The 576,716-nt window shown below is 42.0% G+C and overlaps 4 protein-coding genes, 1 long non-coding RNA gene and 4 other non-coding genes across 9 annotated transcripts; 6 read left to right on the forward strand and 3 right to left on the reverse strand.

Annotated features, from left to right (window-relative positions):
* Positions 1 to 33,766: 33,766 nt before the first annotated feature.
* LOC137501266 (uncharacterized) lies at positions 33,767 to 457,558 on the reverse strand. Its single transcript, XR_011018446.1, has 3 exons — positions 457,422 to 457,558; positions 88,995 to 89,078; positions 33,767 to 33,852 (listed from the first exon to the last, which is right to left on the reverse strand). It is a non-coding gene; the product is annotated as an uncharacterized lncRNA (long non-coding RNA).
* On the reverse strand, positions 254,758 to 255,459 carry LOC137501179 (histone-lysine N-methyltransferase SETMAR-like). Its single transcript, XM_068228039.1, has one exon. It carries the CDS (start codon positions 255,457 to 255,459, stop codon positions 254,758 to 254,760), a length of 702 nt encoding a protein of 233 aa, XP_068084140.1.
* Positions 366,296 to 369,985, forward strand: LOC136875375 (transcription factor Zelda). Its single transcript, XM_067148929.2, has one exon. The coding sequence runs from the start codon at positions 366,296 to 366,298 to the stop codon at positions 369,983 to 369,985; it is 3,690 nt and encodes a 1,229-aa protein (XP_067005030.2).
* Positions 457,559 to 509,461: 51,903 nt separating the features above from the next.
* LOC137501176 (uncharacterized) lies at positions 509,462 to 511,210 on the forward strand. The gene is made up of 2 exons (XM_068228037.1): positions 509,462 to 510,023; positions 510,379 to 511,210. The coding sequence occupies exons 1-2, from the start codon at positions 509,809 to 509,811 to the stop codon at positions 510,623 to 510,625; spliced, it is 462 nt and encodes a 153-aa protein (XP_068084138.1). The 5' UTR covers positions 509,462 to 509,808; the 3' UTR covers positions 510,626 to 511,210.
* Positions 511,211 to 519,571: 8,361 nt separating this feature from the next.
* Positions 519,572 to 521,268, forward strand: LOC137501177 (uncharacterized). The gene is made up of 2 exons (XM_068228038.1): positions 519,572 to 520,081; positions 520,437 to 521,268. The coding sequence occupies exons 1-2, from the start codon at positions 519,867 to 519,869 to the stop codon at positions 520,681 to 520,683; spliced, it is 462 nt and encodes a 153-aa protein (XP_068084139.1). The 5' UTR covers positions 519,572 to 519,866; the 3' UTR covers positions 520,684 to 521,268.
* Positions 521,269 to 550,409: 29,141 nt separating this feature from the next.
* On the forward strand, positions 550,410 to 550,482 carry TRNAR-UCG (transfer RNA arginine (anticodon UCG)). The gene has a single exon. It is a non-coding gene; the product is annotated as a tRNA-Arg (tRNA).
* A 574-nt stretch (positions 550,483 to 551,056) lies between these two features.
* Positions 551,057 to 551,129, forward strand: TRNAR-UCG (transfer RNA arginine (anticodon UCG)). Its single transcript has one exon. It is a non-coding gene; the product is annotated as a tRNA-Arg (tRNA).
* A 1,510-nt stretch (positions 551,130 to 552,639) lies between these two features.
* On the forward strand, positions 552,640 to 552,712 carry TRNAR-UCG (transfer RNA arginine (anticodon UCG)). The gene has a single exon. It is a non-coding gene; the product is annotated as a tRNA-Arg (tRNA).
* A 6,299-nt stretch (positions 552,713 to 559,011) lies between these two features.
* TRNAR-UCG (transfer RNA arginine (anticodon UCG)) lies at positions 559,012 to 559,084 on the reverse strand. The gene has a single exon. It is a non-coding gene; the product is annotated as a tRNA-Arg (tRNA).
* Positions 559,085 to 576,716: the final 17,632 nt, after the last annotated feature.

Below are 576,716 nucleotides of genomic sequence, written 5' to 3' on the forward strand. Positions count from 1 at the left end.
ATTCACACAATATGCACACAATGACTCATACAACTCAGTTATATTCCCTGGAAAAACTTTTGGGCAGGCAGATTTGAATTTGTGAGAGGAAGTAACGTGGCGAATGTCCATTGGGAGTGTATTCCATAGTCTCGATGCACACGGGCGCCCGCAAGGGGGGACACTTGCCCCCCCCCCCTGGAATTCTAAAAATGTTGATGTTCAATTGTTTAATATCATACCAGATTATTTCATAAACTGAACTTACTGACAGTCATCTAGCATCTGTTATAACTGGAAATTTCTGTAAACAATTTAATGTTGCAGACGTTATATTGGTTTTATATTCAAGAAAATTGTTAATGTGCCCCCCCCCCCGGAAAAGATCCTGCGGGCGCCCATGTCGATGCACTAACTAAAAAGGAATTATTGTAGGAATTCGTTCGATTTAGTGGAATTTCAAGTAGGTAACTAGAACGGGTACTAATTTCATGGAATGAGGAAAGGAAACGAAAATTAGAAGACACGTACCGGTAAGTAGGAGTGTTCGTCGAGAGCACTTGGTTAACAAGCGTCATTAGGAGATAATTCCTTCGTTTATTTATGCGTAGTCATCCCAGTGTTTCAAAATATGGTGTAATATGAGCGTCATGTCGCAGTTGGAAGGCATTTTAAAATTGTTTTAATTACTGCATGTAATCTTTATTAGGGGCTGCCTGGCCGAGGCGTTAAAGGCGTGTTCGGTTCACCTGGAATGACGTGGATTCGATTCCCCGTCAGGAAACGAGATTTTCACTTCCGGAGGTGCATATGGTCCTGAGATTCACTCAGCCTACACCAAAAATGAGTAGCGGGTTAATTCCTGGGGGCAAAGGCGGTCAGGCATAGAGATAACCACTCTACCCCATCAAGTGCCGAGGTTACGGATAGTGGAAGCCTTTACCTTCCACCCCTCAATGGGCCTTCATGGCCTGTACGGAGATGACTTTGCTTTTTTTTAATGTACTCTTTATTATCATACTGATAAAATTTTACAAGTGACACAAACAAAATTATAAATTTTCTTACATATATTTAAATTTGCTATATATCTCTCATGACCAAAAAAACAGGCCAGCAACTGGTGACTAAGAAAGAGTAAGAAAAGGATTTATACCTGTGAGTCTTGTGTTTCCAAGATAAGTCTAGGAATATAATACAGAAAACTCTGATAATTTTAGGAGGGAGTATTTCCTAATGTATCTCAAACACAAGGAATGCATCAACCTTCGCACCTGCCAGTCATTCAACCCCGAGCACCTTAAAGTCAAGAATGAATTGAAACAAGAAAATATTGGAGACAACAGTTACATAAATTTCGGTTTCAGTACAGAATTATGCTCCCAAGTAGTACTGCCACCACAAAGTGTACTTTTAATTCAGCTAGTGAACGAATTTGGAAAATACATGTTTACAATAGATGGGCGTGTTTGATTTTGTAAATTGTGTAGCGTTAAAGTGCGCGTGAAAAGGAAGTTTGTTGTACAACAGCACATTAAACAAGAAAAACATCTGAAAGCTGTAACGAGAGTAATGAACAAGTGTTCCTAGGTTCTTTGGGCGCAACAAATCCAACAAATCATTACGTCCATATTTATATACACTTACAAGTAATTTAGGAGGTAATTATTTCCACGCAGTGAATATAACTGGGATATATTACTTACAGAACCATTGTTTAATAATGGATACAAAAACATTTGGGGGGAGATAGTGGGTTCGAAACCCACTGTCGGCAGTTCTGAAAATGGTCTTCCGTGGTTTCCCATTTTCACACGTGGCAAATGCTGAGGTTGTACCTTAATTAAGTGTACTGCCGCTTCCTTCCTGCTCCTAGCCCTTTCCTATCCCATGATCGCCATAAGACTATTTGTGTCGGTGCGACGCAAAGTAGATTGTAAAAAACTATGCGAAGTAAATCACGAGTGTTTTTATACATTAGCCTGTTATACTTTTCATAAAATTATTGTTTGTGGCAATCAGCACTACCACAAAAGGTAGTTGCTGAGTCATATGGGAGATTAGGATTTGTGATGAGGAATATCAAACCCATTAAATTCCTAAAAATCAGAATACGCCTCAACATTTCTCTCGTCAGGCCCAAAGTAGAATACGGAAGCTTTATATGGAATTCAGCAAACAATATATATATTGCACAGATCGAAAAAATCCAAAAGAGACTTTCTCTATATTTTATTTAAAAAATCCGGTATTCATCCACATATAGCAAACAACGAACTTCTCCTAAATATTGAAATGGAAAGCTTGGATTTGAGGAGACAAAAGGATGACATGAAGTTTCTGTACAAAACTGTAAATTCCATAATTGACAACCCTGAATTTTTATGCCTCTTTAGCTTTCACATGCCCCGCTTTAATGCGAGGACAAATGTAACATTCCAGAATTAAAAGGTCAGAACAATCACTCTATAGGCAATGTCTACAACAGCGCAGTTCAGAAGAATATTATTTAGACTTGTGTGTGCCTCTAGATCTGTTTCTACAATAATTCACCATCTCGTGAAAAACTCTCCATATAACTTTTACTGCTGATATGAACCACAAAATGTATTTCAAACCTTGTACATTAAGAGCTATTCCATAAACATAATTATCAGTGTGAGAACTAACACAAAATAATAGTTTAGATACGAAATTACGTATTTAATTTTTATTTTACTGCTTCTTGTAAAGTTTGGATTAGATTACATATGAAATATTGGAAAAATTGTTTCTTTCTTATTTAAAATATAATATTAGAATAATTCAGATATTAGGTTATTAGGTTACTTTGGATACGAAATTATGTTTTTATTCACTGTTTCTTGTAAGGACTGAATTGGATTAGACATGAAATATTATTTCTTTCTATTAGTAAATGTAATATTGGAAAAGTTCAGATAGTTTCTTTTGTTAGTGGCTTTACGTCGCACCGACACAGATAGGTCTTATGGCGACGATGGGACAGGAAAGGCCCAGGAGTTGGAAGGGAGCGGCCGTGGCCTTCATTAAGGTACAGCCCCAGAATTTCCCTAGTGTGAAAATGGGAAACCACGGAAAACCATCCTCAGGGCTGCCGACAGTGGAATTCGAACCCACTATCGCTATTTTTTTTTGCTATTTTGCTTTACGTCGCACCGACACAGATAGGTCTTATGGCGACGATGGGACGGGAAAGGCCGAGGAATGGGAAGGAAGCGGCCGTGGCCTTAATTAAGGTACAGCCCCAGCTGGGAAACCACGGAAAACTATCTTCAGGGCTGCCGACAGTGGGATTCGAACCCACTATCTCCCGGATGCGAGCTCACAGCTGCGCGCTCCCAGAACCCACTATCTCCCGGATGCACACTCACAGCCGCGCCCCCCTAACCGCACGGCCAACTCGCCCGGTAGTTCAGATATTAAGTTATTGCACAAAGCAGAAACATTGACAAATAAACACATGTCAATTATTACCACTGTAATTGAATCTGTTGTTTGAAAAACCACACATTTCCATTTTCGAACAAAATAGGTTTAATGCATATATGCTAAAGTTATATGATGTATTCCCATCTTTCAGAGAGGAAGCATGCTTGTCCATTTCATTATAAGTATTTTACTGGGACCTTGAACATTTTCTCCTGGCCTACTCTTAATAGGAAGGACATATCTGAGGAACTTGAACAACGGGCATGATTCTCTTGGTGTTCTTGTTAACAGGGAAGATGTCTCTGAGTAACTGTAATAAGTGATGTTGTTAGAAAGGACAATGTTGGAAAATGATCTGATTTTTTGACTTTTACGTTGTTGTATGAAGGGAAATTTAAAGAACTTAATTACATAATTAAAGTGTAATTAAGCATTAAATAACCTCATTTTGTCATATGAGTTTGCTAGTAAGAGTTTATTTATTCGAGAAATCACACATATCTAGTAACTTTCAGTTCCCATGGGAATAACAATCCAAGAAGATAAAATCAAAACTCTGAGATTTGCCGATGATACTGTTATTTAATCTGACACTGCAGAAGATCGAGGGAAATTGCTGAATGGCATGCGTGGAGTCTTGGGTAAGGAGTACAACATGAAAATTAATAAGTCCAAAACAAGAGTAATGGAGTGCAGTCGAACGAAGTAAGGTGATGCATGAAATATTTAGATGAGAAAATGAAGTCATAAAGGAAGTAGATGAATACTGTTACTTGGGTATTAAAATAACTAACGATGGTAGAAGTAAGGAGGATATAAAATTCAAACTAGCACAAGCAAGGAAGAGCTTTCTTAAGGAAAGATATTTACTCACTTCAAACATTGATATAGGAATTAGAAAGATGTTTCTAAAGACTTTAATCTGGAGCGTGGCATTGTATGGAAGTGAAACATGGACGATAACTAGCTCAGAAAGAAAGAGAACAGAAGATTTTGAAATGTGGTGTTACAGAAGAATGCTGAAGGTGAGACGGGTAGATAGAATCACGATTTTTTTTTTTTTTGCTACTGGCTTTACGTCGCACCGACGACCATGGCGACCATGGGAGAGGAAAGGCCTAGGAGTTGGAAGGAAGCGGCCGTGGCCTTAATTAATGTACAGCCCCAGCATTTGCCTGGTGTGAAAATGGGAAACCACGGAAAACTATATTCAGGGCTGCCGACAGTGGGAGTCGAACCCACTATCTCCCGGATGCCAGCTCACAGCCGCGCGCCTCTACGCGCACGGCCAACTCGCCCGGTCAAGAGAATCACGAATGAGGAGATACTGAATTGAATTGGCAAAAGGAGATTGTTGTGGCTAAATTTGACGAGAAGAAGAGACAGAATCATAAGACATATCTTAAGACACCCAGGACATATTCAGTTGGTTTTTAGGGGAGTGTAGGGGGTGGACCAAGGTATGAATATGACAAGCAGATTAGAGCAGATGTAGTATGTAGCAATTACGTAGTAATGAAAAGGTTGGAACAGGATAGGGTAGCATGGAGAGCTGCATCAAACCAGTCTATGGACTGATGACTCAAGCTACAACATCACTCTTTTTTTGTAAACGTATTTGAATGATCACACTCATTACAAACGACCTGATAAATAACTGATATAAAAACCAGACACAAATTCCAAACATTACAAGCTGTAGGCAGTTTTTTCCACGTATTATTAGTATTAGCGGACATGTGTGCTTTCTCAAGTAACCGTTTCAATTGGGATTAGAAATCCTGTACAGCCCAGTAAATAAATAAATAAATAAATAAATAAATAAATAAATAAATAAATAAGCAGTAACGAAACTGCACGATATTACTAGAAGGCAGTGTCACTCAAGCCTTGCCATCCTTCCACTCACCCCTGCCTGCTTGACAGAGTATTTGCCACGGGGCGAGCAGGCCGGTCGGACCATCATTTTGGCAAGCACAAGAGAGAAAGAATGAAGAATGAAAGAAGACGATGAACAAGGGGATCTGAAAACATGTTGCTTGGGGACTGCAGCACCGGCTTTATTTACGAGGTAAACTTCACAACGTTGCCGAATTGTGCGCACCTTAAATCTCACCTGGCCTGGCCCTCCCCTTGCGTTCTCTTGCCCGCTTTCAATTTTAAGTTGAATCTCGTTTGACACACCGCTTACTTCCAAACTTTGTAGGTAAATTTAGAGGGTTAGAACTGCAGTGAAAACACTGCTTGCAATAATTCAGCTGTCTCTGTCCAGTGCTAGAAGAACCTGAATCCGTGCCAGGGAGCAAGAGTGTAGGCGTAAGTCATGTATGGAGTCTTCATAGTACAAGTCACTGATTGAATTTTCAACAGGTAGCAGACGAAAAAGATTACTATAAGATGGAAATACAATTTTTGAAATCCTTTCTGTTTAAAAAACTTCAATCTTATGTCTGAAATGCAACTGCTTTTGACATATACTCTTTAGTCCTGGCACGAACGAATTTCTATTACTGATTTACTCATAGCAAGGGACGTCTTTGAATATAATGTTTTTCTTTAACATTCAAATACTTCCAATAAGTAAGGAATTCGCAATGTGAGGATAGAAAGGATCTAGTGTAACCTACACAGCGTTGGAAAGGAACTGAGTAAAAGTAATTAAATTAATTGTAACGATTACGTTCTTAGTAATTTTTATTTGTGATACTTCGTAATCTGCTTACCTTCCAGGGTCGGTTTTTCCCTCGGACTCAGCGAGGGATCCCACCTCTACCGCCTCAATGGCAGTGTCCTGGAGCTTCAGACTCTGGGTCGGAGGATGAAACTGGGGAGGATGACCAGTACCTCGCCCAGGCGGCCTCACCTGCTATGCTGAACAGGGGCCTTGTAGGGGGATGGGAAGTTTGGAAGGGATAGACAAGGAAGGGGGAAGGAAGCGGCCGTGGCCTTAAGTTAGGCACCATCCCGGCATTTACCTGGAGAAGCGGGAAACCACGGAAAACCACTTCCAGGATGGCTGAGGAGGGAATCGAACCCCCCTCTACTCAGTTAACCTCCCGAGGCTGAGTGGACCCCGTTCCAGCCCTCGTAACCACTTTTCAAATTTCGTGGCAGAGCCGGGAATCGAACCCGGGCCTCTACGGGTGGCAGCTAATCACACTAACCACTACACCACAGAGGCGAACTGTGATAGTTACTTTTCACAAAATTACATTTTTACTTGTAATTTACTTGAAATTATTCAGCCTGTTTCCATTCACTCCACCGCGTCAGAAATGGAATGAATGAAGCGGCGAGGGTAGGAATTGTGCCGGCTGCCGAAGCCTGCTCCACTCCTCTCGGGCAATGACTAATGACTGATATATGAAATGATACTGGAGAGTGTTGCTGGAATGAAAGATGACAGGGAAATCTGGAGTAACCGTAGAAAAACCTGTCCCGCCTCCGCTTTGTCCAGCACAAATCTCACATGGAGTGACCGGGATTTGAACCACGAACCCAGCGGTGAGAGGCGGCGCGCTGCCACCTGCAGCCACGGAAGCTCTCTTTACTCGTAATTTACTTCTTGAAATAAAGTTGTAACCGTTACTTTCTAGTAACTGATCTATCGTACATCGCTCGTAGACAGAAACATGAAAAAATAAATTATGAAGATAAATTCTTCACTTTCATTACAGCAGAACCAGTAACTTCCCCAGTTCTGGATGAGGTACTTCCAAAGACATTCCAACGATGTTCTTGAAATTAAACACAGGTATATCCTCAAGTGGTCCGCCTCTGTGGTGTAGTGCTTAGCGTGATTAGCTGCCACCCCCGGAGGCCCGGGTTCGATTCCCGGCTCTGCCACGAAATTTGAAAAGTGGTATGAGGGCTGGAACGGGGTCCACTCAGCCTCGGGAGGTCAACTGAGTAGAGGTGGGTTCGATTCCCACCTCAGCCATCCTGGAAGTGGTTTTCCGTGGTTTCCCACTTCTCCTCCAGGCGAATGCCTGGTACCTAACGTAAGGCCACGGCCGCTTCCTTCCCTCTTCCTTGCCTATCCCTTCCAATCTTCCCATCCCTCCACAAGGCCCCTGTTCAGCATAGCAGGTGAGGCCGCCTGGGTGAGGTACTGGTCTTTCTCCCCAGTTGTATCCCCGACCAAGAGTCTGAAGCTCCAGGACACTGCCCTTGAGGCGGTAGAGGTGGGATCCCTCGCGGTGTCCGATGATGATGATGATATCCACTAGTGGCCCTGCACAGCATCTTTTCAGTAAATCCAAAAATGTACTTCTCCCTTTAAGACGTCAAGGATTAGCGATGAGAATTTTAGGAACCAATATTAATTTATTTGCAAAGTAAATGGAATCTCATTTCAAACACTAACATTCATTAGCTAAAATAAAAATGATGGAAAAAAGTAATTTCGAAAATTCCAAGGTATCATATTTCGTCTCACCTAGTGATGGTAGCGAGCCAGCCCCGTGGTGTAGGGGTAGCGTGTCTGCCTCTCGCCCGGAGTCCCCGGGATCAATTCCTGCCCAGGTCAGGAATTTTTCTCTCGACCTGAGGACTGGTTCGAGGTCCACTCAGCCTACGTGATTAAAATTGAAGAGCTATCTGACGGTGAGATGTCGGCCCTGGTCTCGAAAGCCCAGAATAACGGCCGAGAGGATGCGTCGTGCTGACCACACGACACCTCGTAATCTGCAGGCGTTCGGGCTGAGCAGAGGTTGCTGGGCACGCCAAGACCCTTTCAAGGGTGTTAAGGGCCGTGGGGTTTTAGTGATGGTAGCCACTTAATGCCTCTGTGCTAAAATCCCACACAATGAATATATTCTTTTCCTTGCAAGCTTTTGTATTATTCCAGTCCCAAGCGAAAAAAAAATCACTTTTCCTTAAGACTAACATTCTATAAAGTAATTGTAATTTGATTTCTTCTTCTTCTTCTTCTTCTTCTTCTTCAAGTGCCATCTGCTACCATCATAGATATTCTTGCTTTAGTTTATGAAACAGCTCAACAGTGGAACAGTTGAACCAAGTTTTAAGATTATCAATCCAAGAAATGTGTCTTCTTCCTGGTCTTTTTTTTTTTTTTTTGCCTTGTATCTTCCCCTAATAGCCGGTTTGATCAACGTGGGTTAAACCTTAACCCCGAGTTACACAGTTTTAACTCTGAGTTTGACTGTTCATTCCGTTTCATCAAGGAGGGTTATTTTTAACTCTAGGTTAAGACCGGAGTTAAGTTAACCCCTCCTTTCACCTGGGTTAAACTGTTTATTCGAGGTTAAAAGCAAAATGGCCACCGTAAATCATGCATTTGATGCAGCGTTGCTTTATTTAGATTTGTTAAACGGTGTTCCTAACAGAAATAGACCTAGAATAAGAAGGAAAGACTTTGAAAATCTATCTGGGGAACAATTTCTGAAGAGATAGACTTCAAAACCCGTCGTCAGTAAATTCGTCGATGATGTTCGCGAGAGGTTAGAATACACAGCTACCGAGCTTGATAGCTGCAGTCGCTTAAGTGCGGCCAGTATCCAGTATTCGGGAGATAATAGGTTCGAACCCCACTGTCGGCAGCCCTGAAAATGGTTTTCCGTGGTTTCCCATTTTCACACCAGGCAAATGCTGGGGCTGTACCTTAATTAAGGCCACGGCCGCTTCCTTCCCGCTCCTAGCCCTTTCTTGTCCCATCGTCGCCGTAAGACCTATCTGTGTCGGTGCGACGTAAAACAACTAAAACAACTAACCGAATACACAGCTGATCGAAACAAACTTGGGCTTGCGAACTAAACTAGAAACTACATTGATCGTAATAGTAGCAACAGCGGTATTACACAATATTGCTGTGGAGAACCGAGATGAACTTCCCCCACAGGACTTGACTCTGCATCAATATCTCACAGGAAGGAGAAGGAACAGGAATGTTGGAATTGAGAATGACATCATTCTTCACATTGATAACGACAGCATTACAGTGGCATAGGCTATAGGAATGCAAGTGCACAACACCACTTCAATAGTACAACACCTATGAACATTATACTGTGTATTACGTAGTGGTTATACAGAAAGGCACTTTGAAATTAAACTGTATATATTTTACTTTCGTTTTTGTCATTGCTATGAAGGTGTGCCAACTTTCAAAACACAACTCTTAGCACAGAGAAGCTAAACTTTTTAAGGAACTGTTTTAGTTTAAATCATTGGAATTAGTATTTATTTATGAACAAACAGGCTTTCCGCCCCATTACATGTTCACAAAGCAATAAGACACAATATTAATAATTATAATAAAAAAAATAGTAAAAAATAATAATAAAATAATGATAATAATAATATAATAATAATAATAATAATAATAATAATAATAAAAAATAATAATAAAATAATGATAATAATAATATAATAATAATAATAATAATAATAATAATAATAATAACTAAATACATAATAATATAATAATGATAATAGAAATAATAGGAATAAATAATAACAAAAATGATAACAATTCTGTAGCAGTCCTCGGCTCGAGGATCCAGCAGACTCATCACTTGTCCTTATGCCTACAGCAACTTTCGTCACATTCATTTTCCCTGACATACTCCCGATCAATACCAAAACATCGACAGTCAGCACTTACATTCTAACCAGCCATAACACAAACAAAAGTCCTCCACGTTCACAACAATAAATAACACAATCCTAACCCAGCAGAAAATCATAATAACTTACAATCGAATTTCAACACTGGTCTCCCTCCACACTTACCTTAAATACCACTTTTATTTCAATGCATTACTACCTCTCATGTTGCAACTAGTCCATTATTTAGCCATGCTTGATCTCATTTTAAAACCCAAGCCATGCTCAGCATTACATTTGCTATCGCAACCACCACTCATTACGTGTCCTTGTGGATTCAGCACATACGTCATCTTCATTGTCCTCTAACTTACTCTCTGTCCATACCATAACAACCAACATTCCGCAATTGCCCTTCAATCCATCATACACTACATTTACCAACCCGCACTTAATACAATCATCTCTCCAACTCCAAAAGTTTCAGCAATAAATTAAACCATCTCTACCAAACCATCTTCGCCTATACCAACACTTCTCCCACACCACATTTTGTTTCAATCGATAAATCTAAAATAATTCAGCAATAAATAAACCATCTACATACAAACTCCCGGATTCAGATACCACCTCTTACCCACAATTTCCATTCCAGATCCACCTCATATACCTTCCACAATACACCACTGAATCTAAATTTACAACATCTCAGATTTACCAAATAACACCGCTTAACACCGCTTCTCACCATATTTCCACCATAGTCCTCAATAACTGCGACCATTTTATACCACCACTTCTCCAACACCTCATTTCAGCAATATGACACATCTTAACTTAATCGTATCTAGATACCAGGCCATCTTCACCTTAAAATACCAAACACTCATATACCATCTCTTCACCAACACCACATTCCAATCTCTACCATCCAAAACTCTTGTCCCTCTTAACACTCACTTAGTTAGCATTAAATAACCTCCTACCAAACCAAAAGCTAATACATCTACCCTTCAATACCAACACATCGCTTCATATACCACCTCTCAATCTCATACCACCCTATCATGCTATCCTCTCTCTTATATACATCAACAATAAATATACCACTTCCCCATTGCCACATTTCAGTCTTCACAAATAATTCACCTAATAAATTTACAGTGGATAACAATTACTGACATATCATAAAACTTACCAATCAGCGTCAACTCCAAATATCACAATAAATATATCACTTCACCCTTACCACGTCTCAGCCTTCACAAATTATTTACCCTATTTCAGTCTTCACAAATAGTTACCATCATAACCTAATAAAATTACAATGAATAACAATTACTGACATATCATAAAACAAACAGACCATGCCATCCTGTCCTCTTACCCAACTCCCCTAACTAAATACTCAGTCCCTATATACACTAAACCATTAAAATTTTAACCTACTATCTCCTTCCCTTATACAGATAACTATTCTACCCCCCTATTCCCCTGCCCACCCTCTAACTCACTCTCCTTCATTTTACTCTCGCAGGCCTTTTTTGTCGCACAAAAATACCTGTTCAATTCACCCCCTTTTTCCCATTGTTTAAGAATCCATCTCAGTATTGCGTTCTCATCCCCTCTCCCCAGTATTTCCCGATGCTCGGCACTCAATAATCCATGTCTTAACCCCCTCGTTCCCTCACAGTCTCTTAGCAAGTGAAACTCATCATTCACATCTCCACAAAGTACACACCTTGTCTTATCCCTGCCCTGTAACCAGCCCTTATTCCTTGGCAGACCTAAAAGCCACCACATCATCCCATATCGATTTGACCTATCGACGTATCTAATATTCAACCCTGCTATCTCCTCTATTTTCGTCAAAACAATCAGCGAATTTCTTAGTCTGCTTTCCCCCAATAATTTCTGCCTATGGATATCCCTAATTCTCCTTTCCAGTATTTTCATCCCTCTCACTTCTGTCTTTGACCAAACCTCCCCCCACAGGTGCCCTAATCCTATCCTCTCTAAATATCCTTTTATTTTTTCTAACCATCCGCCCTTATACATGCTCTTAAATTGCTGTACATATGCAGCCTGTAAAACTCTCCCACCTTCCTGTCTTTTTAAATTCATCCAATATCTAACTATTCTTTTCACACCCTCTGATTCCAAATCCTCCCCACACATTAATTCCGCCCCTACATTTGCTGTACACCTCGGTAAGCCCATCACTAACTTAGCAAAACTACTAACAATCTTTCTTAGTTCCTCTCTTTTTTCATCCAGCCCCCAAACTTCTGCCCCGTATAATACCCTCCCCACTATTACCGACCTGAACACGAGTCTCAGTGTTTTGTAACTGATCCCCGGGAACTTGAGTATCAAATTTCTGACTGAGGCTAAGGCTGCCAAGCCTCTATATTTCATTCTTTTGATCTGGTCACTCCAAGTTCCTTTATCATTAAAAATAACTCCTAGATATTCCAGCTTCCTTACCTGTTCCAATCTTTCTCCCTGTATTACCCAATTCCCTTCCATCTTTCTTCTTTTGTTCACCTGTACTATCAATATTTTAGACTTATTTCCATTAATTTTCAATCCCCATTTCCTCGCAAATAGCATCACTGACTCTAAGGCCCTATTCATCGCCCCTGAAGTTAACGTCATCAATAACACATCATCCGCAAATATCAGTCCTGGCACTTCCACACCATTAATTACCGGTACAGCCCAATTTCCTGCCCCAAACCCCTCTAAAATATCGTTTATGAATAAAATAAACAGTATGGGCGATAACTTGCAACCTTGTTTTAAACCCACCTTGGACTCTAATGGTCCACTCATTCTCCCTTCTCCCAATTTTACACAAAACCTGACGTCCCTGCATATTCCTTCCACTGCCCTCAACATCTTCTCCGAAATCCCTAGCCTACCTAATTTCTCTCGTAGGGCCTCTCTATTTACCTTATCAAAAGCTTTCTCAAAATCTATTGCTGCTACATAAACCGTACTTCTATTCATATTCTTATACTTTTCTAAAATAGTCTTTACTATCATTATATTATCCACTGTTCTTTTCTTTTTCCTAAATCCCCCTTGGTAATCTGTCAAAATTCCATTTTCTTCCGCCCACCCACTTATTCTGTTCGCTAGCACCCCAGTATATATTTTACTCAGAGAATCCAACAGAGATATACCCCTATAACTGTTCACATCGTTCCTACTACCCTTTCCCTTGTATATAGGGCATATGATTCCTGTTTCCCATTCCCTAGGGTAATTTCCTCCCTCGAATATCCTATTGAATAGTTTCACCATGCCCTCTATCATTATCTCATTTTTACTAATTTCCTTCCAAAACTTATTATTTATACCATTACACCCCCCGGCCGACTTCGCTCTGGCTCTGTTTATCACTCCCCGGATTTCCTCTCTTGTGATTTCTTTATCCAAGTCATAAATTGCCACTCCCCTATTACTCCAAATTACTTCTTCTCCCGAACCTCTCCATCTATCACCCCCCTTTTTTCCTAGTAATTCCTCGAAGTGCCTGACCCATTGCACTTCCTCAATACTCGTTCTCTTCATATTCCTTCCACCCTTAATAATTCTATTAATCTTATCCCAGACTCTCTCAAAATTGTTAGTCTTGCAGTCATTATTTATGGCTTCCATTTGTTCCTCTAACCACGTCTTTTTTGTCTCAGAAATTTTCTTTTTATACTCCTTCCTCAATCTACAGAAAAACTCCCTTTCTTGGCTTCCACCTTTCCTTCTATATTCTCCTAAAGCGTCCATCACCCTCCTCCGCAATCCTTCACACTCCCTATTAAACCATTCTTCTCCCTCTTTCTTATTTCCTTTTCTAGCTTTCACCTTCTGCGCTATCATCTTTATTGGATGTAGCAACAATTCCAAGGCTTTATCCGTATCATTCTCTTCTAACGCCCCTTCCCACCCATATTTCAGAAGATGTAACTCCTCCTTTACTACCCTATTCCAATCCCGGCCCACCTTCTCTGTCCATTTGTACTTATTATAACCCCTCCCTCGTTTATCCTTTGTCTCATTTTCCTTCATTGTACGCTTCTCTACCTCTCTTTTCAGCATAACCCTCACCGGGAAATGGTGTGACTCAATCCAATCTCCTATTTCCATACTTACAACTTCCTCAATCATCCCTTCCGAGCTCAGAACCATATCTATCACACTACCCCCTTTCTCCGTAACATATGTCAATTTCCCCGTCCTGTCACCCTCTATCCACCCATTCAGAATATACAAGTTTCCCACAGCACACATCTCTAGGAGCTTCTCTCCATAACTATTTGTAATTTTGTCCTCACTCCTTCTGCTTTCTAACAAACACATTCCATCCTCCCTACTATAAATTGGGCTCTGTTCTCCTATTCTCGCGTTCCAATCCCCAAATAACAACATATCCTCCTCCCCTGGATACATTCCCCTTATCCTACCAATATCCACCAATAACTCTTCAAAAAAATATTTATTTGCATATTCTGAATTACTAGGATGGCAGTAAACAAAAGCTAGATTTATTTTCTTCCTCCGTCCCTCTCTCTCTCCCAAATTCAATCTCAGCCATATGGTTTCCATCATATCGGTCTCTATATCCTCTACTCTTTCACTAATTTCTTCCCTAATTAGAACTATCATCCCTCCTGGTGCTCGTCCCTTATTCCTCTCTTTTCTTCTATATTTATATTTTATCTCAAACCCCTTCCATGCAATCTCCCTCCCTGTTTCCAACCACGTCTCTAAGAGTGCCACAACATCGAAACTTTCAATTATTTCCCTAACTTTCTTGTTTCCTAATTTGCTCCTTACTCCTTCAATATTCACACATCCTATCTTCCAAAATTGTTATAACTTTCCCTCCCTCCCTTCTAGGCCTCCCACTCTATTCTTACTTCTAGTATTTATCGACCTCTCTCCCTCTGTATCCTCCATCCCTTTACGTACTTTTCCCCATATGTCTTTTAAGCTCTTACTCCTGACTTTACTCATAAGTTTTTTACCTTCTTGTCGATCTGTCTCCTCTTGACCTTTCTTTTTCGCTACACCACTGCACCCTGCACTCACCTCTTCTTGCTGCTCACCCCCACTCTCCCCCTCACTATTTTGGACTTCTGAATCCATCTCCCTTTGTCCTTTCTTACTCACTGCACCACTACACTCTCCTCTCCCAGTTTCTTGCGGTCCACTCTCACCGTCAACTTCACTATCTTGGTCTTCTGTCTCCCGGCTGCACTGCCCATTCTCTTCCGAGATGCCCTGCTCTCCTGCCACGTCCCTCCTCCTCTTCTTTTCTTCTTTCTTCTTCCCATCTTGCCTTGACCTCTCATCACTCTCAACCCTCTCGTTTTCGTCCATTTCCTTTAGCTTAGAAACTGAATGAACTCTGACCCATCGCCCGTTCGTCACCTCCAACCTCAGACCTCTTATTCGGGCCTTTAGCCCCTGGTTCCTCGCTCTCCAAAGGTGCCTATTCAAGATCTTCGCGTTTTCACTTCCTTCTCTTCCCATGTCTCCTTTCACTCCTATTTTCCGCCCTTGTAAATTCTTGCTGTTTCTTAACACAGAATCTGCCATTAGGGTTGAGAACAATGTAACCCTAATTGGCCTCCGACCTTTGATTCTACCAACTCTCTCTACATCATCAATGTCTACCTCACTAAAGTTTACCTTCATAACATCACGTATAGCTTCCACCACCTTAAATATCAGCTCAATCTTGCTCTCTCTCGCCCCTTCCTCAATTCCATATAAAAATATGGCTTTTTTCAATCTCTCCTGCCTGTACCCCTCCGCTTCTTTCTTCATCTTCATCACCTCGTCTTTCAGATGCTTCACTTCCCCTCTCAATAACTCGATTTCTTTCTCGTTATTGACCACTCTCCTGCTCGATTCCTCTGTCTTCGTTTCAAGCCATTTCTTCATGTTCCCTATCTCCCTTCTCTGCTCCTCCATCATGTCCTTTATTTCCTGCACCTTATCCCATTGACACTTTTCCTGCATCACTTCACTTACAACCACCCTGAGTGCGGCCAAATCCTCCGTGCTATATTTTCCACTGGTATTTGGGCCTGGGTTTACTTCCACCCCCCCAATAACCAGTAACACTGCTATCACTGTCACCACCAGCACCGCTTCACTCATTTTCAATCCGTCCGTCACCAATCCATTCCTGACCTCCTTCTTCTGCCTTGCCTGCCATTTCCCAATAGCGGCCCGGTACTGTTCAATGCCAACCATGTTTACAGCACGCACTTCGCTACGCAACCTCTCTCCTCGACTGCTCGAGCTAGACTGAACTGTTTTAGTTGTTTCGTAGATCGCAATGTAACGTGAGCAATATTATTAAATTCCCCTGTTATTCTTTCCCATGTATCCTCCTTTTCTTTTAATTTTATACCGTCAATCTCCTTGCATTCTGTAAATCTTCGGTACTCGGTGGCTAATTCAATAAGTCATGATTTTTCTAAAGCAGAAAAATTTGTGCCACTATTTCTCTTCTGCACTTCTTCCATTTTTCGTTCAAGATCACGAAAGAATAATATCTACCACGGACCTGAGGAAGAAAACGAAATACCGCGCAAGAAATGAACAAAAGTACCACGCAAGAAGTGTGTTCATGATTTCTGATTTTTAGTCACTGCCTCCTTGATTATTAGGGCAGCTGTTTCCTGCGAGGTTTAACGCGGTGTTAGTTAATCCTCTGCCGAAATAGCTTGGTGAAACGCGTGACTTGTAAGAATGAGTTAAAATATTAACCCTAAGTTAACAAACCCAGGGTTAGAGTATATTTAACCCACGTTGATGAAACCGGGCCTAAATGACGAGCTGCAGTAGATGATATTTCTCTCATCGCATCACATGACCGAGATACTGGAGCTTCGACAGTATTTAATATTTCCTTTCTCTTTCCCATTCCCCTCATTATTCAAATGCCTCTAATCTGTCCATTTCTCTTTTCTTTATGGTCCAGGTCTCAACTTCATGGAACAAGGGGGAGAAGACGTAACATCTCAGAAGTTTAAGTTTTAAATATAAACTACGGTCTGTGATACAGAACACTCTCCTCATTTTATTGAATGCATTTTTTGGTTTGGCCAATCCTGGAATTTATTTCCCCAGTACAGTCTATATTGTAGTTTACATTTGTTCCTAAATACTTGACTAATTACTTGTAATACCAATATATATGGTCCGTTATTGGACATTATAAATCTTCCAGCTAACTCATTCCTGGTTGCCAGCGTTTCGCCCCCGTGTGCTAGGCTGGGCTCGTCAGTTGGTATCTAGCACACCTACCAATACGCTGACCAGTGCATACCGTGGAGGCCACTGCGTAGACTAATTGTTGCCACCGGCAGTGCCAATGCACTATGAAAGACTTTGTCTCATTACCAAAATTAATGCCTGCTTGGCCATCAGATGATATAGATGTTGATTCCCATAGGGATTACTTGTTGAAAAAATAATTTCTAATCGTAATTGAATAAAATATTCAAGTAACTGTAATCGAGCCCAGTACCTTTGCCATCACTGACAGTACAACAACAGCATATGACAGAATGCAGTGTATCATTTTTTAATCATCTGCAAGATGCAAAATTTATGTGGTTTTGATAAATAAAATAATGAAAAGTTGGTAACAATAATTAAGCGCAAACACGTAGTTTTTACTTTAAATTTGGCTCCTGTACTGAATAGCAGCGTGGTGCCTTCGGTTGAGAGGGCTTTGGGTTCGACTTCCGGTTACGTCAGGGTATTTAATTACTTCTTACGGGTCGGAGACTGGATGTTCGTATTTGTCTCCACACCACCAACGATAAAAACACACTGTAGTGAATACATTCATGGATTCTGTTTTAAGGCCGGATGCCCTTCATGATGCCAACCCTATCTGCACTACCACTATTGTGTGATTCTGCGGTTATGTGATATTCTGTCTGTATATGACAAATAATGTGTTGGGATAAACATAATAAATAATGTTCTTTGCTTTACGTCCCACTAACTATTTTTACGGTTTTCGGAGACGTCGAAGTGCCGGAATTTTCTCCCGCAGAAGTCCTTTTGCGTGCCAGTAATGAAATGAAATGGCGTATGGCTTTTAGTGCCGAGAGTATCCGAGGACAGGTTCGGCTCGCCAGATGCAGGTCTTTTGATTTGACACCCGTAGGCGACCTGCGCGTCGTGATGAAGATGAAATGATGATGAAGACGACACATACACCCAGCCCTTGTGCCAGTGGAATTAACCAATGATGGTTAAAATTCCAGACTCTACCGGGAATCGAACCCGGGACCCCTGTGGCCAAAGGCCAGCACGCTAACCATTTAGCCATGGAGCCGGACGTGCCAGTAATTCCACCGAACGATGCTGACGTATATGGGCACCTTCAAATATCACCGGATGGAGCCAGGATCGAACCTACCAAGTTGGGGTCAGAAGGCCAGCGCCTCAACCGTCTGACCCACTCATCCCAGCTTGGGATAAACAAAAGTACCCAGCCTTTGAATCAAAGGAATTAACTGAATGCGATTAAAAGCCTCGTTCCGGCCGGAAATAGAACGCAGGACTCTTAAGCCATGGAGCCAGACCATTCACACACTGGATTACAAAGCTAGTAACTCAGCCTGCGCGGCCATACCACTATAACAATTTAAAATGAAGAAAAATTCGTGGGAACCAAGACCGTCTCTGTCACTTAGTGTTAGAAATGTAGATGATTGTAAAGAAACGTGTGGGAAATGAATTAATTTTAACAACCACTTGGTAAACATCAACTACTTGTTTCTAGAACGAGTTTTTTAAACAAAAGATATACGAGTTTAATCAGCAAATTGTAACTGTTTGTAGGATCAACACGTAAAAAGGTCAGCATTTTCAATTTTTAGAGACCCAACTCCTTCTAAAACAACTAAAAGTTTATTGCGGAGTGCAGCACACGTGGTGTAGCTGTAAGAATGGGGGTACATCCAACGCACGGTGGGTTCGAGCACCGCCATCGACAGCGCTCATCATAGATTCCCATTTACACACCAGGTACAAGCTGGGACTGTACCTAAATTAAGGCCATGGAAAATACATAAAAAGAATATTAATGAAAACAAGAATTAATTAGTAAAAGGTAATAATGAACTCTATAATTGTAATACATAATAATAAAAAATGAAAAATGAAAAGAAAGTAAAATTTCGCTATTATCTCTGGGGAAAAAACGAAGACCTGGCATTTTCAGACAATTTTGCTATATTTTCAGTGAACCTGGCGGATTCAATAACACAAATCAATCTGTTGGAAGGAAAAGCCAATAAAAACAGATTTGAGTATCTCTGTTGAAGAAGCAAACTAATTACAAACATAAAAACCGCACGAGTCCGCCTCTGCGGCGTAGTGGTTAGTGTGATTACCTGCCAACCCCGGAGGCCCGCGTTCGATTTCCGGCTCTGCCACGAAATTCGAAAAGTGATACGAGGGCTGGAACGGGGTCTACTCAGCCTAGAGAGGTCAACTGAGTAGAGGTGGGTTCGATTCCCACCTCAGCCATCCTGGAAGTGGTTTTCCGTGGTTTTCCACGTCTCCTCCAGGCAAATGCCGAGATGGTACATAACTTAAGGCCGCGGCCACTTCCTTCCGTCTTCCTTGTCCATCCCTTCAAATCTTCCCATCCCCCTGCAAGGCCCCTGTTCAGCATAGTAGGTGAGGCCGCCTGGGCGAGGTACTGGTCACCTCCCCAGTTGTATCGCCGACACAGGGTCTTAAGCTCCAGCACACTGCCCTTGAGGCGCTAGAGGTGGAATCCCTCGCTGAGTCCGAGGGAAAACTGACCCTGGAGGGTAAGCAGATTAAGAAGAAGAAGAAAACCACGCGAGATATTGGTCGAATAGAGAAAGTAAAGAAATTGAAATACTTGCGTGAAATAATTCAAGAAAATGTTTTGGATAAATCTGCTGTAAATGAAAGGTTACACAACATGGAAGGAACGTGTGGTACCACTAAGAATTCTCTCAACAAGAAATGCTTACCTAAAAATCTTAAAATAAGGCGCTACAATACAGTGGTGAAACTGGATTGTTTACGCAAGTAATGTCTAGTTTTGAACTATAATTTAGGTAAACTTGAAGTACTCGAAAGAGGAATCATGAGAAAAATCTTAGCTCCAATGAAAACAACAAAACAATGAAAACTGGGAAGTAATAAGGAAATATAGCAGAATATAGAAAATATAACAGAAATAATAAGATAAAGGAGATCGCTATTTTTTGGGACATATCTATAGAATGGATGATAACAGATTGACAAAAGAGATATTCAAGTAGCTTCAGGAGGAAGTCAACAAGAATCTGGATACAAGAGGTAAAGAGAGATTTAGAGAGAAATAGAAAAAGAGAGGGGAAATTATAAAAAAGAGAGATGTTTTAAAATGTGGCTTTAAGAGTGGAAGGATTCTAAGAAAGAAAGAAAGAAAGAAAGAAAGAAAGAAAGAAAGAAAGAATGAAAAGTAAACCCGGTCCAAAGTGATCTGAGAAGAGAAGAATAAAGCATAGTGCAATGAGGAAGGAATACTGGAAAGAACGGAACAGGAAACAACAAGGAAGAATGACACGAGGTCGCTAGTAGGAAGAAGAAGAAGAAGAAGAAGAAGAAGAAGAAGAAGTGAATTTCTAAATACGGTTTTCTCCAACTGCAAGCTGTCATTTTCAAAGCATACATAAAAAAATAAAGAATAATACAGAATTGAAATATATTGAAATATTTTTACAAGGCCAAAATGGATTTTTAAACATGAATTATCCATGGGACGCAATAAATTACGATCCTCTTACCAAGAGCCACACAAATGATTTTTCATAATTTGACGTGATCCTCTGAGAGTATACAGGGCCGCACGCTTGATGAACGAATTGTCTCATTTGTACTCAATACAGATTTGTGCAAAGAACGTAGGAATAGTTCCTGGAGCTCCGATTTTAAGTCCAATAAACCTTCATGTTTGATCAATTATTTTTCTCTCGGTAATAGCAAACAATCTGTTCGCAAATGCTGCGCTGTTCGTTGTGGACGTATATCGTCTGCTTCTCACTATATTCCTATCTGATAGTTGGATCTACAGGGCGTATCCGTGATGATGTTACACACTTCAGGGATGCTGTACAAATGGCACTAGGAAAGTGTTGCAATACGCAAAAATGGTTGGCTGGACACCCCTGTTATGGTGAGGGATGAAAAGAGGGATGAAAAAAGGTCTAGAAGACAGCAAGGCGCGACCTTCACACCAGTTGTTACCAAGCAGTGGGATTGAAAGTAAAGATGTCAGTGTGGTCTAAAGGTGAATATCGCGCAATTATCCACTACAATTTTGCTCGTGGATTAACTGTTGACCAGTGCCTGGAGGAAATGACTCCTGTGTTGGGGAAAGACTGTCCACATCGGACAACAATTTTCCGCTGGTACAAAGAGTTCCAGAGTGGAGATTTTGGGGCTGAAGACGATCCTCGTTCTGAATCAGTGACTGGGGAAAACATTGAAGCTGTGAGGAAAATGTTGCAGCAAGAGAGGCGGTTGACATATCGGCAGGTAGAAGAGAACCTCCGCATCCCTGTACCAGCTATTCATTCAATTCTACACGACCATCTCCGTGTTAAAAGGATTTGTTCCCTTTGGGTGCCCCATTCACTTTCAGAGGAACAAAGGGCACATCGAGTGAAATGGTGACGAAAAATGCTAAAACAGTTTGAAAATGGGACTTCGCATAACGTCAATACCATCGTTACAGGTGACGAAACTTGGCTTTATTATTACGATATCCCAACAAAATCCCAGAACAAGGTGTGGCTGTTTGAAGATGAGGGTACTCCTGTGACTGTGCGAAAGTCAAGGTCAGTGAAGAAAAGGATGATTGCAGTATTCTTCACTAAACGGGGCATCCTGACTCGGGTTGTGCTAGAAACACAAAGGACAGTTACTGCAAAGTGGTACAGTGAGACTTGTCTGCCTCAGGTCATCCAGGCTCTCAAGCAGCTCCGTCCAAGGTCACGGCTCAACACTTGGCTCTTGCATCACAACAATGCTCCAGCACATCGTGCTAATGTAACAATGGATTTTCTTGCCAGATCAGGGTTGACTGTGCTTGATCACCCTCCATACAGTCCTGATCTTGCCCCATGTGGCTTCGCACTCTTCCCAGAAGTGAAGATGAAGCTGAAAAGGCGGCGTTTTGCATCCGATGAGGAGCTTCTGGCAGCATGGGATCAAGAGTGTGAAAATGTAACCGAAGAAAAGTGGCAGAGTTGCTTCAGTGACTGGTTTCGACGTATGGAGAAGTGTATTGAAAAAGTATCACATTGCAAAACTTTCTTAGTACCTTTTGTAGGACGGTAAATGGATGAATTTGGGATAAGAAACCGTAGTCCGGAAAAGTTCGAGACAAAAGTTAGTAATAATCCTTGTTCCGTGGTTACCCATTTTCACACCAGGCAAATGCTGGGGCTGTACCTTAATTAAGGCCACGGCCGCTTCCTTCCCACTCCTAGCCCTTTCCTGTCCCATCGTCGCCATAAGACCTATCTGTGTCGGTGGGACGTAAAGCAACTAGCAAAAAAAAAAAAAAAAAAGCAATAATCCACGTCGCTTAACGTCCGTCCGGGGTGTCGGAGTTTCTCACCCCACTTGGTTTATTCTTGTGGGGCCATGTGAAATGCCTTGTCTATGAGACAACTGTGGAGACGGAAGAGGATCTCTTGGCAAGAATTCTCGCTGCCTGCGACGCTGTTCAGATGACACCGGGGATATTCGAACGGGTACAGAAGAACTCAGTGTATTTTGCAGGGGGACGCCGTTTCAAACATTCCCTGTAAATGGAGCAGCTTGTGAAACTTGTCCAGGTAAACAGACTTAAACGAGTAGAATTTTGCTTAGCTTTTGACTCGATCGTTTCTGGACTCCAGCTCCTTATTCTCCATCATCCCTGAATCTTTGTAACATCATCACGGATACATCCTGTACAATGGTTGCAGACGCTGAGCCAGTTTCTATGGTATCGATTCTTCTGTGCCAACCATTATCAGAAAGACCGTGTTCCTTGTCGTAAACCTGATACCGTTTTCCCTAAGAGCTTTAGCTATCATGATGCCTACTGTTTCTCAGTGTATCGCCAAGCGGGGAGGCAACACGGATATGAGCAAGTGTCTCCAAGGACCAAGGGGGATGTTTTCATTCCCCTCCCCGAAGGGGAGGGGCGGGCCACCTAGAAGGTAACGCCTTCTCTCTGGCCAGGAGATTTGGCGGGGTTCGGGGATTTGGAGTGGTTTGAAGTTAGAGAGGGGCGGTGTTAGGTTTTTGTGAGGTGGGGGTGTTTGGCCTCCTGGCTAAGGGTGCAGTACCTGCTCTTGTGCTTTTTATTGAGTTTTTACTAAAGATACATTTTGTTACAATACATGTTAGGTTTACAATACAAATGAGATTACAAATACATATATAGAGATTACATTGAGGGTTTACATAAAGTGGTGGTATGGTTGCGGGTTGGACGTGGTGTTAAGGTAGGTTTGGGATGTTAGGAAGTGGAGGGTTGTTGTGATGTTTGTGATGGAGGTGGCTAATAGTCGGAGAAGGTCTAGTATTGGGAGGGGTGGTATAAAGTAGTCCCAGTGTTTCTTCCTATTTGCAGCTACTACCCTCCTTGAACTCAGCCTTTAGCAGGGGTTGAACGCTTTGTGCAGTTTATAATGTTATTATTTATTTATCCTGGCAAGGTAGGGATATATTTCTTTTCTTACACCTAACTAGTCTGCTACTTTGCTATTTGATTTACGAGTACGTCCCGCGGACGCAGACAGGTCTAATGACGAAGATGGGATAGGAAAGGACTAGGACTGCAAACGAAGCGACCATAGTCTTAATTAAGGTACAGCGCCAGCATTTGCGTGGTGTGAAAATGTGATACCAAGGAAAAGCCATTCTTCAGGGCTGCCGGCAGTGGGGTTCGAAGCCACCATCTCCTGGATGCAAGGTCATAGCTACGTGACGTAAACCGCGTGGCCAACGTGCTCCGTCTTAACCATTCCTAACTTAATACACAATTACTATTAACAAGTACACTTAAATGATGTAGATGATGATAACAACATGCATAAATACATTACCATTATGCCTTTCAGCGTTCAGTCTGCAAGCCTCTGTGAATTTACTAAACGTCGCCACAATCCTCTATTAGCAACAAGTGCTGTGGCCTCATTTAGTTCTATACCTCTTATCTTTAAATCGTTGGAAACTGAGTCTAACCATCGTCGTCTTGGTCTCCCTCTACTTCTCTTACCATCCATAACAGACTCCATTAATTTCCTAGGTAACCTATCCTCCTCCATTCGCCTCACATGACCCCACCACTGAAGCCGGTTTATGCGTACAGCTTCATCCATCGAGTTCATTCCTAACTTACCCTTGATAAAAAGAAGAAAGGAAAGAAATATGATTACAGTAATAATAATAATAATAATAATAATAATAATAATAATAATAATAATAATAATAATAATAATAATAATAATAATAATAATAATCGTATGGCCTCAGGTATCGTGTGCAGGCATTGTAATTTGACGCCATCTGGCTGTCTGCTCACCAATTTAACTACTCTTTGAAGGTTTTCGGAGACGCCGAGATGCCGGAAGATTGTCCCGCAGGAGTTCTTTTACGTTCCAGTAAATCTAACGAGTGGAGACTGACGTATTTGAACACCTTCGAGTACCACCGGACTGAGTCAGGATCGTACCTACCAAGTTGGGGTCAGAAGACCAGCGTCTCAACCGTCTGAGCAATTCAGCCCGGCTAATGTCGACGTTCTGTTTTACTCTAGGCCTACTAGATAGCAGAATAATCCTAAATATCTCCTGGGCGTCTATGGCTGAGTTTTAATGAATTTTTTCGGGTAAACACCAAAGGTCTTTTATATGCCGGCATCATACGATATGGACTGTTGAATGCACTTTCTTCCGCCCTTCAAAAATCCGACTATCTCCACCGGGTTTGAACCCAGTATCTTGGGATCCGGAGGTTGTCACTCTACCACTGATCCACCTAGGCAGCTTATAAAAATAATAGTATTAATAAAATAATCTAATCTAGTATTGCTTGTTGTACTTGTTGTAGGGTAGTTATGTTTTAACTGCATTTTATTTTTACTTGTCCGCCTCTGTGGTGTAGTGGTTAGCGTGATTAGCTGCCACCCTCGGAGGTCCGGGTTCGATTCCCGGCTCTGGCACGAAATTTGAAAAGTGGTACGAGGGCTGGAACGGGGTCCACTCAGCCTCGGGAGGTCAAATGAGTAGAGGTGGGTTCGATTCCCACCTCAGCCATCCTCGAAGTGGTTTTCCGTGGTTTCCCACTTCACCTCCAGGCGAATGCCGGGATGGTACCTAACTTAAGGCCACGGCCGCTTCCTTCCCTCTTCCTTGTCTATCCCTTCCAATCTTCCCATCCCCCTACAAGGCCCCTGTTCACCATAGCAGGTGAGGCCACCTGGGCGAGGTACTGGTCATACTCCCCAGTTGTATCCCCCGACCAAGAGTCTGAAGCTCCAGGACACTGCCCTTGAGGCGGTAGAGGTGGGATCCCTCGCTGAGTCGGAGGGAAAAGCCGAACCTGGAGGGTAAACAGATGATGATGATGATTATTATTTTTACTTACAGTGTTAAACTAGTAGTAAGCTCAACCTGTATTATTGTAAGCCGTATTGTTAAGCACTGGAAATACTGAAGTTGTGTGTGAATTTTTATATGATGATAATGAATTTAAAATGTTAAACTAGTTGTATTTCTTGTAATATTTTCTTTCCATGGAGTTGCTTGTACTCTTCTTATTTGTTTGTTTGTTTGTTTGTTTGTTTGTTTGTGTGTGTGTTTGTTTGTTGTTGTTGTTAGGTAATTATGTTAACTTTATTATTACACCACTGTAAGTGACCATTGCCAACGGAATATTTTCCCATTTGCGATGTAATTGTTAATAATAATAATGAAAATCCACAGCCTGTTTCCGGTCATTCGACTGGGTCAGAAATGGAATGAATAAAGCCCCGATCTAGTGGTGAGGATAGGAATTGTGCCGACTGCCGAAGCCTGTCGCACTCCTCTGGGGCAATGATTAATGAATGACAGATGAAATGAAATCATACTGGAGAGGCTCTTAATAATAATAATAATAATAATAATAATAATAATAATAATAATAAAGTATTATTATACATCAAATCATAGCATACATACAATTATTAAATTAGGGTGGGGGTAGGAAACCGAGCGTTTCCCAGCGTGGTTTGGGTCACGTAGTTACGAGCTTTCATTCAGGAAATAATGGGTTCGAATCCCACTGTCGCAATCCTGAAGATTGTTTTACATGATTTCCTATCCTGTTCTCTCCTATCCCATCCCATCGCCGTCAATGTGTCGTAGTGACATATTAAAAATAAGTGTCTCGGGGACTCGAACGTGTGCGACTGGAACAGTGAATACCTGCTCCGTCTGGCAGGCAACCGGCAATACAAGCTCATACCGCAGACGGGATTCGCTTGATAAAAGAATTACAGAATATTCAATCCAATGCATAACCGGACGTCTGAACTACTGAGCTTCCTGAACATCTCTCGTTCAAATTATAACTGAAGGAACTGTAACACATTCCTTAAAGAAGAAGAGGGATACCCGAGTGTTATCATCAGCGGTTTCTGACCAAGCTAGTCGGAGGGTTTTGAATCTGACCCAACGCATGCGGTATTTTTAAAAGAAAATCCAAATCTGTTCACTTTTTGACTGATATCGTGTGGCCTCCCAAGAGGCCTGGTGCAGGTTTTTAAATCTGACACCCATAGGCGACCTGCGCGTATGGGTGTACGAAGATTCTGATAATGAGGTAGTGCAAGGGTGAAAACCGGTGCCGGCACATGGCCTAGTCCTGTCGAATAACACTAAGGCGTTTGCTCAAGGTTTGACGTGTCCATCGGACGGACGAATCTCTGCCAACAGCGTCACATGTCCTCATTCCATATGAGCCCTGCGAAGAGGTTTGAAATTAAACCCAGGCTTTTTGGAACGCAATCTAGTGATTAGAAATTGTATACCACCACATCTTCTGCCCTGTGACCAACAATCTGATGGTGATTTTTTCCACCAACGGGAATCGGACCAGCTAGCCACGGTGTCAGACACTGAAGACTTGACGTCTCTGGGCGGGCACCTCTTCAGTACAACTGGAAGAGGCAGTGAATCCAGTCGTGGAAGTCAAGCAAAATGACTAAGAACGGTCTCATCCATAAAAGGGTTGTAACGATTTAAATTTTCCGCCTTTGTAGTGTAGCGGTTAGTGTGATTAGCTGCCAACCCCAGAGGCCCGTGTTCGATTGCCGGCTCTTCCACGAAACATAAAAAGTGGTACGAGGGCTGGAACGGGGTTCACTCAGCCTCGTGAAGTCAACTGAGCGGAGGTGGGTACGATTTCCACCTCAGCTATCCTTCAAGTGGTTTTCCGTGGTTTCCTAGTTCTCCTCCAGGCAAATGCCGGGATGATACCTAACATAAGACTGCGGCCGCTTCCTTCCCTCTTCCTCGTCTATCCCTTCCGAACATCACATCCCACTTCCCACAAGGTCCCCGTTCAACATAGCAGATGATGCTGGCCGGGCGAGGCACTGGTCCTCCCCCCAGTTGTATCCTCCGTCTCAAAGTCTCACGCTCCAGGACATTGCCCTTGAGGCGGTGGAGGTGGGATCCTTCGCTGAGTTCGAGCGAGAAACCAATCCTGGAGGGTAAAGATATTAAAAGGAAAGAAAGAAAGAAAGAAAGAAAGAAAGAAAGAAAGATTTAAAGTTTGGAATTAATTTACCCGAAGTACCTTTAATTAAGTATACGCTATTTATGATAGTTGAAAGTCGAGCTGTTGAGTATCCAGTGAACCATCGAGCTGAGGATACAACATGCATTGTTAACTGTCTAAGGACTGTCTATGGGATGCGATAAGGACGTGGGTTTAGTTATCTATCATCAAGTCGAAAAATTTAGAAACAAGTTTTTAATTTTTTGTAACAATTTGTTTTATGTCACACCGACACAGATAGATCTTATGGTGACGATGGGATAGGAAAGGGCTAGGAGTGGGAAGGAAGCAGCCGTGGCTTTGATTAAGGTACAGCTGGTGTGCATACAGCTACGTGACCCAAACCGCGTAGCCACTCGCTCGGTAAAGTTACAATTTTTTTTAAATAAAGGTTGTCCCTTCCATTCCTCTTAAAACAATAATCATTGCCACCACCACCTCACTCTACCTTAGTACAGTGTATCCCGGGCGAGTTGGCCGTGAGGTAAGGGTCGCGCACTGTGAGTTTGCATTCGGGAGATATAGGGTTCAAGCCCAACTTTCGGCAGTCCTGAAGATGGTTTTCCGTAGTTTCCCATTTTCACACCAGGAAAGTGCTGGGGATGTACCTTAATTAAGGCCACAGCCACTTCCTTTCGACTAGTAGCCCTTTCCTGTCCCATCGTCGCCATAAGACCTATCTGTGTCGGTCCGACTTAAAGCCAAATGTAAAAAAAAAAAAAAAAAAAAAAACAGTAGAGTGTATGTCCACCTCTGGCATTGTTCAGGTCTCTGACACGCTGTAGCATGCTTGTGATCAATATGATGACGTCATCAATCAGTCATCAATAATATTAATTTCGTGTGGCTATTTCTAGCTGTTGTAAGGCAGACCCTCCGATGAGAGTGGGTGGCATCTGCCATGTGTAGGTAACTGCGTGTTATTGCGGTGGAGGATAGTGTTATGTGTGGTGTGTGAGTTGCAGGGATGTTGGGGACAGGACAATAACCGAGCCCCCGAGCCATTGGAATTAACCAATGAGGATTAAAATCACCGATCCGGCCGTGAATCAAACCCAGGACCCTCTGCACCAAAGGCCAGTACTATTTAGCCACGGAGCCGGTAAAGTCGTGTCCTCATCCCGAGGTGGTGCAGCTCTTTCCAGGCACACCCCCAATGGAGCTGAGCTGCAACTACATACCAGCCCTCCTGCCATTCTTACATTTCTGGCAGTACCGGGAATCGAATCCGGGTCCCCGAGGAATGCAGCTAATAACACTAACCGTTACTCGACGGAGGCGAACAGTTAGGCACTTGGCCAGGTAGCCTTTTCGTAATTTTCAAAGAAATTTATCGAACATTTACCACGATACATTATTTCAATCTCTTGCTCCTCGTCCTATAAAAGAATATTTGCCCCAATTCGTGGTCTTGAATTCCAACTTTATCTTCATATTATAATATTTCCTACTTTAAAAAGCTCTACTCGAATATATTTGTCTACTTATGTCATTCCACGCCATCTCTCCATTGACCGATCGGAACATACCGCTTATTCGAGCAGCTCGTCTCCTTACTCATAAGTCTTCCCAGCCCAAAGTTTGCAACATTTTCGTAACACTACTCTTTTGTTGGAAATCATCCAGAACAAATCGTGCTGCTTTCCTTCAAGAAGATTCTTCAAGTGCTAGTGTTTTAAGTGTTTCACCTGGTCTTTTGTGAAGTGCGTTCTTCAAATTTGAAGAAAACTTTGAGAACTTACGCAAAACGTGTGATCATGAATTGTTTAATATTCAACTCTTTACTTGCAACAAATATCAACACCACACGCTTGGTTTATAACTTTTATATATCTATAATTCATGCCCTGCCTTAACTTTAATGATTTTGACCGAAAATAGTCTTTAGGTTACAATAAACAGTATTGAATAGGTGGACAAAGAAGCATTCAGCAACGAATGAAATTTTCTGACCAATATACATCTAGATATTGAGATTAGGAAAATTTTTGTGATGTCATTTGTGTGGAGCGTACTATTATATGGATGTGAATCTTGGACAATCCAAGAACAGGATAGGAAACGGCTTGAAGCATTTGAGATGTGGGTCTGGAGGCGAATGATTAAAAGTCAGTTGGACTGAAAAAAGAACCAACGAAAGTATCCTGCGAGAAATACAGGAGAAGAAACAGCTGATGATAACAATACATAGAAGAGCAGCTAAATTCATTGGACACAAAGTGCGTCATAATACCTTCCTGACCAATCTACTAGAATGCAAGATCTTAGGAAAGAAAGGAAGAGGTCGACCTAGGAAGTAATTCCTTCAAGTATTGATGCAAAACGTTGGGTGTAGTTCCTATTGTGAGATGAAATGACAAACTGAAGACAGAAGACAATGGTTGAATCGACAAGGCATTGCCTTTAGACATTGATTGATAGGTGGAACCCTTTTGGCTTTTGTTTTATATTATATTGCTCTTCAATACGGAAAAATATTTATTTATTTATTTATTTATTTATTTATTTATTTATTTATTTATTTATTTATTTATTTATTTATTCCTGACTTACATTTGTGGCGAAGTTAGGGCTCACGGCCCTCTCTTACACTTAACCACTATAATATGAAAGTTATTACCTTTGATGATGTATTGAAGGTGCCCGAAATACGTCAGCCTCGTGTCGTAGATTTACGGGCATGTTAAAGATCTCCTGCGGGACAAAACTCCGGCACCTCGACGTCTCCCAAAGTCGCAAAATTAGTTAGTGAGACGTAATATCAATAACATTCATTAACTCTAATAGAACACGTAGAAACGGTTGAAATGACCTATACGCAGGCGATTGCGTACAGTTGTGCAGATACACCGACCCCGACTGCTCGTAATTACTTTTTTTTTTGCTTTACGTCGCACCGACATAGATAGGTCTTATGGCGACGATGGGACAGGAAAGGCCTAGGAATGGGAAGGAAGCGGCCGTGGCTTTAATTAAGGTACAGTCCCAGCATTTGCCTGGTGTGAAAATGGGAAACCACGGAAAACCATATTCAGGGCTGCCGATAGTGGGATTCGAACCCACTATCTCCCGGATGTGAGTTCACAGCTGCGCGCCCCTAACCGCACGGCCAACTCGCCCGGTACTCGTAATTGTTGAGCTGTTGAAGTTGGTCTCATCCACGCTGTTACGCGGTTATCGCGATGTTGATGTGCCGTTGTCACCCTAGGTCGACCTCACTTGGGCTGTCAGTCACGTAATTGGTCTCACGGTATACCTTTTCCATATTTGGGTAACCCTTTCTATGCGTGAGACTGCTGCTTGTGTATATGCACCCTGAATCAATGCCACAATTCTGGATCGGTCAAACTGGGAAATATGCATTTCACATGAAACGTAAACTTTAGCTGAAGCTCGCACTGCACTTCAACTGAAATGGCTCAACGCAGACCGTGAGCAGTAGTGATGGGTAGTTCGCGAACGAACTAGTTCTCGGGAACTACTTCACTCCCACGAACTAAGAAGTGTTTACTCGTCTCTCGAGAACTACTTCGCGAACTGTAGAACTTCACGAGTGTGAAGGGAATGGGAAGGAACTTGGCGGACGAACTACTTCAGCGGTTGCAGAGTGCTCTGGCGGGAAAATTACACATTTTAAAGTAGTTCGCGAAGTAGTTCTTTCTTGGGAGCGAGAGTGTTGGAGTCTGACGTTTAGCGCCACCGGCGAGAAAAAGTTGACCAACGCTCAGATGTTCTAAATTTGTTTGTCAGGGGATGAAATCACCACCAAGAAAAGGGTTCTCTTGCGATAACAGATCAGCGTTTAAAACATCTCATTTTCAAGTCGACAAAATTTCACAGACATTTTTATTATCTTTGAAAAGAAATAGATTTTTTCTATACATTCCTGAGGGTTTGGGGGCGGGGGAAGAGAGTGTGAACTGACATTACCGGTAATAGGAACGTTCATTTCTGTAGCATCTACGAATGTTATAGAGAAGTGCACCTGCGTGCTACCTGTTGTCCACTTTGTGTACTTCCTCGTTCTGGAAAGCTCGCGAAGCGATGAAGCCTTGTATGAAGGGAATGAGAAGGAACTTGTTCGCGGACGAACTACTTCAGCGGTTGCAGAGTGCTCTAGCGGGAAAGTTAAACATTTTGAAGTAGTTCGCGAAGTAGTTCGTGAAGTAGTTCTTTCTTGGGAGCGAGAGTGAATGAACTAGTTCCCACAGGTGAACTGCTTCTTCCCATTACTAGTGAGCAGTGATCTGCTGTGTTGTAAACAAACAATTGACTTTCTTCTGAGTATACAGTGCTCTCTATCAGTGACAAGAGAACTACACACGCCCTACCACATAACCTGCGTAACCCCACAATATCCCAAACTTTTTTGAGGTGTATATCCCAACCCCCACTCGGGGTGGGGAATGGGAGGGGATGGCATATACAAAGAAAGGAAAATAACCGATATTAATATCGAATCTATTGTTTATATGTCGCTGAGAGGAAATGTGACGCTTTGGATACTGTTCAAGTCCACGTTCAGCCTCCATTGAGACGAGGGCCTGAGAGGGGCTTAAACGTAAATAGTCTAAAATGACCGAGATTAGTGTTGAATCCACTGCGCAAGGCTGATTGGTGACAGTCTCAATGACAGTTTAAATCATATCTACAGCGCGACGGATAAATGCATGTAGTTATCACTTTTTTAAGGATCAAATACTTCCCAGTCAATTCGACCTTCCACAAGGACAAAGTTTTACTTGAAAATTGAATAAACTAAAACTTGAAAACAAACACGTCTAAATAACTCTAAAAGTATATAATAGATAGTGAAATCAACTTCTCAAAAAGGAATTCTATAAAAATTCACTTCGCATATAACGAACTGCTAATAGAAATCTTCAAGGTAAACATTCAAAATACTTTTAAAACTTAACAGAACTGAAATCTTGGCGTAACAGACCCGAAGGGCCTTGGCCTACCAAGCGACCGCCGCTCATCCCGAAGGCCTGCAGATTACGAGGTGTCGTGTGGTCAGCATGATGAGTCCTCTCGGCCGTTATTCTTGGCTTTCTTGACAGGGGGCACTATCTTACCTCAATTACAATCACGGAAGCTGAGTGGACCTCGAACCAGCCCTCAGATTGAGGTAAAACTCCCTGACCTGCCCGGGAATCGAACTCGGGTCCTCCGAGTAAGAGGCAGGCACGCTACCCCTCGATCGCGGGGCCGGGCTTGGCCGGATACAATGAATTACCACTATTTAGAATTTTTTTTTTTTTTTTTTTTTTGCTTTACGTCGCACCGACACAGATATGTCTTACGGCGACGATGGGATAGGAAAGACCTAGGAATTGGAAGGAAGCGGCCGTGGCCTTAATTAAGGTACAGCCCCGGCATTTGCCGGGTATGAAAATGGGAAACCACGGAAAACCATCTTCAGGGCTGCCGACAGTGGGGCTCGAACCCACTATCTCCCGATTACTGGATACTGGCCGCACTTAAGCGACTGCAGCTATCGAGCTCGGTATTTAGAAATTTGTAAAATCAACACTCTTTTCAACTATACCTATAACTAGGGTTCGGAAGTTTATGACCAAAAGAAAATATGCAAGCAAATATACCCTAAAAACTAGCTAAATATGACCCAAAATAGGTAAAATATGACTTAAAAATTTTAGGGATAGGTAGCAAATATTGCAGTACTACCAACATTAAATGTGTCAAAAAATAATTAGCGATAATACGGAGACCCATTTAATCATGCAAACTGACAAATCTGCAGTAGCTAAACTAAAAAACTCTGTACATTCATTCAGTATCATAGCCCTGAGGCACAGTTCTGATTATGTTTTTCTGAAAAGGTATTAAGTTACATAAATGAAATATATTGGCATGTTTTTGTTATCTGTCGGCGTACATTCGTACAGCATCTCTTTCTTGGAATCATGTCTTCTAAACCTGCTACCTCCAGTTTATTTGTTTCTGGAAAAGAAAGAAAATTACAACTACTAGAGCATCGATGTAGATAACATGTACCTTGTTAAAAAACGGCGCCTCATTTATACAAAAATGCTGAAAATACATCCAAAAATGTCCTTTTATCACTACAATGAGCACAATATGACCAAAGAAATAAAAATAGTCAAAATATGTATTTATATGCAACATAAAATATGCACTTATATGCAACATAAAATTGCTTTAAACGAGGTCAGGAACTCATCATTCACAGTTATTTTTAAGGTTTCGGATAAAATGACCTCAGGAAAGAAATATGACTTTTCCATAAGATCCGAACCTTACTCATAACTACATCATTTCACAGCTGTCCCTTCTTTATTCATACATATCGGAGCCTTGAATGTCTGCACAGCCCCACCTAGTTAATAAATAAGGACTAACTAACCTGGTAGAGGAGAAATCATTCTCCATTAACAAAAAGATGTCCCTATGGGCGAAAAGCTGCGCATACGCATACCACATAATTCTGGTTCTACTGCTGTGATTTTTGATCCATATACATGAAATCCTTAATTGGCAGAAAGCACATTAACACCAGATAATGGCACAGCCTACATACAGTGTGTTCATTCAGGTCCCATTTTGCAGATCAGTAATACCTCAATGGTCACCTGGCATTGCTAAGCATTCAACCACAGAGGAAAGAAGTTACGGGATGGGGGAAAGAGATCAAGCGAATTTTAAAAAGTCTTAAAGCTTCCCGCTTCAGTTGATACATTCTCAGTGAAACTCTTGAGAGGTTAAAAAAAACATATAATTTAAAAGTCCAACAAGAAACCCAAATTGAGAAGTTAGGAATATTGTTTCATTACGAGGAACAAGAAGAATAACTGAATTATTAACAGAGAGAAGAGAATTGTGAACAAGACGAGTAGACATGGCTGAGATGTAGTGTCACTCATTGGTAGTGACGGTGATTATTGTCTTAAAGTGAAACACTGATGATATACTGTAATTCTTCCCTCATAACTCTACTCCTGGACGAAAGGGGATGAATAAAGAATGAAGGTATAAGAAAAGCATGAAATTTGAAGTCTTGCTGGCTTTGTAAACCTAATAATGTCGGGGTCAGAATGTGAATAATGCCATTCGTTTAATTATTTATTTATTTATCTATATATTTACGCGCTACGGCTAAGGAAAACGCGTGGGTTCGAACCCCACCGTTGGCTGTCCTGTGAATGGTTTTCTGTCACTTGTCACTTCCAGTCAAATGCTGGGACAGTTCCACTTCATAGGCCCAGCCGATTTCTTCCAACTCCTTACTCATTTCCATTCACCATAATTTATTTCATCTTCATTAATTCTCAGCTGAGGTTGCTGTCAGGAAGGGCATCCGTCCGTAAAAATATGCCATATAAATTCATCTTACCTCATCCTCGATCCCGTATCAAGAAACCGGACTAAGGGGATATTATTATTATTATTATTATTATTATTATTATTATTATTATTATTATTATTATTATTATTATTATTATTATTATTATTATTATTATTATGTGCGTATGGACCCAATGGATCACGCAAAGCTCTAACGATTCTGTTTTCTGAGTTGCCAAACAGCTCTCATCCTTTCTCCGTGGATCCTTTTTCGTTCTTCTGTCCACTTTGCTCCAGTCTTCTTTTTCACTTCGTTCTCTGGTTGCACTTTCCATCCATTAATTTTTTTCCTATAAGGGTTTCTGTCCGCGGTGTCATTTGGGTTTATCTGGGCTTTTTCCAGATCCTTCTTCACTTCTAGTACCCATGGAATATTTTTTAGATGTTCTATGTAGGTGAGAATCTTGTGTGTCAGTCTACTTGCCGGCAATCTGTGGACGTGCCCATAGAATTTCAGACGTCTTTTGCGGATATCTGCTGCAATGTTGGAATGCTCTTCTGTCTCTTTGCGTGACCTCAGTCTATATCCATCTTCTGTTTTTCGGGGGCCGAGAATTTTCCTCAGGATTCTTCTTTCTTCTTTTAAAATGTTTTCTAGGTCACCTTTCCCGTTTAGTGTAAGGGTCTCGCTGGCATATAAGACTTCGGGCTTTATTACTGTATTATAGTATCTGATCTTTGCATGGCGGGACAAGCACTTTTTATTGTATATGTTGTGAACCCTACCGTAGGCTTTCCGAAATATTTGTAGGCGAATTTTCTGGGCAGCCTTCTCGCCTCCCGTTGGTTCAAGTATTTCTCCCAAGTACTTGAATTGTGGTACTCGGTTGATTTGCCCATGTGTCGTGTTCAAATTTTGGATGTCAAATTTTGAGCAGAAGAACTTGGTCTTTTCAAAGGAAATTTGTAGGCCAACCTTTCCAGCACATTCGCTAAGGGTTTCCATTTGTTTAACGGCTGTGAATACATCATCTGTAAGTATGCCCAGGTCATCTGCAAAAGCGAGGCATGATATCTCAATACCGTCTTTGGGTCGTCCTAGTCGTATGGGGCGCCAGTATCCCATGTCTTTCAATACCTTTTCCCACTCGCGGATGACTTTGTCTAGGACGAGGTTGAAAAGAAGCGAAGATAAGCCGTCACCTTGTCGGACGCCAGTTTTAATCGGGAATGGTTCAGAGATCTCCCCCATGAATTTAACTTTGGAGATAGTGTCAGTGAGTGTTGCCTTGATGAGGTTGAGGGTCTTGGAATCAAGCCCCAGTTCCTCAAGAACAACGAAGAGAGACTGTCGATCAACCGAGTCGTACGTTTTCCTGAAGTCAACAAAAATGCAGATGACCGGTTTGTTCCTCAATGCTTTGTATTTAAGTGTTGTCTTCAAGTTGAATATTTGTTCTGCACACGAGCGACCAGGGCGGAAGCCTGCTTGATATTCGCCAATACTTTGTTCAAGTTGTTCTTGCGTTCTCTTCAAAAGGCAAGCTGAAAGAATTTTGTAAGTCATTTGGAGAAGAGAAATGCCCCTGTAATTGTTTACGTCAGTCTTATCTCCCTTTTTGTCTAATGGGTGGATGCGGGCGCACTTCCAGTCCTGAGGTAATTCCTCCGATTGCCAGATATCTGTAATGATTTGAGTGAGCTCCTTGAGGGAGTTAGGTCCAAGATCTTTCAGAAGTTCCGCAATGATGCCATCTTCTCCGGAGGTCCTATTGTTTTTAAGTTTGAGGATGTGGCCGCGGATTTCTTCCTCTGTCGGTGGTGGAGATTCTGGGAAAGTGTGCCTTGGGGGTTCTTGAGGGAATCTTGTGAGGGGCTCTGGACAGTTGAGGAGATCAGCGAAGTAAAGTGCTAATTCTTGACAATTATCCTGATTACTGAGTGCAAGTTTTCCATCTGATCTTTTGAAAGCCAGGTTTTGAGGAGCGTACCCACGGACTTGTCCTCCGAATTCCCTGTAGAAATCTCGTACATTGTAGTTACGAAAGTTGTCTTCAATCGAGTCCAGTTGTTGCTTCAGGTGTTTTCTCTTGACCTGCCTGATGATTTTGGCTACTCGTTTTCAAGTTTCATTGAAATGTGTTTGGTTTTCTGGTGATTTCTTGCTGTTGTATTTCTGGAATGCTTCTTTTCGTTCCTTCAAGGCACGTTCACACTCAGAATTTCACCAAGGGTGTTTAGTATTCTTTTTCAGGGGAATTTGCTCTCGAGCTTTCTGGATGATTTTGTTGCGGAATTTCTCCCAGGTGCCTGCATGTTCCCTTTCCCACACTTCTTGCAGATTAGTATTTCCAATCTGTGTCGTATCAAACTTCGGTATTTGTGACCTCTTATGATGAATTTTCTTCGGGGTGAATTTTACCTTTATTCTCACTAGGTAGTGATCGGAATCGACGTTTGCTCCTCGGCGTACCTGAACATCGTGTACCTCTCTCTGCATGGGATGAGAGATGGCAATGTGATCGATTTGAAATTCACCGATCCCTGGAACGGGAGACCTCCAGGTCTTCTGTTTCCGTGGAGATTTTCTCAGAGAAGTTGACATGATTTTAAGATTGTTTTGTTGACACAGTTCAACGAGTCTCAACCCGTTTTTGTTAGTGAATTTGTGAGCAGGGAATTTGCCAACAGTTTTCTGGTGTTCTTTTTCTTTACCAATTTGTGCGTTAAAGTCGCCCAGCAAAATTTCTGTATCCTCTTTTGGAATCTTCGCCATGATTTTCTGAAGTTTAGCCCAGAATGCATCAGTTTTTTGCGGTTCTTTTTTATTGTCCGCGTTAGTGGGTGCATGTACATTCACTATTGTATATTTCTTGTTAGCACACTGGATTCGCATTGTCATGAGCCGGTTACTTATGGGAGTAACTTCTTTCATTGAGTCTACAATACTTTTATGTACCATGAAGAGCATTCCTAGTAAGGGAGTTCCCTTACCAACTCTCCGCTCCGTTTTACTCTTGAAGATACGGTAGTTTCCATAATCAGCTGTTTCCTCATCAGTGAATCTCGTTTCCTGCAGGGCAAGTATCTGAATTTTCTGTTGATCTAGTTCCGTTGCAACATTGTGCAATTTACCAGGTTGGATTAAGGTATTTACATTGAACATGCCAATGTATGTGACGGTTTTGAATGTTAGTTTGCCAGAGAACTCCGACTTTCTCTGTGTTCGTGATTGCCTGGGTTTCCCAGAATCCGAATACCCAGTAGCCGTCTCATGACGGGTGGATTGGTTACCACCTGGGGTAATGCTGATTTTACTCTCACGAATCATCATAGCTTGTAATCAAAGATTGATCCAGTGTTTCCACTGGGAAATTAGGACCAGGGATTGCTAGTTCCTGGAACATAACTATACAGCCGTACCTACTAGGTAAACAGACGCTGACCACTTCACCGCTCGATCCGAGTCAGACGCGAGGTGGATTTTATTTTTGGTTCTTCCGCCCTCTCAGCCATTGAGACACATGTCCTCTTCTGCCATCGAAGCCGTTGACCACAGTTCTAGTTTCCTCAGTTGATCCGCGAGTGCTTATTTGACTACGTCTTATTCACACTTGTCCTGTATATCTACAGGAGACTTCCCCTATTAGCCATTGGGACGCGCCGTGTCGGGGTTGAGGGCCCCATCCCAGTGTCTCACGCAGGGTTATGCTTAGTTCGTACTCAGTTCGGAACTAAACCCCCACGTGAGCTGACCAGGTAATAATGCATTATGCTGTCCATTACATATGCGTCACATTGCCAGGCTTAAAAATGGCTGACAATATAGTGGCCGGCAGTGTGGCCTTGGCAACGCTGATAGTCAAAGGAATATTGCATATCTTATTCGTGGTTTCTATGGAATTGATGACAAAGGAAACAAAATGAGTGCAGTTATATAAAAAATGTTCACTAGATATATGAAGTGACCTCTAGATCGTGTTATCTATGGAATAATTGTCGTATTTACCAAGATGGCGGACATTTACGGCATGAAATTCATATTAAATATTAACCAAAAACCCTGTTATATAACAAGAAAATCACAAGATAACACTTACTCACTTGTAACACCACAAGTAGAACCACTATTATTCCTCGGAAGCCATAAAAGAAGTACAGTTCTTCTGTATAAGCCGACAAATGACGCAGCACCATTAGGCTACACATGATCTTACCCACTGGGCACGGATTTATTTATTTATTTATTTATTTATTTATTTATTTATTTATTTATTTATTTATTTATTTATTTATTTATTTATTTAATTTATTTATTTATGCATGCATGCATGCATGCCTTTACAAGTGGTGAAGTTTGGGCTTTCGGCCCGCTCTGACACTTAGCCACATTCTTGAATACAGGTTAGATTAGCTAAATACGGACGAGCAACTTGTCCATGCGGTAGCCAGTGGGTTCGAATCCTACCGTTGGCAGCCTTGTAGATAGTTTGCTATAGTTTTCCATTTTCTAACGAGATAAACCCACCTTGTTTCGTCGAAAACTTCCAATGTGATAGTGCGGCGATAAACTACTAGGAATCTTTCTTCTTCTGAATGTATTTACCCCCCAGGATTGGTTTTCCCATCGGACTCAGCGAGGGATCCCACCTCTACCGCCTCAAGGGCAGTGTCCTGGAGCGTGAGACTTCGGATCGGGGGATACAACAGGGAAGGAGAACCAGTACCTCGCCCAAGCGCCTTCACCTCCTATGCTGAACAGGGGGGTTGTGTGGGGATGGGGACATTGGAAGGGATAGACAAAGAAGAGGAAAGGAAACTTTTTTTTGCTATTGGCTTTACGTCACACCAACACAGATAGGTCTTATGGCGACGATGGGACAGGAAAGGGCTAGGAGTGGGAAGGAAGCGGCCGTAGCCTTAATTAAGGTACAGCCCCAGCATTTGCCTGGTGTGAAAATGGGAAACCATGGAAAACCATCTTCAGCGCTGCCGACAGTGGAGTTCGAACCCACTATCTCCCGAATACTGGATACTGGCCGCACTTAAGCGACTGCAGCTATCGAGCTCGATGTGGGGGAAGGAAGCGGCCGTGTCCTTAAGTACTATCCCAGCATTTACCTGGAGAAGAAATGGGAAACTACGGAAAACCACTTCGAGGATGGCTGAGATGGGAATCGAACCCCCCTCTACTCAGCTGACCTCCCGAGGCTGAGTGAACCCCGTCCCAGCCCTTGTACCACTTTTTATATTTCGTGGAAGAGTCAGGAATCAAACCCGGGCCTCTGGGGTTGGCAGCTAATCATACTAACCACTACAACACAGAGGTGGACCTCTACTAGGAATAAATAAATAAATAAATAAATAAATAAATAAATAAATAAATAAATAAATAAATAAATAAGGCAATTGTGATAGTGGAGAAGAGGCTTTCATATTCAGTCTGTAGTTTAAAAGCGGGAAATATGGTAACTTATCGGCTAAACATGACTCGGTTCGTAACTGGTGATACTGACGATAGTAGAAACAAGTAATTTATCACATAACATGCACCATTCGTAGCAGACTGATGGTCTACAGTGACGCAGTGCATCGGGTAACAGTTATATAATTAGTGGAAAAAAAGGAGTACAATGTAATTCGTTCCCACATTCACACATGCATTCAAACAAGCTACGTACTGTACCGGTAAAAGAGCCCGACTCACAGATTATATTTTAAAGTAAGCAAGTATATAGTTCTCAGGGCAAAAACTGGGTGACTAGTAGCTAGGGCTCGGTACAGGAGGTAGGGTCCTATCTACAAAAAAACTTTGACTTTGACTGAACACGAGTTTATTCATATAAGACATGAAATTGCACATCACCTCCAGGTAGATATAAGTTGTCTTCCACATAGTCCTATAATATGGCTCGGATTCTCCAGTTCACCAAGCCGGGCAGGTTGGATCACGTTCCAGAAGATTCCAGGGACTCCGTACAGAAGCGGCTGGACTGTCTGGGTTGGTAGAAGGTAGAGGTGCCTCGAACTTTCGAGGCCCAGGTTGAACCCCGATGATCCTGGTGATGTTGCAGATAATCATTTACTACCTCAGTCCAATGTGACTGAGAGGGTTGATGTCTCCAAGGTCACTCGCAGTACTGATAAATCTGAGTTCATAAAAACCTTGGGTGATTAACCTATTAGCGAAGTCACTGGTTGTTATTCAACAAGACTTTCAAAATTTAACACTCGTAAAAATGATATGTCTCTGTATACGAGGAAAATAATTTCAGAGTTCACCACTAGCAAAAGTCTTCGTCGCTGAATAAATACTGGCAAAAAAAAAAAAAAACACAAATCCCTTCTCATGAAACTATGACCAAATTTCAAGTTCACCACTGGCGAAGGTACAAGTCTTTGAATGAACACGGACGAAAAACATAAGTCCATCCACATGAAAATCTGAATAGATTTAAAGTTCATCACTGACGAAATTTATAAAATTTTGAATTAACACTGGCGAATGTACAAGTCTTTGAGTGAACATGTACGAAAAACACAAGTCCCTCCACATGAATAAATTTATAGTCTATCACTGGCAAGGTATCCAAGTCTCTGAATAAACAAAGGTGGGATCCTAAATTTATGTTTTAAAGACGTTGAATGAAGTTAGAGTTCATCACCGGCAAAGTTTATAAGTCTTTGAACCAGTACCGGCAAAATCACAAATTTATGTTTACGAGAACTTTAAGCACATTCAGTGATCATCACTATCAAAGTTTGTAAATCACTGTTTATTAGAGGAATGAGTCTCTTAACACTCGCAAGTATTGCAGGTTCAATTTATGAAGAATTCGTTCTTTAACATACGTAAATAATACAAGTCCAATTATGAGTTTAACACACGTAAATAATACAAGTCTATTTCATGAATAATTGGAAAAGTTCCAGTCTCGAACACCAGTAAATATTGTAAGTTCAATTATGAAGACTTAGAAAATGTTCTTTAACACTCGAAATATTGCAAGTCCACTTGAGAATACTTGGAAAATTCGTTCTCCCACACTCGGAAAAAATACAAGTTCACTTTATGAATACTCAGAAAATTACAGAGTTCCTCGTCGGGACTGTCACTACACGACGATAGTAGCAGCGAGAGTGTCCACGCTGAGTACTCAGCTGTAACTGAGTGAACAGGCTACAGTGGGCCCTCCTTTTATTCGATCCGGGACGTCTACGTCACAATACGGCTTGACTGAATATCTCCTTAATCCCTCGATGGATTTACTTGAAACTCGAGCATTGCGACGTTCAGGTGATCCCAAACAAGATGACATATCGCTCAAGCCGCTAGCAAAATTATTACGGGAGGTACAAAATTTTCCCCGTCGAACAATCCAGAAGATGTGACGTGGAGTCCAGAATATACGAGTCCAGGCTGCGAACACGTGGTGTGACGGGCGGGTGGTCTAACTAGCCCCTGTAGCTACGTCACAGCTCACAGCTGTCCTTCACTCGCTTGCTTGCCCCGCTGACGGTAAACAAACCAGGCGTGCTCAGAACATTACGCGTGGTAATTAAATGTAATTTATACTCAAAAAATACTCACGTACGGGTCATAACCGGTACATATCCCTCCCTCTCAGGGAAAAGAAAATACGATGAGGATTTTCTTTAGTTAACCTTATTCAAAGTATTTTTTGAGATTGGAAGCATTGTAGATGCCTTCAAGGTTGCCATCTAACCTTGTGATCTCATAAGCACCGTTGTCCAAAGATCTAGAAATCCTGAAAGGTCCAATGTACAAGGGGCAAAATTTCGCATAGATCCTCAATTCCGGACGAGACATCGCAGGTTTGCGAATTAACACCTTGTCTCCCACTTGCAAGGGTGGTCTGAATTTTCGATTCCTATTTCTCCGCTGTCTGATATCTGCTGCGTTTCTCAATTTTCCCAGGGCCTTAGCGATTCTTGCTTCTTGACCGATGGCTGCATCAGGCGGAGCAGGAAGAATAGCATCCCAAGGGCGATGAGGAATATGCCCATGATGCACCAACATCGGAATATCTCCGGTAGATTCGTGGACAGTGGAATTGACTATTTTCTGCATCACTGGAAGTACTTCAATCCATCTCCAGTGTTCCTGCTGGGAGTAGACCCGACAGAATCTGGCAATTTCTCTCATCAATCGCTCAGCAGGGTTGGCTTCGGGATGACGAATGGAATTCATTATATGATGAATCTCCAATTCTTCTATCGCCGCCTGGAATTCTGCAGACATGAACTGGCTTCCATGATCTGTTAGTAGAAACGTAGGTTTCCCCATCTCAGGGAAGTCATTCCTGCGGAGTCTCCTTAAAATATTTCCAGTGTTTGCCTTCTGGATAGGTAACAACATGGTGAATTTTGAAAAGATATAAACAATAACTAAGACGTGCTTGTTACCCCTGGTCGCCTTTGGAAGTGGGCCGTACAGATCAAGCGCCATCACCTCCCGTGGATTCTCCGGAATGATAGGCCTCGGATATTCCCTCATAAGGTAACTGTTTGGTTTAATCCGTTGGCAAAAGTCACAGGTTTTTATGGTCTTTCTTATATCATTACGGAGGTATTCCCAGATGAACCTTTCCTTAATTACACTAGCCACTTTGTCTACTCCAGCATGTCCTGTGATGAAGTGGCAATGCCAGATGATGGCTTCCCGAAGTTTAGCCGGGGCATAAATCCTTTTAGCAGTCTTGGTTGTATTAATGTACTTGTAGAGTAGGTTGTTGTCCCAAGAAAAAGATTGGGCTGCCTGCTCGATCCGTGCATAGTCTGGATCATGTTGTGGAATCGATCCTTCATAGAAGCGAATTATTTCTCTGAGCCTGTGATCTCTCCGTTGGGCTTGGGCTAGATATCGAAGTTTTCTCAGAAATTCTTCGTCATCACTATTAGTGACTGAAATTGGACAAGCTACGGCCGCATCGGAAGGATTCCTACTGAGAGCGTCGGCTAATACGTTGTTCTTTCCAGATCGATGCACAATAGAGACACTGAATTGTTGGATGAATAATGCCCATCTGGTGACTCGTTCATTCGTAAGGTCGGAAGACAGAATGAAGGTAAGTGCCTTGTGGTCCGTGTAAATGGTGACTGGAAACCCAAAGACAACCTTTTTCCAATACAAAAGCGAATATACAATCGCTAGGGCTTCTAGCTCCGTAATGGTGTATGACTTTTCATGTATCCTAAGCTTCCGACTCACAAATGAAATGAACAACTTGACATCGGGCCTATTAGGGTCGACTTGGTAAAGAACGGCTCCAATTCCTATCTTACTGGCGTCACATTCAATATGGAAAAACCACCCGTAATTAGGATAGCAGAGCTGCACATTATTTTTGAGCATTCTTTTAGTAGCAATAAAGGATTGCTCACATTCAGTAGTCCACTTCCAGCGATTGTTTTTCTTCAGTAATTCCTGGAGAGGCGCTACAGTTTCTGTGTACTGAGGGCAATGTTGCGAAAAGAATTGGCAAAGTCCCAGGAATTGCCGAACTTGCTTAATCCTGCAAGGCCTAGGAAAATCCGCAATGCATTGAATTTTGGCAGGATTTGGGCGGATGCCCTCCCCGCTAATGACATGCCCAAGAAAAAGAACTTCCGTCTTGAAAAATTGACTTTTCTTCAAATTAATTTTAAAGTTCTTTTCTCTCAATTCCTTAAGTACAGTGAGTACGTCTTCCAAATGCTGTTCCCATGTATCAGATGCTATCAAGATATCGTCGACATAAATAGTGGCGATGGCCTTTACTTTATCAGATAACTGGCTTTCCAACACTCTTATTAAAACGGCTCCCGAGTTCTTAATGCCAAAGGGCAGCCGGTTGAAGACATAGGTAATATTGTCGAAGATAAATCCAGTGAAGAGCCGGCTATGTTCATCCAGTACGATATGGAAGTACGATGATGTCATGCCCATACCTGAAAAATATTTCTTTCCATAAAATCGCTTAATGACATCTTTAAGCGGAGGAGGGTGGTCATATTCAAGGACCAGTCGGTCATTCAAGGCACGAGCGTCCAAACACAAACGTAGATTACCACCAGGTTTCCTTACTATGGTAAGTGGATTAATATAGGGCGTAACGCATTTTGAGATAATTCCCTCAGCCTCCATCTGACGAATCAGTGTCCTGGTTTCATCCACGTACTTCTCGGGCACTGGATATGGTTTGCGTTTATAAGGCGAAGCATCCTTGACGTTGAAGTGGTGCTTAAAATTTTTAATTTCTCCGGGCTTCTCATCAAAGACGTCCGGATAAGCTTGATAGATTTCTTCCTCCGCCGCTGCTATGTCAGGGTGGTAATCTGGGGCTTCAGTTACAATGGAGATGTAGGTGAGAAAATCGGGCCCTTTGTCATTTAAAATTTCATCAATGGGTCCTTCTTCATCGGGATCTCCTTCTTCTTCTGACACGGGTCCCTCTTCTTCCTCGGGATCACCCTCTTCTTTCAGTACCTGGTCGACTGGGGCGGCATCGCCAATCACACCATCGGCTTGTGTACAGGGTAAATCAATCCCTTGAAGCCTAAAATCTTCACCATCCACCAGCTGCAACTCTACAGATCCAATCCTACATAGATGAATGGTGTTGGCAGAGTAGTCAATTGTAGCCTTATATTTAGACAAAAAGTCTGAACCCAAAATAAGGTTGAATTTCATAGGCGAAACTATCAGAAAGACATGTTCACACACTTCCTCATTAATGGTGAACTCAAGGAATACTTGCTGTTTGCATTTGATGTTCCGGTCAGGAATAATACCCTTGATCTTCACTTGTGCAACTGGCAAAATCAGAAGATCACATTTATCCTTAATCAATGTTATCAGTTTGTCAGAAATTAGGGACACTTGCGCTCCCGAGTCCACTAATGATGATACTTGGAATCCCCAATGGTAATACTAATTATGGGTAAACTTCGTTGAACATGTTGACGAATAGGTAACTCGTCCTCAAACACTAAGTCATCATCGATGTGCCAATAATTTATTATGTCTACGTGAAATGACCCGACCTCCTCATTTTCAGGCAATCTTATTTTTGAAAAAATTAAGTTTTTTCTGGTAACAGCACCTGTGGATTCTGGATTTTGACCAAAGGTGTTGTTTCTCCTATGATATTCTTGATATTCCAGAGAAGTCGCTCCGGGTTGTTGACCCTCTTGTTTCATCTGATGGAGGTAGTCCTGTGTGTCCTTCCATCGTTTGTGCAAGTCCGAATTATTTGAGTCTCTACTCTCTTGTTTCTTTTCTTGTTTTAACCAAGTAGGTTTGGTATGGTATGGCATCTGGCCACGGTATGGGCGTTTCCTAAACCCTCTATACCGCATAGGTAACGATTGAGTATCCCTTTCTTCCTTTCTATCCGTTCGTTCTGGACTTTGTTGTGGTTGTTCAGAAGCACTAACCTGAACTGGATGAGCCGCTATGTCCTTACTCTTGCTCGGTTTAAAAGTATCCTGTGCATGAGCAGTATCAAGACGTCGTAATACAGCATCGAATTGATCCAAGTTCTGAATGTTCGCAGCTACTAAGTTCTCTTGAACGTGAGAAGGGTATTGTAATGTAATAACCTGAATAAGTTCCTTCTCAGGCAGAGGAGGATCTAAATACTGCATCTTCTTCAACTGAGATAATAAAAAATCTGCATATCGAGAAGTATTGATGGAGGTGTTATACCTTCTCGAATACAGTTGAAGTTTGATAAGGTGTTGAGTTTCTGCGTTCCAAAAACGGTCAATTAAAGCCTTCTCAAAATCAGAATATGCCTTGAAATTAAATTTGAATACGGAATACCAAGAAAGAGTTTTGCCTTCAAGTAATCGGGCAACTGTTCTTAGCTTTCTATCCTCGCTAATCTTATGTTCTTGAAAATATTCCGCTACATTAATCAGAAATTCTTTAGCAGTATAATCTTCTTAACTGGAGAATTTAGGAGGTTTTTCCTCTTGGATTTTAACGATAGTCGTCTGGTATGACGTTCCTCCGACTCCTTCTATCGAACTAGAAATAGGTCCGGAAGTATCTCGAGATTCAAGATTAACGACCTTAGTGGCTAGTTGTTCGAGATTATTTTTAACATCTCCCAACTCTAGTTGGACTATTCCTTCGACTTGTTTGACATCGTTCTTCAATTCAGTTTTAAGTTCACCAACATCTGCAAATACGACTAATTTGAGTGGTCGTATTATCGGCTTGCTGAGTGAACTTTTTGTCAAACTCGCCCTGCTTAGCTTTTAATAAAGTGACTTCATTTCCAACTCTGGACATGTCATTCTTAACCGTGTCCCGAAGAGTATCTTGGACAGAAACAATTTTAGCCTGCATTTGCGAAAGCTGACCATGTGACTCTTGAAATTCGGCCTTGAATTCCTCAATATCCTATGAAAGCTGTTGAACGGAAGGAAAAACCTTCTTCAAATCTTCCTTAACAACTTCTAAGACTTGATCTTTAATAGTTTTTCTCATCTCCTCGATGTTACGAGTAAGCTGAGAAATAATTTCCGTAAATCGGTCATCAATTTTCTTATTGGACTCAGAGAATCTTTCTTCTATCCCAACACTTGCTTGGTCGATACGTGATTCTAATTTCGTGTTCATTTCAGTAAATTGGGATTGAACCACGTCATGTAAACGCTTATCTAACCTAGCATCAGCTTCCGCTAACCGCCTACCTAGGTTGGTATTTGATTCTGCTAAATTATTTAACTTAGCATTTGATTCAATCATTCGCTTATTCAAGTTAGCAAGGGTAGCTTTAGCTTCGGCATTAGATTCAACATTTGCTCGAGCTAAGTTATTCAAACGTTGATCTACATTGGCAAGATTAGCATTACTTTGAACATTAGCCTCAGCCAAGCTAGAAAGATTAGTATTATTTTCGGCGAGACGTCGCTCTAAGTTAGCACAAGTTGTAGTAAGCCTAGTCTCTAAATTGGCATGAGCCTCACTCATATTAAGCCTAAGGGCTTCAATCGCTGATAGTATATTTTCCATATTTAGAGCAATGTGAATATTTCAAAATGTTTTTTGCTAGTTTTACGTCGCACCGACACAGATAGGTCTTACGGCGACGATGGGACAGGAAAGGTCTAGGAGTGGGAAGGAAGCGGCCGTGGCCTTAAATAAGGTACAGCCCCAGCATTTGCCTGGTGTGAAAATGGGAAACCACGGAAAACCATTTTCAGGGCTGCCGACAGTGCGGTTCGAACCTACTATCTCCCGAATACTGGATACTGGCCGCACTTAAGCGACTGCAGCTCTCGAGCTCCGTATTTCAAAATGTGACACTTACAAAATTTCAAATAGAAATTGCAATATCAGTGGCTTTAAAAGTTCAAAAGCACTCAGTTCATCATATATCAACACATAGAAATCAACCATATGACAAAGAACACATAAAACACAAATTATTTGACACGTCCAGGGCATAAGTTTCATTTTGTAAAAAAAGAAGAAGAACACCACGTCCAGGGTGTTGTGATTGTCTATAAATTGATAGCACTGTTAACCTAGCTATCGTGCCCCACGTTGGGCGCCACGTATATTACCCTCCTCTCTGTACCGGTAAAAGAGCCCGACTCTCAGATTATATTTTAAAGTAAGCAAGTATATAGTTCTCAGGGCAAAAACTGGGTAACTAGTAGCTAGGGCTCGGTACAGGAGGTGGGGTCCTATCTACAAGAAAACTTTGACACGTATATTACCCTCCTCTCTGTACCGGTAAAAGAGCCCGACTCTCAGATTATATTTTAAAGTAAGCAAGTATATAGTTCTCAGGGCAAAAACTGGGTGACTAGTAGCTAGGGCTCGGTACAGGAGGTAGGGTCCTATCTACAAGAAAACTTTGACTTTGACTGAACATGAGTTTATTCATATAAGACATGAAATTGCACATCACCTCCAGGTAGATATAAGTTGTCTTCCACATAGTCCTATAATATGGCTCGGATTCTCCAGTTCACCAAGCCGGGCAGGTTGGATCACGTTCCAGAAGATTCCAGGGACTCCGTACAGAAGCGGCTGGACTGTCTGGGTTGGTAGAAGGTAGAGATGCCTCGAACTTTCGAGGCCCAGGTTGAACCCCGATGATCCTGGTGATGTTGCAGATAATCATTTACTACCTCAGTCCAATGTGACTGAGAGAGTTGATGTCTCCAAGGTCACTCGCAGTACTGATAAATCTGAGTTCATAAAAACCTTGGGTGATTAACCTATTAGCGAAGTCACTGGTTATTATTCAACAAGACATTCAAAATTTAACACTCGTAAAAATGATATGTCTCTGTATACGAGGAAAATAATTTCAGAGTTCACCACTAGCAAAAGTCTTCGTCGCTGAATAAATACTGGCAAAAAAATCACAAATCCCTTCTCATGAAACTATGACCAAATTTCAAGTTCACCACTGGCGAAGGTACAAGTCTTTGAATGAACACGGACGAAAAACATAAGTCCATCCACATGAAAATCTGAATAGATTTAACCCTTTCCGGCCCTTAGCGCCCGAAAGCGCCCGACTGTTCATTTAGCCTTCCGGTCCTCAGCGCCCGAAAGCTCCCGACTGCATTATCTGCATTCGTCTGCGATCTGCGCGATAGTTTTTTATATGTCTCATCAGTGAAGTGTTTATAAGGCATTTATGAACACGCAGTGCAATTTACAAGTCTTAGGGAATAAGGGAAGAGAGATAATCTGTCTTGACGTTGCCTAGGCAACGGTCTTGAACTTCCGCGAGCGCGGGTCAGCTGTTTCGTTCGTAAACATGGCGGGATTGAATATCTTGTATATTGAAACTGAGCTGAATATGGGCGAAAAAAGTGACACAGAATCCTTGAGTAGGGGTGCAGGTGAATTTTTAATGAGTGAATAATGTATCAACGAAGATAATTTTAGTGATAACAGTGATATGAATAAAAACGAATATCGATAAATCGGACCTGATGGCGATGCCACGGCAATTCAGGAAACACAAATATTACGTTTCGTTACTCCGAATGATGATTAAATGGATGATGTTGAACCTGCACATAATTCGGAAAGAGTATTAGGGGAAAGAGATTGTTTTACGTATGTTAGGAGGAGAAAAACTATTCAGTGACATAGCCTATTGCGCATATAACAATGCAGCCTTCAAACAGTCGCATTTCGGTAAGATAAAAACAGAATGGGAAGACACTTGCCCAGATGAAATAAAATCGTATATACATGGGCATCATTCCACTTCCAAAATCACGTGATTATTGGTTTTGAGGGATTCAGACAACATGGGAATGTGACAAATGCAGACTGTCTCTGTGTCGAGTATCACGAGGAGGGGGGGTGAAAAACACATTATGACTCAATAAACAAAGAAACGGATGTGATGGTATATTTTCTGATGTAATTGAAAATTTGAATTCATTGTGATCAATAGTTTTTACTGTATTTAACTTTTTCTGAAACAATACGGTCTGTTTCAGCTTTTGCTAAGTAATAGGTTGAAACCTGGGGATAAGCGGAGTGAAAATGCGGGCGGGAAAGGGTTAAAGTTCATCACTGACGAAATTTATAAAATTTTGAATTAGCACTGGCGAATGTACAAGTCTTTGAGTGAACATGTACGAAAAACACAAGTCCCTCCACATGAATAAATTTATAGTCTTGTAACGGTTCAAATCCCGTTACAAGATGATATCTGTATTTTATTATTGTATGATTTTATCTGTATTATTATTATTATCATTATTATTATTATGTCAGTATTATTATTATTTTATCTGTGATATTGTTACTATTATTGTAATTATCCGTTTTATTCAATTCGATTTTGCAATTGCCTGTTGCTTGCAAGATTGTACTTAGATGTATACATATATACGTATGTGTAGGATAACACTCAATACCTGTACAGTGAGAATTGTTGTATATATCAGAGATTGGATGTGACGTTGGGACATTGTGCAAGATTAGGGGCGATTCTGCCAAGTCATCGCCGCGCCATGGCTATGTCATCGTATTTATTTAGATATGCGCTCAGCGAGTCGGCCGCCGCAGGGCTATTTCACCACTGTATGTAATATTTGCCGCGTTGTGGGAGTATGTCATTGTTATTTCTGGAGATTACGTAGCGGTGTCAACCAACGTCTATATAAGTTGGGTGCATATTGTAGCGTCAGTCATTAGTTATACGGATGCAGTACAGTGAAGTAGTCTACTAGATCAAGAGGCCTTAGTTGGTCAGTCAACCAGTGTGAACGAGAGATGGTGAAGACTCAGGGAGCCATTATTGGTCATTGAGAGAGTGAGACCAAATGGTTGGTCCGTCACTTAGTGGAAGACACGGACGCAAGGGCTTACCATGAAGTCAGAGAGGGCAACCCAGGACCTACCAAGAGGTAATACCATATTGACTTACAAAGAAGTCAGATGAGATGGAGAAGAAGCAGTCACAAGGATGTATCACCAAGTTAGGCGTGACACATCTACAGTAAACACCAGATCAAAGGAATACGTCGTAATTACACTCAAAGTGTTGAAGGTACAGTCAAGTGAATAAGTGAGGGAAATATTTCGTATAAATTGTTAAATGTCCGGTCAAGAAGAATTCAAATTCATGCCTAGTTTATTTCTGTTGCAATGTCATAATTTCACATTCTCATCTGTTTTATGGCAACAAGACTCACTATTTTTTATATATTATTTGAAGAATATATTTTGTTCTATCAAACGAATTCATAGTTTTATTTCAATTACAGTAAAATATCTTAACCTCAAAATTAATGGGGAAACCGAACGCCAATCTCCTTTTCCCAGAACTTATATGGTATGTTGTCGAAAGTAAGCTTATTACCCCACACCCTAGAGATAGTCAAGAGTCTCATTCTATTATTGCTGCACTGAGTGGCAGCTGGCGCCCTTCAAATAACGTATGTGTAAGTAACCAGGTAACAAGTAAGTGTGAGTACAAGGTTCGACGAGTGTGTATTTTATTTAATGAATGTTAATTTTCATAATTTCCATTTTAAATGCAGATATTCAGATTTACAAGTTAAATGCAGTTTTATATAATATGTTTGTAAAATTTAGTAAGAGAGTTAGGAAAACCTCACAATTGGCTCCGCAACGTGGTGCACGAATAAATTCAGAATTTGGTCTGAATAACAGCATATCATAGGTTCATTTGGGAAGAGTATGCACATTTAAGCCAACGGAATTATTACCGGTAAATTTCAGGACTATAATTCTGTGATATATATTTGTATTTTGGGGATATGTCAAGGGATGTGAAGAGGGAAATTAATTTGAGATCGCGTACTATCACTAGTGAACCAAAGATGGACAAGGAAGACAATAACAAGTCATGTGAGGACGAGGTCATTGCTTCTGCGGACATCCAAGGTGAAATTCAGAGTAGGGAGCAGGTGAATACGATGGAACCTTCTGAGGAAATTCAGGAAAGTGCAGAAATTGAGAAGCACACTGAAACTCAAAAGGAAGTCCCAGGGGGGATGAACCAAGATAAATTTTCCTTGCTGATGGCCACAATAATTAGTAGTAATGAAAGTCAGAAACGAATGGAGGAAAATAATAAGAAAGAGATGAAAGAATTATTTAGTAGTAGTAGTGAAAATAATAAGAAAGAGATGAAAGAGATGAAAGAATTATTTAGTAGTAGTAGTGAAAATAATAAGAAAGAGATGAAAGAATTAATTAGTACTAATAATGAAAATTGTAATAAACAGATTAACTCTCTAAGTAGTAAAATGGAAGAAATGATTGGTAGTTGTAACGAAAATTTTAATGTGATCAATGATAAATTAGATGGGTTAAGTGAATCACTAAATTCTAAAATAGATACTAAGATAATAGAGTTAACTAGTCAAATATGCAAGTTAGAAAATAAGTTAAACAAAGAGTGTGTTGACCTTAGAGAAGAAATGGAGTCGAGTCGGAGCGAGCTTCATGCTCAAATTGATGAACTGGTATTTAGTATAAGTAGTCATGTAGTGAAAATAGATTTAAGAGTATAGTGTGATTGTGATCTAAGTAATGTTAACTGAGGTATTTAAGTAGTGACGTAGTCGTAGATAATGAAGTAATTACTGGTAGTAGTAAGATAGACGTAAGAAGTGTTCTGTTAAGTGATGTAAGTACTTGTAATGCCGAGAATTTGATGAAAGTAGTGAAGTAGTAACTCCGGTGATAGAACATGTGATATGAAGAAGGTAAGTGAAGGTACTATCAGATATTATAACAGCCGTTGGGTAAGTCATAGTGAGTAAATAAGATGATAGCGGTAGTAATCACGATAGAAGATGAATGTAACTTTCAACCATGCCTTGTTGTACCAGAACTTGTGTATTCGGTTATTATGGGAGCTGACTTGGTTGCAAATCATGGAAGTAGAGTAGACTTTAATTTAGGTAGTGTGTGTTTGTTCTGGGACTAATCTAGCAAAGAAGTACGTATTAATTATGATGGTCTGAGGTGTGTTGGTGACGTGTGTTCTTTGAAATATATGAGAGGTAAGTGAAGTTGTTCCTAGTGAGAGGAAATGTTTTGTTGGGTGTGTTACGTGTCTATAACGACCAGTATCCGAGGGATAGTCGGTATGAGGCAGTGACGTGAGGTAATTTGAGTGAATTACAGGAGGAGTAATTGTGTTCGATGTTAGGTAAGCATCGAGATGTATTTAGTGGTAAGTGAGGAAGAACACGTATATGAACATAAATTTGTAGTAAATGACCATAGATCGTTTGTGGGAGGTAAGTACCCCATTCAACTTAAAAATGCTAGTGACGTCTAGGAACAAATAAACATTATGCCGGATTACGGAATAATTGAATCATCTTGTAGCTATGGAATTGGACCTTTAATTATTGTTGCCAAGAAGGATGTGATTTATTGATATATGTAAGTCAATGAGGGCAAAATTGATTCAGTTTAAGTGACAGAGTGCTATTCATCATCTGCAGAGGCGGGAAATATGTTGTAGTTGTTCTTTTGTATCAGGGGTATTTCACTATTGTGAACCGTATCGCGAAGTGTGCATATTCCTTAAAAGATCAGGAAGGGGATATTGTCGCTATTTATAATATTATATATGTAAGGAAGTATTTCACGTGAGATTTGTTGAAATAAGAGTAAGATGATTAAATGTTGTGAGAAACTGGCAAAATAAAACTAACATCTGCGATATGCGTGTGAACCAAGTGTCGTATTGGTGTATTGGAAGAATAAGTGCTACATTGTAATGTACTGTGTGACAAAAAAACGGAGAACAGGACATTGGACAGTTATCTGCGATAACAATATGCGAGAAAAGTTCTCATATAAGTGAATTTTCACAAAATATTTTGATATGTTAAAAAAAGGAGAAGAATGTTGTATATTGATTGAAAATTATTTGTGTGTGTTAAATTAAGGGCTATGCTCTTGTGTATTGTATGAGAATGGGACACTGGACAGTTTTCTGCGATGACAATGTGCGAGAAAAATTCTCATACCTTTGATATTTTGATAAAATGTATGGATGTTGAAAAAGAAAATTATTGTTGTATACTCATTTAAAGTGTTTATGTGTCAGTGTTTTATATATATATATATATATAATTTTGTTCATAAATCAATCGATTCTTTGTCCTTCGATTTATTTATGAGGGAGGCGAATTGTAACGGTTCAAATCCCGTTACAAGATGATATCTGTATTTTATTATTGTATGATTTTATCTGTATTATTATTATTATCATTATTATTATTATGTCAGTATTATTATTATTTTATCTGTGATATTGTTACTATTATTGTAATTATCCGTTTTATTCAATTCGATTTTGCAATTGCCTGTTGCTTGCAAGATTGTACTTAGATGTATACATATATACGTATGTGTAGGATAACACTCAATACCTGTACAGTGAGAATTGTTGTATATATCAGAGATTGGATGTGACGTTGGGACATTGTGCAAGATTAGGGGCGATTCTGCCAAGTCATCGCCGCGCCATGGCTATGTCATCGTATTTATTTAGATATGCGCTCAGCGAGTCGGCCGCCGCAGGGCTATTTCACCACTGTATGTAACATTTACCGCGTTGTGGGAGTATGTCATTGTTATTTCTGGAGATTACGTAGCGGTGTCAACCAACGTCTATATAAGGTGGGTGCATATTGTAGCGTCAGTCATTAGTTATACGGATGCAGTACAGTGAAGTAGTCTACTAGATCAAGAGGCCTTAGTTGGTCAGTCAACCAGTGTGAACGAGAGATGGTGACGTTCAGGTGATCCCAAACAAGATGACATATCGCTCAAGCAGCTAGCAAAAATATTACGGGAGGTACAAAATTTTCCCCGTCGAACAATCCAGAAGATGTGACGTGGAGTCTAGAATATACGAGTCCAGGCTGGGAACACGTGGTGTGACGGGCGGGTGGTCTAACTAGCCCCTGTAGCTACGTCACAGCTCACAGCTGTCCTTCACTCGCTTGCTTGCCCCGCTGACGGTAAACAAACCAGGCGTGCTCAGAACATTACGCGTGGTAATTAAATGTAATTTATACTCAAAAAATACTCATGTACGGGTCATAACCGGTATAGTACTTAGGCAATCCTATTTTAGGATGAAGTACAGTGCAGTGGGAGAGAATCTTATAACCTGGCACCAAACACGATTAACGGACGGTTGTACACTCATGTACGATTTATACGTATAGTATGCGAGGAACCGGGCTCAGTGGCCCAGGCGCTTGAGGCAGGTTCGATCCTGGCTAGCTTAGTGTTGGTAGATCTACCGGCACGTTAAAGAACTGCTGCGGGACTAAATTCCGGCACCTCGGCGTCTCCGAAAACCGTAAAAGTAGTTAGTGTGAGGTAAAGCCAATAACATTAGTTATTATTAGCAAGCGAGTAGCTGGATTGCCTGTAATGCTAATCAGTGGAGGAAAAAACAGCGAAGATCTGAGGAAAAGTTCTGCGGGGTCGCTTCATTCAAAAGCTGGATAATGAATGTAAGTGTGTAAATATCCCATGTGCTTAATATTTAACCAGCCGAGTATTTTCGTAATAGGGAGTGACACGAATTGTAAATTTAAAAAAAAACGGATGCAAGTGTTCATTGCCTTCTGCAATTTCTTTATTTGGTTCTCAGCCACTTCTTTTACTGTTTCTGGTCACGCCGAAGTACTGAAGAATGGTCGTGTAGGAGTTATTTTGCATAGGTACTAGTAAATCTCCACCTATAGTCTGAAGGCTACCGCCCCTCCGTCTGAACTAATCAGCCCAGCATTGTGCGTGTGTTCTTTTGTTGTAAACTGGTGCAGCATTCGCATGCAGTTACAGTGCAGGAGGTGGATAACCACTGGAAACTATTCAAAGGGAGATTTTTAACTCACATATTTACTATTTGCCTCGTGCTGAGTGCAGTGTTGTACTTCCTCAAAGCAGTATTGTGTTCATAACAGAGACGGAATCGAACTACGGCGAGCCAGATGTGAAGTTCGTAATGTTAAGTACCAATCCTCTGTATTTAGGTCCCTTCGGTACCTTCTGGGAGAAATGAGTGAGTCAGCTGACGGCATAGTGACAGCCTCTTCTCTCTATTGTTCTCTTCGTCTGGTTTACCCGTGCATTTTCTGGAACATGAAACGAGAATTTTTCGTCTCTAGCCCGAGCTCCGAATATTCTAGTACTCCATCATCACCATATAAATAGGAGGCTCTATCCGCGAACAGTCAGTCAGTCAGTAATGGGAGTAGTTAAATTGGGGTGGCAGTGTCCCTTCGGAGTCTGGGCGGAATACTGTGTGTGTACTGCCTTGGAGTACTTGGAGTACTCTATGTGTACCCGACGTGGAGTGATCGGAGATGGACGGCAGTAGTACCGCTTGGAGTCAGTGTCTCAGCAGAGTCAGAGTATCGTCGTGTGCTGAACGGAGCACTGTATGTACTGCCTTGGAGTACTGACCGGGGTAGTGTGTACTGACGTGGAGAAAAGCACGAGGTTGCGGAAATTCCAGTGAGGAATACGTTCATCGTAGGATGAGGGAAGTCAGGTTACCATATGATGATGTGTCAGAAATTAGTGCGAATAAAGTGTGTTCTAGTAACGAAGGGTCTAATGAAGGTCCTAATATGAGGAAGAATATTGATGTCTGCCATGTGTCTATACAAAGAGATTCTAGAGATGAATTGTATGAGACAGTGGAGAAATGTAATTTAGTGGAAAGTCAGAAGGACGAATTGTGTGAATTGTTGATATCACATCGTGATGCTTTTTGTGTCCGGCCTGGTAGAACACATCTTTACGAACACAAATTTTATGTTCATGATAACTCAACTTTTGGAAGACTAAGTTGGATGAACTTGAGCTTGGTGACAAGGTTTTACTCAGAGTGCCACTCCCGTCATCAGCAGAAGCTGGTCAATTTTTCTAAGTTTTTCTTGTTATATCAGGGATAATTCACCGTAGTGAAACGGATTGGGAAATGTGCTTACTCATTAGAAGACAAAGAAGGAAAGATCGTAGGCACATACAATATAAGAAATCTTAAGAAATATATCATGTGAGTTTGTTGACTACTTCTCATTACTATGTTAATTCACCATATTTTATGAAGCTGGCATTGTAAACAGGACTTCAGTGAAATTAGCGTGTGTTGTGAGATTAAGTGAAACAGTGCAATAAACTCCAGTATTTGGAGAAAGTGTATGTAATGAAATGTCTACGAGAATTACTATTGGACACTAAATGAACGTTTAGAACGACCAAGGTTAAAGAGGAATGTAATCTCTATATGTAAATAATATTGTATAATCAGAGTGAAAATGATATTTGACCTATGTTTTTATATGTATAATAATGAACATGCATGCAAGTTTTAAAGGGTATTTTTATACATGTATTAATAGTCAGTACCCGATTTCAGGTGAGAATGTAAATATTTCATGAATCAATCGATTCATTTAATCGATTATTTCATGAGGGAGGCATTCTGTAACTATACAACAGAGTTACAGATTTCATTCATCATTCATTATTATTATTACGTCCGACTCGTTGGCTGAACGGTCAGCGTACTGGCCTTCGGTTCAGAGGGTCCCGGGTTCGATTCCCGGCCGGGTCGGGGATTTTAACCTTAATTGGTTAATTCCAATGTCACGGGGGCTGGGTGTATGTGTTGTCTTCATCATCATTTCATCCTCATCACGACGCGCAGGTCACCTACGGGTGTCAAATAGAAAGACCTGCACCTGGCGAGCCGAACCCTTCCTGGGATATCCCGGCACTAAAAGCCATACGACATTTCATTTCATCATTATTATTATTATTATTATCATCATTAATTGACCCGATTCATTAGATTTTATATTCTGTTTTTCATCATTTAGACGGTAATAATTAGGTACCTACGCATAATATATTATTTAATCATTGGATAAGGGAATTTTATTTGTAATTATTCTGTATATTAATAAGTGAGTTTGTTGGTTTGAGATAGTAATACTGTAACTAATAACTGTGGCCAGATGAGCTGGCATATTATTTTGCAATCGAGGCTAAGTTTAACCGAGAGTGTGTTAGGCAAGTGAATTTTCCGCTGACACATGCTATATAGTCATCGCTTGTAAGCGTGGTCAAGCTTTTAGACACATGACTGATGACATCAGTGCGTGGTCACATGGTTTCGACCGAGTGTCTGTATTCGCTAGCTGCCATGTGTTTAGGTGGAAGGGATGACCAGATAGTAGGGAGATGTGTGGTCATTACGAGTTTATAAAAGTAGAGGTAAGAATAGTTGGCCTGTCTAAGAGTCGCGGTGAGATGTCGGAGAGTGGTGGTCAGAGTTAAGAGGTGTTTGAAGAAGTCTTAGCATCATTGAAGAGGTCTACGAGTGGTGGTTTGATCTGAGTAGAGACTGGTACTGTGCTGATAGTGAAACATCATCTACTTATGAGGATGGACTTTACAATGTATTTCAATAATATTTCCCAATTTCTTACAATCTATTGAGTGGCCGTAACTACATTGGAGCTTAATACACTCGTACAGGGAATGTAGGTCAACTCCAGGTTACATAAGAAGATAACAGCAGACGGCTCCCGACTTCAGCTCATTGGTTTTTCCAGGAATCTCAAGTTCAACAGCGGTATGTGCAGACATCAGGTAATTACAACATCAGAGATGTTATGCATTAATAACATGAAGAAGAATGTAACCAGCGGCGATATCATATTTCATTTCAAGTTCATGCCAATAACTTTCTTTGTTTAGATTAAATTTTATTTTTGATTGTAACAACAAGTCTCACTGGGTATATATTTTTTGTTAAATTAAAGTTCGGCAATGCGAGTTCATTGTGACGTAAAGTATAATCTTACATTCAGTTTTCTTTTAATAATAATAAGTTCTTCTATTTCCAAATACAATCCTCAATTGTGGAAATACAACCGTAATCTACTATTGTCCTGATCCGTATTCCTGTATATTGCCAGATGTGTGAGTTTATCACCTCACGCCTTGAGATAATTGAGATAAGATGCATGCTCTCCGAATTTTGTTGTTTTCTTACAGCAAAAAGGCGCTTAACAAATGTAATGTATATAGTGTGAAATAGATTAAGGTGTGAGAGTAGTGGTAGGAGTAGTCACACAGACAACATTAGCACATGGTTGGTTACCAGACTGATTGGAGAGTTCTGCCACTAAACTCAGGATGACTGTCAAGCAAACTAATCGGAACTTTCACAATATTTATTTTTCCATCTCGCAATTTGATTGGTTTGTTCTTGAAGTTCACTGAAACCTTTTGTGATCACTGAATCATTCTCATTTTTAAAGAATGGAATAGGCTTGACTTTTTCCACTAGTGCTGAATCGACATTTCTGTGAATGGTGAATACTGGACTTCTGCATATAAAATTTATGAAGTTGACATATTCGCGTTATGGTCTCATTTCGTTTTATTTCGCGTAATAAATCTGTCCAATTTCCGAATTGTTAACAACGTTATGTATAGGTAACTGTTTCCCAAGCACTTTAGGGAATATATTTTAAAAGGACAAACGCAAAAACGCAGGTCCCTAATATATATATATATATATATATATAAAATAAGAGTTTTGTCCGTACATTGCTCAAAATTTAGAAATGGTGGTATTTCTCTACCAGGGGCTGTCTGGCCGGGGCGGTAAAGGCGTGCTCGGTTCGCCCGAAAGGACATGGGTTCGAATCACCATCAGGAAGTCGTAAAATTTAAGAAATGGCCCTGAGATTCACTCAGCCTACACGAAAAAAGAGTACCAGATTAATTTCTGGGGGCAAAGGCGGCCGGGTGTAGAAGCTAACCACTCTACCCCATCAAGTGCCGAGGTCACGCATAGTGGAAGCCTTTACCTTCCATCCCTCCAAGGGCCTTCACGGCCTGTACGGAGATGACTTTGCTTTTGCTTTGGTATTTCTGTATCGGTCGTATCTACAGTAACAAGGAAATGCACTTTTTAATTTTCCGTAATATCTGTCTGTCCTAACACGCATCACGAGAAAACGGCTGAAGAGAATTCAATGAAAATCGGTATGTAAAGTCCGAGTATAAGTAGCTACAATACTGGTCATAAATAATTTTATTCACGCTGAGTGAAATGGCAGTTTAGGGGAAGGTTTAAATTGAATTATAAAATATTTCTGTTATTAGTGGTCCTATTAACAAATAGTATATAACTAAATTATATATTATTAAATTTCCGATCATTATGTCTTATACATTTTTACTGCACCGGTTATGATAACGGAGATATTCATGAATTCGGATTTTTGTTGCTAAGTCCATATCAGCCCCGCCACGAGAAAATGGGTAAACAGAATTTAATGAAAATCGGCATGTGAAGTCGAGGAATAAGGAATTACAGTCTACGCTATAATTAATTGTATAAGACGCTCTGATATTACAGAGTCGAAAGAAAACTATGTGAATGCCTACAATACAGAAAGCTCATAACATTGATCAACAATTACATTACATTACATTGACCATTGTTGGGTGTGATGTGCTTTGTGTCTCTGTTGCCACTCATCGCCGATAGATGGGATTACTGCTGTATACCGAGTTTTTTAAATTTGCTTTACGTCGCACTGACACAGATAGGACTCATGGTGACGATGGGATAGGAAAGGGTTAGGAGTGGAAAGGAAGCAGCCCTGGCCTCAATTACGTTACAGCTCCAGCATTTGCCTGGTGTGAAAATGGGAGACCACGGAAAACCACATTCAGGGTGTCGACAGTGGGGTTCTAACCCACTACCTCCTGGATGCAAGCTCACAGCTGCGCACCCCTAACCACATGGCCAACTCGCCCGGTCGTACCGAGTATAACAGCCTGAATGAATATTGGCGGGAAGTAGCTGGGGAGTTAGATAACTTTCTTCTTTAGCATGCCATTCCTCTGGTTAATATGAAATGAAATGGCGTATGGTTTTTAGTGCCGGGAGTGTCCGAAGACAAGTTCGGCTCGCCAGATGCAGGTCTTCTCAACGACACATAAACCCAGCCCCCGTGCCAGCGAAATTAACCAATTTGGTTAAAATTCACGACTCCGCCGGGAATCGAATCCGGGACCCCTGTGACCAAAGGTCAGCACGCTAACCATTTAGCCATGGAGCCGGACTCTGGTTCATAAGTTTTCTGATAATACCGATACATAAACTGGTTCATCATAGCATTCGAGCTATTCAATCCCTACCCTGACACACTGACTGGAATGAGCAGTGGGTATATTTAACGGAATAATGGCAGATGAGTGTTCACGGCTGCATGCGGTCTGGCTATTCCAGCACGGGGACTGTTAGATCGGCACCGTAGTACTGTTCGTTAAAAGTAAGAAAATGTGCGGTTTTTCATTTGATCGAGTATTTTATATGATAATATTTCTTTTAATCGCTACATTCCTACTGACGACTACGGATAGGAAAACCACAAAGACAGTCTTTCTGAGAATCCCGTAGCGATGCACGGGTACATCATCTAGTTATAAGATAAAGAAAAGATAAAAGGATGTGTAGTTTAAGACTTACTCTCTTTGTTTCTCTAACTGTTCTTCTCCAAGCATCTTCTTACTAGTTAAAAGACGAGAGGACCCGAGCTGCTTCGCAGCATTCGTTAGATAAGTGTCTTGATATGAACTTCCTCCATGTTTTGCCCCGGTACTTTTCTGTATGTTTACTTTTAAGATTGATATTACCTGGTAATTATGTGTGAAGTAATTTTCTGTAGTTTCTTTATTGCGACGTTGATTGATATTTGACGAACTACTTCATAGTTTTAGGGTTAATGTGTGCTTTTAATTTAAAGTTCCCATTTTACATTATTTTGCTTCCCGTGGAAGTTTGTCCTTGTTCCATCCCACATTATCTGGGAAGTAGATAGTCCTGTCAACAAATAATAAATACGGTATAAAGTGATAATTGTGTGTATTTACGCGCCGAGCTATAGATATGATGATGATGCTTGTTGTTTAAACGGGCTTAACATCTAGGTCATCGGCCCCTAATGGTATGAAATGAGACGAAATGCAATGACAATTTAAAAGTAAAAAATGCATCCACTGACCAGAATTCGAAATGTGAAGATGAAGAATGAATGGATGAATATGAATTTAAAACAATCAGTGCATCCGACCCGCAAAGCCTTACCTTTCCAGAAACTATACTACTGACCAAGGGGCTGCTTCTAAAGCACAATCCTGAATCGAGGATGCCTGTTGTCTAAGGCGGTTCAATATTCAAGTCAACGGTCCCTCACAATGACACTTATCGCTAGTAAAGTGGAATCATGGTATTTCTCAAGTTGTGGAACTAATCAAACAGCGTAAACTCACGGTGTTCCAAACATTATGGTACTACCCACAAGTATTGTACGTCGCACAGGTAACGCAGACGTATGGTGTTTCTCACATAATGGCACCATTCGTAGGCAACGCAAACCCATTGTGTTCCTCACATAGTAGGTACAAATGACAGACAACGCAGACCAACAGTGCCGTTCATATAGTGGCACTAATCACAGGTACTGAAAACCCAGAGTGGACCGCTCTCTGCTGCTAATAATCACAAACCTATTGTGCACCTCACATAGTGGTACTTCTCGCAAGTAAAGTACTTTCATGGTTCTAATTCATTCACCCTTTCGTCGCCCATTTTAGTCGTCTCTTACGACAGGCAGGGGATACCGTGGTTGTATTATTCGTCTGCGTCCCCCACCCATAGGGGTATAGATATGATGTGCATAATTCCAACTGTCTTTTTTTTCCTAGTTGCTTTACGTCGCACCGACACAGATAGGTCTTATGGCGACGATGGGACAGGGGAGGGCTAGGAGTGGGAAGGAAGCGTCCGTGGCCTTAATTAAGGTACAGCCCCAGCATTTGCCTGGTGTGAAAATGGGAAACCACGGAAAACCATCTTCAGGGCTGCCGACAGTGGGGTTCGAACCTACTATCTCCCAAATACTGGATACTGGCCGCACTTAAGCGACTGCAGCTATCGAGCTCGGTCCAACTGTCATTGGGACTCTCTCCAACTAACCTAGCGTTCCCGACAACTGTGGATTCAATAATAATGTCGGTCATTTTTGACATTTGTTTCTCCACCCCTCTGATGCCCATGCCGCTGCAAGCTGAACTTTAAATTAAACGGCGTATCCAGAGTTTCAAAATTCATCTCAGCGACCCCGAAAGGTACGGACTCGACACTAACATTTTTTCATGCCGCTCCCTCCCAACTCCAACTGTAGGGGTGCTGGGGGTATGTTTCAGTACTTTTCTCTAGATCAGGGCCTCTCAAACGCCCAAAATCTCACGCGTGCAGAGCGAGGCGCAAGAGCTCCGTGCACTGTGCATCGGTGCCGCTCGGTATGGCTCGGATCAACGCTTCGTCTCTGGGCTACTCGGCTATGCTCGGCTCTACTCGGCTATACTCGGCTCAACTCAGCCAGGATTTGGAGCGCTACGGCGCAAGTAGGGGAGAGGGAGACAGGCGGAGCGAGCGAGAGAGGCGTGGGGAAAGAGAGACAGCGCTATTGCTCCAAATCGAGGAGTGGGGGTCTGCACTCTGGTCAACCAAGCCAAGTCGTCTTTTGCACCGTGCACAGTGCATGCACCACGCGCATGCACCCTGAGAGGCCCTGCTCTAGATAGTAAGTCATATCTGCACCAAGACTGATTGAGAGCTACGTTGGAAACATACATTTTATTTATTTGTACTGCCTACAATGATAGGCTGCCTAAATTTGACAAAGTATACCGTCACCCTTCAATATTGAATGTACAGTACTATGAAGAGTTTCCTGGAGTTAATCCTTCTCGTATGCAGTACTATAGAGGTGATTTCTATTAATTTGGGTGGAGCCTTTAATGGCCAAGACGGTTAAAACACAGTACAGATTCTTGGGAATGCTCACACTTTTGAAAAACTCAACTAAGAATTTTGATATGGTTCCTCTAATAATAATAATAATAAATAATAATAATAATAATAATAATAATAATAATAATAATAATATTGGCTTTACGTTCTACTAACTATGTTTAAGGTTTTCGGAGACGCCGAGGTGCCGGAATTTAGTCCCTCAGGAGTTGTTCTACTTGCCAGTAAATATACCAACGCGAGGCTAACGTATTTGAGCACCTTCAAATACTACCGAACCTGCCAAGTTGAGGTCAAAAGGCCAGCGCTCCAAGCGTCTGAGAGACTCAGCCCGGCTCTAGGCCAACTAGACGGCAGAGAACTCGAATCTCTCTTGGTTTGGATAGGTTAGGGTAGGATCTGGACAAGAACATTGGTCTGGATCTGTTAGGGTAGTGTCTGGACAAGACCATTGGTTTGGATAGGTTAGGGTAGGGTCTGGACAGCACCACTGGTCTGGATAGGTTATGGTAGGGTCTGGACAACACCATTGATCTGGATAGGTTAGGGTAGGGTCTGGACAGGACCACTGGTCTGGATAGGTTAGGGTAGGGTCTGGACAGGACCACTGGTCTGGATAAGTTAGGGTAGGGTCTGGACAGGACCACTGGTCTGGATAGGTTAGGGTAGGATCTGGATAAGACCATTGGTCTGGATAGGTTAGGGTAGGGTCTGGACAGGACCATTGGTCTGGATAAGTTAGGGTAGGGTCTGGACAGGACCATTTGTCTGGATTGTTTAGGGTAGTGGGCCCTGGACGAAAATAACCTTTTTTCTTGCCGTAATACCGCAGCGCATTCTGCGTGGATTGCTGTTGAGAAGATTAAATACCTTTTTCTTACTAGTTGTGAAAAGCTTAATTGCAGTAATTAAGAATACCGGAGAGTAGCAAAGCCTACTATGGGTAAGTTTTAATTAATTTTTGTCGGGTAAACACTCAATGTGTCTTTTACATGCCGACATCGTACGAAATGGACTATCAATTGAACTTTATTTCCACCCTTCAAAAATCCAACTACATTTGCCGGGTTTGAACCCGCTATCTTGGGGTCCGGAGGCCGACACTCTACCACTGGTCCACAGAGGCAGCTAGTCCAGAGTTAATCATGAAGGCAAATTTGTAAAGTTGCTTTCAGTAGATAAATAAATCCATTGCAATCATTCTTCTTTGTACGTCCTGTGGATATGGTTGATTCTTTCTATCAGCACCTGCGATCTTGAGTCGTACGAGAGGTGTGTGTAGCAGATGGCAAAAAATCCAGATGCAAATGGATGAGCTGATAACGTCGTATGTCGTGTGTGAAAGGGGTAGGCGGAAAAGGAAGCGAGGGAGGGTGATTACGGATGAGAGACTGAGAAAAATAATGAGAAAGTACAATAACAGAAAAAAGCTACGTAGGGAGGAGGGATTTGGTGTGACGGGCGGGCTGGCCGTCAAGAATAAGCGGGGAGAGAGAGTAAATGTGGAAGGGGGCATTCTAATCTGGCAGGGAAGGGGGAGGGAAGGGGCGGCTGGTCCAGGGAGTCTGGACGGCTGGACCTTAGATGTGTGCACAAGTGTATTGATTTCCCATGCAAGCAAGCCAGCGCTGTCCGGCAAGACGTGACGAGCCTTGCCCTGCATGCTGCAAGAACCAAGGGACCATACATTCTTCTTGCATTGCTGTTGTTCTAAACCGATTTCAAACCTCTTAGCATTATAAGAATCGATCCGAGATCGTGTGTTCATATCCAGCAAAACCTGACCTCAGTGGAATCCCATGAGATCATATTTTCCGCTGTATGCAGGATTACCTTTCATAAAGGTAATAAAAAGTAAAATAAAAAACGTAAGTACATACCTGTCCGCTTCTGTGGTGTAGTGTTTAGTGTGATTAGCCGGCACCCTTGGAGGCCCAGGTACGATTTCCGGCTCTACCACGAAATTTGAAAAGTGGTACGAGGGCTGGAACGGGGTCTGCTATTATAACTCCAGTCCTGTTCACGCAACATTAGTACCATGGTTACCACTTGCATCGCCAATATCTACGCGCGGTATGACTGCCCTATGTTTATTTCTCGCAGACGACTCGCCGACGATGTAATCTCGCGCTGCACAAGGCTGCCAACCTCTCTACTTAGGAACTAAACCATTGGTCTGGATTGGTTAGGGTTGGGCCTGGACAAGGCAATTGGTCTGGATAGATTAGGGTAGGGCCTGGACAAGGCCATTGGTCTGGATAGGTTAGGGTAGAATCTGGACAAGACCAGTGGCCTGGAAAGGTTAGGGCAGGGGCTGAACAAGACCATTGGTCTGAATAGGTTAGGGTAGGGCCTGGACAAGGCCACTGGTCTGGTTAGGTTAGGGTAGGGCCTGGACAAGACCACCGGTCTGGATAGGTTAGGGCAGGATCTCGACAAGGCCATAGGTCTGGTTTGGTTAGGGTAGAGCCTGGAAAGACCAGTATATGGGGACAAGCAAAGGTCGTCTGGGAGCATAAGCCCCCAGGTTAGAGCCATGAAGCGGCCTTGCGCCTCTAGTTTCCGGTGGAAACACCATTGGTCTCAACTGGTTAGGATACGGCCTGGAAAGACCATTGGTCTGGATAGGTTAGGGTAGGGTATGGACAAGACCATTGGTTAGGGTAGGGTCTAGACAAGACCATTGGTCTGGATTGGTTACGGTTGTGGGCTCTGGACCAAAACGGCCTTTTTTCTTGCCGTACTACAGCAGCGCATTCTACGTGGATTACTGGTGAGAAGATGAAATACATTTTTCTTGTTAGTTGTGAAAAGCTTCATTAATTAAAAATGCCGGATTGTAGCAAAGCCTACTACATCGTCCTCGGCAGATAGCGCCTCGAGATCGAAACAGCAGTGCATTTCTCCATTGTTGATACAATGCCTATGTAATTCTATTGATATGTTCTCGTGTATTATACATTGCTTCACTTCCAGGCTTTATTAGCTGAGCTTTTTTTACTCCGCGAGTTGGTAACGGTATGTACTTCTGATCATTGATGGGAATGATATCACAACGTATTTTACGTCAGGCAACAGCAATGCTAGTAGCCATTCTAGCAATGGAACATCGCGTGCACTACTCTTCATTACGTTATAAAAGTAAATGTACTTCTGGGGGTCGGCTGGTGGGTGCCTGGACATGGCAATGGACACATCTCTTCTCTAAAAGTAATTCCACGTAAGTTTTGCATGCTTTCTACTTCATCACCTCCTCATAAAACTTACGTGAAAAGGTCTGGAATTTTACCGGTCCGCTCAGGGTCGGCAAATCAACTTAGTAGAGGGTGTTCGATTCCCACCTCAGCCATCCTCGAAGTGGTTTTTCATCGTTTCCCACTTCTCCTCCAGGAAAATGCCGGGATGGTACCTATCTTAAGGCCACGGCCGCTTCCTTCCCTCTTCCTTGTCCATCCCTTCCAATCTCCCCATTCCCCGACAAGGTCCCTGCTCAGCATAGCAGGTGAGGCCGCCTGGGCGAGGTACTGTTCATCCTCCCCAGTTGTATCCCCCGACCCAGAGTTTCACACTGCCCTTGAGGCGGTAGAAGTGGGATCCCTTGCTGAGTCCGAGGGAAAATCCAACTCTGGGGGGTAAACGGATTAAGAAAGAAGGAAAGAAAGAAAGAAAGAAAGGAAGAAAGAAAGAAAGAAAGAAAGAAAGAGAAAGTACCTGTAAATTATAAGTTCATGATTTCGGTCTGGCGAGTATAAGTGGTGTCTCAGTATCAAAAGAGAACCCCTGAGCGCTTTCAGTCTCTAGTCGATGAACTCTTTGGAAATGATGTTGAAGGTCTTCATCAGCTCTATCGTCTTCTGAAACATATAACTTACACGACAACTTCCTGGCGTCAGAGGCATTATCACGGAAAAATAGAGATCTCCTTGAGTAATATACGATTTGGACACGATTATTAAGACAGCGGAATCGAGTCCCACTATTAACAGCCATATAGATGTTTTTCCATAGTTAACTATTTTCACATCTTCCAAATGCTGGGTCTGTGCCATAATTAAAGACTGCAGCGTTATCTTTCAAGTCCCAGCACTTTTCTATACCCACGACACCGTTCAGTTATCTAGCTAAAGACATCTATCTTCCTCTTGAGTATGCATGTCCAATCCTTGTCCCGCACCTCTGCGCGGTCGGGTGTGAAGTGAGCGTAGCGAGCTTTCACGACCGGATGCCCTTCTTGACATCAGCATCATCAGAGGTGTTAATGAGATGAAATGACAGACGTTAAGAAATCTAGTGATTAGAAATGTATAACACAGTCTCTCTTACCCTGCCGGTCAACATTCTGATGGTGAATTGTGTGTTATGTGTTTAGCTTTAGCATTTGAGGTGGAGTGGTCGACGTAGGACGGGCAAGGAGGCCCCTATTGTCAACACATAATCAAGTTCAACTTGCACCATCAGTAGCCTATAACTCCACTTCTTAATCAAGATAGCTATTTTAATGTGGAATTACCACCACACTGTTTTATGTAGAATATGCATATAATTTTATTCGCACAGCCACTCACGCTGTTTTATAATTGAAAAGTCGTTGTTTTGAACAACAATTTAATCTGTGATTTTAATTAGAATTCATGCTTCACATCATGTTCACGCCGCACCATTTTAACATTGAAGATTGACAAGACGCCATCACGCCGCGTCACAGGATACAAAGACTTTTTATTCACTTATTTCAACGTGTCCTCGCCTTATTTTTAATGTTTTGTATTTATGACTGAAGAAGACGAAACATGTTTCACGAGATAATTTAATGTGGTCTTTTCAACAAAGACAATTACAGTATTGTAAAGGTGGAATTAAAAATTCAAATTTTCACAAGTTGACACTTATGACTAACAATCTGTTAAACTCCCAGTTAACATGACCAAAAATATGGCTTCCGGACTGAGAGAGCTAAATAAAATTCAGGAAACTGAATCGTCAAAAATTGTCAGTGTTTCGCCCCTGTGCGACATGGGCTCATCAGTTGGATGCCGGACACTGGCCGGTTTGCACGCCGGTAGGGATACCACTGCATGCTATGCCAGTGTCCTGGGAAGTTGCGGTAACCAACTGATGAGCCCGTGCCGCACTGGGGTGAAACACTGGTAAATTCTGACGATAGAGTTTCCTGAATTATATTTCTCAGTTAACTTAACTGCCCAGGTTCAAGCAGTTAAATTCTCTGTTTGCTCAAAATATGGCAGGTGCATTAGATGCAGAACTCCTGTGTCTTGAATATTTGGAATATGATAGGCGTTTTCCAGAAAGAGAAACAGAATATACGATTTCCATACAGTTGTTTAATCGTACATTGACTAACTTCAGTATGCACATTGAATTCACTACACATTTTCTACCAAGCATCACTTTTGGCTATGAGCACAGATCCATTAGTTTGTTTATTTTTATAATAAGTACATACTTGGAAATAATTTCCAAAAAAAAAAAAAAAAAGAAAAAGAGAGAAATTTGAACCACGCATTCTCGTCTTGGCTTTTTCCATTTAGGTCTATAGATCAACAGAAAATTCACGGTCAAGGCAAAAAAAAAAAAATTGACTTCACGCGCCTTAGTTTACAGCTGTATTCAAACAAAAGCACATTGGAGCGCGCTCAAAAACTGCATGGTTCTGCCACTGCCTTCTAGATTCTCACTGTTCATGACTCTTATGAGAGTTAACACTGTGTTTAGCAAACAGTTCCCAGGAAATGTTTGGACAAACGTAAGAATCTTAACTTGCTGCTATATTTTTAACTCTATGTTAACAAACAGTGCGTTAGTGTTCTTTTAACTGAGATTGAATGAAACGGGTCTGTAAGTCTCTCGCCATTGATTTTTATCCTTTCTATTTCTTCTGTCCATTCATTCATTATTGTTGCCTATTAATTACTGTTATGTTCAGAAGGAAACAAGTGTCCTCATAATTAAGAAGATATTTCAAGGCTAACCATGAAGTGATAGACAAGCTACGGTATTCCTTTTTTTCATGGGGGGGACTTTCCAAGACGATAATTTGCTGTTCATTTTCATACTATATAATCAACGATTATTATATAAGTTTTTGTAGAAATTCCAGTGTCTTCACAGTAGATGTCGGTGTGAACCGTGCTGCACACGTAAGATTATTGGTTGTTTGGAATCTTGTCCTGGAGCCGGTGATTGTAGCCGCAGGGTATGTTGCTGCTCCAAGAATGTTCCTTCCTGTCAGGGGGTGGGCCAAGACAGGTTCCGAGGGGGATGGCTGGGGGTGAGCAGCGGAGGGAGATGCTAGGGGGACGAAAGCATCCTGATGGCTCAGGTGATAATTATGTGGGACACGACAGCAAGTACACACAGACAGTATGAAGAATATGATCGGTTTTGTCGTAGAATATTTCTACAGCTTTGGAACCGTACTTTCGCCAGGGAGCGTTTAAGAACATGGAAGTTTTAAAATACAAGTGCTTTCTAGACCAGGGCCCTGTTTCATAAAACTAACTAATAATATGAGAACTCATAAAAATAATTATTAGTTAACCAAATTCTGTTTCATTAAGATTTGCACATGACTTTTAAAATATCTTCACTCATAATATTAGTTATTAATTAGTCAGCTGATACAAATGCAGGTTAGAATTGGTCTGATGTTCTCAGTTTGTGTTTGTTCCTAGCAGTAGGCTAGTGCTTGACTACAGCCGGCTATTAATCCATATGTTCGATGGGCTACTTGATATTTCCGTTGTTGTAACTTTGATCTGTCTGTCAGGTCATTAGCCCAGAGGCTGGTTGGATCCTCAAATAGCACCACCAAAGGCTATGCAGTTATATGAAAACCGCAAAAACCAATGGCAGTACCAAAATGAGGCGTACTAGGCAAGACGAGGAGTGAGGTAGTTTGCCATTGCTTTCCTCACTGGGCCAGGCAGTGCTATTGCAGCACGACTGACCCTATGAGCAACACCTTTCATAACACTCAGATGCATTGTTTGTACTCTGAATGCCATTACTCAGCACCACCCATACCCCCAGCAGCTTCCATATTGTCACAGCCATTGATGAGACCGGGACTTCAGTGGAAGCTACACTTTGTATAAAAGTAAAAATTACGTGAGAGAAGAAAGTTTGTTTGCGGAAAGTGATTGAGTTAAACGTCAACTATTCGCAGCCTTTTGCACACTACAACCCTCCTTGTTCTTTTTACTATTTTTTATTCTATGTACTCTTAAATATCTCTGTTGAGATGGACTAGCAAAATCTTGGTTTATTACCCCCTGTGGAAGGCGGCGGTAGGTAAACACCCACGGTATCCCTGCCTGTCGTAAGAGGCAACTAAAAGGGCACCAGGGGCTCTCAATTTGGAAGCGTGGGTTGGCGACCTCGGAGCCTTGAGTTGATTCCTGGCATTGCTTCCAATTACTTGTGCCAGGCTCCTCACTTTCATTTATACGACCTCCCTTGTTCAACTCTTGTTCTTTTCTGACCCTGACTGTATTAGGTTGCGAGGCCTAGGGAGTCTTTCATTTTCACGCCCTTCGTGGCCCTTCTCTTTCTTTGGCCGATACCTTCATTTTTCGAAGTGTCAGATCCCTTCAATTTTTCTATCTGGTTAGTGTTATATAGAGGATGGTTACCTAGTTGTACTTCTCCTTAAAACAAAAATCATCACCACCACCATCTTGGTTTACTGGTGGTATAAGTCAAATTTTAAAGGATAGCTGGAGTCTCCGAGCGGAACTGCACTAGGGAAACACAATGATACTGTGTATCACTACCAACCCGTGGAATGCAATGTGAAACTGCTGTTTTGAGGTTATGCTTCATGCCTTGCAGTGGAACATTCTATTACCAAACCTATCATGCAAATATTCAAAAGTTTTGTAGGCCTAATCTAACCTAAATCTCTACTTGTATTACTATGCTTGTTACATACCAGTAACTTACTGGCTGTTCTTGGCCTAACATTTATTGAACGGTGAATACTTACACTAGTTCCTCGTCAGTATTTGAATCAGAGTCGACCGTTTCAATGATCTTCACGATTTTATGCCAAAATATTGTAAATAACACTCACTTTGGTTTCACTAATAATATAGATTATGAGTCAAAATACACTCATGGAAATAATTCCAAATAACATGAGTAACTTTTACTAGTCATGTTGTCTATGAAACAATTTACTAATATTATTAGGAAGATCTAATAATGTTGACTCATAAACTAATTACTAACATTATTAGCTAATAACTCTATGACCGGGCGAGTTGGCCGTGCGCGTAGAGGCGCGCGGCTGTGAGCTTGCATCCGGGAGATAGTAGGTTCGAATCCCACTATCGGCAGCCCTGAAGATGGTTTTCCGTGGTTTCCCATTTTCACACCAGGCAAATGCTGGGGCTGTACCTTAATTAAGGCCACGGCCGCTTCCTTCCAACTCCTAGGCCTTTCCCATCCCATCGTCGCCATAAGACCTATCTGTGTCGGTGCGACGTAAAGCCCCTAGCAAAAAAAAAAAATTAACTCTATGAAACACAATACTAATGTTATTAGTTAATATTATCAGTTTCTTACTGATAATATTAGCGAAAGATTTTTTTATTTTATTTTAAACAGGTCCCAGTGATTCTCAATCGTCGGGCCGTGGCCCCTTGTCGGTCCCTGGCATCGATTATACCGGACCGCGAGATATTCTTCTGGATTTTTGACCTAAATATGTCTGGTGGCTGGGGGCCATTTGAAAATGTGTGTCACGAAATTACCGATACATAATGTGCGACGTGATGTTACCAAGCAACAGTGCAGGCTGTGTTGTGAAGTATTGATGGATGGCCATGAATGAGAGACATATTACCGAAGAGAATCGTTAGAGTACAGATGGGCGATGTGATCTTGCAGGCTGTGATGTGAAGTATTGATGAATGGCCATGACTGAGAGACATTTAGAAGGCTCTTTTATCAAAGAGGCCTCCTCTGAGCATACTCTAGAGAACCGATTATTTCATTCGCGGTAGTTTCATAGGCCTTGAGTCAGTTTCCACCTTTTGAGGCGTCGAATCTTACACTTGTTGACTCCAAATTTCATACAAATATCTCTCGAAAATGGCTCCTTAGATCTAAATAAATGTCATTATCAATTTGAGTTTAACTTACTGAGAGTCATACTTATAATCATTTGATTTTACCAAAGTGTAATAATAATAATAATAATAATAATAATAATTGAAATTAGGTGGCGAAAAATTTGCCCTGATCCTCCACGAAATATTATAAGACATCTGGCATTCTGAGAAAATCCACAACGAATGGAAGTGTGCATTAATTCACCCGCTTCATAAGAAAGGGGACAAATCAGTTATGGACAACTACAATCCATGAAAGTAAATTATGGTTTCCTTCTAGGAACCTTATTTTTATATAAAGGCCAAAGGCAGGCATTTATACAAGTGGAGGCACAAGCTTCCCCTAGTGCACCGTCACTGCATTGTGCTCCATAGGAGGCTTGTAGTGGTGTCGCAACGGTGCACTAGCCGCCAGCATCTTGGGAAGATGGAGCAATCCAACTGATGAGCCCACTGCTACACTGGGGCGAAACGCTGGTGATTTCACGATTGAAAAAGCCTAAAAGAGCTTAAATGTTTTTAACTACATAGGAATTTCTCTACTGTCGATCATCTATAAAATTCTCTCTAAAGCCCTGTTTAATAGGTTCGAAGAACAAACTGAGCACTTAATTGGTGAATATCAGGAAGGATTTCGAAAAGGGAGATCGTATGTAGAGCAAATGTTCAAATTTAAAACCATTCTTCAAATTCGGAAAACCAGACAAACAATAGTCACATTTATTGACTCGAAAAAGGCATACGACTACGCAGACCGACGGTCAGTGTTTAACGTGCTAGAAGAATTCCAAGTTGAGAAGGAAACAAGAGAATTGATCAAGCAGACAATGGCCGACACAACATCGAAAGTAAAATTTTTAGAAAAAATTTCTGAACCATTTGAAATCAAAACAGGAGTCAGACAAGGGGATGAATTTTCTCCATTTGTATTTAGTTCTGGAAAAGTGATTAGGATACGGCAAAATGAAACTCTGAATTGCCGTGTGATAGGCTACTTTCCTATAATACACATACTGCTGAATATTATCTCCTTTTTCTGTAGGCGCTACATGCCTTATTTCATTCTCACAGTTGTTCTTTTATTTCTCTTCTATTTGAATTCACAGTTTTCAAATGACCTATAAATTAAACAGTTTTTTCCCTTTTTAGAATATTATTTTGCAAAATGTGTCATATTTTAAGACTAGGACTGTATAATTTAACTGTATATCTGAATGTGTTACTTTGCGTTAGGCACCACTGTAAAATAATTATTAATGTAGTAACTGTATTATTGTATTACCAACTTAGTATTGTTTGGGTAGTTCATTGTATTCTTTGTATTGGCTTTTTTTCAGTTAATTTTTAAAGTGCAAATATTAATTGTACTGTAATATTGTGAACATTGTAATTGGGCGAAAGCCTGTTATATTCATCATTGAATAAATAAATAAATAAATAAATAAATAAATAAATAAATAAATAAATAAATAAATAAATAAATAAATAAATAAATAATAAAGGTATCAATACTGGTAGATGTATCCAAAACAAAATTCACCTTACTTGCCTAGCATCTGCTGATGACCTTGCTATCCTATGCAACAACAGACAGAAATCAATCTAGTCTGTAGAAAAACTCCATGAAATGGCAGCCAAAACAGGATTCCAAACTTCTTATGACATAACAAAGTATACGAAAGGGACTATATCAGGTTTCAACAATTAACCATTAATCACCAAATATGGAAATATCGCCCAAGTAGACAAACTGAAGTATCTACGTGAAATTATAGAACTAACAGGATTAAATCAGCAAGCTAACAAAGAATGGCAAAACTTCAAAGAGCATACAGAATTACTTGGAACAGATACTGTCAAAGAACTATGTATAAAAAATACGACGTTATAACACAGTAGTTAAAACAGAAGTACTTTATGCATCTGAAACTATTATAATTAGTTGCAGATCTCGAATAAAGATGATCGAAAAACAAGAAAGAAAAATCCTCACGAAAATTTTAGGACCAAGGTGCGGAAATGGAGTTTAAATGAAAAGGAAATCACATGAAATCTATCAAGTTATAGAAAAACAAAACCACTGTTACAATCAAGAAACGACGATTACAATTGTATGGTCACTTGTAAACAACCTGTAACAATAAAGTTCGGTGAATAGTCCTGTACTATCAAGTTAGATGAACAATGCACGACAGTGACCTTACTGTCTTTCGAAATAGTCCCCTCCCATAACTATGCACTGCTGAGATCGGCGATACATGTCCTGGAAACTTTGCAAGAAGGCTTCCTTTGGGATGGTGTTCAGAAGCCTCGTCGCGTTTCGTTGGATGTCAGGAATGTCGTCAAATCTCTATCGAAAAAGATGATGAGCATCGTTTCGATGCGTAACTTTTCGGCACTGACCTTTTTCTGACGAGGGTATACCCGGAGAACGCTATTCCATGCATTGCCGTTTCGTTTCAGGGTCGTATCTGAGACACCAAGTTTCGTCCTCAGTGACAATACAGTTCAAGAAATTTGGTGTCGCATCCAACGTTTCGACAAAATCCTGTGAAGCCTCTAAACATGCCTGCTTCTGATCGTCCGTCAAGTGATGTGGCACAAGACGAGAACAAGTTTTCCTCTTCCCTAATTTCTGGGTAACGATTTGTTGCACGGATTCACTGTTAATCTGCACTTCATCCGCTATCATGCGCACATTCAATCGCCGAATGTGCGTGATTAATGTCCTCACCTTCTCAGTGTTTTCGTCACTGACGGCGGTCGCCGGTCTTCCGCTACGGGGGTTGTCAGAAACACTTTCCCGGCCTCCTCGAAAACGGGCGAACCACTCGTACACACACTTCATAAACACGTAACAGCATCGCATGCGTTTCTTTCGATGTCTTGCCAGGCTTAATACAAAACTGCACATTGATCTTTTGGTCGTTCATGTTCCTGTTCGCAGTTCAGAACCAACGCACTAAAGACACACGATGTTCAAATGAACAACGTTGGAAGCAGGTGGTCAAAACCTGTTGCTACGCAGGTGCAGCGTTGCGTGTCGCCAGTGTTGCCGGATCGAATGTTCTGACTTCATTCACCGAACTTTATTGTCATCGGTTGTAGAATGGATAATAACAGGTTCACAAAGAAAATTTTAAACTTAGCCTTATCAATAAAACATTTGCCACATAAGATCGCGAGGCAAGCTGCCCGAATCAGATCGCCATTTTGTATAGCAGAAGCCACCACAGGGTTTTAACAAGTTAAGCGACTAACATAATTTCTTTTATCACATTCCGAAGAGCAATTCTCGGAAGTTAAACAATCAACACGGCCTTTTAACCACAAGAATATCACTCAAGGAAGTTATTAAATATAAACAATAAATACCTGAAGACTGGTGCATCTGACAAACGTTCATTCAAGCACAAGTGTTTTTGAATAAGTGCTTTACCATAGACACTTTAGAATATTTTAAAGTATGTTTATTTAAAACAAAGTGTTCAACAGCACCACAGACGCGAATTTTAATTAAGTTATTATTTCCTCACAAATGCCTGAAGATTATTACAAACACGAACTTTTTATTCACGCCACCTAATTTTAGCAAAAAGAATTTTACCATAGACGCTTTTAAATATTTTAAATATGTTTTTCATCATTTAAGTTTTTTAAACACAATTGTAAACGATACTGTAATTTAAGTATCATTCACATAAATCTCCTTACCCCCAACCCCCCCCCCCCCATCTTCCAATTCATTTAAAACATCTAGAACAATAGTTTTTGGATTTCCATGGGATATAGTTTTAAAATCCAATGTGCTTGCTTTTAAATGTTATCATCTAAGATTTTTTATATACAGCTGAAGATGACCACTAAGTGGTCGAAACATGTACTGTGTTTGTTAATGTATTTTTAAGTTTGCCAAAGGCAAAAGAAATAAAGTATCGATTAGGTGGCTTTTTAGCTTAATTTGTTGAAAATGAATGTCTCAAACAAAATCGGTGCCCTGGCAGCCATGGCTTCCCCTTGGAATTGATTTAATTATCAGAGATGTCGACATAAAGAAGACCATTGAGCTAGCTGCACAAATACGATTGCGGCGGCGGTTAATTCATTGACAGAGACTTGCAGACTGAACGCTTAAGTTCATAAGAGTCTATAATGAAGATGTACAGGGTCTCTCTTATAAATCCAGACCGAGCGCACGGTGTTTGTACTCTTCGCTACAGCAGCTGCCTCAGCCCAACTTACGTCGCGCGCGGCCGCCCAGCTTTATGCGTGTATTCACTCTTATGTGAAATCTTACCTTATAAAAGATGCTGGAAGTGTCGTCCTTCATAATGAGGGACTTCATAAACACCATTAGGATTTTCTGCACACAAATAGCGGGAGTTATGACTGTTCACACGACCATTAAGATGAAACCAGACCTCATCCGAAAGAACACGATCATTCAGTGATACAAGATACCACTCACAATATCTCACTCTTGTGTCTGGATCAGCTGATTTTAAACAACGGGCCCGTGTAACAGCTTTGTAGCTCTCTGTGTAGAAGGAACCGAAGTCCCTACCTGTTGTGGTAATATTGTAAGTGATTTATTCGGCGACCGTTCAAGATTCGCACTAAACTGATCGTATAGGTGCGTGTTTGCTGTTAAGCACTGAGCCAGTAGTTTCAAATTTATTTACAATTACGTCATTCTGTGCTCATGAAGGTGGCACTTCACCAGGAAATTGCTGAACAAAAGCATCGCGTACCCGTCGAGCCGACTCGTACTTAAAACAAGTTTTACAAACTATAATACGGTGTTGCAATGATAACTGTCTCACCACGTTAACAGCTGAGATTCAGACTGGCTACTGATGCTAGGTCGAACACGTGCGCGCTCCTTAAGCCGGGTATCGACTGCGCGCGGCTGCCGCACGTATCAGTTCGAGCGCGGCAAACTCTTTCGTTTGTGTTACGCGTAACATCATGTTTGTGATGCCAAGCCGGGTCGCGCGGCAAGACGAACACTGTCGCGCTCGAACTTGGCGCGGGTCGAGCCAAATCGGAGCGGTATTTTGTCCCGCGGCAAAGGGATTTCAATGCGCTGTGTTCGTTCAGTTGAGACGGGTGCTGGGGTGGTTCTACCGCGGCGAAATGGAGAATGAAATTTGTATAGCTCTGATATAGCTGTATAAATGTAAAGAGATCTTGTGGAATCCTAAAAGTGCTAGTTATCACAACAATGATGATGATGCTTGTTTAGAGGAGCCTAACATCTAGGTCATCGGCCCCTAATGGTACGAAATGAGACGAAATGCAATGACAATTTAAAAGTACAAAATTCAGCCACTGACCAGAATTTAAAACGTGATGATGAAGAATGAAGGAATGAATATGAATTTGAAACAATCAGTGGATCCGACCCGCAATGCCTCGCCTGACCAGAAACAGTATTACGGACCAAGGGACTGCTTCCAAAGCACAATCCTGTATCGATGATGCTTGTTGTCTAAAGGAGTTCAATATCCATGTCAACGGTGCCTCATAATGGCACTTATCGCTAGTAATGGAGAACCATGGTATTTCTCAGGTTGCGGTACTAATCAAAGGTAGCGTAAACTCACGGTGTTCCAAACATTATGGTACTATTCACAAGTATTGTACGTCGTACAGGTAACGCAGACCTCTGGTGTTTCTCACATAATGGCGAATCGCATAGGCAACCCAGACCCATAGTGTTCCTCACCTCGGTGTACTAAGCACGGGCGCCGGTATTCCTGTGCTATTCCGCATTTAGTGGTACTAATCACAGGTACTGGAAATCCACAGTGAACCCCGCTCTACTGCTACGAATCACAAAACTATTGAGTACCTAACAGAGTGGTACTACTCGCAAGTAAAGGCGACCCATGATGTTCCCCGCATGATGGTACTAATCACAAGGAGTTTCATGGTTCTGATGCAATCATCCCTTGGTCGCCTCTTTTAGTCTCCTCTTACGACAGGCAGGGGATACCGTGGGTGTATTCTTCGTCTGCGTCCTCCACCCACAGCGGGGTAGACAAAGAGAAAAAAGAAGAAAAAAGTAGGGATCCGTCACTTCGAAAAATGAAGTAACGGACGAAGAAAGGCAAGGGCCACGAAGGGCGTGAAAATGAAAGACCTCCTAGGCCTCGAATCCTCTAATACCGTCGGGGTCGGAAAAGAACAAGAGTTCACCAAGTTAGGTCGGACAGGATAGATGAAAGTGAGGAGCCTGGCACAAGTAAGTGGAAGCAATGCCAGGACTCAGCTAAGGGCCCCGTGGTCACCAACCCACACTCCCAAGTTGAGAGCTCCTGGGCCCCTTTTAGTCACTTCTTACAACAGGCAGGCGATACTGTGGGTGTATTCTTCATCTGCGTCCTCCACAGGGGATAGTTATCACAACAAAAGTATGCGCGAGGACGCATGGAAGGACATAGGTGAGGAAATGAAAATGCCAGTTCAAGAGTTAAAGAAGAAAATGACAACTTTACTGGCGTCATACAGAAAAGTCCCGGATTAAAAAGTCTCTCATTATTTACAGATGCAGGTACTGTTTACATGTCCAGGTGGTTTGCTTTCAAAGAATTCGACTTCATGGTCGACAAAAATACACCCAACGATACTGTGGATACTTTGTGTGATGTACGTATCTGTTTCATTACAGTTTGTCTGCACGTGCAGTACTCATAGTGGTGCTATTACAAGTAGGCTCGTGGTTCTAATTCGATGTGTGTTTGGTCCGCGAGAGGTATTTTATTTCGCTTAAGCTCGCCAGCAAGCCGGTTAGGGCCCCCTAACCGCCACCTGGGACGCGCGACGTGGGAGTACCACATACCCCCCCCCCCCCCTGCTTCTTGGCGTATTGTTCTTGTTCCGTATTTCAATGTAAGATTTTGTAGTGTTCTGCAATCTGAATATTAACATAATTCACTTCTATCAGTATCGGCATAATGACAAAACATACATGCGCTGTCCGGCTCCATGGCTAAATGGTTAGCGTGCTGGCCTTTGGTTACAGGGGTCGCGGGTTCGATTCCCGGCAGGGTAGGGAATTTTAACCTGAATTGGTTTATTTCGCTGGCACGGGGGCTGGGTGTATGTGTCGTCTTCATCATCATTTCATCCTCATCACGACGCGCAGGTCGCCTACGGGAGTCAAATCTAAAGACCTGCATCTGGTAAGCCGAACTTGTCCTCGGACACTCCCAGCACTAAAAAGCCATACGCCATTTCATTTCATAATGCGCTCACCACAGACGCACCTTCATTACGCTCTATCGGCATTTTGTAACTAACCCCCCCCCCCATGGGCCGATCCTGGCTGTGCCACTGGTGTGACGAAAAGCAAACTCCTAGTGCATTTCAGATGATCATCAAGCTTCGAGGCTGGCTTGATAACTCTCTCCTATGCGGACTCGCGCCTGCACAAACAAGCCACAAGGCTGCTGCGGGGTGTTTCTTGCCAATTGTACCACCACATAAAAGAAGCTGTTTACAGTATTCCAATTGAAAGGTGAGCTTTCAGAAAAGCAGAAATCCTAGAAAAACACTTCCCACGTTCATCTCCCATGACGAGGGAGACTTATACAGGATGTAGTTTGGGTGGTTTAAAAGGAACAATTTGACAAGTGTGGGAGTATTCGATATGTGTAGCTAAGTTGGAAGACGGTGCTTTGGGAAGGGTTGCTGCTGCTGTTGATGGTAGTTGATCGATTAGACCAGGGTTCTCTACAATACGGATCAGGAGTTTAGTCAGGCTTTCCCGGCTTTGCGGCAAGTTTATCAAACTGATTAACGAGACAACTTAAGTTTTATTAGGAAAATAAGGGATTGAGCTTTCTTCTTCGGTATCATAATATACAGTGGAACCTCGTTATCTGGAATCACCTCGGGAGCTAAATTTTATTTCGAGTTATTGAAATTTCGAGATATCGTCATCATCATCATCTATTTACCCTCCAGGTTCGGTTTTTCCCTCGGACTCAGCGAGGGATCCCACCTCTACCGCCTCAAGGGCAGTGTCCTGGAGCTTCAGACTCTTGGTCGGGGGATACAACTGGGGAGAATGGCCAGTACCTAGCCCAGGCGGCCTCACCTGCTATGCTGAACAGGGGCCTTGTGGAGGGATGGGAAGATTGGAAGGGATAGACAAGGAAGAGGGAAGGAAGCGGCCGTGGCCTTAAGTTAGGTACCATCCCGGCATTCGCCTGGAGGAGAAGTGGGAAACCACGGAAAACCACTTCGAGGATGGCTGAGGTGGGAATCGAACCCACCTCTACTCAGTTGACCTCCCGAGGCTGAGTAGCCCTCGTACCACTTTTCAAATTTTCGTGGCAGAGCCGGGAATCGAACCCGGACCTCCGGGGGTGGCAGCTAATCACGCTAACCACTACACCACAGAGGCGGACATTTCGAGATATACCGTAGAAAATACGTTTTTGAGCATGTATAGCACATAATTGTATCATATGTATCTACGGTCTTGTCCTGAATACAGTATTTAAAAATATACTAACAAACTCGTATTTTACGACATCGCTTTAATTATGAGCCTTATTATAGTAACTTTTTAGAAGATAGAATACAGTACATACAAGCATCTTGGGAAAAAATCCGTTCGTCTGTTCTGATTTTCCAGTTAACCTTCTTTCCTTCCACATACTTCTCAACAACATTTATTGCTGTGAGTAACACTGCCATTTATATTCGACTGACTCTGTATGTAGGTTCGAAACCACGCGGCCAAGTTCGTGAATGGAGCTTGTCATCCAGGACTTCCGAGGTTGCTTTCGTACATAGCCGGTAATGAATTCACACCCGAATAAGGCTTCGCCGATTTTCCGATCACTAGAAGTTTGTTTTCCAGTTCCCGTCATATTAGCTCCCAGCATCACTCTAAACCTTTCTTTACTTGTTTCTCACAAACTACAAATGCTGTATTGCACAGTCAGTGTTGAACAAAATCCGAGTTACAGAGTATTTTTTTGCTTCAAGGGAAGAAACGTTTGCTTCGAGAAATCGAGAAACTCGTGTAACCGAATTTCGAGTAATAGAGAAATAAATACCCGTCAAGAATAGGACAAACGGCCGGGAAATTCAAGTTATTTCGAGATACTGAAAATTCGAGATATCGAGGTTCGACTGTAGATTCTTTGTTGTAAACACAAAGGAAAAAGGATCGCCAGAATGTGCAATAATGCTTACTGTTTTCACTAAAAGATTTTGTTCTTTTGCGGCACGTCGTTAGATGATACTTGGTACACCTTTGATAACATAGAACACATTCACGGTTGTCACTCTGGCTGTCGACTGTTCTGATTGAAATATCTTATGGTGGAATCCATGAGTGGCGAGTCTCGTTATTATATGCCTTTGATCTTGATCCTACCGAATAGGGTAAAATAACAATAATTTCGTGTGACTACTTCTAGCCGGGTACAGCCCTTGTAAGGCAGACCCTCCGATGAGGGTGGGCGGCATCTGCCATATGTAGGTAACTGCGTGTTATTGTGGTGGAGGATAGTCTTATGTGTGGTGTGTGAGAGTTGCAGGGATGTTGGTGACAGCACAAAAATCAATCCCCGAGCCAAGGGAATTACGGTAACCATTTTAAGGTTAAAATCTCCGACCCTCACGGAAATCGAACCCGGGACCCACTGGACCAAAGGCCAGCACGCTAACCATTTAGACATGGAGCAGGACAACGAATTGGGTGAGGAGGTGAGTATCACGCTGTAAGTTCAACCCGAAGAAGAGGCTGTTCGACAGCAGCGATGAGCTGTGAGAATACGGTAACTCACAGGTGCTAGATCACTTACGGGTCTGTTCTCGATGAAGAACTCATGTTAAAACAAGATATTATATGTGGATGTAGGCAGTCATAACTGTTGCTACGCAGTGTCAAAACGTTATTTAATCCAGACACGAAAATGAATGAATCTGTAAAAGAAAGCTGACCTTAGGAGGTCACATAGGAAAGATGAAGGTCAGAAATCTGGCCCAAGCAAATAGAAGCTACGACAGACTTAGTTACAGCATATGGTCCCCAAGTATTTCCGTGTTTATTACACTCGTCTCTCTTACAGGTACGCCGTTGGCTGGGGTCACGTTCCCCGCACTATCCTCTTATTTCGGGCCTAACTGTGTAAATACAGATACAAATAAATTTTACGTCAGCAATTTGATATATATTGAATGAATGATCGACTTCCCGCAACTATGGGTTGCCGCAATGGTTGTGTGTTGATTGCGGACACACAATATTTGGGAAGAGTGCCAGCTCGTTCCAAGGTTTTCCTTTCCACCTCTCTTCCACCCGCCTTAACCAATCCAGTTGTGCTCTAGTCGTCATAGTGATGGGACTCTCGAATGAAAACTACCGAATTATTCGATAGTCGTCAACTACCGTTACAACCGATTGTTTCCGTTTGCATTCGGTTGTTCATTCGGATCGCAAATTCCAATTGTTTCCACTAGTCAGCGACGAAATCGGCCTCCTCTTTCGATATGGTGTGAAGTCAGTTATTTATTATAAATGAATAGATATCTGACTGAAAGTTGTATAATGATAAATGCAATATTATGGTGCACTTTGTCAATAGATAATCATGCTATAGTCTTTATAAATACTTTCCATATACTAACCATGAACCACTAATTCTTCTTTGTCGTTTAGGCCTACTGAGGACCACGGGGCTCGTATCTACTCTTGGGTAAAGTTGTTGCTTTCTTCTTCTTCCAATACTCCTTCATTTGCTGACTATGAGCCAGCTTTCTCTCCTCGGTCCACTTAGTTCCTGTAGTCTTCTTACTTGTAAGGGACTTTGGGAAAACTCTGTGTCGGATGGCCATGAACCACTAATGTTGAACGTTAACTCTTTTTTTCTATTTGATTTACGTCACACTGACACAGACAGGTCTTATGGCGACGACATTAACCTTAAATGAATGGAATAATTTTTAAATTATTATATGCACCATTACTTGGTCCTAGGAAAATATGCTGTCTTTTCATTTAGTTTAGTTTGCTGTATTCACATTACTCTTTCTTTTTTTTTTTTTTTTTTTGCTAGTTGCTTTACGTCGCACCGACACACAGATAGGTCTTATGGCGACGATGGGACAGGAAAAGGCTAGGAGTGGGAAGGAAGCGGCCGTGGCCTTAATTAAGGTACAGCCCCACCATTTGCCTGGTGCGAAAATGGGAAACCACGGAAACCCATCTTCAGGGCTGCCGACAGTGGGGTTCGAACCCACTATCTCCCGAATACACATTACTTTAATATGTGGTGTCATTACAATAAGGTGTAAACCAAACCTTCGCCTGAAATTACCTAACATTTGTTATTTTATGAAAAGACGATCTTACATTCATTAACTTGTGGTTGTCTGTCTGTTAGGTCATCAGTCCAGAGGCTGGTTGGATCCTCAAATAACACCACCAAAGGCTGTGCAGTTACAGGGAAACCGCAAAAAGCAATGGCAGAGCCCAAATGAGGCGTACTAGACAAGATGAGGAGTGAGGTAGCTTGCCATTGCTTTCCTCACTGGACCAGAAAGTGTTATTGCAGCACGACTGATCCTATTAGCAACACCTGGCATAACACCCAGACACTAGTTGTGCTCCAAATGTCATTACTCAGCACCACCCATACCCTAACAGCTTCCATATTGTCACAGCCATGGATGAGACTGGGACTTCGGTGGAAGCTATAGTTTGCTCTGGCCTGTGCCAATACAAAAATACTGCGTCCGTGGTTAGGGACACAAAAATGCAATTTATTTAAAACTAGTTGATGTACCCGTGCTTCGCTACGGGATTCTCAGAAAGACTGACTTTGTGGTTTTCCTAACTGAAATCAACATAGGTCATTACAAAAACGTAAGTATGAATGTAGCGATTAAAAGCAATGCTATCATATAAAATACTCGATCAAATGGAAAGCCGCGCGTTTTATCACTTTTAATGAACAGTGCTGCGGTTAGATTGCGGTGCCAATCTAATAGTCCAAAGTTCCAGAGCTGGGATGACCAGGCCGCAGATTGCCATGAACACTCATCTGCCATTATTCCGCTAAATATGCACACTGTTCATTCCAATCAGTGCCTCAGAGTAGGGATTGAATAGCCCGAATGCTATGATGATCCAGTGTGTTACGTACCAGTAGTATCAGAAAATTTATAAACCAGGGGAATGGCATGCTAAAGAAGAAAGTTATCTAATTCCCCAGCTACTTCCCATCAATATTCAGACAGGCTGTTACACACTGTACGGCTGGGCGAGTTGACCGTGTGGTTAGCGGTGCGCAGCTGTGAGCTTGCAATGGATTCGAACTCCATTGTTGGCAGCGCTGAAGATGGTATTCCGTGGTTTCCCACTTTCACACCAGTCAAATGCTGGGCCTGTACCTTAATTAAGGCCTAAGGCACTCCTAGCCCTTTCCTATCCCATCGTCGCCATAAAAACCTATCTATGTCGGTGCAACGTAAATCAAATGAAAAAAACCGGGCGAGTTGGCCGTGCGCGTAGAGGTGCGCGGCTGTGAGCTTGCATCCGGGAGATCGTGGGTTCGAGCCCCACTGTCGGCAGCCCTGAAGATGGTTTTCCGTGGTTTCCCATTTTCACACCAGGCAAATGCTGGGGCTGTACCTTAAGTAAGGCCACGGCCGCTTCCTTCCAACTCCTAGGCCTTTCCTGTCCCATCGTCGCCATAAGACCTATCTGTGTCGGTGCGACGTAAAGCAACTAACAACAACATCAAATGAAAAATACTCTGTACGCAGCAGTAATCCTATCTACCGGAGATGAGGGGCAACAGAAGACACAAAGCATATCACGACAAACAATGGTCAATGTAATATTATTGTTGATCAATGTTATGAGCTTTCTATATTGTAGGCCTTCACATTTAGTTTTCTTTCGACTCTGTGATTTGTGAAACATTTTGTACCATATATAAACTGTAGTTTCTTATTCACCGACTTTACATACCGATTTTCATTAAATACTGTTTACCCATTTTCTCGTTACTCGGCGCTGATATGTACTTAGTAACAAAAATCCAAATTCATGAATATCTTTGTGATCATAGCCAGTACAGTAACAATGTATAAGACATGAATAATAGGAAATTTAATACTATATAACCTTAGTTATGTAGCATTCATCGGTTACACCTCTAATAAGAAATATTTGAGAATTACATTTTAGGCCTTCCCCTAAACTACCATTTCACTCAGCGTGAATAAAATAATTTACAGCCTAGACTATAGTGACTTATTTCCTGACTTTGCATACCGATTTTCATCAAGATAGGACTACTAATAACAATATTTGAGAATTGAATTTTACCCCTTCCCCTAAACTACCATTTTTCTCAGCGTGAATACAATTATTGATAGCCTAGATTGTAGCAACTTATTCCCCAACTTTACATACCCATTTTCTTTAAAATATGACCACTAATAACATAAATAGTTGAGAATTCAATTTTAGGCCTTCCCCTAAACTACCATTTCACTCAGCGTGAACAAAATGATTTATAGCCTAGATTGTAGAGGCTCATCCCCCGACTTCACATACCGATTTTCATTAAATTCTCTTCAACCGTTTTCTCGTGATGCGTGTACATACATACAGACAGACAGACAGACAGACAGACAGAAATTACGGAAAAGTAAAAAGTGCATTTTCATGTTACTATGGACATGACCGATACAGAAATACCATTTTTTTCTAATTCTGAGCAATGTACAGACAAAACTCTTATCTATGGACATGACCGATACAGAAATACCATTTTTTTCTAATTCTGAGCAATGTACAGACAAAACTCTTATTTTATATATATAGATGAAACACAATGACCACAATTACTTTAATCGGGACATTTTAACTTATTTTATAGACCAACGCAGGTATTTCAGTTTCCAATCACTTCACTCGAAAATTGTGAATTTTCATTCTATAGTCACGCTTCACAATCGGTACTCTACCGATAGCCTAAAACATTCGACATACCCATCACTAATACAGAACGTTACCTCCACCACTGTGTTGAGTTATTAGTTCGTTTGCTTGTTTCTTTTCATTAATCGTTGTTGTGCTATTATGGAAGTTATTGAGACTGAGAAAGTTAAGCCACGTGCTTCATCGCATGGTTAGAGTTACAGACAATTTAGAATTAGTAAAATGATGTTACCACATGGATTTGTTTGAAGGAGAAAACGAAGAAGTGCAAAGTAAAAATTACAGTATTTTCTAAAGTTAATTACTAAAGGTCTGAAACAGAACTTAATTTGAACAGATTTTAATAATGTTTACCTCTCTATTAAGATTCAACTTTGAGCATTTAAACCTTACGTGAAAATATGTTAAAATACATTATATTTACTATTTGTGACCAATTTTTCTTTAAATTGAGCCCCACGGCAGGGCTGCCTAAAAAATAAGCTAGATGCTCTAAAAGAGGGGGAGGCACGCAGTCCCAGTTGGCACTAACAATGAAATTTCACGCACTTGCACTAGTAATAGAAATGGAATATAGATGCTTTATTTCACGAAAGCTTATCTGTAGGAAATAGTGTCTGCAATCGAGGTACATCGAGACTATTAATGGGTTCTCTGCAATCAAGACGCAACTGAAAGAGGGGTGGAAAACCCTGGAACGAGCTGGCACTCTTCCCAAATATTTTGTGTTCGCAATCGCGACGACACCGCCACAATTAACGAAGTATAGCGTATCGGGATACAGAAGTTTTTAAGTCACAGAAAGATAGCGATAGTACGTTTTTTAAATTATGGAGGTCCGAACAAGTGGGATCCAAGAATGTTTACAAATCCACGTCTGGTGTTGGTAGCAATACTTTCAATGATGTTCATAGGCAGCTCGAACTTTTTCCAGAATTCCATGAACAAGACAGGTATTTTGCTACGAGCACCAACAATTAGGGCGATAATCTCTATTTCATTCAGTTGATACTTGTTTTTGTAGAACAGTACGGTGGACACCAGAGTTAGAAGATTTCAGCAGGTTGACCGACATAGTGCTCGAATCGGATGATCGGCTCGATAATGAAGCCTTTCTTGTCATTATCTTTAATGGCAATTATGCCAGTTCGTCTTGTACACACTGTCATAGACAATTTCGTGGACCTCTTCATGTACACGAAAGTTTTTACTGCAGAGTTATTCTACAAACAATGATCTTACCTTGTGTGACTTGAGTTTCTCAGTACTTCGCCGTAGGGGCAAGAATCCAGAACTTGAGCCAGTGTTTCTTTCTCTCCGTCGCATCTGAAATAAGAAGAACAATTGAAATTTAAACAAAAACCTAAATGAGATGTTATTTCTTTAAACTTTTTAACTGTTTAAGCTGTCAGTAGGTCAGTAGGTAAGAAATCCAAACGAGTTGAATGTCAGATTGGGGATAAAAAGCTGGAACAGGTAGATAATTTCAAATAACTAGCATATGTGCTCTCCCGGGATGGTAGTATAATAAGCAGTGAGTTATAACAGGTGCAGCAAAGCCAATGGAGTGAGCTCGCAGTTGCGATCAACAGTATTCTGTACGAAGGAAGTCAGCTCCCGGACAAAACTATCTTTACATCAATCGGTCTGTTTTCAGACCGACTTCGCTTTACGGGAGTGAAAGCTGGATAGGCCAAGGATATATTATTCATAAGTTATAGGTAACAGACATGAAAGAAGCGAGAATGATTGCTGTTACAAGCAGGTGGAAACAATTGCAGGAGGGTACACGGAATGAGGAGACAAAGGCTATGTTAGGAATGAACTCCGTGGATGAAGCTGTACGCATATACCGGATTCGGTGGTGGACTCACGTGAGGCGAATGCAGGAGGGTAGATTACCTAGAAGTATAATGGACTCTGTTATGGAGTAGAAGGAGACAAAGACGACGATGGTTAGACTCAGTTCCTAACGATTTAAAGATAAGAGATATAGAACTAAACGAGGCCATAGAACTAGTTACAAATAGAGAATTGTGGCGACGTTTAGTAAATTCACAGAGGCTTGCAGACTGAACGCTGAAAGGCATAACGGTCTGTAATGAAGATGTATCATGTATAGATAGATAGGTATGGTTTATTTTAACCGGCAGAGTTAAGAACACGTGTCCCTGTCTTACTCTTATGCACTGAAATACATAAATAACACAAAATAAAAACATTAAAATATTGAATAAATGAAAAAAGAGACAAATAAAGTGCAATGCTACCATGCTATCCTGCTGTACATAAAATATATATTATAATACACAATATAAATGAACATTTCGCTTCCTAAGTACAATAACATAATATCTACGAAGAGATTAAAATACAATGAATTACAACAATAATAATAATAATAATAATAATAATAATAATAATAATAATAATAATAATATAAACCTACTGTTATTTACAATTAATTTGTCCAATTCCAAAACTTTCTCACACTGACGAATGTTACAGTCTTCATGTTATAATTGTGGGCGACAAACATCACAAAATGGGGGTCGGGATAAGGATAACTATGCAGGGAACCACAGCTGAGTACTCTCTAACACTATTGATGAATGATATAAGGAGAAGAAGAAGAAGAAGACAGGCCAGGAGACGATGACGACGAAGAAGAAGAATAAAACTGCCACACTACGAGGTCGTCTCATGGAGGTATTTTGAGCACCTGCTTTTATATATCAATTTATACTGATCTGCATTTAGGGCAGTCGCCCAGGTGGCAGATTCCTTATCTGTTGTTTTCCTAGCCTTTTCTTAAATGATTTCAATGACATTGGAAATTTATTGAACATCTCCCTTGGTAATTTATTCCAGTCCCTAACTCCCCTTCCTATAAATGAATATTTGCCCCAATTTGTCCTCTTGTATTCCAACTTTATCTTCATATTGTGATATTTCCTACTTTTAAAGACGCCACTCAAACTTATTCGTCTACTAATGTCATTCCACGCCATTTCTCCGCTGACAGCTCGGAACATACCATTCAGTCGAACAGCTCGTCTCCTTTCTCTCAGTTCTTCCCAGCCCAAACTTTGCAACATTTTTGTAACGCTACTCTTTTGTCGGAAATCACCCAGAACAAATCGAGCTGCTTTTCTTTGGATTTTTTCCAGTTCTTGAATCAAGTAATCCTGGTGAGGGTCCCATACACTGGAACCATACTCTAGTTGGGGTTTTACCAGAGATTTTACATCCTTACTACACCCTCATAACGATGTGCAGAGATCTGTATCCTTTATTTATTTACAATGCCATTTATGTGATTACCTCAATGAAGATCTTTCCTTATATTAACACCCAGATACTTACAATCATCCCTAAAAGGAACTTTCACCCCTTCAAATCTTCCATGGTTTGATATCCTTCTGACCTCCTGCAGAAGGAAGTTCCATTCACGGCTGGCCACAACAGTGAAGAAATTATTGTAGGTTGAGGATTTATGTTAAGGAACAGCGAGCAATGTCGAGTTCAGCACTCTGTATGTAAGTTTTTCAGTGAACTATTTTTTCTGATAATATGTAGATCGACTGTGTGTTAACGGAAATAAGGTATTGTAATGGGTGTATAATGCCTTTAAGAATAAAACATTGTAAACGTAATACACTCTGCAGTTTTGCATTTTTCGTAGTCCCCCCTTCTCCTTCAACAAAAAAAATATATAACTAACAACTCTACTCCTCTAACACTGGTCAGGGGAAAATAGAAGAGGGCCAACTCGTAGGATAATGAGAGTACCGGCAAAAGAAACCGTAGAACCACGAAGGACATTACGGATCATGACAGCTATTTACAATGAAATGAACAGATAAATATTTACAAAATGTACATATAATATACGCATTTATCTCTGAGCAGGTTAAAGTCTGATGTCCAGTAACTTGTTCTATTCCGCTACTCCTGGTGTGGCTTATATAATTTCATTTCGGCTACGTTTCAAAACGTCAGGTTGGCGATTGCAGAGTAGACTTTGGTCTACCTCCTGGGGCATTGCTCAATAATGTAGGTCCCAGCCTGTTGTGAAAATCTACAGTCACATACTGAGGAGTCTAATTTCCAATTTGTGCAGTGTGGCCTTAATTCGTCATGACCAGTCCTCAGACAGATATCCACTTGTGGGTGAGGACAGTAGAATAAAACTCACGGCATTCCTCGACTGTCGTAAGAGGCGACTAAAGGGGACCCCAGGCGCTTAACTTGAAAGCGTGAGTTGGCAACCACGAAGTCCTAGCATTGTTCCTACATAATTATGAGAGGCACTTCAGTTTCATCTATCCTATCCAACCTCCCTTGGTCAACTCTTGTTTTTTTCCGACCCCGAAGGTAGAAGAGTATGCGAGGCCAAGAGAATCTCCCATTCCCACGCCCTTCCTGGCCCTTGTCTCTCTTTGGACGATATCTTTATTTTTCGAAGTGCCGGATGCCTTCCAGTTTTTCCCTCTAATTAGTGTTATATATAAGATGGTTCCCCAGTTGTACTTCCTCTTAAGGCGGGACCAACACCTTTAACAACTAAAAAGCACACTTAAGGACACCTTTCCTTTCTCAGCAGCAGAAAGAGTGACTAAAATTAAATTTGTTGAGAAAAATATACAATTCTTCCACAACATGACTATTTATGTAAAAGTCACATAGTGCATGTCATTACCGAAAATCAGTTATTCAAATTGGCGGCTGTATAATGTAGACACTTTTTTCTTATAACAGTTACGAATATCAATATTTCTCAATGATTCTCTTTTAAACTACTTAACGTTGTTGTACCTACAAGCCCTAGTAAAATAAGAGAATTATTTGAAGTAATCATATTTTTTATTGAGTTGTTTTTTAAGCACAAAAGTTTTCTTCAAATTTCCACCATTAACAAAATTAAACCTCGAAAGACAGAGGATCAGTTCTACTACAGGTTGTTCTTCTCTGCACACTGAGTGAGAGTACTACATTTTAACTGAGTATCTTGGAAACTCCGAGAGTTATCAGGGGGAATAATTTTGAAAAACACGCTTTACAGACGACGAGCGACAAACTTACTCAATTGTTGGAAAGCTTCTTGAATTTAAAAGGCTAAGATGAGTGACGACCCTGCACTCTTTAGCTCATAACATGGAAAATATCGACGAAATACTAAAACTGATTCAAAAACGGCATTTCATATTACATAAAAAAAATGAAAAATGACATTTTTGGACCCCAAAGGTGTTTGTTTCACCTTAAAACATTTATCACCACCACCACAACCACCATTCCTCAAACAGTTCAGTCGGCACCAAGCTGAGTAACTCAAGTCCTGATAGAGTTGTTGGTGGTTGAAATTTGGGATAACGTGAAAATCAAAGGGTCTCTCGAGCCACAAACCTAATACCGTCGGGGTCGGAAGAGAACAAGAGTTGATAAAGGGAGGTCAGACAGGGGAAAATTAAGGCGAGGAGGTGGACACAGGTTTTTTATTTTATTTTTAGAATTTGCTTTACGTCGCACCGACACAGATAGTCTTATGGCTACTATGAGATAGGAAAGGCCTAGGAGTGGGAAAGAAGTGGCCGTGGCCTTAATTAAGGTACATCCCCAACATTTGGCTGCTGTGCAAATGGAAAACCACGGAAAACCATCTTCAGGGCTGCCGGCAGTGGGGTGCAAGCTCACAGCTTCGCGCCCCTAACCGCACAGCTAACTCGCTCGGGAGGCGGACACAAGTAGAGGGCCCGAAGGAGCGGTGGTGTTGCTCACTTAGTCGCTTCACACGACAGGCAGGAGACATCGGGGATGTAGTCTAAGTCGACAAGAGGACAGCAGTAATCCTGGTAGGCAAAGTCCCTTAATGAGTTATATACCTGCTTCTTCTTCCTGGCCCTCTCTCAACTCCTTAGGGTCGGAAATATAAGCCCAGTTTTACGACAAGACGCCCTTCCTGGTGGCAACCGGTATAGGAGGGATGTATTCGCTATAGCGCGATTCTGTGGTGGTTTGTAGTGCAATGTGTTGTATGTTATATTGAGACGAACACAGACACCCAGCTCCCGCGCTGGAGAAATTAACCAGACAGACTTAAAATATCCGCCCCAGCTAAGAATCGAACACGGCCACTTCCCACTCCTAGCACTTTCCTATTCCTAATAATAATATTTAAAAAATGTTATTTGTTTTACGTCCCACTAACTACTCTTGTACGGTTTTCGGAGACGCCGAGGTGCCGGAATTTAGTTCCGCAGGAGTTCTTTTACGTGCCAGTAAATCTACCGACACGCTTTCCTATTCCAACGTCGCATAAGATCTATCTGTGTCGGTGCGATGTAAAGCGAAGTGAAAACAAATATTTCCTTTTCTGTTTTGTTAAATCCATATTTATACGTTTCCTTCTTAACAGGGTCTGCGCTGTACAGGTTTTATTGCATTTCATACTGTACTAGCTGTTGTGTACCCATATTTGTAGGATTTATGATGATATCTGCCGAGAAGATGCTAATCACCGCTCAACTTTATTTATGTATGTATTGAACCCTTTGGTCCATATTGAGGGATACAAACCTTTCTTATCTATCAGCAAAGTTCATGAGATCTGTCTCTTGGGTCGTGTCGGGTTCTTCGTCACTTGCTGAGGTAAAGGTAGGGTTCAGTAATTCTAATCTATCTACTGGAATGAAAGGTCTGTTTAAAAGATTCCTATTTATTCAGAAAATTTTGAAGCCTTCTTTTATGTCAATGGTATCATAGAAGTCAATTGTGTCCACTGGACACCACAATCATTTTTACATAAACGTCAGAACACTGGTGTGAAACTTTAACGTAGCTGCCTGACGGGCATTCTTACTAGAAACCTTTGTCTCAATTATTAATCATTTAAGAAAGGAAAGTCTGGAAATCCTTAAATTCGGCTTCCATGTGAGACCACATGTACCATCATAGTGATTCGTTATGGTCCAGCCCACGTAACACGAACTCTGGACTCTGGGTATAATTAAGGCCGTCCAATCGGTGTGCGCCACACAGTGGTTCTACGGCATGGACCCTTAATTGAATCGATGTGACCTGCGTCTATGTCATGGACCGACATCTAATCTTCTAAGTTACTCTAAAGTCATTGTGGATGATGACCGCAAGGAAAGGATGCTACAATGGCATATGGCCCTAATCTAAGTCACTGAGGTTGATGACCCCCTGACGATCCAAGTTTCTAGGCTGAAGGCTAAACACAATTAAGTTACATCGGTTGATGACCAAAGTTCCACTTTACTATCCCAGCACATTCACTGCTCAATCAATCAAAGTTCAATACTTACAACAATAGCAATGCTCACAAACTTTGTGGCAGTAAAATCCATTTCCTTCGGATATGTCCCTTTAATCGTTACTTTATTTTTTTAATATTCCCCAGAAAACAAACTAAAATTTCCAGAATGCATCTCCAAGTTATTCGCTTGATTAAAGTTATTTCAAAATGCGGTTTCACTGAATTTAATTATTAAATAAATTTAAATGATTTAACGAAATGTTAAAGATCAGTAAATTTTATCTCCGTGGACTCTGGTTTCTTCACAAATTCCTACGCAGCTGTGATGTAAATTCAATATTGCGATGTTTATCTGGCTGGAAAAGAATTTGTTACATAATTCATGTCCAGCTATATATCTTGTCTTGTGATCTCACACTTTTAAAATCTAATCTAGTCCTAACCGTTATTAACACTTGGATATCCTAATAATCTACGTACAAACCAAACAACTCGCCATATAATTACGATGTCACATCTCGTCATACCATTATGAATTTTGCACACCCCTCACAGCCATCGCTCTATATTTTGGACAACCCTGAATTTGTTTACTCTGTTCCTTATACTCAAAGTTCGTGATTTCAAATGTTCATTACGTCCCCAATTACAGTATTTCACAATACTCAGATCATTACCGGCTATGAATTTCAACTAAATCCAGCATTTTAACGTTTTCCCTGGCCAAGAATTACAGTACAATCTCAACTCTACGCCTGTCCCGTTATCATAGCTGAGGTCTCTCATCCCCCGAGTTCGCTTGGCAGTTACACGAAACACCTGGTTTATTCACAGTTGACTGGCTTCTCAAAATGCTCCCTTTAAACTCTGCCGACATAATTAAACAAATACGATATTCTGACCAACAAAATGCACAGGTTATGCTTCAAGATGCCCACACTAATTATACGCGTCGCCAATTGATACCGCTATGGATTTCTATGAATTTCTTTCCATTCCCAACATTATAAAATATTCCTCGGGCTATCATGTCCCGGCTTCAATGACAGGACTCTAACCTGATTCGCACATCTCATCTCAACTCATATAAAACATTCCTCGGGCTTCCGTGTCCCGGCTTCAATGACAGGTCCAACCTGATTCACAAATCTCATATCAACAAAACTAACCTCTGTTTCCCAGCTCCACAATTATCATCGACAAAGAACTGGAATAAAATCCTTACTAGAAATCCCGACGTCTAATATCGCACAATGCGTTAATCATGAATAACTTCGCATAAATGATATCGTATTTAATAACTTGATTTTTACGAGAAATGACTGAAACATTCTACTAGATATTTTTATTGTCAGTCAGACACAGTTTAAAAATGGGCATAAAAAAACGTTTCTCTCCGTGACCAAATTCATCACCCTAGGTTCTCACCCGACAGCGCGCTTCCACTCGATTGAAAATGAGTGACCATGGATTATTATTATTAACGTCAAATTGCAGACAGAAGAATTTTACGTCGAATGAACATCTTAATTTGGCATCACAAAATATAGGCAGTACACTTCACACGGATGACGATCTACATTGGACGTGATATCACTTCGGAACCCTATTCAATAACTTTTTACAACATTATACGGCACTCGCAAGACTTCAAAATTTTATCCAAGTGGAAAATAAAACAAATGACTCTTTTAGTCGTACTCTCACATTTACAAAACTTAGTAGGGGTGACCACTGCGTCGTATATCCCCATTCAAATACACTTTTAGAGATCACGAGACAAGATATAAGAGGTAGTAAGATGGAAAGTCACCTACCTCATGTCGTCACGCCAGTGTTCGACATAGGGCTCACCTACGACCCTGGCACTTTATTTAGCCATTTTTACATTCATGGCTTCACAGTTTATTATTATTTTCTTCAGGTTTCCTGGAATAAAGCATAAAAAAAGAAAATACCCTTCACTTGTTTGTTGAGCGCACACGATGGACTATAATTGTTTCCGCACACGAATTAATTAATCACATTAGAATTTATTCAGTACTTTGACCGTCCTATCTGGTACAATTATTTCACTCAAGAAAACTATCTCCTCATGGACTCAAGACCTAGCCGCAATGGCTAAAATCTGCAGTTGAACTCAGTCTACTTTCGTTGTTTGATTTCGCAGAGCAACTCAACATTTTTTCGTCCGCTTTGTATCACAAATGCCGGAGAAGGAGACTTCGTCATGGCGTCCCTTCATATTTATAGCAGTTACCCCCTCTCTTCGGATCTCTCCCTTCGCCGCCAAGAAAATTTCTGTAAATTTTCTGGCTTACCTAAACTGTAATTTCAAGAGTTTTGAAAGTGACTACATGCTTGCTACATTTCTGGCGGTAGTGTTCATGGACATTTAAAAATTTTACGGGTTCGATTTGTGAGATGATTGACCTCCTTTGATAGGCACTATATTTTTTTGACTTGGCTTGGGTCGCCATGTACACGCGCTTTGAAATAGTTCACAAAAATGACTTGAGATTCTTCCGCCGTTGACACGTGTGGCTGACGTCACGTACCCCAGAGCGTGGGACCGAAGGTAATCACCCCCTCGTCACGTGTCAAATCCATGCTATCAAGAATCCAACTTTTAAGTGATTGTCGATTTATGCATAATGTTCTTAGGGCACAAAGGTCATGGGTTCAGTATGTATGTATGTATGTATGTATATTTATTTATTTATTTATTTATTTATTTATTTATTTATTTATTTATTTATTTATTTATTTATTTATTTATTTATTTATTTATTTATTTATTTATTTATTTATTTATTTATTTATGCCTTTGCTGGCAGGACCTAGTGTTTACAGTGCACTATGTCTTCTGGTATGGGCTAGAGCCATTTTACTTTCATTGATCTGTCTCAGTCTTATCCTTGGCTTTGATAATATAAAAGTGACTGAGGTATGAGTGATGCTAGTAATGCCATTCCTTATGCCGCCAGTCCCTGCTATGAATGGTGCTAAAATGTTGCTCGTAGCATCGATAGGTGCATGCATTTCAGTGGGCTTGGCAGACTGATATGTAATAGCAACTTCTGGCTCGATGCAGGAAAGCAACGGGAAACTTCCTCACTCCTCATTTCCTTAGTACGCCTCTTCAGTGATGCCTAGGTCATCTACGACAGCTGATGGTGGAGCTGTACAGGATCCAACCAGCCTTAGGGCTGAGGACTGAACATAGTACACACGTTTCATACATAATTAGTTTCATCATCATTTTACAGTTTCAGTTTCCCGGGTACTGTTCGCGAGCCTCTTCCATTGTCTTACTGGGATACTGTTAATGACGTCCTGCAGTGTTCTTCCCCGATCTGCAATGTCCATCCAGTCGGTTCTTGGTCTTCCCAGCATCTGTTTTTCTGCCACGTGTCTCTCCAGGTTAACATAAGCTGTCCTTGTTGGCTCCATCCTCATGACATGCCCAAAACACCTCAATCTGTACATGCTGACCCGATCTAAAAATGATGTCTCAATCCCAGCTTTCTTTCGTAACATGCCATTCCTTAACTTGTCCAGTTTGGTTTTTTGAATTGTGGACCAATGGAACTTCAACTCAGATGCCTGCAACCTTGATGAGTCTTTCTTAGTAATTAGTTTATGTGTCAAAATTATTAGTAGATATTTCTAATAATATTAGTAAAGTGTTTCGTAGACAACATGTGACTAATAAAATTTACTCATACTATTGGGATTATTTCCATGAGTGCGTTTTGACTCATAATCCATATTATTAGCGAAACCAAAATGAGTAGTGTTTTAATACTTTGCCATAACATAGTAATGATCAGCGAAATGGTCGACTCTGATTCAAATGATGAGAAGCGAGTGTAAGTATTCACCGTCCAGTAAATGTTAGGCCAAAAACAGCCTGTACTGGCATGTAACAAACTTATAAATACAATGAGAGATTCCAGTGGTTAGTGTGATTAGCTGCCACCCCCGGAGGCCCGGGTTCGATTCCCGGCTCTGCCACAAAATTTGAAACGTGGTGCGAGGGCTGGAACGGGGTCCACTCAGCCTTGGGAGGTCAACTGAGTAGATAGGGGTTCGATTCCCACCTCAGCCATCCTGGAAGTGGTTTTCCATGGTTTCCCACTTCTTCTCCAGGCAAATGCCGGGATGGTTCCTAACTTAAGGCCACGGCCGCTTCCTTCCCTCTTCCTTCTCTATCCCTTCCAATCTTCCCGTCCCCCTCAATGCTCCTGTTCAACATAGGTGGTGAGACCGCCTGAGCGAAGTACTGGTCATCCTCCCCAGTTGTATCCCCCGACCCAGAATCTGAAGCTCCAGGACACTGCCCTAGGCGGTAGAGGCGGGATCCCTCGCTGAATCCGAGGGAAAAACCGATCCTGGAGGGTAAACAGATAAAGATAAAGAAGAAGAGATTTAGGTTATTTTACAGGTCATTTGAATACAAAGCATGCTTGATAGGATCGGTGATATCTTAGAACGTTCCACTGCAAGAAATAAAGCATTAAGCTTAAAACAGCAGCTTCAGATTGAACTCCACTGCTTACGTAATGATACACAGTATCCAGTGGCGGTGCGTTCTATATGTTCAATGGTTCAGTAAACCTCCTAGAAATGGATAAGTCTATGTAAAATGGTTTATTACAGCCTATTCCTTTAATAATCTCTGTATTTCCACGCGCGTAGCGGTATTTTTTGACATCAACACTCTGTTGCTCTTCGGAACCAGCGAAGAGGTTCAATTTCAGGACTGCGGGAGCGGGGCCCTGAGACGGAAGGAGGGTGCACAAGGCGAGGGGCTGTGAGGAGCAGGGAAAACATAGCACAAGAATCGCTGGCGACTGGACCAGCGATAGACACGAGTTACATCGAGCAGTTCCGAACTTAGCCGAAGCACTGTCAGAGCGCGCGGTTTAAGTTTGCCTTATATGTTAGGTTTTGGAGGGGTTTTAATTTGACGGTTTTGCAATTCTGATGTAATTAACCGCAATGAGCTAGAATATTTTGGTAACTACGTTTTATATAGCATTAATAGGCGTACGTAGCCTACGTTTATATAATTAAACGTTTCATTAGTAAGTGGTGATGGTGATTATTGTTTTAAAAGGAAGTACGACTAGGCAACCATCCTCTATATAACACTAATCATAGAGAAAAATGGAAGGGATCCTACATTCGAAAATGGAGGTGTCGGCCAAAGAAAGCCAAAGGCCGTGTAGGGCGTGAAAATGAAACACTCCCTGGGCCTCGAGTGCTCTAATACCGTCGGGGTCGGAAAAGAACAAGAGTTGAGCAAGGGAGGTAAGATACGATAGATGAAAGTAAGGAGTCTGGTGCAGGTAAGTGGAAGCAATGCCAGGACTCAGTTAAGGGCCCCGTGGTTGCCAACCCACGCTCCGAAGTTGAGAGCCCCTGGGGCTTTTCATTAGTAATGCATGTTTTATGAAAAGTAAGTAGCAAAATACGTCAATACATAAACAACAATAGTCTGCCTAACATGTTCTTGAAGATTTGTACGCAAGCAACGTCTCCAAAATCAGAGAAAATTGGATCAGCTTTAAGTAATTGCACCTCTTTCATCTTCATTGTTTTGGTAACTTCTTCGAGCTGTAGCCGTGTCCCTTCAAAGGAAAGTCGCGTTTCTAATCAAGCAATGTCACTATTTTACATCTATGTAAACATCAAGTAACAATAAATCTCAACATGTTATTTTCGACAGCAGTGAACCCCCAGACGCTTTATCCACGCGCCGCCACTGACAGTATCACTGTGTTTGTGTCCGGTTCCATGGCTAAATGGTTAGCGTGCTGGCCTTTGGTCACAGGGGTCCCGTGTTCGATTCCCGGCAGGGTCGGGAATTTTAACCATAAATGGTTAATTTCTCTGGCACGGCGACTGGGTGTATTTGTCGCCTTCATCATCATTTCATCCTCATCACGACACGCAGGTCGCATACGGGAGTCAAATCAAAAGACCTGCATCTGGCGAGCCGAACTTGTCCTCGGACACTCCTGGCACTAAAAGCCATACGCCATTTTACTGTGTTTGTGATATGAATGGTAATTCGAAAGCGACAGTCTGCAGGGTTATGAACACTCACTGAACATGGCGGTATTCCTGCAGTTTGTGGAGTACTTGATGGAACGCTCAAAACTGAGGCACCAAGTGCATATGGACCAGCATTTGTTGATCGATATTGGATACATAATAATAATAATAATAATAATAATAATAATAATAATAATAATAATAATAATGTTATTGGCTTTACGTCCTACTAATTACTTTTACACCGAGCTCGATAGCTGCAGTCGCTTAAGTGCGGCCAGTATCCAGTATTCGGGAGATAGTAGGTTCGAACCCCACTGTCGGCAGCCCTGAAAATGGTTTTCCGTGGTTTCCCATTTTCACACCAGGCAAATGCTGGGGCTGTACCTTAATTAAGGCCACGGCCACTTCCTTTCCACTCCTAGCTCTTCCCTGTCCCATCGTCGCCATAAGACCTATCTGCGTCGGTGCGACGTAAAGCAACTAGCAAAAAAAAAAAAAAAAAAATTACTTTTACGATTTTCGGATCGCCGAGGTGCCGGAACTGAGTCCCGCAAGAGTTCTTTTTACGTGCCAGTAAATCTATCGACACGAGGCTAATGTATTTGAGCACCTTCAAATACCACCGGCCTGAGCCAGGATCGAACCTGCCAAGTTGGGGTCAGACGGCCAGCGCGTCAACCGTCTGAGATATAGGAAAGATGCCTTGAACGTAGTTCTCGTATGTGGACCGAATTTAGAATTATTCTAGTTTGTTTGTGGAATTGGCCAAGTAGTGTCAGCAATGCTAGGGTTCTAAGGTTGTCACTTGAACAATAAGATGGCTAATGGTTGGAGACCTTTCCCTGGTGCAGTTCTGCTCGGAGACTCCACCAATCCTTTAAAATATTGGCCTATACCACCATTAAATTTCTTTGTTGGCAGGATATAGTGTTTACAGTGCACCAAGTCTTCTGGTTTGGGCTAGAGCAATTTTATTACTTTCATTGACCTGTGGGCTCAGTCTCCTCCTTGGCTTTGACAATATGAAAGTAACCGAGGTATGAGCGATTCTAGTAATGCTATTCCTTATGCATCCAGTCCCTGCTATGCATGGTGTGAAAATGTTGCTCATAGGGTCGGGTGGTGCATGCATTTCAGTGGGCTTGGCAGACTGATATGTAATAGCAACTTCTGGCTCAGTGAGGAAAGCAACGGGAAACTACATCACTCCTCTTCCCTAGTATGTCTCTTCAGTGACACCTAGGCTATCTATGACAGCTATTGGTGGAGCTGTAGAGGATCAAACCAGCCTTCGGGCTGAATACCCAACAAACATACATACATGCCACCATTAAATCAAGATTTTTCGAGTACATATCAACAGAAATTTTATAGGGCACAAAAAAAGGAAAAGGGAGGTTATAGAGTGTGTAATAGACTGCGAATAGTTGACGCTTTAACTCAAGCACTTTCCGAAAATAAACTTTCTATTCTCACATTATTTTCACTTCTTTTACACATTCTTCTATGTATCAAAGTCAGAAAAACGAAAATTTCAACAGCCTATTGAACATATATGATTTATAAAAGCCGGTTGTAGGCAAGCACTAGCCTACTGCTAGCAAAAAAACCAAACCAAGAACGTATGCAACAAACCTATTCTAAGCACCATTTGTTATCAGCTGACTAAATATCATTTTATTAGTCATGTATAAATCTTTATGAAACAGAATTTGGTTAACTAATAATTATTTTTATAAGTTCTAATATTATTAGCTAGTTTTATGAAACAGGGCCCTACTAACCCTCTGTACGGTATTAATATCATATAACAATATATTCACAGAGGTGCTCGGTGCGTGCAAGCTGTGTTGTGTTCCCACGAGTTCTACCACAAGCTGATCTTTAACGCTGCAATGCTTCTTATTTATCTTGTGATGGCAGCCACGCAGCGCGCTTGGCTGGCTACAACATAAAACGTGCAGGGAAAGGTCAGGATTGGTGCTGCCGCTTCTTCGTCTTCTTATTGTACTTGTTTTCCTTTTTATCTTTCACCTTCATTATTTATTTTTCTCTCTTTGTAGCTACAAGACGCAAGAAAGAGGAAGCAGCGAGATTGGAATGAGAAAACACGGAGAAGAAGAAGATTCGGAAAACAAAAAAGAAACATATGAACAGCATCATGGCGTGCTCAACCTCGCGTTGTTTGGAAGAGGGATTATAGTGTGGAAAAGTGAAGGGTAGGGGGTAGAATACAAAGAGCTTAGTAGGAAGATATTACATATTAACGGCATCTCAAAGATTACATTATTACCCCTCAAGGAATGTCATGTGATGCAGTCGCCCGACTGAATGTTTATCAGCCGAAGTCAGCCCTCATAAGACAGGCTTACTCTATTATAGCGAGGATTCCTACACGATCTAGCGAAGTAGTAAGTGGATTATTACACCCAGAACTATTAAAAAAAGGAAAGATCGTTCGTACTACATTGTTCACCTTTCTGCACGTCGCAGACTCTGAAAATTATGCACGAAACACGTGAGACCTTCATAGGTTTCATTCATAAGCGAATGTATAACTACTTCCTTCAGTGTATCCCAGCTATTCAGTAGTGGCGATTGGGAATTAAAAGTCGGGGGACCAGGCGAGTAGGCCGTGCGCGTAGAGGCGCACGGCTGTGAGCTTGCATCCGGGAGATAGTAGGTTCGAATCTCACTATCGGCAGCCCTGAAGATGGTTTTCCGTGGTTTCCCATTTTCACACCAGGCAAATGCTGGGGCTGTATCTTAATTAAGGCCACGGCTGCTACCTTCCAACTCCTAGGCCTTTCCTATCCCATCGTCGCCATAAGACCTATCTGTGTCGGTGCGACGTAAAGCCCCTAGCAAAAAAAAGTCGGGGGGGGGGAAGGGGGTAAATCAAAACTGAAAAAAAAAACCACCGGAACAAAATGGTACGTTTTTAATGCTCTCTGGCCGAATTTTGACACAGAGGTAAAGGTTCAGGTGAGTGGTGGTGGTGGTGGTGGTGGTGATTGTTGTTTTAAGAATACAACTTGGCAACCATCCTCTATGTAAAACTAATCAGAGAGAAGAAATGGAAGGGAGCCGACACTTCGAAAATTGAAGGTATCGGCCAAAGAAAGGCAAGGGTCACGAAGGGCGTGAAAATGAATGACTCCCCAGCCCTCGGAAATCTAATAGCGTTGGGGTGGAAAAAGGTTGACCCAGGAAGGTTGGATTGGATAGATGCAAGTGAGGAGCCTGGCACAAGTAAGTGGAAGCAATGCCATGACTCAGCTAAGGGCCCCGTGATCGCCAACCCACACTCCAAAGTTCAGAGCCCCTGTGGCCCCTTTTAGTAGCCTCTTACGACAGACAGGGGATACCGTGGGTGTTATTCTACAGCCCCCACACACAGGGGGAGGTAAAGGTTTACTGTCTCCCAACTTCGGTACGGTAATAATAGTTAGTTTTTTTATTCAATAGTATACAATAAAACTTTCCACTATAGTAACAATAATTACACATTATACAATTAAATAGAAATACGGCGTGATTATACAGTTAAAAATCATTTAGTATTTGACTACACACTAAGAAAGTAATATACACTAGATAAGTACTACACAGACACATTGATGTGAGATTGCCAAACTGCGGAATGCACCCGGCAAGTTGCTCCGCGAGTCTCCTCTACTTGCTGTGGCGCTTTTCGAATCGGTTAGCCGCGGCGAATAACATTTTGTGCGTATTGCCGCTAAGTGTTTTTGTTAATAAGTAATGAAATTAAAGGAAATAATTAGCGGATAAGACAAAAGAGTTGGTACAAATTACTTTTTTAAAAAATAATTTCTAGTTTCAGGCGGCTAAATTGGAATTAAAATGTAATATTTTCTCCACAAAAGAAGGGGGAGGGGCCCTGCGCTCCACCCACCTAATCGCCGCATCTGCAGCTATTTGTGGGTTCGCTGAAGTTAACCAGGCTCCTACCTGATGACGCCACGTGATTCTTGAGATGAAAATCTCAACCCAGGATGGACCGAGATTCGAACCCCAGCCTTCTGGACGGGAAGACAGCAGCTAAGTAACTGAGCTAATCATACACATATATCTTTTTTTTCTGTACACATCCGCAGTTTGTATAAAATAATGTTTGATTAGTACACAGAAGTGTAGCACTATTAAAGGGACCTTTAATATTAATTGTGTCCAAACACTTCACACATAATTAGAAAAACCAAACCCCATAGCACTACAGTCCTTGAAGGGCTTTGGCCTACCAAGCGACCGGGGCTGCTATCTCACCGTCAGATAGCTCTTCAATTCTAATCACGTAGGCTGAGTGGATCTCGAACCAGTCCTCAGGTCCAGGTAAAAATTCCTGACTTGGCCAGGAATCGAATCCGGGGCCTCCGGGAAAGAGGCAGGCACGCTACCCCTACACCACGGGGCCGGCTCACACATAATTAGGCTGACCAGAATTATTTTTGACGAAAGGACACTTACCCATATGCCTGAAATATTTCGGAGTATAGAATGGTTAAGAAAAATAAAAAAAACTCTTATTAATGTAGGGTAATATTTTATTGCATAATTTATTCAGAATATTAACAAAGGACAAAATCATATTACATATGTTATACTTCTTCATGTGATGCTAATAATAAATGAGGGGAACACTTCAAAATATTCAAGAGTTCGTTACAAGTTTGCTGGAAATTATACTTGCTTATCATAATAGCTTTTGGAATTTTTACTTTTAAATGAGATCTATTTGTCCAAGACCAACTACAATACCTCAGACCTTAACCAAACTATCGAAACTGTCCATAACAGCGGCAATTGGAATGCTAGCATGTGCTTGTTTCGATTGGTGTTTTTACAAAATATTTACGGAAATTTGAATAGTATTAATTGTAAATTATATTTATTTATATTCTTAAAATTCTATAGAGTCTCTTTCAGTGCCGTAAGAAGCTGTTTGTTCTTATAATATAATAATCTATAGCTTGTTTCCAGTCATTCGACCCGGTCAGGAATGGAATGAATGAAGCCCCACCTAGCGGCGAGGATAGGAACTGTGCCGGCTGCCGATACCTGTCGCACTCCTCTGGGGCAATGATTAATGAATGATAGATGAAATTAAATGATATTGGAAAATGTTGCTGAAATAAAATATGACAGGGAAAACCGGAGAACCCGGAGAAAAACCTGTCCCGCCTCCACTTTGTCAGCACAAATCTCACAAGGAGTGACCGCGATTTGATCCATGGAACCCAGCGGTGAGAGGCCGGCGCGCTGCTTCCTGAGCCACGGAGGCAATTGTTTGTTCTTAAAAAAAAGCTTAATTATTCGAACAATGTACGTGGTGATATTTGGTTACTGTTTTTTTTTTTTTTCTCGTATTCTTATCTGAAAGTATTTTCTTTATATTTTCAGTTATCTGTGCATTACCTTAATAGTTCAATGTGCTGTGTGGCTGGATATAAGTGCATTATAGGGGTTGTGCACAAGCTTCAGTGTTCAGATTTCCATAAAACCCATTAGTACGGCAGAAATTGTGTAAGTACATTCGTAGGGAAAACATCGAACAAATGATAGGCCTAATAGTGATGTGTATATTAATAATTTTGATACCGGTACCAAATTTATTGTTAGGGAAGATATTATACCCATAGAAGGTCCAGTTCGAGTGCCACGCAAACTTCCGAAGTTACGTAGCCTAATGATGCCTATCCTAGCATTTTCCCCTATCAAGCAGTGTACCTTACTACAAAGAAAAGCAAATCAGTCCCGCAAAAATCCGGAAATTCGTGACCAAGAGTCATGGTTGAGAGACGAAAATAATTTAAAACGGTGGTGCAAGAATGATGTAATCCATAATTTTCTATGTTTTACAATAGAAGTGCGTTAACTAAACCTAAGCCCATTTCTCATGAGTGAAAATGAGGATTACGTTCTTTTAAAAAATGCAATTACAAGAGAATGATGAGCCATCAATTTCGTTGAGTTTAAAGGTGACTAGTGCTTTAGATGGTCAAGTGTATCATACGAATATCACTGTACCAACTCAACGATTCAGGTGGATTTGGGAGAGTTGACATCTTGTTCGAGAAATCCGTTTGCAGGTTTTCATAATGGACTGTGGTTAGTGGTGATATTGCATAGTATTTCAAGTGAGGTTAATGACGTTATTTGCTGACATTTATTTATCTCATTTGCTGTCCGGAGTGCCATACGTGAAATATGTTTATAGTGTGTGTCTCTAGTAAAACCCCAACTAGAGTATATTTCCAGTGTATGGAACCCTCACCAAGATTACTTGATTCGAGAATTGGAAACAATCCAAAGAAAAGCAGCTCGATTTGTTCTGGGTGATTTTCGACAAGAGAGTAGCGTTACAGAAAATGTTGCAAAGTTCGGGCTGGGAAGACTTGGTAGAAAGGAGACGAGCTGCTCGATTAAGTGGTATGTTCCGAGCTGTCAGTGGAGAGATGGCGTGGAATGACATTAGTACAAGAATAAGTTTGAGTGGTGTCTTTAAAACTAGGGAAGTCTCAATATGAAGATAAAGTTGGAATTCAAGAGGACAAACTGGGGCAGATATTCGTTTATAGGAAGGAGAGTTACGGATTGGATTAACTTACACAAGGAGATGTATAATAAATTTCCAATTTCCTTGAAATCATATAAGAAAAGGCTAAGAAAACAACAGATAGGGAATCTGCCACCTGGGCGACTGCCCTAAATGCAGATCAGTAGTGATTGACTGAACCTGCGTTGGTTAAATATTTCTCCCTTCGTTATTTTCCGTGAAATTACAATTAGACATACAATATAATTACTCCATAACGTTACTCTTGGAGTATAGTTATTCAAATTTTGAGTTAGTGAGTTGCATTTCATGATTTCTTTAGGTGACTGGAAATAAACATGCATAGTCTAATCTTTCCCTCAACCTCTCATGTTGCCCACCGATGTCAACCATGTTTATTCTGGGTTACGGCCTGATGTAATTACACTTAAGAAAATGGAAATTGCAACACCATGAAGGCATTGGTCGTTTATGTTGATTTTCAAGATATAGAACGATGCCATGTAGATATGTAAACGATCAAAGTTTCAGACCCATTGGATTGTTGCTACAGGTCTCCCCACGTGATTGGTCGCGGAGGAATCAACTCCAGTATACGGACTCTGGTGTAGCGTAGTTGACTTGCAGTCTGTGCAGTGAAGTGTTCCCCGTCAAACATGCCTCGACGACAGAGAAGAGCACGCTATCAACAACTGTCGCCGTTTGAGAGGGCTCGGATAACTGGGCTGTGTGAGGCTGGATTATCGCTAAGGACTGTCGCTGCACGTGTTGGCCGACAGGCATCTACGGTACAACTTGTATGGCAGCAGTGGTCAAATGAAGGTACCCACACTCGTAGACCTGGCACAGGCCCAGCGCGACAGACAACTGTGAGAGAGGATCGCCGCATCATTCGGGTGACCCGGATGGAACCCCATGCAACAGCAGCGCAAATTCGAGCAGCTGAGGCAGCGCACGTTACACACCAAACAGTTGGTAATCGCCTGCGTGCAGCTGGCTTACGAGCCCGTGTCCCTGCAGAAGGTGTTCCATTGACCCCACAACAGCGACGTGTAAGGATGGTCTGGTGTCGAGAAAGATCGACGTGGGTCGACGAATGGCATAGGGTCGTCTTTAGTGATGAATCGCGCTTCTGTCTTGCCCGCAGTGATCGCCGGAATCGTGTGCGCCGACGTACCGGGGAGAGGGGCCGCCTAGATCTTATTGTCGAGAGGCACGCAGGGCCAACACCAAGCATAGGTCTGGGGAGCTATTGGCTTTAATGTGAAATCACAATTAGTACTTGTTGAAGGCACTATGACTGCTCGACAGTACGTTGATAGGGTACTCAATCCAGTGGTTGTCCCTATGATGGCGAACATTGCTAATGGGATGTTTCAGCAGGACAATGCCCGGGTTCACACTGCACGCATCTCCAGAGAAGCTCTCCACGACATCAAACCTTATAATGGCCCGCCAGATCCCCGGACCTCAGTCCTATTGAGCATGTGTGGGACATGATGGGTCGACAACTGGCCAACCGTCCTCAGCCACCCACAACTCTGGAACAAGTGACCCGTGCAGTGCAGCATGCATGGGCCACAATTCCTCAGGAAGCGATCCAGGGCCTTACTGACCCCATGCCTCGACGAATTCATCAATGTATTGCAGCTCGTGGTGGGCACATTCTGTATTGATTGTTGTCCAAACTTGCGGTCAGAGGGACCTGAAAGTGTAATCATCGAATCACAACCGAACACTCGTCCTGCATGTTCAATTGCAGCAATGTAGCACCACTCCTTCTGGGTGTTGCAATTTCCATTTTCTTCAGTGTATAATTGGTCTTGATCTATCTATCTATCTATCTATCTATCTACCTACCTATCTATCGATAGATCATTTGGCTTTTATTGCCGGGAGTATCCGAGGACATGTTCGGCTAGCTTGGTGCAGGTCTTTCTATTTGACGGCCATAGGCGACCTGCGCGTCTGGATGTGGGATGATGATAATAATGAGATAGGGAAAGGGTGAAACTCGGTGTCGGCACATAGCCTACTTCTGTCGAATGTCGAATAACACCAGGGGGTCTACTCGAAGTTTTACGTCGCCATCCGACGGACAAATCACCATCAACAGCGTCATGTTCCCTCCAGGTAAATTGTATACCACCACCTCCCCTAACCTGCCGTCCAACATCCTGATGGTGAAAACGTATTCGACCAACGGGACTCGAACCGGCTAACCACGGTGTTAGACCGTATAGACTTCAACGCCTTAACGATCATGGCCACCAAGCGGGCTTTTTAAATGAGATCAAAAAACCAAATACTATTGCACTACAGCCTTTGAAGGGCTTTGGCATACCAACCGACCGCTGCTCAGTCCGAAGGCCTGCAGATTACGAGGTGTCGTGTGGTCAGCACGACGAATCCTCTCGGCCGTTATTCTTGGCTTTCTAGACCGGGGTCACCACCTCATCATCAATAGCTCCATAATTGTAATCACCCAAGCTAAATGGACCTCGAACCAGCCCTCAGATCCAGGTAAAAATCCCTGACCTGGCCGGGAATCTAACCCGGGGCCTCCAGGTAAGAAGCAGGTACCCTACCCCAACAACGCACATATCCGGTCCGTATTATATTATTATTATTATTATTATTATTATTATTATTATTATTATTATTATTATTATCGTCGCCATAAGACCTATCTGTGTCGGTGCGACGTAAAGCCCCTAGCAAAAAAAAAATTATTATCAGCCAACGGTCGTAGCCGTGTTGAAACACCAGATCCCGTGAGAACTCAGAAGTTAAGCAACATTGGGCGTGGTCAAGATTTGGATGGGTTGCCACGCGCTGTTGATGGACGTAAACTCCGGCTCAGGCACACATGTGTGGAGGTTCGGACCTGACTTCGAGCAGAATACACCCTTACATTCTTTCTTTCTTTCTTTCTTTCTTTCTGAATCTGTTTACCCTCCAGGGTTGGCTTTTCCTCGGACTCAGCGAGGGATCCCACCACTACCGCCTCAAGGGTAGTGTCCTGGAGCGCGAGACATTGGGTCGGGGGATACAACTGGGGAGGATGACCACTGCCTCGCCCAGGCAGCCTCACCTGCTATTCTGAATAGGGGCCTTGGTGGGGGATGGGAAGATTGGAAGGGACAGACAGGGAAGAGGGAAGGAAGCGGCCGTGACCTTAAGTTAGGTACCATCGCGGCATTTGCCTAAAGGAGAAATGGGAAACAACGGGAAACCACTTCCAGGATGGTTGAGGTGGGAATCATACCCACCTCTACTCAGTTGACCTCCCGAGGCTGAGTGGACCCCGTTCCAGCCCTCGTACCGGGCCTCAGGGTGTGGCAGCTAACCATAGCAACCACTACACCACAGAGGCGGACACACCCTTACCTTATTATTATTATTATTATTATTATTATTATTATTATTATTATTATTATTATTATTATTATTATTATACATACGAGTACAACATTGAACGAAATTTTATTGCAGACATTAACATTACATACATTTTTTTCTTCGGATGTATACATAAAACATGGAATAAAAAATAAATTGATGTGTACACAGTTGTTTCCTCTCTGGACGTTGACATACATGTAATATTGATCAATTAAGTTATTTTGACCCCCGGAGGCCCGGGTTTGATTCCCGGCTCTGCACGAAATTGGTTCGAGGGCTGGAACGGGCTTCACTCAGCCTCGGGAGGTCAACTGAGTAGATGTGGGTTCGATTCCCACCTCAGCCATCTTGAAAGTGGTTCTCCGTGGTTTCTCACATCTCCTCCATGCAAATGCCGGGATGGTACATAACTTAAGGCCACGGCCACTTCCATCCCTGTTCCTTGTCTATCCCACCTAATCTTAACTTCCCGCCGCAAGGCCCCTGTTCAGCATAGCAGGCGAGTTCACCTGGGCGAGGTACTGGTCCTCATCCCCAGTTATATCCCCAAACCCAGAGTGTGAAACTTCAGCACACTGCCCTTGAGTTGTTAGAGGTGGGATCCCTCGCTGAGTCCGAAGGACAAACCGACCCTGGATGGTGAACAGATAAAGATGAAGAAGGAAAGTATTTCATAATGGCGATTTTCCATAAAGATGCGAATTACATTGTAAGGGTGATGTGCGAACATAGATCATAGAACATATCTGGTACCTCTACTACTACCTACATGTGTTTATTATCTGTTATCAGGTGAAGAAGGAAGGCTCACCAATACAATGAGTATGAAGGGTACTGTGCAGTATGTCTGTATCGTCAAGGTGTATAAGTCGGTCCCTCACGGCACGCAAAGAGACTGCTCCGGGGTAGGCCATTTCGTTTATCGTATCCTCCCTTTATGCTAACGCAGATGTTAATAGGGGCAGCTAACGCGCCGTGGTGGTCTGTTCCAGGCTTTTGTTGAGCTTCTACACTAAGCAATCTTAATTTCCCGCTGGCTTTGCTCTTTGCCGGCCAACAAAAGCTGCACCATTCAAAAGAGATTACCTTCGATCGACTGCATGCTTTCCGCTGGATATCTACGTCTATTATATACGAAGCAATTAGTAAACAAATACCAGAAGGCATTATTACGATTACCATCATAACAATATCGCATTCAATAACTGTGAAATAAATTCCGATCACAAAAATTCAGACAGATAATGAACTCTTGTAAGGGAGATCAAATTATTTCCCTCGTCGAAGTGTATCCCATACATGGAAAGGGGGATCCAGTCATCCACTCAACTTCAGAAAGGATTTCTTTGAAAGGAATTGATGCAACGCGATACAACTGAAGGAATAAGGCACACTGCGTACGCATTTAAAAAACTGCTCATTGATCACACCGACAACTCTATATTGGTATTGCTTTTTTCTTTTTATGTGTGTGGTTTTACGTCATATTAACTTAGATTTTCAGCGGCGATAGAATAAAAAAGGGCCTAGGACTGGGAAGGAAGCAGCCGTGGACTTAAAATACAGCCCCTATATTTGCCTGGAGTAAAAGTGTGGAAGGCACGGAAAACCATTTACAGGCCTGTCGGTGTTGAAGTCACTATACCCCGAATGGAAGCAGTTACACGGCCCCATGACTATTCTTCTGGTCTTCTACCACCTCGATGGTGGCAGTAGAATTCCTCCATGGTATCCCGTGCCTGTCACCCCGGTGGGGTCGGTAGAATAAGACCCACTGTATCCTCTGCCTGTTGTAAGAGGCGACTAAAACGGGTCCCAGGGGCTCTTAGCTTGGGGAGCGTGGTTTGGTAACCACGGGGCCCTTAGCTGAGTCCTGGCATTGCTTCCTATTACTTGTGTCAGGCTCCTCACTCAAATCTATCCTATTCGACCTCCCTTGGTCAACTCTTGTACTTTTCCCGCCCCGACGGTAATAAAATGGCGTATAGCTTTTGGTGCCGGGAGTGTCCGAGGACAAGTTCGGCTCGCCAGATGCAGGTTTTTGATTTGACTCCCGTAGGCGACCTGCACATCGTGATGAAGATGAAATAATGATGAAGACGATACGTACAGCCAGCTCCCGTGCCAGCGGAATTAACCAATTATGGTTAAATTTCCCGACCCTACCGAGAAACTAACCCGGGACCCCTGTCACCAAACGCCGGCACGCTTACCATTTAGCCATGGAGCCGGACGACGCCGACGGTACTGAAGCATTCGAGGCTTAGGGAGTCTTTCATTTTCACCCCCTTCGTGACCCTTGTCTTTCTTTGGCCGATACCTTCATTTTTCGAAGTGTCGGATCCCTTCCATTTTTTCTTATGATTAATAGAGGATGGTTGCGTAGTTGTACTTCCTCTTGAAACAATAATCATCACCACCACCATCACTCCCGTGGGTGTCGTAAGGCGACTTAAAGGGGGACTTTCAACTTGGGAGCGTGGGTTGACTGCCACGGTTTCCTTATCTGAGTCTGGCATTGCTTTGGCTTACTTGTGTCAGGCCCATCACTTTTCTATCCGACCTCCCTTGGTCAACTCTTGTACTTTTAACCCCGAGCCTAGGGAGTCTTTCATTTCCACGCTCTTCGTGGCTCATCCTTTTTTATGCCGATACCTTCATTTAGCGGCGGCTCGCATACAAAAGCACAATATTACTCGGTATGCCTTGTTTTATGGTCGGATGCCCTTCTTGACGCAGCTCTATGTGGAGGGATGTAATCATAGTGTGTGCGTGTGTGTGTGTGTGCGTGTGTGTGTGTGTGTGTGTGTGTGTGTGTGTGTGTGTGTGTGTGTGTGTGTGTGTGTGTGTGTGTGTGAAGAGGAAAGTGTTGGGATAAACATAAACCCCAAGTTCTCGAGCAAGAAAAATTAATCAGATGGGATTAAAATCCCCGACCCGACTGGCCATCGAACCCGGAGTCCTCTGAAACGAAGGCTTTAGCGCTGACCATTCAGCCAAGGAGTCGGACTTGGTTCGATTGACCGAAACTTTCTATAAGCTCGAGCGTCTAACTCGTTTATGCAGAGTGCGTGTAGCACAAATGATTCCGATTATCTGGCGATTGAAGGTCGCAAAAAATTGGTGGAGTCCTCAGGGTAGAAATGCGGAACAATTTATTTTTTCTTCAGAAAGGAAACTTTGGTGTCGTGTTATTTTTTTTTAATATTACGAGCATATTTCGCATTTTGTGGCATCCTTAATAACACTATCACACCTCTTACTGCAAATGGAGAACTTAACTATGCAAAATCTGTAGAGTTTTAGCTTGGTAGAATGGAGGCAGTTTGCGCATACTGATCTCCAACAGAACTCCAAGTATTCTATCTTTTCTTTTCAAAATCTTTGAAATATTTGGCCCTGGACTGAGTCGTTGACCTCTCTGCCATAAGGGATGGTAGCATGGGGTGGGGGTTGTGCGCTGCGAAGGGATGGTGGTTGCCGAACAAAGACGAGAAACGAAACTGCAGGCACCAGGCAGCATAGCGAAGCTAATCGTGACCACATGTTATGTTGGTTCCAGATGGAAAACACAATCCATGAGACCGAAGAGTTAAAGGCTTCACTGTAGGTGTTATACCTAATACTCTAACGTTCTCATTAGAACTCGCATGCTTATGGCCTTAGAAGTTGCGAAATACAGTGTAACCTCGATATCTCGATTCATCTCGGGAGCTAAATTTTATTTCGAGATATAGATAACATCACTTTTGAGCACGTACAGAGTTAACCGAAATTCGCGCACTCGCCAGCAAAAAAAATAAAAAAAAAATAAAAAAAAATATGTATCTCACAAAAGTTCGTCCTGCAAATACATCCGGCAGAAAAAGGACGTTGAAGACACAGTAAACACATATAAGGTACTACCTCTGTCAGCACGTATTAGTCGTGCTGTAGGCTACAGTTGGTGCAATGGATAAAGTTTTGGGTTAGCATGCAGGAGGTCGAGGAGTCGATCCTGTGTTGAGGCGTACGTTTTTTATTTCGTAAATGTAGTCCAGCGTCCGCCTCTGTGGTGTAGTGGTTAGTGTGATTAGCTGCCACCCCCGGAGGTCCGAGTTCGATTCCCGGCTCTGCCACGAAATTTGAAAAGTGGTACGACGGCTGGAACGGGGTCCACTCAGCCTCGGGAGGTCAACTGAGTAGAGAGGGGTTCGATTCCCACCTCAGCCATCCTGGAAGTGGATTTCCGCGGTTTCCCACTTCTCCAGGCAAATGCCGGGATGGTACTCAGGCCACGGCCGCTTCCTTCCCTCTTCCTTGTCTATCCCTTCCAAACTTCCCATCCTCCCACCAGGCCCCTGTTCAGCATATCAGGTGAGGCCGCCTGGGCGATGTACTGGTCATCCTCCCAGTTGTATCCCCAGACCCAGACTCTGAAGTTCCAGGACACTGCCCTTGAGGCGGTGGAGGTGGGATCCCTCGCTGCGTCCGAGGGAAAAACCGACCATGGAGGATAAACAGACTACGAACGAAATGTACTCCAGGGGGTATGGTATCTCGCATCTTAATCGTCAACAGCGAATAAAATCACGCCCACAACGTGGAAAGGGAGTCTTTCAAAGCTGACCAATGAAAACGATTTTTCGTCCATTTCTAGGATCGTAGTATGCAAGTGCAAATGGTTTCCAGAAGACCCGCTGCAATCGCTGTTGACGATTAAGATGCCAGATACTATACCACCTGGACTACATTCACGAAATAAAAAACGTACACCTCAACCAAGGATCGACCCCTCGACCTCCTGCACGCTATGCCAACACTCTATCCACAGCACCAACTGTACAGCACGACTAAGGTGTACTGACAGAGGTAGTTACCGTACATGTGTTTACAGTGTTGCCAGATTGCCACTCTCCAGCGTCATTTTTCTGCTGGATATACTCGCAGGATGAACTTTCGTGAGAGACATTTTTTATGGCTGGCATGTGAGGAGTCGCGCTGCGAAGCCCGAGTACGCGAATTTCGGTTCACTCTGTATAGCGCATAATTGAACCATAAGTATCTACGGACTTACACTGAATACAGTATTTTTTTTTACAATGTTTAAAAATATACTAACAACCTTGTGTTTTACGGCATCGCTCTAAATGACCCTTATTAAAGCAACATTTTAGAAGGCAGAATAATGTACATACAGTAGTGAAACATGCCTCCGATAACACTTTTGGAAAAAATCGTTAGTCCCTTCTGTTTTTTACTGTTAACCTTCATTTCTTCCACGAACTTTTCAACAACGTTTATTGCTGTGAGAGAAACACCATCGTTTATATTTGACTGACTCCGTGTGTAGGTTCGAAACCATACAGCCGAGATTCGTAAATGGAGCTTGTCATCCACGACTTCCGGAGTTGCTTTCGTACATCCCTGGTGATGAATTTACACTCGAAAAACAACGAGGCTTCGCCGATTTTCCGATGGCTACACGTTTGTTTTTCGGTCCCAGCATCACTGTAACCACGGTGCGAAATCGGAAAGAAGTGGTGTGGGGGAGAACGAACACAGGGCTTAGCTACTAGTGTTTATTTCCGTCAGTAATCGGCGGGGAGGGGTATAAATTTCCCTGTAATTTAATTACCCCTCCCCAGAAAAATTCATATTGTAGATCTTTTTGTTTGAATATTGTTGTTATGACGAGAATGATAAACATTAGAACATTATTGCAATCAGCTGAGAAGTTTTGAGAGACTGTCGCTATCTTAAGAACGGCCAGACGAGGCGCGATTTGTCCTGATTTATTGCTATCTTAGTGGAACCTTCCTCTACCAGGGCTAAGTTTTGACTGAACAAATTTGTCTGTTTGTACACTGCTTAAGTGAATATTGTCCTATTGATACCTATCGGAAACACACCCTCTCCAAGAAGTACAGGAGTGGTGTAAGCTCGAGCTACTTAGAGAAATGACAAAGGAGGAGAGCTTCAAGTAATTTACAGTTTTCTCCGGGTTTCAGATGGACTTGTCAGTGAAACATGCATAGCAGGTTGCAGGTTCGGATTGCCACTGCTGAGTTGTTTTATTGCTCAAGGTCTGACAGTCATTTGAATTTTTGCGGATGTTTTTATGAAAATATGACAGTAAAATCATTAATTTCAGTAATAAATTATGTGTTCTACATTTTCCTCATTTTTTTATAATGAAAGAATCCCCCCCCACGGGCAATTTTAGTGGGGGGGACTTTTGAGATGAAATCCTCGGTGGGGGGAAATCCCTCCCTCCCCCCCCCCCAGATTTCGCACCCTGACTGTAACCCTTTCTTTACTTGTTAACTGTTCCTCACAAACCACAAATGCTTTTATTGCACAGTAAATGTTATACAAAATTCGAGTTAGAGTATTTTTTGCTTCAAAGGAGGAAACGTTTGCTTCGAGAAATAGAGAAATTAGTGTACGTGAAGTTCGAGTAATAGAGAAATAAATACACAGGAAGAATAGGGAAATTGGAGTTACTTCGAGATACTGAAAATTGGAGTAATGGAGGTTCGAAATGTCGACGTTCGGCTGTATGTCCCGTTTCACCCGGAACAATCTTGATTGTAGGAATTTCATCCCGGTGGCCCAACAAAGTCTAACTGGGACGTAAAATGCCCCGGTTTTCACTAAATTTGGTGATATACGCTATCTAATGACATTAAAAAATTCTTGTCCACTTCAGGCCTCGTCAACTTTTACGCACTAAAGTAAGGAAATTTAAACAATAATGAGGATAACTTAGTCGAGTGGTGTTCTCCTTCTACTTAAGTCTGCTTGGCTCAAATGCTCCCACTAATAGGATTTTCTCACAGATAATCAGTTTGCAGACAGTCAAGTCAATTTTGTTGTTGAAAACATTTTACAAGGATCTTAATTCTTGTCTTTCTTTTTTTTTTTTTTTAGATGACATCTTATAAAGCACCAAATCAAAACATTGTCTGATGTTGAGGACTGTGACTAGTTTATTGATAGTGAATGTTGAGGACAACGATAACACCGTGTTTAGTTCACAAAGATATATCTTCGTTTTTGTAAAATGAAATGTTGAAAGTTTTTAAAAAGAAAATCTGAGCTTATATCCTAAACTATTTCAAGGACAGAATATAATAATAATAATAATAATAATAATAATAATAATAATAATAATAATAATAATAATAATAATAATAATAATAATAATAATAGTAGTAGTAATAATAAATGGAGGTAATGTCTGCCTCTGTGGTGGAATGGTTAGTGTGATTAGCTGCCACCCCCGGAGGCGCGGGATCGATTCCCGGCTCTGCCACGAAATTTGAAAAGTGGTACGACAGCCTTTTTTTACAATTGGCTTTACGTCGCACCGACACAGATAGGTGTTATAGCAGCGATGGGATAGGAAAAGGCTGGGAGTGGTAAGGAAACGGCCGTGGCCTTAATTAAGGAACAGCCCCAGTATTTGCCTGGTGTGAAAATGAGAAACCACGGAAAACCATTTTCAGGGCTGTCGACAGTGGGGTTCGAACCCACTACCTCCAAGCTCCAAAAAAACTTAATATTTATATGTGGTTGGTACTCACAATCTTAAAAAGGTGAACACCTTTACCCTTATTGGCTCTTAGATGGAGTAATTGAATGGGGAGTCTCTATGAATGCCAACCTCTCTGCCAATGAGCCGACAACCCGCTAAATTTCAATATTTTTTTTTTTTCCTACCACGACGGAGCACAGAACATAACTTGGCCCCCTGCACAACAAGCCAAGGCCTCCGAGAACGACAGCAGCTCCCATCGCCCTCTACGCTCGCACTTTATTACGTTAACACGCGCTGAAATTAAAACTCTGCCAAATTGTCTCTCATTACCATTTTATTTAGATGTGTGGAACGCAATAAACATTCCTTTCCCCTCAGCGTGGGGCCAACTTACTGCTGATTAGCATCCAAACAATTTACCACCCTCCCGCCAGTTTTAACATTCAAGATAATAGGAGATAATACAGAACATGACTTCAGTGCTTTCATCTCTCCTTTCCGTGTTTCAAATATTGAAATTTTAAATTAATTCTGTAATTTCTATGGCAATTTAAACATTAGTGTCGTGCTCATTCAACCTTACGCGCATTTGGCAGTGAAAGATGTGAAATATTCCTCAAAATGTTAATGCTGTCCGGAAGTCTTTACATCAACTCTCATATCAAATGACAGATAAATTTGCTTTGTTATAACAGAAGTCCGCCTCTGTGTTGTAGTGGTTAGTGTGATTAGCTGCCACCCCCGGAGGTCCGGGTTCGATTCCCGGCTCTGCCACTAAATTTGAAAAGGGGTACGACGGCTGGAGCGGGGTCCACTCAGCCTCGGGAGGTGAACTGACTAGAGGAGGGTTCGATTCCCCCCTCAGCCATCCTGGAAGTGGTTATTCGTGGTTTCCCACTTCTCCTCCAGGCAAATGCTGGGATGGTATCTAATGTAAGGCCACGGGCGCTTCCTTCCCTCTTCCTTGTCTATCCCTTCCAATTTTTCCGTCCCCCCGGCAAGGCCCCTGTTCAGCATAGCAGGTGAGGCCGCCTGGGCGCGGTATTGGTCATCCTCTCCAACTGTATCCCCCGACCCAGCGTCTGAAGCTCCAGGACACTGCACTTGAGGCGGTACAGGTGGGATCCCTCACAGAGTCCGAGGGAAAAACCGACCCTGGAGGGTAAACAGATAAAGAAGAAGAAGAAGAAGTGATAACAGAAACCGTTTTTCTTCAGCTTCTCAGTCAATTTAAAACCGCGAGGTTCCCCAGTCTACCAAAACTAATTCAGTAAGTCACAACAAATTTAAAAAAATACCTGAATAGAAAACATTTATTATTATTATTATTATTATTATTATTATTATTATTATTATTATTATTATTATTATTGTTACCGTGTTTTTGGTGGTAGTTATGCGTGAAAGAAGGTGCGGGGGTGGTGAACGGGTCTCAAGCTACTGAAGTGAAATTAATTTTAAAATCTAACAAGGTTATATTTTCTTTTCAAAATTAGGTAACAACAAATAGAACAGGTACTTAGTAGCCGAAACACGATTGACAAATACATTTACATAGGTACCCCATTTGGGGCTTCAAAAGTCAGAAACATAATTCTTGAGCAATGAGCCCAACCTTACAATGAACACCATACAACAAAGGAGCCGAAAACCCCCAAACATGCCAGAAACATCTGCTTCCAATTACATCCAAAAGCCTCCTTGAGGCAGAAACACAATTTTCAAAAAGGGCAACTTTCCCCTAAAATCCAAGCCTATCATAGGCCACTCCGAACTCCACCTTTAAGCCGTCCTCAAAGGACATATACACAGGGGCAAAATACCATACCTACTGAGGTCTGTTAAATAACAAGAAGATTAATACATGACCTCTAAAATACAATTTGAGAGGAGGCGAACTTGCACTCCTAATACACTTTGCTTAAGACCTACTTGGCACTAGGCCGTTAATACAAGGGCTAATCCCATACTACAGAGGTGACTTAATAGCAATTTACATTATATTACGGAAGAATTGGTTGAGAAAAATAAGTTCACCTCAAGACGATGTGAGTGGGAGCTCGAGAGGGTTAAGCACTCTCTATCCCGATATGTCGTTTGAAAATAGAATAGATACCAGTTGTTTTTACATTTTAGGAAAAGGTTACATGGTTGAACGCTTAGAACCCGCCCCGAAAGTTAAACTGCTGAGCTAGCAAAGAAAGAAGTTATTAATCGGCCATTACCTTGTTGTTGACCGCTGCCGAAGAAAGAGGCGCTTCCCGCCCCCTGCTATGTACTTAACACACTGAAAGATGGAACAAAAGTGGCCCGGAGACCCAAAAATCAGCAGTTTATAACCTCTCGTGGAAGGTTCTAGGCGTTAGGGGAATGAAAACACCCGCCCACAACGTTTTTATTGGATAGGACCCCGCAACAGATTCAAGTTGGGGGAAGATACCCCTGATTGGTCAGAAATTAATTAAAGAAATTCGGGATTGGTTACATTCATAACAAGGGGAAGAAAGGGGTAAATATTGCCAACTTAAACAATGACAGAAAGAAATTTAACAAAGAACAAACTCTTGAAATTAAATTTTCTCCAAAAAAAATAGTTCGTTGACTCCTCACTAGGTTGCACTATTGTTGATCTTCAGTAGAGTCCTCTAGAAGAGAAGGTTCACACTTCTTACTTCAAGCGAAACAAAAACACATCAAAAGTGACACAGTTCTAAAACTCAAAATTTTCCACGTGGTGACATCTTCTGAGAAGGTAGAGAATTAATAGCGTAGATAAAGTTCAGAGTTCCTCCAGCAGAGGAGTTTCAAAAGGCGCACATTTTAAATTAGCGGCGTGGAGGTGTACCACCCGGTACAGACCTCCCCCCCCAAAAGTTCCACCAGGGGTGACACATGAAATAGTTTGAAAACAAAGTCCAAGTTTTGATGTTGATATTAAAATAAATTGCAGAAGTATTTGAGAAATTCTTAATTCAGTTCCAAAATTTTTGTTGTTATTGGTAACGTAAGGTTTTTATGTTTGTAGAAGGCGAATTTCTGAAGATAATCTTTTAAAAGGTGATGACAAATTTTGCAATGTCCACCAAATTTGTTGTTGAATTCCCAAGTGTGGTCATCTCTTATAGTGACTGTCCATGTAGTTGATGTAGGCTAAGTTGGATGGCCAGACCGGCCGTTGCAGCTTGCGTCCAAAGGAGGCCGCTCGGACCCCTCAAGTACCCTGAGATACCGCTCGCCCGCACTATGAGGGGAGCAGAGGAGTTGAAGTACGCCGCGCCCGCGGTGAACATATACAGGCTGCGGGCAAGTAGCAGGTTGTGCGCCGCACATCAGCCTTGGCCGGGAGGAGAGCTCCGGCCCGCCGTGCACATGTCGTCCTCGCTGGAGAGGAGGGGGCCCATCCCCCTCCCCAGTTGCTGCACGGCGCTGCGCGGCTGCGGGGGCACTGAAACATAAAAACTCGGCGGCAGAATTGTGTTGGACCATCATGTTTCTTTGAGGGCACAGGCTTGGTGAGGAGGTTGAGGGGTCAGCGGCGTGCAGATATCCATGGCATTTACTCAAATTAAGCCACAGTGTGTATTGAAGCAGGAGACGGGAGCGTGGTAATGGCCGAGGCAAGGACAGAATGGCAGTTTAACGGATCGGGGAAGGTTTTACAAGAGGCTTACATATAAGACCAAAATATTATAGAAGGGGCAGAAAGCCTTAAAAGTTGAACTCAAAAAAAAAAATATATATATAACCTTCATATTCCTTTCAAATTATATGAAGCGAGTTAACACGAAATTTACACTGGTTTCACCTGTGACAGGTGAACCCTAAATATCCTCTCGGTGGCCGGATTGCTTACTAACAACGTAACTGGCGTAAGAAAATCGAGAATGATACAAGGCCCATGAAATCTGGGGGCAAGCTTGCCCGCGGGAACAAAATTCTTGACCATCACCTGGTCACCTACCTTCAAAGTGGTGGGTCTCCGTCCACGATCATACTTTTCCCTAACCTTTTCATGAGACACCTTAAGATTAGCTTTAGCCTTCTTCCAAAGATCTTTAATGTTATTCGGATCTATTGTCTCGGGTAGAATGTCATTCAGAGACCAGAGGTTAGAGAGCGGCGAGTTGGGAACAAACTTGAACATCAAAGAAGCTGGAGTAAACTTGTGAGATTCATGAACCGCCGAATTCAAAGCAAAAGCTATCCAATGCAGGGACGTGTCCCACCTGGAATGATCTTCATGATGATAGGCAATCAGTGCGGACCTGAGATTACGGTTAACCCGTTCAGCCAGAGATGGTTGAGGGTAATAAGCCGAAGTAGTTACATGAGAGATGGACAAGTCAAAACAGAATTTTCGAAATAAATTAGATGTAAAAGCCTTAGCATTATCAGATACAATATATTGGCACGGACCAAAAGAAGCAAAAATAGAATTTAAGCAAGTAATGGTAGACTGAGCGGTAGCCAGCTTAGTCGGAAATAACCAGGAAAATCTGGTAAAACCATCTACACATACAAAGATGAATTTGTTGGCATTTCCCTTCGACTGGGGGAAGGGTCCTACATAATCAATATACAGGCGTTCCATGGGGCGCGATGCTTGATGCGAAGACAAGAGGCCTACCTTGGTGGACATGGTGGGTTTACTAATCAAACAGGATTTACAAGCCTTTACTAGTTCACGGATTTCACCGTCCATACCTTTCCAGATGAACATTTCACGAATCTTTTCACGGGTTTTAAAGATTCCAAGATGCCCTCCTAATGGGGTCTCATGATAATACTTGAAGATCATAGGTACAAGAACCGCTGGAACAACAACCTTCATCATCTTGTCCTGCCTCGAAGGGCAACATAAAACACCATTCCTCAGAACATAAGGGACAACATGTTCCCCAGAAGAAAGGGTTTCCATTATCGGAGCCAGCGTCGGATCTTCACGTTGGTATTTCTCAATGTCCCTAAAAAGCATGGGAGCATCTGTTAAGATGGCATTAACACCAGATAGCATGGACTCGGGGGGTGATGAACTGTCGACCTGTTCATGGTTCTCAACGTCGTCTGAAAACATACGGCTGAGTCCATCGGCAACAACATTTTCGGTACCTCTAATATGCCTGACATCAAATTGGAAGGCAGAAATACGGATGGCCCAACGGGCTATACGACCAGTACGACGCGGCCTACCTAAGACCCAGCTTAGGGCTTGATTATCTGTTTCCAGGTCGAATTTGACATGTTCCAGATAGAGACGGAACTTTTCTAAGGCAAATAAGACTGCCAACCCTTCGAGCTCATAGATGGAATACTTGGCTTCTTGAGCCGATAGAGTCCTAGATGCATAGGCGATGGGTCGCCTCCCTAGTTCAGTCTCTTGAAGAAGGACTGCAGCTACAGCTGACGATGACGCGTCCGTTTGGACGATGAATTTCTTTGATAAATCAGGCATAGCAAGGACAGGGGCATTACAGAGAGCTAATTTCAGATCTTCAAAAGCGGCTTGTTGAGAAGGTCCCCACTCAAATTTGATGCCTTTCCTACGAAGAAGGTTTAAGGGCGCCGCTCTATTAGCAAAGTTAGGAATGAACTTTCTGAAGAAATTCACCATACCAATGAACCTGGCGATACCTTTAATGTCCTTGGGAGGTTTAAAATCACGGATGGCCTGTGTTCTAGAATGATCGACTGCTACCCCATCGGGTGACACAATATGCCCTAGGAATGACATAGAGGGCTTAGCAAAGGCAACCTTGGACAACTTAACAGTTAACCCAGCCTTACGAAGGCGATCGAGAACTTCTCGCAGATGATCTAGATGTTCTTCAAAAGTCTCTGAAAATACGACGACATCATCTAAGTAGTGATATAAGTACTCGAATTTGATGTCGGAGAAGACCCTATCTAGTAGCCTAGTGAATACAGCTGCTCCGGTGGGGAGCCCGAAAGGCACGCGGTTGTATTCGTATAAATTCCAGTCCGTAGCAAACGCTGTAAGATGTTTAGACTCTTCGGCAAGGGGAATTTGATTATAGGCCTGATTCAAATCCAAGATGGTGAAGAACTTGGCCTTACGAAACCATGAAAAACAAGAATGAAGGTCAGGAAGGGGCACAGATTGCAACACCACCTTCCGATTGAGAGCCCTGTAATCAATGACAGGCCTGAAGCCTCCTTGGGGTTTCGGGACTAGAAAAATAGGCGATGAATACGCCGACTTAGAGGGCCTAATAATACCATCCTTCAACATCTGGTCGATAATTTCTTTCAGAGCCTTCATTTTAGGTGGAGATAGCCTATAAGGTGGAAAACGGACAGGAATCGAATCCGTGACCTCAATTTTGTATTCAATAAGGTCAGTAACACCAAGAGTATCAGAGAACACCTCGGGAAACGACTGACACAGTTTGCGAATACTATCAGCCTGCTCCTCAGGTAGATGTCTAAGGTCTAACAACATCTCATGCTGGGTAGGCGAAATAGAAGAACCTGACACAGAATTACACTTTAATAGAGGGATTTTACAATTAGAAGCAAATTTGAATGTGCACGACCTAGACTGGAGATCGAGCACAAGACCAGTGTGAGAAATAAAGTCCGCTCCCAATATAATGGGGCTAGACAATTGCTTGGCCACAAACAATTTAACTTTCCATGTAAACTTAAAAACACGAATTTTGACCAGTAAGGAACCTAGAATTTCTAATGGAGATGAATTAGCCGAAACGTATTGAACAGGAGAAGAGACATAGTCAAGAAGTTTACAAACCGTTTTCAATTTAGAATACCATTCAGCCGAAATAATCGAACAAACACTGCCTGAATCTAAGAGAGCTGTTATAGGCTCGTTATTTAACTCAATCTTAAGAAAAGGAACAGGTGCGGGGGTATCCGCCGCAATCCTAAGACATTCTTTAGGGCATTCAAAAGATGAATTTGAAGGCTGATCGTCCTCTGAATTTACAACCTGTTTACCAGGGGCTGAGTCTCGGGAAGATGGATTAGTCGACTCAGCCGAAGCCACTAGTCACTTTTTATTATTGGCATAGATGGAATTTGCACCAGAAGTTGAGCAGGAGGGGGTGCTATTTGAGTTCGGACAATTCTTGGCAATATGTGAGAAAGCCCCACATTTAAAACAGCCTTGTGATGACCCGGCTCCATTCCTTGTCCCACTTGACTTGATCAGCGGACACTTGTTGCGCAGATGGTCAGGCGACCCGCAAGCATAACATTTACGGGGATTGACTGGTCGGCGAGGTGGCGGCCGAGTGTTACTAAAGGAAGGCGGGGGTTCTTTCGCGACACGCAAAGAATCGGCGTATCTAACTCCTTCCGCTGAGACGGCCAATGCTTCAAGTTCAGAGAAGGTTTGCGGGCACGCCGCGAAACACAAGTATGATCTATAAGATGGTGAAATGCCTTCTACAATAGCCTGTACAATCTGATCTTCAGGAAAATGAAGGGCAAACACTCTAGTGTAAAACTTAATGTCCTGTATGAAATCAGCCAAGTTTTCGTCCAAGCGCTGTACACGATAATAGTACTTCTGAATAAGGGAGGACCTGGCCCTAGCCGGGATGAAATTAGCTAGCAAATGGGCATGGAAATCCTCAATAGATGATTGCTCGGCAATGGCTCTTACAATTTTATCTGAGAGAATACCAATAGCATACGGATAGATAATTTGCAAAATTTGACATGGAGACAGAGAAAACACAAGGGCATGATCCTGAAATTCAACTAGAAATCTTAAAAATGAAATTACATCACTGGTGGTATTAACAGAAAACTTAGAAATACCTCTGAGCAACATTGCCAATGGATGAGGCAAGCTGCTAAACCCGGGTGACATAGTAGGTAAAGGTTTCAATGGCAAAGAAGTTAATTCAGAACGAATGTTACTCAGCGATGCACGGCGTTCAGACTCGTTGTCCAATGGGGCAGAGATAGTTTGAGCAGCGATGGTTTTCCTATTAATTTCTCCCTTGGGAGGCGCTTCCTCACTACCTACATTTACTATGGTGGGTTGATCAGATTTGGGAGGAACTTCCCCAGTCAACAATAGAGTGACCTTGCTAGACAAATCAGAAATATTTTCAAGCAGCGTACTAGCTTCCTTCCTCTGAACGTCATTCAGTTTTAGAGACAACAGATCGTTAACCCTATTCGAAAAATGATATAGCCTGCCTTGCACACGCTTAATTTGATTAGGAGACGGATCATTTTCATCAAAAAAACTAACTACAGAAGCTAGCCCAGTAATATTCTCGACGATCGTGGAAAGAGAGTCATCAATTTCTTTCTCTCCCAAATTGGGGATGGAAATAGGCAAATCTAGGGACTCTCTAAGCTTGTTTGTGTCTACTGCAACCGTGCCTCCAGATTGTACATTTCTGATAGTTAATTCATAGATCAACTCCTCTTTGCGCAAATAATTAAGATGGAGAACATCGCGAGGGCCTGGCATGATGACAGAACAATTTTGAAAAAGTCAAAAAATTCCAGCAACTGAGAAAATGGTTAGAGTTCGGATCAAAACAATGTGTAGCCGTCAAAAGGGGCTAAATTGAGACCCATTCAACCACGCTCTGCTACCACTTGTTACCGTGTTTTTGGTGGTAGTTATGCGTGAAAGAAGGTGCGGGGGTGGTGAACGGGTCTCAAGCTACTGAAGTGAAATTAATTTTAAAATCTAACAAGGTTATATTTTCTTTTCAAAATTAGGTAACAACAAATAGAACAGGTACTTAGTAGCCGAAACACGATTGACAAATACATTTACATAGGTACCCCATTTGGGGCTTCAAAAGTCAGAAACATAATTCTTGAGCAATGAGCCCAACCTTACAATGAACACCATACAACAAAGGGGCCGAAAACCCCCAAACATGCCAGAAACATCTGCTTCCAATTACATCCAAAAGCCTCCTTGAGGCAGAAACACAATTTTCAAAAAGGGCAACTTTCCCCTAAAATCCAAGCCTATCATAGGCCACTCCGAACTCCACCTTTAAGCCGTCCTCAAAGGACATATACACAGGGGCAAAATACCCAACCTACTGAGGTCTGTTAAATAACAAGAAGATTAATACATGACCTCTAAAATACAATTTGAGAGGAGGCGAACTTGCACTCCTAATACACTTTGCTTAAGACCTACTTGGCACTAGGCCGTTAATACAAGGGCTAATCCCATACTACAGAGGTGACTTAATAGCAATTTACATTATATTACGGAAGAATTGGTTGAGAAAAATAAGTTCACCTCAAGACGATGTGAGTGGGAGCTCGAGAGGGTTAAGCACTCTCTATCCCGATATGTCGTTTGAAAATAGAATAGATACCAGTTGTTTTTACATTTTAGGAAAAGGTTACATGGTTGAACGCTTAGAACCCGCCCCGAAAGTTAAACTGCTGAGCTAGCAAAGAAAGAAGTTATTAATCGGCCATTACCTTGTTGTTGACCGCTGCCGAAGAAAGAGGCGCTTCCCGCCCCCTGCTATGTACTTAACACACTGAAAGATGGAACAAAAGTGGCCCGGAGACCCAAAAATCAGCAGTTTATAACCTCTCGTGGAAGGTTCTAGGCGTTAGGGGAATGAAAACACCCGCCCACAACGTTTTTATTGGATAGGACCCCGCAACAGATTCAAGTTGGGGGAAGATACCCCTGATTGGTCAGAAATTAATTAAAGAAATTCGGGATTGGTTACATTCATAACAAGGGGAAGAAAGGGGTAAATATTGCCAACTTAAACAATGACAGAAAGAAATTTAACAAAGAACAAACTCTTGAAATTAAATTTTCTCCAAAAAAAATAGTTCGTTGACTCTTCACTAGGTTGCACTATTGTTGATCTTCAGTAGAGTCCTCTAGAAGAGAAGGTTCACACTTCTTACTTCAAGCGAAACAAAAACACATCAAAAGTGACACAGTTCTAAAACTCAAAATTTTCCACGTGGTGACATCTTCTGAGAAGGTAGAGAATTAATAGCGTAGATAAAGTTCAGAGTTCCTCCAGCAGAGGAGTTTCAAAAGGCGCACATTTTAAATTAGCGGCGTGGAGGTGTACCACCCGGTACAATTATTATTATTATTATTTCGTTTCGGCCAGCTATGAACGATGCTATGTCAACCGTTTTCTGTCCTGAGCTTTAACACTCGCCCAGTACTCCCGCATCCTCCTTCGGTGAGCTTCCTTCCGTTCTTAGATCCACGTCTTGCCTGTGTTCATTTTAGGTTTTGTTCGAAAACTCTGTAGAATTTCAGTTTTCGTCTTTAAAGGGTCACGTTGCAAGATGTCATCAGGTAAGATCCCCAATTAATTCTTGTAAATCTCTTTCCACCTCGGTGAACTAGAAACCCTTAGTGTTCTTATTCAGAAAGTAGTCAAAGATTCGACTGGACAATGTTTCTGGTCTCATTCGTGGTAGATAAATAGAAACCCTTCTTTTCCTAATAGCGTCTGTCATTTTCTCCATACGCAGATATAGTTCATGATTGTGTTTTCTTCCATATTCTCCATTCCGTTACTGGGCCCAATATCTTCCTTAGAATCTTCCTTTCTTTGGCTTCTAGTTGTTCTGCCAGACCTTTCTTATTCACTGAGAGGCATTCTGCTGCATGTAGAGCTTCAGGTCGAATTACTGTACAGTAACGTCTTTTGCTATTTGCTTTACGTCGCACCGACACAGATATGTCTTATGGCGACGATGGGATGGGAAAGGCCTAGGAAGTGGAAGGAAGCGGCTGTGGCCTTAATTAAGGTACAGCCCCGGCATTTGCCTGGTGTGAAATTGGGAAACCACGGAAAACCATCTTCAGGGCTGCCGACAGCGGGGTTCGAACCCACTATCTCCCGAATCCAAGCTCACAGCTGTGCGGCACTAACAGCCGGCCAGCTCGCTCAGTTCAGTAGAAGCTAAACACAGCTCAGAATGACCGTCAAGCAATAAAGTTTAGAAGTAAAATATAAAACAAAATCCGCCACTTGAATCCTAGAGTGTTAAATTCAGAAAGTTGTTTTTGTTATCTAGTTAGCCCCTACCACACCCCCTCCCCCCCTCCAGGATACCGTTACTTGATAAACATTAAGAACACGAAGAAATTTTCCCCAAAACGGTACAAAAACACTCGTTATAAAATCTCTCGTAAAAACAAAAACGGAGAATGCGTAACAAGAAGTGTGGACAGGTAGGTAATAATTGGGTCAGTTCGTGACGGGCGAAGTGTCCCCTGTCTTCAGCAGTTTGGTTTCTTGCACGGAATGGAGGTGGTTAGTAAATTAGCAGGCACACCTCGAAAGGAAAGCCTCATCTTCGCATTCTAAACTCTCCTCCTCTTCCTCATTATTATTATTATTATTATTATTATTATTATTATTATTATTATTATTATTATTCCGAGTGAGTTGGCCGTGCGTTTAGGGTAGAGCAGCTATGGAATTGCATTCGGAAGATAGTGGGTTCGAACCCCCTCTGCAGCAGCCTAAATATGGTTTTCCGTGGTTCCACATTTTCACACTAGGGAAATGCTGGGGCTGTACCTTAATTAAGGCTACGGTCGCTTCCTTCCCACTCCTAGCTCTTTCCTATCCCATCGTCGCAATAACATGTACCTGTGCCGGTGCGTCGTTGAGACGCAAGGCAAATTGTATTATTATTATCATCTTTATGTACCATTAATTACTTTCAACAGTTTTCGCGGACACACTGAGGTGCCAGAATTTTGACCCGCAGAAGTTCTTCTACGTGTCAGTAAATCTGCTGACGAGAGGCTGCGGTATTTGAACACCTTAAAGTGCCCTGAGTCGGGATGGAAGCCACCGACATGGACTTACCACTGACTCATTCGGATTGGCGGAGTAGTAGTAGTAGTAGTAGTAGTAGTAGTAGTAGTAGTAGTAGTAGTAGTACATGTGAAGATATAGGGGCGCAACTGTCCGACACTTTTGGCCGAATGGTCAGCGTAGTAGTTTACGATTCATAATGTCCCGGGTTCGATTCCCGGTCCGGGGATTTTATTCTTATTTGGTAAATTCATCTTGCTCAAGGGCTCGGTGTTTTTGTTCCTCTTAATACGCTTCCTTCATTTACCCACAACACACCACACTATCAACCACTATAAAAGCACTGAATAGTGAATACATCCCACCACATAGGGTTGGCGTCAGGAAGGGCGTTCGGTCGTAAAACTGTGTTAGCGCCTCATCTAGTGCCGACCCCGATAAAATGGTAAAAGGCCAATAAGTAGACATGCATAGAAAAATGTGGATGTACTTTTTTACTTAAAAACCTGAAGCAAAAATATAGACTTAACGTATGCATCAACCTGATGTTATTACTACGAAGAAATTACTATGTTATAGTAGGCTTTATCAATGACATCTTCGATTATATCGCTTATACTAAGATATCAGAAGTAGTGGAGCAAAGGGGTTCCCACACCCGAGCCAATCAGAGGCCGCGGAGCGGGTCACGTGACTGCTGACGTTAGCAGCGCGGGAAATTTGAATTCGGCGCGCGAAATTCGAATTCCACGTGCTTTTGTTTGTAAACAAAGCCACGTGCTTTCTTGACAGCTGATAGCTGCCATCTTTAAACAACATACCTTATCAATGACATCTTCGATTAAATCACGTCGGATCTTTACGTTACGATTAGTTTGTTTCAGCCATTCGTGGAAATTAGATTGTCAACTATGATTCGAAACTAGCAAATGTACTCATGCTTCGCTACTTAGTTATTCTACATTGTATACGGAATTATCCGTAAATTACTGTAAAGGCAGTGTGTAAGATTATACTGAATTGCATGTCTGTTAGCGCTATCCGAGAAACAAAACAGGGAGGACACCATACGTTGTTCCGATGTAAGGTAGGCATTGGGGAAGTTTTGTTGATAATGGCAGGCCACATTTCCCACTGCCAATATCAACAGAGTTCCGGAGTTTCTACTATAACGGCAGGCTCACTTCGCAACTGCCACTCACAGTAGAGATGAAGAGTTTCCGTTATAAGGATAGGCCCGTTTTCCTAATGCCAGTCACAATCGAACTGGAGATCTTTGATTATAACGGAGAAATGCAGCGTTATCTAATGTATCGACAATCGAAACACGATAATAAGTCATACGACCAGATGTAGATCGCTAGAAATTGAACGGCGATTGGTCTATCTGTTTTGTGATACGACTTACCGTTTAGCCACCAATTATCCCGAAACGAAGGTCTGCAATGTCATTAAAATTGCATCCATAATTCGACATTTTCCGGGGATAAAAGTTATACATTTGAACAGCTTGGCATTTTCCCTCAAAGAACAGAGTGTCCAGGTTTTGGAATTAGCAACTGCATACATACGGATAAATTAAGGAAGAAAGTAATACAGTTAGGAAAGAAATAGGAAATGGGATTATAACTGAGGACAGACGGATAGGATACATACTTAAATACCAAGTAGATGTATTGGAAAATAAAATACCCCTCAATAAATTGTGATTGTATGAGTTACGGATATAAGAAGGGGGCAACAGAGGAGATATTTAGGAGCATGGATTCTTAGATAAACAGATAAGAGGATGACTTAAGCCTAAGGAGGCAAGGCAGAGGCAAGAAAATAAAGCGGAAAACGGAAGTAGAATAGAAATACAGAAAAAATTATAGCAAATACCAGAAAACGCCTTACGGTGGGAAATAATAGGCTACACTCCGCAGTACTGTTCAAATATTAACAACACCACTTAGTGCTATTCGAGAACTATTGTAACCTCCAACGGTATTCCGCCAATATCCCGCAGATTGGCCGATTGACGTCTCTCTTGCTTTCTATCCAAGGAACAACCACGAGTTTACAAGAATGATGTCGAAAATGGCAATACGTCACTTCCCTGCTGGCAAGCAGTCACAGACGTTGCCATGGTAACCTGTAGGTTCGTTGTCGGTCTGTTGGTCACTCAATGCAGAGCATGAGACCTGCAGAAAATAGTAATTTTCTCCGTCATTTGAAGAGTAAGCGAAATTATGTACATAACAAAAGGTGTTCATAATGAACGAACGTTCCGCATACAGTCCACGGATTTTACAGAAAATCAATAATATAAGAGGAGAGGAAGAAAACAGTTCTGGTTTTCCTATTCAAAGATTTTAAAATTATATGCATGTTAAAACCTTTCCCGAGATGAGTATACTCTAAATATGAAATTTGGTCGAGATACATCCAGCCGTTTCGCCGTGATGGTGGAACAAACAGACACGAAAAATAAAAACAACAGATACGGTGTTGAGTTGACCTAAAACGGATAAATACCTGAAAAATTTGCAAAACAAACGAAACTACAGACAGCGGACCCCCTACAACTTTATATACAGATAGTAGTGTTATTGAAATTTTAAACAGTTCCTTTCAATAATTAGGTTATCGTTTAAACAAGAAAATATAAAATCTGGTAAGAAAAATTAATATTTATACAACTTTTTAGCGTGAACTTAACATAAAATCTGCTATCTTAATCTCCAAAAATGTTTACACTAAGATAATTAAGCCACACCTTTCTATATCAAGTTTCTACTACGAAATAAAGAATTTACTGCAGGATTATATATAAAATTCTTAGAATTTGCTACGAAACATTAGCAAATATGTACCGGTATACTATAGTATTATGCATGGTGCCCGTGTTATAAAGATTAAGAATTTCGTCGCTATTGTATCTCCTTGCTTGTGACCTGAGTATCAAAACATCGCTGAATGGTTTCATCGCGGTATGTTTGGTCGGAAGTTTGGTCTCGGCTGTGTCTTGTACGCTGCCACAAATTCGCGGCCATAATACGCATCTGATTGGAGCAATTAGCATCCAGGAAGTAGCGTCCGGAGGCTTTAGGGGGCTTAGTAACGCCATTGGCTGTGTATGGTAATTGAAAATGGAAACACAAGTTGTAATTGCTCAGCCCAAGAGCTAGCCATACATATATCACACACCGAATATTAGTAGCCAGAAGGCATAGTGTTCCGATTCAAATGCAGTACTAAGAGTTTCAGGGATCGACAGCGGACGTTGCATGAATGATCGACAATAAGAGTAAATTTGGTCTATGACGCCTCTCCTTTCCTTCCTTGTTTTTCTCTCAGATATTGATTCCCACATCAATTCATTCAATGTTTCATCTAGGCCTATTTATTTGTATACTCTGGTCGGGCTGATCGGGTCAAACGTTAAAGCCCAAGTAGGCGGGTTCGACCCCGGCTCAATCCGACTATCAAATTCACTAGCCTCGTGTCAGTAGATTTACCTGCATGTATAATACCTGCTGTCGGATAAAATTCCGGCACCTCGACGTCTCTGAAAATCGTAACAGTAGTTAGTAGGAAGTAAAATTTTCCTTTTTTACGATTTGTTTTACGTCACACCGATACGTCTTATGGTGACAATGGGATAAGTAAGGGCTAGGAGTGAGAAGGAAGCGACCATGGCCATAATTAAAGTACAGCCCCAGCATTTGCCTCGTGTGCAAATGGGAAACCACGGGAAACCAAAATCAGGGCACCATCTGCCAATCTCTCAAAGCAAGCTTACAGCTATATGACTCATACCGCTCGGCTAAATCCCTCGGTATTATTAGTAGTATTTTTTTATTTATGTATTTATTTATTTATTTATTTATTTATTTATTTATTTATTTAGTGATGAGTTACGATAATAATAAACTGTGTGATCAGAACTGGTGGTGATTATTATTTTAAGAGGAAGTATAATTAGGCAACCATCCTCTATTAACACTAATTAGGGCAAAAAAATTGAAGGATTAGGTCAGTTCAAAAATGAAAGTACTGGCCAAAGAAAGATAAGGGGCACGAAGGGCGTGAATATGAAAGACTCCCTAGGCCTCCATACTTAATACAGTTGGGATCGGAAAAAGAATAAAAGTTGACCAAGCAAGGTCGGATAGAAAGGATGAAAGTGAGCAGCCTGGCACAAGTAAGTAGAAGCAATGCCAGGACTCAGTTAAGGGCCCCGTGGTCGCCAACCCACGCTCCCAAGTTGAGAGCCTTTGGATATCCTTTTAGTCGATACCGTGGGTGTTATTCTACCACCCCCACCCCCAGGAGGAGATCATAAGTTCAAGCGACACGGTCGACCACAGGAGGAGATCAAAAGTTCAAGCGACACGGTCCACCGCAGAGAACTCCAAAATGTTCCAACTGCTTCTTACGTGTACTAATAAAAGTGGAACCAGAAAAAGGAAATTAGGAGTCGCATCGATAAAGATGTACCATGAGATTTATGAATTTTAAAAAAAATCCTTCTGTACTAAAGCTGAATAAGATATAGCTCGACATTCACAAACATTCTCAGAGGGCTGCTATCCTTTGGTGGTCTTAAGAACTCCCTACAGTCTTCTCTGGAACTACTCTCGATGATATGTAATGCTCCTTTGCTATTCACACCATTCTATTAAAAAATCTAAAATTATGTATAAATTTGCCACTTTGCATCTTTGTACTATTTATTTATTTATTTATTTATTTATTTATTTATTTATTTATTTATTTATTTATTTATTTATTTATTTATTTATTTATTTATTTATTTATTTATTTATTTATTTATTTATTTGAAACAGACTTTCAACGTATTAGGTCGTGTTACGTACATGCAGCACGTGTTGAAGAGATGCCAAGTACAGAACAAAAATGGCCAGCCGGACACCAGTGGGATCCGAACCCACAACCTCCCGATTTCGCGTCGGTTGCTCCACCAATTGAGCGAAATCGGGAGGTTATGGGTTCGGATCCCACTTGTGTCCGGTTGGCCATTTTTGTTCTGTACTTGGCATCTCCTCAACACGTGCTGCATGTACGTAACACGACCTAATACGTTGAAAGTCTGTTTCGATTACAATGCGGTCGTGAAAATTCATTATTTATTTATTTATTTATTTATTTATTTATTTATTTATTTATTTATTTATTTATTTATTTATTTATTTTATATCGTGTCAGAACCAGAGATACATATAAAAATGTACAAAAATGTCTTCAGAAAATAAATAAAAATAAATTGTGCACCAAAGGTTCATATAGTTCATATATTCCTTGCCGCCTCAGTCAGCTCTTTCTCAGTATATGTTGCAGGACAGAGATGACAATCTGACAGATGGGCCGTAGTCTGAACTTCACCAAAGTCCCAAAAAAACAGAATTCACCGAATATCCCCACTTGTCCAAATTGGTCTTGCACATAGTAACATTCGAGCTTAGACTATCCGTATATCCAGCTGGTCATTCTTCACAAGGTGTTTTCTGTTCTCCAAGATGGTCAACCCTAGCTTGCCACAAAATGAGTCGTGCGTGCTGCTGTGTTCCTTCAAGTTTCTGTGTGGTCCTCAAGAAACTTTTGCGTGAACTTAACCGTCATGGTGCTGGTTGGAGTCCATACAGTGAATGAGCTTGGAGTTTTAATGATGTGGTCTTCTACTTATGGGTTGCTACCTCACGTCGAATATCAGGAGGACAGTACAATTTTTCTCGCGGTGTAGTCTAGGTATTAGGCAGCCTGTGATGATGCGATGTGTTTCATTGATTACCACGTCTACTTCTACTAATCCAAGTATTTAATTATAGTAACCTTAATTAGCCTTTCTCGCTGGAGCCGAATTCGTTTGAAGGTAAGAATCGTTGAGATAGAAGAAGTCCTAGAGCTAGTTGTAAAGAGACACATTTAGAGGCGCTTCAATCAGAGTAGTTTAAAGGCTGCTTCTTGAAATGTATTTATGTATTTATTTATTTACTTACTAGCATGAACCCACAGCTTCGCCCGCGTTTATAAATTCAACCGTTAGATGATTTTAAACCATTTGTTTTAAAGCAAAATAGAAACTAAAACTATTTATTAACACACACAGTTTTTACATATATTGAATGAAACACATTATTTTATTTTTATACAGTTGACAATGGGAGAACACCGTTCTTGTAGATGGACTCCTACAACTTTAAGCGATTTTCCTTGCCCCTATTTGATGCACATGGCAAAACTCAAATACGTCCAAATTTAAATGGTATATCCGAAGGGATGATTTGAAACCGAGGAATGAATACTACTTCGCCTGCGGCGTGTCTAATCTTGACGGTAACTCCAGTAATATTCGGCATCAGTTTCTTGTTAATCGTATTCCTTTGCGGAGGGAAGGAGGATTCATGTCCTGAGAAGGATAATCGGTGCCACAATCGTCCGCTCCAAGATATTCGAGGATACTCCAGTTGACTCAAAGTTATTCAAAAGCTCCGTCGTATAGCTGGGGTTGGAACACTTGCACGGAGACTTTCAGTATCTAACATGAGTCAGAAGTAGGATGGTCATACTAACATAAATTTTGGATACCTAATCTAATTTGATAGGTACTTTGACGAAGATGCACATAAATACTGGCCTCTCCTGGAAATCCAATACCACACGCGTAAATGCTTCAACATGTAAGAAATTGACTCAAAAAGTATAAAATAGTCTTCGGCTCGCCGGGTGCAGGTCTTTTTTTATTTGACACCTGTAGGCGACCTGCGGGTCGTACACCCTGCCCCCATGCCAGCGGAATGAACCCAGAACCCATTATGGTTGAACTTCCCGACTCTGCCGGGAATCGAACCCGGGACCCCTGTGACCAGAGGCCAGCAGGCTAACCATTTAGCCACGGAGCCGGACAATAAATTCCATAAAATGACCGCATAATGACTTACAACTTTATAAAATGACCTAATAATACGATATGACAAAAAATGACAAAAATTACTTAATAAATTAGCATTTTTTTAAATACTTGCTATTTGTTTAACGTCGCACTAAGACATCGAAGGTTTTCGGCGACGGAAGGGTGGGAGATTGGGAAGGTAGCGGCCGTGGCCTTCATTAAGGTACAGACCCAGCATTTGCCCGGTGTGAAAATGGGAAACCACGGAAAACCATCTTCAGGGCTGCCGACAGTGGGGTTCGAACCTACTATCTCCCGAATGCAGGCTCACAGCTGCGCGACCCTAACCGCACGGCCACTTGCTCGGTAATCAGCATTGCTACAATGTGGGAACTATGATAAGGACTTCTACACAAGTTAGCAATGTCTATTTAGAACCAACTGAAAGATGGCATGTCATCAAAAATCCTAGCTCTGGTAATCGCGGTAGTGAATTTAGATGCAATTTATAAGTAACTGTTAATTTTATAAATGCCGGCCCCATGGTGTAGGAGTAGCGTGCCTGCCTCTTACCCGTAAGCCCCGGGTTCGATTCCCGTTCAGATTAGGGATTTTTACCTGAATCTGAGGGCTGGTTCGAGATGATTAGATTATAATTGAGGAGCTCTCTGATGGCGAGATAGCGGCGCTGGTGTAGAGAGCCAAGAATAACTACCGTGAGGATTCGTCGTGCTGACCACACGTCACCTCGTAATCTGCAGCCCTTCGGACTGAGCAACGGTCACTTGGTAGACCAAGGCCCTTTTCTCATCTTCTCAAAGACCATGTTCCAGGACAAAGGAACTTCTCCAGATCCTGTCTGAGACAGATTCATAGAAAATAAGTGTTTGATTTGTCTTCAGATATCCTATATTTGTAATGTCATTGTGAAAACAGATCTTTACCTGCATAAAAATTCATCTAAGAATACGCCTATGTTAAAAATTTCAGATCTCTGCGTGCCGTAGATTTGGCTGGACATCATACACACATACACACAGACAAACACTTCCGGATATTACGGATTGAATGTGGCTTCTCGTGTCGGGGCCCGAAAATGCCTCCCTACGCCATGGACTTAAAATGGCTCCTTGTCATGTGTTCTCTACCTATCTTTGTGCGTGGCCTAGCGACAGTGAATCTATGCATTTAATCTTGGTGACAGCGCGTTGGATTGTCATTTCCTAACACACGTCTTCCTACGGTTTTTCGTTCATAACTCACCAACGAAAGCGAAAATTAAAAATTCGGCTTCGAGATGCATTCGGACCCCTTTCCATCTACCTATGTTCAAAATGTCAGATCTCTGCGTGTCGTAAATTCGGCTGGGCATCGCGCAAACATACACACACAGACAAACACTTCCTTTTATTAATATAAGACTTATCCATCTTAGTACTTGTCTAGCGATGGCTGTTCTTTTTAGTCATTATAAAGGACTGTGGTGCTGTTAAAGACTTGAACAACTTAGCCCGATACAGTAAATTCGACACTGGCTCAGACTGTTGGATTTAATGGTTTTATTTTCTAAAATGTGTAATGACTGTTCAGGGGCGATGCGTGGTATTGTTGTAGTGTTACACAACTCCCAATAATTTTACACTTCATTTGTCGTATTGTTTTCTAATTTTTTAGTTTAATAAACCAAAATGTATTCTAAAATATGTTAAAATCAACCATCGTTGGTCTTCGATGCACTAATGCTTCGTAATGGACCAATAAACGCTACCGGCTTCGAATCAAACTCAGGGAGTTTGTTTTCTTACGCCAACTCCCAAGCGGACAACGCAGTGCAATGCAGTTTCAGCAGGGCGAGCCTAAGCCTGGATAACACAGCGTTGCCAACCTCTGCGATGGCCAGGATCGTACTATTACTCCAAAAAAAAAAAATCGTATTTTTTTTAAAGAGAGGATCGCACGACTTAAAATTGCCATTAAAATATACGTTATGGAAGTAATTAGCCTATTCTTGTTTTTGGCTTCAATGAGATTAATTTTATTTTGCTGAGTATTGTTTTACGATCAGCATTCGAGTGAGGGGGTGACAAAACAGAGAGTGAAAATTCTGGAACTCACATTCACCAAACGTGTTCTTCACCTCCTGTAACTTAGCCCAAAATTCATTTACTTCAAGCAGGCTTTAATATCATCGTTGATACTGAGAAAGGGTAATTTCCTCCAGTCATCGTCAATCTGCTATAGGCGCAAGACCAAGCAGTAACTCAGAAAGGAGTAAATTCCCTTTGGGAATCTCATTATTCGAAAATCCCCTCCCTCTCTTTCCAACTTGTTATCTATGACAGAACACAACTAGCATCAATAAAAGAAGGAACAAAAATCTACGCATTTTAAAGATAAAACAATACAAAATTTACGATACTTCCTAGGATCGTACAATAGGCGTACGATTCGCGGGTTGGATCGTACAATAGCACACAGCATCGAATTATCGTACACGTACGATCTAGATCGTACGGTTGGCAACGCTGGTATAAATCAGGTAGCACGCTCGCCAGTTTCCGTCCTTGGATGTTGCACGAGACCAGCAAACAATTCCATACATCCCCGTCAGATTGTACAAATAAGTAGTATGACTTCATTCCTGCTTTCTATCCTCTCGCAACTGTAATTTCTTGTCCACGCCACTACGTTATCCCATACCGGACCATCCTCACACAATATTACCAACATTTTGCGTCAATGAAAAACAGGAGGCCAAATTTTCAGTTCAAGTGAGGTAAGAATGGCTGTAGTTACACTGTATAATTAGCCTCTTATTTTCTGTGTTTTAATTCACTCATCCCAGAGAATAACAAGCTAAGTTAAAAAATTAAAGTTCTCAGGGAAGCACTGTTTTGTTTTTGAGCAACACGAAGTCACCGATCCACTAAATGTTGTCAAACCATTGTGCGTTACATGAAACAGCTTTTCAAAGGAGGGTTTTGGTTGGATTTTGTTTAATTCGTAAAATGAATGCAGTATATGCTTTGGATCGTGAATGAAACTGACTTTTCCTATAATGACCAGCCATTATTTTCATATGTGGACCAGTAAAAAACCAAAGTGTGTAAGTCACATTTGTGTATTGTTAAGTATGAAGATTTAATAGTTCCCTTTGACGCAAACAGCTGCGTAAATTCACAGCCAATAATTCACTTACACTTACAAGATAATACTGTCGACGTCTACAATAATCACTAGGGCCCGGAGTCTTAAAAAATGCACGTGCATATATTGAATGTTAGTGCATATTTTGAGCGTTAGTGCATATACAGACACATTTTTCTCTTATGTATGATCGATTATCTCAGATTTCCGAACGAAATGAAAAATCTAACGAACTCTGCATGTTGAACATCCCTTGGCATAATAAGAAACCTTCCCTGATCAATGAAAATGCTTTCAGTGTCGCAATACAAGCAGGCAGACGGATAATGACGCTTTTCATAATAGCTATTTTCTTCTTTCTGACATTCCTCTTTCCTTCTCCTTACAGTAACCTCCCGAGGTTTGCTTAAACAAGTGCGTTCATATGTTAACTTGGTCTTCGTCTACTGCAGTGTTTCACCAGATAAAACTGAAAAAACGCCTAAAGATTTTGCCAGAAGAATGTTCGGAACAGTCAGTGCCAGTGTTCAAGTATAATAATTTTCAGCGTATAAATTAATTCTGGCCGACAACAGAAAGTTATTGACTCCTGAAAACATTGAAAAGCTGTTGAAACCTGCTGACATGCTTCATTTTGCAAGGAATGAAACATGTTTAACAATTTAATACCGAGTTAAAATTAATGCGTCGTGCATATTTACAACATTTTTAGTGCATATTGTAAAAGTTCCTGACTAACTGACTTAACTTCAAAATATAAAATCTGAAATAAAAAATGAAAACTATGAAAATTAATACTCATTAAATAAAATACACAATCGTTGGACCTCGTACTCACACTTGGTTCTTACCTGCTTACTTACACATACGTTATTTGAAGGGCACCAGCTACAACTCAGTACAGCAATAACAGAATGAATGAGATTCTTGAATATCTCTAGGGTGTGGAGTAATAAGCTTACTTTTGACAACATACCATATAAGTTCTGGGAAAAGGAGATGGCGTTCGGTTCCCCCATTCAATTTGAGGTTATGTTATTCTATTCTGGAAATGAAACGCTAAATTAATTTGATAGAAAAAGTATATTCTTGAAATAATTTCAATAAAAATAGTGAGAACTGCTGCGATTAAAACAGATGAGAATATGAAATTATGACATTGCAACTGAAAGAAACTAGGCATGAATTTGAATTCTTGACCGGACATTTAACAATTTTATACGAAATATATCCCTCACTGGTTCACTTGACTGCACCTTCAACACTTTGAGTGTAATTACGACATATTCCTTTGATCTGGTATTTACTGTAGATGTGTCACGCCTAATTTGGTGATGTATACATGTGACTGCTTCTTCTCCATATCATATGACTTCTTGTTAAGTCTGTACGGTATGACTTAATTGCAAGTGTATCCTTCTATGACTCCATGGTAAGCCTTCCCGTCCCGACCGACCAACCGTGGCCTCACTCTCTCAATGACCAATGACTAATGGCTCACTGAGTCTTTTCCATCTCGTTCACTTTCATTGACTCTCGTTGACTGACCGACTGAGACCTCTCCATCTCGTTCACACTCCGACCAACTGTGGCCTCTGCTTCCAATTGAATAATGACTGACTCTACAAGATACAGCCACCTTTTATAGACATAGGTTGACACACCTACGTAATCTCCAGAAATAACTATGATCTACTCCCACCTCGCGACAAAGGTTACACCCTATGGCGAAATCCCTCGCGGCACCCAGTAGGTAACTCCCAGACCGTAAGTGCGCTGCTAAATAAGCACGATGACGTAGCGATGACTTGGCAGTAACGCCAGCAGTATTGCACAATGTAACAATGTCATATCCACATCTGATATACAGCAACTCTCACTGTACATGTTTTTAGTATTAATCTACACACACGTATATATGCATACATTTAACTACAATCACGCAAGCGACAAGCATTGCAGAATTGAATTGAATAATAATTATAATACAATAATAGTAATCTCAAGATAAAATAACAATAGTACGGACATAATAATAATAATAATAATAATAATAATAATAATAATAATAATAATAATAATATCACAGATGAAATAATGGTAATAAAATACAGATATCACCTTGTAACGGGTTTTGAACCGTTACAATATGAACATGCATATTTTCGGAGTTTTTAGTGCATATGAATCCGGGCCCTAATAATCACACAAAATATATTAGACACACGACAAACTGACTTATCTGTTTGAAGCCACTTTTATTAACAATATGCGTCGCCGTAAGACCTATCTGTGTCGGTGCGACGCAAAACAACTAGCAAAAAAAAAATTAACAATATTCGGAATATTAACAAGATAGTTCGAAGTATCTGCTTCGTGGTAGGTACCATTTTGTATTCTTGAATGATCTGGAAGTAAAATTTGACTATTTCTTCAGTACTATGAAGAAATTACTTGTTAGTGTCAAAGAATAGAGAGCTTTGACCTTAGTAGGTTACTACCAAAATGTAAAAAACCGAAAAAATGGACTTATCTGGTTTTTGACCGGGATGAATGAATTGCGGGATATATTTCAGTTTTAATAGGAATATAGTTCATTGCTTAACGATAATAGAGTTTCTTGTTATTTCTGTAAGCTATAAAAATGTAACACTGAAAATTTTGGTGCAATACTTGGCAAGTTGCAGTGCGAAAGAGGACTAGAACCGAGGCAGTGGAAACATCAACCGCCGTCGCGTTGGCGAGGAGTTAAGTAGACAATTGTGTATGTTACAGCGAGTGGTCACGAACACAAGGAGACAGGAAAATGTCATTTTTAAAAATAATTTACCTGGCATGTGAACAAAGAGGGGTTTAGGCAAATTTATAACAACTCAGGACACAGAAACAAAGTAAGAGAAAGGAAGAAGAGATTCAAATACAAAGTCATATTTAAAGTGGCTCAGGCGGCAGCGCACCTACCTCTCACCGGTGGGTTCCATGGTTCAAAACCCGGTCACTCCATGTGAGATTTGTGCTGGACAAGGCGGAGACGGGACAGGTTTTTCTCTGGGTGCTCCGGTTTTCCCTGTCATCTTTCATTCCAGCAACACTCTCCATTAACATCTCATTGCATATGCCAGTCATTAATCATTGCCCCAGAAGAGTGCGACAGGATTCGGCAGCCGGCACAGTTCCTATCCTCGCCGCTAGATGGGGGCTTCATTCATTGATTCATTCATTATTCCTACCGGGCTGAGTGGTTCAGACAGTTGAGGCGCTGGCTTCCTAACCCCAACTTGGCAGGTTGGATCCTAGCTCAGTCCGCTGGTATTTGAAAGTGCTCAAATAAGTCAGCCTCGTCTGGGTAGATTTACTGGAACATAAAGGAACTCCTACGGGACAAAATTCCGGCACTTCACCGTCTCCGAAAACCATTAAAAAGTAGTTAGTGGGACGTAAAAACAATAACATAATTATTTATCATCATTCATTCCTGACCCGGTCGAATGACTGGACACAGGTTTTCGATTTTCATTTCATTTGAAGTTATCATGGAAAATATTGTTGTTTGTATTCATTCAATACCTAATAATTTCGTGTGGATTTCTGTATCTTGGTGTAGCCATTGTAAGGTTGACGCTGCAGTCAAGAAGGATGTCGGCTGAGTTGTTTACTACTACTGCTACTACTAACGGGATGAATAGCTCGGATGGTAGAACGCTGGCCTTCTGAGCCCAACTTGGCAGGTTCGATCCTGGCTCAATCCGGTGTTTGAACGTGCTCAAATATGTCAGCCTCGTGTCAGTAGATTTACTGGCACGTAAAAGAACTCCAGCGGGACAACATTACGGCACTTCGACATCTCAAAAAACCGCCCATAGCCTCAGGAGCTTCCATACTGTCACAGCCATGGACGAGACTGGGACTTCGGTGGAAGCTACCCTTTACTCTGGCCTCTGTATCCATCAAGAAATGACAGCAGGCAGTGTATCAGATATTATAAAACGGTAAAGGAGAGAAATGTAAGTGATCTACGGACTTTATTCGGGAATTTCACAACACATTTGAATCGTTTTTTGAACTCCGTAAGTCAAATTTTAACAGAATTGCGTTTATTGCAAATTCCTGTTCTATACAATCTGCACAAAAATCAGTCTGCAGTGATAAGAATCGAGGGATTTGAAAAAGAAGCAGCAATCTAGACAGGTGTGAGGCAAGGCTGCAGTTTGTTCCCCCCTCCATTTTCATGTTTATATAGAACAGCTGGCAAAGGAAATCAAAGAGAAATTTGGAAAGCGTATCACGATCCAAGGAGAGGAAATCAAAACTCTGAAATTTGCCAATGATATTTTTATTTTATCAGAGTCTGCAGGAGATCTGTGGAAATTGCTGAATGGTATGGACAGAGTCTGGGGGAAGGGGTACAAGATGAAAATAAATAAATAAATAAATAAATAAATAAATAAATAAATAAATAAATAAATAAAGTAATGGAGTGCAGTCAACTGAAGTCTGGTAAACAGGAAATATTAGACTGGAAAGTAAGATCTTAAAGAAAATTGATGAATATTGTTACTTGGGTAGTGGAGTAACTAGCGATGGCAGAAGTAAGGAGGTCATAAAATGTAGACTATCACAAGCAAGGAAGGTCTTTCTTAATAAAATATATGTTCTCACATCGAACGTTGATATAGGAATTAGAAAGACGTTTGTGAATACTTTCTTCTGGAGCATTGCGGTGTATGGAAGTGAAACATGGACGATAAGTAGCTCAGAAAAGAAGAGAATAGAAGCTTTTGAAATTTGGTGTTACAGAAGAATGCTGAAGGTGAGATGCGTAGATCGAATCACGAAGGAAGAGAGAGATACTGAATCGAACTGGTGAGAAAAGAACGATTTGGAAAAATTTGAGGAGAAGAAGAGATAGAATGACAGATCACGTCTTAAGATAGCCAGGACTTGTGCAGTTGGTTTTTTTAAGGAAGTGTAGGCGATAAAAACGGTATGGGTAAACCAAATTATGAATATAACACACAGATTAGAGCAGATGTAGGATGTAGTAGTTATGCAGAAATGAAAAGGTTAGCACAGGATAGGGTGGCATGGAAGGCTGCGTCAAACCAGTCTATGGACTGATGACCCAAAGAACACGAAGTCAAATTTTAACAGAATTGCGTTTATTGTAATTTGCTGTCCTATGGGGATAAATACACATTTAGTATTACTGTTGTGCGCTGGAAAATTAGGAGAAGGCCCATATGTCAATGACTAATGGTTTCGCAAGAGAATGCGCTAGCCGCTATCAATATGTAAAGAGGAGATGCGCAAGCATCAGCTGTTTCAAAGATAAGATAAAAACAACTGACCGCTCCTATACTGTCAATGAGTAGGCCCTATCTAGAGCAAATAATAGCCTCAAGCAGTCAGCAAAATTTCAGTGTTATAGTTCCCTGCACATATTATACTGAAGAATACAAGTGATGGTGGCCGAAGCTTTTTAAGACTAACACTTTGTCATTAGAATCATGCGGGAGAAACGTTCCCAAGGGTCAGAAAGTGTAATTTACACTTTCCAAATTCATGCACAGTTTTGAGAAATCTGGGACTGTGGTAGCAAGAGACTTCACAGATGGACTGCTCTCCCATCAGTTTCTTCTCCAAAGTCGTACTCTTCTAACTACCAGAAAGTTGTGCTCCTATGAATAAGCTGAAGAGGTTGGATGTAAAGACACTGAAGCAGTACATACCTCATGAATTGGAAATACAAGACTTACACAAAAAAAAAAAAACTATCCAGATGGTCAACAGTAGCCAGGATTGACACAGAATGAACAAAACTATAGCCTACGCTGCTGTGTTCGGTAAATTAACTGTTTTGGATCTGAATTTTGAATTTTTTAGAATAATGTTGATATCTTCCGTATAGTGTATTATTGTATTACATTATTTCATGCCGAATGTTATTATTTATGTCCTTAGTGACATTCCATAAAATTTAGACCAAACCTGGATTGGAAATATAGGTTTTTTAGAACATAAACTGAAACACAGGGCACTGAGTATCCCATATTTTAAATGACGGTCTGCACCAAGCATCTTGCTGTATTACAACTGAAGCACACTATGACACTTACGTAAGTGCTATTTAACGAACATACACGAAATATTATTTTTTAAAGTCATACCTTCAACAATAATAAAACAAAATCTGCGTAGGTATCTCCACTATATCATTGGCCAGCTTCTTGTTTAATGTGCTGTGAAATTCTTTCCTTTTTTAAAAAATAGTAAAATGAGCTACACTGCCCGACATACCAGCATCGAAAAACAATCCCAAAGAATCAGATGCTGTTTCTACGACTTTAGCGTTGTCTTTATGACCGGGTCTAATACACACAATGTCACGCCTCGGTGTTCATCCAGCTTTCATATGAGGTTTGGATTATCATCTTTGACCGTTGTGATAGTATATGTCACACACCCTCGCACTATATTCAGAAATAAGAGATATTATTGTCATTATTATTATTATTATTATTTTATTTTTATATTTATTCTTAATATTTTAAGCTGGATATTCTCCATATGTGATATGAGTAATTTGTTTTGTACAAGCGGATGGGAAAGCAGTGCTATTTACAACTCGGAAAGTTGCGTTGAGTCATGTGGATAGCCCAGTGTTCGATAAGGTGGCCTTGTTGTTATTGTCTTAGGACCCGAAAGAGGTTCGGAGCGTGGCCTTGGTATGGCAAGATGATCTACAACTCGTGATTGGATGGCTAGGATCAATCTAGACGTACCATGTAAGAGAAGAGGAAGCTGAGCTCCATTTAGGCATGAGAGAAAACGACGGAGAAGACTTGACTGAAAAGGGCGGAGGAGTTGTTTTAAAATCTTTGGTGGAACATGAGAGGAGATGGAACTTTTGTGAAACATACTTGACTTAAGACAGCGGAAGAGAAGAGATGTAACTTTTGAGGAACGAGGACTTAAAACTTTGAGAGGAGATGTAACTTCTGTGGAATGTTGTTGACATGAATTTTGTGGAATGTGATGTGATATATTGACCTACACACTGTGAAGTGCTTAGGCACTTGGTATTTTATCACTTGTGGCGGCTTGGTGTCTTATATATTAGTGAGACTTTCCATAAGTTATGATCTGGAACAACAAGCGTGTGTTGCTCAAGTGAAAGTATCTTTAAATCAAGTGTTAGAATCAGTGAACACAGAATTATAAAAGGACAGTATCGATGTGATATAACAAGTGCAGATAATGAGAATATGCAAGTTGTGTTGATACACAGAGACAGTGAAGGGTATTTATCAACATATATTTGCTTTCTAATTAATGCTCATCGGGCCGACTGCAAATGGTAGCTTGGTCCTCGCTTTTACTGTCTCACTGTTTTTGTTGTTGTTGTTGTTGTTGTTGTTATTTTTGTTGGATAATTCTGTAAATATGGAGTCTCCCAGCAGTAGTTTGTGAGTGTATTTTATGTATATTTTGGTGTGTTGATGAGGTGTCCATGCACGGATATTATTCAGAATATAGTTAGTTATTTTAGAATCAGTGGAGTTATTGACGAACCTAGGTGCAGTTCCTACCTATTTAGTCGTTTCCAGAAGGTTAGGTAAGGCCTGAAGTAGATGTACCAGTACACAGCTTTATGTAGACACCCTGGGAGAGAGAATTATCATGCTTTATTAAACTTTGCTGCTATTTGCTTTACGTCGCACCGACACAGATATGTCTTATGGCGACGATGGGATGGGAAAGGCCTAGGAAGTGGAAGGAAGCGGCCGTGGCCTTAATTAAGGTACAGCCCCGGCATTTGCCTGGCGTGAAAATAGGAAACCACGGAAAACCATCTTCAGGGCTGCCGACAGTGGGGCTCGAACCCACGATCTCCCGATTACTGGATACTGGCCGCACTTAAGCGACTGCAGCTATCGAGCTCGGTTATTAAACTTTGAGGAATCCATTCTGGTGAACTCTGGTGCCCATACTATGGACATTTCGATTAATGATTTTTTTATTAATTTATTTCATTTACTTTCATTTCAATTATTACTCATAATAATTTAGATAACCAGTGATTCTGTATGGGGTGGAAACAGCAACACTAACGAACCTGGAAAAAACTACTAAAGACTGAAAGGAGAATATTAAGGAGGATTACGGCCTAAGGATGGTAGAGAGAAACTACAGATTATGACCAAGTAAGGAGATATACAAAAGAACAGAAGACTTGGAATCAACAATAAGGAAAGGACGGCTGCGATTCTATGGACACATGGTCAGAATGGATCCAGCAAGGTTAAATAAACAAATTTTTAATAAAATATACTACTTGAAGAGCCAGGAGGGATATGCCAAGCAGATGAAGGAAGAACTCAAAAGGTTACGAATTGTAGATGAAAAAGGTCGTGATAGAGACCAATTCAGGAAAAGACTTTCCAAACAAAACAAAGAGCGCAGAGGGGGAAGATGGACTGAAGAGAGAAGAGCGCAACATTCTGAAAGAATGAAGGTACTGTGGAGAAAGAGGAAGTAAGAAGGGATGATAAGAAGGAAGTGAAGTGGTGTTGGCGTGGTCCTAAGTTTGGCCGGTTCGCAAGAAAGAAAGAATTTAGATAACACGTTATTTCCTCTCATTTAACCCTAAAAGGACCAAGGGGGGCCTCCGAGGCCCAAAGTCAGCAATGATTCTAAAAAAAATTATATTGTTATTTGAGTCATAAGTTAACTACCATAATAAATAATTTTGAAGCCTTTTTCTTACCTTAAAATGGTAATCAAAACCGCTCTTGATCCAAGTGAAGACCAGTTTGTGTACTTAGTAATACCATTGATTTTCACATCAATCTTGCCCAAGTAGGTTCCAATAATTCACAAAAATGTCAACAATGGTAATAAAATCAAGAATGATAACAACCAGATTGTTGAAGTAACAAGACTGGATATTGTTAGATTAGTAGTTAGCGTGTGCTTGTAATGTTACAGATAAAATTGTCTATTTCCGTATTGTTCGTTAGGTGATGTGAGTCAACATGAGTTGTAACGTTGAAGACATAAACAGAAAGTTGGAAAAGGAGGACGATGTGGAGCAAAATGTTTTGATTCGTCGGACGAATAAATTCGTGTCTGATTTGCGTTTGTGACTAATATTTGGGTGAATTTAATTTTGAGAGACATTCTTTGACAAATAACTCTGTGGCAGAAGCAATAAAACTGTAATCTGCCTAAAATATGTCGCTGATCGGCAAGAAAGATATTCGTGATGATGATGATGATGATGATGCTTGTTGTTTAAAGGGGCCTAACATCTAGGTTATCGGCCCCTAATGATACGAATTGAGACGAAATGCAATGACAATTTTAAAAGTCCAAAATTCATCCACTGACTAGAATTCAAAACGTAAAGATGAAGAATGAAGGGATGAACATAAAAACAATCAGTGGATTCGACCCGCAATGCCCCACCTTCCCAGAAACTACAGTATATGACTGACCAAGGAGCTGCTTCCAAAGCACAATCCTGAATTGATGATGCTTGTTGTCTAAAGGAGTCCAAAATCCAGGTCAACGGCCCCTCATAAAGTAGAACCATGGTATTTTTCAAGTTGCGGTACTAATCAAAAGTAGCGTAAACTCACGGTGTACCAAACACTATGGTATTACTCACAAGTATTGTACGTCACACAGGTAACGCAGACCTATGGTGTTTCACACATAATGGCGCCGTTCGTAGCCAACGCAAACCCATGGTGTTCCTCACACAGTGGGTAGAAATCACAGGCAACGCAGACCAACAGTATCACCCACATAGTGGTAGTTCATTCCATGTTAAGAAAACAGTATTTCTCCTATGACAACAGCGTTGCCATATCGAACGGCTCTGCTCAACACCATAATGGGAAAACGGCAGCACATAAATTTGTGAAATTCAGTATTTAAGTTCAAGATAATAAGCGGAAGAAACTAAGCTGCAAATTATTTTTATCAACTAAAGGGGACTGGGGGTTAACAGGGGCTATTTTAAGATTTGTACAGAATCAGAGTTAAATTAGGTTACATAAAAAATCTCAGCATTTAATACATTTAATACATTTCCCAGGCAACGTAGGGTACCACTGTGCTGTCGTATCGCACACAAAAACAATACGAAAAGTAAATGAGGTCGTAAAAAGTGGCAAAATTGAAATATGCTTAAGAACAGCTAAATAACAAAACCAAGCACAAATAAAACACACGGTAATATTTTTATCAGTACACAAGTTATACCATGACGTATCGCTGCACACGACAACATCAAAATCTTCAGTAACAACTTCTGTACAGTACGAAAATAATAGAACACATACAAATAATATGGAATACAGAACCAACTCTCACTCAACATAAGAGCAGTACGCAATTATTTAAAGCCTAAAAACGCACACGCAACAAATAAATTCTGTAAATGAGTTCACTACAGAAGTGAGCTGCCGGCGGTTCACAGAGTGTGGGACTACACGAGCCTTGTTCCAGAGCAGCACAGAAGGAAAATGAAGGAAGGAAAATAACTGTGCTTCCTCCCTACGAATATATTTATGAAAAAGAAAATATTATGTAGTTATTTTAATAACTCACGAGCAAAAGTGACTCATCCTTTTTATCTGTCTTTCATAACATTATAAAGTACAGTATAATATCCCTTAATCACAAGGAATTATGGGTGTCACAGACGGGGTGTGTTCACTCCTTGTAGGTCCATGAGAACAATACTGTTTTCTGAACGTGGAATGAGCTATGATCACAGGCAACGCAGACCCACAGTGTCGCTCATACAGTGCTACTGATCACAGGTACTGTAAACCCGCGGTGAGCCACTCTCTGCTGCTATTAATCACAAACCTATAGTGTTAGGTACTACTCGGAAGTAAACGCGGCCCATGGTGCTCCCCGCGTGATGGTACTAATCACAAGTAGTTTCATGGTTCTAATTCAATCATCCCTTGGTCGCCTCTTACGACAGGCATGAGATACCGTGGGTGTACCCCCACTCGCAGGGGTGAAACATATTCATGATTGATTCGTGTTTGTGGCCACTATCTGGGTGAAATTAATTTCAATTTAATCTTTTATTCTGAAGTTTTCGGTACAAATTATTCATTAAATGCTGTTTCATAATTTCTGTCAGTAGAATCTAGGTTTGTTACATATTTTTAGAACCGTGTAAAAATGAAACCTTAGTCCTTGTAGGGATAACATGCCCCTGGAACATATGCAGTCCTCTTTCTCGTAGTCCTCAACAATGTCCTTCTCTTCGTCATCGGAAGTGTGTAATGTTCCATCTAGACTCTCAGCCACTCCTCTTCACTACTTCAAAACCTTAATAAACGAACCTACCCCAAGAAAAGAACTGAAGACTGGGTAAAAAATAAAAAAAGCACTTCTTTCTCAAAATTCCCTCTTCCTAGGGTTTTTAATTTTCACATACTTCTCTCTTTCAAATTCTTTCAAACTTCCCACTTCCTATTTTTTTTCTTTTCACATACTTCTCTCTTTCAAATTCTTTCTAACTTCCCTCTTCCATTTCTTTTCTTTTCACATACTTCACTTTTTCGAATTCTTTCAAACTTCCCTCTTCCTAATTTTTTACTTTTCACATACTTCTTTCAAATCCTTTGAAACTCCCCTCTTCCACATTTTGTACTTGTCACAAACTTCTCTCTTTCAAATGCTTTCTAACTTCCCTCTTCCATTTTTTCTTTTCATATACTTCTCTCTTTCGAATTCTTTCAAACTTCCCTCTTCCTAATTTTTTTTACTTTTCTCATACTTCTCTGTTTCAAACCCGTATTTCACTTTTTTTTAAACTTTACTTCTTAATTTGATTTTCCATTGACTTCTCTCTTTCAAAGAAAGCCTCTTAAACTCACACCTTCTAAATAGATCTCAATACTAAAAGAGACAAAAACCAAGGAAAATACAAGCAAATAAACAAAAGTGCGAATAAAGATTTAAAAATCCTAAAACATTAAAATCAAGCTGATTAAAATCTTCAAAATTTAAAATCTCCCCCCTTAGCCAAGAGGCCAATTTTCTCACTTCAAAAAACAATCTCCTTCAGTCCCCATCTCCAAATAATAAGAATCTCGAACACCACCTCTTCTCCTGGCCAGAGAAAAAGCGACACTTTCTAAGTGGCCCTCCTCACTTAAGTGAGAAATGAAAACGCACCACCACCAACCTCCCTTGGTCAGATTTCATCAGTTCGCCCGAATCCAGTCATCATTTCTTTCCCAGTCAATTATTGACCTATACGTATTCAAGGAGTCATAGAAAACAAATCCATTATGTTCTATGCCGGAGAAACAATAACAGTTCTGCAAACAGTAAAATACTTGGAACTACAACACTAACTCACGTAAGCTGATTTTTTTACAAGTTTCTTTACGTCGCACCGACACAGACGATGGGACAGGAAAGAGCTGGGATTTGGAAGGAAGCAGCCGTGGCCTTAATTAAGGTACAGCCTGGTATGAAAACGGGAAACCATGGAAAACCATCTTCAGGACTGCCGACAGTGGGGTTCGAACCCACTGTCTCCAGAATACTGGATGCTGGCCGCAATTAAGCGACTGCAGCTATCGAGCTCAGTATACGTAAACTGAAACGCGGGATACTGCATACCCCAATGCTACCACAGAGCACGGAAGAAAAGCTCTGCACACTAGCAAATCGTTATACTCCAACGCTGACTCCCTCCGAAGAAAAGTCACGTCATATGGCGTTCGCAGATAGCATCAACACAAAATGATAGAAAAATGAAATTTCTCTGTGGCACTGTATGCCCCTTGCTTCCATTCGATTGTTAAATTTGTTCACATGCAGCAAGGAAATATGAAGTCAGCTTATTATTAACAGCAAATAATGGCCTCGAGCAGTCAGCAAAAGTTCAGTGTTATAGTTCCCCGCAGATTATATTTTTCGTTTCGCTTTCTTTTATAACCTTATCAACCTTTTACAAAAGACATGTATACAAAAAGTTATGATATACACTGTCTACAGTTCATCGAAATGGTTCCTTATGATAAAAAATGACAATCCCTGATTACACTTTAACCATTTTAGATATTGTCAGTTTATTAAGCAGCCCGTGTCACATTAGCACCTTATGCTGATATACTAATTACGACATTCAAACACTGTTACGCCATGAATTAAAACTGGAATAAGAATGAACCAAAACCTGTCGACAACTTCTGATTACACTTACATGTCCATCTTTCCATCCGTATGTATTATTGAAATGTTCTTAAGTTCAACTGTCTTGGTTTCCGTCGATGCTCTAAAATAAAGTGAACAGTTGCTGCAGTTAGCCAAGGAACTGCGTTGTTGATCGTGGCCGGGATGAACGCATATTCTATGTCGATGAGTCGATATACTGTACCAGGAAGGCATAGGCCCTGGCACAGATAAATTATAAATTTTATTTTATTCAGTTCCGATACGTGAACAGCTGTGTGAGAGAATGTTCTCGTACCTACTGCACTCCACGAGGGGGAACGCAAGTCAAGCAAGGTCAACTGACATCACCGCCGCCTGTAGCTTACTTCCCCTACAGAAGTTTTTCGGCTATTTTATGAGCTTTTTAATGCCTGAGCCGATTAACACGAGACCAACGCTGAATTGTAGCTAATGTTCTGGAAGTAAAACCCTGCAAACTTGAAATCAATCCATTCAGTGGTTTCTGAAATATGATAATTTAAAGTTTGGGAGGAATACTCGCCTCTTCATCATCTGATTTCGAGCGCTGCTCGCCAGACCTGTATATATAGGCCACTGGGCCAAGGCCATAACCAGTCCCGTGTACAGAGTGTGTGTGCACAGTGTGTGCAAAAAGTATGTTCCGTCGCGATTCGCGAGGACATAATCGTGGCCGTACTCGAACGCTGCTGAAATAGTAAAAGAACGTCGTACCGTACGTGAAGTTTCCACCGCGCCGCGACGACGGTAAGATTCTAGACGTTTCTCAAGGTGAATTATCGGAATGTAATACTTGTGAGTTTATTAACAGAGTAAAGCTATAATTGGAAGTGAGAATTGAAGTGTCCAATAATTTAGTAACCAATACACGACATCGTGAACTTTACTAATTTCACATATTTCTAAAACTGTGATAATATCCTAAATCGTTGCGTGTGGTAAACTGAAATCATAATTTAAAACCACTTCAATCAGTCTAAGACATATTTCTTTTACGATAATATATCAGTGAACTGTGTGCAACTTTATTTACTCGACATTCGTCCCATAACAGGGCAAAACTTAACTATTTTCCTTGTGCACTTTCTCGATCTTTCAATCATCACTGTAAGAAACCCAGTGAACATTAAGGACTTTTTACGATAATATTAAATATAACAGACTAGTGTGGTGTAAATACAACCATAAAATCACCTTAATCTGCGAATAATATTTGCTCAGAGACTGTGATAGAGACTGTTACAAATCACATTTTCAAGTGCTTATGGACTGTGTTTACTACTTTACAATCGTATTTCAGACTGTAATTAGTGACGATTGTAAACTGTGTTACATCTCAAACCCATGAACTGTGTATATGAGAACTGTGTTTTTCTGCAGCATGGACTGTGAATGTTAATTCAACATCGTAAAATCAGTGTAAGAATAGAACTGTGCATTACGACAGTGTGTCGTATTAATATCCGTGATATTTGTGAATTCAATAGTGCCGATTGAACTTTCCGTGTTTCGATATTACCTCCAAGAACAACGGAAATCTTGGCAAAAGTACTACGAGATCCTGCTACATCAAACGTCGCTTCCAACGAGGGATTTACATGTTTTCTTCAGTTATGGTACCCATCGAGGGACGTCGACGAGGGAGAATGACGTGGTATCTTCACTGAACATCGCCAGTGCTGAGTTCGAGCCTTCACCCGCACTCCGCGGAATGTTCCAAACACTAAGTCACCAACTCCAACACTTGTAAGCAGATCTTCTCGTATTCTGAGTGAGAAATCACAACTGACTGACTTTTTACAAAGCACTTAGTTCAGTACAGTGCTTTTACAAGTGCTTCGTGTGGATATCAATTCATAATTTCATCGTCATTTAAACGAAGTTCAGATTTTGCTATAAATTCATTTTCAAAGTTATTAATTAATTTAATTCACACTACCTAGATGAACTTTAGGATTTTCAAGTGCTTAATTAATTTCATTTTCCATTTAAACGAATTAAAAGACATTCAGCAAGAGATCAAATATTTTATTTAATTTATCAAACTTCTCATGATAAGTGTGTGTTTATTTTGTGATTTAAAATTAGAAAGACTGTAGGTCAGCACCATAAATAATGAACTGATCCCAGGTGCAAAGTGATATTTTGTGTTTACATTTAAATTAGAAAGACTGTAGGTTGTTCGTGATTTATGGAATAGCAATAATTGTTTTTGATATTCTCAAGCAAACAGACATCAAGAAGATCACAACATAAATCTTTTATTTTACATTTTGGCAAACATTAGCTACAAATTTGAGCTTTTCAATTCAGATTGCAGGGTGATATATCTGTGGATATTGTTAATAAATTTCACAAAAAAGAATTACCATCTATTATTCGCCCTGCGATACTATCCGTCTCTGTACCTGCTCCAAAAAAACACCGAACACTACCTGAGATCCTTCCCATGCTCAAACCCCACAATCATTTCCCGGTACAATACTAAGATGGGATCTGGAGTCCTTTGAAGTATTTTGCATACTTTTGCTAACGACCACGCCTATATGTCCGCACTTTCACAAGACTTAACACGATGTATTAATGTACCTCGTTGTTGACAATGTTCCACCGTCCATGTCAGAACAACTTATCCTTTGTTGGTATAGTTTCATTTATTGTTAGTACAAAGTTATTTTCCGCTGAAGAGGAGTCCATTTATTACTAATATTATTCCATATTAGTTTCCAGTGTCACGAAGGATACTTTTCCTCTATTGCAGGTGGTACTACTGAAGATCATAAGCGATGGTGGCCGAAGCTTTCTAAGACTAACACTTTGTCATAGATAGAGGATGCCCAGTAAACAAAGCATTCCGAACATGAATTATAGTATATCGTATAACCAGAAGGCAAATGAGATTTATATACACTGACTGACAGAGCAAATGCAACACCAAGGAGGAGTGGTTCGAAAGGGATGAAAGTTGGGGAAAAAACAGAGACGGCACGGACGAATAATTGATGTTTATTTCAAACCGATATACAGGTTACACAATGCACACGGCATCGACTCAGTAGGATGTAGGACCACCGCGAGCGGCGATGCACGCAGAAACACGTCGAGGTACAGAGTCAATAAGAGTGCGGATGGTGTCCTGAGGGATGGTTCTCCATTCTCTGTCAACCATTTGCCACAGTTGGTCGTCCGTACGAGGCTGGGGCAGAGTTTGCAAACGGCGTCCAATGAGATCCCACACGTGTTCGATTGGTGAGAGATCCGGAGAGTACGCTGGCCACGGAAGCATCTGTACACCTCGTAGAGCCTGTTGGGAGATGCGAGCAGTGTGTGGGCGGGCATTATCCTGCTGAAACAGAGCATTGGGCAGCCCCTGAAGGTACGGGAGTGCCACCGGCCGCAGCACATGGTGCACGTAGCGGTGGGCATTTAACGTGCCTTGAATACGCACTAGAGGTGACGTGGAATCATACGCAATAGCGCCCCAAACCATGATGCCGCGTTGTCTAGCGGTAGGGCGCTCCACAGTTACTGCCGGATTTGACCTTTCTCCACGCCGACGCCACACTCGTCTGCGGTGACTATCACTGACAGAACAGAAGCGTGATTCATCGGAGAACACGACGTTCCGCCATTCCCTCATCCAAGTCGCTCTAGCCCGGCACCATGCCAGGCGTGCACGTCTATGCTGTGGAGTCAATTGTAGTCTTCTGAGCGGACGCCGGGAGTGCAGGCCTCCTTCAACCAATCGACGGGAAATTGTTCTGGTCGATATTGGAACAGCCAGGGTGTCTTGCACATGCTGAAGAATGGCAGTTGACGTGGCGTGCGGGGCTGCCACCGCTTGGCGGCGGATGCGCCGATCCTCGCGTGCTGACGTCACTCGGGCTGCGCCTGGACCCCTCGCACGTGCCACATGTCCCTGCGCCAACCATCTTCGCCACAGGCGCTGCAGCGTGGACACATCCCTATGGGTATCGGCTGCGATTTGACGAAGCGACCAACCTGCCCTTCTCAGCCCGATCACCATACTCCTCGTAAAGTCGTCTGTCTGCTGACGGCGGCCTGGCATTCTTAGCTATACACGTGTCCTGTGGCACACGACAACACGTTCTACAATGACTGTCGGCTGAGAAATCACGGTACGAAGTGGGCCATTCGCCAACGCCGTGTCCCATTTATCGTTCGCTACGTGCGCAGCACAGCGGCGCATTTCACATCATGAGCATAACTCAGTGACGTCAGTCTACCCTGCAATTGGCATAAAGTTCTGACCACTCCTTCTTGGTGTTGCATTTGCTCTGTCAGTCAGTGTATAAAAGTCATAGCAATTATACAATAGATTCCTCTAAATAGTTTATTTTTAAGAATTAGCTTTACGTCGCACCGACACGGATAGGTATTATGGCGACGATGGGATAGGAAAGGCCTAGGATTGGAAAGGAAGCGGCCGTGGCCTTAATTAAGGTACAGCCCCAGCATTTGCCTGGTGTGAAAATGGAAAACCATCTTCAGGGCTGCCGACAGTGGGGTTCGAACCCCTCAAAATAGTAACAGAACCCTCAAGAGCTACCAAGGTCACCGTGTTCGTAAGTTTTGATTGTCCAGCCTGAACAACTTACAGAACTGTGCAAATTTGGATGTTATTGTGCCTCTGTCTCCATCCATAAGATCCATCATTTCTATACTGGTTTTGAGAATCAAATTCGCATTATTATTTTAATCATATTTTCAATTCTGTCATGAAATAAAGAGATTTGTTTCGTGCATTTTTTTTATCAAAATGTTGTGAAATCCCGTAAGTCAAACATTTGCAAACATGAATACTGAGTCATATTCTAATTCAAAAATATTATTTTGCATACTGAAATGTCGTTTATGTTCTTACCAATATTTCTCATTTCAAATATTCCAGTTTTTTAACTCCTGCATTTGTTTCAATAGGTTTTATTTTCTTTGTTTGTTCCCTCAACACTTTGTGTTTCGTGACTTATGGGGTTTCTCAAAAAAAAAAAAAAAAAATTTAATATCTTAAATTATCTACTGCAGTGAAAGAAGACAGTAAAGGAAGTATTTTACCAACCAAACAACCATCTATGGCACTACTCAAGTAAGGTTTAGGTTGAAGGCAAAGTCCCATCTTCCAGTATTATAAGTATTAAGTAAGAATATTATTCAATTTAAGAAATAAGCGTTGGAAGGTGGGATTCTTCCTTCAACTTAAACCTTGATGCCAGTACGGGACAAAAATAAGTTCTATCTATGGCACTATTTTGCAAATGCTGCGAACTCCGCTGACGTGTTACAAATCCACCACGTTACTGGCAGCGCAATAGATGGATACATCTCCGGGTGGGATGTAAGGCGAGCTAAGCGTCGCGAGGCACGAGCGGGTGACAAGGTGGCTAATGTTTGCCGTAGGCAAATACAGTAGTTCGAACTGAGCAGCCAGACGGTTGAATATGGTGGTAACTATCAACAACAGAAGGCCTAACTCCTTTTATGGGAAAGTGGTCAATAGGAGGAGTGAAAATCAAGGCTCCATGAAGCATTTGTTATGCATAGACTATGTATGGTAGGAGCTCGCCCTTTCCTGCTAAGATTCTCAACTTTCTGTCATAACTATCATTATTATTCTTTTCGTTTCAGCCATCTATGGGCTACGATTACGCAATTTCATTGCTTTTTCAAGTTCTTTCTCCTTCCTTTTCCGCCTGTATTCCTTCATCCGTTGGCTTGCTAGTGCTCGTTCTTCTGCCGAGAATACTCTATTCTTCCTCGTTTTCTCATCAGTTAGGCCCTTCACCTCCGCAACTCTCTGCCTGAAGATTTTTCTGTTTGTTATATCTTCTGCCGTGATCCCACATTTTTCTAAATCTCGGTGGACTTCTTTTACCCATGGGACTTGTGTCTCCCTGCTCTCCTGGAAGGTGAGGATCCTGTTGGCGAGTCTCTCCGATCCCATCCTTTTAATATGACCGTAGAACGTCAATCTCCTCTTCTTCTCTTCCATCATTAATAACATAAAATCTTGTCTTCTAAATTAAGGATAGGTAGGAGACTATGTCTACACTCAGTGGCGAAACGTTAGGGCCTGCAATATAGCCGGGCCCGGGCCTAACACGAGACATGCAAGGAATAGACCCTACTTCTGATTTTGATATACTGTACGTATTTTTACCCTTTCGAACTACAGGGGAATTTTACACGAGTGTCTCCCAAATTTGGGTAATTGTTGTCCTACATCAACTAAAATAACATACCGGGCAAGTTGGTCGTGCGGTTAGGAACGCGCAGCTGTGAGCTTGCATCCGTGAGATAGTGGGTTCGAATCCCACTGTAGGCAGCCCTGAAGATAGTTTTCCGTGGTTTCCCATTTTCACACCAGGCAAATGCTGGGGCTGTACCTTAATTAAGGCCACGGCCGCTTCCTTCCCTATCCCATCGTCGCCATAAGACATATCTATGTCAGTGCGACGTAAAGCAAATAAAAAAAAAAACTAAACGGGTAAATTGTTTTACCGTGTGACCTTAAAATTAAATTTTCTACAAGGAACGTGAATGTATGAATGATATTTTGTTCGTGGCGTCGACCTCTGTTGATCTTTTGCCACTACTTGCACCGTATGATAGGAACCTGCGTGTAAGTGGAGTTGTGGAAGTGTAGAGTGTTGAATGTGAGGAAAGGAACGTTAAGGACGACACAAACACCCAGTCCCCAGGCCAGGGATACTAATCATTTAAAATTAAAAACCCCTGACACGGCCGGGAACCGAACCCGGGGCTGCCGGGTGACAGGCGGACGCGTTGCTCCCTACACCGCGGGGCCGGACTACACGGAACGTAATATACATTTTCTCTAACGGTTTTCAAGAAAATTCAGCTTTTATGACTGGTTCACGGCGAAATACCGAACAACACTCTTTCACTCACCCGCTGTATCTGTGAAATTCATTCAGTTGGGGAGATCAAATCGCATATTATTATTATTATTATTATTATTATTATTATTATTATTATTATTATTATTATTATTATTATTATTATTATTATTATTATTATTATTATTATTATTATTATTATTGGATTGTTGGACATGAAAGGACGCATGAACTTCGCAGCTCAAGAAAGCGGGTTTATATTGTGAAGGCACTTACCGAAACGAGCTTGTATGGTTATTTTAAGCCCCATTGCATGGTAGATGTGTTTGTTTACAACTGGAACGACAGAATATTGAGTGAAATATTGAAAAGTTTGCGGTGAAGTAATCCTGTTGTGAGCAGGTACACACGTAGAAGGTACACTGCGGTAGATAGACGATCGCTTTATAGTGTAAGCGCTCCCAGCCGCCTACTCACAACTTCATCTCCTTGACTCAAGACACGGCCAGCTAAACTCTCACATTGGCATGATGGCAGAAGCAGACATTCTGTGTGATACAGTGGAGCTCCCTGGTGTATCAAGGGAAAGTATCCACAATGGCCGAAATGGTAGGAGTATTGACCTAAATCTGATTGATGATATCAGTCGGCAGATAATGGAGAATCAATACAAAGAAGAGGTGCTTCTTGAGACTGCAAGATCACTGTTGAAGAACATAATGGCTATTCCTCTCAAAAATCTCGAAATCTCGAATGGCCTCATGAAGCTGGAAGAAGCTTTAGAGGCTGGAGCAACATGCAGGATGTCGTGGAAGAAATCTGCAGAAGAACTAAAGCAGAGACCAATTACCATGGAGAATAAGGAGTTGTCCAACACATCACCAGTGACAAATGACTCGGAGGAGGAAGATCAAGGAAAATGGGAGACGTTTCTGTCAAAGAAGAAGAGTGAGGATAGGAAGCACGAAGATATCCCAACGAAACAGGCCAGTAATGATCCTGAAACTACAGTGCTTAGCGAAAGTGGGAAACGACCTTTCTAAATCTAGGAGTCGTACAGAAGCCGTAATCATCAAACCGATGAACGGTAAGACTTTCGCTGATGTTTTAAAGGATATCAGGAACAGGGTGAAGCCGGAAGACAGTGGAGCAGGCATTCGATACATTCGTAAAACAAGAACTGGAGCTGTTCTTCTTGAATTCAACAAAACAACTAAGATTGAAAATAGGGAGGTATTCAGTAATTCTCTGAGAGATGCCCTCGGACGTGATGGCGATGTAAAGGCTTTAATCCCCCGAACTACATTGGAGATTCGAGACATGGATGGCGTCACTACCGCCGCAGACGTGGAGGAAGCTGTAAGATGAGATTCCGGCAATCCCCATGGAGAACTGAAAATATCGGTCTCGAAACCAAACAGCTGGGGACAGAAACTTGCCATCTTCGAAACCAAAGACGAGGACGCTCAGAAATTACTGGAAGCAGGAATAATTAAGATAGGATTGCTATACTGCAGAGTAAGAGCTAGATCCATGTTACCTCGCTGCTTCCGATGTCTATCATATGGTCACCTGGCAAGAAACTGCACAGGACCCGACAGAAGTAAGCTCTGTTTTAAGTGTGGAGAATCTGGCCACAAGGTAGTAGACTGTAAAAAGAACAATCCACGATGTATGCTTTGTACAGACAAGGGTGTCAATGAAGCTAAACGAAATCACATTCCTGGATCGGGAGCATGTGCAATATTTCGTGAAGCTCTGGAGAAGGCAAAAAATCACAGTAAATGATGCGAATATTTCAAGCAAACATGCACAGGAGTCAAACAGCTAACGATCTTATGACACAGCTGATTTACGAGATGGAAGTAGACATCGTTATTATTAGCGAACCATATCAAGAGAGGGACCATCCAGGGTGGTTTGTGGATAACCTCGGAACAGCTGCAATTTGGATACCAGATCTAGGAAAAGTCCCAGTAACACAGCATGGATGCGATGACGGTTTTGTTTGGTTCAGACTGGGGGAATCACTAATGTAAGCTGTTATTTTACGCCAAATGAATCTATTTCCAACTTTCAGATGAAACTTGATGGTCTTGAGGATGTAATACGCAGAATGAAAAAACTAGTGGTCGCTGGTGACGTAAATGCTCAAGCGTTGGAATGGGGCATGCCACAAACAGACTCCAGAGGACGTCGTATAATGGAGATGACAGCCAGAACGGGTTTGGTGGTCAACAACATTGGAAATGTGCCAACATTTCGACGGCCAGGATGCCAGCGAACAATACCGGATGTAACCTTTTCATCAGAGGATATTACGCCTAAGATTTCTGAATGGCAAGTGATTGAGAATTAAACGGGGAGCGATCACCAATATATCATCTTTCGACTGCTCCAAGAATCTCCTCAAGAAAGAAACATCTTGCGCAGGCCAGCACGGTGGAACGTACCCGGTATCGACAAGGAAACGTTCATTGAGGTAATACGGAATGGAATGGAGAACATAACTGAAAAATCTTCTGCTCGTAGAGGGAAAGAAGCAGCTGGTGTATGTGTTGAACTCACTATGCAGCTAATCCATCAAGCATGCAACGCCTCAATGCCCCGAAGGAGACTGCGAAATAGCAAGCGCCCAGCGTACTGGTGGACCGAAGAGATTTCTGAACTGAGAAAGAATTGTCTGCGACTTCGACGCAGGGCTCAGATGATGAGAGGCAGTCAAGAGAATACCTCAGTCACAGCGGAGTACAAGTCAGCGAAGAAGGAACTCCGTAATGCAATCAGAAAAAGTAAAGCCGACAAATGGTGGGCACTGGCTAAAGAAGTATAAGATGATCCATGGGGACAAGGTTATAAGAACTGGATGATATACCCCTCTTCACTGTAGAAGAGATGAATAGAGCTATTAGCTCTCTTGGAAACAAGAAAACTCCAGGACCAGATGGTATACCTACAGAAGTGCTAAAGATAATAGCAGAACTATGTCCAGAACTGTTGCTAAATATGTATAATCATAGCCTGCAAACGGGTGTTTTTAGTTCCCGATGGAAAGTGGCTCGTTTGGTTCTGATCAGCAAAGGAAAACTTGGCGGTTATAGACCTTTATGTATGCTGGACACAGCTGGAAAATGCCTGGAGAAACTTCTGCAGCCCAGAATCCTCTCAGCAGTTCAACTAGCAGGGGATCTATATGTTCGCCAACATGGATTTCGGAGAGGGCACTCGACGCTAGATGCAGTGCGGGAGGTGGTGAATACAGCAGAAAGGGCACAAATGGGCAACCATCCTTCCCGTAAATTGACACTTCTTCTGACCCTGGATGTGAAGAATGCCTTCAATTCGGCAAGATGGAGCGACATGTTGGTAGCTCTTGAGGAAACTTTCAAGCTACCACAATATCTTATGCGCATAATGAGAGATTACTTCAAAGATCGCACTCTGTTTTATGATACGGAAGAGGGAGAAAAGACAAAACGCCTGACGGCTGGTGCAGCGCAGGGATCGATCCTTGGTCCAGATCTTTGGAACATAATGTATGATGGCTTGTTACGTTTGGAGATGCCAGAGGACACGAAGCTTGTGGGCTACGCTGATGTGGCCGCCTTGATAGTAGCTCGTAATGTTGAAATGGCTCAAATCAAACTGAACCAGGTGATGCGGCGCATAAAAGAATGGATGACGAGCCACAGTCTAACATTAGCCGAACACAAAACGGAGATAGTTCTTCTGACGAGGAAAAGGATCGAAACTCTTGTACCAATGACTGTTGGAGAGTTAGTGATTGAAACATCTGCGAGCACAAAATATCCAAGAGTGACACTTGACTCCAAGCTCACATTCTGGAATCATATTCAGAGAGCGACAGATAAGGCAGTAAAATACATTACTGCACTTAGCAGACTAATGGGAAATATTAAAGGTCCGAAATCCAGTAAACGACGTCTTCTCATGTTGACGGTTCAGTCAGGGCTCCTATATGGCTCTGAAATCTGGGCTGAATCCTTGAGATTTGCTTGGTATCTGAGAAGAATAGCTGCCGTACAACGGAGAGCGGCTTTACGTATTGCATGTGCATACCGCACGGTTTCCGAACCTGCAATCCTCACGGTGGCAGCAATAGCCCCAATAGACCTACTTGCATTGGAGCAACATGAAATCTGGCGTACCCAAGGAGAACAAGGAAAGAAATGTGCAAAGAAGCGTGCCTTCAGTCAACGGATGAGGCGATGGCAACTCAGATGGGAAAGTGACCCTCGAAGCAAATGGACCAAGCGACTGATACCACGCTTGGATATCTGGGTTGAAAGGGCCCATGGTGAAGTAAATTACTACCTCACGCAGCTTCTAACAGGGCATGGGTATTTCCGGAAATTCTTGCATAAAGTGGGCAGAGCGAGTGACGCAGCATGCATATACTGTGATGACATTGACGACGTATTTCACACCTTTTTTGTATGCGGCCATTGGACGATTCAGAGAAGATGTGTGGAAACTGAACTAGGAGAATTGACAACAGATAATATTATTTCGGTGATGCTGCGAAACCAGAAATCCTGGGATCGCGTGGCAGTGAACGTGGAGAACGTCCTTCGTCAGAAGAAGAAGGATTTGGAAGCATACGAACGTTCGTAAAGGAGAAATGAAGAAAGAAGACGTCTGAAAGACAAAGCACGATATCACCCTGAAGTAATGCGAGAGCGGTTCCGGGGTGATGATACACATCGTGGGAAAAGGGTGTGTGGTTTTTAGTGGGTAAGAATCCCACACACTTGTGGAGTGCGGACCCTTCACAAGTGTCTTGAAGATTTTCCACAATCCCTCGTAAAAAAATTATTATTATTATTATTATTATTATTATTATTATTATTATTATTATTATTAAATTAGTGAAGCCCAATCCGACTACTTGGCTGAATGGTCAGCGTACTGCCCTTTGGTTCATAGGGTCCCGGGTTCGATTCCCCCCGGGTCGGGGATTTGTGTCTGTGCTCCACACTGCCAACCACCACGGAAACACGCAATAGTGATTATATCCCTCCATATAGGGTTGGCGTCAGGATCCCCCTGTGGTTGAGGGCGGTAGAATAACACACACGGTATCCCCTGCCTGTCGTAAGAGGCAACTAAGTGGGACCCCAGGGGCTCAACTTCGGACCGTGGGTTGGCGACCAGGAGCACTTAGCTGAGTCCTGGCATTGCTTTCACCAACTTGTGCCAAGCTCCTCACTTTCTTCTATCCTATCGGATCTCCATTGGTCAACTCTTGTTCTTTTCAGACGCCGACGGTATTAGAGCACTCGAGGCCTAAGGAGCCTTTTTTTTTTTCACGCCCTTCGTACCCCTTGTCTTCCTTTGGCTGATAAATTCATTTTTCGAAGTGTCGGGCCCCGTCCATTTTTTCTCTCCGATCAGTGTTGTATAGAGGATGGTTGCCTAGTTGTTCTTCCTCTTAAAACAATAATTACCAACCAACCAACCAACCAACCAACCAACCAACCAACCCACCCAACCCAACCCAACGCAACCCAACCCAACCCAACCCACCATCACCTTGGGGTCAGGAAGGACATCCGCCCGTAAAACATGGCCAAATCTACGACACAGTTCGCACACGCGATCCCACCAACGTTTGGAAAGAAGAAGAAGAATGAGAAGTTAGCCAGCTTTACGTGACGTGCTCTCGAGTGTCGAGTGGGCACGACGTATATCGGTACCTGATGAGAAGGTCGTAACCGAGCCAGTGACTGCGTCGTTTCGGTCACGTAGCTGTGAACTTGCATTTGAGAGATAGTGAGTTCGAAACCCACTGTCGGCAGCCTTGATGACGGTTTTCCATGGTTTACCATTTTCATATCAGGAAAATGCTGGGGGCTGTACCTCAATAAAGGCCATGGTGGCTTCCTTCCCACTCCTAGTCCTTTCGTATCCCATGGTCGCCGTAAGACCTGTCTGTGTCGGTGGGATGTAAAGCAAATTGAATGTGTGTTGAGTGCTCATCCCGGAGGCTGGTTTGGACCTCAACAGCCCCGCTATCAGCCGTCATAGGTGGTCCAGAAGTCACTGAAGAGGCGTGCTTGGGAAATGAGGAGTGAGGTAGTATTCCGTTGCTTTCCTCACTGAGCCAGAAGTTGCTATTACATCTCAGTCTGCCAAGCCGACTGAAATGCCCGCACCAACCGACCTTATGAGCGATATTTTCACACCATTCGTAACAGGGACTGGCTGCATAAGGAATGCCATTACTAGCATCTCTCGGTGACTTTCATACTGTCAAAGCCAAGGATGAGACTGAGACAGATCAATGAAAGTAACAAATTTGTTCTAGCTCACACCAGAAGACATGATGCACTGTAAAGTCTAGGTCAAAGAAGAAGAAGTCATAAATACAGTCGAAACCGTTTGTCGTGGCATCGCTTTTAACGACATTTTGGATATAACGGCGAAATCTAACGGTCCCGTCTACAAAATGTATTTTTTTAAATTACTTATTACGACGTCGCTTAAAAGGACGTATCGTATACAACGACGTATTTTATTCACATTTTCGGAGAAATGTATCAACTATAACATCCAGTGTTGATTTTTATTTCTTACGTATTTCGGGGTTGCTGACAACAATGTAACGCTTATTATTGTAGATTTCAAATCAGTCCGTTTGTTAAATAGTCAAGGCAAGCATCGCTGTGAAGATGTTGTAGAAGAAAAGGATAGTGTTTTATATTGGAAAAAGTCTCACACTATATGGCGATTAGAAAATGGGGAAACAAATGTCAACATGGCGAAGGAATTCGGTGTATCACACCAAATGGTTTCTAAAATTTGGAAGGGCAGAGAGAAAATACAGTCTCTTTTCGAAGGAAATTCTTTAAGATTCAAGCGAGCCATATCATGTGAGCACAAAGATATTGAAGAATTTTTACTTGGATGGTTTACGCAGCAAACAACCAATGAAATTCCTTCCAGTCCCACTCCATAAATCCTTTACTGTAAATACAGTACTTATTTCATTTATGCATTTTGAAGTTTTTGCATCGGAGGTACACCCGCTCAGTGCATTTAAATTAAGCGGTTTTTAACATTAACTATGAAACTCATTTCTGAAGAAGTTTGAACATTCATCGACAGATGTCTCTACTATCAACTTAGGTGCGCCCTCTAATGAGAGGATGGACAGTTCATTTTCAAGAGAAATTTTGTAAACATTGGTTTCGTAAACTGTGTTCTTTGTAGATTGTTTTTTTGGTGTTCAAAGGTTATCAGCACTTCTATCTCTTCCCACTAGCTTAAAATTGCAGCCAACAGGAAATATTGTACATTTATTTTAGTAACCAATCAGGGTTTTTGATATTTATTTGATTGTCCAATATAAATTGTGAGTGTGTCAGGGCTTCGGCCCGGAGAAATCTGGAACCTTCCTCTCGGTTATAAAACCCGGGACCGTTTGAGCCATGTTGTCTTTCGATCGCTCCAGTCCAGCAGTAGAGTGTGTTACTAGAAGAGACAGGGGAGGGCTTGCCTCGTCCATCTCCAAAAGGTCCACCAGCTCAAGGTAATGGCAGCCGTATTTTAATCATGTAATTGTCTCAGAAAGTTAACTCGAGGGGAAGGTTTCAAACTTATTTTTAAATGTAATCCGGCCATTGTAAATTCTACATCTGGTTTAAGATCTTAATTTAACTTAGGGACTAAAGAGTGGGAACCCTCTTATATTCCCCTTCAACTTGGTCTTGAGATGACTATGTTTTCGTAAACTTTAAATTTATCTTTTCCTTGTAATTTAAACTTTCTCTCCATCTAGTCTAGGCTTAGCCTCTGTAACTTAGGGCCATCAACAAAAATAGGGTTTTAGGTATTTGTCAAGTAGGCCTATATTTCAGAGAAGTGCAAGTGTTCGCCTCCTAACATTTTGATTTTCGGTCGGTAACTTTAACCTTTCTTTTTTGAACTGAGGCCACGTAGAATGGGCAATTGTTACCCCTGTTAAAGTTAACTTCCATTATTCATTTCCTTTTAAATGTAACTGTTGAGCAGATAAGACAGTGTGTTGTGTGTGTCCTCCACATCGCAAGCTCTGCGCCTACAAGCTCCGCAACCCGCCACAGAACCGAAGTTTCTAGCAGCTACGAGGTGTCTTTACTGCGCCTGGCACGCTCACCGATGACGTCAGCCAGCGATATATAAGGAACTTCGTTCCGAGCCTCTCCAGGACTACTCCAATGTTCGACGACCAGACCACACCGCAAGTCAGACACGGAGGCATTCCTATTAAAAACGAGTTTTGAACAGGTGGACAAATTGCTGGCCGTGAGGTTTCACCTCTGAACATTGCCTCATTATCCTGATCCCCGTAGCCACGTCGAGCCCCGAGTATAGCATTCTGCTACTCCCTTTAGTCCTCACCAGTGCTGCGACATCCACCATAGCATTCTGCTATTTGAATAAATTAATGCAAGTTCCTAGTACCAGAATTCTGCCTCTCTCTACAAGTTACGCTTGTAATTTCACAGAAGATAGTTTTCGACTATCAGGACAATTTATTAGTGAAACAGACTATCTCCTCAAGATAGAACTAAGTGTATATAGAACTCTCGTATTGTATAATTGTACATATGCAACAGACATTCAATTTAAGATTTAATTTCAACATTAACTGCGTGCATTCAAACAAGTTTCAAGAAAAATTAAGTTTTATTTCTTATATATATTGTATAAAATCACTGAAACAATAAACTTTATGTTGTGTCACTGTATACCAAGTTCCTTGTATACAACACAGTGGATACTGTTTCGATTTGATAAAATGTAGATTGTGCCTTTAAGAGGCCTGAACTTGTAAAATTTAAAGAATAACATCCTAGAGAGTAATTGTGGGGAACAAAGACGCTCTTCCTAACATTGTAAATTTTGAAGCTCAGTCTCCTTGACGAGTTACTGAAGGGAGTAGTTGTGCTCTTGTTGAAGTGAGCTTCAAGCTCATGTTGTTAAGTTTATGTTATCTGTTCTAGACTTTTCTCGAGCTCATGAGCTAAATTTTTGTACCTGAATATTTGTTGTTGCTTAGCAAAGTGTAAAAACTGAAAAGAGAAAAAAAAAACATAGGAAAGAAATATATTCAGAATTTTAAAATTTTAAATTACTATTTAATCTTTGCTATATCTAGCCATTTATACCCACACCTTCTTTCACCTCTGTCCAGCACGGTATCCCCGGAACAGCTTTAATTGTTAATTAATCATGTATGTGTGCAGCCTGAAACTTAGGCCTACATAAGACATTTTTAGCAACAAGAAAAAACCGGTTTGTGCGATTACCGGTTATAACGATCGTTGGAATTGCAGTCACTTCAGGGTCATTATAGCCGATATCGACTGTATTGTCTACAAGAGAGTGTTGAAAGAGGCCGATGACCTGGATGTTAGGCTTCTTTAAACAACAAGCATCATCATCATCATCATCATCATCATCATCAGAGAGTGTTGTAAGACACACACGTCTACTTGCGGGCCACTTTAACTACTTTAATCATTTCTCATAAATCCGTATGGAGAACTGGTATATTAGCTAGTACTTACATATTTCCGTGCGCCTCCTAGAACGACATTGTAGAACATGTTAAAACACCTTCGGTCTGAACTCTCCGGACAACCTCATAGAGAAGTACTTTCGAGTAGTCGCCAATGACAATTAAACGGGAAAAATAGTGTATTAACTACTTTTGGAATGAATTGGTGGAAGAGTCGAGTGCAGGAGAGGAGAGGGCAGGTGTGAAGACCACTACGTTGTAAATGTGCCCACTCATCACTCACAGCGTTCGTTGTCTTCCGAGTTAAAGAACATCATAACAACTGTCGTCTAATTAGGAGGAGGTACTTTACATAATAAGATAACTTATAACGAAGAAAACACTTTCCCTTTGCTTCTAGGTTATAATACTAATGCTCTTATTATGATACCATGAACACCTTAAGAATTTATTGCTGTTTTACATAACGCGACATGAGTGCATTTTCCGTTATTCAGCTCACTGACGTGTCTTAATTAACTCTTCCCATTCTATAAAAAACCGATGCCCTGACTTAGTTATCAATGCCCAACCCAAACGAATTAACACAAAAAACTCAGAATTAGGCTAAAATACTCCCTCTGTCATGTAGGGCCCCTGAATGAAGTACAATTACTTGATATGAGAAGTGGAACAGATCCACAGAAAAGCAGCAGAATTTATTCTTAGTGATTTCCAACAAAAGGGGAATGTTACGAAAATTTTGCAAATTTTGTGAGTAAGGAGACGAGCTGCTTTACTAAGCGGTATGTTCCAAGCTGTCAGTGGAGAGATGACGTGGAATGGCATTAGTAGACCTAAGTTTGAGTGGATCTTTTAAAGGTAGGAAAAATCATAGATGGTTACCTAGTTATACACAAGAATCTCGTTTATCCGGCCCTCATTAATCCGGATCTCCGGTTTATCCGGATCGAAAATAATAAAAATTTATTTTTACTCGTACAGTATTTCTTTTACAGCGTCGACTCTTCCTGAATGTACTTTCCGCCAAGGATAGTTAAGGACAGGAATTGGAAGTAATTCGGCCACGGTCTACAAAAGGTACCGTTTCGGCGTTCGCCTGGAATTGAGAATCGCAAACCGTGAAAAACCATTCCCAGGACGGCCGAGGTAAGGTTCCAACCCACGCTCTTCTGAATGCAACGCACTATTAATTCACTAATGTTGAATTCGAAAATGAAACTGGCGCTCCATCAGAAGAAACAGTGACTCATGGAGAGGCAACAATGCAGCTGGACAAACTGATGGCCTATTTAGAATCCTTGACTGTAACCACACCGGCAGAACTGATGTTAGTAAAACGTCTTCATGATCGTGCTGCCCGCAAACGCTATACAAATGAAAAAAAAAAAAACTCACACATTATTTTAGTACATAAAACAGAGTCGTAAGTGTACGAGAAGTGTTCTCATAATTTTTTTGTACAATTGAGAAACGGTATTACTGTACAACTTATGTTAATAGATTATAAAACATGTACTGTATTTGATTTTTAGTTTCTTCCGAATTATCCGGATTTTCGATAATCCGGATCGGTTCCGGTCCCACTTAATCCGGATAAACGAGGTTCTTGTGCACTTTGTCTTAAAGCAGCAATCATTATTACCACCACCTGAAGACAAAGTTGGAATTCAAGAGGACAAACTGAGGCAAATATTAATGTATATGACGAGGAATAAGGGATTGGAATAATTTATCAGGGGCAATGTTCGAGAAATTTTCAAATTCTTTGAAACCACTTAAGGAAAGACTAGGTAAACAATGAATAGGGAATCTGTCAGTTGGGCGACAGTCCTAGAGAGAGATCATTGATGACTGACCGTATTTTGGAAACAATTCAATCTCCAGGAGGCCAGAATGCTCCATGAAGAATCACCGTTGCGTCCAACCCGCCGAACACTTTGATGGTGCGGGTAGGATACTCCATCCCCCTTTCCTGCCCAATAAAACATGACTGCTAAACGCAGTGCGGACAGAATCAAGGCCGCACTAGATAGACAGGCCACAAGGCTCGGACCGTGACGTCACGCGAGTGGCTGGCGTTCAGCATGGCAGTGTAGGGCCCGCTCTCACTTTCACCATGATATTGTTCATGTATTCAACCTTAATGATAAAATTGAACATTCCTTCAGTTGTGGCTTTACTTAGGCTTGTATACTACACGAGTTTTATGCGGGGAGAAAACTGGCAGGGCAGTATATGTACATTTCTTTGCGTAAAATCTGTCACTTGTAACTCAACACGGTATCTTGTAAAAGATCAGAACGCATAATACGTATACAAAAAGTGTTAATCTTACTAGGAAAATGCATGATGGCAATTCACAACAATAGTCTGAAACCTTTCTTAGAAATTAAGCTGCAATTTAAAACTTACCTAACAATTCCTAAAGTTTCAGCTTATACATTTTTATTTTCCTGAGGATTTCTTCTTCTCAGCCATGAGTTTGTCTACGGTAACTTTTCTATTGTTATTCAATAATATATTACAAAAGATTTATATACATTTGTCAACGAAATGTTTAAAACTATTTATTTAATCACTGTATGTTTAAACATGTTTTCGTTTTCCAGAACATTGTTGACAAGCGAAATCAGAATTTTTCTCTGAGAATCCTCATGTAAAAACATTAGTGTACAGGTTTACATTTTGTAGCTCTAAAAGTGTCTGGTACAACACCTTTTGGTCCAGGGCAGGAGCAAGCCAAGGCCGCACTAGATAGACTCAGATAGTAATTTTTTTGTCTGACTCAGAGTTGTCAAAAGTCAGGATAAGTTGTCAGCTTGATTAAGCCAGTTATTTATTAAGATTTTAAATAAATGACCAGTATCAATCAACTTTGTGTGTGTGTGTGTGTGTGTGTGTGTGTGTGTGTGTGTGTGTGTGTGTGTGTGTGTGTGTGTGTGTGTGTGTGTGTGTGTGTGTGTGTGTGTGTGTGTTTCGTCAAATGGATTTTGAAAAGTGGTTTGTAAATTGCTTTTGCGCAGCTTTTCAAACATTTTCCTACTAACACTGTTATTATTAGAAATTATGCATGCTACCTTATAAGCTATAGGCCTATCTGTTAATACTTTAAAGACTTGCAAAGTTAGTTCTTCTAAGAAATGTCACGTTAGGTTCTTACATGGAAACAAATCAACAACGTCTTTACTTTTTTTAAACTGGATGACAACATAAAATTTTGTGCAGTTGTAGCTAATGTAGTGTTATTTTCTCCGCTTTTACTACTAAAAGCAACTCCCTCTACCTTTCCTCCTAGTGGGCGATCTGGCCGTGCGGTTAGGGGCGTGCGGCTGTGAACGTGCATCGGGAGATAGTGGGTTCGAATCCCACTGTCGGTAGCCCTGAAGATGGTTTTCCGTAGTTTCCCATTTTCACACCAGGCAAATGCTGGGGCTGTACCTTAATTAAGGCCACGGCAGCTTCCTTCCAGCTGTTAGGCCTCCCCTATCCCATCGTCGCCATAAGACCTACATGTGTCGGTGCGACGTAAAGCCACTAGCAAAAACAAAAATAAAACCTTTCGTCCTTTATAGTTCAGCTCACGTTTTATGTAGACTCCATCCAACAAGTTACAAAATATTTCATGCTCGTTTAACAATTTTAGTTTCTTTTTCAAGTAATTCCAATGTGAATCATCAATACCCGAATTTCCCGTGCCTAGTTTTGTAGTAAAAGACTGTGAATAACCGGGTGAGGCATTGTAAGAAACGTTGACTGTCTTATCTTCATTTACTCCCCAGGAAATGCGAAAAATATTGAAGTGAACCATGTTATTAGAATACAGGAGTAAAATACTTTCTTTGCAAAGGATATATTTAACTGTTCCTTACAGAATTATAATTTATCAGTAATGATACACTCATCAACTTCACTTTCAATTTCATCGATTATTTTGTGTACAGATTCTATTTTGTCGTGGACAGTCACTTTTGAGTTACAAGCAGGTCTAAACAGGAAGTTACAAATACTTCTCTAATTTGACCGTTTTAATATCTTGCACCCGTCACCTAATGCACGTATATCAGGGTTATCACTCATGAAAATATCATGTTTAATGGATTTAAAATCAAGAGCCTCGTTTAATGTTAAGGAAGTACCAATTTTCGGAATATTTTCCTCAGTCATATACATTTTGAAAATACAGACTTTGGCTGTTAAAGTTGACGGAGGGGCCGATGACCTTCGATGTTAGGCCCCTTAAAACAACAAGCATCATCATCATCATCAAAGTTGACGGAAACTTTGTCCAAATCTAATTTGCGTTTAATACTGAAATTACCCTGAACGTCATCGAAGTCCTTGATCCTGTCATATTTTTCCTCAGCTTTCTTTCTTTCCTTCCTCTTCCCGTTTTTCAATTTCTTCTTGTCTTTGAATAGGATTTTTGCTCCGTGTTGGAAGATTTTTAGACAGATAGGCAGGCACATTTTCAAACTTGGGAATAGCATCGTTTGAGAGTTTTAAATGGTTAGGTTTTACAGTTAAAAGAGACTCATCAGGTCTTTTGACAGAATCGTCCCTAATTACGAAACTTCGTCCAAGTGTTTTATGCACACAACTGAGCTTGCTGAAGGGATGAATTCTGTTCGATGGATGGCTATGATCCACTTTTGTTTCCGAAACAAGCCAGTAGGAAATTTAAACACTGAAATATTAGGCTGTTTTGAACTGTAGTTGATTCTACAACCAGGTGTACAATACGACGTGGCCTTAATTCACAATGTTCACACGCGTTTAAATCATTCAACGCCATCAATAGCCTCACTGCTACGAGGTTCAGATCAGCCTACAAGTCACTGGCGAGAAGTGAAGCGGCTGGCGGCTCGTGTGACGTAGCGCCCGAAGTGGAGGGGGAGCCTTATGGCCTGTATATCTAGTTGGCCTTGACAGAATGCGGTTTGGGAATGGACATATGCAAGAGTATGTATAACAAAAGAAGGGGGTGGGTCAACGAGCCGTAGACTAGAACAGAACTGTGGATGAGGATTGGATTAACCACTTAACACTCACATCGTTCATGATCCTTTTTGCATGAGTGATTAGTGGCTATATATCTGGATACTTTGCCCACATCTTTCGCATACTGAACGTAAATAAATAATGGTTAGACACTTAGCCACCCGTTACCAGGATACCTGTGATAACAGAGTGAAACCCCGCTTAACCGAACTTCGCCAAACTGTAACCCGGCTTAACCGAAACGATTGTACCGAGCTCGATATCTGCAGTCGCTTAAGTGCGGCCAGTATCCAGTATTCGGGAGATAGTAGGTTCGAACCCCACTGTCGGCAGCCCTGAAAATGGTTTTCCGTGGTTTCACATTTTCACACCAGGCAAATGCTGGGGCTGTACCTTAATTAAGGCCACGGCCGCTTCCTTCCCACTCCTAGCCTTCCCTGTTCCATCGTCGCCATAAGACCTATCTGTGTCGGTGCGACGTAAAGCAACTAGCAAAAAAAAAAAAAAAAAAACGATCGTACCAAATGTCGTATGGAAAAATCAAATGATCATCTTACATGTTTCTCGGTCATGGCCATCCATCAACAGTTCGTAATTTTACATGACCACAAATCACGGTTGCTAGGTAACATTGTTTGGCCACAGATCCTTACTTTACTGCACATCACGGTTGCTATACCCGTAATACTAAAAGAAGAAGCCTGACAGATAGGGCTGGAGGGAGGAACATTGCACATGCCATTGCACGGTGTTGCCACATTCCTGCAATCCTTTCCCTTTCCGCTCACTTGTTCGTTCGTTCTGACCTCTCAGAAGTGAGAGGTTTAGCACCTCCACGCAACAAGAGCCGGTCAGCAGGCTTACCTCTATGGACCCGCCCGCGTATCCATGGCAACCATACCCCTTATTCCGTTATTCCCACCACCTTCCCCTAAGAAATGCCAGAATACTTCTTCAAGTATTACGACCTTAGGTTATACTTCCGTCATACATTTTGTTATAATACACTATTTCGTTACACGCTTTTCTTTCGGATGAACACCCCTCTCCCCCCCACTAGCTGTAAGACATGTTTATGTCAAAACGAATTAATAATTTGCGGGACATGTGCACAAACTCGAACTGGCAACGTTGCTTACGGCAACTGACATGATTCTCTTAATCCTACACCACATTCCAGTACCTTGTGCACTGTTTATTTTCTCCCCCTCTTTGGCATATTCTACCCGTTATTTGCTGTCACAACAACCATTACAGTACCTGCTTCAAGCATGAGGTCCGTTTACGTATTATTATATTTTACTTTTGACGTTGATCAATTTAAGAGTTTCCCTTCCGCTCTTAAAAAATGTTCCCATGTTTTATTCCCCCCATCCAGAATTCGTCACATGAAACAGCTGTGCCCCCTTTAGTTCGGTAAAGTAGAGTTTTAATGCAAGCATTTACAATATGCTTGTCTGATAAAGAGTACACCCTACTAAGAGAACATTTCGCAGATCAGAGAGAAAAATGAATTTGTGCATGCAGAGAAATAGACGGTGGCTTCTTCTTCTTCTTCTTCTTCTTCTTCTTCTTCTTCTTCTTCCACTTTTCCCCATATCTGTGGGTTCGCGGGAGCGAACTGCGTCGAACTTGCTGATCTGGTCCTGTTTTACGACCGGTGCCCTTCCTGACGCCAACCCTATATGGAGGGATGTAATCACTATTGCGTGTTCCTGTGGTGCATGGTGTGTAGTGTGTGGTGTGTGGTGTATTGTCTAAAAATGAAGAGGTGAGTGTTGGGACAGGCATAAATCCCTGACTCGGCCAGGAATCGCTGAACATTCAGCCAAGGAGAAAGGACAGTTGATGGCTACATATCTATCTATCTGCTATATCTATTAACGTATAACTGGTTAAAATGCAGAAGACAGAATTTTAGGGACACACTATAATTTGAACATAGGTGACCCTGTCGCTATATTGTTACGTTAAATAACAATATGTTTAGTTGTTAATTAACAATGGGAAACTAGTATTTGCTTCGCCCAAACTAGGCGTTTCTACGATGTTGTGTACTAGGTACTAGAAAATTTCATAAATTTTTAAGCAAGCAAAACGTTTTGACTTTTGTGCCAATAAAATACTACATAACTAACTGTGATGCAATTTTTAATTATTGCTGGATTGTTTCTAACGCATTATATTCTAAATTAGCAAGGATGAAATGTGTCCACCTCTGTGGTGTAGTGGTTAGTGTGATTAGCTGCCACCCCCCGGAGGCCCGGGTTCAATTACCGGCTCTGTCACGAAATTTGAAAAGTGGTACGAGGGCTGGAACGTGGTCTACTCAACCTCTGGAGGTCAAATGAGTAGAGGTGGGTTCGATCCCCACGCAGTTGTGAGCTTGCATCCGGAAGATAGTGGGTTCGAATACTACTGTCGGCAGCCATGAAGATGGTTTTCCGTGGTTTCCCATTTTCACACCAGGCTGTACCTAAATTAAGGCCACGGCCACTCCTAGCCCTTTTCTATCCCATCGTCGCCATAAGACCTATCTGTGTCGGTGCGACGTAAACTAAATTATTTTTTAAAAAGTATTTACCGACACGAGGGTGACGTATTTGAGCACCTTCAAATACTACTGAACTGAGCCAGGATCGAACCTGCCAAGTTGGACTCAAGGCCTGCGCTCTACCGTGTGTGTATTAGATGTTTAGTCTAGGACTATATTATTATACATGGATGGAGCGGAACGAGGTTCAGCAGACGGGTGCATTTTCAATAAACTTTTTTTAACAGCGTGCAAGGAATACAAAAATGTTCGCTCGAGAAAGTAGGTTAATATGAAGATTCTGGTTAGATCAATCTTCCGCTATGTGACGTGAAGTATTATCAACAGCACTATCTCCAACATTTTAATCAAATTTTGGAATAAGCTAATGTAGATAATGGCTGCGGAATAGTGTTTTAAGTTTCCTGCTCTGCCATCAGTGGACCAATTACTTTTGTTTTGTTTTTGGTTGTAGGGGAGGGGCGAGCCCATCTTCAGTCCCCTAATACTACCCTTGGTGGCTGCAGGTAGAGGGAGAATATAACGGTGCTAACAAGAGACAAAAGCATCCCGGTGATGCGCTCTGTCTTACGCTGCCGGTACCTCTATGATCCTAACTGCCGTTAAGCAGCACTTTTATCTAGGAACTATATATCGTGAGGTGAGAACTGGACGGTGCTATCGGATTTTTAAAAAAGTAAGTAAATAAACGGACTGCCAAAATAGCGAGAAATGGCTAAATACAGTCGGAAACAAATGTCTATATACACTTTAAAATTCCATGAAAGTGTAATCAAAACATAACATTTTATTTACCTGCACTTACAAAATAAAATAATAGACTTGTAGATACTTTATGGCATTAATAACGAAGTGTAGAACTAAAGGCCTTACCGGCACATCGTTCATTTCTGAAACGAAAAAAATAAAAATGTTCAGGAATTAAAGTGAGCATTTTGTTTCTCACTTTCGCAGCTACCACAGCTTCCAAACGCAAGGGCATCGATTCCACAGGTTTTTCTGTGACTTCTGGTGAAATTTTGTTCCATTCTGTTCTTATGGCAAGTTTCAATTCGTCCTTCTTCTTGATGCAAAATGTTCCTAATGCAACTATGGAGTTCTTCTCAAAGGTGTTCAGTACGGTTAATGTCGGGGTTGGGAGGTGAATGAAATAGCTTGAGAACATTTTAAAGCGGCCAAAGTTTCAATGTTGAACGGTATATTTACGGTCGCTGTCTTGCTGAATGACCCTGTAATTTCTTAGTCCCGGTTTTTCCTCTAAAGTATACAGATACTTCCATTTATCCGGTTTTTTTTTTCAATAAACACTAAATTGCCTGTCTTAGGCTGTATGGTCAGCGTTGAGGCTTTCGGTTCAGAGGGTCCTGGGTTCGATTCCCGGCCGGGTCGGGGATTTTAATCGCGTCTGATTGATTCTTCTGCTTCGGGAGCTGGGTGTTTGTGTCTCGTCACAACACCCTCCTCTTCATATTTAGATAACACATCACACTACCAACCATCACAGATACACGCAATAGTGATTACATCCCGCTACATAAGGTTGGCGTCAGCATCCAGCCGTAAAACAAGGCCAAATCCACACGTCCGACACAGTTCGCACCCGCGACCCCACTGGTGTGTGAATAGCGGTAGGAGAAGAAGACGAGGAACAAATAATTATCTACCGCAGCACCAGATATACAACCCCAAACAAGAATGTTCCCATCTCCATGTTTCACTAATGGAACCGAACAAGATTTTTCTTTTGGAGGTTTTCATTAGGATTTCTGCATATTTTCTGCTTTCTATCACACTGAAATAAAGGACGAAAGTATTCATTGTTTGGAAGAACGTCACAAGCGCAAGTCAAAACAACCAATATGCAGCAAGCCTTGTCGAAAAATGTATGGAGTAAGCGGGCGTACATAGACTTATTTTCGACTGTATATGGAATAGCTTGCAAATAGGTGGTGGTGTTTATTGTTTTAAGTGGAAGTACAACTAGAGAGAAGGAGAAAAAAATTAAACGAACAATTTATTTTAAATGAGTGTGAACTCGCCTAACAAAATATATACTATCTGCGCACTTTTTAGCGATAGATTTACACTTTAGTGCTGAATCAGTCGACTTCGGTTATCTTCGAGATTCGTATTGGCAACCTTTGAAACACAAACTAAGAATCGCTTATCATCGCTATGCGACATCTGGCGTACACTTTAAGTACTCGTACTGTTGTTTTTTTACACAGCAAAGCCAAACTATAGAATTCGTGCTAGGAACACGTTTCGCATCGGGAAATAGTATATAGTATTATATATTGTGTGTGTGACACAGTTGTTGGCGTTAAGATAATAAAGGTTTAGAAAATTCATATCGATCGATTATATTATCGATTCAATTCAGATTTCATTTCCATTCAGTTGGGAGTATTTGTCCGCCTCTGTGGTGTAGTGGTTAGCGTGATTAGCTGCCACCCCCGGAGGCCCGGGTTCGATTCCCGGCTCTGCCACGAAATTTGAAAAGTGGTACGAGGGCTGGAACGGGGTCCACTCAGCCTCGGGAGGTCAACTGAGTAGAGGTGGGTTCGATTCCCACCTCAGCCATCCTGGAAGTGGTTTTCCGTGGTTTCCCACTTCTCCTCCAGGCGAATGCCGGGATGGTACCTAACTTAAGGCCACGGCCGCTTCCTTCCCTCTTCCTTGCCTATCCCTTCCAATCTTCCCATTCCTCCACAAGGCCCCTGTTTAACATAGCAGGTGAGGCGGCCTGGGCGAGGTACTGGTCACACTCCCCAGTTGTATCCCCCGACCAAGAGTCTGAAGCTCCAGGACACTGCCCTTGAGGCGGTAGAGGTGGGATCCCTCGCTAAGTCCGAGGGAAAAACCGAACCGGGAGGGTAAACAGATGATGATGATGATGATGATGGGAGTATTTACCGGAACCGGCAGTGCTCCCTTCTTACTCCTCACCGAGTACAAAAATCTATCATCTATCTATCGTCCTCTTCATCCCTCCTCAACTGCAACCTTTCCAGAAGCACTGTTGATTTTTCTGGAAACGTGTAAGTTGTACTACGTATCCCAATAAATAGAAAAACTTCCAATTAGACCTCATATGAAAAAAAAAAACATTTTCACATGCGGCTTAGTCCAAACCTTCCGCTCTTGTTTGTTTTTAACGATATTAACCTGACAGAACGCGCGCTCGACTTCTGCATTTAAATGAAGCAAAGTTAGAACTGAAAGAGCAGACGAGATTGATTCTATAAGTGTCTACTACAGAATCTTTGTACTGATTAAATGTCCGGCTCCATGGCTAAATGGTTAGCGTGCTGACCTTTGGTCACAGGGATCCTGGGTTCGTTTCCCGGCAGGGTCGAGAATTTTAACCATCATTGGTTAATTTTGCTGGCACGGGGGCTGGGTGTATGTGTTGTCTTCATTATCATTTCATCCTCATCAAGACGCGCAGGTCGCCTAAGGGCATCAAATCAACCTGCACCAGGCGAGCTGAACTTGTCCTCGGACACTCCCGGCACTAAAAGCTATACGCCATTTTATTACTGATTAAATTCTAGCCAGAATTCCGAAAACACATTCCTCCACTGATTTTCAGTTCTGTCATTACTTTTAAGTCCTAAAGTTAACTAGGTGACAGGTTTTTCAAACTATTTTTTACAATCTATTTTACGTCGTACCGACACAGATAGGTCTTATGGCGACGAGGGGATAAGAAAGGGCTAACAGTGGGAAGAAAGCGACCGTGGCCTTAATTAAAGAGCCTGGTGTGGAAATGGGAAACCAAGGAAAGCTATCTTCAGGGCCACCGACAGTGGGGTTCGAAACCACTATCTCCCGAATGCAAGCCGATAACTACGTGACCGAAACCGCACAGTCATTTGCTCGGTTTTTAACTGTTTTTTTAAGACTTAATTCGTACGAAGATCAGTTTTGGGAGGATTTATATTGTCAGACAAGAGATTTTGAATTTCTTTTTGTAAAATTTATCCACTCTTACATTCACCGTACTACCATTTGATAAATTTGAATTTTTCATTTCATTCTCAAGTGAATAAACAAGGTACGCTTTGCAGACATAGAAGATGACCAGGTGAGAGAAGTCGAATCGGAATTTTTGACAGTTATTTATGAAGTAGGGAAGTTCAATTACTTTTTTAAATTAATATAAGAATTATTTTTGGCCGGGCTGAATGGCTCAGACGGTTGAGGCGCTGGCCTTCTGACCCCAACTTGGCAGGTTCGATCCTGGCCCCGTCCGGTAGTATTAGAAGGTGCTCAAATACGTCAGCATCGTGTCGGTAGATTTACTGGAACGTAAAAGAACTCCTGCGGGACCAAACTCCGGCACCTCGGCGTCTCCGAAAACCGTAAGAGTAGTTAGTGGGACGTAAAGTAAATAACATTATTATTTATTTGAAAATTATTGTACGAAATGCCCAAATCTGTAACTACTTTGAAAATCACAATAAAATTATGTCCAAAGTAAATATGGACCCTTAAGTGATGGTGCCATAAGGGTTGCTACCCTTTGGAGAAATAGAGAGATCTCTGGACAGACACCAAAGACGTTTCTCTGCACATCTTTTCTGGTGAGCTCCTTCCCAGTGGACATCACCTACCGCGTACGATGTGGAACACATTGAATCGAGTGAGGAAGATGCAAGGACTGCATTTACAGGTAGAAGTATTTTTGCCCTTCTCTTCCCAGGAAATCTTCATTCTTTTGCTTCTCATCTTTTTCTCATTTTCGCAAATGATCCGTCTGAGTTTTAGTGATTTCTCTTCAAGTGATCTGAAAGTGTCGATTCTAAACTTTCTTCTATTTTGGATAATCTGTAGTGTAATTCCAATTTTTCTGCATCCCTCTTGATCTCTTTTGTATTCACGTGTAGGTGGCCTAAAAACCCCATGATATATCTGAAGATCCTTTTGGTCAGCCGTTTGTCTCCCATCCTTACCAGGTGTCCGCAGAATTTCAACCTTCGTTTCCGCATTGTGACCGTGATCTTTTCAGTGTACTTATAGAGCTCCTCATTTCTCACGATACGATACGATACGATACGATACGATACGATACGATACGATACGATACGATACGATACGATACGATACGATACGATACGATACGATACGATACGATACGATACGATACGATACGATACGATACGATACGATACGATACGATACGATACGATACGATACGATACGATACGATACGATACGATACGATACGATACGATACGATACGATTTTGAGAAAGCATATGTCAGTCCGGCTCCGTGGTGTAGGGGGCAATGCGTCCATCTATCACCCGCCGGCCCCGGGTTCGATTCCCGGCCGGGTCAGGGGTTTTTAATTATAAATGAGTAATATACCTGGCATGATGACTGGGTGTTCAACGCTTTACACTTCCCCAATTACAAATACACGGTGCAAGTAGGGGCAAAAACAAATGACAGGATACCGAGGGAAAAGATGTTCGCCATATTGGGGGACTATGGGATTAAGGGTAGATTATGAAAATCAATCAAAGGCATTTATGCTGACAACAGGACTACAGTGAGAATTGATGGTAGAATGAGTCTTGGTTCAGGGTACTTACGGGGGTTAGACAAGGCTATAATCTTTCACCTTTGCTGTTCGTAGTTTACATGGATCATCTGCTGAAAGGTATAAAATGCACTCTGCACTCTGCTGACCACTTGGTCTTAATGGCACATTGTGCCGAAAGCCTCCAGGTCTGATGCCTTGGAACTTAAAAATAGGTGCAATGAATATGGTATGAAAATGAGCATTTCCAAGACTAAATTGATGTCAGTAGGTAAGAAATTCAACAGAATTTAATGTCAGATTACAACAGCTGGAACAGGTAGATACGTAATTTCAAGTACTTAGGATGTGTGTTCTCCCAGGATGGTAGTATAGTAAGTGAGATTGAATCAAGGTGCAGTAAAGCTAATGCAGTGAGCTCGCAGTTGCAATCAACAGTATTCTGTAAGAAGGAAGTCAGCTTCCGGACGAAACTATCTTTACGTCCGTCTGTTTTCAGACCAACTTTGTTTTACGGGAGTGAATGATGGGTAGACTCAGCATATGTTATTCATAAGTCAAAAGTAACGGACATGAAAGTAGCGAGAATGATTGCCGGTACAAACAGGTGGGATCAATGGCAGGAGGGTATTCGAAATGAGAAGATAAAAAGGCTAAGTTAGGAATGAACTCTATGGATGAAGCTGCACGCATAAACCGGCTTCGGTGGTGGGGTCATGTGAGGCGAATGGAACAGGATAGATTTTTTAAAGGTCATTTGTTTGGGGCGTCGACCCATGTGAATCTTTTGCCACTACTGGCACCATATTGTTTGACCCTGCGTGTTACTGAAATGGCGGTAGTGTGGAATGTTGTGTGTGAGGAAAGGAACATAAAGGACTTCACAAACACCCAGTCCCCAGGCCAGGGATATTAATCATTACAATTAAAAAAACCTGACCCGGCCGGGAATCGAACCCGGCCCCGTTGCCCCCTACACCGCGGGGCGGAACAGGAGGACAGGTTACTTGGGGGAGAATACTGGACTCTGTTATGGAGGGTAAGAGAAGTAGAGGGAGATCAAGACGACGATGGTTGGACTCAGTTTCTAACGATTTAAAGATAAGAGATATAGAAATAAATTAGGCTACAGCACTAGTTGCAAATGGAGGATTGTGGCGACGTTCAGTAAATTCACAGACGCTTACAGACTGGACGCTGGAAGACATAACGGTCTATAATGATGATTTCATTTAATTCGATTCATTATTTATTTATTTATTTCCTGATAGGTGGCAATATGAACATTTTAAGGCAGTAGTCAATCTGTCAACATAGCACTTCACCTGCCTACAGGGGGTGCAGTCTGACACGATGCTGCAACCTTCATAGTTCTGCCCTCAATTAGCAGCTTCCAAGAAATTGTTCTACAAATAACAACTGTTGTAGACCGGCTTTATCTTCAGCAAATAGGAGAGGAGATGTGGGATCCCAGAAATAGATCCGTTATTTCGTAGCACTTCTGCTACATCACCAATTACATCGTCTAGCTGGATAGCAAAGAGACAGGAATGTAGTAGAATCGTCGAGAGCGTCTCCTCTAATCACATAACGTTACTTGTTAGTTGAACAGTTAAAATAGCCAATTAGTGCTTGTACATCCAGGACTCAAACAGATTTGAGTACACTTTCCGTAAGAAAAATGCCATGTACATGGGGGCTCAGACCGGATTGAGTCTCAAGGGCGATACGTAAAAATCTGGGTCGCTTCTCACTCAGTTCGAATTGAGTTCCTTGTAAACTTGGATCGTATTGAAAACGACTGCACGTACACTTCATGTTTGTTTTGTAGAAAATAATTTCCAAAATGGGATCTGCGCTATTAAACTTAATTCATAATCGATACCCGATGAATATTTACAGACAACAGAGAAAATGGCCAATCATCATTCATAGAAGTGGTTTTTTTTTTTTTTTTTTTTTTACAGTGAAACCCCCTATAAGTTGAACACCAACGGTTCTTTAATAATGTGTCCAATGTAGTGGGGTGTCTAATCTACAGAGTGATTGTACAGTATTTCAAAAGTACGCTGACAGTGCAAGAAAGAAAAAACTTTGAACTAGTGTGTAATGTATACACATAATAAAACCAGTGGTTCTCTGAATTTATATACAGTTCACACTGAATTTCATAGCTACTAAAAGTTTTTTTTTTTCAAAAAAATCTCTGCAGTATTGTATTATGTTTGATTTTGAATATTGTACTGTTCTGTACTCACCCTTTACTGCTTAGCGAAAAAAAAAGGTCACAAGACCGTTTTATTTTTCGACTTTTGTACGTGCTCGTTCTGATTCAGTTTTCCTACGTTATCGAAACAGAGTTTCAATCATTTCTGGTTGGTTATACACAAACGCATAACATTCCAACTCATTAATGCATTGCACGCTTTTTGATGAGTAGGTGGTTCCCTGGGGACAGAAAATACTTCTTCTTCTCTTTTCTTCTTCTTCCTCTTCTGAAGAGATCACTTTTTGTAACAATCCAACAAATTGTTCCAGGAATATCATCGTGGACTTCCAACACATTATGGTAATCATTAAAAACACAAACGTCTGGCAATTCACTGCAAAGGATTTCAGGTAGACATCTCAATTCCTCAGTTAACACATTTCACGATTGTTTCTTTATACACGTCCGTCCAAGCACCATGGATCCAGAAAATTGCGTCGAGGACCGTGTAAATTCGATTGCATTGTTACACTTATCAGCCAAATTACAGAAAGACTCTCTGTTTTTTCCAATGACAATGTTAAAATTGCTTGCACTAAACCATTACAAAACAGAAAACAAAATGGTTTTCAGCCCTCCAAACTGTCATTTAATGACTGTCCAATGTACCGAGGATTTTTAACATGTAAATTTATAGAGAATTAAACGGTGCATTCCATATATATCCAATCAAAAGGGGTGTCCAGGCTACAGGGGTGTCCGAAATGAGGGGTTTCACTGTACTTCCATTAATTAGTTTACTAGGCTACATCACTTCGCTAGGCTGTTTAAAGAGTACCTATGATAAGAAACAGGGGCTGCCTGGCCGAGGCGGTAAAGGCGTGCTCGGTTCGCCCAGAAGGACCTGGGTTCGAATCCCCATCAGCAAGTCGTAAAATTTATGAAACGACCCTGGCCCTGAGGTTCACTCAGCCTACTCCAAAAATGAGTACCAGGTTAATTCCTGGGGGCAAAGGTGGCCGGGCGTAGAGCTAACCACTCTACCCCACCAAGTGCCGAGGTTACGCATAGTGAAAGCCTTACCTTCCACCCCTCCAAGGGCCTTCATGGCCTGTACGGAGATGACTTTGCTTTTGTTTTTTATGATAAGACACATTTTCTTCGCATGGGGCTGGAATAATACAATAGTTTGCAAGGGAAAGATAATACGGCCCACTTAATTTCTTGTTTGTTTTTAGCACTGAGACATTAAGTGGCTAACATCACAAGGTGAGACAAAACATGATACTGGTACCTTGGAACTATCGAAATTATCACGTACCGAGCGAGTAACTACGTGGAATCGAACCTCCACTGTCGGCAGCCCTGAAGATGGCTTTCCGTGGTTTCTCATTTTCACACGTCGAAAGTGGTATGTCTGTACCTTAATTAAACCCACGGTTGCCTCCTTCCCACTCTTAGCCCTTTTCTATCCCATCGTCCTCACAAGACCTATCTGTGTCGGCCAATATTTTATACTTCCTCGACCGGGGCCGCTATTTCACCGTCAGATAGCTCCTCAATTGTTCTCACGTAGTCTGAGTCGACACCAACGAGCTTTCAGATCCATGTATAAATCCCTAACGTGGTAAGGGTCATTATTGTTTTAAGAGGAACTACAACTACGCAACCGTCCTTTGTTAATATTAATCGGTCAAGTAAAGACATGGGCCACGAAGGGCGTGAAACTTAAAGACTTCCTAGGTTTCGAATGCTCTAATACAGTCGGGGTCGGAAAACAACAAGTGTTAACCAAGAAAGGTCGGTTAAGATAGACGAAAGCGAGGCACAAGTACTTGTTAGCAATGCCAGGACTCAGCTAAGGGGTCCGTGGTCGCCAACCCACACTCTCAACTTAAGAGCCCCTGCAGCCCCTTTTAGTCGCCTATTACGATAGGGGCTACAGTGGGTGAATTCTACAACCCCCACTAATAATAATGGCATATAGCCTCCGGAGAGGCCAGGTGCAGGTCTTTCTCTCATAGACGGCCTATTAGGCGACCTGCATGTCTCGTAGAATGATTTATAATGCTCAATACGCCACACACACCCAGCCCCCGAGCCACTGGAATTAACTAATTAAGGTTAAAATCCCCGACCCGGCCGGGAATCGAACCCAGGACCCTCTGAACCGAAGGCCAGTACGCCGACCATTCAGGCATCGAGTCAGACAACCCCCACTCATAAGGGGGTTAAAATTCCCTAACCTGTCCGGGAATGGAACCGTAGTTCTCCTTGTAAGAAACAGGCTTCTTAGACCCTTGTGGGCTCGGACAGTAGAATGACATCCACGCTATCCCCTATGTGTCGTAAGAGGCGACTAAAAGGCGTTCTCTACTTGGGAACGTGAGTTGGCGACCACGTTCCCCTAGCTGAGTCTAGCATTGCTTACAATTACTTGCTCCAGGCTCCTCACTGTTGTCTTTCCTACCGACCTCCCTTGGTCAACTCTTCTTCATTTCCGATCCCGACGTTTTTTTAAGCCATATTTTCCAGTGTTGGCTTAGTAAATGTAACTATAGAGATTTATATTCTGTTGAAAACGCTAAATATAATAATGAAATCCACAGCCTGTTTCCAGTCATTCGACCGGGTCGGGAATGGAATGAATGAAGCCCCCATCTAGCGGCGAGGATAGGAATTGTGGTGGCTGCCGAAGTCCGTCGCACTCCGCTGGGGCAATGATTAATGACTGACAGATGAAATTAAATGATATAGGAGAGTGTTGTTGGAATGAAAGTTGACAGGGAAAACCGGAGTACCCGGAGAAAAACCTGGCCCGTCTCCGCTTTGTCCAGCACAAATATTGCATGGAATGACCGGGATTTGAACCACGGAACCCAGCGGTGAGAGGCCGGCGCGCTGCCGCCTAAACCACGGAGCCTATAAATATAACACTATAACATACCTGTACAAAAATACGTATTATTAATCCTGTGCAGAACCAGTTACTGAAGGTAACGGACGACTGATTAGCAGCTTAGATAAGAACAGAAACATTTCTGTAAGTTAATGAGTGACAGTTGAGGAATGCTACAGTCATTATTTGTTATTTCTTGTTCATAATATCACCAAGAGTCTCCCTGCCTCAGGCGGCAGTGCACCTTCCTCTCACTGCTGGGTTTCGTGATTCATATCGTGGTCACTCCATGTGAGATTTGTGCTGGACAAAGTGAAGGATTTGTACTGGACAAAGCGAAGGTTTTCCCTGTCATCTTTCATTCCAGCAACCGTCTCCAATATCATTTCATCTGTCAGTTATTAATCATTGCCCCGGATGAGTGCGACAGGCTTCCGCAGTCGGCACAATTCCTATCCTCGCCGCTAGATGGGGGCTTCATTCATTCCATTCCTGACTCGGTCGAATGACTGGAAACAGACTGTGGATTTCATTTCAGTGTCACCAACTCACAAGCATTAACAAGTTGACGCAACGGAAACAATGTTGTACGTATGCAGCGTGGTCGAAACAACGTGAACTGGGTATTTGAGCGTTAGAGGGTTGGTCATGCCGATAAGTAATTTAAAAAAAAAGATAATTCATCACCTCGCGCCGCTGTGATTTTATCATCTGCTCAAGTTAGTCAATCACATTGCGAATTCAAATGAGCATTGCGTGGCGGCGTTGCTAAACCTGTACGCTAGAGGTGTGACAAACGGTTCTTTTTGTGTAACTGCTACATCTGTCATTGCTACAATAAAGTAACAGTTAAAAATAACGTCCAACGTTACTCACCTTTTATTGGTCACAGCGTGGTCACGGCTTGAAGCTTGTCGCCTTACAGCTGTGTTGCGAAGTCGCTTTCATCCACTCGCACATGCGCGCACGCATCACTACACTGTTGATAGTTGGTGCAGCAAAACACGAATTCCTATTTGCTATAAAGTTAACGAGAGGCAGACAACGGATGAATGAGAAGAAATCTCGAGGAGTGTTTGACAATGCCCCGATCAAGGATAGAAGACAAGAAAACATGATGATCTGTCTGCCAAACCTCGATACAAACCGGTACAAGAGGATCGATTAAGTAAAATGAAGTAATGTTATGTTATCTATAACATCAATATGGAATGTTAAGATACTAATTTATTTATGGTACAAGAAAAATTATACGGATTATACGGATGAAACTTATAATGTAGGTAGCTCCGCGAGATGTCTGAGTTAACGATTACCCCTGAGCAGTTGAATATGATATAACAGTTTACACTTTAGTTACCAGATGACAGCAGCAACTTAATACACTGTCGAGTATATTATACACTATGGTATACTTGACTTAAAGTAATCTCCTACGAAAGCGCTCTCACTTGGAACTATCTGAACTCTGAAGGTCACATTCTGTGTCTGTAAGCTGCTACTAGTGACAGTTCCCGCTTCCCAGTTACTGTTCTCACTAGTACGTTATTCTGTAGTCGTTACTCGGTAACCTGTTATTTTTTCCTCGTTACATTTGTAACAGTGACAGGCATGTAACTGTGACAAAGTAACTGCTACGTTATTTTTCAGCCATCTCTACTTCGCCACTTCAACACGGACCTCCCAGTCGACAGGATCGTTGACGGTGACACCGGCAGAAAATCACGAGTAGATTTAGCAACACCGCTTTGCAAAGCCCATTTGAATTTGTCCGCGAAGCCATCTGATTGGCTAACATAAGAAGCTGATACAATTAAAACGGTGAGAAATATCGAATTATTTGTATTATTTAAAAAAATCCTTTACACCCAAGGGATGGCTTTTTCCTCGGACTCATTGAGGGATCAGACCTCTACCGCCTCAAGGGCAGTGTCCTGGAGCGTGAGATATTAGGTCGGGGATACAACTGGGATGGTGATGAATGTGATGATGATGATGCTTGTTGTTTAAAGAGGCCTAACGTCTAGGTCATCGGCCCCTAATTGTACGAAATGTAATGGCAAATTAAAAGTCCAAAATCCTCCACTGACCACAATTCAAAACGTGAGGTCGAAGAATGGATGGATATGAAGTTAAAACAATCAGTGGATCCAGTAGTATAATATACGGGTTCTGCCGCCACCTCCACCTCAGGCTCCCAGTGGCCACCTCCACCTCCACCTCAGCCAGAGGCCTCCCAGTGGCCACCTCCACCTCAGCCAGAGGCCTCCCAGATGCCTCCTCCACCTCCCGCGGGAAATTTGAATTTGTAAACAAAGCCACGTGCTTTTTGACAGCTGTCATCGACAACAACGCATCGCTAACCTCAGTACTGCCATCTTGACGGGCCTAAACCTCAGTAGTGCCAACTTAACCTAACTAGCGCGAGGTAAACAAAGCCACGTGCTTTTTGACAGCCACGTGCTTTTTGACAGATTTGTAAACAAAGCCACGTGCTTTTTGACAGCTCTCATCAACAACAACGCATCGCAAACCTCAGTACTACCATCTTGACGGGCCTAAACCTTAGTGGTACCAACTTAACCTAACTAGCATGAGGTAAACAAAGCCACGTGTTTTTTTGACAGCCACGTGCTTTTCGACAGATTTGTAAACAAAGCCACGTGCTTTTTGACAGCTGTCATCGACAACAACGCATCGCTAACCCCAGTACTGCCATCTTGACGGGCCTAAACCTCAGTAGTACCAACTTAACCTAACTAGCGCGAGATAAACAAAGCCACGTGCTTTTTGACAGCCACGTGCTTTTTTGACAGCTGTCATCCGCCATCTTTAAACTACAGAGCACCGTGCTGCCCTCTTTCGTCACCTGTCATCGGCAGTGCTGCCATCTTGACGGGCCTAAACCTTAGTGCTACCAACTTAACCTCACTAGCTCGAGATAAACAAATCCACGTGCTTTTTGACAGCTACGTGCTTTTTTGATAGCTGTCATCCGCCATCTTTAATCTATAGAGCACAGTGCTGCCCTCTTTAGCTACTTACCTTTGAAATGTGGTGGCGGATAATTTGAAAAATGCTTTTCGACAAGCAGCCATCTTTAATCCAGAGAGAACAGTGCTGCCCTCTATGTGGTGGCGGCAAATTGAAAAATTCCACGTGCTCTTGTTTGAAAACAAACTCACGTGCTTTTTTGACAGCTGTCATCTGCCATCTTTGAGCACAGTGCTGCCCTCTTTAGTTTGAAATGTGGTGGTGGTAAATTCCACGTGCTCTTGTTTGGAAACAAAGCCACGTGCAGCTGTCATCCGCCATCTTTAATCAACAGAGCACTGTGCTACTATCATGCGGGCAATTTCATCACCTGTCATCCGCCATCTTTAATCCACAGAACACCGTGCTGCCCTCTTTATGGCTACTACCTTAAGCACGTAGTAGCGGACAATTTGAAAAGTTCTGTTAGCTATCATCCGCCATCTTTAATCAAGAGAGCACCGTGCTGCCATCTTTAGCTAGATACCTTTGAAATGTGGTGGCGGAAAATTGAAAAATTCCACGTGCTCTTGTTTGGAAACAAACTCACGTGCTTTTTCGACAGCTACCATCCGCCATCTTTAATCAACAGAGCATAGTGCTACCCTCTTTGTGATGGCGGCAAATTCCACGTGCTCTTGTTTGGTAAACATAGCCACGTGCAGCTGTCATCCGCCATCTTTAATACAGAGAGCACCGTGCTGCCCTCTTTATCGTAGTAGATGTAAATTCGTCACCTGTCATCCGCGGTGCTGCCATCTTTAGCTAGATACCTTTGAAAAGTGGTGGCGGATAATTTAAAAAGAAAAATTCTACAGCAGCCCTCTCTCGACGCTAATTGCATAAGATGGTGGCTATACATGACTCCTTAAGGGTGCTTACGCAAGATGGCTGCTATACACAGGTTCTTATGAGACGCCCTTGGGATGCTTGCGCAAGATGGCAGTTATACATGGCTCCTTATGAGATACCCTAGGGATGCTTGCGCAAGATAGCGGCTGCTCTTATGGGATGGCTTAAGGGTCCTTGCACAAGATAGCTTGAGACGCCCTAAGGATGCTTGCGCAAGATGGCGGACACAAGATGGCGGCTACACATAACTCCTTATGAGACGCTTTAAGGGTGCTTGCGCAAGATAGTTGCTACTCTTAGCTTAGAGGCTAACGTGTCGTGATAGTTCGATTCATTAAATTTAGGGCTTAAATGCAAAATGTTAAATATATCGAAAACGGTGCACCGTAGAGCAAAACGGACAAAATTTTTCTGCCTAATACCTAGGTTCGCAGTATGAGGAACAAGAAAATCATAGTCTAATGATGAGATCAACGGTTCGGTTCCTACTTAGGCCCTTTGGCATTTGCTCTGTTTTAGCTTGTATTGAAGCGAGTCTTCGTAACATGATCAGGTCTAGCTATGGTAGAGAGTATAACGTACCGTGCAGGTTCGATTCATTAAATTTGGAGGCTTAAATGCAAAATGTTAAATATCTCGAAAACGATGCATCGTAGAGCAAAACGGACAAAATTTTTCCGCCTAATACGTAGGTTCGTAGTATCAGGAACAAGAAAAAACATAGTCTAATGATGAGATCAACGGTTCGATTCCTACTTAAGCCCTTTGGCATTCGCAGCTATCTATTTCTACAAGATGGTGGCTGCTCTTATGAGAAACAAGATGCCTTGAGACGTCCTAGGGATGCTTACGCAAGATGGCAGACACAAAATGGTGACTATACATAGCTCCTTATGAGACGGCCTAGGGGTGCTCGCACAAGATGGCGGCTACTCTTATGAAGAAAGCTAGCTTAGAGGCTACTGCGCAAGATAACAGCTGCTGTTATGCATGTGGTGGAGGGCAATTTGAAATTCTATGTGCTTAATCAACAGAGCACCCTGCTGCCCTCTTTAGCTGAAATGTGGTGGTGGATAATTTGAAAAATTCTTTTGACAGCTATCATCTTTAAAAACAATGGCGACTATACATAGGCTGTTAAGGTCTTATCATTCTCCTCCTCCTCCTCCTCCTCCTCCTCCTCCTCCTCCTCCTCCTCCCCCCCCCTCCTCCTTCTCTACCTCCTCCTCCGCCTCTTATGTCAAGGCATAGCTTTATATCGAACAAGTTTAAACCTGCATCGCGAAGGCAAGCGTGTGCAGCGATAACATTATTGTGCATGTTTAGACTTTCGAAACATAAGAAGAGTAGAATCAAACGCTGTACTCGATACGACATGTGATCAGAACATTGATTGATGCGTTCAGAAAAACAAAATAAGTGATCAAGACTAGAATCGAACAATGTACTCAATACATCATGTGTTTAGAATATGTCAGGGGATACGCTTGTTCTAAGAAGATCAGATTGAAACATAACAAGACTAGAATAGAACACTGTAATCGATGTTGTTAACTTCAACATGTGATCAGAACATTGATTGATGTGTTCAGAACACAAAATAAGTGATCATGACTAGAATCGAACACTGTACTCGATACAACATGTGATCAGAACATTGATCGATGTGTTCAGAACACGAAATAAGTGATCAAGACTAGAATCGAACACTGTACTCAATACAACATGTGTTTAGAACATGTTAGGGGGTACCCTTGTTCTAAGAAGATCAGAATGAAACATAACAAGACTAGAATCGAACACTGTAATCGATGTTGTTAACCTCAACATATGATCAGAACATTGTTTGATGTGTTCAGAGCAAAAGTACAATTTTGATGATTTGCTTAGTGTAAAATCAAAAACTATGGAAACACACTGTGCACATATCGCGTAGCTAACTCGCTCAGTAAGCAATATTGCAAAACTACAACTTCAATGATTTGCATAGTGTAAAAATCAAAAACACACTATACCCATACTGCGCAGCTAACTCGCTCGGTAAACGATATAGCCAAAGTATAACTTCAAATTATTTACCTTCCATCATTCGTCTTGTGTGTAAAAATCAGTCGAACAAGTTATCGCATAAACATGGCTGAAAAAAAAATCGTGATAGGGTATGGAACCCAGGGGTTACATCTTATCAGAAGGGCAAAAAGGATGAAAGGACTCTTCCTCCTCCTTACCGCACATTCCTTGGCTAAAGGGCTAATGGGCTAAAGGGCTAAAGGGCTAAAGGGCTAAAGGTGCAACAACCTCATCGATCGCTATCAGCAAGAACGCTTGTACTTTGTTAAGTGTAGAAAATTAATCTTTATTTGTAAATGGTTTCATGTTCAGAACAAGGAATGGAAAATCCCCGAGGTGTGATGAGTTACGTTTTTCGAACTAGTGTTTGGAACACTGAACTTTTCAAGATGATAGCAGAGAGTTTAGCAATGTTCTGTTGTTGGATTTTAAATTCCGCGCTACAACATGCATAAGGTGGTAGCCTTGAGGTTTACCGCCGTAAAGATGGCAAGAGTGAGGTTAACAATGTTCTGTTGTTGGATTTTAAATTCCGCGCTACAACATGCATAAGGTGGCAGCCTTGAGGTTTACCGCCGTAAAGATGGCAAGAGTGAGGTTAACAATGTTCTGCTGTTGGATTTTAAATTCCGCGCTATAACATGCATAAGGTGGCAGCCTTGAGGTTTACCGCCGTAAAGATGGCAGCAGTGAGGTTAGCGACGCTCTATTGTCCTTCAAAGTGAGGTTAGGGTTCGTCAAGAAGACAGCTGTCAAAAAAGCACGTGGCTATGTTTACCAAACAAGAGCACGTGGTCGTGACGTCACGGTCACGTAGTATGTTGCCTCAGCATGTAAAGTTCAATGTCTACACCTACGTATTTAACACTCTGCTATGTTCACAAGATTTTTTACACATAACTATTCTTTATGCTTTAAGTTCATGCACATAGGCTATGCTAAGATAGCAGTACAAACACATGCGAACTTTGTACATCTAATGGAATAAGTTTAGTACTGTGTTCATCATGGATACATGATGTGTGCACGCATTTAATCTTGACTATACGTAATGCTGCTGCTTTGTTTACAAGATTTTTATACATTGCTATTATTTATGCTTTAAGTTCGTGCACGCACAAGCGATACTCGTACGCTCTAGCAGGAGAAGTTTAGTACGATATTCGTTACATACATTATCGATAGGTGATGTGTGCACGCTTTAGAACATAGCTCATCTTTATGCTTTAAGTTCGTGCACAGGGGTTTGGGATACACAAAAGCGATTGCTACATGCTCTAGCGGAAGAAGTCTAGTACGATAGTCGATGCATGTAAAATCGATAGGTTATGCTAAGATAGCAGCACACTTACATGATTTTAGCACAATCTAGTGGAAAAAGTTTAGTATGAGTAGCAGCACACTTACATGATTTTAGCACAATCTAGTGGAAAAAGTTTAGTATGATAGTCGTTTCGTGCAAAATCATTAGGTAATGTGTAAACGCTTTGAAACAAGGCTATTCTTTGTACTTTAAGTTCATGTGTATGAGTTATGCTAAGATAGCAGCACAACCTAGCGGAAGAAGTTTTGTACGAGAGTCGATACATGCAAAGTCGATAGGTAATGTGTACACGCTTTGAAACATGGCTATTCTTTGTACCTTAAAGTCATGCGTATAGGTTATGCTAAGATAGCAGCACAATCTGGCGGAAGAAGTTCAGGGTGATCTGTACACGCTTTGAAACAAGGCTATTCTTTGTACTTTAAGTTCATGCGTCTTAGTTATGCTTGCGATAGTCGATGCATGTAAAATCGATAGGTTATGCTAAGATAGCAGCACACTTACACGATTTTAGCACAATCTAGTGGAAGAAGTTTAGTACGAGAGTCGATGCTTGCAAAATCATTAGGTAATGTGTACACGCTTTGAAACAAGGCTATTCTTTGTACTTTAAGTTCATGCGTCTTAGTTATGCTAAGATAGCAGCACAATCTACCTGAAGAAGTTTTGCACGAGAGTCGATACATGCAAAATCGATAGTTGATGCGTACACGCTTTAAAACATGACTATTCATTGTACTTTAAGTTCATGGGTATAGGTTATGCTAAGATAGCAGCACAATCTAGCGGAAGAAATTTAGTACGAGATTCGATGAATGCAAAATCAATAAGTAATGTGTACACGCTTTGAAACATGGCTATTCTTCGTACTTTAAGTTCATGTGTATAAGTTATGCTAAGATAGCAGCACAACCTAGCGGAAGAAGTTTAGTACGATATTTGTTGCATGCAAAGTCGATAGGTAATGTGTACACGCTTTGAAACATGGCTATTCTTTGTACCTTAAGGTCACGCGCATAGGTTATGCTAAGATAGCAGCACAATCTAGCGGAAGAAGTTTAGTACGAGAGTCGATGTGTGCAAAATCGATAGGTGATGTGTACACGCTTTGAAACATGGCTATTCATTGTACTTTAATTTTATGGGTATAGGTTATGCTAAGATAGCAGCACGATCTAGCGGATGAAGTTTAGTTCGATGGTCGATGCATGTAAAATCGATAGGTCATGTGTACACGCTTTGAAACATAGCAATTCATACTGCTGCTCTGTTCCCAAGACTTTTAAGCATAGCTAACCCTAATACTGCTCTTAACGACGTCGAGCTAAGGATTGATTACGTGACCGTGACGTCACGACCACGTGCTCTTGTTTGGTAAACATAGCCACGTGCTTTTTTGACAGCTGTCTTCTTGACGAACCCTAACCTCACTTTGAAGGACAATAGAGCGTCGCTAACCTCACTGCTGCCATCTTTACGGCGGTAAACCTCAAGGCTGCCACCTTATGCATGTTATAGCGCGGAATTTAAAATCCAACAGCAGAACATTGTTAACCTCACTCTTGCCATCTTTACGGCGGTAAACCTCAAGGCTGCCACCTTATGCATGTTGTAGCGCGGAATTTAAAATCCAACAACAGAACATTGTTAACCTCACTCTTGCCACCTTTACGGCGGTAAACCTCAAGGCTACCACCTTATGCATGTTAGCGCGGAATTTAAAATCCAACAACAGAACATTGCTAAACTCTCTGCTATCATCTTGAAAAGTTCAGTGTTCCAAACACTAGTTCGAAAAACGTAACTCATCACACTTCGGGGATTTTCCATTCCTTGTTCTGAACATGAAACCATTTACAAATAAAGATTAATTTTCTACACTTAACAAAGTACAAGCGTTCTTGCTGATAGCGATCGATGAGGTTGTTGCACCTTTAGCCCTTTAGCCCTTTAGCCCTTTAGCCCATTAGCCCTTTAGCCCATTAGCCCTTTAGCCAAGGAATGTGCGGTAAGGAGGAGGAAGAGTCCTTTCATCCTTTTTGCCCTTCTGATAAGATGTAACCCCTGGGTTCCATACCCTATCACGATTTTTTTTTTCAGCCATGTTTATGCGATAACTTGTTCGACTGATTTTTACACACAAGACGAATGATGGAAGGTAAATAATTTGAAGTTATACTTTGGCTATATCGTTTACCGAGCGAGTTAGCTGCGCAGTATGGGTATAGTGTGTTTTTGATTTTTACACTATGCAAATCATTGAAGTTGTAGTTTTGCAATATTGCTTACTGAGCGAGTTAGCTACGCGATATGTGCACAGTGTGTTTCCATAGTTTTTGATTTTACACTAAGCAAATCATCAAAATTGTACTTTTGCTCTGAACACATCAAACAATGTTCTGATCATATGTTGAGGTTAACAACATCGATTACAGTGTTCGATTCTAGTCTTGTTATGTTTCATTCTGATCTTCTTAGAACAAGGGTACCCCCTAACATGTTCTAAACACATGTTGTATTGAGTACAGTGTTCGATTCTAGTCTTGATCACTTATTTCGTGTTCTGAACACATCGATCAATGTTCTGATCACATGTTGTATCGAGTACAGTGTTCGATTCTAGTCATGATCACTTATTTTGTGTTCTGAACACATCAATCAATGTTCTGATCACATGTTGAAGTTAACAACATCGATTACAGTGTTCTATTCTAGTCTTGTTATGTTTCAATCTGATCTTCTTAGAACAAGCGTATCCCCTGACATATTCTAAACACATGATGTATTGAGTACATTGTTCGATTCTAGTCTTGATCACTTATTTTGTTTTTCTGAACGCATCAATCAATGTTCTGATCACATGTCGTATCGAGTACAGCGTTTGATTCTACTCTTCTTATGTTTCGAAAGTCTAAACATGCACAATAATGTTATCGCTGCACACGCTTGCCTTCGCGATGCAGGTTTAAACTTGTTCGATATAAAGCTATGCCTTGACATAAGAGGCGGAGGAGGAGGTAGAGAAGGAGGAGGGGGGGAGGAGGAGGAGGAGGAGGAGGAGGAGGAGGAGGAGGAGGAGGAGGAGGAGGAGGAGGAGAATGATAAGACCTTAACAGCCTATGTATAGTCGCCATTGTTTTTAAAGATGATAGCTGTCAAAAGAATTTTTCAAATTATCCACCACCACATTTCAGCTAAAGAGGGCAGCAGGGTGCTCTGTTGATTAAGCACATAGAATTTCAAATTGCCCTCCACCACATGCATAACAGCAGCTGTTATCTTGCGCAGTAGCCTCTAAGCTAGCTTTCTTCATAAGAGTAGCCGCCATCTTGTGCGAGCACCCCTAGGCCGTCTCATAAGGAGCTATGTATAGTCACCATTTTGTGTCTGCCATCTTGCGTAAGCATCCCTAGGACGTCTCAAGGCATCTTGTTTCTCATAAGAGCAGCCACCATCTTGTAGAAATAGATAGCTGCGAATGCCAAAGGGCTTAAGTAGGAATCGAACCGTTGATCTCATCATTAGACTATGTTTTTTCTTGTTCCTGATACTACGAACCTACGTATTAGGCGGAAAAATTTTGTCCGTTTTGCTCTACGATGCATCGTTTTCGAGATATTTAACATTTTGCATTTAAGCCTCCAAATTTAATGAATCGAACCTGCACGGTACGTTATACTCTCTACCATAGCTAGACCTGATCATGTTACGAAGACTCGCTTCAATACAAGCTAAAACAGAGCAAATGCCAAAGGGCCTAAGTAGGAACCGAACCGTTGATCTCATCATTAGACTATGATTTTCTTGTTCCTCATACTGCGAACCTGGGTATTAGGCAGAAAAATTTTGTCCGTTTTGCTCTACGGTGCACCGTTTTCGATATATTTAACATTTTGCATTTAAGCCCTAAATTTAATGAATCGAACTATCACGACACGTTAGCCTCTAAGCTAAGAGTAGCAACTATCTTGCGCAAGCACCCTTAAAGCGTCTCATAAGGAGTTATGTGTAGCCGCCATCTTGTGTCCGCCATCTTGCGCAAGCATCCTTAGGGCGTCTCAAGCTATCTTGTGCAAGGACCCTTAAGCCATCCCATAAGAGCAGCCGCTATCTTGCGCAAGCATCCCTAGGGTATCTCATAAGGAGCCATGTATAACTGCCATCTTGCGCAAGCATCCCAAGGGCGTCTCATAAGAACCTGTGTATAGCAGCCATCTTGCGTAAGCACCCTTAAGGAGTCATGTATAGCCACCATCTTATGCAATTAGCGTCGAGAGAGGGCTGCTGTAGAATTTTTCTTTTTAAATTATCCGCCACCACTTTTCAAAGGTATCTAGCTAAAGATGGCAGCACCGCGGATGACAGGTGACGAATTTACATCTACTACGATAAAGAGGGCAGCACGGTGCTCTCTGTATTAAAGATGGCGGATGACAGCTGCACGTGGCTATGTTTACCAAACAAGAGCACGTGGAATTTGCCGCCATCACAAAGAGGGTAGCACTATGCTCTGTTGATTAAAGATGGCGGATGGTAGCTGTCGAAAAAGCACGTGAGTTTGTTTCCAAACAAGAGCACGTGGAATTTTTCAATTTTCCGCCACCACATTTCAAAGGTATCTAGCTAAAGATGGCAGCACGGTGCTCTCTTGATTAAAGATGGCGGATGATAGCTAACAGAACTTTTCAAATTGTCCGCTACTACGTGCTTAAGGTAGTAGCCATAAAGAGGGCAGCACGGTGTTCTGTGGATTAAAGATGGCGGATGACAGGTGATGAAATTGCCTGCATGATAGTAGCACAGTGCTCTGTTGATTAAAGATGGCGGATGACAGCTGCACGTGGCTTTGTTTCCAAACAAGAGCACGTGGAATTTACCACCACCACATTTCAAACTAAAGAGGGCAGCACTGTGCTCAAAGATGGCAGATGACAGCTGTCAAAAAAGCACGTGAGTTTGTTTTCAAACAAGAGCACGTGGAATTTTTCAATTTGCCGCCACCACATAGAGGGCAGCACTGTTCTCTCTGGATTAAAGATGGCTGCTTGTCGAAAAGCATTTTTCAAATTATCCGCCACCACATTTCAAAGGTAAGTAGCTAAAGAGGGCAGCACTGTGCTCTATAGATTAAAGATGGCGGATGACAGCTATCAAAAAAGCACGTAGCTGTCAAAAAGCACGTGGATTTGTTTATCTCGAGCTAGTGAGGTTAAGTTGGTAGCACTAAGGTTTAGGCCCGTCAAGATGGCAGCACTGCCGATGACAGGTGACGAAAGAGGGCAGCACGGTGCTCTGTAGTTTAAAGATGGCGGATGACAGCTGTCAAAAAAGCACGTGGCTGTCAAAAAGCACGTGGCTTTGTTTATCTCGCGCTAGTTAGGTTAAGTTGGTACTACTGAGGTTTAGGCCCGTCAAGATGGCAGTACTGGGGTTAGAGATGCGTTGTTGTCGATGACAGCTGTCAAAAAGCACGTGGCTTTGTTTACAAATCTGTCGAAAAGCACGTGGCTGTCAAAAATCACGTGGCTTTGTTTACCTCATGCTAGTTAGGTTAAGTTGGTACCACTAAGGTTTAGGCCCGTCAAGATGGTAGTACTGAGGTTTGCGATGCGTTGTTGTTGATGAGAGCTGTCAAAAAGCACGTGGCTTTGTTTACAAATCTGTCAAAAAGCACGTGGCTGTCAAAAAGCACGTGGCTTTGTTTACCTCGCACTAGTTAGGTTAAGTTGGCACTACTGAGGTTTAGGCCCGTCAAGATGGCAGTACTGAGGTTAGCGATGCGTTGTTGTCGATGACAGCTGTCAAAAAGCACGTGGCTTTGTTTACAAATTCAAATTTCCCGCGGGAGGTGGAGGAGGCATCTGGGAGGCCTCTGGCTGAGGTGGAGGTGGCCACTGGGAGGCCTCTGGCTGAGGTGGAGGTGGAGGTGGCCACTGGGAGCCTGAGGTGGAGGTGGCGGCAGAACCCGTATATTATACTACTGGATCCGACACGCAGTGCCTCACAATCACAGAAACTGACGTAAAACAATAGCATTACTGACCAAGGGACTGATTCTATAGCATAATACTGAATCGATGATGCTTGTAGCCGAAAGGAGTCCAAAATCCAAGTCGTCAGCCCCTCATAATGGTACTTATCGCTAGGAAAGTAGAACCATGTCATGTTGCGGTACTAATCACGCTAACCACTACACCACAGAGACGGACTCGAATTATTTTTTTCAAATTCATATATTTGGTTCACGTTGTTTCCGACCAGCCGGTATACGCATTATAAAGTGATTTAATAGAACCTGACCCAGCTCCGTGGTGTAGGGGCAGCGCGCCTGCCTCTTACCCGGAGGACCCGGGTTCGATTCCCTGCCAGGTCACGGATTTTTACCTGGATGTGAGGGCTGGTCCGAGGTCCACTCAGCCTACGTGATTAGAATTGAGGAGTTATCTGACGGTGAGATAGCGGCCCTAGACTAGGAAGCCAACTATAACGGCCGAGAGGATTCGTCGTGCTGACCACACGACAATCTGCAATCTGCAGGCCTTTGGGCTGAGCTGTGGTCGCTTGGTAGGCCAAGATCATGCAAGGCTGTAGTGCCATGGGGTTAGGTTAGGGTTGATAAAATCTGAGGATGTTCTTGTAGAACGAAACATGTCATTCTTTGTTTAATAGTATGTTATAGTGTTATATGTGTTTCCGACAGACTGAAAAGTTTTAAAAGTTATCCGACGGTATTGTGTTTGCAAGGTCCAGTGAGTCCTTGGCCAGAGAGAGGGCGTAACTCTCTAGGTGGCCCGCCCCATCCCCTCAGGGTAGGCAATGAAAACATCATCATCATCACCATCATCATCATCATCATCATCATCATCAAGTGAGCCATTTTCACGCCCTTCGTGGCCCTTCCCATTCTTTTGCCCATACCTTCATTTTTCGAAGTGTCGGACCACTTTCATTTTCCAACTGATTAGAGGATAGTTGCCCCGATCTACTTCCTCTTAAAACAATAATCACTACCACCACAGGCTTGCTACCGCTACACCAAGGGTGAAGATAATCACTAGGGCTCGGAAGTTGAGGAAAAATAGTTTTTTCCTCGAGTATCCGAAGACCCAACATAGGCTATGTTCATTCTGGGTCATTGCAGTCCAGAATATGGTGGGTTTTATTTGCGCTTTTTTGCCTTTTAAGGCGTTTTTGGCTTATTGGTCCTTTTGCAGCCTTCATTTTATGTCTTAACGATTTTATTAGTTCTTCAACTTCCGAGCCATAATAATCACTAATTGACATCACTGTAAAATAAAATAGAGAAACTTGCTCTCTGATTTTTCAACATGCCACTTCATTCTTCAAAATTTGACAGCCTGTAGAGAGCAGGAAGTTTACTGTGTCCCCCATCCCCCTCCCGTACTGACCCAACGAAGAGCATGGTAATAAAATGGACTGAGTTAATAAAGAGCATCCTAAATATTTGGCTGGCAGATAACTAGAGACAGGAAACAGCTACAAACAAAGGCTTGTAGTTGCTCATCAAGCATGGAGACTTTTAAGAACATTTCCGCGAACTGGATGACACAACTCATCGCAATATAAACTTCTTACTGATGTGCCGGCCGGCTCCGGGGAACACCAATAATTTGTGGGTTTCTCCATATTACTGCAATGCTTTATTTCTGCGTGTTGTTTCCTATCCTGGGACCAGAACCGGATAAGCTTAAGGTTCCCAGCACTCTGATTTTGATCACAATTACATCTTCTTGTCTGAACACAAGGAAATAGTAGACCTCATCGCCAAACAAAGTACATATAACTGAAGCTCACTTCCGAGCAATCTCACTTCTTACATGACTTTCTTCCCATTATCTGTACGAAAACTCAAGAAAAATGGTCACCGGGCGAGTTGGCCGTGCGGTTAGGGGCGCGCGGCTGTGAGCTTTCATCCAGGAGATAGTGGGTTTGAATCCCACTGTCGGCAGCCCTAAAGATGGTTTTCCGTGGTTTCCCATTTTCACACCAGGCAAATGCTGGGGCTGTACCTTAATTAAGGCTACGGCCGCTTCCTTCCAACTCCCAGGCCTTTCCTATCCCATCGTCGCCATAAGACCTATCTGTGTCGGTGCGACATAAAGCCCCTAGTGCTAAGAAAAATGGTCTGCAGAATGGAATACAAAGGATCTGCACAAAGGAAGATATTATGCTGTACTTCATGCTAATATTCCTAATAAACCATGGTTCGACAGCATCAAACTCTCCAGACGATCACCTTATATCACTAATACGCACGAGACTCGGACACGGATGTTATGCCAACCATCTCCACCGTATTTAAGTGGTGGACTCCCCACGTGTGAATATGACCCGCAGTGTGAACATAGAGTTAGTAAATTATTATTATTTACTAACTCTATGAGATGCCTTTGCTGGCGGAACCTAGTGTTTACAGTGCACTATGTCTTCTGGTATGGGCTAGAGCAATCTTGTTACTTTCATTGATCTGTCTCAGCTTTGTCCTTGGCTTTGACAAAATGAAAGTGACTGAGGTATGAGTGATGCTAGTAATGCCATTCCTTCTGCAGCCAGTCCCTGCTATGAATGGTGTGAAAATATTGCTCATAGGGTCGGTTGGTGCATGCATTTCAGTGGGCTTGGCAGACTGATATGTAATATCAACTTCTGGCTCGGTGAGGAAAGCAACGGGAAACTACCTCACTCCTCATTTCCCTAGTACGCCTCTTCAGTGATGCCTAGGCCATCTATGACAGCTGATGGCGGAGCTGTTGAGGATCCAACCAGCCTTCGGGCTGAGGACTAAACAACCAAACAAACAAACAAACAACAAAGTCTTCTGGTATGGGCTAGAGCAATTTTGTTACTTTCATTGATCTGTCTCTGTCTTATCCTTGGCTTTGACAAAATGAAAGTGACTGAGGTACGAGCGATGCTAGTAATGCCATTCCTTACGCTTTTTTTTTTTTTTTTTTTTTTTTTTTACGGGGGGCCCCCGTAGCCCGCTCCCCCGTCGTGACCATCGACTCAATCTACATGGCCTCCGACATGCTATTAATTTCTAAGTAGAAAAGAGATAGCTGGGTAGAGTGGGAAGTGATACAAGGAGTATCTGCCTGTTTCCATGTCGGACACGTTACCAGGCGAGATTGTGTTAGGTATATGGTATTGGTGTATGGTATTGAAGGGTCAGGGAAAAACCACATAGGCAGAAAGAAGAAAGAGCCTACATGTAAAACCTGACATCTTTTTGATAGCACATGCAAGGATGTGGGCTGGAAAAAGACCAGAGGTTGTGTTAGTTAGGAATATGTGTCATGCAATCATAACCATTTACCTAGCTTTTGTCAATTATTATGGGGATCAGTCCTACTTGTCACTGCCTGGTGCGGCTCGGGTCCGCTGGCGTCTGGGCTTTGGGCCACAGGTTAGTCCCTTGGTCCAGCAGCCAGCAGTCCCTGGTGCCAAGTCTCCTTTTAAGGAGAAGGGGAGTAGTGCCAAGCCTTACTTGTTGTAAGGGGCATCTTCTTTCCCGCCTGATGACGTCCCTTCTTTGCGGTGTTGGTGTCACACACTTGTCTCTGTAAATATATACACATATATACACACATCCTATTATATATACATTATTCCTTTTCTTCTGTAGAGTGCGGGCCGCTTTTCCGCTCTCGTGTCCTGTAGAACAAGTACAATTACAATTAGTAGATTAATAGTTAGTGGTATTAGCAGGCGTGGGTGTTTCGTCCACTCCTTTGTCGCTGGTGGGGGCGAGGTTGGATTGGATCGTCTCTTTCATGGCTGTGTTGCCTTCGTCGTGTTGTATTTCTTCTCTCAATCCTCCCTCGCTTGACTAAATCTGTAACATATTAATAACATAATCTAGGACAAGGATGTAGGTAGTAGACAAGCATGTACATATATACAGGTTTTGTGGTGTGTGTGCATATTGTTAAGTGGTGCGGTTTATTGCGTTGGTGTCAGTTTTAGGAGCGAGGGCGGTTTTGGGCCCCCGGCCTCCTGGCCCTGTGCCTGAACAGAATGTGTTTCGGTGTGGGGTATTTGGTGTATAGGTCGACGTCATAGCGTCCTATTCCACTGACTAGTGGGTTGACCTTACTACCCCATGACTTCTTGTACATTCGGAGTGTTTGCTTACGTATGTGTTGCCTTATGGAGGTGACTTTCGCAATTGCGCGTAGGTGGCGAATTGGTGTGTCATACGGGAGTCTAGCCGCTGCTCGAATGCATTTGTTTTGTATTAGTTCCAGCTTATCCAGGTTCGTCATAGCAGTGTAGCCCCAGGCGGGAGCTGCGTACGTTATTATCGGCCTAATTAGGGCCTTGTACATGTTTATTGCTACTCGCTTGTTAATACTGGATCTTTTATTCAGTATCGGATAGAGCTGTGCCAGTCGTGCGTTTGTTTTCCGCTGGATGTCTTTGACGTGATATAGCATGGTTAGTTTTCTATCTAGGACTACTCCTAGATATTTGACCTTGTCGTGCCATGCTATATCTCGATTGAACAGTTTGAGCGGTTTTATATTGGCTGGCATGCGTGTGCGTCTGTTCTTCCTAGTAAACATCACAGCTTGGCATTTGTCAACGTTGACCTTGATACGCCATTTGGTTAGCCAGGGCTCGAGAGTTCGCAGTGCTTCTTGTAGTCTCTTTCGGGCGCATGCTAGCTGAAAGTGTTGTACTGTGATAGCAGTGTCATCCGCGTAGAGGTGCGTGGTAGTAAGTTCCGCTGTCGGCATGTCATTCGTAAATAGAATGAACAGGATTGGCCCTATTAGTGACCCCTGGGCTACGCCCGCCCTAATTGGTCGCGTGCTTGACAGTGTGTTATGAACATCTACTTGGAACTCTCGGCCTTCCAGGTATGATTTAATTAATCTTATGTACCCTGGGTGGAATTCGAGGTCTATTAATTTCGCTAATAGGCCTTCGTGCCAGACTTTATCGAATGCCTTCTGGATATCAAGGAATACTGCGCCTGTGTCTCTGCGCTTGTTTAGTCCGATGGTCGCTTGTTCTAGGACCCGGGTAAGCAGTTGCGGGGCGGAGTGGCCGTTTCTGAAACCGAATTGTTCGTTCCGAATGATTCCTCTTTCCTTGATGTGTGCTATGAGCCTTTTCAGCAGTATTTTCTCAAATACTTTGCTGAGGGCGTCCAGGAGACTGATGGGCCTGTAATTATTGGGGTTAGATTTGTCCTTGCCTGGTTTGCCGAATACAAGGATTCTCGCCTTTTTCCACTGTTCGGGATAATACTGCAATTGGAACATTGCATTGTATATTTTAGTGAGTAGTGCGAGGGCTTTCGGGGTTAGCTTTTTGAGTACTATGTTCTGAATCTCATCTGGGCCGGGTGCTTTCTTCGGGTTAAGGTGATCTATTATCCACTTAATTTCGTGGATATTAGTCTTCTTAACCTCGGGCTTGGGTGCGTTTGTTAGGAATTCCGCTACCTTGGCCTCTGTTTGCCTAATGAAGGCGGGGTCCGACGGTTCATCATTGGGCTTAAAGGCCTCCTCGAGTGAGTCGGCTATCACCTCTGCTTTGTCTTGATTTTCATATACTGGTCCGTTAGGTCCCTTAATTGTTGGGATCACGTGTGGTTCTCGCGTGAAATATCTTGCTAAGTTCCACACCGGTCTGGTATTTGTGTCAAACGTACTGAGTTTGTCATTCCAGATCCGAGACCTATACTCCATTATTTCGGTTTCGATTTCGACCCTGAGTTCATTTTTGCGTATCCGGTCTTCATCGCGGTGGTGTCGGGCCCAATTGCGCTTGTGTCTGTTGCGCTGGCGTATTAGATCTTTAATGTGGGCCGGTATTTCGATGTTGGTGTTTCGTCTAGGTTTGTGTACCGGGATGCTCGCAGTTGTGGCTGCCTGGATCGCATTTATTAGCGTTTTAAGGGACTCATCCGTTTGGGCTGGGTTTACTATTTGTATGTCCTCAGTCCCCTGTAGGAGTGAATCGAGTTTTCTTTCAAATTTACTCCAATTGGCTGCTTTATAGTTTAGGCGGCGCTTGGGGTTATTCTCGTATTCCTCCGGATTCGCTTCCAGTGTAAATATTACTGGTTGATGCCTCGACCCTAGGTCATTAATGACCTTTATAGTGTGTCTTTGAGGAATATTTCGCAGTAGGGCGATGTCCAATATATCGTCGACCTGTTCGTTTGGTGCCAGGAACGTGGGTTCGCTGGGGGCTGTTACCACATAGTCCTGGGATAGCATGTGGTTGTACAGCCTTTCGCCGTCTGGGTTAGGTTTCAGGCACCCCCAGCTGGCGTGTTTCGAATTTAGGTCGCCTCCTAGGATCGTGTTTCTATTTTGCCTTAATACCGATTCTATATCTTGTGTGTTAAGGTGTTTAGGTCTGGAGTATGCCGATATTACATTGACGAGTGTTCCTCGCACTGGCATGGCAATTCCGCATGCCTCCAGCTCGACCAGTTCTGGTAAGTCAATTTCCATATGTTTAATGTCCTTCCTTACCAGAACTGCCACTCCTCCGACTCTGTTGGCCTTGTCGCTTCGGTGTATTTTATAGCCTCTTATGGTGAACTTCTTCCCCGGTGGGAGGAAGGTTTCTGTTAGGAGAGCTATGTGTATGGTGTTCGCGGCTAGGAAGGCTTCGAGCTCATATTTCCTCGATCTGACGCCTTGGCAGTTCCATATTAGAACTCGAAGCTCCTGCGTGTTATTATTATTATTGTGGTCTTCGCCGTGTTGTTCAGGCATCTTGGGACAGGAGGTCAGCGATCGCATTAACCAGATCCCTTAGCCAGGAAAATGGGAGCATGTTGGCCATCATTACCCCAGTGGTAATGGCTGCCGTGAGGTTCAGGTTCGGAAAGAATGTTTTCAGGATTTCTTCTATCCTTTCCCTGAACGCCTTTACTGCCATGTTTCCCTCTGGCTGTTGAGCCTGTGCTAGTGTTACATGTGCAGGAGGTGAGATGGGTGTGACTGTTGTTGTGTGGGGTTTGTGGGTTGGGGGGGGTGGGTCGGATGCTGTTTTATTAGCGGCAGGTTCCTTGCGGGGGGTGGAGCTGCTCTGGGGCGGGCCCTGAGGCTGCTCCGGGGGAGGGTGCGTGGACTTGACCTGCCTTAGGTTGGGTCTTTGGGGTAGGGCCTTCTTCCTGTTTTTATTTTCGGAGGTCTTACTTTGGACGGAGGTGGCGGGTGCTTGGGCTGAGGGCCCGGTTTTGTGTGTACCCTCCGTCCTTGGGGGTTGCAAGGTTACTTTGCCTCCACCTGAAGGGTCTAATTTGCCTGATGGGCCTTGTTTTCGGCCCTTGGTGCCTGAATGGCCTGTAGGTCCTGATGGGTCCTTTTTGCCTGAGGGGCCTATTTGTTGTTGTTGTCCACGTGAAGCGTCTGTGCCTGATGGGCCTGCTGGGGCTTTAGGGTTGCCACGCTTATTACCCTTAGGCCCTTTGCCTTGAAAGGCGGCTTCGTAGTCCCTGCGGCGGGGGCATTCTCTATAATTAGCCGCGTGTTTCCCCTCGCAGTTGGCGCACTTTGAGTACGATTCCTTACGCAGCCAGTCCCTGCTATGAATGGTGTGAAACTGTTGCTCATAGGGTCGGTTGGTGCATGCATTTCAGTGGGCTTGGCAGACTGATATGTAATAGCAGCTTCTGGCTCGTGAGGAAAGCAACGGGAAACTACCTCACTCTTCATTTCCCTAGTACGCCTCTTTAGTGATGCCTATGCCATCTAACACAGCTCATGGCGGAACTGTTGAGGATCCAACCAGCCTTCGGGCTGATGACTAAACATACATACAACTCTATGAGTGTGGCGCGAATTTGAACGATGTTGTATTTGTTTGTGCAAAGTATATTGCAGCACGAACAGTGATGCTCACAAAACTGAGTAAAATCGGAAGTGCCATTTCCTGCAAGCCTACCAATTTTACTTTCTCTTGTCAACCAGAGTGTATATATAATTTTAGCTGAATAATTTTCAGAAACAGTGACTTCAAAATATAATTTATATTGTTTTTAAAATTTTAATTCTCTTATTAAAACTAGAATTTGTATTGATTTTATGACACGAGAGAATATAAAATCATGAACTTTGAACGTCGGAGCATACACGAAATGTGTGTTTTGAAAGACGGTGTCTCAGTCACAGGTCAAGCTGGCTGTGTGGTTAGGGACGCGCGGCTGTGAGCTTGCATCCGGGAGATACTGGGTTCGAACCCCACTGTCGGCAGCCTTGAAGATGATTTTCCGTGGTTTCCCATTTTTCAAGTCCGGGTCCATGGCTAAATGTTTAGCGTGCTGGCGTTTGATTCAAGGGGCCCCGGGTTCGATTCTCGGCCGAGTCGGGGGTTTTAACCTTAATTGGTTATTTCCATTGGCTCGGGGAGTGTGTGTGTGTCGTCCTTAGAATATAAAAGGGAAGGTAAGAAAACGGAAAAAGATGGAAAAAATTCAAGGCAAAGACAAAAGTAAAGAAATTAGGAAAAAAAAGGTGATGTTGTTATAGAACTGTCATTTCTTTCAGGTGTCTGTCGTATGCATTGTTGTGAGACTTGTGACTGATTACGCCGTCGTTCTTACTCGAAGAGCATCCCTGATCTTTTTTCGGTATAATTTACATTCACCAGTGTATAGAAGCTTTATTGTGCGTTGTGTGTGTTGTCTCATTCCATTACCTGTATAGTTTTTTCATTTACATCGCAGTTGCAGCAAACTATTAAATATTTACAAGTCGCACAACAAACGGTAGAGCGCTGACTTTCTGACCTATTGGCGGGATCAATCCAGACTCAGTCCAGTGGTATTTGAAAGTGTTGGTAGATTTACTAGCAAGTAAAAGAACTTCTGTAGGAAAAAATCCGGCACCTCGTCCGCCAAAACAATAAAATATTTAGTGTGAAATAAAACCAATAACATTATTACACAATACTCTCGCTAATACGGCCCTCAATACTGTTAAATCACTATCAAGTAGAGCAGATTTAACCGATGAAGAAATAATCAAAATTGCCGGGCAACGAAGAATAGGATATAGCAGAAACAGAGGACATGACGGTTTACCACTTTATTGGTGTCAAAGCTGCAGACAGCTTCCTAGAAAATATAAAGCAACAACCAGATATGTTTAGTATCGAGATGATGCTTGTAAAGCAGTTGCGTCACGAACCGTGCCATCGTCGAGCAGGTTCACTGCGGCATCTATAAGGTCGGGGGCATGTTTCATAGTGATGGATACCACGTGTAGGAAACACAAGGACTGTGCTATCTTCGCTTTTTCTTAAATGTTACTTTGTAACGTGAGGTTATAAAGTACAACAGGTACTCTAATTTCTCAGACACACTCTCTAATCCGGCGCTCTGGCTAATTCGTCACTGTACAAGAAACGTCCGGATTAGCGAGAGTTGAGTGTACTAAACCATTAGCAAAAAAAAAAAAGTTCTTCTCAAACTACGCCTAGATTTTGATGGCTTTACTTTCAACCGTTACATTATTGATAATGATGACCTGTATACAGAAACCTGATCATTGTCCCCAGATTGAAGAAATGTGTATTTATTGAGTTCTCTTTCTTCATTCTTTACCACTTTGTATTTATTGGTATGGGAGTGAATGGGGAAATGAAGACTATGATCATCAGCAGGGACGCGGAAGCGATATAACATGACAGTCGATGGCAAACCGCTGGAGGGGCTCGTGCACGAAATGGACCAAAAACATCAAGTTTCAAATTATAATTTACTAGTAGAACTCCTCATTGACTGTAACTTCCCAAAGTTTCACTGATGGAATCGCATCCCAAGTACTATTTTTTTTTAAAATCACTTTTCCTTTGCGAAAATCAAATGATCGTAAATATGTTTCTCGGTCATGGCTATCCATCAACTGCTGCTACTTTCAGATGACCATCGGCCAGAAGACATAGCCTACACCCCCCCCCCCCCTGTGGGGGTGGGGGGCGGTAGAATAACACCCACGGTCCCCCCTGTCTGTCGTAAGAGGCGACTAAAAGAGGCCCTAGGGGCTCTCAACTCGGGAGCGGGGCCCTTAGCTGTGTCCTGGCATTGCTTCGACTTACTCGTGTCAGGCTCCTCTAGCCTCCCTTGGTCATATCTTGTTCTTTTCCGACCCCGACGTGACGGTATTAGAGCACTCGAGGCATAGGGAGTTTTTAATTTTCACTCCCTTCGTGGCCCTTCTCTTTCTCTGGCCGATACCTTCATTTTTCGAAGTGCCTTGCTGTACTTCCTCTTAAAACAACAATCACCACCACCACCACCACCACCACCACCTACACAGTTGCTAGGTAACACTGTCTGGCCATCCATCCATACCTTACATCACAGCGTGCGCGATTGCTAGGGTTACTTCCGTCACACTAACTTCCTTGACGTAAATTTTCAGATGGCACCCAGCGATAATAAATAATTATTTATAGGACTAATAATACTAAAATGTACGGCGCGTATGCTTACTTTGTGAAGTAATTCTTTATTCTAGAATGGTGAACAGAGATTCCTTCGATTTCTTTCATGCAAAGTTACACAGGATACGCCTAGAAGGCTGTGATGTACACTCCTTGGTCATGGAACACACTTGGTTTTGTAGATCATCTGTGACTTGCTTTCCTATCTTAGAAACAATAACAAACCAACTGCTTCTGTTTATAAATTAAGAATTCTGGTTTTGCTTTGTGCTACTGGCGAGTATTTACGAGAGTACTTGATTCTTTCGTATCTAATAATAGCAGGCTTGAACCCACTATCTCCCGAATGCGAGCTGATAGTTATGCGATCCAAACCGCACAGCCACTTGCTCGATATCTTTAAGAACACCATTAAAACTTATTTTTGTACTAATGTCATTGCACGCAAACTCTCCGCCAACTGCTCGGAACATACCGCTTAGTCGAGCAGCTCGTCTCCTTTCTCCCAAGTCTTCCCAGCCCAAACTTGGGAACATTTTTGTAACGCTACTCACCCAGAAAAAAACAAATCGTGATGCTTTTCTTTGGATTTTTTTTCAGTTCTCGCATGAAGCAATCCCAAGGTTGAGACTGAGACAGATCAATGAAAGAAACAAATTTGTCGTAGTTCATACCAGAAGACATAGTGCGCCCTAAATGCCATGATTCGCCATTAAAGACACGCTATACCATAGCAAGAAAAAGGAACAAGTGGGCATAATCCACATCCAGTGCCGGCCCCAAGTAACTGGGAAATGGCAAATAAGAAGATGAAGAAAATGATGAAGAAGAAGAATTCTAAATGTGATTTGATTATATTTAGAATGCCATGTGTGTGTTGGGGGGGGGGGGCACTGGTTATAAGTCCGAAGTGTTACCTTTCTTTTATCGATTTAGGAGCCTGAATACTTTTCACCTCTTTCGGTTTTTGTGGAATTCTAGTGTGTGTGTGTGTGTGTGTGTGTGTGTGTGTGTGTGTGTGTGTGTGTGTGTGTGTGTGTGTGTGTGTGTGTGTGTGTGTGTGTGTGTGTGTCGACGCTCTCACCTTTCCCCACGCAACTAATTTGGTTTTCTTTCTCCGAGTAAGTGAGGACAAATTTATTTTGATGACACATTCCCCCTGTGGGTGGGGGCGGTAGAATAGCAGCCACGGTATTCCGTGTCTGTCATAACAGGCGACTAAACAGGGCCGCGGAGGCTCTTAATTTGTGAGCATTAGTTGGCGACCACCAGACCCTTAGATGAGTTCTGGCATTGCTTCCACTCACTTGTGCCAAGCTCGTCACTTGCATCTATCCTATCCGACCTCTCTTGGTCAACTCTTGTTCTTTTTTTGCTAGTTGCTTTACGTCGCACCGACACAGATAGGTCTTATGGCGACGATGGGACAGGGAAGGGCTAGGAGTGGCAAGGAAGCGGCCGTGGCCATAATTAAGGTACAGCCCCAGCATTTGCCTGGTGTGAAAATGGGAAACCACGGAAAACCATTTTCAGGGCTGCCGACAGTGGGGTTCGAACCTACTATCTCCCGAATACTGGATACTGGCCGCACTTAAGCGACTGCAGCTATCGAGCTCGGTACTCTTGTTCTTTTCCGACCTCGAGGCCTACGGAGTCTTTCATCTTCACGCCATTCTTGGCACTTGTCTATCTTTGGCCGATACCTTTATTTTTCGAAATGTCAGGTCTCTTTCAGTTTTCCCCTCTGATTAGTGTTAATAGCCAGCCTGATGAATGCACGCGGCAAGGTGGTGAATCATACCTTAGTGTCTGTGACCTTAGCAAAAAAATATAGCTCTGGTACCCTTCCTCATAGCACAGGCAAAGTTTCCACAATTTTAGTGTGGCGCTATACAATTCGGCTAGCGAAGATGCAGGACGTTTTGTGAGTATTTCCGCTAACAATTTTGGTAATGATTAAACAAAATAAAGAAAAGCATTAACTTCTAAGACAATAGGGACCCACCCTAATCGCCGCTACTGCCTTTCGGACACCTCTTGTTGTGTAGCTCTTTCTGACACTGGCTGGTTATAAGTCCGAATGTGTTACCTTTCTTTCATTGATTTAGAAATCTGAATACTTTTCACCTGTTTCGGTTTTCCAGTGCGTCAAGATGAGCCTGGTAAGGTCCTCTAACTGAAGGGTCGGCGCCATAGTGTCTGTCTGGATTAGATTATTATTATTATTATTATTATTATTATTATTATTATTATTATTATTATTATTATTAGTATTATTATTAATCGTACGACATTACATAACTTTGTAAATCAATAAATAAACAATTACAAGCTACTCCACGAAATATGTACACGTTTGTAGACTTTATTTACGGCAGTCTACCGTGTATCTAGTACAGCATCCAGAAAGTCTGTGAGGTCACCAGGGTAGGAGCTTGAGGACTCTTCAACAATGTGTTTGACTGTCTGCCTTGGAAGGCCGCACATACACTCTGTTCAAGGGGCTTTTCTCCATTTGAAGAGTAGATCACCAGCACACCTGCCATGATTGGACCGTATCCTATTAAGTTTCGACGACGTCTTGCGAGGAAGATCTAATTCTCGAGGCTTGTTTCTAGCACAGACAAAACTATGGACATGCGAGGTACACTGTTGCACTATTCTTGAATCCAGACCATGCTCCACGAGGCTGCTGGCGACGAGCCTGTTGATTTCTGTGCTGCTGATGTCCTCGTCGATTGGTAGCTGTTGATTCCTTGAAATTTCCTCGTATTCCCACATGATGGTTTTTTCTTCTTAGGCGGGCAGGGGGAATGAGGCTCAGTGGTGGCAGCCAAAATGTTGGAGTCGATTATATATTGAAAATCCACACCCTGATTCCACTCATTCGACCGGGTCAGGAATGGAATGAATGAAGCCCCATCTAGCGGCGAGGATAGGAATTGTACCAGCTGCCGAAGCCTGTTGCACTCCTCTGCGGCAATGATTAATGACTGGCTGATGAAATGAAATTATATTGGAGAGTGTTGCTGGAATGAAAGATGACAGGAAAAACCGGAGTATCCGGAGAAAAATCTGTCCCACCTCCACTTTGTCCAGCACAACTCTCACATGGAGTGACCGGGATTTGAACCACGAGACCCAGCGGAGGAGGCCGAAACGCTGACGCCTGTATGACTTCAAAGTCCCAGTTATAATTCACATAGTCTGATTCAAGTGGACATCGACCAGCCTGAGCCTCGCGGAGCGACTGCTGGCAGCTGTAGTTTTGTTTGAGATTCCCGACCTCATTGGGTCCTTAATCTCAACTTGACGTGCGGCTCTTAGAGCGTAGACTGTTGGTTTGTTTGGTACTTAATTTCCAGTATTTCAGGGGAGGTAGAGTGGTGGCGAACGTGGAGATGTTGAAATGTGGTGGTGGCATTGACTGCCTTTATTGGCGACTTAGTGATGGGAGACTTTTGTGCTTTGGGAGGTGCTAGCCATCGTCGGGTTCATTGAGAGGTTTAGAAAGGATCTATTTATTCGTCCCATGTGCAGACTGTTTATCCAAACAGGACAGCACTATTCTGCAGTAGAATACACTAGATCAGGGGTCTTCAAACGGCAGACTGCGGTCCGGATCCGGGCTCCGAAGTCTCTCTTCTCGGATGTGCACGGTTTATATGATGTCAGGGGTGAGAAAGAAATAGAATACATTACGATTAAAACAGCAAAAATATTTTAGAGAGTATGTTCAACTTGTACGTCCACTGATCTAGAACACTACCGTATTTTGAAGATACGAGAGTGAACAGGTTTCCTATTTGTTCCAAAGATATCAGTGAGTGTTTACTCGATTTTCCTCTAGTCTGCATCCTAGTCTGTTTCAATTAGAAGTTAGCGTAATTTTTGAATTCGTGTGTGCAGCAAGCAACGGCTAACGTATATCCCTTTATTCATGACTTCGTTACTGCTTGTAACTCCTGGTCACTGATCAGTATTTAATACATTTATTTACTCTGCTGCATATACACAAATAACACTTTACCAGCAAAAACACACCTTAACCAATTCTCGATATCGGGTTCCTCCTTTCTTTTTTTATTTTACCTCTTTGTCTCTTGCTCTTTCACTGCCTTCTAAAATCTGCTACATCTCTCTCCTGCCAGTAACTAAGTTACGTTAACAGAGGATGAAAACTTGCCGTTATTTTTATATCATCGGGGTCAGCAATGTTACTGGTTATAACTCCTGGTCACTAATCAGTATTTAATACATTTATTTACTCTGCTGTATATACAAAAATAACACTTTACCAGCAAAAACACATCTTAAACAATTCTCGATATCGGGTTCCTCCTTTTTTAATTCTATCTCTTTGCCTCACTCTTTCACCGCCTTCTAAAACTTGAAAGAGGAAAGAATTAATTTTTCCCCAACTTCCTTCGGTACTTTGTAATGAAGCTTTGTTGTGAAAATGTTTCGATTTTTGTAGCAACTCAAGAGAGAATTTGATTAACTATTCATACAGTTCAGCAAATAGGAAGACGTTTTTTCAAGCTGTGGAAATGCCGTTTTCCGTCGATTCCCGAGGATAATGATGTACCGTATCAACTGAATTGTGGAACATCGACACGGCAGAATTACAAATGGAAATGCTACACATGTACTCAATTTTGCCAGTAGTCTTCCATGATCTACTCTATCGAATGCCTTAAATAGGTCGGTCGCGATACATTGACCTGAACTGCGCAAATGCTGTATTAAAATCCACGTGGGTTCCTTGTTCATCGGCGGATTCAGGAAGATTTATTTCAAAGCATAAAGTGACTGTCAATGACCAGAGATGAACTGAGGAAAGAAGCTTTCTTCTCACGAAAACGTACACAGGACTGTATTAATGCGAATATATATATATATATTTGCTAGTTGCTTTACGTCGCACCGACACAGATAAGTCTTATGGCGACGATGGGACAGGGAAGGGCTGGGAGTGGGAAGGAAGCGACCGTGGCCTTAATTAAGGTACAGCCCCAGCATTTGCCTGGTGTGAAAATGGGAAACCACGGAAAACCATCTTCAGGGCTGCCGATAGTGGGGTTCGAACCTACTATCTCCCGAATACTGGATACTGGCCGCACTTAAGCGACTGCAGCTATCGAGCTCGGTAATGCGAAGAAATAATGGCTCTAGTCATACCTCAATCAGTTCCATGTTATGAAAGCCAATGATTTGACAGACTGGTCGATGAAATTAACAACATTATTCTAGGCTATCCCTGAAGAAAATGTCTGGTTTCATCTTTGTTTTAAGGAGGAGGAAAAACGGATGATCGTAAACTATTTACTAACCGAATCGCACTGTTTCCTCCAACGATTTCTACGAACTCTCAACGAAGTTTTGTAGTCATGGTATATAATTTACCTTCTCTCTTTTTTTAAGAAAAAGGATCTTGACGTGACGGTACGTAAAACTAGTCTCTGTGGCAGGCAATGAAAGTAATTTGGAACCAAACGTGATGAGCATTGAAGGAGGAGTATTATATCGAACGAGAGATGAGTTCGAACAGATGTCGTGGCTCTTGAGAGTGGTTTGCTTGTGATTACATAAAAGACGGTGTGGAGCTGGTAAACAGTCACAGAGAATGATCCCTTCCACTTGTTTAAGAATACGGAGAGAGATGGGGGAATATCTTCTATACAAAAGTGCATCTCTTCCGGGAACAATCATGAGCATCTTCCCGCGGGGAGGCGGAAATCTCTTTGAAAAGGCAGGAGGGTGAGAGGGGATGTTAAACAAGGCTGGATGGCAGAAACCGTTCACACTGGCAGTGTGGGTAACGGGGTTAGCAGTAGCTTGTTTACATACTCGCAGACCTGATTGGTGATACGGGAACAGGATTAGCTCCCCATCTCAACGAGCTGAGATCAACTGTTCGCATTGTACGTTTAGAGAGGATTAGATAATGGACTTGGAATAATATTCAGACCCCATTTAGTGCGTAAGAACTGGGCGGAGAAGGAAATGTTCAGACGTAAGGTGAACATACACACTCTTGTGTACGTCATTTCGATAAGGCTGGTATCAAAGAAATTTGAGGACCAAATATGGAAAAGGGTGAAAGTGCCGAAATATGATTTTTTTATTATTATTATTTTTTTTGTAATAAGGGGACGTATTAGCCATGTCGCATATGGTGGTAACTTGTGCTACATGCTTAAGGTCATTAGTTTAGTTGGTAGGAAGTTCAATAGGCAAAGCAACAGTCCAATGTGCCCAACTGAGTTTGGTGGGGAAAGGTGAATGTGGCAGCGTCTCGCACTGCACTTCTTCTGTGCTGTCCATTGTGTCAGTATGCTATCACTCATATATTTTCTAATTTCTGAGTCATTTAATTAAATAAATGAAATTTACAGAAGCGAAATATTGTAGGCACCATATAAAATGTCTTCTTCTTTTCCTTCTACCTCTCTTCCCACACCTGTGGGGTCGCGGGTGCGAACTGTCACACATGTGGATTTGTCCCTGATTTACGGCCGGATGCCCTTCCTGACGCCAACTTATATGGAAGGATGCAATCACTACTGCGTGTATCTGTGGTGGTTGGTAGTAGAGACTGTTGTCTGAATTTGAAGAGGAAAGTGTTGGAACAAACACAAACAACCAGTCCCCGAGCCAGAAGAACTAATCAAACACGATTGAAATCCCCGAAGCGAACCCGAGACCTTCTGAACCGAAGGCCTCAACGGTGACCATTCAGCCAATGAGTCGGACTAATTATATAAAGTGTATTGGATGTAATATACTTGCACTTCAAAGACCATAGCCCATAGGTAATCATTAATTCCTGGTCTCCTTTGGTAGGGAAGGGTGAATGTGCCATTGTGCTCGGGAACATTGGCGTTTACTTGAAAACATGTTTCTGGGACTTTCACCATTTTCCATATTTGGTCCTCATTTGTCAAACATCTTTTGTAAAATATTTTGTGCAAGTTAGGCCTAACTTTTATAAAAGTTTATAACCATGTCATCTTTCAACTGGTTCACAACAGACATTGTTAACTTGTACAGAAATCCTGATCATAGTTCCCACATTGTAGAAATGCTAATTTATTAGGTTTTTGTCATTTTTTGTCTTTTTATTATTTGGTATTTTTTGGACATTTTCTAAAATTATACGTCATTATTTGGTCAAATTTTTGGAATTTATGAGACTAGTTCATACTTTTTGAGTCATTTTCATACATGTTTGAGGATTTTGTAGCATTTACACGTGTGGTACTAGATATTATCGCAACTTTAAGTCAGGATGAATATGGAGACTTGAGAATCTTCACAAACCTTTGTAAGTCTCGGAACTAAATAAAGAAATTTTGTTCACCACCACCACCACCACCACCACCACCACCACCACTACTCTTGGAAATGTCCACATTCCAGGAGAGTCACCTCCAATTGGAGAAGTCTTCCTCGGGAACAGTCGAGATTTTCTCCTGAAGACGTGAAGCAAAGTTCTCTGCGAAACGTAAAGAATTTCACCCTGTTTTCCTCACGTGGCAAAAGCCCAAAAGAATGTTATAATGTCTATAACATAAATATAAGCTATATCAACTCGATTAGTAAATTGATTGTAAAATTTAATTTAAATTTGATGTCTTTTTTTAAGTTTTCGGATCATTTTACTAGATTGTTGCCGTCATTTTAGATCATTTTTAAACATTTTTAGCTCATATAATGTACAGCCATTTACCATTTCTGCATTCAATATTTTATCATAGTTCAGCAAAAATGGGTGAAGGACAGTTGTGTGCATATTTGACTACTATTAGTTTTTACTTGTATTGTTAATGAAAAAAAATATCATAAAATGTACCGGTATGTTTTAAAATGAAACATCACAGGAGAGTACATCACAAGTTCTACATCTGTCTGCTTATTCATACTACAAGTTAAAAACCACATGGTTTGATGTTATATCACGTGGTTTAGCAGAAAAATAAAATAAGTTGTTTACAATAATCAAAATTAAATGAATTGTAAGAAATGTAAGATTAAATTTCAGGTTTTCAGCCAAATACGTTATCCATTCAATTTCTGTTACACGTCTAAAACTATGCATCCTTCCTGTCTAGTATTTATCACCTCAGCTATGTTTAAATACGCTTGATGTCTTAAATTTATATTTATATATTCCTGGTGTCTTTTGTTGTACATTTCTTAATCGGCAATCAGCAGTTTTGTTGTACTAATATTCCAAATAAACTTACGATCCGCCATTTTGGATTTAACAAGTCAAATCTTTTGCTCAGACCTTTTATCACAGAAATTTTATAACAGAACATTTGATAAAATATTCCTCCATTACACTCCCAATACATTTTATAAAATATACTTTGATATGAATGAACTCAATACCTTCTTCCAGTGCCGGATTAAGGTGTTTGGGGGCCCTGGGCTATTTAAAAATGTGGGGCCCCTTCTTCGTAACATCACGTAAAACTAGCATACTAAAATCGTTATAGAACTACTTCCACTTAAATTGATGAATAGGGAAGTGTTGAAATAGACTACAATTTTTCACGTTAATATTTCATAATGCGAAAAAAAATTACATTTGTCTCATCATCACTATCAAATCGACATACAAAACAGAATTTACGTTTTTTGGCACCACTAGGATATTTTCTATCCATTTTATAAGAACATTATAGTTGTAACTTACGAATGGTTCAATAATTAGAGGGGAACTGAAAGTTCTCTTCCTGATACAAAGATATAGTATAGCATGCGCATTCCACCGTGCTTCCCTTGTACCCTCCCGCTCATTTCCTAGATCTCTCCCACCCCCCCACCCCCCTTCCCCCTCTGCTCGTACTCGCAAGCTGCCAGATTTAAATTTTCGTCAACAATAACCTTTACAATAATTACAGTGCGTAAGTAGCGAGAATTCGTGTCACCGGACGATTGATTCTTGCAGTGATGAAATACTAACGCGGACAGCTGATAAGAAGGAAGGAAGGAAGGAAGGAAGGAAGGAAGAGTGCGTGTTCGATATTTTGCGAGTGTAAATATTCATATACATGCACGGAGGTGGAGCAGCAGGCCTTTTTATATAATTTTAGGTTCGGCCAAGGGCCGGGGCCCCTTGGCACGTGGGGCCCGGGGCTGCAGCCCCTTTAGCCCCCCCTTTAATCCGGCCCTGCCTTCTTCTATTTTTCTACTGAAATAATCAAACGCTTGAGTCATGAGTTGACATTCTAGCAAGCGATCTAACGATTCGCACGAAACTTTGTCACTAGTTACGAAAAATCCTTCGCTGTACAGTAGTCTCGTGTGTACAGCCAAGTCACTATTCAGTTACTAACACTGTTTCGTAGATGTTTTCTTTCATCATCTTTCCACTTTCCTTCATTTTGAATCCCTTACTTAATATTTTGTGTCGTATTTTTATTCAGAAGATTCACGAACTTCACTATCCCTTGCTTGCATCTTGGAAACTACGTAAGCAGTTCGAGTAACTCGTTCTGAGTGGTGGTGGTGGTGGTGGTGGTGATATCTGTTTTAAGAGGAAGTACAACTGCGCAACCATCCTCCATTGAAAATGGAAGAGGTCTAATACTTCGAAGAATGAAGTTATCAAGGAACATCCACAAGGGCGTGAAAATGAAACACTGCCTAGGCCTGAGCACCTGTTACATCGGGACAGGAAGAGAACAAGAGTTGACCAAGGGAGGTCGGATAGGAAAGTTGAATGTGAAGGTCCTGATAGGAATAAGTGGGATGGGAAGGATGAATAGGGGCTCGTAATAAAGAACTGGAATCAGAGATAAGCCCTTTTGTAGATAATGTTATACTGTATAGAGTAACAAATAGGTTAGAAGATTGTAGGAAACTGCAAAAAGACCTCAACAATATTGTGAGATAAGCAGCAGGCAATGGTGTGGTGGTAAACAGGGTTAAAAGTCAGGTTGTGAGTTTCACTAATAGAAACAGTTCCCTCAGTGTTAATTACTGCGTCGATGGGGTGAAAGTTCTTCATGAGGATCATTGTAAGTATCTAGGTGTTAATATAAAGAAATATTTTCATTGGTTAATCGCATAAACGGGACTGTAAATAAAGGGTACAGAGCTGTGCACATGGTTATGAGGGTATTCAGGGGTTGTAGAAATAATGTAAAGGAGAGGGCACATAAGTTTCTGGTAATACTCCAACTGGAGTATGGTTCCAGTGCATAGGATCCTCACTAGGATCACTTGATTCAAGAACAGGAAAAATCCAAAAAAAAAAAAGCAGCTCGATTTGTTTTGGGTGATTTCCAACAAAAGACTAGCGTTATGAAAATGTTGAAATGTTGCAAAGTTTTAGCTGGGAAGACTTGGGAGAAAGGAACCGAGCTGCTTAACTAAGTGGTATGTTCTGAGCTGTATACTCAGTTGACCTCGCGAGGCTGAGTGAACCCCGTTCCAGCCCTCGTACCATTTTTCGATTTCGTGGCAGAGCCAGGAATTGAACCCGCGCCTCCGGGGATGGCAGATAATCACAGTAACCACTACATCACAGAGGCGGATAATAATAATAATAATAATAATAATAGTAATAATAACAATAATAATAAATTATGCGCCTTCATTGGCTATAGATTTTAAGAGACTCCAGGATCCCCGAATTTGCTGGTGGTGCTAGTGATTATTGTTTACATTTTAATGAACTATGTTCGTGGTCTTACCTCCAACTAACTACCGTACTTTTATGATTTTTCAGAGACGCCAACTTGCCGGAATTGTACCCTGCAGGTTTGTTTTTGTGCCAGCACCTTCAAATATCACCGGACTGAGCTGCAATGGAACCCGCTAACTTACGCTCAAGAAGACCAGCGCTCTCCAGTCTGAGCTACTCAGCGACAATGTAGCCATCTTCTTGCATATCGAAGAGGGTTTTGTGACTAACAATAAAATATTGTTTCAAATTCTTATATTAATAATAATGTTACTGATTGTACGTCTCATTAACTACTTTTTCACGGTTTCAGGAGAAGTTGAGGTATGAAATGTTGTCCCACAGGAGTTATTTTAACTGGCGGTAAATTGGTGGCTGACGTATTTCAGGACGGAGCCGAGATCGAACCTGAGTCTCAGCTACTTTGCCCAGCAATTCAACACCCATCCCTTGGTACTGCTAGGGTTAATCTGTACTGGGCTTAAAATACCACTGCAGAGCTAATCTAAACATTGGGCTAACGTTCAAATACAACTTGTGACAATAAAGTTTGGTGAATGAAGTCAGAACGGTCGATCTGCCAACACTGGCGGTACTCAACGTTGCACCTGCGTAGCAGCAGGTTTTGACCACCTGCTCCCAACGTTGTTCAGGTGTGCATCGTGTGTGTACCGTGTAAGACCTGTTTGGCACAGTGCATGTTTAGTGCGTTGGTTCTGAACTGCGAATAGGAACATGAACGACCAAAAGATCAATGTACAGTTTTGTTTTAAGCTTGGCAAGACACCGAAAGAAACGCATGTGATGCTGGTACGTGTTTATGAAGATCCAGCACTGTCCTTGAAGTGTGTGTACAAGTGGTTTGCCCGTTTCCGAGGAGGCCGGGAAAGTGTTCCTGACAACCCCCGTAGCGGAACACCGGCGACCGCCGTCAGTGACGAAAACATTGAGAAGGTGAGGACATTTATCACGAACGATCGGCGATTAACTGTGCGCATGATAGCGGATGAAGTGCAGATTAACCGTGAATCCGTGCGACAAATCGTTACCCAGAAGTTAGGGAAGAGAAAAACGTGTTCTCGCTTTGTGCCACATCATTTGACTGACGATCAGAAGCAGGCACGTTTAGAGGCTTCACAGGATTTCGTCGAAACGGCAGATGCGACACCAAACTTCTTGAACTGTATCGTCACTGAGGATGAAACCTGATATCTCAGGTACGACCCTGAAACGAAACAGCGAAGCATGGAATGGCGTTCTCCGGGATCCTCCAGACTTCTTCCTATTCCCACGACTCAAACTCGCTTTGAAAGGAAAGAGATTTGATGATATTCCTGACATCCAACGAAATGTGACGAGGCTTTTGAACACCATCCCAAAGGAAGCCTTCTTGCAAAGTTTCCAGGACATGCAACGCCGATCTCAGCATTGCATAGTTATGGGAGGGGACTATTTCGAAGGACAGTAAGGTACTGTCGTGCATTGTTCATCTATGTCGATAATACAGGACTATTCACCGAACTTTATTGTCACAGGTTGTATTACTCACTCAGAACTGCCTAAACGAGGCTATAAAGGTGTATTGCCTTGGTCCCGTTCCTTGTATGAATGATTATCACTGAGGGCTTCTGTTCAAAAGGTCGCGGGTTCGATTTCCATTCGGGTCGCGACTGATTAATTCTTCTGGCTCGGGGACTGGGGTTTTGTGTTTGTCCTAACAGTCTCCTTTTCATATTCAGACAATCCATCAATGATCTTCATTTAGGGCTGGCACCCAGGTAGCAGATTTTCTATCAACTGTTTAACTAGGTCTTTCAAAGAACTTCGAAATTTATCGAATATTACCCATTCATATTTTATTTCAGTCTCTTACTCCTCGTCCTATAAATGAATATTTGTCCCATTTTGTCCTCTTGAATTCCAACTTTATCTTCATATTATGATCTTTCCTACTTAAGCTTATTCGTCTACAAATGTCATTCAACGGCAACTCTCCACGGACAGCTCAGAACATACCACTTAGTCAAGCAGCCCGGGTCCTCTCTCCCAAGTCTTCCAAGCTAAAACTTTGCAACATTTTCATAACGCTAGTCTTTTGTTGGAAATCAACCAAAACAAATCAAGCTGCTTTTCTTTGGATTTTTTTCAGTTCCCGTATCAAGTAGTCCCGGTGAAGGTTCCATACAATGCGGTCTTGCCAGAAACTTATACACCCTCTCCTTTAAATCCTTACTACAACTTCAAAGTACTCTCAAACACAAGAGGAGATCTGTAGCCTTTCTTAACAACCTCGTTAATATGATTACCGCAATGAAGATCATTCCTTATATTAACACACCACACAACCAACCACCACACAAACAAGAAACAGAACTGTGAGCTTGCATCCGGGAGATAGTGAGTGAACTCCACTGTCGGCAGCCCTGAATATGGTTTTCCGTGGTTTCCCATTTTCACGCCACGACCGCTTCCTTCCCACTCCTACCCCTTTCCTATCCCATCATCGCCATGAGACATATCTGTGTCGGTGAGACGTAAAGAAACTTGTAAAAAATATAAAAAACAAGAATTAGTGATTACATTCCTCCACGTAGGGTTGGTGCCAGGAAGGGTATCCGGCCGTAAAACATAGTCAAATCCACTTGTGCAGCATAGTTTGCACCCGCGACCTCACACGTGCGGGGAAAAGCGGTAGAAGACGAAGAAAAAACGGAGTTTGCTCTTTTCACCCGGAAGGACGTAGGTTAGATTTCCGTTCAGAAAGTCAAGAAATAGAGTTGTCGGAATGTGTCTTGCCGGACTGTATAGGTCGGACGGAAGAACGCTGGCCTTTTGACCCCAACTTAGCAGGTTAGATTCTGGCTCAGTCCGGTGCTCAAATATGTCAGCCTCGTGTCGGTAGATTTACAGACACATGAAAGAACTCCTGCGGAACAAAATTCTGGCACCTTGGCGTCTCCGAAAGCCGTAAAAGTAGTTAGTGGGAAGTAAAATCAATGCCATTAATTAGAATGTGTCTCCTATTCTCCAGTTGTAACAGCTACTCAAATCTAATTGCAATTTCCTCACATCAAAATGAAAAATAAATCCAACCTGTATTTCTAGTATAAATATTTCTGATGTGTCCTGAAGGATGCTGGTCAGAGAGGGTGTTTCTCTCACTTTCACCCCTTCTAGCATGCGCACAGAGTTTCTTCTTCCCCCTGTGTCGTTACATCACATAGTCCCTGAGCTCACATCAATAACGCCAGCTTAACTCCGGGCCCTCCTTAGCGGACATTCTGATGCATTATCACATTTTCAGAATACTCTACACAAGGCTTTGTAACTTAATGACTTATCCAAGTCCGACAGAATCAATATAACAGGCTGCTTTCCACTCATACATGGAAGCTTCATATTTATTAATTTTTTGTTTCTTTCTTTCTTTTTTAATCTGTTTACCCTCCAGGGTTCGTTTTTCCCTCGGATACCACCTCTACCGCCGGAAGAACAGTGTCCTGGAGAGCGAGACACTGGGTTTGGAGGATACAACTGGGGAGGACGACCAGTACCTCGCCCAGACGGCCTCACCTGCTATGCTGAACAGGGGCCTTGTGGAGGGATGGGAACATTGGAACGGACAGGCAACGAAGAGGGAAGGATGCAGCCATGACCTTAAGTTAGGTACCATCCCGGCATTTCCCTGGAGGAGAAGTGGGAAACCACGGAAAACCACTTCGAGGGTGACTGAGGTGGGAATCGAATCCACCTCTGCTCAGAAACCTAACATCTAGCAACCAAACCTTCAACACGGTCGGGCCGTCTTTTCAGCGATATACTAGTAGCTATGTCCCGGCCTTGTATCTATATCTTGTAGGCAACGTCTATACGTATGTCGACTGTTTTCTTTTAGCAGCATTTAATTTATTAGGAACATTCTGCCATCTGTTGAGTATATTTAGAAGCTGGGGAAGGTCAGAGAATCAGAGAGTATCTAATAAAGAATAGTATTCTTCATGATGAGAGGAAGTGTATACTCTCTAGCTTGACAGGTAGCAATCAAGTATAACAGCTGTATGCAATTACATTACTAAGGATCAAAATCGCATAATTATATCAGAATATTAATGAAAGTGTTAACAGAATGTATTGCGTGCTAAGGTAAGTCTTTGCCTGCAATTATTGGAGTGGCAATTTTGTGATTTGATTCTAGGATTACTCGAAGTTGATTGCACTTAGAGACTTATCAATGTCCGATGATTCACCGGCAGGCGATTACGGAGAGAATAAAGACAATCGGTCCAGTAGAACGGCTGGAGAAATTGGATAAGGCTGTTTTTAGTTAACTCTTTAACATATAGATTTCAATTCTCGACACTGGATTAATTTGATAACAATTTTTGAAAATGCTTAGGCTTAGTGTTAAGCCGACGAGTTAATAAAAAAAGAGAATGTTTTGGGGTTTCCTGACGAGCGATGTTAATATGCTAGAGAAAGAGTTCTTCAATTGGCGTTGTGAATACCCTTGAAGAAGGATAACATAATCTTCTAGGACGTCTATTATAGCCTATATATCACTAACGTGCATTATTCGCCATCGCTCTATATCACAGCAACTCGTAAACGACTAAACCCATTAAATTACGCGGTTGTGTAATGCAAGGATCTACATCAGGGCCTCTCAAACGCCCAAAATCTCACGCGTGCAAATCGAGGCACTGTGCTAACTTCTGTGAACTTCCCTATTACATTTATTGAACTCAGTCTAACAGTAAACCCATAAAAATCTAAATTTATTGCCATCAATGAAGGAGAAATAAACGAAAGATTCATTACAGTCGAAGAGTGTACGGAGATAAAGTATTTCGAGGAACGAATGTGTTAAATACTTAGGGGTAAATTATGCAGATATGATGTTATTCGATTCCAAGAAGACAAGGGCACCTTCAGCAGAAACTCGCCTCATTATCACCTTGTCCATGGCCTCATCCGTATCAGAAACTTTAGTTCTAAATTATTCTGTTTGCCCTACGCTGACTTACCAGTTCGTATGCATTCCAGCAGGAAAAATAACACGGTGGTTCTTGGAAGGTGCTGATAAACTTGTTAAGAGTACATTAAAGGAGATCATAAAACTTCCTAGTGATTCTCCTGGTTCTATGATTTACTCAGATAAACTATAAAAAGGGTTAGGTGTTTCTAGGGCTAGCTTGGTCCGGCTCCATGGCTAAATGGTTAGCGTGTTGGCCTTTGTTTACAGGGGTCCCGGGCTCAATTCCCGGCAGGGTCGCGAATTTTAATCACAATTGATTAATTCCGCTGGTACGGGGACTCGGTGTATGTGTCATCATCATCATCATCATTATTTCATCTTCATCATGACGCGTGGGTCGCCTACGGGCGTCAACATGTCCTCGGACACTCCCAGCACTAAAAGCCATATGCCATTCTTTTTCCAGGCCAAGCTGGAAAGCCTTGCTTCAGCATACAAACAGCTGCAATATTGTGAAACGGGAGGGGAACCATTTTATTGAACCCACTAGAAATCTAGGTGGAGAAATTAACAAGTGCTTAACGGAGCAACACGTAAATGATAAAACTCAGGATATGAAAAACAGAAATGTTGAGTATGAAACCAATAAACTCAGAAATAAATTACGAGAATCTGTATTTGACAAATGGGGCCAATAGAGAAGCAAAAGTCAGGGAGTGTCTGTACAAGGAGTTCCATCCTGAAAACCGTTGGGTTAGTGGAGAAACGCGCTGTAAATGCCATGTAAAGTTGCAGCTGTAAGAGCTGTACCAGGAAGGTCCCTTGTTGGTAACCGCTGCAGAAGATGCAGTGAGGCTGAAACTTTACCTCGCGTCTTGGATTCCTGTGCCTTCGGTGAAGATCTTCAAAACACCAGATATCACAACAACAGGTCGTCCATAGCGCAGTCGCTTCGTGAGAAAGGATTTGAAGCCCATGAGGAAGTCCGTGGCATCGAAGTAAATAGCAGCACGAGAAGGATAGACATGATTGTCATTAAAAGGAATAAATATTAGACCCCGCAGTAAGATCTGAAACACACTCTGATCAACCAGACGAAGTAGACAGAGAAAATAAGTCTATCTACCTGCCTACAGTGCCGTATTATATCATAAGAATAAATGCGAACTGGACAACATAGAAGTAAGGGGTCCAATGATCGGTGCCAGAAGGGACAGTTCCTAAGGAGAAGATAGAGCTGATGAAGATCTTCAACATCAGCACCAAGGAGTTCATCGACTGGGAGCTGGAAGCGCTCAGTGGTTCTCTTTCGATCCTCAGACACCATTGTATTCGCCAGACTGAGATCATGGACTAATGAAGTTGTTTCAGTGTATTTGTTTTAGGTAGCTTCCAAGTGAAGACAGATTTTGAAAATTTAATAATAGCCTATATATCGGGTTGGGAACCAAGGCACTAACCGTCGTAGACTTTTTCCAGGAAATACCGAAGGGGGCTACGACATGGCTGCAGGGAGCTACCTAGCAGAGGAAGTAGAGGCGTGCTTGGTTGACCCGAAAGGACATGGCTTCGATTCCCCGTCAATAAGTCAAAATTTTAAGAGACGAAATTTCCTCTTCCGGAGGTGCACATGACCCTGAGGTTCACTCAGCCTGCACCAGTGATGAGTACCAAGATAATTCCTTGAGGAAAAAGTGGCCGGGCGTAGAGTTAACCAATCTAACTTATCAAATGCCGAGGTTACGAAAAGCGGAAGCCTTTACATTCCAGTTTTCGAAGCTCCTTCATGGCCTGTACGGAGATCTCTCTGTTAGCTTCTCACATTCAGAGTAACACCTGGGACCTTAAGTAATAATAATAATAATAATAATAATAATAATAATAATAATAATAATAATAATAATAATAATAATAATAATAATAATAATAATAATAATAATAATGTCCGCCTCTGTGGTGTAGTGGTTAGTGAGATTACTTGCCACCCCTGGAGGTCCAAGTTCAATTCCTGGCTCTGCCATGAAATTTGAACATTTTGTACGAGGGGTGGAACGGGGTCCACTCAGCCTCGGGAGTTCAACTGAGTAAACGGGGGTTCGATTCCCACCTCAGCCATCTTCGAAGTGGTTTTCCGTGGTTTCCCACTTCTCCATCAGGCAAATGGCGGGATGTTACCTAACTTAAGGCCATGGCCGCTTCCTTTCCTCTTCCTTGTCTATCCGTCCGACCTTCGCCCGCCCCCCACAAGTCCTCTGTTCAGCATGGCAGGTGAGGCCGCCTGGGCGAAGTACTCGTCTCCCTCCCCAGTTGTATCCCCCGATCCAAAGTCTCACCGCTCCAGGACACTGCCCTTTAGGCGGTAGAGGTATGGTATGCCTCGCTGAGTTCGAGGAAAGAACAACTCTGGAGAGAAAACGGATTAAGAAATAATAATAATAATAATAATAATAATAATAATAATAATAATAATAATAATAATAATAATAATAATAATACGGTAGAGTCCCGGAAACTCGACAGTCGGTACTCGATATTTCGTAAAAGTAGACATGTACAGAAGATTCTTATTCTTCATAGGGGATAGCTCAGGAAATTAGTCTTATGATGTTATTTCTGAATTAACAGTGGTCGTGCGGTATGACTAGGCGCAATAAATTGTGAAACACACTGTAATTAAAAATCCACAACCTGTTTCCAGTCATTTGACCGGGTCAGGAATAGAATGAATGAAGCCCCATCTAGCGGCGAGGATAGGAAATGTGCCGGCTGCCGAAGCCTGTCGCACTCTTCTGGGGCAATGATTAATGAAATGAAATTAAATGATATTGGAGAGTGTTACTGGAATGAAAGATGACAGAGAAAACCGGAGTACCCAGAGGAAAACCCGACCCGTCTCCGCTTTGTCCAGTAAAATCTCACATGGATTGACCGGGATTTGAACTGCGGAACCCAGTGGTGAGAGGCCGGCGCGCTGCCACCTGAGTTACGGAGGCTCTCAAAACACTGTAATACATTGTATAAATGTCGGACTCGTTGGCTGAATGGTCAGCGTACTGGCCTTCGGTTCAGAGGGTCCCGGGTTCCATTCCCGGCCGGGTCGGGGATTTTAACCTACATTGGTTAAATCCAATGGCCCGGGGGCTGGGTGTTTGTGCTGTCCCCAACATCCCTGCAACCTACACACCACACTTAGCACTATCCTCCACCACAATAACACGCAGTTACCTACTCATGGTAGATGCCGCCCACCCTCATCGGAGGGTCTGCCTTACTCGGCTAGAAATAGCCATACGAAATTAAAATTAATTGTATAAATTGGGTGCAAACGGTGAATAACTAACCGACTGTGAAGAAGTTGCACTGGTGAGAGAGACTAAGGATGTGAAGGAGAATAGAAAGATGGCACACAATGAAGGATTGAAGGCTGCTGAAGGTATGCTGCGTTATTTCGAGGAGTACGGTGCATCTGCCCCAGACGTTTTATTCCTCCAATAACTTCATGATGATAGAATGAGTGCGGGATACAAACCAGCATTTTCAGTTTTTTCTTCAAAAAGGACTGAGAGGACTAAAGTCATGTTCATGTAAGTTGTTTTATACGTTAATATTATGTTTGATTAAGTTTTATTGAGGTAGTTCGGCCTTACTAAGAGGAGGACGGAAGACTATGAAGGAAGGAAGGAAGGAAGGAAGGAAGGAAGGAAGAAGGAAAGTAGTAGAGTTGGCTGTGACTGGTACCAGAAGAGGAAGACGAAAAAGAAATTGTTGGAGTGTAGGCCTATAAAGGAGGATATGACAGAACTCAACCTACAGGAAAACCCGGTAAAAGAGAGGAATAAATAACGAAGTTCTCACCAGCGACCCCAAATAAATAATATATCTGAAGGAGAAGATGAAGAAGAAAAAATATTATTTTAGATTACGTTTTATTATTTATTTCGCCTCTACATGTTAAAAGATTTCAGTATTTTAATATAATCTGAAATGAGTTTTATATTACCCTTCCAAGTGCTCGAAAAGTTCGACATTTTCGTGAGTCGACACCTCAGTTCCAGTAAGTAGATTATTATATATATATATATATATATATATATTTACATTATGCTTTGCGTCGCACCGGCACAGATAGGTCTTATGGCGACGATGGGAAGAGGAAGGGTTAGGAGTGAGAAGGAGGCAGCCGTGGCCCTAATTAAGGTACAGCCCCAGCATTTTCCTGGTGTAAAATGAGAAAACCACAGAAAAACATCTTCAGGGCTGCCGACAGTAGAGTTCGAACCCACTATCTCCCGAAAGCAAGCTCACAGCTGCGCGCTGTCAATCGCAAGATCAACTCACTGGGTTCATTAGGTAGATTTTGTGAAGCTACTGATAAAATAGCGATCGACAGGAAAACTAGATCGTAATTTATTTATGATCTCACTGTTCGGTTTGAATCTGACGAAGATCAGTCAACAGTGGTCGATCTAGAGAAGAAGGATATCTACTAACCAACAGCAAACTAATGTGTTAGTCCCTTTCGGTACTTCTTGGTAGGGACTGGTGAGTCAGCCGGCCTAAAGGGCATGGCTGGTATTTTCGTGTAATGTTCTTGCCGGCTGGCTTTCCTATGAGTTTCATGGAGATGCAATGAAAATGTTCTACCTCTAGCACATCGCGAGTATTCTGATTCACATTAGCCGAACTAAAAAAAAAAAAAAAAAAAAAAGGGAGGCTAGCCGTGGAGAGTCGGCCAGTATTGGGCATCGTGGTGGAGTCTGAGTTGGTGCTGGACTTGGATTCAGTGTAGAACTCGGGGACAATGTTTGACTCCGTGGTGGAGTCAGTAGGAGATGCATTGTGTTGGGGTTCGGTGGCTGGGCTGAGGGCGACAGAGGTGCTGGCTGTCGTTACTCTGAACGTGAGGTCTGGACGAAGAGCTGTAGTTGGCGTGTCGGATTTTCAAGAGAGTAGCTGGACTGCAGACGACGTACAGGACAGACACAGCGCTACCGGCTACAGAACACACGACGACTGTTCCTTGGTTCGACTCCAGAGACAGTCCAGTAATTCACACAGTCACATGCAGTGAACAACTAAACAGCAAAAGCTCAACAGTATTCAACAGCAGGACGAAACTCACAACAGCGAATATTAACACAGGCCCGATTACCCTACACTCACAATAATTGCTTCAGTCACTGACTCACAGCGATCTTCAACCCACTGAAGTTTTGCCTTAGAGTACTCTGTGTGTGTGTGTGTGTGTGTGTGTGTGTGTGTGTGTGTGTGTGTGTGTGTGTGTGTGTGTGTGTGTGTGTGTGTGTGTGTGTGTGTACTTCTGTGGGTTGAAGACAGTTGTGAGTCAGTGACTGAAGCAATTATTGTGAGTGTGAGGGTAATTGGACCTATGTTAATGTTCGCTGTTGTGAGTATCGTCCAGCTGTTGAATACTGCTGAGCTGTTGCTGTTTACTTGTTCAATGCATGTGAATGTGTGAATTGCTGGACTGTCTCTGGAGTCGAACCAAGGAACAGTCGTCGTGTGTTGTGTAGCCAGTAGCACTGTGTGTAAAGCCAGCGCTCTACACACAGCTGGTGTATGAATTGACTGGATTTGGGGAAGTATAAAAAAGAAGAAATTTCTTGTCCTCATACTGAGGTGGTGCAGCTCTTTTAAGAGCACACCCCCAATGGAGGCGAGTTGCATGTACTATTCTAATCACATACCAGCCCTCCTGCCAATCTTACATTTCTGGCAGTATCGGGAATCGAACCCAGGCCTCCGAGGACGGCATCTAATAGTGCTAACCGTTACGCTACAGTGGCGGACACTTCGGAAAGCCGCCCCCAAGTAATTCCAACAGCCGGGACCCCCTGGTGTGCGTACAGAAGAGAGACTTGTAAATAGACACCAATCAGTAAGTGTGGCCATTCATAACTGAATAGAGTTGTGTTTGTGTATTTTATCTGGCCATCCTGAAATAAATTAGAGTAATAGAACAGATTCGTAATAAGTTACTATTTAAGACCTTCAATGACCTCAACAACGGCATATTTACAGAGCTGTTGGTAGAGTGTCAAGATTCCATTCCAAAAATGTTCTCCGACGTTGGCGAAAATTTTGGTCTGAAGAAATACTTATGCCAGGAGGCAGATTATCGGCTCTGAAAGACTCACTTCAAATTCTAGGAAATCATGTTTACAATCCCTAAATTAGTTGTGGATCAATCTTGATGCGGATGTCAATTTACTGTCTTTCTTTTTATAGTAGCCAAATATCTTCATTTCTTTCTTAATCCGTTTACTCTGCAGGGTTGGTTTTTCCCACGTACGCAGCAGGGGATCCCACCTCTACCACCTCAAGGGCAGTGTCTTGGAGCGTGAGATTTTGGGTCAGGAGATACAACTGGGAAGTAAGACCAGTACCACGCCCAGGCGGCCTCACCTGCTATGCTGAACAGAGGCCTTGTGGGGGGATGGGAAATAGGAGGGGATAGGCAGGGAAGAGGGAAGGAAGCGGTCGTGGCCTTAAGTTAGGAACCATCCTGGCATTTGCGTGGAGAAGTGAGAAACCACGGGAAACCACTTTGAGGATGGCTGAGGTGGGAATCGAACTCCTCTCTAGTCAGTTGACCTCCGAGGCTGAGTGGACCCCTTCTATCCCTCGTACGACTTTTCAAATTTCGTGGCAGAGCCTGGAATCGAACCCGGGCCTCTACGGGTGGCAGATAATCACACTAACTAGCAGCCAAATGTATGTATAAAAGTACAGACACTAAGACTTGTATTCTATGCTCTTGTCGAAATGCCAACCCTTACATAGGGGAAGCAAATAAATGAATAAATAAATAAACAATATACCGAGCGAGTGGCTGGGCGGTTTAGGTCGCGTAGCTCTGAGCTTGTATTCGGGAGATGGTGAGTTCAAATCCCACCGCCGGAAGCCCTCAAGATGATTTAACGTGATTTTCCTTTTCCACTTTATTTCTTTCTTTCTTTCTTTCTTTCTTTCTTTCTTTCTTAATCTGTTTACCCTCCTGTGTTGGTTTTCTTCTCGGACTCAGCGAGGGATCCCACCTCTAACGCCTCAAGGGCAGTGTCCTGGAGCGTGAGACTTCGGGGCGGGGGATACAACTTAGGGAGGAGGACCAGTACCTCGCCCAGGCTGCCTCACCTGTTATGCTGTATAGGGGACATGTGAGGGGGGGGGGAGATAGGAAGGGATAGACAAGGAAGAGGGAAGGAAGCGGCCGTGGCCTTAAGTTAGGTACCATCCCGGCAATTCAAGTTTCGTGGCAGAGCCGGGAATTGAACCTGGACCTCTGGGCGAGGCAGCTAATCACGCTAACCACTACATCACTGAGGTGGAATTTCCATTTCTACACCAGGCAAATTCTGGGGTTGTACCTTAGTTAAGGCCACGGCCACTACTTTCCTAATCCCAGTGGTTTCCCACCCTTGTGTCGCCGTAAACGTTCGATGTGTTAGTGCGACGTTAAACCACTAGCGAACAAAAGTCTCTCTTAGGCGAACTGAGACTGAGATTTAATTAATTCCATCAAGTAAACAGCAAATGGTCCGTCTTTGTGGTGTATTGATTAGTGTGATTAGTTGCCACGCTCTTAGGCCTGGGTTTGATTCCCGTCTCTGCCACGAAATTTGAAAAGTGGTACGAGGATTGGAACTGGATCCACTCAGCCTCGGGAGGTCAACTGAGTAGAGGAAGGTTCGATTCCCACCTCAGCCGTCCTCGAAATGTTTTCCGTGGTTTCCCACTTCTCCAGGCAAATGCCAGGATGGTACTTAACTTGAGACCACGGCCGCTTTCTTCCCTCTTCCTTGTCTATCCTTTCTATTCTTCCCACTCCCCACAAAGCCCTGTTCAGCATAGCAGGTAATGCTATCTGGGCGAGGTACTGATCCTCCTCCCCAGTTGTATCCCCGAAGAAATGTCTCACGCTCCAGGACACTGCCCTTGAGGCGGTAGAAGTGGGATCTCTCGCTGAGTCCGGTGGAGAAACTAACCCAGAACGGTGAACAGATTAAATAATAATAATAATAATAATAATAATAATAATAATAATAATAATAATAATAAATAATGAAAACAGCAAATGTTTCACCAGAGATCTTTAACATGCCGACATCGTACGGCATGGAGTGTCGAATAGGACATTCTTTTTCCGCCCTTTACAAATCCAGCTACCTCAGTCGGATTTGAATTAAACCACTGATCCATGACCGTCTAGTTCAGACTTCACACACAACTGAACCCACTCTACTTCAGCTGCATTAATACCACAACTCTTCCTTACAGGCATTCATTAACTAATTAGATTGAGATCCACACGCCTACAAATGAACAATATTCTAGAACAGCTTTTTAAGATTCCTATCTTCCTTCTCACAGCTTATAATTTCCGCTTCAGCCTCTACCAAGAAATGCTATAAAACTGAGTTCCGTGAAAATAATTGTATATTTTGTTCGCTCTTTCCGCCAGGGGCACAAACAATAAACAAATGTATCATTCCCCAGCCATTACAAGTCTAGCCTGCTTTATATATATGACCCATATACCATTGGCCACTCATAAAAGCTTTTGTGTTAAAGTTGTGTTGGCATCCCTGTTCGCCTAGACCTTGATTCTCTGAAGCAAGGTGGGAGAGGAGGAAAGAGACAGAGAGGGTGATAGTAAGGAAGCTGGGGGATGAGACACGATGTAGAAGGAGGGGGTTTGGTCCAGTGATACGAGGGTCGCCTACAAGCAAGGGGAAAGTCCTTGTACTAGCTTTTTACAACACATTTACTTTTGTCCACTGCTGTCTTGATTAGGAGCATGAAGGAAGATGAAAGTTCGCTATAGCAAATTGGAGGGCGACCGTACTGTAGATAAACACTGAGGGTTTAACATCCCAACACCAAACTGTATGTTAGTTTTAATGTTTATTTAGTTCATTGATTGGTGTTTACAGGATTTTAGTTTTATGCACAAAATTATACATATCCCACCACCTAATCCAACTTTAAAGTCTGCCTGTTAAGAGAGTACAATCCTCCACACAGGGTTGGTAACGAGCGAGCTGACTGCATGGTTCGCTTCACGTAGCTGTGACCTTACATTTGGATAATGGTGAGTTCGAACCCCATTATCAGCATTCCTTAAAATAGTTTTTCATATTTCTTATATTCATTCGAGACAAATAAATAAATAAATAAATAAATAAATAAATAAATAAATAAATAAATAAATAAATAAATAAATAAATAAATAAATAAATAAATAAAAAATAAATAAATAAATAAATAAATAAATAAATAAATAAATAAATAAATAAACAAGGCCTCGGTCGCCTCCTTTCCAGTGTAATCCCAAGTGGTGGTGGTGAGTATTGTTTTACAAGGAAGTTCAAACGGGCAACCATCCTCATGTAACACTAATCTAAGAGAAAAATGGAACGCATTGGCCAACGAAAAAGACAAGGGCCACAAACGGCGTGAAAATGAAAGACTCCCTAGCCCTCGAATGCTAGCCCTCGAGTGCTTTAATAGCCTCGGGGTCGGAAAGGAACAAGAGTTGACCTAGGGAAGTAAGATCGCATAGAAGTAAGGAGTGTGGCACAACTAAGTGGAAGCAGTACCAGGACACAGTACAGAATCCTGTGGTCACCAATCCACGCTCCCAAGCTGAGAGCCCCAGAGGTCCATTTTAGTCACCTCTTACGACAGGCAGGGGATATCATGAGTGTTATTCTACCGCCCGCACCGATAGGGGGAAGTCCAATCCCATCTTTGTTGAAATACCCACTTGAGCTGACGCGAAGTTAAAACACTTGCTGTCGTGATCTAACGACAATGAGCCTGTCTCTTACCATAGGTCCCTTGTCAGATCATGGATTTTTACCTTGATCTGAGGGTTGGTTCGAGGTCCACTCAGCCTGCATCAGAACAATTATTGATGAGCTATCTGACGGCAAGACAGCGGCCCCGTTCTTGAAGGCCAAGAATAACAGCCGAAAGGATTCGTCGCGCTGACCACGCTTCGCCCCGTTATCTGCAGGCCAACGGGCTGAGCAGCGGTCAATTGGTAGGCCATGGTTCATTATAGTCGTGTTTATCTATAGATTCTTATTTTATGGAGTCGTTTAGTAGGCGTTCCCGTAATATAATATAACACTCCCACCCCTTCGTTCCGCTAAATGGTTAGCGTGAAAGAAGAAAATGACCCTGGAGTTTTATATACAAGGGTATCTACCACGGCAGTCGAACTGAATTCTCAGTTAGTTTGCAGAAAGCGCAGGGGGGAAATCTATAGTTACTCGGGATTAACCGTTGCCACAGCTTTGCAATATAGTGTCCAATGTTGTACAATAAAATAATGTAGAATGTGAGAATAAACTACTGGAACTGAAGTCTCGGTGGCCTGATTTTGTGGAAGAGTGAAATCAGTAGCTAACGTTAGGCCCCAGTGCTGCCTCTATATATTTAAGTGTGAAGTGTCACTTAGGTTCGTAAGATTGCGTTTTAATTACGCCTTTAATGTCAAAATGATTCGGGGGTAATACATATACTATAATTCATAGGTACTTTACCGTCTGTTCTGGATTTTGTAATAGAAAATCGGCTGGACACACTTTGATGAATCTTCATACTTTGAATCAATTAATTTGGAATAAGTTTGAGGATATACTGTAAATACAGCAACCTCTCAGTCGGTACTTACATTGTTCATGAACAGTTCTTCAAAATACAGTATTACAAAACACGTCAATATTTTAATAATAATAATAATAATAATAATAATAATAATAATAATAATAATAATAATAATAATAATAATAATAATAATAATAATAATAATAATAATAATAATAATAATAATAATAATAATAATTCAAAAATACCCAGCTCGATAGCTGTAGTCGCTTAAGTGCGGCCAGTATCCAGTATTCGGGAGATAGTAGGTTCGAACCCCACTGTCGGCAGCCCTGAAAATGGTTTTCTGTGGTGTCTCATTTTCACACCACGCAAATGCTGGGGCTGTACCTTAATTAAGGCCGTGGCCGCTTCCTTCCCACTCCTATCCCTTCCCTGTTCCATCGTCGCCATAAGACCAATCTGTGTCGGTGCGACGTAAAGCAACTAGCAAAATAATAATAATAATAATAATAATAATAATAATAATAATAATAATAATAATAATAATAATAATAATTTTGTGTGGCTATTGCTAGCCTGGTGGTGGTGGTGGTGATTATTGTTTTAAGAGGAAGTACAACTAGGCAACCATCCTCTATATAACGCTAATCAGAGAGAAAAATGGAAGGGGACCGACACTTCGAAAAATGGAGCTATCGGCCAAAGGAAGACAAGGGCCACGAAGGGCGTGAGAATGAAGGACTCCCTAGCCCTCGCAAACCTAATAGCGTCGGAGTCGGAAAAGAACAAGAGTTGACCAAGAGAGGTCGGTTAGGATAGATGAAAGTGAGGAGCCTAGCACAAGTAAGTGGAAGCAATGCTAGGACTCAGCTAAGGGCCCCGTGGTCGCCAAGCCACGCCCCAAAGTTCAGAGCCCCTGGGGCGCCTATTAGTCGCCTCTTACGACAGGGGAATGCTAGCCTGGTGGAGCCCTTATAAGGCAGCCCCTCCGACGAGGGTGGGTGGCGTCTCTCGTCTACAGGAAACTTGTGTGTGGTGTATGAGTTACAGCGATTTGGGGGCAGCACAACCTCGCTGTCCCCGAGTCAAGAGAATTAACCGTTTTCTTGGCCAAAGTCTCAGTCATGAAGCCGAATTACTTTTTGTTCCTTTTTAAAATAATAATGTTATTGGTTTTACGTCCCACTAATTACTTTGGCGATTTTCGGAGACGCCGAGTTGCCCGAACTTTGTCCTGCAGGTGTGCTTTTACGTGTCAGTAAATCTACCGACATTAGGCTGACGTATTTGATCACCTTCAATTAGCACCGGACTGAGCCAAGATCGAACGTGCCAAGTTGAGTTCACAAGGCCAACGCTCTGTCATCCGAGCTACTCGGCCAGGTACTTCTTATTTAAAGAAGTTTATTTTGTACAAGTTGCTTTATGTCGCGCCGACACAGATACATCTTATGGCGAGGATGGGAAAGGAAAGGGCTAGGAGTGGGAAGGAAGCGACCGTGACCTTAAGTAAGGCGTGAAAATGAGAAAACACGGAGCCGTCTTCAGGGCTGGCGACAGTGGGGGTTGAACCCTATATCTCCCGAATGCAAGCTCACAGCTGCGCGCCCCTAACCGCTCGGCCTACTCGCTCGGTGTATAAAGAAGTAACTCGGCCTTGAACTACACAACTTCACGCCCAGCCACTCCAGCCCCGCTGTTGGTCCAGCGAGCCGGTTGCTGTTCATCCTACAAGGCAGTGGGGGAATCTCGAGTTAGTCACCCGGAAGTACCAGTGTTATATACTGTATTGCTGGACTACGCCGGGCACTTTCTATTTGGCGGATGTTCTGACATTACGAAGAGCGAGTATCGTAGGAGACGTCAACAATACGTTGAAGCAGCATGGTAACCGATACCTTAAAGCAGATGTAGGCAGCGGTGTAGTGGTAAATTAAGCAGTCTGGAGCGCTCTATCACAGTTGGAATATCTTGCTCACTGGTTATTGAGAGGTAGGAGGGAGCGTCGCAAGTTAAATATAAAGCTCAAAAAGCAAAGCAAAGTCGTCTCCGTACAGGCCATGAAGGCCCCGGGAGGGGTGGAAGGTAAAGGCTTCCACCATCCGTAACCTCGGCACTTAGTGGGGTTGAATGGTTAGCTCTACACCCGGCCGCCTTTGCCCCCAGATATTAACCTGGTACTCATTTTTGGTGTAGGCTGAGTGAACCTCAGGGCCATGTGCACCTCCGGAAGTGGAAATCTCGTTTCTTAAATTTTATAACTTCCTGACGGGGATTCGGACCCACGTCCTTCCGGGTGAACCCAGCACGCCTTTACCATCTCGGCCAGGCAGCCCCAAAATCAAAACGTGGTTTCGATCCACGGACCTCTGGGTTATAGGTCGAACACGCTTCCACTGCGCCACTCTGCTACTATAATATAAAGCTCAGTTATGTGAATTTCAGGAGATTGGAATAAAATATCGTATGAGTGAGAAAATTACGTACACGTGATATTATTAGGCTCCGTACCCATGGAGTAGGGGTTGCGTGCCCGCCTCTTACCCGGAGATCACTGGTTCGATTCCCGGCCAGGTCACAAATTTTTACCTGTACGACATCCACTCAGCCTACGTGATTATAACTGAGGAGCTATCTGAGGTTGAGATGGCGGTCCCGGTGTCTAGAAAGCCTTTCATATGGCGTTCGATCCCAGTCTCATACACATTTCCCACGGCGTTTCAAATATGTAAGTGAGCAAAAGTGTCAAATCGAAAGTCATGTCCTGGTTTTATATACACTTAGATTCATGTGGCTGAATTCACATTCTGCAGAAGAATATGGGATAAATTGTGTGCAATGTAATCAAGTCCTCAGGAACCCAATTGTAATTTGCAAGATGGTCTCGATAAGTGTTCATAATATTTCTAGGGTTTACTTTAAATCTGTCGCCTAACTAGGAAGTGGTTTGGGTCGCATGGCTATCAGTTTGCATTCGGAAGATAATGGGTTCGAACCCCACTATCTGCAGCACTGAAGACTGTTTTCCGCGTTGAAGTTTCATGTGTGTATTCTATAATCCAACTTTTTTAAACTGAGAAAATATTACAATAATAATGTTTTTAATGTTGTGTTTGTTCAAGACACAAGCGGACCATCCATCCATTAGGCCCTAGGGATACACTTCTGTCACGCTCGCTAACTTACGTAACGCAAATTTTCAGATGACTCCGAGCCATAAGAGATAATGTATGTTAACACGATAATTTGAAATTGAAACCGGTGGGAGATACTATCACATTTACTGTCTATATAATTGTAACTGATGGTTTTACTTAAAGTAATAACTTGGGAATTAAACTGTGTTGCCTAGTGCAATATTTTCTAGAACCAAACATCAGTGACAGAAGGGAATCAAACCTGGGCGAATCAGGCAGGTAGCTACTAGACCATGGCGAATAGAAGGGAACTATTTTCCCATTGTGGTTGTAGACCGTGAGTTTACACTTTCGTCGAGGTCAGCAATATCGTAGTACCATTAATTATATTTCGGTACCAGGAAAATGAATCTATAATGAATGCTCTCCCAGTTTCAAGGTCACTCTGATAAAGACCTGAGATGAGCATATGATATAATGCTAATTATTACTATATCCGGCTAGGATTGTTGTGCTGTGAGTCAGCGCCGAGGAATGGACCACGTCGTGACTACCAAACGAAGAGTTAAGCAATTTCCGCTCAACCATACTCAACTATTGTACGCATAGCACAGTGGAATACACAGATTCAGAGTTTGAGAAACTTTCTAATCAAATGATTGGACGCGAATTACTACTATTAACGTTCAGCTTCATTGCTAACTGGTTAGTGTGCTGGCGTTTGGTTCAAGAGGTCCCGGGTTCGATTCCCGGCAGCGTTGGAGATTTTAACTTCCATAGGTTAATTTATCTGGCTCGGGGGCCGGGTGTTTGTGCTCTTTTCGTTATTACAATTCATCACAGGTAGGGCTCCATCCTCACAGACGCGCAGGTCGCTTACGGGTGTCAAATCAAAAGGCCTGCATCTGGCGAGCTGAAGTAGTCCTTGGACACTCTCGCCACAAAAAGCCATACGCCATGTCATTACTTACATGATTAATTAAACTTAAAACTTCCAAAAAAAAAACATAAGTAAGTACCACATTTCCAATACAGTATTTGTGGGGTGGGCTGGGAGGATTTTTTTTCTAAGAGTCTGAAAATACAGAAATGTTTACATTGTTATCAGCAATCCCCAGATGCGTAACAAACAAAAATCAACATTGCACGTTATTGCCGAAAACGTGATCGAATTACGTCGTTTTATACGATATGTCGTAATAAACGGTGTCGTAATAAGCGATGTCGTATTAAGCGATTTTTTAAATACAGTGTTTATATAGGATGTAGATAGGACCGTTCGATTTCGCCGTTATATCCAGTTCGTCGTTAAAAGCGATGTCGCAATAAACTGTTTCGACTGTATGATTTATTTAGTAGGTCTACCCACGGTTACTAGACTAGACGGTAGGGGTCATCAGTTAGGTGCGCAGTAGCAAGCCACGCCTTCTGACGTCACACGGTCCCCATCTTCGCTAAACGAAGCAGAGCGCCATTACTCTAAGTGATGGTGTTTACCTTGTCAACAGTGTAAGAGTTTAATTTTTCTGTGCTGTGCTGTGCCATGATGTGTTGTGCTGTCGCCGATTGCTCTAACCACGATAGACACAAGAAAGATTTAGTCATTAAATTTCATCGTTTTCGAAAGAACAGTGACATTAAATTAAAGTGGCTTAATGCCTGTAAACGGGCGGACTCGTTTACTATTGAGAATGCTCGTGTGTGCTCTGTACACTTCGACAACTCGGACTACATAAGGGACTTTCAGGATGAGTTGTTAAACCTTCCAATTAGACGTGATTTAAGGCCTGATGCAGTACCACTAAATTTACCACTGAGTAGTAATGATTTAGCGAGTCAGTCCTACAAAGATCGTGAAATAAGGACACAAAAGCGAAATCATCGTAAGGAGATACGGCAAAGTTTACAATCGCAGGCGCCAATTGAAGCATAAAGTATTAATAATGCAACCTTGAGGAAGGAATTAGATGACAAAAGTAAAAATCAGTATTTCTGTAATGAGAAAATTGTTGAAGTGACTGCAGAATTGGAGTTAATTAGAATAGAAAATACCGAGCTCGATAGCTGTAGTCGCTCAAGTGGGGCCAGTGTCCAGTATTCGGGAGATAGTAGGTTCGAACCCCACCGTCGGCAGCCCTGAAGATGGTTTTCCGTAGTTTCCCATTTTCACACCAGGCAAATGCTGGGGCTGTACCTTAATTAAGGCCACGGCCGCTTCCTTCCCACTCCCAGCCCTTCCCTGTCCCATCGTCGCCATAAGACCTATCTGTGTCGGTGCGACGTAAAACAACTAGAAAAGAAAAAGTATATAAAATTGTGACTTGAAACAGCAAAATAAGGATCTTCAGGACCGTCTTAGTGCAGCTAATACCGAGATAATAACATTTTAAAAATAATGTTCAAGTTTTTGAGGGTACTTTTTCTAAAAGTCAACAGCAAGCTTTAGTAAAAGGCAGATGCTCAAGCTGGTCATCTGAGGACATTGATAAGGCGGTAACCTTACGGTCTGTATCATATAAAGCATTGTGTTTTGTTAGAGACATGATTAATTACCCCCTTCCTAGCGAAGTTATAATCAAACGACGGCTAAGACAGTTTTCTATTTCTCCTGGGTTCATTGAGTTGAGCATTAATATCTTAAAAACACAATCAAGTCTTTTTACAAATTTTGAAAGAGACGTTCTCAGCTTTGATGAAATGAAGGTTAAATGAAGAAATGATTAATGGACCCCATAACAATGTCGAAGTCATTGTAATAAGAAGTTTAGTTCAAAAGTGGATGCAACCTATCTACTACAACTTTGATACAGCGATGTCAAGAGAACTGTTAGTAGAAGTAATTCATGTCGTAGAAAGCACCGGATTTAAAGTTAGAGCAGTTGTATGTGACATGGGCCCTTCAAATAGGAAATGTATGACTGATCTGAATATTTCGTGGCCAAAACCGTCGCTGGAAAACCCAAGTAAAGAACGTAACATATGTTGTTTTCTTTGTGATGTGCCTCATGCACTTAAATTACTGCAGAATCACCTTCTTGATGAAGGATATTAACTGGAAAGTGGGTAATGTGTTACAAAAGAAGTATTTACAAAATTAACTGAAATGCAAAGTGAGGACGAAGACCTACAATATGCGCACAAGCTTTCAATGAAGCATATGCTTGTGACTGGACCGGAGAGGCAAAATGTACGGAAAGCCGCTGAACTGTTATCACTGACTGTGGGTAAAGCACACTGATCTCTATACATGGATCGCTGATGGCAGCTCTCCGCTGCAGGAGAAAGTACGCTAAGTTGAGCGCGCGGTTCGCCATGTTGGCGTACCCAACCTAGAGCTCTCCTTATGGGGAAGCAATGATAATATAGTCAATTTTAAGTCGCAATCAATGGCGCATTGGAATAATTAAAAATATAGAGACATGTTCACTCAAAGCATAAGGACATTGGGATCACTGACACGTCATTCCGAGGTCAGTAAATCTCCGAGATAGCAATAAACACGAGTGTATAATAACGGCCGACAAATATTAACTTAGGTGCTGAATACATGCAATTAGCGATCGGTAACACAATACGAGTGAAAACCAGTTTCTGGAAACAGTGCTGTAAATTGTATAAATGTATGCCACGAAATTATGCATTCTTAAAATGATGTACCTATAAACGTAGCTCACTATACAGGCCTAGATTCGACATATCGTAATCGGTGCTTGATAATGAATTTCTGTTTCCTGTTTCCATGAAATAACGCGCATATTATCAAATTAAAATATCATTGAAGCAAATGTATACATTTATAAAACCAGCAAATATTCAAAACTTGTCAATATATCACATTACCTGCAGCTTAATTTACTATTACAGACCTCTTTAATTAAATTCAGCTAGCAAAGCGATATTGATAGTCATCATCAGAAATATGTAACGCCAGTTAAAAGAGTCCCAAATACCACGAATAGTATAATGGGATAGCCCCAAACACCCACCACACTTTCCCTTCTCCCACCACTCCAGTGTCTGAAACCCATAATTATTACTGATGTAAATAAGGTCTAGAATTCCTCCAGACTTCATTTTCTAAGATTGTTATAAGGTCACGTCAATTATTTCATCGAAACCGTCAGTTTAATTATGAGAAATTAAAAAAATATAAGTAAATCTTTACTTGCAGTTAATGTTCAGTAAAATTGAAAACAGCTGTACATCACTTCTAAGGTGTACAGTTTGTCCATTTCTATCAAAACAGTCTTCCTCTAAGTGATCCGAGCAGAGAACAGCTGTTTTGGAAGGCTCCCAATTCTCCCGCCTGATACTCCTAATCCATGATCTTAGAAGTTCGGGTCTCGAGAAAGGAAACCTACAAAAATTAATTGCCATTTTACTCCCGGAATATGCGAAAAAAAGATACAATAAACCTAAAACTCAAAACACTACCCTAGGTACGGGAGTCAAATAGAAAGACCTGCACCTGGCGAGCCGAACCCGTCCTGGGATATCCCGGCACTAAAAGCCATACGACATTTATTACTACCCTAGGAAGATTCTTATGTCATCATCATCATCATCATATGTTTACCCTCCAGGTTCGGTTTTTCCCTCGGACTCAGCGAGGGATACCACCTCCACCGCCCCAAGGGCAGAGTCCTGGAGCTTCAGACTCTTGGTCGGGGATACAACTGGGGAGAATGACCAGTACCTCGCCCAGGCGGCCTCACCTGCTATGCTGAACAGGGGCCTTGCGGGGGATGGGGAAGATTGGAAGGGATAGACAAGGAAGAGGGAAGGAAGCGGCCGTGGCCTTAAGTTAGGTACCATCCCGGCATATGCCTGGAGGAGAAGTGGGAAACCACGGAAAACCACTCCCAGGATGGCTGAGGTGGGAATCGAACCCACCTCTACTCAGTTGACCTCCCGAGGCTGAGTGGACCCCGTTCCAGCCCTCGTACCACCTTTCAAATTTCGTGGCAGAGCCGGGAATCGAACCCGGACCTCCGGGGGTGGCAGCTAATCACGCTAACCACTACACCACAGAGGTGGACAAGCTTCTTATGTACAGTATAAAACTCCCCGATGAAATGATTTCTCCTTCTGCTGATCGGTTTTGCTTGTACATCCATAAGCTGAACTCTGCGGTATGTTAATACCCCGTAGAATGTTTCTTCATTCATATTTCAGATAAACACATACATATTTAAATTGAATCTTGTAATCCACAAGTATACTACAAGGCAACGAACCTAAATTCGTAACATACACTACTATTTACTTTGCAATAACACAGCACAGAACACTCGTGGAACTACAATCAAGAGGCCTGGCGTCCCTGAACTAAGCATAAACAAAGCAAGCGCGCTTCTCGTGGTCTATTGCACCATGCGCTCACTGCCATCTTACTACGCCAGTCATCTTCTATTCGGCTTACTGCTACCCAAGCTACCAGCCATCCAGGTATAGAGATTAGTGGTAAAGCAATATGCCGAAACTTCCCAGCGCTCAACTATGTAGTGGAGACTGTAATCACGATTAATAATGGATTTGACGTCCTAAATTCCCGTGTCCACGTGTGTGGTACAAACAGCTTAAAAAGTGCCTATGGGAATTCTATAGAGCAACAAAATCATGCTCTTGACAAATTATTCGAATTAATTTTCACCAAGATAATAATTGGCAAAAAAAAAAAAACTCCTTCCTTTTCAAGAAGGTTTTCTAATGTCTATAAATAGCCTTCGTGGTCTATATAAGGACTTAAAATCAGAAGGCTATACTTACGTAATGGCGGCCAAATGTAATCAGGACATAATTGAGAGCTACTTTTCCCAGATCCGAGGACTTGGTCGCTTCTATGATCTTCCTCTCCCTACCATTGTATCGCAGCGAATTAAATAATTAATTTTAAGCCGGAATGCAGGTGAAGTGATAAACAGCAAAAACTGTCCAGATGAAAAAATGTCCAGTCTCTGAGCGCAGACGTTTCGTCTGCGCAAGATGAGGTGCCTCAAAACTTCATACTTGATAATGACGAATATTGCCAAGCAGTGTCCAATTAAAATCCAGAAGCTTGGGACAAAAATTGTAATTTTGAGGATGAGAATGATGGTGATGATGATTTCACTTCAGCTGTCAATGGACTTATGGATTTTTTTTTCTAGTTGCTTTACGTCGCACCGACACAGATAGGTCTTATGGCGACGATGGGACAGGAAAGGGCTAGGAGTGGGAAGGAAGCGGCCGTGGCCTTAATTAAGGTACAGCTCCAGCATTTGCCCGGTGTGAAAATTGGAAACCACGGAAAACCATCTTCAGGGCTTCCGATAGTGGGGTAACCTACTATCTCCCGAATACTGGATACTGGCCGCACTTAAGCGACTGCAGCTATGGAGCTCGGTTCGAACACTTTCAAGATAAAATAATGCATACGTGTCTGTCAAAGTAGTTAGAGAGAAGACCGAGCTACTAGAAATGATTTGCTGGCTATGTAGCTTATAGGGTGGAGCAAAAGTACCCCTAGAAAGCTAATATGTTCGGAATCCAAACCGTGAACATTTCTCCTTCACCTAAGATTTGGCTAGAAACAATTTCAAGAGGGTACGTAATGAAACCCACGGATGAGTGCATTAATACTATTATTAAAATGGAAAATGAATTTAGTGCCTTCCATGGAAACTACATTAATAAATGTCCAGGAGGTTTTAGGTTGTTAAAGGAAAAAATTAAGAAAAAATATTCTTATCTTAAAGATTTTGTTGGTTTAAGTTTTGTTAGAACCAGAACGTTCATAAGGGTGAAAAACATAAACAGACTTAGGCACATGAATTCTTACAGGAGGTGTAAACGAACTCCTAATGAAAAAAGGAAAAGTGTGAAAAAAATTAAGAAAGTGTTGTTGGATAGACTGATTTTAAAGTAATGTAAAACGACCAAATAATATCTAGATGTATTGTGTGGTACCTATATAATGTAAATATGTATACAGTTTTACCACCATAATAAAAATTAAGTGTATTTATTAAGTGTTTTTAAATATTGAACTTTTGATCGCATTTTCTGACTATGAGGGTTTTCTCCGTACCACAGGTCTATAAGCCTGTGGAAGCCTCTTTCCCCCCAAAAGGACTGACCCCTGATATGGTGGAATAGGTTGACGTTTCTTCAGGGGCTTTTTACCAGCATTCCACCGGCCAATACACATTTATATTTAGTTACTTATACATAAATATAATATTAGGTGTTTACAATACTATTTAACACCAACAATCCGCCAAAACAACGGTAAAAGCATCCCGTGCAATTGGTCCAGTTTCTTTAATTTTAGTAACTAATTTTAGAAATAAATCTATGTATAAAATCGTTCTAAAATCACTGGATGGATAGAAAATAGGAAAACCGAACCGTAAATACTTTATTTGCAAGGCGAAAGATAATTTAATACTAAGAAAGCTACTGGAATAGTTCGTTAAGCACAGTGTTATTATATTACTTGTAATGTTCTGAAAAATACTCAAATAAATTACAACATAATTATCTAAAACATGACAACTTTTTTTATATTTGCTTTACGTCGCACCGATACAGATAAGGTCTTATGGCGACGATGGGATAGGAAAGGCCTAGGAATGGGTAGGAAGCGGCCGTGGCCTTAATTGAGGTACAGCCCCAGCATTTGCCTGGTGTGAAAATGGGAAACCACGGAAAACCATCTTCAGGGCTGCCGACAGGGGGGTTCGAACCCACTATCTCCCGATTACTGGATACTGGCCGCACTTAAGCGACTGCAGCTATCGAGCTCGGTAAACATAACAACTGGCAATTATATCTGACAAATTTGAAAAACATATTAAGCAAGTGGTTAAATAAAAACAAGCAAATCATTAACAGAAACGCACAATTACAATGGGTCGCGTTCACTGCAAGCCCGCCAGTGGAGACCAGATGACGTCATCAACCAAAGCCAGCCTGCGCGTGACCCCTACCGTCTAGTCTAGTAACCGTGGGTCTACCTAATGAATAGGTCTTAGAAGGACATAAAATATAAATAACTCATTTTGCATTTCGAACTGAAGATAAATACAGCCGATACAATCAAGCAAGTAAGCTAGCAAGCAATCAAATCACAACTGATCTGCATTTAGGTATTTTTTCAGGCGTCAGATTCCCCATCAGTTGTTTACTTATTCCGTTCTTTAATGATTTCACTGAAGTTGGATATTTATCGAACGTCTATCTTGGTAAATTATTTCATTTCTCATGGTTCTGTATGAGTTGCGCCGAGTAAAAGTTGTGCCGAGTAAAATTTGCGCCGTGGAGATTCCCCGCCGGGAGTAGAAGTGGTTTGACAGCTGTCTTAAGCATCTGCGCTGCACCGCAGGGGGTTATTTCCAAGTTCAAGGAATGTATGTGAATATCTGTAGTACTGAGACTTTGAAATTAATATATTAAAAATATTATTCACTCTATTTTTTTTTTTTTTTTTGCTAATTGTTTTTCGTCGCATCGACACAGATAGGTCTTTCGGCGACGATGGGGCAGGAAAGGGCTAGGAGTGGGAAGGAAGCGGCCGTGGCCTTAATTAAGGTATAGGCCCCGCCATTTGTCCGGTGTGAAAATGGGAAACCGTGGAAAATCATTTACAGGGCTGCCAACAGTGGGGTTCGAACCTACTATCTCCCGAATACTGGATACTAGCCGCACTTAAGCGAAAGCAGCTATCGAGCTCGGTATTCACTCTATCAATGTTGGTTTCTTGCACATTTAGAAAACCTGCATCGCATTTATATCAGTGTGTGAAATGTGCATAACTACGTAGTTTGACTTAATTTACAAACCAAGTGTGGAAACATGGGATCAGTCTTTCAGTCTTACGAAGAATATCCACAGCCTGTTTGTAGCTAACTGACAAGGTCAGGAATAGAATGAATGAAGAATGAAATACCACTAAAGGAAGAAAATACTGCCGAATGCGAGACTGACGTGCTTTTGCGGACAAAGATTAATGGATGGCAAATAAAATGTAGCGAATTTGTTGAATAAAGAATAAGGAATGACCAGTGAAAACAGAAAAAAAAACTGTCTCACCCTACGTTTCCCCGACATGCGCCCCTTATGAAGTGATAGGGCTCAAGAATGAACCATAGCTACTACAAAGAAAGGAAATTGTGTGCCCTGGCGAGGCATGTCGCATTCCCCTGGGTATAAAAGACTAATAAATGACAAATGAAATTGTTTCAAACAGTGATGCTGATATAAATATGTAGAAATCAGAAATAATCAGAAATCAGAACGTCAATCCTGATAAGCGGTAAGTAGGGACTGGACACTGTCACATTCTGAAACTCGAAACTTCCTTGTGGAATTCCCAAACAAGAACTCTAGTTCCTATAGACTGATTAATGACCACGGCGCAAGTTTTACTCGGCGCAGCTCATACAACACCTTTCTCATTACTCTTCCTATAAACAAGTATTTTCCCCCACGTGTCCTCTTGAGTTCCAACTTTATTGTCATATTGTGATCTTCCTACTTTTAAAACTCCATTCAGCCTTATACGTCTACTAATGTCATTCCACGCCATCTCTCCAATGACAGCTCGGAACATACCACTTAGTCGAGCCGCTCGTTTCCTTTCTCCAATGTCTTCCCAGCCCAAACTTTGCAACATGTTGGTAACTATGCCCGTTTGTCAAAAATTACCCAGAACATGTTGTACTGCTTTCTTTTGGATCTTTCCCACTTCTCGAATCAAGTAATCCTGCTGTAGGTCCCATACATTGGAACCATATTACGTCACGTTCTTCACCTCTCCGACGTATAATTTTCTAGGTCCTCCTCTACTTCTATTTCCCTCCACTTTTCCTTCAAATGTTTGTTAGGAATTAATCGTCTCTCAGAAGGTGGCCTGGAAGTTTTATTTCCCTTCTTTCCATCTCTGTAATGGCTGTCCAGTTTTCATTGCCCTCTTTAAAACTTGAAGGTTTGTTTTCGTATCATTTCACATTCACCTCGTTCTGGTGACTCTCCTCAATATTCACCCCTCCGTTGCTTCTAGCCAAGCTCCCTCGTTTTTTGCCCAACTGTCCAGCTTTCACGCCCAGACAATAATACAGCCCTAATGAAGGACTTTGCAAATGCCTTCCTTCTCTCAGTGCTTATATGGCTGCTAATTAAAATGTCTTCCTTCATTTGAACGGCTTGTTTAGTCAGTGCTATCCATTTATTTATTTATTTATTTATTTATTTATTTATTTATTTCAGAAGCACATCTGTTGTCTTGAGTGCCAATGCTTTCCAAGCAAGTTGTTTTACTTGTTCTATTGCAGATGTACCTAGCTTTATATTTGCAGTAAATCTTGTGATCTTGAGTTTGTTCTGTTTGACTGCAGCTGCTAGCACTTCCAACATCCTACCCATGTCCTTTACTGAATCCGTCAGTTCTTTTATGCCCATTCCCAATTATCTGGGTACCTATATTTGTTCTTATAAATCTTACAGATTCCTACTTTTCTGATACGTTCAAATATCTTCTACTTCTAACGCTTTTTCCACACTTTGTGAGGTCACGGGTGCAAACTGTGTCGCACGGGTGGATTTGGCCTTGCTTTACGGCCGGCCTTCCTGACGTCAAACCTATCTGGAGGGATGTAATTACTATTGCGTGTTTCTATGGTGGTTGGTAGTGTAGTGCGTTGTTTGAGTATGGAGAGGAGAGTGTTGGGACAAACACAAACAACCATTTCCCAAGTCACGAATTAATTCCGGCCTGAAGTCGAACCAAGGACTCTCTGAACCGAAGGCCTCAATGCTGATCATTCAGCAAGTAGTCGGTCAGCAAGTAGTTGGCTCATGCATTCAAACGTCAATTTCAAATTTACCATATCAAAGGTTTTTTTAAAAGTCAACAAATGCAACAACAACTAATAATAATAATAATAATAATAATAATAATAATAATAATAATAATAATAATAATAATAATAATAATAATAATAATGTTATTGGCTTTACGTCCCACTAACTACTTTTCGGTTTTCAGAGATGCAGAGATGCCGGAATCCCGCAGGAGTTCTTTTACGTGCCAGTAAATCTACCGACACGTGACGTATTTGAGCACCTTCAAATACCACCGGACTGAGCCAGGATCGAACCTGCCAAGTTGGGGTCAGGAGGCCAGCGCCTCAACCGTCTGAGCCTCTCACCCCGGCAAGTGCAACAACTGTGTTTCTGTTCATTTCCTACCTTCTTTCTAGGACCCTGGCCCCTCTGCCTGATCTAAAACCAAAGTGTTCTTCTTTTACATACCCATCAATACCGCTTTGAATGAGTTTCCTTAGTATGTTCAGTGATATGTTTGAAGTGTGAGATGAGCAGGATAGTTCTGTAGTTTCTGAAGTACATAGTATTTCCTTTGTTCGGGCAAGGCAATTGTTTTAATTTTACTAAAATCCTCAGGGATTTGTCCCTGTTAGTAGCATGCTCTGACAGCCTCAAACAAACGATTGATTTTCCATATCGTCACCAATATCTTTCAGCAGTTCATCCCATTTGTTATCTATCACTGTTGCTTTTCTATCCCTTAAGATTCTTCAAACGATACCCAAATTCTTCCTTGAAGACTGGAGGGACAAAATTATGCATATTTTCTTCAGGCATCTCTTCTATTAGATCTTTCCTACCCGAGAGTGGAGTTCGATCCCACTGTCTCCTTAACGCAAGCTTACAGAAGAATGTCTGGATTCAATTTCAAACCTTGAGCAGCCTTGAGCAGACCCATTTGTGCTATCCGACAGGGGTAGGCTATCTGCCGCCACCGAGTTTCACTCTCTCCCTTCCTACCATAATGTATCACGTCATTCATTTCATCTCAGATGACAGATGAAATGTAATGATATTGGAGAGTGCTGCTGGAATGAAAGATGACAGGGAAAAACTGGAGTACCCGGAGAAAAACCTGTCCCGCCTCCACTTTGTCCAGCACAAATCCCACATGGAGTGGCCGAGATTTGAACCACGGAACCCAAAGGTGAAAGGCCGGCGCGCTGCCGTCTGAGCCACGGAGGCTCTTCAGCAAGCTCCTTACTGGACCTTTATAACACACTGTAATCAAGCTGAGATGATTATCTGCGAAGTTCATATAATTTTCTTTCCCGATTAACCACCACCATTACCTCTGCCATGCTATTGAACTTGACACTATCATTTGGAGTCACCTACTGAGTTAGCTCAAGGAAACATGAGCAGGTGCTTACCGGAAAGAGTGTCTGCTTTATCTTTATTCACCAGAAATCTGGAGCGCCTGGAAGAGGCGGCTGAATCACACGGAATAAGGCGATATGCATTTCATACGGTATAGTTTCCAGTCAATATTCAATATTTTAAAATATATATTTTTGTTTTTTTGTTTTTTGCTAGTTGCTTTACGTCGCACCGACACAGATAGGTCTAATGGCGACGGTGGGATAGGAAAGGCCTAGGAGTTGGAAGGAAGCGGCCGTGGCCTTAATTAAGGTACAGCCCCAGCATTTGCCTGGTGTGAAAATGGGAAACCACGGAAAACCATTTTCAGGGCTGCCGACAGTGAGGTTCGAACCTACTATCTCCCGAATACTGGATACTGGCCGCACTTAAGCGACTGCAGCTATCGAGCTCGGTAATAAAATACTAATAGGACTACTGTTTGATGTTTTCAATGTCATAAGCCGTACAGGGAAAGGAAATTGCTGAGAGAACTTGAAAGAACTAAGAAACAAAGTCAAAACAGAAAGTGAGAAAAGCGAAGCGAAAACAAGTGAAGAATAACTTAAGGGGTGTTAACTAGATTTTCTTTAATGCATAGCTTCCATGTTGGTAAAGAGGGCTTTGTCTTCATATTATCAATGTCTGTTAGATGCATTTCCTACGATATTCTTTTCTGCTTTTGTTCAGTACATTTTCTGTTTTATTTGCCTACTTCTTTCGCGTGCGACTTTGAGAGGGAACATGCGGATATTTTGAGTATCTGTACGAGGTGCATTCAAGTTCTAAGGCCTCCGATTTTTTTTCTAACTACCTACTCACCCGAAAACGATGAAACTGGCGTTACTTCTCGACGTAATCACCCTGCAGACGTACACATTTTTAACAACGTCGACGCCATGATTCCATGGCAGCGGCGAAGGCTTCTTTAGGAGTATGTTTTGACCACCGGAAAATCGCTGAGACAATAGCAGCACGGCTGGTGAATGTGCGGCCACGGAGAGTGTCTTTCATTGTTGGAAAAAGCCAAAAGTCACTAGGAGCCAGGTCAGGTGAGTAGGGCGCATGAGGGATCACTTCAAAGTTGTTTTCACGAAGAAACGTTTGCGTAACGTTAGCTCGATGTGCGGGTGAAACAGCACCCGCGCAGCCTTTCCCGGACGTTTTTGTTGCAGTGCAGGAAGGAACTTGTTCTTCAAAACATTTTCGTACGATGCACCTGTTACCGTAGTGCCCTTTGGAACGCAATGGGTAAGGATTACGCCCTCGCTATCCCAGAACATGGACACCATCATTTTTTCAGCACTGGCGGTTACCCGAAATTTTTTTTGTGGCGGGGAATCTGTGTGCTTCCATTGAGCTGACTGGCGCTTTGTTTCTGGATTGAAAAATGGCATCCACGTCTCATCCATTGTCACAATCGACGAAAAGAAAGTCCCATTCATGCTGTCGTTGCGCGTCAACATTGCTTGGCAACATGCCACACGAGCAGCCTTGTGGTCGTCCGTCAGCATTCGTGGCACCCACCTGGATGACACTTTTCGCATTTGCAGGTCGTCATGCAGGATTGTGTGCACAGAACCCACGGAAATGCCAACACTGGAGGCGATCTGTTCAACAGTCATTCGGCGATCCCCCAGAACAATTCTCTCCACTTTCTCGATCATGTCGTCAGACCGGCTTGTGCGAGCCCGAGGTAGTTTCGGCTTGTTGTCACACGATGTTCTGCCTTCATTAAACTGTCGCACCCACGAACGCACCTTCGACACATCCATAACTCCATCACCACATGTCTCCTTCAACTGTCGATGAATTTCAATTGGTGTCACACCACGCAAATTCAAAAAACGAATGATTGCACGCTGTTCACGTAAGGAAAATGTCGCCATTTTAAGTATCTAAAACAGTTCTCATTCTCGCGGCTGGCGCTAAAAATCCATCTGTCGTATAGTGCTGCCATCTCTGTGACGTTTTGACAACGAACGCGGGCTCCTTTTAAAACAATGCACATGTTTCTATTTCTTTCCAGTGTGGAGAAAAAAAATCGGAGGCCTTACAACCTGAATGCACATCGTAGAGGCATAGCAAAAAATGAGTTGTCAAAAGTTGTCGACACTGGTGTTACAAGCAGTTTAAACTGTTGAAAACACCGACCATGACACTTGTTGGGTTAAGCACCCTCAAATGTCACCACCTTTGCTAAGACTGAACCCGCCACTTTGAGGAGAGAAGAACTATACCACTGACATCGACTGGTAGAAATCCAGACTACGGTCTGCTTACAGGACAGAGGACGGAAAAGAAAGAAACAATTACATTTTCCGGTCCCTGAAGTGGGAAGTAGGGCAAGCAAGGGAGAGCTCTTAAGATCGTAAGCCGAGACAATCTGGAGACAAAAATACAAGCTGTTCCCAGCTTCCCTACTCCTGTTACCGTGGACTGTGGGGCTCCCCTATGAACGTCCCCCTATTAAATAGCGGATAATCTTGCAGTACAGCGAAATCAATTTGTAGAACTATTGCCTGGACGGCCTGACGTATCGAGACTGTCCCGATTATAATATACAGGGTGCATCAGAACTATATCGACAAAAAATCAGGGAGGCTCTTCGTGTTATGTTAAGGATGATGGTGCAATCGGATTGGAGGGGAAAATTGTTCTTTTTGTTGCTTTGTTACTTCCGAGCGCGCGATTCAAATTGACGAATTTGCCGTACTTGCTATGCCAGAGAGCCAGCCGCTGCCTGTTGCTGTGCGTCAGAGGAGGGATGTGGGAGACAGAGGTAATGCTCGGTGCGAATTCACAAGTTTCTGCTTCGTTTGCATATTCGCTTCCCAATCCCAGTGGGCGGTGTACAGTTTGTTCTGCACAAATTGACTACTATCCGAGCCCGGTAGAAAGAGAAGATCTACTTGTACCAAGAATTCAGGCAGCTTTTTCAGGACGTTCGCGACACACTACACATCCTGAACAGAGTTCAAAGGTCACTGCTACACCGTCGTGAACCGTGCATGGAAGTAGGAGGGAGCACATTGAAACTTTTGTCTAGCGCCTGACACTCAGTAGCTGTCATCGGCTATATTCGCTGTCACTCGGCTCGTAGTGCCGAACGCATCGTGTCGTCACAAGTCCCGCTCATTTTTTGTTCTTTGAGAATCTTCGAGTGAGATAATTTAGCTAGTGTGTTATTTAATTATATCGAGTCATCACAAGTAATTAAGGTAGTGTATTGAATTTACAAAGCCTCCGTGGCTCAGGCGGCAGCGCGCCCGCCACTCACCGCTGGATACCGTGGTTCGAATCCCGGTCACTCCACGTGAGATTTGTGCTGGACAAGCGTATGCGGAACAGGTTCATCTCTGGGTACTCCGGTTTTTCCTGTCATCTTTCATTCCAGCAACACTCTCTTCACTACCATTTTATTTCATCTGGCAATCATTAATCATTGCCCCAGAGGAGTGCGACAGCCTTCGGCAGCCGGAACAATTCCCATTCTCGTCGCAAGATGGGGCTTCATTCATTCCATCCCTGACCCGGTCAGTGACTGGAAAACAGGTTGTAGGTTTTCATTTTTTCTGCAGTTTCAGCACTCATAAGAAGTACAATTAATAGTGCCATCTAAGTGCGAAGCACGTAAATCCATAAATAAATAATGTTTGAATATAATATTTTATCAGCTTGCTCCCCTTAATTTTATATGGGCCTCCATCATAACGATATGATATTATGAAAATTTGTAACTAGGTATGCCTTTCACAATAATATTATCCTCTTTATTTTCTCTTAATATGTTGCAAATAACAGGCAGCATTAAAAACGATCATAAACTGGGCACGCAATAGCATTGTGAGCGTTCAATTATATCACTAAACCTGTGTCCGACTCCATGGCTAAATGGTTAGCGTGCTGGCCTTTGGTCACAGGGGTCCCGGGTTCGATTCCCGGCAGGGTCGGTAATTTTAACCTTAATTGGTTAATTTCGCTGGCACGGGGGCTGGGTGTATGTGTCGTCTTCATCATCATTTCATCCTCATCACGACGCGCAGGTCACCTACGGGTGTCAAATCAAAAGACCTGCATCTGGCGAGCCGAACTTGTCCTCGGACACTCCCGGCACTAAAAGCCATACGCCATTTCATACTGAACCTGTAATTCTGTTCACAATACACTCAACTCGAGGAAAGTATTAATCCTAAGTTCTGAAACGCTCAAGCAGAGGGAGGATTCGATTAAATATCCGGCCGCGACGATCATGCACGAATTTAGCCGATGATGGCTCCTGAGTGTCAGGCGCTAGAACAAAGTCACATTGAACATCTACTGCAATCAAACCATTGGGAATAGTGTTTCCTTCTATCAGTATTTCATTCCATTTACAATATTGTGGGTGAAGGGATACACAATCTTGGGGCGGCAGTGTTGCATCTACGAGCATGTTAAATAATAACAACATTGCCAAAAGTATGGCTTCCAATTGAGATAGCTAAATAAAATCCAGGATACTGAATCGTCAAAAATTACCAGTATTTCACCCCAGTGCGGCATGGGCTCATCGTTCTGAACATAACACGAAGAGCATTCCTGAATTTTTTGTCGGTATAGTTCTGACACACCCTGCATATACACATCATACATCTTATACGGTTATTACTTTCAGCGTTCACTGTGCAACCCTCTATGAACCATCATGTACCCTCAACTATAGTAGCTCCATAGCATCGTTTAGCTCGATAGCTGCAGTCGCATAAGTGCGGCCAGTATCCAGTATTCGGGAGATAGTAGGTTCGAACCCCACTGTCGGCAGCCCTGAAAATGGTTTTCCGTGGTTTCCCATTTTCACACCAGGCAAATGCTACGGCTGTACCTTAATTAAGGCCACGGCCGCTTCCTTCTCACTCCTAGCCCTTTCCTGTCCCGTCGTCGCCGTAAGACCTATCTGAGTCGGTGAGTCAGTTATTCTTTTGGGTAACATATCCTTCTCCTTTCGCCTCGCATGAACCACCAGCGAAGCTGGTTTATGCGCACAGCTTCATCCACGGAGTTCATTCCTAAATTAGCCTTTACCTCCTCATTCCGAGTACCCTCCTGTCTTTGTTCCTACCTGTTTGTACCAGAGACCATCATCGTTACTTTAGTGTCTGTTACTTAGAATAAAATATTCCGAATCCACCCAGCTTTCACTTTCGTTCAACAAAGGTGGTCTGAAAACAGACCTATATTAAAATAGTTTCGCCATAGAGCTCGTTTTTTCTTACAAAACGCCGTATATCTCACTGCATTAGTCTTGTTACATCTTGGTTTGAGTTCCTGTACTATTATATCATCCCAGGATAATCTTCTTTTTCTTCTTTTTCTACCGCTTTTCCCACATCTGTGGGGTTTCGAGTGCGAACGATGTCGTACATGTGTATTTGGCCCTGTTTTACGGCCGGGTGCCCATCTTGACGCCAACCCTATATGGAAGGATGATATCACTATTGCGTGTTTCTGTGCTTGTTGGTAGTGTAGTATGTTGTCTGAATATGAAGAGGAAAGTGTTGAGACCCAGTCCCCGGGTCAGAAGAATTAATCAGACGTGATTAAAATCCCCAACCCGGCCGGGAACCGAACCCGGGACCCTCTGAACCGAAGGCCTCAACGCTGACCATTGAACCAATGAGTCGGACTACTACCATCCCAGGAGAATATTAATTAATATTAATAACATTCAATAGCCTATTCATTGACTTGGTCCACAACGGACGACTTGCGCGCACTCTGTAGTGTGATGACGGTAGTAGCTTAGATCGTTTCTAACAGAAGAAAAATGACTAGGCCATCATAGCTCAATCGGCAGGTTGTGGGTTCGGATCCCACTGGTGTCCAATTGGCCATTTTTTTCTGTACTTAACATCTCTTCAACACGTACTACATGTACGTAACATGACCTAATAGGTTGAGAGTAGATTTCGATTAATCCTGTTGTTGTTCGAGTCATCACTGATGCTATTCACACAGCCCGTCTCATGGTCGAGAAATACAGAGAGAAAAAAACAAACCTCTGCACCTAGCCTTTTTGGACTTAAAGAAGGCTTTTGACAGGATACCACATAAGCTTATTTGGAAAGCCCTCCGATCACATAATGTTCCACAAGCCTATGTCTGATGGACCCAACTTTTCTATCACAACGTCACCAGTGTGGTTCGCTGTCCGGTAGGGATTTCACCCTCATTTTCTATCAGTGTTGGGGTTCATCATAGTTCAGCACTGTTACCTCTCTTATTTTTCCTATGTATGGGCACAGTCACAGCTGACATCCAGACGCCACACCCGTGGACCATCTTATATGCTGATGATGTGTTCCTTAAGGATCAGTCCCGAAGGAATCTGGAAAAACTTTTAATTTGGAAGGACTGTTTACGGGAATATGGCTTGCGCCTTAACATCACTAAAACCGAGTATGCGCAATGTGGCTGGCAGACTGCTGGTACCATTCACATCGACGAGCAAGACCTAGTTTTCCTTTCAGATGGGTAAGAAATCTGTTGTCACAGAGCACAGCAGTGACTCGCGCTCGGGTGTCTAATAATGTCTTTCCCTCTGAGGTGACGAGTGACCCAAGGTATTTAAATTGGTTGGCTTTAACTAGGTCCCACCAGTTGCACTCTACGGGTAGGAATGCTGCCTCTACATGGTACGGAGATCAAAATGTTACGTTGGTCATTGGGTCTTACAAGATTGGTGATTGGACCATGTCAGAAATGAAGAAGTCCGAAGGTGACTGGGAGTGGTAAAAAATGAAATGAAATGGCGTATGGCTTTTAGTGTCGGGAGTGTCCGAGGACAAGTTCCGCTCGCCAGATGCAGCTCTTTTGATTTGACGCCGGTGGGCGACCTGCGCGTCGCGATGAGGATAAAATGATTATGAAGACGACACATACATCCAGCCCCCGTGCCAGCGAAATTAACCAATTATGGTTAAAATTCCGGATCCTGCCGGAAATCGAACCCGGGACCCCTGTGACCAAAGGCCAGTCCGCTAACCATTTAGCCATGGAGCCGGACATTGGAAGTGGTACCTATCCCAGAGAAGATACGAGAAGCGGGACTCAGATAGTGTGGTCATGTCGTCCGAAGCCCTGCAGACTCAATGATTTGATCCTGGAGGTTCTCAGTCCCGAGGTCATCCCAAGAAGCGATAGTTCAACTGCATCAAGGAAGACATGCGTCTTGTAGGCATCACCGAAGCTCTCGCCCTTGACTCCAGGAAGTGAAGGATGACATGTTTAAAAGCGGACTCTGCATCAATGAGGGACTAAAAGCTAGGGAAAGAAGAAAAATAAATAATAAGAAGAAGTAGTTCGGATCATCAGTCCAGAGACTGGTTTGATGCAGCTCTCCAATGTCTATCCTGCACTAAACTTTTCATTTATACGTAACTACTGCATACTACATCTACTCCAATGTTTGCCATGTTCATGCCTTCGTCTATCCCTACAATTCTTAAAGCCTACACTACTCTCAAACACTAACTGAACAAGTGCTGAGACGTTCCCTATCATTCCATTCCTTCTTCTGGTAAAATTTAGCCAAGTCGTTCTTCTGTCACCAATTCGAATCAAAATCCCTTCATCGGTGATTCGATCTACCCACCTTACTTCCAGCATTCAGATGACGTGGAATGACATTAGTAGACGAGTTTGTGTGGTGTTTTTAAACGTAGGAAATATCACAATATGAAGATAAAGTTGGAATTTTAGAGGACAATTTAGGGGAAATATTCGTTTATTGCAAGAAGAGTTAGGGGAATGGAATAATTTACCAAGGCAAATATTCAATAGGATTTCAACTTCTTTGAAAGTATTTTAGAAATTACCAGGTAAACAAATGATAGGGAATCTGTCATCTGTGTGACTGCCCTAAATTAAATGAAAATTCACTGCCTGTTTCCAGTCATTCGATTGGAATGAAATGAATGAAGTTCCCATCTAGCGGTGAGGATAGGAACTGTGCCGGCTACCGAAGCCTGTCGTACTCCACTGGGGCAATGATTAATGAATGACATAAGAAATGAAATGATATTGGAGAGTGTTGATGGAATGAAATGTGACAGGGAAAACCGGAGTATCCGGAGAAAAACTGTCCCGCCTCCGCTTTGTCCAGCACAAATCTCACACGGCGTGACCGGGAGCCCTAAGTACTGATTTATTTTTTTATTTTTTACGATTTGCTAAACGTTGCACCGAAACAGATTAGGTCTTACGGCGAAAATGGGGAAAAACGAAAAACCATCTTCACTTCTGCCGACAGTGGGGTTCGAACCCACTACCCTCCCAATGCAAGCTCACAGTTGTGCGCCCCTAGCAGCACGGCTAACTCGGCTGGTTATTTAGGCCTATATAATTCACCCGTTAACTGAGGAGCACGCAAGGGAGAAACTCCACTCTGGTGGGAACGAACTTTCGTAACTCGAAAAAGAAAAAAAGAAAAAATAGATAAACCCAAGAAACGCTCCAAATTTTGAAATGTTTTATAACTAATCATCATCATCATCATCATCATCTGTTTACCCTCCAGGTTCGGTTTTTCCCTCGGACTTGCGAGGGATCCCACCTCTACCGCCTCAAGGGCAGTGTCCTGGAGCTTCAGACTCTTGGTCGGGGGATACAACTGGGGAGTATGACCAGTACCTCGCCCAGGCGGCCTCACCTGCTATGCTTAACAGGGGCCTTGTGGAGGAATGGGAAGATTGGAAGGGATAGGCAAGGAAGAAGGAAGGAAGCGGCCGTGGCCTTAAGTTAGGTACCATCCCGGCATTCGCCTGGAGGAGAAGTGGGAAACCACGGAAAACCACTTCGAGGATGGCTGAGGTGGGAATCGAACCCACCTCTACTCAGTTGACCTCCCGAGGCTGAGTGGACCCCGTTCCAGCCCTCGTACCACTTTTCAAATTTCGTGGCAGAGCCGGGAATCGAACCCGGGCCTCCGGGGGTGGCAGCTAATCACGCTAACCACTACACCACAGAGGCGGACTTTATAACTAATACTACATAAATGTCCTAATTCTGATATAGAAATTGCTTTTTCACTTATTTGTTAATATTTGCGAGTTTTTTTATTTTAGGAGCAAGAACGGCCTAGTCCGCCTCTGTGGTGTAGTGATTAGAGTGATTAGTTGCAACCCCCGGAGGCCCGGGTTCGATTCCCGGCTCTGCCACGAAATTTGAGAAGTAGTTCGTGGACTGAAACGGTGTCCACTCAACCTCGGGAGGTCAAATGAGTAGAGGTGGGTTCGATTCCCACCTCAGCCATCCTGGAAGTGGTTTTCCGTGGTTTCCCACTTCTTCTCCAGGAAAATGCCGGGATGGTACCTAACTTAAGGCCACGGCCGCTTCCTTCCCTCTTCCTTGTCTATCCTTCCAATCTTAACATCCCCCCTGTTCTGCATAGCAGGGGAGGCAGCCTGGGCGAGGTACTGGTCATCCTCCTCAGTTGTATCACCGACCCAAAGTACAGGACACTGCCCTTGAAGCGGTAGAGGTGGAATCCCTCGCTGAGTCCGAGGGGAAAATCGACCCTGGGGGGTAATCAGATTAAGAAGAAGAAGATATTCAATAGGATTTCAACTTCTATGAAATTATTTTAGAAAATACTAGGTAAACAAGAGGGTTTTTTATTTTTACGATTTGCTAAACGTTGCACCGACACAGATTAGGTCTTACGGCGACGATGGGATAGGAAAGTGCTAGAAGAGGGAATGATCGGCCATGGCCTTAATAAAATAACAGTCCCAGAATTTGCCTGGTGTGAAAATGGAAAACAACGAAAAACCATCTTCACTTCTGCCGACAGTGGGGTTCGAACCCACTATCTTCCCGTTGCAAACTCATAGCTGCGCGTCCCTAGCAGCACGGCTAACTCAGCCGGTTATTTAGGGCCATATAATTTACCCGTTAACTGAGGAGCACGCAAGGGAGAAACTCCACTCTGATGGGAACGAATTTTCGTAACTCGAAAAAAGAAAATCAAATAAACCCAAGAAACGCTCGAAATTTTGAAATACTTGATAAATAATATTACATATATGTCCTAATTCTGATATGGAAATAGGTTATTCACCTATTTGTTAATATTTCCGAGTTTTTTAATTTTTGGAGCAAGAACGGCCTAAGTCTCATACTAGCTTCTGAATATTACAAATATAAATTTCTTCAGCCGCCTCTGTGGTGTAGTGGTTAGCGTGATTAGCTGCCACCCCCGGAGGCCCGGGTTCGATTCCCGGCTCTGCCACGAAATTTGAAAAGTGGTACGAGGGCTGGAACGGGGTTCACTCAGCCTCGGGAGGTCAACTGAGTAGAGGTGGGTTCGATTCCCACCTCAGCCATCCTGGAAGTGGTTTTCCGTGGTTTACCACTTCTCCTCCAGGCGAATGCCGGGATGGTACCTAACATAAGGCCACGGCCGCTTCCTTCCCTCTTCCTTGCCTATCCCTTCCAATCTTCCCATCCCTCCACAAGGCCCCTGTTCAACATAGCAGGTGAGGCCGCCTGGGCGAGGTACTGGTCATACTCCCCAGTTGTATCCCCCGACCAAGAGTCTGAAGCTCCAGGACACTGCCCTTGAGGCGGTAGAGGTGGGATCCCTCGCTAAGTCCGAGGGAAAAACCGAACCTGGAGGGTAAACAGATGATGATGATGATGATGATGATGATGATGATGATAAATTTCTTCTCGGAATATCTTAATTTTCATATTAATTTCTGGAAAATTACCAAACGTGTCCACTGGAAATACACTTGATCATAAACTAATCCACACCTTTCTAAAATAAGTACCTCAGTTGAGATAAAATACATTTCATACAGTGTTTGCAGTCTCAGTAATAATTTGAGCGTAAGTAGCCTACTGTATAGGCTTATGCATTTGTAGCCTGGTTCTAATCGTCTTCTCACGATAATTACTTATTTATCACAATAAATGTACACATACCGCCTCTGTGGTGTAGTGGTTAGCGTGATTAGCTGCCACCCCCGGAGGCCCGGATTCGATTCCCGGCTCTGCCACGAAATTTGAAAAGTGGTACGAGGGCTGGAACGGGGTCCACTCAGCCTCGGGAGGTCAACTGAGTAGAGGTGGATTCGATTCCCACCTCAGGCATCCTGGAAGTGGTTTTCCGTGGTTTCCCACTTCTCCTCCAGGCAAATGCCGGGATGGTACCTAACTTAAGGCCACGGCCGATTCCTTCCCTCTTCCTTGTCTATCCCTTCCAATCCTCCCATCCCCCCGCAGGGCCCCTGTTCAGCATAGCAGGTGAGGCCACCTGGGCGAGGTACTGGTCATCCTCCCCAGTTGTATCTCAAGACCCAGAGTCTGAAGCTCCAGTACACTGCCCTTCAGGCGGTAGAGGTGGGATCCCTCGCTGAGTCCGAGGGAATAACCGACCATGGAGGGTAAACAGATTAAGAAAGGAAGAAATGTACACATCAGGACTGATTTCACTAATTATATTATTTACGTGCATTTGCTGGCAAGATGTAGTGTTTACAGTGCACTATGTCTTCTGGTATGGGCTATATCAAATTTGTTACTTTCATTGACCTGTCTCAGTCTCATCCTTGGCTTTGACAATATGAAAGTGACTGAGGTATGCGTGCTACTAGTAATACCATTCCTTATGCAGACAGTCCCTGTTATGAATGGTGTGAAAATATCGCTCAGTGCACTGCATTTCAGTGGGCTTGGCAGACTGATATGTAATAGCAACTGCTGGCTCGGTGAGGAAAGCAACGGGAAACTACCTCACTCCTCATTTCCCTAGTATGCCTGTTCAGTGATGCCTAGGCTGTTTATGACAGCTGTTGGCGAAGCTGCAGAGGATCAAACCAGCCTTCGGGCTGAATATCCAGCATACATACATATTATTTACACTATTTACACAGTATTGCACCTCTCGCACTGTTTTTTACACTTCTTGTGTGTGGCAAGCACGGAAACACGGAGCTGCACAGAGAGCGACATCGGAGTCGCTGCGCCTGTGCAGTAAATGGTTTCAAGTCTCTCCCTTTTCGCCATACACACCACGCACCTTTTCGCTGTCTTTTTCCGAATGGTGGACTCGCTCAGAAAAATGCCCGCCACTGAATCTTTGTGTGAGAGCAGCAGGAAGAGGTCTAAATGAAAGGACAGGTATAGCTTCAGAGGGGGATTATCCTGAGTAATTCTCAAGAATTTTATCAATGAGGTGAATTCTGAACTGCAGATGATTGAATTTTTCTCCACGTTGTCGGAAAATGATGAGTGAATGGAATTCCACGAGGTCTAGAAGATGCCGGAAATTTTTCTGGTAATATTTCTTCATTCGTTTCTTTGCTGTGAAGTACGTAATGAGTAAAGATGTACTCCCCCCCCCCCCCCCCATAGAATCATCGCAGTCAATGTAAACTACAGGTTTCTTTTTAGTTTCGTCCTTTCCACTGATAAGGACAGGTCGCATTTCTGCATTGTTGATACTGCGGAGCATGCAAACGTTTCTCTTCTCTTTCCATTTTAGAACCATGAGTTCCTTTCGATAAGCAGCTGATTTATTTAGCAGGGGTGCTGTAATATTGTCCATTCCTATTAGGTATCCTTGTTTCAGTAGATTATTACCTGCCAGGCTACGCACAGTTCTTTACGGCTTGGAACACTGTGATACATCAAATGCTATGGTCTTCATTGTTGAGTTCTGTTGATTTTCCAGTGTACCACAACATATTCCACACGTACCCGTACACGAACCGGGGCCTTTTCTTTGGAATGTTGACCTTTCAGCAAAGGCGACCTTTCCATAGAGGAACGCTTTCGTCTATGGATAGCGGGATGTAAGGCTTCTGAACCTTTTTCACAAAGTGATCGAAGACTGGCTTTACCTTATATAGTTATAGAGGCATCTGCACATTGTATGCCTCCTTGTCGGAAAAATGGAGAAATTTCAATATAAGGAAAAACATCTTTTCCGTTACCATCTCGTAAAATATGGGCGTGGCTAATAACTTCTTACGAGGAAAATACTGCCCCATCGTAGGTTTGTGGACAATCCCTTGAAGAAGCAACAGCCCGAATAAAACTTTGATTTCAACCCTATTTGTTGAAATCCAGTATTTTTCCCTACTCTTTCGTTTCATTTTCCTCATCAGTGTTTCCGCCATGAATTTTCTGTTCAGCATAAATATTAGTTTGCTCAGCAACGTAATGACAGATAGTTTCATTCACAAACAGTTCGTAAATATCCTCTGGAGTCTACATCCAAGAACTGTCCTTTTACTCCAGGAATGAATTTTACTGGAAATTTATTTTCTACCCACGTAACAGGCCCTGACATATCACTGTCGTTTGAGTCTGCCTGTCTCTCCCTATCGTCACTGTCGTCACTCGAAGTGCCACATTCGAAACCGCGACCATTCACGGTGATAGCACCAGACTGCTCCCTGTATTACTTATGCCTCCTCCAAGGAACGAATTATTTTCACTGTCTGAATGGAAGTCATTTAAGTTATCGTCCTCGTCACTAAAACTCCAACATGTCATGTATAAGAGGGCGCAAGCTGTCATCACGTAATTCTTCAACCCGATGTCGTTTAGAAGATATTATTGCTCTCATGAAACACATGACAGCAGTGCAACGCATCTATAAATTCAACTTTACTCTTCGCCGTAATTACTCCTTTTCATGTTGATATACTATACAGTTCCCAATCTCACAAAACACTAGTTCCCGCGCGAGATGAACTAATAGCGCGCTTTTGCACGGAAGCGAATTTTGTTGAATGACATATAGGTCTGTCTGCTCTGTTTCTATCAAGCGGAAGTACTTACTTAAAATACCACTTGATGACAGGGGCATACAGATAACGAGGACTAAATTTCATAAACTGTTGCTAGGCTCAGAATCGAGGGGGAAAGAAAGAACAGCAGCACGACTGAAGTCTCTCTCCTCACCTGGCTGGTTATTTTCTCGAGCGAAGTTCAAGAATGGCAACATATAAAGATGGGTATATAAGTGGTGTGGTGTAGTGGTTAGCACGATTAGCTGCCACTCCCCCGGAGGCCCGGGTTCGATTCCCTCCTCTGCCACAAAATTTGAAAAGTGGTATGAGGTCTGGAACGGGGTCCACTCATCCTAGGGAGGTCAACTAGGTAAAGGGGTGTTCGATTCCTACATCAGCCATCCTCGAAGTGGTTTTCCGTGATTTCCCAATTCTCTTCCAGGCAAATGCCGGTATGGTACCTAACTTAAGGCTACGGACAATTCCTTCCCTCTTCCTTGTCTATCCCTTCCAGTCTTCCCATACCCCCACAAGGCCGCTCCTCAGTATAGCAGGTGAGTCAACCTGGGCGACGTACCAGTGCTCCTTCCTAGTTGTATCCCACGACCCAATGTCTCACGCTCCAAGACACTGCCCTTGAGGAGGCAGAAGAGAGGTCCCTCGCCGAGTCCGAAGGAAAATCCAACTCTGGAGGGTAAACAGATTAAGAAAGGAAGAAAGAAAGTAAGTGCATAAGTGAAATGAAAAATAATTAATTAGCCAATTCCAAGCACCCTAAAAGCAGATAGCTACAAGATCCCGTGTGGAAGGACTGGAAATTGCCGTACAGAATGAATAACAGCATAACTACGCGAACATAAGCATATTTCTTGGGGAATTGGCTTTACGTCACACCGACACAGATAGGTCTTATGGCGACGATGGGATAGAAAAGGCCTATTAATGGAAAGGAAGCGGCCGTAGCCTTAACTAAGGTACAGCCCCAGCATTTTCCTGGTGTGAAAATGGGAAACCACGGAAAACAATCTTCAGGGGTACCAACAGTGGGGCTCGAACCCAACATCTCTCGGGTGCAACCTCACAGCTGCGCGCCCCTAACCGCACGGGAAGCTCGCCCGGTAAAGTATATTTCACCCAGTAGGGAATTATTTTAGTTTTGGGGCTTTAAATTTGCTGAAAGTCAAAATTATATATATATTTACATCAAACTCAGAGAACTGCGACGTTCTATAAAGGAGGCAAGGAGAAGACGAAGTTCCTTCACGTATGAAAAGATGAAAATCCACAGTCAGTTTTAACCAAGTCAGGAATGGAACCAAAGAAGCCTCCATCTAGCGGCGAGGATAGGAAACGTGCCGGCTGCCGAAGCCTGGGGGCAATGATTAACGACTGACAGATGAAATGAAATGGTGTTTGAAAGTGTTACTGGAATGAAAGATGACAGTACCCGAAGAAAAACCTGTCCCGCCTCTGCTTTGTCCAGCACAAATCTCACACGGAGTGACCCAGATTTGAACCACGGAACCCAGCGGTGAGACGCCACCGCACTGCCGCCTGAGCCACGGCGGCTTTCGCGATGTTTACAGGTAGATATAAAAATAAAAGACCATAAATTCATGAGTAGTATTTCCAGTTACCCAAGAAACTTAAAACTTTGTACCAGACAACCTAATAACCCCACTATTTCTTGAATAATCTAAAATTCCTAAAATCTCTCCTAGGGTGCTGCTCTGGGGTGTTCGAAATTGTATAAATACACACAATCTTTCTTTCTTTCCATTTACTGTATTCTCCAGGGTTGGCTTTTCCCTCGAACTCAGCAAGGGATCACACCTCTACCGCCTCAAGGGCAGTGTCCCGGAGCGTGAGACGTTGGGTCGGTGGGATACAACTGGAGAGGAGGACCAGTACTTCTCCTAGGTGGCCTCACCTGCTGAGCTGAAAAGCCTTGTTGGTGGGTGGGAAGATTGGAAGGGATAGACCAGGAAGAGGAAAAAGCGGCCGTGGCAGTAAGTTCGGTACTAGCCCGGCATTTGCATGGAGGTGTGAGAAACCACGGAAAACCACTTCGAGGATGGCTGAGGTTGGAATCGAACCCACAACCATTCAGTTGACCTCCCAATGCTAAGCGGACCCTGTTTCAGCACTCGTACCACTTTTCAAATTTCGTGGCAGAGCTGGGAATCGAAGACGGGCCTCCGGTAGGGGGTGCGGGCTTCTTATCATACTAACCATTACACCACAGAGCATGGCATAAATACACACATTACTGAATGTAATTTGGCCCTGGATAGACTGATGATTACTGATACTCGACATATTTACTCTTAATAAGCCACGTAAAACCATTTAAAACAAATTAAACTTTTGAAAATAATTCTTAGAATGTGGGAGTGGAGGTATTGTTATGTGCAGTTCGTGAGTTATGAATTTACCTGGCCTCGGACTCGATTGTGAGGTAGTCCTCGACAAGTAATCAACTACTTACTTACCTTCATTTCCCTTGATGAGTTTTATCTGGTTGTATTCACTCTGGAGACATAAATATTGTATAAGTACCTTTGTCTAGTTGAATACTTATTTCTACATAGGGTTAAGTATTTTCAGATAGCGGCAAGGCAATGGAGAATTCTGGATTGAAGTAGATTAGGAACTGACCCGCGCTTGTTTCGCTGTTTCCCTGGCCTGCTGGAATGTCCGTGAATGAGCAGCAGCGGGCCTGGCGGCAGGTAGGCGGGAGGAGATGACTGACAGCTGGGGGAGGAGGTTCGGCACCGTGTCATGTCAACAGACATCTACGAGATTGGCAGAGAATGCAGCACAATAGGGTTTCACTTTCCGCCAGTCCTGCTGAGTCTCATTTCCACCAGGACCTTCCTTTCACATAATTCCCTCCTTTTTGTGCTTGCATGTTTTGTTCGCCTTTTCAGTTATGAATGCCATTTTAAAGTTTCTTTCGCAAAGTAAATTACAGGTTAATTAGTAATTTAATATAACAGAAAAGAGAATCATTGCATTTTAAAGTAACCTTGGAATGAACTGCCCCAGAGTAAAATGATATATCCTGTATTTTATGTAAATATAATTATATTGTACTAAGAAAAAAAATATATTCGCAGTCAGGATAATTAATCATATTCTTGTCCGGCTCCATGGCTAAATGGTTAGCGTTGTGGCTTTGGTCCAGAGGGTCCCGCGTTCGATTCCCAGCCGGGTCGGGGATTTTAACCTTCATTGGTTAATTCCAGTGGCTCGGGGGCTGGGTATGTGCGCTGTCCCCAACATCGCTGCAACCCAAATACCACAGATAACACTATCCTCCACCACAATAACACGCAGTTACCCACACATGGCAGATGCCGCCCACCCTCATCGGAGGGTCTGCCTTACAAGGGCTGCACCCGGCTAGAAATAGCCACACGAAATGATATTTATCATATTCTTCAGCACTGAACTATGTATGTAGGCCTATGTTGAGTGCTCATCCCGAAGGCTGGTTTGGACCTCAACAGCCGTCATAGGTGGCCCAGACGTCACTGAAGAGGCGTACTAGGGAAATGAGGAGTGAGGTAGTTTCCCGTCGCTTTCCTCACTGAGCCAGAAGTTGCTATCACATCTCAGTCTGCCTAGCCCACTGAAATGCTTGCACGAACCGACCCTATGAGTGACATTTTCACACCATTCATAACAGGGACTGGCTGCATAAGGAATGACATTACTAGCATCAGTCATACATCGGTCACTTTCATATTGTCCGAGCGAAGGATGAGTCTGAGACAGGCGTATGAAAGTAACAAATTTCACGATTGAAAAGCCTCAAGAGCTTAAATGTTTTTAACATGATTTTGCAATCGACGAAGTTAAATTATGGTTTCCTCCTGGGAATTTCACTTTTGATATAAAGGCCAAAGGCAGGCATTTATAAAAGTGGAGGCACATGATTTCCCTAGTACACCGTTACTGCGTTGTCCTACATAAGAGGCTTGTAGTGAGGCGGTTGCAGAGTGAGCTTCAACTGGTCCGACAGCTCTGCACTCCGACTGACCAACCGAGCAGAGGAGGGGTGGCCGCAACTCTGCCGTGGTTCTACGCCTCTGCATTCGGAAGACGGAGAGGTACTGGTCCTCCACAATCGGCTGTCCTGAAAATGGTTTTCCATTCTCCTGCGCTAAGACAAAAGCCGGGACAGTTCGCAGTATAGGCCACGGCCACCAACCCCCTCACCTTCTCCGCACATCTCCTTCACCGTAACTAATATAGTGGCCTGAAAGGCAGCATCACGGTCTAGGAGGCCCGCCTCCCCCTTCAGTGGAGGAATGAAAACAATTTAATAGTAGTAGTGTCGCAACAGCGTACTAGGCCAGCGTCTTGGAAAGGTGTAGCAATCCAACTGATGAGCCCACTGCTACACTGGGGCGAAACGTTGTTTTTTTTTTCTTCTTGCGATTTACTTTACGTCGCACCGACACAGATAGGTGTTATGGCGACGATGGGATCGGAAAGGCCTAAAGATGGGAAGGAAGCGTCAGTGGCCTTCACTAAAGTCCAAGGCGCCTGGTGTGAAAATGGGAAACCACAGAAAACCATCTTTAAGGCTGCCGACAGAGGAGTTCAAACCCACTATCTTCCGGATGTAAGCTCACATCTGCGCGCCCCTAACTGCACAGCCAACTTGCCCGGTACGCTGGTAATTTCACGATTGAAAAAGCCTAAAGACTTAAAGAGATTAAATGTTTTTAAGTAACAAATTTGTTCCAGCCCACGCGAGACGACATAGTGCAGTTTAAACACTAGGTCTCACTGAGCTCGATAGCTGCAGTCGCTTAAGTGCGGTCAGTATCCAGTATTCGGGGGCAACCCTGAAGATGGTTTTCCGTGGTTTCCCATTATCACACCAGGCAAATGCTGGGGCTGTACCTTAATTAAGGCCACGGCCTCTTCCTTCCCACTCCTAGCCCTTTCCTCTCCCATCGCCGCCATAAGACATATCTGTGTCGGTGCGACGTAAAGCAACTTGCAAGAAAAAACAAAACAAAAAAAACTAGGTCTTGCCAGCAAAGGCAAAGCATTGAAGTATCTGAAGTATCGGCATAAAACTGGTCTAAGTGACTACGTAAAAAAATTATCCAGATTTGCCTTTTTAAACCCATTTTACTCTGACTATGCTATCACGTTCCGCCACTGTAGTTAACAGATCCTAGAGAGGCTTGGAGGTGGGACAGGTATCCTCCAGGATCTCAGTTTTTTTGGCACTTGTTTTACGCCTCACTGACACATCGAAAGTTTTCGGCAGTGGAAAGATGGGAAAGGGCTACGATTGGGATGGTAGCGGCCATGGCCTTAATTAAGGTACAGCCCCAGCATTTGCCTGGTGTGAAAATAGGAAACCACGGCAAACCATATTCAGGGCAGTGGACGGTGGGATTTGAACCCACTATCTCCCGAATGCAAGGTCACATCTGCGCGACCCTAACTTCACGGCCAACTCACTCGGTTATCTCTATTTTTACCTGCGAATTTTATTCGAATAAAACTTCTTATCTTTGCTAATCGCGCTCGAAGGGCGATTTAGATCTCGACAGTCAATACTTCGTAATAATAAAAATAAAGAAAATCATCTCCGTACTGGCCATGAAGGCCGTGGGAGGTAAAGGCTTCCACTATCTGTAAGCTCGGGTATTTGGTGGAGTAGAGTGGTTGACTGTACGCCCGACAGCTTTTGTCTCCGGGAATTAACCTGGTACTAATTTTTTATGTAGGCTGTGTGGACATTTCCAAAATCTTTTCTAGAGTGCTAGTCTAGAGGCCATGTGCACCTTCGGACGTGGAAAAGTCGATTCTTAAAATTGTCGACTTCCTGACGGGGAATCAAACCCGCGAGTACGCCCTTACCGCCTCGGCCAGGCAACCCCCATACTTTCTAATACTTTGGTGTTACTTAAGGCTTCGTCACCTACTGTAACCCGATAGTCTACTTTGCTGCTCTATGGTTAAGTTGTAGATATTCCCAGCTGGAATTCACTTTACCCTCCATGAGTTCACTCCCCCTCGACCAACAAGATTAAAATCCTGTATAGGGGCCAGTAATGTACGAGGGTGTGTTGGTGTGTCTCGCAAACAAGCCTCCCTCGCCTCTATTAACTCTATCCACTGCCTATAAGAGACAAGAGAAGGCAGTGTTATTAAGATGACTAGCTTCCTGAAAGCCGAAACTAGGACAATAGGTACTTTTTATTTGATTGAGTGGCTAAATAAAGTAGGCTACTACATATTTTTTAATGAATTTACCGAATCATTACATTTTTCCTATTTTTACGAATGGTTCTTCTTGGGACAACTCTTATTGAACCATCTGCTTTGATCTTTGCTCAGTATTTTGGCTTTTTCTCCCGATGTAGTTCCTTTCTTTCCTCTGACCAGGGGGTACTTTTCTTGTTCACAGGTTTACCTGAAAACGACGGACTTTCTTCAATATCTGTCTCACAGCCTGACTGTTTCGTAAGTCTGTCAGCCACACTTATGTTATGTCTTTCTCAGTTTTTTAATTTTTTGTACTTTTTGCTTTACGTCGCACCGACACCGATAGGTCTTATGGCGACGATAGTATAGGAAAGGAACGAAGTGCCCGTGGCCTTTTTGCCTGGTGTGAAAATAGAAAATCACAGTAAACCATCTTCAGGGCTGCTGAGAGTGGGGTTCGAACTCACTATCTCCCGAATGCACGCTGGTAGGTAAGTGACCCAGCCACTTTTTTTTTCGGTCTGTCTCTGTCTCCGTCAGCCTGGTGGTAGGGACTTTCTTGTTTTAGCAGAAGGTGAACAGGCGGTTGGTCAGTCTGTTGGTAGACGATCTTGCCACATGGCCATAGAAAGTTATCCTCCTTTTCCTGAAATGATCAGAGAGCCTCTCTGTCTGGGAGTAGAGTTCTGAAATGTGACCTCTCCAGTATTCCCCATTCTTCAATACCGGGCCTAGGATCTTTCTGAGAATTCCTCTCTCTCTCTCTCTCTCTCTCTCCGACTTACAGCTTCTTCTTCTTCTTCTTCTTCTTCTTCTTCTTCTTTCTCAATCCGTTTACCCTCCAGTGTTGGTTTCTCCCTCGGACTCAATGGGGGATGCCACCTCTACCACCTCAAGGGCAGTGTTCTGGAGCGTGAGAGTGGGTCGAGGGATACAACTGGGGAGGACCAGTACGTCGCCCAGGCAGCCTCACATGCTATACTGAACAGGAAACTTGTGGGGGAATGGGAAGATCGGAATGGATAGACAAGGAAGAGGGAAGGAAGTGGCCGTGGCCTTAAGTTATGCACCATCCCAGCATTTGCCTGAAGAAGTAGAAAACCACGGAAAACCACTTCGAGGATGGCTGAAGTGGGAATCGAGACCCCCCTCCCCCCACTCTCTACTCAGTTGACCTCCAGAGGCTGAGTGGACCCCGTTCCAGCCCTCGCGCTAATTTTCAAATTTTGTGGCAGAACGAAAATCGAACGCGGGCCTCCGGGGGCGGCAGGTAATCACACTAACCACTACACCACAGAGGCGGACATTATTATTATTATTATTATTATTATTATTATTATTATTATTATTATTATTATTATTATTATTATTACGGGGTTTTGTGGATTTGCAGAGGAGAAAGAAGGTGCTGGCTGGAATAGGTCTCAACTACCGAAGCATGAAAGATGAATTAAAATTTTAACAAGGTTATATTTTCAAAACTTAACAATGGTAGTATAGAATTTTGACAGCAAATAACAACAAGTTACATCAGGTACACAATTCACTGGGCTACGGCCCGAATTCATTAACTCTCGAGCTCTCAGCTTACAATCACAGAGCTACAGGGCAGAAAACCCCTAAGTACAAGGAGCACTTGCTCCTAATTACAATGTTAAAGAAAAGAGCAGAACCGCTCTCAATATTACAAGCCTATCAAAGGCTACAACAACCTTTACTTAAGACTGCCCTCAAGGCACACCAAAAAACAGGGGTATTTAATACCCAACCTACAGGGCCTTTACATGAGGAAAACAAAATGTCGGGTTAATTAAATGGCCCAGAAAACCAAATTGACTGGAGGCGTAGCTTGCACTCCTACATGAAATTGCCTAAAACCTAGGTGGCACTCGGCCAGTTATACAGGGGCTAATCCCATACTAGGGACGTGACACGTATGAGAAAATTTTACCACATAAAAGAAGAGAAGAACAGTTATGAAAACGTAGTCACCTCCTTTTTACAAAAATGAAGGGGAGTTCGAGAGGGAGAAGCACTCTCTATCCCCGCTTTACAGATTTGTACTTTATAGATAGACAGAAAAGAATTTACATTTTAAAAGGTCGGTTACATATTAAAGGTTTCGAACCTTCCCCGAGAGTTAAACTGCTGAGCTAGCTAGAAATGAATATGTTAACAGGCCATTACCTTGTAGAAGAACTGCTGCTTGAAGGAAGAGGAGCTTCCCGCCCCCTGCTACATATCCATACACAAAGAAAGATGTTACTGAAGTGGCCCCGACCCCAGAAATCAGCAGTTTATATACCCTCGTGGAACATTCGAGACCTTTCATGAATGATAACACCCGCCCACAAGCATTTATTGGTCAGCCAAAGATTACATGTCAAAACTGAAGAAGAAAACTAGGATTGGTGGAAAAGTAATTTAGAAAATTCATGATTGGTTACATTCAAAACGGATGGAAAGAACTGATTTATATTGCCAACCCCCCAAACCACAGAACAAAATTTAGTAAAAATAAAACTTAGGAATATAATATTTCTTCAAGAAGGTTCATTCCATAGCACCAGAGTGCACAGGTATAGTTTTTATGTAGTGACATCTAGAAGAGAATGTCCGCACTTCTTGCTACAGAGCAAACAAAAACACCTCGAAACTCACATAGAGCCATCTACGGAGAAACAGTAGAATTAATACAGTTTTTCAATGTTCGGGCTTTCTCCTGTAGAGTAGATTAAATTGGCGCAATATTTGAACTAGCGGCGTGGAGGTGTACCGCCCGGTACAATTATTATTATTATTATTATTATTATTATTATTATTATTATTATTATTATTATTATTATTATTATTATTTCTCCGTTAAGCCTGCCTGTTGGTCACGATCGTTAAGGCGTTGAAGGCTAAATGGTCTGACGCGGTGGTTAACCGGTTCGAGTCCCGTTGGTCGAAAAGCATTTCACCATCAGAATGTTGGCTGGCAGGGTAGGGGAGGTGGTGGTATACAATTTCTAATCACTAGATTGCGTGCCAAAAGTCTGGATTAAATTCCAAACCTCTCCGCAGTGCTCATATGGAGCGAGGGCATATGACGCTACTGATGGTGATTCGTCCGTTGGATGGAGACGTTAAGCCTTGAGCAGACCCCTTGGTGTTCTTCGACAGGAGTAGGCTATGTACCGGCAACGGGTTTCACCCTCTCCCTTCCTACAATCATATATCACGTCATTCATTTCATCTCATGAGGTTGACGTCAGGAAAGGCATCCGGTCATAAAAACCCGCTACGACAGATTCATCTCACCTCATACGCGACCCCGTAGAGAAACGGGACAAGAGTTCGACAAACAACATTATTATTTCTCCGTTAGGGTTTTCTAGGGACATCGTGCCAATTGCAATAATTTATCTTTTGTTGTTCTTTTTTTTCTTCCTCCACTACTCTTTCTTCTCACTATGTCTTTTCCTCTCCTGGGACCACTTTGTGCCTGGCCTACAATGCGACCACTGTACAGCACGAAGGCCTGCAGATTACAAGGTGTCGTGTGGTCAGCACGACGAATTCTTTTGGCCATTATTCTTGGCTTTCTAGACCGGGTATGCTGTTTCACCATGAGATACCTCCTCAATTGTAATCGTATATACTGAGTGAATCTCCAACCAGCCCTCAGATTTAGGTAAAAATCCCTGACCTGGACGAGTTCTCTGAGTTACAGGCAGGCACGCTACCCCTACACAAGAGAGGCGGCAAATTTGTACATTTATTTTAGTATAAATTTCACAGTTTATCTCGTTTTTAGTTCTACATTAAAAAGTGGTCCACAGGACATGTAAACTAAAAATATAAAAGTACAAGTCTTTATATACATTTCGCAACTAATCAAAACTTATAATGTCCACCTCTGGACAAAATTGAGTTCGATGCAGTTTCAGGTAGTATTTTTCGTGTTCTACATGTTCCTGCACTCAGTTTGTATCTATCTGTATATTGTTACATTGAAATGAATGACTGAAAGAGAGCGGTTACAATCGAGCGACTGAATCACAGCGTTTAATATCCACCAATGATATTTTCCTCTTAGATGGTATCAGTGAAGTAAAAAAATAATAGTGTTGAAAAAGTCAAAACGGTACCGAGTCAGTGAGCAGGATATAAAAAAGAAATTCATTATTACTTTGATGAACCTTCTCAATCATTTACAACGGGGATGTATGCATAAGTTCTTGCCATTTTTTTATGGTAAAGAAAACACGTAATTTTCAAGGGAAATACATTTTTTTTTGTTTATTCAAAATATTGGCCATCGGCTTCTACACACTTCGCCCATCTTTCAGGTAAGTTATGGATACCATGTCGGCGCCAGGTCGGTTCAGTACGGCGGGTGTGGAAGGATGTTCCATCCAAGAGATTACAAGGTGTCTTTTACTCGTTCTGCTCTGTAAGACGGCGCATTGTCGTGTAACAAAATCTTTGCCATGTCTTCTGGCCCATTCCAGTCGCATTTCGATCAATGCGTTATTTAAATTAATCATTTGTTGAGTTTGAGTTGGGTCATCATCCAGTAACGCCTGCACAATTGCTCGTCTTCGCACTTTTGTGGTCTACCAGAGCGCGCTGTCTTTCACAATGAAATCACTACGTTTAAATTCTCGAAACCATGTCTCACATGTTATAATGAATGGAGCGTGTTCACCACATGTTTCTTCCAGCAAACGATGACTTCCCACAGCCTCTTTCTTTTGATTAAGTAAGAAAAGCAATGCGAGCCGCAAATGTTCTTTTTCAGGTACAAACATCGATATGATCACTGAACGATACAACACGGACGCTAGTGTTTGGCGGACTCAACTTGTGTGTGTTGGTAGGTTAATGTCAGACGAACAAACTGATGTATGTGTCAAATTCATACGCTGCGTACTGTTCGCTGGCGCCATCTCTTAGTCAAACCGAAAAAGACTTACGGTAAGATGTTCTCTGCCACTGACAGACCTGTTCTGCCATTATCAAGCAAGACAAAGGAAGAAAAGTGGAATATCTGAAGAAATAGCTCATTTTAAGATTTGGTGAAAATTGAAAAGAACAAGAAGTTATTTTTTCGTGGTTCCATGCAGCAGCTGCACTCTGCAACATACTGATCGTTATTGGTGAAATGAAGAGCCTTGGATGTATAAAATGTAATAAATGTATCCTATTTTAGCAAGTATTATTCTGCATATAGCAAATGATTGTACTGAACCAGTTTTTCAAAGTAATTTTAATAATAATAATGTTATTTGTTTTACGTCCCACTAACTACTTTTACGGTCTTCGGAGACGCCCAAAGTAATTTTAGTCTTCGTTGAATTCGTTCAGGTACCGGTAATTTTATACTGTTCTCAGTATGTGCTGTAAATTTGAAGTGATTTTAAGTCCAGTTTTGTAATTTTCAGGTATTAAAATGAATGTGAACTAATGATGAAGAAAATGCAGTAAACTCATCAAAACGTATAATATCCTATACAGTAAATAGATCTCAACGTGTATTGTCCAAAATGAAAATTAACTTTCTTAAATCACCAATAAATTATTGATCATTTGCAACGTGACGTCTAAGTCAGTATCCCAATAAGAAACTAACTGTGAAAACTGCTTTACTCAATACTTCAGAAGCTATCAGTTTTTCGCTTTTTCTGATTTTTTAAAATTAATGGATATTGCACGGTTTGATTGAAAAGAATGTCGCTATTGTGAAAATTCACCACCCTACCCATACGAGACAAAAGAAGGGCCAGAAGTTCCTTCACGAGCAGCTCACGTGCTTAGCGAGCTTCTCCACTAGTCCTGTATTTATCTCCGTCACGCCGCCGTGAGAGCACCCCAGGGCAACACACACAGCCACTCTCCATAATTACGTGACGTCGGTAATGTGCACAATGTCCGGTGGCCTGATCATACTCCTTAACTCTACAGCTTCAGACTTTATTTATCTTACCAGTACACAATTAACCAACGGTTGTGTCCTCGACCTTCTCAAGTATTCCTTCTTCGACCTACTGCTGTTGAGGATAGAATCAGCACGACTTAGGCTAATCGTTGACAAGGTTGGTCACTCTGAGAAGGGATGTAGATAAGTGTGGAAGACGGTGCATGTGCCCCGGGCGCTGGATTGGTGGTGGTGGTGGTGGTGGTGGTGGTGGTGGTGGTGATGGTGGTGGTGGGGGCTAAAATGGACAAGTATTTTTGACATAAATATGTCTTATGGCTGGGGGTCATCCGAAAATTTGCTTTACGGAAGTGTGGCGGAAGAGTAACCCTAGCAACCGTGCAGACTGTGATGTAAGGTATGGATGGCCAGACAGTATTATCTAGCAACCGTGCAGACTGTGATGTAAGGTATGGATGGCCAGACAGTATTACCTAGCAACCGTGCAGACTGTGATGTAAGGTATGGATGGCCAGACAGTATTACCTAGCAACCGTGCAGACTGTGATGTAAAGTATGGATGAATGGCCAGACAGTGTTACCTAGCAACCGTACAGGCTGTGATGTAAATTATGGATGAATGGCCAGACAGTGTTACCTAGCAACCGTACAGGCTGTGATGTAAGGTATGGATGAATGACGGGGCAGTGTTTACCTAGCAACCGTGCAGACTGTGATGTAAGCTATGGATGGCTAGACAATGTTACCTAGCAACCGTGCAGACTGTGATGTAAGGTATGGGTGGCCAGACAGTATTACCTAGCAATCGTGCACGCTATGATGCAAATTATGGATGGTTGACGAGACAATGTTTACCTAGCAACCGTGCAGACTGTGATGTAAGATATGGATGGCCAGGCAGTGTTACCTAGCAACCGTGCAGACTATGATGTAAATTATGGATGGATGGCGAGACAATGTTTACTTAGCAACCGTGCAGGTTGTTATGTAAAGTAGGGATGGATGTGGTTAGGGGCGTGAGCTTGCATCCGGGAGATAGTGAGTTGAACCCCACTGCCGGCAGCCCAGAAGATGGCTTTCCGTGGTTTCTCATTTTCACACCAGGCAATTGCTGGGGCTGTACCTAAATTAAGGCCACGGCCGCTTCCTTTCCACTCTTAGGCCCTCCCTGCTCCCCGTCGTCGCCGTAAGACCTATCTTTGACGGTGCGACGGAAAGCAAATTTTTAAAAAAGTTCTCGATATGTACTGGAATTAAGATTAAGTAAGAAAGCGTAATTAGAACAACTGTCTTTCCACCAGGAAAATGAACCGTAGACAACTTGGCCAAAGAGCCTTACAGCAGAGGAGATGGACGTGGAAAGATTTGTCAACAAATTCTTTACTTTTACCTAATTTAGTTAACAGACATCTAAATATCCATGCCAGCTGTGTGAAAATGGTATATTACGTAATTTATACATATATATATATTGCACTTTTTTTACCTTTTGTCATAATACAGATTTTTTAAGAATGTAATTCAGTGATTATGATTCTTCTTATTATTATGATTATTATTTATTGTATGAATTTTAGTACCGGGAGTTACCGAGGACATGTTCGGCTCACCTGGTGCAGGTCTTTCTATTTGACTGCGATGGGCGACCTGCGCTTCCGGATGTGGGATGATGATGATGATGATGATGAGGTAGGTACAGACTGAAATCCGGTGTCGGCACATAGCCTACCCTTATCGAATAACACCAAGGAGTTTGCTCAAGGCTTAACGAATCACAATCAACAGCGTCAAATACGGATAGGTTTGGAATTTAATTCAGGCTTTTCGAACGCAGTGTTGTGATTATAAATATTTTGCAACCATCTGTACTATCCTTCCGACCAAGATTCTGATGGTGAAAATTGTTTTTCTACCAACGGGGTTCGAACCGGCTAACCACGGTGTTAGATGTTACGGAATTGACTTACCGCGGGCTAATGGGCACTTAGGCCTCTGTACTTTTATATTCGTTAGGTAGACAGATAAATAAATAAATGAATAAATAAATAAATAAATAATCATGAAATACCGTAAATAAAAACAATAATAATAATACGAAAGCTAAAAATACAATTCAAAGTTGCCATTGACATCACCGGGGCATGACGTAACGGAGAGTTACCGACAAACTAGCCAGCTGGCCTTACGCCGATGACAGAGCATTACACCATCTTGTACTCCTTGTTAAACTACCAAGGAGATAGGAATCACTACTGGAGCACTTAATGAAGATACATTCTTACATTCAAGTATTGAAGGGTATGCACAGACTTTAAACATACATGTTTTAACATTTCTAATAAATGTTTATAATTTAAAAAGAAAACGTGTTTTTTGATAGAATCTGATGATATTCTCTCAAGAATGAAACATGCCATTCTTTGTTTAATAGTGCTTTTTCTTACAGGTTTGTTATAGTTTGTTGTAATTACTGTTCAACAGACTAAAAAGGCATTCGTCACTCTAAAATAGATCCACGCACAGTTTACTGCCGTGTATATCCTGCCCCTTTTTACTCATACCAAACTCATGCTGATGCAATGCTTCACACATTCTACAATTAGTTCCTTTTCTAGTTTTTCGTTGCTTGTAATCTAATCTTTTATTTTCCAACGAAAACATCTACAGTAAAAATAAAGACACTACTTTTCCCTTTGCGAAAATGAAATGGTCATACACTGACTGACAGAGCAAATGCAACACCAAGGAAGAGTGGTTCGAAAGGGATGAAAGTTGGGGAAAAAACAGAGTCGGCACGGAAGAATAATTGATGTTTATTTCAAACCGATATGCAGGTTACACAATGCGCACGGCATCGACTCAGTAGGATGTAGGACCACCGCGAGCGGCGATGCACGCAGAAACACGTCGAGGTACAGAGTCAATAAGAGTGCGGATGGTGTCCTGAGGGATGGTTCTCCATTCTCTGTCAACCATTTGCCACAGTTGGTCGTCCGTACGAGGCTGGGGCAGAGTTTGCAAACGGCGTCCAATGAGATCCCACACGTGTTCGATTGGTGAGAGATCCGGAGAGTACGCTGGCCACGGAAGCATCTGTACACCTCGTAGAGCCTGTTGGGAGATGCGAGCAGTGTGTGGGCGGGCATTATCCTGCTGAAACAGAGCATTGGGCAGCCCCTGAAGGTACGGGAGTGCCACCGGCCGCAGCACATGCTGCACGTAGCGGTGGGCATTTAATGTGCCTTGAATACGCACTAGAGGTGACGTGGAATCATACGCAATAGTGCCCCAAACCATGATGCCGCGTTGTCTAGCGGTAGGGCGCTCCACAGTTACTGCCGGATTTGACCTTTCTCCACGCCGACGCCACACTCGTCTGCGGTGACTATCACTGACAGAACAGAAGCGTGACTCATCGGAGAACACGACGTTCCGCCATTCCCTCATCCAAGTCGCTCTAGCCCGGCACCATGCCAGGCGTGCACGTCTATGCTGTGGAGTCAATGGTAGTCTTCTGAGCGGACGCCGAGAGTGCAGGCCTCCTTCAACCAATCGACGGGAAATTGTTCTGGTCGATATTGGAACAGCCAGGGTGTCTTGCACATGCTGAAGAATGGCGGTTGACGTGGCGTGCGGGGCTGCCACCGCTTGGCGGTGGATGCGCCGATCCGCGCGTGCTGACGTCACTCGGGCTGCGCCTGGACCCCTCGCACGTGCCACATGTCCCTGCGCCAACCATCTTCGCCACAGGCGCTGCACCGTGGACACATCCCTATGGGTATCGGCTGCGATTTGACGAAGCGACCAACCTGCCCTTCTCAGCCCGATCACCATACCCCTCGTAAAGTCGTCTGTCTGCTGGAAATGCCTCCGTTGACGGCGGCCTGATATTCTTAGCTATACACGTGTCCTGTGGCACACGACAACACGTTCTACAATGACTGTCGGCTGAGAAATCACGGTACGAAGTGGGCCATTCGCCAACGCCGTGTCCCATTTATCGTTCGCTACGTGCGCAGCACAGCGGCGCATTTCACATCATGAGCATACCTCAGTGACGTCAGTCTACCCTGCAATTGGCATAAAGTTCTGACCACTCCTTCTTGGTGTTGCATTTGCTCTGTTAGTCAGTGTATATGTTCCCCCTGTGGGTCGGAGCGGTGGAATAACACCAACGGTATCCCTTACCTGTCGTAAGAGGCGACTAAAAAGGGCCCCAGGGATTCTCAACTTGGGAGCGTGGATTGGCAACCACGGAGCCCTTCAGCCGAGTCTTGGCGTTACTTCTACTTGCTTGTCCCAGGCTCCTCGCATTCGTCTTATCCTATCCGACCTTCCCTCGTCAATTCGTGTTCTTTTCTGAACCCGATGCTACTGGGTTCCGAGTACTAGAGAGCCTTTCATTTTCACGTCCTTTGTGGCCTTGTCATTCTTTGGCCGATACCTTCATTTTATCGAAGTGTCAGATTCCTTCCATTCTTTCTCTCTTGTTAGTGTTATACAGAGGATGATTGGCTAGTTGTACTTCTTCTTAACACAATAACCACCACCACTAACTCATAAATATGTCTCTCGATCATGGCCATCCATCAACGGCTGCTAATTTCAGATGACCACCAGCCACAAGAGAGCCTGAACCGTTGCTAGGTAACACTGTCTCGCCATCCGTCCATACCTTACATCACAGCCTGCATGCTTGCTAAGTAAACATTGTCTCGCCATCCATCCCTACTTTACATAATAGCCTGCACGGTTGCTAGGTAACACTGTCTCGCCATCCGTCCATACCTTACATCCCAGCCTGTACGCTTGCTAGGTAAACATTGTCTCGCCATCCATCCATCCATCCATGTCTTACATCCCAGCCTGCATGGTTGCTAGGTAACACTGTCTGACCATTCATCCATACTTTACATCCCAGTCTGCATGGTTGCTAGGTAACACTGTCTCGCCATCCGTCCATACCTTACATCACAGCCTGCACGCTTGCTAGGTAAACATTGTCTCGCCATCCATCCATCCATCCATCCATCCATCCATCCATCCATCCATCCATCCATCCATCCATCCATCCATGCCTTACATCCCAGCCTGCATGGTTGCTAGGTAACACTGTCTCGCCATACATCCATACCTTAGATTACAGCCTGCACGGTTGCTAGATAAACATTGTTTCGCCATCCGTCCATAGTTTACATAATAGCCTGCACGGTTGCTAGGTAACACTGTCTGACCATTCATCCATACTTTACATCCCAGCCTGCATGGTTGCTAGGTACGCTGTCTCGCCATACATCCATACTTTACATCCCAGCCTGCATGGTTGTTAGGTAACGCTGTCTCGCCATACATCCATACCTTAAATTACAACCTGCACGGCTGCTAGGTAACATTGTCTCGCCATCCGTCCGTACTTTACATAATAGCCTGCGCAGTTGCTAGGTAACACTGTCTGACCATTCATCCATACCTTACCTTACATCATAGCGTGCATGGTTGCTAGGTAAATGTCTCGCCATCCATCCATCCATACCTTACATCACAGCCTGCACGGTTGCTCGGTAAGATCGCGTTACACATTTTGTATCGCACTTGGTCATGTCGAACCTTGTTTTGCATTTCGAATGAAAATTAGCTTCTTACATCACATTCAGTCACGCGACATTTTAACATCTTTGAAGGTTCCTTATTTTATAAGCGATGTTTATTGTACTTATCCTCTTATTAATCTAAAGCGATAAGTTCAATAAAAAGAACATGGTCAAAACTCAAAGTTTAAGACATGAATGCTGGCGGTTGAAATGTTTAACGTAAACAGGGGAAATTTCATTTGAACCAGAATAATAACCATCTCTTCAAGCAGAAAACCGCCATCCTTCACCGAAACTGAAATTTTGGCTTCAGTTCGTAACTGTGTGACTACATATCGAAACCAAATTAACTTATCACATGCGAAATAGCTTGACTAAATATATGTAGGCCTCTAATTATTTATAGAGGTGAGCAAGTTCGTTTTCTGAGATTTATTTAAGTAAAGTTTACTTTAGTTTAACCGGGACCGTTTCAATGTTACTATAGCATGTCTGCTCTAAAGTTTTGGTGACTATTTGAGAGCATCGACCACAATGTAGCAGCGGCCAGACAAAAGAGGAAAGTTTAGCCTCTGGCGCGAGATTACGCAAAGGCATTGAGCGGGGAACACCGAGTTGTGACGTGGGCTAAAACAAATATCCAAGACTATTGCCCTTCTGAAAACATATTGGCACATTATTAACTCACCGACCTACTTCTTACCGTCAAGTCTTAAAAACTTTCATTGTACTAGGCTAAGGACAAAGTACAGAAACATTTTGAGGTATAAAAAAGCTGTTGTTATTTCTTTCCTGTGTTTATCTGTGTTTACTACTCTGAATTGTTTGCTATCTGGTAATTCCGAGCAGAGAAGTAAACAGCACTAGCTGGGTCCGATACATATTTCATCATAATATTTATAGTTATAGTTTCGTTTCCATGAGTTTCGAGTTAACTGGAAGTCAGACATTGATGCCAAATTGTTACGAGTAAAAACAGCTGATTCAAAACACACAACACGAACGGAAATGTATATACTCGAAAATAAGTCCAGAACCAATTATTCTTTGTAGCAACATGCATAACTCACATAAGGTTAACAGTAACACAACATATATAGGATAAGGCTATAAGACAAAAAGATAGATGCTCGAACTGATAAAACGCAAGAAAAGGAAGTTTCTACTCACCATCTAGAACAGCTCGCGTTGCTAATAGATGCAGTTCCTTCCAAGGAAGGAAAAAATCCTACAAAGGGAATACACCACTAATTTCTGAGTCACTATCGGCATTGTCATCGTTTGTTGGGGTTTCATTCTCGCTTGACTGTAACGAGATTATAAAGTCTTCATCATAATCGTTTGTGATACTTCACCTCTCCCAAACTTCACTTATCTCGGTTTGTGTCTCATAACCTACATAAGCCTTCATTTGGGTTAAAATCAGTTATATGGCGTTAAATGAAAGTGGTATGGTAGAAGGCGAACAACCTTTTGCCCATGCCTCCTAGCTATTTCATCCACCCCGTAAACTGGGTACTAGAGCTTGTTTTGTTTCACGAGTTGCATGAGACACCCCGTTCCTCATGTTATCGCGAACCGAAATATTGTGCTCCTCGGACCACTTAATCAACTATTTATTTCTAGCCGCTAGTGTTGGTGCATTGTCAAGAATGACCGAGTGAACTTGACAAAGACCGCGAAAAGAACTGAGCACAATACAACACACAGCTGATAGCACGTGGTTACAGAAAACAACAGATCGACAACACTGGTAAACGGAACTAGAGTCTAACGCGCTCTATCGGAGCGATCGGCTGCCTATGATTGGTTGTTTATTAATTCACTTAGCCTCCGCCAAAAGGCAGCGCTCAAATGTCAAGTCGAAACTCATAAGAACTGAACTATACACATGTTTACAACTGCTTTCATGAAGAAACAAAACAAGGTGTCTAATTTCCATTTGGAAAAGTCAAATGATCATAAACACGTCTTTCAATAAATGAAACTGATGAGATTAATTTATTTGTATCTAACGAATCGTTTCCGAGAGACATCTATATGAAATTTCAAGTCCGCAAATATAGGATTCAGTGCATCAAAAGAAGGAAACTGACTCAGGGCCTATGACACTGCCACGAATGAAGTAATCAATTATCTAGAATTCATAAAAGAGCCTTCTGTACCGATGGCTTTATTTTAAAACCTCGTATGTCCGAATGCTCTTCCTACTCATTATACAGGGGGAAGCGAAATTCGCGCACTCGGGCGTCGCAGCGCGATTCCTCACATCCCACTAATATACCATACCTCTGTCAGCACACGTTAGTCGTGCTGTATGATTGGTGCAGTGGATAGAGTTTTGGGTTAGCATGCAGGAGGTCGAAGGTTCGATCCTGGGTTGAAGCGCATTTTTTTATTTGCTAATTTCTATCGGACATTACATACTGTAATACAGTAAGACACCGTTTCTTAGGTCACATGTATCTTACATTTGCAAATATTGGAACGCTGAACACGTTGTAACGCATCTAGTGGATGAAGTGGTGAGAATAAATTCACGCCCACAATGTGGAAAGGGCGTCTTTCAAAGCTGACCAATGAAAACGATTGTTCGTCCATTTCTAGGATCGTAGTATGTAAGTGCAAATGGTTTCTAGAGGACCCGCTACAATCGCTGTTGACGATTAAGATGCCAGATACCATACCACCTGGACTATATTTACGAAATAAAAAACATACTCCTCAACCGAGGATCGAACCCTCGACCTTCTGCATGCTAACCCAAAACTTTACCCACTGTAGCAACTGTAAAGTACGTCTAAAACATGCTGACAAAGGTGGTTACAGTGTTGCCAGATTGCCACTCTTCAACTTCCTTTTTCTGCTGGATATAGTCGCAGGACGAACTTTTGTGAGAGATATTTTTTTATTGCTGGCATGTGAGGAGTCGCGCTGCGACGCCCGAGTGCGCGAATTTCGCTTCATTCTGTATTCCTTAACTCTGGTCACGCCACCCATTCACATACGAAGGTCGATCAAATATAAGCATATAAATATGTGGCTGGGAGGGGTGACCAGTCTTAAGGAATATAATGGGTCGAACCTGCCACGTTGGGGTCAGAAGGCCAGCACCCCAACCGACTGAGCCACTCTGCCCGGCACAAATTATTTTAAAAGTTTTCATTGAATGATGGAAAATACATTTTCGAAAATTCGAAGGTATCATGTTTAGTCTCACCTAGTGATGAGAGCCACTGTGCTACAAAGATGATGATGATTCTTCTTGTTTTAAAATGCCTAACATCTAGGCCATCTCTATAGTAAAAATTAGCAGTAGGCTGTCAGCATTGTAATGGCCGAAGGGTTTCGAGGGTTTCCTGTGGGTTTTTTTTTTTTTTTTTTTTTTCTGCTAGTGGTTTTACGTCGTACCGACACAGATAGGTCTTATGGCAACGATGGGATAGGAAAGGCCTAGGAGTTGGAAGGAAGCGGCCGTGGCCTTAATTAAGGTACAGCTCCAGCATTTGCCATGAGCGTTTGTTGTTGTTATTTTGATTTTGATTTGTTGAGCATCAAATGTGCTGAGGATTTTTAATGTGTAAACTTTGGTCATCATCTACTGTAAATTAATTGTGTTCATCGTTCAGCTTAGACATTTGGATGGTCATGGGGTCATCAACCTCAGTGACTTACATTAGGGCCATCTGCCATTATAGCATCGTTTTCCTTGCGGTCATCATCCACAATGACTTTAACGTAAATGACAAAGTTAGATGTCGGTCCATGACATAGTCGCAGGTCACATCGATTCAAATAAGGGTCCATCCCATGCAACCATTGTGCGGCACATACTGATTGGACTGCCTTATTTGTACCAAGAGTCCAAAGCTCGTGCTACGGGGGCTGGATCATCACGAATCATATTGATGGTTCATGCAGTCTCACATGGAAACCGATCTTAGGGATCTTCGGACTTTCTTATTTCATTCTTAAATTAAGACAGTGGTTTCTAGTAAGGATGCCCCTCAGGCAGTTGAATTAAGGTCTCAAAATCCAGTGTCTCTCATCATCGTTATAATTGTTCCTTTTTTTTTTTTAATGGACAAGACGGAGTTCGTTGTTTAGGGATGATAATAATGTCACAAGTTTCGTCGACCTCATCGTCAATAATGAATAAATATCGATTTATTTGAGTCGATTCCTCTCATTTAGTAGATAGCTTAAATTTCTGAAACCCGCATCTTACCTAAGCAAGTGACGAAGAACCCGTAGACGATCCAAGAGAAAGGTAGGTATCCTACGAAGGACCTTAAAGGGTTCAATACTATGTCCGCCTTGTAGAGTAGTGGTTAGCGTGATTAGCTGCCACCCCCGGAGACCCGGGTTCGATTCCCGGCTCTGCCACGAAATTTGAAAAGTGGTACGAGGGCTGGAACGGGGTCCACTCAGCCTCGAGAGGTCAACTGAGCAGAGGTGGGTTCGTTTCCCCTCAGCCATCCTTGGAGTGGTTTTCCGTGGTTTCACACTTTTCCTCCAGGTGAATGTCGGGATAGTTCCTAACTTAAGGCCACGGCCGCTTCCTTCCTTCTTCCTTGTCTATCCCTTCCCTTCTTCCCATCCCTCTACAAGGCCCCTGTTCAGCATAGCAGGTGAGGCCGCCTGGGCGAGGTACTGGTGCTCCTCGCCAGTTGTATTCCCCGACCCAGAGTCTTAAGCTCCAGGACGCTGCCCTTGAGGCGGTAGAGGTGGGATCCCCCGCTGAGTCCGAGAGAAAACCGACGCTGGAGGTTAAACAGATTAAGAAAAAATATAGTACAGTATAGGCCCTACTACTATAGTATTAATTTATCACTTGTGTTGCTTATTATATTTTTTAAACATAATCGTAAGTTCAGTACTTCCGGCGATATATGTGTTCTACCCAAACACTAAAAGCGTCTTAGATTTTTTCTTTCGATGCACCCGTTGTCGAGAAACGTAAGTCCACGTTAAAAACAGAACACAAAGTGAAGCAATGTCGTTTCCTTGAAAACTTCGTATTATTCCAGCCCCATGTTAGTGATTTCTTTAAGACTGGCGTTTTGTAGAGTAGACCCTACTTATAATCGTAATTTTGTTGACTACTTGTTCAGATTACTGTAATTCAGCCATCCATTTTTTATGTGAGACTTGTCTTTTTACAGCCTCTAAATGGAGGAAGCAGAAATAAATACATTTCGCTGTCTCTACTACAAATAATATTATAGCATCGTAACCTTCAGCTCGATCACCTGGATTATTGTGGTTTAAATCAAGCAAGCTTGGGACTGTACGTGACTTACAAGAACGGGAATTTGAACATCGAAATTAACTTTGTTTTATCTGGGATTCCAATGGTGGAGACTGCATTGGAGCAGAGCTAGTGACGGCATCCCTTATGTCAGCCAACAGCTGGACTTCGTGAAGAGAGCGTTGGGTGTGATATAATAGCATTCATATCGCTTGGGGTGCGAGGAAAAAAAAAACCGCACTTTATAGCTGCCGAAAAATTGAACCTCAGCGCTCATTATTTGTCGGACTAAGTGAATTACAGTTTCAAACATAATCTCCAACCACTGTGTGATACTTTGTTTATGTTCATCTCTCAGCCACCCGCCTGATGGTTAAGGCGTGAAGTTCATATGGTCCGAGACCGTGTTTAGCCGGTTCGAGTCCAGTTGGTGGAAAAACACAATCATCCTAGCCGGCAGGGTGGGAGAGGTGGTGGTATACAATTTCCACTCAACTGCGTGCCAAAAGACTGGCTTCACTTCCAAACCTCTCCGTAGTGTTCATATGGAGTGGGGGCATAAGCAACCAGCTGCTTATTCCCCTGTCGGAAGGTGACGTTAAGCCTTGCGCAGACCCTTTGGTCTTATTCGACAGGAGTAGGCTACGTGCCGACACCGGGTTTCACCCTCTCCCTACCTCATTATCATCATCCCACATCCAGACGCGCAGGTTGCCCGTGGGAATCAAATAGAAAGACGTGGACCAGGGGAGGCGAACCTGTCCTCGGACACTGCCGGCACTAAAATCCATACAAGAAATAATTAATTAAATAAATAAATAAATAAATAAATAAATAAATAAATAAATAAATAAATAAATAAATTAATTAATAAAAACATTCTACATCACTTACCCAGAAGTGCGCCACGAGGTGAACTATCTTCCCGAAACTTAAAATTTCCTTGCAGTTTGTCCCTTTCACACGTTATAAATTAAAAATAATATCATGTCTATTTTCATTTATTATGTCCATTCCTGGCTATAAGTATTCCGAAACCTAAAACCATAGATAATGTTAGTTAAAATTTTGAAAATTTCATCGTTCACGACTACTTCACTCGGTTATAAACCCACCCGATTCACAACCGAAAGGGTTCGAATACGAGAAAAGAAAATCAACACGTTATTTAATGGCTCAAGACTCTTAGCATATCCATCCAAATGTTGTATCTTTCGTCAATTTTTTGTGTAAGCTACAAAATCTAAGGTTTGTGGAATCGCCATTCTCTCTTAGTTGGTGGAGGATATGAACGAATATTATGGATATGATATATGATATATGATATGATCACGTGGAGTAGCCTATAAGAAGAAAATGACTAAATGCATAACTATACCCCGGCAAATAGCCGGAATGTTAAACTGTTGGAGATATTATGGTACCTTTAAACTAGAGCTGTCAACCATTTAGTCACATCAAATACTGCTCAAATGTAGTCACTAAGCGCTGCCGAAGAAGTTGTTATTCTCTTGTGGTGGATTGAACATTGTCATTAAAATTACCACATCTAATCACTGAATGGGTGAAACGTCTGACAGTGCAAATAAATTATTCCAGTCCACATCGAAGTCTGCGATTGAAGATAATCGAGTATACAGTATGTGGAAGGAAATCAAGATTAAGAAATGTGATGTTACAGGAAGGACAAACAACGAATATTTTGTTAATGGGAAGTAAAATCAATCGCTTTTTAAAAAATTTACGTTTGTGGAACGTGGCTTTGTAACGTCATATTACAAATGAAGGAATACGCATATTATTTAGAAAGAGGACAACGATTTTATTTTGAGCTGAAGAGGAGATGGTTTGATCGAATTCATCATAAGACACCGAGGACTACTTGTTTCTGGCCGACTGAGTAGCTGGCTTGGGTTCGATTCCCGGCTCTGCCACGAAATTTGAAAAGTGGTACGTGCCTAACGCCAAGCTTATGCGAAGGTATGTAGTGAGACACTAAAGGCTAAGTGAATTATTTTCTAGGGAAGAGTAAAAGGTAAACATTAAAAATGGTAGACGGAGGCCAAGTATGACGAGCAGATTATAGTAGACAAAGAATAACAGTTTGCACAAAATACAGTGACATTGAATGCTGCATCAAATTAACCTTTGGACTGATGATCCAAACAACATTATCCTCTTCCTTTGCGGTAACTGATTCGGAGTAATCCTGTGCATGTAGAAGCGGCGGCGTGACGCACCTGGCAGAAGTGGACGATATAGCTGAGGCCGGGCATGTTTTTGGTTCCGTCTTGTTAGCCGAGGTCCAGCTTAGTTTGTGAGTGAATCTGAAAGTGGAGGGGATGAGGCGCCAGAGTCCCCCTGGCCCCGCGGAGGGGCAGCGAAGGAGTGGAGGGGGAAGGGGAAGAAGGCTTGTAGCTGCTAGCCCGAGTGGGGGGATCTTGGCGATGACTGGTTGGCTCCTCAGAGTAGTAAGACTGTTTTGGTTGGTGGTTGCCGGTCGCCAAAAACATATCCTAAAATGTTAGGAACTCAGTGGTTGTTCGTTGACGTTCTCTAACGCACATCCTTGGACGGAGATTATACGCCTGGAGCAGGAATATGCGGACAGTGCATCTTCAAAAATAAGATTTTTTTTCCAACGTCGAGGCAACCATTTCAACTCAAGATTTTGTAAAAGAAAGAGGAAAGATTTTTCTGTTTTCTAATAACGCGCGTAAACTGGAAGTATTACCTTTCAGCGTGATACGCTTGCGCAAAAAGTAATACGCAAGAAGGAACAATCGTTCGTTTTGTGTTAAGCCGGCAAAAGTGCAAAGAACATTTATAGCCTTTATACAAAAACTTGAAAAGAAGTGAATAAGTGAAAACTTAAGTTTTGTTAATTTTTCTTCTCTTTTCATAACTGTGGAGGAATCAGTACGATTCTGCCTAATTTTATGCGCATTTCTAAAAGAAAAATAATATAAGAACAATTTGAAGAGTACAAGTAATTAAAGCAATAATTTTCTCGTTTTCGTAATATGTTCTGTGCTTACGAGAAGCGACTGTGATACTTTGCAAGGACTGTTGGCATGTCAACAAGCATCCTGCAGACACCGGACATTCTACCCGCAGTCAACAATGAAGCTCATACTGACAGCAGTGGTGATAATGGATAACTGACAATAGCTTACGTAAGTAATTAATGTCTTCAGTTACATCTTAAGAAACTCTTTACTTCATGTTTATTTGTTCTAAAATAAAACGCGTCCTTATATGATTTTAAGAAAAAATCTAACATAAAGAGCACAGAAATTAATAATAATAATTTATTTTTTTGCCTCCGTGTCTCAGGCGGCAGTGCGCCGGCCTCTCACCGCTGGATACAGTGGTTCAAATCCCGGTCACTCCATGTGAGATTTGTGCTGGACAAAGCGAAAGCGGGACGGGTTTTTCTCCGGGTACTCTGGTTTTTCCTGTCATCTTTCATTCCAGCAACACACTCCATTAAAATTTCACCTGTCAGTCCTTTATCATTGCCCCAGAGGGATGCGACAGGCTTCGGCAGCCGGCACATTTCCTATCCTCGCCGCTAGATCGGGGCTTCATTCATTCCATTCCTGACCCGGTCAAATGACTGGAAACAGGCTGTGGATTTTCAATTATTGTTATTTTTTGTTGCTTTTATATATGAAGCTTTGAATATTTTCCAGCGAAGAGGGGCAGCTTAACAACGGAATAAATAAAACGCGTGCTTATTATTTTATGACAAGCCTAACATAAAGAGCAGAGAATTAATAATTGTTATTATTTATTGCTTTTATATATGAAGCTGTGAATAATTTCGAGTGAAGAGGGGCAGCTTACCAGAATAAATTATTAGAGTTTTATTTATCTATCAGAGTTAAATCACTTAGCCTAATTCATCGGTTGGTTTTCACCTGCTTGCATTGTATCCGGTGAAACACGTGAGAATGATAAAAGTCTGAGTGGTTGGTGCTCGGGTAACTAGGACGTTTGTCGCAGCTCTGCAGACGGTGATTTTCCCCCATTGTATGTTATATCACGTTTTTGGTCAGCCGTATTAATCGTTATCTGAAATAATATTTTGTATATAAAGTATAACTGATTATGTTAGTTTTCAAAGTGAATATTACGGCGTGATGACAAACATGCACCCTAGCAAACAACACAAAGAACAGGGTTCGTTTTAAGAAATACGAACAAGGTATGCAGTAGGTTATGTCTGGGAAGACTTACGGTAACAACTTAACCATTCCTTTTTCATTTTCTTCCTATAAATTAATTGGAAACATTGTTAATGTATTGTAATAAGTTACTCGCAAGAACAGGCAAATAATTGTTTTCCTCGAGTCAATTCACTGTTGCATTTCATATCTGTGCTGACAATCTCTTCCTAAGCCACCTGTTTACTTTAAATAATGTTCTGCTAAGCCCTCAGTGACATTTACACCTTGCTCAGGCTGGACAAGAACCGTAGCGTAATCTTTCCCCCCTCCACTAAGTAACCAATTCATGCCCTTGCATAACAAACCACCTCTACACCGAGTTGTACAGGACTCTCCTCAGACGGACCATGTGATGCTACCGACAGTGAGGCTGAGATCACGTGCCTAAAAAGTTATATTAGGTATATTACTTCTGCTACTATTAACCAGATGATTACATTCCAGAAGAGACAGGTTCATAAACTTTTTTCGTGTTGTACTTTTACGCGGGCCTTTTTGTTTTTTGGTTTGAAAGGTATTGCGCAATAAAGCGTGAGAGAGAGAGCCTAGTCGCCGACTCGCTGCTTCTACGAAGTTTCGTTTGCATGGAAAACTTCCAGCAGGCATGTAGACCCGTGCTCTGTTCCTGTAAAACATTCCGTAATTGATATATATATATATATATATTTTGTGAACAACTTACAAGTGTCTGATGAGCGTCTGTTGTCAAGGTGACGTCATTATTGCATGCCTGACGCCGTTGCTATAGTTACTGTGTAGTGAGTAATCTTTCAAGCGAATGTACCTGATGGCCATGTTCGTGTAATTCTTCAGATGATCACATCCAGCGTAACATTAGCGATTTATTCTGAGAAGTAACTTGTGAGCTCTGTTATTTCTTCACCATTCTTTCACAGTACGGGAAACATAATCTAAGAATCTCTTTAAAATTTCGGTCTTCAAGGTCTTACGAAATTCGAACAGTCGTAGCGTTCCAGTGAATCTACGTCTCCACAATTTACGCCCAGCTACAGTTCGTGGACTTGCGCTCTGGTTATGCTGTTGAATATATTTTCACGTCCCAGAACGCAGTCGCGATTAATTCCTGTGCTGCTTCTAGACAAATAGGGAGCTTTTATTTTACTGCCGCATAGTTTAACTTGATTTTTAGGTCAGTAGTTGGAAGGGTACGTCACACAGTGAAAACTCTTACTTTAGCTTAAGATCTATAGTAATTTTATTCCTATGTTTAAATTCCTATGTTCGACCAAGGAAGACTTAGGACCTATTTTGTGTCATTTCTACCTTGAAGTCAGTGTTGCTCATATGATTACTTCAACCCCAGATCTCAGAGCGCAGTGGAATTTTATAATTTGCTGTGAGGAATGTCTACTGCGGCTTGTTTTGGTGCTCATCGTGTAGAATTAAAATTCGCAAATTTAGCCTACCATCAGTACAGCTGGGAGAAGCGTGCGTTATTCGTGCAGGAAGAGATGCTCCGTACGGCGATTAAAATGCAAAAATATTGTAGATCTCTAAATGGTTTACCGAGCTCGATAGCTGCAGTCGCTTAAGTGCGGCCAGTATCCAGTATTCGGGAGATAGTAGGTTCGAACCCCACTATCGGCAGCCCTGAAGATGGTTTTACGTGGTTTCCCATTTTCACACCAGGCGAATGCTGGGGCTGTACCTTCATTAAGGCCACGGCCGCTTCCTTCCCACTCCTAGCCCTTTCCTGTCCCATCGTCGCCATAAGACCTATCTGTGTCGGTGCGACGTAAAGCAACTAGCAAAAAAAAAAAAAAAAAAAAGGAAATCTTCAAATGGTTTTCTCGAGTTCTTCAACGAAAAATATGTTATGATAATATTTTTAGACTTTATAACGAATATTTGTACTCATTTCCTAGGCTTTCTTCGTTTCTTGCACGGTAGATATTGTTAACAAACGTTTTGATCTGCCTTGGAACAGGCCTCTCTAACTGATGACGGCGAGGGGGGGGGGTCGAGTAGATTAAATAATACTGATTAAAAAAAAAAAGAAAATTACCTTGTGTAGCTGGATTAGTGCTGGGTCTTGTAGCCATCGGCATGGCGCATCCTGACGAAAAATACCACTTGTATGTTGCTACACTAGGACTGTCTTCTAAGGGTAGTCAGCATACGCCAGCTGTATGACATCACCTAGTGTAGTGATGTCAAGATGAAGTCTCTGTTATCTTTTTATAAACGAGGCTGAATACTCATTTACAAAATATTATTATTACTTCAATGCACGCAACTCAGTAAAACATATTCATCAGCTCACATAAGCGCTCAGGAAACTTTTATATAATGTTCAATAGTTCCGTTTAATTCCTTTGAACATATTTGCCCTTATTTAAGCCTGTTTCCAGTCATTCGACTGGGTCAGGAATGGAATGAATGAAGCTCCCATGTGGCGGCGAGGATAAGAACTATTCCGGCTGCCGAAGCCTTTCGCACTCCTCTGGGGCAATAATTAATGAATGGTAGATGAAATGAAATGACATTGGAGTGTGTCGCTGGAATGAAAGATGACAGGGAAAACCGGAGTACCCGGAGAAAAACCTGTCCCGCGTCCGCTTTGTCCAGCACAAATCTGACATGGAGTGACCGGGATTTGAACCACGGAACCCAGCGGTGGGAGGCCGGCGCGCTGCTGCCTGAGCCACGGAGGCTCTACTGAAGCCATTGTTATAGAAAAAAATGCGCTACTTGAAGAATCTTCTTATTGCCATAGAATGCTGTTAGGGTTTTTGTTATCTTGATAAAAGAAAATCAGAACGTGACATTTGGTTTATCAACTGTATCAAGGAGACTGAGCTTCTCCTCAACTGGTTATGAATTGATTGGATGATTTGTTGTAAAAACTCACTCGTCATCTGGCGAGTGGGCGAGAGCAAATTAAGAGGGCTGCTTGAAAAATGTAAGGCTATCTAGTTTTTACAAAGAAGATATCGTTGAATTTTTAAAATAGCGAGTTATTAGATGGAGAGGAATATGCATGACAAGGCTCTAGCGAGACCATACTGTCACCTCACATCCTCGTGTAATATATCAGATATTGTAATATTCGAAATGATTCTTACTAGAGTATCGTACAGTATGATAAAGGAGGGAAGAGCAATTGACCTCGTAGTTTAACGAAACTGGTGGCATTGTAAACACAGCCACGCCGAATCCCAACCGCATTAAAAAAAAAATCCACATGAAAATAAAGTAGAAAATTATGAGGGGAGTAGCTCTGGAATTGGGATAAAACCACAACACGAGCTTTGAAGTGTGGGAGATATCGTCAGTACATCATTTCACCCAGCATCAGAGACGGGAAGGTCAGGGGATGAATTTTCTATTCTTGACAATGTGCTGTAGTGCGATGTGTCTCCCCGCTTCTCCTCTGCACTCACAAGATCGCGTTCCAGCTGCACGTGTAGCACATCCTGTTGTTGACCAAATGTGGGAATTCCTAACCTGAATATTTTTAAACATTATCGTTGGTTACGTGATGCATAAACTGAGGTCATTCAGGCAGTATATATCCTGTTTTAGGGAGCTTAAATAGCACTCTCAGCATTTGTATTAACTTGGTATTAACTACAATTTTAGTTATCTCATGTTAAGTAAGGGTTTCACTGTAGTCTATTTAAAGACCTACAGCTACATCAAGAGTTCGCTACTATGCATTCTTTTAAGTTTTTCTAGTTTAAAATTATGCCTTTTTCAGGTTTTTTTTTACAGTTAGCTTTACGTCGCACCGACACACGTCGTATGACGACGAAAGGATAGGAAAGGTTAGGAGTGGGAAGGAGGCGACCGTGGCCTTAATTCAGGTACATCCCCAGGAATTGCCTGGTGTGAGAATGGGAAACCACGGAAAAGCATATTCAGGCGTACCGATAGTGGAGTTCGAACCCACTTTCTCCGGAACGCAAGCTCAGAGATGCGCGCATCTAGCCTCACGGCCAACACGCTCGGTTCTTGTTTCAGTCATATTTATAAAGTGAAAGAATATCCTCTCAACATCACTGGATGTAAGGGGACATTTTACTTAAATGAGCCATTTCCACGGGTGACAGCTGTTATTTCTTTTTTACAGTTCGCTTTTCGTCGAACCGGCACAGGTCTTATGACTACGACTACGAAAGGATAGGAAAGAGATAGGAGTGGGAAGGAAGCGACCGTGGCCCTAATTAAGGTACAGCCCCAGCATTTGCCTGGTGTGAAAATGGGAAACCACGGAAAGCCATCTTCAGGACTGCCGACAGTTGAGTTCGTACTCACTATCTCCCGAATGCAAGCTTACAGCTGCGCACGAGCAACTTGCTCGGTGGTGACAGCTCTAATGCCATGGCTATGGCTGGATAAGTTCCAGAGAAGACTTCATGAATCTGTTTTACATTTTCCCAACCAGGATTCTTTTGGGCCGGGCTGAGTGGCTCAGACGGCTGAGGCGCTGCTGGTATTCTGACCACAACTTGGCAGGTTCGATCCTGGCTCACTTCGGTGGTATTTTGAAGGTGCTCAAATATGTCAGCCTCGTATCGGTAGATTTACCGGCACGTAAAAGAACTCCTGCGGGACTAAATTCCGTAACCTCGGCGTCGCTGAAAACCGTATAAGTAGTTAGTGGGACACGAAACATGTAACATTATTACATGTTTAGGTTTCATTTGCAGATGATCGTAAAGGCTTTCCCTGTAGCTGTTCTCCAGGAACCAGGCCAATTTAATAATAATAATAATATTGTTTTTACGTCTCGCTAACTACTTTTCCGGTTTTCGGAGACGCCGAGATGCCGGAATTGTGTCCCGGGGGATTTCTTTTATGTCCCAGTAAAATCTACCGACACGAGGCTGACGTATTTGAGCACCTTCAAATACCACCGGACTGAGTTAGGATTCGTCCGAGCTACTCAGCACGACGGGTCAGTTTCTATCTGCCGTGTATTGCTAAAGGCCTCTTTACTTGGAGCCGACGAACGGGATAATTATACCGAAGCAAAATAAAAATTAAATTAAAAATTACAACTTATCGCAAAAAAAAAAGGCGCAAACATTCAAAAGAGCCATTTAGAGGCATTAACAAAAGCCTTTTGTTCTTTATAGTTTGGCCTAAAACGGATTTCATGTTCAGGAACGAATAAGAAAATTTCCTCAGTTTGATGATAGGAACACGAGGAACATTTCCGAAATTCTTATCCCTGTTTTTGACTGCATTAAGCATAGAAAAAACATAGCGGTTGCAGTTCATTATTAATTTTGAAAAGTCATTCATACGATTAGAGGTATCTTGTGTCGTGTACTCTTTGTTTACTTGCCTCTTACCTCCTTCCCCCCCCCCCCTATTTTCTGTCGGAAGATTTTGTTTTAAAATCCATGAAGTATACTTTTGTCACAGTGACAACCCTATAACTAGGGAAGCAGTTTCATTAAATTGAAACATTGAAAGATTGTTAATATTTGGATACATGCTTATACAGAGTGAACCCGAACTCCGACTAATTTTTGGAGGTTGTTCAGAGATATCTTCTGAGTATATTGGTCTCCGGTCGCTCGTTACATAGTTTCCTTTGTTTTGTTGCCCCAGTTAACTTAGTCTTTGTATTGTACTGAAAATATTTGTTTTACCTCCGGCCTAAATGCTAGTTATGGACAGTCGCCGGGGTGTCAAAAGTTTGTCCCGCAGGAGTTCTTTAACATGCCGGAAGTCAAAGACACGGGGTTGCTACCTTTTTACACCCTTTAAAGCCATATCACAGGCTTTTTAACTGCTGTGAAGGTATTTTTACAGAGAGAGGGATTATTGGGGTAACAAACCGAATAAATCATTATATCCAGTGCTAAGATTTTGATGACATGTCATCTTTTATTTGGTTTACAACAGATATTGCTAACTTTTACAGAGATCCTGATCAAAACTCCCTCACTACAAATGCTAATTCATTAGGTTAATTTTTGGCATTTGTGCTATTTTGTATTTTTAAACTTAGGCTACATGGGATTATTTGCTCTTTTTGTGGAATTTATACTTTTTGAGTCATTTTCTTACATGTTTGAGTATTTTGAAGCATTTACGCGTGTTGTATTAGATATTATCGCAACTTAAAATATTTTTTTGTTTTGTTCTTCAGTTGTTCCCGTCTTACTGGAACACATAACAGAAATGTTAACCAGCATTTATGTGCATCTTCATCAAAGTATGAAATTAGTTTAGGTATTCAATAAATCTATGTTAATATAGAAAGACGCAATCCGTTTGCATTTGTTTGTGGCTAAAATTATGTCAACAACATAAATATTGGCTATACGAACCCGATCAGTAAGTTGATCGTAACATTTCATTTAAAATGTATGTGCTATTTTTAAAAAAAATTCCGATCATTTTATTGGAAATTTTCCATCGAATTATAGATCACTTTCTAAACATTCGTATGTCATCAAAATCATGGCGTTGATTATTACCTCAGAAGATATCCCTGAACAACCTGCGGAAGTTTGTCGGTGGTGTTCGGGTTCACCGTGTAGCCAAACTTTTGGACCAAGCGAAAGATTTCTCAATTATCTTCTGTAGTAGCCCTGCACGCACATGCCATATCATTCCTTCCACTAATACTACGATGAAAGCAACACAGTAACTCATATCTACATACAGTAGATACATGTTCGTTTATAGACTGTTATGCCTTTTAGCGATTAGTTCACAAGCATTTGTGAATTCACTAAATACGTCTGGAATCTTCTCTTACCTTCCATAGCCGTGTCCATCATTTTTCTAGGTAACCTATCATACAATCGTCTGATATGATCCCACCACTGAAGCCGGTATATACGTTGAGCCTCATCCGTTTTATGCGTGATACCTTTTCTCAACTAACACTGTCTCCTGGACCTACCAGAAACCACATCCTTGCATAAGCTATCGAGAATTGTATGGTTTTACATGTAGGCTCTTTCTTTTTCAGCCTATATATGGTTTTTTTCCTCATGCTTAATACCACGCTTGAATACTACAGTACCAAAAATTTAAAGATGTAACTTAGTAGGTGGGACGCAAAAGCAGTAACATAATAATATTCCTAACTTAGATTTAATCTCCTCATTTCGAGTGCCTTCTTGCCATTGTTTTCAGCTGTTTGTACCCGCAGTCATTCTCGCTACTTTCACATGTGTTACTTCAAGTTATGAATAAGATATGCAGTCCACCCAGCGTTTACTCCTGTACAGCACAGTCGGTCTGATCCAAATATTATTTGAGGAATGTCTGTTCAAAAGATGCTATTTTCACCCTAAGAAAGTAGTGGAAAAATTCAAGGAAACGTACAATACAAGGCATATGGAACGTACCCATCATCGGGTATGGCACTACGTAAAGAATTACATCTTTCTGGTCTGGATTGTTCATGACATTCGATAGTATTCAACTACTGCAATGCATGTGAATGAAATACACACAAAAAAACCCAAAAAAAAAAACAACTTTTGTGAAGTGGAAATCGCACACTTTGAACATACACTCCTCAATGTGTATAGTAAAGTCATGGCCGGAATTTTTCACAACAGAGGCCATGCTAGACCGAAGATGGAGTGGACCAAACAAGGTTTTGCAAAGTGCCATCACAGGACTATCTCTCCACGGATTTCATCATAAATTGTGCATGAAAACATACTTCCACGACCCAAGTGCTTCTGCAAACTATGCAACAAAGTATGCGAGCGATGTAACTTTACAATTTTGTGCAAAGAGATACAAGACTCTAAATGAATATGGTAGAGAATAATGTATTTTATATCTATTTGATCATTGTACAGGTCCTACTAAAAGTTTAAAGACACCTGCGTATTTCATGAATATGATTCTTGTCCTTAAATTTTAGTATCAGGAGTACAATTTTATACAGGGAATTAGTACATACATAGAGGAACATTTCCTGAAGTTTTCATTAAAATATCGCTCTTTGTTTTGAAGTAACTGAATGTTTTGTTTATGATCATTAGACAGAAAGTTGCTATATTTTGAATATTTGAGGAAATCTCTACAATGCAATATGGGGATTATATTAAAAACTTTGTTAAGGAAAACCACAGATACCTGTAGAACATTTAATAGAGCAACAGAATATGTTCCAATTTTAGAATATCCCCCGTAATGGAACAACTACATTTAACACACAAACGATCTCGGTACCTCGAGGGATAACCTGTCCAGCTAGGGTCAAGGAATGTTTGTTTTATGACCTCTTTCCGTGGTTCTATCTGTGTTTCTCCATAACATTAAAAAAATGTAATCCCCATATTGCACTGCTCAAGTATTCAAAATATAGCAAGTTTCTATCCAATGATCATAAACGAAAAATTCAGTTACTTCAAAAGAAAGCGATATTTTAATAAAAAATTCAGTAAATGTTCCTCTAAATATGTACTAATTCCCTGTAAATAATCGTACTCCTGAGCCTAAAAATTTAAGGACAGGAATCATATTCATGAAATACACAGGTGTCCTTAAACTTCTGGTAGGACCTGTATACTAATTTTATGCACATGTGTGCGCTCTTTCTTTAATAATAATAAAGTTATCTTAATGATGTGTTAAATGTATTGCGTTTTGAACTTTTCATATTAATTTTCATAATGATGTATGCCTACAGGCAACATTGCATGTGGTTTTAGATAACCGTTCATAGTCGAGACAATTATTTCAAGTGGTGCTGGTGATTCGTATTTCAGTGGGGCACATCGACGGCGTTATCAGTTCTTAGAATTAGTTCTAGCAGAAGCAGAATTCGTACAATGAATGTATCGACTAAAGACACTTAGGAGCCCTGAATGGCATAACAACAGACTCATTGATCAGTAAGAAGTTTTTAACCATATTAATTTGCAAACGAAAGCTGCTTTGCTTGCGCAGGCGTGCTACAAGGCTTCCGACAGATCTGATGCAAGGGAATTATATATTTTAGCCAATTTTCTGAATTCTATGTCTAGTCAAGAGCGGGCGAATTGATGGTCGAGCGAGATTGGTTGCTACAAACGATCCCTTTTAGTATTTTAGTTTATTTTTTCCTAGTGTTTTAACGTCGCAATAACACGGCAACGCGAGGATGGAAAAGGGCTAGGATTGGAAAGGTAGCGGCCGTGGCCTTGATTAACACCATATCCCGAATGTAGGCCCGCAGCTACACGACCCTAACCGCACGGCCAAGTCGCTGGGTACTTTTAGTTACAGTACAATAAGCTTCAGATTATTTTATACACTGAACTTCCACATTCTGTTGCTGTGTGCATGGAGAGCTTTGAATTTACCTGGAGGGAATTTAAATGATATGCGTTTAAGAATAAAAGAACATTAATTAATTCATCAGTGAACAACACACTATAATTTGAATCCAGGAGTCCTCAAATATTTTATGCGCACTGTATTTACTCTTTCTTTCTTTCTTCCTTCGTTTCTTTCTTTCTTTCTTTCTTTCATATTAAGTAATTTACCAACCAAACCTCCATGGCACAAAAGCTCTGAAGGGCCTTGGCCTACCAAGCGACCACTGCTCAGCCCGAAGGCCTGCAGATTACGAGGTATCGCGTGGTCGGCACCACGAATACTTTCGGCCGCTCTTGTTGGCTTTCTAGACCGCTTAAAAAGTTACACTTTGTACAAAAACAAATTGGCTTCCAGGAAAATATACATAGGCCATTTATTATTATTATTATTATTATTATTATTATTATTATTATTATTATTATTATTATTATGTCCGGCTCCATGGCTAAATGGTTAGCGTGCTGGCCTTTGCTCACAGGGGTCCCGGTTCGATTTCTGGCAGAGTCGGAAATTTTAACCATCGGTTAATTTCGCTGACACGGGGGCTGGGTGTATGTGTTGTCTTCATCCTCATCATTACGCGCAGGTCGCCTATGGGTGTCAAATCGAAAGATCTGCATTTGGCGGACCGAACATTCCCTCGGACACTCCCGGCACTAAAAGCCAATACACCATTTCATTTTTCATTATTATTATTATTATTATTATTATTATTATTATTATTATTATTATTATTATTATTATTATTATTATTCGCTACGGCCACTAATGACCTCGAGATCTGAACTGCTTGTCTTTTGGCGGGCCAACCAGGTTTTCATCCTTTCGATCTTCCTTACATCAGAATGGACATGCTTCAGTCGAGTTGGGACTCCTTGATGGACCTTTCTTAAATTTGTGCTTGAGTGGTGCTCGGAGTTGAATGTCTGTTTCTGTAATTCCTTATTGTTCTGCACCAACCAAGGAGGAATCGATTAGACTTCTGAAATAGGATACCAAACGTTTACAGAGTATTACTTTTATTATTATTGTCATTCATTGAATGTATATTTAGGGCTCCATGAGATAGAATGATCTATGCATTCTGTCTAGGAAAAAAAGAGCAAATTTTCTGCTTCTCTTGGTCAAGACTTATGAACTAAAAGAATCTTGTAATACAATATGTTTCGGTTCTCTCGTACACAGTTCTAAATAGAAGTGGTAAAGATTCTACTGTGCCGAGAACTCGAGAATAGCAGTATTTGTTTTACAATATGAACTTAATATCCTTGACGCTCTCGTCCTGTGCCCCTGGACACTTACGTAAGCGCGGACCGTACAAAACTAGATTGGTTTGTAGGCAAAGAAGGCATCAGAACATAAACAATGTCAAAATTTACAGTATACACAGTTATTTCATTCAAGGAAGTCCTCAGGGAAGTAACTTATCCCATAATCCGGTAAATATGAGTGATAATCTAATACATTTTACAGGTGTCCGAAGACATGTGAGGCGTCACTTTGCAGACTGGAGGCATTTTTTGTTGAATGAATTTGAATTTAGTGAGAGTACCTCTGTATCCGATAAGGAATCCTGTTACTGTGGCTGTTTTTATTTTATAGCTTCACATTTTACAGTTCTTGTGAGTACAAAATATACAGGGCTATAGCTAGGGGCATGATTTTTTGCGTCAACTTACGTACGATTTCGCGAAAAAATACCTTTTTCGCGTTATTTCGCGAAACAGGTCTTATCCATCGCTTTAGTCATTTTCCTAAATTATTCAAAAAAGTTTCATTTGTGTGATTTGTGAATTATTTATGTGGTGGATAGATAATAATATTATTATTGCTTTTTACGCCCCACTGTCTACTTGTTTGACGGTTTTTAGAGAGGACGACGTGCCGAAATGTTGTCCCGCACGATTTCTTTTCCGTGCCAGTAAATCTACCGACACTAGGCTGACGTATTTGAGCACCTTCAAATACCACCGGACTGAGCCAGGATCAAACCTGCCAAGTTGGGGTTAGAAGGCCAGCGCCTCAACCGTCTGAGCCACGCAGCCCGGCTGCATAAATGGAAATAATATTGATAATCATTCATAACGTAGCCTTAATCAAGATTACATAATAAATTACCCTTTCAGCCTATATGGCTATACCATTAAAGGATTTCCTTGAAAATTTCCATCGAGTTGAGAAATCCTTATTTTGTCTTCCGTTTCTCTTCACACACATAATGAAAATCCACAGCCTTTTTCCAGTCATTCGATTGGCTCAGGAATGAAATGATGAAGTTCCCATCTAGCGGCGAGGATAGGAATTGTGTCGGCTGCCGAAGCCTGTCGCATTCCTCTGGGGCAATGATTAATGGATGACAGATGAAATGAAATGATATTGGACGGTGTTGCTGGAGTGAAAGATGACAGGGAAAACCGGAGTACCCAGAGAAAAACCTGCCCCGCTTCCGCTTTGTCCAGCACAAATCTCACATGGAGTGACCGGGATTTGAACCACGGAACACAGCGGTGAGAGGCCGGTGCGCTGCCACCTGAGCCACGGAGGCTTCTTCAGACACTTAATATTGGAATAAAATTTCAAGCTCGTTACTTTTCATGAATTTCGCTGCAATCAAATCGCAAAATAAGTAAGTTTCGCTTTGAACGGGCATTATCGCTTTAATTCGTTGTAATTCGTAAAAACAAAATCAGTTTTCTTTACCAGAATCATGTGTTTCAGAATATTTTTTGTCGAGCTTATCGTTAGTGCGATAAAATCGAGCCTCTAGCTATAGCGTACACGAAAAATGTCCAACAATCACAGGCCGTGATGAGGGTACCGTGGTGGTGATTATTGTTTTAAGAGGAAGTACAACTAGGCAACCATCCTCTATGTAACACTAACCAGCGAGGAAAATAAGGAAGGTATCCGTCACTTCGAAAAAAGAAGGTATCGGCCAAAGGACAAGGGCCACGAAGGGCGCGAATAGAGACTCCCTAGGGTTCGCAAGCCGAATGCCGTCGGGGTTGGAAAAGAACAAGTTGACTAAGGAAGGTCGGATAGGGTAGATGAAAGTGAGGAGCCTGGCACAAGTGGAAGCAATGCCAGGACTCAGCTACGGGCCCAGTGGTCGCCAACCGGCGCTCTAAAGATCAGAGACGATGGGACTCCTTTTAGTCGCCTTTTATGACAGGCAGGGGATACCGTGGGTGTATTCTACCGTCCTCACCCACAGGGGGTAATGAGGGATCAGGACGGTAAGAATTGACCTTCTTACTTGCAATTTTCATCCGGGAGAACTGGAGTAACTATCGCAATGTCGATTTTCACGAGGGCTGTGGCCTAAATATCCCATGAAATACCTCTGAAGGAGCCTCACCGACGTCTTAAATTATAGGTGTGTTGCCAAAACCCCTTCTTTTTAATGTATACAAAACGTCAAGATCAATAAAAAACAGGTCTAATCTTTTTACGAACCTCTTTCACTCCTGTTGCTGTTCGGAAATATTTTACTTTTTTGCTAGACCCTATTGGTTAAACGTCGCTCTAATACATCGAAGTTTTTTCGGTGACGCAAAGATAGGAAAGGGCTAGGATTGTGAAGGTATCGCCCGTGGCCTTAATTAAGGTTCAGCCCCCAGAATATGCCTGGTGTGAAAGTGGGAAACAATGGAAATCATCTTCAGAATTACCGACGGGGTGATTTGAACCCACCATCTTTCAAATGCAAGCTCACTGCTGCGCGACCCTAACCACGCGGCCAACTCGCTCGATTCGAACGTAAAAATAAAAGAGGGAACCGAGACCTGGCAGACTCATGATATTTGATAAATTATGGTTCCAGAGCCACATGACGTAACTTTCTATGTTGATTTTGGATGAAAATTGTGGGTTAGAGGGTTTCGTTCCTATCCTTATTTTAATTTCCTAGGAACTGGTTTATTTTCAATCTCAATTAAAAGAACACTAACGCACTGTTTGTTAACATAGCTTTAACAATTTACGTTTCCTAGAAACTGTTAGCTAACACGATGTTAACCCTCACAAGAGTCACTATCAGTGAGAATCTAGAAGGCAGTGGCAGCACCATGTAGTTTTTGAACGCGTTCCGATGCGCTTTTGTTTGAATATAGCTGTAAACCAAGGTTCATGAAGTCAGTATTTTTTTAGAATTGTTTGTCTTGTCCCTGAATTTTCTGTTGCTCTATAGACCAATATGAAAAGATACCAAGAGGAGAATGTTTGGTTCAAATTTCTCCTCTTTTGGAAATTATTTCCAAGTGTGTACTAATGTAGAAATAAACTAACGGATCCGTGCTCACAGCTAAAAGTGACGCTTGGTAGAAAATTTGTAGTGAATTCAATGTGCATACTGATGATAGCCAACGTACGATCAAGCAACTGAAACAACTGTATGTAAATCAGACGTTCTGCATCTAATGCACTTGCCATATTTTGAGTTAACAGAGAATTTAACTGCTAGAATCTGGGCATTTACGTTAACTGAGAGTTAACGGATTGTTAGCCTTAATGTTGAATAAACGTTAATTTCACTGTTAAATGTTAACTGAGGTTGAATAAATCGGGCCTAGATCCCCTTGATCATGTTCAGTGTTTATTAGACGGAATTCTTCGTACACTTTGTATAGTGAGAATGAATATTTTAAGTTCCAAGAAGTTTGTAGGGTACTGCACTAAACATTTTTTTTTTTTTTTTTTTTTACAATTTGCTTTACATCGCACGGAGTAGGAAGGAAGCGACCGTGGTCTTAATTAAGGTACAACCCCAGCATTTTACTGGCGTGAAAACGGGACAGAGGGGTTCGAACCTACTATCTCCTGGATACATGCCCACAGCTATGCGGCCCCAACCGCACGGCCAACTCACCCTGTATACAGGGTGAACCGAAATTCGCGCACGCGGGTGTCGCAGCGCGACTCCTCACATGCCAGCAATAAAAAAAAGTCTCTCACGAAAGTTCGTCCTGCGAGTATATCCGGCAGAAAAGGGACATTGAAGAGTGACAATCTGGCAACACTGTAGCCACATGTAGGGTAACTACCTCTGTCAGCACGTATCAGTCGTGCTGTACTGTTGGTGCGGTGGATAGAGTTTTGGGTTAGCATGCAGGAGGTCGAGGGTTCGATCCTGGGTTGAGGCGTATGTTTTTTTTATTCCGTAAATGTAGTCCAGTCGCCTCTGTCGTGTAGTGGTTAGTGTGATTAGCTGCCACCCCCGAATGCCCGGGTTCGATTCCGGTTCTGCCACGAAATTTGAAAAGTAGTACGAGGGGTGGAACCGGGTCCACTCAGCCTCGGGAGGTCAACTGAGTAGAGGTGGGTTCGATTCCCACCTCAGCCATCCTGGAAGTGGTTTTCCGTGGTTTTCCACTTCTCCAGGCAAATGCCAGGATGGTACATAACTTAAGGCTACGGCCGCTTCCTTCCCTCTTCCTTGTCTATCCCTTCCAATCTTCCCATTCCCCACCAAGGAACCTGTTCAACATAGCAGGTGAGGCTGTCTGGGCGAGGTACTGGTCATCCTTCCCAGTTGTATCCCCCGACCCAATGTCTCACGTTCCAGGACACTGCCCTTGAGGGGGTAGAGGTGGGATTCCTCGCTGAGTCCGAGGGAAAACCAACCCTGGAGGGTAAGCAGATTAAGAAAGAAAGAAAGAAATGTAGTCCAGGTGGTATGGTATCTGGCATCTTAATCGCCAACAGCGATTGCAGCTTTCCATTTGCACTTACATACTACGATCCTAGAAATGGACGAACAATCGTTTTCATTGGTCAGCTTTGAAAGACGCCCTCTCCACGTCGTGGGCATGAATTTATTCGTTGTTGACTATTAAGATGCCAGATACCATACCACCTGGACTACATTTAGGCTACCAAATAAAAAACATACGCCTCAACCCTGGATCGAGCCCTCGACCTCCTGCATGCTGACCCAAAACTCTATCCACTACATCAACTGTACAGCACGATTAATATGTGCTGACAGAGGTAGTTAACCTACATGTGGTTACAGTGTTGCCAGATTGCCACCGTTCAATGTCCTTTTTCTGCCGGATATACTCGCAGGACGAACTTTTGTGAGAGATTTTTTTTATTGCTGGCATGTGAGGAGTCGCGCTGCGACGCCCGAGTGCGCGAATCTCGGTTCATCCTGTATACACACAGATGTTGCGAGCTATTTTATCCATATTCTTCCCCTGTTCTTATAGTCCAACTGGCTTGTCGTACCATTCGACGGGGTAGTTTTTTTAAATAATCGCAGGAGTAAATGCCATATAGCGGACATGCATGGCAGTAGAAGAGACAGAACAATGACAAGAATAGTCATAACATCACATGCTCCAAATACAAGTACCATTCCTCATTCCGATATGGAAAAAATAAAAACTCTATAAAGGAATGTTATATTTAATAATCTAACCTAAAGCGGGCTTGCCGTAGAATGAGACACATAAACATCGTTTCGGCTATTAGGAATTCAGGTTTAAAATTTAATTGTCTCGAACAGCGTATAAATGGTTTCGTAAAATCGCTTGTGACTGCTTATCGCATCCGAACTTGACTCCAGAAACGGAGTCAGATGTGACCTCGTAAGGTTTTTACAAGGCACGTCTAGTCTATTAGAACAACTGGAAGCCAAGCGCGCTCTGAACTTTGCGGATAACGTAATAGATAGTCCTTCCCGAAATTGACGTTTCGGATGAGGTAGGGAATTTGTCAAGACGATCTAGAATTCTCACGCGGTTTCGCAAGGGAGTCATTTTGAATGTAGTGTGATGGAGAATTTGAATATATTTTAATTGCTTCGCAACAGACATTGCCAACTTGTACAGAAATCCTGATCATAGTTCAAACATTGTAGAAATGCTAATTCATTAGGTCATTATTTTTTGCCATTTTGTACTTTTAAGTCATTTTCCAAAATTATAAGTTTTTATTTGGTAATTTTATGGAATTTATTAGACTAATCCATACTTTTTGAGTCATTCTCTTACATGTTTGAGGATTTTGAAGCATTTACGCGTGTGGTATTGGGCATTATCATAACTTTAAGTATTTTTTTTGTTTGTTTTGTTCTTCAGATGATTCCGACTTACCGGAACACATAACAGAAAATATATTCTTGAAAGAAAAAACTGAATTTGCAGTATTAAACAATGGTCTGAAACGTTAACCAGTATTCGTGTGCATCTTCATCAAAGTATGAAATTAGATTAGGTATCCATTAAATTTATGTTAATTTAGAAAGAGGCAGTCTGTTTGAATTTGTGTGTGTGTTAAAATGATGTCAACAACATATAAATTGATCGTAAAATTTAATTTAAAACGTATATGTCATTTTTAAAAATGTTTAGATCATTTTACTGGGATTTCCCCGTCATTTTATATATAATTTTTTGAAACATTTTTTGGTAATCAAAATCGTGGTCTTGCTTAATTAGAGTTACTTGTGGACATCCTGTTTTTTTCTTTCTGATGTATGTTATTGTAACCGAGTTGTACTTTTGCGTCCTGTACGATGATATATTCCGAAGAAAATAGTTAGATTCTATTACGCTTCCTGCTAAAGAGGAGTTAGACAATTTCCGCTAACTGTAAATATGATAGTCTATACTTGCCAGTGCGTCGTGAACTTCGCGAGTTTTCTCGTTTCTTGGACGCAGTGTTTCGTTTAGTTCTTTGTTCATTAATACTCAGAAAACTACAGTACCTGGAATCTGTTTAGGAGCTGCCAGTATTTCCGTTCTTATCATAATCGAAGAAAGTTCGCAGGTTTCGTCGCAAAGCTTATCTCTTTTCTTTATCAGCAGAGCCTGGATTTCCATGCAAATGAATGTAAATCCACAGCCTGTTTCCAGTCATTCTACCGGGTCAGGAATGGAATGAATGGAACCCCCATCTAGCGGCGAGGATAGGAATTGTGCCGGCTGCCGAAGCACTCCTTTGGGGCAATGATTAATGATTAATTTCCCTGGAAATACGGCAGGGAAAACCGGAGTACCCGGAGAAAAACCTGTCCCGCCTCCGCTTTGTCCAGCACAAATCTCACATGGAGTGACCGGGATTTGAACCACGGAACCCAGAGGTGAGAGCCCGGCGCGCTGCCGGCTGAGCCACGGAGGCTCTTTCCATGCAAATGCATGTTTTTAAATAAGCTGGTTACACTTCTCAAACTTGGCAAATACTCGTTTTATGGCTTAACGATTCCAAATAACCGCTCCTTTTCCCTGCATGTTTGCATCATGCATATTTTGAAAATGATGGATTTAATAGCGAATATTTGGACGTTTAATATTGCACAATATGACTTTTCTTGTTGTGACTTTGGCGCATTAGAATGTTAATTTGCATGATAGTGCCTTTAGTATGTCTATTACTGAGTGACGGCGAAAATGTATTCCTGGCATCTTATGTGACAACCAAATTTAGTACGTAAGGTAGAGAGGTCCTATAATCCAATTAACAAAACACTTTCTTATCTGTTGCTCGAGTAAACATTGACGCAAGCTGGAAGGTCCGACGTCGATCTCTGTTAATTCTTAGGAATAACCTGTCCCAGTTATACATTGTTATAAATTACGGCTCATTTTTGGTATATGTTCGACGAACAAAACAAAACTTGTATCGCACTTCTGTGACGTCCCGTTACTGATCCAACAGCTTACAAACCTTGGTTTTGCACTGAACTTCTTGTGTTGTTATCCTGGATTTTCCAACCCGAAACTTTCACTCGTCACTTAGTTATCGCAGCAGGCAATCATTACCCGTTATTGAGGACATTCAGATGTCTGCCATCATCGCACGGAGAAGTAGATGCACCAAGTACATATAAGTTGAATAAAGAGATCCGTTCAAATCCTGATTTTGAATTCGTCAAGCTTATATAAGACGTAGGCTATTGTGGTGAAAATGCAAGACTTACAATTTGGCCTTACTTAGTCCCAAATTTCTTCATTTAAAAGTATGAACCTGTGACTTCTTGTGACGTAAAAGATCATTTTCTGTGCTTAAGAATGTGCCAACACATAAACGGATGAGCTTAAATCGAGATAATCTGGAAAAATTAGTTGTAGTACAACGTTTCAAAAGGAAATGAGTATTTTGATAGTTTATCGTGCATGTTTTGCCACATGATAGTGCATGAATGCATGCACATTTTGAGATTTGATAGTGCATGGAAATCTGGGCTCTAATAATCAGAAGTAAATTCTCTGTGGATTATAGTGCTTGGGTTAGGATTTTGAGTAGACCTCAGATTTTAGGCAAGAACCTATGCTGTTCCTGAAGAGATAACTTAAAAGGAAGTTGTGTTTACACGTTTCATGTATTTTATAAGGTTAAAAATGGCGATCCTTTAGTGCCTAAACTGACGTTAGAACCTATATTTACGTGTATTCATGTAACTCCTGCTTATTATTCCTAAACTAGCTGTTATCCACGGCTTCACTCGCAAGGATTTGTTAAGTTGATAAAAATTAATTGTTCCTCTCTGTAAACCATGTTTCTGGTTTTGCCTTTTGGGGCTAAGATGACCAGGCTACTGGCAGAGCTAAGTCTGGAACATGCGACATGGAACTCTACACGTGAGAAACAGTTCTTTTTTAAGTCGAAAAAAAAGGGTTTCTTTATTTCTAAAGGAGATTCCAAATTTCGATTTTCAGGTCTGTAATATCTTAGTTTTTGAGATATAAGTATCCTCATAGAGAGAATTCAACTCCTTCCTCGCTTATTTTCGTTCTCCAGCTTAAGTCGATTTTCCGAAGACAAAAAGTACGTGTTTCTTTATTTTTAAAGGGGATTACAAAAACCAATTTTCACGTCTGTAACATATTACGTTTATGAGAACTGCAGATATACTCATTTTAAAAACTGCCCAACTTCTTGGCTGAGTGGTCAGCGTTGAGGCCTTCGGTTCACAGGGCTTCGGGTTCAATTCCGGGCTGGGTCAGGGATTTTAATCGCGTGTGATTCATTCATCTCGCTCGGGGACAGGTTGTTTGTGTTTGTCTCAACATTCTCCTCTTCATATTCACTGAACACACTACACTACCAACCACAGCAGGAACACGCGATAACAATTACATCCCTACACATGGGGTTGGCGTCAGTAAGGACATCCAGCCGTAAAACAGTGCCAAATCCACATGTTCTACACAGTTCGCACCCGCGACCCCACAGGTGTGGGAAAAGCGGTAGAAGAAGAAAATACTCATTTTAAAAGTTCATCCAATATTTTATTATTTCACTCCCTTAAGTGAATTTTCCAAAAAAAGTGTTCATTTATTTTTAAAAGAGATTCCGAGTACCAGTTTGTGAGATATATGTATCCTCATATAAAGAATTCAACTCCTTCCTCACTTCTTTTCACACCCCCGCCCTCGACCCTTAAGTGCATTTTCTGAAAACAAACATTAGTGTCCTTTTATTTTTATAGGTGATTCCAAATACCAATTTTCATGTCTGTAACATGTTAGGTTTTTGTGATGTATTGTAGATAATCTCGCTGAGCTGACGTTGTCATGGTTACGGTAGTTCATTTCTTTATCCGATTCCTGGTACAGGGGTAGTGTGGTACCAATATTTCCATAACGGTTGGTTTTAGGGCCTTAAAACATGGTTTTCGGGACCGTAGGGCTTACCGAGTTTTGTTCTTTGCGTCAATGGGCTTAAAATGAGCTTTGTCTCGTCCTTGCACGACAAATTCGATTTCGCCTATATTAGCCTATTATTTTTTTATCTCCCCCTCCCCCGTCGCCCCCCCTCCCCCCTCGAATTGGCAATGTAGCTTTCTATAGGTGAAGTAATTTTTAAAATCGCTTCAGTAGTTTTTTGAGGTCCGCCTCTGCGGTGTAGTGGTTAGTGTGATTAGCTGAAACCCCCGGAGGCCCGGGTTCGATTCCCGGCTCTGTCATGAAACTTGGAAAGTGGTACGGGGACTGGAACGGGGTCCACTCAGCCTCGCGAGGTCAACTGAGTCGGTTTTTCCCACGGTCTCAGCGAGGGATCCCACCTCTACCGCCTCAAGGACAGTGTCCTGGAACTTCAGACTCCTGAGTCGGGGAATACAACTGGGGAGGATGACCAGTACCTCGTCCAGGCGGCCTCACCTGCTATGCTCTACAGGGGCCTTGCAGGAGGATGGGAAGATTGGAAGGGCTAGACAAGGAAGAGGGAAGCGGCCATGGCCTTAAGTTAGGTACCATCCCGGCTTTTGCCTGGAGGAGAAGTGGGAAACCACGGAAAACCACTTCCAGGACGACTAAGGTGGGAATCGAACCCATCTCTACTTAGTACAAGCTTGTACGCCGATAAAGAGTGCTCAACGTCAACACAGGTTACAGGACTGTATTTAAATTGTGGAGTAAGACGTGGAGTCCGCCTCTGTGGTGTAGTGGTTAGCTGCCACGCCCGGAGGCCCGGATTCGATTCCCGGCTCTGTCGTGGAACTGCATCGCATGTCTATAGATCTAGAGGGAGAAAATGTGCTTATGACATTACTGTGCATCAAATTATGGGCAGTAACGTGCTTGTAATTCAGTGTTTTAAATATTTAGAGACGAAGTGGTGAAGCGTTATGTACAGTATATGAAGTATTATATTAAGGTGTTATTGCCTTATTAATTTCATGCATTCCGTTATTATGAAATTATTAAATTAAGATGGTCTCTTAATTTTGATAAATTCTTATTAAAATTCGTTACATTGAAACTGTCTAAAATATATTTTTAGAAATTATCTTGTCCTATTTGAGAGTCTATTTCAGATTCCTAAAATTCAATTTTTAGCACCTAATATTTTGAGGTCTAATTATGGGACACTTACTGAACTGAAAGTTGTTCTCTGCGGGCTGAACACGTTTTATTTGTGGCCTCTATTTTTGACCACAATGTTTAGCCCCAGAGTTGGGAAGTGAAAATCCACAGCCTGTTTTCAGTCATTCGATCGGGTCAGGAATGGAATGAATGAAGCCCCCATCTAGCGGTGAGGACAGGAATTGTGCCGGCTACCGAAACCTGTCACAGTTCTTTGGGGCAATGATTATATTAATGACTGACAGATGAAATGATACTGGAGAGTATTGCTGGAATGAAAGATGACAGGGAAAACCGGAAAAACCTGTCCCGCCTCCGCTTTGTCCAGCACAAATCTCACATGGAGTGACCGGGGTTTAAACCACGGAACCTAGCAGCGAGAGGCCGGCGCACTGCCGCCTGAGCCATTGAGGCTTTCAATTGGGAAGTAATTGAGTAAAAGTAATCGAATTACTTGTTGGCCCCGCGATGTAAGGGTAGCGTGCCTGCCGCTTACCCGGACGCGCCAGGTTCGATTCCCGGCCCGGTCAGGGATTTTTACCTTCATCTGAGGGCTAGTTCGAGGTCCACTCAGCCTACGTGATTACAATTGAGGTGCTCTCTGACGATGAGACAGCGGCCCCAGTCTAGAAAGCCCGAGAGGATCCGTCGTGCTGACCACACGACACTTCGTAATCTGCAGTAGAGCTGCGAGCGGAGCGAGTAATACCGATGAGTAATCCGGTTGTAGCAGTAGAGCGCACCACCGATCCCCTCCGCTTACAACTGCAAGTACCGGTACTCGCGGAGGAACAGAGCACAGTGTATAGTATGCGAACGTTTTCTTCAGCCCTAAGCTCCATAGTGCTGAATGGGAACTAGGGCTCGAGAAAAGGTTCGCGTACTCTAGGCACGACACGTTTAACAAGCGGAGACCACGACGTTCGGATCACGGATTATCTTCAAACTTTGTGCACTTTTGGTAGTCCATTAGGACAAGATAATGTTCAAATAGGAAGGCGGACTACTTAGGCGTTTTCGAGAAAATCGCAAGAGAATTAATTTTCGCGTCGAATACGTACCGGTGCGTTGCGGTCACGAGAACGAGATGGCGACGGTCGAGTGATTAGCGTTCAAACTCCGTAACCGCTGGATCACTGGATTGAGTCCCGCTCATCGCTTTTTTTTGTTTTTCAACACTGCTCTTATTCTTTCATATATATCGCAGGTCAGAGCGTGAGGTGCAAAGCATTTCCGGGTACCTCGCCCAATTTCACTGTCAGGTAGGACGGATTTCGCAAATCACAACAGGCATACATTTTCCGGAAAACTTTATACATTTGGTCGTTTACTTCTTGATAATTATAAATAATAGACTATATATATATATTTGTACTCCGCCTCTGTGGTGGAGTGGTTAGTGTGATTAGCTGCCACCCCCGGAGGCCCGCGTTCGATTCCCGGCTCTGCCACGAAATTTGAAAAGTGGCACGAGGGCTGGAACTTGGTCCATTCAGCCTCGGGAGGTCAACTGAGTAGAGGGAGGTTCGATTCCCTCCTCAGCCATCCTCGAAGTGGTTTTCCGTGATTTCTCATTTCTCCTCCGAGCAAATGCCGGGATGGTACCTAACGTAAGGCCAGGGCAGCTTCCTTCCTTAACCCTTGCCTATCCCTTCCAATCTTCCCATCGCTCCACAAGGTACCTGTTCAGCATAACAGGTGAGGCAGCCTGGGAGAGGTACTGGTCATCCTTCCCTGTTGTATCCCCGACCCAAAGTCTCGCGCTCCAGGACAATGCCCTTGAGGCGGTACAGATGGGATCCCTTGCTGGATCCGAGGAAAAAACCGACCCTGGAGGGTAAACAGATAAAGAAGAGGAAGAATATTTTTTTTACAGAAATTTATACCACAAATGCCATCCGACTCGTTGGCTGAATGGTCAGCGTTCTGGCCTTCGATTCAGAGAGTCCCGATTCCCTGCCGGGTCGGGGATTTTAATCTTCATTACTTAATTCCATTGTCCTGGGGGCTGGGTGTTTGTGCTGTCCCCAACATCCCTGCAACTCACACACCACACATAACACTATACTCCACCACAATAACACGCAGTTACCTACATATGGCAGATGCCGTCAACCCTCATCGGAGGATCTGCCTTACAAGGACTGCACTCGGCTAGAAATAACCACACGAAATTATTTATCACAAATGCCACGAAAACTGTCTAATGCATTGCAGTTCTTTGAAATGACTGATGATAAAAATCAGCAAAATCGAATTTTGGGCCGCATTCACGCGACAGGTGGTGGCGTATAAAATGTGTGGGATCATATCAAGAGGCATCACAAGGATGAAATGAGCAGGTCGGCTTCTACAGCAGAAAACAGCATTGCTGTATTCAGCAAAACAGTTACGTTGTGAGAAAAGGGCATTGATTTTACATTGCCATACCAATAACGCATTTAAAAGTGCCGCCACATTACATTCATTCGGTAGTTCACTTGGTACAACCGGGTGATGACACAACTGCTGCACTCCGCACCACTGATCTGCACGCCTTCGGGCAGAGCAGCAGTCGCTTGTAGTGATGGGACATTCGATTCATTCTACTGAATCGATTCATTTGATTCCGTTCACGTTACTGAATCGATACAGTGATCCGATTCACGGCTCATTGGTCACCGCTCCTACTGCATCTGTGTAGTATGTGCTGGTAAGACAGCAGCAACAGCATTCAGTGCTCGCAGCTGCCATCTGGTCTTCATACTATGAACTCCTTTCTTAGAAAAAATGCTAGTTACTCTAATACATCGAAGGTGTCCGGTGATGCAGGGTGGGAAAGGTTAGGATTAGGAAGGTAGCAGCCATGACCTAATTAAGGTATAGTCCCAGCATTTTCTGGTGTGAAAATGGGGAAACTACGGAAAAACCATCTTAACAGCTGCCGACGGTGGGATTCGAACCCACCATCCCCCGAATGCAAGCGCATAGCCACGCGATATTAACCGCAGTATTTTTCTATCAGCTGAGGATTTTTTTTAATAGTCATATTTTGTATAGGCTACCCGAGATGTACAGTAGCCCGCTGGTTTTCTGATTCAACATACTGTTATTGCGCCTGTCCACATATGATTGAAGTCTTGTGCAACGATGTGACATATGAACTGAGAGAATACTGAGCCGTTCTTCCCAATATAAAACAGGTACTTTTGAGTGGTCATGAGCATGACTCAGTCATAGGGCAGGCTAGAGTCGAGTATAATTGTCAAATGTCAACTAAGTTATAATACTAAGATTCATTAAACTAATAAATAGTATAACCTAATAGCCTACCTACTTACTAGCTACTTCAGAATTATGTTGTGACTACCTTTATAACACTGCAAGTAAATCCATCTATTATTTTAACTTCCCTGTAAGAAGAGGACAGTGAGTGCAAATGGGTATTATTTTAAAATGAGCTGAGCTCGAGAGTCCATTATAGCATACGATTCTTTCAGTGTAGCATGGCTCACTGTATGTTTCGCTGCAGTGAGACGATAAGGAGCCGTGTGTATCTTGTGTCTCACTGAGCCGCGCTCGTTCACGATTCTTTCGATGTGCCATGATTCACTGTATGTCTCGCTGCAGCGGAAGCTCGGCTCCCCGTCAACGTCCAGTGAGTGCGCCACTCAGCACTGTCCGCTGGGAGTAAGCTGAATCATGTGCCGTGAGCTCGCCGTTCCTGTGAATCGATTCACTCGGACACTTGAATGAATCGATACACTGCTTCGAATCATACATTCAGTAGCCAACACTAGTCGCTTGGTATCCCACGGTCCTTCGGCGCTGTTGTGCCCTGCGGGGGAAAAGGGAGGGGGTTAATCGAATTACTTATAACGAACGATTACTTTTTGACATAAATATGTCTTACTCCTGGGGGTCATCTGAAAATTTGTGTCACGAAATTATCGATACAAAATGTGTGGCGCGATGTTCACAAGCAACCGTGTAGGCTGTGACGTGAAGTATTGATGATTGATGGATGGCCAGTAGAAAATAGCGTTATCTATTCCTTTAATGAATAGGAGGAGGTCCCGCAGGGGAGTGTCATGGGACCTTTATATTTTCTTACATATAAAAATGATATGAGTAAAGATCTGGATTCACAGATAAGGTTATTTGCGGATGATGATGTACTGTGCGGAGTAGTAAATGAGTTGCAGGATTCTGAGCGACTGCAGGACTTCATGTAGTAAGATGGACAGCTGACAATGTTGTGAATGTAAATGGGACGAAAAGTCAAGTTGTAAGTTTCACCAAGAGGAGAAGTCCTCTCAGTTTTAATTGTTGTGTTGATGGGGGTGATTGTACCTCATGGGGAACAATGTAAGTACCTCGGTGTTAATGTAAGAAATGATCTTCATTGGGGTAATCATATTAACGAGGTAGTTAAGTAAGGTTACAGGTATCTTCACATGGTGACGAGGATGTAAAGGAGAGGGCGTATAAGTCTCTGGTAAGACCACAGTTAGAGTATGGCTCCAGTGTATGGGACACTCACCATGAATATTCGATACGAAAACTGGAAAGAAAATCAAATGAAAGTAGCAGGATTTGTTCTGTGTGATTTCCGACTAAGGAGTAGTGTTAATTAAATGTTGCAAACTCTGGGTTGGGAAGACTTGGGAGTAAGGAGACGAGATGCTCGACTATCGGGTATGTTTCCATCTGTCAGTGGTGAGTGGCGTGGATTGACATAGGCTTAAGTAGAAGAATATGCTTGAGTGGAGCTTTTAAAAATAGGAAAGATCATAATTTGAAGATGAAGTTGAAATTCAAGAGGACGGATTGGGGCAAATATTCATTTATAGTACGAGGAGTAAGGGATTGAAATAAAATATTAAGGGAAATGTTCAATAAATTCCAAGTTCATTGAAAATTTTAAGAAAAAGCGAGATAAACAATTATAAATATGAGCTAAACAATTGATAGGGAATCTGCCAACTGGATTGCGTGGTTCAAATCCCCGTCACTCCATGTGAGATTTGTGCTGGACAAAGCGGAGGCGGGACAGGTTTTTCTCCGGGTACTGTGGTTTTCCCTGTCATCTTTCATTCCAGCAACACTCTATAGTATCATTTCATTTCACCTGTCATTCATTAATCATTGCCCCAGAGGAGTGCGACAGGCTTCGGCAGCCGGCACAATTCCTATCCTTGCCGCTAGGTCGGGGTTTCATTCATTCCATTGCTGACCTGGTCGAATGACTGGCAACAGGTGTGGATTTTCATTTTCTGCAACTGGGCGACCGCCCTAAATGCAGATCATTGAAGACATTGATTGATTGATTGATTGATTGATCGATTGATTGATTGATTTTCAGCTTCGTGCACTGAAAGACCCATACTAAAGACAATGGGTTGGGATATAGTACCATATCTGAAGTACTTGTTTGATTTTTGTTTGCATGAAGGAACTTTACCAAATGAATGGAGAGTCGCTATAGTAGCCCCTGTATATAAAGGAAAGGGAGATAGGCATAAAGCTGAAAATTACAGGCCAGTCAGTTTGACATGCATTGTATGTAAGCTTTGGGAAAACATTCTTTCTGATTATATAAGACATGTTTGCAAAATTAATAATTGGTTTGACAGAAGGCAGTTTGGGTTTAGGAAAGGTTATTCCACTGAAGCCCAACTTGTAGGATTCCAGCAAGATATAGCAGATATCCTGGATTCAGGAGGTCAGTTGGACTGTATTGCGATTGACTTATCTAAGGCATTTGATAGGGTAGATCATGGGAAACTACTGGCAACAATGAGTGCAATTGGACTTGACAAAAGAGTGACTGAATGGGTGGTTCTGTTTCTAGAAAATAGAACTCAGAGAATTAGAGTAGGTGAAGCTTCATCTGTCCCTGTAAAAATTAAGAGGGGAATTCCTCAAGGCAGTATTATTGGACCTTTATGTTTTCGTATATATATCAATGATATGTGTAAAGAAGTGGAATCAGAGATAAGGCTTTTCGCATATGATGTTATTCTGTACAGAGTAATAAATAAGTTACAAGATTGTGAGCAACTGCAAAATGACCTCGATAATGTTGTGAGATGAACAGTAGGCAATGGTATGATGATAAATAGGGATAAAAGTCAGGTTGTGAGTTTCACAAATAGGAATAGTCCTTCCTCTCAGTTTTAATTACTGCGCTGATGGAGTAAAAGTCCCCTTTGGGGATCATTGTAAATACCTAGGTATAAATATAAGGAACGATCTTCATTGGGGTAATCACATAAATATGATTGTAAGTAAAGGGTACAGATCTCTGCACATGGTTATGAGAGTATTTAGGGGTTGTAGTAAGGATGTAAAGGAGAGAGCATATTTGTCTCTGGTGAGACCTCAACTTGAGTATGGTTCCAGTGTATGTGACCCTTACCAGGATTACTTGATTCAGGAACTGGAAAAAATCCAAAGAAAATCAGCTCGATTTGTTCTGGGCGATTTCCGACAAAAGAGTAGCGTTACAAAAATGTTGCAAAGTTTGGGCTGGGATGACTTGGTAGAAAGGACACGAGCTGCTCGACTAAGTGGTATGTTCCGAGCTGTCAGTGGAGAGATGGCGTGGGAGGACATCAGTAGACGAATAAGTTTGGATGGTGTCTTTAAAAGTAGGCAAGATCACAATATGAAGATAAAGTTGGAATTCAAGAGGACAAATTGGGGCAAATATTCCTTTATAGGAAGGGGAGTTAGGGATTGGAATAACTTACCAAGGGTGATGTTCAATAAATTTCCAATTTCTTTGCAATCGTTTAAGAAAAGGCTAGGAAAACAACAGATAGGGAATCTGCCACCTGGGTGACTGCCCTAAATGCAGATCAGTAGTGATTGATTGAGTGATTTGCAAAGACATATTTATGATCATTTGAATTTTTCCAATAGGAAATTTGTTGATACCTTTTTCTTTACTTGTTATCATTACTTCTCACAAAATATCATTTCTACTCGTAATTTACTTATTGAACTAAAATTGTAATAGTTACATTATACGGTAGTAATTGGTAGTTTCGGGTAATCGATACACATGGTATCGATAGTTTGACATCTTTAGAGTTCCAGCATTGGCGAGGCTTCACGCTACGGGTACATAACCAAAAGGATACGATACACATTCGTTCATTTACTAGCAGATTCTTGTGGTTACTTACCGAGATTTAGATAATCGTGTCCTACAGCTTTGTGAGTTTGCAGTAAAGGTCAGTAATGGAACTGGAATAGACATGTGACGGCGAAGGTGTTAATCTCCATTCCCCTAAATGAATAAATATTTTGAATGAATTGGCCCTCAGAATGATGAGAACATGAGAGCGAAATGCAAACTCTGTTTTGGGATTAATCATTTTCAGAGCTTCAAGTTATGTTTAGTCTCACTTGGCGATAATAGTAATTAATACTCCGTCGAATGACACTAATGGGTCTGCTCAAGGCTTATCATCTCCATCCGACGGACAAATCACAGCCAATAAGTCCTCACTCCATATGAACACTGCGGAGAGGTTTGGAATTGAATCCAGGCTTTTGGCACGCTATCTAGTGATTAGAAATTGTGTACCACTACCTCCCGTACCCATTATTCGGATGGTGAACTTTTTCACCAACGTGACTCGAACCGGGTTACCACGGTATCACACCATAGAAACTTCACACCTTAAACGATCATGGCCACTAGGCGGGCTATACAACGATTAAAAAAACTCGAGAAAATCCGTTCTTTGCTCCCGAACAAACACAGAATGACATCCACCGTAAACTTTATTTTGTTGTATGCATACTGTAGATGTTTGCGTCCGGCTCCATGGCTAAATGGTTAGCATGCTGGCCTTTGGCCACAGGGGTCCCGGGTTCGATTCCTGGCAGAGTCGGGAAATTTAACCTTAATTGGTTAATTTCGCTGGCACGAGGGCTGGGTGTATGTGTCGTCTTCATCATCATCATCTCATTCTCATCACGACGCGCAGGTCGCCTGTGGGAGTCAAATCAAAAGACCTGCACCTGACGAGCCGAACTTGTACTCGGACACTCCCGGCACTAAAAGCCATACGCCATTTCATTTTGTAGATGTTTACATATCTTGTTTCTGTTTGCTAAACAACCCGCACGAAGTGTTTTTAATCGTCAAATGCATAGTCGAAGGTTGTGTGGTTGTTGAGCCATCCAAAATGCGTAGTTTTCTCTCTAAAGCACAACTACCATCGGCATCTCCGTAAAAGTAATTAGAGGGACGTAAGACCAATACCATTATTACTAGTCTTAGAGAGATTGCGAAAAGGTTATGTACAGTTTGTTTGATATTAATGTGACAATGATAATTTTTCCCTAGGAGTTGTTTAACGCGCTGGAAGCGAAGGACTGGGAGCTGTCGTTCAGACACTAAGTGCCGCTAACCCCAGTTGAAAACAGAACGCCAATGACTTTCCAACTGAACCATTAGAGGCGACAGCTGTGAAGTGTCAAAGAAAAATAGAACATATCCAATTCCGTTGTATGTGTGCTGAGTCTTCAGCCCGAAGGCTGGTTGGATTCTCAACAGCTTCACCATTACCTGTCATAGATAGCGTAGGCATCACTGAAGAAACGTACTTCCAAAATGAGTGAGGTAGTTTCCCGTTGCTTTCCTCACCGAGCCAGAAGTTGCTATTACGTATCAGTCTCCCAAGTCCACTGAAATGCATGCACCAACCGACCCTATGCACGACATTTACACACCATTCGTAGCAGGGACTGGCTGCATAACGAATGGCATTACTAGCATAGCTCATACCCAAAGATTTTAACAATACTTATCTAGACTCAACAGAGCGCCCTGATGCAATAAGGAGTATTGCACACGAGAGCGCGCTGATGCAATAAGGAGTATTGCACACTTTCGCTCATCGACATATTGTGGGAACATCAGCTTTGAATGCATGGTTTAGTTCCTTTTGTGCTTTCATACTGAACCGTGTCGCTTAGTAGATCTGTTCTAGTATTGTATGTAAAGGAGTGATAATATATTGCCAAATGTTTTCAGTGAATAAGAGCTTTTGCAGTAGTTAAATTGATTGGAAATATTAAAGGAGAGTTGATTTGGGTCGTAAATGTGGAGTGGAAAATGATTCAAGGATGGTGAACCCTTGTACAGCTTATAATTGTAAAAATCGCTTTCAGATGGGATCTGATATGTCTTTACATTAGTGAGTGGAAATTGAACTGTTATGAAATAATTTTCAATTACCTTAATCGCGAATTAAGCAGTTTCCCCGAGGCCTTAATGATACATTGTCAGATATTTACCAAAAATCAATATGAAAGAACACACATACTTCCACATTCACGCCAACTTTTACCACTTCAGAACTTGGATTACTTCCCTGTATACAACTGTCTGGGATGTGATTTAAAATTAGCAAAAGAGTGTTTTTGGTTTGCGAACTGACGATCTTCTGTTTCCTATTGCTGTCACTTTTAAAAATATTTTCTTTGTACCTAATTATTTTTTTCATAACTGATATGCTGATTCCATATTCCTGATTCTTGCCCCGATTGCCTCCTGTTCTAAGCCATTAAACTGGATCATCTCACCAAGATAATTGAAGATCTTGATTTTGATATATTCCCTCCTGTTGTCTTCATGATTTTTGGATCCGATTTGTTGTTTGCCATATTTTTTTTTTTCAAAAAAATAGATCTGCTGCTGCAGATAGATAACCTGCTGCTGCACAAAGAATGCCTATTGATTCTTCTACTATTAATAAATAATACACCGAGCTCGATAGCTTTAGTCGCGTAAGTGCAGCCAGTACCCAATATTCGGGAGATAGTTGGTTCGAACCCCACTGTCGGCAGCCCTGAAGATGGTTTTCCGTGGTTTCCCATTTTCACACCAGGCAAATGCTGGGGCTGTACCTTAATGCGACGTAAAGCAGCTTGTAAAAAAAATAATACATTCATAAAAGATATAAGGATATGGCGTATTGTGTAAAAGTAGTTTCAGCTGTTGCGTTATTTAATCCAATGTATTTAATTCGACTTCCGTTACTTCTTAAAAATACTTTCTGAATAACCGTTGGAGTTAGGTGCATGCCTGGAAAATTTTCTTCGTGTTGATATCGACATTATTTCATTTGTCAGTTAATATATTTCAATTTTTATTTAATGCAGGAAAATGTGTCGATTTTTTGAAAGCTTTGTCGATCAGTAATAGTGTCGAACTCCGGATCTGAAGATTACAGGCTCACATGCTAAAATGATTAATGTTGTGGAAGAACTGTATTCAGGGATTAAATGTTAAAGTAAGACTTAAGAGTAGGATAGATACATTCAAATATTGGAGTAAAGCAGGCGTGCAGACTATCAACATACATTTTACTAACGATACATTGGAAAGATGAAAGGAAGGAGAATGTGGTTATAATATTGTGTTACTGACAAAACTCCACAGTTTTAGCCCTTCAGGAAAGCAACTCCATTTTGAAAACATCCTAGGGATATGAGCTACGAATTTTAGGGAATTAAGGTGTGAGAATATGTTCTTTATTAAAAGGTAAGGTAAGGTAAGGGTGTATTCTGCCCGAAGGCAGGTCCGAACCTCTGTAGAGATGTGCCTGAGCCGGAGTTTACGTGCGGTAGGGTCGCCAGTTCCTTTCCGCTCCTCCATTCCCTTACCCCCACCAACAGCGTGTGGCAAAACAACCAAATTTTGACCACGCCCAATGTTGCTTAGCTTGGGAGATCTCATGTGATCCGATGTTTCAGCACGGCTACGGCCGTTGGCTGTTCTTTATTTATCCCTAAAATTACAATCATTTTTAATCATTATCCGGTCGATTAAATTATCAGTTTGCCTTTTTCTACCACAACGAGCGCTAATGTGAGTCAATGCATTGTTTCACCACTACGAGCGCTCGATTCCCGGCCGGGTCGCTGATTTTAACCTTCATGGGTTAATTCCAATGGCTCGGGGGCTGGGTATTTGTGCTGTCCCCAACATCCCTGCAACTCACACATCACACACTACACTGTCCTCCACCACAATAACACGCAGTTACCTACACATGACAGATGCCGCCCAACCTCATTGGAGGGTCTGCCTTACAAGGGCTGCACTCGGCTAGAAATAGCCACACACAATTAAATTAACCACTACATGCGCTAATGTGAGTCAATGTAGAGTTTCACTTAAGCGCTTATAACAACATTTGGTGTGGACATTTTTTGAAAAATGAAGAAAAAAAACTGAGGGTAATGAACCAAGGAACACATTACAGAAATAATAAGTTAATTTGGCTAGCATTTGAATAAAAAAGAAAACGAGTAAAGAAACAAGCGATTTTAGGCTGTTTTTGCTGAACTGCATTTAGGCCGGAAGTGGTTTTCGTAATTAATCTTTTTAGTGTGATATAGCTATCCAAGACTCAAAATTTGAACGGCACAGTTAAGGAAATTGCTTAATTCTTCGTAGTATGGGGACCTTTACTTTGCGAAGAACTCTTTTCAACATTAAAAATGGTTAACTTGACCTTGTTAGCATTTTTAAAAACTTCAATTGGCTTCGGATCCCTTAAAGCAATCAATGAAAGGATTGACAATTAGTCTAGCAAGGTGGGAGGTTTGTCACGGTGGTTTCAACGTAAAAGGGATTAAGCAAAGCATATTAAATAATAAAGGACTAATATTACACCTGTTTGACTTGTAGTGCAGTGGAACTAGTGGTTGCGTGCTACTGGGTAGGGCTGTAACCGGGGGTAATGTGGATGGCTTTGTGGGTCCGGTTCCTGCACGCGACCAATGTCCAGTCGGCTTTGGAATAATCAAAACCTCATTTACATGCTCGTTCCGAAGTCAAATGACCAGTAAATAGGTGGATAAAGCGTTACGAACCTGTCCTGAACTCTTTCGCAGTGGACTGTGTGCACAGCATCCGCGCTCGCTCTCCCCGCCACCAGCCCAACTTGCCCCTCACCTGACATAGAGCTCGCGGACAGGTCGAAAGGGCGATCTTGTTCAAATGTTCGTGAACCGCCCCAGTAGCCAAAACACAAGTGAGACGTAGGTGGGATTGAGTTAAAGGAACTGGTAATGATGGTGGTGAGGTTTTTAAGAGGACATACAGGTGGGCAAACATTCTCTCTTAACTCTAATCATACGGATAATAGAAAAGGTCGGACACTTCGAAGGATGCATTTTTTGGTAATTGCTTTACATCACACCGACACAGTTTAGGTCTTATGGCGACGATGGAGCAGGAAAGGCCTAGGAATGGGAAGGAAGCGGCCGTGGCCTTAATTAAGGTAAAGCCCCAGCATTTGCCTGGTATGAGAATGGGAAACCACGGAAAACCATCTTCAGGGCTGCCGACAGTGGGGTTCGAACCCACTATCTCCCGGATGCGAGCTCACAGCTGCGCGCTCCTAACCGCATGACCTACTCGCCCGGTCTTCGAAGAATAAAGGCATCGATAAAAGACAGACAGGAGCTGACAAAGGCCTGAAAATACTTTCATTTTTCAAAGTGTCGGATCCTTTCCATTTTTCCTTCTGAAAATAAAAGACTCGCCAAGCCTCGTAAGGCTAATATCCTCGGAGTCGAAAGAGAGCAAGAACTTACCAAGGGTGGTCGGACAAGGAATATTACAGTGAGGTGCATGTCGCAGGTAAGTGCGGACAATGCCAATTTCAGCTCGAGGGCCTGTGGTAGCCGACCCACGATCCCAAGTTACGAGTTCCTGGTGTCCCCTTTAAGTCACCTCTTACGACAGGCAGGAAATACCATGGATGTATTCTGCGCCCCCACTCACTGAACCGGCCGAGTTGGCCGGCTTGCATCCGGGAGATAGTGGATTCGAACCCCACTGTCGGCAGCCCTGAAGATGGTTTTCCGGTGGTTTCTCATTTTCACACCAGGCAAATGCTGGGGCTGTACCTTAATTAAGGCCACGGCCGATTCCTTCCCACTCGTAGGCCTTTCCTATCCTATCGTCGCCATAAGACCTTTGTGTGTCGGTGCGACGTAAAACAAATTCTAAACAAAATGTATAAGGACATTGAAGCGTGCTAGTGACTTCTGTGGCGTAACGCCTTCTTGGAATTGCATAATAATGAAAATCCACAGCCTGTTTTAAGTCATTCGACCGAGTCAAGAATGGAATGAATTAAACCCCATCTAGTGGCGAGGATACGAAATTTGCTGGCTGCCGAAGCCTGTCGTACTCCTGGGGCAATGATCAACGGCTGAGTGATGAAGTGAAATGAAATTGGAGAGCGTTGCTGGAATGAAAGATAACAGGGAAAAGGCGTGTACCCGAAAAAAAGACCTGTGCCGCCTCCGCTTGGTCCAGCACAAATCTCACATGGATTGACCGAGATTTGAACCGCGGAACCCAATGGTGAGAGGTAGGCGTGCTGCCGCCTGAGCCACTGAGGCTCATAATGCCATATAATACGTGGGATTAAAGGCTGCTTCCAAGTGTATAGAAGTGGTCAAGGGGATGCACAAGAAGTTGGAATTACACTACAGGTGATCCACATAGAACACAGTTCAGAAGAAAAGGCGACAGCTAAAACCATTTGAAGAGAACGCCCTAAACAGGAGACCCAAATGGATCATTTCGGAAGAGGAGAGAAAGATGAAGAGATTCTGGAAAGAGAAGAGAAGAAAGGCTGGGGAGCCCGTAAGTTCTGTCGATCCAATTCGCGAACAGAACAAAACAAAAAAATACGTCATTGGTTTCACGACCCATCAGCTGCTTTTACGGTCTTTAGGCACACCGAGGTGCCTGAATGTTATCCGGCAGGAGTTATTTTACCTGCCGGTAAGTCGACCGACACGAGGCTAGCGTGTTTAACTACCTTGAGATACTGAGACCGAATCGAATCCACAATATTCGGTCCAGAAGGCCAGCACTTCTACCGTCTGAGCCACTCCACCCGCCTCGTCGAATGCGTTTATACAGGATGAACACAAAAATATCATCCCGTCATAACAACCCATAATGGAGGTGATCAAGGCATTTACCAGGTGCATGCACAAGTCTTTTCCCGTTTCACTAAGAGATGGCGCTAGCGAACAGTACGCAGCGAAGGCATTTGAACGTTGCCTACCTTATGGCGTAGGCAACGAATTTGACACATGTCAGTTTGTTCGTCTGACATTAACCTACCAACACACACAAGTTGAGTCCGCCAAGCACTAGCGTCTGGTTTTGTATCGTTCAGTGATCATGTCCATGTTTGTGTCTGAACATTTGCATTTGCATTACGCATTGCTTTTCTTATTTAATCAAATTGAAAAGGCTGTGGAAAGTCATCGTTTGCTGGTAGAAACATGGTGAACACGCTCCATCGAACATTGAGATATGGTTTGGACAATTGAAGTGAAATGGCGTATGGCTTTTAGTGCCGGGAGATCCCAGGACGGGTTCGGCTCACCAGGTGCAGGTCTTTTGATTTGACTCCGTAGGTGACCTGCGCGTCGTGATGAGGATAAAATGATGATGAAGACAACACACACACCCAGCCCCCGTGCCGGGGAGATTAACCAATGATGGTTAAAATTCCCGACCCTGCCGGGAATCGAACACGGGACCCCTGTGACCAAAGGCCAGCACGCTAACCATTTAGCAATGGAGCCGGACATTTCCACAATTTGAACGTGGTGATTTCAATGTGAAAGACGGCACGCTCGAGAAGACGAGCAATTGCCCGGCGAAACCTTTAATGCACAACGCTATCGCCAACAAGTGATTAATTTAAATTACGCATTTATCGAATGACGACCGGAATGGGCCAGAAGACATGGCAAGGTGATTTTGTTACACTACAATGCGCCGTCTCACAGCGAAACCAGTGAAATCGCTTGGATGGGACATCCTTCCGCACCCGCCGTACTGCCCCGACCTGGCTCCATCTATCACCTCTTCGCATCAATGGGGCACGCGTTCGCAGAGCAGCACTTCAGCAATTTCGAGGAAGTTGGAGAATGGCTTGACGAATGGTTTGCCTCAAAAGACAAGCAGTTTTTCGAGCATGGTGTTCATAACTTACCTGAACGATGGGCAAAGTGTGTAGAAGGCGATGGTCAGTATTTTGAATAAACAATAAATTCCCTTGAAAACTACGTGTTTTCTTTACCTCAAAAAACCGACAAAAACTTTTGCATACACCTGGTTATCTTCCTGCCCTTTTCCCAATTACGGGCAAGCAATCAATGTGGATTTGCTCCAGTTTTATGGTCAGTTGCACTTTCGAGGAGGGATGTACAGTATTCACTGTGGTGTGTTTCTGTGATGTGTAGTATTTAGATGAAGAGAAATGCACTAAAGCAGAATCACACATCCAGACTTCGAGCCGTAGAAATTAACCGCGTGCAGTTAATATCGTCGGCCTTGCTGGAAGTCGAACCCGAGGCCCACTGAACCTAAGGCCATTACGATGAAGGAGCCGGTCAGGATAGGAACCAAACCTTAAACACTACATTTTCATCCATATTCAAATGGGACAAGTAACATAGTGTCTTTGTAGAAGAGGTCTGAGGTCCAGATGCCTCAAAAGAGACGTGCTGCAAAATCTAAAGCAAGTCGTGGTAGCCGACCTTCTGAAAGGAGGTGCATTTTTCAATCCTTTTTACGTCGCACCAACACAGATAGGCGACGATGGGATAGGAGTGGGGAAGGAAGCGACCATGGCCTTAATTAAGGTACAGCCCCAGAATTTTTGTGGTGTGAAAATGGAAAACCATGTTCAGGGCTACCGACAGCGGGGTTCGAACCCACTATCTCCCGAATGCAAGCTAACTGCTGCGTGGTCCAAACCACAGAGCCACTATTTGCACGGTGGCGCATTTCTGATGTTGACCAATACGGAATTAGGAAAATTTCGCCTCAACGTTGCTTTGTCTTTCTTCTTTCCTCCTTTTGTTACCTGTCTTCTTTAACAAGTTAGGAGGCGCTAAATGTTTTGTAGCTTTTTAGGGACACCACTGTGTCGCTTCCAAGGGACTTTCCCTCTGCGGTGCGCGAGGGCGTACGGGTCACGCATGGGCGATTCGGCACATTTGGTTAAAAGGTGGGGTGAATTATGATGTAGGAGGAATAGCACCTGCAGTTCAAAATGAGGAGGCATTTTTAGGAAAATCCGAGTAAAATATTCCCTGTCTAAAGTATTATTTTCTGTATAACAAATATAAAAATAGAATTTGAATAATATGTTTTTTATTTACAAGTTGCTTTACGTCGCACCGACACAGATAGGTCTTGTGTCGACGATGGGACAGAAAAGTGCTAGGAGTGGGAAGGAAGCAGCCGTGGCCTTACTTAAAGTACAGCCCCAGCATTTGCCTGGAGTGACATTGGGAAACCACGGAAAAGCCATCTTCAGGGCTGCCGACAGCGAGGTTCGAACCAACTATCTCCCGAATACTAGATACTGACCGCATTTAAGCGACTGCAGCTATCAAACTCGGTGAATAAATTGTGATATGGAATTGAGGCGTGGCTACATTTTAATATAATTTTATAATATATTATGGAGTGATGTACTGCCATCCTAAGGCAAAAAAGGGTGTATTCCATTAAAAAATCAATTTCTTTACCGTAGTGATATTAAGACGACACTCTGCCTATTTTTATTTTTACAATTTGCTTTACGTCGCACCTATACCAGGGGCTCTCATCTTGGAAGCGTGAGTTGGCGACCAAGGGGCCCTTAGCTGAGTCCTGGCATTGCTTCCACTTACTTTTGCCAGGCTCCTCACTTTCATGTATTCTATCTGATCTCTCGTGGCCAATTATTTTTCTTTTCCGACCCCGACAGTATTAGAGCACTCGAGGCCTAGGGATTTTTCATTTTCACGTCCTTCGTGGTCCTTGTCGATACTTTCATTTTTCAAAGTGTCGGATCCTTTCCATTTTTCCTTCTAATTAGTGTTAGTGCCTTTGCTGGCGGGACCTAGTGTTTACAGTGCACTATGTCTTCTAGTACAGGCTAGAGCAATTTTGTTGCTTTCATTGATCTGTCTCTGTCTTATACTTGGCTTTGACAATATGAAAGTGACTGAGGTATGAGCGATATTAGTAATATCATTCCTTATGCAGCCAGTACCTGCTATGACTGGTGTGAAACTGTTGCTCATAGGGTCGGCTGGTGCATGCATTTCAGTGGACTTGGCAGACTGATATGTAATAGCAACTTCTGGCTCGGTGAGGAAAGCAACGGGAAACAACCTCACTTCTAATTTCCCTAGTACGCCTCTTCAGTGATGCCTGGGTCATCTATGGCAGCTGATGGCGGAGCTGTTGAGGACCCAACCAGCCTTCGTTCTAATGACTAAACATACACATATACAGATAGGTCTTATGGAGTCAATAGGACAGGAAAGGAGAAGGAAGCAACCGTGGCTTCTATTTTGCCTGGAGTGAAAATGGGAAACAACGGACACTGGGGTTCGAACCTACTATCTCCTAAATGGAGGTTGACATGTACGTGACTCAGACCACGCAGCCACTCGCTCGATACTTAACCTATTGAGCAGTAAGTATTATATTTCCTTAACAGTGTAACCGTTATTCATGAGTTTCATGAGTTATAGTTAAAGAAATGCAATTACCATCAATACATTTCATAAAATAATTAAAACTAGCTGTTTCCCCCTGGCTCCGCCCGCAATGTACAAAGTATGGTGTTCTTCGTTACTATCCTCACGGATGTATTTGCAAAGTTTCGAGTTAATGAAAAAAAGCGCAAGCTCTGCTGTGGCAATAGAATGTAATATTATGTCAACAAAACACTTGAAAATACATCACACAAAGAAATTGAACACTACGCGCCGAACTGTTAAAAAGTCCTTCAAAAGATCTTCATCATGGAGACAAATGTACTCATTACTTTTCTCAGAATCTACCAATTTACGTAGTTATTACCTCAAAAAGCGCTTGATCAAGTGAGTGTTTTTAGAACAAAACTAACTGCGTACGTCAATTAGAACGAAATATATGATTGCTTCAATGAGAAAAAATGTTGGAGAAATGAGACGTCACATTGAATTGCGCTCATAACTTTCCTCAGAATCAACCAATTTGAATAGTTAAGAGCTGAAATGAAAGAGCTTGATCCGCTGAGTGTTCTTAGGCCAAAACGAACTCCGTACCTTAATTAGAACTAAAGATGTGATTGCTTCAGAGAGACAAACAATAGGAAAAATCAGATAATTTGAGGAATGCGGAAGTTAAGTGATTTATAGCACCTGATGTCAAATCTGTGCATGAATAACTTTCAGTTAAAAAAGAAATGAAGGAAATCGACCGGATAGAATGGTCGGACTGACTGACTTTAGTTTTCATAAAAAAAATTAATATATAGATGTTATTCAAAAAGTGATGCAGTTAAACTTCTCATTTGCCAAACGTTTGGAGTTCTTGAGATACGCTCTTGAAGGGACCAGGCAGAAAGGTATCCAATGATGCCAATAATAATAAATCACCAAAAGTCATGGAGAAAATACATGGCAAAATTAAACGATCATCGCAATTTATCTTGGCAAAATAATTCAGGAAAATGGACTCAAAAAAAAGCTATTGAAATAAGATGGAATTTGCATACCTACTAACCAAAATATCTACAAGAAAAATGTATCTCCAGCACACAAAACTAAGGCATTACAGTGCAGTCATTAAACCAGAATGTCCTTACGGTTCAGAAACGCTAATTTTGAACAGGAGAGCAGACTTTGAAAACAATGAGAAAAAGGAACGCAAAATTGTAAGAAAAATTCTATGTCCAAAACCCGCCGACAGACAGTACCAACTTAGAGGCAGACAGGAAATCAAACAATACACAAATATTAACAGTGACATTAGAAAACACAGGTTAAGATTCTATTAAAAAATGCATCCGGACAGACTTAAAACAGTAGTCGAATTCTAACAAAAAACAGGCGTAAAGCCAAAACGGACACAATAAAAATGGATCGGAGAAATCAAAACTGGTTTGATACAATCCAAAATTCACAAATGGCAAGTTGATCAAGAGGGACGGGCAAAGAAAAAGATTGGAACTGAAATGAAGTGGCGTATGGATTTTAGTGCCGGGAGTGTTCAGGGACATGTTCGGCTCGCCAGGTGCACGTCTTTTGATTTGACCCCCGTACGCGACCTGCGCGTCACGATGAGGATGAAATGATGATGATGAAGACGACACATACATCCAGGCCCCATGTCAGAGAAATTAACCAATGATGGTTAAAATTCCCGACCCTGCTGGGAATCGAACACGGGACCCCTGTGACCAAAGGCCAGCACTCTAACCATTTAGCAATGGAGCCGGACAAGGCTGGAACAACCTGATCTGAAGACAGAAGGGAAGTCGACACGAAAGGAATGAAATAAATATGGGCACAAAGGAAGGCAAATACGCGCCTCTAAGTAGTTTGAGTAGTCCTAATGTGCTTATTGGCATATAGAGAGTGGTCGAAAAAACAACGTGAACCTGGTGTACGATCGTTTGAGCGTTGGTCATACTTATAAGTAATTTGAAATAAATACGTCGACATCTCGCTCCGTTGTCACTCATTGGCAGAATGGTCAGCGTTGACGCCTCCGATTCAGAGGGTCTCGGGCTCGATTTCCGGCCGGGTCTGGGATTTTAATCACCTCGGATTAATTCTTCTGGCCCGGGGACTGGGTGTTTGTGTTTGTCCCAACACTTTCCTCTTCATGTTCACACAACACACTACACTATCAACCACCACAGAAACACTCAATGGTGATTACATTCCTCCATATAGGGTTGCGTCAGGAAGGGCATCCGGCCGTAAAACAGGGCCACGTCCATATGTGCGACACAGTTCGCACCCGCGACCCCATGGGTGTGGGAAACGCGGTAGAAGAAGAAGCATAAGATCTCGCTCCGTTGTCATTTTATTATCTGCTGAAGTTAGCCAATCAGATCGCTTCGCGGGCGACTTCAGATGAGCTTTGCGAGATTGTGCTGCTAAATCTGCACGTGGGTTATGAGCGGCTTGAGAGCACCAATAGAAGAATTAAACTCCCAGGGGTGGGACTTGAACAAGAACCTCCCTGCTGATAAGGCTCAGCCCAGAGCAAGCCCACTGCAGTGGCACTGGCTGCTTAATGTTGATAATACAAAATGGCTTTAGTAGTCGAGGTGGTGTTGATTATTGTTGAAGAGTCATCCTCTCCGAACGCTGACAGAAAATAATGGATGAGGACCTATTCTTTAGAAATGAAGGTATTGTTAAAAGGAAGGGAAAGCTCAAGAAGGGTATGAAAAAAGACACCCTAGGACTCACAAACCTAATAGCGTCGACGTCGGAGGAGACCAAGAGTTGACCAAGGAAGGTATGGCAAAATTTAGAAGTCTGGCACAAGTACAGTAAGTGGACGCAAATGTCAGACTCAGCTAGGGGACCCGTGGTCGTTAATCCACGCTCCCAGGTTGACAGCTCATAAGAGTTACCTCCCCCCCTCAGTCTCTGTGGTTGTATTCTACCATCCCCAGTCGCAGGGAGACAACATATTCCTGACTCGACTCCTTGAACCCTTTACACATCGATAATCTCCAGAATATCAACAAGAGAAACATAGATCAGATATATTTTACATGGAACGGATTCCTCATACTTATCAGCCAGTTAACTTCGGTACGTTGAAGCGCCGACGAGTTGTAAGCTCAAATTGCTTTAAAATCGTATCGGACTTCGTACTGTTTACACTTCAGCTTGGGGATCTCTTGCCCAATAGTCGGCGAACTCTTGGCAGTGACGTAAGCTACTAGTTCGTGATTTCTGGGAATGTAAGTTTCCGCTAATTCATGACTAGCGTGCTGAGTTCCCGATTGATTCCTCAGAACGTTTCAAACAGCGTGTCAAAACGTTGTAGAATTTCATATTAATTCTTTCTTTCTTTCTTAATCCGTTCACCTTCCAGACTTGGTTTTTCCCTCGGACTCAGCGATGGATCCCACCTCTGCCACTGCAAGGTCGGTGACGTGGAGCATGAGACACTGGGTCGGGTGATACAGCTCCAAAGGAGGACCAGTATCTCACACAGGCGGTCTCACCTGCTATGCTGAACAGGGGCCTTGTGGGGTAGAGATGGCTGAAAAATAACGTAGCAGTTACTTTGTCCCAGTTACATGTCTGTCACTGTTACAAATGTAACGAGGACGAGAAATAACAGGTTATCGAGTAACGACAACAGAAAAACATACTAGTGAAAACAGTAACTGGGAAGTGGGGACCAGTCACTAGTAGCAGCTTGCACACTAGTAGCACCTTACAGACACAGAATGTGACCTTCAGATAGTACGCATGTCTTCCAAGTGAGAGCGGTTTCGTAGGAGATTGCTTTAAGTTCCTGCTGTCATCTGGTAGTGGTAACTAAAGTGTAAACTGTTATCACACATTCAACTGTTCGTGCAAGGCTACCTACAATATAATATTATAAGTTTCACCCGTATAATTTTTCTTGTACCATAAATAAATTATTATGCTAACTTTCCATACTGAACTGATATTATAGAATGAACGTAGATAAAATGCATTTTGTAATACTATTTCACTTTGACATCATTATAATTGAATAAACCTGACCCCGCCGGGAATCGAGACCGGGACCGCCAGGTGACAGGCGGGCGCGTTGCCCCCTACACCGTGGAACACAATGAGCACAATTGTTTGAATATTCATAACAAGTACAATAAACATTTCAGATTGTCATGAATGAAACGAACGTGATAACGTCTCTTCACCCACTTAAGTTTTTATTAATTCATTTCACACAATCCATTATAACAAAATAACACATTATCGGTTCTTCATTTTACTTAAACGATCCTCTTGTACCGGTTTGTGCAAGGTTTGGCAGACAGATCATCATGTTTTCTTGTCTTCCATCCTTAACTGGGGAATTGTCAAACTCACTCCTCTAGATTTCAGAAAAAGATGCTATGTTGTCTTCTCATTTCATCCCTTGTCTGCCTCTTGATAACTTTATAGCAAATTGGAATGCGTGTTTTGCTGTTCAACAGTGTGTGTAGTGATGCGTGCGCGCATGTGTGAGTGAATGAACGGCAATTTGCAACACAGCTGTAAGGGGACAAGCTTGAAGCCGTGACCAGGCTGTGACCAGTAAAAGGTGAGTAATGTTGGACGTTAAACGGGGACAAGCTTGAAGCCGTGACCAGGCTGTGACCGCACAGAACACCAATGTGTGACCGGTAAAAGGTGAGTAACGGTGGACGTTATTTTTCACTGATACTTTTCACAATTACTTTATTGTAGCAGTGACAGATGTAGCAGTTACACAAAAATAACAGTTTGTCACACCTCTATTGTGGGGGGATGGAAAGATTGCAAGGGATATACAAGGAAGAGGAAAGAAAGCGGCCGTGGTCTTAAGTTAGGTACCATCCCGGCATTTGCCTGGTGGAGAAGTGGAAACCCACAGGGAAAAAAATCATTTCGAGGATGGCTGATGGAATCGAACCCCCCCCTCTACTCAGTAGATCTACCGAGGCTGAGTCATCCCTCGTACAATTTTTCAAATTTCGTGGCAGAGCAGGAATCGAACCCGGACCTCCGGGGTTGGCAGCTAATCACACTAGCCACTAACACCGCACAGGTGGATATTTCATATTATTATGTACGTCATTGTGTAAACATAGGTACTTTCATCTCAGAATTCTCTTTCCAGAGTCTGAAAATATCAAGATTCTTGTCTTGGTGACCGTGGCGTTAAGTTTGGTACCATCCCGACATTTCAGTGGTGAAGTGAGAAACCACAGAAAACCACTTCGTGGATGACTCAGGTGGGAATCGAACCCCGTTCTACTAAAATGACCTCCCGAGGCTGAGTGGACCAGTTCTAGCCCTCGTACCACTTTTCACATTTCGTGTGATTATTGTTTTAAGGGGAAGAACAATTATAAATAACTATGCCCACTTAACTTTCATTAGCCGGATTGAGCAATTCAAACGGTAGAGCGCTGGCTTTCTGAGCATAAGTTGGCAGGCTCGATCGCGGCTCAGTACGGTGGTATTTGAAGGTGCTCAAGTACAGTACGTCAGCCTCATGTCGGGGTCTGAAGAGAACAAGAGTTGGCCAAGGGAGGTCGAATAGTGAACTATGGTGAACAACCAGACAGAAGTAAGTGGAAGCAATAGGTCCGCTTCTATGGTGTAGTGGTGTGATTAGCTGCCATCCCCGGAGATCCGAGTTCGATTACCGGCTCTGTCACGAAATTTGAAAAGTGGTACGAGGGGTAGAACTGGTCCACTCAGCCTCGGGAGGTCATTTTTGTAGAACGGGGTTCGGTTCCCACCTGAGTCATCCACGAAGTGGTTTTCTGTGGTTTCTCACTTAACCACTGAAATGTCGGGATGGTACCAAACTTAACGCCACGGTCGCTTCCTTCTCTACCGGGCGAGTTGGCCGTGCGGTCAGGGTCGCGCAGCTGTGAGCTTTCATCCGGGAGATCATGCGTTCGAACCCCATTGTCGCCAGTCCGGAAGATGGTTTCCCATTTTCACACCAGGCAAATGCTGGGGCCACGACCGCTTCCTTCCCACTTCTAGCCCTTTCTTATCCCATTGTCGCCATAACACCTATCTGTGTCGGTGCGACGTAAAAAAGGAGTTAAAATGCTTCCTTCCCTCTTCCTTGTCTATTCCTTCCAGTCTTTCCATACCCCCTGCAAGGCCTCTGTTCAGCATGACTGGTGAGGCCACCTGGACGAGGTATAGTCTTCCTCTCCAGTTGTATCGCCGACTCAGAATCTCACGCTCCAGGACACTGCCCTTGAAGCGGTAGAGGTGAGTCTGGAGGAAAAACCAACCCTGGGCGATAAACAGATTAATAATAATAATAATAATAATAATAATAATAATAATAATAATAATTTTATATATTTCGGAATTTTATGTTTCCAAGAAGAAATGTTATCAATCTTGTAAGTTAATGTTTTCTCAGCTTTTTGTGGTTGGAAAATTGCATTCTTGGTCGCGTTATAATCTTTATATGTCGAATGGTTATGCTGTACGACTGAAATGCGTAAATGAATTCATTTTTTAGATATTAGTTTGTATTTGTATAGGGTAGAATAATACGGATGAGCAGCCGGCCGATGCAGGGAAAGTCGTGCGAGTAATTTTCTGAAAGAACCATATGAGTGGTGAAGGGAAAGTAATGTTCCTTGAGTGGTGATAGCGTTGATTGTTTTAAATTCCAGTACTGCTAAATTGGTATTGTTAAAGTGAAAAAACTGAATGGCTTGAAGTGAAGTAAGAGGAACTATAATTTGACGTGTTTGAACATGTGCGCGCCTCGAAGGGTTCTTCTGCCATGGTAGGATTGTGAAATGTTTTAAATTTTACGGATGGGAGTCGACGTAAACACTGCGGCTGTAGTCGTTCGTCAACAGATGTGTGCATAATGCGAGCATCTGGTGGCCGAACAACAGTATTTCTTCAACCGGGCTGAACACAAGATGGATGGGAGGGCATCCATTTCCCAAACTGAGACCATGGATTCGAAGAACACAAAAGGCAAAAATTGTGTGAAAGTGAATGATTTGACATTCGACAATATCTCCATCCAGGATTTGAAAAGCATTTACGTTTAAATGAAATGATACCGACAAGTGTTACTTGAATAAAAGATGACTGAGAAACCGTTTACGTTTAAATGTGACACAGATCGTACGCTTGGTTTCGCTTACTAAAATTTTGGTTTTTATAAAGGTCGTGGAGCGGGCGTCCGTGGCTCAGGCGGCAGCGCGCCGGCCTCTCACCACTGGTTAGCCATGGTTGAAATCCCGGTCACTTCATCTGAGATTTGTGCTGGACAAAGCGGAGGCAGGACACGTTTTTCTCCGGATACGCCGATTTTCTCTTGTCGTGTTTTATTAAAGTAACACTTTATCATTTCATCTTTCATTCTTTAATCATTGCCCCAGAGGAGTGCAACATGCTTCGGCAGCTGGCACAGTTCATATCCTCGCCGCTAGATGAGCCTGACCAGGTCGATTGACTGGAAACAGGCTGTGGATTTTCATTTTCATAGATGTCGTGGAACTTCCGGATATTTTCAGTGAACATCGCGCCATATACCTCCGATCATATACGCCTTTTTTCCTCTCAAGTTGCTTTACGTCGCACCGACACAGGTAAGTCTTATGGCGACGATGGGACAGGAAAGGGCTAGGAGTGGGAAGGAAGCAGCCGTGACCTTAATTAAGGTACAGCCCCAGCATTTTCCTGGTGTTAAAATGGGAACCATGGAAAACCACCTTTAGGACTGCCGACAGTGGGGTACGAACCCACCATCTCCCGAATACTGGATACTGGCCGCACTTAAGCGACTGCAGCTATCGAGCTCGGTAACAGAATATACGCAAACTACGTCATGTGGATGCGCACAATTGGGAGTTTGCTGTTATTTGGAATTTTAAAGCCAGAATCTATACGAAGCTAAGGAATACGCCAGCTTAAGTTCCAGGTTGCTTTGAGAAACCAATCCATGTTGGATTCTAGGTTGCTCTTGGCAAAACGCTGATTGACTCAGATGGTAGAGCTTCAGTCCGATAGTATCTGAAGGTGCTTTAATACGCCGGCCTCGTGTCGGTAGATTTACTGGCACGTAATAGATTTCGTACGGAACTAAATACAGCAAACTCGGCGAATACATGGGGTAGCCTATTTCCGCTTCACTCAAACCATACCTGAATAAAGTCTGTCACTGCCAGTCCCAAGTTCATGAGCCCAAGCGTAACGATATGAAGTATTCTGTGTAATTAGTAGCACGTAAAACCTATAACATTCTTATTTTCGAAAGATGAGAGCTTTCACGGCCTGTTGAACTACACTCATGTTCGTAAAAGCCAGAACACATTGAAATATTAGTGATAGGAAATTCATATTCACAGGATATGTGCATTAGTACGTTCTGAAGAACTGGTTATGATTTGAACCATGTCGCCCGTCAGGTTCATGGTCCACATCGATATCTCGGCGCACCATCACCGGAAAATGTGCCTGCGGCTTTCGTTGTCGCTATAAACCGAAGGTAATGGATCAGTGTGACTTGAGCAGACGTGCAGGATGCCTCGCAGACGTATACGAGAACCGAATCGTCAAACGGGTGAGTTTGAAAGATGGCGAATTATTGGCATAGGAGAACGTGATGTATCCAACCGGCAAATTGCTGCTCATATGTTACGAAGTGTGTCGGGAGTGCAACGGTGTGTACAGAATGGTTCACAGAAGGCCGTAGAACACAACGAGATAGGTCTGGTAGCACCACCCGGACCACCCCCCGAGAAGATCGACACCTCATCCGAATGACATTGCAGGACAGATTTGCGTCCTCCTTGGCTCTGGCGCAACAGTGGAGCAGTGTAGCACATCGTACATTATCTGGAGTGACAGTCCGTCGCCGTTTATTACAATCTGGGTTACCGGTGCGTCATCCTCTTCTCCGCCTTTGGCTGATGTTCATAAACATGCTAGAACGCAAATGGACGAAATACTAAAAACTTGTGAAGTGGAAGTCGCACCTTTTTAACACACTCCTAAATTAATGTGTATAGTAAAGTTATGGCCGGAATTTTTCATAACAGAGGCCATGCTAGACCGAAGATGGAGTGGACCAAACCAGGTTTTGCTAATTGCCATCACAGGACTATCCACGGATTTCATCATAAAATTGTGCATGAAGACTGCTTATGCAAACTATGCAACAAAGTGTGTGGGCGATTTCACTTTACAGTTTGTGCAAAGAGACACAAGACTCTAAATGAATATAGCAAAGAATAATGTATACTAATTTTATGCACGTGTGTGCGCTCTTTCCTTAATAACAATAAAGTTATCTTAATGATGTGTTAAATGTATTGCGTTTTGAACTTTTCATATCAGTTTTCATAATGATGCATGTCTTCAGGCATCATTGCATGTGGTTGTAGATAACCGTCGCTAAGACACAGTCGAGAGAATTATTTGAAGTGGTGCTGGTGATTCGTATTTTAATGGGGCACATCGACGGCATTATCAGTTCTTAGAATTAGTTCCAGCAGAAACATAATTTGTAGAATGAATGTATCGACTAAAGACACTTAGGAGCCCTGAATTGCATAAAGACAGACTCATTGATCTTGCAGATAGGCGCCTGGCAGAACTGTGCTGGGAGCACGTGGTCACCACTCCATGTTCTTCATCAGTAAGAAGTTTTTACCATATTCATTTGTAAACGAAAGCTGCAGGTGTAGGAAAAAGCGGTAGAGAAAAAGAAAGATTCCCCTTGGCAGTATACCACACTCTTAAAAAGATTCCAACTGTTTGGTTGCTGTCTTTGTAACTTTTCCTCAAATTACGATGGAATTTCCTTCAGAGAGGCGTCCGAGGTGTATTTGACTGGATTAGGGATAGATTTTCTCTCATGTCCGTGAATAAATTGATCCTCTATCTGAACAGAAACTTACGTGACGCAAGGAAGGAGAATTGATTTGCACATCTGGTTGGAGTCTGCCACCACAGGTGGAGCGAAGCCGCGAAAAGCTTACCTGATCTGTAAATGATGCAGTAATGATCTCGGTGGTGATTTAGCTGCAGGCTCCCCTCCGCTGCCGGAGCGTGATCGGCTTGAGAAACATCTGCCGCCTGCAGCCCGCACATATGGCGGCGACTGATTGGATTACGTACGAGTAGATACGACAAAGCGCTTTCCCGATTGGTTCAATATGTGAGCTGGAGCAAGGAATGTCAAAGAACTGTTGCTCCTTTGGCATTTTTATTACCTTCACTTCGGTGTAGGCTTACATAAGTGCAGTGTAAAATACTAATATTACAATCCATCACAAGCCGGGTTGCTATGAACTTCAGAACTGAAATCGTAACACAGCCGTTGCTTTACGTCGCACCGACACAGATAGGTCTTATGGCTCCCGTTTTTTAAGCGATAGTGTACTTTTTATTGGAATTCTAATAATTTTGAAAACTGAATCCAAATTAACCTTGGGAAAACATTTATGTTTAGATTCATGCTTTTACGGTCCTTATTATTACACATCTTGATTAAGCTTTTGGGCTTATGCCAAGAAAACAGGGATAAATTCTTAATGTTCCGCGTCTTCAGAAGTGAAACACGCCTGTCCACGAGGAAGATTTCTCTAACAATGACTGTTTCAATTTGAGAATACTTTACCGTTCGTCTATTCACGGCCGACTAGGTCTCTCCCTGGGCTCCTGGACTACTCGATCTCTCCACACTTTCATTTTACGATATTATTTTGGCAAATAGCAACGAAAGTAGCCTTTAGGATTAACAATTTTAACACTATTAACATGTGTAACAGCCTCCATACCTCTAAATTAAGATAAAATGGCAAGTCATTACCTTTTCCACAGAGGAGTATCTATTTCTGCCGCACAGTCGTAGGCCACTAGCGCCACGTGTCGAGCTAAGCAACTACTCTGATTGCAGTGCGTAGAACCGTTTGCCAAGACCGGTAAGGAACTAGCTAGAGCGACGCATCAAGTCGGCCGTGGTCTATTGTGTTTCTTTCACTTGCCACCAGATGGCTCACCGTGTTCTAGACTTCCGAGTGGGAAATGACGACGCCATCTTGCCAAATATGAACTGAACACGAAACATCTTCATTGGAGCTACATTTAGCATGATAAAAGGATTTGGGTTTCTGTTTCTTTTGTGATAACCTGAATGCTAACTCCATTTTTCTTGTCCTTATTTCAGTTGTTGCCTTTTCACTGATATTCGGAGCAAGAGCCTTTCCTAACTTCTGGGTTTTATATAATAACTTACCGTATTTGTTATTCATTTTCCCAATTGTATTCTTGGCATCTATTTTTATTTACTCGGTCTTTTCAAATGACATTTACAACTCTGCTATTTCTGCTGTTTCCTTCCGGGTTTGTTTGCAACTTTTAGATCGTTTGCAAAGAACACAGTATCGTCTGCAAAGGCGAGACATACCACTTTGATCTAATGTGATTCTGTTCGGTCAGTCATTCTGGGTTGTTTCTTAGCGCCATTCCCTGATAAACTTCCTCAAAATAGAGTTTCACAGAACTGAAGGGAATTCCTCTTTTTCTTCTTCTTATTACTGTTAATCTATATTTTGCTAGTAGCTTAACGTCGCGCTAACACACTGAAGGTTTTGGGCGGTGCAAAGATGGGAATGCGCTAGGACTGGGAAGGAAACGACCGTGGTCTTAATTAGGACACAGCCCCGGCATTTGCCTCGTGAAAATGGGAAACCATGGAAAGCCATCCTCAGGGCTGCCAACGACGGTGGGATTCGAACCCACCATCTCCCGAATACAAGCTGCCAGCTCGCACAGTATTATTATTATCATCATCATTTTATAAACAGATGACAGATCTATTATTTGTATCATGTTTGTACTCATTTGATAGTGATTCTAATGTACGCTTTCCTGTCAGCCTCATTTTGACACTTTGCCATAATAATGAAGCAATTGCCCATGCATGCCATGTTTGAAGTTCGTATGACGTTCTTCAAATTGGGAGAGTTTTTACATGGCAAATCAACACTTGTTCGTCATTTCTCCACTTACATAAGCCACATCCGGTCGTCCGTAGATGCCCGGTATTATATACGATAATACAGGGTAATTTCGAGTGCAAACTATTGAGTTCACTGCTTAGTAATAACCTTGTCGTCGTACTCTCACTACGACTGTGTGTACGCATTGTTTATCATCTCATGTTTTTGTGGTGTCATTTTTGTCAGATTCATTCTCGTAATGTGTGAATATAAGGTTAGGTGTATAGAAATTCTCCTACTAATCACTTCGATTCCGGAACAATATTTCGGAAGTCCTATTTTTAGCGGCACAGTCCCTCGAAAAACTGAGCGTGTGGTATTGCATATTAAACGCATTTAATACGGAGGTTGGGGCATAGGGCCTACGTCATGGTAACTATTCATTTTTTTACACCAATACGGGGTCTACCAGGCAGATGGGAGGGCGCTGTGGAATCTATGAATATTGTGGACTAGGGTTACCAAAACCAAACCAAACCCCAGGGCCTGGCCTACCAAGCGACCGCTGCTCGGCCCCGAAGGCCTGCACATTATGAGCTGACGCCGCAGCAATAGATGTCTATCTTGAGCCAGTCTTTCAACTCGGCGGAGGTCTTGCAGTTTATCCTCAGAAGCAGGTTCCTTGAAATAACACACTCTGACTCATCCTCTTCCTCCTTTTCCAGCAGTTCTTCCTTCAGTGTTGTTACCAAGGAACTCTTAATGCCGCAGAATGTGACCAATAAATTTTATTTTCCGTTTTTCAGTTTCATTTACCAGATTTCGTTCTTCTATCTCTAAGGACTTCCGGCATTGCTCTTCATTTCAGTCCAACTTATCCTCTGTATTCTTCTCCAGATCCACATTTCACTTGCCTCTAGTTTTTCTTTTCTTGCATTCCTAATGTCCAGCTTTCACAACCATACAGAAACACGCTCCAAACAGAGGTTTTTGCAAAGACCTTCCAGGTTTGAATGTCTATATGTTTGTTGGCCAGCAGATGCCTTTTGTCTTGGAAGGCTCTCTTTGCCATTGCTATTCTTTTCGTGACTTCTGATATACTCCGATTATCACTCGTGATTAGGGTTCCTAGGCAGCAAAACTGTTTCACTTGTTCAATTTTATCAGGGCCAGTTTTGATGTGTGTTATTGATGTTTTCTTGGATTTGCATATTGTCATGGATTTTTATTCCCTTGCATTAATTTTGAGGTTCAATTTCCTTGAAGTTTCTACTAGTATGTTGAGGTACCATTAATTTTGGTCCCAACTGTTTTCTCTTTCATGACTTCTTTGATGAACATATTGAAGAGATAAGGAGAGTGGACATCCTTGTTTAATTCCTCTGATTTATCTTTGTCCCATTGATTTCAAAATAAGTGTGTTCTACATTCTGTATAAATTTAGTATGAGGCGTCTATCCTTCCAGTCAATTCCTTCTTTTTTCATGGTAAGGAGCTGTTCCCCGTCGACTCGGTCAAAAGCTTTCTCCAAGTCGTTCAAGGTCACATATACAATATTCATTCTACAGTAAGCTTTACGGTAAACCCTCAGAGTAGTTCCCTAGATTATCTACAGCACGTTGCCAACTATGCCGGATACCAGTCATCTCAGAATTTTGCAGTCTCACATTTCATAGCGTTGTCAGTGTCCTCTCGTGTCACAAATCGTCTTCCACGCAATGGTCCTTTAACTTTGAGGATGAGGTCAGAATCGCACGGAGACAGGTCCGGTGAGCATGGCGGGTGTTCCAATATTTCCCACTCCCAGCGATGAAGTTGCCTCGTTACATCCATTTCTTCACTACTATAGTCCAATACCCGCAGCATTCGTTATAAATAACTCATCTTGATATGCCTGTCATAGTCATATTGTTTTTACTGTCCATTTCAATTGTTTTATGAACATTCAATAAGGAGCGCGTTATGGTATGCCATAGTTCGTAGTCAGAATTCATCCATTCTGACGTCATCATGTCGTCTGGTAATAATCTATCCATATATTCGTTTTTTTAATTCTGCATTTCTTGATGTACAGCTTGGTATTGTGTCGTAGAATACAACGGTATTTTTAATCGCGGTTCTCCAGGAAGAGAACATTTTTAAGATACATGGCCTTCACTCTTTCTGGTGTAGTTAACTTATTCTTCGATAGGTGTTCCCAGATGTCTAAGGACCTAAGTCGTATATCATGATGGGGTCTGCTTGTTCGTAGACTTTTTCTCTTAGCTGCATGTAAGTTATTAGGAAAGCTCTGCTTGTAAAGGTCAGCAAATCTAGCAGGGAATAGTATTCCTCCGTGATCAGAGGGAGTGTATACTATCTGGCTTGACAGGTAGTAATAAAACATGACTGCATGCAATGACGTTACTAAGGCTGAAAATCACATATATCAGAATATTAAAAGGCTTTTTTTTGTTTTTGCTTGCTTTACGTCACGCCGACACATATAGGTCTTAATGGCGACGATGGGGCAGGAAAGGCCTAGGAATGGGAAGGAAGCGGCCGTGACCTTAATTAAGGTACAGCATTTGCCTGGTGTGAAAATGGGAAACCATGGAAAACCATTTTCAGAGCTGCCGACAGTGGGGTTCGAACCCACTATCTCCCGGATGCAAGCTCACAGCTGCGCGCTCCTAACCGCACGACCAACTCGCCCGGTAAAGAAAGTGGTAGTTGCTTAGCAACCTGCTAAGTACAGAATGTATTGCGGGTTAGGGTAAGGGTAAGCCTTCGCCTGCAATTATTGGAGTGATCATATAATGATTTGATTTTACGATTACTCAGAGTTGGCTGAATTTAGAAACCTATCAGGGTCCCATGATTGACCGTCAGGTAATTCCGGAGAGAATAAAACAAAAACGAAGCTAATCAGCCCAGTAGAATGGTCGCAAGAATTTGCCAAACCTGTTTTTAGTAAACTCTTTTAATATAAAGATTATATTTTCTCCCCTATATATGGTCAAATTTGATAAATTTCTTTCATGACCAAGCAAAAAAAGAGCATTTTATTGATCATTATAAGTGATTTTTGAGTCATCAACATCCGCCCCCTACAATGTAATTCATCTCCCTTGTAGATAAAACCCGTGTGGATACCCACAACACATTGTTTTTGAGAACAGTGTACCTGCGAGGATGCTATAAAATACAATGCGTTCATTCCCCCCCCCTTTTTTTTTTTTGCTAGTGGCTTTACGTCGCATCGACACAGATAGGTCTTATGGCGACGATGGGATAGGAAAGGCCTAGGAGTTGGAAGGAAGCGGCCATGGTCTTAATTAAGGTACAGCCCCAGCATTTGCCTGGTGTGAAAATGGTAAACCACGGAAATTCATATTCAGGGCTGCCGACAGTGGGATTCGAACCCACTGTCTCCAGGATGCAAGCTCACAGCCGCGCGCCCCTAACTGCACGGCCAACTCGCCCTACACTCTTCCGACGGACAAAGTAATGTTGTATTGCTTCTTCGACAGCTGACTTGTCTGCATATCTCGCGATCTGTTGTATGTCGCGACTTGCTGAGACGACTCCTTCCTCTCGTGGGCTTCGCAAGACCCTCCACTTCCCATCTCAGAATCTTCAGTAGCACATCCCCTACTTCCTGCTTCATTCCCGCCCGCTGTTTTTCCGGGTGTGATGCTTACCAGCTGTCCGACTCCTTGATTGGTCAGCATGGCGGCCTTCCATTATAGGGCCCCGGGTTCGATTCCTGGGTGGGCCCAGATATTAGCCGCATCCGGTTATTTCCTGTGGAGTGTGGTCTGTGTGTTTGTATTTGTCTTAACCCTTTACTGCATGAATTATTTTTCGTTTTCGTTTGGTGAAGAAAATTTCAAGCTTCAATGTTCAACTTAGGTTCAGTGTTTTAGATTTACTAGCAGTTTTTAACTGGGGCTAATAGCTTATCACTCGTATGTGATGTGGATTGCCATAACGGGGTATATATACGATTTTTCACGATTTCACGCTAAGTTTTTAACATTCAAAAACCGAACATTACTGCCTACTGGCCATTGGTACGTATTGCAGGGCGCAAGTATACTTGCACGACCGTAGGTCGGTAATGTCTTTGAGGTTGAGCCAGAGGTACTCCTGAAGCCTGTGGTAATGTGATGGGGAGGGCCCACGTAAAATAAACGGTGGTTGGTACGCGTGGATTCACACATTCATCAGAAATAATAAGCTTTATTCGAGGATTTTTTCCCCTGTCTTGGGCCATGTATTGCTTCCATTAATTCTACTAATGGGAGCGAATTCTGATTTGAGCATGTTGTCTTTTAGATTTCCCTGTAGTTAAGTGGATATGAATGACCTATCTTACTATTGTTAAATTGGCTAAATTCATGACCCATTTTCTCAACAACTACCTAATGCAACTTAACTAAACTTTTGCAGGTTACTTATACATGATTCATCTACTTACTCCTGTAGTTTGATTGAATTACATTCTAGGAGTTAGTTATAAATTTTCCTGTTGTATTTCTTTTTCTATTTTCCCCTGACACTCTTTTAGCATTTTACTGCAAATATACAATCTATCTCTACCATTGTAGACGTATACAATCAGAAGAACTGTGAACTGTGAAAAAGTCAAGAGTCTATCTTTCTTAGTTTCTGAGAAAACGGTAATTTGTTTGAAAAAGATAAATTAAGACAAGATCAATATAGTACACTCGCACAACAGCACAAAGAAAGAAAAATTTACACATGCTATATCAAGAACATCGCATGCACAACGTAAACTTTGTTCACAACTGTTATGCCAGTCCTACCAACTTATGCAGCAAAATTTTCATAGAATTTAAATCAAACCATATCCTTGTAGACTTTTGGTTCTTGAGATATTAATTTTTAACTGACCAGTGATTTTATGAAAACCTAAAAATGCTCATTGCAGGTATTTAAAATTGAATTAAATATACTTTCACTATCAGATTTAATAAATCCTACACCAAATTAATCAAGAAATTCAAAATAATATTTCTGCATAAAAGCAAAATTTAAGCATTTTCAACAAAGTGACCATTTATAACCCATAACAGTCACATCGTATGCAATCTGGGCTCAGTGTTGCCAACACCTGATGATGAAAAGTAGCTAAAACTGGCTGCCAAATTGACCATAAGTGGCTAAATATATGGAGTAGCTTGCAAATAGTCGCTTTGTATATCGTCGCTGTTCGGGCAAAAGTTCATATCTCCTAATGTTCTTCATATCCATTATGTTCCTTAAGACTCGTCACGCCTCCCAGCCACATATGGATATTTAGTCCATCAGAACAATATTCGCTGTGTTCATTTTCCTGCTTCATTCCCGCCCGCTGTTTTTCCGCACTCTAGGAATGTATGTTTGCGTGACTTATTCACGCATCCCTACAGTATAATGTAAGGTGCAATTTTCTTTACACAACGAAAATTGTTCTGATGGGCTGCACATTCATACGTGGCTGTGAGGCGTGACTAGTCTTAAGGAAAATAATGGGTAGGAAGAGCATTGTGAGAAATGACCTCTTGCCCAAGCAACGACGAAATATCGAATTCCTTTTTTCAAAGTTTTTTTCGTTATAATCAACCGTCTATCTCTCATGTACCCAGTTCATGTTGTTTGAGGCCACTCTCTATTGGTCACGTGCGAAGAAACAAATACTGTCTTTCACAGCTTATGGAAAAGGAGGGTTGTCATGGAATTGGACGCAGATGGAAGTCGTGGGTAAGTGATATGGGGAAATGGTCAACACCTACGGTGCCCAAAAACTTTTTCATTTGGCACAAGACCGAAGAGCATATATGCCGTGATGAATGTGAACGACTGGCGGACAGGACATGGTACATAAATAAGAAGAAGACAAGAAGAAGAATTGTTATCCTCTTCCTCGTCTCTTTTCCTTAATTTTAAAATATTGTAATTAATTATTATTGATGTACTGCAAGATGTTCTTTGCGGTAGTGCGATATTGAGTGAAATGATAAAATTTGTACTTTTGAGTACTCTGGTACAAATCACTCAAAGTCACTGTTGCGTACTTCGAGTTCAATGACCAACGCAAACCGCTTTTATTTCTTTCAACTTATTGAGGTTCATCATGTTGAGGTTACTGTCCTTGAAAATGGCTGTGAATTTGAATTCATTATTTTCGTCGAAATCAATTCACTTTGAAGTATGCCAGAAGCGTACATCGTGGCTGCATGTATAATCTATCGTATAATTTACGATAAGTATAAAGCTTACTGTATTTCATTTTCACCGTTTTCTTGGCAGTGGATTGTTATTCGTATTTTAATGTTGAAAACATTTCTTAGCAGATAAAGTACCACGAAAAACGTAGAATTAAACAATTGCCTCAATTGTGCCGAAAGTTGAAGGGCTAAAGGACCCGGTAAGGTTTCAAATGGTGAGTCTTATGCCTATTGCTCCCGGTAAAATCTTTCGTAAAATTTGTTGTACAATTAATTTTATAAAAATTTGGTGAAAACAAGTTGTGTTGCGCATGGTAAAATTATTTTATAAAATCCGTGGAAGCATCAGGATGGCCATCATCACTTCTGAACTATGATATGTATGTGCTGCCATCTATCGATAAACTTTTAAACCAAGAATCAGCTGTTCAACTTACAGTGTGTTTGAGAGTATGGCGCCAACAAAAAAAGGAAAACTTGCTGCTTTAGCTGCAATTATATATTGTACAGTGGTAAAAAGGAAGAAAAGGAATGTCAGGAAATGCTAGACTTGGGATTGGATAAAAAGAAGAGAAGAAGGTAGAGGATTGTTGTCCTTTGTCGAAAATTAGTTGAGGTTAGAAAACCAGCATTCATATAGAAATTCGGCGATTGTGTTTTCTGCCCCTCTTCTTGCATTTCTCTTGTGGTAAAGTGGCGTTTTAACTTCGTACAAACAAGGACATTTCTGGTATTCGTCCAGTAAAACGCTAACAGCTTCCTTAGTCCACCCGCATCCTGCCATTTTAGAAATAAGTGTTTGTTTACAATCGAGCTTCACAATCTTCTCACGACGTAGCGCCAGCATCATCATGTCAGCTTCGCTGATTGGTTCGTTTCGTAAAATTAATTTAAAATTAAAATTACTAAAGCTGAAATAAATAATACAAACCCTATAAACAATAGTGATATTCAATCAAACAAAAAGGTCATAACAATTGAACTTCTATTTAAATTTAACACTTCACACTCTATAAAAATTACTAAATCATGTATAATAAAATAAAATCCTATAATAACCAAAATTATCGCCACAATAAACAAAAATAAAGAACTTAAAAAAAACAAATAGACAATGATCATAAAAAGGTTCAATACCCTCAGGCATTTTTTTTTTTTTAATGTCCACACCGAATGTTGTTATAAAAGCTTAAGTGAAACCAAATACTTTATTAAAGTACTTGGTGAAACTTTGCGCTTGTAGTGGTGTTTCCATGAAACTCACATTAGCGCTCGTAGTGGTAGAAAAAGGCAAACTGCTAATCTAATCACGGCCGACTTGATGCGTCGCTCTAGCTAGCGCAGCGAGGGATCCAGTCGGCCGTGATCTAATCGACCGGATAACGATGATAGAATATATTCTCATACTTTATTATATTTTATTTGCGTAAACTTCGTAGCTCATATCCCTAGGATGTTTTCAACATCGAGTTGCTTGTCTGATTTTTTTTTACCAATGAGCTCTTTCAGAATTTCGTCCGCAACGTGTAATATTTCAGCAATAGATCAAAGAGAGAAAATAAACACCATGCACACACGCAAATATATTTCTATTCATTGTGTATAAATATTGTAATAGGACCTTGATATAAATGTCCTGATTATTTATTAGTCGCTTCGCCAGAAACACTCAGCAGAGGTTGAATAGCATACTCCACTTCTGACAGTGAAGGTCACAGTCCCCCCCCCCCTTTTCTGCTATACTACTAAATGTGACGGTGACGCCGTCTCTCAGACCAGAAGATTTGTGGGAGAAGGTGGGGGAGGGGGGTTGGAGGCCGTGGCCTCTACTAGGAACTGCCCTGGCATTCGTCTTAGTGCAGGAGAATGGAAAACCACGGAAAACCATTCTAAGAACAGCCGACGTCTCCCGAATACAGAGGCGTAGGGCCACTGCACGTGGAGAAAAATAATAATTTTTATTCCATTTTAGCCGCTTGAAACTAGGAGCAATTTAATAAACGCTATTTGTACAAACCGTGTTGTCTTTTTAGCTTTTTTGTTCTTTAATTTCTTTAATTGGTTCTTAATAAAAAATACTAGAGCAGGAGAATCGAGATGACTTACGCGTCAAATTCAGATTATACGAGACCGACTGGCAGGCCACTACTGCGCCATAACACAGTTCAACAATAGCGGAGGGCTGCACAGAAGGGTGAAATCGGCGAGGAAGGTCACGTGTGGAATTCATGAGCCAAATTACATGTGCAGACTACCCGGAACTGAAAAGGAAGGCCAAAGGAAGAGAAGACTGCTGCAAATCAACCCATGGGCTGATACCAAAAAAAGAAGGGGTGGGGATAGTTTGGAGTCAGGCATGCCGTTATGGACATTGCAGTATATCGCCAGCGTGTGGAACGGTTACATCTCAAAACTCCCAAGCTAAAATGAATAGCAAATAGTATCAAAAATCACGACTACAAACTAGTAGATAAATTAACATTCTAATGAATCTCAAAATGCACGACTCCGGACAGCAGGTTGCTGCGATGACCGCATGAGGGATGAGGTGCGCGGTGTCTCAAGCTACCCTTCAGCCCATGTTTGCCAGCCCACTTTTAGAATCGGATATCCATGGGCGCCCGCAAGGGGGGTGGGGCGCAAGGGGGGGCACTTGCCCCCCCCCTGGAATTCTAAAGATGTTGATGTTCAATTGTTTAATATCATACCAGATTATTTCATAAACTGAAATTACTGACAGTCATCTAGCATATGTTATAACTGGAAGTTTCTGTAAACAATTTAATGTTGCTGACGTTATATTGGTTTTTATATTCAAGAAAATTGTTAATGTGCCCCCCCCCCCCTTCCTGGAATCCTGCGGGCGCCCATGCGGATATCCCATGTATTGTTAGCAGGAATTATCATCCTATTACAGATCAAATTCTCCAAGTAAGCACTGATCTTTACCCAGGTATTCTGCTTGGTGTCATCGAGCAGTGCACAACATGGAATTCATTACTTCGCAAATGTAAGAAATGTAACCTGCTACACAGTAGTGGTGATGGAGGTGGTAGTTACAAGTGGGCAAACATCCTCTAACCCTACATGGATTAATTAGGGAGGGGTTAAAATGTCCAACTTTTCCTAATATTCTTGGCATTTTCATGATATGTAACTATAGACCTACAATCTCTGTTTTGTGCACTTAAATGAGTGTATTTTGTTAATTTGTTAGAAACATGTTTCGATGTGCCATTTCTCTCAGAATCGCAGTGGACATAAAATTACCTCCGCCTCCCTTGGTCCATAGAGTAACCCACATTTTTATAACGGTATTCAGTTATTTTAAGTATTGGCTTGACTCTGTATGTAGAGCATGCGGTATTGTTGCGAAGTTGGAAGTCATTCATTGTTGAATAAATTAATTCTCATCGGTGAAGTTGGTGCTACATGAAACATCTAGTAGTACAAGCATTTAACGTACATTGCTCTGAAATAAATATATCAGAATTACTTTTGTTTTACAATTTGTTTTACGTCGCACCGACACAGATAGGTCTTATGGTGACGATGGGATAGTAAAGGTCTAGGAGTGGGAAGGAAGCGGCAGTGGCCTTAATTAAGGTACAGCCCCAGCATTTGCCTCTGTTCCCCCTGTGGGTGGGGGCGGTAGAATGACACCCACGGTATCCCCTGCCTGTCGCAAGAGGCGACTAAAAGGGGCCCCAGGGGCTCTGGATTTTGGAGCGTGGGTTGGCGACCACGGAGCCCTTAGCTGAGTCCTGGCATTGCTTCCCCTTGTGACAGGCTCCTCTCTTTCATCTCTCCTATCCGACCTCCCTTGTTCAACTCTTGTTCTTTTTGACCTCGACGGTATTAGGTTTGCGAATCCTAGGGAGTCATTCATTTTCACGTCATTCGTGGCCCTTGTCTTTCTTTGACCGATAACATTTTTCGAAGTGTCGGATCCCTTACAATTTTTCCCTCTGATTGCTGTTATATATAGGATGGCTGCCTAGTTGTACTTCCTCTTTAAACAATAATCACCACTACCACCTTTGCCTGGTGTGAAAATAGGAAAGCCCGGAAAACCAACAGCTGCGCGCCCCTAACCGCACGACCAACTCGCCTGGTTATAAGGATGACTTGACCAAATTTAGAGTAAATAGAGCTGATCTCAGAAGCGCAGATATTTATTCTATGACCAGTTCGATCCTGTTTCTTCTCTCCCACTATTGCTTCTCTTATCTAAGTAATATTCTGTAGTTCACTCATAGGATGGCTGAGCCCGGCATTGGTTTTAAACTGTACCGGATTCCTCGCCGTTAAACGCAAGGAAGCAAGCCTGTATCAGGTGACAATTGATGTGATCATAGTCCAGGGACCGCAGGCTGTACGTCTGGTCCCCCTTTTAATCGCGAACAATTTCAAAACTCTTACATTCACCGAGCAAGTTGGACTCGCGTTTCGCGTTGCGTAGCTGTGAGCTTGCATTCGGAAGATGGTGGGTTCGAACCCCACCGTCGGCAGCCCTGAAAATGGCTTTCCGTGGTTTCACATTTTCATACCAGGAAAATGTTGGGGTTGTACCTTAATTACGGCCGCTACCATTCCATTCCTAGCCCTCTCCTATCCTTGCGCCACTAAAAACCTTCGATGTGTTACTGCGACGTTAAACAAGCAAAAATAAATAAAATAAATAAATACATAAATACTTTTTTTTGCTATTTGTTTTACGTCGCACCGACACAGATAGGTCTTAGGCGACGATGGGACAGGAAAGGCCTAGGAATGGGAAGGAAACGGCCGTGGCCTTAATTAAGGTAGAACCCCAGCATGTGCCTGATGTTAAAATGGGAAACCACGGGAAAATATCTCAGTGGGGTTCGAGCCCACTATCTCCCGGATGCAAGCTGACTCACTGGGCCTCGGAAACGTAATAGCTTCGCAGTCTGAAGAGAATAAGAGTTGACCAAGGAAGGTCTGGAGCCTGGCACAAGTGGAAACAAACCCAGACTCAGCCAACCACGCTCCCAAGTTCAGAGATCCTGGTCCCCCTTTTAATCGCCTCTTACGACAGGCAGGCGATAACGTGGATGTATTCTGTCACCCAAACTTACAGGGGAAATATTTGGGGTTTTGAGCAGAGTTTATGTAGCAGCATACTAAAACGTAGAAGGTTTCGTATCTTAAGACACAATCGTCGAGAAACATATTTTCTCTCTTCTTTTCGTTACATTCTCTGTAGTGAACCGTTTTAGTTTGAATCAGCTTTCCTTAGCAGTTGGTTTTCAAGGAAAGAAAGAAGACCGTTACCATACTTTTATCTGTTGCCCGCAATTTAGAAGTACCCACCGCGCGTGCCGTTTTGATCACGGACGGGATTACAGCGGTTATGGAAAGAGGCAGTCTGTGAAGTGTATTCTAAGTACCGTCTAAAACCAGACGGACGGCAAGTACTGTAGCAGATGTTCAATTCTTTCCCATCGTAAATTTGAAAGGAACATAGTTTCCGCAGTCAGTGTTCTGATCTCGTCGTTCGAGAGTCTGTGTGTAGTTTATATTTTCCTTTTTCTTATTTCTATATTGTATTCTTTATTTTAGCCTTCGTGGCTAAGGCGGCAGCGCGCCGGCCTCTCACCGATGGATACCGTGGTTCAAATCCCGGTCACTCCTTGTGAGATTTGTGCTGCACAAAGCGGAGGCGGGACAGGTTTTTCTCCGGGTACTCCGGTTTTCCCTGTCATCTTTCATTCCAGCAACACTCTCCAATATCTTTTCAATAATCATTCATTAATCACTGCCACAGAGGGGAGAGGCTTCGTCAGTCGGCACATTTCCTATCCTTGTCGCTAGATGGGGGTTTCAATGATTCCATTCCTGACCCGGTCGAATGACCGGAAACAGGCTGTGGATTTTCATTTCATTCTTTATTTTACTTTTTTTTTCAAATATTTTGCATCTGTATGGTGCACGATTGAGGTAAACTGAGGAGTAATAATAATAATAATAATAATAATAATAATAATAATAATAATAATAATAATAATAATAATAATTTGCATCCGGGAGATAGTGAGTTCGAACTCCACTGTCGGCAGACCGAATATGGTTCTCCGTGGTTTCCCATTTTCACACCAGGCAAATCCTGGGGCTCTACCTTAATTAAGGCCACGGCCGCTTCCTTTCCCACTCCTAGCCTTTTCCTTTCCCATCGTCGCCATAAGACTTATCTGTGTCGGTGCGACGTAAAACAAATTGTAAATAATGATCATAATAAATAATGCCGTTTTTTTACGCCCTACTGACTACTTTTACGGTTTTCCGAGACGCCGAGGTGCCGGACTTTTGTCCCGCAGGGATTTTTTTAACGTTCCAGTAAATCTACCGACACGAGGCCGACGTATTTGATCACCTTCAGATACGATCAGACTGAGCCAGGATCGAACTTGCCAAGTCGGAGGCCAGGGCCCTACCGTCTGAGCTACTTAGGCCGGCAAACTGAGGAACAGCTGAAGAAATCTTGCGCGTGCTTTTCAGTAAACGCATGTGCTTATTTTGCTCTTTAAGAACATTTAAAGGCAAGCATATATGCATGGAAGTTAACAGAGTTCATGTTATTTAATATCAATTTTAAGTTTCCACATTTTCAATCAACTACTAGGAAGCACCAGAATCTGAATCTTCCTCGTTCTGACCTTTTTCTTTTTAACAATTGGCTTAACGTCGCACCGACACAGATTGGTCTTACGGCGACGGAAGTATAGGAAAGGCCTAGGAGGGGAAAGGAGGCGACCAAGGCCTTAATTAAGGTACAGCTCCAGCTCCACGGAAAACCATCTTCAGGGCTGTCTACAGTGGGGTTCGAATCCACTATCTCCCGGATGCAGTTTTACGACTACAGTAGTTGCTATTTCCTGATTTCAACCAACTGTGATGTATTAACTACTGCATGTAATGTTTCTGAGGAGGTTTGTCCTGTGATGCGTTGCATGTAATTAATTAAATTGTGTATTAGGAAGACCAGAAGCACCCACTCCCGACCTAGAGGAATTAACTAAAGTTAAAATCCTCGACCTGGGCGGGAATCGAACCCAGCTCCTGTACGCTGATAATTCGACCAATCAACTGGACAGGAAGTAGCAGAATAGTTTCGATAATAGCAGAATTATATGGTAGCAGAGTTTTCATGTTGGCAATGCTGAATAGCCCACTCCGAAACATTATAGGTGGCAGAAACGTCATGGCGTTGGTGTGTCGCAGAGGGGCTGCCTGGCCGAGGCGTTAAAGGCGTGCTCGGTTAGCCCGGAAGGACGTGGGTTCGATTCCCCGTCAGGAAGTCGAAAAAATTAAGAAACTGTATTTCCACTTCCGGAGATGCACATGGGCCTGAGGTTCACACCAAAAATGAGTACCCAGTTAATTCCTGGGGGGCAAAGGCGGCCGGGCGTAGAGCTAACCACTCTACTCCATCAAGTGCCGAGCTTGCGCATGTGACATAATTTTACCTTAAACCCCTCCAAGGGCCTTCATGGCCTGTATGGAGATGACTGCTTTGCTTTGCAGCTTCAGTTTTAATAGGCAATTATCCATGTAAATGTACAGCTCCATGGCTAAATGGTTAGCGTGCTGGCCTTTGGTCTCAGGGGTCCCGGGTTCGATTCCCGACAGTGTCGGGAATTTTAACCATCGTTGGTTAATTTCGCTGACACGGGGACTGGGTGTATGTGTCGTCTTCATCATTTCATCCTCATCACGACGCGCAGATCGCTTACGGGCGTCAGATTAAAAGACCTGCATCTGGCGAGCCGAACATGTCCTCGGACACTCCCGGCACTAAAAGCCATACGCCATTTCATTTCATCAATGTAAATGTAATTATTATTTTGCTAACTTCCTAACTCTTTGCGGAGAAATATAAAACAAATTTCACTCACCTCTTTTCTGCAAACGTCACAGAATATTACCATCCGATGTGAAACGGAGAAACATCTGTAACCACTGATACTGTATAGGCTTTTGGGCTTATGCCGTGTCAAGAAAATAAGGTGAAATTCTTTACGTTTCGCAGAGAACTGTGCTCTGCGTCCTCAGAAGAAATCTCGATTGTCCACGAGAAAGGCTTCTTAAACAATAACTCTTTGAATTTAGACGGACAGTCGATATTTCTTCTGAGGACGCAGAGCACAGTTCTCTGCGAAACGTAAAGAATTTCACCTTATTTTCTTGACACGGCATAAACCCAAAAGCCTATACAGTATCTTGTCTATAAGTACGGGCCGTGAAAGCATCAATAGCAACATCTGTAACTACTGTTTAATCAAAGACGACTTGGAAGTTGACACTTTCGGCATAATGCACGCGCGGAATGAAATGGAGAGTTTTGTGTCCAACGTGTCAGTGAACAGTCTCCTGTCTCGTCACACACAGACTATGGGCGTGTTTACTGCAGGAGGTACTTAAAGATTTTCGGGGAGTGTAGTTTACAGATTCCCGATTTTAAGAGATTTTGTCTGAAAAGCATTTCGAAAAATATACCGTTCAAGATACTTGGGACGAGTTGGCAAGTATTTTAGTTTCTATATATTAGATATAAGCACATTATCTCTTTAGGGATAAAACAGGCATTTAGGAATATAGGCAAATATATTATATTCTAGCGTTAATTTAGGAAATATTCATAACGTGGATAATAATACATTTAGTGCTAATTTTGTTCATCGTTACTAATATTCATTATATCATCGTTGTAATATATAGTTACCATTCTTTTGTCTTTCGTATTCTTTATCTTGTGGCAATCTGCACTGCAGAAGGAAGAAATAAAAATACAGTTCTCAGGTTTATAGATGCATGAAACGTGTAAATACTTCATCTTAAGTTCTTTCTTCAGGAACAAGATAGGTTTTTACCTAAAATCCTAGATCTACTGATGAGACCACCCCGAAACGTTATAGGGTGCGGGAATATCATGACGTTGGTGCGTCGTAGTACGTTGTCTTCGCCAATCTTTTTTATGGTAAGCACAATGGAGTTGTACCAGGTTTCTTATATCCAGAAGCAAGATAAATGTATAGTATTTGCTGCTCGTCGCTTTGCTGATCACTTGGCACACAAATCATTCGATTGAAGCCGATCAGTGATCAAAGCACGAGTCGTATGTGCTCGGAATAGAGAAACGCTTTGGTTTATTCATAAAGTCACTACAAATCATCCTAACTGCATTCCATTTGATTGAATCTCTTTATTTGATTGATTCATGTTTCAGATTAAACGCACGCGCAGTTAGCTAGCTTCTTTGTGAAAGCGCTGTAGTTTCCGGAGACATCCCTATGAGAGATGAAGCCTCCGTGGCTCAGGCGGCAGCCTCTCACCGCTGGGTTCCGTGGTTCAAATCCCGGTCATTCCATGTGAGATTTATGCTGGACAAAGCGGAGGGGGGACAGGTTTTTCACCCGGTACTCCGGTTTTCCCTGCCATCTTTCATTCCAGCAACACTCTCCCATTTCATTTGATCTGTCAGTCATTAATCACTGCCCCAGAGGAGTGCGACAGGCTTCGGCAGCCGGCAAAATTCCTATCTCGCCGCTAGATGGGGCTTCATTCATTCCATCCTTCACCCGGTCACTGACTGCAAAGCAGGTATTAGATTTTCATTATTATTATCATCATCACCATCATCATGAAAGATATATCGAATGCAATAAGAGATATTGACACCAACCTTCAACAACACTGAGTGTAAACTCCTCAACCCTAAAAGAAACTCGAATATCCCAAAATATACTTTTTAAAATTGTTATAGATTTTTGCCATTAGGAAACAGGCTTTGCTTAGAAACGATCCATTCGACCTTGTGAAACTATCTATATGGTCTATGAGTAAAGGAAATATCCATAACTTGGATGATAATACATTTAATGCTCATTTTGTTCATCGTTACTAATATTCAATAATCATTATATCATCTTCGTAATATGCAAGTACCAGCTTGTCTCCAATTTAGCCACACATGACTGGAGAGTGCATTATTATTATTATTATTATTATTATTATTATTACACCGATTCTACACCTTTTGTGATATAAAACACACGATTAGAGAGTATTCTGGACGCCCACTGTATATACGCCTTCTCCTTCTCCATTTCCTCAAAGGAATTCAACTGCCTGTGAGAACTTCCCTTCCCTTTCAAACTATCGCCAGGTGGCTACTTGATAGGGACCCAAAGTTTATCTGGACCCGCTTATGTTTCACTTCACTGACTGCAAAACAGACGGTACTTTAATGAAAAATATCTTTGCCTTCGCACTTTTCGCCTGCAGAAGTTCAGGAATTCTTTGTCAACTCCACTAAATGTTTAACTCGAACCAACTACATTAATACATATCGAAAGTTATTTTGAGGAGACAATTAAAGAACCTCTTCTTGGAGATGCGGGGCGCTGGTTTTTCCTTCCGAACATAGGTAAGTGATGCGATTCTCTGACAGGATACTTCACTTTAAATTTCTAATTAATTAATTATTTTCAGATGTTACAGGCGTACAGACTTTTTAAACTGTTTTCAAGTTTTTAATTAAAAAACTTAAATCGTTGTAAAATTAGTGAAAGAAGAATTGTTTTCTTTCGTACGCGCAGTATCCATCAAAATATTTATTTTGCATCGAAATTTGTAAAAATATGTATCTTTAGTCTCCTGAAACAATGGTCCTTTTAGTGTGATTCGCCGACTTTGTAGCTTTTCTTGTAGCTACAGAGCACAAAATGACTAGGATGCTCGGTATACTAAACAACACGTTAGGGAAGTTCAGGCTAAAAATAAACACAAAGAACACGAAAATGATGGTCGTTCAAAAGAAGAAGACTGAATTGAAAACAAACATGAAATTAGGCTGTGAAAAAATAGATCAGGTTAAAGAACTTTGTTATCTGGGTAGTGTTATTACCAGTGCCAATCAGTGCCTAACAGAAGTCAAAAGAAGAATTGCTATGGCAAAACAAGTGTTTCAAAGCAGGAAAAATCTATAGGAATTGAAACCAGAAAGAAATTTGTTAAAACCTTTTTTTTTTTTTTTGTGTGTGTGCTAACTTAACGGTTGTGAGACCTGGACTTTGGGAAAACAAGCACAATCAATACTAGAAGCTGCGGAAATGTCGTTCTGGAGAAGACTGACAGGGACGAGTTGGACAGAAGACTAATATTCACATCTTGAATGACGTTAATGAGAAACGGACTTTAATTTATTCAGTAGCGCAGAGGAAACCTTAATTTCTTGGACACCTCCTACGGCATGACACCTTTCTCCAGAATGTCTTCGAAGGAAAGGTCTTAGGGAAGAAGTCGAGAGGAAGACCACGTCTCTCATACCTTAGGTCAGCTGGGTTTTGCTTCCTATGTCACGATGAAAAGGACTGCTGAAGACCGTGGGATGTGGCTGCAGCGACAAGGCTTAACCTTTAGATAGTGGATGGACATATATGAGAACAGAATATGTAATTGCATATAATCCGGGCTTTACTCATAAGGTAAAGTTAAAACTTCTCCAAACCTTGATACTACCAATACTTGATTATTGCGACGTTGTCCTCGTTGATGCGACCCGTGATCAAGCTACTAAACTGCAACGAGTATTATCTCTGGTCTTTGATTTGCTTTTAACTTCAGTTTCGATGCGCACGTAACTCTCTGCCTACACAGCTCTTTTCTGACTGAAATCTGACAGGTGACGGAAGTTTCATCTACTTATGTAGCTATATCGAACTCTGAATTAATTTTCCCCCAAATACATTCCTTCAACATTTCATTTCTTGTTCTCATTCCATAATTGTAACACTTAGATCTGGCATTTCCCTCGCTATTCCCGTTAACCTCTATTCTGTGCACAATAGATCCTTCGTTGTGGCTGCGTCACGACTTTGGAATACACTTCCAGCTTCTGTCATGAACTTTATCTCAACATTCAAGACTGCATATAGAGATTGCCTGCTGAACACCGCTTTTTCGTGTGACTGGCGATAGATATATGATAGGCTGTGTGATTGTAGTAATTAGGCTAGTAACATTGTAGACGGACCGAGTGGCTCAGACGGTTGAGGCGTTGGCCTTCTGACCCCACCTTTGTAGGTTCGATCCTGGCTCAGTTCGGTGGGTTTTTTTTTTTACGTCGCACCGACACAGATGGATTTTATGGCGACAATGGGACAGGGAACGCCTAATAGTGGGAAGGAAGCGGGCATGGCCTTAATTAAGGTACAGCCCCAGGATTTACCAGGTGTGAAAATGGGAAACCACGGAAAACTATCTTCAGGGCTGCCGACAGTGGGATTCGAAACCACTATCTCCCGGGTACAAGCTCACAGCTGCGCGGCTCTAATCGCACGGCCAACTCGCCCGGTCCGGTGGTATTTGAAGGTGCTCAAATACGTCAGCTTCGTGTCGGTATATTTACTGGCACGTACAAGAACTCTTGCGGGACTAAATTCTGGCATCTCGGCGCCTCCGAAAACCGTAAAAGTAGTTAGTGGGACGTAAAGCAAGTAACATTATTTTTAATATTTACAAAGCAGTGATAAAATCAAATGTGGTGGCAATTACAAAGAGATTTGCAGGAGCGAATTATCAAATTGGTATGCAAGAAATTCATTTAAGTAATATTGTATAACTGCGTAAATTTAGTTCAGTGTGACGTAAAAATCAGTATAATAACTTTTATTTTCACAACGTTGTGTCCCAGTAAGGAGCGTGATTGAACTTATTTAGCTGACTAATTTGCTTTCTTCTTCTCTCAATTTCTTCATCCCTTCGCTGTGGTTTGTTTTTTCGTTCTTCCGTCCATGCAGTGGTGGTTTTCATCTTGGGTTTTTCAGCAAAATGATGTTTGTTCACCAATTTTCTAAAGAAAGGCCTGTACCATATAATTTCGCCTGTTATGCTGATTTCTTGAAGGTATTTTTCAATTCCGATTATCCAGTTATTCTTGACTTTTAGCGAGGAGGCATAATATTTTAAGCAATTCTTTCATTGTCCATTCTTTGAATCTGGTCATTAAATTTCAGTACTGCTGAGATTAAAATCGATCTTTCCGGTATCTTCAGCTTACTAGCATCAACTAACAATTATTATTATTATTATTATTATTATTATTATTATTATTATTATTATTATTATTATTATTCCTTTGCTGGCAGGACCTAGTGTTTACAGTGCACTACGTCTTCTGGTATGGGCTAGAGCAATTTTGTTACTTTCATTGATCTGTCTCTGTCTTATCCTTGGATTTGACAATATGAAAGTGACTGAGTTATGAGTGATGCTAGTAATGCCATTCCTTCTGCAGCCAGTCCCTGCTATGAATTGTGTGAATGTGTTACTAAAAAACGGTTGATGCATGTCTTTCAGTGGGCTTGGCAGACTGATATGTATTAGCAACTCCTGGCTCGGTGAGGAAAGCAACGGGAAACTACCTCACTCCTCATTTCCCTAGTACGCCTCTTCAGTGTCTGCGCCACCTATAACAGCTGATGGCAGAGCTGTTGAGGATCCAACCAGCCTTAGGGCTGATGACTGAACATATATATATAATAATAATAATTATTATTATTATTATTATTATTATTATTATTATTATTAGTTTATGGGTTTAAGCACGCCCAAAGAAAGATAATTATTTTTCACTGCTAAATGATAGAAATTATTCCTATAGACCTGCAGTGTACAGAAAATTATACTTTTACCCATTCTTCAGTATCTTCTCGAGACTAATGCACTAGATAGTATAATAGGGCTAAAAATAATTTTAAGTTACCCTACCAGTATTCTTGTTTTATACATCCAGGTATTTTTTTATTCTATTGTAATTTGGATTAACATTTTGTTAATGTTGGGGGTAATTTCTTCATTCGCGCCGGGTGCCAACCCTGATCTCTTACCCTCAGACGCTGAGCTAGAATGGCCTCACCTAAGACATGTTTCCTTCTTGTATAACAAGCTAAATACGTTTTCAATGTAAAAATGGAGTAATTAGGAAGTATTTCAGGATAATCTTAGACTTTCAGTTCACAGACTGGTTTTAAGAACATGGCACCATGAAAAACAGGGTTTTCCCCTTACTTTTACTCAGTAAATTTTGTAGAGCAAACACTCGTGTTTTCTTAACACGTCTATGTATTTAAATGTCATCTATCGCGAATCGTTACTGAAAATGATCTATTTAAAATGGCGGTCATTTAATTTGCATTGTTTAGGCGTTCCCCGAATAATTTACACAAATGAATATTTTTAAATGAGTTTCCATTATACTCACTATTGTTTTTCCCATTAGCAACCACCAAGTTTGCTCCATATTCACTAATCTTGTGATCCACCCAAGATATTCACAACCCTCGTAACACACGGCACTTGATTGTCGTTCCTATAACGACCCTTTTCAGTTTCTTCCCCAACATGTGTGTGCTTGTTCTTGAAACTGAGCTGAAACATACGATGATTTACTGTCAGAGATTTAATTGTGTTCCTTCTCTTGTTTCAGGTAATGACATCTTTAGCCAATCAACTAAAGACTGGTATAAGATGGAGTGGATGGTTGATGTATCCACCACCCAATTACTTAGTGGACACTGCTTCTTTAGTATCCTGATATAAGGAATGAACAACACTTAAGAAAGAGCAACAGTTTTAGTTTCGTTATTTTGTTTTTTTTACGTGGAAGTTTTTATTTTGTGCCATTGCAATGGCACACAGTGGAATTCAACAGCAAAGACATCCGCAGCAGAATCACCACTGTAAGGATTGCGGCCTGTACTTCGACAGTGTAAAATCGTTAGACGTCCATCTCCACTACCATAAAGAGAATTTGTTGAGTAAGTGGGCTAACCAGTTGGCTGGTGGCACTGGGAATGCCAGCAGCAACAACAATGCTGGCGACGAGTCCAATAACAACAGTCATAAGACTGGTAACAACAACTCGAAGCGGAACATCGCTCATGACTACGGGAGCAGTGGTATTGTGGCGGCGCCGGCGGACTCTAGCGATAGCATGCTGAAGGTTGGTCCTCCCACGCCGGGGGCAGTGCCTCCTGGTCGACCTTCTTCGACATCTTCCATTGTCTTCAGCAGAGGGAGTCCTCCTGCTTCTTCCGCCTTCACCCACCCTCCGACACCGAGCAGTTACAGCAGTGCACCCTCACCGTATCAGGTTGAGAGCAATCGCTTTTCACCTGCGGGTGGAGGGAACTTCAACTTCAGTAACAACCGTACTCCACCTTCCCCTCAGAATGGCCCAATGAATCCGTTCTCAGCATTCAGTAGCGGTACACAGACTTATATTGTTGATATGAGATCATCTGGTGATTTCTTTAACGAAAATAATTCTAACTTTATCCTCGGTTCAGGTGCGGATTTTCCTACGATCTCAAGTGCGAATACAGTAAGATCGTCCACTCCTAGTTCTGTGTCTTCGCCATCGCCTTCTTCTTCAGTGGGACCTGTAACGACTACGACCTCGTTTAGGTACCACCCATATCATCAACAGAACAATATGTACTCGTCTTCTGACAGAAACGGTAGTGCAGTGTCTTCCTCTTCTATTGCTCAATCTTCGCCGTCTCATTCGCCTCAACAGTGTGAAAAGTGCGGGTATGTTTGCGACTCTAGTGCAGCCTTAACGGAACATCTTAATGTTGCCCATCCTCCAACACCAACTATTGTAAGTAACCAACAGCAATTGTTCAACCAACATCAGAACATGATGGTGAATCGCAGTGCATTCCAACAACAACAACAGCAGCAGCAGCATCAACAACAGCAACAGCTACAGCAGCTACTGAATATGAGACAGTCTTTGTCAAATCAGAACCAGCAATCTGGTGGTGCATTTAATCCCTTTGGCAACCAGAACACATCTGAAGGTGGAAACAGACTTCTTCATCCACACCAGATTAAATCTGAAGACGGCTCTAGTTTTAATAATCAAAATAATGGGACTGGAATTGGCAACCAGCTGCTAAATCAACAGTCTATTAAAACGGAAGATGAACAGACAGCAGAAATACTAGATTTGGATTCTCAAAAGGTCCATGTGTACCAGCCACCAGCTGAAGAAGAGGAAGAGCTAAGAGATGAAAGTGGCAGCAATGAAAATCCCCATTCGGTATCTGCTATGCTATGGAGCTCTAATAATCAGTCACAGCAGCAAAAATTGTTTCACCATCAACAACAACAACAACAACAACAGCAGCACCACCAACAACAGCTACATCAGCAACATATGGGGGTTTCGCCTCCCGAGTTTGGGAGGGGAAGTATGTCATCGTCCTCATTGACTCCTCCGTCTTCTTCCTCTGAAGGTATAATAGTTCCTCAACAGCCTATGTATCAACATCGTGGGTACCTCTCTCTTCAGGAGCAACATCCAAATAATTCAAGTATTAGTTCAGTTCCTCACCAACCAATTATCTCATCTTCTCATGTTCCTAATATGAATCCTATTTCATCTAGTCTTCTTCCAATTCACAATCCATCTCAAGTGCACCAAAAGACCACTGCTATGCCTAATAACATTCAAAGTCAAGGTGGTGCAACATCAAATCAGTCTTGGAAATCGAACGAAGCCAGACGTCCTAAGACTTACAATTGTTCGGCTTGTAACAAGTGGTTCACCAGTTCGGGTCATCTAAAAAGGCATTACAACACAACGTTACATAAGAATGCTGTGAAGCAGAGTGGCGCACCAGATCCAGCTACAATGCCAATAACAAATCACCACCATCCGAGTAGAGATCCTATACCAGGTGTTCAGAGAACGCTTCCTAACATGGGGGATTCATCGCCAGTGATGTCGAGTCCTGTTCCCAGCCTTGGAGGAGAGGAGTCATCCCGGAGTGATGACAACAGCCACAGTGCAGGCTTCGGAAGGATCACACCTCAACACCCGCATAACCTTAATTTAGTTCCATCATTAGTACCTATGCCTAACCAATTGCAGTCGAGTCCCCCAAACCTGCAGGCAGGTCCCTCGGCATCGGAGATTCCGTCGGGGGGCCTGCTACTTCTTTCTTCCTACAACAACAACCTCCCCGATTCCGTCCATACATCACAGGGGCTCCTACATCCTCAGTCTCAACACCAATATACAGTGGGAGTAGCTTCTCCACCCAACCAAACTCACCAGCACCCATCGCAGCAAACTCTTCACCAGCAGCAGCATCAGCAGCAGCAGTTGGGTTCTCACCTTATCCACCATCCCATCCCGCAGCAGCCAGCAATGATGCACCAGCGCCTCCAGTCTATCCCTACAACGAATACATCTATGACTCAGACGGCGTTCCCAAACGGGCTGCCCCCCCACGTTTCTATTACCCAAATGCCAGTTATTACCAGCCACCACCTCATAACTTCTACTGGTAATCAGCTCACCGGCAGCAATGCCATTGATGATTGTCAAGACAATATAGTGCAGAATCATACAGACTTACGTAATGGGATCATTAACATGCAGCATTTATTTTCGTCATCTATCCCAAATCACCACCCGCTTCCAAGTTTTGCACAGTTTCACCAGAATCACATGTATGGATTCAATGGTATCTCTGCTACACAAGAGAATGGATATTCATCGGTGAGCACTTCTGAAAACGTGGGGGGGCTAAGTGTTAGTCCAGACAACCAAACCTTGCTCAATCACCACCAGTCTTTCTCAACGAGTCCAGGAAATAATAGCAATAATAACAATAGTTATTCCATTATGAATTTAGAAGAAGACATCAATAATATGACGTCAATAGATGGAGATGATAGATTTAGTCCTCCAAATCACAATAACAACAATATTACCAACTTACGAGGATCTTCAGATTCCAGTGGAAGTTTGGGTGAGGATATGACAGATTTGTCTCCAGTAGGTACACCGGATTGTCCTACATCAACTAACGGAGATTTTGACCATGATATCCACAAACATCACATCAAACAAGAGGAGGGGACGAACATTATCAGTAGCAGCACAAACACAGTTACTACAAATGGCAATATTTATAAGTCGTCAATGATCTCTAATGGAGGGATTCATAAGTGTTTGGAGTGTGACAAAGTGTTCAACAAGGCTTGTTACTTGACTCAACATAACAAGAGCTTCCATTCAGGTGATAAGCCCTTTAAATGTAACCGATGTGGTAAACGTTTCCCTGCCGAATATCTCTATCAAGAGCATTGGGGCAAACACGCAGGGGAGAAGCCGTACAAGTGCGAGATTTGCCCCAAGCAGTTTAACCACAAGACCGACCTGAGACGTCATTTGTGTCTGCACACAGGAGAGAAACCGTACGCTTGTGATATCTGTGGTAAGGGATTTATCAGAAAGGACCACATGCTTAAACACTGCGAAACTCACCGTAAAAAGATACCACAGATCACCGTACAGTAGCCCTGCTCCACTATATTGTGAAGTGTAGGAAATCTAGGATACCCTCGAAACTTTCATTACCAAGTGCTTTCTCTTCAGATTTTTTGACATGGTTTCTATTGTAGAATTGAATATAAGGCACTTGTCTACCATACAATGAAGGAAAGTCCTCTCAGATGTATTTTCAAAGGAGTTTTCTTGACCTACAGTTTGCTATAAGAAAGCTTCCTTGTGTCTAGATTAGGTGAAAGTTGATATTGGCACAACCGTCTTAGTTTCCTTCCAAGCCCAATAAGATAATTTTGTAAGAATAGTTCCTCTGAAATCCTGGACATTTTTAAGTGTTAAGCACTGAAGTTATTATAACAGATGTGCAGGTTCATTAATGTGGAAAATCTAGTATTGTAAGGCCATAAAACTCGTACGTTTTAACAAAATTACTTTGCGTAATGTTGATTTGTTATCATGTTTGTTATCATTTGTAAAGCTTGAAAATATACCTGTACAGGACAGTTGCCTCTCATACTCAATTCTGCAATGGACAACCTGACCAAAAAAATGTCATATTAGCAACCATTCATTGGTATGCAAGGGTATCTTAAAACCTTTTACCTGACACTGTACATACTTGAACAACTTTGTGAAATGTGTACTCAAGATAAACTTTGTTGTGTGTGGCAGGAGAATAATTTTTTTATAAAGTTTACAAAATGTGCATAGACATTGTCAATGTTTGTTTTAAAAAAAAAGGACAGATAACCTACCACATATCAAAGCAGATATTTGTGAGTTACGGCAGTGCATATCAGAAGTGTTGTGTAAGGATATTTGAGTGCTCAAGACAGTTTTCTTAATGATTTCAAGAATTATCATTTATAAGTTTTATACAGTTTAATAATAATACTTGTGATTTTTACATAGAGATATAATTTCTGTACAAGTTTATTTTATGTAGGAAGTTGGATGAATCAAGACACCTTCTGCAAGCAAGAACTGTTTCATAGTCAACTGCAAATAATTCTGTGATTGTTGCATCTTATTTATGTTATCATGGCTTCCTGATTTACTTTAGGTTGTCCACTTTCTATTTATGTTACTCATGTTAAATCAGATTCAGTACTGAATTGAAGAAACTATTTCCTATGTACAATTATGATTATTACCGTTTTTGTATTCTAGATTGGGCAGAGTAGTTCGTAATTAAAGGTTGCTATTTAGTTATTTAATATGTTGGGATAGTTTGGTAATTTTAGCTAATTAGCACTCTTTTCATGGTACTGTATGCGAGCATGGCACCGTTTACACCTTTGAATACATGCAATTCAAAATTGTATTTCATGTCATGCCATCTGCCATAGTGCTATGGCAGTCTTAAACATGCAAGGTACAATTCTTACTAAACAAGTTTTAATGGCAAATCTGAAGTACCGCAGCCTAATTTCATGTAAGGTGTTCCAAGAAGTACTTTAAATTTTATTATGAATTCTTCCTCCCCTAGAGGTTACCTGAAGACAAAAATACACAATACAATGAATATTGATTTTTAAATTATAAAAACCCTAAAATTTAAAAATGATTGTGAAGTTAGATCTACACATGTGAACTATACTGATAAACAAATTGATTAGTTTGTCCGGCTGCATGGCCGGTCACAGGGGTCTCGGGTTCGATTCCCGGCAGAGTCGGGAATTTAAAGCATCATTGGTTATTTTCGCTGGCACGGGGGCTGGGTGTATGTGTCGTCTTCATCATCATTTCATCCTCATCATGACGCGCAGGTCGCTTACGGGTGTTAGATATAAAGACCTGCACCTGGCGAGCCGAACTTGTCCTCGGACACTCCCTGCACTAAAAGCCATACGCCATTTCATTTCAATTAAAAGTTAAAAGCTACAAAAGCGTTTAAAAGTTTTAAGAACAAATTGGTAAATAAATCCTACCAATCTTTAAAAAAATAAGTATGTTTCGGACTTAAGGTAATAATAATAATTTCGCGTGGCTATTTCTAGCCTGATGCAGCCCTTGTAAGGCAGACCCTCGGTGGGCGGCATCTGCCGTGTGTAGGTAACTGCGTGTTATTATGGTGGAGGATAATGCTATGTGTGGTGTGTGATTTGCAGGGATGTTGGGGATAGCACAAATACACAGTCCCTGAGCCAAGAGAATGAACTATTTAAGGTTAAAATCTCCGACGCGGCCAGCAATCGAACCCGGGGCCCTCCGGATCAAAGGGCAGCACGCTAACCATTTAGCCATGGAGCCGGGCCAGACTTGAGGTCACTTGATCTTAATCCAGCGAGGTCTCAAAATGAGGATAAACCCCCTGAGAGCTCTTAGCTCCCAGTCCACGACTTCATCAGTGCTGATTACGTTGACACTCACTATTTCCACCACCTTTTTTTAAATGATTGGCATGGCGACTAACCAGAGGCAATGTTCGCCGTTGATCGATTTGACAATAATGTCCTAAATTCTCGGATATCTCCATTATTATATACTTCGTAAGCTAAAAATGTATGAGACATTAGAGATTATAAAATTGTCTATAATTATTAGATGCGCTGTTTGGATAGAATTCATATTTCCAGAGATTTTTCCAAGTTTGTGAGAAATGTATTCAGGTCGGCCATGTTTATGGTTGAGTTAAATTGAGGAAATAAATCTTATTCGTAGCAAGACCGAAAGTATGAATATTGGATGAACCAGTGTGTCACGTACCAGTAGTTATCAGAGTTTGAACCAGAGGAATGGCACGCTAAACAAGAAAGTTTTATCACTCACCCACCAGCTACTTCCCGCCAATATTCAGGCAGGCTCTTCTGCTCGGTACGTGGTACTCAGCAGTAATGCCATCCATCGGAGGCGAAGCACATCACAACGTAATGTCATATTATAGACCATTTTATGGACTTTTGATTTTGTAGACTTACACATTCAGTTATCTTCCTACTCTGCAATATTAGGGAATCCTTCTTCCCCATTCTTTTCTTATTCTTCAAACGATCGTTGTTTCTCTCATTTTGATAAGTTATCTTCACAATTTTCCTTGTCCATATGGGCTTATGACCACGTGGCTTTTCACCTTAAGGCAATCACAACAAACAGCACCATCAACGCCGGTTAACATGCCAGTTTTCATGTTCTGCATTGATTATGGACTAAGCAACACAACTCTACATTCATGACTGTCTGTTATCATAGCCGATGCAGTAAAACTATATGAGGCATAAATGAACAGTAATTATGTTCTCTATAACTTTTGTTATGTAGTAATTATTTATAGAACCATTAATAATATATATTTCAGAATTTGTAGGACTTAATCTAAATTACCATTTCACCCAGCGTGAATGAAATCATTTATAGCCTATACTGTAGTGCCTTATTCTCCGACTCTACATACCCATTTCCACTAAATTCTGCTGTTGTACCATTTTCTCGTTGCTCGGCGTTGATACGGAGTAAGCAACAAAAGTATGTCTGTTATCATAGCCAGTACACTGAACCTGTCTAAGACATTGCCGATCAGAAATTGTATTCTATGTAACCTTTGTTATGTAGTATTTATTGATAGGACCACTGATAACAGAGATACTTAATTATAACCTTAAGTGTAGTGCCTTATTTCCCGACTTATATACCAATTTTCATTAAAATCTCTTCAGCCCTTTTCTCGTGATGCACGTACATACATACACATGCAGATTTGATTTTAAAATGCATTCCTTCTTACTGTGAGCACGACCGATACAGAAATACCATTCTTTTTTAAATTCTGAGCAATGTACAGACAAAACACTTTATGTAGTCTAATAATAATAATTGATGTAGGTTTTGCGTCCTAACTCCTGCATTGTCAAAGATGATCGTTTTACTGCTAGCCGGGTGCCCTTAGTTCTTCCTACCCAGAGCTCGAAGGTCAGCCCGCAGTGATCAATATTTTTGTGTTTCAATTTCATGCACAACAGAGCATGTGGTTTTATGTTTCTTAGATGCGAAGCTTCTACGGTCTGTTAAATTATTTAGTTCTTCCGGGTTGAACCGTGTTGTTTGTTTTATGTACCTTACGTCCACTTTAGTGGATTTTAGCTGCCTGTGGAGGCTGATTACCTCTGATCGAGTAGTGGTACTTCAGTTGCCTTGACAAAGAATACGGCAGTGTATTCGGAACATCAGCAAACTGTACAAGAGGTCCAGAAAACAAAAGCACAATTCAACCTGGAAGAACTAAGTGGTTTCTGTCTGTTATCATTGTCACAGTAAATTATTAAAATAAATTAGTTATAATTCCTGCCTGTTGCCATTTCTTGATGGATGCAGTACTTTTGCATCTGTCTCTTGGCACAGGCCAGAGCAAAGTGTAGCTTCCACCGAAGTCGCAGTCTCATCCATGGCTGTGGCAATATGGAAGCTGCTTGGGTATAGGTGGAGCTGAGTAATGACATTCAGAGCACGGCCAGTGTGTCTGGTTGTTATGAAAGCTGTTGCTCATAGGGTCCGCCGTGCTGCAATAGCACTTTATGGTCCGGTGAGGAAAGCAGTGGCAAACTTCCTCACTCCTCATTTTAGCACTGCCATTGGTTCTTGCTGTTTTTCTATAACTGAATAGCCTTTGGTGGTGCTATTGTAGGATCCAGCCAGCCTGTGGACTGATTGAACTGACACACAGATTTCATATATGAAACAGAAGTGATCATTGTTTATTTTTTGTGTTTCGTTGAAGAGAACGTGGTTTGCTTTAACAATAAAACACAAGTAATCAGTATATCTGTATTTCGGTTTCACACACTAAAGGGAATATGTTAATTATTACACTGACCGGCAGAGTTAATGGATCACTTGAATTATGAAAGGAAAAACATGTTGAATTGTTAAACATTTGTTTTATTATTTACATAGATAATTTTCATGATAAAATTTTCTAAATAATGTTATCTATCTGAGATTGCTACTATTAGTTACTTAGACAAATTTTTCATGAAAATAATCGGTGTAAATAATAAAACATATGTTTCACAATTTAACATGCTTTTTACTTTGAAAATTCGCGTAGTCCATTTTTTCGATCATTCTGTTATTGAAATACTACATATTAATGGCCTAGTTCTAACACAACGCATCTGACAATGCTCTTGCTAATCATTATTTTCCTTAAGACTAGTCTCATATGGATATGCAGTCCATCAGAACAATTTTCGTTGTGTTCATTTTCCTGTGCTTATGTGTAAAGGAAAATGAACCTTAAATGTATCATACTCTTAGTAGTGGGTAAATACGTCATTCAAACATGCATTCCTACACTACGGTACGGAGGTGTGACCAGTCCTAAGGAGAATAATGGATAGGAAGAGCATTGCCAGATAGGTGGAAGTGGAATTAGGCCGTCTATATGCTTAAATATTTATCATCTTTACTGCTAGTTCTGAGTTCTCAACAGATGTCTAGTTACTTGCATCAAGTCTTCATCGCGTTCTTGCGGACACACGATACTTATTCAAAAGTTTATCACGAACTTACCTGTGTCACGAACATATCTCCCGTTATCCTACTAGCTTTAGTCATTTATTTTATCTTATGTTTGTATTTACTGAAGAAAAAATATTTTTACCTTCGCATATAGTCATGTACCTAGTGCAATGCCATGCTTTGTCTCTACCTCTCTCCTCGTCTGCCCTGGTCGTCACACCTGCATTGTACACGTTCTCTTAGAATTTGAACTTGCAGTAACTGACTCTGATCACACAGTTCTGTTCTTATTTTTTTCCTATTTTTTTCCAGACATTTAGTTTTAAAAATGAGTGTGTTACTTTTCTGATAAAAAGCCACATGGGCTATTAAAAATAACAAACGCAAATAAGATTCGTTTTTCATAAAAATAATAGATTTTGCATTATTAAAAGTTAAAATGGACGTTTTGATTAATATCTCGTACTTATTCTATAAAACTATATGGTTTGCAACACCAAACCAAAAATTGGAAAAGTGTACCAAAGCCTGTACAAAATTATTTTCATTGTGCCAATTTTGAAATATTTTCTATGAAATTAAGCAGTGTTACTTTAGATTTATTATTATTTTTTGGCTTAGAAAGAATTGTGCATTGCATGTCGTGATTTTCATAACTCTCTAGCAAATTTAATCACATGAAATAGAATTTTGAAATGCAAGTATTGAAAGGTGTAAAATGTGCCACATTCATGTACCAGTATTCTTAATAGTCTGTTCCATGTAGACCGCAAAAGATAGAAGGGAGGTTACTCAGTACTAAATCTGATTTACCAGAAAACAAATTCAGGGATTTTTCTGTACAGAATTAAAGTGTTTTGTCATTATTATAAACTACTGCAGGGATCATTTTATTTTAATTTTTCTGACTTATGTTTTGCATATTATCTTGTTACCAGTAAGCATATAATAGAAATGAAATCTAAAGGAATATAATTTATATTTTTGATATTTGTGCTGCAGTGATATTTTCAGATGTCTCTGAAGCATGATTTTGGATTCCATGACAAGGGTATAATTTCAGTTTGAATTGATTCTTATATAAGTGTCATATCACTGTTGATACATGAATTTGAGATGGTTTGTTTCATTCGGTTTTAGATCTCAAGAGTGTCATGTTTACCATGCGAGCCCACTATGTTTTTGTGGTGGGTAATAGGCTGTCAGGTTTTTTTTTTGCTCAGTGGATGTTATTCTGATCTGGAGAAATTGCTTGCTCTGTAGTTTGACTTGGACTCTTGAGAGTTTGTAGCAGGTTGTTGGAGCTGTATTACATCTTAACATAGCCATGCCATTATTTTGGGATTATGCTCTCTGTGTGAAATGAGATGGACTGTGGTGGAACTTTATCTTTCACGGAGACTTTCGTCTGTTTTCTCAGAAGCGTACCTCTAGCGATCATTAATATTCTCATAAGTTTGAATTTAATTGACCATTGCTCCATGAAAGATTACCCTCGTTGGTCGCTAGATGGCTCACTAAGTGCTATTATATTCAGAGATGTTGTTCTCGTCACCATATTTGAATACTAGTTTAATGTTTTGTCAGTAGACAGTTACGAAATAGGAAATAACTAGGTCACCAGATTAGTAAAAGGAGGGATATTTCTATGAAAATTAAAAAGGAAATCAAATGCATCGTTTCTGTCCTCATTTTATACTTCTTTCTGCCTTTCTTTCTTCATCCACATCATATTTCGTTTTCTAAGTTGCCTTCATGGGCGCCCATGCCCGCGGGCAATTGGGGACGCCCCCACTTCCTAGCTCTCAGGGAAAGGAAAAAATCTAATATAGTCAGGTGTTTTTCTTAAAAATTGGTATTTCATAGAAGTGGTAGGGGATACCGTGTGTGGTATTCTACCGTGCAATACAAGTCACCATTCATCTTTCAAAATATGAAAAATACTACATACTCCCAGGTCTAGCCCCCGCTACATAGTATCCTATGGGTGCCCTTGGTTGCCTTCCACTGCTCATCTTAACAATGTAAATATAATTGTAATGAGCTTTTAGGCTTTGGCCGTGTTAAGTAAGCAAGACGAAATTCTTTACTTTTCCAGAGAACTTCGCTCCAGGTCTCCAGAAGAAAATCTCGGATGTTGACAAGGAAGACTTCTCCAATAATGAAGGTTTGAATTTAAGAATTGTTGGTCTAGACACGGCCGACTTGATACGTCGCTATAGAGCGCAGCGATGGATCCAGTCGGCCGTGGTCTAGAATAAGTAATACGCTCATCATCACCAGATTGCTCATTGTACGCTAGCGAATGAGCGTACCACTTATTCTAGACCAACGGTAAAGTATTCTGGAATTCACACATTCATTATTGGAGAAGTCTTCTTCGTAAACGATCGAGATTTTCTTCGGAAGGCGCGGATCAAAGTTCTCTGCGAAACGTAAAGAATTTCACCTTGTTTCTTTGACACGGCAAACGCCCATAAGCTTATATCTTGTCTATAATTACGGGTCTGAAAGATTCAATCTAAACAATGTAAATTTATGTCCGTACATTCGTCACCCCCCCCCCCCCCCACACACACACATTTTTAGAGATAATAGTACGCTGCGGAGACGAAATTCACCTTTTTAAAATATTATTTGTTAGTCTATCATCCCACTTGGATTGAATAAATGCAAAAATTGCTAACCCATTTTTCATGAAACTTATACTGATAGAGACATTCAGAATTTCCCTATATCGAACAGCTCTGCTAAACAGCATCACGGGAAAACGGCGGCACATATATTGGTAAAACTCCGCATTTAATTTCAAGGTAAAAGGGGAATAAACTAAGCTCAAAATTATTTTTTGGAATTCAAGCGGCGGTTTTTTTTAGAGGGAGCTCATTTTGATCTTCACAGCAATACGGGAAAACGGTGGGACATAAAAACTCAGCACTTCAGTTTAAAGGGAAATTGGGAAAATAATACAAAATAGATAATTGTTATAGCAGTTAATTGAATTTCATAAATTTGTCCAGGTAATGCCAGGTACAGCTGTGACGTATCGCTCCACGAAAAAAACGGCAAAAATTAAATAGGTTAAGAAACAACACGTATGTTACAAAACCAAGCACAGATAAACATTATAGCGAATTTCAGTATCAGTAGAAGTCGTGCCGTGATGTACAGCTGCACACCACATCAAAATCTCCAGCAACAACTGTTGTACAGTACGAGAATATTAGAATACACACGATGAGTTTTCTTCAACATTGATAAGCCGCTAGCGATTCACAGCGTAACGGATTGCGCGTTACTACCAAAGCAACTGGGAAGGAAAATGAAGGAAGGCAACATAGCGATGGCTGTTTCCGCCATTCCGTTGATGCGAATGTATTTATGAAATAAGTACTGTAGTTATTTTAATAACTCGTGGGCAAAAAATATCTCATCCATTTTCTTGCTTTCATTCATTCATTATCATTAAAGACGGTTATGCCTTTCAGCGTTCAGACTGCAAGCTTCTGTGAATTTACTAAACGTCGCCACAATCCTCTATTTGCAACTAATGCTGTGGCCACATTTAGTTCTATACCTCTTATCTTTAATCGTTAGAAACTGAATCTAACCATCGTCGTCTTGGTGTCCCTCTACTTCTCTTACCCTCCATAACAGAGCCTATTATTCTCCTAAGTAACCCATCCTCATCCATTCGTCTCACATGACCCCTCCACCGAAGCCGGTTTATGCGTACAGCTTCATCCATCGAGTTCATTCCTAAATTAGCCTTTATCTCCTCATTCCGAGTACCCTCCTGCCATTGTTCCCACTTGTTTGTGCCAGCAATTATTCTCGCTACTTTCAAGTCTGTTACTTCTAACATCAATAAGATATACTGAGTCCACCCGGCTTTCGCTCCCGTAAAGCAAAGTTGCTCTGAAAACAGACCGATGTAAAGATAGTTTCATATTACAATATAAATTATATTATAATATTCCTGAATCATAAGGAGTTATGTGTGTCTAAGAACGGGTGTGTTCACTCCTTGTAGCTCCATAAGAGCAATACTGTTTTCTTAACCTGGAATGACCTACTTTTGAGACATCATTGTGACAAATATCTCTTGTCATGGCTGGGGGTAGCGATACAAAAAATTTTGAACACATTGTTACCTAGCAACCATGTAGGCTATGGCTGGAGGGGTCACTTGAAATTAGCAATGCAAAATAAGAGTTTTGTCTGTACATTACAGCCGGGCTGAGTGGCTCAGACGGTTGAGGCGCTGGCTTTCTGGCCCGAACTTGGCAGGTTCGATCCTGGCTCAGTCCGGTGGTATTTGAAGGTGCTCAAATACGTCAGCCTCGTGTCGGTAGATTTACTGGCACGTAAAAGAACTCCTGCGGGACAAAATTCCGGCACCTCGGCGTCTCCGAAAACCGTAAAAGTAGTTAGTGGGACGTAAAACCAATAACATTATTATTATTATTATTATTATTATGTACATTGCTCAGAATTAAAACAAGTTCCTCAGCTACACTGGTTGCCATGGTTACCGTGGTGTCGGAAAACTGCCCGCGCTAATTCTGGATAGAGCCTCAACCCAAACACATTTCCGTGTTAATGTGTGACGCGATTCGCTTAGCAACCGTTGATGGACGGCCATGACTAGAGATGAGCTTAAATGATATTTCAGAATACCTGTATCGGTAACACAAAATTATCTGTGATTCAGTCACAGGAAGCACGTGGGTATGATTATCGTCACGGTCACTCTATGGTTTGGGGGGGGGGGGGGTTGATATGATGACAATGTCGGATTCGCATGACATTGTTAAAATTTACCTGGTTTTCCCCGCAAATCTGATATTTATGATCATACATATGAAATTAAGCTTCTCGCTGCTATAACAGAATAAAACAGAAACAGTTAATTGCTGTAATATACCAGGTGTTCTACTTCCTTAGTCAATAATTCGCCCTGAAAATCCACCTTTCCTTTTGGGCGGGCCATGCAATTCACACATAATAATAATAATAATAACAATAGTAAATGCTCTTCATCACACTCCCTTCGTCCCCCTGGCATTCGTTTTCTACGAATTATTATTATCATCATTATAGTGTTAACAAAAAAGAATCCCTTAATATTTGAGCTGCTACAATAAAAAAAACCAAACCCCATGGCACTACAGCCCTTGAAGGGCCTTGGCCTACCAAGCGACCGCTGCTCAGCCCGAAGGCCTGCAGATTACGAGGTGCCGTGTGGTTAGCACGACGAATCCTCTCGGCCGTTATTCGTGGCTTTCTGGACCGGGGCCGCTATCTCACCGTGAGATAGCCCCTCAATTCTAATCACGTAGGCTGAGTGGACCTCGAACCAGCCCTCAAGTCCAGGTAAAAATCCCTGACCTGGCCGGGAATCGAACCCGGGGGCCTCCGGGTGAGAGGTAGGCACGCTACCCCTACACCACGGGGCCGACTGTGCTGCTACAATTAAAAATTACCTACTGCTGAACCGGAGCAATCCAGCAGTCCCTACTATACGTACCATAGTACGCAAATTCACCACCAGATTGAAATGTGAAATATTTTTTGTCATAAAACTACATATTGTTAAGTGACTACCACCTTTTTGCAGACTGTTTCAGTGTTACAGCAATAATACGGTGCAACAAAATACAGTATGCTCTGCTAGTCTATATGATAGGGAAGTATTCCTGTCATTTTAAGAGGACAGTTGATTTGTTCGAAGTAAAATATTTTATGTAAGTAGGAAAATGCGATATTAAAATTCCCACGTTTCCTGGATATTCTTGAAGTGTTTCCCTTTTACTCACGGTTCCACAACCACGCCAATTTTTCCCTTGTTTGTGGGAAATTTCCCTCAGTCTGGCAACACTGTGTGGAATGCAAAGCTATCCAAAGCACCTTATTCCAGCACTGCACGTTTCTTTTACATCAGTACCAGGAAGAAATGTACGATATTTTACTGGGTTCAGAATAATATTGATCTGCAATATATTCTATGAAATAATTTCTATATGTATTAAAAAAATAGAGAGTCTGTATGGTACATTGCTCAGAATTTAAAAAGAATGGTATTCCTGTATCGATCGTGTCCAGAGTAAGAATTTTCTTCACAGTAAACTTCACACTTCTCTACAAAATATGTTGATATGTACAGAACATCTGTCTCTGAATGTAACAGTTTGTGGTGAGCCATCTCGTGACGAACAAGGGTACAATTTCACCGACATAGCAACGGTCAGTTGAATTCAAACCATAGAGTTGATGGATCAGTCATATTCGGTATTAGTTAATTTCGAGAGAGCAGAATAATGTGTTTGAAATCTAAAAGTTCCTTGCAGTTTATCTCTTTTACATGGCATAATTCTGAAAGAACTGAAAGTCTGTTTTGGGGTGTGAAACCATCGATCTAAATACATTTTAACATCTCTGTGTATCGGCAGTATTTCACTGCCTGTTTCCATGACATTCCTTATGTTTCATGAGTTTAAAGCAGTCACCATTGGGTGGGAATATATTAGTAACTTAAAAATAATTTTTAGTGCAGTCATTTTGAACAGGGTATACTGTGTATCCCCTTGTCAGTAAAAAAGGAATGTGCTAAAATCTTTGTTTTTAAGGGATTTAGAAGAATGGTTTATTACTCACTTGTTTTAAAATATGGGTATTTATTGACATTAAACTCTTAGTGTATTATGTACGAGGTTAATGATATGTTTCAATGAGAAGTTTGCCCAAAGATATAAGGTATAAAGGAAATTCATCACAGCATCACTACCTCCCATACAAAACATATCCTTTTGCAATATGTAAACAATACTCATTTGCTTTATCTTCCACTGTGTTTTGTATTGTGATTTGGACTACCAGTGTAAGCGGATGCTAATGTTTTTGTTTTTTTTAAATGAAAGGTTGCTCACCATGAAACACCCGAAGAACAACCTAGTTAGAATTATAAGTTTCTGGACATGTATCTAATGAAAAGACTGAACCAGTTGAATTTATCTGCTTGCAGGATGTCCCAAAATTGGAGTTATTGTATGGATTGTTTAAAATGGCTTTGAATATCTGTATTTTAAATTCTTGTCAGTAAATTTTCCTTTCATTTCATTTTGGTATATATTTGTGTAGAAATTACTGTTTTCCTTGGAGTAAAATTACACTGTTCCTTGTCCAGAACTTGATATCGATTTTTACTATGGCACATCCCAAGAAAAAACAGTGGTAAATTATTTTGATTATTTGCTTTCAATTTTTGTTATGATCGTAATATTTTTTTGTATTTTTGTGATATGTCAGTTGTAAACAGTTAAAACCGGTGCTAATCTTTTCAAAAATTTTAGAAACGTGTATTTTTGGGAACATCTATTCAGACTAACAACAAAATAAAACGAAGACATTGCAAATAGATGATTTTAATGACTGCATGTTAATAGCAATTAACCACTAATTGGTTTGAATAAAAAAAAACCGTTCTTTTACATCGATGTCAGGAAAAAATGTGGAATATTTTACTGTACTGTAGCCTCTTGGAGTATTCTGATCTGCAATATATCCTATGGAATAATATAATCTATCATAATCAACAGTAACTTATGCAAATCTATAAAGCATACTGTATAAATGCCCTTAGCCTGCCGAGTTGACTGCTACCCAGATATTTTAGTGTAACGCAAGTAGTCCTTCAACGTTGCTTTACTTTACTGAAGGGAATTAATTGTTGGCTGGTTACTATCAGATAATTCAGGGGCTGAGTGACCAGGTAAGCAGCAAACTTGTTACCCCTAAAAATTAATCTGAAGGAATTACAGGTTTTAATCTAGTAGGCAAGATTTAAAAAAAAAAAAAAAGCAAGCAAGAAACCTCTAAGGTACACATTAAAAATGCTTTAAGCCTATCATTGTGTGATAAATTGAACATTTAGACAGTGAATACTAAACATCAGTGTATACGCATTATTAAAAACAACTGATTTTGTAGAGTGAAGACAGGTGTTTTATTTGCGATTTCATCATAAGTTATTTAAAATGTCGTCTTTACCCTAGTACTCATTTTTATGTTCACTGGATGAACCTCGTATGCATGAACTTCTCCAACAACGGAAATCTCGTTTCTAAATGTTCCCTTCCTGGCGGGGAATCGAGCCCACATCATTTCATGTTATCCGAGCGCATCTCTGCCAGGCAAACCTTCATTTCGTTATCATCAGTGTTTTATATCTGTACTTGCTCCTAAAGAAGAAAAAATTACACCGTGGTTTTTCTTGGGATGTGTGGTACGTTGTTACGGATGGATATTTATTTAAACTGAAAGTAGAGATATTATTTATAACTGCTGAGAGATGTTCTACCTCCGAAAAGTTCTGAAAGAGTTATTTAATGAAAAAAGCATTCATTCATACTTTCTGTAATGGTTGATAAGTTTCGATATCTGAATGTATATACATAGATATATTTTGTTCTTTAGTGACTGAACTGTATTTATAAAGGAAGAATGCATTTATATACATATTCAGTGTGTTCTTATATTCTTTTTTAAAATCCTGTTTTTCTTACACTCCAGTAGGCCTATAATTCCTCTGCTCATTCCTGTCATTTCTGCCACACATGTGTTTACCCTCCTCTGGAATATATTGTGACCACAGCATTCTGAAGGAGTTAACAGTCTGCTGTTTTTGTTTTAAGTTATAAATTTTAATACTTCATAATCTTGAGACTGTGTGTCTTTGAATTCTGATTACTTTCGAAAATCTGGAAACTATGAAATACGACCTCAACGATGTGTTTTTTATTTATGGCCTTCTTCCTTAGGATATTCGGCCATCAGCAGTGTACAATGATTAAATATTACAAATAAGAGAAAAACAATTGGACAGCAAGGTAAAATACATATAGAATGACAGAAAGGGCATATAACAGAGTAAAAAATAACAACACGTTCGAAATAAACACACTTGTTTCTTTAGATATGTAGACCCGTTTTTGTCAAGTAATTTGAAATTTCACCGTACACACATACATCTCCGGTTGCCAGCAACAGCTGCACATGTGTTGGAAAGGGAACACGAAGAAGTTGCATCCTCCTCTTGTAGTGCCTTCTCCATTACTGAAGGTTGGCCACAATCACAGTGAAGTCTGCACGATGTTCGCGTGTCCTCATCAGTCCACTCGAATCTAGTCCTGTCCAATCCTGTAAGTTCCTCAGCCAAGACCGCGACCTCTATTTTACCCTGCATTATCAATTTAAGTAGGTTGTACTTTTCATTCCTTATAATATGCCGAAGGTAGGCGGTATTTCTTTGCTTGATTGTACACGTCAACGTTCGTTCCCTTCTCATGCGTTTGAGTACGGCAGCATTGGAGACGCGGTCAGTCCACGAGATCCTTCGGAACACCCACATCTCGAAGGCATTTATTCTCTTAATGGTGTGACTTTTCAGAGTCCATGTTTCAGCGTCGTACAGAAGCATTGAATATACATAGCATCTGACGAAATTGTGACGAATCTCCAAGCTGAGGCTTCCGTCACACAGTAGATGCCTCATTTTCAGAAAGCTAGTCGGATCCATTTCTATTCGTACACGGATCTCTAAATCCGGGCCTAAGTTCTCAGTAATCCGGCTGCCAAGGGACTTAAACTTCCGCACTTGTTCAACGGGTTCAATCTTATCCGGATGAAGGTGGTTATTTGGCCTCTGGCCCACATGACGTCTTGACATGGTTTGTGTGGGATAGCTGGCGGAATGGAAGCATAGTAATGACCTCTGTGTTGAGTTGTCCTGTTGCACATTACTCTCCAATCAATGTAAGCTTTTCTTCTGCTGTTTACGTAAAAATCGATGCAGGTGAGGCTAATGAAAGGATTAAGCCAGTGTGTGCGTCTTGTTTGGCCGACTTTCGTCCAGATCATTGTATGAAAATCCTGAGTGTCCTTTCACCTATATAAATGACACTCTTTCCTAGCGATCTCATGACGATAATTCTAATATTTCATAGATGGAGTGTGTTCGTATGTTTCTTCGGGGGTGCCCCAAATTCCTGACAGCACGTTGAGCACCTGAAAAGAAAATTTCTTGATTGTGAGTAATACAGTACCTCCCGGATGGCGATAACTTCAGTCAAAGATGGTTCCAGTGTACTTGGAGACGTTCGCGTGGGTACTTGCTTTAATTATAGCCAGAGCTTGGACACAACTTCCAGTACATACCTTGTTTCGTAGCTGAACCTGTTCTCTGTGGTGATGAACTGAGCTTTTATGCCGCGTCCACTTGTTTTTAGTAGTGGCAGTCTCTTGCCGAAAATGGTCTGACAGCCTGATAATCGCAACAGGAATGATTCGCTCCCTTGAAATCTTATCGGCGGTTTCGCAAAACGAAGGTAAATTCAGTCCCATACTGGAAATCGCGCGTTCTGTGCTTTACAGTGACATGGACTTAAGAAGAAATGCCAACTCTGCTGTCGAGGGAGGAATCAGACTGCTTATCTTTTCCGGTAAGAAGGGCATTTCAGTTAAGAAGACTTCTACCACGATGTGTACGTTCTTTGATCTCAAATAGCAGTGCTATTAAGAATAAAAGTTCGTTATTAATTGGAATGTATTGCTAGAGCTTTTTATGTTATTTGATGGATCATTGCGATTAGGCTTAGCAGGTAAGTTTATCATTCACATACAGTATTAACTGAAAGGGAAACGTGTAGTGTAGAAATCTACCAGAGTACTATCTGCTGATACGCAAGCTTTGTGAAGTTATTCATTATCCAGATCTTCAACTGTTTCTCACAAGTTCAACAAGTTTTGGATTGAAGCTAGAAGTGCTAACCACTTCAATTTTAGAATTTTCACAACATTTCAAGCTGATTTGTTTTAGTTAACTTTGCTTCAGTTTACTGACTACGTTACATGTATCAGTCATGTAATTTTTTTTGTTAGTGGTGACGGTTGACACTTAGCTGCCGCCCTCGCGGGCCCGGGTTTGATTCCCGGTACTGCCAGAAATGTAAGGAGGGCTGGTATACATGCAGCTCCTTTCTATTGGGAGTGTGCCTGAAACAGCTATACCACCTCGGGCGAGGACAAGGGTTCACTTTTATTTACTCCGAAGTGATGTTTCGGAATGATTCCACACAACGTTACGGTATCAGGTTAAATTAAATTCTGCGAACATTAATGCGGTTGACTGGTTGGCGCATTTCGATACTTGTATGGCCCTTTTTCAGGTGTAGTGCCTGGAGTTGTTACAAAATTGGAACATAGTGATTTTAGAAGAAGAAAGGAGCTGAAAGACCAGAAGAATACATACATTAGTAAACAAAATACTTCTAGTTAACCCACACAAATCCGAGCCTTCATTCCCACTTATGCTCGTATTAAAGTTCTGTTGAAGTAAGATCACTCCACATTTCTCCTTGATTTCCTTTACCGCTTGTTCTATATAAACGTTGAAAGGGAGAGGTGGATAGACTGCAGCCTTGCCCCACTCCTGCAAACGTTTGGAAATCATCAAAGGTGACTTAACAATTCTTTCAAATGTGTAATCTAACCCGTAGTAGGCCTATTTACAAGGATGTAAATAAACTAAATATGGCGGCAGTTATGAAGAGATGCGCAGAAGCGACGATATCACATTAGTATGCGATAGATTTAATAACATTCCATTCAGTAAACAGTCTTGCCGGATACAAATCGTGGTTTAATCTTGTTCAGATAATTCCCTAGCTCTGCGTGCTAGTGGAGTGGAGGGTGCATTTAGTATCTATTATTTCCTTGTTCGAATTATTTTATTCAATACTATGTCAAGATGGTTATCGTTCGCTAATCATTGTCTTCGAAATCTTCCATGGTTCAGAAATGTCTTCTGAGGCTTGTATCCCATCACAAATACTTCATTGTGGAGCTTCCCTGCGCTTGCTATTGCAGCTCTAAAACTGTGATATTTGTGTAAAAACAGTCACATACATGGTTTTTCGACTTTGTACTGATAACTCCTTCAGAATGACATGTCTTCACTTATCGAACGGAATGGTACTATTTTCTCTGCAGAGATCATAGGAATGACACGAGGTTCGAATATTCATTTGTACAGAACTGGTCATTGATCGCACTTTCATGATTTTTTAAAAGTATTTTCAGCCATTTTCAACATCCGCAATCAAACAAGAGATTTGTCAGTGTTAAATGTAGCGGATGAGACATAATTGTATAATAGAGAATCAAGACACAGAGATGTAAGAAATACCTCCCTTATAATGTAAGCATTCCAAAGGTTTCGTAGTCAGATTGTTGTGTACTATTTTTTTATACATGAACCAGTGTTGTCGAATTTTTGCTGAATGTTGTCTGCATGCCTGAATCCATTGGTACAAAGAGGATGGTGGTTATATGAAACTAACAAAAGTATCTACGAACAGTATGTTAATCCTTTTCATTGAATGAGTTGAATGAAATCTAACCTTTTGTCTGAATTAATAGAGTACAAGTAAAATGTTCTTTGAAAATTACCAGCAATGCAAGGAAATGTTTTCTCTTTTTACATTTAAATTCCGCTAGTTCTTTGTTCCATGTTGTGCTTCGGAATTTAAATTAGTTGATTTCTGTTTGATGTTAATTCTGTTTTTATGATATAATTATAACCTAATAAATATAGTTTCTTTTGACAGTTTGTGCTTTGCTGTTCCATTTAACCAGTACCTTGTAGATTAGCTCAACTATTCCCAAGTATTGTTTGTGCTTTCCAACAGGAGAAAGTGTAGTGCCTACATAACAAAGACAGAGTAAACCTTACGTCCGTTCTTTTAAATCTGATACATACAGTACATACCGCGCGAGTAATAATAATGGAAAAAATGTGTAAGATTTATTTAGGCTTTCCGCTCGACTACCACACGCTTATTGCCTGCTGCCATTTCTTGATGGATACAGTACTTTTGTATCCATCTCTTGGCACAGGCTAGAGTAAAGTGTAGCTTTCACCGAAGTCCCAGTCTCATCCATGGCTGTGACAATATGGAAGCTGCTGGGGTGTGAGTAGTGCTGAGTAATGGCATTCAGAGCACGACTAGTGCATCTGAGTGTTATGAAAGGTGTTGCTCATAGGGACAGTCGTGCTGCAATAGCACTTTCTGACCCAGTGAGGAAAGCAATGGCAAACTACCTCACTCCTCGTCTTGCCTAGTACGCCTCATTTTGGTGCTGCCATTGGTTTTTGCGGTTTCCTGATAACCGCATAACCTTTGGTGGTGCTATTTGAGGATCCAACCAGCCTCTGGGCTGATGACCTAACAGACAGACAGACCACACTCTTCCGCACTAATAAATTTAAGATGAACTCGAAAGAGCATTAAATAGCCCAGGAAGTACAATTAAACAATATTCAACGAAGAATAATACAATTTTGAATAATCAGTTTTTTCCTATAGGCCATGAAGTGTACTCTAATTCTGGATATAAATGTAACTTTTATAAGAAAGTAAGAAAACCATTCGTAAATGGCACGTTGTCTCTTAACAGAAGAACAGCTAAAAGCCGTCCACAAATTAAAATATCTTGGGAGTAACGATACAGACCACAGCAGTAAGCAAAGCAATATACAATATTGCTAATTTATCCCAATTTTTTTACACAGACTGGTCTGATGGCGACGATGGGACAGGAAAGGTATAGGAGTGGGAAGGAAGCGGACGTGGCTTTAATTAAAGTACAGCCCCAGCATTTGCCTTGTGTAAAAATGGGAAACCACGGAAAACCATATTCAGGGCTGCCGACAGTGGGGTTCGAACCCACTATCTCACGAGTACTGGATACTGGCCGCACTTAAGCGACCGACTGCAGCTATCGAGCTCGGTCCAACATTCTTTAAGAACCGCAATGATGGTATTTGAATCCTCAATATCTCCAATCGCAACATATGCTATCAATGTTATATTTAAAAAAATTGACGCTTAGCGACCTAGAAAGAATTGAAAAAGGGAAATCACACTTTCTGAAACATATTCTAAGAGTGAAGAAACAGCGCCATCTAAAATGGTATATGTATTAGTCAAAGAATCATTCTTCATCGAAGATCTCCACTTCAAAATGTTATCAGCCAATGGCGCATTTATTAAACTACTAAATACAAGAATCTTGAAAAGGAGCGAAATAGACCGAGTTTTTTTTATGCAGCGTCTGTGATAAAAGAAAAGACTTAGACTCAAGAAAGTCAGAATCAAAGACATGTTATTACAGGATATTGAATTCCTGGATTCATCATCGAATATGTAAAATCAAATCGTACCTCAACCCATGTAATTGTGTGTCTGACCTGTGTAAAGGAAAGTGCGTAAATTATCATTTAATGAGCTACCTAAGACGAGTAAAAACCCTACCCGAATATTTTGTACTAATAAATTAATTTAGGCCTACGACCGAAACGTTGAATCCGCTGTCCCTTGACTTAAGATCTGAGTTCCGAAAATAAATGTGTTTTGCCGACTTCTCGCGATGCAATACCAAACCAAACTCCATGGCGCAGCGGCCCCGAGGGCCTTGGACTGTAAGCGACCGCTGCTCAGCCCGAAGGCCTGCAGTTACGAGGTATAGCGTGGTCAGCACGACGAATCCTCTCGGTCGTTTTTCTGACTTTCTTGATCCGGGAAGCCATCTCACCCTTAGATAGCTCCTCAATTAAAATCACGTAGGTTGAGTGGACCTCGAACCAACCGTACGGTCCAGGTAACAATCTCTGACCTGGACGGCAATCGAACCGGGGGCCTCCGGGTGAGAAGCAGGCACGCTACCCCTACACCCCGGGGCTGGCTATGAATTACCAAAAAGTGCAACTGACCGCATTTCGTTCGCCGAATGTCCTTATACCGCTTTTCCTTACACTGTTGGGGTCGCTGGTACGAACCGTGGGTTTACACTGAGTGGCCGAAAGTCATGGGAAAACACTGAATGCGATGTTCATAACGAATTGCTCCCCCGCGAGCCCTCAATACGGCGAGGCATCGACTGTACAAGGTGTTGGAACCATTCTGGAGGGATCTGCATCCACGTATGTCGCACAATTACTCTTGTGTGACCAGCATCGTCAGCATCCCATAAATGCTCGATTGGATTAAGATCGGGGGATCTAGACGGCCAATACATGGTCGTAACTTCACTGGAGTGCTCCTACAACCACCTGCGTGCCACCACAGAGCGGTGATATGGCGCATTGTCCTGTTGAATTATGGCATCCCCATCAGGGTACTCTAAGGACCAGAAAGGGATGCAGATGATCTGAAAGAATGCCCACATAACGTGCACCTCTCAGCGCTCCCTGCAGCCGGACGATGGGGCCTAATTGCGAGCATGAGAACACCGCCCAGACCAACACGGAGCCACGTCCCGCCTGGACACAACTATGTTGACACACAGGATCCATAGCTTCATGGGGCATACGCCGTACTCTTACGCGCCCATCACCTCGATACAACTGTAACCGGAATTCATCGAACCATACCGTACGCCGCCATTGTTCCATGGTCCATTGCCGATGTTCGCGGGCCCATACACATCGTTGAGCTCTGTGTCAGCAAAGGGACACGAGTTAGTCGTCGGCTGGTGAAACCTATGTGGTGCAGTTGCGTCCTTACAGTCCTGGTAGAAATGGGTTCCTGACTCCCAACATTCAACTGGGCGGTGATCTGATTCACAGTAGCCCGTCGAGTGCCCAGTATGGTTCTGCAGAGGTGACGTGATATCAATTCGTTAAACACCTGTCGTCATCCCGTGCGGTTGTTTACGCGGGTGGTGACATTCTCTCTGCGACATTGAGGATCCACCCTCAACACTGTTGACCTCGGAAACCCGAATTCGCGCGTTAGCTACGCAATGCTATGACTCATGCGCCGATGATTACCCCACGTTCAAAGTCGGTTAACTCACGACACTGGTGTCAGTGACAGACTGCGCAGCTAGCCGCAACGCTCAGGGTTCATACACAGCACATTCTCTTAAGGGACACCCCTTCCCGTTGCTCTGTGTGTGTGTGTGTGGCTGGTTTTACGTCCGGATACCCTTCCTGACGCCAACCCTATGTGGAGGGATGTATTCATTACTGCGTGTTTCTTTGGTGGTTGGTAGTGTGATATGTTACGTGAATATGGAGAGGTATGCGCTGGGGAAAACATCCAGGCCCCAGGAATTAAACACACGCAGTTAAAATCTTCGGGAATCGGACCCTGGGCCCTCTGAATCAATATGCTGGCCATTCAGTCAAGGAGCCGGACTGTATCGTTCCCCTAATATCGTCGTCATCAATTTCCCTCATCCAATTCCCGCCTGGTTGAGAAGTTTATGGCACTTTTTCTTATTCGTTTGTCTAACCACCCTTGTTCTTCCGTAAGTATGTTCCAATCCAGGTTTGTTCTATTCTTGATCGTTTTCAATCATCTTAGTCTCCCGCCCTCCTTCCTTCTGCCTGGGTCTCTCTCTTGCTGTCCTTCCATCCCCTGAACATATCCGAACCATTCTATCGTAAAGCTTCTCCAGTCCGATTTCCTTCTGGTATCCTGACATACCTCGCACGAAGCGTTGAGATTCAGGGGTTCCTTAAAAAAATGTTTGAAGGAAGGTTACCTACCCGATTTCAAAAGTTATTTGTCTGTCTAATTTAGAAACACTCTGGCTATTGAATTCAGTTAACTTTTCTGGACAAAGTTTTGATTGTCTTTAAATGGTATAAAGAATAGAATAATCATATGCATTCACTGAATAGTACAATGTAGACTTGCGTTCAGAAAATTTGGTCCACACCTGTAGATGGAAGTAGTGTTTTTTCCTTCCGTAAGGTTACCGTATTTACCTAACTGAACAGCTGACACCGCTCAGTTGTTGCTACTTCTATGACTGGCTTGAAATACATTTTGGTGTGGTAGTTGAGGTGGTGATTATTGTACAACTAGGCGACTCATCTATTAACAATAATCGGAGGGAAAAAAAAAGAAAGGGGTCCAACACTTCGAAAAATGCAGGTACCGGCCAAGGAAAGAAAAGGGCCACGAAGGGCGTGAAAATGAAAGTCTCCCTAGGCCTCGGAAACCTAATGCCGTCGGGGTCGGAAAAGAGCATGAGTTGACCAAGAGAGGTCGGAGAGGTTAGATGAAAGTGAGGAGCTTGGCACAAGTAACTGGAAGCAATTCCAAGACTTAGCTAAGGGCCCGTGGTCGCCAACCCATGCTTCAAAGTTGAGAGCACTGCCCCTTCCCCTTTTAGTTGCCCCTTCCGACAGGCAGGGGATACTTAGGATCTATTCTACCGACCCCACCCACAAGGGGTTTAAAGTATATTTAGAGGAAAATGTTATACTATATAGATTAATAAATCATTTGAAGGATTGTAAGTGACTGCAAAGAAGATCTCGACAAAGTTGTGTGATGGGCAGTAGGCAATGGTATGATGGTAAACGGGGTTACAAGTCAAATTGTGAATTTCACAGAGAAGAGAAGTCCTCTGAGTTTTAATTACTGTGTTGATGGGATGAATGTAACTCGTGGAGATCACTGTAAGTACCTAGTGTTAACATGAGGAACGATTTTTGTTAGGGTAATCAGAGAAATGTTATTGTAAATAAGGGTACTAACCCTTCATATGGTTATAAGGTTATTTAGGGGTTGTAGTAAAGATGTCCGGTCTGGAAAGCCAAGAATAACGGCCGAGAGGGCCCGTCGTGCTGACCAGGCCTTCGGGCTGAGCAGCGGTCGCTTGTTTTTTTAAAGTAAATATGTAGAGGAGAAGGCGTATGTCACTGTTAAGACCCCAGTGAGAGTATAGTTACGAATAAAACTCCGCCTGTGTTATCACTTTAATTTATTTCAGGATGATCCAATAAATGTAATTTACAAGTCTCTCTTCCTTATGGCACAGTAGGCTGTCCGGCCCCTTGCTATTACCTGGGAACGGCTAATTCTTACTCCCCCTTCCACAAGTCCAGTCACCTCATACAGCAGCTAAGTGTAGATCGCTGGATTTGAACACAAGGCTACGGGCTACACAACACACGATGACTATTCCTTGGTTCGACTGCAGAGACAGCCCAGTAATACACACAGACACATACAGTGAACAAATAAATAGCTCAACAGTAAACAGCGAATATTAACACAGGTCGAATTATCCTCACACTCATGACAGCGGCTCGCTAATTCAAGGCGATCGTCAGTTGACAGAAGTACACAAACACACAATACTCTCAGGTAGTACACGCCTTCCTTTCCGCACGCCGTCTTCAGTGCAACTACTCTCGATACTCCGATACCAACAACCACAGCTTCTCTCTCAGACATTCGATGGGACACTAGCGACTGCCAACACCTCTGCCGCCTTCAGCTCAGCCACCGAACCACAACACACTGACTCCACCACGGAGTGTAACACTGACTCTCAGTCCAGCCCCAAAACTGGCTTCAACACTGACTGACTGTCCGCGGTCAGCCTCCCATTTTATAGCTCAGGTGACGTGAACTAGAACATTCGCGAGGTGGCTAGGGGTGGTGCATTCCCGTTGTATCTCCAAGAAACTCACAGATAAGCGAGCCGACGAGAACAATACACGGAAATGCCACCCATGCCCTCCAGGGCGGCTGGGGCTTCCCGGTTTGGCTGATTCACTACTTCCTTCCAGAAAGTGTCCAAAGGGGCTAACACAGGGCTGGTACGAAACAGTGTGGTTCTAGAATATGGTATCTTCACCCGCGAGAACTGGAAATGATGCAAAGGAAAGTAGCACGATTTGGTCTGCGAAATTTCCGACAAAAGATAAGTGCTACGAAACTGTTGCAAACTTTAGACTAGGAAAAATTGGAAGTAAGGAGACGAGCTGTTCGACTAGGCGGAAAGTTTCGAGCTGTCAGTGGAGAGATGGCTTGGAACGACATTAGTAGACGAATAAGCTTGTGTAGAATTTTTTAAAGTAGGAAAGTTGGAATAGGGAAAATATTATTTTATAGGAAGAGAAGTTAGGGATTGGAATAATTTACCAAGGGAGATGTTTGATGAACTTCTAGCTTCTTTGAAATCATTTAAGACCAAATTAGGTAAAGAACTGTTAGGGAATCTGCTACCTGGGTGACAGCCCTAAATGCGAAACAATGGTGGTTGATTGATTGATCGATTGACTGATTGATTGATCGATTGGAATCAATCAAGTGTGTTACATTCGATGCAAAATGAATAAAGGGTAGAAATAGCCTCTGTAATGAAATTGGCTCGATATTTACTGGGAGAGGTGTGAAGTGCTCATATTTTGGGAGGATTGACTACGTCTACTGTAGCCGGAGTTGCAAAATCGTCTAATGCGATCAACATGAAGAAAGTGTAAAGTCTGAAGAGAGTGTGGAAGAAAGTGGTTTGGCAACCTCTCCACACGAAACAAGGATCACTCAGAACTCTTAACTCAGCAGGGTGTAGGATGTGATAGACTACTGGCTTCCAGGAACTGAGGCCGTCATGCTTTGTCCTCATTATACCACATTTGCAGTCGTTCTTGTAGTGAAATATCCTCCAGTAATACATGTAATTGGTCCCGAAGAAAGGTACGATACGTAGGACCATTCAGTCTGTTGTGTAGAACGTAGGGACATGTCAATCAGAACATACGTTCTCGTAGTGTATCCACATCACTTATGGGGACCACATACATCATGGCCATGTCATGTCCCCAGAGCAAAAATCTAAAGGGTTAAGGTCAGGAGAACGGGCAGGCCAAGGTGTTGCCCTCCCCGACCAATCCATCGCTCATGGAAGACAGGTGCATATGGATTTACATCAACCCATACGTGGGTTTTTCGTGAAACCCGCCTCGTCTGTAAACAAAACCTTTGCTGTGAAATGCAGATCATGGAGACATGTTTGGAGGAGCTTGGACGCGCTGCACATGGTACGGATAGATTGGAGGACTGGCCAGACAACACTTTTAGCAATGCTTTCAGCTCCGGCATTCTTCGGATAATCGTTCTAGGATTCTCTTCCACATATTTGTCAGCATACAGATTACGTAGCCGTAGGTTGCTTCCCTTTGCTTGCCCGTAACAGAAGATCATATCGGCCATTTCTAATGCTGATTAATAGGCCTCCATTACGTGCTGTAAGGCCAGAGAAGAGAGACAAGAAATCATATTAGAGTACTGCAGTGTCACAACAAAACATGCGTCATTTGAGCACTGCCGTATAACTAACGAAATTAAGCTACCTGGCTACGAGAGCAATACGGTCTGTGGTACGCAGTAGAATAGTGTAGGTTGGTTAGTGTGTTTCGTTCTTGCTTGATAAAACACAAATACACGCACAGTGCACCAATTGTCTACGTTACAACGGTTTCGCATTTATTTCGTGATTTATATAGAAGAAAGTTGCAAAATCCTGTAATGCGGGTAGAGCAGACTATGGATAGATACGTAGATAGATAGATGTTTGAGTTATGAATCTGTTAGTTAAGAATTTGTCGATAGTGGTAATTAGTATAGTGAGTGTTGTTATAATAGCATCACTGTATTGTCGTTGTTGTTAGTACTCCATATTGTAATTAAATGTTAAATTGCATGTAATGGGTCAGGGTCCGATGGATGAAACGTTTCTTCCTCATCTGCTGGTGTTCATTAGCTGTAGGATGAGGTCATTCATTCCCCCATTCATTCATTCTAAATGGGATAGTCTCTCCGTAACTGCTGTTGCTTGATAGCTATAGGCCGTAGGCATTTAATTCATTCATTTATGAATTCATTCCTAAATTCATCCATGCAATCATTCATCTACTCATTCAATTAGGAATGCTCTCTCCTCATTTGGTGGTTACCGTGTCTGAGAGAGAAGAGTTTAATCATTCATGCACGAATGAATACAATTCAGTCACGCAATCATTCATTTAATAATTCATTCATTCATTCATGCAGCCATTATTTTATTCAATTCATGCGTATTGTGTGTGAATGTGGAGGAGAACTCTGTACAGACTTATGACAAACAAATAATAATGTGCATTTGCTTCGTGACAAAAGTGCTCGGAGTGCAAGATATGCCTCTACTACATAATGAGACCATAACACAAAACGCTAGTAGGTTTATGTAGGAACGTATTTCCGTCTGTTGTTGATTATGACCCTCCGTAAGTTATTGGAACATCGTGATCATTGACAGTAGTGATAGCGGACCATAACTCCGAAGATATTGTATTTGGTTTGCGACCAATGTTTATAGGATCTTTTTCCCTTCGTCTGTTGCGTGCTACCTCTGTAAATATTGAAACTGTTTTCAAGGACACCCTGTATATTTTGTTAACAATTTGCTTTACGTAGCACCGACACAGATAGGTCTTACGGCGACGATGGGATATTAAAGGACTAGCAATGGGAAGGAAGCGGTCGTAGCCTTAATTAACGTACAGGCCCGGCATTTGCCTGGTGTGAAAATGGGAAACCACGGAAAACCATCTTCAGGGCTGCCGACAGTGGGACTCGAACCCATTATCTCCGGATTACTGGATACTGGCCACACTTAAGCGACTGCAGCTATCGAGCTTGGTAGTCTGCAATATGGAAGTTCATAATACTTACTCTTATCACGAATATACCCCCTTTGCCCTGTGTCTGTGCATTCGTCGTTGCTGAACCCACCAGGGATTGTCAATATGTTGACAGCAACTGTAGTGCCCAAATACCAGCCTACTACTACGCGTTCGAAAATGAGGATTACTAACGCAAGGGGGCGCATTAGATGGGTAGCGCTGAGGGTAATACAGTGAGCGGCCGTCGGGTTGTTGTCTCTTCGTATTCTGATGTAACCTGCCTGCAGACAATAGTACCCCTGTCAAAATCAAGTATTAGACATCCCTTTCATCATTAGTGTACGCGGGGCACTTATAAGTAGAAAGTACGGCGCTGGCGGGCCACCTGGTATAGGTTGTTCATATGGAAACATTGAGTTTTTTCCTCCAATGAGTATATGGATACTGAAATGACAACTTTTTATTGTTATATTCACTAACTGTGTCTGTAAGTGGATCAGGCTGCGTAATTCAATTGAGCCATCTGACGGTGAGATGGCAGCCCCGAGATCTAGAAAACCAAGAACAACGGCAGAGAGGATTCGTCGCACTGACCACTCGTCGTCTCACAACATGAAGGTCTTCGAGATGAGCAGTGATCACTTGGTATCCCTTCGGAACAGATAGCACCAGGGGATTTATTTTTATTGGTTAGTCGATGGACTGTCTTAATAATAAATTATCAATTTTGGTCTAAGAATCAGAATAGGACGAAATCCTCAGGCTACTTACAGCAGACAGACCAAACAGGAGGCATTTATTTAGATCTAATTTGGCCTACTGTTGTAAAATTACCCAGGGTTTTATTTTGGGGGATAATGAAACTGATTGTAGTCGGTATCATTTGCCTGTAAAGGACAAAATCTTTGTATGAGGAGCATGTGCTTCATTCCCCTCGAGATCATTTTAAAATCTAGGTAAGTAGTGCGAGTTGGTAAGTATGCTGATAACTTTGTTGTTTTCAAAGGGTCTGACATCGTTGTTCTCGACCCCTGGTGTTTAAAAGGATTACTTAAACTGTTATAACAAATATGAAGGAATGGAATGAAATAACTCCTCCCTCCAGCAGGTAAGGATCTAAGGCAAACTGGGTGCCTCATTGCAACGCTGCATGAAACCCATGAATAAAAATTATACGTGAATGAGCTTGTTCTGCTACAGCTACAGCAAACACAAAGATAGTGAAATAGGCTGGTCACCACCGTTGATAGCCCCCGGGGGTAGGATATTTTCAAGCGACACAGGGGAGTTCGGATGAAATGCTACGAAAGGTGGTAGTGGTGATTATTGTTTTAAGAGGAAGTACAACTGCACAACCATCCTCTAAATAAGTTACAAGATCGTAAGCGACTGCAAAACGACCTCACGGGGATCAATGTAAGTACCTAGGTGTTAACATGAGGAAAGATCTTCATTGGGGTAATCACATAAACAGGATTGTAAATAAAGGTTATAGTTCACTTCACATGGTTAAGAGGGTATTTAGGGGTTGTACTAACGATGTAAAGAATAGGGCATGTGAGTCTCTGGTAAGACCACAATTAGAGTATGATTGAAATGTACAATCAGAGTATGCTTCCAGCACATGGGACTCTCACCAGGATTATTTGTTTCAAGAAATGGAAAAATTTCAAAGAAAAACAGTTCGACTTGTTCTGGAAGATTTCCGACAAAAGAGTAGTGTTACGAAAATGTTGCAAAGTTTGGGCTCAGAAGACTTGGGAGTAAGGAGACGAGCTGCTCCACTAAGTGGTATTGTCCGAACTGTCACTGGAGAGATGGTGTGGAATGACATCAGTAGACGAATGTGTTTGAGTGGTGTCTTTAAAAGTAGGAAAGATCACAATATGAAGATAAAGCTGGAATTCGAGAGGACAAATTGGGGACAATATTCGTTTAGCGGAAAGGTAGTTAAGGTCTGGAATAATTCCCGAAGTAAAATGTTTGATAAGTTTCCAAATTCTTTGAAATTGTTTAAGAGAAGAAAGGTAAACAGCAGATAGGGAATCTGCCACCTGGGCGACTGTCCTAAATGCAGATCAGTGGTGATTGATTGATTGATTGATTGATTGATTGATTGATTGATTGATTGATTGATTGATTGAAGGCTAAGACGGTAACTAGTACTGTACTGTTTCCTGGCTGCTGGGACGTTGAAAGCATAAAATAGTTGCTCAGCGTTAAAGTTAGCGCGATTGTCGTATTGTAATGACAGCACACCAAACAGTAAAACGAGATGTTTTACTGGCCCCCATTCCTCACGGCGTTAACGCGCTGTATGGAACTACTGTATGCATAGGTGGACTCGGGAGAAAGTATGTTCTATCCCCACGTTGACTGTTTTGAAAATAACTTCCATGGTTTTCCATGTTAAGCAGACTATTTTACTCACTTTCGAAAATCATAATTTCACTAATAAATGAATACTGTAGCCTATATTTCTGGGGAAGCATACTCTACATGGCGTTAAATCTGAATCCGTGGTATTTCTTCTTCAAGTGCCATATCCAGTCTCCCGGATGTTGGCTATCACCCTCTCTTTAGCTAACTTGAAGAGTTGTTCAGTGTTGTTGATTCAAGTCCAGTCTTTGATGTTTTGGAGCCATGACATCGCTGGTCTATCAGCTCCTCTTTTACCTTCTATCTTTCCTTGTAATTGGAGGTGTAGATGCCCGTACTGCACCATCCTGAGGGGTAGTTTCATGCTTGCACCATATTGGGCGATCATTTTTAATATGAACATTAACTTGGGTAACAATTGCTCTGGCTATTTTTCCCCTCGATCTCCCATCGTCCTAATAGATCATCTAATGGATGAGTGCATTATTAATTTGATGCTGAGTGTCGTTGGCTAAGTTCATTTTAAATATTCATTATATTCGCAGTTATTGCCTCAAGGAAATCTAGCGGAATCGTAACTTAGAATTCTCCTATCGGAATATATACGATATGGTAATCCTAACTTTGCCTGGTGACACCTCTCAGGGATAATGAAATTACTTTTTCAAAAAAAAATACTATTTTAACGTGAGGTCAACTGAAGCACCACATTTCCATATCAACAAATTATTCTCGACACCATTCATTATCCAAAATCATTATTATGTTTTCCAAGTCCAGTCATCCGAATATAAATGAAAAAAATTAAATAAAATATTTTTTTTCTTTTTTTAATGAATTAAATCAAGATCACCTAATCCTAATAATATCTGCCTATCTCCTAAAATAATAACCTCTAAATTAGAAAATCTATATTTTATTTCTTGATTCCGGAATCACAAAAGAAAATCCACAAGTAATTATCATCATTAATCATCTTCTTCTTCTTAAATAAAGAAATCTTTAAGTTGGAAATAAGTCTAAGTCCCTAATCCTAATTATTTTTTTTCATAACATTCTTCAGTTAAAGTCCATCAGTTCTTGTTACTTTTGCACAAATTCAACTGATAAAAAAAATATAATTTTTAATAAAAATGATTAAAATGGTAAAAATTGTTAAAAATGATAAAAATGCTTATTTTCACTATTTCCACTCAATATTCCATGACGAATCACTGATTTCAGTGACTTAACGTTAGTAACCACAAGTAAGTTCCAAATTAATTTTAGCCCAAAAATGGCTATTTCAAATATATTTTGTTCTTAAAATGAAAAATATTGGTCTCCTCGACGGTATCATTAGGTAAAAATACTCAAATACCACCTTAAATAAATGTAGGTATCGTTCAAAGTTCAATCATAATCGTATTTCTAATAGAAATTGTACTAAACATGTTTTAGGGTTTAGCAATTATTAATCAGGCATCCCTGATTCCGTAGACATGCATTTGGTTAATTCCTAAACGTAATTGCAGTAAAGGTTTTGAATTATGGGATTATTATTTGAATTAAAATTCATTCTTGACAACAAACTTCCAATGACATTTATAACAACGTTGGTATGAATTAATTATAAAGACGACAAGTTTCCCTTCATATATTTCCTACCTGGATATTTCTTCCGAAGACAGTGTAAGGTAACCTAATTATATGAAATATGCGGTGTCTTGCAATGTACGCGTGTACCATTAACCCTAAATACCATTCATAATCATTTTATTATTCTGCCGCAAATAGTAATCATCACCATCGGCTCATATTACGTCGTATTTACCGTCAAAACTACTCATAAATACATCTATCTCTCCATCTACTACCGTTAATTACCATCATATCATATAATTCAATCTCATAAACACATTACGACGAATAATTATACACGTTTGCACATTAATGTGCCAATCAAACCATAAATTCTCTATGTAAACACATATCATCACCAACATGACGGCAAATCATTCCAACATCATATTACTTTACCATAATAGTACACTTTTGGGTTATAATTCATATATCATACGCGTAAACATGCTAGCTTAATAATAAAATGCATATATAAATTAAATAAGTTGATATCTACTCACTTTTCATTGCGTCGAATCGGCAAACATATTCAGGTTATACGTAAATCAACTATCTTCTTCAAGAATATTTAAGGTTACGTCATTCAAAATATGAAGTTTTCGTCCCATAATAGTTATAAATTACAGTCCAAATCTCTCCTGGTTTTGCCTTACGCATTCCTATATTATGTCATAGACTGTAGAATCTGGAAGAAGTACCTATTCCCCTACTAGTAATAATAGCTCAACATGGACAATTTCATTTCGAAGATAATAACGTCTGTGATTTTATCACGAAGAACTAGGTTAAATACCGTACCAAATATACACTATAATATCATTACAAATTTACTACATATCAATTTCAAGAAAATAAATATCTCTTTGGAACTTATCTTGTGATTACTGACGTTAGATGGTCGGCCTCGGACTGGATGTTGTCATCTAGGGACTGCGTCGAACGGCATCTTCCTCTGCTACGTCCCCATTTGGTTGTGACTCGGGATTCGGGATAGCAGTAACAGCTGGGCGGCTTCCGTCAGACAGTCGGCTCCATATCCCGTTTAGCCTTGCATCATGATGTTGCGGTCGATCATAACAGAAAGAAACATTTCCAATCCATGCATTAGTTTCATATCCATACTCTCAAGAATAAATTTCAGGCTTGTAATTAATGTCAGGTTTTAAAATAATACTTCAATGTTGATCTTTAGTAAGAACTTGACAGTTAAATTTTTGCAAGTTATTCCTGTAAATATTCTCTTTTCTATACGGCTAATCAATTTATACTTCGTAAAATTTAACTTGGTTACTTGTACGGACTTGAATATCCACTTCGACTACTGTTAGGGTATTTCCTAACTCCCTTCACGATATTCTTTTGTGAATGTCTGTTTTGCGAATATTCTCTTACTTCGCGAGCTCTCCAGCAAGTAACTTGTATAATATCTTCCTCCTGTTCAGACGAAGACTGACTATATTTCGTGAGGATAGTTTATTTCGATTTTACGTTGCGGAATTTTTTTTATTGTTCAGCTTCTTGTTCTTCTTTTAACAATATTAAAACCTTCTATTATTTTACCACGGCCGTATGGATCCTTGACAATTCCCCGTCTCGGTCCGTGATCTAGGCATCTTTAATTTGTCGAATAAATATCTTTGCCGTCACGTGCACGGCCTTCTTGAATATATACACGCTCGTAAAATGTAAACACTTCGAAATCATGGCCTAATTTATTTAATATGTGCATTCCTTTGTGACGTATGGCCCAATTACGTAATCTTCGCGATTACTACCGTGCATGGCAAACTTATAGCTTCGTATGACGACCTTCATCCCGGAATTAGGACGATGAAAACGGTACATTTATCCTCCTGCCATAGATAAATAAATATGCTGCTCGCAGTATATTTATTTCAATTTTTATTATTCTAAACCGATGTAGCTTTTCATCGGCCTGATTTCGCTCATCTATATCATATGTTTCAGATTTTAGTTAATATTCTATTCTTGATCTTCTTTATAATATGGTTTCATGTTTGATGCATTGTATACGTTTTGATATGTCCCATCCAGGCTTTCTAACATATATGCGTTGTTCCCATAAACCTTCTTTACCACATATGGACCATCATATAAATGAACGAATTTGACGAATATTCTTTCTGAAACGTTAGAGATTGGTACTTTCTTTATCATTACCAAGTCATCAACCCGGAATGGTGAGTGGAATTTCTTATGTTGGACTCTTCTTCGGCGTTTGTTTGCCTGTTCTTCTAATTTGGCACTTACTATTTGATTAATCTCTTCGCAAGTGGGTTTTGGTTCTTCATCTTTTCCTATAATCTCATCCCATGGTCGAGTTGGCCGTTCGTTCAAATGTACGAGTCTTGGTATCTGGCTCGTTGATTCATGGACAGTGTCATTCATACATGCTTCGATTATTTTAATTACTTCAATCCATTTCCAATGACTTTGGGAGCAATATATCCTACAATATTTAGAAATTTCTCGCATGCATCGCTCCACTGGATTGGCTGACGGGTGTCGTACTGAACAATAGACATGTTTAATTCCTAAAATTTGCATTGCATCCTGGAATTCACCCGACGTAAACTGTGTTCCTCTATCAGTTAAGATTCTTTTCGGTTTTCCCATCTGAGGTATAACGTTTTTGTTTATAACTCTCAGTATTTGTTTAGTTGTTGCTCTCTGTATAGGCTGTAGGACTGTGAATTTTGAAAAAATGTCCATTGTGACAACTATATACTTATTTCCTTTAACAGCTGTTGGTAACCTTCCATATAAATCTGTTGCAAAGATCTCACGAGGAGCTGTTGGTATTATCGCAATTGGTTCCTGCTTGGTAAGGAAAGGAGTATATTTTGTCCTTTGGCATGTATCACAGGTCTTGATTACATCTCTAATTGTTTGTCTCATTCCTGTCCATGTAAATCTTTCCATTATCGTCCTCACCACCTTTTCTATTCCTCCATGTCCAATTATCCTATGGGCATGCCAAATTATCCCTTTCTGCAAAGATCTGGGTACTACTATTTTGGTCTTTTTCAAATCTTTGCCGACATACCGCTTCAATATTCCATGTTCCATTATATATTTACCATCTCTATTATTTTCCCTGTCGTCATCGAAATCACTTTGTTCAATCCTTGTCATTTCTAACATTAATTTCTCATTTGCTCTTTGCCATGCCGATATATCCCTTAGTTTTTCTAAAAATTCTTCGTCCTGTCTTACTAATTCGATCTGATTTATAGTTTCTTCTTTTACCACAGGATTCCTGCTTAATGCATCCGCGAGGATATTGTCCTTCCCACTACAATGCTCAATTCTAATATTAAACTGTTGGGCGAATAAAATCCATCGGGTGACTCTTTCACTTAGCATCGCCGCCTTAAGACCGAATTCCAAAGCTTTGTGGTCTGTACGTATAGTAATTGGAAATCCATATACAATCTTTTTCCACTGTTGCAGAGCATAAATAATTGCTAGTAACTCGTGCTCAGTTGTTGTATAGTTTACTTCATGGCTGCGTAACTTGCGGCTTGCAAATGCCAAGTATACTCGATCCTCATCATTTTCTGGTGCCTCTTGGTATAAGCATGCTCCTATACCGACATTTGATGCATCCGTTTGTATGATAAACTCTCTAGTATAATCCGGATATCCTAACTTGATACTATTTGCCATCAATCTTTTCATTGCCAGGAAAGCTTCTTCTGTGTGAGTATTCCATTTCCATTTGTTGTTTAATTTTAACAAATCCTGCAATGGCGCTGCAATTTCTGTATATCCTTTACAGTGATTTGCGAAGAACTGGGTCATTCCCAAAAATTGCCTAACTTGTTTTATACGCGTTGGCCTAGGAAATTCGCAAATTGCTTGAATTTTAACTGGATTAGGTTTCACCCCGTTTCCGTCAATCACATGTCCGACAAATAATATCTCATTTTGACAAAATTTTGATTTGGCCAGGTTAATTTTGAATCCTGTAGTTTCCAAATTATCTAATAATTGCTTCAACTTACTACAATGTTCGTCAAATGTTTCTGTTGCAAAAATCATGTCATCCACATAGCATGTCACATATTCTTTTACGTCAGGTAACAGGTTCCTATCTAATGCCCTTATCAATACAGCACAACTGTTTTTCAATCCGAAAGGCAACCTACAATAAGCATATGTTTGGTTGTCGAACATAAATCCGGTTAGAAGTCTAGATTTTTCTTCTAAAACTATATGATGAAACGAAGATGTAAAATCCAAACTCGAAAAATACTTCTTGCCCTTAAATTTCTTTATTATCTCCTTAATTTTTGGAACCTGATTATATTCTGGTATTAATTTCTCATTTAACTTTCTACAATCGAGGCAAATTCTTAGTTTTCCGTTACTTTTCTTTACAATGACTAATGGATTCAAATATGGTGTAATAGTCTTTATAGTTATACCATCAGCTACCATCTCTTGGATGATCTTCCTTACTTCCTGGAAATATTTTTCAGGTACGTCATATAACCTTCCTTTGTATGGTGTCCAGTCATTTGCGATGATTTTATATTTAAAATTCGGAATCTTTCCCGGTTTATCCTTAAATATTCCTGAATACTTTTCTATTATCGAATATAATTTCTGTTTCTCTTTAGGACTCAATTTCGTTTCTGCGATCTTTCTCCAAATGTCTGGCTCTTCTTTTTCTTCATCTTTTATTAAAATCTTCTCCAAGCTATGTATAATTTCTTCCATTTCCTGAGTCTCATTTAACGGTATTTCCTCTTCCATTAACTTTTCAGTTTCAACAGCTTCAAATTTCATATGCTCCGTGTTTTCCGCCTTTCCCTCTAACTTTATCCGTTCCTTGATTATCTTTCCATTTTCCTTAACGATGGGAAACCTTACTTCCTGATTTTTCAAGTCTATTACCATCTCCGTTGTTACAATAAAATCCACCCCAAGAATCACATTGTATTTAATTTTGTTCATAATTATGAATGGGTGTTCAAATATAAATCTACCAATCCTGACATTTAAATAAGTTTGTAATTTACATTCGACAGATTTATCTGGTATAATCCCTCTTATTTTCATTTGTGCAACTGGTATAATTGGCAACTTTCCTTCTTGATTTACCTCAACAAATAATGCTTTTGATATAACACTTATACTTGCTCCTGAATCAACCAAGCAATGTGTTTTCAGGCCATTTATTCGTGCAGTCACAATGGGTAAGTACGATTTATTTTCTTTATGAATTTCTTGTGTCTCATCTAATAATTCATCCGGATCGATATCCCAAGCCTCAATTTGTAGTACATACCAACTCTTAATTTTGTCGCCCAATTTTTCCAAAATGTCATCTCCCTTACTCTCTACATCGAAATTGGCGTTTTTTTTTTACTCTGGGAGTCTGTCTGATATGATTGAGCTTCTGGATTCAGTTTTTGCCCTTCTCTATCTTTTCTTTTGTATTCCTGAAGCTCTAGACTTTCGGCTCCCTCTATGTCTCCATTGATGTCTCGATCCCTGATCGCTTCTTCCCATCTTTTCTTTTCTCTAGTTTCTTTTCTCAATTCCTGTATATACTGTCTATTCCTATTCTCCCTATTATTGTACCTGTTCATCGGTGCTCCATGATACATTGGTCTCTGTCTGTAACTTCCTCTTTCTCTTTCATTTCTAAATCGGCTAGGCTGTCGATGACATGGCAAAAATCGTCTCTCTTCATTCTGCCTTCCATTATCATGCCCATTCTGCCTGCATCTGCATCGGTTTCGATCACCTGTCCTCTCATCATCATCACTAAGTTCTCTCTTCCTTGAGCTTCTATCGTTTTCTCTTTTCTCGGATACCGATTTCTTCTGATTATTTTCCCAATTTATCACGTTCACTTCTTCTTGATTGTTTGTATTTCTATGGATTCTTGCTGTCGGATGACTCGACGTCATATCCAGCTGCCTTAAAATACTTTCCATTTCAATTGCGGAAGTTACATTTGCAGCAGCTAATAATCTCTGAGTTTCTGGAGGAAACTGCTTTTGAATTGTCTTTATCGCCTCTAATTCGCTGGGCGCAGAATCTAGGTCCTGGAACCTGTGAAACTGGTACGAGAAATAGTCACTAAATCTCGTTGGTCCTACCGACGAATATCTTTTTGAATACAACTCCAATCTAAGGTTTTGTTGAATCTCCGGGTTCCAAAATCGTTTGAGAAATGCGACCTTGAACTCATCATAATCGTGGAAAGTGTACTTAAATGCCTGATACCACAAATTTGGATTTGCATCTAAGTGTTTTTCTACTATCCTAAGTTTCTTTTCGTCAGGTATTCTATTTTCTTTAAAATATTCCTCCATTTCTCGCAAAAACCTCTTTGGTGACATTGCCGCGGTATTACTAAAATTTTTGGGCCTGTCATCGTACGTTTTTACAATATTTATAATGGCTGGGCTTCCATTTCCAATATTTCCAACTATAACGTCCTTACTGCTCTGATCAGTTTCGCCCGAAACTGTCGGTGTTCCTTCCCTGTCATTTATATTTATATCTACGATTCTCTGTTCATTCAATTGTTTTGACATCTCTAATTTTGTAGTTTGCATTTCACCCCTTATATTCTGAATTTCTTTCTTCATCTCGTCAATTCCCTGCTCCGTTCTAATCATTCTCTTCTCCGTTTCATTTTTGTTCTTCTTCATTTCTTCATTTAAAATTTTCATCTCATCTCCAATATGGTCACGTGCTAATATAAAATTATCTCCCAGCGTTTTATTTGCTGTTATTACGTTCTCATTTATGTCTTTTAACTTCTCTTCATATTGATTCCATTTTTCTTGGGAATCCACCCTCATCGACTCCATGTTTTCCGTTAGCTTCTTAATTTCATCCTCTTTCAATTCCTGGATATAATTTCTATTTTCAGCTAATTCTCCTCTAATTTTATCCATTTCATTATGGATCTCTTTGTTCTTATCCTCCATCTTTTCCATCATTTCAGTTCGAAGTTCGCTTATCCCGTTTTTCATCTGGGAAACTTCTTCTTCAATCTTGCCAATTCCTGTTCTAATCATCTCCTCTTGCCTCTTCTCCATCCTTCTCATCTCCTCAATCTGGCTTCGATGCCTTTCTTCTTGTTTTATTTGGTATTCCTCCTGTTTCTGTCGGTATTCTTCTCGAAATCTTCCAAATATTTCTTCCAATTGCTCTTTCTGTCTCACTTCTTGCTTCCTCAGTATTTCTTGCTGTTTTTCTTCTTGTTTCCTTATCATTTCTTGCTGTTTCTCTTCTTGTTTATGATTATGTTCTTTTTGCTCTTCTTTCATATTTCTCATCTCCACCATCATTTCTTTTAACATTTCCATTATTCCCTTCTGTTCGTCTTTTGTCTTGTCTAACTTTTCGGTTATCTGGTTTATCTGCTCATCCTTCTCCTTAAATTTCTGTTCCTGTTCTTTTTTTGCCTTTTCTGCATCCTCTATCATTCTATTTATCTCCTCATCCTGTCCTTGCAGTTTCTCTCCCTGCTCCTTCTGATATTCCTCTAATTGTAAACGAAGTTGGTTCAAACTCGTCATATTTGCATTTACTATAATCCAACCTACTCAAAAGTCCAAATTCCCTAAATTATGACTTAAATTCAATAAAGTTTATATCAATTGCTCAATCAATATGGAAAACCAACTATCTGACTTCCCCCGCTATTCAGCCGTCCTACTATCCCAGTCATTCAAAATATTGAAAATAAGCATTTTTTTTTTACATTATTACCCTATTATCTATTGCTATCTAAGCATAATACAATATAATGATTGAAAACAATATTATAAATTATCTTAACCAATTAATTATTTAAATTATTAATACAACCTATCTTAATAATTTTTATCCTTCTCTTCTTCCGCCTTTCTTCCGTATCCTCGGATTGTTTATCTTTCTCCCAACTCCTTCTTTCCTTCTTGGTATCCTCTGAAAATATTCGATCTCAGATAATCATCTATTTTTCATCTCACTGCTGATTACTATCTTTCTCAGCCATCCTCCTTCATTATTTTCTTCCATAATGCCATATCAAGTATCCTCAATCATGTTTCAACGGTGTACTACCAACTCAACATTTGGACTAAGGTATCCTCAATCATGTTTATTGCTGGGCATCAATTTACTGCATCCTGCAATTACCTTGTCACTACCTCTTAGTATCCTCAATTTTTGTTCCAACGTTTGGCGTTATTTTATTCTTAATATGCGCCCTAAATAGTATCCTCAGTTTTGCTACGAAGTTATGCGTCATTTTAATATGGCCTGGGTGTCCTCAGTCTTGCTACACCGTTGGGCACTATTTTTAATATTCCTGTACGGCCAAGAGTTATTTTTTTAATTAGGCTGGGTGTCCTCAGTTTTGCTCCAAAGTTGGGCGCCATTTTTAATATGCACCATCCTGAGGGGTAGTTTCATGCTTGCACCATATTGGGCGATCATTTTTAATATGAACATTAACTTGGGTAACAATTGCTCCGGCTATTTTTCCCCTCGATCTCCCATCATCCTAATAGATCATCTAATGGATGAGTGCATTATTAATTTGATGCTGAGTGTCGTTGGCTAAGTTCATTTTAAATATTCATTATATTCGCAGTTATTGCCTCAAGGAAATCTAGCGGAATCGTAACTTAGAATTCTCCTATCGGAATATATACGATATGGTAATCCTAACTTTGCCTGGTGACACCTCTCAGGGATAATGAAATTACTTTTTCAAAAAAAATACTATTTTAACGTGAGGTCAACTGAAGCACCACATTTCCATATCAACAAATTATTCTCGACACCATTCATTATCCAAAATCATTATTATGTTTTCCAAGTCCAGTCATCCGAATATAAATGAAAAAAAATTAAATAAAATATTTTTTTTCTTTTTTTAATGAATTAAATCAAGATCACCTAATCCTAATAATATCTGCCTATCTCCTAAAATAATAACCTCTAAATTAGAAAATCTATATTTTATTTCTTGATTCCGGAATCACAAAAGAAAATCCACAAGTAATTATCATCATTAATCATCTTCTTCTTCTTAAATAAAGAAATCTTTAAGTTGGAAATAAGTCTAAGTCCCTAATCCTAATTATTTTTTTTTCATAACATTCTTCAGTTAAAGTCCATCAGTTCTTGTTACTTTTGCACAAATTCAACTGATAAAAAAAATATAATTTTTAATAAAAATGATTAAAATGGTAAAAATTGTTAAAAATGATAAAAATGCTTATTTTCACTATTTCCACTCAATATTCCATGACGAATCACTGATTTCAGTGACTTAACGTTAGTAACCACAAGTAAGTTCCAAATTAATTTTAGCCCAAAAATGGCTATTTCAAATATATTTTGTTCTTAAAATGAAAAATATTGGTCTCCTCGACGGTATCATTAGGTAAAAATACTCAAATACCACCTTAAATAAATGTAGGTATCGTTCAAAGTTCAATCATAATCGTATTTCTAATAGAAATTGTACTAAACATGTTTTAGGGTTTAGCAATTATTAATCAGGCATCCCTGATTCCGTAGACATGCATTTGGTTAATTCCTAAACGTAATTGCAGTAAAGGTTTTGAATTATGGGATTATTATTTGAATTAAAATTCATTCTTGACAACAAACTTCCAATGACATTTATAACAACGTTGGTATGAATTAATTATAAAGACGACAAGTTTCCCTTCATATATTTCCTACCTGGATATTTCTTCCGAAGACAGTGTAAGGTAACCTAATTATATGAAATATGCGGTGTCTTGCAATGTACGCGTGTACCATTAACCCTAAATACCATTCATAATCATTTTATTATTCTGCCGCAAATAGTAATCATCACCATCGGCTCATATTACGTCGTATTTACCGTCAAAACTACTCATAAATACATCTATCTCTCCATCTACTACCGTTAATTACCATCATATCATATAATTCAATCTCATAAACACATTACGACGAATAATTATACACGTTTGCACATTAATGTGCCAATCAAACCATAAATTCTCTATGTAAACACATATCATCACCAACATGACGGCAAATCATTCCAACATCATATTACTTTACCATAATAGTACACTTTTGGGTTATAATTCATATATCATACGCGTAAACATGCTAGCTTAATAATAAAATGCATATATAAATTAAATAAGTTGATATCTACTCACTTTTCATTGCGTCGAATCGGCAAACATATTCAGGTTATACGTAAATCAACTATCTTCTTCAAGAATATTTAAGGTTACGTCATTCAAAATATGAAGTTTTCGTCCCATAATAGTTATAAATTACAGTCCAAATCTCTCCTGGTTTTGCCTTACGCATTCCTATATTATGTCATAGACTGTAGAATCTGGAAGAAGTACCTATTCCCCTACTAGTAATAATAGCTCAACATGGACAATTTCATTTCGAAGATAATAACGTCTGTGATTTTATCACGAAGAACTAGGTTAAATACCGTACCAAATATACACTATAATATCATTACAAATTTACTACATATCAATTTCAAGAAAATAAATATCTCTTTGGAACTTATCTTGTGATTACTGACGTTAGATGGTCGGCCTCGGACTGGATGTTGTCATCTAGGGACTGCGTCGAACGGCATCTTCCTCTGCTACGTCCCCATTTGGTTGTGACTCGGGATTCGGGATAGCAGTAACAGCTGGGCGGCTTCCGTCAGACAGTCGGCTCCATATCCCGTTTAGCCTTGCATCATGATGTTGCGGTCGATCATAACAGAAAGAAACATTTCCAATCCATGCATTAGTTTCATATCCATACTCTCAAGAATAAATTTCAGGCTTGTAATTAATGTCAGGTTTTAAAATAATACTTCAATGTTGATCTTTAGTAAGAACTTGACAGTTAAATTTTTGCAAGTTATTCCTGTAAATATTCTCTTTTCTATACGGCTAATCAATTTATACTTCGTAAAATTTAACTTGGTTACTTGTACGGACTTGAATATCCACTTCGACTACTGTTAGGGTATTTCCTAACTCCCTTCACGATATTCTTTTGTGAATGTCTGTTTTGCGAATATTCTCTTACTTCGCGAGCTCTCCAGCAAGTAACTTGTATAATATCTTCCTCCTGTTCAGACGAAGACTGACTATATTTCGTGAGGATAGTTTATTTCGATTTTACGTTGCGGAATTTTTTTTATTGTTCAGCTTCTTGTTCTTCTTTTAACAATATTAAAACCTTCTATTATTTTACCACGGCCGTATGGATCCTTGACAATTCCCCGTCTCGGTCCGTGATCTAGGCATCTTTAATTTGTCGAATAAATATCTTTGCCGTCACGTGCACGGCCTTCTTGAATATATACACGCTCGTAAAATGTAAACACTTCGAAATCATGGCCTAATTTATTTAATATGTGCATTCCTTTGTGACGTATGGCCCAATTACGTAATCTTCGCGATTACTACCGTGCATGGCAAACTTATAGCTTCGTATGACGACCTTCATCCCGGAATTAGGACGATGAAAACGGTACAGTACTTTCTATCTTGTACAACACGGTCCAAATAAGCTGTTTTCCTGGGTTTGATGATGACTGCCAGCTCGTGCTTCAGGTCTGGCTCTCCTTACCACTTCGTTATTGGTTACAAAATCTCTCCAGGCTATTCTGAACATTCTCCTGTGTAATCACGTTTCAAACGCCTCTAATCCGTTCTTGGAGGAAGCTTTCACTATCCAGGTCTTTAGTGCACATAAAGCAGTGTTGACCAGACGTAATATCTCAACAGCTTTTGCCTGAGTTTCAGCTTTTTTTTTTTGCTTTGCGTCGCACCGACACAGATAGGTCTTATGGCGACGATGGGACAAGGAAGGGCTGGGAGTGGGAAGGAAGCGGCCGTGGCCTTAATTAAAGTACAGTCCCAGCATTTGCCTGGTGTGAAAATGGGAAACCACGCAAAACCATCTTCAGGGCTGCCCACAGTGGGGTTCGAACCTACTATCTCACGAATACCTTTAGTTTATCAGCACAAAAGAATGACCTCATCTTTTGGAAAGATGATCTGCAAATCTCAATATGGTGTCTTATCTCTTTCTCAGGGTCAAGATTAGCTGCTTGGTACTCCCAAGGTATGTGAACTGATTTACTCGTTCAGTGTTTTCATTTGCTAAATACCATGAACTTGGTTTTTAGGTATTGATGTTTAGACCATGTCTTAATCCACCGAGATGGATTCTACTGAGCAGTCCTTGAAGACCATCAATAGTGTCGCATATAAATGTCACCTGCATATCTAATATTATTTATGACGACTCCATTTACTTTCACACCTAGCTCAGTATCATTCGAGGCTTCTTTGACGATGTGATCGACATAGAGGTTGAATAGGAATGGTGAAAGTATACAACCTTGGCGTAGCCCTCTTTTGATATTTATCTTTGAAGTTCTTGTTCGTCCAAGTTTGACTGTGGCTCGCTGGTTCCAGTAAATATTTTGTATGATGGTATATCGCATCGTGTTACATCGGGCTTCTACTAAAGTAATAATGTTAATATTAATTATTCGAATAAACAAAGTATTTAACTGTAAAATGCCATGTTATTAACCGTACCATACTAGCACAATCACACATCCTACCATACCTCACGAGTAATTTGAATCTGGTCAGTGACACTCAGCAGAGATCTCAGCTTGCAGTATTAAATTAGTGATTATCTTACAGTTCCTAACACCTACTGGAAGTGAATTCTAAAGTCACCACCCAGTTATAAAGAAGGATCTTTGGAACAGAGGTTGATGGTAATAATGAGGGAAGATCTAGAGTAAATATTCGGGAATGAGGGCAAGAAATGAAACTGTAAAGAAATGTCATGGGGTAGATTTTCATACACGAGTTCGATATATTGACGCCAGGAGTAAATTTTACTTCCGTACGGCTCCTTGGCTGAATGGTCAGAGTTCGTGCCTTCGGTTCAGAGGGTCCTGCGTTTGGTTCCCGGCCGGGTCGGGGATTTTAATCGCCTCTGTTTAACTCCTCTGGGACGGGGACTAGGTGTTTCTGTTTGTCCTAGCGCACTCCTTCTGATACTCACACTACCAACCACCACAGACACACACAGTAGTAATTGTATCCGTCCTCATGGAGGTGGGCGTAAAACAGCGCCGATCAGGATGTGGGGAAAGCCGTAGAAGAAGAGGATCGAATCTTCCGTCAGCAGTAGAGTTTCAACAAGACGGATCTTTGTAGTAAGAGTTGCAAGTTGTTTTACGTCGCACCAACACAGATGGCGACGATGGGACAGGAAATGCCTAAGAGTGGGAAGGACGCGGCCGTGGCCTTAATTAAGGTACAATCCCAGCATTTTCCTGGTGTGAAAATGGGAAACCACGGAAAACCATCTTCAGGGCTGCCGACAGTGGGGTTCGAACCCATGTAGTAGGAGTTACGAGAGCATTGTAACTCAAACAAAGAGGAAATCGAAGAGTGGAGTTCAATGTTGCAGCCAGTGTCTGACGTACAACGATGGGGTTAGAACCAGCAACTCCTGAATGCAAGCTTACAGATCCATGGCTGTTCACTCTTGACATGGTGCAAGATGGTCGAGATGGTGCAAGTTGTGCTCGTTCAGGACGAGGCTTCGATTCTTCGTCAGGAACTTGGGAACGAGATTTCCACTTCTTGAATGGCACGTAGTCGTGACAACATACAGCATACAGCAAAACTGAGTGCCAGGTTAATCCCTGGGGATAAAGTTTGCCGAGCATAGAGCTAATCACTGTGGCCCATTTAGCACCGAGGTTACAGACAGTGGAAGTCTTTCTACAAGGGCAGTGTGACCAGTTGTCATAGTTGTCATAAGGAGAAGAGAGGACGTGATACCCCAAAATATAGGAAATGTCCGAATAAAAGTTAAAAACACTCATATATTTATTTCATTTCGTGTCATGAAAATGAAAATCCACAGCCTGTTTCCAGTCATTCGACTGGGTCGGGAATGGATTGAATAAAGCCCTCATCTAGCGGCGAGGATAGCGATTGTGCCGGCTGCCGAAGTTGTGACGTACCTACTTGGCCCACAGATGTATGACAAAATTATAACGTGGCGGGTCACTTTAATATTAAAATAAATAAATGATATGTCATTGTTTCTCCATAAACAGTATCCCAAGGGCGCCAGTCTTCAAGCTTATGGCTTGAAAACAAAAGTAGATAATTAATAATAATAATAATAATAATAATAATAATAATAATAATAATAATAATAATAATAATAATAATACGTAATGAGACTCAAAAAACTCCCAGGGGTGAGGTGAACGGAACACAAACCATTAAGTACACTAACTTGGAATTTAAGGATCATTAATAATCATTTCATAAAATACAAATTAAAACAGCTATTTATTAAGATGAAAAACGTGACGTAACGGCGTTTTAACGACATCTGAACTTACGGAAGCAAAAGAAAAATTGAATGAAATTAATTTTAAAAATGAACTGTTGCGCGAAGACTTGCAGTAACTTATGCCATAAGCTCACCATATGTAGACTCTGTTGTCTTGAAGCTGATGATGTGTGGATCTCGTACCGGCTGCCTTCTCTCTTGTTGGATTCCAGTCCTACTTCTACATTTCCTGTCCTTAATACTTCCTACTGTACTCCTTACATAAAGTCGTAATGAGTCCTAATTTTAAATGCAAAACCACCATGGGTTATGTTCATGGAGAGAATACACTTGTATTCTTCCGTATTACGGAACAGTAGCGTAGCTAAATTCATAATAAAAGCTCTCCTCCCCTATACTAGTCAGAACCGGTCTCCCGTTGACTACCTCTCGTCATTGAGATAACAAGTCCCAATGAGAGTAACTTTTGAGTAGAATATACTCAGATGCGAAGTGAACTAAGTTAAAATCTTCTCCGATGTGCAGACGTAGAATCGTAGTAAGAGTGTCTTCCAAGAGTGAGAATCAGAATCAGAATGTCCGAATACAAGTGACAATCTGTTCACGAATAAGAATAAGAGTATGAATGTGAATCTCAATCTGAATAAGAATGCTAATAAGAATCTGAATGTCCTCTCAGCTCTTGTCGGTGGTATATATCGGTTCAAAAGTCTCTTTCCATCAGCCATATCACATGGTCCAGTAAGATTCGAGGTCTCATCCCTTCTCCTATGTATTGCTGTGAATCCATCACGTTGCTGCATTACGTTCATTCACATAGGCTGAACTTTCCCGCTGAAATAACGCGTCCCGAAGCGGAGTTTGAAAAGTGGGTGTTAATAATGTATCAACTGTCTCTTCATGAGGTAGGGAGGGTAAGGTCTCTCGTAACCTAGATGACGTACTTTTCCTGGAATTGGGCTGAAATTAGCCTGCTGACTCTGGTCACCTCACAACGGCTATTGGAAAATTTACTGCAAGTTATAAATATGCATGATTTTGAAATACTTTACCCAATCATTTGTTCGTTCAGAATACGTTATAGCCGCGATACAAAGAAATGAAATGATGATTGAAATGGATGATAAAAACCCTATATATATATATATATATATATATATATATATACATATTAATGTAAACATGACCTATCAGTGATTAAATATACACATCTTATCAATTAATTTCGTAGTTCAATAATTATTTTTTTTTGCTAGGGGCTTTACGTCGCACCGACACAGATAGGTCTTATGGCGACGATGGGAGAGGAAAGGCCTAGGAGTTGGAAGGAAGCGGCCGTGGCCTTAATTAAGGTACAGCCCCAGCATTTGCCTGGTATGAAAATGGGAAACCACGGAAAACCATCTTCAGGGCTGCCGATAGTGGGATTCGAACCTACTATCTCCCGGATGCAAGCTCACAGCCGCGCGCCTCTACGCTCACGGCCAACTCGCCCGGTATTCAATAATTAAAAACATGCAGTGATGTCCCAAACATCACAAAGTCTGACGCACTCCTCTGGGGGCAATGATTAATGACTGACAGATGAAATGAAATGCTATCGGAGAGTGTTGCTGGAATGAAATATGACAGGGAAAACCGGAGTACCCGGAGAAAAACCTCTGTCGCCTCCGCTTGGTCCAGCACGAGTGACCAGGATTTGAACCATGGAACCCAGCGTTGAGAGTCCGGCGCACTACCGCCTGAGCCACGGAGGTTCTAATTTCGTGTCATGCATGTTACATTTTATTAAACATGCTCGGTATAACTTTAATCGTAATAATGAAAGATGCGTTCTGACAGTTCTTAGAGGGAGTAGGTGGAAAGGTTACCATGGAAACGTGGGCGGGCCCACTGCGGTTGCCATGGAGATATGCCTGCTGGTCGGCTCGTGTTGCTTGGAGCTGCCAGACCCCTCGCTTCTTGGTTATATACAACAGAATACAACTGTCTGATGGAACGAATAAGTGAGCCGAAAGCGAGAAAGGAGAAAGGAATGCACGAATGTGGCAACACCGTGAAATGGCACGTTCAATGCTCCTCCCTCTAGAACTATCGGTTAAAGCGCTTCTTTATGTTACGGGTGTAGGAAATTAAGGGATGAGAGTACAACAATGATTTACATGCATGATATAGTAGGCACAGCCGTTGTGTGCTTGACTGTATTTTAATGTTGAAAACATTTCTTAGCACACAAAGTAGGGTTCCCCATACTACGAAAAACGTATAATTGAGCAATTTTCTGAATTATGCCTAAAGTTGAAGGACTAAAGAGACCGGAAAGGTTTCAAATTGTGAGTCTTGGATAGCTCTATCAAACTAAAAAGCAAATTTCGAAAAGAACTTCCGGCCTAAATGGGTTCCGGAAAAACAGCCTAAAATCACTTGTTTCTTTACGCCTTTTCTTTTTTGATTCAAAATCTAGCTAAATTATTTCTCTAATGTGTTCCTTGATTCAATGCCCTCATGGTTTTTATTTTTATTTTTTGGAAAATGTCCACACCGAATGTAGTTATAAAGGCTTAAGTGAAACTCTGCATTGACTCACATTAGCCCTCGAAGAGGTGGAAAAAAGGCAAACTGCTAATCTAATCGACCGGATAATGATGATTAAGAAAATAATTGTAACTTTTAGCAATAAATAAATAATATTTCTCATACTTTATTATCTTGTATTTACCTAAATTCGTAGCTGATATTCCTAGGATGTTTTCAACACTGAGTTGCTTGCCTGAAGGGCTGGAACTGCGAACTTAGAACATATCCTACTTCTAGAACTTGATGATGATGATGATGATGATGATGATGATTGTTGTTTAAAGGGGCCTAACATGTGCGTCATCGGCCCCATTACGTGCTAATTTTATGGTGAAATTTCTAAACGCAAAATTGCTTTGAAATAATGTGCCAAAATATGGCAGTTGATATTACCATTATCACGAATGGAGGACATTTTGGAATTATTACAAACTGCTCCCGGTCGCCGGACAGAAGGTTACAAGGAGGACGTCTGATCACCCTCTGCTTTCATGGCCTGTATGGTGACAGCTATCTATGCTTTGTTCCATGTAGATCATTTCCTTACTCTTCGTAAAACGTTGTTATTGTTGGTGTTGTTGTTGTTGTTGTTGTTGTTAGCATCATTAGTCCATAGTCTGGTTTGTTGCAGTGCTCCATTGCACCCTATCCTGTGCTAACCTTTTAATTTCTACGTAACTACTACATCCTACATCTGCTATAACCTGCTTGTCTACCCCTACCGTTCTTACCGCGTACACTTTCCCCCAAAACCAACTGAACAAGTTCTGGGTGACTTAAGATTTTCCCTATCAGTCTATCTCTTCTTCTCGTCAAATTTATCCACATCGATCTCCTCTTACCAATTCGATTCAGTATCTCCTCATTCGTGATTCGATCTATTCACCTCACCTTCAGCATTCTTCTCTAACACCATATTTCAAAAGCTTCTATTCCCTTTCTTTCTTTCTTTCTTTCTTTCTTTCTTTCTTTCTTTCGTCCAAGTTTCTCTTCCTTACAATGCCACGCTCCAGACGAAAGTCTTCAAAAACGTATTTCTAATTCCTATAAAATGTTCGAAGTGAGTAAATATTCATTTTCTTAAGAAAGGACTTCCTTGCTTGTTCACTTTACTTCTGCCATTGTTAGTTATTTTATTACCCAAGTATTACCAAGGGGTTGGTTACTGGGGGTTAGACCCCCCCCCTCCCCCAATGGAATTTTTACAAAAATGAACATTCGCAGACTTAACTTAATTGCAGAGCCAACTGATCTGCATATCACTTGTATCAGTTTCCTTATAATGTCAAGTCATGCATGCACCTCGATTGTGTTCTACTGTTACTCTGTAACTACAATTCCCCCCCTCCCTTCCAATTGGCCGATCCTGACCTCGCTACTGACTTCCTTTAAGACTTCATTTCCTAATCTAATATTTCCTGCATCACCTGACTTCGTCCGACTGCACTCAATTACTTTTGTTTTGTACTTATTTATTTTCATCCTATACTCCTTCCCCAAGACTCTGTCCATACCATTTACCAATTTATCCAGATCTTCTGGAGACTCAGGTAAAATACCAATATCATAGGCACAACTCAGAGTTTTGATTTCCTCTCCTTGAATTGTGACCCTTTCCCAATCCCTCTTTGATTTCCTTTACCGCGTGTTCTATATAAATATTTAAAAGGAGGGAGGGGGGAACTGCAGCCTCGTCTCACTCCTTCCGATCACCGTCATAATCTCAAGTAGCTTGGTCCAACCAACATTATCGAATCCTTTTTCTAGATCTATGAAAGCCATGTACGTGGGATTGTCCTTCGGTCCTCTAAGATCAGACGTTAAAGTCAGGAGTGCTCTTCACGTATTCCTGTATTTCTTCTGAAGCCAAATTGGTCTTTTTCCAACTCAGTTTCAACTTGTAAATAATACGTGTTAAAATTTTGCATGCGTGGGATACTGAACTAATGGTGCGGTAGTTTTCACACTCGTCAACATCTGCTTTCTTGGCAATAGGTATAACAATATTCTGCCTAAAATCGGATGGCACTTCTCCTGTAAATGGAATAATCTTGATAAATCAAAATACGCAACGTTACAGTACCAGTACGGTGATGTAAAGTTTCGTATATTTACAACGTGCTAACTTTACAGTCTAGATTACGTTAGATACTTTAAATTAGATATTATGATGGTGATGATGATGCTTGTTGTTTAAAGGGGCTTAACATCGAGGTCATCGGCCTCTAATGGCATGAAATGACACGAAATGTAAGGACAATTAAAAATCCATAATCCTCCACTGACTAGAATTCAAAACGTGAGGACGAAGAATGAATGGATGCATATGAACTTGAAACAGTCAGTGGATCCGACCCGCAATGCCCCACATTCCCAGAAACTAGCGTTAAACAACAATATTACTGACCAAGAGACTGCTTCTAAAGCACAACACTGAATCGATGGTGCTTGTAGTCTAAACAGGTCCAAAATCCAGGTCATCGGCCCCTTATAATGGTACTTATCGCTAGGATAGTAGAACCATGGTATTTGTCAATTTGCGGTATTAATCAAAAGTAGCGTAGACTCGCGGTATTCCACACATTATGGTACTATTCACAGGTAATGTAATGCGCACATGTAACACAGACCTATGGTGTTTCTCACATTGCGGCGCCATTTACAGGGAACGCAAACCTATGGTTTTCCTCACATAGGTGTACTAATCACAGGGACTCGCACTATCCCGTGGTGTTCCTCACATAGTGGGTACTAATTGGGAACATGCATCATTTTCAAAAATATTTTTTTTGAAAAGTACACCAATGAAATAATACGTAAACGTATTGCATTGTGGTATGTTGCCTTGTTTTCTACCATTAAAAAAATATTTAATAGTGCCTTTCCGCAAGGCGAGTGAAACGGCCTCTGACGTAAGCGGCGCGCTGTGACGTCACGATCCAGTACCGCATCCAGCTCTACCAGCCGTTGTGCATCAACCGTTGCTAAAAGCCGATTGTTTGTTATTCGTGATCGCGAATAACTTCGAAATGACAAAAGAAACGTTCAAAACAGCACAGTCAGACAATCTACCATGTGTAGATGTCATCATTCTTGAAAAATGTGACTTTTGTGGCCGCAGAAATTCGCGGATAACAAGCAAGTTTGTAAGTGGCGTCTTTTATATACGTGCAATGTACTGTAACCCATAGTATTAGGATAACAACTAACCTGGATAGATATCACATCACTTTCAACATTTCCTTCTAGACTGATTCCCCTATTAAAGAATAACATTACATTTTCGGGCTTTCAGCATTAGTAAAGTAAGAAATCGGATTTCAGCACTAACATAAACATATAGGTAGCATTATAGTACTAGTCCGCTTCTGTGGTGTAGTGGTTAATGTGTGCCACTACCGGAGGCCCGGTTTCGATTCCCGGCTCTGCCATGAAAGTTGAAAACAAATAGTACGAGGGCTGGAACAGGCTCTACTCAGCCTCGGGAGGTCAACTGAGTAGAACGGTTTCGAATCCCACCTCAGCCATCCTCGAAGTGGTTTTTCGTATTTTCCTACTTCTCCTCCAGGCACCTAAGGCCACGGCCGTTTCCTTCCCTCTTCCTTGTCTATCCCTTCCGATCCTCCCATCCTCCAACAAGGCCCCTGTTGAGCATAACAGGTGAGGCCGCCTGGGCGAGGTAATGGCCCTCCTCATCAGTTGCATCACCATACTCAAAGTCTCGCGTTCCAGGACACTGCCCTTGAAGTGGTAGAGGTGAAATCCCTCGCTGAGTCCGAGAGAAAACCAACCCTGAAGGATAAACTGATTAAGAAAGAAAGAAAGAAAGAAGGAAGGAAAGAAAGAAAGATCATAGTACTATAGGGCTATAATCTATCATTCCCAAAAAAAAATATTTATGGTTGGGACAACTGGCCTACCCACTTCCGGGGCCCATGAAAGAGAATTAAATATCTTTGTGGAGGGAAAATATTAAACATGATAAAGATAAATATGACTTCATCTTGTTTTCACAAGTCGGGCTGAGTGGTTCAGACGGTTGAGGTGCTGGCCTTCTGACCCCAACTTGGCAGGTTCGAACCTGGTTCAGTCCGGTGGTAGTTGAAGGTGCTCAAATACGTCAGCCTCGTGTCGGTAGATTTACTGGCACGTAAAAGAACTCCTGCAGGACTAAATTCCTGCACATCGGCGTCTCCCAAAAATCGTAGAATTAGTTAGCGGGGCGTGAAGCCAATAACATTAATTACATTTGGCTTTTAAGAAGCTGAGCATATCAGGAAAGAAAAGTGCTGTGACTTTTACATTTTTTTTTTTTTTTTTTTGCTGTTTGCTTTACGTCACACCGTCACATATAGGTCTTATGGCGCCGATGGGACAGGAAAGGCCTAGGAATGGGAACAAAGCGGCCGTGGCCTTAGGTACAGCCTCAGCATTTGCCTGGTGTGAAAATGGGAAACCACGGAAAACCATCTTCAGGGCTGCCGGCAGTGGGGTTCAAAACCCACTATCTCCCGGATGCGAGCTCACAGCTGCGTGCTCCTAACCGCACGGCCAACTCGCGCGGTATTTTTACCCTTCGGTTTATTGACTTGGCTTGTATAACCTAAAACTTAGGCTAAGTTGGATAATATTTTAAACACCTACATCACTATTTTCACCTGTGTGCAATTATGTTATTTATTTCATTAATATTATGATAATTATTATAATTGAGCATTGTTAACTTATAAGACCCCAACAGACAAGCATTGGTTTTGTGTAGAGTTATACATTTGTTAAATTCACGTTGTTTCCTTTCATGATGTACACGCCTATTCTTTGTTACATTATAGAGCATTTAGATATAGCCTAAATTTCTTTACCAATTAAGTTCTTCAATAAAGACATACATAACTGTCCCATGCCAAGATATATTGGTAGAATTAGAGCTGTCAAAATGGTTCATAACCCCTTTGATTTATTATCTTGACATGGATCACCCAAAACATAGGTTAGGTTTGGAGAATACTTTAATAATCAGCATTATTTAATGCACTGTTTATTACTTTCATATTCCAAGATGTAATTGAAGCATTTAAATAAAGCATCATACATTAAAATTTAAAGTTTTACCGCTAGAACAGCTGACATGGAAAAGTGATTTGAAAATTCAAACAAATTCAACTTACGTTAAAATCTTCAAAAAAATAAACTGTAGACTTTTCCGACATATCACCAGCATTTCTCCGGCTCGCCAAAATCCATTTCTCCCTAGTTTTAGCGTTTTTGGAACATTTATAAACAATTTGTTTGGGATGGTATGCGATGTGCTATTGCACATCGGAACTATACACCATTTATAAGTTTTCAGCCTCACTGTCTGTGCAGGATTCATTTTAAGTCTAAAATATACCACTCAGATTATTATCCAATGTATAGACCTCGAATTTAACCATACCAGACATTAACATAAAGTAGAAATACGCGAAGTGTATCCTGCTTCTCACAGCACACTATGTGTTATTTCGTCTGCTAATTCAGTCAACCTGTACGATGACGTCAGACCAATGAGATCGCGTACTTGCGTGACGTGACATTTTCGTAGATTTTTATCATGTTTGGAATTATTATTTGTACATTCTGATCACATTTTTGAATTCTGCATGAAATTTTGAATCAGATTAGCATATTTTTAATTAAAACCCCGGATCATGCATGTTCCCTATTATAGGCAAGGCAGAACCATGGTGTCGTTCACCCATGGTGTCGCTCATATAGTGGTACGAATCACACGAACTGTAAAATGCATTCTGAGCACACACTGTCGCTATTAGACTAATCACAAACCTGTTGTGTACCTAACATAGTGGTACTACGCGCAAGTAAAAGCGACCCATGGTGTTCCGTGCGTGGTGGTACTAATTACAAGTAGTATCATGGCTCTAATTTGATCATCCCTTGGTCGCCCATTTTAGTCGCCTCTTACGACAGGCAGGGGATACCATGGGTGTATTCTTCATCTGCGTCTCCCATCCACAGGGGGTTGTGTGTTTGGTCCGCGAAAGGTATTTTATTTCCCTCAAGTCCGCCGGCAAGCCGGTTAGGACCCTCCCCCCCCCACCCTATCCGCCACCTGGGATGCGCCACGTGGGAGTATCACCTCACCCCCTGCTACGCCAGCGTAGTAGGTTTGTGGAGAGATTATAAGCCTAGTATTTTTGCTTGGAAGGGAAGGAGATCTGATTTTGTTGTTGTTGTTGTTGTTGTTGAAACTGACTTTTACTAAAACAACCAAGGTTTCTCTCGATGAATAGATTACACACTTTTACGAGTATACTTTACACCGAATTGTAGAACACACACAATATGAACTTATCTTACTTCGGCCACTTTATGACATACTTTATCGTACAGTCGAGAATTACTACACTGCTTCAAAAACCGATTACCTCGTTGAAGCTCGAATACGTGAATTTGAGGTCACGAATCGGAGGCTGTCTCTCTGACACAGCGATGTAGAAATCCAACACAAGTTCAGCGTTACAAGTGTCTGTGACCAGTATTTTCTCTGAGAAACATAAAGGGTCGTTTAATTGCCCACAATGGGGCATTATAAAGTAGCGGAGAGAGAATTTATTAGCACGGCTGTTGTGAGTCACTGTGAGCCTAGGGAAGGCAGCTGTCCACTATACTGCCACACTGTCCTTGTAGCACCAAACGACTGGCGTGTACTTTACAAGACTCCCTCAATGACCTCGTACCAGCGAATTCGTAATTCTCATTCGGAAGTGTCCCTCAAGGATTCAAACACTCGTGATTCAGTGGGGTCCTAACTGAGATTGTAATGTTTCCTCTTATTTGTATCACGTTGTTCTTTTATCGTCGGGCCGTATCTCCTCAGCGAACATCATTACGTTGTTGACTACCAGACGAAATACAGGGTGGACCAAAGGTCCTTTAACATTTGACGAGGCTATACTTCACGGAATATTGGAGGTAGAGAGGTAATAATTGACACACTTGATTGGCATGACATGGGGTTTTATTGACACCAAAATAAAGTACACATAGTGACCAATAGATGGTGTTGGACAACAACACGTCAGGTACAAATGACCACACATGCTTATCAAGACATGCGGTTTTATTTACACCAACAACTATTGTCGTGGCCACCAAATTAGGCGGGTCAGAGAAATTACGCTGTTGCCAAGGTTATGTAGCAACTGGCGAAGAAATGTCTAACTGAACACACAATTTCGGAGCGCGAGGCAAGTTGTTCTCTCTCAAGATCCTCAAGTTACTTCATATAATGCTTCAAAACAAATTATACTAAAAGTTTCAGTAAAGACTGCTGATTTCAATGGTATAATTATTTTCCATGTAAACCACTTTAAATAATTATTAAAAATAAAATCTTGAATGAGTAAATTTAAACCCGCAGAATCATGTATTGAAAATTTCAGTAAGCTGCCAAATTTTTATTTCTTCAGGCAATAAAATTTTGTCTGCGGGAAAAATGTAAACAATCGCCTGACTTATATCTTTTATCTGAAACAATTTCCGTGAGTCTTGTAATTTTCCTGCAAAATGGCCCGGAAAGCGATCATGTAAATGTCGCTAGCTGAGGCAGTTCGGGGCGCACGCGCCAGCACAGACTGCAGGACGCCGTAAATACTTTCGGATTACATATTGATCTGTATCAGTTTTATTGCATTATAACTTCAAATATTTGAATACGGTATATTGTACTGAGTAATATAGAAAAAGAACTACTTTAATGAATAGGTTTACATTAATTTACAATAAATTAAGAATCGGTTTCTAGCTTCAAGGCAGTCAAGATTTCTTAGTCACCGTCATCACTCGTCTCACTATCTGTCGAGTCGTCATTTACACTGAGGATGAATGGCTCCATTCCTTTGTCCCTTACTATTTCCTTGGCCCAATCGTCTGTTTGAAGATTTTTTCGTGTGAATGACGCACTTTTCCCAATCTGCAGCAGTCACACGGTCGATGGCTTCTGACGTAAGTTTTTCTACGTCCTTTATTTTGAATGGCTTGTTCCTCTCTACCACATCTCTCTTGACTTGAGCCCAAATCAATTCACATTCACTATCCATCTTTAACTGCACCATCGGTGCGAGCTCAACAGCTGCATGACTTACTCGCGTGAGGTGGCATGGAGCGGATGGGCTTCAACTAGACAGCACTGCACGATCAGCGTTGCCAATCCGTGCCCAGAGGTAAGCAACTCTCGACCATCTGTTGCTTCGCCGCTCCCATATCTGACGACAGCGCAGTTTTCCTCACCCGCCTAATCTGGTGGCCGCGACAATAGTGCACAAACACGTCAACAGATGGCGCTGGACGGTAACACGTCAGTTATACCGCATGAGACCCGTGTACGGTATAAAGGAAGCTGTCGTTAGAGAGGGCGTCAGATGCGCCTGGAATCGCGGCATGTTGACGTTAACAGAAAAGGCACTGTTAGTGAAACTTTATTTACTTTATTTTGGTGTCAATAAAACCCCTTGTCATGCCAATCATGTGTGTCAGTTATTACTCCTCTCTCCCCCTCCCCCCCCCCCCCCCAATATTCCGTGAAGTATTGCATTGTCAAATGTTAACGAACTTTTAAGTCACCTTGTATTCTACGGTGTACCGAGCGAGGTGACCGTGTAGTTAGGGGAGCGCAGCAGAGAGCTTGATAGATATATAGATAATGCCTTTATTGGTGGCGAAGTTAGGGCTCAAGGCCCTCTCTCACACTTAACCACTAGAAGAGTAAGCATTTACATAATTACAAACACAAATTAAACAAATAATGTTAATAGCAATAATAAAAAATTCAGGAGATAGTGTATTTGAACCCCAATGTTGTTGGCAGCCCTGTAGATGGTTTCTCGTGGTTTCCCATTTTCACACCAGGCAAATGCTGGGGCTGTCTCTTCTTTCCCACTCCTAGCTATTTCCTGTGTTGGTGCGACGAAAAGCAAATAGTAAAAATTTTGTACGTTATAGACTTTAAATCACTCCTTTACCGAGCTCGATAGCTGCAGTCGCTTAAGTGCGGCCAGTGTCCATTATTCGGGAGATAGTGGGTTCGAACCCCACTGTCGGCAGCCCTGAAGATGGTTTTCATGGTTTCCCATTTTCACACCAGGCAAATGCTGGGGCTGTACCTAAATTAAGGCCACGGTGGCTTCCTTCCCACTCCTAGTCCTTTCCCGTCCCATCGTCGCCATAAGACCTATCTGTGTCGGTGCGACGTAAAAGCAACTAGCAAAAAAAAAAAAAAAAAAAAAAATCACTCCCTCAGATTTTGAAGCTATAGTATATCATCAAAATCATCGTCTTCTTCTTATTCTTATTCTTCTTCAAAGTTCCATCTTTCCGTGTAAAATGGTGTAGACCCTGCCGAAATTTCACTCAGTTGGTTGAGACTAGGAAAGTCGAACAGATCATATTTTCGAACGCTAGAAACAAGCCAACGCGACTTTGGAATTCTAAACCATGGGCATGTGCATGCGAGCATCTTTCTTGCCTTCCCCACGTAGCTCAGAACTGTGTTATATCCGACTTTATCAGACCGGCTTGGGTATGAGTAGTCGATGGGTCTGCTCAAGGCTTAACGTCCCCACCCGACAGACGAATCACCATCAACAGCGTCATTTGTCGTCACTCCATATGAGCACTGCGGAGAGGGTTTTGAATTGAATCTAGGCTTCTGGCACTCATTCTAATGTAGAAACTGTAGGTCTATACCACCATCTGTCCTACCCCACCCGCCAACATTCTGATGGTGAACATTTTTTTCGACGAACGGGACTCGAACATACAGACTTGACGCCTTCGTGAAAATGGAATACTCCCTAGACTTCGCAAACCTTTTACGGTCGAGGTTGGAAGAGAACAAGATTTAATATCCAGGGAGATCAGAGAGGAAATGTAAAAAAAAAAAAAAACCGACGAACCTAGCAAATGTAAGTGGAAGCAGTGCCAGACTAAGCTCTGAGAATCGTGGTCACCAACCCAAACTCAAAAGTTGAGAGCCGCTGTCCCCCCGTTCAGTGACCTCTTACGACAGGCAGGGAGATATTCTACCGCTCTCACCAGAGGGAGAAGAAGAACAACAACTTCATGGACATGTGCCTCTCCAGACGTTTGTACAGTCGAACCTCCATTACTAGAATTGTCAGTATCTCGAAGTAACTTAAATTTCCCGGTCGTTTATCTTATTCTTCACGTGTATTTACTTATCTATTACTCGAAATTCGGTTACACGAATTTCTCGATTTCTCGAAGCAAATATTTCCTCCCTTAAAGCAAAAAATACTCTGTTGTAACCGTCCAGGCTTCTCCAGCCCTACTAATTTAATATAATATCATTTTACGCGATATCATTTGATATCAAGTTTATCCGCCATCGGCAATTATTTGTAATAACATATTTATTCAACGTCAATCATTTGTAATCAAGGCTTTTTGGAATCATATTGTATATATGATAACATCGTTTTATTATTTAAATTATTATATTATGTAGGATAAGAATTCATTCTGTTGTAAATACGGTCAATATGTTGAGACATAGTTGTTTTCATTTCATCTCATGTTTGTGTATACGGAGGGTTATTCTTGAAGCTTGGGATTTTGCGTTAGTCATGGGTTTATTTTATGACCAAGGCTAGTAAACAGCGACCCGTGTGCGAGGCTTGCAAGAGGGTCAGCTATATCATCGCCACGCCTTCTGGACTTGTCCAGGAAGAAGAGAAGGGGAGTTGATGCTTCGATCTATCGAATCAGATACTTCGTTGTATATGAGTTTTGAGATTGAACTGTTACCAAGAGTGGGGGTGAGCCCGGATATATACTGTTTCTCTACACGAGAACGGGACCTTACCTAACAACCTTACGACCTAACAACCTTACAACCTAACTACGGAACTCCATCACTACTATTTCTACTGTTAACATCTACTTTGAACGACGTGATTTGATATTTGAAACAGTGTGTGGTCGCTCCGCGACATAGTTATTTTTGTACAAAGTGTTATCGCTTTGATACAGTACTTAGTTGCGGTAATGTTATCGGATCTACGAGAAACGAAACAAGCTTATGGCTTGTGTGATATTCAGTAAATATTGTGGACGAAGAACTATGTTTAGTTCAAGTCTACGGAATTTTGGTACAAGTCTGTACCGTATAAATAGTATAGCTCAGTTGGATTGAGATTTCTACTAATATGGAAAAATTCATATCTCTGAATTTTCTCCTCATACGATCAAAGCTGATCAGTTTTTACAAGTATAGGGCCAATGTCTAATTTAAAGACTAGGCATGTAGGGAGTGTTAGTCCAGATAGCCCGTACCATATCAGAGAAGGAAGGAAGGATGTCCATGGAGCAAAGTCTACATCGATAAGGAGAGAACGAGTAACCACGGAAACCAGATGACGTCAACGAAAGCTGTAATTGGTGAGCTTCAATTAGATAAAGCAAGCAATGGTAAATTCAGTAAATTATAAAGTCCTCCACGCTTTAAGGAAACTTTTCCGATTCATCTCATTTTTTTGTATAATAAATTCATTTGTATTTTATATTGCGTTAATTTTCTTTCTTAAGCGATACTTAATGGTTAATTATTTAAAATCCTACCCCTGTGATTTAAGTATAAGTCTCTATGCTAGTAAATATAAATTTTGGTTTACAGTTTTATTTAAAACTGTAACCATGGCGCCCAAACATTACATAGAGAAATGGGGAACCATGGAATGTTAATTGTTTCTATTTGCGTGACAATTTGCGGGCAAGCCACAAATAGTTTATTTAATATTCATGCGTCCCAAGATACTAACTTTCATCTCCCCAAGTGTTTTGACGAGGTGGAACAGTTACACTGTAACTCAAATCTTGAACAGCACTAACTGTGCAATACGGCATTTGTGGTTTATGAGGAACAAATAAAGGGTTACAGTGATGCTGGGAGCTAATATGACGGGAACCGTAAAACTAAAACAGCCTCGCTGTTTCTCGGGTGTGAATTAATTACCGGTCACGTACGAAAGCAACCCACGAAGTCGCGGGCGATAAGCTCCATTTAAGAATCTCGTCTGTGTGGTATTGACGAGAAGTTTCAACGTGAAGGGAGGAAAGTTTAACAGTAACAAATAGAAGAGACTAACGGATTTCTTCCAAAGGTGTTAACGGAGGTATGTTTCTTAATTCACTTCTGTTTGTACTGTATCCTGTCTTCTAAAAAGTTACTATAATAAGGGTTATAATTAAAGTGATGCCGTAAAATAGAGCTTGTATATTTTTTAAATATAGTTAAAAATAATGTATTCAGTATAAGCTCGCAGATACATATGATTCAATTATGTACTATACATGGTCAAAAACGGCATTCTCTATATCTCGAAATTTCGATAACTCGAAATAAAATATCGAGGTTCCACTGTATCTCGTTTCTAAATTTGTCGATTTACCGACGAACTCACATCATTTCGGATGAACCAAGTACCACCTCGGCTACGCAGTGCCGTAGTTGTAGACCTGCGAAAACAGGTTTGTACCTTTAAGGGTGGTAAGGAATGGTAAAGACCCACCTTATTATAATAGAGAAATAAAGAGACTAAGAAGGAGGTGCAGACTGGAAAGAAATAGAGTTAGAAATGGCTGTGGAAGTAAGGAGAAATTGAAGGAACTTACTAGAAAATTGAATCTAGCAAAGAAGACAGCTAAGGATAACATGATGGCAAGCATAATTGGCAGTCATACAAATTTGAGTGAAAAATGGAAGGGTATGTATAGGTATTTTAAGGCAGAAACAGGTTCCAAGAAGGACATTCCAGGAATAATTAATGAACAAGGGGAGTGTGTATGTGAGGATCTTCAAAAGGCAGAAGTATTCAGTCAGCAGTACGTAAAGATTGTTGGTTACAAGGATAATGTTGAGATAGAGGAAGAGACTAAGGCCAAAGAAGTAATAAAATTTACATATGATAACAATGACATTTACAATAAGATACAAAAGTTGAAAACTAGAAAAGCGGCTGGAATTGATCAGATTTCTGGGGATATACTAAAGACAATGGGTTGGGATATAGTACCATATCTGAAGTACTTATTTGATTATTGTTTGGCCGAAGGAGCTATACCAGATGAATGGAGAGTTGCTATAGTAACCCCTGTGTATAAAGGAAAGGGTGATAGACATAAAGCTGAAAATTACAGGCCAGTAAGTTTGACATGCATTGTATGTAAGCTTTGGGAAGGCATTCTTTCTGATTATATTAGACATGTTTGTGAAATTAATAACTGGTTCGATAGAAAGCAATTCGGTTTTAGGAAAGGTTATTCCACTGAAGCTCAACTTGTAGGATTCCAGCAAGATATAGCAGATATCTTGGATTCTGGAGGTCAAATGGACTGTATCGCGATTGACATGTCTAAAGCATTTGATAGGGTGGATCATGGGAGACTACTGGCAAAAATGAGTGCAATTGGACTAGACAAAAGAGTGACTGAATGGGTTGCTATATTTCTAGAAAATAGATCTCAGAGAGTTAGAGTAGGTGAAGCTTTGTCTGACCCTGTAATAGTTGAGAGGGGAGTTCCTCAGGGCAGTGTTATCGGACCTTTATGTTTTCTTATATATATATAAATGATATGAGTAAAGGAGTGGAATCGGAGGTAAGGCTTTTTGCGGATTATGTTATTCTCTATAGAGTGATAAATAAGTTACAAGATTGTGAGCAACTGCAACGTGACCTCGAAAATATTGTGAGATGGACAGCAGGCAATGGTATGTTGATAAACGGGGCTAAAAGTCAGGTTGTGAGTTTCACAAATGGGAAAAGTCCTCTCAGTTTTAATTACTGCGTTGATGGGGTGAAAGTTCCTTTTGGGGATCATTGTAAGTATCTAGGTGTTAATATAAGGAAAGATCTTCACTGGGGTAATCACATAAATGGGATTGTAAATAAAGGGTACCGATCTCTGCACATGGTTATGAGGGTGTTTAGGGGTTGTAGTAAGGATGTAAAGGAGAGTGCATATAAGTCTCTGGTAAGACCCCAACTAGAGTATGGTTCCAGTGTATGGGACCCTCACCAGGATTACCTGATTCAAGAACTGGAAAAAATCCAAAGAAAAGCAGCTCGATTTGTTCTGGGTGATTTCCGACAAAAGAGTAGCGTTACAAAAATGTTGCAATGTTTGGGTTGGGAAGAATTGAGAGAAAGAAGAAGAGCTGCTCGACTAAGTGGTATGTTCCGAGCTGTCAGCGGAGAGATGGCGTGGAATGACATTAGTAGACGAATAGGTTTGAATGGCGTCTATAAAAGTAGGAAAGATCACAATATGAAGATAAAGTTGGAATTCAAGAGGACAAACTGGGGCAAATATTCATTTATAGGAAGGGGAGTTAGGGATTGGAATAACTTACCAAGGGAGATGTTCAATATATTTCCAGTTTCTTTGAAATCATTTCGGAAAAGGCTAGGAAAGCAACAGATAGGGAATCTACCACCTGGGCGACTGCCCTAAATGCAGATCAGTATTGATTGATTGAGAGATGGCTAGTGTGCGTATGCTTGGAAACAATGCTAGTGCTAGTGGCTTTACGTCGCTTCTTATGGCGACGATGAGATAGGAAGGGGCTAGGAGTGGAAAGGAAGCGGCCGTGGCCTTAAATTAAGGTACAGACCCAGCATTTGTCTGGTGTGAAAATGGGAAACTACGAAAAACCATCTTCAGGGCTGCCAACAGTGGGGTTCGCACCCACTATCTGCCGAATACTGGGCAATGGCCGCACTTAAGCGACTGCAGGTATCGAGCTAGGTTTGGAAACAATGACCCGGCGCAATCAGCTGTCACGATGCCTCGACACAACAACGCTTCACTGTTTCGAAGCAGTGAGATTGCTTCGTGTGTCGGTCGCGTTCCGTACAAGTCAGCTACATCGATTCTTTAAGACAGTGACGGTCCTTCGTTTATCCTCTCACCTCAGTAGAAGCGCTCCGCGTTGTTAACTATCTTACTATGCTTTCGTAACTAGTTAGGTTGTTTGTTAATGTACGTAAATTTCAGATTTCGAACTCTTCTTCGATTTCATTACTCATTTTATAATTATTGAAGTTAGTTCATTTGCTTAGACTACTATTTTACTGTGCTTTTGTAACTGGATTAGGTTAAGTTTGTTATTGCACATAGAATACTGTACATATTTTCAACTCTTCTTAAATTTCATTAATCATATTATAATTATTCAAATTACACGGACTTAGCAAATGTCATGGGATAGTCACCTAATAGCGTGTGGGGCCTCCTCTGGCCCTGCGAACTGCAGTGAGACGGCGTGGAAGTGAGTCGACAAGTCCCTGGTAGTCCTCTGGACGCAGCTGACACCAAATCGTTTGCAGAGCGGCCGCCAATGCTAGTCTGTTCGTGGGTGCAGGATCCATAGCACGGAGCCTGCGTTCCAGGACATCCCAGATATGCTCGATAGGGTTCATATCGGGGCTCCTGGGTGGCCATGGCAGTCGTCGGACCTCCGCTGCATGTTCCTGGAACCATTCCCGGGCGACGTGGGAGCGATCTGGCGGCGCGTTATCATCTTGAAACACCGCAGAACCGTCTGGGCGCTGGAAGGCCAAAAATCGGTGGATATGGTCTCCGAGCAGCTCAACATACTGCGTACCATTCAAAGTCTCTTCCAGAACAACTAGGGGCCCATTCCACACCATGAAAATGCACCCCAGACCATAACAGAGACACCAGCGCCCTGGACCACACCTTCGAGGCAGGCGGGATCCATCGCTTCATGTGGTCTGCGCCATACACGGTGCCTCCCATCGGCATGCTGCACTTGAAATCCCGATTCGTCCGACCATATCACGGTATCCCATTGTTCCAGCGTCCATCCCTGGTGACTGGCGACAAATGCGCGTCGTTGTGCCCGATGACGTTGGGTTAACAGTGGCACCCGTGGGCGGCGCCGGTTCCCATACCACCCATGTTCCTTCTAACACGGCTTGTGTTGAATTGAGCCGTGATTTGTTGCACAGTTGCCCGTCTGTCACTATTGACAATCCGTCTCAGATGTCGCCGGTCACGGTCATCGAAGGTGGCTGGACGGCCAGTCGTTCGTCTGTTGTGGGCGGTGGACCATTCACGATACACCCTGGACACGGTTGATCGTGTGAAGCCGAATTCCCGCACCACTTCCAAAATCGCACTTCCCATCCGTCGGGCACCAACAACATACCCCGTTCGAACGGTGCCAGCTCTCGACGACGTTCCATGTTATACCTGTCACATGCACAGCCACTGCTCACAAGGTCTCCTATACAACTTCCGCTGGCACAGGGGCGTGTGGTGCGCAGACAACACACCTGCGCATCAGTGCTCCGCTATCCCATGACATTTTCTCAGTCAGTGTAGTTACTGCGTTAGTGTGCTTTTGACTGTAAAACTCACCCCCCTTTAAAACACGACGCGCAAGTCACCTACGGGTGTCAGAAAGACCTGCACCTGGCGAGCCGAACATGTCCTCGGACACTCCCGGCACTAAAAGTAATAAGTCATTTCATTATTTACCCCTTTTAATGTCATAGTACCGGGCGAGTTGGCCGTGCGCGTAGAGGCGCGCGGCTGTGAGCTTGCATCCGGGAGATAGTAGGTTCGAGTCTCACTATCGGCAGCCCTGAAGATGGTTTTCCGTGGTTTCCCATTTTCACACCAGGCAAATGCTGGGGCTGTACCTTAATTAAGGCCACGGCCGCTTCCTTCCAACTCCTAGGCCTTTCCTATCCCATCGTCGCCATAAGACATATCTGTGTCGGTGCGACGTAAAGCCCCTAGTAAAAAAAAATATTAATGTCATATTAAGCGCTTAGTGAAGAAGCAAATATATTTTATTATTATACTAGCATTAGTGCCCGATTTTAGCATGGGAATTTGCAGTGGATTACATGTTGCCTTCAGGAATTTATGCGAAGTAACACAGGTTCACACATGTTAAAATGAAAGAGAAATACAGGTGAAGATTATTCAAGTTCTAAAATTGTTGCAAGTGCAGAGGATTCCTTATGACAGAACGTGGCAGTAACGTGAAATATGATGAAGCTGAACACAGTCGAGAGAGAATGAGGACAGAATGAGGGAAAATTTACAAAAAGTCCTCTTCTGGTCTTCCTATAAACCCCAGTAAGTTTGGTGATTTTCAAATTATATACATATCAAAACCTGGTCCTGCATGAGTAGACTCTAAATATGAAGTTTGGTCGAGATCTGTCGAGGTATTTCTGCAAACAAACAAACAAACAAACAAACAAACAAACAAACAAACAAACAAACAAACAAGAAATTAAAATCTACTGATACGGTCTAGAGTTGACCTAAAACGGATAAATATATCAAAATAAGGCAAAATAAGTGAAATTACAGACAGGGGGCCCTACAATTTTATTTATAAGGTACTGGTGAAATTAAATGGCGTATGGCTTTTAGTGCCGGGAGTGTCCGAGGACAAGCTCGGCTCGCCAGATGCAGGTCTTTTGATTTGACTCCCGTAGGCGACCTGCGCGTTGTGATGAGGATGAAATTATGATGAAGACGTCACAGACACCCAGCCCCCGTGCCAGCGGAATTAACCATTTATGGTTAAAATTCCAGACCCTGCCAGAATTGAACCCGGGACCCCTGTGACCAAAGACCAGCACGCTAACCATTTAGCCACGGAATCGAACTATATACTGGTACTATTATACTGTACATCATTTAATTATCAAACTGTGTTTTGTACATTTTCTCATTAAATATTCCATGAACCTTATATTTTATCGTTATCAGAATGTCGAACAGTTTATTCAGTGACCTGAACTTACCTATGAAGCATGGTTGATGCTCACCACGCCATCGCGCCACACTGCTTCTCTTGCAGTCCGAGACGGAAGTGCACCGTGTGTCGACACACTGCTTCATCACGCCATCGCAAAACACTGTCAAGGAATGTCCGGACATTTGATTCCACGGACTTTCCGTACCACTTGATTTTCGAGGATATTTCGTACAATCTAGGCCGTTATCTACCTGCGAACGGTTTTCCCTTAATCCCCACATATTTACGACAGGACAATCCATACCACTTGATGTCAAATTGGAATTGCAGTTCCACCAGTGGCGGCTCGTGACAAAATTTTCAGGGGTTCACAACAAATCATTTCACAGATCAAGATGGCAGTGACTTACATGATGTTTTTGCGTGTAATATTGTCGGTTGGAACTATTGAATAATCGGTAATTCTAAGCTATATTGTATCGTCTGAAGCACCAGACTGAAGCTGCTAAGTACTTTTGTAGTGAGTGTGGTTTTAAATCTGCATTGTGGAGAGTATTGTTCATTAAAGGATCAATTTCATAACTATAACTTCATACTGTTAGCTAACCGATAATGGTCGCCTCTGTTGAATCTAAATAATCTAAATAATGAAAATCAGCAGGTCCCAAGTAACCTCAAGATTCGACAGGATAAAGAAAGCATAATTTCCACCCGTACCAGTCAACCAGGTAACCTCATGACAACCTTTATTACTGTTCCTAACACACTTAATCAATCTCCTAACAACCCAAGGTGAAGTTACTCTGCAGCAATGCAATCCTATCCTACCAAAGATCAAGCTATTGTTATTGAATCTTGTGATGGTATTAATATCCAAGATTATACACTAGCAATTGGAAAACTGACTAGTCCTAGTAACATCCGATTTGTCTCACGGACATCTAATGGAAGAATATGTATCTTCCTTGCAAGTCAAAAGTGTGTTGAAGAATTAATTTCAAAACACCCGAAGATTCTCATAAATAATGTTTCCTTGGAAATAAGATCTCTCCTACTAAAAACAAACGAGTTATTCTATCTAATGTTTGCCCTATGATTCCTAATATTGTTATTGAAGAAGAATTTCTCAAACTCGGAATTAAACCAATGTCAAAGACATCACCTATTAGAGCAGGTTTAACAATCCCTGGATTTTCTCACATTCTCAGTTTTCGGAGACAGATTTATGTTCGAAATGAAGACTTTAACAAACTTCCAGACTCACTCCAAATCGAACATGATGGTACCAATTACTGGATTTATTTATCCTCTGACACACCCACCTGCTTTCTTTGTAAAACTGAGGGGCACTTAGCTAGAAACTGTCCTGATAATTATGAAATAAGAAATGAAGGCTCCTCATTAAATCAAATCAGTCATTCTCGTGGCAAGGTCAATCTAACGGAATTTCCCCAACTAGTAGAGGATACACAAAAAAATAAAACAAACTGTCAAGAAAATATTACCTGTACTCCCTCACAAACTACTCTTCAGACAACTGCTACATCTACATCTCTTCAGTGTTCTCAAAATCAAAACTGTGGGCCTTTACCCTCAGTCGAAACGACTAACCTCTCCTTTGGAATGTCCTCAAAACCTCCCATGTGTTCATCTTGCTGGATCAAAGAGGCCAATATTACTATCTAGCAGTGAAACTACAGGCAGAAAATACCTTGATTTTAACAAACCTCCCCTAACAACTGAACTTATACAAGGGAACAGGCAGGGAAACACGAGACAAAACAAACTTACGAGAAACCAAAGATAGAAAAAGAAAGCACAACTATTAGTGATATGTGATATGTTTAAGCCAATTAAGCAAGTTCTAGAAGCCAACCCTCAGTCCTTTCCCTTCAGTTACCTACAACTCCAATCCTTTTTTGAAAACAGTATTGGAGTTAATGGCATAACAACAATAGCCTTCCAATTACACCCAATATCTAGAGGGTTTAGCCCAAGCCCTTCAAAACCTACATCCATACTACACTGAAAAATCCATTAAGAACATGAATACTCGAATAGTCAAGAAACCGCTTAAGACTAGCAGTGAAAATCGAGGTGAACCAATTAACAGTTTAGTTCCAGATTACTCCAGCGATGACTCTACTTGCCTCACATAATGATAAAATTCCCTCTACACCTGTTTTTCATTCTTATGACTATAACATAACTTCAATCGAACCTCAACAATTTTCGATCACAGCGAGAGTATTTACAACTTCTACTGAATAAACATCAGCCTTCAGTTGTCTGTCTACAAGAAACTAACTTTAGAGACAACTTTGTTTCCCATTTAAGACAGTTCAATATACATCATAAAAACGGGATTAATCCAAATCATGCAAGTGGAGGCGTAGCTACCTATGTTAAAAATAATGTACACCATCAAGTGGTTCCTTTAACTACTGATTTAGAATCAGTCGCAGTTTTATTATACCTACCACAAGCTATATGCGTATGTAATGTTTATTTTCCTACGAATAGTACATCTTACGTTGATGATTTAAGAAACCGAATACACCAACTCTCCAAACCCTTCATTTTGATGGGTGATTTTAATAGCCATAGCAGTTTATGGGGTAGTCGCAATACTGATGCAGGGGGAAAAGAAATAAGATACTACATGAATTTACTCTAGTATTATTTAACTCAACTGCTCCAATCCGTTTTGATATAGCACACGGAACATACAGTAGTTTAGATTTAACTATATGTACGCCAGACATAGCTGCACTTTATCTGGTCCATTTATTCAAGTCTACAAGGAAGTGACCACTTCCCCATCATAATCAACGATGATAAAAGTTCTCCAGACAAGACATCAAACCCCCAATACTCTAAATGGAATTTAAATAAGGCAAGTTGGGAATCGTTTAGAAAGACTGTAAATAACTATTTAAATGATCTTACTCCAACAAATAAATTTCCTTCTAAGCACATCAATGACATTGTTCAAGACTTCCCTGAAGTAATAATTAAATCTGCTGACCAGAGTATCCCAAAAACAACTCCTATGCCCTTCAAGAAAATAGTTCACTGGTGGAATGATTCCTACAAAGAGGCTATCAAAAATAAAAACCATAGAATCAATTTTCAGAAATATCGAGCAATAGCACGAAATAAAATAAAGTAAGAAAACCTCCTGGTTAACATTTATCTCCTCCTTAACCTCCCAAACTTCACAAAAAGTTATGTGGAATAAAATCCAAAGAATAATTGGTAAATACAATAAATTTCAGTCAGTATCCAGTATTCGGGAGATAGTGCGTTCGAACCCCACTGTCGGCAGCCCTGAAGATGGTTTTCTGTGGTTTCCCATTTTCACACCAGGCAAATGCTGGGGCTGTACCTTAATTAAGGCCACGGTCGCTTCCTTCCCACTCCTAGCACTTTTCTGTCCCATCGTCACCATAAGACCTATCTGTGTCGGTCCGACGTAAAGCAATTTGCAAAAAGAAAATTATAAATGAACCTCAACAAATAGCTGATCAACTGGCTAAATCATTTTCCGAAATCTCTAGCGATCACAATTATTAACCTGAATTTCTTCACATGAAAACAATTTGAGATCCAACATACTTTAGTGAAACTGTACCTACACCGAACTCAACAAATGCGGCAGATTTTGTCCTGGCCCAGACACCATTCCATGTGAATTTTTAAAACAGCTTCCACATAGTGCACTCAATTATCTACTTACTATTTTCAACTATATATGGAGTTCCAAACTATTTCCAGATCAATAGCGTTGTGCTATTGTAGTGCCTATACTCAAACCAGGAAAGGATATTTTGATCCCAGATAATACAATGTGTAAGCTAACGGAGAACATTGTTAACAAGAGATTACGCTGGTATTTGGAACATTAACAATTTTTTAGTGATGCACATAATTGTTTTCGTAAAGCACGTTAAACAACAGATACTCTGATATGTTTAGAATCAGAAATCTGAGAAGCTTTCCTGAATAACCAGCACCTCATAGCTGTTAGAGAAGGCATATGACATGGTGTGGAAAGACTATGTAATTGAATCATTGATGGAACGTAATATTTCAGGAAACATGCTTTACTTCATTTATTATTTTCTTAAAGATCGCCGAATTCAAGTCAGAACAAATGGAACTCTCTCACATGAAGTAACCATTGATAATGGAGTTTCCCAAGGAGCAGTCATCAGTGTCACATTATTCCTCGTCACAATAAATGGCATTGCCTCCAACATTCAGTAAAGGCTTGCCTTTTTGCCGATGATTTGACTATATTAAGTGCAGGAAGAAATAAATTGACTACTCAACAGTTACTTCAAGAATCAATTGATAACACAAAAAGGGGGGGGGGGTTAAGTTACAGGGTTCAAGTTTTTCAAAACTAAAACCAAATGCATACTCTTCTCCAAATGCAAACATACTGTACAAGACCCTGAGCTGTACATGGACAATCACAATATCGAAACAGTAACAACTATGAAAATCTTAGGAATTTTATTCGACACTACGTTAAGTTGGATACCTCACATCAAAAACCTTAAAGATGACTGCTTGAGAAGGCTGAACATAATGAAGATCCTGGCAGCAAAGAACTGAGGGGCAGACTATCAAGTGCTAATAAACACGTACAAAGCCATTATTAGGGCTAAATTTGACTATGGCAGCAGTGTATACAACTCCGCAAGAATGTCTTCACTCACAATCCTTGATTCCATCCAGTCCACAGCTCTTCGAATTGCTCTAGGAGCCTTCCGCATCAGTCCAGTAGCCAGCATTCGAATAGAAGCAAATGAACCACCACTCACAATTAGACGTAGACAACTAAGTTTGACGCCCTCAAGGTAGCAACTATGAGTGAATCAAGAATTAAGCTGTATGCTTTTCCTAACAAGCACCAAGGTACACACATTAAATCAGGATCACAACCACAACCCTTCAATGTCAGAATAGCCAAGTTTCTTGAAGAATTAAATTTAAATATCCCTCCAATACTCCTCGCAGACAACTCTCTTAATGTTCCACCCTGGACTATTACCCTTTCAACAATTAACTTTGAAATGAATTACAGTGTCAAAAACGAAATTGACAGATCTCACTACCACCAATTATTTCTTGAAATTTCTAATAAGTACCCAAGGCACACTGCAATCTATACTGATCGATCAAAATGTGAATTAAGAAATTGATGTGGGATTATATATGCTGAACGTACCATGCTATACCGATTGCCTGACTACTATACAGCCTTCTCTAATGAGCTGTACGCAATAAAGCAGGTTATGCCACATATTTTGAAAAGCAGCACCTGCAATAACTCCATCATTTTGTCTTATTCAAAAAGTGCATTAAACACAATAGAAAGACCATCACTGTAACACATCCTTGTACAAGAAATATAACTGTTGTTTAAGAAAATGAAAGAAGGCAAATAAGTCATCCGTGTGTGGGTAACCTCTCACAGAGGTATTCAAGGCAATGAATCTGCTGATCAAGCAGCTAAAGACGCTATTTACCTCCCGCTAGGCGATCTAACAATAGCTACCCCTCACACTGACATTATTGCCTATGCTAAAACGAAATTACATCAACAGTGGAAGATAAAATGGCTTCAAACTTCAAACAGCAAACTCCACGAAGTAACAACGGAATCTACAGTACAACATTATCTTCACAACTTTCACAGGCAGGATCTAGTCCTAATATCTAGAATACGGATCGGCCATTCCAAGATAAGTCACACCTACCTCCTTAAGAAGAAACTGCCTGCCATCTGTACAACATGCAATAGTGTGTTGACTGTGAAGCACATCATTACAGACTGTTCACTGCACGACAAATGGCGCCAGTACCACGGTATACCTAAGGGGACACTCTCATCTCCTTCACTGTGCAAACAAATTATCAAGTTTTCAAAGGCTAATCCGTGAGTGTACAACAAAACTAAAATTACGACTGCCGGGCTGAGTGGCTCAGACGGATTTCTGACCCTAAATTGGCAGGTTCAATACTCAGCTCGGTAAGAGTAAAATTCACAGCAACTTTGCTCCGATACTGTATTGTAGAGAATATTAAAAGATGCGAACACTATTCTTGGGTTTATATAGCACGATGTTCACGTAAGTATGACAACAAGCATTAAAAATGTGCTTGCAGGATTGTAATTGTAAGTAACTGAGGGGAAAGGACTAAGGGTTGGCTTCTAGAGCTTGCTTAATTGGCTTAAACATATCCTTAATAGTTGTGCTTTCTTTTTCTCTCTTTGGTTTCTCGTAAGTTTGTTTTGTCTTGTGTTTCCCTGCCTGTTCACTTGTCACAGGTTCAGTTGTTAGGGGAGGTTTCTTAAAATTAAGGTATTTTCTGCCTGTAGTTTCACTGCTAGATAGTGATATTGGCCTCTTTGATCCAGCAAGATGAACACATGGAAGGTTTTGAGGACATTCCAAAGGAGAGCTTAGAGTCGTTTAGACTGAGGGTAAAGGCCCACGGGTTTGCTTTTGAGAACACTGAAGAGATGTAGATGTAGCAGTTGTCTGAAGAGTAGTTTGTGAAGGAGTACAGGTAATATTTTCTTGACAGTTTGTTTTTAGTTTTTGTGTATCCTCTACTAGTTGGGGAAATTCCGTTAGATTGATGTTGCCACGAGAATGACTGATTTGATTAAATGAGGAGCCTTCATTTATTATTTCATCATTATGAGGACAGTTTCTAGCTAAGTGCCCCTCAGTTTTACAAAGAAAGCAGGTGAGTGTGTCAGAGGATAAATAAATCCAGTAATTGGTACCCTCATATTCGATTTGGAGTGAGTCTGGAAGTTTGTTAAAGTCTTCATTTTGAACATAAATCTATCTCCGAAAACTGAGAATGTGAGAAAATCCAGGGATTGTTAAACCTGCTCTAATAGGTGATGTCTTTGACATTGGTTTAATTCCGAGTTTGAGAAATTCTTCTTCAATAACAATATCAGGAATCACAGGGCAAACATTAGATAGAATAACTCGTTAGTTTTTAGTTAGGAGAGGTCTTATTTCCAAGGAAACATTATTTATGAGAATCTTGGAGTGTTTTGAAATTAATTCTTCAACACACTTTTGACTTGTAAGGAAGATACATATTCTTCCATTAGATGTCCGTGAGACAAATCGGATGTTACTAGGACTAGTCAGTTTTCCAATTGCTAGTATATAATCTCGGATACTAATACCATCACAAGATTCAATAACAATAGCTTGATCTTTGGTAGGATAGGATTGCATTGCTGCAGAGTAACTTCACCTTGGGTTGTTAGGAGATTGATTAAGTGTGTTAGGAATAGTAATAGAGGTTGTCATGAGGTTACCTGGTTGACTGGTACGGGTGGAAATTATGCTTTCTTTATCCTGTCGATTCATGAGGTTACTTGAGACTTGCTGATTTTCGTTATTTAGATTCAGTGAGTTTAGAAAAATCTTTCCGACCTCCCTCAACAGAGGCGACCATTATCGGTTAGCTAACAGTATGAAGTTATAGTTATGCAATTGATCCTTTAATGAACAATAATCTCCACAGGGCCGATGACCTTCGATGTTAGGCCCCTTAAAACAACAAGCAAGCATAGTCTCCACAATGCAGATTTAAAACCACACTCACTACAAAAGTACTTAGCAGCTTCAGTCTGGTGGTTCAGACGGTAAAATATGGCTTAGAATTACTGATTATTCAATAGTTCCAACCGACAATATTACACGCAAAAAACATCATGTACCGAGCTCGATAGCTGCAGTCGCTTAAATGCGGCCAGTATCCAGTATTCGGGAGATAGTAGGTTCGAACCCCACTGTCGGCAGCCCTGAAAATGGTTTTCCGTGGTTTCCCATTTTCACACCAGGCAAATGCTGGGGCTGTACCTTAATTAAGGCCACGGCCGCTTCCTTCCCACTCCTAGCCCTTCCCTGTCCCATCCTCGCCATAAGACCTATCTGTGTCGGTGCGACGTAAAGCAAAAAAAAAAAAAAAAACATGTAAGTCACTGCCATCTTGACCTGTGAAATGATTTGTTGCGAACCCCTGAAAATTTTGTCACGAGCCGCCACGGCAGTATATTGTCAAGTTATGTAAACAAAGGATTATTCGTTATTGGAAGATTATTAAAAATAATGTTTAATAGGTTTCATTTGACTGCCTCCGTGGTTTAACGACTGAACTGCCAACCATGCCCCACTTCGATCTTTGTACTTAATTGGTTTCATTTTACAGCAACTACATAATTACAGTATACCCAGTAACCGATACCGAAGTCTCGATTACAACACAAAAAGATATACAAACAAAATTAAATAAAAAACTGTATTATAAAGTTTTTTGCTAGTGGCTTTACGTCGCACCGACACAGATAGGTCTTATGGCGACGATGGGATAGGAAAGGCCTACGAGTTGGAAGTGACAGTGGCCTTAATTAAGGTACAGCCCCAGCATTTGCCTGGCGTGAAAATCGGAAACCACGGAAAACCATCTTCAGGGCTGCCGACAGTGGGATTCGAACCCACTATCTCCTGAATGCAAGCTCACAGCCGCACGGCCAACTCGCCCGGTACAGTAAAATTTTAAAATATATAAAATCGCATAACTTATAAGCTTAGTCTATTATCAACTTTGCGCAAAAAGAGCTCGTACGAAGCTGAGTTGACTGATTACTACTACACCAACTTCTTGTCCGGCTCCGTGTCTAAATGGTTAGGGTGCTGGCCTTTGGTCCAGTGGGTTCCGGGTTCGATTCCCGGCTGGGTCGGGGATTTTAACCTTCATTGGTTAATTCCAATGGCTCTGGGACTGGGTTTGTTTGTCGTATTCAGGATTAGAATTCATCTTAGGGCCCCATCCTCATAGGTCGCCTACATGGGGTCGACTCGAAAGACCTGCACCGGGCCTCTTCTGAGGCCACACGCCATTGTTATTACCAACTTCTTTATGGGTAGCCGCCCCCATGGTGTAGGGGTAGCGTGCCTGCCTCTTACCCGGAGGCCCCGGGTTCGAATCCCGGCCAGTTCTGGGATCTTTACTTGGACCTGAGCGCTAGTTCGAGGTCCATTCAGCCTACGTGATTAGAATTGAGGAGCTATCTGACGGTGAGATAGCGGCCCCGGTCTAGAAAGCCAAGAATAACGGCCGAGAGGATTCGTCGTGCTGACCACACGACACCTCGCAATCTGCAGGCCTTTCGGGCTGAGCAGCGGTCGCTTGGTAGGCCAAGGCCCTTCAAGGGCTGCAGTGCCATGGGGTTTGGTTTGGTTTGGGTTCTTTATGGGTATTATACATTGTTGTCGACGTGTGACATAAGTTAAATGTTCAGCTTGATATGTGTATAATACGATCTCAGGTGCACTACACATCAACAAAGTATTATTTTCTAACTAATATATGATTTATATATTTCACTGGTTAAGTGCAAGACAGTTACACGTGTCCCTAACTTTGCCAGTTAAAATAAACCATATCTATCTATCTATCTATCTATCTATCTATCTATCTATCTATCTATCTATCTATCTATCTATCTATGATATTTTGGTATCAATTTTCATTCCTGTAGTTATCTATATATGTAAAATAAGAGTCTCGTCTGTACATTGTTCAGAATTTAAAAAGGGTGGTATTTCTGTATCGGTCGTGTTCACAGTAGCAAGGAAATGCACTTCTTAATTTTCCGTAATTTCTGTCTGTCTGTTTGTCTGTACACGCATCATGTTAAAACGGCTGAAGAGAATTTAATGATAATCTGTATGTAAAGTCGGGAAATAAGTCGCTACAATCTAGGCCATAAATAATCTTATTCACGCTGAGAGAAATGGTAGTTTAGGGGAGTGCCTAAATTTTAATTCTCAAATATTTATATTATTAGTGGTCCTATCTTAATGAAAATCGGTATGCAAAATCAGGAAATAAGTGGCTACAATCCAGGCCATGAATAATTTTATCAGCTAGTTTTTCAATAATTTGGTGCAGGTCTTTTGTGAGGAGCATGTCGCAGTGATGTGAGAGACGGCAAAGGAAAGTAATTCCTCTTAAGTAAAAATTGTAATAAAAAATTTTAAAAATTTATTTCGATTGATTCTACAAAACCGCTCTGATGATTTCCGTGTGGAATGACATTCGGCTTTATATATATTTTAATGTTGAAAACATTTCTTAGCAGACAAAGTAGGGGTCTCCAAACCACGAAAAACGTAAAATTAAGCAATTTCCTCAATTGTGCCGAAAGTTGGAGGGCTAAAATGGCTTTTAGTGCCAGGAGTGTCCGAGGGCATGTTCGGTTCGCCAGGTACAGGTCTTTTGATTTGACCTGCGCGTCGTGATGGGGAATGAAATGATGATGAAGACGACACATACACCTAGCCCCCGTGCCAGCGAAATTAACCAGTGATGGTTAAAATTCCCAACCCTGCCGGGAATCGAACCCGGGACCCCTGCGACCAAAGACCAGTACGCTAAACATTTAGCTATGGAACCGGACAGTTGAAGGGTTAAAGGTTACAAATTGTGAGTCTTGGATAGGGCTGTCAAACTAAAAAAAAAAAAAACAAATTTCGAAAATCACTTCCGGCCGAAATGCAGTTCTGGAAAAACAGCCTAAAATCGCTTTTTTACACATTTTCCTTTTTATTCAAATCGTAGTCAAATGAACTTATTTACATAATTATTTCTGAAATGTATTCTTTGGTTCAATACCCTCAGGCGTTTTTTCCTTTTTTTTTTTGAAGAATTTTTTTTTGCTAGGGGCTTTACGTCGCACCGACACAGATAGGTCTTATGGCGACGATGGGATAGGAAAGGCCTAGGAGTTGGAAGGAAGCGGCTGTGGCCTTAATTAAGGTACAGCCCCAGCATTTGCCTGGTGTGAAAATGGGAAACCACGGAAAACCATTTTCAGGGCTGCCGATAGTGGGATTCGAACCTACTATCTCCCGGATGCAAGCTCACAGCCGCGCGCCTCTACGCGCACGGCCAACTCGCCCGGTTTTTGAAGAATTTCCACACCGAATGTAGTTATAAGGGCTTAAGTGAAACTCTGTGACTTGTGGACCAACATGAATGAACTTTATTTCATCATCATAATTATATGTTTTAATCTTCGTGCCATTTTATCATATCTTTTAGCTTTTGTATCTTCATAACATCAATGTATTTTAATTGTCTTGCCATTTTGCCAAATTTTAGCTGAAGATGTTCCATAATCGGAACGAAACATGTACTAGAGATTATATGGTTTATGTTATGTAACTTATAAAACTATTATATAGAAATTGATAAGTATTGGAAGGTGGGAACCTACTCATAACTTAACCTTAGTTAATAGAATTTCGTATCCACAGGAAAGTTGTAAACACTCTTCATGCACGCTGCGGTGGAAACACATCATCATTAAGTCCAGCAGATGTGGGCTCTGTTCCTGGGAACTCAAACACTTGTGTTCGAGGCTTGTTATTGCTCACTTTGACACTAGAGCTTCGAGCAGGTGACCATAACTCATATATTGACATGGCAGATGGCTGGAGGGGTTGAGGGGAAGAGCAGATCTTTTTAACGGCTGTTTATCTTCGTGGGAAACCCATCTTTGATCTAAAGAGAATCCGCATGTCTTTTCATGGATGTTGGTGTGGAAAGTAGGTCATTACTGCTGAGGGGAGGAAGTGCTGGCCTTCCGAGAGGGATGTGCTTGCTCTTTGTCAGGGTTTGATTGGGGTGGAGTAAAGGAACACACACAAGATAAGGGAAGGAGGGGTTCGGGCCGTGAGACCTCGCGTTTCCACCTCCAGCATCGATAACGCATCGCTGAGGATGTCCGTTTTGTTTTAAGCTCACCTTCAAGTTCACGTTTCCCTGCTAATATACGACCTGTAGCAGCACATGCTGCTGGTATGAACGACGTTAGACAATCCAGATAATATACATAGAGAATAGTGCCCTGCCCCCAATAAATTGTTTTGAAGTTGGACTACGGGATATTTTAACCCTTGCAGTGTGCAGAGCCTCACTTCCGTGCTCTATGGTACCTTTGGGGCATTCAATATCCCATGTTTCAGTTTACGTTAATTTATTGCTGTTCCAAGTATTTTATCAATGAAGTTTGTTGCTTAAAGGGACCTAACAGCTAGGCCATCGGCCCCTAATGATACGAGGTACAACCAAAATGAAACGATAATTAAAACTTTTAAATGTGTCCACTGACTGGAATATAAAACGCTAGTGGCTTTACGTCGCACCGACACAGGTAGGTCTTATGGCGACGAAGGGATAGGAAAGGCCCAGGAGTGGGAAGGAAGCGCTAGTGACGTTAATTAAGGTACAGCTCCAGCATTTTCCTGGTGTGAAAACGAGAAAACACGGAAAACCATTGTCAGGGCTGCCGACAGTGGGGTTCGAACCTACTATCTCCCGGATGCAAGCTCACAGCCGCGCGCCCCTAACCGCACGGCCAACTCGCCCGGTGAATATAAAACGAATGATGAAAAAATGACCATGAATCCAAAACAATCAGTGGATCCGATTCACAATGCCTTATTTTTTGAGATGATGTTAGTTGACCAAAGGAGTCCAAAATCCAGATCATCGGCCCCTCACAATAGTACTAACCTCTGGTAAAGCAGAACCATGATGTTTCTCCTATAGCAGTACTAATCACAGGTAACGAAGAATCATGGTTTTCCTCGCATGGTGGCACTAATCACAGGCAATCTAGACCCAGGGTGTGTCACACATAATGACACTAACTACCAATAACACAGACCCATGCTGTTCCTCACATAAGGGTACTACTCACAAGCAACGTAGACCCATGGTGTTCCTCACATAAGGGTACTACTCATAAGCAACGTAGACCCATGGTGTTCCTCACATAAGGGTATTACTCATAAGCAACGTAGACCCATGGTGTTCCTCACATAAGGGTATTACTCACAAGCAACGTAGACCCATGGTGTTCATCACATAAGGGTACTACTTACAAGGAGCGTAGCCACATGGTGTTCACCACACAGAGGTACTAATCACGGGCGCCGGCTAGATCCGTGCTGTTCCTCATATAAAGACGCTAATCACAGGCCACGTATATTCATGGCGTTGCTCGCATAGTGGTACTAATCGTGGACAATGTAGACCCACGGTGTATCTCACATTATGGCACCACCCACAGGCAACACAGACCCATGGTGTTCTTCATACAATGGTATTCCTCCCACAGTAATCCTGACCTGATGAAACTAATCAGTAATCACAGACCCAGCTGGAAGCGGTTGCGGCACGACTTCCTCAGGTAGTAGTGATTATTGCTCTAAGAGGGAGCACAATCAGGTACATGTAGTAGCAGTACTGTCCGACTCGTTGGCGGAATGGTCAGCGTACTGGCTTTTTGGTTCAGAGGGTCCCGCGTTTGATTCCCGGCTGGGTCGGAGATTTTAACCTTCATTGCTTAATTCCAGTGTCTCGGGGGCTGGGTATTTGTGCTGTCCCCAACATCCCTGCAACTCACACACCACACCTAACACTATCCTCCACAACAATAACACGCAGTTACCTACACATTGGCACATGCCGCCCATCCTTTTCGTAGGGTCTACTTTACAAGGGCTGCACTCGGCTAGAAATAACCACACGAATTAATTAGTAGTAGTACTAATTGCAAGTAAAGTCGACCTATAGTGTGCTTCGCATAATGGTACTAATCACAGATGGTCTCATGATTCCAAAAGTATAATCGCTGGGTCGCCTCTGTTTTCGCCTCTTACGACAGGCAGGAGATACCGTGGGTGTATTCTTCATCCGCGTCCCCCAACCCTCGGGGGAGGGGGGGGGGTAATTATTTTATTGTTTGTAGAACTATCATTGTTTCTCCCACAAGTAACATAATGAATTCGTTTTCTATGACTCCTTCCATAATTACTAGTTAACAATATTGTTGTGAAAAATACTGTTTTATTGCTGGAAAAGATGATGACCATCTACGAGAAGGACTGATGAATTCAGACCAAGCGGACAGTACAGATGGAGCGTCACTCACTTCAGGTGACGAGGAAGACACTGTGATTGAAGACTCGAGGAAGAGGACTTATTTTCATGTGATGGTATAGGTGATGAAAACGAGCCAGGTGGGGTCGAAAGTGGTGATTCATCCTCGGACAATAACGCAAGTGAATCTTGTGCAGAGAGAAACAGACGAACGGTACAGTTTTTCCACAGATCCATATTCACAGCCGGAGTCAACTCAGAACGCCTTACCCGATTGCGTATATATACTAATGAGTCCAATGACCAGGGGCGTACGCAGACATTACTTTCGGGTGGGATATTAAATATTAAAATTTGAGGACTTCTATAAAATAATGTTTGGTGCATATTGTGAAATTAGAAACACTAAATTAACACTTTCAAAATAACGCAGTTATTTAATTAAGACATATTTGTATTCATGTTGATTATTATTAAAACAGCAGACGTCTCCTGGCTTTTTGGCCAGCTCATGGATTATATATTTTACGGTCGCATGTTCTTCTTTGTGTATATACTAGGTGTATGCATTCGGTTTTTTTCTGTTATTGTGGTAAAGAAAGCACGTAATTTTCAAGGAAAATTATTTTTTCGTTTATTCAAAATATTGGCCATCGGCTTCTACACACTTCGCCCATCTTTCAGGTAAGTTACGAATACCATGCCAGACAAACTGCTTGTCTTTTGCGGCAAACCATATGTCGAGCCATTTTTCAACTTCCTCGAAATTGCTGAAGTGCTGCTCTGCGAGCGTGTGGCCCATTGATGCGAAGAGGTGATAGATGGAGCCAGGTCGGGGCAGTACGGCGCGTGCGGAAGGATGTGCCATCCAGGCGATTTGAAGGTGCCTTTCACTGGTTTTGCTGTGTGAGACGGCGCGTTGTCGTGTAACAAAATCACTTTGCCATATCTTCTGGCCCTTTCCGGTCGTCTTCCGATCAATGCGTGATTTAAATTAATTTGTTGGCGACAGCGTTGTGCAATAACGGTTTCGCCGGGCTTCAAGAGTTCATAATGCACAATACCGCTCTGGTCCCACCAGACACAAAGCATGGACATCTTGCCAAGTTTAAATTGTCGAAACCATGTCTCAATGTTCGATGGAGCGTGTTCACCATATGTTTCTACCAGCAAACGATGACTTTCCTCAACCTTTTTCTTTTGATTAAATAAGAAAAGCAATGCGTGCCGCAAATGTTCTTTTTCAGGCACAAACGTTGACATGATCACTGAACGATACAACACAGACGCTAATGTTTAGCGGACTCAACTTGTGTGTGTTGGTAGCTTAATGTCAGACGAACAAACTGACGTACTTGTCAAATTCATACGCTGTGCCTGCGTGATTACACTTCAGGAGGTATCTGACGGGGAGATGGCGGCTGCGATCTAGAAAGCCGAGAATAACGACCGAGATGATTCGTCCTGCTGACCACACCACACCTCATAATCTGCAGGCCCTCCGCCTGAGCAGCTGTCGACTGGTACGCCATGGCCTTTCCGGGCTGTTGCGCCATGGAGTTTGGTTAATAATACGCACTGTTTGATCTTGCAATCAATAGTCTACTTTTATTTTCGGTGTACGTCTCATTCATTGTGCTGGAAGCTCTTTCGCTTTCTTTTGAAGAGACGGGAATTGTTTGAACAGTCTTGATTAAAGCCATCAGCTCCACTGGAATTTCCTTGACCTCTATGTGGTTAGATTACAAGATTACTGGGCGACCTTACACTGCGACCAATTACATCTATTGTGTCTCCGTCGTAGGGAGAGGGTGAAACATGATGTCCTCACATAGCCTAGCCTACTCCTGTTGAATAACACCAAGCCGTCGAGTCAATACTCAACACCTGATCATTGGAGATGGCAGCCTAAGGTTTAGCAAATTGAATTGCGGCTTTGTGGCTAAATGGATAGAATGCTTGCCTTTGGTCCGATGTCCCCAGTTCAATTATCAGGATCAAACCCCTCGTACTCTTAATTCCCCCGGCTTGGGAATTGCGTGTTTATGATGTGGTAATGACCAATTAATAATTTTTTATTTTTTTCTTTCTTAATCTGCTTACCCTCCAGGGTTGGTTTTTCCCTCAGACTCGGCGACGGATCCCACCTCTACCACCTCAAGGGCAGTGTCCTGGAGCGTGAGACTTTGCGTTGGGATACAACTAGGGAGGATGACCAGTACCTCGCCCAGGCGGCCTCACCTGCTACGCTGAACAGGATCCTCGTGGGGGGGGGGGAATAGGAAAATTGGAAGGGATAGACAAGGAAGAGGGAAGGAAGCGGTCGTGGCCTTAAGTTAGGTAGCATCCTGGCATTTGCCTGGAGAAGAAGTGGGAAAACACGCAAAACCACTTCGAGGATGACTGTGGTGGGAATTGAATCCTTTTCTACTCAGTTGACCTCCCAAGGCTGAGTGAACCCGGTTCCAGCCCTCGTACTACTTTTCAAATTTCGTGGCATAGCCGGGAATCGAACCCGGGCCTCCGGGGGTAGCAGCGATCAGTGGTCCACGACCTTGGTAAAAATATACTCCTGCTACCCTTCCTCATAGGCAGCACATACTACACTCTGTTGGGTGAGTCTCAGCTACTTGCTCTGGCGCTATACGAAATACGAATCGGTTAGGCGCGTCGAATGACATTTTGTGCGTATTTAATTTACTGTATTTTGTGCGTTTTTAATTAAATAAACTGCAAAATTTTAATTGTAATGGCGTGTGGCCTCCCAGGAGTCCTCGTGCAGGTCTTTCGAGTTGACGCCTATAGGCATCTATGAGGATGAGGCCCTAACTATGATAAAATGGCGTATGGCTTTTAGTGCCGGGAGATCCCAGGACGGGTTCGGCTCGCCAGGTGCAGGTCTTTTGATTTGACACCCGGAGGCAACCTGCGCGTCATGATGAGGATGAAATGATGACGAAGACAGCACATACACCCAGCCCCCTTTGCCAGGGAAATTAACCATTGATGGTTAAAATTCCCGACCCTGCCGGGAATCGAACCCGATACTACTGTGACCAAAGGCCAGCACGCTAACCATTTAGCCACGGAGCCGGACAGGATTCTACTGGCAGACGTCACACACCCAGCCCCCCGATCCATCGGAATTAACCAATTAAGGTTAAAATCTCCGACCGGACCGGGCATCGAATCCGGGACCCCTTGGGCCAAAGGCCAGCACACTAACCATTTAGCCATGGAGCCGGACACTGCAATCCACATTCCATTAAAGATAACAAATCGACTACAGTCATAGAAGTCTATAATATTCGTATAAAGTGTAGAGTCCTAGTTTTGTCATTTCCTGTTTGTGAAGTTTTTCTTGAGTAGGGGAGGTGGGGGCGGGGAGGGGGTGGGCAGTCGGGAGTTGGAAAGTTCTCTTGCCGGGATGAAAATTTTCCCTTGAACCGGCCCTGGTTAAATGTAGTCACCTTTACGATTTCTAACTTCAGGGTCTCTCTTATAAACCCACACCGTCGAGCGGCGCTTTTACTCTCCCAGACCCAAGCAGCTGTATGGAAAGCGCGCGCATAGTTCGTGACCTTGTAAGTGCGTGCGTTAGCCCTTGACGGGACAGGCTCGACGGGTACACGATGCATTTGTTTAGCAATTTCCTAGTGAAGTGCTACCTTCATGAGCAAAGATTCACGTAACTATAAATAAATTTGAAACTCCTGGCTCAGTGTTCAATAAAAAACATGCGCGCACAGGAACAGTTTTAACAGAGGAAAAGCTAGATGATGTTGGTGCGAATCTTGAACGGTCACCGAATAAATCACTCCCAAAGTTAGGACAACAAGTAGGGGTTTCGGTGTCTTCTGCACACAGAGCCACAAAGCTGGTACACGGGCCCATTGTTTAAAACCTGCTGATCCAGCCACAAGAGTGAGATATTTTGAGTGGTATCTTGCATCATTGAATGATCGTTTATTCGACCCACAGCTTGCGTTCTTTTCGAATGAGGCCTGTTTTCGTCTTAATGGTCTTGTGAACAGTCATAACTCTCGCTATTGGTGTGCAGAAAATCCTGATCAATATGAAGGATGGCACTTCCAGCATTTTTTTGCGAGTTGTTTTACGTCGCACCGACACAGATAGGTCTTACGGCGACGATGGGAGAGAAAACGGTTTGGAGTGAGAAGGAAGCGGCCGTGGCGTTATTTAAGGTACAGCCCCAGCATTTGCCTCGTGTAAAAATGGGAAACCACGGAAAACCATCTTCAGGGCTGCCGACAGTGGGGCTCGAACCCACTATCTTCCGAATACTGGATACTGGCCGCACTTAAGCGACTGCAGCTATCGAGCTCGGTGCCCAGCATCTTTTATAAGATAAGATTTCATATAAGATTGTCTACACGCTTAAAGCAGGGCGACCGGGCGTGACGTAAGTTGGTCTAAGGTAGCTGCTGTAGCGCAGAGTACAAACATGGAACTCGCGGTCTGGGTTTATAAGATGATGATGATGATGATGCTTGTTGTTTTAAGAGGCCTAACATCGAAGGTCATCGGCCCCGGGTTCATAAGAGAGACCCTGTGTGACGAACGACGAAGGGCAGCGCATGGAGTTCTCAAAGGTACAATAATATACATAATACTGCTTGTTGTTGACATTGTGATTTGAGCAAAGGATGTCAGAGTAGTCCAAATACACCTGATGCAGTAAACGAAAAATTGGGAGACTGGAAAGTTAGAAACAGTGAGGAGAGAAGCAAGACAAGTATGATGGCAAGAGGAGAGGGAGAAGAGACACGAGTACCGAGCGAGTGGCTTCGTTGTTTGGGTCACGTAGCTGTCAGCTTGCATTCGGGAGATAATGGGTTCGAACCCCACTGTCGGCAGCCCTGAAGATTGTTTTCTGTCGTTTCCCATTCTCACACCAGGCTGTACCTCAATTAACGCCACGGTAGTTTCCTTCCCACGTCTAACCCTTTCTTATTCCACTGTAGGCATAAGACCCAAGCTATCTCTGTCGGTGCGACGTAAAGCAAATTGTAAAAATAAAAATATATTAAAATGTGGATAATTTCAAGTACAGTATTTATTTATTTATTTATTTATTTATTTATTTATTTATTTATTTATTTATTTATTTATTTATTTATTTATTTATTTATTTATTTATTTATTTATTTATTTATTTATTTATTTATTTATTTATTGGTGTCTTTATTAAGTGGCGAAGATAGGGCTCTTGGCCCTCTCTTACACTTAACCACATACAATTCTTTTTTAATGTGTACAGTATTTTTAAATATCATTGTAATCAATTACAGTTAATGAGATATGTAAGTCAGATAAGGAATAACAATAATACAGTTAATTAAGATTACTATTGATGAAAAATTATAGGATAAATAGAGAGTGGATAATAAGAAAAATATATCAACTTAATACCTAAAGAATATTTTTTTTGCTAGGGGCTTTACGTCGCGCCGACACAGATAGGTCTTATGGCGACGATGGGATAGGAAAGGCCTAGGAGTTGGAAGGAAGCGGCCGTGGCCTTCATTAAGGTACAGCCCCAGCATTTGCCTGGTGTGAAAATGGGAAACCACGGAAAACCATTTTCAGGGCTGCCGATAGTGGGATTCGAACCTACTATCTCCCGGATGCAAGCTCACAGCCGCGCGCCTCTATGCGCACGGCTAACTCGCCCGGTACCTAAAGAATATATCTACTAACTAGCTTAAAGGAAAATTTTCTCAATTATAAGGCTAAAATAAATTAACTGAATATTAGTATGTTACAATCTGAGTATGCTAAAATCGAGGTTACTATGTAGACTTGTGCAGTTGGTTTTTGAAGGAAGTGTAGGTGGTAAGAACGATAGGGGTAGACCAAGGTATGAATATGACAAACAGTTTAGAGCAGATGTAGGATGCAGTAGTTACGTAGAAATGAAAAGGGTAGCAAGGATAGGATGGCATGGAGAGCTGCCTCAAACCAGTCTATGGACTGATGACTCGAACAACATGTAGTCTATTTCTAGGAACAGTACATAGCCTTAAATGAGAGAAGTAAGAACGTAAATGGGATAGCCTAAGATACTTAAATCTAGTACGTAATTTTTGGTTTCATTCACACATTCATTCAAGTCAACTGTACGTACTCTGGAGGAATTTACGGTAGGCTGCTTTAAGTGTCCTAGACGAGAAAGACTTTAATATCTTCCGGGATCGTATTCCATAACCTCGAAGCAGAGACCAGGAATGAATGGCTGTAGGTATTTGTTCGATGCGGTGCTATTTCAAGTAGTGATCCGGAACGAGTGTTAATTTCGTGGAATGAAGAAAGAAGCCTAAAATTGAACGATAGATAGGTGGGGCTGTTTGAAGAAAGCAACTGATAGTCGAGGGTCATTTGGTGGGTTTTTCTATGGTCATTTAAACGCAACCATCCCAACTTTTTGTAGTATGGTGTTATATGAGCATCGTGTCGGAGCAGAAAGGCATATCGAAAGTGAAATGAAGGATATTAAATATGAGAATAAATTGGAGGAGATAATAGGTTTCTTCCATCACACAGTTCGTACAGTAATTCCCATGGAGCAAAGGTAGTGTACGATATCAAAACAAGGCTGAAAATATATAGTGAATTGAAGGAACCAGGGTGTATTTAGATCCCAAAGGGAGGAATAGGAAGTGGGAGAGGGTGTGTGTTAGAACCGATAGCATAAGAGGCAATTCAGATGTTACCTAAGAATATTCTGTAGATAGTCTATGTAAGAAACACATACAAATAGGGACAATGAAAGAAATATAGCATTCTTTCCTTAATATTTGTTTTAAACACCTTAATATTTTAATATAGACATAACTTTAAAGAACAGTGTCGCCTAGCCCTTCCGTACGTGCCCACATTGACCTTCTACAGCAATACCTCACTCAACATCGACAGGTAGAACTAACGCGCTGAATGGAGTGCAGGCGGCAAGCTTGAAGAGGTCTTTTTTGCGCGCATGGATATACACCATATGGAGCTGTCATTTGAAATATACCAAGAGATTACCGGTACGTAGTTTTCTCACTTACAGGAGATTGAAGCGGTTTTTGAGACAGGTGAACAACAACAGTACAAAACTGTGGTATAATTATAATCAATTACAGCAACATGAATATTGCAAGTTGAAAGTCTGGTTAAAAGGAAGTCGGAAATCCCCAGTGTACAAAAATGGGGAGGAGATTCTCCCCCAGTCCACCTTGTAAATTTGTTATTGGCAGAAACCAGAAATGGTATCTAGACGATGTTTACGATTAAATAATTCTACCACGTCGTGAAGGCGTTATTTTATCACTGTCTAAAGTCGATATTTGTACTGTGACAAGGACACTGTTTAACCTCAAAGTGTAGGAGCGAATCACAATGAGTGACTGTGTACAATGGAGCATGTATATTTATACTGATATGACGTCGAGACTGTACTGGATAGAATGGTTAGTTCGACGGTATCCTATAGGTTAGGGAGCTATCTTTTTCAAATGGACGGGAAGGAAAAGTTTAAAATAGTTATGTGATTGTATTCGGTTCTTTTTCTAATACAGAACAGCCATTCAAATTAATGAAACTCACAAATATTAACTTGAACTTACCCATTAGTATCTTCTTGTCACCTAGGGGTTCTGTGAGAAATTCCTATTGAATCCTCTCGCCTTGTTTTCTTCGTTCCTTTTAGAAGTGTCACAACTTAACCTTCACTTGAAACTTGTCACACGGACCTAAACACGCCACGTAGATATGTTAACACATTCGATAACGTATATAATAACTTTTAGAGTAACGGTGAGACTCCTTACACTGTCAAAGGCCATGTTTTACACCGTATTCGGTGCAGTGTTCTGTTTAGAACAATATTACCTTGCGCGCGGCTACACCAGCTGTGACCAATAGGAGTGCTCGTTGTATCCCACATGTCGTACTTTGTTATCCTTAATAGGATAGTGTAAAATCTTATTTTCTATATGAAACATGTATTTGTTTGGCTTTGCCTGTACTTTAACCTCGTCTAAACGTACTTGCAAGCTTCGTAAACATATTTATCTGAATCGTTTGCTCTCAGTGTGTCAAAGAGTTTACGCGGCAAAATAAAACGCTCCGCTCAGAAAGCAAAGATGACCGACCCGCTTTGCAATCTGCCTAACAAAAGTTTAAGAGCACCAGCGAAAATCAGTTTATGAACTCTTGGTCCTATATTTATGGCATGAAATGGTCTGCAAATATTTTTGTGGCTTATTCATGTTGAAATGCGACTTAGAAAAAAAAGAAAACAACAGTTGAAATATTGAATTACCGAGCGAGTTGGCCGTGCGGTTAGGGGCGCGCAGTTTGAGCTTGCATCCGGGAGATAGTGGGTTTGAACCCCGAGCTTGGCAGCCCTGAAGATGGTTTTCTGTGCTTTCCCATTTTCACACCAGGCAAATGCTGGGTACCTTAATTAAGGCCACGGCCGATTCCTTCCCACTCCTATGCCTTTCCTATCCTACTGTCGCCGTAAGACCTATCTATGTCGGTGAGACGTAAAGCAAATTGTTAAATATCGAATTAAGTTTTATCAAGCATTTTGAGAACTTTTGGGAGTAAAGCCCATCCTGTTCGCTAAACTACAGAATGTATATTGTATTTTTCTAAATATCTACCCATTAGAGTGTATATTGCCATAAAGGCGGAAAGATCAAAGTATCGCAGGGTCGTTTTTTCTGGAGTTGTCCTTTTTGAAACTCGCTTTCAAATTAGATAAAATAACACCGTATTTAGACGTGCTCGAAACATCTTCGGAATGAGCCACTGTCGCAGAATTTGCACACCTCATGGGGCACAGGTTTCGTTCAACAGATTGCTGGGGTCGAAACATGTTAAAGGTCCTGAAATATCGCTGACTAGCGTCTTATATTTGAGGTTACAGTCACTGACCGAATTGCGCAGCGAGTGTCGTCAAAACTGCAGAAAAAACGACCCTGTGGTATGTTCATCTTTCGGCTTTTATGGTAATACACTCCGACATCCAGTCATCATCCCCATGGTCACTACTGTATGCTGACGATGGCCTACTGGCAGCTGAGGAGAGCCAACAGATCCAAGAGCAGGTTAAGAAGTGGAACGAAAACCTAAGAGTCCATGTACACTGACTGACAGAGCAAATGCAACACCAAGAAGGAGTGGTCAGAACTTTATGCCAATTGCAGGGTAGACTGACGTCACTGAGGTATGCTCATGATGTGAAATGCGCCGCTGTGCTGCGCACGTAGCGAACGATAAATGGGACACGGCGTTGGCGAATGGCCCACTTCGTACCGTGATTTCTCAGCCGACAGTCATTGTAGAACGTGTTGTGTGCCACAGGACACGCGTATAGCTAAGAATTCCAGGCCGCCGTCAACGGAGGCATTTCCAGCAGACAGACGACTTTACGAGGGGTATGGTGATCGGGCTGAGAAGGGCAGGTTGGTCGCTTCGTCAAATCGCAGCCGATACCCATAGGGATGTGTCCACGGTGCAGCGCCTGTGGCGAAGATGGTTGGCGCAGGGACATGTGGCACGTGCGAGGGGTCCAGGCGCAGCCCGAGTGACGTCAGCACGCGAGGATCGGCGCATCCGCCGCCAAGCGGTGGCAGCCCCGCACGCCACGTCAACCGCCATTCTTCAGCATGAGCAAGACACCCTGGCCAGGACGAATAGAAATGAATAGTGTGACGACTCCCTCTGAATCACATGTTAACAGACACGGTGTACATGTTCTCCGCCACCTGCAGCGCTGCTGTCGATAAAAGGGCCAAGTACGCGCGCTTTTCGTCGGCTTACTGTGGAAGTGTGCAAACAGTTTGTGGTCTTTTTCAGTAGTTTTATACATTCTCCAGTTGTATAAGTGCAAAATAGCTGGCATTAACTTTTCATGAACTGAAAAGTGAAAAAGATTATGCATTTGAGAAGTAGGACGTATACTTTGACATATGCTTCAATTTACTATCGCATGTGAATATGCCTACAACTTGCAATGTCCCGGGTTGTAATTCGGGTTTCAATAAACATTCGAATGATAAGCGTCATTTTGTTTCATCCCCAAAAGATCCCACTCTGTTCTCAAAGTGGTCGAAGGCTATCCCACGTATACATCTGCCTTAAAGTAATAGTACCCTTAATATAATTTTTCAGTCAGATTAGAGCCATAGCAAAAGCTGGTTGTCAAAGAGAATGCCAAAATCACAAGTACAGCTCAGGGAAAAAATTACAGCACGCTTACCTTTGATCAGCCACTTTTTTTTGCTTTACGTCGCACCGACACAGATAGGTATTATAGCAACGATAGGATAGGAAAGGCCTAGGAGTTGGAAGGAAGCGGCCGTGGCCTTAATTAAGGTACAGCCCCAGAATTTGCCTGGTGTGAAAATGGGAAACCACGGAAAACCATCTTCAGGGCTGCCGACAGTGGGATTCGAACCCACTATCTCCCAGATGCAAGCTCACAGCCGCGTGCCCCTAACCGCACGGCCAACTAGCTCGGTCCACCATTATCAAGTTGGGAAGATGAACAAATAGCTCCTTTCACCAGTTCAAAAATTGTCATTCATCAGTTCTGTGGGTATATTGTTAAACATACAAGCGAAGTGATAGGCTGTACAGCATGTATTGGTTCTATGCAAAACAATACAGAGGGCCTAACAAGTCTAGAAGAATATTTTAACGCATCCAACTATCTTATTTATCCAACGAGTAAATTATTATTGATGTTTTCTCATGTAGAGGAAGTTGTTGTGAGAAATATTAGTGTACAAGAAGCATATGGGGTGAAGTATATCACAAATGCCTGGATAGTTTACCTTCAGTTACTGTTTCTTATACACTTGGGTGCTGTAGTGAACATGCTCAGGACTTGGTACCAAAATTAATTTTTCATTACATACGATGACGATTTTATTTCCGAACAAAAGAAGTACGGAAAGAAATGCAAGCTTGTACGACCGCAAAACATACCCGGAAAATGTCCAAGGTGTCCAGTTAACTGATTGATGGGGTGGAGTGCTGAGCATGTTAATATATAATTTAAGTAGTTATGTAGGAATTACATATGTATGCCATACCGGTACGTAACATCATGTGGGTGCCTGCAGAGTTTTAATGTGTTTATATTACGCAGCATGTACACGAACAGTCGAACATGTGTTTTTTAAAGGTTATAGCTGATAATTGCAACTGAGTTTGATTTTGTAGTGAATTAATGAAATAGCTCTATACACACACATACCAGTTTGATATATTCGTTAAGACACTGACGAACCAATTTCAGAAGTAATGTCATTAAATCATTACTAAATGTAAAATATTTCCTGCGAATTTGTCACATATTACTTTCAAAACAAGGAACACTATAATCTTAATTTGAACGAAACACAGATCGCACATAAACACACTCTTCGGTCAGTAAAGAGAATGCACATTCCTGAAACATAACAATAATAAATAGACGGTTTTAAATAATTTATTTAAACGATAAATTCCGAATTAAGTCGCATCAGATCTCATTTAAAATCACATGTTCAGGGACAGCTGATCCCTGTTTACCTACACCAGCGCCGCGTAGTGTAGGAACATATCAAACAGCAGAAGTCGTCACACTATGTACTTCTATTCGTCCTGCCCTGGCTGTTCCAATATCGACCAGAACAATTTCCCGTCGATTGGTTGAAGGAGGCCTGCACTCCCGGCGTCCGCTCAGAAGACTACCATTGACTCCACAGCATAGACGTGCACGCCTGGCATGGTGCCGGGCTAGAGCGACTTGGATGAGGGAATGGCGGAACGTCGTGTTCTCCGATGAGTCACGCTTCTGTTCTGTCAGTGATAGTCACCGCAGACGAGTGTGGCGTCGGCGTGGAGAAAGGTCAAATCCAGCAGTAACTGTGGAGCGCCCTACCGCTAGACAACGCGGCATCATGGTTTGGGGCGCTATTGCGTATGATTCCACGTCACCTCTAGTGCGTATTCAAGGCACGTTAAATGCCCACCGCTACGTGCAGCATGTGCTGCGGCCGGTGGCACTCCCGTACCTTCAGAGGCTGCCCAATGCTCTGTTTCAGCAGGATAATGCCCGCCCACACACTGCTCGCATCTCCCAACAGGCTGTACGAGGTGTACAGATGCTTCCGTGGCCAGCGTACTCTCCGGATCTCTCACCAATCGAACACGTGTGGGATCTCATTGGACGCCGTTTGCAAACTCTGCCCCAGCCTCGTACGGACGACCAACTGTGGCAAATGGTTGACAGAGAATGGAGAACCATCCCTCAGGACACCATCCGTGCTCTTATTGACTCTGTACCTCGATATGTTTCTGCGTGCATCGCCGCTCGCGGTGGTCCTACATCCTACTGAGTCGATGCCGTGCGCATTGTGTAACCTGCATATCGGTTTGAAATAAACATCAATTATTCGTCCGTGCCGTCTCTGGTTTTTCCCCAACTTTCATCCCTTTCGAACCACTCCTTCTTGGTGTTGCATTTGCTCTGTCAGTCAGTGTACTTCGACCCAATACCAAGAAAACTGAGCACATGGAGTGCGGTCCGCAGACAAAGGGAACCATTGAAATAGATGCCCAAGATATCGATAAAGTAGAACAGTTTGAGTACCTTGGTTCTGTGGTCAATGTGGAGTGTGACACTATTTCACGAGTAAATGCGGCCTGGAGGAAGTGACCGCAGACTACTGGTGTTCTCTGTGATCGTCGGATACCAATCCACCTGAAGTCCAAGGTTTACAGGACTGTTGTTCTCCCAGTCGCTCGGCGTGGTTGTGAATGCCGGCCAGCTACAGTTAAGCACGAGCAAGCACTTCATGTCTTGGAGATGCGCATGCTTCGTTGGTCACTTGATTAGATCATGTCATCAACATAGAAATCCGGAAAATTATGGAAGTTGCCCCGATCGTAGACAAGATGCGTGAGACCCGACTTTCGTGGTATGGCCACGAAATGCGTAGAGACGGCACTTCCCATCACGCCATCTGGAAATAGGCCACGTGTTTGGCCGAAGAAACACTGGCTTGATCGCCTTTAAGAAGACATGCGCTATGTTCATCTTGTTTCAAATGATGCCCTTAATAAAACCAATTGGAGATGGCGCGCAAAACAGCGAACCCTGCTCCATTGCGGGACAACCGCTAAGGAAATAATGATGATATACTCTACTGGATAGTCCGCCTCCATGGCTAAATGGTTAGCGTGCTAGCCTTTGGTCACAGGGGTCCTGGGTTCGATTTCGCTGACACTGGGGCTGGGTGTATGTGTCGTCTTCATTATCAATACATCCTCATGACGACGCGCAGGTCGCCTACGGAGTCGAATCAAAAGACCTGCATCTGGCGAGCCGAACTTGCCCTCGGACATTCCCGGCACAAAAAGCCATACGCCATTTCATTTAATTTTAATATACTGATAAAGTGATGTATACCGTAGTTCGAAAATTACCCGCAAGAGAGCAGCGCACATTGGGCGTTGTGAACGAATTGACACAACGCTTCACGACCTTGTGGCTTGTGGTGAACGTCCAGAGCACGTGGTCCTTATTCTTATTCTGTTTGGTATTTGGATCATCGAAGACTTTCTTCTTCTTATTTTTTGAAATACCTTGTAATATCTATGTTCTATCTATCAATACAAAAAAGCCGGGCTGAGTGGCTCAGACGGCTAAGGCGCTGCCTTTCTGATCCCAAATTGGCAGGTTCGTTTCTGGCTCAGTTCGGTGGTATTTGAAGGTGCTCAAATACGTCAGCCCCGTGTCGGTAGATTTACAGGCACATAAAAGACCTCCAGAGTGACGAAATTCTGGTACCTCGATGTCTCCAGAAACCGTAAAAGTAGTTGGTGGGACGTGAAACCAATAAAATAATTATACTTTCAACACAAATAAATCAAGTTGATTTTCGATAATTTTGTTAATGATTATACTTTTAACAGCAATACAAATTTGTCTGACTGAAATTAAAAGGAAGAAACATTAAAATATTTAATCGAAACCGACTTTCAACCTATTAGGTCGTGTTCTCTCTCTCTTAATCTGTTTACCCTCCAGGTTCGGTTTTTCCCTCGGACTTAGCGAGGGATCCCACCTCTACCACCTCAAGGGCAGTGTCCTGGAGCTTCAGACTCTTGGTCGGGGGATACGACTGGGGAGTATGACCAGTACCTCGCCCAGGCGGCCTCACCTGCTATGTTCAACAGGGGCCTTGTGGAGGGATGGGAAGACTGGAAGGGATAGGCAAGAAAGAGGAAAGGAAGCGGCCGTGGCCGTAAGTTAGGTACCATCCCGGCATTCGCCTGGAGGAGAAGTGGGAAACCACGGAAAACCACTTCGAGGCTGGCTGAGGTGGGAATCGAACCCACCTCTACTCAGTTGACCTCCCGAGGCTGAGTGGACCCCGTTCCAGCCCTCATACCACTTTTCAAATTTCGTGGCAGAGCCGGGAATCGAACCCGGACCTCCGGGGGTGGCAGCTAATCACGCTAACCACTACACCACAGAGGCGGTCTAGTACGTGTTAAAGAGATGTTATGCCTTTGCTGGCAAGATGTAGTGTTTACACTGCACTATGTCTTCTGGTATGGGCTATATCAAATTTGTTACTTTCATTGACCTGTCTCAGTCTCATCCTTGGCTTTGACAATATGAAAGTGACTGAGGTATGAGTGATACTAGTAATACCATTCCTTATGCAAACAGTTCCTGTTATGAATGGTGTGAAAATGTCGCTCATAGGGTCGGTTGGTGCATGCATTTCAGTGGGCTTGGCAGACTGATATGTAATAGCAACGGCTGGTTCGGTGAGAAAAGCAACGGGAAACTACCTCACTCCTCATTTCCCTAGTACGCCTCTTCAGTGACGCCTAGGCTATTTATGACAGCTGTTGGCGGAGCTGCAGAGGATCAAACCAGCCTTCGGTCTGACTACCCAACATACACAAAGAGATGTTAGTACAGAACAAAAATGGCCAACCGGACACTAGTGGGATCCGAACCCACAACCTCCCGATTTCGCGTTGGTTGCTCTACCAACTGAGCCATGGTGGCCTAGGCCATGTTTGTTCTGTTGTAAAGGATCTAAGATACAGATCTGGCACTACTGCCATCACACTGTAGAGTGCGTTTAAGTCGCCCGTTGAGGTCCAAGTCAATGAATATTGAATTTTCACGACCGCATTGTAATCTAAACCGACTTTCAACCTATTAAGTCGTGTTACGTACATTTAGTACGTGTGAAAGGGATGTTAAGTACAGAACAAAAATGGCCAACCGGAGACCTGTGGGATCGGAACTCACAACCTCAATTGGTAGAGCAACCGACGCGAAATAGGGAGGTTGTGAGTTCGGAACGCACTGATGTACGGTTGGCCATTTTTGTTCTGTACTCAACATCTCTTTAACACGTAAGAAATGTACGTAACACGATTTAATTAGTGTGATTAGCTGCCACCCACGGAGGCCCTGGTTCGATTCCCGACTCTGCCACGAAATTTGAAAAGTGGTACGAGGGCTGGAACGGGGTCCACTCAGCCTCGGAAGGTCAACTGAGTAGAGGTGGGTTCGATTCCCACCTCAGCCATCCTGGAAGTGGTTTTTCCGTAGTTTCCCACTTCTCCTCCAGGCAAATGCCGGGATGGTACCGGTACCTAACTTAAGGCCACGGCCGCTTCCTTCCCTCTTCCTTGTCTATCCCTTCCAATCTTCCCATCGCCTCGCAAGGTCCCTGCTCAGCATAGCAGGTGAGGCCGCCTGGGCGAGGTACTAGACACCCTCCCCAGTCTCCCCAGAGTCCGAAGCTCCAGGACACTGCTCTTGATGCGGTAGAGGTGGGATCCCTCGCTGAGTCCGAGGGAAAAACCAACCCTGGAGGGTAAACAGATTAAGAGAGAGAGAACACGACCTAATAGGTTGAAAGTCGGTTTCGATTACAATGCAAAGCAAAGCAAAGTCATCTCCGCACAGGCCATGAAGGCCCTTGGAGGAGTGAAAGGTAAAGGCTTCCACTATCTGTTACCTCGGCACTTGATAGGGTAGAGTGGTTAGCTCTACGCCTGGCCGCCTTTGCCTCCAGGAATTAACCTGGTACTCATTTTTGGTGTAGGCTGAGTGAACCTCAGGGCCATGTGCACCTCCGGAAGTGGAAATCTCGTTTCTTAAATTTTACGACTTCCTGACGGGATTCGAACCCACGTCCTTCCGAGTGAACCGAGCACGCCTTTACCGCCTCGACCAGGCAGCCCCTCGATTACAATGCGGTCGTGAAAATTCAATATTCATTAAAATATTTAGTTGCTGATTTGAAGTAGAAAATAACTAGGTTTGTTTATATTATGCTTCCTACGATTTGCTGTGAAATTAAATGCAAACCTTTAAATATCTCACAACTACAAAATTTGACTTACACCACTTGGAAAAAATATGCTCTCTATCTCTCTCTCTCTCTCTCTCTCTCTCTCTCTCGATAGTACATATATGAATCAACCAGTCAACCAGTTTGGGGTGAAATATGAACACTATACGCAACTCGCTGAAGTTTCAACCAACGGAATCTCAAAAGAAGAGTTTTCGACTGATGATCTGGCATTTCTTCGTAAAAATAAACTCCAGGAACTAATTTAGCAGGGTTTTGTCCCCGTATTTTAGCAACCACACAATACTTCCTTTTACTTGTCCGAGATACCATGCTCTATCAAGACTGCTGCGGTAGTACGAGGCACTTCTTATTCTGGTGTAGGCCTACCGAGAGATAATTGAATCTATTGTGCTGTCGACTCTAAGCTCGGCCGTGTGAATTGCCTGTAATGGCGAGCTTGATGTCTTTCATCTTCTCCCCCTGCAAGCCAAGGAAGGGTGGATCAGCTTCCTCAGGGGGACATACAAATTCATCACTCATCGCGCACACCTTGCGACCGTCCACACATAGCGGGGGTCCACCATTACTCTGACTGTCTCCTGGATCTTACACTGTGTGTACGCGACAGAGCATCAAGCCAGTAGAATCTTAGGGAGTTCAGTAGATTCCTTAGCTTGATAACGACGATGGAGATAATTAGGTTTGGTGTAGGTCGCACCGACACAGATAGGTCTTATGACGACGATGGGATAGGAAAGGGCTTGGTGTGGGAAGGAAGCGACCGTGGCCTTAATTAAGGTACAGTCCCAACATTTGTCTGGTGTGAAAATGGGAAAAACCATATTCAGGGCTGCCGACAATGGGTTTCGAACCTTCTGTCTCCCGAATGTAAGCCGTTAGCTACATGACTCAAACCGTACACTTGCTCGGTCTTATGGATAAATACGGCGGAATATATATTTAATTATAAAAACGGCGAAAATATGTAAATAAAAACGTATTTAGTTGATTAAAAAGCATTTGAGCACATAATTATCCCAGGGGGCGCTGCCTGGCCGAGGTGGTAAAGGCGTGCTCGGTTTGCTCGAATGGGCGTGGTTTCGATTCCCCGTCAGGAAGTTGAAAAGTTAAGAAACGTGTTTTCTACTTCCGGAGGTACACATGGGCCTGAGGGTCACTCAGCCTACACAAAAAATGAGTACCAGGTTAATTGCTGGGGGCAAAGGCGGCCGGGCTTAGAGCTAACCACTGTATTCCACTAAGTGTATAGTACGCGAACTTTTTCTTGAGCCCTAGTTCCCATTCAGTACTATGGAGCTCAGGGCTCAAGAAAAAGTTCGCGTACTGTAGAGTGTACGGATAGTGGAAGCCTTTACCTTCCACCCCTTCAAGGACTCGTGACCTGTATGGAATTGACATTATTATCCTAGACTTAGATTATGAAAATTGTTTTTAGACTCGGACTTCAAAAGTCCAATAAATCGATGTAAATACTATGTCCTAAAATAATCCAAATACTCATTATAATTTTTTAAATGTCGTGAATATAAACATAAATCTAATGACAGTTTGCGTCATTAATAGCTACTAGGTTCAAGAAGTTTCCGGGAATATTTTTTCGCCGAAATGAATAATGCTGCGAAGGATAATTTTGCATTAGTTGTCGGCAGCACTCATGACGCCACTTCCGTACAAGTTTCGTGTTTAAGGCCCATGGTGTCTCTGCGACATAACTGTCTCTTGTCATTTGTATGTTATTCCTTCGTTGCATTAGAGAATGTCGGCTACAAACCAACATGCAAATATCAAATTTAGTGGTTTGTTAAACAGATCTTTCAGTGACATTAAGAATGTTTGAAGAAGCTTGTCGCGAAGTAGTAGTGGAAGAAAAAACAAAGAATAAAACGCATGAACGTTTCTGTAATAATAATAATAATAATAATAATAATAATAATAATAATAATAATAATAATAATAATGGAGAGGTCTGGTGTAAGTCTTTCAAATTCATCATCATCATCTGTTTACCCTCCAGGGTCAGCTTTTCCCTGGGACACAGCGAGGGATCCCACCTCTACCGCCTCAAGGGCAGTGTCCTGGAGTTTCAGACGCTTGGTCGGGGATACAACTGGGGAGAATGGCCAGTACCTCGCCCAGGAGGCCTCACCTGCCATGCTGAACAGGGGCCTTGTGGAGGGATGGGAAGATTGGAAGGGATAGGCAAGGAAGAGGGAAGGAAGCGGCCGTGGCCTTATGTGGCCTGGAGGAGAAGTGGGAAACCACGGAAAACCACTTCCAGGATGGCTGAGTTGGGAATCGAACCCACCTCTACTCAGTTGACCTCCCGAGGCTGAGTGGACCCCGTTCCAGCCCTCATACCACTTTTCAAATTTCGTGGCAGAGCCGGGAATCGAACCCGGGCCTCCGGGGGTGGCAGCTAATCACGCTAACCACTACACCACAGAGGCGGACTTTCAAATTAACGCCCTATACACGACCTGCACGTCTGTGAAGTTAGGGCCCTACCGAAGATGAATTTTAATAATGAAGACTGCACACACAGAGGAATTAACCAATGTAAATTAAAATCCCCAACACGGCCAGGAATCGAATCGAGGACCACTTGGACCAAAGGTCAACACGCTAACCATTTAGCCTTGGAGCTAGGTAACTATTCTGTGATGACCGTTAGGTATCAAAGACGATCCGCTCAGCGTTTGACTTTCAACTGCGACAAATGAAGCAAACGTTCGGGGAGTGCGTGTCGTTGTGAGAAATGCTAGATGAAGAGATATCAGCAGAGGGAGCTGTTCACTCAGTTCTTCATAAACGTTAAAATGCATTATTATTTAATACGTTTACCGTCCACGGTTAGATTTCCTTCAGACTCAGACTCTACCGCCTCAAGGGCAATGTCCTGGGGCGTGAGACATTTGTTCGGGGTAGGCCTACAACCGGGAAGGAGGACCAGTACCTTGCCCAGGCAGTCTCACCTGCTATGCTGAACAGGGGTCTTGTGGGGGATGGGACGAATGGAAAAGATAGACAAGGAAGAGGCCGTGGCATTTGCCTGGAGGAGAAGTGGGAAACTACGGAAAACCACTTCGAGGATGCCTGAGGAGGGAATCGAACGCTCCTCTACTCAAGCTGAGCTCCGGAGGCTTTTCAAATTTCGTGGCAGAGCCAGGAATCAAACCCGGACCTGCGGGCGTGATAGCTAATCACCCTAACCACCACACCACAGAAACGGACTTAAAGTGCATTGTTGTTGTTTGAGTCATCAGTCCATAGACTGGTTTGATGCAGCCTTCCATGCCACCCTATCCTGTGCTAACCTTTTCATTTCTACGTAACTATTGCTCTAATCTGCTTGTTATATTCATACCTTGGTCTACCCCTACCCTCCTTACCGCCTACACTTCCTTCAAAAACCAACTGAACAAGTCCTGTGTGTCTTAAGATGTGCCCTATCATTCTATCTCTTCTTCTCGTCAAACTTAGCCAAATCGATCTCCTCTCACCAATTCGATTCAGTATCTCTTCATTTGTGATTCGATCTATCCATCTCACCTTCAGCATTCTTCTGTAACTCTACATTTCAAAAGCTTCTATTCTCTTTCTTTCTGAGCTAGTTATCGTCCATGTTTCACTTCCATACAATGCCACGCTCCACATAAAAGTCTTCAAAAACATCTAATTCCTATATCAATGTTTGAAGAGAGCAAATTTCTTTTCTTAAGAAAGCTCTGCCAACGGCCGTAGCCGTGTTGAAACAGCGGATCCCGTGAGATATCCGAAGTTAAGCAACATTGGGCGTGGTCAGGAGTTGGTTGGGTTGCCACGCGCTGTTGGTGGGGGGTACGGGAATGGAGGAGCGGAAAGGAACTGGCCACCCTTCCGCACGTAAACTCCGGCTCAGGAACACCTCTGCGGAGGTTCGGACCTGCCTTCGGGCAGAATAACCATTACAAGAAAGCTCTTCCTTGCTTGTGCTAGTCTGCATCTTATGTCCTCCTCACTTCTGCCATCGTTAGTTATTTTACTACCCAAGTAACAATATTCATCCAATTTCTTTAAGACTTCATTTCCTAATCTAATATTTCCTGCATCACCTGCCTTCGTTCGACTGCACTCCATTACTTTTGTTTTGTTTCTTAAAACTACGCCACAAAGATATTGACTCCTGAACAAAAAGGAAACATCAATGTCTATCTATTGCTATAGACCTAATCAGTATGGCTGACCAGGGTGATGTTTCAAACAACATAATCGCTGCAGATGAGGCTTGATTTTATTTCTACGATCCGGTGCCTAAAATTAAGGAGTGTCATTCAAAATATAAAACATTCCTCGAAAACGAAAGTTCTCTAAGGACATCAGCAAGGCAAATTTATGCTGGAAGTTCTCCTTGATGCTCAGGGCCTTGTCTGCCATTAATTTATTCCTGCTGATCGTGCTGTTTGCAAAGATACATAAGAAGACATCCTTCGTCGACTCAGGGACTCAGTGACAAGGAAACAACCGGAGAAACGGACAAAAAACAGCTGCCGGGCTGAGTGGTTCAGACGGTTGAGGCGCTGGCCTTCTGACCCCAACTTGGCAGGTTCGAGCCTGGCTCAGTCCGGTGGTATTTGAAGGTGCTCAAATACGTCAGCCTCGTGTCAGTAGATTTACTGGCACGTAAAAGAACTCCTGCGGGACAAAATTCCGGCACCTCGGCGTCTCTGAAAACCGTAAAAGTAGTTAGTGAGACGTAAGCAAATAGCATTATTAATATTAAAAAACAGCTGGTTTCCTTTGCCCGACAATGTACCTGCATGTCGGTCAGTCTTGGTGAAACTTTGCCCTTATCAGGCACAACGATACGGCTTTGGAGCATCCTCCGTACTCTCCTGATCTATCACAACCGACTTCGTCCTCCTTGACGCTCAAACATCAAATAACGAAGCGACGATTTTTCGACCACTGAAGAAGTCACTGCAAAGAGAACTGAGAGTGTTTTCACAAAATGGTTTCCAACAATTCTTCCATTGGGCTGTCACAGTGGAAGGGGAATTTTGAAGGAAATGTTGAATAAATTAATGTAGTGATTTATTTTCGTGTTAAAATATTCCGGAAAGGTTTTGAAGCTGTCTGTAGTATCCTTTTCAGGGCAAGATCCGTAGTGAATGTACCAATACACACATCCTGGGAGAGAAGAGAAAATTTATCATGCTCTATTTATACTCGAGGGATCCGCTGTGGTAAACTCTGACACCCAAATTATGGACATTTCGGTTAATATTTTTATTTCAGCTAATTATTTCATTAGTACTGTATGTACCGGTAAAAGAAACTTACACGCTCTATTGTCAGAGCCACTCAGCCCGACTAACTTTATTCATTAGGAAAATAATAAACCGTTAAATGTTTCAGATTTGCCTCTGTGGTGTAGTGGTTAGTGCGATTAGTTGCCACCTCCGGAAGCCTGGGTTCGATTCCCGGATCTGACACGAAATTTGAAAATTGGTACGAGGACTGGAACAGGGTCCATTGGGAGGTCAACTGAGTAGAGGGGGTTCGATTCCCACCTCAGCCATTCTCGAAGTAGTTTGCCGTGGTTTCTCATTTCTCCTCCAGGCAAATGCCCGAATGGTACCTAACTTAAGGCCACGGCCGCTTTCTTCCCTCTTCCTTGCCTATTCCTTCCAATCTTTCCATCCTCTCACAAGGTCCCTGTTCAGCATAGCAGGTGAGGCCGCCTGGGCGAAGTATTGGTCCTCCACCCCAGTTGTATCCCAGAGCCAAAGTCTCACGCTCCAGGACACTGCCCTTAAGGCGGTAGAGTTGGGATTCCTTGCAGAGTCCGGGAGAGAAACCAAATCTGGATGGTAAACTGATTGAATAATAATAAATGTTTCAGTTTGTTTCAACTACTTCTCGTTTTACGAGTGGCACATTTTATCCTGAAAGGGACAGCAGATCTGTCTAACGAGCTACTCCCGCTCGGGGTGAGAGCAAAGCTCTTCTGAAGTTAAGAAAGTGCGTCACAAGTGGCTTGGACCAGCAGGACCCGCTGTAAGTTTGAAGGAGAAGCAAGTCGGCCATGACCTACGCCAAGTTGTTCCCCCACCACCACCCCTCAGCAGTAGCTTGGGATCTGTAAACACAGCCGTGGAGTCTCCCCGCTACCGGCACACAACGCGCCGCGAGATAACAAGAACTTTAAGAAATATAAACTCCACAGATATTCTTTCTCCTAACTTGTCCTCCTTTTCAGATGTTCATTCATGTAAGCGGTCTGCGACATCCGTCGTCGTCACCTCAATCTACTTGTGTAGCGGAACTAGGACTGCTCACTTGTATTAGACCTGGACATATTAATAACAATAATTGTATACCTATGAATAATAATAATAATAATAATAATAATAATAATAATAATAATAATAATAATAATAATAATAATAATAATAATAATAATAATAATAATAATAAAGTATGTTGAGTGTTCAGCTCGGAGACTGGTTTGGAACTCAACTGCTCTGCCATCGGCCGTTAGGTGACCCAAGCATCACTAAAGAGGCGTACGAGGGAAATAAGGACTGAGGTAGTTTCCTGTTGCTTTCCTCACTGAGCCAGAAGTTGTTATTACATATCAATCTGTCAAGCCTACTGAAATGACCGCACCAACTGACCCTATGAGCAACATTTTCACATCATTCATAACAGGCACTGGCTGCATAAGGAATGGTGTCACTAGCATCATTCACACCTCGGTCACTTTCATGTTGTCAAAGCCAAGGATGAGACCGAGACAGGTCAATGAAAGTAACAAATTTGTTCTAGCCTACACCAGAAGACATAGTGCACTGTAAACACTAGGTCTTGCCAGCTAAGGCATATAATAATAATTGTACCGCGAGGGTACACCCGCCCCGTTCATTCAAAAGAAGTGCCTTGAAAAGCGCCATCTGCAATATAAACTCGCAACAACTTGTGCAAAATGTTGGGCTTTTCTCTACAGATGTCTACAAAAAAACAAAACAAAAAAAAAAAAAAAAACAAAAAAACTGATGGTATGCCCTCTAGTGTGAAGAGGAACGATTAAGACTGCAAAGTAATTTGTTATTTTAAAGTGTCCTAAACTGAGTTTATTTGACTTTGTTCTTTTTGTGTATCACAGTTGTCAACACTTCGATCTCTTTCCGCCAACTTCAAAATTGACCAATAGGAAATTTTGGGTTTTTAATTTTCAATCAATCATGGTTTTCTTGTACATATTTAATTATCTAATAAAATTGGGAGTGTGTCGGGCCTTAGCCCAGGACTCTCTAGAATCTTCCTCTCGGGTATAAAAGCTGGCAATTTTTCGAGCCACCTTGTCTTCTTGATCGTCCAGTTTACTGAGTGTGTGCTAATAGTGGAGGCGGAGGGGTCTCGCCCTTCATCGAGCAGTCCAGCGCAGTCAGGTAAAGGCAGCCATTTGATAACTAGGTGATAGCCTCTGAAAGCTAGCTCGAGGGGAAGGATTCCTGTCTTTAATAATGTAACCTTTAATTTCCAATCTTCTAAAATTTAAATTTCTACTGTACATTTCAAACAAGCCGAAAAGCATTTAGCTTAAATTTTTGGAATAGAGAGTGTGACACCCTCTCCACTTGACTTCGAGGTGACTATGATTTTGTAACCGTTTTCAACCTGTAACTTCAATTTTCTCCTTCTAGTCACCTCAGTAGTATAGGATTAGCCTCTGTAACGCCGGGTAGTGAGCCCAGTTAGGGTTTTAAACTTCTAAGTGTATGTGTAAGTGTCTGCCTCCGCATCATTTTCATTTTTGGGCCAGTAACTTTAACCACTGACCACAACTTGTTGGTCATGAAATGTCATCTGAAGTTGAAGAAATTGAAGAAAGGAAAGAATGCAAAAAGATGGGATCTAGACAAGTTGAAAGAAAAGAATGTGAGGGATTGTTTCAAGGAACATGTTGCACAAGGACTAAATGAAAAGGCTGAAGGAAACAGTATAGAGGAAGAGTGGAGAGTCATGAAAAATGAAGTCAGTAGGGCTGCTGAAGAAATGTTAGGAAGGAAGAAAAGATCAACTAAGAATCAGTGGATAACTCAGGAGATACTAGACCTGATTGATGAACGACGAAAATACAAGAATGCTAGAAATGAAGAGGGCAGAAAAGCATACAGGCGATTAAAGAATGAAGTGGATAGAAAGTGCAAGGCAGCTAAGGAAGAATGGCTGAAGGAGAAATGCAAGGATGTCGAAGGCTGTATGGTCCTGGGAAAGGTAGATGCTGCATACAGGAAAATCAAGGAAACCTTTGGAGAAAGGAAATCTAGGTGTATGAATATTAAGAGCTCAGATGGAAAACCACTTCTAGGGAAAGAAGACAAAGCAGAAAGATGGCAGGAGCATATCCAACAGTTGTATCAAGGTAAAGATGTAGATAATTTGGTTCTGGAACATGAAGAGGCTGTTGATGCTGATGAAATGGGAGACCCAATTTTGAGGTCAGAGTTTGACAGAGCTGTGAGTGACCTCAATAGGAACAAGGCACCTGGAATTGATGACATTCCCTCTGAATTACTGACTGCCTTAGGAGAAACCAGCATGGCAAGGTTATTTCATTTAGTGTGCAAGATGTATGAGACAGGAGAAGTCCCATCCGATTTTCAGCAGAATGTTGTTATACCTATTCCCAAGAAAGCCGGTGCTGACAGGTGTGAAAACTACCGCACGATTAGTTTAGTATCTCATGCCTGCAAAATTTTAACACGTATTATTTACAGAAGAATGGAAAAACAAGTTGAAGCTGAATTGGGAGAAGATCAATTTGGCTTCAGAAGAAATGTAGGAACACGTGAAGCTATCCTGACTTTACGTCTGATCTTAGAGGATCGAATCAAGAAGGACAAGCCCACGTACATGGCATTCGTAGATCTAGAAAAGGCATTCGATAATGTTGATTGGACCAAGCTATTTATGATTCTGAAGATGATAGGGATCAGATACCGAGAACGAAGAATTATCTACAATCTGTATAAAAATCAGTCTGCAGTGATAAGAATCGAGGGCTTTGAAAAAGAAGCAGCAATCCAGAAAGGAGTGAGGCAAGGCTGCAGTTTGTCCCCTCTCCTTTTCAATGTTTACATAGAACAGGCAGTAAAGGAAATCAAAGAGAAATTTGGAAAGGGAATCACAGTCCAAGGAGAGGAAATCAAAACCTTGAGATTTGCCGATGATATTGTTATTTTATCTGAGACTGCAGAAGATCTCGAGAAGTTGCTGAATGGTATGGATGAAGTCTTGGGTAAGGAGTACAAGATGAAAATAAATAAGTCCAAAACAAAAGTAATGGAGTGCAGTCGAACGAAGGCAGGTGATGCAGGAAATATTAGATTAGGAAATGAAGTCTTAAAGGAAGTAGATGAATATTGTTACTTGGGTAGTAAAATAACTAACGATGGCAGAAGTAAGGAGGACATAAAATGCAGACTAGCACAAGCAAGGAAGAGCTTTCTTAAGAAAAGAAATTTGCTCACTTCAAACATTGATATCGGAATTAGAAAGATGTTTTTGAAGACTTTCGTATGGAGCGTGGCATTGTATGGAAGTGAAACATGGACGATAACTGGCTCAGAAAGAAAGAGAATAGAAGCTTTTGAAATGTGGTGTTACAGAAGAATGCTGAAGGTGAGATGGATAGATCGAATCACAAATGAAGAGATACTGAATCGAATTGGTGAGAGGAGATCGATTTGGCTAAATTTGACGAGAAGAAGAGATAGAATGATAGGACACATCTTAAGACACCCAGGACTTGTTCAGTTGATTTTTGAAGGAAGTGTAGGGGGTAAGAACGGTAGGGGTAGACCAAGGTATGAATATGACAAGCAGATTAGAGCAGATGTAGGATGCAGTAGTTACGTAGAAATGAAAAGGTTAGCACAGGATAGGGTGGCATGGAGAGCTGCATCAAACCAGTCTATGGACTGATGACTCAAACAACAACAACTTTAACCTGTGTTTTTTTCTTCCCACAAAGGCCCGGTAGAATGAGTATTCGATACTCATGTAAAATTCTTTATGTTAAGTGGTTAGACTGTTGAGAGTTTAAGACAGTGAACTCTGTTTGTATTATAAAATATAGGTTGTGCCTCGAGCAAAGATGCCCTGGTTGTTGAAGGTTGCAGGAATGGTGTCGTATGAGTTGCGCCGAGTAAAAGTTGCGCTGAGTTAAAATCAGTAAAACTTGCGCCGTGGCCATTAATCATTCCAGGAACTAGAGGTCTTGTTTGGGAATTCCACAGGGAATGAAACAACGCTGATAGAATGAACATTTGCGACGGAAAACTGTAAATTTCGGTTATTGTTAAGATAAAAAAGCTTCTTCATGAAGCTGATGGAACGTAGGCTTCCCATCACTGCTCCTGGGGTAAAATTTCCGATCACTTTAGATAGCGTTTATCAGTGGCGGTGGGCTCTCAGGAGCACAGGAGCACGTGAACACCCAGTTTTAATACATATTTACGCATTCATGGATAATTTAAAACTTTCCTTTCTTTCGACCTGATTTCGACAATCGATCGTAAGCATTCGACTTACATCGAACCTCCGTTACACCGACAGTTGTTCGTTTTGACTGACAGTGCAGCGAGCACACTGCATAATGCGCTATTGTGCTGAAGACTATACGCATGCGCAAAGCAGATGACGTCATGGTTTTCTGCACTGATATTCCCATTAGCGAAGAGCACGCTAAGGTACGTGCCTTGTCGTCTATAACACCCTCAACCTAGTGGCAGATTTATTACAGTTGACCACAAGGGTCCGCCACCTCCCCTACTACGGTTAGCCACAGCCTCCCAGGAACTACTATTGCATTACATTACCGGCAGATTTCGCTAGTACCCTAATTCTGAATAGGCATTTTCTAGCTCGTTGTGAACAGGTGTTTGTAATCGCGGGAGGAAGTTTGCTTTACCTTGTGACCGGAAAATATTTTCAAGTGAAATTAATTTCAGTGTTCTGTTCTGCTTCTGTGTTTGTATGGTTTGTGACCATGGTATTCTTTGTGAAAGAGGAAATGAATTCGGTTCAGGTAATTTTAACCAGTGAAATATTAACCTATCAGGATAAGTTAGAATTTAAAAGGCTTGGACCGAACAGACCAAATTTGATTATCGAAAAATTTACAAAAACTGACAAACGCGAGTATAGGCGTAAGTTTAACAGAGAAGTGTACGAAACACGCAAGTGGCTCTGTGGGTGTAGATCTAGGAACGCGCTTTTTTGTTTGCCCTGTTTATTATTCAAGAAAGAAAGAAGTGAATGGAATTCAGCTGGGTGGACAGACCTTGCTCATTTGAGTGCAAAAATAAATAAACATGAAAATTCTCATGCACACAAAAACGCGAGTATTGAATTCCCTATGGTAGTATTGTCTATAATTTCCAAGACGAAAATAATTAACATATGACACAGTAGAACTCTGCCGGCCCCGTGGTGTAGGGGTAGCGTGCCTGCCTCTTACCCGGAGGCCCCGGGTTCGATTCCCGGCCAGGTCAGGGATTTTAACCTGGATCTGAGGGCTGGTTCGAGGTCCACTACAATTGAGGAGCTATCTGACGGTGAGATGGCGGTCAAAAAAGCCAAGAATAACGGCCGAGAGGATTCGTCGTGCTAATCTCACGACACCTCGTAATCTGCAGACCACCGGGCTGAGCAGCACTCGCTTGGTAGGCCGTGGGGTTTTGTTTGGTTCTACACTAACAGCCAGGTGAAGTTCGTGCTATTTAAAAACCAAGAATAGTGCTTGCATCCTTCAATATTCAAAGTTATTGTGCATTTTACTTTAGTTCTACACTAAGAAATTAGTCTCGTATAAAATTTATCCACGGTTACAGGGGTTCTACCAAATTATTTGTGAAGAAGGAACCGTACAGGGAACTGTTAGTGAAATGATTCTTGTACCTATGTTACTTTTTTGCTAATTTGAGGCATGAACAAAAATGTTGTTGTGAACACCCTGAAAATTTTCTCACGAGCCGCCACTGGCGTTTATGCTGGACAAAGCTGACGTTCAAAATATTATTTCTGATTTCTTCATATTTATATCAGCATCACTGTTTGAAACAATTTCATTTGTCATTTATTAATCTTTTATACCCAGGAGAATGCGACAGGCCTCACCAGGGCACACAATTTCCTTTCTTTGGCAGTAGTTATGGTTCATTCTTGAGCCCTATCACTTCATAAGGGGTGCATGTCGGGGAAACGTAGGGTGAGACAGTTTTTTTTTCTGTTTTCACTGGTCATTGTTTATTCAACAAATTCGCTACATTTCATTTGCCATCCATAAATCTTTGTCCGCAAAAGCACGTCAGATCTCGCATTCGGCAGCATTTTCTTCCTTTAGCGGTATTTCATTCTTCATTTATTCTATTCCTGACCCTGTCAGTTAGCTACGAACAGGCTGTGGATATTCTTCATAAGACTGAAAGACTGATTCCATGTTTCCATACTTGGTTTGTAAATTAAGTCAAACTACGTAGTTACACACATTTCACCCACGATGCAGGTTTTCTAAATGTGCAAGAAACCAACATTGATAGAGTGAATACCGAGCTCGATAGCTGCAGTCGCTTAAGTGCGGTCAGTATCCAGTATTCGGGAAATAGTAGGTTCGAAGCCCACTGTCGGCAGCCCTGAAAATGGTTTTCCGTTGTTTCCCATTTTCAAACCAGGCAAATGCTGGGGCTGTACCTTAATTAAGGCCACGGCCGCTTCCTTCCCACTCCTAGCCCTTTCCTGTCCCATCGTCGCCGTAAGACCTATATGTGTCGGTGCGACGTAAAACAACTAGCAAAAAAAAAAAGATAGAGTGAATGATATTTTTTATATATTAATTTCAAAATCTCAGTACTACAGATATTCACAGACATTCCCTGAAGTTGGAAATAACCCCCTGCGGTGCAGCGCAGGTAGCAGATGCTTAAGACAGCTGTCAAACCACTTCTACTCCCGGCGGGGAATCTCCACGGCGCAAATATTACACGGCGCAACTCATACAGAACCGCAGGAATAAGGCAGTAAGGGTATAAGGTTCGGAGTGCAGTGTCCTAGATTAATCCATAGAGCATAGACGCCCTTTCTATTGTTGTAGAGGTGTTAGTTTACCTTGTAAATGAAAGTGGGAGACCTATCTCCTTGACTCTTGAGTGTATGGAGCAATGGTGCTTGAGTAACATTTGTAAAATTGGGAGCTTCAAGCTCAGATGATTAATTGACGAATTTTGTTGATTTTCTGATTTCTCCTACTTTGTTTTAAACTTCTGTACTTGAAACCTTGTTCTGTGTGTTTTGTTAACAGTTGTTATTTGAAAACCAAAAAACAGCTTAAAGAAAATATAACTCTAACTTTGAAGCTTTTAATTAATCCTTTGATTGTACTAGATAGACCCATTCATGCCCACACTTTCTTTCACCTCTGTCCACCACGGAATCTCCGTAACAACAACAACAACAACAACAACAACAATAATAATAACAATAATAAAATAATAATAATAATAATAATAATAATAATAATAATAATAATAATAATAATAATAATTTCTTGGACACATTTACAGAATGGATGACAATAGACTAACTAAACGAATCTTCAAGTACCTTTGGGAAAAGAAATCAACTACCACCTGGATTCAAGAAGTCAAGAAAGACCTGGAAAGGAACAACATACGAGAAGGAGAATTATTGGAAAGAAAGATTTTTAGGAAGAAAGTCTTACAAATGGAAGGATTCCAAGGGAGGAAGGAAAGGAAAACAGGCACAAAGTGGACTGAAGACAGGAAAAAGAAACAGTGAAACAATGAAAGAATACTAGAAGAAAAGGAAAGAACAACTAAGGAGGAACAATTGAAATTGTAACGTGGTCCTTAGAAGGCCGGAAAGCAATAATAATAATAATAATAATAATAATAATAATAATAATAATAATAATAATAATAATAATAATAATAATAATAATAATAATAATAATATATGCCTCAGAAACCATATGCTTAGGTGGTCACTCTAAAATTACAGAAATTGAAAAGCAGGAGCGGAAAATTCTCAGGAAAATTTATGGTCCTACGAGAGAAAATGGAATGTGGATTAAGAGGAGAACAGCGGACCTCTACTCCTTCACCGACAGGTTTACTGATGCCGTACGGAAAAGACGCCTTAATTTCTATGGCCATATCTACAGAATGAACAGCGACAGACTAAGCCTAACTAAAAGATTATTCAAAGTAATCAACTCAAAGGTCAAAATAAAATGGCTAGAAGAAACTAAGGCGGACCTCCAAGAAATAAATATCACAGACGACATCATGGAAAATCGTGGAGCTTTTAGAACAAAAGTAGCCAATCATAAATTTAGGGAGAAACCCAAAAAGACAACTGGTAGGAAGTGGTCGACAGAACGCAAGATGCAACACAGTGCATTCATGAAGAGATTTTGGGAGGATAAGAAGGCACAAACCATCAAACCAACTAACAAGTTCAAACGCGCTCTATGAATGGGCATAACGAAGAAAGAAATAATAATAATAATAATAATAATAATAATAATTGCACCTCTACGCGACGCAAGTTCAAATCTTGCGCCAATTGAAACTTCTCTACTGGAGAAACCCAGAACTTTAACCACTGAACTAACTCTACTAGTTATCAGAAGAGGTCACTGAGTGGTTTTGATTTGCTTCTGTTTTTTATTGATCAAGAAGTGTGAACATTCTCTAACAGATGTCTCTACCAAAAACCTATGGTAATACACTCTGGTGTAATGGAATGTACTCTCCTGAAGAAATTTTGTATTCCTAAGTTTTGTTTTTACTAAATTTTGTTCTGTGGTTTGTGGGTTGGCAACAGTTATCCCTTCTTTCCGCCTGTTTTGAATTTAACCAATCACTAATTTTTGTAATTAATTTTTGACCAATAGTGTCTTTTTTCTTCGATGTTGATGTATAACTTTTAGCGACCCAATAAAATTGAGGGGGTGTGTCTACTCATTCCTGAAATGTCTCGAATTTTCCACGAGGGTATAAAAACTGATGATTTTCTTGTCTCGGTGCCACTAGTATAACATCTAATTCAGTGTGTGGATATGTAGCAGGGGCGGGAAGCGCCTCTTTCTTCTAGCAGCAGTTCTTCTACAAGGTAATGGCCCTTTAACATCTTTATTTCTTGCTAGCTCAGCAGTTTAACTCTCGGGGAGGGTTCGAATCCTTTAATATATAACCCATCTTGTTAAAATGTAATTTTCCTTCTGTCTATGTAAAATCTACAAATTTCTTTCACTGTAAAGCGGGGATAGAGAGTGCTTTACCCTCTCGAACTCCCCTTCATTTTGAAACTGAGGTGACTACGTTTTCATAACCGTTTCTTCTCTTCCTTAATGTATTAAAGTTCTCATACGGGTCACCTCCCTAGCTTGGGATTAGCCCCTGTGTACCGGGCCTAGAGCCACTTAGGTTTTAAAGGTGTATTTTGGAGTGCAAGTTCACGCCTCCAGTTCCTTCTGTACTTTGGGCCAGTAACTCATCCTGATGTTTTGTTTTTTTCATGCAAAGGCCCTGTAGGTTGGGTATTAGATACCCCTGTTTCACTGTATGTGTGCCTTGAGGCAGTTAGGAGTAAGGGTTGTTGTGGCCTTTGATAAGGCTGGTAAAAAAACGAGAGCAGGTCAGCTCTTTCTGATATTTTGGAAAGTGCCTCTAGGAGGCCTGACATTGTTAAGCGGGAGCAAGAGCTCCAGGTACTGAAGGGGTTTTCTGCCCTTTGTTGAATTGTGGGTGTGAGCTGGGAGCTCAGACTTTGGGGCTTGTAGCCCAGAATTGTAAAGTTGCTGTGTACCTGATTTAACTGTTGTTATTTGTTGTACGCTCAAAATTCTATGTTACCATTGTTAAGTTTTGAAAATATAACCTTTGTTAAAGTTTTAAATTAACTTTAATTTTGTAGTTGAGACCTATTCCAGCCCGCACCTTCTTTCACCTCTAACTACCACGGATATCTCCGTAACAATAATAATAATAATAATAATAATAATAATAATAATAATAATAATAATAATAATAATAATAATAATAATAATAATAATAATTACCGTGTTTTCGTGAAACAGAGAGGTGAAAAAAGGTGCTGGCTTGAATGGGTCTATCTTCAAACAGTCAAAATATTAATTTAAAACTTTAAAATTTAAGGTTAAATCTCTTTTCAGATATTAAATTTTAACAAAACAATTCGCTTGGCGACAGAACAAGATTTCAAGTCCAGAGCTAGTTTGGTACAAAATAGGAATAAACAGAAAAACCCAGTGAGGTTAGTTACAAAATTTGAGTTTCAAGCTCCCAATTTACAGAAGTCCCTACATCACTACTGTTACGTTTAGTTAGATAGTCAAGGAGACGAGTCTGCCAATTTATTTTACAGGATATTTAAATCACACAATTTTCACGACTATAATTCTTGTTTTTTCTTTTGCAAGTTGCTTTACGTCGCACTGACACAGATAGGTCTTACGGCGACGATAGGACAGGAAAGGGCCTTGGAGTGGTTAGGAAGCGGCCGTGGCCTTAATTAAGGTACAGCCCCAGCATTTGCCTGGTATGAAAATGGGAAACCACGAAAAACCATCTTCAGGGCTGCCGACAGTGGGGTTCGAACCCACTATCTCCCGAATACTGGACACTGGCCGCACTTAAGCGACTGCAGATATCGAGCTCGGTCTCTATAATTCTACTAAGGAGACTGCGTTCCCAAACCCTAACAGCCTTTAACTTTTACACTTGTCATTAGAGCGTCTTTGTTCAATAAAATTTACATCTTCAGGCCTCTCTAGGCACAACCTACAATTTACAAGACCGTATTAGTTGTCTTTTAAGTTTAGGTGGAAGAAATAATACAGGGGTATCGAGTACCCATTCTCTCGGGCCTTTGTGGAAAATAACAGGTTCAATTACTGGCCCAAAACTCAAAAAATGTGTGGAGGCGGAAACTTGCCCTCCTTAAAATCAAAGCTTAAAACCCTACTTGGGCTCGTGGCCCGATGACACTGAGGCTAATCCCGAACTACTGAGGTGGCTAGATGGACAAGTTAGGTTACTGTTTACAACAGGGAAGACAGTTACAAAATCGTAGTCACCTCAAGATTAAATTGAAAGGGTATTCGAGAGGGTAACACACCCTCTATCCCCGGTTTTTAGTTAAGTGCTATAGACTAGTTGAACTTTTACATGAGAAGAAAGAAAAATTTACATTTTCGTAATTTTACAGCTACATTATTAAAGATTGGAAACCTTCCCCTCGAGTCAGCTTGCAGAGATACGTACAGAGTTAGAAAATTGGTGGCCATTACGTTAGCTGATGTTCTTCTTGCCGATGGATGAGGCCTCCGCCTCCTCTCCTAATACACACACTCAGTAACACGACGATCAATAAGTTAACTTGAAAAGGCGTCAGCTTTTATACCCGAGAGGATGGTTCTAGAAGGTTCTGGACTAAGTTCAGACACACCCTCTACTTTTTATTGGACAGTCGAAAAGTTACAAGAAGCATGTGATTGGCTGAAAATTAAATACACAAAATTTCTGATTGGCCAGACTCCAATGCTGGCGCGATGAGTTTGAAGTGTAGCAAACTTTGAAATATCAAAAACAAAGAATAATCGATTCATTTTAGAAAACCTATAAATACAAAATTTCTTTAAATTTTTAGTAGTTACACTTTACACGAGAGTGTATGGCATCAGTTTTTTAATAGAGACATCTATGGAGCAAGCCAACGGCCGTAGCCGTGTTGAAACACCGGATCCCGTGACATCTCCGAACTTAAGCAACATTGGGCGTGGTCAGGAGTTGGATGGTTTGCCACGCGCTGTTGATGGGGGGTAAGGGAATGCAGGAATGGAAAGGAACTGGCCACCCTACCGCACGTAACCTCCGGCTCAGGAACACCTCTGCGGAGGTTCGGACCTGCCTTCGGGCAGAATAACCCTTATCTTACCTTACCTTACCTATAGAGAAAAGTCCGAATTTCTTGAAATAGTTGCAAAATTTGTGTGTTAGCGTTCTTCATGGCGCTTCATTTAAATGCACGTGGTTGGTTACGGTACGAAAATAATAATAATAATAATAATAATAATAATAATAATAATAATAATAATAATAATAAGTTAACGGAAATTAAGTTCCTCTTCTTTTCTTCTTGTTCTTCTTCTTGTTCTTAGCGTTCGGCTCCATGGCTAAATGGTTAGCGTGCTGGCCTTTGCTCACAGAGGTCACGGGTTCGATTCCCGGCAGGATCTGGAATTTTAAGCATAATTAGTTAATTTCTCTGGCATGGGGGCTGGGTGTATGTGTCGTCTCCATCATAATTTCATCCTCATTACGACGCGCAGGTCGCCTACGTGTGTCAAATCGAAAGACCTGCATCTGGCGAGCCGAACTTGTCTTCGGGCACTCCCGGCACTAAAAGCCATACGCCATTTCATTTCATTTCGTTATGCCCAACTAAGGAGCGCGATTGAACTTATTTAGCTGATGTCGTTGCCTTTTCCTTCTCCAAAAATCTCTTCATTTTGTCGCTGTGGCTTTCTTGCGATCTTCTGACCAGGTTTTGTAGCTGGTAGTGGGATGGCCCGCAAAGCGGTGATTGTCGACTAATTTTCTGAACGTGGACCACCGAGCTCGATAGCTGCAGTCGCTTAAGTGCGGCCAGTATCCAGTAATCGGGAGATAGTGGGTTCGAGCCCCACTGTCGGCAGCCCTGAAGATGGTTTTCCGTGGTTCCCCATTTTCACACCAGGCAAATGCCGGGGCTGTACCTTAATTAAGGCCACGGCCGCTTCCTTCCAATTCCTAGGCCTTTCCGATCCCATCGTCGCCATAAGACTTATCTATGTCGGCGCGAAGTAAACCAAATAGCAAAGAAAGAACGTAGACCTGTCTAATAAAATGTCGTCTTCGATGCCTATTTTCTGAAGTTTTTTCCAACTTCTACCGGCCAATTCCTTTTTACTTTCCTTGATAGGACAAGGTTCAGAATTATTTTGGTAATATTTTAATGGCGTATGGCCTGCGTAAAGGCCTGGTACGTGTCTTTTCCTCACTGCTTTCAAGTTTTGTAAATGGAACAAAGTGTTAGATGCTTACAATATAATGTGATTTAGATTTTCATCGTTCTCATTTGAGGTTTGGGCTTCACTGAACGCCATTGTTGTACAGGAAGTCTGATCAACTGCCTTAGTTACCGGCCCACTGAAATACAACTAACACAAAATAACGCTGTGCAATACAGATCATGTCTGGAGAGCAAGGAGGTCAGTGTAGTAGAACGATATAGCCATTGTGAAGTAAGCTATTGTCAATGCCTGCACCTTGGATGGGCGAGTTGACGTCCATAAATAATTCATTCTTCTCCGACATACCGACGATATCGTTCCACAATAGGTTCATCAATGGGAATTAACTATGGACCATAACTAGCACAGAAAGAAAGAGGATAAGAACTTTCGAAATATGATTTTAGAGAAGAACACTGAAGGTAAGATGGGTAGATCGAGTCACAGAACAAAAATATACTGAATCACGGTGATGAGAGATCAGTTTGAGGAATTTTTACCCGAAAGAAAGATACATACTTTTTTTATTTTTTTATTTTATACAATTTGCTTTACGTAGCACCGACACAGATAGGTCTTATGGCGAAGATGGACTGGGAGTGGGAAGGAAGAGACCGTAGCCTTAATTAAGGTACAGACCCAGCATTTTCCTGCTGTGAAAATGGGGAACCACGGAAAGTCATCTTCAGGGTTGCCGACTGTGGGGTTCGAACTCACTATCTCCCGAATGGAAGTTCACAGCTGAACGGCCAATTCGCTCGGTCAGATATTTTTTACACGCCGACATCCTACGGTATAGAATGTCGAATGGACTTGCTCCACCCTTCAAAAATATTCCCCGCTGTACTTGAACTCGCGTTCTCCGATTCACAGGCCGATACTCTACCAGTGATCCTCCGAGGGAGCTTTCATACTAATGAGAGGTTTATAATACAAAAAAAAAAACACACCGCAAAATCAAAACCCATGGCTCTACAGCCCTTGCAGGGCCTTGGCCTACTAAGCGACCGGACCGCAGCTCAGCCCAAAGGCCTGCAAATTGCGAGGTGTCGTGTGGTCAGCACGACGAATACCCTCGGCCGTTATTCTCGGCTTTCTAAACCGGGACCGCTATCTGACCGTCAGATAGCTTCTCAATTATAATCACTAGGGCTTGGATGTTTAGGAAAAGTCATATTTTTTCTTTGTCTCTATTTTCTTGCCTGATTGGATTTTGGTTCAAATCAGGTGATTATGGTCACAATTAAGTGATTTTTATTTGTCATATAAATGCATATTTTGGATATTTTTTGTCATAAGGTCATATTTTGAGCTATTTTCGTAGAAACGTCATATTTCGGCGGTTTGGTGACAGCTGTAGCTGTGCAAAATCATCGTCAACTTTCTGAATGAGAACTATTATTTACAAAACTGCTTTTCCATATCACATCTGTAGTTAATACAAATGTAATACTCTGCCTCTTCTATCAAGATCGCGCAGGAATTGTTTTCCTACAGTTTGTCAGCAAGTCGAACTTTGTTATTATATCGAGTGCAATTACTCGTTTAGAAGCTGCGAGCTTAGAAATTCATGCAAGTATTGAAATTGTGAGCACAACAATCACATGGAATAGTTACATCAGTGTAAAATGGAAACTTTACAATGTGCTTAATCGAAGTGTCGGTTTTCGCTGTGCGTGCAAGATAAAAATGATGTTCTTAAAGTAGAAGGTACCAGTATATTTCAAGATGAGTGCATACTCGACAGCAGTGATTTAATATTATTTAAATATGCACCAATAACGTCTTGTAAGCCTCCGTGGCTCAGACGGCAGCGCGTAGGCCTCTCACCGCTGGATACCGTGGTTCAAATCCCGGTCACTCCCTGTGAGATTTGTGCTGGACAAAGCGGAGGCGGGACAGGTTTTCCTCCTGGTACTCCGGTTTTCCCTGTCATCTTTCATTCCAGCAACACTCTCCATTCTCATTTCATTGCATCTATCATTCATTAATAAATCACTTTGGGAGTGGCAACCCCATCGTACTAACAGCCTATATATGCTTCATTCATTACATCCCTGCCCCGGTCACTGACTGGAAAACAGGTTGTAGGTTTTCATTTTCAACGTCTTGTAACGTAGAAAGGAGCTTCCCTTCTTACAAGAATGTGTTAAGTGATAATCGGAGGTCTTTTGCGCCTGATGCTTTGAAGATGAATCTTGTCATACACTTCAATAGCACCCGCGGAGGAGAATGAAAAAGTTATGCGAATTTGCACTATATGCCGAGCCGCCCTACCATAATGTATCGAAATACATCTACTTAATTCGTTTCGTGGTGCTAATTTAAATTTTAACGCATTTGGGCAATATTAATGTAATCTAGGCTTAAACGTTCCAAAATATGTTTTAAAAATAGATTGATTTCTAGTTTTCTTCGTATTTCAAACGACCAGTGAAGGGTACAAACATATTTTTACTTTTAAGATGTTGTGAGATCCATAATCTTAGCGAACTTAGTACTTTATAGGTATGCATTCACAAGTGAATCGAGGACAATAGACTGAATAACTGCTAAACATGTATATTCAGAAAATTAATATGAAAGTAGAATGAAGAATTTAGTTAACAAATATGTATCAAAGGAATTGCCGTTTCGATTTATAACTTATTTTAAATTGGCCATTTTTAGATTAATCAATTTCGGGTTATATTTTGTAATTTTTACGTCATATTTCGTCACTTTAAGGTCATATTTCGTCACTTTTTAGGTCATATTTGCTTGCTTATTTGGGCTATTTTTAGGTCTTAAACATCCGAGCCCTAATAATCACATAGGCTGAGTGGACCTCGAACCAGCCCTCTGGTCCAGGTAAAATCTCTGACCTGGCCGAGAATCTAATCCGGGTCCTCCGGGTAAGGGGCAGGCGCGCTACCCCTACACCACGTGGCCGGCTGGTTTATAATACCGGGTGGGCAAAATAAAACTAGCCCGGCAAATATTTACAATAGGACTGACGCGGAATTAGCCCTAGTTAATAAACGTCACAGAAGATGCGGGAAGTGGCCTCACCTGAAGAAATGAAAACGTTCTGTCTCCACTTCACTCAGAAACTACCGGCAGAATTCAACACGTGAAGGTTCGTCTGGAGGCTTTAAAGCATGCACAACAGTAAATTTGTAAGGATAGTGGTGCAGGTCCTTTTTGATAATGTTTCCCACTTGCACAGATAAATGGAGTTGAGATTTCGTCACACTTCGTTCCAGGCTTTCCTTCACTCGTGCAATGTTTCCTGGTGTTCGAACTCTTTACGGATAGTTACGGTTTTTATTCGCTACAGAGACCGTTTTACGCAATTTTGCCACTAAGTTTTACACTGCAGACTTTGCTAGAGGTTTTGCCAAACACTTTCAGTCTTAAACTCTTGCGCAAACAGTTCCGCATAGGATTTCCATATAACACTCGGCAATGAACATGCGCTGTTTTTTCGTGAGCACCATTCTGTGTTGCATTCAACTGGTCACTAAACACGTCTGCTCCTCTCACTAACTCGCACCTAATAACAAAGCGACGTACTCGGGAGATGCGCAAGCGCAGACATGTCACAGCAATCGCTTAGTGCATCGGAATTTCGGTTTCCAGCATTTCCTGTGATGGGCATTTCTCCTGTTCATTAACAAGGGTGAATTCCGTGTCAGTCGTCCGACTCATTGGTTGAATGGTCAGCGTTGAGGCCTTCAGTTCAGAGGGTTCCGGGTTCGATTCCTCGCCGGGTCGGGGTTTTTACTCGCCTTTGATTAATTCTTCTGGCTCGGGGACTTTCATCTTCCTATTCATACAACAACTACACTACCAACCACCACAGGAATACGCAATAGTGAAATGAAATGGCGTATGGCTTTTAGTGCAGGGAGATCCCATGAGGGATTCGGCTCATCAGGTGCAGGTCTTTTGATTTGACTCCCGTAGGCGACCTGCGCGTCGTAGTGAGGATGAAATGATGGTGAATACGACACATACACCCAGCCCCCGTGCCAGGGAAATTAACCAATGATGGTTAAAATACCCGACCCTGCCAGGAATCGAACCCGGGACCCCTGTGACCAAAGGCCAGCTCGCTAACCATTTAGCCATGGAGCCGGACAAAGTAAACTCGTGTCCTCATCCCGAGGCGGTGCAGCTCTTTTCAGGCACATCCCCAATGGAGGTGAGCTGCATGTTCCATTTCAACCACATACCAGTCCTCCCGCCATTCTTAAATTTCTGTCAGTACGGGGAATCCAACCCGGGCTCCCGAGGACGGCAGCTAATTACACTAACCGTTACGCTACGCAGGCGGACTACACAATAGTGATTACATCCTTCCATATAGGGTTGACGTCGGGAAGGGCAATCGGCCGTAAACAGGACGAAATTCACATGTGCGACACAGTTTCTACCCGCGGCCCCACAGGTGTGAGAAAAGCGGTAGAAAAAGAAGAATAATAATAAATAATTCCTTATCAGTCATATAAATATTTTCCGGGCCAGTCTTCTTTTTGCCGCCCTGTAGAATGAATTCAGGCTTTTTGAACTATTCTATTTGCATAATACTACCGCTTCTCATTCAGTTGGCTGAGAAAACGCTTGACAAAATTAGTTGAGAGAGGTAATCCTCCAAGTGTGTCACAAGCGGGGCGCTCAGGCCGCAAGCGGTCGCCCTGGCCGTCTAATCCTTCCCAGAGAGCGCATTTCACTAATATACAGTACAGAGTTGGTGCATTCCACAACTTGCCATTCTACAGCCAACTTGATGTTGGTTGCTAACCGAGCAATTAGCCACTAGTCGACAATTAAGTGGTTAACACCTGTAGCACTTAAAACTTTCCCTCCGTTGAATTATAGAGAGGTGTTAAGTGTATAGACTAGCGATTCCCAGCCGGGATAACTTTATGTTAATCGTTCCATGAACATGCATAAGAAATCTTTCTAAATGTGAATTTGATATTCCACTCTTACCTCAGTTTCAGACTCAAACAAATAACGATGAAGATATCACTTAGTTCCAATAATCTAGAATCCTGATCAGAAAACTTGAAAACTACAACGGTGGTGATAGTGGTGATTACTGTTTTAAGAGAACGTACATGTACAGTAGACTCTCGATTATCCGTGGTAATCGGCGGTTGAAAACTACGGATAATCGGAAACCGTGGATAAACAGCAAATATGCAGAAATAATGTTTAAGAAGGCATTTGCTGCATTAAAATTATATTAAGTTAAGCCATTTGATTTAAAAATACATTCACATTATCATTATTAATGCAAGAAATTAGTATCTCATGCCTGCAAAATTTTAACACGTATTATTTACAGAAGAATGGAAAAACAATTTGAAGCTGAGTTGGGAGAAGATCAGTTTGGCTTCAGAAGAAATGTAGAAACACGTAAAGCAATCCTGACTTTACGTCTGATCTTAAAGGATCGAATCGAGAAGGACAAGCCCACGTACATGGCATTCGTAGATCTAGAAAAGGCATTCGATAATGTTGATTGGACCAAGCTATTTATGATTCTGAAGATGATAGGGATCAGATACCGAGAACGAAGAATTATCTACAATCTGTATAAAAATCAGTCTGCAGTGATAAGAATCGAGGGCTTTGAAAAAGAAGCAGCAATCCAGAAAGGAGTGGGGCAAGGCTGCAGTTTGTCCCCTCTCCTTTTCAATGTTTACACAGAACAGGCAGTAAAGGAAATCAAAGAGAAATTTGAAAAGGGAATCGCAGTCCAAGGAGAGGAAATCAAAACCTTGAGATTTGCCGATGATATTGTTATTTTATCTGAGACTGCAGAAGATCTCGAGAAGTTGCTGAATGGTATGGATGAAATCTTGGGTAAGGAGTACAAGATGAAAATAAATAAGTCGAAAACAAAAGTAATGGAGTGCAGTCGAACGAAGGCAGGTGATGTAGGAAATATTAGATTAGGAAGTGAAGTCTTACAGGAAGTGGATGAATATTGTTACTTGGGTAGTAAAATAACTAACGATGGCAGAAGTAAAGAGGACATAAAATGCAGACTAGCACAAGCAAGGAAGAGCTTTCTTAAGAAAAGAAATTTGCTCACTTCAAACATTGATATAGGAATTAGAAATATGTTTTTGAAGACTTTCGTGTGGAACGTTGCACTGTATGGAAGTGAAACATGGACGATAACTAGCTCAGAAAGAAAGAGAATAGAAGCTTTTGAAATGTGGTGTTACAGAAGAATGCTGATAGATCGAATCACGAATGAAGAGATTACTGAATCGAATTGGTGAGAGGAGATCGATTTGGCTAAATTTGATGAGAAGAAGAGACACATCTTAAGACACCCAGGACGAGGTCAGTTGGTTTTTGAAGGAAGTGTAGGTGGTAAGACCAGTAGGGGTAGACCAAGGTATGAATATGACAAGCAGATTAGAGCAGATGTAGGATGCAAAAGTTACGTAGAAATGAAAAGGTTAGCACAGGATAGGGTGGCATGGAGGGCTGCATCAAACCAGTCTATGGACTGATGACTCAAACACAATGCAAATAAAGTTATAGTAAGTCTACACTACTTATGGTCACCTAATATAATATGCACAGTAATCACAATTTCTCTCCACACAATCAGCTAATACCATTATACTGCAGATGAAAAGTATTCCTGTATTCATTTCTGCTACGTGACCCAAACCACGTGACCACCTCGGTCCCGCTGTTTACCGCAAAGCGGATAATCCTCCCGCGGATAGTCGAGAATCATATTGTATAGTACAAGATGTATAACTTTGGGCGCTTCTCGCCATTACACTGGTTCCTACGCTAGGCACGGTTTTGAGGCACCCGTTACAGCTGCGGATCCTGCGACAAGTGATTGGTGACCTCAAACCAGCGCCCCAAGTTCCACCTTCTGAACTGAAGGCAACCGTCCCCTCTAACACTAATAAATGGGAAATAGAAGATGTCAGACGCTGTGAGGAATGTCCGACTCGTTGGCTGAACGGTCAGCGTACTGGTCTTCGGTTCAGAGGGTCCCGGGTTCAATTCCCGGCCGGGTCAGGGATATTAACCTTAATTGGTTAATTACAGTGGCACGGGGGCTGGGTGTATGCGTTGTCTTCATCATCATTTCATCCTCATCACGACGCGCAGGTTGTCTACGGGAGTCACATAGAAAGACCTGCACCTGGCGAGCCGAACACGTCCTGGGATATCCCGGCACTAAAAGCCATACGGCATTTCATTTCACTGTGAGGAATTAAGGTATCTGTAATGAAAGGTGAAGGGTCACAAAGGTGCGGACATTTATTTATTTATTTATTTATTTATTTATTTATTTATTTATTTATTTATTTATTTATTTATTTATTTATTTATTTATTTATTTATTTATTTATTTATTTATTTATTTATTTATTTTACTTCATACCACCAAAAGAGATGTCTCTCCAATTACAGGTGGCAATCGGAATTTTCAGAGCCGTACATTAATTTTTTCAAATTCGAAGTAGACAAATGACCTAAAATACTTAATACTGTATCTAAAAAGAAATACACAAAGTTCAAAGAAATTGAAAACCAAACCAAGCCCCATGGCGCAACAGCCCCGAAGGGCTAGGGCCTACCAAGTGACTGCTGCTCAGCCCGAAGGCCTGCAGATTATGAAGTGTCGTGTGGTCAGCACGACGAATCCTCTCGCCAGTTATTTTTGGCTTTCTAGACCGGAACCGCTTCCTCACCGTCAGATAACTTCTTGGAATCATGTAGGCTGAGTGGACCTCAAACCAGCTCTCACAGCTAGATAAAAATCCCTGATCTGGCCGGGAATCGAACTCGGGGCCTCCGGGTAAGAGGCAGGGCATGCTACATCTACACCGCGGGGCCGGCACAAAGAAATTAAGAATGAGTATATTTCTTTCTTAGTCCGTTTACACACCAGGGTTGGTTTCGCCCCCGGATTCAGCGAGGGATTCCACCGCTACAGCCTCAAGGGCAGAGTCCTGGAGGGTGAGAAATTTGGCCAGGGATAAAACTGGGGTGGAGGACCAGTACCTCGCCGAGGCGGCCTAACTTGCTATGCTGAACATGGGCGTTGTGCGGGATGGAAGACTGGAAAGTATAGGCAAGGAAGATGGAAGGAATCGGTCGTGGCCTTAAGTTAGGTACCGTCCCGGCATTTGCCTGAAGAAGAAGTGGAACCACGGAACTCAAATTTCGTGGCAGAGCCGGGAATCGAACCCAAGCCTCCGGGGGTAGCGGCTAATCACACAAACCATCAGACCGCAGAGGCGGACAGAATTAGTATCTACAGCACAAAAGAAGTAAGTTTAAATCTCGTCTTACATTGACACGCTTAAGAAAATCAATTGGCATATTAAAAAAGCGGGGAAAATGAAAGACCCCTTAGGCCTCGTATACCTAATACGGTTGTGGTTAGAAGACATCAAGAGTTGACCAAGGGAGGTCGGATAATATAGATAAGTTAGGAGTTGGCTAAAGTAAGCGGAACAATGTCAGACTCAGCTAATGAAACCGTTGTCGCCAACCCACGCTCCCAAATTCAGAGCCCCGCTTCCCCTTTTAGTCGCCTTTTAGGACAAGCAGGGGATACCGTGGATGTAATTTTTAAAACAATTTCCTTTACGTCGCACTGACACAGAGAGGTCTTATGGCGATGATGGTATAGGAAAGGGCTAGGAGTGGAAATGAGTTGGCCGTGGCCTTGATTATGTTACAGCCCCAGCATTTACGTGGTGCGTAAATAGGAAACCACTGAAAACCATCTTCAGGGCTGCCGACAGTGGAGTGCGAACCCACTATCTCCCGAATGCAAGCTCACAGCTGTGCGACCCGAACCGCACGGCCAACTCGCTCAGCCTCGTATACATACAGCTTCATCTCAACAATCACTACTGATCTGCATTTAGGGCAGTCGCCCAGGTGGCAGATTCCCTATCTGTTGTTGCCCTAGCCTTTTCTTAAATGTTTGCAAAGAAATCGGAAATTTACTGATATTTGCTTTACGTCGCACCGACATAGATAGGTCTTATGGCGACGATGGGACAGGAAAGGCCTAGGAATAGGAAGAAGCGCCCGTGGCCTTAATTAAGGTACAGCCTGGTTTGAAAATGGGAAACCACGGAAAACCATCTTCAGGGCTGCCGACAGTGGGGTTCGAACCCACTATCTCCCGGATGCGAGCTCACAGCTGCGCGCTCCTAACCACACCGTCAACTCGCCCGGTGGAAATTTATTGAACATCTCCCTTGGTAAGTTATTCCATTCCCTAACTCCCCTTCCTACAAGTGAATATTTTCCCCGATTTGTCCTCTTGAATTCCAACTTTATCTTCATATTGTGATCTTTCCTACTTTTAAAGACACTTTCGTCTGCTAATGTCCTTCCACGCCATCTCTCCACTGACAGCTCGGAACATACCACTTAGTCGAGCAGCTCGTCTTCTTTCTCCCAAGTCTTCCCGGCCCAAACTTTGCAACTTTTTTAACGCTACTCTTTTGTCGGAAATCACCCAGAACGAATCGAGCTGCCTTTCTTTGGATTTTTTTTTCCAGCTCTTGAATCAAGTAATCCCGGTGTGGGTCCCATACACTGGAACCATACGCTAGTTGGGGTCTTATCAGAGACTTATATACCCTCTCCTTTACATCTTTACTAGAACCCCTAAACACCTTCATAACCATGTGCAGAGATCTGCTCTTCCATCGAGATTTTAACTAACTTAGCCTTTACCTTATCAGTCCGAGTATCATCCTGCCATTGTTCCCACCTATTTTTACCTGCAACCATTGTCACTACTTTCATATCTGTTACTTGCAATTTATGAATGAAAGTAAACAAAAGAAAATGAGTTAGCTGCGTGGTTTTGGCCATGTAACTGTGAGCTTGCATTCGGGAGATAGTCGCTTCGAACCCCACACTTGACCTCCCTGATATACTGTAGTTTTACGTAGTTTCCCAATTCCACACCAAATTCCACATTAAATAAGGCCACGGCCGATTCTTTCCCATTCCTTGCCCTTTCCCATCCGATCTTCGCTAAAAGACCTAAGTGAGTCGTGGCGACGTTATAGTGTTGGCAGAGAAGTAAATAATACACGAAGATAAAAGGGAAAATAAATCATATTTTTAAAGACTGACTGGTGACTCTGAACTTCCAGTGTTTTAAGCAATAGGTCAGTACACCGAACGATCAGTCACCTTCTTCACGAGGTGTTTCTTAAGAGATAGAGAGAGGCAGAAAATCACTGTCCGTGACATATTCACCGAATCCTCACCTTGCCTGTTCCAGACTACACGTATAATTACCATGCACCATCGAACACTGCGGTTCAGGGATATCAAATGATGTCTAGTTTGCATTGAGTTCAGCTGAGTAATGTTATTTTCCGTTCCCAGCTCTCGATAACCTTTCCCTTTGTGTACGTTCTTAGAAATCCAGCCGGCACGTAATGCGCACATCATTCATCATCTAGCATTTCCAGATGATTCAGGGTGCGTATCTAGAAGAAGGAAAGAAAGAGAGGAAGAACTACTACTACTGCTACTACCACCACAATTAATAATGATAATAATAATAATAACGAGCAAGTTGGCCGTGCAGCTTCTAGCTTGCATTCGGTAGATGGTGGGGTCAAATCCCACCGTCGCCAGCCCTGAAGATGGTTTTCAGTAGTTTCCCATATTTCTACAACAGGCGAATTTTGAAGGGGTGCCTTAATCAAGGCCACGGCCGCTTCCTTCCCAATCTTAGCCCTTTCTCATCCTTGCGTTGCCGAGAACTTTCAGTGTGTTAATGCCACGTTAAATCACTAGCAATAAATAAATAAATAAATAAATAAATAAATAAATAAATAAATAAATAAATAAATAAATAAATAAGCCGCCTCTATGGTGTAGTGGTTAGCGTGATTAGCTGCCACCCCCGGAGGCCGGGGTTCGTTTCCCGGCTCTGCCACGAAATTTGAAAAGTGGTACGAGAGCTGGAACGGGGTCCACTCAGCCTCGGGAGGTCAACTGAGTAGGGGTGGGTTCGATTCCCACCTCAGCCATCCTCGAAGTGGTTTTCCATGGTTTCCAACTTCTCCTCCAGGCAAATACCGGGATGGTACCTAACTTAAGGCCACGGCCGATTCCTTACTTCTTCCTTGTCTATCCCCTCCAATCTTCCCATCCTTCCACAAGGCCCCTGTTCAGCATAGCAGGTGAGGCCGCCTGGGCGAGGTACTGGTCCTCTTATCCAGTTGTATGCCCCGATCAAAAGTCTCACGCTCCAGAACACTGCCCTTTAGGCGGTAGATTTGGGGTCCCTCGCTGAGTCCGAAGGGAAAACCAACCCTGGAGAGTAAACAGATTAAGAAAAGAAGAAGACGAATAAATAAATAAATAAATAAATAAATAAATAAATAAATAAATAAATAAATAAATAAATAAATAAATAATTTAGCGTAGCCTTTAACTGTTAGTGCCAGCAGTGTCTGAGGATTTGAGCTCACTCTGAGATTTCTATTATGTCGATTAGGCCTACAACTACTCACACTTCTTGACAAAAAATAATATCGTACATATATAATGTACCCTTTTGGTCCACTATGAAGGATACCTACCTTCCTTACCTATCAGCAAAAGGGCCGATGACCTTCGATGTTAGGCCCCTTAAAACAACAAGCAGCAAGCAAGCTATCAGCAAAATTTCATGCGATCTGTCTCTTGGGTCGTATCGAGTTCTTCGTCACTTGCTGAGGTAAAGGTAGGGTTCAGTAATTCTAATCTATCTACTCAAATGAAAGGTCTGTTTAAAAATATTCCTATTTATTCAAGTAATCTCTGAAGAGTTAATCATTTATCATCGGTATCATTGGGATCCAATCGTGTCCACTGGACACCACAATCATTTTATACAGAAGGTCAGAACACTGGTGCGAGCCTTTGACATAACTGCCTGATGGGCATCCTTATTAGAAACCATTGTCTCAATTATTAATTAGAGAAAAGAAAGTCTGGAAATCATTAAATTCGGCTTCCATGCGAGACAACATGTACCATCATATTCTTTATGGTCCAGTCCTCGTAACACGAACTCTGGACTCTGGGTATAATTAAGGCAGTCCAATCGGTGTGTGCCACACAGTGGTTATACGGCATGGAACCTTAATTGAATTGATGTGACCTGCGACTATGTCATGGACCGACATCTAAACTTCTAAGTTACTTTAAAGTCATTGTGGATGATGACCGCAAGGAAAATGATGCTACGGTGGCATATGGCCCTACTCTAAGTCACTGAGGTTGATAACCCCATGACCATCCAAGTTTCTAAGCTGAAAGCTAAACACAATTGAGTTACATCGGTTGATGACCAAAGTTTTCACTTTACTAACCCCAGCACATTTACTGCTCCATCAATCAAAGTCAAATAATGCAACAACAACAATGCTCACAATACTTTGTGGCAGTAAAATCCATTACCTTCGGATATGTCTCCTTAATCGTTACGTTAACATTTACATATTCCCCTGAAAAATGAACTAAGATTTCCAGAATGCATCTTTAAGTCATTCGCTTGATTTAAAGTTATTTCAAAACACGTTTCCACTGAATTTAATAATGAAATAAATTTAAATGATTTAATGAAATCTTAATGAACAACAAATTCTATCTCCGCGGACGAATGGTTTCTTTCACAAGCCCCTACACAAGTCTTGACGTAATTCATTTTTTAATCATGCTGGATGTATATCGTCGGTAGCTGAAAATTTTTTACATCACTTATTTCCAGTATTTATCCAGTTTCGTGACATCACACTTTAATTTAATCTAATACTAACCATTATTACTACTTGGATAACCCTGATAATTAAGTGCAAAACCATAAGTAACTCGCCGTACAATGTAAACCGATTTACGATGTCATATCTTGTTATTACATTTCCGTGAAGCTTTGTGCGCCCCTCACAAACAAAACAATCATCATTACCATCGCTCTATATTTTGGACAACCCTGAAATTGGCTAACCTCGCTCATTTGTACTCTACGTTCGTGGTCTCAAATGTACATTAAATTTCAATTAAACAAATTTACAGTATCTAATAACACACACGTTATTCCTGGATGAAAATTTCAACTAGATTCCGTAATTATCGATATCTACTGCCAAGAAATGCGATCTCGTTTCAATGCGTAACACACTCTGCACGTTCCGTTATTCGAGCTGCGAACTCCTATCAGCTGACGGCATTGAGACACGACCCCCGCTCTGCTGTGATATGAAACATCTGTTTCGTCTGGTTTGACTGGCCTCTCAGAATGAAACCTTTAACTTCGCCGACATAATTAAACAAATACGATATTTCTGACCAACAAAATGCACATAGATTATACCTCAAAATGCCCTACAATAATTGTACACGTCGTAAATTAATACCGGCATGGATTCCCTAGTTCTACTTTCCATCCCAAACATTATACAAAATCTTCTTCGGGCTTATGAATATCCCGGCACATTTTTTTTTTTGCTACGGGCTTTACGTCGCACCGACACAGATAGGTCTTATGGTGACGATGGGATAGGAAAGGCCTAGGAGTTGGAGGGAAGCGGCCGTGGCCTTAATTAAGGCACAGCCCCAGCATTTGCCTGGTGTGAAAATGGGAAACCACGGAAAACCATCTTCAGGGCTGCCGATAGTGGGATTCGAACCTACTATCTCCCGGATGCAAGCTCACAGCCGCGCGCCTCTACGCGCACGGCCAACTCGCCCGGTCCGAGACATTTACTGGCTTCCAATCACCTGATTAACAAATCCTATCTCAACTCATACGACAACTCTGAACTCTGCCTCAACTCGACGGCTCTCACTAACAAAGAAATGGAATAAAATATTTAGAATCCATGACGCATAATACGCACAAATACATTAATAATGAACACTTCGCATAATGATCTCGTATTTCCAAAGCTGGATTTCACAAAATGACTGTCAAAATTCTACTATTTATCGTCAGTCAGACAGTTTAAATGGACATAGAATAACGTTTCACGTCGTGACAAAATTAACCACCCTATATTCTCAACCCGACAGCGCTCTTCCACTCGATTGAAAATGGGTAACCATGGACTTCTTACATTAATTCCATCAAATTTCAAACAGAAATTTTTTACCTCAGATAAAATATCTGAATTTGACATCACAAAAGTATAGGCAATAAATTCACGGAAATGACGATCTACTCTGGACGCGATATCACTTCGAAGCCCTTACTAATAACTTTTACATGTCACACGGCACTCGCAATATTTTTAATTTATCCAAGCAGAAAATAAAACAAATGACCTTTCGTCATATTTTGACATTCGCCAAAAAACATAGGGGTGACCAACTGCGTCATAAAAACCCATTTCAAATGCACATAAGTTTGACATCACAAAACAAGATATAGTAGGTGGTAAGATGGCAAGGCACCTCCCTTAGATTGACGTCGGATTCCATCCTTCGGCTCACCCGTGACCTTCCGCCGCTTATCTATCCAGTTTACATTTCTGGCTGTACATCATAATATTTATTTATTTTCCTGGCATAAAACATAAAAAAGGAGAAATACCCTACATTTGTTGATTTTGTTGATCGCACTCAACTGATAGTATTTATTTCCCGCACACGAATTACTTTCCGTACCACACACAAATATAAAAACTTCTTCGGTATCTTGACCATCCTTTTTATACAATTACTTCTGCTCAAAGAAAAACTTCTTTTAATACCAAAGAGGATAGAATACTACCAACTTGCCTATTCCATAGTCACATTTGTAAATCGATGAACTATAAAAATTGTACTTTTTATGTTGTCAAAATAAGGACATGATATTGTGATTTTCTTTAATTAATATGTCTAGTTTATAAATGACACTATAAAAACATAACATACAATTTTGTATTACGACGTTGCTGGTTTTATTTCAATGACGTTGGTAACATTGGGAAGTTCTGTTTTTGCGCGCTCACACCAAGTGTTTGAGATCGTGAATATTTTGCCATTGCATGTGTTATTGTGTGTTTAATTATATAGTTTTATAGTTTTTTATGAGGAATGTGTATATGTGTTGGGGTTGTTTGCGTGTTTGTTCAGTGTGGAAAACCCAGTGGAGAGCCTCTTGAAAACCACATACCGGTATGTTTCTAAATATTTTTATTTTTTTGGAGTGGGGATGGGTTACAGCACACAACTGATTTTCTGCACCAGCCGCCACTGCTACTTTTGTCGGTCGATTTACAGAGCAGTTCAACCCTCTGTCTTCAACCTCACGATACAAAATGCAGGGCTTTCAACATGGCGTCCCTTCTATATTTATAGACAGTACCCCCTCTCTCCAGGCATTCTCCCTTTGCCGCCAAGAGAATTTGCGTAACTTTTTTGACTTAAATGAACCGTACTTAAAAGAGTTTTGGATGTAACCACATACTTGCTACATGGCTATCGGTAGTGTTCCTGGACATTTAACATTTATGCACATTAAATTAACTGGTTAGATGACCTCATTTGATAGGCACTACTTTTCTGTCGACTTCGCGTGGGGACGCTAGACACACGCGCCCTTCTGAAATAATCCCCAGAAATGGCTTAGCAGTCTCAAGTCCGTCTTACTAAAGACCAATTGTCTTAAAGATAAATACAGGACCATCATTATATTGCATTCACCACTAATTCTTTCATTTAATTATATTTATTCGACATAAACTTCCTTCTGTATCCTTCCACTGCCGACACGTGCGGATGACGTCACGTATCCCAGCGTGGGAATGAAGGTAGCCATTGCCATTGCTGCTTCCGTGATATCAAGACTATGTTCAAGCTCCTCATCACCATTGACATGGGGCCTCATGAAGTAGCTTTCATACTTAAAATTCTTAGGGCACAAAGGTCATGGGTTCAATAATATACTGTTATCCCTTTCAGCGTTCAGTCTGCAAGGTTGGGTGAGTTACCCAAGCTCCTCCATATTCGTCTCTGCAACTATTTCTGCGTCTTCATTTAGGTCCACGCCTATTTCATTTAAATCAATAAGAACTGAGTCTAAACATCGTCGTGTTCGTTTCTCTCTGTTTCTCTTGCCTTCCATTCCCCTACGTAACCTACCTTCCTCCATTCGCCTCACTTGACACATCACGGAAGCTGCTTTATCTTTTTACTCCGTGTCCGGGTCCATGGCTAAATGGTTAGCGTTCTGGCCGTTGGCCACAGGGGTCCCGGGTTCGATTCCAGGCAGGGGTCGGGAATTTTAACCATAATTGGTTAATTTCTCTGGCACGTGGGCTGAGTGTATGTGTTGTCTTGATCATCATTTCACCCTCATCACGACGCGCAGGTTGCCTACGGGAGTCACATCGAAAGACCTGCACATGGCGAGCCGAACATATCCTCGGACACTCCCAGCACTAAAAGCCATACGCCATTTCATTTCATTTTTTTTTTCACTCCGAGTACACATCTGCTTGTACCGCAATCACTCTCACTACTTTTATGCCCGCCACTCTGTCACTTCGACAAAAAAAAAAAATGATCGGCTGCTAACTTCTAAGCCCCGCAAGAAACACGACCGTAAGGATGGTGCACATCGTCAAGAGATTTTTCTTATTAGATAATATACGGTTTACCTATAAAAGGGCTGTGTTTTCACGCTTATAGAAGGTGTTCACGTGATGACATTTGCTACAAACGCAACTCTTTTTGGTAATATATCAAGCCATCCCCTTTCAGTTTCAACCCAGTTAACTTTAAACCGAGGAGTGCTTGTTCAAGAGGTGCTATTTCCACTTCCAAAAAATAATCTGTGTTTCGTCCACATGCATTGCAGTAGTTGAATATTATTTATGAGCTTTGTCTCGTCCCAGTACGACAAATTCTATATTTCGCCTGTTATTTTTTATATGTCCCCCCGTAGCTCCCCTCTAATTGAATTGAAAATTTAAAAGTAGCCTAAGTTCAAGGTACCAGTTTTGGGTGGCAAATCTCGCTGCTTTAGAATCCTTGAACTGACGTTGCCATGGTTACGACTGGTCGTTTCTTTATCGAATTCCTAGAGCAGGGGTAGTGTGGTGCTAATATCTCCATAACGGTTAGTTTTAGGGCCTTAAAACATGGTATTCGCCCGTAGCTCACCGAGATTTGTTATTTGCGTCAAGGGGCTTTAAATGAGCTTTGTCTCGTCCCTGTACGACAAATTCGATATTTCGCCTATTATTATGACATCTCCCCTACCGTCGCCCCCCTCTAATTGTTTTGAAGTGTTTAAAGTAGCCCAAGTTACTCCTTATACCATTAGCTATCTGCCAGTGAAAGTCCCGTTAAAATCGGTCCAACCGTTTCGGAGATTAGCCGGAACAAGGAGACAGACAGACAGACAGACAGACAGACAGACAGACAGACAGACAGAGACAGACAGACAGACAGACAGATAGACAGCAAAAATTGGTCTTTAGTTATAAGTACCGTATTAACTTTAATATAAACTTAGTAAAATGCTGTTACTTTGACATTACAAGCAGACACTTCAATTTGATTTGTTTGTATAGATATAGATTGCCATGAACAATCCAGACCAGAAATATGTAATACCTCGTTCGTTCGTAATCTGTTTACCCTCCAGGGTCGGTTTTTCTCTCGGACTCAGCGAGGGATCCCACCTCTACCGCCTCAAGGGCAGTGTCCTGGAGCTTCAGACTTTGGGTCGGGGGATACAACTGGGGAGCATGACCAGTACTGCGCCCAGGCGGCCTCACCTGCTATGAAGAACAGGGGCCTAGTGGAAGGATGGGAAGATTGGATGGGACAGGCAAGGAAGAGGGAATGAAGCGGCCGTGGCCTTAAGTTAGGTACCATCCCGGCATTTGCCTGGAGGAGAAGTGGGAAACCACGGAAAACCACTTCCAGGATGGCTGAGGTGGGAATCGAACCCACCTCCACTCAGTTGACCTCCCGAGGCCGAGTGGACCCCGTTCCAGCCATCGTACCACTTTTCAAATTTCGTGGCAGAGCCTGGAATCGAACCCGGACCTCCGGGGATGGCAACTAATCACGCTAACCACTACACCACGGAGGCGGACATATGTAATACCTAAAAAGTTATACCAAACACAATCATGGGTATGTTCCATGTGCCTTTTATTTTACGTTTTTTGCGCTTTTCACACAACTTTCTTAGGGTGGAAATAGCTTCTTGTGAACAGACACTCTTCAGTTGTTAGGTAAATGCTGGTCTCCATTAAGATAAGTTCCAGATTTCAAGTAGAAGTAAACGTAAATATATGACTGTGATGCGATAGAATCTGATGATGTTCTTTTAAGAACGACACATGTCATTCTACTTTAATTGTTTCTTTTACAAGTATCATCATCATCATCATCATCATCATCATCATCATCTTTCTTCCTTTCCTAATCTGTTTCCCCTCCAGGGTTGGTTTTTCCCTCGGACTCAGCAAAGGATCCCACTTCTACCGCCTCAAGGGCAGTGTCCTGGAGCGTGAGACATTGTGCTGGGGGATACAGTTGGGGAGGAGGATCAGTGCATCACCCAGGTGGCGTCACCTGCTATGCTGAACAAGGGCCTTGTAGGGGATGGGAAGGGATGGACAAGGATTAGGGAAGGAAGCGGTCGTAGCCTTAAGTTACGTACCGTCCCGGCATTTGGCTGGAGGAGAAGTGGGAAACAACGGAAAACCACTTCGAGAATGGCTGAGGAGGGAATCGAATCCCCCTTCTCAGTTCATCTCCCGAGGCTGAGTGGACCCCGTTCCAGCCCTCGTACCACTTTTCAAATTTCGTGGCAGAGCCGGGAACCGAACTCTCGCCTCCGGGGGTGGCAGCTAATCACACTAACCACTACACCACAGAGGCGGACCATCATCATCTACTAAAGGCAATGCCCTGTCACTGAAGCCACATCAGACGATCTTCTGCTAGCCTCTTTATGAACCACACGCCAGTTCACTGACGGAGTTCTTGATGTATGACTTTGTAGGCCGTCCCCTGGATCTCCTCCCCAGTACTTTACCTTCGAAAATGGTTTGGAGAAGAGAGTCATGTGTCAGTACGTGTCCAAGGAACTTTGTTTCCTCTTCTTTGTTGTATGTATTAAACATCGTTCCTCCTTTACGTTCTTTAAAACAAGGTCATTTGTTTCTTATCCATCCAATTTGTTTTTGTAATTCTTCTCCAGAACCACACTTCTGCAGCCTCAAGTTTTGTTTCTTCTTGTTGCCCTAATGTCCATGTTTCGCATCCATACAGTAGTACACTCCAAACAAAGGTCTTGAGAAATTATTTTCTGGTCTTCTTGTTTCGCTAACGCTTTTTCCCACACCTGTGGGGTCGCGGGTACGATCTGTGTCGCACTTGTGGATTTGGCCCTGTTTTCCGGCCGGATGCCCTCCCTGACGCCAACCCTACTGTATATGGACGGGTGTATTCACTATTGCGTGTGGTGGTTGGTAGTGTGGCATGTTGTCTGAATATGATGAGGAGAGGGTTGGGACGGACACAAATACCCAGTCCCCGAGCCAGAAGAATTAATCAGAAATGATTAAAATCCCCGACCCGACATGGGGAATCGAACCCGGGACCCCTCTTTTCCCAAGGTTAGTACGCTGACCATTCAGCCAACAAGTCGGAGAAATTATTTTCTGGTCTCCCAAACATAATATTGTTACCATGATTTCTTTATCAGGTAATCTATATAAATAAAGTTGTAGCGTTTATCGTCGCCATAAGACCTATCTGTGTCGGTGCGACGTAAAGCAAATAGAAAAAAAAAAAGATGTAGGGGGGTCCGCTGTCTCTAATTTCGTTTGTTTTGCCAATTTTTCAGATATTTATCCGTTTTGGGTCAACTCAAGACCGAATCGGTGGTTTTTATTTTTCGTGTCTGTCTGTTTGTCTGTTTCACAATCACGGCGAAACGGCTGGATAGATCCCGACCAAATGCCATATTTAGAGTATACTCATCCCGGGAAAGTTTTCGATGTTGTTATCATTTAAAAATCTTTGAATAGACGGGGGTTTATAGGAAAACCAGAACGGTTTTCCTCCATTGTCTCTTATAAAATTGATTTTCTGTAAACTCCGTGGACTGTATGCGAAACGTCTCTTCATTATAAACAACTTTTGTTACGTTCATAATTTAGCTTACTCTTCAAATGACGGAGAAAATTACTATTTGCTGCGTGTATCATGCTCTGCATTGAGTGACCGACAGACCGACAGACCGACAACGAACCTACAGGTTACCATGGCAACGTCTCTGGCTGCTGGCCAGCAGGGAAGTAACGTATTGCCATTTTCATCATCATTCCTGAAAATTCGTGGTTGTTCCTTGGATAGAAAGCAAGAGAGACGTCAATCGGCCTTTCTACGGGATATTGGCGGAATATCGTTGGAAGTTATAACCGTCCTCGAATAGCTTAAGTAATAACACCATTAGACATCTTCTTATCTGTTTACCTAAGAACCCCTGTGCCTAAATTTCTCCTCTATTACCGCTTTCTTATATCCATAACTCATACCACCATAATTTATTGAAGGGCATTTGATTTTCCAATACATCCACTTGGTATTTACATATTTGTCCTATCCCACTGTCCTCATTTATAATCCTATCTTCTATTAATTTGAACTTCCTTAACTGTATTATTTTCTTCCTTGATTACTCCGTATGTATGCGAGTGCTAATCCCGAAACCTGGACACACTTTTCTTTGAGGAAATGTTCCAAGCTATGCAAGTGTATAACTTTTGGCCCCGGAATATATCGAAATATAGATGCAGTTTTAATGACAGTGCGGACCTTCGTTTCAGGATAATTGGTGGCTAAACGGTAAGTCGTATTACAAAACAGATAGCATAATCGCCATTCTATTTGGAGAGATCAACAACTTCGGTCGTATGACTTATTGTCGTGTCTCGATTGATGATACGTTAGATAGCGCTGCATTTCTCGGTTTTAATCAAATCTTTCGAACTCGACTGCGACTTGCATTACGAAAAGAGGCCTGTCTTTATCATGAAAACTCTTCATATCTATTATAAGTGGCAGTTGCTAGATGAGCCTGCCGTTATTGTAGAAACTCCCGAACTCGGTTGTAATTGGCGGTGGGAAATGTGGCCTGCCATTATCCTTAAAACTTCCACAATGCTTACCTTACATCGGAAACAACGTATTCCGTCCTCCCTGTTTTGTTTCTAGGATACGGCTAAGAGGCATGCGATTTAATATAATCTTACCCACTGCCTTAACAGTAATTTACGGAGAAATCCGTATACAATGTAGAATACCGTAGCGAAGCACGGGTACATTGGCTAATTTATAAATATATTAATAAAAAATTGGTTTCGGCAGTATGGCTCCATGGCTAAATGGTTAGCATGCTGGTCTTTGGTCATACGGGTTTCGGTTCGATTCCCGGCAGGGATAGGAATTTTAATCATGATTAGTTAATTCCGCTGGTACGGGGACTATGTGTATGTGTTGTCTTCAACATCATCGTATCCTCATCACGACACGCGGGTCGCCTACCGACTTCTCCTCGGACACCCCCATTTCATTTTCAGTCTCGGCAGACTGAAGAAGCTAACAGTTATAAACTAAACGCTACTTGCAACTTTCTCAACATACATAAAACTACACAACGTTTGACTTCCGCACAAGAATAATCTCATATTTAGTGTTAGCAAATACACGTAACCTCTTAGGAAATCGCGCACACAACAATGAATGTGGAAAGAAATACCGTACTATTTTCTTAGAATTTTAAAATGTCGAAAGTAGGTTAAAATACAGGTTTGCTATCTTTTTGCCACGGCAAGTCCTTGGTGTCAAACCTTCTTCAAAGTCTGCTCTGTTTTCGTGAGCAACTTCCTAGGAGGTTGTACTATTGTATGGTATCAAGAACGTTCACTAATTTTATAAGAATGCTCTCCTTTAATTGCTGCCATTATAATTGTTACCCAAATAATTTCTTATAATGAATTTTATCGTCCTTCATTCCACATTAATTACCTGACAGACTTCAGGTCGTGAAAGACTGCTGTCAAACCTTCTTCAAATGTTCTACCCAGACGTCAGTTTCTTGTAATAGACTAAATGTTGGAACGCCATGCTGCTTCTTGGACAAAGGACACACACTTTCACTTTACATCTATTAAAATGAATGTATAATTTGTGTCTATGTACTTCAAATATTTGCCTCATATTCAATTTGATTTTGGTACACAAAAATCAATACTTTGTTTGTTTGTTTGTTTGTTTGTTTGTTACGCCAGTGGAAAAGGCTTGTCAAAATTTCTCGAAAATCAGGTTTTAAGTTGATGAATAGCCCAGTCGTTCATTAGGTTAGAGAGAGAGAGAGCAAATATGTACACTTCGGTGGTGAGGTCATGTGAGGCGAATGGAGCAAGATAGGATGCCTAGGAGAACAATAAACTGGGACGTAGAGGGTAGTAAGGAAGACGATAAACTGAAGATACAACCTCATAATTCATTTTTTTTCAAACAATATTTGTTGTTATTTGAGTCATCAGTCTACAAACTGATTTGATGCAACTCTCCATGCCACCCTACCCTGTGATAATCTTTTTCTTTCTACGTAATTACTACATTCTGCATCTGCTCTAATCTGCTTCTCATATTTATGCCTTGTTCTATTCCTACCGTTATTACCATCTACACTTCCCTCTAAAACCAACTGTGCCGGGCTGAGTGGCTCAGACGGTTGAGGCACTGGCCTCCTGATCCCAACTTGGCAGATTCGATCCTGGCTCAGTCCGGTGGTATTTGAAGGTGCTGAAATATGTCAGCCTAGTGTAGGTAGATTTACTGGCACGTAAAAGAACTCCTGCGGGACTAAATTCAGGCACCTCGGTGTCTCCGAAAGCCGTAAAAGTAGTTAGTGGGACGTAAAACAAATGACATAGTATTATTATTGTGAAAAACTGAACAAGGCCTGGGTCTCTTAAGATGTGTTTTATCATTCTATCTCTTCTTCTCGTCAAATTTAGCCAAATCGATCTCGTCTCGCCGGTTCGATTCAGTATCTCTTCATTCGTGATTCGATCTACCCATCTCACCTTCAGCATTCTTCTGTAACACCACATTTCAAAAGCTTCTAATCTCTTTCTTTCTGAGCTGGTTAATGTCAATGTTTCATTTCCATACAATGCCACGCTAGAGAGTAAATTTTCAAAAACATCTTTCTAATTCCTATATGTTCGAAGTGAGCAAATTTCTTTTCTTAAAAAAAAAGGCCTTCCTTGCTTGTGCTAGCCAGATGCAGGTCTTTTGACTTGACTCCCGTAGGCGACCTGCGCGTCGTGATGAGGATGAAATGATGATGAAAACGACATACAGTATACACCCAGCCCTCGTGCCAGCGAAATTAACCAATTATGGTTAAAATTCCAGAATTTGCCGAAAATCGAACCCGGGACCCCTGTGACCCATGGCCAGCATGCTAACCATTTAGCCATGGAGCCGGGTATTAAATCAATGATAGTGAATCAGTCTCAGTAAGGAGGTGGAATGTATAAGCTACGATCTATTGAATAGGAACTGACCCGGCATTTGCCTGAAAGTGAAAATGGGAAACCACAGAAAACCACTCTCGCGACACTCCGGAGATAAAATTCGATATTTTCGTCATTTTGGTAAAAAAAATTAATGAATGAAATTGAAAGAATTGAATTTCTTTTTTCCCTGTCACGAAGTTATTCCGCTGAATTCAAACAATTTATCACTGTAATAATGCTTTCTTTGCCAATTGTAATATCACATTTAAATCCCATTTTTCTCCCATAATATTCTGCCAAATGTAACAAAATTTGTATGGTATATGTATCACAGCCATATGAAGAAACCTGCATACGGAATTTTTGATTGCAGAATTTTTTCAAGTAGTACGGTTTTTTAAGTCCAAAATTTTAGAACGTAAAAGTACACACATTTTAGTACGATATATCTCCTTATATAAATTACGTACAGAAACATCGATAATGAACCATTCTGTTCATTGAAGCAATTGTATTAATTTGAGTATTGGATATTGGAATCATACTAGGCCACCCACGAAGCCGATGTCTTACAGTATATGTCATAAAGGGGTCCAGAAGAAGCGTTCTTATGTGAAGTGAGCGCGAGCGTCATTATGAGAAATCTCCAGAACTCATTAAAAGAAGTTATGTCCCAAGCCAAGCCTCTTGATGAAGTTTGGGGACGCTTTCCAGTTCGCGGCTAAACTTATTCTAGGAGGGAAGAATGAAATAAATTAATATCTTTAGTTACAGAAGAGTTGCATTGGATTGGAGACAAAAATTGCAACCTGTATTATTTCCGCTTTAGTTTGATAGGCATTAGGGCTGCATTAATTAATGCATTCGCTAATTTGAGCCCATGATATAATTAATGCGGGAAAGTTTCCCGGGCACGCTAAGATTGCACGCAGCCAAGCGGCTTGATGACGCGACCCGGAATTATAAATTAAGGCCGCCAGGGCATATCAGAGTCATTCTTGGACCGAGAGGCTGTGGGAACGAGTCGTCATACTGCGTGTTGGTGCTGAGAACGACGCTTTGTCTTCAAGCTACATCGACTGCCTGTACTGCTATTTCTGCAAAGATGTAAGTAATCAACTTGAATATTCAGAGGAATTGAAGATTTTCCCTGTGAGATTTATGCTATGGGGAGATGAGGTACTGCTTACATGAGACTAATGAACTAGTAGCTCCCTATTTCTGTGAGGTCAAGGGTTGCAGACGGAATGCTAGAATTATTATTGGCTCAGGTTAGGAATTCTAAAACTATATGTTGTCCATGTGATAGGGTGATAGAACAGTGACGGAGAGTAGTAAAGAAACTCTTGTGTACCAGGTTAAAACTCTGAACGAGACTTGGTCAGTGTGACGTGTGAGACACGCTAACAGTGAAGACAGGCATCGAGTTTGGACAGTCTGTAATATATGAATTTATTTTCAGTTACCCCAGCATCAAGTCAGAACGAGGGTTTGACAGCATCATTGCACAGAAGCCACAACCAGGAGCTGAAGCCAACACAACAACGGGCATCGATCCAGGAACGTTGGGAGCACCTGACCAGCACAACATCGAAGAGGACACCTTCCGACTACAGAGGGAGCTGTACGAAGACGCTACACCAGCAAGAATGTCTCCAAGTGGTCAACAGTATCTGATGCAAGCCCGGCAGTCTATCAGAATGTGGTAGATCCAGTGGTCCACAGGGATGGCCGCTCCGCTATGTTCTCAAATTTAAGGTCAGAGCTTTCCAATTCTGTTTCAAGCATGTCATTTAAATTTAGATAGGAATATGGGGGCCGTCAGTCAACTAATTTGTGGTAATAGGAGAAGTTCCCTTGTAATATAGAGCTAGGCCTCAAACTCGAACCCCGTACTTTAAGGTAGATGTTATTTGTAAAGTCCTTGTTAGTGAAGTTATGGTTCATTGTAATTGCGTTATTTTATTGTACGTGTTTTTGTAAGGGTCTGATTGAACTCATTTGGGCATAGGAGGTTAGTCTACAGATAGGTACTTTTATGAGATCCCATTCAGGCATTTGTTTCTGCAGACGTAGAAGTGTATAGTTATGACCAGATGGTGACCAAGTCGTGACCAGGAATTCACCCAGATTCACTGATAGTGTGCGCGAGTCCAATATTTAAGAGGTTTGAGCCCATAAGAGGCAGAAGTAGAATTTGCAGTTGGTATGAGAGAGCCCAACCATTGAGAGTTTATTGAAGATATTTTGGAAATGCCTAGTATGGCAATGTGACGATCGCTTAATGATTAGTGTTTTGTAGCGCCAGGATTTAGCCCATGAGAGGCATTAGTAAGATGAGCGAGATTGCTGAAGGTATGGAGACGAGGGCAGATAGCCCAGGTATATTTAAATGATGGCTTTAACAGCTGACTACGTGAAATGTACTTTTGAAAGGCAAGACTTTAGCCTGTCTCCTCGGTGGAGCTCATAAATTAGGGGGACTGCTGCAAGTGGAGGGGTGAGAATGGAGGTCATTGAGCTTGACGTCACAGGCTGGTGTGTTGGTCGTCTGCAGTATTTCAAGTATGCTAGGAGGGGAAGAAACGACCTTCTTGTTTTGAAAGCAGAGAGAGAGATTTGTTTTATGTCCCATTTGTTTTACGTAATATTTTAACACTGGCCCGTTTTATACTGACACCCTTGTATGTGTTGATTGGATTCTTTCATTTTGTTTGCATAGGTATCTTGGACACCTTACCTGTCATAGGACTAGGGTTCGTGACCAAGTCAGGTCATGGTAAATTTTGTGGTGATTTTGTTAGCACCGGGGTTCGACGGCGCGAGGCATTGTAAATTTTTATGGGAATCATTGTTTTTGTGTAATTAAGCAGATATCCATCTCCAAAACTTCGTTACTTACACCATTGTAACATGCTTGTTGCAGCTCACGAGTTATTGTGAAGGCAGTGAACTGATAGTCATCGGCTCAGCGTCATTTTCCCATCTCATATTGAAATGATCTTTTATTTGTAAATAATTCAATTTTATGTAATAAATCCCTATTTGTTAAACTTGGAATGCAGCGGTGTTTTCTGTTAGATATTTTATTTTTTTAATTTAGTCGAATTCTTACCTGAGTAGGCACATGTCCTAGTGTTTTATCTTTATGTTGCCCCGTTATACCCATGTTATCCCTGAGAAGAGCGTTCTACCGGCTGATTGAAGAGGACAGTGTTCAGGTAAGACTATGTGCACCAGCTCACGTCTGTGAGAGTTTGTTCACTACTGTACTCTAGGTTCGAGACCGGCCTTCGCCTGGACGGAACTTTATAGTGCAGTAGGGCACATAGTTTACTTGGCGCAAGCCATCGTGGGGCTCGATATTGCTGTAATGAGGGCTACCCAGACAGTGTAAACAGAGCGCCATAGTTTACTTGCCGAGCAACGTGGTGGCCGAAATTCCGTAAAGGGCTAACCATAGCGCCATAGTATAATTGACCAAGCAACGATGGGGCTCGATAACTTTGAAAAAAGGGCTAACCATAGCGCCATGGTATTAATGACGACGAGTAACGAATGGCCCGATGTTTCTGTAAAAGGGACCAGAGCGCCATTGGCTACATTGTGAACTTGGTGTGGCTAACTGAGGACCCGATATTGCAGTAAGGAGGGTCATACAGCTTATTTTATTATGCCATCAGGTGATGCTTGATATTTGTGTAAACGAGCTCACATAACCAAGTGGTATTCTGCTGTTTTTCCCCATAAAATAGGGCTATAGGTCATAATGTGTGTCTGTAAAGGCAGGACCTGATATTTTGGTAAATAAAGGTCGTGCAAGGCTTGATTTCAGGCATATGTTATGACAGCTGCATTCGATTAGGTGTTATGCAGGTATACCAAGTCTGGTCGGTGATCGGTACTGTTAGCTTGAGGATATATTTGGAGTAGGTTGTTAAACTTGTGAAGTTGAATGACTGCCAGTTCAGAGAGGTATTTTGTGAGGTTCTGTCTTTGATCTTACCATTTGTTTATGGATATTGCTGTTGATGGTGTAGCGAGGATGTGCTGATTTTGGGGCTCCAATTGAAGCGATGGATGATATTCGTGCGGGGATTTGACCTGCAAGGTGTTATGTTTTACAGGTGTATAATCGTATAGCTTGGATTTTGCATGTGGTAGTTTTAGCTGTTTTTTATGTCATGTGTTGGTGAATTTTATGTTTGTGTTGTATATATGTTTTGTATCATAGTGTTGTACTGACGGTTACCCTATGTTTGAATGACATGATATTAGATTGAGGTAGCCAATTTAGGCTTTGAAAGTTCGAGAGTTTAGCAGTAGAAACATTTTGATAAATTAGAAAGTGTAGGAAATTTAGAGTATTTGAAATTTAATCGAGAACATACGGAGCGGTTTTTCCCGCCGGACTTTATAACCAGTGAGTCGAATGTCGGTAGACATAGGAGAGATGCTGAGGCAACTCAGCGAGCAGATGAATGAACAGTTTGTGGCGCTTAAAGAGGAGGTAGGAGCTATTAAAGGACAACAGACTACGCTTAGAGAGGATGTAGGAGCTATTAAAGGACAACAGACTAGGGATAGTGAGCGATTCAAAGAACAGTTTGTGGCGCTCAAAGAGGAACTTAGGGAAGATATAGGTGAACGTCTGAACGAACAAGTGACTAGGAATCGTGAGCTATTGGTTCAGAACGGGGAGCGTTTGAACGACCAAGTCAGTGCACAATTTAAAGAACAGGAAATTAGGAACTCGGATCAGATAAAGGAACTGAAGGAACACTTGACCGAACAAGTAGTACGCACCGAAACACGGGTATCTAACCAAATAACTGAGCTAAGGGAGCACACTAGCATTCGTTTGGAGCAATTGACCTCTGAAAATGAAGCGACTAGGGAAACCATAGCAGAATTAGATACCAAAATAGAAAATGTACGGCTGTGCTGTGTTACCACGACCGAAAAGTTAAGTCAACAGATGGAAGAATCGCACAGAACGGTAGAGAAGCAAATTCAGGAAGTAAAGAATAGTATCGAGGGGATAGAACAGCGCATGGAAGAAAAAGATAAGGAGACTCAGTCCGAACTAGGAACATTTAGAGAAAACTTGGTGGCAGTCGTAGTCCGTATGGATCATACTCAAGAAGAACTAGTCAGAATAGAAGAAAAACTAGAGGCTAGGACTCAAGAAGTGGTAGACAAATATGAAAGGACGACCGAGAAAAATAAGGCTAAAATTGCTGGACTAGAACTGGATTTACGACAGACTAGGAAGGAAGTCAGCGCGGAGGTCCAGGGTTTGAAGAAGTGCCGTGAGCAGGAACAACGGACAACCGAGAAACGTATACTAGGGTTAGAACATGAAATGGAGAATATACGTGATAAGTTGGACCAGTTAAAAATTGAGGAAGACAACGGAGTAAAGAAGCGGAAGCTGAGTAGAACTCATAGCCCGATGGAACACCAGTATGGAGATGACAGCCTGAATGAAAGTCAGGAAGAGGGACATGAGATACTAGGAGAATCATTTAGGGCTAAGCCAAGGATGGGAAATTCAACCCTATTCAGTCAAGACAGTGTATTCCCGGGTTACCATTGGATTAGGGCACCCGAGGAGAAACCGAAGAAATTTGAGGGGAATGGAGAGGTCACACCCCGTTCATTCCTGAAAGAGTTAGAGACCTACATGGACGAAGGACAGATACCACCGGAACGCAGACTACGCACGGCAGAAAAGTATCTTGGAGGGATTGCTGGAGCTTGGTTTAAAGCGTTTGGGCAATCATTTAAGAATTATGATGAGTTTAAACGGGCATTCCTGAATAAATTCTGGAATCAGGGACATCAATTGGCGCTGAGAATGGAACTCTACGCACGAAGATATGCGAATAGTACCCCCACTAGACTAAGCGAGTTCTTCATCTCCCAATATTTACGTTTGCAAGAGCTAGATCATCAGCCTGAAGAGTTGGAAATCGTCACAACCATTATCAGACAGCTGCCTGTAGAGGTACAGAGGGCTCTTATCGCGGCTAATGTAACGACGGCGGTAGCAGCAGAAGAAATGCTTAGGCTTTGGGACCAAACGTCTGCTCTGCATCAACCACGTATACGGGCCATAGAGACTGTCCATAATGTGAACATACAGGCAGAAGAGCAGATGGAAGAAAGAGGCCACAAGGAATGTCAAAATTCCGGCACTCAAACACCTACCCGGAGGGAGCGAGATGAAGAAAATCTGAAACCCAGAGGAGATATGAACTGGCGACCTCGAAGATGGAGCACATGGCAGGAGGAACCGGACCGATGGAAAGGGCAAGAACACCGAAGAAATTCATTCGAACAACGGCGGAATGACCGGCCGTACTGGAGACGAGACGGTGAACGTTACAACTCTAGAAGCAACCGCCAGCGATGGAATGGGAACCGAGCGAGATACGACAGGCCAAGGGAGAGTTCACTGCGCCCGAGAAATGGTGAGAGACAAGACGGCGCCTACCACTCAAGATGGAGAGAGTCGGGGGAGATGTCAACACGCGACACGTGGCAGGAAGCAATACGGAATCACAGTGCTGCCAACTCTCCTGGAGCTGCGAGCTTGGCATACCAAGAATTTCATAATGGCGCCAGGCCAAAAGGTCTCAACCCAAATGCACCTAGCTTTGCCGAGATCGAGAGAGAGGATAAAAAAAAACGAGAAATTTAGTGCCAGGAGATAGAATATTTCGCGAGGATGCCGGTTGGATGACTATAGCTATACATAATTGGGTTATCACTCCTGATGATCTATTAGAAGATCCTAATAAAAGTAATTTGCCCAGACCGAAAGAATTACCTGTAATTTATACCAGAATTCACGGTTTAAACGTACGCTGTCTGGCTGACACTGGAGCCACGGTCAGTGTCGTATCACAGGCCTTAGTTTCGGACATTCAAAACAGAGTTCGTATCCCGTCTATACCAATTTCGAAGGTAAAAATTAAAGGGATTATACCTGACAAAGTCACGTCCTGTAAGGAGCAGGTATTACTCGACATCCAGATTGGAGATTTACTGGTGTCACATCCATGTATTGTGCTGCCTAAAATGGAATACAATCTTATATTAGGAGCCGATTTCTTAAGAGAATACGAAGCTGTAATTGACATGGGTACGAACTCTATCATGTTAAAATTAAATGGTAACCAGGAACGAGTAGAATTAAACCAGAACCAGGGTTACCAACCCGGGGAACGTATTTGGACAATGGACATGCAGACGGAAGAACTTGATTCAGAAAAATGGCTACAGGATCACGAAGAAATTATTCCAGAGTTCGAAATTATGGTATCCGAATTGGAAGAACAGCGAGAGAAAGAAAAATTTCTAGAACTGTTGCCGAGTAAAATCGAAGAAGCAAAGATTAGTCCGGAAGACAAGGGACGGCTACAGGAGTTATTGATGAGGCATGAGACGGTCTTTGGTTCGAGGCCTGGAAAGATCCCGAATTACCAATACAAATTATGTGTAAATAACTGGGAGCCTTTCAAACAGCGACCATATCCAATTCCAGAGAAGATGTTACCCCAGGTCCGGGAGGTAATCGACGACATGGAGAGGAACGGGATAATCCCAAGTCCCCGAGTCCGTTTTTGAATCCGTTATGTGCAGTGCCCAAGGCGAATGGAACGGTGCGCGTGTGCCTTGACGCACGATCTTTGAACCAACGCCTAGTCCCCGAGTATGAGAGACCTCCAAACCTTAAGGATATTCTCAAGAAGTTCGGAGATATGGAATTTTTCAGTACGGTAGACATGACTTCAAGCTTTCACCATATCGTTTTGGATCCAAGTACAAATATGCTTACTGGATTTTTATTTGACAACCAGACGTATATTTTCCTACGTCTTCCATTTGGCCTAGTCTCAAGTTGTGCTGCTTTGATAAGGGCACTGGAATCGAACCTCAGTCCCGAGGTAAAAGAGTTTACGATTCGGTATATCGACGATATTTTAATCTGCACAAAAACCCTGGAAGAACACATGGAAAAATTGAATTTACTATTTCAGGACCTCGAGAGATGCAATTTCAAGGTTAATTTTGAAAAGTCACACTTCTGTCAGCGCAGGGTATTGTTCCTGGGGCATGTTGTCGATGGTCAAGGTATCCGGCCCAACCCAGCTAAAATTGCGGCGATACAAAATTTTCCTAGGCCGATCAAGATTAAACATGTTAGGCAGTTCTTGGGCCTAACGAACTTTTTCTCCAATCATTGTCCCGGTTACACGGATACAGTAGCGCCTCTTCAAGATATGTTGAAGACCAATAATAGATGGAAATGGGGAGAAGAGCAAGAAAAAGCTTTTGTAAACACTAAGGTACTTTTAGAAAATTCTGTAAAATTGGGGTACCCTAGCTTCGATAGGAAGTTCATCATACAGACGGACGCTTCTGCAGTTGGAGTCGGAGCAGTGCTGTACCAGGAAACACCCGAGAGGGAGCATAAAATATCATATTTGGCTTTCATGAGTAGAAAATTACGCGGACACGAGTTGAAATACACGACCACCGAGTTGGAGATGTTAGCCATAGTTACTGCCTTAGCTCACTGGAGAAAGTATGTGTACGGATTCCCAGTAGTGATTAGAACTGATCATAAAGCACTTACCTTCATTCTTAAGACGGACATGGCTAATGCACGGGTCAGTAGATGGGCACTTTACGTCCAGCAGTTCGACCTCACGGTAGAACATTGCCCAGGGAAACTGAACATACTAGCTGACGCGTTGAGCAGAAATCCTAATCCGGAGGAACTTATAATACACCTAACTCTGTTAGACCAAGAGGATCAGAATATACTGGAGAGACTTCGGAATATTCATGAGGAACAGGAAAATTACTCAGAGACCGGACGGCTAATCCAGTACTTTCGGAAAGAACTCCAACCCGGGACTCCACAGTACGCTGAAGCGGAGCGCAAAGCGGTAAATTACCACTACTTTAACAACATTTTGCATAAATTTGTGGATGAAAATCATACGAAATTTAGAATTGTGGTACCTCCGCGACTACAGATTGACGTGATATGGATAGCTCATCACTCTACAGGACATTCAGGAATTGATAAAGTGGTAGCAACACTGCAGGAAACTTTCATGTGGCCTAAAATGAGGTCGATGGTACAGAAAATCCTGCGTACCTGCGACATTTGTCAGAGGGTGAAACCAAATCCGTACCTTTTAAAGCAACCGCCACGACCACTGATACCTACGGGACCACGTAAATTATTCGCAATAGACTTCTTCGGTCCCTTACCCTCTGCTACTAGGGGCTTAAAGTACATCCTTGTCTGTATGGACGTCTTCAGTAAATTTGTTACATTATGCCCTATTCAAAAGGCGAATACTCGTTCAACGCTATCGCAGATCAAAAGAAAGATAATACCCATTATGGGTAAGCCTGAGAGCATATTAAGTGATCATGGGAGTCAATTCACTGCTGCAGGGTTTAAGCGTGAACTAGAAAGACTAGGGATCAAGCATGTCTTATCCAGCATCAGACATCCGCAAGCTAACCCGAGTGAACGTATCATGAGGGAGATATCCAAGTATTGCAGGATATACTGCCCTAGAGAACATTATAAGTGGAACACTGTAGTGCCCATTATTACAGAGTGTATTAACACAACTAGACACGAATCGACCGGTATGATTCCAGCATGGATTCACAATAATGAGCTGCCTAAACGTCCTTGGGAAAATGTAATTCCGTGCCCTAGGGATCCTCAACTAGCTCAAGAGATATGTGTTAATAACGTTGCAGAACACTTAAAAGCACAGGCTGAGAAGCGGCTGCGTAGAACTAGGAATAAAAGATTTCATAGACCTTTGCAAGTGGGCGAGTTAGTGTTAGTGAAGACACCCACTGTCTCTAACCCTACAGAGAGATATTACCATAAGTTCGCTGAGCTATACACTGGACCGTATAGAATAATTCATAGTTATGAAAATAACTCATACAAGGTACAAAGCTTGGACGCTACAGTGACTAAGGTCTTTAACTCATCAAACCTTAAGCCCTTTTTCCAACCCGGCCAATATCAATTAGATAATCTGGAAGAAGAAGGAGAAGAAGGAGGCGAAGAAGAGGAAGAAGAACCTGAGGACGAAGAGACCGAAAATCTTGCCAGAGAGGAGGTTATCATTCCGGAAGAAGATGAAAATGACAGCGAAGAAGAGCAACCAGAGGTACCCAATGGAGAAGAAGAAGAAGAAGAAGAAGTGAATATGATTTCTCCAGGTGACCAGAAACAGATATCTGAGCAGCGCAAAGAAACGGAGTGTCAAGACTGCGAGAGTAACCACCGGAGATTTCTAGCTCTGCTGGATGCTTATTACCAAGTTAGGAAGGATGGGGAGGCTATCATGTCTGTAGCTGAAGATAGTCCCATGCCCTGAAGTTTTGAATATTGACAGCAGATATGATTGCAATGAAAAAATGATCTTGGATTTTGGGAAAATAAAATTCTTGACAGAATTTTATTTTGTCGTTCACGGGGGGCTATGAACCATTCTGTTCATTGAAGCAATTGTATTAATTTGAGTATTGGATATTGGAATCATACTAGGCCACCCACGAAGCCGATGTCTTACAGTATATGTTATAAAGGGGTCCAGAAGAAGCGTTCTTATGTGAAGTGAGCGCGAGCGTCATTATGAGAAATCTCCAGAACTCATTAAAAGAAGTTATGTCCCAAGCCAAGCCTCTTGATGAAGTTTGGGGACGCTTTCCAGTTCGCGGCTAAACTTATTCTAGGAGGGAAGAATGAAATAAATTAATATCTTTAGTTACAGAAGAGTTGCATTGGATTGGAGACAAAAATTGCAACCTGTATTATTTCCGCTTTAGTTTGATAGGCATTAGGGCTGCATTAATTAATGCATTCGCTAATTTGAGCCCATGATATAATTAATGCGGGAAAGTTTCCCGGGCACGCTAAGATTGCACGCAGCCAAGCGGCTTGATGACGCGACCCGGAATTATAAATTAAGGCCGCCAGGGCATATCAGAGTCATTCTTGGACCGAGAGGCTGTGGGAACGAGTCGTCATACTGCGTGTTGGTGCTGAGAACGACGCTTTGTCTTCAAGCTACATCGACTGCCTGTACTGCTATTTCTGCAAAGATGTAAGTAATCAACTTGAATATTCAGAGGAATTGAAGATTTTCCCTGTGAGATTTATGCTATGGGGAGATGAGGTACTGCTTACATGAGACTAATGAACTAGTAGCTCCCTATTTCTGTGAGGTCAAGGGTTGCAGACGGAATGCTAGAATTATTATTGGCTCAGGTTAGGAATTCTAAAACTATATGTTGTCCATGTGATAGGGTGATAGAACAGTGACGGAGAGTAGTAAAGAAACTCTTGTGTACCAGGTTAAAACTCTGAACGAGACTTGGTCAGTGTGACGTGTGAGACACGCTAACAGTGAAGACAGGCATCGAGTTTGGACAGTCTGTAATATATGAATTTATTTTCAGTTACCCCAGCATCAAGTCAGAACGAGGGTTTGACAGCATCATTGCACAGAAGCCACAACCAGGAGCTGAAGCCAACACAACAACGGGCATCGATCCAGGAACGTTGGGAGCACCTGACCAGCACAACATCGAAGAGGACACCTTCCGACTACAGAGGGAGCTGTACGAAGACGCTACACCAGCAAGAATGTCTCCAAGTGGTCAACAGTATCTGATGCAAGCCCGGCAGTCTATCAGAATGTGGTAGATCCAGTGGTCCACAGGGATGGCCGCTCCGCTATGTTCTCAAATTTAAGGTCAGAGCTTTCCAATTCTGTTTCAAGCATGTCATTTAAATTTAGATAGGAATATGGGGGCCGTCAGTCAACTAATTTGTGGTAATAGGAGAAGTTCCCTTGTAATATAGAGCTAGGCCTCAAACTCGAACCCCGTACTTTAAGGTAGATGTTATTTGTAAAGTCCTTGTTAGTGAAGTTATGGTTCATTGTAATTGCGTTATTTTATTGTACGTGTTTTTGTAAGGGTCTGATTGAACTCATTTGGGCATAGGAGGTTAGTCTACAGATAGGTACTTTTATGAGATCCCATTCAGGCATTTGTTTCTGCAGACGTAGAAGTGTATAGTTATGACCAGATGGTGACCAAGTCGTGACCAGGAATTCACCCAGATTCACTGATAGTGTGCGCGAGTCCAATATTTAAGAGGTTTGAGCCCATAAGAGGCAGAAGTAGAATTTGCAGTTGGTATGAGAGAGCCCAACCATTGAGAGTTTATTGAAGATATTTTGGAAATGCCTAGTATGGCAATGTGACGATCGCTTAATGATTAGTGTTTTGTAGCGCCAGGATTTAGCCCATGAGAGGCATTAGTAAGATGAGCGAGATTGCTGAAGGTATGGAGACGAGGGCAGATAGCCCAGGTATATTTAAATGATGGCTTTAACAGCTGACTACGTGAAATGTACTTTTGAAAGGCAAGACTTTAGCCTGTCTCCTCGGTGGAGCTCATAAATTAGGGGGACTGCTGCAAGTGGAGGGGTGAGAATGGAGGTCATTGAGCTTGACGTCACAGGCTGGTGTGTTGGTCGTCTGCAGTATTTCAAGTATGCTAGGAGGGGAAGAAACGACCTTCTTGTTTTGAAAGCAGAGAGAGAGATTTGTTTTATGTCCCATTTGTTTTACGTAATATTTTAACACTGGCCCGTTTTATACTGACACCCTTGTATGTGTTGATTGGATTCTTTCATTTTGTTTGCATAGGTATCTTGGACACCTTACCTGTCATAGGACTAGGGTTCGTGACCAAGTCAGGTCATGGTAAATTTTGTGGTGATTTTGTTAGCACCGGGGTTCGACGGCGCGAGGCATTGTAAATTTTTATGGGAATCATTGTTTTTGTGTAATTAAGCAGATATCCATCTCCAAAACTTCGTTACTTACACCATTGTAACATGCTTGTTGCAGCTCACGAGTTATTGTGAAGGCAGTGAACTGATAGTCATCGGCTCAGCGTCATTTTCCCATCTCATATTGAAATGATCTTTTATTTGTAAATAATTCAATTTTATGTAATAAATCCCTATTTGTTAAACTTGGAATGCAGCGGTGTTTTCTGTTAGATATTTTATTTTTTTAATTTAGTCGAATTCTTACCTGAGTAGGCACATGTCCTAGTGTTTTATCTTTATGTTGCCCCGTTATACCCATGTTATCCCTGAGAAGAGCGTTCTACCGGCTGATTGAAGAGGACAGTGTTCAGGTAAGACTATGTGCACCAGCTCACGTCTGTGAGAGTTTGTTCACTACTGTACTCTAGGTTCGAGACCGGCCTTCGCCTGGACGGAACTTTATAGTGCAGTAGGGCACAATAAGTAGTGCTTTAAAAAAGTATTATCTACCTAATTACGAATTTACACTGACTGACAGAGCAAATGCAACACCAAGAAGGAGTGGTTCGAAAGGGATGAAAGTTGGGGAAAAAACAGAGACGGCACGGACGAATAATTGATGTTTATTTCAAACCGATATGCAGGTTACACAATGCGCACGGCATCGACTCAGTAGGATGTAGGACCACCGCGAGCGGCGATGCACGCAGAAACACGTCGAGGTACAGAGTCAATAAGAGTGCGGATGGTGTCCTGAGGGATGGTTCTCCATTCTCTGTCAACCATTTGCCACAGTTGGTCGTCCGTACGAGGCTGGGGCAGAGTTTGCAAACGGCGTCCAATGAGATCCCACACGTGTTCGATTGGTGAGAGATCCGGAGAGTACGCTGGCCACGGAAGCATCTGTACAGCTCGTAGAGCCTGTTGGGAGATGCGAGCAGTGTGTGGGCGGGCATTATCCTGCTGAAACAGAGCATTGGGCAGCCCCTGAAGGTACGGGAGTGCCACCGGCTGCAGCACATGCTGCACGTAGCGGTGGGCATTTAACGTGCCTTGAATACGCACTAGAGGTGACGTGGAATCATAGGCAATAGCGCCCCAAACCATGATGCCGCGTTGTCTAGCGGTAGAGCGCTCCACAGTTACTGCCGGATTTGACCTTTCTCCACGCCGACGCCACACTCGTCTGCGGTGACTATCACTGACAGAACAGAAGCGTGACTCATCGGAGAACACGACGTTCCGCCATTCCCTCATCCAAGTCGCTCTAGCCCGACACCATGCCAGGCGTGCACGTCTATGCTGTGGAGTCAATGGTAGTCTTCTGAGCGGACGCCGGGAGTGCAGGCCTCCTTCAACCAATCGACGGGAAATTGTTCTGGTCGATATTGGAACAGCCAGGGTGTCTTGCACATGCTGAAGAATGGCGGTTGACGTGGCGTGCGGGGCTGCCACCGCTTGGCGGCGGATGCGCCGATCCTCGCGTGCTGACGTCACTCGGGCTGCGCCTGGACCCCTCGCACGTGCCACATGTCCCTGCGCCAACCATCTTCGCCACAGGCACTGCACCGTGGACACATCCCTATGGGTATCGGCTGCGATTTGACGAAGCGACCAACCTGCCCTTCTCAGCCCGATCACCATACCCCTCGTAAAGTCGTCTGTCTGCTGGATATGCCTCCGTTGACGGCGGCCTGGCATTCTTAGCTATACACGTGTCCTGTGGCACACGACAACACGTTCTACAATGACTGTCGGCTGAGAAATCACGGTACGAAGTGGGCCATTCGCCAACGCCGTGTTCCATTTATCGTTCGCTACGTGCGCAGCACAGCGGCGCATTTCACATCATGAGCATACCTCAGCGACGTCAGTCTACCCTGCAATTGGCATAAAGTTCTGACCACTCCTTCTTGGTGTTGCATTTGCTCTGACAGTCAGTGTATATCAACATGTTAATTAAATTTAATGGGAAAATGGAATTAAAAATGTCAAAAAAAATTATTTTGGAAAAACTAATTGTATATGAAAGAATTGTTCGTGATATCTCTGCTTTTATGTAGGTGACATTCCAGCAAAGTTTCGTGAAAATCCATGCATTAGGTAAAATATATTTTTATTTCTCTTATAAATCATTCGTCCTCCAATGAGGGTGACTATTCGGAATACAGTTACAGTTTCATTATGGTTTAGAAATATCACAAAGTGGAAATTTAATTATTAATATTAATATTATTAATAATTATTAATGCTGTTATTATCTTCTTTTATCCAGGGTTGGTGTGGAAAGAATGTTAATCACGTTCTCAGGTATAGATGGAAGTGAATGATTTGTAGAGAGTCCCTCAGTGTCTGTAGTACTATTTCTTCTATTTCGCAGAATTTTGTAGGAAGGTCGATATCTGACTAGGAAGGGTTCGTCTTGCTCCGAATAGCAGGCCTCTAACAATCAACCGATCAATCGTTGACAGGTAAGGCAAGCACGGAACATAAATGGCTTGCTTTTCTATGTCCACATCCCGAACCTGATTTAGGTCTCTTTCAAAGCGAATGGTGGGATGTAAGACCATTGCTTTAAGGGGATACGGAGCCGCCTATCTTACCAATGTTAAATTTGTTTAATTTATGTTCCTTTTTCTCAGGATCTAATAAAGTTATGAAAATGAAATTTATGTCACATTTTATTCAAACCTTATTTGACATACTGACGGAGCGTTTTTCTAATTGGACTTAAGGGGACTCAGACACATATTTTTTTAGAAACAGTCAATAAATAGAATATTTTTTCCTAAAAAACAGTCAAATCTTTAACAGTTTTATATAAATCAGGAAATCCCTCCGTTAAAATAATAACCAATATGAGACAAATGAATGATGAAAATTACACAGCTCTGTGATAAATAGTCACATACATTTGAAAAAATTGGAAACTGATAAAACTGCAGTTAAAACTTTCCACACATGATTTTCTCATTGTTAGCGCAAGTTTAAATTAAAATTGTGGCAACTTTTAATTGTTAAACTATAATGTATTATACATCATTTTAAAGAGCAGACTACAGAGATTCATAAAATATAAAAATATAAAAAATGATATTTTTGACCATTTTAACCGTTCCGTATCCCCTTAATGTCCTTTCTGTTGATGGCTATGATGTCAGCCCTCCGATTAGAGTCATCGGTGGAGATGCAGTAAACCTTCCATTCACGCTGTCTCAAGCCTTAGACAATCGACGTTCTTACCCGGTGGTGGCGATTGTTGCACATTAGCTCAGTGCTCCGGCAGAATCCCAGCACATGTCCAAGGGTTTCTGTCTCGTTGCAGCCATTTTGGCGGCAACGGGTTGTGTTGAATGACCTACCGGGAACCGACCTGACTGCGGTGAGGTTGGATGACATCTTCACTGCGTTTATGAATGCAGAAGAGGACAGAGGTGATTTATGAATCATCCAGCAATCAATACTGTAATACAAAATCTTACTGACCATGACATACGCCAACGTTATGGCTATATTTTATCCAACGGTCTACCGCCATTATCCTCATTTGCTTTCGCAGATGACTTAGTCATACTCAGCAAAATCGAAAGTGATGCTACTACCTTGTTAAATTTAGCCAAATGCAGCTTTGCAGAAATTGGTTTACATATCCATCCTCTTGAAGCCTCCGTGGCTCAGGCGGCAGCGCGCCGGCCTCTCACCGCTGGGTTGCGTGGTTCAAATCCCGGTCACTCCATGTGAGATTTGTGCTGGGCAAAGCGGAGGCGGCACAGGGTTTTCTCTGGGCACTCCGAATTTCCCTGTCATCTTTCATTTCAGCAACACTCTCCATTACCATTTCATTTCATCTGTCATTCATTAATCATTTCCCCAGAGGAGTGCGGCAGGTTTCGGCAGCCGGCACAGTTCCTATCCTCGCCGCTGGATGGGGCTTCATTCATTCCATTCCTGACCTGGTGGAATGACTGTAAACTGGCTGTGGATTTTCATTGTCATTATTATAAATACTATTATGCCTTCATTTCCATGGCGTGACTCAGGCGATGACAAACCATGTCTTATAACGTACATACAGTTTAACAATATAGTACATTATTGCACATACACTATGATACTAAAGTGTATATATACCGTAGTTATAAAAATGAATTAAGGGAAAAAGGTAAGAAACTTACAGGCCTATAAAATAACACAGAATAAACTTGTCCTAATTTCTCAATGAAAACAAATTTAGCACCGAATTTAGTAACACACGGAATGAAATAACACAACAGGAAAACATAATTTATTTATTTATTTATGCATTTATTTATATTTGTATTTATTTATTTATTTATTTATTTATTTATTTATTTATTTATTTATTTATTTATCTATTTATTTATTTATTTCTCAATCCGTTTACCCTCCAGGGTTGATTTTCCCCTCAGATTCGACGAGGGATCCCACATCTACCGCCTCAAGGGCAGTGTCTGGAGCATGAGACTTTGGGTCGGGGATACAACTGGTGAGGAGGACCAGTACCTCGCCCAGGCGGCCTCACCTGTTATGCTGAACAATGGCCTTGTGGGGGGGGGGGGTGGAAATAAAGGAAGGGATAGGCAAGGAAGAGTGAAGGAAGCGGCCGTGGCATTAAGTTAGGTACCATGCCGACGTTTGCCTGGAGGTGAAGTGGGAACCTCGGGAAACCACTTCGATGATGGCTGAGGTGGAAATCGAACCCCCCTCTTCTCAGTTGACTTCCCGTGGCTTAGTTGACCCCGTTCCAGACATCGTACCACTTTTCAAATTTCGTGGCAGAGCCGGGAATCGAACCCGGGCCTCCGGAGGTGGCGGCCTTTCACACTAACCACTACACCGCAGAGGCGGAAATTCATTTATTTACACTACTTAATCCGTCCAAGTACGACTACCAACATTTTTTCAAATACCATTTCTGATGTGGTGTCTCTTAGGTCATTGGGCAACGAATTTCATGCCCGAATTGTACTAACAACAAAATAATTATTGTAGAGGGTGGATCTGTGATTTGGCGTTTTGAGAATTAGGTTAGCTGCAACTCTGACTGCAATGATTTGAATGGTTGAGGACAACTGGAAATAATCTGTGAGATAAGAAGGCGTCTGCTTGTATATTATTTTGTGTAGTAGATGCAAAGGGTGATAGCTTCGACTCTGGTTTAGATTAAGCCAATTTAGCTCGTGGAATGCAAGAGTAATACGATGACATTTTTTGAATGTTTATTATAAAGCGGATACAAGCATTCTGAGCTCTCTGAAGTCTATAAAATAATGAAAAAGCATTGAGAGTATGAGTGAGGAGTTTCCTGCATTTAAAACCAATGGACTTGAGTAGTACACAGAGCTTTTATCATTCATTTTCTTAATCGTTTGAGGAGTACTACTGGGAGATCTGTGGGCAACCTTAAGAGGTGGGGGTATTTAGAAACACGGACATAACTTCGTGACTGCGGGGAAATATAAACTACCCCCACCCATGTATAACTGTCAAATATGCCCTGTTCAGTTGTCCAATGTACACTTGAAGACCTCGTTCAAGAGACCAAAGAGGGAACTGCTGTCGCTGTTTATAGGACGTACACTGTGTGCGCACGAATTATATCTCTTAAGTGCGTAATTGTAACGTCTATGTAGTGTTTATGTATATTTGTATTTATGTATATTTTTATTGTATCAACGCTCTGACATGAAATAATAATAATACATTTTCTTTTAATTGGTAGGCACTTTTCTTTCTTGAATATAAGAATACAGTGTGGCTTTACCGACGACTTTGGCTCAACACAAATACGTTCCACGTTTTTTTCACTTTCTTTTTGTCCGGCTCCATGGTTAAATGGTTAGCGTGCTGGCCTTTGGTCACAGGGGTCCCGGGTTCGATTCTCGGCAGGGTCGGGAATTTTAACCATAATTGGTTAATTCCGCTGGCACGGGGGCTGGGTGTGTATGCCATCTTCACCATCATTTCATCCTCATCACGACGCGCAGGTCGCCTACGGGAGTCAATTTGAAATACCTGTACCTGGTGAGCCAAACTTGTCCTCAGACACTCCCGACAATAAAAGCCATACGCCATTTAATTTCACTTCCTTGAATCTAGGAAAGAAATTTAAAAACGCTCTTTCCTAAATGAAATATTTCTTGAAGAATAGGCCTCCATTCATAGCAGCATGACGTTATAGAAGTGTGACGGCTCGAAGGTATCTTCAAATTATGTAGCCCCTTGAGATTTCTCATTAAGTAACTCAACAGGCTCCTAAAATAAGGACGACGCCTCTGCGAAAATCTTTGCTTCAAAAATCATTTATAAACGTTCGGAGGAAGAGAATGAGTGTGAAATGCCCGTGGGAACGCCAAGCGTAATCCTTGGCGGACACCTGTGCTACGAGCTTGGCGCCTTCTGCCCGTCTAAATTAACAACCACAAGCCCAGGCCGCCATAGGAAAATCGATTACATGTCTCCTAAGTGGCAATGTCTTCGCCCAGCCGGACAGCATCGCGCCGCCGGATATTCAGACAGACGGATGCCCCGTGGAGCCCTCCAGTGAAACAACTTGGAAACGAGATTTAATTTCTGGGAGGAGAAACAGAGGTTAAAGTTAATAAAATACACACTAGAATGGCGCCAATGTCTACGTGAAAATGCTGTTTAACACGGAGCACATTAAAATTCTCATCTGTCTGACAGAACCCTTTCTCCGCTAAAGCAATCAATGTAAATGAAGGACCTAAAAGTTCTTGTGATTCAGAATTCTCAGTCGTGAACATTCCAGGGACAACAGCCTCTGAACTTGAATTCTTCAGTCCGAAAGCAACTTGATTATGAAATGAAAGGAAGTGGCGTATGGCTTTTAGTGCCGGGAGATCCCAGGACGAGTTCGGCTCGCCAGGTGCAGCGTCTTTTGATTTGACGCCCGTAGGCCACCTGCGCGTCGTGATGAGGATGAAATGATGATGAAGACAACACATACACCCAGCCCCCGTGCCATGGAAAGAAACCAATGATGGTTAAAATTCCCGACCCCGCCGGGAATCGAACCCGGCACCCCTCTGACTAAAGGCCAGCATGTTAACCATTTAGCCATGGAGCCGGACAACTTGATTATTATATTAACTTAAGGCAAAACATAATAAGAATGTCATTAGCTCTTAACATTTGTTGAAGAGCTCCCCGGAATAAGACTGTAACAAACGAAATTTGAACAGTGAGACTTCAGTGGACCGCCTCTGTGGTGTAGTGGTTAGCGTGATTAGCTGCCACCCGCGGAGGTCCGGGTTCGATTCCCGGCTCTGCCACGAAATTTGAAAAGTGGTACGAGGGCTGGAACGGGGTCCACTTAGCCTCGGGAGGTTAACTGAGTAGAGGTGGGTTCGATTCCCACCTGAGTCATCCTGGAAGTGGTTTTCCGTGGTTTCCCACTTCTCCTCCAGGCAAATGCCGGGATGGTACCTCACTTAAGGCCACGGCCGCTTCCTTCCCCCTTCCTTGCCTGTCCCACCCAATCTTCCCATCCCTTCACAAGGCCCCTGTTCAGCATAGCAGGTGAGGCCGCCTGGGAGAGGTACTGGTCATTCTCCCCAGTTGTATCCCCCGACCGAGAGCCTGAAGCTCCAGAACACTGCCCTTGAGGCGGTAGAGGTGGGATCCCTCGCTGAGTCCGAGGTAAAAACCGAACCTGGAGGGTAAACAGATTAAGAAGAAGTAGAAGAAGAGACTTCAGTGGAAAGAGGGTGTATCATCACGCCTCTATAATGTGTTGGCATGTCTTATGTTTGAACTTCAAGCAGGTTTACAACCGGCAGAAGTTTCTCCTCTGTGGTATGAGGATGGAGTGTTGGTTCATCAACAGGTGCAATAGATCATTTAAATAAAGGTCACAGACGAAATCACACCTATATTTTAAAACATTTCCTTGACATTTTTAATGTTATTGTTGTTATTTTTATTATTACACTATATTATTTGCTATAATTTGTGTTGTTATGGAATGCACAGGATTTCTCTTCTCTTTAATGTAAGGCATACTTGCAGATTTATTTATTTATTTATTAATTAATTAATTTATTTTATTTATTTATTTATTTATTTATTTATTTATTTATTTATTTATTTATTTATTTATTTATTTAAGCATTGCCTTTACAGAGGTTGCCTCCAATTACAAAAGGTAGTACATATAGTACATACTTAGAACATTTTAAAAACAACATAAAAGTTTTAAAAGGTTGAAGAAAAATGAAATAAAATAAAAGAACAGAATAAAACAAAATAAACAAAGTGAGTCTGCCACGCTGACAAACAGAGCACCTTCGTGTACGCATAATTTGTTTTTAAATTAAAATACGTGCGTTAATTAATCGTGGTGTAGGGGTAGCGTGACTGCCGCTTACCCGGAGGTTCCGGGTTCAATTCCCGGCCAGGTCAGAGATTTTTCCCTGGTTCTGAGGGCTGGTTCGAGGTCTACTCAGCCTACGTGATTAGAATTGAGGAGCTGTCTGACGGTGAAATAGCGGCTCCGGTCTATAAAGCCAAGAATAACGGCCGAGAGGATTCGTTATGCTGACCACACGACACCTCGTAATCTGCAGGCCCTCGGGATGATCAGCGATCGCTTGGTAGGCCAAGGCCCTTCAAGGGCTGTAGTGCCATGGGGTTTGGTTTTTGGTTTTGGCATTAATTAATATTATCAGTGAAAAGGAACTACAGTAATAGGAGATACTCAACCAATAAGACGAAATTTACAATGAAGTAATGTACAGTATTGGAAATATACTATATTGGGAATATTTGGCAACGACAGCTTAATACTAACCGTAAAGAAACTTAAGTCCTTCTCTGTGGTGTAGTGGTTAGTGTGATTAGCTGCCACTCCCCCGGAGGTCCGGGTTCGATTCCCGGCTCTGCCACGAAATTTGAAAAGTGGTACGAGGGCTGCAACGGGGTCCACTCAGCCTCGGGGGGTCAACTGAGTAGAGGTGGGTTCGATTTCTACCTCAACCATCCTGGAAGTGGTTTTCGGTGGTTTCCCTCTTCCCCTCCAGGCAAATGCCGGGATGGTACCTAACTTCAGGTCACGGCCGCTTCCTTCCCGCCCCCTTGCCTATCTTTTCCAATCTTCCCATCCCCCGCCAAGGCACCTGTTCAGCATAGCAGGTGAGGCCGCCTGGGCGAGGTACTGGTCACCCTCCCCAGTTGTATCCCCCGACCCAGAGTCTGCAGCTCCAGGACACTGCCCTTGAGGCGGTAGAGGTGGGATCCCTCGCTGAGTCCGAGCGAAAAACCAACCCTGGAGGGTAAGCAGATTAAGAAAGAAAGAAATAAGAAATAAATTTTAAAAATCAGATATGTGTAAACCAATGTGAAACAGACATTCGCAATTTGGCATTGAAAATTCAGTGTTATTAATATTCAAGGCTATTTGATTAAACGTTTCACACATTCTAACCATTGATGAATTTCTTTAACTAATTGACTTGCAAAGTCCACAGTAGAATGGTTGCCGTGTCGTTTATTTTCTGTTGTATCACTTCCAATTCATAACTTATATTTAAAACCTTCAGTTGTAACAATAGAATATTGTTTTTAATAGATGAAGTCATTTGTACACATGCATAGTCTATATGCAATTGGTATAAATAGTATATACCATGCAACAAACCTCCCAAAAAATAATCCTCTCTTCTGAAAAAAAATTGCCAACGGCCCTAACCATGTTGAAACACCGCTTCCCGTGAGATCTCCGAAGTTAAGCAACATCGGACGTAGTCAAGATTTGGATGGGTTGCCACGCGCTATTGGTGGGGGTAAAGGAATGGAGGAGCGGCAAGGAAATGGCCACCCTACCGTACGTAAACTCCGGCTCAGGCACACCTCTGCGGAGGTTCGGACCTGCCTTCGGGCAGAATACTCCCTTACTTTACCATACCTCTGAAAAATTACTGATTTTTTTTTGGTTACATTCTTTTTCCGGGGAAGTCTTCAATTATACGACACAGAATAAAGGGGCTGACCGTTCCAGAACAAGAAAGGCATACACTCGCTCAGTGATGTGTTTTTATGTCCGTATAATTATTGACATTCCCCTCTGGGATATAGAGATTAGTGTGATTAGCTGCCACGCATGGAGGTCGGGGTTCGATTACCCATGAAATGTGAAAAGCGTTACGCGGACTGGAGCATGGTCCACTTAGCCTCGGGAGGTAAAATGAGTAGAGGGGGGTTCGATTCTTACCTCATCCATCCTCGAAGTGGTTTTCTGTGGTTTTCCACTTCTTCTCCAGGCAAATGCCACGATGACCATGGCCGCTTCCTTTCCTCTTCCTTGTCCATCCCTTCGAATTTTCCCATCCCTTCAAGATCCCTGTTCAGCATAGCAGGTAATGCAGCCTGGGCGAGGTACTGATCATCTTTTGCAGTTGTATCCCTACCAAATGTCTCACGCTCCAGGGCACTGCCCTTGAGGCGTTGGAGGTGGAATCCGTCACTGATTCCGGGTGAAAACCAACCGTGAAAGGTAAACAGATTAAATAAATAAATGGAATAGAGTGGCGTATGGTTTTAGTGCCGGGAGTGTCCGAAGACAAGTTTGGCTCGCCAGATGCAGGTCTTTTCATCTGACTCCCGAAGGCGACCTGCGAGTCGTTATGAGGATGAAATGATGATGAAGACGACACATACACCCAGCTCTCCGTGCTAGCGAAATTAACCAATTATGGTTCAAATTTCCGACCCTGCCGGGAATCGAACCCGGGACCCCTGTGACCAAAGGCCAGCACGCAACCATTTAGCCATGGAGCCGGACAATAAATAAATACAAATATTATTTATATATTTGAAATTGCCATCTTGAAAATCTGAAATGCCTATTTTACCTGCCATTTTGACAATTCTGAGAGCCTAAACATCCGGGATCTAGTTGTCACCTATCAGTCTGCCACGCCCACCGGACTCAATAAGCAACACTTGCAGCCCCACAAGAACTGGCTTCATAAGGAATGACGTGACTACCATTATTCAATCCTCAATCACTTTCATATTATCAGAACCCAAGGACGAGGCTGAGGTAGATCAATGAAAGTGTTTTCTGAACCTGCAGAATTAGATTTAGTGTACCTTTTGGAACCATGTATCGAGCGAATTGGCCGCGCGGTTAGGGGCTCACAGCTCTGAGCTTGCATTCGGAAGATAGTGGGTCGAACCCCATTGTCGGCAGACAAATACTGGGGCTGTACCTTAATTAATGCCACAGAGGCTTCCTTCCACTCCCAGCCCTTTCTTATCCCATTGTCGACGTAAGACTCATCTGTGTCGTGCGACAGTAAGGCAACTTGTAAAAAAAATAGTGGAATCATGCGCCATTTATCAGCGCACAATAATAATTCCTGCAAACAATAATAAATGATAATCGTATGGCCTCAGCTACCGTGAGCAGACTTTGACACATCTGGCTGCCTGCTCGTCAATTTCGACGTTCGGTTTTACTCTAGGCCTACTAGATGGCACAGTAAATCGATCTCTCTTGGACGTCTGTGGCTGAGTTTTAATGAATTTTGCCGGGTAAACACCAAACGTGTCACCAGAGATCTTGTACATGGACTTTTTTCTTCCGCCGTTCAAAAATCCGACTACCTCTGCCGGGTTTGAACCCGCTGTCTTGGGAGCTGGAGGCCGACACTCTACCACTGAACCACAGAGGCAGTAATAATTCCTCCAACCTTCTTCTTATTCTTCTTCTTCTTCTTCTTCTTCTTCTTCTTCTGTATTCTGTATCTGTTTACCCTGCAGGGTCGGTTTTTCCCTCGGACTCAGCGAGAGATCCCACCTCTACCGCCTCAAGGGAGCGTGAGACACTGGGTCGGGGGATACAACTGGAGAGAATGACCAGTACCTCGCCCAGGCGGCCTCACCTGCTATGCTGAACAGGGGTCTTGGCGGGGGATGGGAAGATTTGAAGAGATAGACAAGGAAGAGGGTAGGAAGCGGCCGTGGCCTTAAGTTAGGTACCATCCCGGCATTTGTCTGGAGGAGAAGTGGGAAACCACGGAAAACCACTTCCAGGATGGCTGAGGTGGGAATCGAACCCACCTCTACTCAATTGACCTCCAGAGGCTGAGTGGACCCCGTTCCAGCCCTAGCACCACTTTTCAAATTACGTGGCAGAGCCGGGAATCGAATGCGGGCCTCCGGGGGTGGCAGCTCAGCACACTAACTACTACACCACAGAGGCGGACTGAGGGCAACACACACAGAGAAAGTATCCAAGTACACGGATTTGTCTGGTTATATCTCGTACAAGAAGAGCTATTCAATATTAATTGTAATACTGTGAAATGTTTTATTATAATAATAATAATAATAATAATAATAATAATAATAATAATAATAATAATAATAATAATAATAATAATAATAATAATCGTATGGCCTCAACTAAGGTATTTAAATATGATGCCGTCTTGACTGCCTATGCGTCAGTTTCAATGTTCCATTTGATTCCACCAGATGGCAGATTAAATCAGATCTCTCTTTGGGCGATCTATAGCTGAATTTCTAATTAATTCTGCCGAGCAAACACCAAATGTTCTATCACCCCATCAGCATATCAATGGTACGACTCTAATTTTACATCTCATTTTACTGAAACTTTTGGAAAAATCCGCGTCGCCCTTGTAACCCCGTAAGCTTCTTCTTGTACCGCAGTGCACGTCTTGGGAACCAATGTTTTAAGATGAACATTTCCGTATTTCACATCATTTCCATTATTTTACATATGAATCTATTAAATCGTTAATCGCTATATTCAAGCTCAGTCAGTGAATGAAAATCGTATAAAATAGCCCTACATTGCGTGTCGGAGATCAAAACTATGGTAAATGGAAAGAAAGAAAAAGAAAAATGAATTCTTTTCAGTTGTTCGTGATCGGTTATGACGTGTTTTCTACATCCCGATCATTTTTAGGCCAGACCAGACGACTGACATGTTTATAAAAAGTCGTTTGTAGTAAACGCTTGACAACAAGATCGCGTGTACAGTAAGTAGAAGAGAGGACCGCGTCATGATCCGTGCGGAACCCCAGGACATTTGCGCAGTTGTTGCGCTTTGATATGGCCGGAGGTGATGAACATGGAAAGCATTATAAGAACTAGCGGATCAAAGCCTCAGGCATGCGATGTTCGTGCAACTCTCAGCTGATTAGATAATGCTACTCTAAAACTGGTTCCCTTTGTGAGAAAATCTCCCATACAAAAATACATGCTTATTATAATCTGTTATAATCATTGGCTTTAGTATGGTGTAATAATTGTGGCTCTCATTTGGCAGTCTCAAGGTTGTCCTTACAACTCAATATTATCTCATTCGTTTTCTAAAGAACGACAATATTTTCATAATATACTGGCCAGTCTGTCGCGATAATTAGATTTTTCAGGATATTGGACACGGGTCAGGTCCTTATTACATAAACACATACTTTAATAAATTCTACCCTGTGCTATTGTCAGTATGTCACGTCATTTCACTAGTATTTCTCTACAATCGTATCACTAGGGCTAGGATTTTTATGATATGTAAATTATCATAAAAATCCTCTAATTTAGGCATTCCTGATATTTTAAAGGACACCGAGTCTAAATTACTGACTTTTCTTATTTTTTTCTTTTGTGCTCGGGATTTCATTTTTTTTTCTTGAGCTTTGCTTTATTTTCTTAAATATATTTAATAATCGTTCCTTAGCCAACGAGTATCTGTCGGTCTTTAGGCATGCTTTCCTTGTTCGCCATATTTCCTCCAGAGTGCGGCGGGGTCACCAATATGTAAAATTTTTGTTTGTTTTACGGCATGGGTGTGATTTTACATATGACACACACGCACTCTTTTAACCATTTACTATATCTTCTAATGTTTACATTGAACCTTATTGTTCACTCGTTACTGTGATAAACAACACTCGTTGCTACCCATTTATATCTTACCAACTTCACAAAAACTAAACACTTTCAATACTAAAAAAAATAATCAGTACGGTAGTTTAGATTCAGTGGCCTTTACAATATTTAAAACCCTTCAAAAATGCCTTAAAGTGACAACAACAAATATTTATATTCTGAATTTTACTTACTGATATTAGGAAAGAAGTTTTGAACTTTCCGTTTTTAACAGAGGAGTAATTTGTAATTGCCATATAGGGAATTTCCCAGGTGGGCGACCGACGTAAATGCAGATCAATGATAATCGACTGAATGATGACAGTACATGTCTATGTATTTATATGTTTTGTATTTGTGAACGTTTATCATCCTTACCAGGTGAATGCATAAGTCTTTTCCGGTTTCACTAAGATATGGTGCCAGCGAACAGTGCGCGGCGTATGAATTTGACACAAACGTCAGTTTGTTGGTCTGACATTAACCTACCAACGCACACAAGTTGAGTCCGCCAAACAGTAGCGTCTGTGTTGTATCGTTCAGTGATCGCATCGACGTCTGTGTCTGAAAAAGAACATTTTGCGGCAAGCATTGCTTTTCTTATCTAGTAAAAAGAAAAAGGTTGTGGAAAGTCATCGTTTGCTGGTAGAAACATGTGGTGACAATTTAAACTTGGTGATTTCAATGTGCAAGAGAGTGCGCGCCCTGTTGCAATACAAACTCTTGAAGCCCAGCGAAACCGTTAACGCACAAAGTTATCGCCAAGAAATGATTAATTTAAATTACGCATTGATCGAATGAAGATCGGAATGGGCCAGAAGACATGGCAAAGTGATTTTGTTACACAATAATGCGCCGTCTCACACAGAAAAACCAGTGAAAGACACCTTGAAATCGCTTGGATGGGACAGCCTTCCACACCCGCCGTACTGCCCCGACCTGGCGCCATCTGACTCTTACCTCTTCGCATCAATGGGCCACACGCTCGCAGAGCAGCACTTCGGCAATTTCGACGAAGTAGGAAAATGGCTCAACCAATGGTTTGCCGTAAAAGACAAGCAGTTTTTCTGGCATGGTATTCATAACTTACCTGAAAGATGGGCGAAGTGCGTAGAAGGCGATGGTCAATATTTTGAATAAACAAAAGATGATTTTCCCTTGAAAATTGCCTGTCTTCTTTAGCACAAAACCAGGCAAAAACTTATGAATACACCTGGTATATAATATTGTAGTTATTCCCTAATTAGTCCAAATAAATATAATTTGATCTCCAGATTCTACGTAGGAAAATTCTGGAGCTTTCGTTGTAACCCTACAGATAATGTGTCCATTGCTTTCGTATGTACAGCGAACTCCCCATTATGCGGGTACGGGATATCCGTGCTCCCTCGAGGTTTATTTTATTGCCATTTTTATCTTATTTCCTTTATTTTTATGACTGCAGTTTGAATAAGTACGTGTGAGTTGCGCGCATGAAATTCGAGCGAACTCTGGAATGTAAGTGTACTGGCTGAATGCTTCATTCGAGAACTAAACACAGCACAATGTACTGTGATAGCTGTCATGGCTACGAACCGAAAAACAATGAAAGCTCGAAATCTCGAGTTACGTCGGGAGCTATCGAGTTATCGAAATTTCGAGATATAGAGAATGCCGTTTATGAGCAGGTATAGTACATAATTGAATCATATGTATCTACGGGCTTAAAATGAATACATTATTTTTAACAGTATTTAAAATACAAATTCCATTTTATGGCATCCCTTTAATTATAACCCTTAATATAGTAACTTTGTAGAAGACAGGATACAGTACAGTACCGGTCAAATGTTTAGGACCACATAAAGAAATCACGAAATGTCATCTAGAACCTAAAATTGTGCCACTAGACCTCTGTAATTTTCTTTCTGAGCTCTCACATCTAATAGGATATATGTTGCCTGATATCATTGAGTTAGTTCAAGTACTGTAGAAGTTATGCATTTTTAACTCTCGGACGGTCACAACAAAAAATCAAAAATTTTGGTAATATTATGTACTGAATACTCTAATTGGTTGCAAGTATCACCAACAAGATTTTTCTGTAGACTTAGGAGTGGGTGGGGGCCATTTTAATATAAATATAAACATTCCGAAAATATGCGGCACCGGTTTTTTTTCGTGGTTTTTTTTTTGTACCAGGGCCAAAATTGTTGATTTTTCTTTGCCTTTTTCATGTATGGCCCAAGGTCTCAGTGTGAGCTATCGGCGTCATACTTATCTGCCCCGATAGTTTCATTTGCACTCTGTGGATGGCAACCAAGAATACGTTTCTGATGTCGATAGTTCACACTGAGACCTATGATAAGAACGAGAAAAAATTGACTATTTTAGCACTGGTTTGAAAAAAATTAAACCCAAAAAAAATGGGTGCCGCATTTTTTCGGAATTTTCATTTTTATACTAAAATGACCCCTAAATATTGCTAAGTCTCTACAAGAATCTTGGTGTTGATACTTGAAACCAATTAGAGGATACAGTACATAATATTTCCAAGAATGTTGACTTTCTGATGTGACATAACATTTAAAATTGTATAACTTATACAATACTTGGCGTAAATCACTGAAATCAGGCGATGTATATCATATTAGATGCAAGAGCTCAGGAAAAAAGATACAGAGGTTTAGTAGCAAAATTGTAGGTTCTAGATGGAACTTCATGATTTTTCAATGTGGCCCTAAACTTTTGACCGGTACTGTACATACAGTAGTGAAACAAGAAAAATACCTCCGTTAACACCTTTGGAGAAAATCCGTTAGTCTCTTCTGTTTGTTATGGTTAACATTTCCTCCCTTCACGTTGAAACTTGTCGTCAGTACCACGCAGCCGAGATTCGTAAGCGGAGCTTGTCATTCGCGACACCGGGGGTTGCTTTCGCACGTGACCGGTAATTAATTCACACCCGAGAAACAGTGAGGCTTGGCCGACTTTCGGATCACTAGAAGTTTTAGTGTTTCGATTCCCGTCCTATTACATCCCAGCATCACTATAACCCTTTCTTTACTTGTTAACTGTTCCGCACAAACCACAAATGCCTTATTGCAGAGTTAATGTTGCACAAAATTCGACTTACGGTGTATTTTTTTATTCAAGGGAGGAAATGTTTGCTTCGAGAAATCGAGAAATTCGTGTAACAGAATTTCGAGTAATAGAGAAATACACGTGAAGAATAGGACAAACGGCGGGGAAATTTAAGTTACTTCGAGATATCGAGATTCGAGATATCGAGGTTCGACTGTAAAGTGCTTTTAACTTTAAGAGAAAAGCTTGAAGTAATTGAAAATTTTGAAAAAGGAGAATCAGTCAAGAAATAGCGAATGGGTATGGGACTGGTGTTTAGACAGTCAGACACATTTAAAAAAAAAAAAAAACAGAAAATCTTAGAATTCACTAGAAATTGCAGCAGTGAAGCAGGCCCTCAAAATGGAAATGTATGAAGAAGTCGACTTGCGATAACTTGGATCAAAAGAGATCGAAAGGGATATGAATATCGGGTGCTATGTGCACTGAAAAAACAACATTTCTTCACAGGAACGTGGAACGAATTATGTGCATCGTCAGGTTGGTTTACATTAAAATGCACAAAGTCGTATTATCCGTGTTCTCGGTTATCCGTGAAAATTCGTCCGGTGATTAATGAGCCCGAATAATCGAGAGTTTGCTGTACTTAGAAATTTTCAGCCAATCAAATAAAGAAGCGTAAGTTTTGAAATCGTGATCCCAGCTACGGGACCTCAAATTTTACGTGGGTTACAAACCGCAGGTACGTGACATCACATTTTTTAAATCCCACATGCCTCTACCAGGAACTGAAACTTGGCCGCCTTAGTTAAGACCTAGTGAAAATTTAGCAGATCACTTTTTTTGCCAGGATGTGTAAAATTAAATAAATAAATAAATAAATAAATAAATAAATAAATAAATAAATAAATAAATAAATAAATAAATAAATACAGTTAATTAATACTGATCTTGTATTAATTGTATTAGTCCACCTCTGTGGTGTAGTGGTTAGTGTGATTAGCTGCGACCCCCGGAGGCTCGAGGTGCCTTGAAATTTGAACAGTGATACGAGGACTAGAACAGGATCCACTTAGCCTCGGGAGGTCTTCTGAGTAGAGGGGGTTTGTTTCCCGCCTCAGCCATCCTCAAAGTAGTTTTCCGTGAGTTGCCCACTTCTTCTTCAGGCAAATGCCGGGATGGTACCTAACTTGAGGCCACGGCCGTATCCTTTCCTCTTCCTTGTCTATCCCTTCCAATCTTTCCATGCCCCACAAGGACCCTGTTCAGCATAGCAGGTGAGGCCACCTGGGCGAGGTACTAGTCATCCAACCCAGTTGTATCCCGACCAAATGTCTCACGCTCCAGGACACTGTCCTTGAGACGGTAAAGGTGGGATGCCTCGCTGAGTCTGAGGGCAAACCCAACCCTGACCAGTAAACAGAGTAAATAAATAAATAAATAAATAAATAAATAAATAAATAAATAAATAAATATGATAATTATTTTCTTGAAGGAGATTACAATTAATCATGAAGCCATGCTCTGGTAATTTTCTATCGGAGTAATTCAACATTTGACTTTAAGTAGCTTGTAATTCCACTGAGTTTAAGGTTTAGATTCTCGTGGTGGTATCAACACCGGAAGTTATTAACATAACTACCTTGTAATCCAAATTTGTTGAGTGGAATTTCTCAATGAATTCAGCGCTTTGCTACCTTTGCCCTGTAATTGGAATCTCCGCGACCTAGTTTCGGAACAAAGCCAATAAGGAAGGGAGTCATTACTGTCTAACATCCGTTCCCTATAATCGCGCTTTAGCACAGGTTAGTATTAAGAACGTGTATGTTTTGAAACTGCGGTCAAAATGTGTCTGTCAGTCTAGTATCTGCTGTGGAAAATACCATTAAGTTAAGACGGAGGAACTCCTCCTCTTTTAGTTGCGTCAAGAGTAACCTTACCAAAAAGAGAAGAAAGAAACCACATAATGACTTTTTCGCAGAAACACACGAGTGCTCTTTCTCAATATGGTATTCCCGCGAGTAAACAAAGGGAATTCAATGATTGGAAACATTTACGGAGTAAGTGGAGTAATGACTTTATCAGAAAAAGTGAGATGGCTGTTTTGAAGTCGTAGAACCAGCTTGAACTTCGCCAACATAGGGTCAGTGCTCGCAAAATGTGCGGAATACCACAAATAAAAGTGTTAGTGGAATGAATTTCGAATGGAAATATTTGAGGGCAGATCCATAATAGCTTATTTTGATTTTGATTTAATCAGTTTACCCTCCAGATTTGATTCTTCCCCTAGACTCAGCGAGGGATCACACCTCCACCGCCTGTCCTAGAGCTTGAGACATTTGGTCGGAGGATGCTGGTGGTGGTGATTATTGTTTTAAGGGAGGCTGGGACTGAGTTTTTGGTGAAAAAAGTAAAACTTATCGATTTTTCAATTTATGCATATTATTGTACGCCGGACTCCTGCGGATCATTTGGCGGTGGTATTTTTCGGGTTCCGCCATTTTTAAGGTACTAGCGTGACATTTAAATGTCCAGTTGAGTCCCCATCCACTAGCTTTTACTTACGAAAGTGTGTTTTATTCATATATACATTTTCAGGTATTTAAAATGTTCCAGCTGAACCAGTTTGGTTTTAAATTCCACGAGAATTTCATGGGTTATGCCGCCTCTGTGGTGTAGTGGTTAGCGTGATTAGCTGTCACCCCCGGAGGTCCGGGTTCGATTCCCGGCTCTGCCACGAAATTTGAAAAGTGGTACGAGGGCTGGAACGGGGTCCACTCAGCCTCGGGAGGTCAACTGAGTAGAGGTGGGTTCGATTCCCACCTCAGCCATCCTGGAAGTGGTTTTCCGTGGTTTCCCACTTCTCCTCCAGGCGAATGCCGGGATGGTACCTAACTTAAGGCCACGGCCGCTTCCTTCCCTCTTCCTTGCCTATCCCTTCCAATCTTCCCATCCCTCCACAAGGCCCCTGTTCAGCATAGCAGGTGAGGCCGCCTGGGCGAGGTACTGGTCATACTCCCCAGTTGTATCCCCCGACCAAGAGTCTGAAGCTCCAGGACACTGCCCTTGAGGCGGTAGAGGTGGGATCCCTCGCTCAGTCCGAGGGAAAAACCGAACCTGGAGGGTAAACAGATGATGATGATGATGATTTCATGGGTTGTTAACACCTGTATTGTATTGATATTAACGGAAGGAATTTTTTATAATGTTGATACTTTAAAAGATAGTAGCCTTCAAAGGGGTATTTTTTAGTATAATTTGAGAAAAACATAAACACATAAAACACATTTTTTCCTCACATTCATGGACTACATATGCAGACTTTCTCTCTGGTAAAATTCTTTGCATACCTTGAAGTGCCTGTACACCAGTTTTTAATGTGATATTTGAAGTAACTGTTCAGCTGGAGCATTTTTTTATGCTTATCGATTTTTAAAATTTTGAAATTGTAAGTGTTAATTTCTCAGAAAGTTTTGTTGCTATCTTCCTGAAAATTGGTATATGGCCTTCTTTCACCATTAGAGAACGACAAACCAAATTTCATTCAATTCTATCAATAATTACTATTTTTTATAAATTCAGTCCTAACTTCCCTTAAGATGAAGTGCAACTGGGCAACTATCTTCTATTAACAGTAAGCAAAGGGAAAATATTCAGTTCGAGCCCTTCAGGCAAGCAAATCAATGTTGAAAACATCCTGGGGATATGAGCTACGAATTTTAGGTACCTAAATAAAATAGAATAAAGTAGGGGAAGGGGGGACAAGATGGGGACGCTAAGGAAAAAGTAGTTTAGGTGCGTTATACATGTTGATAATATGTTCATAAATAGTTCCATTTTGTTTCATCACTATCTGTTTCTCATAGTGCACTAAAATAGTTTTTGAAAAGTTAAACACAAAAACTCCACACACAAAAAATCGTGCATACTACCAATGCCCCGTCTTGCCCCACATATGGGGCAAGACGGAGTGGAGGTTTCTTTGTCTCCATGGTGCTGCCACTGGCCTAGAAATTTGCATTTTTCAGTAAAAATTATACTAGAATTTGAATCTATTCCCATAACTTTTGAATTACTAATATCAACGTAAAGTATTACACCATAACAAACCATCATAAGGCTCGTAGATGGCATAATGAGCAAGAATACAATTTAAATTCATTTTTATGGTAAAATTGTATGGATTTTTAAATGACCGATTTTTTCGTGTGACCTCCTGAGAGGCCGTGTGCAGGTCTTTAAAGTCGACTCCCGTGGGCGACCTGCGCGTCGGGATGAGAGATGGAATGGAGGAAGATGAATGAAACTGGGCAAGGGTGTCGAAGGAAGTGGCCGTGGACTGTCAGAAGGTACCGTCCCAGCATTTGACTGGGGTTGAAAATGGGAAACCACGGAAAACCATTTCAAGGACGGCCGACGGTGAGGCTCGAACCCACGCGTCTACCGAGTCAGCAGAGAGCTTGGCACCATGACCTATCGCTGCGCTTTAGCCAGCGTAGCCACTGCTGTCGGTAATGACTGACTGAGAAATCCACTACCCTTTGCACTCAGTATTTGGTCCCTTGGCCTATACCAGGGGGCAAAATTTATAAAAATGAAATATGACTAGAAATGATATAAGTACCTATAGGGAAAATACTATTTATCCTAAAGGGCAAGATTAGGACTGGGGCAAGACGGGGACGTCCCCATCTTGGCCCAAATGTTATACTGAGACTAACGGAATAGAAATATCTTCATTTATTTATGAATTACCTCCACAAGCTCAATATATATACATTAAGGTACAGTCTAATGGATAGTGTTCAAGAACAAATGTATTGCAATTCCAGCTTACCTCATCAAAGTCCAAAGGATACATATGTATAAGATCACAGGGGTGAGAAACAGTAAAAAGGCCACTCCAAGCATCCAGACAGCTCACACTGACTAGAAGTCGTACAAACTGTGTAACCTTCATCTGCCCTTCAAGCTATTTCCATTTTCAGGCCAGTGGCAGCACCATGGAGACAAGGAAACCCCCACCCCGTCTTGCCCCGTGTCCCCATCTTGCCCCCCTTTCCCCTATGAGAATATATCTTTATTTATTCCTAAATATTACAATCTTTTTCTTAATCATCGTTATTCGGTCGATAGATTAGCAGTTTGGCTTTTTCTACCACAACGAGTGCTAATGTGAGGCAATGCGGAGTTTCACTTTTAAGCCCTTATAACTACATTCGGGGTGGACATCTTTCAAAGAATCAAAAAACGCCTGAGGGTGTTGAAGCAAGGAACAAGTTACACAAAGAATGATGTAAATATGTTAATTTGGCTAGGATTTGAATCAAAAAGTAAACGAGCAAAGAAACAAGCGATTTAAGCCTGTTTATTCGAAAGCAATTTTCGAAGTTTGTTAATTCTTTAGTTTGATAGAGCTATCCAAGAATCCCAATTTGAAACCTTTCCGGGCCTTTTAACCCTTCAACTTTCGACACAATTGAGGAAATTGCTTAAATTTATGTGTTGTCTTAGCAAGAGGACCCCTACCTTGTCTGATAAGAAACGTGTTCAACATTAAAAATGGAAGATGTCCAACACTTCAAGAAATGAAAGACTCCCTAGGATTCGTAAACCTAACACCGTTGGGGTCGAAAAATAACAAAAGTTGTCCAAAGGAGGATAGGATAGATTGAAGTGAGGAGCCTTGCACAAGTAATTATAAGCAATGCCAGGACTCAGCTAAGGGCCATGTAGTCGCCAACCCACGCTCCAAAGTTGAGAGCCCCTGGGGCCCCTTTTAGTCGCCTCTTACAACAGGCAGTCACAGGGGATCATTCTGACGAGGAGGACCAGTCAGTGCCTCGCCCAAGCGACCTTATGGGAAGATTGGAAGGGATAGGCAAGGAAGATGGAAGAAAGCGGCCGTGGCCTTAAATTAGGTTCCACCGAGCTCGACAGGTGCAGTCGCTTAAGTGCGGCCAGTATCCAGTAATCGGGACTTAGTGGGTTCGAGCCCCACTGTCGGCAGCCTGGAGATGGTTTCCCATTTTCACGCCAGGCAAATGCCGGGGCTGTACCTTAATTAAGGCCACGGCCGCTTCCTTCCACTTCCTAGGCCTTTCCTATCCCATCGTCGCCATAAGACATATCTGTGTCGGTGCGACGTAAAGCAAATAGCAAAAAAAAAAAAAAAAAAAAAAAGTTCATCTTGGCATTTGCCTGTTGAAGCAGTGGGAAACAACGGAAAATCACTTCAGGGATGGATGAGGAATCGGACCCCCTCTACTCATTTGACCTCCCGAGGCTGAGTGGACCCCGTTCCAGTCCTGGTATCACTTTTCAAATTTCGTGGCAGAGCTGGGAATCGAACCCGGGGTACCGGGGGTGGCAGCTAACTACTACACCACAGGGGCGGACTCCTCTATTTATTAACATTTCAGTATTGCATAACTCTTTGCTTACATGCACCAGAAAACTGAGCGCAAATTTCGTGACAATGTTTGTCACAACTCCGTTCAGTGTATCAACATGTTGACTGAGAAGAGGAATGAGGTTCTGCTAATATCGCCCAACGTGCGAAAGGGAGCATAGCACTTGTCAGCGAATTTACTGCACCCTGATCCAACAGGTGCCCCTTACCGACCCATAGCACCTGACCCGCCGACCTGGCAGGGTTGAGCGAGCTCGGAGCGACCCGAAAGAAAGAAAAAAAAAGAAGAATTTCCTGGATAACAAGATCGGAGAGAGCGAGCGAGGGAGAAGAAGCACTCGATCTCACTTCATCTCGCTCCCCGGAGAGCCTTGCATCCACCCCTTACTGTGATCTCCTTGTCGACAGCTTCCTCCCTATCAATTCACCTTATTGTCTCTGTCACTGCTCACTCCGATATCCTCAGCGGTTCTTTAAAATAGACCGGTAGTTAAACACTTGTTCATTGAAGAGGCTTATTTTCTTTCATCATATTCTTATTCAGCTTTCACTACCGTTAGTAGGTCATCTGAACGGCTAAAACCGTAAAAACGCTCTACTGGAAGTGATGCGAGCACACTCTCTTCTTTCGAACTCCAATAGTCTAACCACATTTCTTTCGTACCAGGGTTTAAGTGAATACGTACTGTTATATTGGTTCCTCATCGTACAAGTCATTGATTTCATTTTCAACAGTTGGCAGAGGAAAATGATCTTTCTTTCTTTCTTGATATGTTTACCGTCCAGGTTTGGCTTTTCCCTCGGACTCGGCGAGGGATCTCACCTCTACCGCCTCAAGGGCAGTGTCCTGCAGCGTGAGACTATGGGTCGGGGGATACAACTGGGAAGGAGGACCAGTACATCTTCCAGGCGGCCTCACCTGCTATGCTGAACAGGGGCCTTGGGAGGGAATGGGAAGATTAGAAGGGATAGACAAGGAAGATGGAAGGAAGTGCCCGTAGCTTTAAGTTAGGTACCATCCCGGCATTTGCCCGGAGGAGAAATGGGAAACCACGGAAAACCACTTCGAGGATGGCTGAGGTGGAAATCGAACCCCCTCTACTCAGTTGACCTCCCTAGGCTGAGACCCCGTTCCAGTCCTCGTACCACTTTGCAAATCTCGTGGCAGAGCCGGGAATAGAACCCGGGGTGGCAGCTGATCACACTAACCACTACACCACAGAGGCGGATATTTATTTATTTATTTATTTATTTATTTATTTATTTATTCTTTCTTTCCTTCTTTCTTTCGTTCTTTCTTTCTTTCTTAATCCGTTGGCGTCTCCGAAGACCGTAAAAGTTGTTAGTGGGACGTAAAACAAATAACATTATTAGTCTATTATTATCTTAATCCGTTTACCCACTAGACTTGCCTTTTCCCTAGAACTCAGCCAGTGATCCCACTTCTACCACCTCAAGGACAGTGTCCTGGAGCGTGAGACTTTGGGTCGGAGAGATACAACTGGGGAGGGAGACCAGTACCTCGCCCAGGTGGCCTGACCTGCTATGCTGAACAGGGGCCTTGTGAGAGATGGGAAGATCTGAAGGGATAGACAAGGAAGAGGGAAGGAAGCGCCCGTGGCCTTAAGTTAAGCACCATCCCGACATTTGCCTGGAGGAGAAGTGGATAGCCATGGGAAACCATATCGAGGATAGCTGAGGTGGGAATCGAATGCCCCCTCTACTCAGTTAATCTCCCGAGGCTGAGTGGACCCCGTTCCAGCCCACGTACCACTTTTCAAATTTCTTGGCAGAGCCGGAAATCGTACCGGGGTGGCATCTAATCACACTAACCACTACACCACAGAGGTGGCTGATTACTTCTCAACATATGAAAGGCTATTTATCTGTAGAATCACATCCTGTGTTAATGCAGCTCATGTTACGTTTCCGAAATTCATAAAAGGGAAAGTTGAGACTTATTTCATTCGTAAAAGAATCGTTTCAAATTTTAGTGATCCCTTCTTTCAACCAATGCACTTTCATACCTGTATTTCCCCTCATTAGATGTCTCAAGCCGTCAGATTTCAATAGAAGCCAATTTATTACATGCAATAAAGATTTATCAGCTGAGTACAATTTAGGACAGCCGTCATATTGCTGTCTTAAAGCAAAGTACGGAGCCATAAAGCAGTAAAGCATTCCCGTTAAATCCCGTGGACAGCTGAAAAGCTTTCTCTGGGGGTTGTTAGCAGGCGGCATCGGCAATGTCAAACAGCTTTGGGAGCGTTCAGTCACGTGACGCACTGTCTGTTGCAAAACACCCCAAGGTCTTCAAGGCTTTTGTTCCAGCACGTCGCGACAGGTTGTAGCGAGCTGACTTTACTAAAGGAGGTGGAATAACATTACTGTTTTCTCTAAAGGACATTAAATGTATGTCTACCCCAGTCCTGTTTCCTGATACGGGGTTGGGAATGAAATAATATGAAATTCAAGTTTCTTTCTTTTTCACATGAAAAAACTTTCTTTTCGGTCTGGCGCTAGGTGTTTACAAGCGCTGAAACGCTCATCATAAAACAAAAACAAAAAGTGATACTGTTTTCCGAAGCAGATACGTCTGTGCAGGCCCTGCGGAGCAGGGATAACGTGCCTTCTTCTTAACTGGTGGCCCCGGTTCCATTCGCGGCCTGGTCACAGTTGGGTTTTTTCCCCCTCGATCTGGGGACTGGTTCGAGGCCCATTCAGCCTACGTTGGTGTCCACCAACTGGCTGACGTGTGACATCGGAGAGCCCGTGTGACGTTAGAGCGCAGAGTGGTCAGGCGCTTCAGTGGCAGAGGGGGACGAAGGGTCTGCCTCGCCGGTTAGAATGAAACATTCCTTCACGAATTCACCATCGCTGAACGGTTTAAGTTTCTTTGCAATTAAATATGAAATTTTAAAACCCAATCGAACTGCTGACTCACTGATCGGGTTATTTAATTTATCTTTCAGTTCAGTACCCGTTCTTCGCCTTGATGCTGATCATAATCTCTAGCGTGACACAAACTGTACTGGCGTTGTAAATTACGTCTTTTTACATACCGTAGCTCTATTCTACAAACTAAACATTTAGCTGTAGCATTCCTATCATGTTCAACAAATAAATGTAGATCTTCCCATAAAGATAAAAATATTGGAGACATAGTACCTTCTTCACCCCCATGCTTATGTAGTGTACTGTACCACTACAACACCACTAGTAATGTTTAAGAACCTTGCACCACTATGTACGGCACAGATGTGCCTACTGTAAAGCGAGGCAGTCCCTTCGTCCTACTCACAGACATTTTTTTTTTTTTTTTTTTTTTTGCAAGTTGCTTTACGTCGCTCCGACACAGATAGGTCTTATGGCGACGATGGACAGGAAAGGGCTAGGAGTTGGAAGGAAGCGGCCGTGGCCTTAATTAAGGTACAGCCCCAGCATTTGCCTGGTGTGAAAATGGGAAACCACGGAAAACCATCTTCAGGGCTGCCGACAGTGGGATTCGAACCTACTATCCCCCGAATACTGGATACTGGCCGCAATTAAGCGACTGCAGCTATCGAGCTCGGTGTACTCACAGACATATATAGTACGTTTACATGGGGATTGAGATCGATTTGAGTACACTTGCTGTATTGAATACGATCCCCGTTTACATGAGTAGGCTATTTGAGTATCGTATGGAATTCACGTATACGAACGATGCAGAACTGTAGTAAAATCGATATCACCTCTTGGAATTAAAAAAAAACGCCAAATGCAGTAGAAGCCCACGACATAACTTTCAGTTTTGAAGGTATGTGTGGTATTCCAAATTCCAAACGCACATTCCAATTTTAAGGTTATCGTGATTTTGTTAATCGCAAGGGCTGGCCGTCTTATAACATGATTGCAGTTGTTGATCGTTTATACAGGTAAATATATTTACTGGCTTATTATATTTATTTCGACAGAACTTTGATGATGATTATGATGATGATGATGATGATGATTTCGTCAGAACAAACATGGAGTGTGTGCGCAGTCGTTTTCAGTACGATCTCAGTACGATCCGCGTTACATGGAACTCATTTCGAAAGGAGTACCTGCACTAAAAGCCATACGACATTTCACTTCATTTCAATTGCAAGCCTGTCAAAGCAGGTGACGTAAGGTTTCGACATGACGTAATCATTAGTTCTGTACAACTTCTATCAATCAATCAATCAATCAATCAATCAATCAATCAATCAATCAATCAATCAATCAATCAATCAATCAATCAATCAATCAATCAATCAATCAATCAATCAATCAATCAATCAATCAATCAATCATCACTTATATTCTAAACCACCCCCTTGAGGGGTACATGCAATATTCTGGTCTGTGGGATTCTAAATTAACGCCCACAAACAGTTCACAGTAATGCAGTCTCTAATTCGAAACATAATTATGAAAATAGCGCTCAAGGGCTGAAAAAAAAAAAACTAGGTCGACGGACTAGAATATATTTCGGTTATCAGTCTCTAGAATGTCCGCATCTGTGGTGTAGTGGTTAGTGTGATTAGCTGCCACCCCCGGAGGATCGGGTTCGATTCCCGGCTCTGCCACGAAATTTGATAAGTGGTACGAGGGCTGGAACTGGGTCCACTCAGCCCCGGAATTCAACTGAGTAGAGGTGGGTTCGATTCCCACTCAGCCATCCTGGAAATGGTTTTCCGTGGTTTCCCACTACTCCTTCAGGCAAATGTCGGGATGGTACGTAACTTAAGGCCATGGCCGCTTCCTTCACTCTTCCTTGTCCCTCCCTTCCAATCTTCCCATCCCCCACCAAGGCCCCTGTTCGGCATAGCAAGTAGGGATCCCTCGCTGAGTCCGAGGGAGAAACCAACCCTGGAGGGTAAGCAGATTATGAAGAAGAAAAGAAGATAAGAATAAAACTACTGTACGGAGAAGTATTTGGATTCGATCACACCCAGGCTCACAGCTACTATACACGGCCGTACTGTGTTACCAACTAACTTGGTAGCCCAGTACTTCTCTTACCCTCAGTTTGTACCATTATTCCGCAAAGTAATCGATCCTCCTCCATTCATCATTAATACTATTAATGCTCTCTGATAGTGGCCACATGTTCACCGAGGTTTGCAATTCTCAATGTACCAGTGCAGGACATCACGTGACCGTGTGGCCTAACGGATAAGGCGTCGGACTTCGGATCCGAAGATTGCAGGTTCGAATCCTGTCACGGTCGATAGTTTTTGCTTTAACCCTTTCAGACCTGAAAGAAAACTGGAGGTGTGAATTGTTGTTTGTACGTCAAGAACTGACTAAAATGCTCCTCAATACACATATTAATAGTTTATTTTACAAAATAAAAACTAACATCCGAAAAACAGGACCCACACAATTGTGCGTATCAAAATTCAAAACCTCGTTGTATCACGTAGGATGGTGTAGCTTCAAAATTTACGTTCACTAACCAATGTACACACTTCATTGAATATATTCCGGTATTCAGTAAAGCGTCTAGATTAATATAAACGCAGTAAATAAATACTTACTTTCGGCACTACTGCTTCCTGCCATCTCGCCGATCAACTGTGCTTTTTAAACTCTTCTTCCTTCGCCCTGGCGGTCAAGCGCATACTAAAATCAATTGAAATACACGCCACGTGTCCTGCACAATCACTGCAGTCCGGTGTAGCGCCGAAAAATCATCAAATACGGTCAGGGATAACTAAAATACGAACCCGCACAATTGTGCGTACTCGGTCTGAAAGGGCCGATGTTTGCAATTCTCAATGTACCAGTGCAGAACATTACGTGACCGTGTGGCCTAACGGATAAGGCGTCGGACTTCGGATCCGAAGATTGCAGGTTCGAATCCTGTCACGGTCGATAGTTTTTGCTTTAATTGTGACTGTAAAACAAGGTATTTCTTCTTCATAACCTGTTTACCCTCAGGGTTGGTTTTCCTCTCAAGGGCAAGATCCTGGAGCGTGAGACATTGGGTCGGGGGATACAACTGAGCTTGTGGGCAGATGGGAAGGTTGGAAGGGATACACAAGGAAGAGGGAAGGAAGCGGCCGTGGCCTTAAGTTAGTTATAATCCCGGCATTTGCTTGGAGGAGAAGTGGGAAACTAGGGAAAGCTGCTTCCAGGATGGCTTAGGTGGGAATCGAACACCTTCTATGCAGTTGACCTCTCGACGCTGACTGGACCCCGTTCCAGCCTTCGTAGCATTTTTCAAATTTTCATGGCAGAGGCGGGAATCGAACCCAGGCCTCCGGGGGGTGACAGCTAATCACACTAACCACTTCACCGCAGAGCCGGACATGGAATAATTTATCACAGAAAAATCTCGGACCTCCTCTGTGGTGCAGTGGTTAGTGTGATTAGCTGCACCCCCCCCCCCCTTCTCAGCTATCCTCGAAGTTGTTTTTCAGTGGTTTTCCACTACTCATCCAGGCAAATACCAGATCACGACAGATTCCTTTCCTTCTTCCTTGCCTATCCCTACCGATTTTCCCACCCCCAACGCGCCCCTCTTCAGCGTAGCAGGTGAGGCCTTGGCGAAGCCCTTACCCGTTGTGTCCCCGACCCAATGTCTCACGCTCCAGGACACTGCCCTTGAGGCGGTTGAGGTGGGATTCCTTGCTGAGTCCGAGGGAAGAACCAGCCCTTGACGGTTAACTCTTATTTAATAAACAATAGTATAAAAATATGAGTCCTACAATCACTTGCTTGGTCTCCCTCTACTTGTCTTACCCTCAGTTTGCACCATTATTCTGCTAAGTAATCGATCCTCTTCTTCTTCTTCTTCTTCTTCTTCTTCTTCTTCGTAAGACGTCGTCTCCAAAGGGAGGTAGACGATCCACACGGCCAGCTCCGATCTTGACGTTGCAGCCATGCTATGTGGATTTATTGGAATATCTCTCAGGATCCTTAATGCAGTGGTTTCCCGTTGCCTTCTGCGTCCTAATGTCGTTGACCAAACTGGTTCCTCCGCCTTTGAGAACAATTCCTTGTCCCCAGGACAATAGAGTGCCCTTACCCATACCCGCTCATCCTCTCTCAAAGAGACTGTTGGCACTTGGTATAGGGGATCTCCTTATACCGGGAGATAATCGGTCCCTTCATTCGTTAGCCGCCTGCATATAAAATATTTTTACATGCAGTCGTTGCCCCCTCTCTACCGCGGGGAGGTGAATGTTAGGATTTCACCGTCATTGAAACAAGGACCAAATGGCATTTCCTTGTTTCTCTGGTTCTTTAGAGGGGATCCTCCTCTATTCATCATTAATCTAGGAAGCAACACTCCTATCCGAATACTATAAATATACTCTCTCATTGTGACAACGTATCCGAGTGCTTGTACTTTCTGATGTATCGCGACTTCCGACAGCTTGACCGTGTGGCCTAACGGATAAGGCGTCGGACTTCGGATCCGAAGATTGCAGGTTCGAATCCTGTCACGGTCGAATTTTTTTGCTTTACTTATGACTGAGAAAGCCAGTATTTCTTGGGTTTAAATAAACTGCTCAGAATTGGTCATGAGCATCGATGTGAGATAAAGGATTAATTGCAAGCTTGTCCGACTCGTTGGCTGAACGGTCAGCGTACTGGCCTTCGGTTCAGAGGGTCCCGGGTTCGATTCCTGTCCAGGTCGGGGATTTTAACCTTAATTGGTTAATTCCAATGGCACGGGTTTGGGGATATGTGTCGTCTTCATCATCATTTCATCCTCATGACGACGCGCAGGTCGCCTACGGGTGTCAAATAGAAAGACCTGCACCTGGCGAGCCGAACCCGTCCAGGGATATCCCAACACTAAAAGCCATACAACATTTCATTTCATTTCAATTGCAAGCCTGTCAAAGCAGGCGACGAAAGGTTTCGACATGACGTGATCATTAGTTCTGTACAACTTCTACCAATCAATCAATCAGTCAATCAATCAATCAATCAATCATCACTTATATTCTAAAGCACCCCCTTGAGAGGTACAGACAATATGCTGGTCTGTGGGAATCTAAATTAAAGCCCACAAGCAGTTCACAGTAATGCAGTCCCTAGTACGAAACACTCCTAGGCCTTTCCTGTCCCCTCGTCGCCAATAAGACCTAGGCCTGTCTGTGTCGGTGCGGTGTAATGCACATAGTAAAACTTTTCTTAATAAAGACCTTCCATGCTAGTTCTAGTCTGCATTTTATGTCCTCCTCTCTTCTGCTATCGTTTGTTATTCTGCAATCGAAGTAACAATATTCATCTACATTCTTTCAGACTTCATTTCCTAATTTAACCTTTCCTGGCCGCCTCTGTGGTGTAGTGGTTAGTGTGATTACCTGCCATCCCCGGAGGCCCGGGTTCGATTCCCGGCTCTGCCACGAAATTTAAAAATTGGTACGAGGGCTGGAACGAGTTCCAGTCAGCCTCGACAGGTGAAATGAGAACAGTTGGGATCGATTCCACCTCAGCCATCCTGGAAGTGGTTTTCTGTGGTTTCACGCTTCTCCTCCAGGCAAATGCCGGGATGGTACCTAAATGGTAGCTAACTTAAGGCCACGGCCGCTTCCCTCCCTCTTCCTTGTCTGTCCCTTCCAATCTTCCCATCCACACATAAGACCCCTGTTCAGCATAACACGTGAGGCCGCCTGGGCGGGGTACTGGTCATTCTCCCCAGTTGTATTCCCCGACCCAATGTCTCACGCTCCGTGATACTGCCCTTGAGGCGGTAGAGATGGAATCCCTCGCTGAGTCCGAGGGAAAAACCAACCCTGGAGGGTAAACGGATTAAGAAGAAGAAGAATATTTCCTGCATCACCTGACTTCGTTGATTGTACTCCTCCAAGACTTCTTCATACCATTCAGCAATTTCTCCAGATCTTCATCAGACTCTGACAAAATAAATTTTAAAAACGTATTCTACGTTCATAAAGAAAAAAATCAAATAATACATGTTTGCCTCTAGGTGTAGTGGTTAGTGTTATTAGCTGCCAACCCCCGGAGCCCCGGGTTCGATGCCCGGCTCTACCACGGTATTTGAAAACTGGTACGAGGGCTGGAACGGGGTCCACTCAGTCTCGGGAAGTCAAATGAGTAGATGAGGGCTCGATTCCCACCTCAGCCATCCTCGAAGTGGTTTTGCGCGGTTTTCCACTTCTTCTCCAGGCAAATGTCGGGATGGTACCTAACTTAACGCCACGGCCGCTTCCCTCCCTCTTCCTTGTCTGTACCTTCCAATCCTCCCATCCCCCCATAAGGCACCTGTTCAGCATAGCAGGTGAGGCCGCTCGAGCTAGGTCCTGGTCATCCTCCCCAGTTGTATCCCCCGACCCAATCTCACACTCCAGGACACTGTCCTTGAGGCGGTGGAGGTGGGATCCCTCGTTGAGTCTGAGGGAAGACCAACCCAGGACTGTAAATAAATAAATAAATAAATAAATAAATAAATAAATAAATAAATAAATAAATAAATAAAGTACGATTTACTTATCTGGTTTCCACACAGTAATGTGCAGGAGAATGAAAGAATGTGTATAGTGTTCCTCTTTGAAGAAAGTGTACTTCATGTATAAGCATCTGGCAGCTCGGCACCCCCGTGGTTCTCTCCCCTCGCGGGGCTCGCATTTCGCCAACAATAGAACTCATTTAGACATTCACTTTGTCCACCACTCCACCGAGCTATTGCTTAACTCGTGGTGCACAGGACACCGACTGCCTAGCGAGATCATGTAACACAGAGATGAGCGGCCTCAAGTGGGAAGTTGCACCTCCTACATGTAAAAATTAATCATCTTTCTTTCATAATCCGTTCAACGTCCAGGGTTGGTTTTTCCCTCGGACTCAGCGCGGGATGTCACCTCTACCGCCTGAGAGGCTGTCCTGGAGCGTGAGAATTTGGGTCGGTGGGAATACAACTGGCCAGGAGGATCAGTACATTGCCCAGGTGGCCTCACCTGCTATGCTCAGCAAGGGCCTTGTGTGGGGATGGGAAGATTGGAAGGGATAGATAAGGAAGAGGGAAGAAAGCGGCCGTAGCCATCCCGGCATTAGCCTGGAAGAGAAGTGGGAAACCATGGGGAAAAACAAACTTCGACGATGGCTGAGGTGGGATCCGAACCACCCCCCCTGTACTTAGTTGACCTCCCGAGGTTGAATTGACCCCCTTCCACCTCTCGTACCACTCTTTAAATTTCGTGGAGGAGTCGGGAATCGAACCCGGGCCTCCGGGGGTGGCAGCTAATCACACTAACCAGAAAGAAGGACAAATAATAATTTTGTTAGTAGAATTTAGATCGAGCCCTTAGTCCGCTAGTCTGGGTGGCTCAGGCGGCAGCGCACATGCCACTCATCGTTGGGTTTCGTGATTCAAATCCCAGTTTATGTGAGAATTGTGGTGGACAAAGCGGACGCGAGACAGGTTTTTCTCCGGGTACTCCGGTTTTTTCTGTCATATTTCATCCAAGCAACACACTCTAATATAATTTAATTTCATCTGTCAGTCATTAAGCATTGGCCCAGAGGAGTGCGACAGGCTTCGGCAGCCGACATAATTCCTATCCTCGCCGCTAGAAGGGGGCTTCATTCATTCCGTTCCTGACCCGGTCGAGTGACTGGAAACAGGCTGTGGATTTTCATTTCCTCAGTCTGGAGGCCCAGACACCACTGCAGAGGTGTACCAGGGAAGTGAGGAGTGATTCTCACAGACAAGTGAGAAGATGGAGAACACAAGTGTTTGTACCTTCGTGTTCTTTGTTAATGCCCAGTTTTGACAGATTTTCGTGAATTGTTTCATAGCAACTCGTCCTATAGCGATCCTCGTAATGTCTTCCTGTGCCTGCCTGTATCACTGACTGTCGATACAATATATGTAAAATCGTTCCGCTATCTTCAAATCTCTCAACAGGCCTGTGAGGTAAATCTGTGCTGCTCGATCAATTAACATAATTTTTGGCTTATTAAGCTTGATTTCTCGTCCAATCACAATTTAAATAATCCGAAACAAGGGTTTTTTTTTCCAAAATTTTCGGTTGTTTCGTCCACTTTCAGTTTTCCTGGCCTTTTTTTATTTTTGGGATGATTGGTTCGTTCTCATATTCCTGCTTTCGATGCCAGTGTTTTGCGATACGGATAACATAATTAGGTAAGGATTCGTTCACGCCTGTTACGGTCCCAAAATCGATACGGTATCGACACTTTACATCAGTTTATTTTGTAGCATTAAATCTCTTCAAGATCGCTGACCAAACTGTTGTCATCACCGTAGTTTCAGACATTCTGGATTACTCAATATTCCAGCCGCCTTTTGAGGTTCGTCACTTTTGTCAATCACTGATCTGCATTCAGGGCCGTCGCGGAGGTGGCAGATTCTCTAGCAGTTGTTTAGCTAGTCTTAAACGATTTCAAAGAAGTTTGGAATTTATAGGACATCTTCTTCTTAATCTGTTTAGCCTCCAGGGTCGGTTTTCCCTTCGACTTGGTGAGGAATCCTACCTCTACCGCCTTAAGGGCAGTGTCCTGGAGCTTCAGACTCTGGGCCGGGGGATACAACTGGGGAGGATGACCAGTACCTCGCCCAGGCGGCCTCACCTGCTATACTGAACAGGGGCCTTGGTGGGGGATGGGAAGATTGGAAGGGATATACAGGGAAGAGGGAAGGAAGCGGCCGTTGTCAGGTTTTACATGTAGGCATATTTCTATTTCTGCCTATGTGGTTTTGTCCTGACCCTTACTACCTGATTACACCACTATTCATACCCACCACCACATCTGGCCTGGTAGCATGCTGAGCATGGGGACAGGCAGATACTCCTGTAGTATCACACTTCCACTCCTCCCTGCTATCTTTCTCTTTTTAGAACTAATAGCATGTCGGAGGCCATGTAGATTGAGTCGATGGTCACGCGGGGGGAGTGGGCATCGGGGGCCTACCACAGGACATTCCCTTGGCGGATCCTCAGTTGAGTATACCAGGTGAAGTTGATTTACTACTGGGGGCTTCTGTGTTTTTTGACATACTGGGTCGTGGTCAACTCACGAGAGAAAATATAATGAGTTTACAAATTTCGTGTTATAAATTTCAACTCTTCGTGCAAATATTGAAGTTCACATGTTTCGATTCAGCTTTAGTATGGCTTCCAAGCTCTCAAAGAAAAGTTTCTACCACTGATCTCGATTTTCCAGACTTTGTGAACAGTGCACACCCATGCACAGAAATGGTGTCCCGACATAAACAATCAACACTGCCCGACTCCACTACCGATAAGGAGGGGCAGGGAGTGAAGGGGTAGTCTTGAAGGCCACTCCAGTACCGAAAATGAGGGGAAGAGAGTGAAGGGGTATTGTTGAAGGCCACTCCAGTACTGGAAAAGAGGGGAAGGGAGTGAACGGGTAGTGCTGAAGGCACAGTGTGTGTATTGCTATACATCCACCACAGTGCCCATTTCAATCACAAGTCTTGTAGCGGGCTGTCTACCTGCAGCAATGCGTTAAGCGAGGAGGTGGGGGGAACGCCATGCTTTGTTTATATCGGGACATCATTTCTGTGCATATGTGTACTAAATGATGATTACAATGGGAACAATGCAAGAGATAGGTCGATAAAGATCCTGAGTTCCAGTCTGGAAGTTCTGAACTTCTGAAGCACAATCGTACTAACCAATACTGAACTGTGTCGCTTGCAGCCGTTCCGTTGTTCGTTGCGGGTGTCCAGAGGACAGATTGTGGAGTTCTCTCACAGCTTGCGAAATCGAAAAGAAGTCAAAAAATTCTTATTGCTGTATTTTTAGACTCTGATAGGGTTTGATATTGATATCTCAGTATGAATTTTGGAATCACCTGCCTCTTTATTTATTTTTTAATGTTCTTGCAATTTGGTGGAATTTGGTGGGAGAGTATCATTCTGTCCAGTAATCATACCATATATGTAAACACATTCACATGGGCTATGAGAGTGTCGCTGTGAATGCTTCTTTTGTCTTAAGACACTCATGATTCGTTCAGTTAGTTTTCTTGAGGGAAGTGTAGGCGGTAAGAACGGTAGGGGTAGACCGAGGTACAAATATGACAAACGCATTAGAGTAGATGTAGGATGTAGTAGTTAGGCAGAAATGAATAGATTATCATGGGATAGGGTAGCATGGAGACCTGCATCAAACCAGACTATAGACTTGTTTGCTATTTGCTTTAGGTCGCACCGACACAGATAGGTCTTATGGCGACGATGGAATGGAAAAGGCCTAGGAGTGGGAAGGAAGCGGCCGTAGCCTTAATTAAGGCCTGTTGTGAAAATGGGAAACCACGGAAAACCATCTTCAGGGCTACCGACAGTGGGGTTCGAACCCACTATCTCCCGGATGCAAACTCACAGCTGCGCGCCTCTAACCGCACGGCCAACTAGCCCTGTAGTGTATAGACTGATGACCGTAATATATTCTAGTCCGTCAACCTAAGTTTTTTTTTTTTAGGCCTTGAGCGCTATTTACATAGCTATGTTTCGAACTAGAGACTGCATTACTGTGGACAGTTTGTGGGCTTTAATTTAGAATCCCACAGACCAGAATATTGCCTACACCCCTTAAGGGGGTGATATAGAATATAAGTGACGATTGATTGATTGGTAGAGGGTGCACGGAACTAACGATTACGTCATGTCTAAACCTTACGTCGCCATCTATGACAGCCTTTATCTCACATCGATGCTCATGACCTCTTCTGAGCGGTTTATTCAAACCCAAGAAATACTTGCTTTCTCAGTCAAAAGGAAAGCAAAAATATTCGACCGTGACAGGATTCGAACCTGCAATCTTCGGATCCGAAGTCCGACGCCTTATCCGTTAGGCCACACGGTCACGCTTCTTTAAGTCCTGACAGTAAGTACAAGCACGGGGATATGCTGACACAATCTGAGAGTATATTTATACTCTTCGGGTAGGAGTGTTGTTGCCTACATTAATGCTATTTGCTTTACGTCGCATCGACACAGATAGGTCTTTTTGCGACGATGTGGAAGTGGAAGGAAGCGGCCGTGGCCTTAATTAAGGTACAGCCCCAGCATTTGCCTGGTGTGAAAATGGGAGAGCACGGAAAACCATCGTCAGGGCTGCGGACAGTGGGGCTCGAACCCACTATCTCCCGATTACTGGATACTGGCCGCACTTAAGCGACTGCAGCTATCGAGCTCGGTCCTACATTAATGATGAATGGACGAGGATCAATTACTTAGCAGAACAATGGTACAAACTGAGGGTAAGACAAGTAGAGGGAGACCAAGCCAGTGATTGTAGCACTCATATTTTTATATTATTGTTTACTATATAAGCAGTTTAGCGTCCAGGGTTGGTTTTTCCCTCGGACTCAGCACGGAATCCTACCTCTACCGCCTCAAGGGCAGTGTCATGGAGCCTGAGACATTTGGTTGGGGATACAATGGAGAAGGGCCTCGCCCAGGCCTCACCTGCTACGCTGAACAGAGGCTCGTTAGGGATGCGAAGATCGGGAGGGATAGGCAAGGAAGAAGGAAAGGAATCGGTCGTGATCTGACATTTGCCTGGAGAAGAAGTGGGAAACCACGGAAAACAAATTTAAGGATAGCTGAGGAGGGAATCGAACCCTCTCTACTCAGTTGGCCTCCCGAGGCTGAGTGGAACCTTTCCAGCCATCGTACCACTTTTCAAATTTCATGCAGAGCCCGGAATCGAACCCCGGCCTCCGGGTGGGGGGAGCTAATTACACTCACCACTGCACCACAGAGGCGGTCCGAATTTTTTCTTTGATAAATTATTCCATGTCCACCTCTTTGGTGTGGTGGTTAGTGTGATTAGCTGTCATCCCCGGAGGCCTGGGTTCGATTCCCACCTCTGCATGAAAATTTGAAAAGTGCTACGAGGGGTGGAACGGCGTCCAGTCAGCGTCGGGAGGTCAACTGAGTAGAGGGCGGTTCGATTTCTACTTCAGGCATCATGGGATTGGCTTTACCTGGTTTCTCACTTGTCTTCCATGCAAATACCGGGGTAGTACTTACTATAAGGCCACGGCCACCTAGGAGTGGGAAGGAAGCGGCCATGGCCTTAATTAAGGTACTCCCTCAGCATTTGCCTAGGAGTGGGAAGGAAGCGGCCATGGCCTTAATTAAGGTACAGCCCCAGCATTTGCCTGGTGTGAAATTGGGAAACCACGGGTAACCATTTTCAGGGTTGCCTACTATCTCCGGGATGCAAGCTCACAACTGCGCGCCCCTAAATGCACGGCCAACTCGCCCTGGTGTACCTCTTCCTCTGGCTAATTTCTCTTTATGCTATTTGTATTCTTCAGTGCCTTCATGTCCGGCTCCACGGCTAAATGGTTAGCGTGCTGGCCTTTGGTCACAGGGGTCCCGGGTTCGATTCCCGGCAGGGTCGGGAATTTTAACCATAATTGGTTAATTCCACTGGCTCGGGGCTGGGTGTATGTGTCATCTTTATCATCACTTCATCCTCGTCACGACGCGTCGAGCGTCAAATCAAAAGACCTGCATCTGGCGAGCCGAACTTGTCCTCAGACAGTCCCGGCACTAAAAGCCATACGCCATTTCATTGTTAGTGTCTTCATCACTGAAGATCTTTAAAGGAACACATCGTGTTCACCACAACAAGAACTGTGCTACGTTCACTCATCCCCGCACTCAATCTGGCTGCTCTTCTCCACTGAGTTGCAGTGCTGTAGGGAGATCCATTTTTAGAAGCTGCAGCACAGCCGCTTTCCATTGTCCAGCCGAGCGCACCCCCATTGTGTTGGGGCAGAGTAACGGTACCGAGCTACTATCAGTCTTCTCTCACCCCCCACCACCACCAACGCCAACCTTACAGCTGCACTAATTCCTCAAGTCGCATTGTAATGCTCCCGATTCCTTACTCCAAGAGGTATGCGAAATAAATAATAATAATAATAATAATAATAATAATAATAATAATAATAATAATAATAATAATAATAATAATAATAATTGTTACCGTGGTTGGTGGATCAGCAGAGGTGAAAGAAGGTGCCGGGGTGAATGGTTCTAACTACCAAATCAAAATTAATTTAAAACTTTAACAAAGGTTATATTTTCTGAGTTTCAACAATCAATAACCACAAAAATTTAACAACCTTTCACTACTTGAGACACAATAACATACCAGGTACCATGACAAAGTTTATACAAGGCAATTACATCCAATATTTAATGACAGTATAGTAATCCGGGCTTCCAGCCCCTCGCATTACATTTCCTGAGCTCTCACCTCGACCTTACAACCTTTCTTAAGGGCAGAAATCCCCTAATACCATGGAGCACTTGCTCCCAAAATGACAATGTCACACCTCCCAGAGGCACTTTTACAACACTTGAAAAGAGCTGACACGCTCTCAGTTTTTCAAGCCTATTCAAGGCAACACCAAAAATATCTTACACTTCTTGGCCTTCCATCGCCCAGCTTACAAAACTGAAACAGGGGTATCTTGTACCCAACCTATAGGGCCTTCGTGTAAAAGAAATAACAGTTAAATAAATGGCCCGAACACAAAATGAAAGGAGGCGAATACTTGCACTCCTCGATGTGACTTCTTAAAACCTAAGGGGCACTAGGCCGATGAAACGGGGGCTATTCCCAAACTATGGAGGTGACTCGTATAAAAATAAGTTAAGACATTACGGAAAGGGAAAGACCAGTTACAAACGTAGTCACCTCAAACCAATGTGAAGGGGAGCTCGAGAGGGTACAGCACTCTCTATCCCCGATTTACAGTTAAATATATTATGTTTTTACATAAGCCGGCAGAAAATTACATTTACAGAAAAGTAGGTTACATCGTTAAAGTTTCGGACCTATCCCTCGGGTTAAACTGCGGAGCTAGCAAGAAATAAAGATGTTAAACGACCATTACCTTGCTGAAGAGCTGCTGCCTGATGACAGAGGCACCTCCCGCCTCCTGCTTCACATACACACACTTAGTTAGATGTTGAACAAGTGGCCAAGAGACGTGAAAATCCGCAGTTTATAAACCCTCGGGGAAAGTTTGAGACCTTTAATGAATAATTAAGCCACACCCTCTCAATTATATTGGTAGATGAAAAGCTTACACACAAAATCGAAGAAGCCTGTGATAGGCTGAAAATTAATTACAGAAATTAGGGATTGGCTGAATTCAAAACTGGCAGAAAGAAAAGATCAATATTGCCAACCCAAAAATGAATGAACATAATTTAGTAAAGAACAAACTTATGAATACGAAATTTCTTCAAATAAAGTTCCTTCACTTCGCACCAGGGTGCATGATCATAGTTTTTTGTAGTGACCTCTATGAGAAAATGTCCAAATTTTCTGATGAACGGAAAACAAAAACAAGTTGAAATACACACAGTACTGAAAACTTCCCCATCACAAAATTAAGGTAGCGACATCTTCTGAGTAAAAGTTTAAGTAGGGCTTGTTCCAAGTTCAGTGTTTCTCCAGTAGAGGAGTTCTATTAGGCGCAACATTTAAATGTGCGGCGTATAGGTGTACCTCCCGGTACAATAATAATAATAATAATAATAATAAGAATAAGAATAAGAATAAGAAGAAGAAGAAGAATAAGAAGAAGGACACCGAAAACGCATGCGGAAGTACTGACTAACATGGGATTACTGCAACAAACGAGTAATATCACGTAATGCTAAAATGAAACATTACAAAACAGTTATCGTACCGGAAGTTCTACACGCATCAGAAAACTTAACTTTAGGAGGTCATTCTAAAGTTTTAGATATATCAAAAAACAAAAACATAAAATTTTAAGGTAAATTTCCGGCCCCACATAAGAAAAAGGAATTCGGATCAAAAGACTAACTGCACACCTCTATACTCACTCAGACAGTTTCATCAATACTGTACTGAGAAGACGTTTGAAATTTTTTGGACACACTTTTAGGATGGATAATAATAGACTCACAAGAAGGTTATTCAATGTAATAAAATTGCTGCAGGAAACATGAGGATACCGGAATGAATTGATCATCGGGACAGACGTCATGAAAAATCGTGGTCATAATATTATTATTATTAATAATAATAGACCAAGCGCGCAGCTCTGAGCTTGCATCCGGGAGATAGCGTGTTCGAACGCCGCTGTCGGCAGCCCTGAAGATCGTCTTCTCTCATTAAATTCGATTCACATTTACTTCATTCTTGAGTCGATCCACTCATCTCACCTTCGGCATTCTTCTGTAACACCACATTTCAAAAGCTTCTATCCTCCTTCTTTCTGAATTAGTTATTGCCCATGTTTTACTTCCACACAATGCCACGCTCCAGACGAATGTTTTCAAAAACATGCTCATAATTCTCATACCAATGTTCCAAGTGAGTAAATTTCTTTTCTTAAGAAAGGCCTTGCAACTATTGCTATCTCTTGATGGATGCAATACTTTTGCTTCCGTCTTTTTGGCACAGGCCAGAACAAAATGTTTTTTGCTAGTTGCTTTACGTCGCACCGACACAGTTAGGTCTTATGGCGACGATGGGATAGGAAAGGGCTGGGAGTTGGAAGGAAGCAGCCGTGGCCTTAATTAAGGTACAACTCCAGCATTTGCCTGGTGTGAAAATGGGAAACCACGGAAAACCATCTTCAGGGCTGCCGACATTGGGGTTCGAACCCCCTATCTCCCGGATGCAAGCTAACAGCTACGCGCCCCTAACCGGACGGCCAACTCGCCCGGTAGAACAAAATGTAGCTTCCACCGAAGTTCCAATCGCATTCATCTCTGTGACAATATGGAAGTTGCTGGGGTATGGGTGATGCTGAGAAATGACATTGGGAGCACAAGCAGTGCGTCCGAGTGTTGCTCATAGAGGTCAATCGTGCTGCAATAGCAGTTTCTGGTTCAGTGAGGAAAGCAATGGCAAACTACCTCATTACTCATATTGCCTAGTATGCCTCATTTTGGTGCCGCCGTCGGTTGTTGCGGTTTTTCCTATAACCGTGTTATTGGAGGATCCAACCAACCTCGGGCTGATGACCTAACAGATGAGAAAGACCTTCCTTGCTTGTCCTAGTCTGCATTTTACGTCCTCCTTACTGCTGCCATTGTAAGTTATTTTACTATCCAAGTAACAATATCCATCTACTTCCTTAAGACTTACTTTCCTAGTCTAATATTTCCTGTGTCATCTGACTTCGATGTTGCACAACTTTCCCTGCATCGGCCGGCAAATGATCCACATTATTGTACCCAATAAAAATGCAAACTGATATAAAAAGTGAATTCATTTACGGATTTCACAGTCATGCACCATAAACATTGCATATCACAACACGATCAAGAACGCAACTTTTCAACCAGCCGAGGAAATGTTACGTTATAAAATTGATAAATTTTTCTTGGAAACATAAAATTCTGGAATTTATAAACAATGTATGAAACATCTTATTGTATACTGTGTTAAAATATGGATTCGATCAGAAGAAGGGTTTTGGAGAAACATTTTTAAAATTTTGACGAATGGTTGAAGCACGCTTAAAAAAGGGCTCTTTTCACATTCCACCTGCGAAAAAAGATATTAAAATATACATTTAAAATAAAACCTACCTGGCCTAATGTGAAATTAAACGACGAAAATGGCGGTGTTACTGGATTTTCTAAAGCCCAGTTGGTTATTTCATAAACAACCTCCAAACTTAGTGTATATAATATTTTGGTTGACAATAGTCCTCCTCTCTATGTGGCTGTTAGGGGAGCTAGGACTTAGGCCGCGTGCACACCGAGCGCGCTTCGCATAGTGTGTCGCGTGTTGCTCAACTTTAAGCGTCACGCTAAGCATAACCAGTGCTTTGTTCGTAATTCAGGTGTTCACACCGTCCGCGCTCTGCTGCGCTGAACGCCTATCTTACAGCTAAGCGAAGCGCCAGACAACGCGCAGTGTTGGTTAATTGCTTAGCGTTACCTAGATGGTTCTGAATCTATGGAAGAAGAAATTATTCATGCAGTGTTTCAAAGAGAAGAAATATGTAACCCAAGACACAGAAACTATAAAAATGTAACTTGTTTGCAAAATAAGTGGACTTAAGTATCTACAACAGTTTTATCGCATTCCTACAGTAAACATATACAGTAATATTACTTCTACTGTCACACTTTACTGGGCTTATCATTGTGACAGGATGTAATTGGGTATGAATTTTAGTGCCGAAGTGTCCAAGGAGAAGTTCGGCTTGCCAGGTGCAGGTCTTTTGAACTGACTCCCGTAGATGACCTGCATCATGATGAGGATGAAATGATTATAAATACACACATACACCCAGCCCCCGTGCCAATGCAATTTACTAATTATGATTACAATTCCCGACTCTGCCTGGAATCGAACCCGGGACTCTGTGACCATAGGCCAGTACGGTAACCATTTAGCCATGTAGCCGGACACTTTGTGACAAAGTGCATAGAATCTCCCAGACTCTGTCATATCGGTTTATAATTTTGCCAATGGAGGGTGGTACTCTGCAGGATAGTAGTGGGCTTGGAAGTAAATATTTCTGTTTATTAATTATATTTGTCACACATTTACTCCATTTTTGTTACGATGATTAATTGTGTATGCTAATTGTAACAATATTGCAAAATAATATTTATAATTACTATATAAAGAGCGCGATTTAGCCGGAAATTTAATTTCCACGTGTTTGCTGCACGGTGCTCCTAAATCATTCGGAAAATTGAATTTCTCCCAATACTTCTCTGCTACTTGACGCTACATTTCAGTTGCAGGGTTTGGAAGGTCAAAGGTATTTTTTGTCATTCTTAAGTAATCATAAAGTTTATCGCGATAAAGTCTTGCATCTCTGTGCAAACGATGGAATTCTCTGAAAGTACCGTAATTCGTTCTTCATTAAATTCATGAACCCACTTTCGATTCTTTTTCCTAATTTTCAATTTTAGGTAATTGTTATCCATCAATAAACTGTTCCTAGTGTACTTGGATAACGGCATTAGTTTGTGACCACCCTAAAACGCCTCGCACCAAACTAAGCTGAGAGCACGGCGTAGAGTTTTCGGTGTGAACAGCAAGCACGCCTTGCGCTATGCATAGCATTTCACGCTACACGCGACACACTATGCGAAGCGCGCTCGGTGTGCACGCGGCCTTACACCTCCTTTTCTGTAAATGGTTTCTGGTACACAGATTATTTTAAAAGTAGACTTGCACCACTTTGGCTTTAACCCGCTCGAGAGGGGAACTTCAGAGAAGGAGTAAGGACATCACTGTTAGGTTTTCTGCAAGTGGATGGCATTGCTGTGATGGGAACTAGGTCGACTATGTGCATGTCAGGCGGTGCAGCCCGATACTTAACGATGACATGAAAAGCTCTTCTTGTCGGAGGTGCCAAACGATCAATGAACAACCTGTTCCCTGACCTCAAACACATGTTCCACTTATGGAGAATAAAGGGGAGTACTTAATGCTCTCTTGTGGTGCACGATATGTAGAAGCACTTCAATAGAACAATACTCCTCCGAACAAACAGGAAATCTCCAAGCTCCTTTGTCGACGCGTGATCATTCCATTAAAAAGAAGCTTACAAACATTGCAATGGAGCAGAATTTACTGCAATCGCAACTTTGCATTTCTTCACTAACGGGGGAGACCCAGCTCAACAAAGAAAAAATAGGTTAATATTCATTGTTGTTGACAATTGCTGCACATATCCCAGTATTGGCATGCTTCCTGGCAACCAGAAGCAACTTCAATAATGTCAAAATTCCAATTTTAACATTTTAAAATGTTTAAAATTTCCCGCCTTTTTAAAACAATATATCACGGTTTCCCTTATACATTCCATGTTTATAAAAATGTTCACACTTTTTGTTTTTTAAAGTGTGTATCAAAAACCCTCCACCTACAAAATGAACCTCAATCACTAACACAGGCTGTGATTTAGATATTTTTTGTCGAGTTTTTATTCCGAGCACTTGAAAATATTAATAGTTTTGAAAATAAATACTGTATGCTATATAAAATCTAATATGAATCCTACTGACCTGGATGAGGTATAGATTGTACTACAACACTATGGGAGGAAACCCTGAAAAAAAAAAAAAAAAAAAAAAATCATAATTGTCCGTGAAACAGTAAGAGAGTTATAAAGGAAACCGTGCTATATTGTTAACCCTTAGCTGGTACGGATTCACTTTTGTATCATAAATGGTACGACAGGGTCCCAGGGACCCAGGTTATAATGTTGAGTTTAAATACAAAAAATACTTACATTTTATTAACATACAAACTTGACCAAAATATGGCTTCCGATTGAGATAGCTAGAAATAAAATTCAGGAAACTCAATTGTCAAAAGTTACCAGTGTTTCGCCCAGAGTGCAGCATGGGCTCATTAGTTGGATACCGCACCTTTTCCAAGACACTGGCCGGCTAGCGACACCACTGCAAGCCATACATGTGATAAGCACAATGCAGTGCTGACGTGGCTTGCAGGTTGAAATTAAGTTAAAATGGTCTGTAAAAAGGAAAGGAAGAGGGCAAAAGAGAATGAGATCATGCGCTTAAGGGGGGAAGTATGACTATAGTATCAGGGGCGGTACCTTCCACCCCTCCTTCCATCCACCGCGCATCCTAATGTATTCCCGCAACCAGTTGCCGCACAACACCAGTTGTTTTCATCTTCAACATACGCACGTCACACGTAATATTTACATCAACACTCTGGTAAGGTTTAATATTTTTGGCCCGGTGTATTCTCATTTTGTTCATGTCGGAGCCTTTTTGTTAATTTCTATTTCCTTTCCTTTTTACAGACCATTTTAACTTAATTTCAACCTGGCTGCATAATACACCCATTAACCGAAGATAACGGTAGGACTTCTAGTTTTAATGTAACTTCTTTTATAACTTATACAAATCCAATTGAACTTCGCAAGATAGTATTACAACTCCAAGGACACTGTAAACTCACATCAATGTACGACGCCGTGTCTAATATTTTAATTCATATAGACATTATTTTAACACCTATTAACGGCGGATATCGGCAAGCCTTCAAGTTTTAATGAAATTTCATTTATTCTTAACTCAACTTTATTTGAACTTCGCAAGATAGCATCGCAAGATCAAGGATACTGTGAGCTTATATCACCAGACATTACTATATTATGTTTTTATTTGCACATGACAACATGGGATTTTTATTCCATGTTTTTTCATCATCATCATCATCTGTTTACCCTCCAGGTTCGGTTTTTCCCTCGGACTTAGCGAGGGATCCCACCTCTACCGCCTCAAGGGCAGTGTCCTGGAGCTTCAGACTCTTGGTCGCGGGATACAACGGGGGAGTATGACCAGTACCTCGCCCAGGCGGCCTCACCTGCTATGCTGAACAGGGGCCTTGTGGAGGGATGGGAAGATTGGAAGGGATAGACAAGGAAGAGGGAAGGAAGCGGCCGTGGCCTTAAGTTAGGTACCATCCCGGCATTCGCCTGGAGGAGAAGTGGGAAACCACGGAAAACCACTTCCAGGATGGCTGAGGTGGGAATCGAACCCACCACTACTCAGTTGACCTCCCGAGGCTGAGTGGACCCCGTTCCAGCCCTCGTACCACTTTTCAAATTTCGTGCCAGAGCCGGGAATCGAAACCGGGCCTCCGGGGGTGGCAGCTAATCACGCTAACCCCTACACCACAGAGCATGTTTTTTACCATCCACATTGTTTAAATGTTACATTATAATGATCATAGTTTCGAATTTTTAATGCCCCCCCCCCCCTATCTTATCAGGTCTAATTGTATACTGAATTTTAATCCACTAGCTGAGGAAGAGAATGCATAAATATTCTCGAAACATGTACTAGATGTTAAGGTGAAAGGTAAATAATAAATAGTATTGACTAGGCGGACCATCTTCCAACATATTTGCTATTATTAAGTCAATACGGATCCAAATACCGGCCACTATGGTCAAGATTATTAATAGTAGACATATGACATTGTCAAGCTCTCTGATCCACTCACGGAAAATCAATAACCCAGCGCATGCGCTCTGTTCAGTAAACTCAACTGTCAAGCTCTTTTAATAAACATACTCCTGTCTTAATTATCGCCATTATAGGCTTGTTGCATTATGTACTATTGTAAGCTTTGTCAGTTTAGGCAATCTCCAATTATGGGGAAAGCAGAATAAAGAACTTAATAATAATAATAATAATAATAATAATAATAATAATAATAATAATAATAATAATAATAATAATAATAATAATAATAATAATAATAATAATATAAGAGAAGAAGAAGAAGAAGAAGAAGAAGAATCCTGATTAAAATTATCGGTCCCCGAAAAACAGAAGATGGTTATAGAGTGAGGTCACGCAAAGTGACAGAAGAGCTCTCCAACATTGCAGCACCGAGCTCGATAGCTGGAGTCGCTTAAGTGCGGCCAGTATCCAGTAATCGGGAGATAGTGGGTTCGAACCCCACGGTCGGCAGCCCCGAAGGTGGTTTTCCGTGGTTTCCCATTTTCACACCAGGCAAATGCTGGGGCTGTACCTTAATTAAGGCCACGGCTGCTTCCTTCCCATTCCTAGGCTATTCCTATCCCATCGTCACCATAAGACCTATCTGTGTCGCTGCGACGTAAAGCAAATAGAAAAAAAAAAGCAACATTGCAGCAGACATCCGCAAAATGTCTGAAATTTTATGGTCACGTCCGAAGACTGCCGGCAAGTAGATTGACACACAAGATTCTCACCTACATAGAACATCTAAAAAACATTCCATGGGTACTGGAAGTGAAGAATGATCTGGAAAAAGCCCAGATGAACTCAAATGACACCGCGGACAGAAACCTCTACAGGAAAAAAATTAATGGTTGGAAAGTGCAACCAGAGAACGAAGTGAACAGGAAGACTGGAGCAAAGTGGACAGACGAACGAAAAAGGATCCACGGAGAAAGGATGAGAGCTGTTTGGCAACTCAGGAAACAGAATCGTTAGAGCTTTGCGTGATCCACTGGGTCCATACGCACATAATAATAATAATAATAATACTAATAATAATAATAGCTAGTTGCTTTACGTCGCAACGACACAGATAGGTCTTATGGCGACGATGGGACAGGAAAGGGCTAGGAGTGGGTAGGAAGCGGCCGTGGCCTTAATTAAGGTACAGCCCCAGCATTTGCCAGGTGTGAAAATGGGAAACCGCGGAAAACCATTTTCAGGGCTGCCGACAGTGGGGTTCGAAATAATAATAATAATAATAATAATAATAATAATAATAATCGTATGGCCTCATTTGACGCCATTTAATTACTTGCTCTTCAATTCCGACGTTCCGTTTTAATCTAGGCCTACTAGATGGCAAAGTAAAGCGAATCTCTCCTGGGCATCTGAGGCTGAGTTTTAATGAAGTTTGTCATGTTAGCCACAAATGTGTCAATAGAGTTCGTTTACATGCTGGCGTGTATGACATGGGTGTCGAATGGACATTTTCTTCTGGCCATCGAAAATCAGACTACCTCTACCGGGTATGAGTCCACTATCTTGGGATCCGAAGGCCGACACTCTACCTCTGATCCACGAGTGGGAGCTGGGTTAATATGTGCATTATGAAATGACAATTTTTCTAATAAAACTATGGCCCTTGCCCTCCGGGCTGCGTTAGTAGATAGGGTTCTGAGTAACAAAGAGAACTGTGAAGTGTTCGTCTTCAAGTGCTCTACAACGTGTTAACGCGTAGTTGACCTCAAGAGTCACAAGACTCCTTTTACATAAATGCTTATGATTCTTTCAATACCACACTTATGTCTTGAGAGCACACATACAGCCTCGTGAGTAGAACAAGTTCTTTATTTACTTTTTACTGAGGAGATGATCGCTAGTAGCAGTCCATGGTGAGAGGCTTATGCCTGTTGTACGCCATCAAAGTTTTCTTTCAGCTCAGTACTTCACAAGAAAAACTGTCGAATCTTGTCTACGATTGTACAACATTGGTGAAGGTTTGACAAGATTTGAAGAGATTTAGCACGGTTTGATAGCATTTTGTTTTAACATGGAGAAAGGTGGTGGTGATTATTGTTTTAAGAGGAAGTACCAACTAGGCAACCATCCTCTGTTAACACTAATCACAGAGAAAAAATGGAAGGGATCCGACACTTCGAAAAATGAAGAAAACGGCCGAACAAAGACAAGGGCCGCGAAGAGCGTGAAAATGAAAGACTCCCTTCCCTAACCCTCGATACCTAATAGCGTCGGGGTCGGAAAAGTACAAGGGTTGACCAAGGGAGGTTTGACTGGATAAGTGAAAGTGTGGAGCCTGGCAGAAATAAGTGGACGCAATGTGAGTACTCAGCCGAGGGCCCCGTGGTCGCCAACGCACGCTTCAAATTTCAGAGTCCCTGGAGCCCCTATTAGTCGCCTCTTACGAGTGGCAGGGGTACCGTGGGTGTTATTCTACCGCCCCCACCCACAGAGGGATAACATGGAAGAAAGTCAAACAGCAGCTGTGGTTCTTGGACTAGCAGTGGGATATATTTTTAAAAAGAAGAGAAACGCATAATAAACCATAATTTACACGGGGAAAATAATAATGTCCGCCTCTGTTGTGTAGTGGTTAGTGTGATTAGCTGCCACCCCCGGAGGCCCGGGTTCCATTCCCAGCTCTGCCACGAAATTTGAAAAGTGGTACGAGGGCTGGAACGGGGTCCACTCAGCCTCGGGAGGTCAACTGAGTAGAGGTGGGTTCGATTCCCACCTCAGCCATCCTCGAAGTGGTTTTCCGTGGTTTCCCACTTCTCCTCGAGTCAAATGCCGGGATGGTACCTAAACTTAAGGTCACGGCCGCTTCCTTCCCTCTTCCTTGTCTATCCCTTCCAATCATCCCATTTCCCACCAAAGCCCCTGTTCAGCATAGCAGGTGAGGCCGCCTGGGCGAGGCACTGGTCATCATCCCCAGTTGTATCCCCCGACCCAATGTCTCACGCTCCAGGACACTGCCCTTGAGGCGGTAGAGGTGGGATCCTCGCTGAGTCCGAGGGAAAAGCCAACCCTGGATGGTAAACAGATTAAAAAAGAAAGAAAAGAATAATGTGGTTATCTTCAACAACAACAACAACAAGAACAACAAATCAATGTATTTACTGCCATAACATCATTTGAAGAGGTTATGCTATATTTCACTTACATGAATTGAATAAAAATTATAGCAATGCAACGGAAATTCACATCTTATTACATGGAACATAATTGCTGATAGTGTTTACTTGTAGCTTATCTTACGGTAATAAATAAACATAAAAGCTGTTCTTTCTTGAGATATCTCTCTTGACATCCCCTCGAACGCTGACGTTTTATTCATTTTAATGCTGTACTCTACGGAATATATGGAGGGATGTACCTCATACTTAGCAATTAATACACACACAAAACATCCCTTGGTCATGAAGACGAAGCCATTTTGTTGTTTTGATTCCTGGCAATCCCAGCATGCCTAGCGGCATAACGCGCACCGTTAATACTTGAATTCCATTGGTCATTTCTGTAAAAGACTCGGCAATTCTTTGATTAGAGCATGTTCTATTTCACTTCAAGGCTTTTGAAGACAAAAGTTTTTTCAAGTATTGCAAGCGATTTCACAAGTAAACTTGTGAAGCATTGAAAATTCTTACGAAGTCTTGTGACGTCTTGAATTTGATAAACATTTGATCGTGTACAACAGGATTTAGAAGCGAAAAGGACACAGTGTCATTATTTCTTAATCTCCAAGGTTGATTTTTACCTCGGACTCACCGAGGGATCCCACCTCTATCGCCTCAAGGGCAGTGTCCTGGAGCGTGAGACTGGAGAGGAGGACCAGTACCTCGCCCAGGGGGTTTCAGCTGCTATGCTGAACAGGGGGCTTGCTGAGGTATAGGAAGAGTGGAAGGGATAAATAAGGGAGAGGGAAGGAAGCGGCCGTGGCCTTTAGGTAGAATCCCGGCATTTGCCTGGAGGAGAAGTGAGAAACCACGGAAAACCACTTCCAGGATGGATGAGTTGGGAATCGAACCCACCTGTAATCGGGTGATCTCTCTAGTCTGAGTGGACCCCGTTCCAGCCCTCGTACCACTTTTCAAATTTCGTGGCAGAGCCGGGAATCGAACCCGAGCCTCCGAGGGTGGCAGCTAATCACACTAACCACTATACCACAGAGGTGGACTTCCAGATTATTCAAGAATATAAAACAGTCCCCTGTAAGAAACAGGTAAGCTGAGTTATCTTGTTAATATTCTGAATCAAGGTAACTAGAAGATTCTGAATATTGTTAATGAAAGTGGCTTCAACCAGATAAGTCAGTTAGTGTTATGTGTAGTATTTTTCTGTGGTTTTTGTGACGTATATATTCTTCTTATTCTTCTTTTCTTAGTGCTTTTCTCACACCTGTGGGGTCTTGGTCACGAACTGCTCCGCACCTGTGGATTTGATCCTGTTTTACGGCCGGTCACCCTTCCTAACGCCAGCTCTATATGGAGGGATGTAATCACAATTGCGTGTATCTGTGCTGGTTGGTAGTGTGGTATGCTGTCTGAATATGAAGAGGAGAGTGTTCGGACGGACACAAATACCCAGTCCCCGAGCCAGAAGAATGAATCAAATGCGATTAAAATCCCCGACCCGGCCGGGAATCGAACCCGGCACCCTCCGAAGCGAAAGCCAGTACGCTGACCATTCAGCCAACGAGTCGGACTATTGACGTAGACATTATTGCCTTGTAAATTAATTATTGGCAGTGAATTTACGCAGCTGCATTTGTTAAAGTGAACTATTAAATATTACTAGCTAAGAATACACAAACATGACTTACACGTTTTGGTTTCATTGGTCCATATATGAAAATAATGCCTGGTCAATATAGGGCAAGTCCGCTTCTGTGGTGTAGTGGTTAATGTGATTAGCTGCCACCCCAGAAAGCCCGGGTTCGATTCCCAGGGTCAGAAGTTTTTTATTGTAAATTATTAATATCCCTGGCCTGGGGACTGGGTGTTTGTGTCGTCCTTAACGTTCCTTTCCTCCCATTCAATACTTTACACTTCCGCCATTTACATAATACACGCAGGTTCCTCACATATGGTGCATGCAGGGGCAAAAGATCTTCATAGGTCGATGCCCCGAACAAATAGCATTAAAAAATATTTTTTTTTTTTTGCTAGCGGCTTTACGTCGCACCGACACAGATAGGTCTTATGGCGACGATGGGACAGGAAAGACCTAGGAGTTGGAAGGAAGCGGCCGTGGCCTTAATTAAGGTACAGCCCCAGCATTTGCCTGGTGTGAAAATGGGAAACCACGGAAAACCATCTTCAGGGCTGCCGATAGTGGGATTCGAACCTACTATCTCCCGGATGCAAGCTCACAGCCGTGCGCCTCTACGCGCACGGCCAACTCGCCCGGTAAAAAAAAAAAAAAAAAAAAAATATTTTACCAGAACAAAACGCATTCTATGAAATATTCATACAAGTAAGATAAAAATACAAATTAAGGTAAGAAATAAAGTACCACTTAACGATGCGTCCACACCAAGGTTTCCGTTAACTTTGTTAATATACACGATTAACCAACAAAGTTCATGAAGATTTTTGATTGTTAATAAAGAAAATAACGTGTTCGAAACTTGTCGTGTATGTTGATAAACAAAATATCTTTAAGTTTTGTGAATGAAACTTTTCATTAACTTTTCGTGTTTTCGTTAATATTTCGGTTCGCACATACGCAAGGGCGCAATTAGAGCACGCAAACTCGTAGCGCGGAATATGATGCTTTCTTATTTCTTCTAAAAATTGACTATCAAGTCGAAAGCGAAAGTTCTAATATATGTACCTTTAATTCTGTATGATATTAGTTTAGCTATGTTCTAATCAAGTTTCATTTCGAGCTTCGCTCCTCGCTGAATAACCTAACTGGTAATCCAGTGGTTGTATATCATCAAAATAACACTATGCTAACTAGGTTAATTGAAGATTTTCATATTTCGTACCTTTACCAATTCTTTGAGATTGTTGTATAAATCTTCAAACACCTCGGGCAAAATAACTGAATTTGCCTGTTCTGATACTCTAGACAAATATATAAGTGAAATGTACGAGTCACCATTTGCTGGGAATCTTAAAGTTATATCTAGCATGTCATTAGTTGAGCCGGATTTCCGATAATCTGTATAATGTCTTGCAATTTAAGCCGAATTACTGTCAACAAGAACTGAAAGTCATGCTGAAAATTTTGAAAACCTGTTGCATTATAAGTTAAAAGTTCTGACATAAGGGGTCTCTCCGAACTTAATTCTAAACGCCTTTCCAATATTTTTCATTGCCACACATGGCGTCTATTTTCTTCTTCCTGAACCTATGCATTGCAACCTCCCAAACCCATTTTTTTGTGGACATAATTTTGAAGAAGTTTGTTAACAAAAATTTGTTAACTATGTTGTGAAATGTCTACCTTAACATTATTTATTAACTTTGTTTTGTTAACATTGTTTATCAACTTTGATGTGGACTAGCCATTACATTGATACACGTGCTCTTCGAAATTTCTCGAGTGTCCATTATTGCCACTATTGGAGCTTGTCTCCGTAGATTTGCTGCATTTTGTGTACACGAACTCGGGATATTTACAGCAAATATTTCGCCAAATCCTTCAGCATGGAGTACAGAATGGACATGCTCCCATCCTTCGAAAATCCGACTACCTCTGCCGGATTTGAACCGGTGGTCTTGGAATTTAGAGACCTCCACTCTACGCACGGAGCTGCACAAGCAAGGGTAATTGATAAATTTATCAACACAACAACGATGTAGAATAAATGGTCAGTGCGATGAGGAGTGGATGTAGCATATTGGCGGCTTGAGAGATGACTTAGTTCCGTTATGAACCTTCCCTTGAAGGCGCACATCGCAGCACGCTGTGACATTACAACCACGGCCATATGGCGCGTGCAATATGAGAGACACATAAATATTCCGGGGAGGACTTCCTTCGTCCGTGTTGATTTCAGACCAACACATTGTGTGATTTCAGCCTGCCTCGCCGGATAAACCTCTCGACTCAAATTTGTTAAAAGAAACAAAAAAACAAATGTAAGCTCGTTTTACTGGCCTCTACTTTACTGACAGCCGCAACCGATGGCAGGTTGCTTATATTTAACCTATTTTTATATGAAACGTCTGTACTGGGTTTGAGAGTCTCAGGTGAAAAATCAATGTAACGCTTTTCACAAAACGCTTCAAAATAGTACAGCTCAAAAAGTATTGTACATACAGGAATGGTTTGTATCAGGGGTGTGACATTGGGGGGGGGGGGCTGGGAGTTAGAACAACCACCATGGATTTTTTACAAAAATAAAATAAATAGAAACCGACGATAAACTAAATAAACATTCAGAGACATAATTGTAGAACCAAAAGATCTGCAACTCACATATATCAGTTCCCTTGTCCGGCTCCATGGCTAAA

The sequence above is a fragment of the Anabrus simplex genome, chromosome 6 (genome assembly GCF_040414725.1).
Source record: "Anabrus simplex isolate iqAnaSimp1 chromosome 6, ASM4041472v1, whole genome shotgun sequence".
Lineage (NCBI taxonomy): Eukaryota > Metazoa > Arthropoda > Insecta > Orthoptera > Tettigoniidae > Anabrus > Anabrus simplex.

Coding starts and splice junctions, on each gene's coding strand:
- LOC137501179 (XM_068228039.1), bottom strand. CDS start 255,459: ATGGATGTGTCGAAGGTGCGTTCGTGGGTGCGACAGTTTAATGAAGGC.
- LOC136875375 (XM_067148929.2), top strand. CDS start 366,296: ATGGCACACAGTGGAATTCAACAGCAAAGACATCCGCAGCAGAATCAC.
- LOC137501176 (XM_068228037.1), top strand. CDS start 509,809: ATGCGGGAAAGTTTCCCGGGCACGCTAAGATTGCACGCAGCCAAGCGG. Junction 510,024..510,378: donor ACTGCTATTTCTGCAAAGAT/GTAAGTAATCAA, acceptor ATTTATTTTCAG/TTACCCCAGCATCAAGTCAG.
- LOC137501177 (XM_068228038.1), top strand. CDS start 519,867: ATGCGGGAAAGTTTCCCGGGCACGCTAAGATTGCACGCAGCCAAGCGG. Junction 520,082..520,436: donor ACTGCTATTTCTGCAAAGAT/GTAAGTAATCAA, acceptor ATTTATTTTCAG/TTACCCCAGCATCAAGTCAG.